The sequence below is a fragment of the Somniosus microcephalus genome, chromosome 3 (genome assembly GCF_052327205.1).
Source record: "Somniosus microcephalus isolate GS21.2 chromosome 3, FLI_Smic_1.0, whole genome shotgun sequence".
Classification (NCBI taxonomy): Eukaryota; Metazoa; Chordata; class Chondrichthyes; order Squaliformes; family Somniosidae; genus Somniosus; species Somniosus microcephalus.
This window is the reverse complement of record NC_140989.1, coordinates 345870915-346355915: the sequence shown is the minus strand read 5'-3', so window position 1 is coordinate 346355915 and position 485001 is coordinate 345870915. Positions and strand designations below refer to the sequence as shown.

At 44.9% G+C, this 485001-nt stretch overlaps 4 protein-coding genes across 7 annotated transcripts; 2 read left to right on the top strand and 2 right to left on the bottom strand.

Annotated features, from left to right (window-relative positions):
- Positions 1 to 17157: 17157 nt before the first annotated feature.
- On the bottom strand, positions 17158 to 204662 carry abca4b (ATP-binding cassette, sub-family A (ABC1), member 4b). 3 transcript variants are annotated; one of them, XM_085983290.1, is made up of 51 exons: positions 198834 to 204661; positions 180006 to 180114; positions 169717 to 169810; positions 169033 to 169174; positions 167432 to 167571; positions 160074 to 160201; positions 153627 to 153824; positions 152753 to 152842; positions 150561 to 150801; positions 149368 to 149507; positions 147779 to 147895; positions 146784 to 146981; positions 143700 to 143905; positions 130666 to 130842; positions 129662 to 129884; positions 126920 to 127141; positions 124458 to 124662; positions 121963 to 122049; positions 120547 to 120975; positions 120236 to 120431; positions 115050 to 115181; positions 113971 to 114110; positions 112577 to 112714; positions 98589 to 98782; positions 97612 to 97699; positions 96069 to 96274; positions 93500 to 93539; positions 91361 to 91441; positions 77047 to 77324; positions 75613 to 75737; positions 74317 to 74415; positions 73941 to 74130; positions 73509 to 73603; positions 71906 to 71938; positions 66838 to 66943; positions 63729 to 63803; positions 60202 to 60371; positions 59792 to 59969; positions 58396 to 58511; positions 58133 to 58280; positions 57095 to 57218; positions 29826 to 29955; positions 27885 to 28002; positions 27738 to 27800; positions 27486 to 27592; positions 27120 to 27261; positions 24032 to 24166; positions 23186 to 23289; positions 23001 to 23093; positions 22107 to 22356; positions 17158 to 19829 (listed from the first exon to the last, which is right to left on the bottom strand). In XM_085983290.1, the coding sequence occupies exons 2-51, from the start codon at positions 180069 to 180071 to the stop codon at positions 19671 to 19673; spliced, it is 7356 nt and encodes a 2451-aa protein (XP_085839416.1). In that variant the 5' UTR covers positions 180072 to 180114; positions 198834 to 204661; the 3' UTR covers positions 17158 to 19670. The 3 variants fall into 3 exon arrangements, with proteins under 3 accessions (XP_085839416.1, XP_085839415.1, XP_085839417.1); XM_085983289.1 differs by having other exon boundaries at positions 77047 to 77327; positions 198834 to 204660; XM_085983291.1 differs by lacking the exons at positions 149368 to 149507; positions 150561 to 150801 and having other exon boundaries at positions 77047 to 77327; positions 198834 to 204662.
- A 1579-nt stretch (positions 204663 to 206241) lies between these two features.
- On the bottom strand, positions 206242 to 327319 carry LOC147122310 (rho GTPase-activating protein 29-like). The gene is made up of 23 exons (XM_085983292.1): positions 327078 to 327319; positions 324918 to 325266; positions 283878 to 284018; positions 258285 to 258378; positions 256487 to 256559; positions 255417 to 255477; positions 252016 to 252153; positions 242404 to 242468; positions 241871 to 241981; positions 240653 to 240733; positions 240302 to 240490; positions 239535 to 239672; positions 239152 to 239342; positions 238659 to 238834; positions 232186 to 232311; positions 230313 to 230411; positions 226145 to 226308; positions 222175 to 222363; positions 220543 to 220680; positions 220224 to 220456; positions 210433 to 210742; positions 209106 to 209214; positions 206242 to 208629 (listed from the first exon to the last, which is right to left on the bottom strand). Exons 2-23 carry the CDS (start codon positions 325177 to 325179, stop codon positions 207722 to 207724), a joined length of 3996 nt encoding a protein of 1331 aa, XP_085839418.1. The 5' UTR covers positions 325180 to 325266; positions 327078 to 327319; the 3' UTR covers positions 206242 to 207721.
- Positions 327320 to 384314: 56995 nt separating this feature from the next.
- abcd3a (ATP-binding cassette, sub-family D (ALD), member 3a) lies at positions 384315 to 462168 on the top strand. 2 transcript variants are annotated; one of them, XM_085983286.1, is made up of 24 exons: positions 384451 to 384466; positions 392451 to 392526; positions 395966 to 395999; positions 396105 to 396203; positions 404453 to 404541; positions 406907 to 406976; positions 407250 to 407347; positions 411933 to 412056; positions 414992 to 415048; positions 418458 to 418600; positions 419677 to 419746; positions 428075 to 428144; positions 436694 to 436791; positions 436951 to 437042; positions 443773 to 443864; positions 444481 to 444544; positions 444849 to 444912; positions 445513 to 445590; positions 445693 to 445758; positions 451182 to 451271; positions 452956 to 453075; positions 457636 to 457740; positions 459633 to 459689; positions 461677 to 462168. In XM_085983286.1, the coding sequence occupies exons 4-24, from the start codon at positions 396177 to 396179 to the stop codon at positions 461752 to 461754; spliced, it is 1752 nt and encodes a 583-aa protein (XP_085839412.1). In that variant the 5' UTR covers positions 384451 to 384466; positions 392451 to 392526; positions 395966 to 395999; positions 396105 to 396176; the 3' UTR covers positions 461755 to 462168. The 2 variants fall into 2 exon arrangements, with proteins under 2 accessions (XP_085839411.1, XP_085839412.1); XM_085983285.1 differs by lacking the exon at positions 392451 to 392526 and having other exon boundaries at positions 384315 to 384466.
- A 103-nt stretch (positions 462169 to 462271) lies between these two features.
- LOC147122308 (tartrate-resistant acid phosphatase type 5-like) lies at positions 462272 to 483860 on the top strand. Its single transcript, XM_085983288.1, has 6 exons — positions 462272 to 463203; positions 469299 to 469492; positions 470707 to 470834; positions 475936 to 476127; positions 478301 to 478448; positions 480655 to 483860. Exons 1-6 carry the CDS (start codon positions 463131 to 463133, stop codon positions 480892 to 480894), a joined length of 975 nt encoding a protein of 324 aa, XP_085839414.1. The 5' UTR covers positions 462272 to 463130; the 3' UTR covers positions 480895 to 483860.
- The last annotated feature ends 1141 nt before the right edge of the window (positions 483861 to 485001 follow it).

Sequence of the window (485001 nt, the reverse complement as noted above, 5' to 3'; positions counted from 1 at the left end):
ACAGGGCTTGACATGGTAGATGCAGGGAGCATGTTTCCCCTGACTGGGGAGTCTAGAACCAGGGGTCACAGTCTCAGAATAAGGGGTCGGCCATTTAGGACTGAGATGAGGAGAAATTTCTTCACTCAGAGGGTGGTGAATCTTTGGAATTCTCTACCCCAGAGGGCTGTGGAGGCTCAGTCATTGAGTATATTCAAGACAGAGATCAATAGATTTTTGAATATTAAGGGAATCAAGGGATATGGGGATAGTGCAGGAAAGTGGAGATGAAGTAGAAGATCAGCCATGATCTTACTGAATGGCGGAGCAGGCTCGAGGGGCCGAATGGCCAACTCCTGCTCCTATTTCTTATGTTCTTATGACAGGGTGCTGGTGGCGAGTGATTTCAAAATTTGCGCCAAACGTTTATTTTCTGGCCAGGCCCACAAGCGCTGCCGGTTTGAAGGACTGAGAATGAAACTTGCTGGGTGATTCGTATTATTAAACACAAGTCCTGTTTTTGCAAGGAGCCACCCGCAGTGGCTAATGTATTTTAGCCCATCGAGTAATCTGTTACTTCACATACAGCATGCATTTCGGAAAGGGGTGCAAAAGGGGGCTCGGCCCCACAGTGTGTGTTTTCGGGAGGGTGTTACTCCATTATGTTGCTGTGTGCGAAGAGACTTACTAAACACCCAACCCTAGAAATTTCTCTCCTGGCCTCCTGAGGGCACATCAGGGGATGATGCCGAACTTTCACCCCAGCTCCCATGGATGGACCTTTGAACCTGTCACAAATCCCGCGGTTGTGGTTGCACAGACCTTGCCGCAGTGCAAGGGGCTGAAGATCTTTTACAGGTAATTGCAACGCAGACACTTCAAATTTGCTGCTTTTCTAATGGTTCTGTAACTAATTGACGTACACAATGCCGTCTATTAAATAATACTCGGCCTCACTGCCACCGGGATCAAGTCCTGACAGGCGGGTACGCCGGCAAGTGTCAGCCGTGGCTCAGTGGGAGCATTCTCGCCACTGAGTCACAAGGTCATGGGTTCAAGCCCCACTCCAGCGACTTGAGCACCTAAACTAGGCTGACGCTTCAGTGTAGCACTGACGGGGTACTGTATTGTTGGAGGTGCCATCTTTCAGATGGGACATTAAACTGAAGCCCTTGGAATGTGTAAGAGTCATGAAAGTTTAAGAAAGAAAATACTTTAAAATATTGGTTAAATAGTATAATACAGTTAATTTACCTGACTGACTTATTGTATTGAGAAACCCCCTATTTTCTTGTTCCAGTAGTATAGTCTGAGACACCCCCTTTATTCTTGCTACAATGGTACAGTCCTTAAGCTTGTCACATGGTATCCAGCCATTTTACAGTTCAAGCTCCACGAGGCTAGAGAGAAGGTAAAGGCTTTGAGGGCGTTTGCGTGGGTTTCCTCCGGGTGCTCCGGTTTCCTCCCACAGTCCAAAGATGTGCGGGTTAGGTTGATTGGCTATGATAAATTGACCCTTAGTGTTAGGGGGATTAAATACGTGGGGATAGGGTGGGATATGTGTTGGTGTAGGGGTTACGGGGATTGGGTGGGATATGTGTCGGTGCAGGCTCGATGGGCCGAAATGGCCTCTATCTGCACTGTGGGGTTATTAAAAAAAAAAAAAAAAATACAGTTTTTGACCGTGTTCGTTTAAACGTGTTTTGCTTTGTCATTCTGTTTGTAAGGTGTTACAGTAAACAGTTTAAAGACAAAGTTACGTTTTGGAACGTTTTATTTCGACACGCGTCTACTCGTTGTTAAAAGCCTCAAAGCTCAGTGGCTGCATGTTTGGAAATTACGAAGCGCCACTACATTAGTCAAAAACTAGCTCCCGAAGAAGGAAAGGATGGAATTGTCGGCGAACGTATACATGAATGGTCACGGAGCCAGACGACAATATAAGAAAGCGAAGGTACAGTGACTGTTACTTGCCTTGTTCATTCTATTGAGAAGCTAAATAAGAGCTGCGGGTAAAATGGCCGAGGCCTTATGGAGCCGTGAGGAGCTTCCCCCAGCCAGAAGGATTGTTGGCCAAAAGAGGGAAGTAAAGCTCACCCCAAAGGCAATGGAAGAGAAGTTAAATAGAAGCATAAGTGCAAGGAGGGCTAAATTAGCTCAGATAACTGGAAAAATGAAGATAATTGATTGTCTCATGGAAGATAATGCTAATATTAAGAAAGTTGAAGACATAATGCATTATGATTTCTCCAAGTTGCATGAAGAATTTAATGTACTCAACGAAGGTGTATTAGCACTTCTGTCTGAAGAAGAGGGAAACGCTGATCGGCACAATTGGTTTGATCTTAAATCATCCAGCATTAAGGACTATGTCAAGGCCACAGAACAGTGGATGTTAAAGATTCGTCAAGATGCTGATACAGCAGAGAAAGATAAAGATGACGATGAAGTCGGACCAGATGATAGCATTTCAGAGACTTCAGCCAGACTGAGCAAAAATCAAAAAGAAGGTAGCTCTGTTTCTGGACACAGGTCAGTCGCTTCTACCACATGCTCGTCGCGACGCATGAGAGAGGAGGTTGAACGGGCAGCGTTGATGGCGCGCGCAGCATCTTTAGTGGAGAAGCAAGCTCTTGAACGGGAAGAGGCCCAACTGCAGGCCCAACAGGCCCAAGTGCAGGCAAAGAAAGAACAGCTGGAGATAAAAGCAGCTATTGCGGTCTCAGATGCCAAGTTGAGTGTGTATGAAGATTATGAAGGCTCACAGGATGGCATGAACGAATACTGCCAGTCAATGTTGTCACACAGAGTTGGATCCAGGGCACCTTCAAGAGTTAAAAGAGAGTCTGAAGGCCATCTCCTGGCATTACAGCGTGGAAGAGAGGCCTCTCCACTAACAGGAGCACGTGATGCTACCCCAGACATCAGACGGTCTAGACCAGACCCTGCTGATGACCACCAGAGGCCTGAAGACACAGGGAGAAGCCTATACCGAGTGATGCAACGTCAGAACGAAATTACAGAGATGCTTGTAAAACAACAGAATCTGTTTCGACTCCCTCAAAGAGACATACCAGTGTTCCAAGGTGACCCACTCAAGTATAAGCCCTTCATCAGATCCTTCGAACAAGCCATTGACTCCAAAACAGAGAGCAGCAGTGATAAGTTGTACTACCTGGGACAGTACACCAGTGGTAAACCACAAGACCTGGTCAGAAGCTGTGAACACATGAGACCGGACCGGGGATACATAGAAGCCAGGAAGTTGCTTCAGGAGCACTATGGTAACGAGCTGAAGATAGCCACTGCATATATTAAAAAGGCTACCAAGTGGCCACAGATCAGATCGGAGGACGGGGAGGCACTGAACACATATGTTCTTTTTCTCATAGGATGTCGCAACACCATGGAGGATGTTGAATTCATGGAAGAGATGGACAATCCTACGACTATGAGAATCATCATCTCTAAGCTTCCTTACAGGATGAGAGAACAATGGAGAAGAACAGCCTTTGAGATAATGGAGAGACGGAAAAGTAGAGCCAGGTTTGCAGACTTAGTGAATTTCATAGACAAACAGGCTAAAATTGCTAGGGACCCATTGTTTGGAAACATCCAGGATGTCAGCCCGACTACTGATGGAAGAGTGAAAGCCAAGCCTGCTGAATCAAAGACTCTCAGGAAAGGTGGTTCCAGGGGAAGCAGCTTTGCAACTATCGTCACTCCAGCTGGGGAAGAAAAGTCTCAGAACTCATCTCCCAAAAAGAGCAGCACAGTTTCGCCTGCTAATGCCTTTCAGAAGCCATGTTTATTCCGCCAGAAGAATCATACATTGGATTTCTGCAGTGACATCAAAGCACAGCCACATAAAGACAGAATCGAATTTCTGAAGTACAGTGGCCTATGTTTTGGATGTCTCTCTCAGGGGCACCTGAGTAGAAACTGTAAGCAAAGAACAACATGCAGAGAGTGCACTCGGAAACATCCCAGTCTGCTGCATATCCACAAAGAAGAACAAGTCTCTAAGAAGAGTGAAGAAAACAATACCGACGAGAAGGTTGTTTCAAGTGCTCTGGTGTTGCTGGAACCAGAGACTTGTGGATTCACTGGGGCCGGTGACAGTGATTGTATTCTTGCCATCGTACCTGTAAAGATCAAGTCTAAGAGGAGTGAGAAGTTTGTGGAGACTTACGCCTTCATGGATCCAGGTAGTTCAGCAACGTTCTGCACAGAATCACTCATGCGACAGCTGAACGTTAGAGGCAGAAGAACAGAAATCCTATTACGCACCATGGGCCATGAGAAGTCAATGCAAAGTTATATCCTGTCTGTAGTGTATGTAACCGTTCTACCTTTAAGAGAACTATTGTATGTAACCGTCCACCTTTAAGAGAACTATTTTAGGTGTCGCACTACTTTATCTTGGCTGCTGTATACTGTAATACCGGGAGTGACCACACCGGTATATAAGTGCTGTGTAAGGATTTATTGGGCAGATTCACCCTGACCTTCGAATAGTAAAGTCCTGTTAAAGTTACTCTTGTAGTCTGTGTATTAATTCACCATATAACCCACAGACTTTACAGTGGCGACGGGTTCGATCTTACCCTGTGGCAGCGACACACCCGAAGCAGTTAACAAGCGTCGAGAAGAGGCACCCGCCCTTGTCGTTCTGCTGAGAGAAGACTCGAGTCTGCAGAGCAAGGAAGAAGGAAGGATTCAGACACGAAGCCTTCCATCAGCAACAGGCTGTTATTGTCCCTTCTGCCATGGCGGTGAGTGAGCCGATCAGCCAAGAGAAGCAAGTCGGCCACGTTGACTGTGAGTAGGGGGAAAATAAAAAGAAACGGAGGATAAGGGCGGTGAAGGAGCCGGACAGAAGTCGGGCCCAGAGGCGCTGAGACTGGGGCAGCGTAGGGCACGGAAGCCGCGGTACAAGCGGGAACGCAGCCGGGGTGAGAGACCGGGCTACAAGCGGGCTGGGAGATGCAACAGCGTCGTGAGACAGCTAGACCGCGACCGGCGAAAAAGGCCGGGCAGCTACCGAGGCCACGAGGCGCTGCGACCGGGATCGTAAGGCGCGGGAAGATATAAAAATAAATAAAACCGCGGAGAACTCAGCCGCAGCCGGGGGAGGAAAGGACCGGACTGCGAGAGGGCTGGGAGGCGCGATTGGAAGCCGCTGAGGGAGAGACAGAGCCCGAGTGAAGGGGGAACGGGACCGAGCGAGGGAGGCCGAGCGAGATTCTGCCCAGCGGCTGGAACTGTTCGCCACCAACGGGTTGTCCCCAGCGCCGGTTGCCGGCCGAGAAAAGGGAACAAGGAACGCACTGAAGCCGGCGCGCAGGCTGCGAACTCCGAAAGCCAGCGGTCGTCGCCCGAAGGAAAGCTTACCCCTCCCGCCAGGGGAAGAAATGCGGGAAGCCGCCAGTAGGCGGGGAAGAAGACAGAAGCGGGAAACCACCATTTTGAAAGTGGGCGGGGAAGAAGACAAGCGTGGGAAACCGCCATTTTTGGAAAAAAAAAGTAACGAACAAATTCGTTGTGGTTTCTCAAAAAGATAGTGAAGATGCCTAAGCATGGTAACATCAACAACTTCGATTCCGAGGTGGAAGATTGGGCCACGTACGTAGAACGCATCGAGATATATTGTGAGGCCAATAAAATAGCAGATGATGATAAAGCTCTCACCTTATTAAACGCAATGGGGGCGAAGACATACGGGCTATTGAAGCATCTTCTATCACCAGCTAAACCGGCGGATCAGACTTTTGCTGATATTGTTGCTGTCCTGAAGGATCATTTGAACCCCACACCGCTGATGTTGGCGGAACGATTCAAATTTTATGCGAGAACGCAACGGAAAGAGGAAAGCAACGCGGAATACTTGGTCGAACTGCGTAGACTAGCGAAATACTGCCAGTTTGGGGAAAATCTGACAGAGGCATTGAGAGACAAGTTCGTGTGCGGGTTGTCGAAGGAAGGAACACAAAAGCGACTGCTCGAAGAGAACGATCTTACACTTGACAAGGCTGTCCTTATTGCAGCATCACACGAAGCAGCCACGAGAGGCACTGCGGAAATGCAGCTGAAGGCAGCGGTACTCAGCGTGGATCAAATGACTTCGGGTACAACAAAATGTTATCGTTGTGGGAAGACAACACACGACCAGAACCAATGCTGGTTTAAAAACCAGGAATGTAGAAAATGTGGCAAGCTTGGTCACATAGCTAAAGTATGCCGGTCAGGAAAGAAGACCAACAACAGAAAAAAGTCACCGCAGGAAAAGTACAGCAAGGTACACAAGGTGGCTGAGAAGAGTTCAGATGAACAGAATTCGGATTCAGACCCGAACGGCCAGGAACTGGGTAGTCTGAGAATTCACAATGGGAGTAAGGAAGCTGACCTACAAACTATCTGGGTCACACTAAAAGTAGCCGGAGTCCAAGTGAAAATGGAATTGGACACAGGATCAGCCCTATCAGTCATAAATCGAAGGGATTACAACCGGCTATTCTCACATATACCCTTGAGAGATACCAAGATCGTATTGCAGACATACACGGGGCATAAAGTATACCCCATGGGAAAGATACAAGTCAAGGTGAGAGACAGGGGCAAAGAACACCAAGGAATGGACTTATATGTACTACCTGAGGGAGGTCCACCACTTCTGGGACGGGAGTGGATCAGGGAAATAAACATGGAATGGCACTACCTAAAAGCAATAACGAGTGAGAACTCGGTGAAGACAATCAGCTCAGACTCTGAAACGGATGACGACAAGACCAGCCCAGGTGCGAAAGACAAGTCTACAATGGACTTGCTGACTAAGGTTGGAAAAACGAAGGAGTGCATAAATACTGATGCTTCAAAGGAGAACAAAGTTTCAGAACAGAATTCCACTGAACAACAACAACATAGTTTGGCAGAGAATTCTGAGTCTGTCCAGTTTACAGACATGCACAAGTCTGAGGAACACCGGGCTCGAACTCAACTCCATTTCAAATTACAACAGCAATTAGAACAATTGAGTTGCCGTCTCAAGCAAGAGATAAAAGCAATGAAAACGTTCTTTGACACAGAGTGGGAGAATCTGGAAAGACAACAGGAACAGCTGAGGGAGAAAAGGGAGCAGGAGCACACAAACCGTCTGCGCAAGGAGGCCAAACGAATCAAAGCTGATTCGGTTTCTGACAGTGCGTGCTCTAATCTGGTGGAGCAAGATGTTCAGCAACTGAAGGCGCTTGTTAGCAGATTGCAGGCAGAAAAGGCTGAGTTGGTCGCCATGAATTCCGAGCTCCTACTGAAGTTGGGTGCAGCATCACCGGACGATTCATTTGTGGAAATTCGAATGGTGGAGGCTGCGGATGATGGTGAAGTAGAAACAGCAAAGGAGCCCCAGGGCAAGGTTATAAGCAGCCCTGCAGCTACTGGGAAACGGATGAGGTCAGAAGAGTCAACGGTCAGTCAACTCCTTCATATGCTGAGGGACAAGACTCTGAAATGGGAACAATTTGGACATGAGTCTAAATCTTCAAAGGAGAGGGGTTTGGAGCTCCCAAAAGTTATGGGAATAGCTGAGGTTGCAACACAGACTGAGAAGATGGCAGCAGAGCAAACCTTGGATGCCAAAAGTACGCTGATTCACGTCAATGTTGAACAACAGAATGCTGAAACAGCTGCTCCAGTAGAGGGATTGAATAATACAATCAATCAATCTCCCAATGAAGTTGAAGTATTGAAATCACGAATGAGGTCATTAGTAAAAGATTTGCAGGAAGCCCAGAAAAAGCTGGATGAAACTGAACGCATGAAGAAGTCTCTTCAGGAAAGATGTCTGGATTTGGAACAAAAGCTGGCTAACGTCCAGCTGGGTATGGAGGAAATAGAAGACCCTCTCGCTGGCCTAGCTCAGGACGACACCGAATATTACCATGACCTGTTGGACAACACCGAATATTACGATGACCTGCTCTGCCCAGCTTGTGATGAAAACTCCCAAAGTGCAGAAACCATGAAGAATCACCTAAAGTCTAAGGAACATCAGGAGATGGTGGCGCTACTACGGAAAAAGGAGGACGAGAAGGAGGAACGGTGCATGCAGCTGGCAGCTGACAGTGGAGCCCAGGGAGTCTCCAAGAAGCAGAAAAGGAAAAGACGAAGCAGAAGATGATGACCATCTGAACCATTATCACCTCTACCAGGTCACGCACGTGGTCTCTCCGTACGGAGCCAAATCAGTTTGGAAGTAGAAAAACTTCCCAAGGTACTCAAGCTTTTAGAAGTCAACAATGCTGGTTCAGAAGTGACGGAAGTTCAAGCTGTTAAGTCCAGTGAAGGACTATTGGATGAGTCACTCCAGCAACGTGAACCGACTACACCGAGACTGAATCTGTGAACTGTTTTCCGCAGAGACTGAATCTGTGAACTGTTTCCCGCAGAGACTGAATCTGTGAACTGTTTCCGCAGAGACTACATCTGTGAACTGTTTTTACATGAAGTTGGATATATGTTATGTTTAATGGGGAATAAGTATGTTGTAAGCTAAAAAGGGAGGATTGTAGTGTATGTAACCGTTCTACCTTTAAGAGAACTATTGTATGTAACCGTCCACCTTTAAGAGAACTATTTTAGGTGTTGCACTACTTTATCTTGGCTGCTGTATATTGTAATACCGGGAGTGACCACACCGGTATATAAGTGCTGTGTAAGGATTTATTGGGCAGATTCACCCTGACCTTCGAATAGTAAAGTCCTGTTAAAGTTACTCTTGTAGTCTGTGTATTAATTCACCATATAACCCACAGACTTTACACTGTCAGACTTAGAAGTGTGTGGACTTGAAGAGAAGGACTTCATAGACCTGCCTAATGTTTTCACACAGAGGGAGATTCCCGTTAGAATAGGGAACTTAGCCCTGCAGAAGGAAGTGGAGAGATGGCCTTACCTGGAAAAGGTGCGTCTCCCATATATTGAAGCAGAAATTGGCCTATTAATTGGAACCAATGCCTACAAAACTATGGAGCCATGGCAGGTGATAAACAGCAAGGATGACGGACCCTACGCAGTCAGGACAGCCCTTGGATGGGTAGTCAATGAACCGGTAAGGAGAGATGATGGCAACAAGTCGAACAAAGAGCAACGACAAAATGTAACAGTTAATCGTATCTCTATCGCAAGCATTGAAGAGCTGTTGATACAGCAGTTCAATGCAGACTTTTCAGAACGCAGCTGTGAGGAAAAGACAGAGATGTCACAAGAAGACCATCAGTTCATGGATTTGATGACAAGGTCTACACAGTTCATTGATGGCCACTATCACATTGGTTTGCCACTGAGAAGACAGACTGCGAAGCTGCCGAACAATCGCTGCATAGCAGAGCAGCGCGCCATCAGTCTAAAGAGAAAGCTGAACAAGAACCCCGACCTTCACGAAGACTACAAAGGCTTCATGAGAAACATCATAGCGAAAGGCTATGCTGTCAAAGTGCCTGAGGAACAGTTGAACAGAGACGATGGAAGGGTCTGGTACATTCCTCATCACGGTGTGTATCAGCCAAAGAAGAAAAAGATCCGTGTAGTGTTTGACTGCGCCACCTCATTCAGAGGAACTTCACTGAATGACCAGCTGCTTCAAGGTCCTGATCTTACTAATACCCTCATTGGCATCTTGATGAGGTTTAGACAAGAGCTCGTTGCCATGATGGCAGACATAGAATCAATGTTCTACCAAGTCAGAATCCCTGATGAAGATGCTGATCTTCTGCGTTTCCTTTGGTGGCCAGACGGCGACATTAGTCAAGCTATGGTGGAATGTAGAATGGCTGTACACTTGTTCGGAGCCACATCATCTCCCAGTTGTGCAAGCTACGCTCTCAGAAAAACTGCAGAGGATGGCAAAGGCAAAGCACCATCAGAGGCTGTGGAGACAATCTTCAGAAACTTTTATGTCGATGACTGTCTGAAGTCCGTGTCAACAGAAGACGATGCCATTGCACTGTCAAGAGACCTTAGAACTCTGTGTTCGAATGGAGGATTCCATCTGACTAAGTGGATAAGCAACAGCAGAGCAGTTCTAGCTTCTATCCCAGAAAAGGAAAGAGCCACTGAAGTCAAAGATCTGGACCTGAGCCACGATGTCCTTCCTATCGAGAGAGCTCTTGGTGTACAATGGTGCATTGAGTCAGACACGTTCAACTTCAGAATAATGGTGAACGAAAGACCATCCACAAGACGAGGGATTCTCTCCGTGGTCAGTTCCATCTACGACCCTCTTGGATTCCTGGCACCACTCATTCTGCCGGTGAAGCTGATCTTACGAGAGGAGAGCTGTGTAGAGACAAGAGAGGATGGGATGAAGATATCCCAGAAGGTCAAGCTCAGAGATGGCTCAGATGGTTGACAGATTTGCAACAACTTTCTAGCTTCAATGTCAGTAGATGCATCAAGCCTGTGAGTTTTGGAGTTACAAAGACGGCTCAACTACATCATTTCTCGGATGCCAGTGAGGACGGCTATGGCACGGCTACTTACCTCTTGCTGACAAATCAACAGGGCCAGAAACATTGTGCCTTCCTCATGGGGAAATCCAGGGTGGCTCCGCTGAAGCAGGTCACCATCCCGAGACTGGAGTTGACGGCAGCGGTTGTTGCAGTTAAAGTTGACCAGGTGATGCGGAAAGAGTTACAGCTCCCATTAGAAGAATCTGTCTTCTGGACGGATAGCACGACGGTGCTGAAGTATATAGAAAATGAGAAGATACGCTTCAAGACCTTCGTAGCGAACAGAATCTCATCCATTAGAGAAGCTACACAACCATCTCAGTGGAGGTATGTAAACACCTCATTAAACCCAACAGATCAAGCCTCACGGGGATTGAAGGCTGAAAACTTCATGAGGAGTGAAACTTGGATACAAGGCCCAAGTTATCTGCTGGAAACAGAGAGATCATGGCCAGAAAGACCAGATATGCCAAGTCAGATTGCTGAAGACGACGTCGAAGTCAAGAGATCAGTCACAGCAAATCTCATAACTACGAAAGAGAACTTTGACACAGTGAACAAGCTTGTTAACCATTTCTCAGGATGGCACCAGTTGAGGAAAGCAGTTTCATGGTTTCCAAGGTTGAAAGAGTTGCTGCTACACCTGAGCGGTAAGAGAAAAGAGTATCGAGCCACTATCCATCAGTCTGAAAGTAACCCTGATAAGCAGAGAATGCTTCTACAGCAATATATGCACCAGCACAAGACCACATTGGGTAAGAATTCATTGACCGTGGAGGATTTGGCCAAGGCTGAGATGGAGATAGTTTGCTTCAGTCAAAGACAAAGATATCCAGAAGAAATCGAAGCTTTACAGCGAAATACTCCAATCAAGAAAGGTAGTCATATCTACAAGCTGGATCCTACACTGCAAGATGGAGTACTGAGGGTGGGAGGGTGACTAAACAAATCTGCTATGCCAGAGGAGGCCAAGCATCCTGCTATCCTTTCTAAGGACCTCCGGGTTGCTACTCTCATTCTTCAGCATATACACCAGAGTATTGGACACAGTGGGAGGAACCACGTGCTTGCGAAGCTAAGACAAAGATACTGGATTCCAGGAGCTAATTCTGTAATAAGAAAAATACTCTCTGAATGCATTGTTTGCAGATGGTTACACGACCCTGGAAAGACCGATCACAAAGCTCTGCCTGCTACAAGAAGCAGCGTGAAAGGTTCCTGAACGAAAAAAGTGGACATTTATATTGTAAATATGTGGAACTCATTAGTTTATGACTCTTAAGAATGTTTGAGTAATTGATATGCTTCATGTGCCTAGTCAATTAGGGGCCGGAATGTAAGAGTCATGAAAGAAAATACTTTAAAATGTTGGTTAAATAGTATAATACAGTTAATTTACCTGACTGACTTATTGTATTGAGAAACCCCCTATTTTCTTGTTCCAGTAGTATAGTCTGAGACACCCCCTTTATTCTTGCTACAATGGTACAGTCCTTAAGCTTGTCACATGGTGTCCAGCCATTTTACAGTTCAAGCTCCACGAGGCTAGAGAGAAGGTAAAGGCTTTGAGGGCTGGAGCAATACAGTTTTTGACCATGTTCGTTTAAACGTGTTTTGCTTTGTAATTCTGTTTGTAAGGCGTTACAGTAAACAGTTTAAAGACAAAGTTACGTTTTGGAACGTTTTATTTCGACACGCGTCTACTCGTTGTTGAAAGCCTCAAAGCTCAGTGGCTGCATGTTTGGAAATTACGAAGCGCCACTACAGAATGTAAAGGATCCCATAGCGCTCTCTGAAAAGGCGCAGTGGAGTTCTCTCAGTGTTTTGGCTAGCATTGATCCCTCAACCAACATCACTGAAAAAAACAGATTATCTGGTTATTTATCTCATTGCAGTTTGTGGGAGCTTGCTGTGCCCAAATTGGCTGCTACGTTTCCCTACATTACAATAGTGACTACATTTTAAAAGTACTTCATTGGCTGTAAGGCAATTTGGGACGTCCTGAGGTCGTGAAAGGCGCTATATAGATGCAAGTTCTTTCTTTATAGTTGTGCACTGCAGCAGGGCAATCAAGGTGGATTTAGTGGGATATTGCGTGGATTAGATCATCCTGCCATTCCTGACTCTCACTTATGCCTGCATGGAAGTGTAAGTTAGAGCATTTAATTCAAAGTCAAATCAGCTATAGAAAGCAAAATAAAGAGAGGGAAAGAAAGATTGGATTAAGAGAGAGAGAGAAAAAGAGACAAAGAAGAAGTATAAAAAAAATAGATTTCAATTAAAAAAAAAAATCTCCAACAACAATTAAAGTCTGAAGGAATGAGCCTCCACACTTTAAAAGTTAATTTTCAGTGCCTGAGAGGTTGATTGGCAGTAATTAAGACTTATCACGTCATTAAAAAGGGTACTTAGGTAAAATGGACAAGCCCTAACTTTGTGTGGTGCGTTTAGTCCGTATCTACAACAGGAACTTCATGTCGTTCAATATATTTGAGTGGGGAGCCAGACGACAAAATACTGTTCTAGCACAGTTTACGGAGGAGCAGCGCATCTCGCACAGCAACTTTCGGATTTCATGTGTAACTGCACATCTGTGATCGCCAGGGGTTGCTGTCCGATTTGCGTGTAGATAACGGTGAGCACTGATAGCTTCATACATACATACATAGACACACATATGTTACATAACCTGCACATAAATATTCAAGAACCCTATATTGTTAGAATTTAGAGAAACCATATATAAATACACTATAGACAGCCTACACCATTCAGAGAAAATGGTTTACATAGGAGTTTTCCAAGGAAAGCACCACCCCCCCCCATGTACCAAATTTAATACAAGACACACCTCAACACCTCAGAGCATGCACAGCTCATGGAGACTGAATGAGTGGACATTGACTGAGTGCACACTGCCCACGTCCTAGTTGTCCAAGAGGAATGGGGGAAGGGTGCCATCATAGTCGATCAGAAAACACTTTGGGGGAAAAAATGGAGTCGCGCCCCCTTTGGGGCGCTAACTTAACTGGGGCGCTACTCCCTGAAAAAATTAGCACCCCCACGGACGAAATTGAATAGTAGCACCCTAAGAGAAGCACCCTGCCTCCCTCTTGGGGTGCTGCGAGGGAATATCGCAGCGCTATGTGCCACGGTACTGCAGGCCTTCCTCCCCTTCTTAAAGGGGAGGGGCCTGGCGCAGCGCATCCCGGCGCCCAGCTGGGCCACCAGGGATCGGGAGTGCCGGCAAACAAGCCCGGCACTCAAGAGGATTGCCAGGCTCACGGAGAGCAGCCGGCACCCCGCGGGGGGTCTTCACAGGGGCTGGGGATGGCAATAGGGGCAGGTGCTGGCAGGCGGCAAGCAACAAAAATGGCCGCCCGTCACCTCCCTTTTAACTCGCGCCGCCCTGGCTGCAGGTAGGCACCCCCTGACCCCGTCGGACATAGCGTCCGGTGGTAAGTCGGGGGGGGGCGCCACCGAAGATCGCGGCCAGGACGCGTGCGGGGCGCTGCACACAGCGATGACATCATCGCCGGCGGCGCAGCGCCGCAGGGTGCTAACAGTTACCGCCGTTACTAACCTCCCGCTGAATTTCACAGGAGGTGCCGGCGGCACCACGCCTGGGCGCTAGTTGCTTTGCGCCCATTAGCGCCCTCTTTGGGCAACCGAGTTTTTCCCCCTTTGTCTGCAGCCAGAGAGCAGCAGCTCAGGAAAGCATGGCCCTTTCTTTCCCCTTTCAGTGTCTTCCCATCTCTCCTAAAGATGCCGACCTATGGTGCTGATCATTGTCGCTCGTTATTTGAAGACGGCAGCACCATAGCCGCGCCCAATACTGTTTGGACACATGCACGTTCCAGCAGAGGTTGCTTGCTGCCGATCAGAAATGGGACCAATTTGGTGGGAGAAGTGTAAAAATAAACAAAGGCCGATCAGTACGATTGAATCAGTTAAGAAAACAGATGGCAAACTAACTTCAGACCTGATTAATAATCTGCAAACTCCCTCCTGATTTCAGAGTTGATGCTACATCACCGAATGCCACGTTACTCAAGAGGAAACCAAGCTCTAACAAGCCAGCCTCCCCCTCTCTGGGCAAGCTGCACAGTTGCTGGACTCCCAGTATATACAAGAGTACGTAATGAATGGTTTCAATAATTTGATGCTGGAAAATCTCTGAAGGCTGTGGCATTTGTAACATGATGCCATCAACATTCAGATTCCATATTGCTATCACTGGCCTTTTGCCTCTAGCATGTATAATAATAAAGTAGAAAGTATCTCAAGACTGCTGGTATATTTATTATACATAAATAATATCTGACCCACGAGTAATTTAGTCCCGGGATGCTGGGGAGCATCAGCGGCTGAGAACATACCAGCCACTGGGGGTGGTAAAGGAGGCTGAGCAGAGCCACAGGAAGAGAAGAGGGTTTAAGAGGGAAGTGCTTCAGCGTCAACTGGGAAAGCCAGTGGGTGGCTAGATACCGATCTCGGTGGTGGAGAGGCATGTGAGCCCAGCTATCACCAGCAAGGGGGCAAACATTTTAAAAAGGGGTTAAATATCTATATATAACAGATCGTTAAAACACAAATAAGAAATTACAACTTTAATAAACTCAGACCTTAGCTAGCTGCGTAACATGGAGATGGGAAAAACAAAATGGCTGACAAAGAGGAGCTTCACAAAATAATAAAAGTGCTGCACACTGCCACCCAGAGGTCAGAGCCTACAACTGCCTGCAGATTCAAAGCAGTTTTTTTTACCATCAGGACATTCACTTAAACAGTAGGTGTGGCATAACAACCTAGGTGTGATACCTCTAACATTGAAAGCCTGATCACAGTGCCACCTGCCGACATCAATGTGAACACTTCAGAATGGGATTGGTCATACATTTTCAACGGAACATGTACCCCATGTACCTAATTTAGTGCCCCAAAAATTGCTGTCAAAATAAGAGTGAGGTTAACAGCGCTTGCTGTTATTTAAGTGCAAATGTCACGGCGACTTCAGGTGAGGCGCAAATGCACGGTTAAATGTGGAAATTGAGAAGTTGCTGTCCGAGATGCTCCACTGTTAGCTTCGTGAAAATGGCATCTCGCTGTCTGGCTTCTGATTCAAATGCATTAAGTGGCGTGAAGTTCCTGTACTTGCACTGTATAAGAAGTAAACTCACCACTGAAATTTAAGTCAAGTCATTTCAAGTCTAAGTACCCTTTTAACGATGTGATGAGTGTTAATTACTGCCAGTCAACTTCTCTAGCACTGAAAATTAACTATTACAAGTGCGGGGTCTCATTCCTTCAAATTTTAATTGCTTAGAGATTTAAAAAAAAATATTATTAATATTTTTGTGTCTCTTTCTTAATCCAATCTTTCTTTCCCTCTCTTTATGTTTTGCTGATGATACAAAGATAGGTGGGTTAGCATTTAAAAAAAAACTCCAATGATATAGGCCCAACCTGCTCAACCTTTTGTCATACATCATCCCCTTCATTTAAAAAAAAATCTCTAACAACAATTAAAATTTGAAGGAATGAGACACCACATTTGTAATAGTTAATTTTCAGTGCTAGAGAAGTTGACTGGCAGTAATTAAGTGGGTTAGCAAGTTGTGAGGAGGACACACAGAGTCTGCAAAGGGATATAGATAGCTTAAGTGAGTGGGCAAAAATTTGGCAGATGGAGTATAATGTGGGAAAATGTGAGGTTATCCACTTTGGAAGGATGAATGAAAAAGCAAATCATTATTTAAATGGAGTGGGACTACAAAATGCTGCGGTACAAAGAGATCTGGGGGTCCTAGTACATGAAACACAAAAACTTAGCATGCAGGTACAGCAAGTAATTAGGAAGGCTAATGGAATGTTGGCCTTTATTGGAAGGGGTATGGAGTATAGAAGTAGGGAAGTTTTGATGCAACTTTACAAGGTGCTGGTGAGACCGCACCTGGAGTACTGCATAAAGTTGTGGTCTCCATATTTAAGGAAGGATATACTTGCATTGGAGGCAGTACAGAGAAGGTTCACTAGGTTGATTCCTGAGATGAAGGGGTTGACGTATGATGAAAGGTTGAGCAGGTTGGGCCTATACTCATTGGAGTTTAGAAGAATAAGAGGTGATCTTATTGAAACATATAAGATTCTGAGGGAGATTGAAAGGGTGGATGCTGAGAGGATGTTTCCCCGAGTGGGGGTATCTAGAACTAGGATGGCATAATTGCAGAATAAGGGGTCTCCCATTTAAGACAAAGATGAGAAGGAATTTCTTCTCTCAGAGGGTCGTGAATCTTTGGAATTCTCTACCTCGAAGAGCTGTGGAGACGGAGTCACTGAATATAGTCAAGGCAGAGATTGACAGACATTTGAACTACAAGGGAGTCAAGGGGCTTGGGGAGAGAGCGGGAAAGTGAGGTTGAGGACAAGATTGGATCAGCCATGATCTTATTGAATTGCGGAGCAGACTCGAGGGGCCAAATGACCTACTCCTGCATCTTATGTTCTTATGTCCTGTAATGTGGCAGTGATTTGGTGCTATTAATGTTAACCCACTCAAGTAAACCTGAGGTAACTTGACCAGCTTGTTTCGTGATTTCAAACACACCCCACACAGCCAACAAATCAATCAAGTGAGACAACTGCTTTGTTTATAAAGCTTTATGTACAGTTTCTCTGAAGAGGAATGAATGGAAGCAAATCTGTACCAATAAAATTCAGAATAAAGATCTCAAAATGAAATGTCAATACATAGCCAGTGTTGTAATACACCACACCCGTGAGCACCCAGCCAATAACACGTGAAATGATAAATCAAATTATAAATTAAAGTAAGTGCATCAACCAAACAGATTATTGCATTTATAATTATACCATGAGAGTGTTCAGACTGTGGGGTGTTTATAGTTTAGACTTGCACCCCATTAATCTGAAGGAATGACCCCCGGGTGTGGGGAGTGACTGGAGACCCCCGGGTGTGTGGTGTGACTGGGGACCCCCGGGTGTGGGATGTGGCTGGAGACCCCCGGGTGTGGGGAGTGACTGGAGACCCCCGGGTGTGGGAGGGACTGAGGACCCCCGGGTTTGGGGAGTGACTGGAGACCCCCGGGTGTGTGGTGTGACTGGGGACCCCCGGGTGTGGGGAGTGACTGGAGACCCCCGGGTGTGTGGTGTGACTGGGGACCCCCGGGTGTGGGGTGCGACTGGGGACCCCCGGGTGTGGGGAGTAACTGGAGACCCCCGGGTGTGGGAGGGACTGAGGACCCCCGGGTTTGGGGAGTGACTGGGGACCCCCGGGTGTGGGGAGTGACTGCGGACCCCCGGGTGTGGGGAGTGACTGGGGACCCCCGGGTGTGGGGAGTGACCGGGGACCCCCGGGGTGTGGGGAGTGACTGCGGACCCCCAGGTGTGGGGAGTGACTGCGGACCCCCGGGTGTGGGGAGTGACTGGAGATCTCCGGGTGTGGGGAGTGACTGGAGACCCCCGGGTGTGGGGAGTGACTGGGGACCCCCGGGTGTGGAGTGACCGGGGGTGTGGGGATACTAGAGAGTGGGGTTTACTATTCGCTTGTCATTAACGGCAACCACTACTATTTCTTTGATCAGAAAGTTCGGAGCCAGTGCCTCACAGCTGCTGCTGCTAACACGACATAAAGAGAAAGGAGAAAGCGAATTTATTATATACAGGTGTAAACTACTTGCAGCAGAGATAATTGCATCATCTCTCACACAGGGGCGAATGAAAGTGTCGGCTCGGCTGGTATTCCCTCCTTTTCACATGGCAGTTCTGGAGAGGCCATTCCTGCCACTGCAAGAAGCAGTTTAGCCATATTATGAATTCATAAAATGCAGGATCTGTCAGTACTTCAGCGTTTCATAAAGATTAATATTGTAAAAGCCCTGACTTTGCATTTTCAGACACTCTCAGGTATGTAATAACTCACAGTTTATTATTATGCGCAGGACATCTGTGCTCGTTTCTTTTTGCCAAAGGCATATTAACAATGATATATTCAATGGTCGAGTATGCAGCAGAATGCCTGCATTTCTCCAGAGTGCTCAACTTTTATTGCTTCATCTAGTCTCACATGAGCCTTTCAAAGTGAAAGATGTTGCATTGAGTTGCCTTTTTTAAATATAAAAATGTGTGTGTGTGTTTCTGTGTGAGAGAGCAGAGGGGGTTGTTGGGGACTGGCTCGGGAATACTTGAAAGATGGGAGCAGAGGTTCTAGGTCCTATTTCTATGCACTAATTGTAGCCGACAGTATCAGATAATCACTTTAAACTGTGGGTGAAATTAGAACTTTATTCATTCTTTAGTTATTTTAAAGCTATAATATTTTGACCCATTCTAATTACCACTAAAAAAAATCTAAAATGCATTTTAAAATCACCTTTTAATAGGTGATGTGACTCTAGGAAAATTCTCCCGCTGGTGCTGCTTTATGGGAGTGGTGTCAGGTCACTGTCAGTCAGGGTCTTATCATAGTTCAGAGTCCAGAGCACAGGCTCGACTATGTACATGCGTCACTGCTGTTGGATCGCACATTACAGGAACAAGCTGTGAACCCCTCTCAAAATAGAACGGCGGGGGTAGATTTCCTCTGTGGTAGCTTTAGCAAAATCGTAAACCTATTCTTTATATAAGGGTTTAAGATGTCGTGCACAGAGGAAATCTCCCCTCTGCCTTCTTTATTTAGGTCTAGAGAAGACTACACTGTATTATGACAGGTCTCCAATTCTATTTCATAGTATTCAATATTAAAAATGCACAGAAACCCACTTTTGAAGATGTTATGTGACAATGAACGGAGGCAACAGCCATTTAATACATAAAGGTTTAATTACTATATATATGCATGCTGCCGGTTAAGGGGAATGCACAGCATTATAATGAATTCCTCTGCAGGCATCTATGTTACGACTGTGAGAAATGATCACAGCCATGCGTAATTTATAGCTATCGCACTCCGTGACAGTAGACTTTCCTTTAGAGTTAGACATGCACGATTCTTGAGATGTCACAAAAATTGGTGTTTCCAGTTTGCTGGTGCTGGTAGTTACAGTCATGTTGATACATGTGCGGTTTGTGTTATTGAAACCACCCCGAGGAGAGATATCAGAGCCAGAATGTTTGTGTTTAATCCGTGTAGTGCACTCTGTTTATTGCTGCTTTGTTGGCACTTGCTCAAGATTTCTTCTCCTTGTTTGACTCAGTAGGGGGAGGGCTGGGAGTGATCGGTGGAGCTGGTGTTACCTTCACCTCCCGCCTGCCCCCAGCGGTACGCGGATGTATAGCAAGGTTTTCATCCTCAGCGGTCTGTTGTTTGGCAAAGTTCACAAATACCTGCGCAACGGTAAAATTGATCATTAACTGTGGTAAAACTCGACGACAATACCAAGCCAACAATGTGTACAAGGATTTGAGTCTGCAGTCAAGTGTACGGAATCTTTAACTGAGGCGGCTAGTCCTTATTTGAAGAAACTACTTGCATTTATACGATAGCAAAATACTGCGGATGCTGGAAATCCGAAATAACAACAGAAAATGCTGGAAAAACTCAGGCCAGGCAACATCCATGGAATGTCCAGTCCTGACGAAGGGTTTCGACCTGAAACGTTGACTCTATTTCTCTCTCCACGGATGTTGCCTGGCCTGCTGAGTTTTTCCAGCATTTTCTGTTACTTGCATTTATATATAGCGCAGCTTTAATGTAGTAAAATGTCCCAAGCTGCTTCACAGGAACATGAGGAAAACGAAGAGTGAAAAATTAGGAGGTGTTCAATAGCTTGGTGAAAGAGGTGGGCTTTAAGGAGGGTCTTAAAGGAAGGCTGGGAAGTGGAAAGGTAGAGAGGTTTATGGTGGGAAGCTAGGGCATTGGTCAACAATGGTAGGACAAAGGGAGAGGAAGATGCAGAGTAACAGAGTCCAGGAGCAGTTGTTAGGCTGGAGGAAGTTACAGCGATAGTTAGGTGCAAGGCAATTGGAGAGCTTTAAATACATGCATGAGAATTTTAAATTTGAGACTTTGGTGGACCGGAAGCCAATTTTGGTCAGCAAGGACAGGGGTGAGGGAAGAAGAGGACTTGGTGCAGGATGGGATATGGACAAGAGAGTTTTAGATGAGCTGGAGTTTATGGAGAGAGGATGATGGGAGGCTGGCCAGAAGAGCATTGGTGAAATCCAGTCTGGAAATGACCAGGGTGTAGATAAAGGTTTCAGTCGCAGATACGCTGAAAGAGGTGTGTGATTCTCGTACTTGTAATTATGCAGGTGTAGGTGTTAGTTGTGATGGAGAGGATATGGGATTGGAAACTCAGCTCCACAGTTGAAAAGGATATCGAGGTTATGAAAAGTCTGGTTCAGCCTGAGACAGTTGCTGTGGAGGGGAATAGAGCAGGTGGTGCGAGGATGGAGTTGATGGTGGGGGCTGAAGATGATGGCTTTGGTCTTCCTAATGTTTAGCTGGAAGAAGTTACGGATCATCCAGGGCTGGATGTCAGGCAAGTAACCTGATCACAGAGGCAGTGGAGAGGTTGAGGAATATGGTGGAGAGCTAGAGATGGGCGTCACTGTAGTACAGATGGAAGCATGGTTGCAAATGATGTCACCAAGGAGCAGCATGTAGATGAGGGAAAGGAGGAGCCAAGGAGGGATCTTTGGGGGACTCCAGAGTTCGGAAAGGAGAATTGTAAAAGATATGGTATGCAGTCAGTGAATATTCTGAATATTTGTCTAATAAGCACATTTAATTGGGCATTGATTCATTCTCCACTTGATCAAATAGAAAGCTGCTGGTTAAAAGACCAATTTACACAAGTTACTGCTTATAGTATGATCACCGAGTCCTGCAATGGATTCATGGAAATAATACATGTACTATATATAGTTATGTGTAGATATAAATATATAGTTATGTAGGATCTTATCACACTGAAGCTAAAGCCCATCACACAGTGAATTATCTTTGAAACGATGGGACTTTTACATAGAACCAAAAGCAGCTGTTAAGGGTTTAAATTCCCTGTAGTTAACCATAAGGAAAGAGAATGAAGAGTCCAACTAAAGGAACTTTTATACTAAAGGAGTCCAGCAAACTGCAGACACACACACGTTCCCCTCCCACTACCTCAACTGCACTCCACAGTGTAAACAACCCCAGGTTCAGGAGCCGACAGGATCACAGACCCAGGACAATGTGGGACAGCAATTCTGCCATCGGGATAAGGGAGCTGGTTTTAGTTGTGTGAACACAGGTCGCTGGTAGCACATGTTTGCTCTCTGTTAGCTCCACACATAAAAGGGAAGCCCAATGCACCGATGGAGAACCCCCTCCTCTCCCAGTCAAAGGGCCAGCAGTGTGCTGACATCGCTCTCCTGAAACAGGATGCAGTGTTTAGTGGAAGGAAGCAGCGCCTTAGGGTCAAGCTGGCATTTCCGAGTTATAACAAGACATTCTTGGATGTTGGCAGTGACTTGGGAGCTGCTGACTGGATCTCCCGGGAAGGAGGGAGGCCTAATCAGAAAATCATTACAGTGAGAAAGCTTGAAAGAACCGAAATACATCGAGCGCCGATAGGAGTTTACAACAAGCGGAACGGCTTTAGGTATTGTTTCCGTTACCTGGTCTAAAGTGGTTTGTGAGACAGAGTATTCCTCTATTCTCAGCTGGTCTTTGTTGGAGATCAGTAACTGGAAGATTTTGGCTAATGATGCCGAAGATAGCTGGTATTGTATGGTGTTGTGATGCTTCTCTATTTGCAAGCTGTCAGGGAAGTTGCTGTTGACGAATGCTTCAGCTGCATTCAGGTCAGGCGAAGCTCCAGGCTGAGTCCCTTTAATCTTCAAAGTCACCACATAGCCGTTGCCAAACCTGAAGAACGAGAGATGTGTCAGTAGTTTATAAAACTCCTTCCCATTGTACAAGCTCCCTCTATTGACACTCACTTGATCAATGAGTGACATGCAACTCATTAAGCAAAGGACATGCCAAATAATTAATAGGCGGACAAGCATAACAGGTAAGCAGCCAGTCTTCCCCGCTCCAAGTTAAGACTGATGAGTTAGGTTGGACCGAATGGCCTTCCTCATCCATATTTACCTGGTGATCTTGTGAAATGGGTCAAATGTGTATCAGGTTATATCAGAATTACTGTAACATCGGTCACCCTCCTCCAGAAATTATTACAAGTACTGGAGCTACATAGACTGCTTTCTTGCAGCTGCCAACAATAAGGAAGAGTTTAACAACATTCATCGCTCATAGTTACAGGGGTGGGTTGTCCTCTCCAGGGCCGAGGTTGTAAGAGCTTGAAGAGTTTGTAAGCACTCATTTCAAACTTGGGCACAAACTGCACATAATTCTCCTCCCATTAAAATGAATGGAAGGAAAATCGGGAGCGGTTTGTGCCCAAGTTTGCACTAAGTACTTACGCCCTGTTGAAACCCATCCTGAAACGTATACATTCTGCCAGGTAACAGCACAACTGGGGACGACGGCAAGGAATTTGGACCTACTTGTATTTCAGATGCTGTATGGTTCCCAGACACTTGAACTGTCCATTCACCATTATGGCCAATCTGGTGCAGAGAGCTTCACATTCTTCCATGCTGTAAGTGAACAGAAAGACCAGTCAGTTCTGGATGTCTAGGGCAAGGAATTTATTTAAGTTTAACAAGAGATTACAAAGCTGCCGGTTCACCTGTGTGAGGTCAACATTACAGCTCTTCCTTCTCGGATAACACCAAGGAGACAATTCCAGAGGAACCGCCGAGACTTTGGATCCATCCCTGTAGTTGGTTCATCCTAACAGAACAGGTTAACATCTTAGAAACATGCACATTAACCATGCAACAGGTAACGGTTCATCATTTAATGATTACCTGATTAACGTGGCATGCAAGAACACCAGGCTGAGTGTTATGTTGTTCAAAAAGTCAAATTACTTACAAACAGGTGGCTGCTACTATAAAATTAATTTGTTTTTGCAATTGAGTTTTTTTTTTAAAGGTTTGTTCTCAAGTTGTGGGAGTTGCTGGCAAGGCCAGATTTGTTGCCCATCCCTATTTGCCCTGGGAAGGTGGTGATGGGCTTTCTCCCACTCCCCTGCTCTTTCCCCATAGACCTGCAAATTTTTCCTTTTCAAGTAAATATCTAATATCCTTTTGAAATTTACTGTTGAATCTGCTTCCACCACCCTTTCAGGCAGTGCATTCCAGATCATCATAACTCGCTGTGTAAAAAAAATCTCATCTCCCCTCTGGTTCTTTTACCAATTACCTTAAATCTGTGTCCTTTGGTTACCGACCCTCTTGCCCGTGGCAACAGTTTCTTCCTACTTACTCTATCAACACCCCTTCAAGTTAGTTACTAAAATCGCACCGCATAATTTCAGTTTTTGACATATATCACTAATCCAAGAGGAACGTCCTGACATCATGTTTAGAGCAATAGCTTGTAATTCTCCCTGAGCTTTCAGGAGCAGTGGCATTCTTCAGCCAGTTCAGATGCTGCAGGGATGGGAGTAAAGAAGCACAGCGCCACTTACCAGCAACACGACCGGAGGGCAGCCGATGAGGGCAATGGCTGTGGAGAGTTTGCGCTTTATCCCTCCGCTGTACGTGCCAGCTGTCTGATCAGCGTACTCCGAAAGATCCAGCTTTTCAATCCCCCAGTCGGCAACCTGCAAGTGGAATTGACAGAAATTTAGCACCTTACACAGTCAGGAGATCATTTTCTGGGGAATGCCCATGAGCTTGAACATTCTACGGTTATAAAGGTCACATTTTGTCCGCATTCTGGGCAGTGACTGTTCACTCTAGTCTGCTGGAGCCCAACAAGTTTCTGCGTGCGGGGAAACTAAATTCAGTAAGTGCCTGGGGACGTTTTACTATGTTAAAGGCACTATGTAAATGCCAGTTTTTGTTGTTGATAAAGATAATGACGGGCTTCAATGTATGTCAGACACGCCGCTAACCAAAAACAAAAAATCCGAGTCAGTGCTTATACTGTTGGGTTAATACAGCTCGCCTCATCAACAGCGTTGGTGCGCTTGGAAACAGAAACCCAAAAAGATCACAACCTACTGCGATCATGCAGTTCTGCATGGAATGTGTTCTCTACAGGGTTATATGGGAACATTGACGTAAGAAAACTACTAGGCACTTGGCCTGAGTATTAAACAAGGCTTTAATCAACTGTTTTTCAACATGGAGATCTAATTGTGTCCTTCACTAGTTCCTGTTAAAGAATGTCCTGCACAAGCTGGGCCCATGCCCGAGTATTTATACTCTCCCTGGACAGTGCCACCAGCAGGCCGCCCAGTATTATTCCATAAGTCACTGCCACATGAATGACAAGATTCATGTCATCAATTTTATAATAAACCTCCACAGGAGAATGCAAGAATGATGTCCAGTGACTCTCCAATGCTGAATATAAAGAATAAAGCTACGGAAATACCTATAGAACCAAAGCCTATTTCTTAGTCTACAATATTCTATCTAATGGAATTCTCAAAAATGTAAACTCACATTATATATTTTACTTGCAGGAGGTGTACAGACTTCTTGGGTGACTGTGTGTACTGGGAGCAACAGGGGCTGGGAACTGAGACAACTTGGTTTCTGGGATTAATTAGGCCTTGAGATTAGGGTAGTTGTGGGGTGAGTGGGTAGGGAAAGGGAGGCCCCAAATGCTAGCCTAGAACATTCTACGATTATAATTTTTAAAAAAAACATTTTTTTTTCTGCAGTCCTTAGATTTAAAGTAATTTTCAAACTAAGGCCATAAAGGCAAACTTTCTACATTGTAAATGTAACGTATTTCTGGTTAAAACTTTTGAAGTTTAACAGTTTAGAACCCTGAATATATCTTCAGAATTATGTTGCTTCCGCTTCTCTCGACAGACAGTGTCACTGATGATGCCATGACTGGAATCCGAGCTGTGGTTCGCTCTTGTTTTGAGCCGTATCTGATCAAATCACACCATGCTCTGGTCGTACGAGTGAATTGAAAAAACAAAGCATTGTTTTGGCAATAAAGTTTAGGGGTTTTGAGCTTTTTTAGCACTGAATTTTAATATGGAACTGCCAGATTTTGTCAAAATCATTTAAAAAGCATAAAACACCACTTTCATTTTCTTTGAACTATCTCATTTAAAGTTTGAGCCCGGACTTTAAATCCCTCCATGGCTTTGCCCCCTCCCTATCTCTGGAACCTTCTCCAGCTCTACAACCCTCTGAGATCTCTGCGCTCCTCCAATTCTGGCCTCTTGCGCATCCCCGATTTTAATCGCTCCACCATTGGTGGCCATGCTTTCAGCTGCCTAGGCCCTAAGCTCTGGAATTCCCTCCCCAAACCTCCCTGCCTCTCGCTCCTCCTTTAAGACGTTCCTTAAAACCTACCTCATTGACCAAGCTTTTAGTCACCTGCCCTAATATCTCCTTATGTGGCTCGGTGTCAAACTTTGTTTGATAACGCTTCCGTGAAGTGCCTTGGGATGTTTTACTATGTTAAAGGCGCTATTTAAATGCAAGTTGTTGTTTCAAAAATTTCCACAGATATGTATTATAAATGAATACTAAAATAACCGGATAAGAGTGCAGCAGGTTATACTTGCTTTGCGGAACACCTCCGGTCAGTCCGTAAGGGTGACCCTGAGCTTCCGGTCGCCTGTCACTTTAATTCTCCGCTCCACGCCCACTCCAGCCTCTCTGTCCTCGGCCTCTTACACTGTTCCAATGAAGCTCAGTGTAAGCTCAAGGAACAGCACCTCATCTTTCGATTAGGCACTTTACAGCCTTCGGGACTCCAACATTGAGTTCAACAATTTCAGACCATAACCCCTACCCCATTTTTCAGGCGGCAGCTGTTGATGATTCTGCCGTCCCCATTTGCAACATTGAATCTCTCCTGTCTCCTACCCTAGCACAGACTGTCCCTTTAGTTCCTTCCTCCCCCCCCACTTTCCCTGTCTCTGCACCTGCTTAAAATCTGTTACATCTCTAACCTTTTCCAGTTCTGACAAAGGGTCACAGACCTGAAACGTTAACTGTGTTTCTCTCTCCACGATGCTGCCTGACCTGCTGAGTGCTTGCAGCATTTTCTGTTGTTATTTCAGATTTCTGGCATCCGCAGTATTTTGCTGTTGTGTTTGTGTCATGTTGTCGAGATTCTTGGCTAGCTCTGTACTCTATATTGCTGCTACTTACTGACATGAATCAGTCATTCATGAAAGAAAGACATATGAAATAATACAGAGCAGCCTGCGGGTGGCGCTGTCCAGGGAGAGTATAAATACTCGGGCACGGGCCCAGCTTGCGCAGGACATTCTTAACAGGAACTAGTGAAGGACACAACTAGACCTCCATGTTGTAAAACAGTTGATTAAAGCTTTGTTTAACGCTTAGACCAAGAGCCTAGTAGTTTTCTTATGTCACTTACTGTGCTGTTACGATGGAAGCTCAGAATGAAACATTTATCTGAGGTCTCTATCCATGTTAGCACTTCGAGATCACAGGCATTGAGATTGATTTAATTCAATGTGGGGAATATCACATTACAGCAAGCCCTCTCTCCTCCTTATACGCTGGTCTCCCTCACACCTGCGTTGTAAGTTGCAAGATAATAATTACCCGGTCAATCTCATCTTCTGGAACACCGCGCAGGCGTGCGTACAGTAAAAGGTGTTCTCGGCCCGTGAGCAGGTCATCGATAGCATCAAACTGAGGGCAGTATCCTATGTTCTGGCGGACATCGTCAATATGGGTGAGAATACTGGGGGAGAGATTCACAAAGCAGAGGTACAGTCCAGTGAAAACAGTGAATTTTAGGACAAAGCATAATTACCAAAGATGATGCATTGTGTTACATTCCTACCAAACAACACAAAAAAATTAGAACTCATTTTCCGATAGATTTAGTCATAAAATATTTAAATTTAATTTCTAACAATGTCTATGAGTGTGCAGGAAGGTAGCTCAACTATCACTGCAGTATACCTGTGGCCTGCTATTGAAGCTTCGCCAGTGGTGAGATCAATGTCACCTGTCAGTATTTTGAAGGTAGTTGTCTTTCCAGCACCATTGACACCCAGAAGCCCAAAGCACTAAAGTACAGAAGAAAAATACATGTTTAAGATAATGAGCAATTTTACTGTCCTGTTTGTTTAATCAAATATGTATACCGAGGATACCCATGCAGATAGCGTTTATATGGGTGCACTACATATATATTTGAAGGATGAAACATACCTCTCCTGGCCGAACACCTACACTGATTCTATCAACAGCTGGCCTGGTTTTCCCCCTGTAACACTGTGGGAACACAATTCAGCATTAGTTCAATATGTTAATATTTCACACACATCCACATTAATAGGCTGGTCAGGTTCCACTCACCTTGGTCAGTTCCTTTATTTTCAGAATGTCATGCTTGCTCGCACCCTGAATTCTTTCACGTTCCTTCGCTACATCGTCATCTTCTTCAATAGGGGGTAAGTTGCTGAGACTTGACGGCCTGTATCAAACAGGAAGACATTCAACATAGGTGCCGATACAGCAGCTAAGGGCTGATTAAAGTTTGAATGGGCTGAGAATCGTGGGGCATGTGCCTGTGATTTCCTGACATATGGGGCTGGTGGGTGAAGCTTCCTGCTAGCAGTGTGCATTTGTAAAATCAACCCTCTAGTCTGATTCCATTAAGTGTTGGATACATTCGCCAGTGAAAGAACATCTGTGATGTTTTGCCAAACTGAGAATAGGTGGAACACTCAAGACATGAATGTTGAATACATCAAGTTTTCAGCCTATTCTTAGTTGTCAAGACAGCGAAGGCGCACAGCTGTTTATAGGTTTACAGTAAAAAGCAAATAAATACAGGATACTAAGGGGACCAGTGGTGCAAACCGGACTCACAGCAAATCGGCGACATGTTTTGCATTGCACCCAATTTTCTTTTCCTCAATTGAAGCCAGTTTCATGCTACTGGCGAAGACCAATTTCACCCCGTTAGTTTCCACATCCGATCCTGCACCACCTCCCGCTCACCCATTACCCCTGTCCTTGCTGACCTATGTTGGCTCCTGTTTCCCCAGCACGTCCAATTTAAAATTCTCATCCTTGTGATTAAAGCCTTCTATGGCCTATCCCCTCCCTATCTCTGTAATCTCCTCCAGCCCTACAACCCCCCTCCCCTCAGGACTCTGCGTTTCTCCAACTCTAGCCTCTTGAGCATTCCCCCCCCCCCCCACCACCCACCACTTCCTTTGCCCCACCATTGGCGGACATGCCTTCACCTTCCTAGGCTCCATGCTCGGGAGTTTCCTCCCTAAACCCTTCCACCACTCCAGTTCCCTCTACTCCTTTAAGATCCTTCTTAAAACGCACCTTCACCGCTCCTAATATTTCCTTTGTTAGCTCAGTGTCCGTTTTCTTTCTGATTACGCCTCTGAAGTGCCTTGGGGGAGGTTGTTCTATGTTAAATGCAAGTTATTATAGTTGTTAAAGTGTTGCACTTTTGGTACTGCTTTGAAGTCCCTTAATCAATCTCCCTCAGTTTTGATAACCCCATTATAGGAAGGATATCAAAGAAATTGTAAAAGGTACAACATAGATTCATTAGAATACTTTATGAATGAGCGGTTACAGTTAGGAAAAGAGACTTGAGAAGTTAGGACTTCTCTCACGAGCGTTGAGGTGGTTGCGGAATGATCTGATCGAGGTCTTCAATGTTATGGAGAGTCCTGATCAAGTCAATAGTTGTTTCGATTGATCAGAGACACGGTACAAAGGAGGCACAAATTTAAGATAATCACAAAAAAAATGAAAGGAAAGGTTACAGATAATTTCTGTATACGGAGGGTGGTTAGAATGAGGAATTGTCAGCTACAAATCGTTGTTGAAACAGAATCCAGAAATTCTTTTAGAAGGGAATTAGTTGCTTGAAAAAGAGGAATATCAAAGGATACGAAGAGTGAGCGTGGGTAAAATACGCTGCTTCTAGCAGTAATACAAGATAGAGGAATGTGAGAAGTCACACAACACCAGGTTATAGTCCAACAGCTTTATTTGAAATCACAAGCTTTCGGAGTGCTGCTCCTTCATCAGGTGAAGTGAAGAGATGCATATAGACACAGCATATATATGCTGTGCCTATAAGCATCTCTTCACTTCACCTGATGAAGGAGCAGCACTCCGAAAGCTTGTGATTTCAAATAAAGCTGTTGGACTATAACCTGGTGTTGTGTGACTTCTTACATTTGTTCACCCCAGTCCAACACCGGCATCTCCACATCAAGATAGAGGAAGGAAGTGTGTAGCTGGAGAAAGGTGTGTACATACGAGTGGTTGAGGAAGAAGCGGTACTGGAGAAGGAGGTTCAAGATGAAGTAGACGACTCCTTCGATTGCCATGGCAGTAAGGTTCTTGCCAATAAACTCCCAATGGAATGGGTTGAAATAAAAATCTTCACCTGCAAAGCAAGATTTAGCACATTAACAAATAAGCTCATGAGTATCTAACCGATGAGAACAATTCTGAACTCAGATCCTTAAATATCGACTGATTTTTAAAGCTGATGTTTTAGTGCACGATGATTAGTGTCCCCACTTCTAATACCCGGTCTGTGCTAAATTAGCTTAAATCAATTAGGATGGTGATCAGGGCATTTTAATTAGCCTCTAGGAAGGGAAAATTCAGCCAGGGTTCCTGTTCTGGAATGCTATCCAGTGTCCCCTATTTGAAAGTACAAGTGTCTGAACAGTGGATGAGGACACGACTGGGCTCAGCAGTGATACCCCGACAACATTCCAGTCCAAAGTGTAGTGTCCGAGTATAAATAATACACGGACTGCAGGAGAACAATAATAACAGGTATTTACTGAACAGAGGGTACTCTTTTATTTGGACCCAAAAAAAACCAATTCGACTGTAAATAAACAAAAGTTCAACTAAAGCTTAACAAATCAAATTAAAATTTGGTTTTCCGTGTTGATGATGCACTCCAGTCCCCGCGGCGCCCACCGGTCGCGGAAATACTCAAGCGCACCGGCGGACACCGCGTGCTCCATCTCCAGGGCCACCCGGGCGCGAACATGGCCGCGGAAGAGATGCAGGCAATCCGGCTGGACGACCCCCTCGACCGCCCGCTGCCTGGACCAATTGATGGCTCTTTTAGCCAGGCCCAGGAGCAGGCCCACAAGGAGGTCCTCCAACCTGTCCGCTCCCCTCCGCACCGGGTGACCGTAGATCAAGAGCGTGGGACTGAAGTGCAACCAAAAATCGAGGAGCAGCCCCTTCAAGTAGTGAAAGAGGGGCTGCAACCTCTCACAATCCATATAAACGTGAAACACGGACTCCTCCAGGCCGCAAAAAATGCAGGCGGCCTGGGAGTCCGTGAACCTACTTAAAACCTTATTGCACGGGACCGCTCCATGCAACACCCTCCAGGCCAAGTCCCCGATGGAACAAGGGAGGACTCCCGCATAGAGAGCCCTCCATTGGGGACCTCCGCTACCGCCGGTCGGCAAAACGCCACGCCAAGGCGTGTCCGGATGGTAGACGAAGATGGCAAAGTGGAGAGTGTGCAGGAGCAGCCCGTACAGGAAACCCCTCCGCGCGGAATGAAAAGGCACGGAGGGTATTTCCTCGAGACGGCTCAAGTTGTGAGGCGCCGGTTCCCGAGGGGAGTTTCGGGGCCGGGCGCCGATGAGGAATTCCGTCCGAACGGGGGTAAGCTCGGACGGGATCGCCCCACGTGCTTGAGCCGCCTCGATACACCTAGTGGAGTCGGGGCCCAGTGCCGCTTTTACCGATTCGATGGTTTCAACCGCGAGCTGGACGTTGGCCCAGGACAGGCGCCGCGCCAGCTCCTCCGGCGCCATCCAGCCCGCTCCTCCGCCATCGAGCAGGTCCCCGACTCTGGTCACCTTGCCAGCCACAGCCCTACCCTCCGCCAGCCGCCCGAACCCGTGTTCGTGGAGGTGCGGATTCCTGAGCAGCGGCTCCCGAAGGAGAGCCGCCGCTCCTGACGGGGGAGAGCTCCGCCTGGAAGCGACGTAGTTCCAAACCCATAGTAGTTCCTGGTAGAAGACAGGCAGCTCCCGCAGGCCGGCACGCCTGCTGCCCACTTTCGCAAACAGGAGCTGCGTGTCGTAATTGAGGCCATGCAGCTGGCGGAAGAAAAACGTCGCCAGCGCACACCATCTCGGAGGATTCTCGACGTACAGGTATCTCTGCAGCGTCTGAAGACGGAAAGTCGCAGCCTGGGTGCGAAGGCACACCAGCGCCTGACCGCCCTCCCTAAGCGGGAGACACAGAACCGCGGCAGAGACCCAGTGCTTCCTTTTGTCCCAGAAGAAGTCGATGAGCTTCTTCTGAATCTTGGCGACAAACGCAGGGGGAGGGATCAAAGTGACCAACCGGTACCACAACATGGCGGCCACCAGCTGGTTTATGACCAGCGCTCGACCCCTGTAGGACAACACTTGGAGCAGTCCTGTCCAGCGTCCTAGGCGAGCGGTGACTTTGGCCTCCAGCTCTTGCCAGTTCGCCGGCCAAGCGTCCTCGGCAGGGCTAAGGTAGACTCCCAAATAGAGGAGGTGCGTGGTGCTCCAGGCGAAAGGCCTGAACTCCTCCGGCAGGGAGTCCACCCGCCACTGACCCACCAGGAGTCCGGAACATTTCTCCCAGTTGATCTTGGCGGAGGATGCGTCCGAGTAAATCTGCTGGCATTCCCGCATCCTCCGCAAGTCAGCGGGATCCGTGACCGTGAAGAGCACGTCATCGGCGTAAGCCTAGAGGACCACCTCCACGCCCAGCCCTTGCAGAGCCAGTCCCGTCAACCTGTTCCGCAAGAGGCGCAGGAAAGGCTCCACGCAAATGGCATATAACTGACCGGACATGGGGCATCCCTGACGCACCCCCCTCCCGAAGCGAAGGGGCGCCGTCAAGGACCCGTTAACTTTAATCAGACACTCTGCGGCGGCGTACAGAAGTCGGATCCGGGCGACGAAATGCGTCCCGAACCCGAATGCGCGCAGAGTCCCGAAGAGATACTCGTGATCCACCCTGTCGAACGCCTTCTCCTGATCCAGGGAAAGGAAGGCGACCGACAGACCAGCCCTCTGGGAGTGGTGGACCAGGTCCCGGACCAGATGGATGTTATCGTGGATGGTCCGGCCCGGGACCGTGTAGGACTGGTCGGGGTGGATCATGTGGGCCAGCACGGTGCCAAGGCGAGCAGACATGGCCCTGGCAAAGATTTTATAGTCCGTGCTGAGGAGGGAGACCGGGCGCCAGTTCTTAAGGAGGCGGAGATCGCCCTTCTTAGGCAGCAGGACAATGACCGCCCTGCGCCAAGAGAGGGGCATCTCCCCGGTCACCAAACTTTCCCCCAGGACCCGCGTGTAGTCGCCCCCCAAGACATCCCAGAACGCCCTGTGGAACTCCACGGTCAGCCCGTCCAGCCCCGGGGACTTTCCCCTAGAGAGCTGGCGGAGGGCGCCGGTCAGCTCCGCCAGACTTAGCGGAGCATCCAATTTTTCGGCGCCCTCCGGGCCAACCTTCGTCAGGTCCTCCCACAAAACTCTGCGCGCATCCTCGCTGGACGGATCCGGAGAGAACAGAGCCCCGTAATAGGCGCGGGTCTCTGCGCTGATTCCCTCCGGATCCGAGACCAGAGATCCGTCGTCGGCCAGCAGCCCCAAGAGCTGCTTACGGACCCCCCGTCTTTTTTCCAGCGAGTAGAAGAAGGGGGAGCCGCGGTCCAGGTCCCGCAGCAGCTGGATCCGCGACCTCACGTACGCGCCTCGGGACCCGACGAGCTGCAGGTCCTTCAGCGCGCCCTTCTTCTCTTCGTACACCTTCCGCAGGGCCGGGTCCTCGACGACCTGACCGAGACGGGACTCCAGGTCGAGCACCTCCTTCTCCAACCGCCCAACCCGGGCCTCCCGCCTCTTGGTCGACCCCTTCGCGTACTCCTGACAGAAGAGACGGATGTGAGCCTTGCCCACATCCCACCATAGCCTCAAGGAGGGGAAGCCACCCTGCTTCCTTCTCCCAGTCAGCCCAGAATCGACGAAACGAATCCCGGAACCGTGCGTCCTCCAGCAGCAGGTTGTTAAAATGCCAGTACACGGACCCCCCCGCGCGCGCAGCGGAGCGAGCTCCGCCCACACCAGGTGGTGGTCCGTGCATGGCACCGGCCGCATGGAAGCTGCCGGAACGCAGGAGACGAACGCCCGGGAAATGTAGAGGCAGTCGATTCTGGACCTTCCTCCCCCAGACCTCACGCTAGTGAAGGCGCTGGAGTCGGGGTGGAGATTTCGCCAGACGTCCACCAAGTCGAAGGACCCAACCAGGTCCCTCAACTTCTCCATCGCCGCCGGGCTTCGCGGGGGACCCGAACGGTCCCTCGCCTCGAGGGTGCAGTTAAAATCCCCCCCGAGGATGACGCACTCGCCCACGTCGATGGAGCCCAAGAGAGCGGACACTTCTTCGAAGAAGCGCACTTGCTGCGCACTGGTCTGAGGGGCGTACACGTTCACTAGATGGAGCGGCACGCCCCCCAGGCGAACAGTGACATGGAGCAAGCGGCCCGGCACGTGCTCCTTGACCCCCAAGATCTCCGGCTGAAAATGCGGGGCCAGCAAGATAGCCACCCCGCTGGAATTGTTGGAGAGGTGACTCATGCTGACCCCTCCTTGCCACTCCAGGAGCCACGTGGCTTCGTCTCCCGGAACGGTGTGGGTTTCTTGCAGGAAGCACACCGCATACTTCCCGTCCCGAAGGACCGAGAAGTTATTGAATCTGCGGCGCGCCTCCCTGCTGCCGTTGATGTTGAGGTTGGCTATGGTTATCTTCATGTCAGAAGCATAGTGCAACCTCTACCTACACCTAACGGGGCGAGGAAGCGCAGCCGCTGGTCCGCCGCCACTTCCTCAGCAGCCCAGTGAGAAACGTTGTGAGCCGACGCAGCTCGAGCGGGTTCACACCCTCGTCCGCGCCCAAGATCTTAACGGCGGCGCGGACGGAATCGATGAGCAGCGCCAGCTCCGACCACCTGTCGAGGGCCAGCCGGACCTTATTGCGCTGACCCAGGCACGTGGCCATAAAATCCCGGAGTTCCCTTACGGAAATGAGGGGAGACTTGGCAAGGGGCACGAGGTCATCCATCGCCACGTCGGCGCTGGAGTCCGAATCGTCCTCCGTGCCCATCACCGAGTCCCCATCCTCCTCCAGGGGGTCGTCACCAGCGGCCGACCCGTCCGCCGCACAGTGCGAAGCGAACGACTCGGCCGCGCCAGCCAGCCCCGCCTCCGCCCGGATCCCACCCCCAGGATCGGCGGCAGAGGATTTCTCCCTGGGCTCCTCTAGGGGTGCCGGGCCAGAAGACGGCGGCGGTTCAGAGCTCCCCTCCGCCTCAGACGCTGGAACGACCGGAGAAACCGGGGAGAGAACAATTTCCGGCACCAGAGACGCAGCCAGGGGGCCATCCTCCTCCCCGCCACCAACCTCCGACCCAGCGGACGGGGGGTTTTGAATTAAAAGCTCTACCAGGACAAGCATCCCCTGGGAGACGTCCGGGTCGCATTGGGCGAGCTCATTATCCTCGAGCTCGCCCGACCCAGCCCCCAGGCTGCCCGACCCGGCGAGGGGTAACGACACCGATAAAAGGTCAACTTCAATTACTGCCGCGGGTTGTTCCGCAACCCCCCCCACGGGCAGGGTCTCATCCCCATCCCCGGGAGGCACGTGCTGGACAGACACATCTGCCTCAGCCTCCCGAGGGACAGGCGACCCCTGCCGATCGCTGGTGATGACGACAGCGCTGGGGGGGCGGGGGGGCGCAGTACCCACGGCGGGCGACGACTCCCCCTGCTCGGAGGGACCTTCCTCCTCCCGGTCCTCCTCCTCATCCAGGGGGTCGCGCCTTCTTTTTAGCACGGAGGGAGCGAGGGAGACCTCCATGTCTGCAAAGGCCTCCTCCTCGACTCCCTCCGGCGGAGCAGGTTTGTCGGGTTCCTCGGGCCCGAGCCCGGCCGCAGGTATTGGCATTACCGCTGCGGCGGTTGCGGCCATAGGCTCGGGCACGGGGCCCCTCCCGCTCACATCTGCCCTGATCAACTCCGCGAGGAGCGCGGGTGTAAGGGGCTCAAGGGGCAAGGGCTCACCATCCACGGGGGGACCTGCCCTGAGGTGCTTCTTTTTTCCCCACGCCTTCTTTCCAGCCGGACACGCTGCCTCCCCCCCGCCGGAGGCCTTGGTGGCATCGGCCCCCGACGTCAACCGCGCATCAGACGTACTTGACGCGCGGGCAGATCCGGGGGGAAGGGCGGCGGCGGCGGCGCCAGCCTCGGCCGCACGAGATGATCCGGCGGCCTTGGAGGCAGGGCAGTTCCTCCTGATGTGCCCCACCTCCCTGCAGGCATGGCACCTCACACCGTCCGACGTCCAAAAGGCGCGGTAGGCGGTCCCCTCGTGGAGGACGACGAACGCCCCTTCAGTGTCCTCCTCCCGCGCCAGCTGGATAAACAGCTGGCGCCGGAAGGAGAAGACGTGGCGAAGGCTGGCCTCCCGGAAGCCGAGCGGGATGGGCGTGATCCCCGACCTCACCTCCCCAAGTTGTCGCAAATGGGGAAGGAGGAGCTCACCAGGAACATAGGGCGGGACGTTGGAAATAATGATCCTCTGCGCGGTGGCCTCGAGAGGATCCACCGGCAGGAAGGTCCCGCCCACGGTGAGCCCCTTGGCGACAGCCAGGGACACCGCCCGCTCCGACCCCAGGAAGAACACAGCCTTCCCATACATTTTCGAGGCCGCGACGATGGCTGAGGGGCCGACAACCCCAGCCATGGCCTTGACGCAGGCCTCGATGGTCATAGTGGGGTGAGTGTAGCTCTTCACCCCAAGCTTTTTTGTTATTAATCGAAAAGGTGACGGGGCAGCAGGAACAGCGGGAGCAGCTGTGGCTGTGGCTACCACTCTCGCATAGGTCCCGGCTGGCCCCGCCACCGGCGAAGATGCAGTCGCCATTCTGGGGTGCTTTTTTTTAAGGGCTACACTCACCCCAAGTCACAGGCCTGAAGGTGTTAATGGCCTCGGTGTATATATATATTTTTTTGTCCTCTATTGAGCAGAGGGAGCTGATTAAAATGAGGACACACCTCTCTCCTTATTGATTTAAATTGGGAGAGGAGCCCTCGCCCCTCTGCTCAATTGGCAATTAATAAAATAGATGAAACTAAGGTGCCTTAGAAAGACAGGCAGAGAGAGACAAAGAGAGAGAGAGAGAGAGGTGGGGGGGTGGGAAGGAGGGAGGCCGCAAAGGGCAGTGTTGCCACTCAGGATGGTGGGTGGGTGTAGGCAGGGTTGCACTCTCCGATGGAAAAAGTCTTTGGTGATGGTGGTCTTCTGGCAGGGGGAGAAGACGTCTTCACCTGGAAAAGCTGGAGAAGCCCAGGCTTAGTCCTGCAACAGGTCTTAACGATGTAATTAAATTAAATTAAGGACTTCACCTTGGGCAGCTCCAAGCTCTCCCAGGGCAGGCAACAGAAGGGATGCTAATTAGTGGTGTGTGTGGCCTAGCTTTTAACAAGAGCACACACACACACACACTACACCCCTCGATGATCCGGCCTTGCTTCTTCTTTTCTCCCCCCACCTAAAATACAAAGTCTTGGGAGAGTGCCCCAAATAACACCCACCTGTAGATGTTCCAGATGAAGTTTTCTTCCCTCCTTTCAAGCAGTTGGTTTCTCTCCCCTCTCTCCCTCTCCTGAAGTGGAGGCCAATTTGGGGAGGCAGTGATAGAAAAGCCTCTCCCCTGGTTGATGTTGATGTAGGCCTCCTTTCTCCTTCTCCTCCTCTGTCCTCTCTCTCCAGGCACCTCAGTTGATGTAATGATGGTGGAGTTGGTGGTGGTGGTCCAACGTTCTCCTCCTCTTCCTGGTCAGGGGACCACCACTTTAATCCACTCTCCAAAGTCTGGCTGCTCCCTCTGCTCGTGCTTGCAGCTGAACAGAGGGTAACTTAAGACTGAAGTACAGAAGCCTGCTATGGCTTTATATACAGGGGTGGTCACTGCCGGTACTGCAGTATAGAATGAGTTCTTCTCTTAAAGGTACATACACAACAATTCCTCCCCTTTTAGATATACAGTACATAACATTCATTTAACAACTAAATAATAACTAATTACAATTACAATTTTCTCTGTATTATATACATCAACTGAAATAATCATTTATAAGTTCAGTCTTTGAGGAGGCTTCCTGATCCTGACTGGATAGCGCCTTTCTCGAGTATCCTGTTCTTGCGGCGGAGTTGATTCTGGCTCATTGTCATTGGTTGGTTCGTCAGCTTCCAACACCACTGCTTCTGAGGTAGACGCAATCTGTACTTCGGGTTGATTACCAGGTGCACCTGCTCGTGGTATGGGTTTGGCTTGTTCTTGTGACTCTAGAATCTGGTCAGCATGGCGTCTCACGATGCTCTCTCCAATGTCCACTGTGTACATTAGTGGTCCCTGCTGTGTGCATATCATTCCTGGCTGCCATTTTTCTGTTCGGTAGTCGCGGGCCAAGACTGGTTGCCCTATCTTGAAGCTCCTGGTTGGCTTCTCATTTATGTGCTGGAATTGCTTATCCTCAACATCTCGTCTTATGTTTGGTTTGAGCAAATCCAGGCGACATCTTAGCCTTCGGTTGAAGAACATTATGGCTGGAGCTTGGTTGGTGACTGCATGTGCCGCATTCCGGTAAGCAAACAAGAAATTATCCACCTTGTGTTGTAGTGGTATGTCGTCATTATACATTGCCTTTATTGCCTTTTTAAAGGTCTGAACAAACCTCTCAGCCAATCCATTTGTGGCTGGATGATATGGGGCAGATGTGTAATGTTTCACCCCATTATTCCTCAGAAACCTCCGGAAATCTCGGACACAAACTGTGGCCCATTGTCGGAGCAAATCTGTTCTGACAAGCCATTCCTGGCGAAGATGGTCCGTAGGACTGCAATAGTTTTCTCCGTGGTGGTGGAGGACATTTTGATGACCTCTGGCCATTTCAAATGGGCGTCCACAGCGATTAGGAACATTGAGTCCATAAATGGACCAGCAAAATCAATGTGTACCCGTTGCCATGGAGATGAGGGCCACTCCCATGGATGTAGCGGGGCCTGTGGTGGAGCGTTTTGGACCTTCTAGCATCCTGTGCATCTCTTGGTCATATCCTCGATTTCTTTATCGATTCCCGGCCACCACACAAACGCCCTGGCTAGGCTCTTCATTTTTACCCCTCCCAGATGACCCTCATGAAGCTCATTGAGCACTCTATCCCTCAACTTGGGTGGAATTACCACTCGGGATCCACACATCAAGGTCCCCCGGCACACTGACAGCTGTTCTCTCCTTGGCGAGAATGCTGGCAACAGTGAGTCGCCATGTGCTGGCCATCCCTTCACTGTCAAATCATAGACCCGAGAGTGTGTCGGGTCATTTCGGGTTTCCTTCTCTATACTTGAGTTTGTAACAGGTAGACATTCGACTATGGTCGCATGGAATATCTCAACAGGGTCCACTGCAGGTGCTTCCTCTACCATAGGCAACGGTAGGCGCGACAGCCCATCAGCGTTTCCATGCTGTTTTGTACCCTTGTACTCTATGTCGTACTGATGTGCCCCTAGAAAAAGTGACCATCTTTGCAGCCGTTGCGCCGTCATCACCGGAACGCCCTTCTTTGGGATAAAAATGGAGACCAGGGGCTGATGATCAGTCAGTAGGGTGAATTTCTGCCCGTGCAGATAGTGATTGAACTTCTTCACCCCCACCCCCCCAACACCAGGCTGAGGGCCTCCCTGTCAATCTGGGCGTAGTTATGCTCGGCTGAGATTAACGAGCGCGACGCAAAGGCTATTGGCCTCTCTGAACCGTCAAGGAATTTGTGTGACAGCACCGCTCCGATGCCGTAGGGAGACGCATCACATGCTAACCGAATCGGTAGTGTTGGATTGTAGTGGGCCAATACTTCTTTTGAAGTGATTAGGCATTTACATTTCTGAAAGGCACGCTTACACTCATCACTCCATTTCCATGTTACTCCAGTTTGCAGTAGGGTGTTCAGTGGGTGCAGAATTGTAGATAAATTCGGCAAGAACTTATGGTAGTAGTTCACCAACCCGAGGAACGACCTCAGTTGCGACACATTTTCCGGTGCTGGAGCCTTGACTACAGCCTCAATCTTGTCCGGCAACTTATGCAACCCTTCCTCATCAATCATGTGGCCACAATACGAGATTTGTCTCCTGAAGAACTCGCATTTGGGGCGGTTGGCTCGTAGCCCATATTCCTGTAATCTCGTGAGCACCTGCTCCAGGTTGGCAAGGTGTTCACTGTCATTTTCGCCCGTAACCAGGATGTCGTCCAAATAACACTGGGTCCCCGGGATCCCTTGCAGGACTTGTTCCATCGCCCTCTGCCAAATAGCCGGGGCTGATGCTACCCCGAATACCAGTCAATTGTACTGGTAAAGGCCTTTGTGAGTGTTTATCGTGAGGTATTTCCTAGATGCTTCTTCCACCTCCATTTGTAGATACGCTTGGGCCAGATCAATCTTTGTAAAGCATTTCCCTCCAGATAGTGAGGCGAAAATATCTTCTATCCGTGGAAGTGGATATTGTACTGTGTGCAGGACCGGGTTCACAGTTACCTTGAAGTCCCCACAGATGCGAACCTTCTTCGGGTCCCCAGGCGTGCTGCTCAATTATTTCTTCATTACAGGAATGATGGGTGTGGCCCACTCGCTCCAGTCCACCTTGGACAGCGCACCCGAATGCTCCAGACTCTCCAGCTCTGCTTCAACGGCTGGGCGGATCGCGTAAGGTACCGGTCTGGCCTTAAAAAATTTTGGGTTTGCGTTATCTTCGATTTTTATCATTGCCGTTACTCCTTTTAGAGTCCCAAGTCCTTGTTGGAACACCTCTTTTGCGTCAGTTAGAATTTTTGACAGTCGTCCAGGTGTGACGTCGTCATCCTTTTTATCAGTCACAGTTAGCGCCTGAATGGAATGCCAATCCAATTGTATTTTTCGGATCCATTCACGTCCCAATAATGGTGGTCCTCCATCTGGTAGTATATATAGAAACAGTTTCTGTGTTTCCTTGCCGTTGTATTCAACTGGCACCCTTATTTTTCCTCTGGGGTAGACTTTTTGCCCCGTGTATGTCTTCAATACAATGGACGTGTCCTTCAAGGGTATGTGTGAGAATAGCCGCTCATAGTCTCGTCGATTCATGACAGTTAGGGCTGATCCTGTGTCCAATTCCATCTTTACTGGGGACTCTGCTATCATGAGGGTGACCCAAATGGTTCGGTGATCCTCCTTTGCGATCACGTTGTGTAACTTTAGACAACTTAGTCTCCTGTTCCCGGAGTCCTTATCACTCTCCTGATCTTTCGAACTACTGTCTGTCAATTTCTTTACTTTCTTGTACTTTTCCTTAGTAGTTCTTGTAGTGTTGGTTTTCTTTCCTGACCTGCAGACTCTTGCTATGTGTCCCATTTTCCCACATTGCCTGCATACTTTGTCCTTAACCCAGCAGTCCTTCTGATCATGGGTTGTTCTGCCGCAGCGATAGCACTTTTCTGCTCCATACGCCATTTCGTTTGCGCTGTATTCTTGTGGTTTCTGTCGTATTTCCGCAGCTTCCCGTGCTGCTGCTTCGTAGGATACTGCCACGCTGAAAGCCTGTTCTAGCGTCAGGTCCTTTTCTGAAAGTAGTCGTTTCTGGGTTCCTTCACTCTGGAGCCCGCAGACAAACTTATCCCGTAAGGTGTCTGCCAGTCCTGCTCCGAACTGGCAGTGCTTCGATAACTTGCGTAGTTCCGTAAGATAGTCAGCATTGCTCTCATCTTTGTGCTGGTTTCTTTTATGGAACTTGAATCTTTCTGCTATCAACAGCGGTGTAGGGTTTAGGTGTTCCTGTAAGATATTAACAATCTCTTCAAAACTTTTCTCCATTGGTTTAGCTGGGGTAATTAAATTCCGCAATAGGCCGTACGTTCTCGCGCCCATCAAATTTAATAATACCGACGCCTTCTTTCCATCGGCCACCTCATTTGCCTTGCAGTACACTTCAATTCTTTCCACATACGTCGTCCAGTCTTCTACCTCGTTGTCGAAAGCAGTGATACTGCCACTTTTCGGCATCTTGGGTGATTTAAAATGGCGCCTCCCGCGCTTTTCCTTCTTCCCCAATGGAATAAAATGGCGCCTCCCACGCTTTTCCTTCTTCCCCTTGCTGCCACGCTGCTCCTAGCGTTCTGCAGGGTAATGGCGGCGACCTGCGGCTTCGGCGCGTCTCACTTTTCCTTCCCCTTGTTTTATTTTAGCTACGCTGCCCGGTTCTTGAGCACCGACCGCGCCCTGTGCGCTCCACCCTCTCTCTCTCTCTTTTCCTCCCGACGACGCTGCACGGCCCCTTTGCAGAGCCGCTCGATCAAGCTCGAGCCCGCCGCAGTACGGAAGGGTCAGCGCACTACCTGCTACCAGCACGATTTGCTGGAACACCTTGACTGGGGAGCCAAGCCCAGCTCTCCACAGCCTCTCCTGCAACTCTCCGAACTCCGATGGATCCTTGGGCGGTTGCCCGCAGTCGACGCCCGTTGTTCTGACTTCGACCTCCAAGAAGCTTCTTCTCAGGGAAAGATCCCCGTGAGGTGATGCAGTACTGCAGGTGAGTTCGAACCTGTTCGTCGCCAATGTAGTGTCCGAGTATAAATAATACACGGACTGCAGGAGAACAATAATAACAGGTGTTTACTGAACAGGGGGTAACTTAAGACTGAAGTACAGAAGCCTGCTATGGCTTTATATACAGGGGTGGTCACTGCCGGTACTGCAGTATAGAATCAGTTCTTCTCTTAAAGGTACATACATAACACAAAGGCCTGAAGACGCTCACTGTCTAGACTCACACAAAGAATGGGTCAGGTACCAGACGGCTGGTTAAGTGAGGGAGCAGATGTAAAGTAAAAGAGAAAAACATTGCAAGAAAAACAAGCAGCTGCTGCCACTGCACTTCAACAGTCACAGAATCATAGAATAGTCTTCTCTTAGGCAGTCCCTCAGAACCGAGGATGACTTGCTTCCACATTAAAAATGAGTTCGCAGGTGACTGATGAGTCCAATGCGGGACCTACAGTCTCTGTCACAGGTGGGGCAGACGGTGGTTGAAGGGGTGGGTGGGTGGGGTGCTTGGGTTGACGTGCACTCCTTGCGCTGCCTGCACTTGGCTTCCGCTTGCTCACGGCGAAGAGACTCGAGGTGTTCGGCGCCTTCCCGGATGCTTCTCCTCCACTTTGTGCGGTCTCGGGCCAGGGATTCCCAGGTGTCGATGGGGATGTTACACTTCTTCAAGGAGGCTTTGAGGGTGTCCTTGAAGCATTTCCTCTGCCCACCTGGGGCTCTCTTGCCGTGCCGGAGCTCCGAGTAGAGCGCTTGTTTTGGGAGTCTCGTATCGGGCATGCGGACAATGTGACCCGTCCATCGGAGCTGATTGAGCGTGGTCAAAGCTTCGATGTTTGGGATGTTGGCCTGAGCAAGAACACTGAATACTGAATAGTACAGCACAGAAGGAGGCCATTCAGCCCATCGAGTCTACGCCAGCTCTTTCGAACAGCAATCCAGTTAGTCCCTCTCTTTCCCCATATCTCAGCAATTTTTTCTCCTTCAAGTATCTATCCAGTTCCCTTTTGAAGGACTATTGAATCTCTATCCACCATGGGCTAATTTTCCTCAGCTTCATGCCCCCAATATGTGCAGTTCCCAGGGCAACAGACAGAGGATAAAGGGGTCGAGAGCCATGAGGCTGGGTCTCCGCCCCTTTGCACTTGACACACATTTCCTGAGGCATCCCTGTCATGGGCAGCCAATGAAAACTGGGTGTTGGATGTTCCTGGCTGCCTTTCAGATTGGAGAATCCTTAAAGTAGCAGTCAACAATCCCCTGGGGCCTCAGGAAAGTATCTTTTAGTTTGTAGAGTGCAGTACGGCTGCACAGTGGGTGTGGACTTTCTGGCTGCTGTTTCTCAGCACTGCCAAAATACTGCTGTGAATGTGTAGAAATACAATGTTGTAGCGGTACCACCGAGTGTCCCTTACTTACCGTACATAATTCCCTTTAACGTAATGATGTATATATGCGGTTTGCCTGTGCGGGGCGTTCCCCCTTTGGGAGCGCGGGCGAACGCGATGACTCGGGTAAACGCGATGACGCGGGCAAACGCGATGACGTCATGCCACACATCACGTGACCGCCCCAAGCGCGGGAAAACGCGATGACGTCATGATGCAATCCCCGGGACTTCAGTCCTCGTGGCGTCTCCGTCTGGTTAAGAACTACTTAATGGCTCTCCTGTACCGATCTCAGCCAGCTGTTGGAATTTGATTATTCTTGCATTAAAGAACTATTTGATTGTTCTCCTGGAGTCGACCTCGATTATTTGATAGGCATTCGTCCAACACCTACAATTGGTGAACCCGAATACCTACAATGTCCCTTCTCCAACCTGGTGCAGCCAATGAGTACCGATGATTGACCAGGATAGTATAATGAGCGGAACTCAAAAAACACAGTGCTTTCAACCAAGGTCAAGTTGTGTGTGTGTGTGTGTGTGTGTGTGTGTGTGTGAAAAGCTGGGGTGAAGGGGAAGACATTTTTAATATATCTTTGTTTTCGCGATGTGGGCAACCCAAAGAGTGCTGAGAATGTGGAACGCGCTACCTCAAGGAGTAGTTGAGGCAAATAGCATCGATGCATTTGAGGCGAATCTAGATAAGCACATGAGGGAGAAAGGAATAGAAGGGTATGCTGATAGGGTTAGATGAAGAGGGGTGGGAGAAGGCTCGTGTGCAGCTTAAACACCGACAGAGACCAGTTGGGTCGAATGGCCTGTTTCTGTGCTGTAGACTTGATGTAACACTGGCAAGACAACATTTATTGTCCATCACTGGTTGGCCTGAGGAGGTGGTGGTGCGCCTTTTCCTTGAACCGCTACAGTCCTTGCGGTGATAGTGCTTCCACAATGGTGTTGGCCCCTCGTATCTATCCAAGTACTCCAGCACAGAATCTGTTGCTGGCAAGGCCAGCATTTATTGCCCAGCCCTAAGTGCCCTTGAGAAGGTGATGGTGAGCCGCTTCCTTGAACCATTGCAGTCCATGTGGTGAAGGTACTCCCACATTGCTGTTAGGGAGGGAGTTCCAGGATTTTGACCCAGCGACGATGAAGGAACGGCGATATATTTCCAAATCAGGATGGTGTGTGACTTGGAGGGGAACTTGGAGGTGATGGTGTTCCCAATGGCCTGTTGCCTTTGTCCTTCTAGGTGGTAGAGGTCGCAGGTTTGGGAGGTGTTGTTGAAGAAGCCTTGGCGACTTGCTGCAGTGCATCTTGTAGATGGTACACACTGCAGCCATGGCACGTCAGTAGTGGAGGGAGTAAATGTTAAAGATGGTGGGATTAGGCTGGATAGCTCTTTTTCAGCTGACACAGACATGATGGGCTGTAAATTTCTATGCTTCTATGATTAACAGTGAAGCATATTGTGCTTATCGTGCCCACGCAACTCTGAGGGCTAGAAATCTGATAGCACAGCGCCTGTTTTTTGGGCAAGAAATGAGAGCTGAAGGGTCCAATATGGCATGCGGTGTGCATGCGCTCAGTCCGTGTCAGAAGTGCGGTGCATGCCATATTGGTTACAGCGTCCAGGGTGCTCACCTGAAACAGGGGTTAGACCCGCTGCCTATTCAAATTGGATAGTGACTGAGCGCAGCTTTCTCGAGCGCACAACTGCCAAACCAGCGGTAATTAAAGGGACCGCTGGAGGCTGGCACCAAAAAGATCGATGCCTTATTCTGAGACTGTGACACCTAGTTCTAGATTCTCCAGCCAGGGGAAACATCCTCCCAGCATCTACCCTATCAAGTCCCTTAAGAATTTTATACTTTTCAATGAGATCATCTCTCATTCTTCTAAACTCTAGGGAATATAGGCCTAGTCTACTCAATCCCTCCTCATAGGACAATCCCCCCATCTCAGGAACCAGTCTAGTGAACCTTTGTTGCACTCCCTCGAAGGCAAGTATATCCTTCCTTAGATAAGGAGGCCAAAACTGTACACAATACTCCAGGTATGATCTCACCAAGGCCCTATATGATTGCAGTAAGACTTCTTCCAATCATTTTGTAATAAAGGCAAACATATCATTTGCTTTCCTAATTGCTTGCTGTACCTGCATGTTAACTTTCAGTGATTCGTGTACAAGGACACCCAAGGTCCCTCTGAATACCAACATTTTCCAATCTCTCACCATTAAAAAATATTCTGCTTTTCTATTATTCCTACCAAAGTGGATAACTTCACAGTTCTCTACACTATATTGCTGCTGTCATGTCCTTGCCCTCTCACTTTGTGAAGGAATAAGCCGTATAACCTGATGTAAGAAAAAGGAGACTTACCATCAAGTAACTTTAAAGTAAGCTTTAAGTAACTTATAAACACACTATATACACAAGAGAGGTCTTTACCATGCCTCTGGTAGAAGCCTCTTACAATACTGAACAGACCAGTATTTATACCAGTCCAACAGGAAGTGACATATGACAGGAAGTGAGGTATGTACACAGTTCATAGTTCATAGTTCACAGGAAGTGATGACATAACTTCCCGGAAGTTATCATTTTTATCACATAACCTATTCAGAAAAATACACTATCTTATGAAAGAATTCCGGCCTTATTAAAACATGACAAACTGGGTTTGGAAATTTAGAAACCTAACGATGAAATAGCGATGAAAGAATTCTGGCTATTGAGATAAGACAGTTGTTGACCCTGAATAAATAACCTTATTGAAACAGAAGGTGCATGGCTCCGACAGGCTGATCTTTAGGAACAAAAACAATAGTTCACCCTGGATAAGGTGTTCTAATTTAATCTTCGTAAAGATGGCACATAAGATAAGGAACATCTGCCCTCGTAAAGATGACATAAAATAAGGAACACCTGCCTTTCACACCGTTCTATATGGTGACCCTAGAACACCTGGAGATGAGACAAGATTATGGCTGATGTAGCAGTAAGAATTGCAGAGGTCGGCAGAAAGATGAATAGGGATAATTAACTTGCATCAGCAGAAAACCTTAAAGGAAATACCACTGAAAGAGGGTATAAATATTGAAGTTTCAAATGGGATATCAGACTTGCTTTAATTGGGCAAAGTGATTCTCGGCTTCAGAGGCGGCTCTGTAGTCTACCACTCTTTGTACCTCAGGGATCAAAGGTATTTGATATTGATGAATATCCTGTATAGAAAATTTAAGAACTGTAATACTGTAGCAAAGTTAAGATTTAAAAGTAAGATTCTCTGTTAATAATAAGATAGTATTTTTTCTCTTTTTAGAATTGTTAACATTGCGATTGACTGATTCACCAACTGTAAATTGCATGTCAGTTCTTTTAATCAATCTCTATATAATTTTAGAATTGTCTCACATAAGTCTTCTGTATCAATAACTCGCAAACTCAATCTCTGTACACTCTTTGGTGAAGAGTTACAGAATTCTGAGGGAGTTTTCTGGACCCTCATAATATCCAGGATGTTACAATCTAGCTAAACTTATTAAAAGCGCTATCTGGAGGATGGTAACATTCTCGGGTTGTTCCTTTCCTTTAGGGAGAGATAGCCTGGACCTTAAGACCCAATTAAGCGTCTTTAGGATTCAGCTACCTCAAACATTAGTTGAAAGTGAACGACTGAGAAATACGCCTGATCCGGTGTAGCCCTAAAGAGGTTAGACTAATAAATATCCCTTCAACTTAACCTGTCTATATCACTTTGCAACCTCTTTGCGTCCTGCTCACAACTTACTGGCCCACCTAGCTTGTATCATCAGCGAACTTGGATACATTACACTCAGTCCCCTCATTTAAGTCATTAATATAGATTGTAAATAGCTGAGGCCCAAGCACCGATCCTTTTGGTACCCCACTAGTTACAGCCTGTCAACCTGAAAATGACCCGTTTATTCCTACTCTTTGTTTTCTGTCTACTAACCAATCCTCAATTCATATGCTAATACATTACCCCCAACCCCATGAGCCCTAATTTTGCATAATAACATCTTGTGTGGCACCTTATCGAAAGCTTTTTGAAAATCCAAATACACTACATACATTATCTATTAATTAACCCTTATCTACCCTGTTAGTTACAATCTCAAAAAGTTAACAGATTTGTCAAACACGATTTTCCAGCGGACCTGTGTGTGGAACAGCGAGCACGGCGACTTTAAAAGTGGTGGCATCAGCGAGGCGAGGCCCGACCAGAGCGGACCTGTGTGTGGAACAGCGAGCGCGGCAACTTTAAAAGCAGCGGCATCAGCGAGGCGAGGCTTACCAATTCGGTATTTTTATATCTATTAGTATTTTTATCATTGTTATGCCATATTTATTCCAATGTTGGGAGGACTCGTAAAAATCAACATTTCATTGTGCAGTACACACGTCTGCTGCATATATGACAACTAAATTGAATTGAATTGAATTGTCAACAGCGGGGGAGAGAGGTAAAAAGTAATCAAAGTGCGACGTCACCAGGAAGCAGGTAAGTGATTGGTTGGTGAGTATTTCTCTCTTTTTTAAACTTTAACTCTGTGGTTTATAGTTACTAAGGTCTCTCTGGTGTAGCGGGGACTGTTGGTAAACCATTTAACTGTAGTGTAATTAGCGGGATTGATATATTTAATTAAAATCATTTAATTAAAGGGTAAGTCATGGTAGGACAGCCTGGCCACGTGATATGCTCCTCCTGCGATATGTGGGAACTCAGGGACACTTCCTGTGTCCTTGAAAACTACATATGCAGGAAGTGCATCCAGCTGCAGCTACTGACAGACCACATTGTGGCACTGGAGCTGCGATTGGATGCATACTGGAGCGTTCGCGATGCCCAGGACATCGTGAATAGCACGTTTACAGAGTTGGACACACCGCAGGTACAGGTTGCACAGGAAGAAAGGGAATGGGTGACCAACAGGTGAAGTACTAGGCGCAGGCAGGTATTGCAGGGGTCCCCTGCGGACATCCCCCTCTCAAACAGATACACCACTTTGAGTGCTGTTGGGGGGGATGGCTTATCAGAGGAAAGCAGCAGCAGCCAACTTCCTGGCACCAGGGGTGGCTCTGCTGCACAGTACGGGAGGAAAAAAAGTGGGAGAGCTATAGTAATAGGGGATACTATTGTAAGGGGAATAGATAGGCGTTTCTGCGGCCGCAAATGAGACTCCAGGATGGTGTGTTGCCTCCCTGGTGCAAGGGTCAAGGATGTCTGAGAGCGGATGCAGAACATCTTGGAAGGGGAGGGTGAACAGCCAGCTGTCGTGGAGCATATAGGCACCAACAATATAGGTAAAAAGCGGGATGAGGTCCTAAAAGTGGAATATAGGGAGTTAGGAGGTAAATTAAAAAATAGGACCTCAAAGGTAGTAATCTCAGGATTGCTACCAGTGCCACGTGCTAGTCAGAGTAGAAATAGAAGGATATTTCAGATGAATACGTGGCTAGAGGAATGGTGCAAGGGGGAGGGATTCAAGTTCCTGGGACATTGGAGCCGGTTCTGGGGGAGGTGGGGCCAGTTCAAACCAAACGGTCTGCACCTGGGCAGGGCTGGAACCAATGTCCTAGGAGGAGTGTTTGCTAGTGCTCTGGGGGAGGGTTTAAACTAAAATGGCAGGGGGTTGGGAACCTGAGCAGGGAGGCAGAGGAAAGGGAAACAAGGATAAAAGCAAAAGATAGGAAGGAGAAAAACAAAAGTGGCAGTCAGAGAAATCAGCGGTTTAAATCAAAAGTGGCCACAGTAAATAATAATTCTAATAGGTCTAAGAGCATTAAAAAAACAAGCCTGAAGGCTTTGTGTCTTAATGCGAGGAGCATTCGTAATAAGGTGGATGAATTGGCTGCACAAATAGAGGTAAACGAATATGATTTGGTTGGGATTACGGAAACGTGGCTTAAGGATGGCCAAGGCTAGGAACTCAACATCCAGGGGTATTCAATATTCAGGAAAGATAGGCAAAAAGGAAAGAGAGGTGGGGTAGCATTACTGGTTAAAGAAGGGATTAACACAATTGTAATGAAGGATATTAGCTCTGATGAGGTGGAATCTGTATGGGTAGAATTGAGAAATACTAAGGGGAAGAAAACGTTAGTGGCAGTGGTATATAGACCTCCAAACGGTAAGGCGGAGGTTGGGGATGGCATTAAAAGGGAAATTAAAGAAGCGTGCAATAAGGGCACAGCAGTCATCATGGGTGACTTTAATCTACATATAGATTGGGCTAACCAAATTAGTAACAATACTGTGGAGGAGGAATTCCTGGAGTGTTTACGGGATGGTTTCCTGGACCAATATGTCGAGGAACCAACCAGAGATCAGGCCATCTTAGACTGGGTATTATGTAACGAGAAAGGATGAATTAGCAATCTTGTTGCATGAGGCCCCTTGGGTCAGAGCGATCATAATATGATCGAATTCTTCATTGAGATGGAGAATGAAGTAGTTGACTCAGAGACTAGGGTCCTCAATTTAAATAAAGGAAACTACGATGGTCTGAGGAGCGAGTTGGGTAGGATTGATTGGGGAATGTCACTCAAAGGGTTGACGGTGGATAGGCAATGGCAAACATTCAAAGACCGAATGGATGAACTACAGAATTTGTTCATCCCAGTTTGGCATAAAAATAAAACAAAAAAGGTGACTCAACCGTGGCTAACAAGGGAAATTAGGGATAGCATAAGATCCAAGGAGAGGACATATAAATTGGCCAGAAAAAGCAATAATCCTGAGGATTGGGAGCAGTTTAGGATTCAACAAAGGAGGACAAAGGGATTAATTAAGAAAGGGAAAATAGATTGAGAGTAAGCTTGCAGGGAACATAAAAACTGACTGTAAAAGCTTTTATTGATATGTGTGAAGAGAAAAAGATTGGTGAAGTCAAGCGTAGGTCCCTTGCAGTCAGAATCAGGGGAATTTATAATGGGGAACAAAGAAATGGCAGACCAACTAAATACATATTTTGGTTCTGCCTTCACAAAGGAGGACACAAATAACCTCCCAGAGATGCTGGGGAACAGGGGTTCTGATGAAAGGGTGGAACTGAAAGAAATCAGTATTTGTAGGGAAATGGTGTTAGTAAAATTGATGGGACTGAAGGCCGATAAATCCCCAGGGCCTGATAATCTACATCCTAGTGTACTTAAGGAAGTGGCCCTTGAAATAGTAGATGCATTGCTGGTCATCTTCCAGAACTCGATAGACTCTGGAACAGTACCCATGGATTGGAGGGTAGCTAATGTTACCCCACTATTCAAAAAAGGTGGTAGAGAAAAAGCGGGGAATTATAGACCGGTAAGCCTGACATCGGTAGTGGGGAAAACGCTAGAGTCCATTATAAAAGATGTAATAGCAGAGCACTTGGAAAGCAGTGACAGGATCGGACAAAGTCAACATGGATTTACAAAAGGTAAATCATGCTCGACTAATCTACTGGAATTTTTTGAGGATGTAACTGGTAAAATAGATAAGGGAGAACCAGTGGATGTGGTGTATTTGGACTTTCAGAAGGCTTTCGATAAGGTCCCGCATAAGAGATTAGCGTGCAAAATTAAGGCACATGGGATTGGGGGCAAGGTATTGACTTGGATAGAGAACTGGTTGGTGGACAGAAAGCAAAGAGTTGGAATAAACGGGTCGTTTTCCGAGTGGCAGGCAGTGACTAGTGGGGTACCACAAGGATCGGTCCTAGGACCCCAGCTGTTCACAATATATATTAATGATCTGGACGAGGGAATTGGATGTAATATCTCCAAATTTGCAGACGACACAAAGCTGGGTGGGAGGGTATGCTGTGAGGAGGATGTCGTGAAACTCCAGTATGATTTGGACAGGTTGGGTGATTGGGCAGAAACATGGCAAATGCACTATAATGTGGATAAATGTGAGGTTATCCACTTTGGTGTCAAAAACAGGAAGGCAGATTATTTTTTGAATGGCAATAGATTGGGAGAAGGGGAAGTGCAAAGAGACCTGGGTGTTCTTGTGCACCAGTCGCTGAAGGTAAGCATGCAGGTGCAGCAGGCGGTTAAGAAGGCAAATGGTATGTTGGCCTTCGTAGCAAGAGGGTTCGAGTACAGGAACAAGGATGTCATGCTGCAGTTGTACAGGGCCTTGGTGAGACCGCACCTTGAGTATTGTGTGCAATTTTGGTCGCCTTATCTGAGGAAGGACGTTCTTGCCATGGAAGGAGTACAGCGTAGATTCACCAGGCTGATACCTGGGATGGCAGGAATGACGTATGAGGAGAGATTGTGTCGATTGGGCTTATATTCACTGAAGTTTAGAAGATTGAGAGGGGATCTCATCGAAACCTATAAAATTCTGTCAGGCCTGGACAGACTAGATGCAGGAAGGATGTTTCTGATGGCCGGGGAGTCCAGAACCAGGGGTCATAGTCTAAGGATAAGGGGTAAGCCATTTAGGACTGAAATGAGGAGGAATTTCTTCACCCAGAGAGAGGTGAACCTGTGGAATTCTCTGCCACAGAGGGCGGTGGAGGCCAGTTCATTAAATATATTCAAGAAGGAGTTGGATATATTTCTTAAGGCTAAAGGGATCAAGGGATATGGGGAGAAGGCAGGGACAGGGTACTGAATTTGGATGATCAGCCATGATCTCATTGGGCTCGAAGGGCCGAATGGCCTACTACTGCTCCTATCTTCTATGTTTCTATGACTTTGCCCAATCATATTATGATTTTCTAAGTGCCATGTTACCACATCCCTAATAATAAATGCTAGCATTTTCCCTGCTATTGATGTCAGCCTAACTGGTCTGTAGTTCCCTGTTTTCTGTCTTCCATCTTTCTTGAATAGTGGGGTTACATTTGCTACCTTCCAATCTGCGGGGACTGATGTAAGAAAAAGGAGACTTACCATCAAGTAACTTTAAAGTAAGCTTTAAGTAACTTATAAACACACTATATACACAAGAGAGGTCTTTACCATGCCTCTGGTAGAAGCCTCTTACAATACTGAACAGACCAGTATTTATACCAGTCCAACAGGAAGTGACATATGACAGGAAGTGAGGTATGTACACAGTTCATAGTTCATAGTTCACAGGAAGTGATGACATAACTTCCCGGAAGTTATCATTTTTATCACAGGGACCGTTCTAGAATCTAGGGAATTCTGGAAGATCAAAACCAATGTATCCACCATCTCAGTGTTCACCTCTTTTAAAGCCCTAGGATGTACCCAATCAGGTCCAAGGGATTTGTCGGTTTTTAGTCCCATTAATTTCTTCAGTACTAATTTCTTTAAGTTCCTCATTCTCACAAGATCCTCATTCTCAGGAGATCCTTGGTTCCCCACTATTACAGGAATTCTTTTGTGTCTTCTTCCATGAAGACAGATACAAAGTATTTGTTTATGTCTCTGCCATTTCCTTATTCTCCATTATAATTTCTCCTGTCTCTGCCTGTAAGGGACCCACATTTACTTTTGCTAATTTCTTCCTTTTTACATACCTATAGAAGCTTTTACAATCTGTTTTTATGTCTCTTGCTAGCTTACTCTCATATTCTCTTTCCTCTCTCTTTATCAACTACTTGGTCATCCTTTGCTGCATTCCAAAATCCTCCCAATCCTCAGGCTCACTGCTCTTTTTGGCAACATTATAACTTTCTTTAATCTAATATTATCTTTAACTTGTCTTGTTAGCCATAGTTGGACCAATTTTCCCATGGGGTTTTTATTCCTTAAGGGAATGTATAGTCGTTGCAAATTATGAATTGTTTGTTGAAATGTTTGCCATTGCTTATCTACCATCATATCTTTTAATCTAGTCTCCCAATCTACCTTAGCCAACTTGTCGCTCATACCTACATAGATTGCTTTGTTCGGATTTAAGACCCTAGTTTCATACTTAACTAAATCACTCTCAAACTCAATAGAAAATTCTATCAGATTATGATCACTCTTCCCCAGAGGCTCCTTTGCTACAAAGTTATTAATTAACCCTGTCTCATTGCACAATACTAGATCTAAAATACCCAACATATTAACCTATCTTTTCTATTTCAGATCCACTTTTTCTTTTTCACAACATAATCTAACAAGGTATGCAGTACAGCAAATTTGAAAAATAAAAACACATGTCTGTATTAGTGGAAAAAAATTAGCATTTATATAGCGGCATCACAACCACCAGACGTCTCAAAGTGCTTTACAGCCAATGAAGTACTTTTTTTGGCGTGTAGTCACTGTTGTATTGTGGGAAACACGGCAGCCAATTTGCGCACAGTAAGCTCCCACAAACAGCAATGTGATAATGACCAGATAATCTGTTTTTGTTATGTTGATTGAGGGATAAATATTGGCCAGGACACCGGGGATATCTCCCCTGCTTTTCTTCGAAATAGCGCCATAGGATCTTTTACGTCTACCTTGAGCAGGCAGACGGGGCCTCAGTTTAACATCTCATCTGAAAGACAGCACCTCCGACAGTGCAGGACTCCCTCAGCACTGCACTGGAGTGTCAGCCTAGCTTTATGTGCAACCTTCTGACTCAGAGGCGAGGGTGCTACCCACCGAGCCACAGCTGACACAGCAGAGAACACAAGTCTTTTTCATTCTGCAGATTGCTGAATGGAGTCAAATTTCAATTTCTAATCTCAATAACGATTAAAGGTTTGGTTCCGTCAGCTTTATGAAACAGTCGGGAGCAGCCTCACCTAAGAGCTGTGTGGAGCACAGCTACTCTCATAAGAACAAAGGGCTGAAGCTAGTGTTGGTTACTGACAAATGGCAAATTAGTGATGGTGGTAGCAGTTGTTCTACTACAGGGTACTGCAGTTAACTAGGTAAAACTTTGCTAGGTCATTGAAACATGGTCGCACTTTCAGCATGCAGTTAACAGAAGAATTGCTGCACTATTGCAAGCTCCAAATGAATCAAGCTAGATGTCATCTAACCACAACTGTCTGATTTATCTCATCTTCAACACATGCTCTTTTCAACCTTTTAAAAAAAAATCTAGGTTTTAGCTATTTCTCATTTATTAATGACGAAGTTGAACTCATCATTAAATTATTTTCTGAAATTGCTATCCCAGACATATATTTGCAGTGCGGGTGACATCATTCAGTGCCACTAGTTTGATGCAGCCTGGCTGTTGCAGGTACAGTATTATCTGATTGCCCACAAACCTCCAGGGTGGTAATACTAAATCTTCAGAAAACACCTGACCTCCAGACTCAAGTGCTGGAATTTTGCCTACCTCAGTGGGTCCGGTGCGGACAGTGTCCGTGGTGGGTCGTGACCCCACTGCTGGCTCGATCCCGCTGCTGAAAATAAACTTGCCTTAATGGGGCCTATTAAGCTCAGCGTGATACCCGGCCCAATTAGATGGAGCGGGTCTGGTGACCTCATCGATGATGCTTTTTCAGCCGGGATCTTTAAAGGGACCATGGCCACATTATTTTTGATGTTTAATCTAACATCGTGCTGTCAGTGCACTGCAGCATTGGAGTGCTGCAAACACTGACAATGACTGCACAGAGGCAGAGGGTTGCACCCAGGTTCTCCGATGACTCCCTCCATATGCTTATCCAGAGCACGCAAGGGCGGAAGAGACCTCCCCAAGAGACCAACACAGCCTGGTTGCAGATTGCAGAGTAGGTCACAAGCAGGGATGTGGTCAGGAGTACTTGGGTGCAGTGCCACAAACGTTTCAATGATCTCATTAGATCAGGAAACGTTAGTACAAAACCACACACAACTGCATCCTGCTGTGCCTCTCATCACATCCCCATCACTCTGCCTTCTTTAACCTACTCCTGCACATCCTTACTCGCACCAACATACCTTGCACCTCCACCCATCCCTCTCTCTCTATCTACATTATCACATCCCCATCTCACTAGCCACTCCTCACACTCACCCTCATCCTAGTGCAATCATACCAACTAACAACACACAAGGGTAGCCACTTGGGTGTTTTATCCAATGTTTATGTAAAGTTTCTGTTAATGTGTCAAACATAAAAATCTTTATTTTCAACACTTCCTGGTCTTGGACAGATTTGTGTGCACCTTTGGAAGTGGCTTAGTGAGTTGCAGTGAATGGTGAGACATAACAGTACCTCCTGCAATGGTGGTGAGTGTGAAAGGAATGGCTTGGTCATTGTAGGGATGCTTTATGGTGTTGTTGTGGGGTGGTGCCTACCTGGCGCATCATGTGGTAGCCATATGGGTGTACAGCGTAAAGTTAACTAAATCTGGCCATGATGAGGCTATCCCTGGCCTCCCAGGCAGCAATGTGCTCGGGTGCTGATGCCGTTTCCTGTGCAGCATCAGGTGATTGCGGAGAAGGTTGGTGTTGTTGTTGGTGCTGCTGGTGTTGTTGGTGCTGCTGGTGTTGGGGCTCATCGTGGTCCGATTCTGAGGACCAAGGTGAGTCAGTATAAATGGCACCCATGTTGATGGAATAGATGGCAGGTGAAGTACAGATGACAGAAGCATTGTCAATGGTGAGAGAGGTTCTTCCAATGAGGTGAGACTGGATGGCGACTTTGCTGGAAAGACTTGCAGCCTGCAGAATCTGTACTGGAAATGGACTGAGCAACAGCTTCTGCCTGAGGAAAGTGATCATCTGTCAGGTGGGAGCTTTTACTGTACATTTGATGCTGTCAAGTAATCAGCTGGAGCAATGGCCAGAGAACTCCCACCTCAGGTTGACAGATGTGGCTCCCGAGCTGCGTGAATCCCGTGGCCATGCAGGGAAATTTAAAACGTAAGTGAAAAAAGGTTCTTTAAGTGCCTGTAAACGACCTGATAATTATCTCAATTGGGTCGCCCACCGCTGCCGGTCGGGACGGCTCCACGATGACAGACCCGCCTGTCAATTTTCTGTCTTATAATACTCCTGTGAAACGCCTTGGGACGTTTTACTAGGTTAAAGGTGCTATATAAATACAAGTTGTTGTTGGTGGTGGTGGAAAGGCGCGTGGGAGCAAGATGACAGCGGGTTCCCAACCCGCTGTCAAAAATAACAACTTTCCCACCCGACCCGCCACCGATCCCGCCCGCTACCACCCCAGAAAATTCAGCCCAAAGAGTTCCCAATCTCAGCTAAACTGGCATGCAGAGGCAAGATGCTTCTCCACTAGTTGGAAGGCAAAATTGAGAGGATGTTAATTATTGCCACGCTTGTACCTTCTGGACAGTGACTCAAAAGTGGGACTGGCAGTTGTCTAGCAGCACGTTTCTTGCCTGCAAATTCTGTGTTGGGAAATGGAACACAGAAGGGTCCTAAAATAGCGGTGGAAATTTACCTTAAAATGGTGATTTCATTTTTGTAATAAGTCCCCTCCCCTCTGGCCAATATCTTGACTATTTCTGATCAATGTATCACTTATGTACACAGAACATTAGAATCTGGGAATTTAAATACATTTACTCTCTGACCTATTGTACAATCTATACACTGAAGACTTACCAAACCTTGCATATACGTCAGTGACTGCTTGATTCATGGCCATATCAATCAGACCTCTTCCCAGGCAGAAATGTGGAAATAATATCAGAATATTTTTCAACATTTTATTGAACATTTGCAAAGTCTGGAACAGAAAAAAAACTCCATCATTATTAGCACTGGACTCTGGCTACAGGCCAAATGAGGCACACGCTACTGAACCAAAGAGGAACATACAAGTCTACTGTGTATCACTATGTCATTTATCACCCTGTATGCTTGCCAGCCATCCATTACCCTGTGTCACTGCCAACCATTTATCATATTGCATTACTGCCAGTCATTTCGCATGCTGTATCACTGCCAGCCATCTATTACCCTGTTCTTTGGCAGCCATCTAATACCATGTACAGGAAACTCGATTTACCGGCACCTAAATAACCGGAAATCTCTGTTAACTGGCAAAATTCAGGAGTAGGTTCAGGTAAGTTTTACTTCATATTAGTGGCCATTCCTGGATCTGTGGCGGTTTTACCGGGGTTCCTGCACTTGTTGCTAAGCAACAGGGACGCTTGGTCTGTGGCCGGGGTTCCTGCACCTGTTGCTAAGCAACAGGGAAGCCTAGATTTGTTGCTGTGTACGGAGCTCTCGTACCTTTTACTATACCTCTCTGTAATCCGGACTTTTTGATAAACCGGCACCACGCCGGTCCCATCGGTGCCGGATAAAAAAGAGTTTCCTGTACCACAGTCAGCCATCTATTGCTCTTTATCACTGCCATCCATCTGTTAGCATGTACCAGCGACCTATTAGCCAATAATACTGCTGGTCATCTATTACCCTGTACCACAGTTGGCCATGTATTACCCTGTATCACTCATTTGAATTTTGACAGAACAACAGAATTGTAATTGGTATTAAAATTGTTGAATACCCGCAGATTTTCACTGATTCATTTGTAGAACCAATAACATTTTTACATTAGATGGAACAGGTTGTACATCTTTAAAAAAAATAATTACCTGATTGGTAGACATACAAAACCCAAAGAGAACCTACCCGGTTATTTTCAAACAACTCAAGTACGAAAGTGGCAACACAGCCATTGATACCAATGAAGAGATTGATGGAGGACAGAGCCACATAGGCAGTGCTCGGAACACTGAACACAAAAGATGCTGGGTACATCATGGGAGTCACAGCCCACCTGGAAAAAGGGAGGTAACGATGAGTCTTGATGCTCGGGTTTAATTTTGGAAAACATGTGATAAAGCAAAGGTATGAGAAAACAAACGAGGCAGACTGCTGAGGATATGTCTTACCCGTAGAGCAGCAACAAAGCTATGAATGCAGGCAGGTTTTGAGGAGAAATGTAAGCTTTCTTATTGAAGCCGAGGAAGATCACGATTACCATTACTGTCGTCACTGAATAGTTACACTGAGAAATGGAAAAACATTCACATTTCATTGTCAAGACAGTGTTACAAATGCTGCCAGATAACACATCTAACGAAAGTGGCGATGCAATCACTCTACTTCTTAGCTCTCTCACTTTGAGATTCATTGTCCTGACCATCTATCTAAATATAATGAGGAAGGTTCAACCTATCCAGAAAGACCCCAAAGAATATGATGCGATATATACCCGCATTACAATCCATTTTATTGCCCTTTCTTCTGTATCAGTCAACCTGTACTGTATCCTGGAAACGTGACAACATGACACTGCTACGACCCACCGATATCTGAGACCGGAGACAAACAGCAATTTCAAACTATGGATCTTAGTGCAGTGGAACTGGCAGCGAATGTTAGAACTCAAAACGCTTCATCAATTAACAGCTTTCAGGAAACGGGCACTTTCACACAGCTAGCGACTATCAACATTTTATTCCTAAATTGACTTATAATGTGGATTTGGGAAGCTATTCCCAGTCCATTTATTGCACTGACTCATTGGCTGCCTATTATTTTGGAGGCACTGGACAAATTTCACAAAAATTGGCTAAATAGGACTTTGACAATTATACGCTCATCTCTCTTCCTTGAGATTAATTCAAATCTCGGTTTTATGTCTTCCGCTCTGGATCCTTTAAACTAATGTAAAAATGATAAACTTTTATTTACATTTTTGGGCATCACAGATTTCCACTTCCATTGTGCTATTGAAATGTGTTACGGTTTCACACTGTAACTGTAATGTAGAACAGCTCAAGATGAATAATATGCTATAGGACATTGTTAACAGCCTATTATAGTTCTGCTTAACTCCCAAAGCAAGCGCTATACTCGGAGCTCCGACACGGCAAGAGAGCCCCAGGTGGGCAGAGGAAACGCTTCAAGGACACCCTCAAAGCCTCCTTGAAAAAGTGCAACATCCCCATCGACACCTGGGAATCCCTGGCCCAAGACCGCACAAAGTGGAGGAGAAGCACCCAGGAAGGTGCCGAACACCTCGAGTCTCTTCGCCGGGAGCAAGCGGAAGCCAAGCGCAAACAGCAGAAGGAGCGCACGTCAACCCAGCACCCCACCCACCCGCCCCTTCAACCACCGTCTGCACCACCTGTGACAGAGACTGTAGTTCCCGCATTGGACTCATCAGTCACCTGAGAACTCATTTTTAACGTGGAAGCAAGTCATCCTCGGTTCCCGAGGGATTGCCTAAGAAGAAGAAGAAGCTTAACTACAATATCAGTTTAATGGCAGATTGCGACATACCATGTCCCAGAAGAAGTTGGACACCCAGTAAATGGTTGGGCTCATTCCACTGACAAACTGCAGGTGCTTGGCGTTCGAAGCCCTCTCTTGAATCAGGTAGAGCACAAAGCTGGCTGGGACAAATGACATGGCGAAGACCACACTGATTGCAATCACTCCATCCACTGAGGTAGTAAGGCTGAAACCACAAAAATCAATCTGGTGCTACTGAGAGCAAGGAACATCAGTAAATCTGGCAGAACTCGAACGAGAGACTCTCACATACTTAATTTGATTGTCACGGCATGTTGATGATGCTTTCAGAGATTACTTTCCAAATATTGGAACTACTAAGTGATTGGAAGCAATAAAACTCGTTGTGATCGTAAATTGCTGGTCATTATATGTGACCTTGGCTCTCAAGAACTTACACAGTAACTTCTGAAAGCTGCTCCTTTGTGAGGTTGAGTGGATGGTTTATAACAGTTATGCCGTAGTCCTCTGCGTAATGCCGGTTGGGTAAGTTTGCTCGGAGAATCGCATTGTTGGCAACATTCATGAACGCAACTATGGCGTGCCAGCCTTTGTTGTTGAACCACACCTAGAACAGATTGTTATATTTAAACGCTAATGTAGGGAGCCAGACCCTGCAACACTAAATCTAGCACCAGTTTTTATAGTTTGAATTGATAACATGGAGTGCCAAAAAATAAAAAGCAGGTATTTTGCTTTTGAGTGCACATTGGGGTTCATCAGCTACCCAACTGACTTCACACCCTGATTCATTAAAGTAGCTTTAAAAAGGTGTGGCATCGTAAGTTGATGTGCCAAGGTGATGAGTCACAGAGCTGTAAGCCAAGAGTTGGTGTTCCCTATTCCCGAACTGCTGAGTTCCCAATCTTGGTTCGTCAATAGCAATGCCAAGCAAAGATGAGGTTCTTCCAAACACTGGCGTTCCCAAAGACCAAAGCAGCACATCTGCTAGCAACAGGCTACAGAGACACACTGGCAAAAGTATACCTCCCTCTGTCATGGTGAAAATCACACGTGATCATGTCTAAGAAATGTTTGACCCACACCATGGAGACGGCGCCTGACACAATCTAATTACTGGAGCTATTTTACTTTCAAAATTTCACTTGGAGTAAATGTTGCCCGCATTATAAAACAGACCAATCAGCACCCTCAATTCAACGTAATGGCACCATTAAACCCATTTATTGACTTATATACCTCATTAATTGTTTTATTTTTTAAAAAAGAATTGCAAGGCCCTGATTTTTTGTGCCCATCAAGGTGAAGGACATTAATGTTGAGGAATGGAACATTATTTCTAATTTTGTCACTTAGTGTTAGTATCAAGCAGTGAAATGATTTTAACGAATGATAATAATGGCAGGTATTACAGTCACCCATGGGCTCTGATTTAAATCCCACTCAGTGCTGGCCATAAATCAACTCAACATCGTCACTCAGGAGTTATTGGGTCAGTCCAGGAGTGGGACATAACTCTCAATCCTTGAGCCTTCAAAATGTACCTATGAAACAGATACCTAACAGGTGGAAAAATTATTTACCATGATAAAAATAGAAGTACAAAAATATATATTAAAATAATGTCTAAGAAATATAACTGTTCCTGAATTAATGATGTCAGACATTTTACTGTGGCATCCATATACTTTACAGCTTCAGGGCTCAGTTAAACCTTTTAAATAATTTGGGGGAGAAATTCGGTATCGCCCCGTTTGGGGCGCAATTATCGGCCGGGCGCAAAGTTTAGCGCCTGGCGCTAATTATCGCCTCCGACTGCAAACTTGGCTTCTATCGCCCCTGGAGGTGATTTGAGTGCTAAATCAGGTGCTACACACTTCTCTTAAGGCGCTAACGCCAAGGAGCGAGGCGCTACCTCAGAGCGCTGGCGAAGCTCATGTGATGTCAGTCAACAATGGAACACAGACACACTGGCATCGTCCAATTCTTAAAGGGGAGGGTTGATCTTGCTCTCCATCCACACCCTGCTCATTGCAGCCTTGAATCTTGGCTTGGAGAGACCTGTACATCAAATCTGCTGGAAAGAACAATGGAGAGACCCAGGGAAAGAGCTCAGACCACAGCCCCCATAGTCTCTTCTAATTCGATGCAAGGAAGGTCAAATCAAAATGAACCTACTCAGTACCCAAAACTCCTTCACACAGCGTTGAATCTCTCCAGAAGTCTCTCTCTCTCTCTCTCAGAATGCGTGGGGCAAAAATGTCGCCGACAAAAAAAGGCAGGAAGCGGTCGCCTATAAATAGCGCACCCCCCAGTCCCTTCCCGACTGCAAAACGCTCCCCTCAACCTGTCGTTGCTAGCGGCAGATGGTAAGGCAGGAGACGCCACTCAATATCCAGTCCGGGGCGTTGCACGCTCGACTGACGTCACGATCTGCGGGCACAGGAGATAGTGGCGGTAGTGTTTAACGCTGCCGCAAAATGTCTGGTCAATTTTGCGAGCGGCACAAACATCGCCGCGCCCGGGCACTAGTTGCTTTGCGCCCTCTTAGCTTGCAAGTGTTTAGAGCCAACTATATAATCAGTGCCACCTCATTGGAACAATCTCTCTCACCATTGACAGATCGCTTCTGTCATCTCACCTGCAGCTGCCCTCTATTGCAGCAACATCGGTGCCCTTGTAAAAAACACACCTTTGTTCTGAGTCCTTCCACAATCAGCCCCAACACCAACATCACCAGGCACACCAACATCACCAGGCACACCAACAACCTTCTCCACCATCACCTGATGCTGCACAGGACACAGGGCATTAGCCCCTGACAACATTGCTGCCCAGGAGGCCAGCGATGGCATCACCATGGCCAGATTTACTTCACTTGATGCTGTAATCCCTGGCTGCCACATGATGTGCCAGGTTGACACCATCCCACACCAGCACCGTAAAACATCCCTTTAATGTCCAAGCCATTCCATTCACACTCATCACTATAGCAGTGGGGGGATTCGGGGTGGGGGGGTGAAGTTATGTCTGAACATTCACTGGAACTCAGTAAGACACTTCTCAAGGTACGCACAGATCTGTCCGATAAGGTGAAGTGTTGAAAATATAGATTTCACTGTATGACAACACATTACCAGAAACTTCACATGGACATTGGCTAAACCTCTCAAGTGCCTACCCTTGTGTGTTGTTAGTTGGTATGCTTGCAGTAGGATGAGGGTGAGTGTGAGGGATGGCTAGTGAGATGGGGAAGTGATAATATTGATAGAGGGGATTGGGTGGAGGTGCAAGGTAAGCTGGTGTGAGTAAGGATGTGCAGGAGTAGGGTATGGAAGGCAGAGTGATGGGGATGCGATGAGTGGCACAGCAGGGCGAGTTTGAGTGTGGCATTGTACTAACGTTTCGTGATCTACTGAGATCATTGAAAGGTTTGCGCCACTGCAGGAAGGCACTCCTGACCACATCCCTGCTTGTGTCCTGCTGTGCAATGTGCAACCAGGCTGCGTTGATCTTCTGGGGAGGTCACTTCCTCCAATGGGAAGAGAAGAGAATCTCCCTGCGTGCTGTGGCTCTCTCCATAAGCATTCAGCTCTCCCGCTGTCATCCTGCCTCCGCAGGGAAAATCCAGCCCAATGGTTGTGTGGCCTACTCCCACACTGTAACTTAAGTCCTTTGTAATCGGCTGCAAGGAGCTTTCTAGGTGTGACAGTCCCCTTTGATTTCTCTCACTGCTGGGAGATAACATCTGCTGAAAATGGTTCCAATCAAGAGCTGAGCTGCATGGGACTCAAATCTACATCTATCCCTCTGAGGCTGAACACATAACAGGTCCAAGGTAGAATCTGTCACACTCATTTTCCTGTTCTAGTTTGCTCAACATTTGGGCGCTAACGGGAGGCGCAAAGCAACCAAATTTTTCCCCCTTATGTTTTATGGAGAACGTCAGAGTTTATAAACACACCTTGATATTTTCTTCAGTCTCTAAATGCTTCAGGAAATCATCCAGGCTGCTGAACACCATCTGTGTATTATTGCCCTATTGCAAAAAATAAATAAATTAAACCATACAGATAGTCACTGGGAATACTCTAATATGAATGTTATAAAAAGAATATAATGGAAGGAGCAGTATATTTTTTGCATCACTAGAGGGAGCAATGAACACATGGCCTGAAATTATTCACTTGTTTCCTATGACGGGAAAAGCTTATAATGGGGTGTCTAGTTTGGCTTTCCATTCGATGGCCTCCTGAGATGCCGAGTGGAGAAATGAGGTGCCTCCCGCAACAGATCTCAGTGGGCAGGTTGATGTGATGTGTTCCGTGGTCTGGGACTCATGGCCACAGTCGCACTTTGGGTCGTCGCTCATCTTCCACTTGTGGAGCAGGTGGCCGCATCGTCCGTGCCCTGTGCAGATTGGGTTGAGTGCTGTCCACTGTCTTCAAGGGAGGTCGGAGCCTGGGACCTCTGCTGTTGGGTCAGTGATGAGGGGTTGGTTTTTTATGTTGCATGTTCCTTTTTCCATCTCACAGAGCGTCGCGGCGAATGGCAGGCAGGACAATGTGGGACAGCACTGGGAGCCATTCAGTTGGAGTGGGCTTGAGCGCCCCCGACACCCTCCTCATGGCAGCGTTTAGCTGCACGTCTGCGATCTTTGTGTGGCGGCTGCAGGACCATGAGGCAGAGCAGTATTCTGCAGCAGAGTAGGCTCGGGCCACTGGTGCAGTGCGAAGTGTTCTGGCTGTGCTCCCCCATGACGTTCCAGCGGGTTTCCGGACCAGGTTCATTGAATGCTGCAAGATGCCCTCACAATTTGCCCATGTGTACATACATATTTAGGAATGAATTGCCAGTTTTTTTGCCTGTTCATTTGGGTATAATCAACATTCAGCTTTATATAGATGTGTTAATGATGAGACCTTAAGTTAAGCAATGTAGTCAGAGACAGACAAATCTTCATATCGCTTGTATGTAAGCGTTATGTTTCCCTGAGAACAGAAATTTGAACGAGCTGTAGACCAAACATAGCTACCAATGTGCAAGCTGGATCTACCCAGGAGGAACAGATGACCCATGAGGAACAGATGACCCAGGAGAGACAGATGACCCAGGAGAGACAGATGACCCAGGAGGAACAGATGACCCAGGAGAGACAGATGACCCAGGAGAGACAGATGACCCAGGAGGAACAGATGACCCAGGAGAGACAGATGACCCAGGAGAGACAGATGACCCAGGAGAGACAGATGACCCAGGAGAGACAGATGACCCAGGAGAGACAGATGACCCAGGAGGGACAGATGACCCAGGAGGGACAGATGACCCAGGAGGGACAGATGACCCAGGAGGAACAGATGACCCAGGAGGAACAGATGACCCAGGAGAGACAGATGACCCAGGAGAGACAGATGACCCAGGAGAGACAGATGACCCAGGAGAGACAGATGACCCAGGAGAGGCAGATGACCCAGGAGGGACAGATGACCCAGGAGAGGAGGGACAGATGGCCCAGGAGGGACAGATGACCCAGGAGGGACAGATGACCCAGGAGAGACAGATGACCCAGGAGGAACAGATGACCCAGGAGGAACAGATGACCCAGGAGAGACAGATGACCCAGGAGAGACAGATGACCCAGGAGAGACAGATGACCCAGGAGAGACAGATGACCCAGGAGAGACAGATGACCCAGGAGGGACAGATGACCCATGAGGAACAGATGACCCAGGAGGGGCGGATGACCCAGGAGGAACAGATGACCCAGGAGAGACAGATGACCCAGGAGAGACAGATGACCCAGGAGAGACAGATGACCCAGGAGGAACAGATGACCCAGGAGGAACAGATGACCCAGGAGGAACAGATGACCCAGGAGGAACAGATGACCCAGGAGGAACAGATGACCCAGGAGAGACAGATGACCCAGGAGGAACAGATGACCCAGGAGGAACAGATGCCACATCTTTGGATGGGGATTCACCGTGCTGACATTTCCGGGAAGCAAACACAAGTGGCCAGAGGAGGTGAGAGAGGCAACTCGGCTCCAGCGACCCAGAAGGACGAGGTTGCACAAGATGTGAGGAAGCGCATTGTTAAACCTGCGAGATTACTAGCAAAATGCTGAACTAGACTCTAACATATCTGGTGGACTTGTTATTCAAACCTGTGAGCTTGTCAGCTATACAAAGAGTCTAACCGTAAACTAACCTTGCTGACTTTATGTCAATCGTACACACCGTGCCATTTTATTTTGTAAAGCCCAGCTAATGCGGAGTTACAGTCGTATACTTCAACTGCTTTTGTAACCTCAAGTTTATTAATTCCGTCAGTTAGTTACATCTGCCCAAGTACCTTGTGTACTTTTAATGTTTAGTATTAAAATGTTGCTAATTGTGTACTATATGTGCTAATAAATAAATAAACATTAGTTCATGATTTTGTTGTCTGATTCCTTATTTGATGATGTGGCAAGAAGTGATTATCTCATTCACTCAGTGGTGTGCCCTATCTCCCAGGTGGGGGTGGGGTGAGGGGGACAAGTTGGTTTCTGTATCAGTTAATATAACTTGGACCGGTTAATGCAAGAGACTTCAACTGAGCTAGGCATCTGATAATGTCCAGACATGGACCAGAGATTTTCTGGCAGCTGCTCGATGAGGTATTAAGGACTTGTTGGCTTCCTTTTAATTAAGTTTCCCTCACTGGTTCACCAACCAGAGCGTTCTTCTTACTAGGTTCGAAGAAATTCCTTTACGCAAAGGGTTGCTGGAGTATGAATGCTTTGCCACAGAGAATGGTCGAGGCCGCGACTACTGCATCGTTTAAAGGGAAAATTGGATAAATACTTGCAGCAGAAGGAGATATAGGGCGATGGAAAGAGAGCGGAGTAGTGGAACTAGCAAAACATGATGGGCCGAAAGGCATCATTCTGTGCCGTTAACTTCTGGTTCAGTTACAACTTTCATTTAGGTAAACTCCACCAAGTAAAGTATAAAACTATAAAACTATCACATCAGTCTGAAAGAAAATCTAGTTAGCAATAACAGCTAACTGATGTGTGTGTGACCTACCCCAGTGACATTGAGCATACGACCCAACTGAGTGAAAACGGTATTGATCTGTTTTTGGTTGAGGTATAAGACCGGAAGTTGTCCTCCGATTGAAATCCCACCGTACCTAGAATGTTGAAACAGCAAAACACCGATCTGACAGTTTGTATCTTTCATCTTGTAACATACAAGCAATTACATTAGATATTTTCAATCACTTTAAAAAGAAAACACTCCAGTGGCTGGAGTTGTACTTAGCGCAAAGGAAGGTGGTTGTGGTTGTTGGAGGCCAATCATCTCAGTGCCAGGACATCGCTGCAGGAGTTCCTCAGGGCAGTGTCCTAGGCCCAACTATCTTCAGCTGCTTCATCAATGACCTTCCCTCCATCATAAGGTCAGAAGTGGGGCTGTTTCCTGATGATTGCACAATGTTCAGTTCCATTCGCAATTCCTCAGATGATGAAGCAGTCCTTGTCCACATTCAACAAGACCTGGACAACATCCAGGCTTGGACTAATAAGTGGCAAGTATCATTCGCACCACACAAGTGCCAGGCAATGACCATCTCCAACAAAAAGGAGTCCAACCACCTGCCCTTGATATTCAATGGCATCACCATCGGCAAATCCCCCACCATCAACATCCTGGGGGTTGCACTGGCCACAAGCTCACTAGACCAGCCATTTAAATTCCATGACTACTAGAGCATGTCAGAAGCTGGGTATTCTGCGACGAGCAACTCACCTTCTGACTCCCCGAAGCCTCTCCATCATCTAAAAGGCACAAGTCAGGAGTGTGATGGAATAATTTCCACTTGCCTGGATGAGTGCAGCTGCAACAACACTCAAGAAGCTCGACACCATCCAGGACAAAGAAGTCCGCTTGAGTGGCACCCCATCCACCACCTTAAACATTCACTCCCTCCACCACCAGCGCACTGTGTCCGCAATGTGTACTATCTATAGGTTGCACTGCAGCGACTCACCGAAGCAACACTTCCTAAACCTCCACTACATAGAAGGACAAGGGCAGCAGGTGCATTAGAACACCATCAACTCCAAATTCCCCTGCAAGTCACACACCATTCTGACTTGGAAGTTTATCGCCATTCTTCATCGTCACTGGGTCAAAATCCTGGAACTCCCTCCCTAACAGCACTGTGGGAGTACCTTCACCACACGGACTGCAGCGGTTCAAGAAGGTGGCTCAGCACCACCTTCTCAAGGGCAGCTAGGGATGGGCAATAAATGCTGGCTTTGCCAGCGACGCCCACATCCCGAGAATGAACATGCCCTTTATTCCTACTCTGTCTCCTATCTGCCCACCTTAATAACCCATGTCACAAGGATCACTTGACCCATAACTGAATACTAATGAATTTATAACAAAAACAGAAAATGCTGGAAGCACTCAGCATCTCAAGCACATCTGTGGAGAGAACAGAGGAGTTGATGATTCGGGAGGAGTTGATGATTCGGGAGGAGTTGATGATTCGGGAGGAGTTGATGATTCGGGAGGAGTTGATGATTCGGGGGGAGTTGATGATTCGGGGGGAGTTGATGATTCGGGGGGAGTTGATGATTCGGGGGGAGTTGATGATTCGGGAGGAGTTGATGATTCGGGGGGAGTTGATGATTCGGGGGGAGTTGATGATTCGGGGGGAGTTGATGATTCGGGGGGAGTTGATGATTCGGGAGGAGTTGATGATTCGGGAGGAGTTGAAGATTCGGGGGAGTTGATGATTCGGGAAGAGTTGATGATTCGGGGGGAGTTGATGATTCGGGGGTGTTGATGATTCGGGGGGAGTTGATGATTCGGGAGGAGTTGATGATTCGGGGGGAGTTGATGATTCGGGAGGAGTTGATGATTCGGGGGGAGTTGATGATTCGGGGGGAGTTGATGATTCGGGAGGAGTTGATGATTCGGGAGGAGTTGAAGATTCGGGAGGAGTTGATGATTCGGGGGGAGTTGATGATTCGGGGGGAGTTGATGATTCGGGAGGAGTTGATGATTCGGGGGAGTTGATGATTCGGGAGGAGTTGATGATTCGGGAGGAGTTGATTCGGGAGGAGTTGATGATTCGGGGGAGTTGATGATTCGGGAGGAGTTGATGATTCGGGAGGAGTTGATGATTCGGGAGGAGTTGATGATTCGGGAGGAGTTGATGATTCGGGGGGAGTTGATGATTCGGGAGGAGTTGATGATTCGGGAGGAGTTGATTCGGGAGGAGTTGATGATTCGGGGGGAGTTGATGATTCGGGAGGAGTTGATGATTCGGGAGGAGTTGATGATTCGGGGGGAGTTGATGATTCAGGCGGAGTTGATGATTCGGGGGGAGTTGATGATTCGGGGGGAGTTGATGATTCGGGGGGAGTTGATGATTCGGGGGGAGTTGATGATTCGGGGGAGTTGATGATTCGGGGGGAGTTGATGATTCGGGGGGAGTTGATGTTTCGGGGGGGAGTTGATTCGGGAGGAGTTGATGATTCGGGAGGAGTTGATGATTCGGGAGGAGTTGATGATTCGGGAGGAGTTGATGATTCGGGAGGAGTTGATGATTCGGGAGGAGTTGATGATTCGGGGGGAGTTGATGATTCGGGAGGAGTTGATGATTCGGGGGGAGTTGATGATTCGGGGGGAGTTGATGATTCGGGGGGAGTTGATGATTCGGGGGGAGTTGATGATTCGGGAGGAGTTGATGATTCGGGAGGAGTTGATGATTCGGGAGGAGTTGATGATTCGGGAGGAGTTGATGATTCGGGAGGAGTTGATGATTCGGGAGGAGTTGATGATTCGGGAGGAGTTGATGATTCGGGAGGAGTTGATGATTCGGGAGGAGTTGATGATTCGGGAGGAGTTGATGATTCGGGAGGAGTTGATGATTCGGGAGGAGTTGATGATTCGGGGGGAGTTGATGATTCGGGAGGAGTTGATGATTCGGGCGGAGTTGATGATTCGGGGGGAGTTGATGATTCGGGAGGAGTTGATGATTCGGGGGGAGTTGATTCGGGAGGAGTTGATGATTCGGGAGGAGTTGATGATTCGGGAGGAGTTGATGATTCGGGAGGAGTTGATGCTTCGGGGGGAGTTGATGATTCGGGGGGAGTTGATGATTCGGGGGGAGTTGATGATTCGGGGGGAGTTGATGATTCGGGAGGAGTTGATGATTCGGGAGGAGTTGATGATTCGGGGGGAGTTGATTCGGGAGGAGTTGATGATTTGGGGGGAGTTGATTCGGGAGGAGTTGATGATTCGGGGGGAGTTGATGATTCGGGAGGAGTTGATGATTCGGGAGGAGTTGATGATTCGGGAGGAGTTGATGATTCGGGGGGAGTTGATGATTCGGGAGGAGTTGATGATTCGGGAGGAGTTGATTCGGGAGGAGTTGATGATTCGGGGGGAGTTGATGATTCGGGAGGAGTTGATGATTCGGGAGGAGTTGATGATTCGGGGGGAGTTGATGATTCGGGAGGAGTTGATGATTCGGGCGGAGTTGATGATTCGGGGGGAGTTGATGATTCGGGGGGAGTTGATGATTCGGGGGGAGTTGATGATTCGGGGGGAGTTGATGATTCGGGAGGAGTTGATGATTCGGGGGGAGTTGATGATTCGGGGGGAGTTGATGATTCGGGGGGAGTTGATGTTTCGGGGGGGAGTTGATTCGGGAGGAGTTGATGATTCGGGAGGAGTTGATGATTCGGGGGGAGTTGATGTTTCGGGGGGGAGTTGATTCGGGAGGAGTTGATGATTCGGGAGGAGTTGATGATTCGGGAGGAGTTGATGATTCAGGAGGAGTTGATGATTCGGGAGGAGTTGATGATTCGGGAGGAGTTGATGATTCGGGAGGAGTTGATGATTCGGGGGGAGTTGATGATTCGGGAGGAGTTGATGATTCGGGCGGAGTTGATGATTCGGGCGGAGTTGATGATTCGGGAGGAGTTGATGATTCGGGAGGAGTTGATGATTCGGGGGGAGTTGATTCGGGAGGAGTTGATGATTCGGGAGGAGTTGATGATTCGGGAGGAGTTGATGATTCGGGAGGAGTTGATGCTTCGGGGGGAGTTGATGATTCGGGGGGAGTTGATGATTCGGGGGGAGTTGATGATTCGGGGGGAGTTGATGATTCGGGAGGAGTTGATGATTCGGGAGGAGTTGATGATTCGGGGGGAGTTGATTCGGGAGGAGTTGATGATTTGGGGGGAGTTGATTCGGGAGGAGTTGATGATTCGGGGGGAGTTGATGATTCGGGGGGAGTTGATGATTCGGGGGGAGTTGATGATTCGGGAGGAGTTGATTCGGGGGGAGTTGATGATTCGGGAGGAGTTGATGATTCGGGAGGAGCTGATGATTCGGGAGGAGCTGATGATTCGGGAGGAGCTGATGATTCGGGAGGAGCTGATGATTCGGGAGGAGTTGATGATTTGGGAGGAGTTGATGATTCGGGGGAGTTGATGATTCGGGGGGAGTTGATGATTCGGGGGGAGTTGATGATTCGGGAGGAGTTGATTCAGGGGGAGTTGATGATTCGGGGGGAGTTGATGATTCGGGAGGAGTTGATGATTCGGGAGGAGTTGATGATTCGGGAGGAGTTGATGATTCGGGAGGAGTTGATGATTCGGGTGTGGACACTTTGTCAACTCCGCTGTCCTCTCCACAGATGCTGCCTGGCCTGCTGAGTTTCTGCAGCATTTTCTGTTTTTGTTTCAGGTTTCCAAATTCGGAACGTTTTTTTTTTGCTTTCTGTGTTTACTATTGAATATATTACGGTTGCAATTTGGAAAATAGGCCTGGAAAGTATGCTGTGCAATGAAAATAAACGGATGAATGGCTGCATTGAAATTGCAGAGAAATTTGATCTGAATATTTTAAGCGTTCATAAGATGATATCACACAGTATAATTTCCAGGCTATAATCATGAGACTTCAATGCACTGCATGTTGTTTTAATCATCAATTAACTTATAATATACACAGAAAAAAACAATGTTACATAGTTGTGTGTGTAACACATTCACATTGAGGTCTACTTCTACTCATTTACACATACTGAGCACACCAGACAGCCGGGATTTACAAAGTAATTCAATACCTTTGCTCATTAACCCAGTATTTGCTCTTCATGCTGAAATTATAAAAGCAAATGGAAAAGGTTAATCCTTACAAACTATTAGAAACCTTTAAAAGCACATTTTCAGGTGACGTATAGATAATTTTATTGCAGCTAATGATATGTTACTTAGATGTAAAAAGGTCTTAAAGTCATAGTCATAGAGTTATACAGCACAGAAAGAGGCCTATCGGTCCATCGTGTCCGTGCCGGCCATCAAGCCCTGTCTATTCTAATCCCATTTTCCAGCACTTGGTCCATAGCCTTGTATGCTATGGCGTTTCAAGTGCTCATCTAAATGCTTCTTGAATGTTGTGAGTGTTCCTGCCTCTACCACCCTTGCAGGCAGTGAGTTTCAGATTCCAACCACCCTCTGGGTGAAAAAGTTTTCCCTCAAATCCCCTCTAAACCTCCTGCCCCTTACCTTGAAACTATGCCCCATGGTTATTGACCCCTCTACTAAGGGGAAAAGTTCCTTTCTATCTCCCCTATCTATGCCCCTCGTAATTTTGTACACCTCAATCAGGTCCCCTCTCAGCCTTCTCTGCTCTAAGGAAAACAACCCCAGCCTGTCCAGTCTCTCTTCATAGCTGAAGCGCTCCAGCCCAGGTAACATCCTGGTGAATCTCCTCTGCACCCTCTCCAATGCAATCACATCCTTCCTATAGTGTGGCGACCAGAACTGCACACGGTATTCTAGCTGTGGCCTAACTTAGCATTTTGTACAGCTCCATCATAACCTCCCTGCTCTTATATTCTATGCCTCGGCTAATGAAGGCGTATCCCATGTGCCTTTTTAACCACCTTATCTACCTGTCCTGCTGCCTTCAGGGATCTATGTACATACACACCAAGGTCCCTCTGATCCTCTGTCCTTCCTAGGGTCCTACCATTCATTGTGTATTCCCTTACCTTGTTATTCCTCCCAAAATGCATCACCTCACACTTTTCAGGGTTAAATTCCATTTGCCACTGTTCTGCCCATCTGACCAACCTGTCTATATCATCCTGTAGCCTGAGGCTTCCCTCCTCGCTATTTACCATTCTACCAATTTTCGTGTCATCTGCGAACTTACTGATCATACCTCCTACATTCATATCTAAATCATTAATGTACACTACAAACAGCAAAGGACCCAGCACCGATCCCTGCGGTACACCACTGGACACAGGCTTCCAGTCACAAAAACAACCTTCGACCATCACCCTCTGCCTCCTGCCACTAAGCCAATTTTGGATCCAATATGCCAAATTGCCCTGGATCCCATGGGCTCTTACCTTCTTGACCAGTCTCTCATGCGGGACTTTGTCAAAAGCCTTACTGAAGTCCATGTAGACTACATCAACTGCACTACCCTCATCCACACACCTAGTCACCCCTCGAAAAATTCAATCAAATTGGTTAGACATGATCTCCCCCTGACAAAGCCATGCTCACTATCCTTGATTAATCCTTGCCTCTCCAAGTGGAGACTAATTCTGTCCCTCAGAATCTTTTCCAATAATTTCCCTACCACTGATGTCTTGTTTGTGAATTCTTGGTACTGAATATGGAAATGTTTGCTGGTGTGTAGAATGGGCCTACCTGCTCTTTATTAGCTTGGGGTATGTTTTGACCAGAAAGTCCGATATGTTTCTTTCGGTAAGATTCTGCAGGATGTCAGTCGTGCGCTGGATTCTCTGTAATGGAGAAAGCAACTCATTTTGAGAGAGTAGCTAGAATTGGCTTCACATTTTAAAAATAAAACCAACTTGTCGCTAAATTATCTTTTTCTATTTTCTTTGGCAGCGGAGTTAATCTTGAAAAGTGTTTCAATAAGATATTCTTACAATGGAAAAAGTTCCTTTTTCAACTATCTCTGCTTCTAACACCACCACATGCACACACACACGCGTGCGCACACTCACGCACATGCACCTACATAAACACATTCACACACGTACGCACATATATGTGCGTGGATACACAGGTCTGTTTTATTCATTTGGAATTAGTAGGAAAGAGTGTGATCAATACCTGTACTGGAGGAAGGCCACCAGCTGCTGGGGGGCAGTCAGGGAGCATAATCAGCTTACTTCTTGTACTGCACTGGCAGGATGGGGAAGGTCTACCATCAGAATAGAATGGGGACTGCAGTAGGTTGTCAACCAAGGGGTCATGTCTCGGGATTTCCCAATCAGTGGGCCGATTACTGCAGGGGTAACCCCTGTTTTAAAATAAATACAAGAGTATTGTAAGATGCACGCTGAATGTCGGAACAGCATTTCTTACATTAAGATACGTATGACTTGTTTTTAAATAGAGTATTTGATCTTGAAACATGATATCAGAAAGGCAAATCTAACCTTAGCAAAAGTGACAACATGAATAAAAGCAAAACCAGCTGTCTTACGCAATGGGATTCTCCCTCATGCACCGAGTCCCGAATCCAGGATTATTCAGCAGCACCTCTGTCAGTTGACTCAGCTTCTTATTGAATGGACGTTCATTGCTATCAAAATGAAGGGAGAGAATATGTTATTTAACAAATACACACAATGCAGATCAAGACAAACAGTTTTTCTTGACCATTTCTCTAAAGCTGAATGATAAAATAATACTTATTTAACATAAATGTACATAATAAACCAGGGGTGTCCACATGTGATCGCTTTGCCCAGTTTGTGCTTATTTCTTATTTGTTGGATTGTCTGGTTTGAATTTTGTGGGGCTGAAGGTTTATAAAGGGCAGCTTCTAGTGCTGTTGCCTTATTGATGAATAAGTCCTAAATCAGAGCACCATGATCTACCCGTGTCCGCAACTTGAGACATGTGCATCAATGGGAACGTGATGTAAACTTTATGCATTGCCTCCATTTGCACCTAAACAACCCACAAAAACAAAAACTTGGATACTGCTGCAATATAACTCCAATATGTCTAAGTTCCAGATTACACTTTAAGGTCATATCTGCACTATTTTGGAAATTAATAAAATTAATATAATTACAACTGTGTACAAATAGAAATCTAAATAGTACATGCTAATCCCCAAACAGGCCTGTATTGTGGAAATCTTGCTTGTATTTTATAACATGTGTTTCAAATTTAAGTGGAACAAAATTACTCCAATTATGATTGTCAGTTTTTAATGACTTTGTAAAATGGTTTTAGAATTTTAAAATCAGAATGAGTTGAAGGACTTTGGGTGCTGCAAGATGTCCTTAGGATGTCCCAAAGAGCTTCACAGCCAATGAATTACTTCTTCAAGCACAGTCGCTGCTGTTATATAAACAATTTGTACACATCAAGGTTCCACAAACAGCAAGGAGATGAATGGTCAGTTAATCTGTTTTGGTAGTGATGGGCGAGGGATGAATTCCTCTGCTCTTCTTTGAAAAAGTGCCATTGGATCTTTTATGCCCACCTGAAAAGACAAATGGGGCCTTGTTTTATTGCCTCATCTGAAAGAGGGCACCTCTGACAACGCAGCACTCCCTCAAGTACTTCACTGAAGTGTCAGCCTAGATTATGCACTCAAATCCTGGAGGGACTTGGATGCACAACCTTCTGACTCAGGCAAGGCAGCTACGATCAAGCAAAGATGCCACATATGAGATCTTCAGCCTTTTTTTTATTGTTTACAAATTAAATTGTACATAATCCTAAACAAATACAAAATTGTCATAAACAGTTTGAACAACCCTACCTGAAGAAGGTGTACTGTTTGCCGTACATCCACGGGTGAATTGTTAAACTTTTATACTCCCCAAACGGTGGGATTATGAGTGTGAAGAACAGAGCCAATAGCACAAAGTTTGCAGGAAGGAGAAACTGTTAAAAAGAAAGAAGTTTAACTTGGTACGGAATCAGTCACAAATCCTTGGAGTCAGCAAAAACACAGTTTTATGTTTTACAACAGAAAACTCGGCTGTCTGCACTTCTGAGAATCTTAGCAGGTTGTCAAGAAATGTATCTGGATTTTAAGAAACTCACTATGTTATGTAATGTGACACAAAAATAGTAGACAGCTTTCAGTGTGAGACAAAGGATGGCTTACAAGAATGAACTATTGAATGCTTCTATTCTACAATGCACTGGTACTTCAGAGGGTCATTATGACTCTTCTATAGGGCAACTCAGCCCAGCACTGAAACAGTACTGATTCACATATCTCTGGAGGATGGTTGCCAATGGCTTGGGATCAGTTCCAAAGTCACTGCCAAATCTGAATGTTCCCTATTTGGATGTCTAAAATCTCTTCAGAATTTACTTACTGGATTCAAACTAAAACAGACAAATTCAAAAGAAAGACTTGCATTTATACAGCGTTTTTCACGACCTCAGAACGTCCCAAAGCGCTTTACAGCCAATGAAGTGTAATCACTGTTGTAATGTGGGAAACGCGGCAGCCAAATTGCACACAGCAAGCTCCCACAAACAGCAATGGGATAATGACCAGACAATCTGTTTTAATGATATTGGTCGAGGGATAAATATTGGCCAGGACACTGGGGATAACTCCCCTGCTCTTCTTTGTGTAGTGCCACAGGATCCTTTATGTCCACCTGAGAGGACAGATAGGGCCTCGGTTTAATGTTGCACCTGAAAGACGGCACCTCCGACAGTGCAGCACTCCCTCGGTACTGCACTGAAGCGTCAGCCTGGATTATGTGCTCAAGTCTCTGGAGTGGGGCTTAAACCCACAACTGTCTGACTCAGAGGCGAGGTTTGGACATCAAGGTGTGGTGAGGGGGTGGCAGGGACAGGATTGGGATTGGCTGTGATGCTGTACAGTACAACAACCTGACAGCATTCATTGTTCTTAGTCACACGTGGAAAAATGGCCTTTTGGCTGAGGTACTTTAATGCTGTGGTATCCACAGGATTGTACCCCAGCTTGAGCGAGTATTTTCGGGAGAGGAGGAAGAAAATTGGGATGGTGTGGTGGGATGGGTGGGGGTGGAATTCAATAGGAACATCAATAAAATTAATCTAAGCAATGTTTTTGTACAACTGGAAGCTACTGCAGCATTAGCTTTGTTCAGTTACAGCACTCTGCAAATGGTGCACTTTCAGCTAGGGGGCAAAACACATTCAGGGAACAGCGTCGATCAGTGTAGCCTGATATTTTTCATTGTACCTGTGCCAAGAAATCCTTCTGACTGCGAATAGCATGGTTGAATCTTTTGATAAACAATGCTTTGAACTGTTGTTTAACAAGGTCTGAACCTTTGATCTGCCTGGAGCCTTTTCCATCATTTCCACCCACTTGCTGGTTGTCAGTAGTGTCGGCAGGAGCCCCAGCAGTGGCTGGATCTGTGTTTTCTGCCGCAGGTTGTCCATTTGGTTGCACCTCAGAAGCAGGTGCTTTCCTTTCAATGTTTTGTCCTTTCTCCACAGCCTGTCCATTCTGGGGAGCTTCTTTGGGTGTTAAATACATCCATATTTAAGACATTATTTAAACATTTGAACAAAATGTTGGAAATATGCTGGCTTTATTTATGAGGCTTAATCTTATTACTGACACATTACAGAACAATATAAACTAGGGATGAAAACAGAATGTAGAATATCTGTATCCTGTCCTTCATCACTAAGTCCCACATTTTCTAAACCATGCCAATTTACATTGGCTCCCTATCCCCCAGTACATCAATTTCAAAATCCTGTTCATAGCCTTTTCCCACCCTAGGTCCATGACCTCCTCCACCCTTACTCCCTGCCCGGAGCAATTCGTTCCTTCAATTCTGTCCTCCTGAGTCTCCACCCTCCTCAATTCTACCATCGGTGGCAGAGTTTTCAGCCTTCTTAGTCCTACTCACTGGAATTCCTTCCCTATTCTCCTTCACCTCACTTCCTCTCTCCCTTCCTTTTAAACACATTTTGAAAACCTATTTGACCACTTCTCCTGGCTCCCCATTAGCTTACCCCATTTCTCTCCTTCGTGAAGCCCTCTTGGATTTTTTCTACTCTAAAGATGCTATAAAAATGCATATTTATTAGTACATTTATAATTCTTAGTAGACTAAGCAGTGAAACTGAGAAATAATTTCTTGAAATGACAAAGTATTTGATAAATCCCAGTCATCCTTTATGGCTGTAGGTGTGGACATTAACAATAACAACAACAATTTGCATTTATATAGCACCTTTAACGCCGTAAAACATCTCGAGGTGCTTCACATAGAAACATAGAAGATAGGAGCAGGAGTAGGCCATTCGGCCCCTCGAGCCTGCTCCGCCATTTAATGAGATCATGGCTGATCATCCAAATTCAGTACCCTGTCCCTGCTTTCTCCCCTTATCCCTTGATCCCTTTAGCCTTAAGAAATATATCTAACTCCTTCTTGAATATATTTAATGAATTGGCCTCAACTGCCTTCTGTGGTAGGGAATTCCACAGGAGAATTCACAGGAGCGTTATCAGACAAATCTTGTCCTAGTATCTCCTTACGTGGCTCGGGGTCAAGTGACCAAAAGCTTGGTCAAAGGTAGGTTTTAAAGAGCTTCTTAAAGAAGGAAAGAGAGGTAGAGAGGCAGAGAAGTTTAGGAAGGGAATTCCAGAGCTCAGCGCCTAGTCAGCTGAAGGCAGACCACCAATAGAGGGACGAAGGAAATTGGGGATGCGCAAGAGGCCAGAATTGTAGGGAACCCTAAATGCAGAGTTCTCGGAGAAGGCAGAAAAGAAGTGAAAGAAGCTTAGTTCTGAAATGCTTTGGCTTTAGGAGATGTTGGGTATAACCAGAATGATGATGGAATGAGGACATCAGATGACAAATCTATCTAGATTCTTGTTAGGAAGTGACGAAGTGATAAATGCGAGGTTATCCACTTCGGTGGCAAAAACAGGAAGACAGATTATTATCTGAACGGCAATAGATTGGGAAAAGGGGAAGTGCAACGAGACCTGGGTCTCCTTGTGCACCAGTCGCTGAAGGTAAGCATGCAGGTGCAGCAGGCGGTTAAGAAGGCAAATGGTATGCTGGCCTTAATAGCGAGAGGATTAGAGTACAGGAGCAAGGATGTCTTGCTGCAGTTGTACAGGGCCTTGGTGAGACCACACCTTGAGTATTGTGTGCAGTTTTGGTCGCCTTATCTGAGGAAGGATGTTCTTGCCATGGAGAGAGTGCAGCGAAGATTCACCAGACTGATACCTGGGATGGCAGGAATGACGTATGAGGAGAAATTGGGTCGATTAGGCTTATATTCGCTAGAGTTTAGAAGAATGAGAGGGGATCTCATTGAAACATAAAATTCTAACAGGACTAGACAGACTAGATGCAGGAAGGATGTTCCCGATGGCGGGGGAGTCCAGAACCAGGGGTCACAGTCTAAGGATAAGGGGTAAGCCATTTAGGACTGAGATGAGGAGGAATTTCTTCACCCAGAGAGTGGTGAACCTGTGGAATTCTCTACCACACAAGGCAGTTGAGGCCAATTCATTAAATATATTCAAGAAGGAGTTAGATATATTTCTTAAGGCTAAAGGGATCAAGGGATAGGGGGAGAAAGCAGGGACAGGGTACTGAATTTGGATGATCAGCCATGATCTCATTAAATGGCGGAACAGGCTCGAGGGGCCGAATGGCCTACTCCTGCTCCTATCTTCTATGTTTCTATGTTTCTATGACAGCTCAATAGACCGCGGACAGCCCGGTGGACCGCGGAGAGCCCGGTGAACCGCGGACAGCCCGGTGGACCGCGGACAGCCCGGTGGACCGCGGACAGCCAGGTGGACCGCGGAGAGCCCGGTGGACCGCGGAGAGCCCGGTGGACCGAGGACAGCCCGGTGGACCGCGGATAGCCCGGTGGACCGCCGACAGCCCAGCAACACATTAAAGCCTCCAACATCCAAAAAGTATTAAAAAGTTCTACACAAAAGACTGTTACTTAACCTTAAAGCAGTGAGGATTGATGATAAAACCTGGGAATGGATGAGAAATTGTCTGACGGTTGAAGCGAATGGTACTTTTTAGGGTGTTACCAATCCAACTGTTTTTAATTTACATTAAAAAACTTGGGATTCAGAAACTCAATGCAAACTGGTGAAATGTACAGATGAAACAATGCAGAGAAGAGCTATGGCACTGTCCATTTGCAACATGAGGAAAAGCTGGAAAAAATGTGGGCCCTTTGGCCTTGAGATGAGGTATACAAGATAGTAAAAAAAACTAGAATCGATAAACCCAGGGCACTACTTCAAACTAAATGGGGACAATGGGACAGTGGTTCAAACCAGTCAAAGGTCAACTTGGGACTGATGTCAGGAAGTTCTTCCAACAAAACATACACAGGGTAGTGAAAGTAACCGCTCTGGTATCATTTAGATACTGTGATGGGGAGACTGTACGTTCTTTCTGAACGGCTGAGCTATTATGACCTAAATGGCCTTCTTTCTCCGTGCCTATCTGGTGAATTAATGGGAGTGTCCTGGGCAAAGGAGGGGAAACTTTTACAGAGATGATGTAATCTGAGCTGGCCCTACTCAAGAATATCCATTGTGGACTAACATTGACGGTTTAATATTAAAGGCAAAGTTATTTTCTTCTATTTAACGGGGACGCACTTTGAACCAAAAGTATTCCTTCCCGACACTTTCCTTCCCCTTTAACAAGCAACTTAGAGTTTTGAAATTCAATGGTTTCAGTGTAATTACATTTGCAGGATACCAAAAAGGTTATTTTGTGATTCTATAAAAGTATGTATCTGGCAGCCTGCTAATTAGATGCAAGCGTAATTACATATCTTCACATCAATGAGACATTACTGTTCCTTAACCCTTGTGTTCTTCTGTTTAACTTGATTATTATTTAAAGGCGTCTTCTGCACCAGACTTTTTTAAATGATTATTTTCTAGATGATGATGAGAGGGTGTCGCCGCCATGGTAAAGCGTTGTGGATAATGATTAAAGAGCAGTCACGCCTTGCCTGATGGTTCGGCAAGTTTATTCAGAGAGACGCTGAGCCACACAGAGTAGGAAAGTCTGATTCCTGCGCTGCGCTGATTTGACTCAACTTAGCCGGTGTGGCAGCACCCTCACTACAATTGACTTTGGCTCTTTTGGATTAAGGGGGGAAAAAAATCAGCCAGGGTTTTCGCTCCTCATTCACTATCCCATTGATCCCTGCTGGAAGTGCACGTGTAGGGACATCAGGCTTGGCCGTGATGCTCCTCCATGATCAAATACTCACTGCCAAGACTCAGTACATGAATAATGACCACTTGGGCAAGACACCAGAGGATGCCTGGCACCTGTGCAATTGTACCCAGCCTGAATCTTTAGCTTCAGTAGAGTAGGAAAGAGCAGACAATTGGCGGAGAGAAAAAAGGGGCAATGTCCTGTGCAACATGTGGTAAACCACTGTTTGTATTCCACTGTGTACATGCCTGGACATGCCTCGGCTGACTCCTCCCACAAGTCCAAGTATAAAGGTGACTGCTCCCCAGCCCTTTGTATTTCTGGACCGGTCGACCACTCGAGGCAGACCTTCATTCTTTTGTTAATAAAAGCCTTTAGTTACTCTCTTAACTCTCAGTCTTTTATGAGTAATTGATAGCGCATCAATTTTATTAACAAAATTTTTATAATGGAGAAGATCCTCACACCAGCATGCCTGGACTTAGATCATCGGGAGGCGGACTCATCCACCAAGTTTACTCACTGGCTTAAGTGTTTCAAAAAATTCCTGACCGCCTCCGCAGCAATCAAATCGGACGAGGACAAACTGGATGTCCTGACCTCCAAAGTGAACCACCGAGTGTACTCGGTCATCCAAGACGCGACCTCGTACGCGGACGCTATCAAGCTCCTCAAGGACCAGTACACATGCCCAGTGAACGAAGTGTACGCCAGGCACCTTCTGGGGAGTCGTAAACAACAACCTGGGGAATCGACCGTGGAATACCTTCAGGCACTGTCTGTGCTTGGCCGGGCCTGTGGTTGTAAGGATGTAAAGGCCGCCGTGTACACAGAGGAACTTATCCGGGACGCTTTTGTAGCGGGCCACAGATCCAATTACACCCGACAGCGACTGTTGGAGCAGAGTGACCTCGACCTCAACAAGGCCTCTGAACTCGCACTATCATTGGATGCAGCCTACCGGGGCATGGATGCCTACTCCTCTGCACCGTGGACGCCGCGGGGAATGACAGCCTGGGACACGGTAGGACCGCCTCATAGCGCCGTGCCACCCCAGCCACACCCCAGCAACGGCCCAACTACCGCAGCAGTGTCCCAAGGCCAGACAGCAGTGCCCCAAGGCCAGAAATGCTACTTCTGTGGCCAGGCAAAACACCCCAGAGCGCGCTGCCCGGCGAAAAACGCGATCTGCTCGGGCTGCGGGAAGAAGGGACACTACGCTAACGTCTGCAGGGCCAAAGCCACCCCGAACCCCAGCAGCGCCGCGTGTGGGCCATGCGGGCCGCCATCTTGGGCCTCCCCGACCATGTGCGAACCACCGGTACAGCAGCCATTTTGGACGCCTCCAGCCACATGAGGATCATGGACGCCGCCATCTTGGACAACAGCCGGAACGCAGCAGACCCCCAACACCGCCTCATCTGATACCCACAGCGACACACCGACCCCTACGCTGGCATCCGTTACACTGGACCAAGCGAGACCGCACCAGCTGGCCAGTTCCACAATGGACATTAAGGTAAATGGCCATGATACAATCTGCCTTTTTGACTCTGGGAGCACGGAGAGCTTCATCCACCCCAACACGGTGCGGCGTTGCTCTCTCCCAGCCCTGCCTGCGCACCAACGGATTTCTATGGCCTCCGAGTCCCAGTCGGCGGACATCGGCGGCTACTGTGTAGTGACACTCGTAGTAGACGGGACCGTGTACGATCATTTTAAACTTCTGGTCCTGCCCGACCTCTGCGCTGCCGTCCTGCTGGGGTTAGATTTTCAGTGCCACCTTAAAAGTGTTACGATGGCGTACGGTGGACCCCTACCCCCACTCACAGTCCGCAGCCAGCAGCTCCCAAATTGCCCGCCGCGCACCAGGTGCAACCTCTCCACACTCAGAGTAACCCCCCCCCCACTGTTTGCTAACCTCACCCCCGACTGTAAGCCCATCGCCACAAAGAGCAGGCGATACAGTGCCGGGGACAGGGTTTTCATTAAAACCGAAGTGGAGCGGCTCCTGAAGGAAGGGATTATTGAGGGCAGCACCAGCCCCTGGCGAGCCCAGGTTGTGGTCGTTAAGACCGGCGAGAAGCAGCGCCTGGTCATCGACTACAGCCAGACAATAAATCGCTACACCCTGCTGGACGCCTACCCACTCCCCCGCATAGCTGATATGGTCAACCAGATCGCGCAGTACCGCGTCTTCTCGACCATTGACCTGAAATCAGCGTACCACCAGCTCCCTATCCGCCCTGAGGACCGCCAGTATACTGCCTTTGAGGCAAACGGCCGCCTCTACCACTTCCTTAGGGTTCCCTTTGGCGTCACCAACGGGGTCTCCGTCCTCCAAAGGGAGATGGACCGGATGGTAGATCAAAATGCGTTGCAGGCCACTTTCCCATATCTGGACAATGTGACCATCTGCGGCCGTGACTTGCAGGACCATGACGCAAACCTCGAAAAATTCCTCCGCACCGCCCAACTCCTGAACCTGACATATAACAAGGAGAAGTGCATATTCCGCACAAACCGCCTCGCCATCCTTGGCTGTGTTGTGGAACACGGAGTCATCGGCCCCGACCCCGACCGGATGCGTCCCCTTATGGAACTCCCACTGCCCCACTGCCTCAAGGCCCTGAAGAGGTGCCTAGGGTTTTTCTCCTATTATGCCCAGTGGGTCCCCTACTATGCGGACAAGGCCCATCCGCTGATCAAGTCCACCTCTTTTCCCTTGACGGCAGAGGCCCGCTTAGCCTTCCACCGTATCAAGGAAGACATTGCCAAAGCCACCATGCACGCAGTGGACGAATCCATCCCCTTCCAGGTGGAAAGCGACGCGTCCGACTTTGCCCTGGCCGCTACCCTCAATCAGGCGGGGAGACCCGTGGCCTTCTTTTCACGAACCCTCCAAGGCCCGGAGACCAGACACTCCGCTGTTGAGAAGGAGGCCCAGGCGATTGTGGAGGCTGTGCGTCATTGGAGGCACTACCTGGCCGGAAAACGATTTACCCTGCTCACTGACCAACGTTCAGTTGCTTTCATGTTTAACAACAAGCAGAGGGGCAAAATCAAAAATGACAAGATCTTGAGGTGGAGGATCGAACTTTCCACCTACAATTACGAGATCTTGTACCGGCCCGGGAAGCTCAATGAACCCCCGGATGCGCTATCGCGTGGCACCTGCGCCAGCGCGCAGATCAATAGACTGCGGGCCCTCCACAATGACCTCTGCCACCCGGGGGTCACCAGGTTCTTCCACTTCATCAAGGCCCGCAACCTGCCTTACTCTATTGAGGAGGTCAGGACCATGACCAGGAACTGCCAAGTCTGCGCTGAGTGCAAACCGCACTTTTATAGACCAGACAGGGCCCACCTGATAAAAGCCACTCGCCCCTTCGAGCGCCTGAGCGTTGATTTTAAAGGGCCTCTCCCCTCCTCCGACCGCAATGTGTACTTCCTCAATATTATTGATGAGTACTCCCGTTTCCCGTTCGCCATCCCCTGCCCGGACATGACCAGTGCCACGGTCATTAAATGTCTGAACGACCTCTTCACCCTGTTCGGTTTCCCCAGCTATATCCATAGCGACCGGGGCTCATCGTTTATGAGCGACGAACTCCGTCAGTACCTGCTAACTAGGGGTATTGCCACAAGCAGGACCACCAGTTACAACCCCCGGGGGAACGGACAGGTGGAAAGAGAAAATGCGACAGTTTGGAAGGCCGCCCTGCTAGCCTTAAAGTCTAGGGGCCTTCCAACCTCCCGCTGGCAGGATGTGCTCCCCGATGTGCTCCACTCTATTCGGTCACTGCTCTGCACTGCCACTAATGCCACCCCTCATGAGAAAATGTTTGTCTTCCCAAGGAAGTCCACATCGGGGACATCGCTACCGCCATGGCTGACGTCCCCAGGGCCGGTCCTACTGAGAAGGCACGTGAGGACCCATAAAACGGACCCCCTGGTCGAGAGGGTCGATCTCCTCCACGCCAACCCCCAGTATGCTTACATTGCATACCCGGACGGGCGGGAGGACACAGTCTCCATAAGAGACCTTGCATCCTCGGGGGCCGCAGTAACCCACTACTCACTACCACCCCCCCCCACGATCCGATATCCAGCCCCAGCAGACGGCAGGCCTGGGCCCCGCGACCCGCTCGACATCTACGAGGACGACACGCCTGTGCCACAGCCCACGCAGGACTCGACGCCGGAAGCTCCACTACCCCTGCCGTCGCCACGCCGATCACAGCGGCAGACAAGACCTCCGGAGAGACTCCAATACACTAACTTTTAATACACTTCACCCCGCCGGACTCAATTTTAAACAAGGGGTGAATGTGGTAAACCACTGTTTGTATTCCACTGTGTACATGCCTGGACATGCCTCGGCTGACTCCTCCCACAAGTCCTAGTATAAAGGTGACTGCTCCCCAGCCCTTTGTATTTCTGGACCGGTCGACCACTCGAGGCAGACCTTCATTCTTTTGTTAATAAAAGCCTTTAGTTACTCTCTTAACTCTCAGTCTTTTATGAGTAATTGATAGCGCATCACAACACTTCCCTATATTTATACACTGGCAGGAGCAATGGCATCGTCGCATCACCTCTGCAGCTACATGCTTCTGATTGAGTTAAGCTCTGTATTGCAGAAGTACCTACATAGGCTGCTGCAACAGACAGGATGGGAGTGCATCACAGCGTCAAGACTAAACGCACCCAAAAACTCATTAATAGGACAACAACCGCTCTTTAATCTAGTGATTTTGCAGCTTTTTTAAACTCGTCTCATTGATTTATTAATTAGTATCCTTCATCTGATGGGTGATATAATTTGTGCCCTTTCTTGGTGATGTGAGCTGTACAATGTGATGTACAGAATAAGTTGCTATTTGGGTCATGGGTACAGGCTCTGCTGTATATTGGCAATAGGCATCCTCTAAGGTGCTTATTCCAACTATTGGTATTTTATCCTTTGAAGTAAACTTTAAGGTTTTTTTTGAAAACTTGGAGACCAAAATTATTAATTCAAAGAAGTAGAGATTAGCATCTGCATTAATAATGTGGAAGTTATTAAATTTAATGCCCCATAATTACTTCTTTATCCCGTCAGCAGAGCAGGTTTAAAGAACTTTTTCTGAAGAGGGGAGGGGGGAGGGGAGAATCACATTCTTAACATGATTCATTATGAAGGGATTTGTTTTTTTTGTAGTCGGTCCAGAGATTGTGGAACTGTAGTGTTTGTATACGTGTTGCAATCTCCCACCCTGGTTTCTGTCAAAGATAGTGCCAGGAATTGAGCTCAAAGGGCAAGATCAGGAATATCAATAATCAAAATGGGCAATTCACCAAAAAATATCAAACTATCTCCATATTGAGTCAGGAATGTGATTTTCTTATTTAAGGTTCAGTTGCGAGAAAGTCATTAATTACGGGGCTACTGTAGCTTTATAAGTTCATGTAATGGGACCGACTTAATTAGCTAGCATGAGGACTGGAACTAATACAGGAAACTCTCGTTTAAACGGCACCTAAATATCCAGAATTCTCTATTAACCGGCAAAATTCTCACTCCGAAAACAACACCTCAATAACCGGCAATGTTGCCGAGTCCCAAGTCCGAGTCTCCCGCAGTGGCCGATTAGTCAGTGGGGGTAGTTCTCCAAACTGCCACTACTCGGCTTCCTGGCGCTGTCGGAAGTCGGAACACCTCAATACCCCTGTAACAGGAGTCTGACTCTCCCGCGCTGCCGCTAGTCTGTTCTGATCCGCCATTTTACAGGGGTACTGTGTGTCTCCCACGCTGCTGGTAGTCATTGCACTGCATTACCCTCAACTGGCAGTACTGTACTTAATCAAGCATCTTCCACCATCCAGTTAACACAACATTCTGTAGGTGAGTACCCAATTACTGTATACTGCACATTTCTTGATTTTTAAATTTTTCTTTGTTAACAATAGCCTCGGTAGATAACCCTCTCCGTCATCCGGAATTTTTGATCAACCGGCAACGCGCCGGTCCCGTCGGTGCCGGATACCAAAGAGTTTCCTGTAATAATTAAAGTCAGTGAAATAAACAAGGCAGCAGATGAGCTGAATGAAACAGCAGATAAACGGAACAAAATGGCAGAAGAATTGAACTGTAATTGAACGGCTATTCCCTAACTATTTTGCTGCAGCATCGCAGAGCAGCACCTTGTGCAGGAAGAGTGTCCAATCTGAAAGGATTCACAAATTTCATGTCTCCCCCGAAGATTTACTTTTGGCTTATTGGAGAAACCCTGGCTGGACCGAGCTTAAAATCCAGGGCGCAACAAGATGGCTGCAGTCAACCTCATGGCCAAGGCCTGTAAGTTTCACGAAACCAGTGGGACAAAGGGAATCACTTATGAGACATTTAAAACCGATTAACCGGCCATCCAGGTTGATGGGCCCAGATCGGTTTCCTTTGTATAAGCTTCAATACGTCCAGGTCAGACAAAGAAGTAAGCTGATCTGGCGAGAGATAAGGGCTACCAAGAAGGGTAGCCAACGCTCTCTCTCTCTCTCTCTCTCTCTCTCTCTCTCTCTCGTCTCGACTCCAGTGCCCTGCCTCACCATCAAGAGGATCATCGACGAAGAGCCCGTCCAGGGAAGCAGGATACCCGCAGTTACATTTAAATCACTGGGGTATCTCTGCTCTGGGCGGTGAAAACCCTAAAGACATTGGCAGGCAATGGGGCAGGCGTTCCAACATCCTAGACTGGTGAGCATCAATTTTCTGGCCCATCACAAGACAACCTAGATAGGTGTAAAGGGTGGGAGTTAAGGGGATTGCTAAAATTGTAATTTTAGTCATTTTCCCTCGATGTGTCCATTTCTCCTCCCCCGCTAAGTGTAATTGTGTTGCATCCATAGTGATTTTCTCTGTATAATAATTATTTCTCTATTTTAATAAACATTGGTTTTCTTTGCACCGATGTATATAGTTTAGGTAGTTTAATTTTTAAGTTTATATAGTGTCAAGTTTAGGGTGTTTAATTTAATTCTAATTAAGGTGATGGTTAGTTTTAAGTAATCTGCTCAGAGTGTGTACATTTGAGTCGAGGTCGCAAGACCCGACCATGCTTCACCCAAGCCAGCGAATCTCTAGGGAACCTGGCTGTGTGCTTCTATATCTGTTACAGGAAAATTTACGGAATGAAGGGGGGCGTAATCCTACTCGCCCTGATAGGACTGAGCTTCGGAAGGAGAGGTGACGTGGAGGATCCCCACCTCTATGGGTGCTCTGGAGACACAGCACCGATAGCGATCTTTGGGAGCGGCGAACGGGATGCAGAGGAGAATTTTACCAATTATGGGGATAGTTGTAAGAATGCCGGTCATGGGCAGGACGGCCCGACCCGCACCGGTATACAGGGTGGAGAACATTGGAATCATTCAAGGGGGTGCACACATTCGTTTTGCAGCGGTCCCGCCCTATGTCATAAAGTGGAAGCATGCTATGACGGGTACTGACCGCTCGGGGTGCCGTAGCCGGGGAGCACACATCATCCTGTGTCCCCAGCACTTGAATGCCTATTCGAAACCACAATGTGGGTTCAGAGCTGCTGACGCGAAACCTATAAATTGTACCATGGAAGCCATGGCACAAGGCCATGTTCCCCCACAGGTAGCATATATAGGAGGTGGGACATATTGCGTCACCACAGGAGCGTCTCACTACCAGCATGGACAGCACAGCTGGTGCGCGGTGAGTGACAGCAGCTTCTGTTTCAAACCTGAGGCAGAAGTTCAAGTGGCACAGATACAAATTGTCCCCATTCCTGAACCATCCACTGTTCACCTCACTGTGGAGGAGAATTTCACCCACCTCCAGAAATATGTCGCCCACTTCGGTTACCCGATTCCCCCTCTCCCAGAGCACCTTACCAAATTATTAAAAGCTGTTCTAGTATCACAAAAGCACTTCTACACTTTGGAACAGAAGACTGTACAGATAGGGGCCGACATTTTAGATATTACGACCCCGCCCTGGTGGGACATTTTTGAGAGTATAGAGGTCCCTTCCTGGATTCGAATGGCATCCCACATCTTAGTAGTCTGTCAGCTAGGGATTGTCCTCTACCTGGTTTGTGTCCAGTGTAAGAGAAAGGGTCCCAGGGTAGAATTTAAAGCAAAAGGGTTGTGGAAGGACCAGTATGCCCGAGTGGAAGATGAAACACCCGTGTGAGCTTTGTGTCATATCACTGCCGAGTGATGGCAGATCCGTTCGTTATTTTTAATAAAGCTCGTTCCTTCCATTTGTTATTTTTAATAAATATGTTTTTTTGGCCTGATGTTTATTTTTATTAAAGGTTGTGTGTTGTAATGAAGTTTTATGATGTCCCAAGTAGTGCAGGGGTGTTGGACCCCCTCCGTGCTTGGACTATTGTAACAGATAGTGATTGTTTCTATCGATAGATGCCTGTCGTGCACTGCAGTTTTCTCTAAGTAAGGGGAATGTATGTGTCAAGGGATCGTGGATAGATAAATATAGGGGAAGGTTGTTTGTGGGGGGTCAGAAGTTTGCTCACCTTGATTGGACACTTCAAGCAAGTTTCAGTATCCTAGGGGGGACTGAAAGGATTCACAAATTTCATGTCTCCCCCGAAGATTTACTTTTGGCTTATTGGAGAAACCCTGGCTGGACTGAGTTTAAAATCCAGGGCTCCAGGGCTCAACAAGATGGCTGCGGTCAACCTCATGGCCAAGGCCTGTAAGTTTCAGTTTGGGCTGACAAAGAAGGAACTTTCCAGAAATTAGAAGGCAGGCAAACCTTCTGCATTTATGCATGAGAAGCAAACCAGTGGCATTCGGGCCTCTGATTAAAATCCATCAAGGCCGTTTGCAGAGTCAATCAATATGTAATAGCTGCGTTCAGACCTTTGTTAGAGGACATCAGCACTGTTTGCAAATGATCAACGGGGCATTCAAGCTGGAATGGCCCCATCACGAAACCAGTGGGACAAAGGGAAACACTTATGAGACATTCAAAAACCGATTAACCGGCCATCCAGGTCGATGGGCCCAGATCGGTTTCCTTTGTATAAGCTTCAACACGTTTAGGTCAGACAAAGGAACAAGCTGATCTGGCGGGAGATAAGGACTCCCAGGAGGGGTATAACTAGTCCGTCGGGAAGTCATTTCTCTCTCTCTCTCGCCTCGACTCCAGTGCCCTGCCTCACCATCAAGGGGATCATCGACGAAGAGCCCGTCCAGGGAAGCAGGATACCCACAGTTATATTTAAATCACTGGGGTATCTCTGCTCTGGGCGGTGAAAACCCTAAAGACATCGGCAGGCAGCGGGGCACGGAGCAGGTGTTTCAACATCCTAGACTGGTGAGCATCAATTTTCTGGCCCATCATAGAAACATAGAAACATAGAAACTAGGAGCAGGAGTAGGCCATTCGGCCCTTCGAGCCTGCTCCGCCATTCAATGAGATCATGGCTGATCATCCAAACCCTAGCACCCGGTCCCTATACCGACAGCCATCCCACCCAAGCCCTATCCCCGTAACCCCGTAACCCCACGTATTTAATCCCCCCTAACACTAAGGGCCAATTTTTATCATGGCCAATCAACCTAACCCGCACATCTTTGGACTGTGGGAGGAAACCGGAGCACCCGGAGGAAACCCACGCAAACACGGGGAGAATGAAAATTGTCATTTTAGTCATTTTCCCTCGATGTGTCCGTTTCTCCTCCCCCGCTAAGTGTAATTGTGTTGCATCCATAGTGATTTTCTCTGTATAATAATTATTTCTCTATTTTAATAAACATTGGTTTTCTTTGCACCAAACCACTGGTCTCGTTTGTCTGTATCGCTACTTGTAAATAAGTCCGGTGCTCAGAACTAAAAAGGGGGAAGCGACTCGAACTGCACGGGGCTAGGGCAGCTCAGGCACACAACTGACTGACCAGACAAAACCCCAAACCAAAACCCCCTACAAATCATACAAAGAAACCAGAAATAATGGAAATTTGCAAATGTAAGGAATCAGACTGCAAAAGGGCCAAAGATATTGATGCATGTAAGCAGGTTATTCACAGCTTTTCACATAGCACATCAGTGTCAGAGATGTGCATGTAAATTAAAAATGAAGTATGCAATAAGATGGGGTATCAAGAGAAGGGACCCGCTACACTGATTATTCAGGATTCATATTTTGGGACAATACTAGTGTCACAGAAGACGCTAGTATCTTCTAGTGCTACATTCTCACCAAAACTGTGATCTGGTATTTTATGTCATGATGTAGAATAAGAGACAGAATTTGGAGAATGTTTCTTCATGCTCACCATTGTTAGCTTCAATGTTGACAACTGTTGCCTTGTGTTCCTCTCCAAGGCCTGCTTCTGACTTTCCTGGTATCAGACAGCCTTGCAAAGATTATGAATAACAAAGAAAAGAACAATGATAAAAAAAAAATTATTAGCAACATAAAGAGAACCTTGACCTTTGGTCAGGATTATGCATTGGGCCAGATCGTCCTGGAGTGGGGCATCTCACGGCATGCCCCGTTAGTCAGACATTTTTCTGCACCCTTCACCCTTCGCATCATAGCTTGCTGGAAGTGTGAGCTGATAACGCGCGGCAATGACATCGAGGCATCTGGGACCTCAGTGAATGGTGGGGCCAACAGTCTATCTCCTTAACCAAAAAGATTTAAGGACTGAGAAAGAAACAGGAACGACTGAGAAAGGAGGGTGAATTAGAGTCAAATTGGATACAGAAAGAAATAAAGAGAGGGAAAGAAAGATTGGATTAAGAGAGGGCGAAAAAAAGAGACAGAAAGGAAAAGTTAAAAAAAAATTTGAAACTTGACATTTTCAAAATCTCTTAAGAACAATTTACCACCTGAGCACAGTTTAATTTGTTCAACTTCTGGGCCAGAGAGGTTGATCAGCATTGCATTAACAATTATCACATTATTAAAAAGGTACTTGCTCTATTAATTGCCAGAATTGACCTTCTGTGCCAAGTTTAATGAACAATTAATGTGCAATTCCAGCAAGTTCTTAAAAATAAAGGGGAGGCGAAGGGCAAAATGCCGTCTGTGCAAAGCAAACAGCGGAGCGGCGTAAATTGACCAGCACGTTTTAGAGATTTGCAACTCACAGCGCATCTCTTAATCCCCGAACTTGCTGGCTGATTTGCGCATTAATAATGATGTTAACAATCCGTTATTTGTCCAGCAAGATCCAGCCCATTATGTATAATCTCAGGGACTTTTGATGGTTAGGGCTGATTCAGTACACTATTCCATTGCAGATGCTTAGTTAAATTTAGAGGAGTTCTGCAATCCGCTAGAAAACAATTAACGTCATAGAACATCATTAAAAGCAAAACCATAGTCTGCTCCTGACTATTACCTTTGCAACACATATATATTCTCCCAATGGCTTTGGGAAGACACAGACCCTTTACTCTGTCAAGCAAAAGGTAGTTTAAGCAATTAACAATGAATAAAATGGGAATTTCTACTTAAACAGTTTTGTTAATTTGCAACATTGCATCAGATATACTAGGCTGTATTAAATCAGTCTTTAAGTTTATACCTCCATGTCAAAAGAGAAGATGTAACTAGAGTATGGTCCATATTATCACAGCAAGGTGTCAGACTTGGCCCAGTGGTAACACTCTCATCTTGGAGTCAGATGGTCGTGGGTTCAAGCCCCACTCCAGAGACTTGAGCACAATCTAGGTTGACACTTCAATGCAGTACTGAGGGAGGGCTGTCAGAGGTGATGTCTTTCGAATGAGACATTAAACCAAGGCCCTGCCTGCCCTCTCACGTGGACATAAAAGATCCCATGGCACTTGTAATGAAATCTGTTTGTCTTGATCCTGTATTCGTTTTGCACTCATGTATATTACCCTCCCCCACTGTGTATAGTTTCACTTCCTCTTTCCCGACTAACCTGGGAGGTTCCAGGTCTTGGCTCTTGGCTCTGCCCCTGACTTCTCTTACATAAAGATCCCAGGATCTGTATGACTCATTCCTGTGAACCAGTCGGCATGTTGAGATGTTAGCTCTGATCTTAGTGATTAAAAGCCAACTTGTTTAAGTCTATAACTTCTAGTTTTGTGGTTATTGAAGGCCCATCAGCACTATTCAAAGAGTAGTGGTGTCCTGGCTAATATTTATCTCTCAATCAACATCAGTAAATCAGATTTTCTGGTCAATTATCTCATTGCTGTTTGTGAGACCTTCTTGTGTTACATTTCCCTACATTACAACAATGACGACCCTTCAAAAGTACTTCATTGGCTGTGAAGCGCTTTGGGATGTTCTGAGGTTGTGAAAGATGCTATATAAATGCTATTTGTTCATTCTCTCTTTATCTGTATATAAACTTCACCAAGAGCACAACTTCTACACCCAACATGTTACACATGAATCACACTTTTCTGAATTCTCAAGTATGCTTGTTTACCTTTTGTGAGCACAGGCTCTTCAGTAGCCTTTAAGAATATCTAGAAATGAGAAAACAATAGATTTGAATTACAGGCTGTGGGTGACATGCGGGCCGTGGGTGACGTGTGGGTGCCTCTCAGCATTTTACAAAACAAATATAATTTGAAAGCATTAAGGTAGAAAGTAGATACTCAACGCTGACCTCACAATAAGGAGTAGGGTCGAACATCAGGCAAGTTCAGACGTTAGATGCCGATTTATTTTGATTTTGTTCTCAACAAAAGAACCAAGTTGGTTCTGATGGAAACTTGAAGTGCTAATTAGCTATACAAAGGGAGTTGTGTACAATCAATTTAGTAATGGGCCGAACGGCCTCCTTCTGTGCTGTAAGAATCGATGATTCTATGAACGGCCTAGCTCTAATTTTAAGGTTATGCCCCCTTGTTCTGTATTCCCCCACCAGAGGAAATAGTTTCTCTCTAGCTACCCCATCAACTCCTTTAATCACCTTAAACACCTCAATTAGATCACCCGCTAATCTTCTATTCTTGATACAAGCCTAATCTATGCAAGCAATACAAGAATACGACCCATATCTTTAAACGGCCGAGGCTTCTGGACTCCAGCTGTTCCAAAACAGGGCCAAAGTCCAATAAAACTGAAATCCAATGTCTGCCTTGATTGTTCCTATCTGAAGTGATATATTCACACAGCTGCTGTATGGCAGAAATAAATGATTGCATTTCACAACAATCAATGTTTTTGGATTAGATATTTTTGGACTGTGATACAGTAATGGATCATTCTCCAGTAATGTAGCAGCCTAGCGCAAAATACTAACGCCATTAATCTCTGTGTTGGCTGCCCCGCTCGTCCGCCATATCTTCAGTGGATGTTCCGCGGAAACCCCAGACAAAGAGGATAATTTCAACTTTCAGCGATGGTGTAGAACCACCCCTTATACATCCAGTCAATAGAAAGGAAAATTTGGTGGGTCGTGTAACAGGCAGCTGATCTGATATCATCCATTTTACAACATCAGTTAAACAAAAGTTAAAATGACCCCCAAAAGCTGTTTACGCCGTTTCTCTGGGGTTTCTGTGGCTCTTTCACCAAGCTCATGGTGGACGAGCGGAATAACCCGCATGGAAATTCAAGCCCCAAGTGAGGACAGCTTGTTCAAACCCATGTCTGCTGGTTGGGAATCCAACCATTACTGAGCTGTGAAAACTCTCGTTCAATTTTCATTAATGAGAACACTTCTGAAGTGTACGTGCATTAGGTCCCAAGTTTTAGGAGACTCCTTGCACTGATGTAAAGAATTCACAAGAAGAAGGAAAACTAATTGTGGTTTTCTGTAGATGTAACATGTACTCCACAGTTAATGGCTTATCAATGAATCAGGCCCTTACTCTGCGTAGAGGACATTGCAGGCAGCTATACAAGAGCACTTGTTGCCACAGTCGACAGCTGTGGCGGTTTATAAAAAGCACTGCTTAACACTTTAATTCTCTTTTAAATGGGTTATCAAAGAGCATCTACCGTTCCACAACAGACCCTCTTTTAAGTAACACGCTTTTGCTATAAAATGGTTGACAACGAGCCAGAAAACGGCTGGTGTCAGCTGGTAACACAACTAACCAACAATACGCTTTCCCATCTCGTACTGGATTTTCTCAAGAAACCAAAAACAATCGGAATTCCATCTCTGTCTACATTTTCAATGGTTGCTTATACATAAATAATTATTACATAAATTCCCTTCAAACATAACTGCCTCCAGGATAAATTTACTGGAGGAGGGGAGGGGAATGTAATCTCTTTTGTAGTTTAGTCAAACAGCTTTATTGCACAAATCATTTAATATCAGCGCTTCAAAAAAAAAAATCCTTTCCTCCTACTTTAAATAATCAAAGTTGAAACAATTTAGTCTTGTTTAACATTTTGCCCATACATTCCAGATCGAGTTATGTTGGCTTTTTGGCACCAGGTACTTTGCTTTGCTTTGGTTCAAGATCTTACATCAAAAGACAAAGCAGCCACTTCAACTGGTGTTAACATTCTCTGAATAATAAATAATGTGCTGTTCTGCTGCTATGTTCGACAATATCATCATATACCAGTCCTTTCCACAAAGTTTTTAAACTGTTGAACGGGATCCATGCATGTGCATTTGTACAATCCTTAATATAGTGTGCCAGTGAGAAGGTCACTAGTTAATACCGTCCCAGACTTTGGCCTTGAAATTACTCTGTCAGAATATGACTGCACGGAGGCCCATCATGTCCATCTGGAATTCCTTTGTCCACTATATTCACTGAGACATTAACCAATTTTTTTTAAGCCTCTGCTAAAACAGTAGGGGAAAGGGATTGCTTGCAGATGTGCTATATATCTATATATACGCTAATATCCGCACAGTGTAATTTCAGAGCCTTTGAGTTTTGTTTGCAAATACTAGGCTTAATGGGTAACCACATTTCTCTATAATCATCTGTTACAACCTCTAGTGAAAAAGTGTTTCAAGTCAGCTGCCAAAGAATTGATAAAAACAACAGTTTCCTGTGAAAAGTAATAATCAGCCTTGCCTCCTCCAGCGATGTGTCAGACACACCAAAGCTGCTGAGGCCTAAATCTTGCAGAGTCTCCTCGATTTCTCGGAACAGGCTAGCGTAGGCCCTATGTTTGAAGTCTTTACTGGGCAGCAGATAGTAAAGCTCTTGACCAACATTTTCTATCAGCTTGGCCTCAGGAACATGATGCTGGATGAGCTTTGTCAATGCATCTGCATCACCTATATGAGAGAAATAGCGATAAAGGTTACAGGAAAAGGTTATAAGCTGCCATTTACTGTTTACTACCATCGCTGTAATCTTGATACTAATAGGACCAGTCAATCATCATTAGTGATCCAGATTTAAAGCAAATTGGCCTCTCACTATATTCAGGTCCTTGGGTATTACGTACATTGCTCATAGCAGGAATCAAAATATATAAGCCTAGAAATGACTGTTTACAATATTATTACAGGAAACTCTCTTTTTACCAGCACCTAAATAACCGGAAATCTCTTTTAACCGGCAAAATTCAGGAGTAGGTTCAGGTAAGTTTTACTTCATATTAGTGGCCGTATAACCGGGGTTCCTGGATCTGTGGCTGTGTAACCGAGGTTCCTGGACCTGTTGCCATGCAACAGGGACGCCTGGATCTGTGGCCGTGTAACCGAGGTTCCTGCACCTGTTGCCATGCAACAGGGACGCCTGGATCTGTGGCCGTGTACGGGGCTCTCGTACCTTGGTAAGTATACTTCTCTGTAATCCGGACTTTTTGATCAGCCGGCACCACGCTGGTCCCGTCGGTGCCGGATAAAAAAGAGTTTCCTGTATGTGTTAGACATGCTCACAGGACATTTTATAAGGCATGCTATTTTAACAAAAGTGTTAACACTTTTATTTTAAATGGGTTAATAGCTGTTAAAATAGCAGACAGAGGAGTGTCATATGAATAAGAATGCATTAAGCCTTTGTATGCTAATATCGCACACAGTTGTTTCTGGGCTATCCTAGTTATAATAGATGGCTGAAAGAGTGATGCAAAATGTCCAGTGAATGACGAAAAATGAGAGGGGCACTTCCATGCTTTATTAAATGCTCTGAGCTCCCATCGTATTGCTGCCTTATATAAAATGATGTGCTGTATTTGTCAACCAAACCATGCTTCCTGTTGCCCGACCCTGTGGATCTAACCTTTAGAATATTGTAAAACAGCTCCTCTTCCTGCCAACACACACAAAACTGAACAGAAAAACTTGTAATGGAGGTGAGGAAATAACAAAGATGCAGGGAGGGATAAATTTGAAGTAGTGACATAAAAATGTCACTAGATTATTGCATGTGTACTCTGTGACATCATCTCCTTCCCAGTGATTTTTTTTGAAAGATAAACAGCGGAGGGAATACAAATGCTTTTATTTTTTAACCCGCAGTAGGGACTTGTCCAGCACAGGTCGAGAGCAGATCCAATGAGATCCGAGCACTTTCAGCTCAAACACAGCAGAGAGAAATGATCACATTGACATGCATGGGGTGGAATGGTTGTGCTAGACTAACACCAGTAAAAGCAAAGCCTTACCATCTAATTCTTCTTCAGGAAGGGTTTCATCAACAGGGAAACAGCTGGAGCAGGAACAGCTGCAGCCCGGTGCACAGGAGCAAATTGGCTATGGTAGTTTTGTGGGTAAAAGAAAAGCAGAGATCAGTTGAACTGCTGAACACCATCAGCAGCAAAGGGCAGCAAACATATCTCACTACATGGGCTGATCTTGCACCTGTGTAGAAGAAACCCTTTGATCCTTTTTTAAATTTCTGCTTCACGCTTCTGACCTATTTCCCCGAAGCTGAAGTTTGTGTTTTTGCGGCAGTGTTTCCTCGGTGTGTTCTTGTGTCATTTCCTGCTTCATGTGGAAGGTGTTTAAAGCAACATTATTCCTGCAGAAAATGAGCAGTGTGTGCCTTGCCAATACTGACTAGGAGAAGAACCAGGGAGACCCATTTCAATTGACTTGTGCCTTAAAGATGAAAGTAGATTCTAAACGGTTTGTTCATGAATGAGGCTCACGATCTGATTGTACAACTGAGGAACCTTTAGGACAGTTTCTACACTGATACAGAGTAGGTGATCGGCCCTGTTTGTGCACAGTGAGATGCAGATGCAGATTACCCTGGGACTAGGGACAGGGTCACTGGCAAGGCTTGGAAGCTAAGCAGAACCAGGCCTGGTTAGTACTTGGAGGGGTGACCATCAGGGAAGACCAGGTGCAGAAGGAGCCCCGAGGAGGGGCGGTTGGTGAGAAGGCCACGAAAGGAGCCCCGGGAGGGGCGGCTGGTGAGCAAGCCCGGGCGTTGGGCTGAAGATTGTCGGACAGGAGGAATGGTGGAAATGGAATGGCGGCGCGCACAGACGCAGCAGCTTTGCTTCTCCCAGGACGGTGCTATTTACGTTTAATGTTAATGTTATTTGTACTGGACTCATGGGAGCTTGCAAGATCACATTTCGTTGTTCATGTACTTGTGCATTGTACAATGACAATAAAGTTGAATTATTATTACCGTGGCATCTTGTTTCCTTCGTTTTGCCTTCTTCATCCTGCGAACCAGGGTAAGATAGAAACCAGAGCCAAAGCAATTCTTCAGAAACAAAGAGGAACCACAACACTGCAGCTTTCCCTGAGAGATGATTGCAATGCGGTCACCAAGTAGATCTGCTTCATCCATATGATGTGTGGAGAGGATGATGGTTCTTCCTAAGTGTAAGAACATGGGAACTTTTCATCTTTCGAGGTTTGTTACTTAAAATCAATGCTGTCCACCAGAGGGAGCCTTCATACCAGCCCAATACTTGCAAAGAGCTGTTGCGCCAGACTCATCTTGAGAAATGTTTTGTTCTTATTTCTCTTTTGGAATGAATCACCCATTTGTTCGATAGTTTCGAAAACCAAAATGAATGCATGCAACCAAATGGTTCAAGGCATTACAGACCTTTCAACCAGAGGAAGATTTTAGAAGGGTGAAATCCTAATCAAATACAGAAGGCACAATCAAATTTGCTGAGGATACAGGGGCTGCTTCGGGCCTACTAAAGCTTTGGGTTGTCATAAACCCTCCAGTTATCCTGTTTGATATAAAATATTTAATTACACTTTGTTTATTGGTATAAGTGTGCATATATATTACAAATGTGGGTGACTGCCAGGAATAAGGGTGGGTTGGAAGGTCTGGTATCAGCATGTTCTGCCCTGGGGTTCTTTGGCCATGACGTGGTTCCAAATGTCCTCACACATTAAAGTTACTAATCACAACTGAACAATTATGTTCCAGCTGAGAGACTGCACTGCCCAGACTCCATATGTATGTTTCAGCCCAAGATTGGCATTCAAAGCAGCACTAGTTCACAGCAAGATACAAGAGAGCCCCCTCTGGACCTCTCTCAATCTGGAGATGTGACATAGTAATATAAGTATCTCCTCTCAGGAAAGGAACATATTGCACAATCTTTTCTAGCAGGGTTCCCAGGAAAAGAAGACTTCCTTTTATCCACCCCCACCACCAGTAGGTTTTCCTTTTCAGAAGCAAAACCACAGCCAAGACTTTGTGCATAAAGGTGCAGGTCAAACCTAACTGGCTTACACAGGTTTGCTTTCAGCTATCAGCAGCATTAAGTTACTGCATCCTTAGCTCTCGACAGTGCGAATATTAATCTGGTCACCTCCTCGTGTAACCTCACAGGACACATAATGAAGGAAGTGTCACTCTGGAAACATATGTTCTGAATCCAGTTTTATTCACTTGCTGAAAGTGTTATTTTTGCATGAACTCAGATCCACAGGAGGATCCGTCTTCTCGTTGTTACTTTAGGCATTGCTGAAACGCAAGTTGTTTTTGGGTTGATGGTCTGCTGGTGACTAACACACAGTGAAATTGAAAAACATTGACTGGAATTTCCCTCCATTTACAGTCAACAGGGGAACATTGAGGTTAGAGAAAAACATCTTCAAAAATTGTTGTTCTAGTCGATGAAGGTTGATGAAGGAACTGAGCTGGAGTTAAACTTCAGAATCAATCTTTTGAAATTTGTCCTTGGGTGATTTAAAAAAATTTTGCAATTAAGTGACACGTCATATCATCAACTGCGCTTGTCACTACAGGAAACTTTTAAAAAATCCGGCACGGACGGGACCGACGTGGTGCCGGTTCATCAAAAATTCTGGATAACCGAACGCTATCGTAAAAGATACAGAGCTCAGAGCTCTGTATAAAGCAACAAACCCTGTTGCTTAGCAACAGGTTCAAAACAATGGCCACAAGTTGCAAGTGTCTCTGTAGCTTAGCAACAGCTGCAGCCACACCCTTGCACAGCAACACATGGAGGAAGGCAAGTAATAAAAGTTACCTGAACCTACTCCTGAATTTTGCCAGTTAACCGAGATTTCCAGTTATTTAGGTGCTGGTAAATCGAAAGTTTCCTGTATAATAATATTCTAACCTAACAGCGTGTAACCACAGTACGAAAGCTCACGTTGCTTTTGTTGTGGTGCACAAAAGTCCCCACAGTCAACATGCAGCAGAGTCTGAGAGGAGGCTTTGCCAGCAACTATTGTGGTTGAAATTCCCCGGTGAGCCAATGGTATCTCTTTAAAGGGATGGGTTCCATTAAGAACTGGCAAAAGCAGCAACAGTTCATTATTTGTTGTAACCTCAATTAAAGACTTTAAAAAAAAATCTCTTTTCCAGTTCAAATTATAGAAAAGATTTTGTACAAATTTGCCTGCGGATATCAGGATTTCAGGCCCCACAGGATTCATTCATTTTAATGGACGGAGAATAATGTCCTTCACTAATGCCCTTTAGGGAAAGAAATCTGCCGTCCTTACCTGGTCTGACCTATATTTGACTCCAGACCCAGAGCAATGTGGTTGACTCTTAACTGCCCTCTGAAATGGCTGAGCAAGCCAGTCAGTTGTAACAAACTGCTACGAAAAACAATAAAAAGAATGAAACCGGACGGACCACCCGGCATCGAGCTCGGCACCGGCTACGGACACAGCAACGGCACACCCAGCCCAGTCGACCCTGTAAAGTCCTCCTCACCAACATCTGGGGACCTGTACCAAAATTGGGAGAGCTGTCCCACAGACTAGTCAAGCAACAGTCTTACATAGTCATACTCTCAGAATCATACCTTCCAGCCAATGTCCCAAACTCCACTTGGAAGAAGCACTGAGAGTAGCAAGGGCACAGAATGTACTCTGGGTGGGGGACTTCAATGTCCCTCACCAAGAGTGGCTCGGTAGCTCCACTACTGACTGAGCTGGCCAAGTCCTGAAGGACATAACTCCTAGTCTAGGCCTGCGACAGGTGGTGAGTGAACCAACACGAGGGGAAAAACCTACTTGACCTCGTCCTCACCAATCTACCTGTCGCAGATGCATCTGTCCATAACAGTATTGATAGCATTGACCACCACACAGTCATTGTGGAGACGAAGTCCCGTCTTCACACTGAGGACACCCTCCATCATGTTGTGTGGCACTACCCCCGTGCTAAATGGGATAGATTCAGAACAGATCTAGCAGCTCAAAACTGGGCATTCCATGAGGTGCTGTGGGCCATCAGCAGCAGCAGAATTGTATTCCACCACAATCTGTAGCCTCATGGCCTGGCATATCCCTCACTCTACCATTACCATCAAGCCAAGGGACCAATACTGGCTCAATAAGGAGTGTAGAAGAGCATGCCAGGAGCAGCACCAGGCGAACCTAAAAATGAGGTGCCAACCTAGTGAAGCTGCAACACAAGACTACATGCATGCTAAAAAGCAGAAGCAGTATGCTATAGACAAGGCTAAGCGATCCCACAATCAATGCATCAGATCAAAGCTCTGTAGTCCTGCCACATCCAGTTGTGAATGGTGGTGGACCATTAAACAACTAACGGGAGGAGGAGGCTCCATGAATATCCCCATCCTCAATGATGGTGGAGCCCAGCACGTGAGTGCAAAAGACAAGGCTGAAGCGTTTGCAACCATCTTCAGCCAGAAGTGCCGAGTGGACGATTCATATCGGCCTACTCCTGAGGTCCCCGCCATCAGAGAAGCCAGTCTTCAGCCAATTCGACTCACTCCACGTGATATCAAGAAATGGCTGAGCGCACTGGATACAGCAAAAGCTCTGGGCCCCGACAATATCCCGGCTATCGTGCTGAAGACTTGTGCTCCAGAACTAGCCACGCCTCTAGCCAAGCTGTTCCAGTACAGCTACAACACTGGCATCTATCCAACCATGTGGAAAACTGCCCAGCTATGTCCTATCCACAAAAAGCAGGACAAATCCAACCTGGCCAATTACCACCCCATCAGTCTACTCTCAATCATCAGCAAAGTGATGGAAGGTGTCATCGACAGTGCTATCAAGCGGCACTTACTTACCAATAACCTGCTCACCAATGCTCAGTTTGGGTTCCGCCAAGACCACTTGGCTTCTGACCTCATTACAGCCTTGGTCCAAACATGGACAAAGGAGCTGAATTCCAGAGGTGAGGTGAGAGTGACTGCTCTTGACATCAAGGCAGCATTTGACCGAGTGTGGCATCAAGGAGCCCTAGTAAAACTGAAGTCAATGGGAATCGGGGGGAAAACTCTCCACTGGCTGGAGTCATACCTAGCACAAAGGAAGATGGTGGTGGTGGTTGAATGTCAATCATCACAGCCCCAGGACATCCTAGGCTCAACCATCTTCAGCTGCTTCATCAATGACCTTCCCTCCAACATAAGGTCAGAAATGGGGATGTTTGCTGATGACTGCACAGTGTTCAGTGCCATTCACAACTCCTCAGATAATGAAGCAGTCCATGGTCGCCTGCAACAAGACCTGGACGACGTTCAGGCTTGGGCTGATAAGTGGCAGGTAACATTCGCGCCACAGACATGCCAGGCAATGACTATCTCCAACAAGCGAGAGTCTAACCACCACCCCTTGACATTCAATGGTATTACCATCGCCGAATCCCCCATCATCAACATCCCGGGGGTCACCATTGACCAGAAACTTAACTGGACCAGCCAGATAAATACTGTGGCAACAAGAGCAGGTCAGAGGCTAGGTATTCTGCGGTGAGTGTCTCACCTCCTGACTCCCCAAAGCCTTTCACCATCTACAAGGAACAAGTAAGGAGTGTGATGGAATATTCTCCACTTGCCTGGATGAGTGCAGCTCCAACAACACTCAAGAAGCTCGACACCATCCAGGACAAAGCAGCCCGTTTGATTGGCACCCCCATCCACCACCTTAAACATTCACCCCCTCCACCACTGGCGTACCGTGGCTGCAGTGTGTACCATCTACAAGATGCACTGCAGCAACTCGCCAAGGTTTCTTCGGCAGCACCTCCCAAACTCGCAACCTCTTTCACCTAGAAGGACAAGGGCAGCAGGCACATGGGAACACCACCACCTCCAAGTTCCCCTCTAACTCACACACCATCCTGACTTAGAAGTATATCGCCGATCTTTCATCGTTGCTGGTTCAAAATCCTGGAATACCCTACCTAACAACACTGTGGGAGTACCTTCACCAGACGGACTGCAGCGGTTCAAGAAGGCGGCTCACCACCACCTTCTCAAGGGCAACTAGGGATGGGCAATAAATGCTGGCTTTGCCAGTGACGCCCACATCTCATAAGCGAATAAAAAAATTTTTTTTAATGCAGGTAGCGCTGACCACAATGCTCAAATTCCCCATAGGCGCTCTGGGTGCTTGAGGTCCCACATCAACAGTGCAAATTAGTAGAGTCTAACATTATATATTGTTGCACATCCCCAATTTTAATTGCTCCACCATTGGCGGCCATGCCTTCAGCTGCCTGGGCCCTAAGCTCTGCAATTCCCTCCCTAAACCTCCCCTCCTCTCTATCTATCTCTCTCTCCTCCTTTAAGACTCTCCTTAAAACCTACCTCTTCGACCAAGATTTTTGTCGCCTGTCTTAACATTTCCTTATGTGGCTCGGGTAACGTTCCTGTGAAGCGCCTTGGGACGTGTTAGTATGAGTAAAAAAACATAGAATAATAATCATGGCAGATTTCAACTACCCAGATATTAATTGGACAGAAGAGGTAGGTAAAGGGGAATAAGGAAATGGAGCTCCTACAATGTCTACAGGACTCCTTTCTAACCCAATAAGTAAAGAGCCCAACAAGGGAGGATCCGCTATTGGATCTAGTAATGGGGAATGAACCAGAAGTAAAGTACAGAAGAGAAGTAAAAGTAGGGGAACATCTAGGCAATAGTGACCATAATAAGATTTAAGATAATAATTCAGAAGGACATAAGTATGTCAAAGACCAGGGTAATCGATTGGAGAAAAGCTGATTTTGAGGGACTGAGAATAGAACTTGGGAAAATAAAATGGACAACAGTATTGGCAAACAATAATGTAGAACAACAATGGGAAACATTTAAAACGATGTTCAACAGGAAAAATATATTCTGCTAATAAGCCAGAACAAGCTAAAAACTAATGAGACACCATGGATGAATAAAGCCATAAGGGAAAAATTGAGGGTAAAGAAAGAGGCATACACTAAGTACATGGACAGCAGGGAGAGCATGATAAGGGAGACTATGAAGGGATTAGGCAAGAAATCAAAAAAAACAATTAGGAAGGCAAAGAGGAACTATGAAGTTAAATTATTAAGGAACATAAAACATAATAGTAAAATATTTTACAAGCACATAAATAAAAAAAGGAAGGCCGGGATGGGAATAGGGCCACTGAGGGATGGAGAGGATAATACCACAGGCAGCAATAGAGAGATGGCAGAGATATTAAATAATTACTTTGCTTCAGTATTTACCAGGGAGTTAGAACAGGCAGAGATGACATTGGATTAGTAATGAGTTAACAGCATTTAAAATAAAACGAGGAGATATACTAAATAAATGAATGGAACTCAAAGAGGATAAAATCCTAAATCCGTGCATTTTAAAGGAATCTAGGGAAGAAATAGCAGAGGCATTACTACACATATTTAGCAATTCATTAGAAAAAGATGTAGTGCCAGAGGACTGGTGGATAGCTAATGTAATAATACCTATATTTAAGAAGGGAGATAGAACATGTCCAGGGAACTATAGGCCAGTCAGCTTAACATCAGTGGTAGGAAAAGTAATGGAATCGCTACTATAGGAGAAAATAGAAGAACATCTAGAAACAAAAAATATAATAAGGAATAGTCAGCATGGATTTCAAAAGGCTTGACCAATCTCATTGAATTTTTTGAAGAGGTAACAGAGACAGTAGGTAAGGGTAATGCAGTAGATGTAATTTATCTAGATTTTCCAAAGGCCTTCGATAAGGTACCACATAATAGACTGATGAATAAGGTCAGGGAATGCAGAGTCAGGGGACAAGTAGCAGAATGGCTAGCTGGCTTCAAGACAGAAAGCAGAGAGTAGGGGTAAAGGGTAGCTATTCAGAGTGGCAGAAGGTGAGAAGCGGTGTTCCACAAGGATCAGTGCTGGGATCACTGCTGTTCACAATTTATATTAACAATTTAGACCTTGGAGTCAAAAACATAATTTCTAAATTTGCCGTCGACACCAAATTGGGGGCATAGCCAATACTGAGGAGGACTGCAACAAATTACAAGAAGACATTAATACACTTGCAGAATGGGTAATTAATTGGCAAATGAAATTCAACACAAATAAATGTGAGGTATTACAGTTTGCTAAGAAAAATAGGGAGGTCACATATTACTTGGAAAATAAGAATCTAAATGGGGTAGAGGAACAAGTGGATCTAGAAGTACAAATACACAAATCACTAAAAGTATCGACACTGGTTAACAAAACCATAGAAAAAAGCAAACCAAGCACTAGGGTTTATTTCTAGAGGGATAGAATTGAAAAGTAGTGAAGTTATGCTAAACTTGTATCGAACCCTGGTTAGGCCACGCTTGAAGTATTGTGTACAATTCTGGTCACCATATTATAGAAAGGATGTGGAGGCACTGGAGAGGGTGCAGAGAAGATTTACAAGGATGATACCAGAAATACGAGGGTATACCTATCAGGAAAGGATGAACAGGCTGGGTCTCTTTTCTCTTGAAAAGAGAAGGCTGAGGGATGACCTAATAGAGATCTTTAAAATTATGAAAGGTTTTGATAGAGTAGATACAGAGAGAGTGTTTCCACTTGTGGGGAAGAGCATAACTAGAGGCCATCAATATAAGATAGTCACCAAGAAATCCAATAGGGAATTCAGAAGAAACTTCTTTACCCAGAGAGTGGTGAGAATGTGGAACTCGCTACCACAGGGAGTGGTTGAGGCGAATAGAATAGATGCATTTAAGGGGTGATTAGCTAAGTATATGAGGGAGAAGGGAATAGAGGGTTAGATGAGGAAAGATGTGAGGAGGCTCGAGTGGCACATAAACATTGGCATGGACTGGTTGGGCCGAATGGCCTGTTTCTGTGCCGTATATCCTATGTAATCCTATAAATGCAAGTTGTTGTTGTTGTTGTAGAGTCTAACATTATATATATTGTAGAGTTTAACATTATATATATTGTAGAGTTTAACATTAGATATATTGTAGAGTCTAACATTATATATATTGTAGCGTTTAACATTAAATGTATTGTGGAGTCTAACATTATATATATTGTAGAGTTTAACATTAGATATATTGTAGAGTCTAACATTATATATATTGTAGAGTTTAACATTAGATGTATTGTAGAGTCTAACATTATATATTGTAGAGTTTAACATTAGATGTATTGTAGAGTCTAACATTATATATGTTGTAGAGTTTAACATTAGATGTATTGTGGAGTCTAACATCTATCTATCTATTTTATAAAGCAATTGGTTTGTCTGCTGTCTATCTGTGTGTCCGCTATACACTCAAAAGTTATAGAGCGTACCTACACATATGTTATATCAAAAGAAAGCTTATGATCAGGGGAGTGTCATAGGCATATTTACTTTTTGGTCAGACAAAAATTGTTCGGACAGTATACAAAAAACGTTCAAAAATCCGCTCATTAGCGGTTGACCAATCCTACCACTCATTAGCGTTGAGTGACGTGATGGTTGACCAATCCTACAGTTCAGTGACCTGGTGGTTGACCAATCGGTGCATCATGGGCGGGTCCTAATCCTGCAGCCTCCCGAAACTTCGCCGCCATTTTTCCCCTGCTTTTCCTCAACAGCGAGTGGGGCAGCTGCATTGGCCCGCCGGAGCGGGAGGTGAGTTGGGGTCACTCGGGCCAGGCCTCACAACCGCTCGGCTCAAGACACAGAGCGGGGGAGCGGCAGCAGGCGGCCGTCAACCGCGCGGCCCGAGACACAGAGCGGGGGAGCGGCAGCGGCCGGCCGTCAACCACGTGGCCCTCTAAACTGCCCTGGCAATGCCGGGCCCCCCCAGCTAGTTATATATATTTTGTAGAATTTAACATTAGATGTATTGTGGAGTCTAACATTATATATATTGTAGAGTTTAACATTAGATGTATTGTAGAGTCTAACATTATATATATTGTAGAGTTTAACATTAGATGTATTGTGGAGTCTAACATTATATAATATATATTGTGGAGTCCAACATATATATTGTAGTGTCTGATGCTATATATATTTTCAAAGGCTTACTTTACTATTTTAATACTACTTTACTCATGGTCTGCTTATCAAGTAGGTCGCCAGCTCTGGTGTGAAATGCTGCTCAATAAGCAGGCAGAGGTCAGGTAAGGTGACTAATACAGAATGGCAGCTCCTGAAACGTTGGCCGTACCTGTGCCGGAATGACCTGACCTCGTAGCGTAATGTGGGGTCAGCTCATTAACATAATTAAATGGTGTTCCCAGCACACCGCCCAAGATGCACAGGAAGGCGGGTACTTGATCAAAATTGTCCTTTTATGGTCATCGTGCGGGCAAGCTGCGTGGAAGGACACTGTCACCCAGGTAAAAATATATATACAATAGCTAAATACTGCGGGTGCTGGAAATCTGAAATAACAACAGAAAATGCTGGAAATACTCAGCAGGTCAGGCAACATCCGTGGAGAGAGAAACAGAGTTAACGTTTCAGGTCTGGGACCCTTCATCACAACTGGAAAAAGCTGGCGATGTAACAGATATTAAGCAGGTGCAGAGACAGGGTGGGGGAGGGTGGGAGGGGAGGAAGGAATTGAAGGAACATACTGTGCTTATGTAAAAGGCAAGAAAGATAAAATGTTGCAAATGGGAATGGCAAAATCATACAGCATGAAAAATGGGAACAGGGGTTATAGTTTGAAATTGTTGAACTGAATGTTGAGTCCAGAAGGCTGTAAAGTGCCTAATCGAAAGATGAGGTGCTGTCCCTTGAGCTTATGTTGAGCTTCATTGGAACAGTGTAAGAGGCCGAGGACAGAGAGGTCAGAGTGGGAGTGGAGCGGTGAATTAAAGTGACAGGCGACCAGAAGCTCAGGGTCACAGTATGTTCCTTCAATTCCTTCCTCCTCTCCCCCCCACCCCCACCCCCCCCCCCACCACCCTGGCTCTGCACCTGCTTAATATCTGTTACATCTCCAGCTTTTTCCAGTTCTGATGAAGGGTCCCAGACCTGAAACGTTAACTCTGTTTCTCTCTCCACGGATGCTGCCTGGCCTGCTGAGTATTTCCTGCGTTTTCTGTTGTTATTAAAAATATATATAGTTTTTTTTTACTGCACCTCCGGTTTGGTACAGGTGCTGAGTGACTGACGTGCTGCTCAGGTGCTCCAGTCACATTATAAGGCTTGGGCCTCAGTTAAATGATTGCGGGGCCCCTGTGCACAACTTGTGTGCAGGCTCTAGCCCTGAGCTCCAGCAGCACTGGCCAGCTGTAGTGTGCCAAGAGCACTCGATAACATGGAAAGTTAGCACCGGATACACCTCAGTGCAACAGACACTGGACATCACCTTATCGGCCTCTCTATTATATGTCAGGTTCACTGAAACCTGCAACTCTTCTTTCAGAATCCAGAAAATAGCGACAAACTTTGGAGCCTACTAAAACAAAATCAAATTACTGCAGATGCCGGAAATCTGAAATAAAGAGTCATCGACCTGAAACGTTAACTCTGTTTCTCTCTCCACAGATGCTGCCTGACCCGCTGAGTATTTCCAACATTTGTTGTTTTTATTTCTGGATTCTACTATATAATGTTCCCGATGTGTAAAAGCAGATTGACGCATGATCCAGCACAAGTGTTGCTGAGTGAAGCGACATCGTGGACGTGATTACAGCCCCTTCTGTATAGGCGGCAAGATTGGACACATTGGTCTGGTATTAGAAATGTTAACTTGGTGCAGCTGCTCCAGCTGTCTCCAGATTTAATTCATCAACTCCCAATCTCCAGATACATAACATGTATGAGTCAGTTTTTCACTTGCCCAAGGATAAATCCCTTGACTCTGTGTGACCTTCCTTGTAGCTGCTCAGCTACGAGCTGATAACATCCACCCAAGTGGGGACGGGCATTGGAGAGACAGTCAGTGCAATGTCACACTCTTGATGCTTTGCTTGGGAGTAAAGTAATCAAGCACTGGTGCTATGAGGTCCACCATTGTTTCACTATCAGGTCAAAGATCCGTTTAACTGTCTAATTCATTGATATGTATTGCTGATACAAGTTAATGTTTTGGTTCATTCCAGTTATTAACAATCTTTACTTTCAAGCACCTTTGCCTATTGTTTTTCTGAAGATGCTGTGTCAGCATGGATTTGTGAAAGGTAGGTCATGCCTGACAAAGATGATTGAAATTTTTGAAGAGTCGACTATAGTAGTGGACAGGGGAATGTCTATGGGTGTTATTTATATGGACTTCCAGAAGGCACTTGATAAAGTCCCACATAAGAGACTGTTAACTAAGGTTGAAGCCCATGGAATTAAAGGCAAATTATTGACCTGGTGATGGGCCTTCAATAACCACAAAACTAGAAGTTATAGACTTAAACAAGTTGGCTTTTAATCACTACGATCAGAGCTAACATCTCAACACGCCAACTGGTTCACAGGAATGAGTCATACAGATCCTGGGATCTTTATGTAAGAGAAGTCAGGGGCGGAGCCAAGAGCCAAGACCTGGAACCTCCCAGGTTAGTTGGGAAAGAGGAAGTGAAACTATACAGAGTGGGGGAGGGTAATATACATGAGTGCAAAACGAATACAGGATCAAGACAAACAGATTTCATTACACCTGGTTAGGAAATTGGCTGAGCGGCAGGAGACAGGCAGTAGGGATAATGGGTAGGTACTCTAATTGGCAGGAGATGACTAGTGGTGTCCCGCAGGGATCTGTGTTGGGGCCTCAACTATTCACTGTATTTATTAATAATTTAGATGATGGCACAAAAAGCCAAATATTCAAATTTGCCAATGACACAAAGATAGGTGGAATTGTAGACAGTGTAGATGAAAGCATAAAATTACAAAGGGATATTGATGGATTAAGTGAATGGGCACAACTGTGGCAAATGGATTTCAATGTAGGCAAATGTGAGGTCATCCACTTTGGACCTAAAAAGGATAGAACCGGGTTCTTTCTAAATGGTGAAAGGCTAAAAACAGTGGAGGTCCAAAGAGACTTGGGGGTCCAGGTACATAGATCATTAAAATGTCATGAACAGGTACAGAAAATAATCAAAAAGGCTAATGGAATGCTGGCCTTTATATCTAGAGGACTAGAATACAAGGGGGTAGAAGTCATGCTGCAGCTACACAAAACCCTGGTTAGACCACACCTGGAGCACTGTGTGCAGTTCTGGGCACCTCACCTTAGGAAGGATATATTGGCCTTGGAGGGAGTGCAGCATAGGTTTACCAGAACGATACCTGGACTTCAAGGATTAAGTTACGAGGAGAGATTACACAAATTAGGGTTGTATTCCGTAGAATTTAGAAGGTTAAGGGGTGATTTGATCAAAGTTTTCAAGATATTAAAGGGAACAGAGGGTAGATAGAGAGAAACTATTTCTGCTGGTTGGGGATTCTAGGACTAGGGGGCATAGTCTAAAAATTAGAGCCAGAACTTTCAGGAGTGAAATTAGGAAACACGTCTACAAGCAAAGGGTGGTAGAAGTTTGGAACTCTCTTCCACAAACAGCAATTGATGCGAGATCAACTGTTAATTTTAAATCCGAGATTGGTAGATTTTTGTTAACCAATGGTATTAAGGGATATGGGCCAAAGGCAGGTTTATGGAGTTAGGTCGCAGATCAGCCATGATCTCATTGAATGGCAGAACAGGCTCAAGGGGCTAAATGGCCTGCTCCTGTTCCTATGTTCCTATGGTTGCATGGGCACTGACAGCCTCCAGCGCTTTGCCCAAATCTTCCAGTGTGAGCCTGGACAGTGAATGTTCACAGGATATTTGGCCATGGGGAACATCATGTCCCAGTCTGATTCTGTCCATGCCTGATGCCAACACTCAAACACATATTTTCCTGCAGGAGTCACTGACTATTGATCAGGAGCAGGAACCCCGGCTAGGCTTTTACTTTCCTAGTCCAGAGAACCTGGGGCTGAATTAACCTGAAATCAGCTATCTCTGCACAGATCAGAGCTGAAATATGAGATTTTCTGGCTCAGTCCTACAATGGGGCAATGCATTTGCCCACTCAGCTATTGGAGACCATTTTTCCTACATATAGTGGTATAGTCAGTCTTGTTATATGAAATGTTTAATATCAAATTATTTGTCTTACATAGATGATTGGAATTTGATAGAAAACATAGCAGGAGCTGAGACTAAATGTACTTAATGTGATCAGTGTATCTTATCCCAATACACTTGTGGACTGGATAATTTCTGGAAAAATAATTCTCTTATTTCATAAGCGGGATACAACATGGACAGAAAGTACCACCAACGCTGCCTCCGCAAGATCCTGCAAATCCATTGGCAGGATAGGCGCACCAATGTCAGTGTTCTTGCTCAGGCCAACATCCCCAGCATCGATGCTTTGACCACGCTCAATCAGCTCTGATGGACGGGTCACATTGTCCGCATGCCCGATACGAGACTCCCAAAACAAGCGCTCTACTCAGAGCTCCGACACAGCAAGAGAGCCCCAGGTGGGCAGAGGAAACGCTTCAAGGACACCCTCAAAGCCTCCTTGAAAAAGTGTAACATCCCCATCGACACCTGGGAATCCCTGGCCGAAGACCGCACAAAGTGGAGGAGAAGCATCCGGGAAGGCGCCGAACACCTCGAGTCTCTTCGCCGGGAGCAAGCGGAAGCCAAGCGCAGGCAGCGCAAGGAGCGCATGTCAACCCAAGCACCCCACCCACCCACCCCTTCAACCACCATCTGCCCCACCTGTGACAGGGACTGTAGGTCCCGCATTGGACTCATCAGTCACCTGAGAACTCATTTTTAATGTGGAAGCAAGTCATCCTCGGCTCCGAGGGACGGCCTAAGAAGACAACATGGACAGAAGTTACATGGTAACTTAATCACGTGCATTAGACTTTATTTTCTAGCCTGAGTCTTGGGAAGGGCACTGTACCTGAGCGGTATTTGAGTAAGAGGTCCCAGATGGATCGTCTGGAATATGGATCTACTCCGGATGTTGGCTCATCCAAAACAATCACTTTAGCTGCTCCAATGAATGCTAAGGCTACCGATAGTTTTCTCTGCATTCCACCTTTGGAGGAAAAGACAGAAACCATTCATCACGTTGACAACAACAAATGTCTTTATAATATTAATGCCTTGAGTTATAAAGGCAAAGAGTGCACAACACATTGAATGTGCAATGGATTGGTGATTCTGTTATTAATGATAGTCTTTGAGAATGTAATGTAAAATACTGCCATGATCCTCAAAGAGATAAGATGCACGTGATGTCAACCTGCATCACGACAGATCAGAACTTACTCAGATTTATTCAATGTGACCTAAAGACATTTGAAGAGGCCATTTTGAAGTGAAATCAGGAATCACTTTTTCACACAAAAGGTATTAGAAATCTAAAATTTGCTTCCACAAAAAGCTGTGAATGCTGGGTCAATTAAAATTTTCACGACTGAGAGCAGTAGGTTTTTTATTAGGCAAGGGTATCGAGGGGTATGGAGCAAAGATGGGTAAATGAAGTCGGTACAGATCACAAGTTTTGCATTTATAAAACGTCTTTCATGAACTCAGGATGTCCCAAAGCACTTTACAGCCAATGAAGTACTTTTTGAAGTGCAGTCACTGTTGTAGGATACGTGGCAGCCATTTTTGCGCACAGCAAGCTCCCACAAACAGCAATCTGATAATGACTAGATAATCTGTTTTAATGGTGGAATTGAATGGCAGAACAGGGCTTAATGGCCTACTCCTGTTCCTATCTTCCTATGTGGCAAATATCTACCTGAACACTTCGGCTGAGATCTTTTATATCATTTTTATTATCATTATCACAGTGTCAGCTGTGGCTCAGTTGGTAGCACACTCGCCTCTGAGTCAGGGACTTGTGCACATAAAGCTAGGCTGACACTCCAGTGCAGTGCTGAGGGAGTGCTGCACTGTTGGAGGTGCCGTCTTTCGGATGAGACGTTAAACTGAAAACGCCATGAAAGACGTTCTATAAATTCAAGACTTGTGATCTGTACCGACTTCATTTACCCATCTCTGCTTTCTCATGTGGACGTAAAAGATCCCATGGCACTATTTCGAAGAAGAGTAGGGGAGTTATCCCCAGTGTCCTGGCCAATATTTCTCCCTCAACCAACATAACAAAAACAGATTATCTGGTCATTTTCACATTGCTGTTTGTGGGAGCTTGCTGTGTGCAAATTGGCTGTCACAGTGACTCCACTTCAAAAGTGCTTCATTGGCTGTAAAGTGTTTCGAGACGTCCGGTGGCCGTGAAAGGCGCTATATAAATGCAGGTCTTTCGTATTTTTTGACCGTTACCTGATAGATTTTGAGCCAGCTCATCTCTCTTGTGAGGAAGCCCAATTTCATCCAGCATTACTTCTGTCTGCTTCTCTGCCTCTTCTACTGTCTGGCCTCTTAGTTGAGTATAAAATAGGATATGTTCTGCCACTGTTAGGCTATAAGAAAGATAAAGATAAAATCAGATTACTCTGCTTGCAGTTTCCTTCAAACTCTATACTCAAGACCAATGTTCCCATCTTAACACGAGGGAGACACAAACTTCCCCGGGTCAACATTCCGAGCATTCCCCAGCATTTTCTGATCAGTTCGCAGGCTCACTCTGATAGTGCACCAGATTCCCAGACTGATACAATAGGCTTATCTTGATGGATGCTGTAGCCCTGGCCAGTGCAGAACCCTTACCCAGAATCATTCTGCAGGCCATGGGCAGTGCAGTAAATGCTGTAGGCAGCAACCAACATAAACCGCTTCCCTGGACAGATTCCAGGCCTAAAGAAAGCCCTTGCATTCCACAATGTGCCACTTTTTTTTTGGCAGGAGAATTTAAGTGACGTCTTACGGAGAAGAACCTATCTTTCAATGATAAAGGTCTGTTGTAGCATGATCCAAGCATACGGGCCAAATTGAGTTTGGCTGTTTTGTGTGGGCCTTCGCCCGCTGTCAGCTGTAACATGTAGCTGTATTACCTTACAAAGCAACTAGCTCTTTCACAGTAAACAAAGCGTTTAACAAAAGTGCAACATGCTGTTTATCAACACCCTCTAGGTGAAGCGTTTCACTTACTGTGGCTTATTGTTCAGCTGCATTTGTAACCCAATCTATTTTATGTGCCTTGTATTTATAGTTTGCATCAACCACACAAAGCAGAAAACATTCGAACAAACTTTAACGCAGGTCATTCAGGATGAGGCCAAATTAGGAACAGGAATTTTTTTTCCGAGCAGGGCCATGCCATATGGCTCCGAAAACCTAGCGCTTTTTGTTTGAGCTCAACCTCACTTTTTCACCGTCTCCTTCAATTCCCTCTTGACCCAGAAACCCAAGTAATTTCCTCTTATGGCCAGATTCGTTAGAATGTACGACGTCTTGCTTACTTGTTGAACAAAATATTGTGCTGGGGGCATATGCCGATGTCCTTGCGAATTGCATCAATGTCTGTGCGGATATCTTTGCCGTTAATGATGGCAGTACCAGATGTAGGTGGAAACAAACCAATCAGCATTGACCTGTGGAATACATAGGAAAAGCGCATTAAAACCACTGAAGCTTACACATGATCCACAGCCTCAGCTTTAGTTTTGAATGTTGAAAGCTAAGGAGTTGCCTTGAAAAAGGTGTCACACATCTTTAAGAGTAGCTAATTACACAATTTTGTTCAAATTCAATTGACATTAAAGGGAACTTGAACTCTTCCAAAAAAAATATTGCCCCTGATAGCTTACCTATTAACACAATGAGCTATCTTGCACACAGCACTTACTGCTTCTTTCTAGAGGAGTTAAGTTTGCATTGTTCCAATTCTTTTTCTTTTCACTGATTTTCTCCCCTCCTGAATATGCTGACTCCTTCCACCAGCACCAAGTCAGCCCCCAGTCTGTTGCCCAAGAGGTCATTATTTACGTGAACAATGAATAGCAAGTGCGGCCACACTATTTGCCCACGAGTGGCATTACAGCCAAGCCAGATCCCGCCTTCACCCAACACCCACAAACGCACACTTCCAGCACGGGCCAGCAGATAGAGATCAGGAGTGGGAAGCATAAGAACATAAGAAATAGGAGCAGGAGTAGGCCAATCGGCCCCTCGAGCCTGCTCCACCATTCAATAAGATCATGGCTGACCTGATCCTAACCTCAAATCTTCTATCACTCTGCATCCACCCGAACCCATGTGATCTCCCGGGAGAGGCGAAAAACCAGATAAAGACCCAATGGCCAATTTGGGAGAAAAAAATCTGGGAAATTCCTCTCCGACCCATCTAGGCGATCGAAATTCTTCCAGGAGATCACTCTGTCCCTATATTTTCTACAGTACTTACCTTCTGTAAAAGCGATCTCCACCCCAGCCAGGAACAGGAATAAAACCATCTCCTGAAATCTAACAGAATTAGAACACAGTAGGAGCAGAACCAGGCTACACGGCCCCTGGGCCCATTCCACTACCCACAGGGCCATGACCATTCCGAACCTAGACTCATGTCCAATTTCCTGCCCGCTCCCCGTAACCCTTAATTCCCTTTACTTCTAGGAAACTATCTATTTCTGTTTTAAATTTATTTAATGATGTAGCTTCCACAGCTTTCTGGGGCAGCAAATTCCACAAACCTACCACCCTCTGAGTGAAGAAGTTTCTCCTCATCTCAGTTTTGAAAGAGCAGCCCCTTATTTTAAGATTATGCCCCCTAGTTCTAGTTTCACCCATCATTGGGAACATCCTCACCGCATCCACCCGATCAAGCCCCTTCACAATCTTATATGTTTCAATAAGATCGCCTCTCATTCTTCTGAACTCCAATGAGTAGAGTCCCAATCTACTCAACCTCTCCTCATATGACCACCCCCTCATCCCCGGGATTAACCGAGTGAACCTTCTTTGTACTGACTCGAGAGCAAGTATGTCTTTTCTTAAGTATGGACACCAAAACTGTAGGCAGTATTCCAGGTGCGGACTCACCAATACCTTGTACAACTGCAGCAATACCTCCCTGTTTTTATATTCCATCCCCCTAGCAATAAAAGCCAACATTCCATTGGCCTTCTTGATCACTTGCTGTACCTGCATACTAACTTTTTGAGTTTCGTGCACCAGGACCCCCAGATCCCTTTGTACTACAGCCTGCCTGATTTTCACCCTCCCTAACCCAGTGGGGCCAATTGATTGAGGTGCAGCGCCCATACCACTGTCATTACTGAAATCAACTAACTCAGCACAGAGTGGGGGCGGGTGGGGGGGGTGGCGCGGGTGTTGAACCTTGGTACGTTTCCATTCTGCATGGCTATTCACAAATGACATCCTTTGTGACTGTAAGAAAGGTAAACTATCCCTCCTCATCCTTCTCAACCCATCTGCAGCCTTTGACACGGTTGACCACTCCATCCTCCTCCAACGCCTCTCCACCGTCGTCCAGCTGGGTGGGACTGCACTCGCCCGGTTCCATTCTTATCTATATAATCGTAGCCAGTGAATCACCTGCAATGGCTTCTCTTCCCGCTCCCGCATCGTTACCTCTGGTGTCCCCAAAGGATCTATCCTTGGCCTCCTCCTATTTCTCATCTACATGCTGCCCCTTGGCGACATCATCCGAAAACACAGCGTCAGTTTCCACATGTACTCTGACGACACCCAGCTCTACCTCACCACCACTTCTCTTGACCCCTCCACGGTCTCTAAATTCTGACATCCAGTATTGGATGAGCAGAAATTTTCTCCAACTAAATATTGGGAAGACAGAAGCCATTGTCTTCGGGCCCCACCACAAACTCCGTTCCCTAGCCACCGACTCCATCCCTCTCCCTAACATCTGTCTGAGGCTGAACCACACTGTTCGCAACCTTGGTTTCATATTTGACCCTGAAATGAGCTTCTGGCCACATATACGCAGCATAACTAAGACCGCCTATTTCCACCTCCACAACATCGCCCATTTCTGCCGCTGCCTCAGCTCATCTGCTGCTGAAACCCTCATCCATGCCTTTGTTACCTCTAGATTTGACTATTCCAATGCATTCCTGGCTGGCCTCCCACATTCTACCCTACGTAAACTTGAGGTCATCCAAAACTCGGCTGCCCATGTCCTAACTCACACCAAGTCCCGTTCACCCATCACTCCTGTGCTCGCTGACCTACATTGGCTCCTGGTTAAGTAACGCCTCAATTTCAAAATTCTCATCCTTGTTTTCAAATCCCTCCATGGCCTCGCCCCTTCCTATCTCTGTAATCTCCTCCAGCCCCACAACCCCCTGAGATATCTGCGCTCCTCTAATTCTGCCCTCTTGAGCATCCCTGAATATAATCGCTCAATCATTGATGGCCGTGCCTTCAGCTGCCTGGGCCCTAAGCTCTGGAATTCCCTCCCTAAACCTCACCGCCTCTCTACCTCTCTTTCCTCCTTTAAGAGGCTCCTTAAAACCTACCTCTTTGATCAAGCTTTTGGTCACCTGCCCTAATTTCTCCTTGTGTGGCTCAGTGTCAAATTTCTGTCTTATAATACTCCTGTGAAGTGCCTTGGGATGTGTTATTACATTAAAGGCACTATATAAATACAAGTTGTTGTTGTTGTATTCTTGCTGAACCCATGTCACTTTGTAACATGAACTGAGATGACATTTCATGTCCATCCTGTAGTTGTGTGTGCAGGTTTCTAAGTGAAAACAGCCTAACTGGGATACAGTACTAGGAGCACCTTCCTTCAAGATGCTGCCTTGTACTTTATTAGTTGAAGCAGGAGTTGTGACCTGATGCTCTGAATAACGTGTCAGTCCTGGATCCTTTTCTGTAAATTGGGTGGTTATTAAACTATGGGCACTACACAAAGTGGGAAAAAAAATGTCACTTGCTATGTGGAGGATGAATAGCAAGTTTAAAACTGAATCCCTGCAAACCGAAGCATAGGTTTATTCAACCATGTCCCATCAAAGTTTATCGGTTTTGACATTTTTTTTTAACGTCTGCTTTTTGGTTAAATTCAATATAAATGCAGAGTATAATTTTTAGGCTACAGCAGTCAAGTGTTGCCAGGAGGTTTACAGAAGCGTGTAATAAGTCTAAAAGACATTAGTGCACAGTTTAATCGTTATTTTGAATCTCTTCAAATATTGCCTGACTGAGGTAAGGTAGTTCTTGTGAAGCTGTTTCATTTCCATTAGTTGATCGTACGCCAACATTTTTAAAGAAAATTGTGCCTCTAACATTTCCTGTAACTGTTTTGCTGTTTGAATCCCACTCTCTGATTCTTTCTGCCTCCCTTTCTCTCTGTCTTTCTATGTATGCTTTGGACATCCTTGCAATTCGTGATTTGGTGCTGACCATTTCCTACATTACAACACTGACTACACGTCAAAAAAGTGCTTCATTGGCTGTAAAGCGCTTTGGGATGTCCTGAGGTTGTGAAAGGCGCTATATAAATGCAAGTTCTTAATTTCTGATTTATTTATTTATAGCATTTAGGTTTCTGTGTATTTGCTGGGGTCTGGAATCAGTTTATTCCAGTAAGGGTTACAACACTCAAGGTTACTTCCGTCATCTCGGGTTCAAAAATTTACCAAGTGCCGTGCTAAATTCTGGTTAATTTTTATCTTATTATAGTCGTTGGACTAAATTTCTCGGAAAATTGAAAATGTTTCACCCATTTTGGACAGACTGCAGCTTGTGCTTCGTATCGCAACACCCTCAAGTTTGCTTCCTTCATTATCTTTTGATGCGCAGCCCAATTAGGTACATGTGCAAGCAAGTAAGGAAATAAGGAATTTTCCTGCTGCTGGTTTCGAAGGCAAAAAACATTTGGTTCAGGACAAAACAGTTTCACAATGCTGTGATTGTGAGGAGTTAGTGCGGGTTTTTGATGCAAGTTGGATTTTTTCCTGAGAGAGTAGAGCAGCAGCAACACCACTGAGATGGGATGTGTTTTCAAGGCCCTGCACTAGGGTTTGGTTAACAGCAGCTATTATTCTAGCTCAGTGAATTGCCACGTGTGTTACTTTGAGGTTGAATGCTGAACTTTCCACAGTTCACATTACGGTTGGGTGATTTTAGTGACTTAACAAATCATATGCAGTGAAGTCTTAAGGCAGTGGCTGCTGTCGACAGAAGCACTTCGTTTAAATGAATAAAATTGAATTCCTTCCAGTAACCCGTAACAAAAAAAACGTATTTCACCTGTAACAGCATACATCTGACTTTCTCTCATTTTGCTTTCTGTATCCCATCTTACTTGCTTCGCTTTCTTCTCAGTTTTCCCCTTTCTAGCTTATTTGTTCCTTCTCCCCTGGTTTTGATCTCAGGAATTGATTTGCAGTAACTTTCCACATGGTCAGTAGCAAACCGTGTTCTCAGTAATGAAGCTGCTCCTTAACATTTGATTTAAATTATAGCTGTTCATAAAAAGTTACAAAAATACCCCAATATAGAGCAATTATTTTCACTCTACAGACAGCCAACAGCCATGTTGTTCTTACTGCCCCCAACTTGTGCAGGGATGTAAGAAGAACTGCGTGAACATGGCCTGTTTCTTTTTTTAGCTGGGCAATGATTATTGTTGTAGCAAAGGAATGTGAACTCTTACATTGTTGTGGTTTTTCCAGCTCCATTGTGACCCAAAAAGGAAGTGATCTGCCCTTCAAAGAAGTTAATGCTCAGTCCATCCACAGCTGGCTTGCGCCCCTCTTCAAAAACCTTCACTAGGTTCTGAATTGACACTCCCAATGTCAGACTTGATGGCTCCGACTCGTAGAAAGGGTTTCCTGCCATTGCTGCTGTCACTGCCAACAGATAACAGCAAACGGACATAGTCACTACTTCAACTTCTGGGAAAGAGAACTGGGAATGGGGAGCAGAGTTCAATTTAAAATGTTGCGGTCATGAATTAGACATTACCTGGGTTGATCTTTTTGCTCTCTTTTTCTTTCTCTTGTTTTTCTTTCTCAAGCCTCTCTTTCTCGAGCCTTTCTTTCTCGAGCCTCTCCTTCTCGAGCCTCTCCTTCTCGAGTCTCTCCTTCTCGAGCCTCTCCTTCTCGAGCCTCTCCTTCTCGAGCCTCTCCTTCTCGAGCCTCTCCTCTTGTTTTTCTTTCTCGAGCCTCTCCTTCTCCTGCTTTTCCTTGTCCACCTTCCGTTTACATACTTTCTTGTTGTCCTGTTTTGGTTTGTCATCATCTGTGGGCTGTTTTACTGATTTCTCGGCAGGTTGTTCTCTAGGTTGCTCTACTGCTTTATCTTTTGGTTGGTCTTCCATTTTCTCACTAGATTTGACTGCTTTCTCTTCCTTTCCTGTCTCAGCTTTTGCAACCTCTTTGGTTTCCTTTTTGTCTTACCAAAGTAAAAAAAAAGTAAAGCATGATTAATGTCTACTTTGGATGTTGAGTACGAGAAGATGGTTTACATTCAAAGAGTCTAGTATAAACCCCTATTTAATCAGTCCAAAATTACTGCATTTAAAAAAATCCTTCACTCAAAAATATATCGAAGGGCAATTATTTCAAACTGAATAGACTGAGAACGCTGATCATGTGGTTGATTTTGTTTGTATTTTCCCCCAATTTTTTCCCCATCTCTTCTGAAGGCAGTTACTCACGCTAGGGTACTGTGCGTGTCGGCAGATCATTTGACCAACGAGGCATCATAATCCTCACCATTACATTAGGGATCACTGGATAGCAATAAGGAGTAGGATCCTGTTGAATTTTTTTTGTACTTTGTATCCTTGGCTAGATCATTCAAACATCATTACAATCAAGATAAATTGTAATTCTATTGTACACATGTTCACTCATGTCCCAGTTAAACTGTATGCTTGATAATAGTGTGGTACAAGGGTTTGCAATACACCATCCAAACTGAACCATTATACTGCCACCCAGCAGAATTTGCCAGTTTGCCATTGAAATGAAATCACCTGAAAAAAATGATCTTGCACCATTAAAACTGTGCATTGGCTGCAGTATAAATGCAGTTGGCATTGAGCCAACTTTTAAGACTTCAAACTTCAAGTTTAACAAGAATTTAGACAGCTTGCCGTGCCTTCTTTAAGCCTCCAATAATAATAGGAAAGAGCTGACTACCTCATCACTGTTGGTGAGAGACGAAAGGGCAGTGTAGAGCTCTGCTTTCACCAACCCAGAGGTGATGTGAGCAGGTGGTACAATCACAGGTTGCCCACTGCGACTGTCTCAGAAACACGCCTGTGAACTGCGCCAGTATAATTAGTGAGCAACAGAATCGGTAAAGCAGGGAAATTTGACAATATAAAAAATGTTATTCTGTTATCTTAGGTCCCTGATTTATATATTAACTTACCGTCTGTGGTAGCTTGTGGCTTTTCAGCACCAACCCAGTAAGAGGACTGCAGTGGAAAATACCACGGAGATGGCACTCCATATTGACCTATACAAATGGGACAGAACCACGCAATGAAGCATGATTAATGGAGTGATGTAATGTTCCAGAGAATGTCACTTCTACAGAATGAAAAGATTTGTTTGCCCAGCCCCCGATCATGCTCCCTCCTTTCCTGAAGGTGTGGACACTTGCTGACCACTACCCAGTGACCTCTGTGGTGAATGTGTACATGTGCATGTTGGCTGAGGACACGACCAACCCCGATAATCAAACAGCATGACTTCTACTATCTAGGCTCACATCTGCATTAGCCGCCTGGCTGAAGTACCGGAAAGGAGGTGGTGATTGTCGAACCTATACCCCAGCGCTGCTCTTTCCATCCTACCTGTTGTTTCTCACCAGTTTTGTATATTATCTCCTTTGCTCATGGGATGGGGTGGGGAGGGGGGCGTGGCAAGATTGCCTGTGGTCGTCATGTGTCAGTGACATTGTAAACATAGTGGGAAGATTTCCTCTGATGGCTATTGCTAGCAAAATTGTAAACAAATATCACAAAGGTTAAGCACAGATGAGGGAGGCCATTCAGTCCAATCAGGTCATTCTTCCACAGAAACCCTTTTTTAGAACGCTCTTACATAGAAACATAGAAATATAGAAGATAGGAGCAGGAGTAGGCCATTCGGCCCCTCGAACCTGCTCCGCCATTCAATGAGATCATGGCTGATCATCCAAATTCAGTACCCTGTCCCTGCTTTCTCCCCATACCCCTTGATCCCTTTAGCCTTAAGAAATATATCCAACTCCTTCTTGAATATATTTAATGAATTGGCCTCCACTGCCTTCTGTGGTAGACAATTCCACAGGTTCACCACTCTCTGGGTGATGAAATTCCTCCTCATTTCAGTCCTAAATGGCTTACTCCTTATCCTTAGACTGTGACCCCTGGTTCTGGACTCCCCGACTATCGGGAACATCCTTCCTGCATCTAGTCTGTCTAGTCCTGTTAGAATTTTATACAATTTTGCTAGAAATGGCAAACATATGGCTCTTTCGGATGTGATTCCAATGTCACTAACATAGTGACCAGAGGAAGTCTTCATCTTCAGCTGCTTCTCCTCAGGATATGAAGACTAGAGTGAGATCAAGCTAATCTTTCACAGACCATGCACAATCTGCTCCACCAAGGACTTCACTCAACCCATTTAGTCTCCTGAGAAGATCTTCTTTCCCTGCCTGCCAGAGGCAAGTTAAATGGCAAATATCTATCCAGTGTTCAATCCTTTATTATTCCTTCTTGCTGTGACATTCCCAAGGTCCCTGTAGCTCAGGAACCATCATGTTCCACACAGCATTGGATCAACTCCATCTGTAATTATCCTTATAACCATCAATCCCATTTCTAACCAGATATTCATCTGGCATATTTTTAAAAGTGTTAATTAACACAGCATTACCTTCTTTATAGGGGGAATCTATACCACAAATCCATTAGTTTGTGAAGGGGAGCGGCGACTTTCTAACCTCAGCTTGCTTGCAGCTTTGTCATTTTAAGGTGCTTTTACACTACAGGAGTATAGACACCCAGTTTTCCTTTTGAGAGTTGAATGCCATTGAGTAAATGAGCCAAAGCTCGCGAGTCAATAAGATCATAGACCCATGATAACATAGGTCTACAAATGTCCCGTTGGATCAAGGGTACCAATTTCTGTAAAGCAAATACAGGGAACCAGTCCCCAGGCTTTACCCAGCAGCAGGAAAGAGCCCATCTCCCAATTCACAGTGTGAAAGGGGAAAGAGGCCGTTGGAGGTCACTTGCTGAAACAAGATCCCGAAAAGTTAGTGTGTGTTTGCACTCATGTCCTTTAGTTCTGAACTCACAGTCTAAGCCAAATAATCTGCTTACATCTACATTATCTGTTTGTCTCAACATTTTAAAAACCTGGATCGTGCCCCCTGTCAATCTTCTTTCCCCTCATGTTGACTTCATGTCTCCGCACTATGAGGCAGGTTCTATTATGGACATAATAAGGAACACTGTAGATCCAAATCTGGTCCAAGCACTGGCTGATCATATCAAGTCTGTTCCAATTTGTTTTACTACATTAGAAAGCAAATGACAATACACAAGAGAAAAGCAATTACAATGCACACTGCTAACTACTGGGGGCACATCCCCCAAAGGAGTGAATACGATGACATTGGGCAAATAAATATCGTCCATCGTACCACTGCACTCCAACTGCTGGACCTGGCAGGGACTGTGGTTCCTTCTATGATTTAAATGTAATTTATGTTTAGCTGAACAAGTTGTCACAGTGAGAGGTGCATTGAATAATATTTGAATAATATTTGAATAATACAGATCATCATCACTATAACAAAAACTTGAGGCTTTTGAAAAAAAAATTCTCCTTTAAAAGATACATCCTCCACTTAATTTATTGTCGGCATACCTGGAAACACAGCATCAAGATACCAGGCAAGAACTCCATACAAAAAGGCATCAAGCAGCATCATCTTCATGGAGAGCAGCATACTATACTCGTCTCCCTCGACAGGGCTGGCACAGATATTATCCCATTGTAGACCACGACCCTGCTCCTCATAACGCGATAGGTACTCAGTGCCAAAGCCAAATGCTACTGGAGACAGCAAACTCTGAAATTTCAAGGAGGAAACAGAAGATTCAGTGATGGTCACGTCACAGTACTCTTTAACTGCCAACAAAAGGTGTTATAGACAGGACTACAGTGGAGGCTTTTATTGTTCTGTTCCTGGCCTTTTCACAGAAATCACAGAAACCCCACAGTGCAGATAGAGGCCATTTCGGCCCATCGAGCCTGCACCAACACATATCCCACCCGATCCCCGTAACCCCTACACCAACACATATCCCACCCTATCCCTGTAACCCCTACACCAACACATATCCCACCCTATCCCTGTAACCCCACATATTTAATCCCCCTAACACTAAGGGTCAATTTATCATAGCCAATCAACCTAACCCGCACATCTTTGGACTGTGGGAGGAAACCGGAGCACCCGGAGGAAACCCACGCAAACACGGGGAGAATGTGCAAACTCCACACAGACAGTCGCCCGAGGCCGGATTTGAACCCGGGTCCCTGGTGCTGTGAGGCAACAGTGCTAACCACTATGCCACCGTAAAATGATTTCACAGTACATTATGGCTTTAATGAGGAGCATGTTTTCATGTGCCATTGCGCTGATTCTCTCTGCTCACCCAGCAGTGGAGAAAGTTACCAGCTGGTCTTACAACTGACACATTTCATCTCCTCTCACCAACATTGTTTAAAATAACAACAACAACTTGTATTTATATAACGCCTTTAACGTAGTAAAATGTCCCAAGGCGCTGCACAGGAGTATTTTAAGATAAAAAAATTCAACACCGAGCCACATAAGGATAAATTAGGGCAGGTGACCAAAAGCTTGGTCAAAGCGTTAGGTTTTAAAGAGTGTCTTAAAGGAAGAAAGAGAGGTAGAGAGGCAGAGAGGTTTAGGCAGGGAATTCCAGAGCTTAGGGCCGAGGCAACAGAAGGCACGGCCACCAATGGTTGAGCGATTATAATCAGGGATGCTCAAGAGGGCAGAATTAGAGGAGCACAGATATCTCAGGGAGTTGTGGGGCTGCAGGAGATTACAGAGATAAGAAGGTGCGAGGCCATGGAGGGAATTAGAAAACAAGGATGAGAATTTTGAAATCGAGGCGCTGCTTAACCGGGAGCCAATGTAGGTCAGCGAGCACAGGGGTGATGGGCGAACAGGACTTGGTGCGAATTAGGACACGGGCAGCATCCCGAGTTTTGGATGACCTCAGGTTTACGTAGGGTGGAATGTGGGAGGCCGGCCAGGAGTATGTTGGAATAGTCAAGTCTAGAGGTAACAAAGGCATGGATGAGGGTTTCAGCAGCAGATGAGCTGAGGCGGGGCGGAGACGGGCGATGTTACAGAGGTGGAAATAGGCGGTCTTAGTTATGGCGCGGATATGTGGTCGGAAGCTCATTTCAGGGTCAAATATGACACCAAGGTTGTTGTTTGTGAGATCTTGCTATGCGCAAATTAGATGCATTACAACAGTAAGTACACTTCAACAGTACTTCATTGGCTGTAAAGTGCTTTGGGACGTCCTGAGGTCGTAAAAGGCTCAATATAAATCCAAGTTCTTTCGTTCTTTCTGAGGGTAACGGCAGCTCTTGGCTCACTTGGCATTCAAGCTTTCATTTTGTGACTGTGACCGTGGTAAACTATCCCTCCTCGTCCTTCTTGACCTGTCTGCAGCCTTTGACACGGTTGACCACTCCATCCTTCTCTAACGCCTCTCCACCGTCGTCCAGCTGGGTGGGACTGCACTCGCCTGGTTCCATTCTAATCTATCGAATCGTCACCAGAGAATCACCTGCAACGGCTTCTCTTCCCACTCCCGCATCGTCACCTCTGGTCATCAGCGTACATGTGGAACCTGACGTTGTGTTTACGGATGCTGTTGCCGAGGGGCAGTATGTGGATGAGAAATAACAGGGGGCCAAGGATAGATCCTTGGGTGACCCCAGAGGTAATGGTGTGGGTGCGGGAAGAGAAGCCATTGCAGGTGATTCTCTGGCTATAACTGGATAGATAAGAATACTTGTAAGTAGAAAAGTAACATAGTCATGACATATTTTATACATTAATGGTACTACTGGAGTGAGTTACAGGTCACAACACCAACTCTGTGTTATTCTTCAGGTTTATGACATGACTTCACCTCCTTGACTGCATTAAAATCTTGCAAACACACTCTCTAATATGTCTCTTATGGTCTGTATCTTGAATGCCTTTGCACTTGGGTCAATGTGAATCAGTGTTGGAACTATTCAAAGGGTTAAATGTTTGAATCCATTAAACTTACCGCGAACAATTTCATATTTGTGGTCATACGGTCCTGCCAAGCAAAGCAGAGAATGTGAGGCAGATAGAGGGTGAAGTAAATGATCCCGCTGCAAGCAGCTGCCAGGTTGGCCTTGGAGAAGAATACGCTCAGCAGGAAACACTGCATAATGGTGGCCACGGTAAACACCAGGAGGAACGCAAAGAGAAGGAAAGAGTTGCTGTAGTTGAGCACATGTCCTCCCTGTAAGGGGGAAAACATAGATGCAAATGATTGAAGTTTTCGAGGATAGTGCCGTGAGCAAAACAAACTCCTGGAGGTTGTGAGAAAGATCAGATTACATCAGCAAACACTCAGAGGTTGGCTAAAGTCAATACCCTGATAATAATACATATTACACAGTCTGTTTTGTAGACATTTTAAATGAATACTAAAAGGATAGATGATAAAATAAAGTCTAGATTGATGACATTAATTGGTGCTGATTAAAATCAGGAGCCAACTATGTATTTTTACTTGTAGGGAAATGGCTGGATGAAACTTGACCCATGCAATTCGTAACAGTATGGTATGAAATACTTTTGAGAGCTGAGGGGTGGATCAATCTACAATCTTCTATGTTGTGAATTTAGGGGTTGATAACAGAAGCGAGACAGATATGACTATCATTTAGTTCAACTGTCACCTTTTGCATCCACAACAAAGAGGGCTTATTTTCAAGGTCCAATGAACCCAGGTCACCAGAGGCAATGGACAATGGTTGAAACCTCTGTTCAAACTAACTGTGCCGTATAATTCCATGAAATACTCCGACTAAGTGTCACCATGGCGGAGTGGCAACCCGCTCATCTCCGAGTCGGAGGATAGTGGGTTCAAGCCAAACTCAGAAGTTGAGCACATAATTCAGTACTCAGTGCAGTACTGTTGGAATGCGGCATTGTTAGAGGTGCCATTTTTCGGTTGTGACATTAAACCAAGGCCCTAGCTGCCTGTTCTGGTGGATGTAAAAGATTCCATGGTGCTTTCCAAAGAGCCAACATGTATCAACCAACACCACAAAAAAAATGATTAACTGGTTATTGTTTAATTTGCTGTTTGAGGGGCCTTGCTGCGTTTGCCTACAAAACATTTCAAAAGTAATTCATTGGCTCTGAAGTGCTTTAGGGCATCCGGAAGACTTTAGAGCTTCTATATAAAGGCAATATAATTGGTTAAAATATTAATGGGCCAGAAATTCGGGTCCCCACGGGTGAGTACGTGCTGGGTACTCACGCGTCGGCCCAACAAAAGTGCCGGTTTCGTGCATGCACTGCACATGCGCGGGAAACCGGAACTTCCGTTCCCTTAAAGGAAGGGGTTCACAGGTGGAACGCGTGCGCCAGAGAGGCAGCGCGTACACCTGGAACTTCCGTTTTTTTTTTGCAGGTTTCTCCGGGAGGGTAAGTCTCCAGCAGCTACGCTTTTAAAAAGCAGTTGCAAGGCCTGCTTTTAACAAGGTAAGTGGTGAATTAAGTAAAATTAAAACATTTTTTCCACAGTTTTATTATTTTTAAATACTTTAAAGAAAGGTAAATTTATTTTTAGCCCCGTTAAAAACTGTAATTAATTTTTTCAAAAATTTAAACTATTGTTTAAAATAGTTATTTTATGTCATTTATAGTTATTTTAAAAATGTGATGCTTTTTTTCAAATTTATTTGAAGTTTTAGTTATGTTTTGGGGCCGATCTCTATTTCATAGATTTGACAGATCTTCCTGTCAAATCTATAAATAGAGATTCCCTGCTACGATTGGCTCTCCATGGCCCATGTGATCCCAGGGGACGCTTCGAACTAACTGCGCCCCTGGGATACGCAAGCACTGCGCGCCGGCAGTTGGAGGAGGCCCAGGAATGGAATCCTATGTGGGCCCACAGCTCAACGGCCGGCACGCTAGGTAAGTGCCGGTCGGAGGCTTGCACCCGCGGGAAGCCCCCGACCCGAATATCTGGGCCATTACTTTCTCTTAAGTACGTACTGAGCTTAACAGTGCCCTGGGCTTTCCTGCAGACCCAACACACTTAAAAATAATTACCAGAAATAAACACCTGCCCACATAAAATGATTGTACAAACCCGTCTCCCACAGTGTAACAGATAACCCAGTAAACCAAATGTTCCTATGCCTTGTTTTGACCGTATCCCAGTTCTGATTTTTTGGTGCACTTTTTCCAATTTCTCATTTTAAATGAACATTTTCCCAATGAAAAGTAATTTGGAACATGCAGTCACTTGTGATTAGGATGATGTGCAGCCTCTGTGATATTTGCCTGAACTCCCCCCCTCCCAATGTATCACTTGAAATTGATTTCCAACACAGTGCATCAGAGAACACGTCTTAACTAGCATCCACTCCAAACCTTAAAATCACATTCCACAAGTTGAAATGGTCCAGTCATACATTTCTTCCAATTGGATTGCAGCATCAAAAGCAAAAATTGATATTCAGATGTAGAAAGGCCCAAATAACATGAGCATGGTTGAGGTATTTCGCATACAGCTATTATTTGGTGAGAATGTTGGTGACATAGCAGGAAAAGAGTTAAGCAAAATCAAGCTTCCGGGTAAAAGAACCTTTGTACAAACATTAAACACCTGATGCAGGAGTGCAGCCAGTTACCCTGGACTCAGTCACCACCTGTATTCGTGTATTTGACTTGGACATGCCTGGTGTTGTCTGAGGGAAAATGCTAAATGTTTAGATTGTGTATATATCTGAATTCTTACCATAATCACTATGGTCACCAGCACTGTACTGGCTGCCATCATGATGAAGCTGTCGATGAACCACGTGACCCAATGCACCCAGTTACTGACTCCCCTGATTTTCAGGGTCTCTTTCAGCCTCATCTCCTTCTCAAGCACAATACTCTTCACAATCATGGAGACAGAGTAGATCCAGGCGAGCACCATGAACATTGGGAAGCAGCGGGTTAGCGCAAGCATGAAGCTGGGGTGGGAATCAGCGGCACACAGGGTGGGAGGGGGAATGGGCAGGAGCAGCAGACAAATAGCAGTAGAAAAGTATTTAATGAAAATGATCACAGACATAAACAGAGAAATAACATTTAATTTTTAACATCAACATCGAAGTTGTAAATATTGCCCATTTACGTCCCATCTTCACCCTTCGCTGTTTAACCCTTCTTTATCACTTCAAGAATCGGTTTCTCAAATGCTCTCCTTGTCAGCCCGCCAGCCTTCGCAGAATTCAACTAATTCAGACTTATCTCTCACAGAAGGACCATGAAAGCCAACCTCTACCACTGGTCCATTCTATGTTCATTTTACTGGACAAAAATCTGCACTTTTATAATGAATTCAAATCAAATTACTTGTGAACCGATTTTTAAGACAACGCTACATTTTCTAAAATAACAACAGAAAGGGGCAGTTACAACGTGTTTCAAAGCATTGATTACCTTACATAGCGGTCATGCCAGAACATGTGGTACAGAATCCAAAGCCTCTCACTTTTCTTACAACAGACCACATTTATTTATGGCAGTACGCAAGGGCTACTTTTCTGCTTTCACTCTCCGAGTGGGGAGCCACATGTTGGAAATTCAGGTCTGGAAATCTTTGGCAGTGTGCACCTGAAATCCCAGTATGTGCTCTCAATGGGTGAAGCACCCCCACTACCAGTCAATTCCCAAGTTTTGAAGTCATGGCAATCTTAAAAAATAACGAGGAAAGTTTTTTAAAAAAAAAACAAATATTAATTTACTCACATGTCATCAACAAAGCAGGGATAGGGCATCTGCTGGACATAAATCCCGGAGGGCACCTCAACGTTGGTATGAGTCCTGATAATTCCATGCTCAATCATGTCTTGTAAATAAACAAACCCTCCCCAGATGTAGCGCAAGTCATCTATTGGGTCAGCTCTCGGCCCTGGGTCCCAATACCTGTGTTAGAAGCAGCAATTGAATTCACACAACATATAGAATAATTAGGACCAAGTAATAAAGTGGATAGCGGGCCATGGGGGCACAGGTTCAAACTGGTGAAAGACAAATTTAAGACTGATGTCAGGAAGCTCCTCTTTACACAGTGACTGATCAATCCATAGAATGTACTTCAAAAGAGGGTAGGGAAAGAAAACCCTGGAATCATTTAAAAATAGTCGGATGTGGTGATGGGGATGGAGTCGCAATGTAGGTTTCTTCTGGATTAATGAGCTAAAAGGGATCAAATGCCTTCTTAATGTATCTTGTGATCTTGTATAAGATTATCAATTAATTGAGAGCTTTGGGTGACGCAAACCACAAGAATGGTTCAATAGTTCATGAACATCATCTCCAAGATAGAGGTATAGGCGTTCGACTCATTTAAAGGAGACATTACCTGAGGTATAGGCGTTCGATCCATTTAAAGGAAACATTACCTGAAGTATAGGCACTCGACTCATTTAAAGGAAATATTACCTGAGGTATAGGCATTCGACCCATTTAAAGGAAACATTACCTGAGGTATAGGCGTTCAACTCATTTAAAGGAGACATTACCTGAGGTATAGGCGCTCGACACATTTAAAGGAAACATTACCTGAGGTGTAGGCGTTCGACCCATTTAAAGGAAACATTACCTAAGGTATAGGCATTCGACTCATTTAAAGGAAACATTACCTGAGGTATAGGCATTCGACCCATTTAAAGGAAACATTACCCGAGGTATAGGCATTCGACCCATTTAAAGGAGACATTACCTGAGGTATAGGCGTTCGACCCATTTAAAGGCGACATTACCCGAGGTATAGGCGTTCGACCTATTTAAAGGGGACATTACCCGAGGTATAGGCGTTCGACCCATTTAAAGGAGACATTACCTGAGGTATAGGCGCTCGACTCATTTAAAGGAAATATTACCTGAGGTATAGGCGTTCGACTCATTTAAAGGAAACATTACCTGAGGTGTAGGCGTTCGACTCATTTAAAGGAAACATTACCTGAGGTATAGGCGTTCGACTCATTTAAAGGAGACATTACCTGAGGTATAGGCGTTCAACCCATTTAAAGGAGACATTACCTGAGGTATAGGCGTTTGACTCATTTAAAGGAAACATTACCTGAGGTATAGGCATTCGACCCATTTAAAGGAAACATTATCCGAGGTATAGGCGTTCGACTCATCTAAAGGAAACATTACCTGAGGTATAGGCGTTCGACTCATTTAAAGGAGACATTACCTGAGGTATAGGCGTTCAACCCATTTAAAGGAGACATTACCTGAGGTATAGGCATTTGACTCATTTAAAGGAAACATTACCTGAGGTATAGGCATTCGACTCATTTAAAGGAGACATTCCCCGAGGTATAGGCATTCGACCCATTTAAAGGAAACATTACCCGAGGTATAGGCGCTCGACCCATTTAAAGGAGACATTACCTGAGGTATAGGCGTTCAACTCATTTAAAGGAGACATTACCCAAGGTATAGGCGTTCGACCCATTTAAAGGAGACATTATCCGAGGTATAGGCGTTCGACCCATTTAAAGGAAACATTACCCGAGGTATAGGCATTCGACTCATTTAAAGGAAACATTAGGACCAGTCGGGACCAGCGGGAGCAGTGAGTCAGAGCCCGGTATAAAAACCAGAGAGCAGCGAGGCACGAGACCAGTCGGGACCAGCGGGGGCAGTGAGTCGGAGCCCGGTATAAAAACCGGAGAGCAGCGACGCCCGAGACCAGTCGGGACCTGCGGGAGCAGTGAGTCGGAGCCCGGTATAAAAACCGGAGAGCAGCGAGGCCCGAGACCAGTCAGGACCAGCGGGAGCAGTGAGTCGGAGCCCGGTATAAAAACCGGAGAGCAGCGAGGCCCGAGACCAGTCGGGACCAGCGGGAGCAGTGAGTCGGAGCCCGGTATAAAAACCGGAGAGCAGCGAGGCCCGAGACCAGTCGGGACCAGCGGGAGCAGTGAGTCGGAGCCCGGTATAAAAACCGGAGAGCAGCGAGGCCCGAGACCAGTCGGGACCAGCGGGAGCAGTGAGTCGGAGCCCGGTATAAAAACCGGAGAGCAGCGAGGCCCGAGACCAGTCGGGACCAGCGGGAGCAGTGAGTCGGAGCCTGGTATAAAAACTGGAGAGCAGCGAGGCCCGAGACCAGTCGGGACCAGCGGGAGCAGTGAGTCGGAGCCCGGTATAAAAACCGGAGAGAGGCGAGGCCCGAGACCAGTTGGGACCAGCGGGAGCAGTGAGTCGGAGCCCGGTATAAAAACCGGAGAGAGGCGAGGCCCGAGACCAGTCGGGACCAGCGGGAGCAGCGAGGCACACCAACTCAGCAGCGGGGAGAGAGGTAAAAAGTAATCAGAGTGTGACGTCACCAGGGAGCAGGTAAGTGATTGGTTGGTGAGTATTTCTCTTTTTTAAACTTTAACTCTGTAGTTTATAGTTACCAGGGTCTTTCTGGTGTAGCAGGGACTGTTGGTAGACTATACAAGCGCCTTAGAGATATTTTTAATTGGTGATAGTAAATTAATTTAAATTAAGTAAAGGGAAGGTCATGCCAGGTGAGCCCAGCCCCGTGATATGCTCCTCTTGCTCTATGTGGGAATTCAGGGACCCCGGTGCCCCTGATGACCACGTGTGCCAGAGATGCATCCATCTGCAGCTACTAGCAGACCGCATTGAGGCGCTGGAGCTGCGGGTGGATGGGTTGTTGAGCATTCACAATGCTGAGAGGTTCGTGGATAGCACGTTTAGTGAGTTGGTCACACCGCAGGGAAGGGCTGCACAGGAAGGCAGGAAATGGGTGACCACCAGGCGGAGCAATAGAAGCAGGCAGGTAGTGCAGGAGACCCCTGTGACCATTCCCCTCTCAAACAAGTATACCGCTTTGGATACTGTTGAGGGGGATGACTCACCAGGGGAAGGCAGCAGCAGCCAACTTCCTGGCACTGGGGGTGCTCCTGCTGCCCAGGAAGGGGGGAAAAAGAGTGGGAGAGCAATAGTGGTAGGGGATTCTATAGTAAGGGGAACAGATAGGCGTTTCTGTGGCCGTAGACGTGAATCCAGGATGGTTTGTTGCCTCCCTGGTGCCAGGGTCAAGGATATCACTGAGCGGCTGCAGGGCATTCTGGAGGGGGAGGGTGAACAGCCAGAGGTCGTGGTCCACATTGGTACCAACGACATAGGTAAAAAGAGGGATGAGGTCCTGCAGCAAGAATTTAGGGAGCTAGGTGAAGGATTAAAGAGCAGGACCTCAAAGGTTGTAATCTCTGGATTACTCCCGGTGCCACGTGCTAGTGGGTATAGGAATAGGAAGATAGAACAGGTGAATGCGTGGCTAAAGGGATGGTGCAGGGGGGAGGGCTTTAGTTTCCTGGATCACTGGGTCTGCTTCTGGGAAAGGTGGGACTTGTACAAGTCGGACGGTTTACACCTGAACCAGAGGGGAACCAATACCTTTGCGGGGAGGTTTGCTAGCACTGCTGGGGGGGGTTTAAACTAACTTGGCAGGGGGATGGGGTACAGAGTGGAGCTATAGTAGGGGGTGATTTACAGCCAAATACAGAGGAAAAAACAAGTCAGCTGGGAAGGCAGAGCAAATATGTGAAGGCAAAAGGGAATATGGCAGGGCTGGAAGGCATTTATTTTAATGCAAGGAGTCTTGCAAATAAGGTGGATGAACTGAAGTTGTTGTTGAGCACATGGGAGTACGATATTGTTGCTATCACGGAGACATGGTTGAGGGAGGGTCAGGACTGGCAGCTCAATATTCCGGGGTATAGAATCTTCAGGCGAGACAGAGGGGGGTGTAAAAGGGGAGGGGGTGTTGCAATATTAATTAAGGAGTCAATTACTGCTGTAAGGAGGGATGATATATTAGCGGGTTCCTCTAATGAGGCCTTATGGGTAGAACTTAAAAACAAAAAGGGGGCAAGCACTTTGCTGGGAGTGTACTATAGGCCCCCAAACAGTCAGGGGGAGATAGAGGAACAGATATGTAGGCAAATCTCAGAGAAGTGTGAAAATAATAGGGTAATAATAGTGGGGGATTTCAACTTCCCCAATATAAATTGGGATAGTCAGAGTGTGAAAGGCTTAGAGGGTGCAGAATTCTTAAAGTGCATCCAGGAGAGCTTTTTGAGCCAACATGTAGAAAGTCCTACAAGAGAGGGGGCGGTACTGGACCTAATTCTGGGGAATGTAGCCGGGCAAGTGGTGGAAGTATCAGTAGGAGAGCATTTTGGCGACAGTGACCATAATTCGGTGAGATTTAAGGTGGTCATGGAAAAAGACAAAGACGGCCCGGAAATAAGGGTTCTAAATTGGGGGAAGGCCGATTTTAATATGATAAGGCAGGATCTGGCCAAAGTGGACTGGGAGCAGCTACTTATAGGAAAATCCACATCAAAACAGTGGGAGACTTTCAGAAGGGAAATAGAGAGAGTACAACGCCAACATGTTCCTGTAAAGGTCAAGGGTGGGACCAACAAGCAAAGGGAACCTTGGATGACAAGGGATATACAAAAATGCATTAGAAATAAAAGGGGGGCTTTTGGCAGTTACAAAAGACTAAAGACGGAAGAAGCCCTAGAGGAGTATAAAAAGTGCAGGGGCATACTTAAAAAAGAAATTAGGAGGGCGAGGAGGGGCCATGAAATAACACTGGCGAGCAAAATAAAGGAAAATCCTAAGATGTTTTATAAGTATATTAAGGGCAAGAGGATAATCAGGGAAAGGGTAGGGCCCATTAGGGACCAAAGTGGCAATCTGTGTGTAGAGCCAGATGATGTAGGCGGGGTTTTAAATGAATTTTTTGCATCTGTGTTCATTATGGAGAAAGACGATGCGGACATAGAAATCGGGCAAGGGGACTGTGACATACTTGAACATATTAGCATCGAGAGGGAGGAGGTGCTAGCGGTTTTAGCAGGCCAAAAAGTGGATAAATCCCCAGGCCCGGACGAGATGTATCCCAGGCTGCTGTGGGAGGCAAAGGAGGAGATTGCAGGGGCTCTGACACAAATTTTCAGAACCTCTCTGGCCACAGGGGATGTACCAGAGGACTGGAGAACAGCTAATGTAGTACCATTATACAAGAAGGGTAGCAGGGATAAACCAGGGAATTACAGGCCAGTGAGCCTAACATCTGTGGTAGGGAAATTATTGGAAAAAATTCTGAGGGACAAAATTAGTCTCCACTTGGAGAGGCAAGGATTAATCGGGGATAGTCAGCATGGCTTTGTCAAGGGTAAATCATGTCTGACAAATCTGATTGAATTTTTCGAGGGGGTGACTACGGGGGTGGATGAGGGAAATGCTGTGGATGTGGTTTACATGGACTTCAGTAAAGCTTTTGACAAAGTCCCGCATAGGAGACTGGTCAAGAAGGTAAGAGCCCATGGGATCCAGGGTGCCTTGGCGCGTTGGATCCTAAACTGGCTGAGTGGCAGGAGGCAGAGGGTGATGGTCGAAGGTTGCTTTTGTGACTGGAAGCCTGTGTCCAGTGGGATACCTTAGGGATCGGTGCTGGGTCCCTTGCTGTTTGTGATCTACATAAATGATTTGGATGAGAATGTAAAAGGTATGATCAGTAAGTTCGCAGATGACACAAAAATTGGTGGGGTGGTAAATTGCGAGGAGGAAAGCCTCAGGCTACAGGACGATATAAACGGGTTGGTCAGATGGGCGGAAAAGTGGCAAATGGAATTTAACCCTGAAAGGTGCGAGGTGATGCATTTTGGACGGACAAATAAGGCAAGGGAATACACAATGAGTGGTAGGACCCGAGGAAGTACAGAGGGTCAGAGGGACCTTGGTGTACATGTACATAGATCCCTGAAGGCAGCGGAACAGGTAGATAAGGTGGTTAAAAAGGCATATGGGATACTTGCCTTCATTAGCCGAGGCATAGAATATAAGAGCAGGGAGGTTATGATGGAGCTGTACAAAACGCTGGTGAGGCCACAGCTGGAGTACTGTGTGCAGTTCTGGTCACCTCACTATAGGAAGGATGTGATTGCTTTGGAGAGGGTGCAGAGAAGATTCACCAGGATGTTACCTGGGATGGAGCGCCTCAGCTATGAAGAAAGACTAAACAGGCTGGGGTTGTTTTCCTTGGAGCAAAGAAGGCTGAGGGGGGACCTGATTGAGGTGTACAAAATGATGAGGGGCATAGATAGGGTAGACAAAGAGGAACTTTTCCCCTTAGTAGGGGGGTCAATAACAAGGGGGCATAGATTCAGGGTAAGGGGCAGGAGATTTAGAGGGGATTTGAGGAGGAACTTTTTCACCCAGAGGGTGGTTGGAATGTGGAACTCAATGCCTAAAAGGGTGGTAGAGGCAGGAACCCTCACAACATTCAAGAAGCATTTGGATGAGCACTTGAAATGCCATTGCATACAAGGCTATGGACCAAATGCTGGAAAATGGGATTAGACTGGACAGGGATGGATGGGCGGCGCAGACACGATGGGCCGAAGGGCCTCTTTCTGTGCTGTAAAACTCTATGACTCTATGACTCTATTACCCGAGGTATAGGCGTTCGACCCATTTAAAGGAGACATTACCTGAGGTATAGGCGTTCGACCCATTTAAAGGAGACATTACCCAAGGTATAGGCGTTCGACCCATTTAAAGGAGACATTACCCGAGGTATAGGCGTTCGACCCATTTAAAGGAGACATTACCTGAGGTATAGGCACTTGACTCATTTAAAGGAAACATTCCCCGAGGTATAGGCGTTTGACCCATTTAAAGGAAACATTACCCGAGGTATAGGCGTTCGACCCATTTAAAGGAGACATTACCTGAGGTATAGGCATTCGACCCATTTAAAGGAGACATTACCTGAGGTATAGGCGTTTGACTCATTTAAAGGAGACATTACCTGAGGTATAGGCGTTCAACCCATTTAAAGGAGACATTACCTGAGGTATAGGCGTTCGACCCATTTAAAGGAAACATTACCTGAGGTATAGGCATTTGACTCATTTAAAGGAGACATTACCTGAGGTATAGGCGTTCGACTCGTTTAAAGGAAACATTACCGGAGGCACTTCCCTTCCTTATAACATCATATTGGAAAACTGGGCTTACTGCTTTAGAGTCAGGCGCTACTACCACCTACACCTTTAATGGATTAACGGAGGGTAGTACCTTAAACAAATGAAGTATAGTTACCATGATTAGTTAAGTGGATTTTTCATTATCGCAAGCTGTTGTTAAACAACAGACCCATTTTTATATCTTCTTATTACCCAGTACAAATCTACTGTTAGAGAAGAGTTAGGGCCACACAATGTGCTGGGCTTCCATTATGTATCTCCATCAGCTGAATCATCAATCACCACTACTGCTACCCCATCCTCACCAACAATCACTTGCATTTACAGAGGGCCTTTAAGGGAGAAGAAGGGACAGATGCTGAGCCTTTGTGAGGGAGTAAGACAGATGACCAAAGGATTTGCTAAATAGGTGGGTCATAAAAATGCTTTTAAAGGTGGGGTGAGAAGTAAAAGGACGGATGGGTTTACTGGAGGAATGTCAGGGAGTGGGGCTGAGATGCCTAAAGGCTCTGCCACCAATGGTGGAGTCAGGATGGGCATAGAAAGCTAGAGTCACAGGACCAGTGAGCATGGGAGCATATAGGACTGGAGGAGGTTGCAGAAGTAGGACGAGTGAAGCTATGAAGTGATTTGTAGATGGACGGAAGAGGGCGAGTGTAGGTTTAGCAAGGCCAGCAGGCATGTGGGACTTAGTGTGTGAGGAGCAGTATGTGAAGGAGGAAGAAGAGGGGCCAAGTTACACTGGTGTTGGCAATCCTCTGGTACCTCCCACAAGTGACCATTCTTCACACCTGAACCTAGATACTTGTGGGAGTATTGTCAGAACAGGCAACCACAGGGCAGCCAGGCCTGTTCTTGTCTACACCCAATGTCCACACAAATGCACTTTACAACAGAGGTCACTGGACTGTAATAGGAGTGGGTGTCCTGGCTATTTTTCCCCCTTTTTAGCCCTGAAAATGTAGGGCAATTGCACTGTTCAACCATTTTTAGGTAGGCTAGTGCAGGGCAGGCATCAAGCTTGAAGACCTTCCTAGTCTGCAAGGCCCAGCTTCACACTATGTGGTGTATTTACCCATTGAGCCATCACAACAACTGCAGCAGAAGTTTTTTGTGCATAAACTCCCAAACTATTGAGATCTAACTCAATGTCTCCTCCAGACATGAATACACTAACACTCTCCTTGCTAGAGTCCCATCTTCCATAAACTCCAATCTGTCCAAAACTTTGCTGCATGTACCTTGTCCCGCATTAAGTCCTGCTTGCTTAACACCCCCTCCTCACTGACCAACACTGGCTTCGTGTCCTCCAGTGCATTAAATTTACATTTAAAATCCTCATCTTTATCTGTTAATCCTGCCATAGCCTTGACCCATTTTGTCCCTGCAATCTCCTCTAGCACCATATTCCCTCTCTTCCACTGACTTAGGCCTTCTGCACATCACCCTCTCTTGCTCCCATCATTGGTGGTGGAGTCTTCAGCCGTGTTGGCGCTACTCTTTGAAATTCCTTCCCTAAACCTCTCCATGCTCTCACCACCCTTAAAAACCTCTTGCCTTCCTCATTGACCAAGTTTTCAGTCCCCCCTCTTAATCTCTCCCTTCCTGGCATAGCATCCTTATGCTTGAATTTGAAGAGCCTTGGTTAAATTAAATTACATTAAACGTGCAAGTTATTTAACTAGAGTGGCTCTACAATAATAGTATAAATCCTACTCTTGGCGGTAATGCATTTTGGTGCCAGTGAAAAGATCAGATTATGCAGTTCAACAGGACTTGTATTACTGTTTATTCCAGAGAGCAAGCCATCCTGGGGTTACTTCTACATAGAGTTGGCAATTCAACTGGGCTAGAGGCTGTTGGAATGGAGGTTCTGTTGGGGGGTGCGGCTGAGGTGTGAGTGAGTGGCATATTCCATTACAAGAGAAAATAGAACACTTGGGGGTAGGTTTTCATCTTCAATGAAATGGAATGAAAATTGCACTAGTTCTTTAAAGAGCAGGCAATCCACTCTACCAGATTACAGGAAACTTTCGATTTACCGGCACCTAAATAACCGGAAATCTCGGTTAACCGGCAAAATTCAGGAGTAGGTTCAGGTAAGTTTGACTTCATATTACTTGCCTTCCTCGATCTGTTGCTGTGCAACTGGGTGTGGCTGCAGCTGTTGCTAAGCTACAGAGATGCTTGGAACTTGTGGCCATTGATCTGCACCTGTTGCTAAGCAACAGGGTTTGTTGCTTTATACAGCGCTCTTAGCTCTCCGTATCTTTTACTATAGCTCTCGGTTATCCGGAATTTTTGATGAACCGGCACCACGTCAGTCCCGTCGGTGCCGGATAAAAAAAAGTTTCCTGTACTGCCCAGTCGATGAAGATGAGAATCTCTCACAGTTAGTCCTGGAACGGGATGGGGTGGGGATAAGGTTAAACAAATTGCCACCAAACAAAGAGGAATGATGAGGAAATAGCTACACCAAAGCTCTATGGAATCAGGAGCAGTGGGGAACATTCAAATTGTTCTATGGACACTGTTTTATTGTGTGAAACAATCATCCATTGTATAAGTGTTACAATTCTAGAAGAGAATGTGCATACTTGATGAATTTAGTTTCAATGCCTCGGGTTCTTACGATTACACTTCATAGACCTGCCGATTGACACAATTGGATAGGTGCCCATTATGAAACACAAGCTTGGCATCATCTCTAATCCTTTTTCAAAAAACGGTTTGATGCTTAAGCAAATGAGAGGAGCAATTTATGTGCACTGTGCAAGGGGTAGGGTCCATGGGACCTTCTCGATTTTCACCACAACCAAAGAAAATAACCTGTTCAGGAGTCTTTTTTTTTCTTTGTAATCTGTTTAAGGGTGGTTGTGTGTATTTACTTTTTACTCTCCTAAATATTTTCTATCAGCAGAACCGAAAATGTCACAGGGAGCATAGCAAAATCTTTGTTTTCAAATCCATCCATGGCCTTGCTCCACCCTACCATTGCAGTCTTCTACCAAGCCCTAGATCCTATCACCCAATCACAGTTCTTCAAACTCTGGTCTACCACACATCCCCCATCTCTCCACTCCACCGTTGGTGGCAGAGACTTGAGTTACCTTATCCCTGCACTCTGGAACTCCCTTTCCACTTGGCTTTGCTACTTCTTGTCCCACGTTCAAAATCCTCCTCAAATTATACCCACAGGAAACTCTTTATTATCCGGCACCAACGGGGTCGGCGTGGTGCCGGTTTATCAAAAAGTCCGGATTACAGAGAGGTGTAGTTAAAAGGTACGAGAGCGCCATACACAGCAACAAATCCAGGCTTCCCTGTTGCTTAGCAACATGTGCAGGAACTCCGGCCACAGACCAAGCGTCCCTGTTGCTTAGCAACAAGTGCACGAACCCCAGTTACACAGCCACAGATCCAGGAACTGCCACTAATATGAAGTAAAACTTACCTGAACCTACTCCTGAATTTTGCCGGTTAACAGAGATTTCCTGCATTTGGCTGTGCTTTTGGTCAGCTGCCATAACGTGTTCTCTACTTTCCGTTTGGTGCTCACTGCTTCCCTTGTAAAGCCCCTTGAGACTTTTTGTCAGATGAAAGGCACCCCTGTAATTGTAGGGTGTTGTAGCAGAAGTCTGCTGTTTCTGAATGACCATCACATTTACACTCATTAGTAATACTGGGGTAGCATGTTTTATCACGTCAGTGAAACACAATGGCAAGTTTAGTTCTAGTTTAGTTCTAGCAGGCTGTTGAGATAAAAAAAAAGACTTATTGTCTTCATGGGCAACAAACCAGAAAATGCTGGAAATAATCAGCCGGTCAGGCAGCACATGTGGAGAAAAAAACAGAGTTAGCGTTTCAGGTTGATAAAAGGTCATCGGCCTGAAATGTTAAATTTGTTTCTCTCTACACATTGATCTGCTGAGCAATATTCCCCCTAATTTTAAAGTTGGGTGCGCGGTCCCTTTAACGGGCAGCGTGCACTATTTTACAGTGGAAAGGCCGGTCCCAGGAGGCGCAGGACCGGCAGATAGCTGGACGGCCGTGCAGCTTACAGGGAACGTTGCTGCTGAGTATTTCCAGCATTTTCTGTTTGTATTTCCGATTTCCAGCATCCACAGTATTTTGCTTTTGTATACATAGAAACATAGAAGATAGGAGCAGGAGTAGGCCATTCGGCCCCTCGAGCCTGCTCCGCCATTCAATGCGATCATGGCTGATCATCCAAACTCAGTACCCTGTCCCTGCCTTCTCCCCATATCCCTTGATCCCTTTAGCCTTAAGAAATATATCTAACTCCTTCGTGAATACATTTAATGAATTGGCTTCAACTGCCTTGTGTGGTAGAGAATTCCAGAGGTTCACCACTCTCTGGGTGAAGAAATTCCTCCTCATCTCGGTCCTAAATGGCTTACCCCTTATCCTTAGACTGTGACCCCTGGTTCTGGACTCCCCCACCATCAGGAACATCCTTCCTGCATCTAGTCTGTCTAGTCCTGTTAGAATTTTATAAGTTTCAATGAGATCCCCTCTCATTCTTCTAAACTCCAGCGAGTATAAGCCCAATTGACCCAAACTCTCCTCATACGTCATTCCTGCCATCCCAGGTATCAGTCTGGTGAATCTTCGCTGCACTCCCTCCATGGCAAGAACATCCTTCCTCAGATAAGGCGACCAAAACTGTACACAATACTCAAGGTGTGGTCTCACCAAGGCCCTGTACAACTGCAGCAAGACATCTTTGTTCCTGTACCCGAACCCTCTCGCTACGAAGGCCAACATACCATTTGCCTTCTTAACTGCCTGCTGCACCTGCATGCTTACCTTCAGCGACTGGTGCACAAGGACACCTAGGTCTCATTGCACTTCCCCTTCTCCCAATCTATTGCCATTCAGATAATAATCTGCCTTCCTGTTTTTGCCACCAAAGTGGATAACCTCGCATTTATCCACATTATACTGCATCTGCCATGCATCTGCTCAATCGCCCAACCTGTCCAAATCATACTGGAGTTTCTTGGCATCCTCCTCACAGCACACACGCCCACCCAGCTTTGTGTCGTCTGCAAACTTGGAGATATTACATCTAGTTCCCTCGTCTAGATCATTAATATATATTGTGAATAGCTGGGGTCCTAGGACCGATCCCTGCGGTACCCCACTAGTCACTGCCTGCCACTCGGAAAAAGAGCAGTTTATTCCAACTCTTTGCTTCCTGTCTGCGAACCAGTTCTCTATCCAAGCCAGTACCTTGCCCCCAATCCCATGTGCCTTAACTTTACACGCTAATCTCTTATGCGGGACCTTATCGAAAGCCTTCTGAAAGTCCAATATTAAGCATTGATTTCAAGGGGGGGGGGGGTTTGTGGGGGGCAGTGGGGAATCCCTCAGCCTGCCACCACCCCACTCTACATAAAGCTGTTACAGACATAAATTTAAAATGGATCCTATGTAATTGAAAATACATACATACTCTGCCTCTTCCTCCATCCTTGGTCACATACTAACTAAAAGTGCTGCTCCATTTCAGGGGAAGACCGCAGGAGGGCGAGTTATTGCAGTTTTGGGGGTGAGATGGACACGACTCGCAGGCTGTGTATGGCCTGCAGGTCATAGTTTGGACATTTCTGGCACTGGGAAGAAATTCTGCCTATGATGTCTTTTTTAACTTGCTGAGAGTTTGCAGTTGTTAATGAGTTTTACTGACTGGAACTCACAATCCTGTTTATGCAGAACAATGAAACTGACCTGTCTTTTATTTTATTTGTCCGCTCCACTGCATCAATGTCCATTCGGATTTTATACTTCACGTGAGTTGGAAGCTTGTTTGACCAGGGATACATGTCCAGAAACACAATCCCAGCCCAAAGCTTGTTTTCCTCCAGCAGATAAAGAGCCCGGTGGGTGAGCTGCCCCTCGTCTGAAAGGCCTTCAAATTTATCCAGGTTTAAACACTGCAAACAATCAAAGAGGTTATGACCTCAAAGGTACGGCTTAGTAAATAGCAGAGTGAGAAGATAACAGCTAGTGGTGCCTGTAATTATTTGCAAACCAGTAATGTATACTTTAGAGGACTCTCCAGTGCATGTAATTGGCAACTACAGATTTAAAGATAAAATTGTCATTAGCTGGATTATTGTGCAATAAATAAAATACTTAAAAAATGAAAATAGGAAACCCAGCAAACAGCATTGGATCCACCACCACCCCCCACCCCCACACACACACACCACCCCACCCACCATATATTAGTCTTCCATTGATAAAATAGCAAACATAATCTGGAAAACTGTTTAAAATTAAACGTTGGCAGTAGGACAAAAGTTTCAAACTGGCAAAAGACAAATGTAGGGTTGGCATCAGAAACTACTTCTCGCAAAAAGTGATCAACACATGGAGTTTCACTTTCGGGTACAAGAGTGGAGGCCGTAATCCCCGGAATCTTTTAAGAAACAGTTGGATTCCATGATGGCAACAACTGTAGATTCTTTCAGATGGATGAACTAATATGATCTGATTGGCCTTTCTCACCCGTATCTATCTTGTGATCTTTGAAAAGACTAATTAATGGGGAGCTTCTCCAGGTACATTTTCCCAAAGTTAAAGCACTAGAGAGAAAATGAATAGTTATCCTGACACGAAGTGTAGGGAGGTGCCAGAATGATACCGATGAATTTCACTCAATTGTCAAATGTTGCAAATTGGGAGTTAGGTAACAACTTTGATCTTGTTTTCCTGGTGAGCTATTAAGAGACACTAACCCTCAATTACTTTGCTTCAAAGTCTTGGTAATGCTTTTAATCCCTCATGTCAAACTGCTGTAACAATGTCAAGACAGCTTATCTACTGATTGGATGGTCACTGAAACAAATGTAGTTGCCAGGGAATTAAGTTAATTCATGGCTGTTTAAAAAGACTTGGCGTAATTCTCAATTTTCATTCTGAAAAATTTCTGTAACGATTTAGACATGCTGATATTAGTAAAATATGTCGGCATAATTAGTTTGTTTTAATTAACTTTAAAGAGAATACTACAGGAAGCTGAGAGCAGCAGCAGTAACAGCAAAGATGGAGCCCAATGCAATAGAAACTCAGAATTCCACTGAACCTCCAGCTTCTCAACTAAAAAATGTTGATCATCAACTGAAATGAAGCAGGAGATGAGGACCTTGGCAACAGGAAAGAAACAAATGGGCACAACAACAACTTGCATTTCTAACGTAGTAAAACATCCCGAGGCACTTCACGGGAGTGAAATCAGACAAAAACTGACACCAAGTCAAAGAAGGAGACATTAGACGGGTGACCAAATGCTTGGACGAAGAGGTAGGTTTTAAGCAGCATCTTAAAGCAGTAGAGAGAGGTAGTGAGGCGAAAGGGTTTGGCGAGGGTATTTCAAAGCTTGGGGCCTGTACGGCTAAAGGAACGGCTGCCAATGGCAGGGTGAAGGAAGTGGGGTATTCACAAGAGGCCAGAATTGGAGGAACGCAGAGTTCTCGGAGGGTTGGAGGAGGTTACAGAGATAGGGAGGGGTGAGGCCTTGGAGGGATTTGAACATGAGATTGAGAATTTTTAAATTGAAACATTGGTGGACTGGGAACCAATGTAGGTCTGCGAGCACAGGGGTGATGGGTGAATGGGACTTGGTGCGAGTTAGGATACAGTACAGGCAGCAGAGTTTAGGATGAGCTTGTTTATGGAGGGTGGAAGATGGGAGGCCTGCCAGGAGACAAGGGCAGCAGGCACTACCTCCAAGTCACACACCATCCTGACTTGGAGTATATCGCTGTTCCTTCATCATCGTTGGGTCAAAATCCTGGAACTCCCTACCTAACAGCATTGTGGGAGAATCCTTCACCACACGGACTGCAGCGGTTTAATAAAGTGGCTCACCACCACCTTCTCAAGGGCAATTAGGGATGGGCAATAAATGCTGGCCTTGCCAATAACGTCCACATCCCGTGAATAAATAAAAGGTTCATGATGTGCAATGCTGAGATACTTTGTTTGTCAAAATGTAGTCCTGTATTGGCTGTGTCCAGCAATAATAGCAAACAGATGCAGCAAAAACAACATAAAACAGTTAGGCCTAGAAATTCGGTGGGCTGCGCCACCAGTTAGTGCCCAAAGAGGGCACTTAGTGGGTTTAGCGCCACTGGCCATGCCTCCCACGAAATTTAGCGGGGTGCTAATGGCGGTGTTAGCCTGTAGCGCTGCGCTGCCACCGATGACATCATCGGTGTGCGCAGTGCCCCGCTACCACCCCAATCGTGAAATTTGGTAGCACCCCCCGCTGTAACGCCGGTCGCAATTTGCGCCCGGTTCAGGGGGGCCTACCTGCGGCGGTAGAGGCGCTAATTAAAGGAGAGGTGCAGGGTGGCCATTTTTTTGCTGGCCGCCTGCCAGCACCTCGTCGCGCCCCCCCGCGTTGTGCCGGCTGTGTCCCAAGAGCCCGGCACTTCTCCTCGGTGCCGGGCTCTTTTGCCGGCACTCGCCATCTCCGATCGCGCTGCAGCAGGCCCCTCCCTTTTAGGAAGGGGAGGAAGGCCTGCAGTACTGCAGCACGCTGTGCTGCAGCATGTGGCGCTGCGGCACGCTGTGCTGCGATTTTCAGTTGCAGCGCCCCAAGAGGGATGCGGGGCGCCTCGAGCAGCGCCCCGCTTCCGTTTGGGGCGCTGAAACTGAATTTCCGGCTGGCGCTCGCGGCTCCTTCCGGGGCGGTACTTCCGGCGCCCTGGCGAGACTGGCACCCCAAACGGGGCACCACCGAATTTCTAGGCCTGAACCTTTGCAACACAATCCTGTTCCAATTCAATTCTGCTCTTTTCTTACCTCCATGTAATTATTGAACATGCTTAGGAGCTGGTCCGTTATATTAAAAACATTTTGCCAGTCAAAGTTTGGCATCCCTTCTGCACGCTCGCTGGATTGTCTGTTGTGCAGGAAGTTTATGATGTCTTTAGCTGTCAAGCCCATGACCTCCAGTTGCCTGTTTATGAAATATGACACTGTGGGGTTTTTTACTGAATCCTGTGTGAAATAAAGGGCATTAAATGTGTAGATAAAAAATAACATTTCTTTTTAAAAATTTGTGTTGTGAATGTTGTGCCCATGAAGGTTCACATTGATGCTGGGGAACAGAACACTTTCTATTTTGGGTTAGCTTCAAGCGATCCCAGGCCAGGTTATATGGAGTGCAAAGCTCTCGCTACTCTATCCCAACAATGTGCCATAGCCGCAAGATCAGAAAAGCACCCCCTACTGCACTGGTTCAACACTTTCCCACTTCTCACACCAACTATCCCTCAGATTGAGAGGGTCAATTGATGCCAAGTTAGGGGCAGTTATGTGCTGTAGACACATGCCCTCTAGGAAGTGGATTAAGATTGCCTAAATTCATTTCATGTAGCACCCTAATAACTGTGAAATTAAACCTCTTTAACATCAATCCGCATTAGTGCAGGATGTCCATTAAGGAAGTACAATAGAACTGTTTAGCACTTTAAAAATTTTGCATTCTACATAGACAATTTATTCTTAAAATAGCCATCTAGTGAGTCCCACCTGACAATATTTATGATTACAATTGACACAACAAGGACATGCAAAGTACAAACACAGAGAGGGAAAAAAAAGCCATCAAGACCAGATAGAGAAAACAATGAAAGTAGGAAAATGTTAAACATCTTCTGTAATCTGCTGTTATCTCTATCACAGATAACTAACCATTGAAGATAAACATGGTGACAGAAGGTAAAGAGCTGAGAGATGGGTGTTTGGCAGCTGAGAAAACACTTTGCTCTCCTGTCCTGGTGACCAACACTTACTCGTATTATATTCATTTGTACGCTGTTTTGGAAGAAGTCCCATATCTGAGACTTCACCTCCTCCCAGACCTTTCCCATCTGCTTAAGTCGGTGTAGCTCCTCGAAAGTGACATTAGCCTGTGAAGAAAATTCCGTCAACTCATATCACTGTGTGCTGCATTTAACTATTTCACGTCCCTACGTCTGTAACATAGGCCTGAACAAATCCTCCTTCTAAACAACACAGGCCGATCATTCGTTTGAGCTGCTAATCCTTACCTCAGGTGATCAGTGCAAAAGGTTGTATATGCGCTTGTGGGAAACAATGGAGTCAATAAAACAAATCGACGTATTCAAAAATGGTCAGATGAAGAAGGGACCTTTTCAATGAGCAGTAAAACTGATGCATGAATCTGTATCTTCTAATGCTTTAAAAGCATTCTGACTGGCTGAGCACTGTCCTTTGAAACTCAATGCAGGGCAGGCTGGCCTGTTTAAAGAGATCCACCACACACCAGGTTGTAAATCAGAGCGTGGAGTGTGCTCCGCTGTTTGCTAGCTTCTCCCTGTCTGAGCAAGGGCAGCATCTTTTGAACGTTCGAACAAAACAGAGCAACGCGTAGAATAAATTTTTAATCACTATTCAAAAGAGAAAACAGCATTTTGCACAGAAAACTGGCAATTAAAAGTTCACCTGACAAACATTCATCATTCAGCAGCACATCTAGAAATATCGTTCAGCCCTTTTTTGGACTGGCATACCATTTTAACTCTTTCACATCTGGTGTGTGAAGCAATGATCGAGTCATGCCTAACAATGAGAGGCTGACTGCAGCCATCAGGCTGCTGGGGATAAGTTAAGTCTTATAAACTTATGAAACTTATAAAATTCTAACAGGACTAGACAGACTAGATGCAGGAAGGATGTTCCCGATGGCCGGGGAGTCCAGAACCAGGGGTCACAGTCTAAAGATAAGGGGTAAGCCATTTAGGACTGAGATGAGGAGGAATTTCTTCACCCAGAGAGTGGTGAACCTGTGGAATTCTCTACCACAGAAGGCAGTGGAGGCCAATTTATTAAATATATTCAAGAAGGAGTTAGATATATTTCTTAAGGCTAAAGGGATCAAGGGATATGGGGAGAAGGCAGGGACAGGATACTGAATTTGGATGATCAACCATGATCTCATTGAATGGCGGAGCAGACTTGAGGGGCTGAATGGCCTACTCCTGCTCCTATCTTCTATGTTTCTATGTTTTTATGCAAGTCTCTGCTTTCAATGGACTTTCCTATCATCAACTCACTGGAACAGTACAGGTTAATCCATTATCACCAATTTACATTCCACAGTTTGCATCCACATGAGCAGAAAAATGTAAAACGCTCGCTTCCGATGATTGTATTAGTACACAGTATTAAAAGCCACACAATTCATTATGCCCACAATTGACTTTTACGTATTGGACAACCTTTCCTAACATGCTGCTTTGAAGAGATTAGGATTTCACAACAAGTGCATACATCAGAACATTATTTAGATACAGGGTGTGCGATCACTTAAACTGCTCAAGTTATTAATTTAAATAAAGTATAAAGCGTGAGCTCTTACATTTTTGATCAGCTGCCGTGTTGCGGGGGAATCTGGAGAAAACAGGATCTTTCCCATCAGTAGTGGTTTCAGCACACTCCAAACTATCTTGGTTGCAGGGTTGGACTCCATGTTTTGATTAATTGCATTGCAGAAGGGAGCTACAGTGAGTGTTTACCAAATATTAGTATTTGTACCATCGCAGATTGTTACTTAGTTCCAATAAAGTTGACCATAATCACACAAAATGCTGTCCATATATATTCACTATATTTGTTTGAGCCACCCATCCCCCACCACCCCACCCTCCACCATCAATACTCTCCCCACCTTCTGTCCGAAGGTGATGACAGACACTAGGCTAACAGTTCCATAGCCAATGGCCACTCTCCGGTAACTCAGCAAAGTAGCTATTCTTCATACGTGATACAAGACCGGAAGCATTGGCCGCCTATACAACTGGACAGGAGGAGAGGCACAGGAAGCACAGCCAAGCTCAGTCTTGTCTTCACCCGATGTCTACACTTCCATTAGGAGGAGGTAACCCCAGCTGATCCCCCCCCCCTTCTCTTGCCCAGGAGCATTTCGGCCAGCTGCTGTGCCCTGACTGAACCCCATTTAAGGTCAGTCAACTCAGTACAGACTTGGGAATCAAACTTATCGCTTTTTCTGGCCTGTTTGGTTCAGTTATACACTGTGGGGTGCATTCACCAACTAAGTTATTCCCCACATTACAATACAGCAGATCTTTTTCCCACCAGACCAAATGTTTTACATGGCAGGCATCAGACGCTGGGAGTCTCTTCTAATAGTAGCAGTTGTTAATATTTATATTTGTCAGCATCCACTCAGTGATAGCTCAGTAGTTTATGTCCATTTTGCTGGAAGTAGTGAGATGTGAAGGCTGTACATCCAGACCGTAATGATTTGGTGGGTATGTGGGTATCCATTCTCTTTGGTAATTTCAGTTGTGTGGGGTGGCGAAAAGGGAGTATTCAATTCCCCGGTTGTCCAGTGGCCATACACATTCAAGACCAGGGCAGCCCAATGCAGTACATGCCTGAATCAATGCGCCAGTGGACACTCCAGCCCAATAAAATTTGAACTTCAAATTCAAAAGGTCCGCATTTCGGTTCTTCAGAATCCAATGTCCAAATGCTTATCGCAATCTAAAATTTCTGAAGAAAATATAAAGCTTTAAAGAAAATACTTACTAGTTGTGTAATCATAAGCATACTTTGAATCTTTCTTTGTGTTGTTAATTCCTAGGAAAGCCTTGTAATTGTTATCTTCATACCAGTTGAAAGAAAAGACACTGGAGCCCCCTTTTTCAGGATAACCACAGATTAGATTTGATAACAAGTTCGTCAGCTGGCTGAATGAAGCTGGGCTATCTTCAGTAAAGGGTAGGTAAAGGACCTGGAGCAGATCTTGAACACTGTCCCTTGCGGCAAACTGTATGGAGAGCAATTTAAACAAAAGTTGCTATATCATTTACCTGTTACATCTGTAACATTTTCCAGTTCTGATGAAGGGTCATCGACCTGAAACGTTAACTCTGTTTCTCTCTCCATAGCTGCTGCCTGACCTGCTGAGTGTTTCCAGCATTTTCTGTTTTTATATCTTTTACGGACAAAAAGCGGGAATAGAAACATAGAAGATAGGAGCAGGAGTAGGCCATTCGGCCCCTCAAGCCTGCCCCGCCATTTAATGAGATCATGGCTGATCATCCAAATTCAGTACCCTGACCCTGCTTTCTCCCCATATCCCTTGATCCCTTTAACCTCAAGAAATATATCCAACTCCTTCTTGAATATATTTAATAATTTGGCCTCAACTGCCTTGTGTGGCAGAGAATTCCACAGGTTCACCACTCTCTGGGTGAAGAAATTCCTCCTCATCTCTGTCCTAAATGGCTTACCCCTTATCCTTAGACTGCGACCCCTGGTTCTGGACCCCCCGGCCATCGGGAACATCCTTCCTGCATCTAGTCTGTCTAGTCCTGTTAGAATTGTATAAGTTTCAATGAGATCCCCTCTCATTCTTCTAAACTCTGGTGAATATAAACCTAATTGACCCAACCTCTCCTCATACATCATTACTGCCATCCCAGGTATCAGTCTGGTGAATCTTCGCTGCACTCTCTCCATGGCAAGAACATCCTTCCTCAGATAAGGCGACCAAAACTGCACACAGTACTCAAGGTGTGGTCTCACCAAGGCCCTGTACAACTGCAGCAAGGCATCCATGCTCCTGTACTTGAATCCTCTCGCTATGAAGGCCAACATACCATTTGCCTTCTTAACCGCCTGCTGCACCTGCATGCTTACCTTCAGCGACTGGTGCACAAGGACACCCAGGTCTCGTTGCACTTCCCCTTTTCCCAATCTATTGCCATTCAGATAATAATCTGCCTTCCTGTTTTTGCCACCAAAGTGGATAACCTCGCATTTATCCACATTATACTGCATCTGCCCAATCACCCAACCTGTCCAAATCATACTGGAGTTTCTCGGCATCCTCCTCACAGCACACACGCCCGCCCAGCTTTGTGTGGGACCAAGCACGACTGCTCTTTCAAAGAGCCAGCACAGGGGGCAATGTGCCGAATGGCCTCCTTCTGCTGTAAGTTTCTATGATGCTCTGATTCAATCTATCACCTTCACACACGCTTTGATTGCCCTGGAGTCTCCAGGAATTAAAGATTAATTCCCAGGACACTGCTGCGAGTAACCCTGGAGACAAATCATAGGCATCAAGAAAAATATGTTTATTTTATTCATCTTTTTTGAACGCTTTTGATTATTAACTATAAAAGATATTGGAGGTGGGTAGGAAGACTGTTTGACTGACAGTCACGAATCATCCAATCAGGTAATGAAGAGTTTGCTTGCTTTCCAATTGGTGTTGGAAGATGGTGAGCCGTGAGGACAGATGGGTTAGACGCCCAATAGCGGAAGCCTGGGGGCAGCTGGAGGATGGAGATCATGTGATAAAACCCGCTGGAATACGCCCAACCGGAGTTGGCAGCCCTAATGTGATCTCCGAGATTAGGTATGAGCAACGTGTTGGAGCAGATTGTTACCTCCAGCACAGGAAATGCCGTGTGGTCAACAGCAACTGCACTGCTGTAAGGAAAATTGACCCCTAATATAAAGCCTATTATCTTCCTCTGTGAAGTTAATTTTGCCAGTTTTAACTCAGTTCCAAGTGGGTGTGGGCCCATCACATATAATTCAGGACAAATTGGAACTGACTTGACAATCTAACTCAGAAAGGCCATGGGGTTGGGTGAGGGGAATTTGGAGTTGAGAGCACCATCATATGGGCAGTGATAGGATGGAGGAGAGCGCTGTATACAGATGTCCTTAAACGCATGTTATGGAGTGCATTTTAATTTCCTTACCTCTTCTAATATTGGTGATGCATCATTCATAGATCTCACCCAAAAATACAGATCTATTCCATCAGAATGACTGCTTAGCACTTTCGGAAGCTGAAAGGAAGACGGAGCATGTTTATATACATTTATTTGTATGCCAGAAGCTCAGCTCAGGGTCAAATAGGACACGGAGGTTTCGAACAGCCTGATTCAGCCTCACCCTATTTCTATAAGCTCCTCCAGCCCTACAACTGCCCCACCCTCCACCTCCAGAACACGCCATTCCTCCAAATCTGGCCTCTTGTGCATTCGGCCCTCCCTTCACCCCACCAATGACAGTCAGGCCTTCAGTCACCTAGGCCACATGCTCTGGAACTTCCCTCCCTAAACTCCTTCACCTCTCCAGTGCCCTTGCCTCCATCAAGACCTTCCTTAAGTCCCACCTCTTTGGCAACCCCTCCTAATCTCCATTTTTGTCTAATTACGTGAAATACATACTATGCTGCCTGGAAACTATTGTGGATATTGGGATGGAGAAAGATTATCAAACCCTATAATACCCATGGCACTTTCACACTGCATTTGTCTTCCTGTTACTAACTGGGGTATATCCAATTCTAAGCTGTTCAGAAAATTTATAAAGGAATAAACAACATAAACATTATTGAAAATAATCAACACGAGGGAGCGAATTAACAGCAATAATTCCACCTTGAGGTTCAGGTAAACATGAAAGCAGGTAGTACTCAGTCAGGCAGCTCCACACAGAACGACTTAACGCATGGTCATCAATATAGATAACTTATACAAGTCAAAAGTGATGAAGATATTTAGTAGCGGGTAAAAAGAACACTACATACTTTCCAGCAATAATAAATGGGCGAGATAATGGACCTACTGCTTGGAAGAGCTTAAAGAAGTCCACGTTTGCATAAAGTGCGTCCTCTACTCTCTGGAGCCGTTGCTGGGAGAGAACACACATTCCGTTCAGAACGGTACGCAGTCCTCGGCGACTCGGGAAGATGATGAAACGGTCCAGGAGGACCTGGCTACATGCTATGTCCTTGAGGGATATGTCTGGAACTCCATAAGCAAACTGGAAATAAAGCAAACCAAGAACATTTACAAGTAGTGTTACATTTAGCTGACAATTCCCAAGTACTTCATACAATCTATTCTTCATTAGCAAACACCGGCACACGTGTATCCATGTTCAGGGCCGAGATAAATAAAAAGCAGTAAAAAGTATTTTTGCACATACTACATAAAAGAAGATGCTATATGTTTTGGGAGTGGAAGATGGCTAAGTGTTCTGAAAGTTCAAATGTTGTAGTTTTGGGGGTATCAGGGCCTAAATACTTTCTGTATAAATAGTGTTCAGATTTTATGAGTTGAGTTTTACAAGTTCTTAGATACAAATGGAAACTATTCCATGCTCTGTTGGCCGGCCACCCACCTTCCAGTCTCCGTAAACCTGAGCTCATCCACAACTCTGCGGCCTGTACCAAATCCTGTTCATCCATCAACCTGTGCTCGCTGACCTACATTGGCTCCTGGTCTGGCAATGCCACAATTTCAAAATTCTCATCCTTGTGTCCTAATCTCTCTATGGCCTCACCCCCTCCCTATCTCTGTAACCTCCTTCAGCCTTACAACTCCCCCAAGATCTCTGTGCTCCTCCAATTCTGGCCTTTTGCGCATCCCCCAATTTTCGTCACTCCACCATTGGCAGCTGTGCCTTCAGCAGCATAGGCCTTAAGCTCTGGCATTCCCTCCCTAAACATCTCCGCCTCTCTCTCCTCCTTTAAGTCGCATCTTAAAACCTACCTCTTTGACCAAGTGTTTAGTCATCTGTCTTAATATCTCTATGTAGCTCGGTGTCATATTTTATCTGATAACGCTCCTGTGAAGCACCTTGGGATGTTGTACTACGTCAAAGGCGCTATATAAATGCAAGTTATTGTTGACTTGTGCTTTGATGCAACCATCTTCTTTAAACAAGTTCAATCAAGTATCTTCATAATATTACATCCCGGAATGATCTGGAGAGCAATGCGGAGATGTGATAAAGTAGCCCTTGTACAAGGATGCACCATCTCTCCATGTATGATGTTCTGTGGGGTATAGCTAGCATGAACTAAGCTGGAGTGGCTGGGGAAGGGAAGAGGTACTATAAACGTGCAGTCAACAGAAATTCGTTACCTAGTCACATCAATGTTTTTTTGTAATCCATATAAAAGTGATGCTACTCAATTCCCCTTCTGATACATCTCTCAACGCCCCTTAAGAACATTCAAATTGGGATTAGAAATTGGAACAACAAATCTGAGCCTAGCTACTTCAGTGCTGTACCCCACTGTGACACATTGCCACGATATTAATCAATGAAATTGCGTGTCTCTCACAGAGTTGCTTGCTTTGGACAAAAGCAACTCATGAAATTTACCAAGCTCTCAATTCCTACCCAGCTGAAGTTGATGAATACTTGGTAACCAAGCAACTGACATCAGAAGCTAGTTTATGCGATTGGTTTAGTCAGAGAGTCAAGGTTAACTTTGCAAATATTATCAATGTGTCATCCTTCAACCTCACTGAAGACACAGAATGTTGTGATCCTATTAATCTAATGAAAGCACATAATTGTGTTGCTGTGCATTTGCTGATATCTAAACTTCAACAAATACTTTAGAACTAATTATTGTTCATTGTCTGGATAATGGGATTACTGATGTGTCAAAAGATTAATTGTGAATGTCTTCAACAGACTGATCAAATATTTCAAGATGTTAAAAGGACAAGATGTTAAGAGCTATGATTTTATTAGTTGAAATTTATCTGACTTATTTTGTTTTGAATCCTTCTTGCTTTTATTATTGCCTTGCCTCATTCCCTCCTCCCTCCCAACTGAAAGCGGATGATCAGAACCACAGCTCCTGTGGGAGGGTTCGGCTGAGTGAAACAGCTGCTATGGACACACACCTGCCTAAAGGGAGATGTGGATTATGTGGTTACCTCCCTGTTTTTTCCAAAGTACCCAGCCAACAGCATAGTAATGTTACACTAAACTCCCCAGGCAGGCTGCAGTGTTGGCCTCCCAAGCACTCCAACATGCCCTGCTATAGCCTTTACTCCACTGATACCAAGCATTGGATTTTAATTTTCACTTAGATGAAATGTTAAAAAAACCTACCTTTTTATACCTTACAGATTGCCATTTAAAAAAAAATGAACGCAGTACCATCCTACTTTGAAATATTTGGAGGTCTACTTAATTGAAGAATCTAATTTAAAAATCTTGACTCTTCTGGTAATTATTCGGCTATATCGTTATAGATAGCCTGATTTTTGATTATTTAATAGAATCAGAAATGTTAATAGCTAACTGTCTATAAAGTGTTTTGAATGAATTATTCAGATCTGGGTATCGGTCACATTTGCTACAAGTGGGAATGAGGGCCAGACTAAACTAGTATGGTCTGAATCTCTACAGTTGTTTTATATTAGAGGAAGAGGGCAAGGTAATAATGGGTAATACCTATCACAACAGAGTCTGATGCTGGGAATACTGAAAGATTTGAAGAAACTTGGAAATGTAGTAAGCAATGAGGAGGATAGTAGCAGACTTCAGGAGGACATAGACAGACGGGTGAAATAGGCAGACACATGGCAGATGAAATATAACAAGAGAAGTGTGGGTGTACCTACACCATATGGACTGCAGCGGTTCAAGAAGGCGGCTCACCACCATCTTCTCAAGGGCAATTAGGGATGGGCACTAAATGCAGGCCTAGCCAGCCAGCGACGCCCACATCCCATCAATGAATGAAAAAAAAAGTGATATATTTTGGTTGGAAGAATGAGGAGAGGCAATATAAACTAAATGATACAATTTTAAAGGGGGTGTAGGAACAGAGGGCCCTGAGGGTGTACGTACACAAATCTTTGGTGGTGGCAGGACAAGTTGAGATGGCTGTTAAAAAAGCATCTGGGATCCTTGGCTTTATTAATAGAGGCATAGAGTACAAAAGCAAGGAAGTTATGCTAAACCTTTATAAAACACTGGTTTGGCCTCACCTGGAGTATTATGTTCAAGTCTGGGCACCACACTTTAGGAAGGATGTCAAGGCATAAGAGAGGGTGCAGAGGAGATTTACTAGAATGGTACCAAGGATGAGGGACTTCTGTTCCAGGGAGAGACTGGAGAACCTGGGATTGTTCTCCTTAGCGCAGAGAAGGTTAAGGCGAGATTTGGTAGAGGTGTTCAAAATCATGAATGGTTTTGATAAATAAGCAGAAACTATTTTCAGTGGCAGAACGGTTGGTAACCAGAGGACACAGATTTAATGTGATTGGCAAAAGAACCAGAGGTGGCATGAGGAAACATTTTTTTATGCAGCGGGTTGTTATGATCTGGAATGCACTGCCTGAGAGGGTGGCGGAAGCAGATTCAATAATATCTTTCAAAAAGGAATTGGATAAATACTAGAAGTAGGAAAAAATTTACAGGGCTATGGGGAAAGAGCAGGGGAGTGGGACTAATTGGACAGCTCTACCAAAGAGCCAACACAGGCACGATGGGCTGAATGGCCTCCTTCTGTGCTGTATCATTCTATGTTAGAACATAAGAAATAGGAGCAGGAGTAGGCTATGCGGCCCTTCGAGCCTGCTCCGCCATTCAATAAGATCACGGATGATCTTCTACCTCAACTTTCCTTCCCGCACTATCCCCATATCCCTTAGTATCCAAATATTGTTGTACTGTGCAGCAATCAGGAACACAGATATGTTCTCGAAATCCAAATTTCAGCGATAAGCAGCATACATAGTATGGGACTAGAGACACAGCACCAAAGGTAGGTGTTTTATTTCAAATTTTAATGGAAGTTTAGTTTGTGAAATATTTCATCCCTGGTGTTCGAGTGGGAGGAGGATGTATATGTGATCAAACTGTACAGGAGACAGTCCCAACCCACTACCCGAGCAGCACGTGCTCTGGCACAGTCATGGTCAGTAACTCGCTTTATGTCTCAAAAAAATAATCTAAAAATGGATTCCAACAGAAAAGCCACAAGTCAATATTTTCCGAGCTTCTGTAAATCCTTCAACATTCCAGCAGTTATGTGCGAGACATGAAGATATTGTACTGTTTGTTTGCTAGATTACTATTCAGGACTTATCCATGTATGCATTTAGGTTCCCTGGCAGGTGGGGATGGTGGGTTATTTATAATTTTCCATACTCTGATAAAGTTGAGGGAGGAAAGAAAAGAAAGATAGGAAGGAAAGAAGGAAAGAAAGAATAGAAATTTAGAGAGCACCTTTCATAACCTCAGGATAAAGTGCTTTACAGCCAATGAATTATGTTTGAAGTGCAGTCACTGTTGTAATGTAGGGAAACGTGACAGCTATATTTTCACATAGCAAGGTCCCACAAACAGCACCGAGATAAATGATTAGATAATGTGTTTTTTTTTAGTGTTGTTGTTTGAGGGATAAACGCTGGCCACAACATGGGGAGAATTCCCCTGCTCTTCTTCAAATACTTCCATGGGATCTTTAACGTCTACCTGAGAGGGCACTGCTCTTGGTGTGAAGTGAGACCACTTCTTGCAGATGATCTCACTTATGGCAATATAATAGCCCACAACAGCAGCTTTACACTGCTGTTTAGGCACTGGCACCGCAGGTCTAGAATAATGGCTGCAGGACTGCTTCAGTCGCAGAATAGGTTACCTTATGACCTTTGACTTCAGTTGCATCATGGGGCACATTAACTCCTCAGTCTATTTGTATGCTCGAAATCAGCCATAAACTCTTCCAGGTGACATCAATCTTTGCAAAGTTTCTTTTAATTTAATCACATAGTACCTGTAAATAACTCACTTTATGCCTCAGGAAAAAAAAATCTAAAAATGGATTCCAACAGAAAAGCCACAAGTCAATCCTTTGCGAGCTTCTGTAAATCCTTCAACATTCCAGCAGTTATGTGTGAGACATGAAGATATTGTACTATTTGTTTGCTAGATTACTATTCAGGGCTTATCCATGTGTCAAAACCACAAACACACAGAAATACACACTGGTCAAAGAGCTCTGTCACAAAAATGCTGACAGCTCTTTAGGAACTCTCCGGCTTGAAGCTTCTAATAAAGGTTAAGGTGGTTAAGTCTTGGTAATTTTGAATCGCAGCATACGTGGATGTTTTCTCATTATTTTATTATTTGCATATGAAAAGGTCCTTTAGCACTGTGTTCCAATTTTGTTCTTATCCCGGCACTGTCAGTCAGTGCTGCTTCCCACACTGGTGCATTCCATCCGTTAAAGAATTTGGGGCCACACACCATTACCAAAGGGAACATTCTGATGCAGATTGCAATTACTTCAGCACTCAGACATTCAGTGGGTGAAGGGCTGCACTGTGTCTAAAATCTTTGGTTAAGGGCGTGCACTGCTCTTGCAAATAAATCTGTTCTAGCAGATTCTCATCAATTTTTTTTTAAAACTGTGTTTTTTTATTGGGAAGGATTTGATTACGATTTTCAATTATATAGAAAAGTTCTGGATGAAATTTCATGCAGAGAATTCGATTTTGTTTTAGTATGGGTTTGTTTGATAATCGCTCCCGTGAAGCGCCTTGGGACGTTTTATTATGTTAAAGGCGCAATATAAACGCAAGTTGTTGTTATTGTTGTATGAATCCCTCTATCTTCTCCCCAGTTCTCAGTCTCCCCAGTCCATATACAGCATTTGCAAATAAAGCAGATGGGCTCAGTGACCTGCTGCCACGCCGCTCCTAAGCCAGCCTCTAGGAGGTGCATGGCCCAGGGGTGAGCCTACCTCTGATTTTCCCCTGTACTGGGGAGTGGGGCGGGGGGTAATGCACCAACTCAACTTAGTGCACCTGAGCGCGGAAGTTCTTGGGGCACGGGTGAATCAAACTCCACGCCAATAAACTGTCTCCCCTCACACACTAAATTTCTATTTAAATAATGAATATACCCAAATGTTCTGGATCTAGGACATCAGATGATGCTATGAGCCAGATTAAGACAGGTACAATCGGCATTTCGTTTCTGCACAAGAAAGAGTACTCTGGATCAATTGATATCTTTAAAAGGCAACTGGGTCAGTATCTGTTGAAAAGGGGGGTCGAAATTCGAGAGACGTGAATAATTTGATTCACATGGGCATTATGGAGCTCTTGGCTGGGCGGGTTGAAGGAGTTCATGATTGAGGTCGTTGTATGTAGAAGGTGGAAAGGGTGGGCTTGATGGGCAGAATGGCCTTTTCTCATTCCTGGCTTTCTTACGTTATTATGCAAGGGACATAGCCACAGAAACACTCACCTCTTCAGGCCGCAGTTGAGCGTTGACCAGCTGATAAAGAACAGAGCTTGAGAGTTCAATGTCTCTGAGTAAAAATGAGGTCAGGGTTTCATCATCCTTCAGAATATCTTTGATTCGAATACCTCGCCCTTAAAATAAAAGAGGAATATCATGAAAATAGAAACAGAGAAAGAAAGGTCTTCTTGACCCATCAACTTATTTTTTACTTTGTTAGGTTAGTCAGAAGGTAAGATTACAGATCATAGAATCTTATAGCACAGAAGGAAGCCATTTGACCCATCGTGCCTGTACCGACTCATTGAAAGAGCTTTCCAATAAGTTCCACTTCCCTGTTGTTCCCCATAACCCTGACATTTTCTCCCCTTCAAGTACTTATCCAATTCCCTTCTGAAAGTTACTTTTAAATCTGCTTCCACCGCCCTCTCAGGCAATACGTTCCAAATCAGAATAATTTACCATGTAAAAGAAAAATGTTTTCTCATCTCACCTCTGGCTCTTTTGCCAATTACCTTAAATCTGTATCCTCTGGTTACCAACCCTTCTGCCCCTGGAGACAGTTTCTCCTTGTTTACTTTATCAAAACCCTCCATGATTTTGAACACCTCTATTAAGTCTCCCCTTAAACGTCTCTGCTCTAAGGAGAACAATCCCAGCTTCTCTAGTCTATCCACGTAAAGTCCCTCATCCCTGATACCATTCTAGTAAATCTCCCCTGCACCCTCTCCAAGGCCTTGACATCCTTCCTAAAGTATGGTGCCCAGAATTGGACACAATACTCCAGCTGAATGATTTATAAAAGTCTAGCATAACTTCCTTGCTTTTCTATACTATGCCTCTATTTGTACTCTAAGTCCTACAAAATCCAACTTAAAACCTGAGCGGCAAATGGATTTTATTCATATTATCTACCAAAGTCCATTATATTCAGAGGACATTGCCAAAGCTACGGTAAACAAGGAGGTTGTCAGGATACTGGATGAGATAAAAATAGGTAAAGAGGAGGCACTAGAAAGGCTGGCAGTACTTAAAGTGGTTAAGTCACCCGGTCCAGATGGAATATTTTTTTTAGTTCATGGGATGTGGGCTTCACTGGCAAAGCCACCATTTATTGTCCATCCCTAATTGCCCTTGAGAAGGTGGTGGTGAGCCGCCTTCTTGAACCGCTGCAGTCCATGTGGTGAAGGTACTCCCACAGTGCTGTTAGGGAGGGAGTTCCAGGATTTTGACCCAGCGACGATGAAGGAACGGTGATATATTTCAAAGTCAGGATGGTGTGTGACTTAGAGGGTAACTTGCAAGTGATGGTGTTCGAATGTGCCTGCTGCCCTTGTCCTTCTAGGTGGTAGAGGTCGTGGGTTTGGGAGATGCTGCTGAAGAAGCCTTTCTGAGTTGCAGCAGTGCATCTTGTAGATGGTACACACTGCAGCCACGGTACGCCAGTAGTGGAGAAAGTGAATGTTTAAGGTGGTGGATGGGATGCCAATCAAGTGGGCTGCTTTGTCTTGGATGGTGTCGAGCTTCTTGAGTGTTGTTGGAGCTGCACTCATCCAGGCAAGTGGAGATTATTCCATCACACTCCTGACTTGTGTCTTGTAGATGGTGGAAAGGCTTTGGGGAGTCAGGAGGTGAGACACTCGCCGCAGAATACCTAGCCTCTGACCTGCTCTTGTTGCCACAGTATTTATGTGGCTGGTCCAGTTAAGTTTCTGGTCAAAGGTGACACCCAGGATATTGATGGTGGGGGATTTGGCCAATCTAATGCCATTGAATGTCAAGGGGCGGTCATTAGACACTCGCATTTTTAAAATTTGTTTATGGGATGTGGGCGTCGCTAGCAAGGCCAGTATTTATTTCCCATCCCTAGGTTGCTGAGGGAAGTAAGGGTAGAAATTGCAGAGCTACTGGCCACAATCTTTCCATCCTCCTTAGATACATGGGCGGTGCCAAAGGACTGGAGGATTGCAAATGTTACACCCTTGTTCAAAACAGAGGAGAAGGATAAACCTGGCAAATACAGGCCAGTCAGTTTAACGTCGGTGGTGGGGAAGCTTTTAGAAACAATCATGTGGGACTAAATTGACAGCCACTTGGACAAGCATGGACTAATAAAGGAGAGCCAGCATGGAATTGTTAAGGGAAAATTGTGTTTGACTAACTTGATTGAGTTTTTTGATGAGGTAACCGAGAGTGTGGATGAGGGCAGTATGGTTGATGTTTTGTATATGGACTTTAAAAAGGCTTTTAATAAAGTACCACATAATAGGTTTGTTAACAAAATTGAAGCCCGAGGGATAAAAGGGGCAGTAGCAACATGGATACAAAATTGGCAAAGGGATAGTAAACAGAGAGTTGTGGTAAATGACTGTTTTTCGAACTGGAGGGAGGTATACAGTGGTGTTCCGCATGGTTCAGTACTTGGACTTGGGGGTAGAGGACACAAATTTGAAATTTGCAAATGACACGAAACTTGAAGTGTAGTAAACAGTGAGGAAGATAGTAATAGACTTCAAGAGGACATTGACAGGCTGGTGGAATGGGCAGCTGCATGGCAGATGAAATTCAATGCAGAAAATTGTGAGGTGATACATTTTGGTAGGAAGAATGAGGAGAGACAATACAAGCCAAATGGTACAATATTAAAGGGGGTGCAAGAGCAGAGAGACCTGGGGGTGTTGGTGCACAAATCTTTGAAGATGGCAGGACAGGTTAACACAGCAGTTAATAAAACATATGGGGGGAAAAATTAGGTTGCTTTGCACCTCCCGTTAGCGCCCTAAGAGGGCGCTAATGGGGCGCAATGCAATTAGCGCCCAGGCGCGGCGATGTTTGCGCCGCTCGCGAAATTGACCAGACATTTTGCGGTGGCGCTAAACACTACCGCCACAATCTCCTGCGCCCGCAGATTGTGACATCAGTCGAGCGTGCAACGCCCCAGTAGCGCCCCGGACCGGATACTGAGTGGCGCCCCCTGCCTTTCCGCCTGCCGCTAGCAACGACAGGTTGAGGGGAACGTTTTGCAGTCGGGAAGAGACTGGGGGAGCGCTATTTAAAGGCGGCCGCTCCTGCCTTTTTTTGTCGGCGACATTTTTGCACCACACACTCAGAGAGACTTCTGGAGAGATTCAACGCTGTGTGAAGGAGTTTTGGGTACTGAACAGCACTTTGCAGGTTCATTTTGATTTGATCTTCCTTGCATCGATTTAGAAGAGACTTTGGGGGCTGCACTCTGCGCTCTTTCCCTGGGTCTCTCCATTGTTCTTTCCAGCAGATTTGATGTACAGGTCTCTCCAGGCCGAGATTCAAGGCTGCAATGAGCACGGTGTGGATGGAGAGCAAGATCGACCCTCCCCTTTAAGAACTGGCCAGCGCCAGTGTGTCTGTGTTCCATTGCTGACTGACATCACATGAGCTTCGTCAGCGCTCTGAGTTAGTGCCTCGCTCCTCGGCGTTAGCGCCTTAAGAGAGGTGTGTAGTGCCTGATTTAGCACTCAAATCACCTCCAGGGGTGATAAAAGCCAAGTTTGCAGTCGGAGGTGATAATTAGCGCCAGGCGCTAAACTTTGCGCCCGGACGATAATTGCGCCCCAAACGGGGCGATACCGAATTTCTCCCCCATGGGATCCTGGGCTTTGTAAATAGAGGCATAGAATACAAAAGCAAGGAAGTTATGCTAAACCCATATAAGGCACTAGTTCAGCCCCAGTTGGAGTATTGTGTCCAATTCTGGGCACCACACATTAGGAAGGATGTGAAGACTTTGGAGAGGGTATAGAAGAGATTTACAAGAATGGTTCCAGGGATGAGGGATTACAGTTACGTGGATAGACTGGAGAAGCTGGGGTTGTTCTCCTTAGAACAGAGAAGGCTAAGAGGAGATTTGATAGGGGTGTTTAAAATCATGAAGGGTTTAGATAGAGTAAATAAAGAGAAACTGTTTCCAATGGCTGAAGGGTCAATAACCAGAGGGCACAGACTTAAGGTGATTGGCAAAAGAACCAAAGGTGACATGAGGAAAAACTTTTTACGTAACAAGTGGTTAGGATTTGGAATGCACTGCCCGATAGGGTGGTGGATACAGATTCAGTAGTAGCTTTCAAAAGGGAATTGGATAAATACTTAAAGTAGAAAAAATTGCAGGGATATAGGGAAAGAGCGGGGGAGTGGGACTGACTGGATTGTTCTTCGAAAGAGCCAGCACAGATTCGATGGGCCGAATGGCCTCCTTCTTTGCTGTATTATTCTATGATTCAGATACCACCACCCTGTTTAGAATAATAATATTTTTATTACATAAAATTAATTAATTTATAAACAGCCTTTGACTGTTCTGGACAATGGACTGTGGAGTTAATTGTTGTTATGCGAGATAGCTTTGGCAATTGTCAATGCTGTCTCCTGTAATTTCGGTGAATCTTCTCTCCACCTCTCTTCCGTCCTGATACAGTTGCTAACTCTAATGGAAAAAATGAGCCACTTTTCTCCAGTAAATTTGTTCTTAACGATCTTGATAAACAACCTCCCTCCATTGCTTCATTTTATTCTACCCTTATATTAGACATCACTTTTTTTCCTGTCAGATCTCTCCCACTCTGGACTACATCATCATCTCTGGTCCTGATGGTATCCTTTTCATTATCCTCAAGAACTTATCCCTGTCCTCTTTCTTCCATCTCTCTTTGTCCCAGTCCAACCTTCCCTCTCCTTGGAAATTTGCTTGTATAAAGCCTAAGAGAGGTAGCTGCTCTTGCCCCATATTGATATTCAAACTGCCATTAGCTCTCATATTACACCTTGAAAGTTTTGACCTCCTCCATGATTGGTGGTATGGTTTTCAGCATAGTTTTATTTCCTATGTTATACACCTCTGGAATTCTACCCTTGAACATTTTGTCGAATTGTACAACAATTCCTCGGACAAATTGTTCATCTCTAAATAAATTCCCATCGTATAGCTCCCACCTACGCTAGGTACGTGGCTATACATCTGTTCTCTTAGATGGCACCTCTGACAGTGCAGTGCTCCCTTAGTCCTGCACTGCAGTGTTAGACCAGATTTTGTGCTCAAGTCTCTAGAGTGGGACTTGAACCCACAGCCTCCAAACTAATAAGCAAGAGTGCTATCCACTGAGCCATGCTAACACTAATATTATTATTGTGGATGGAGGGGCTTGTCTTGTCATTAGTGATAGACCGGTGCTTATACTGGACCAGTGCAATTGCTGTACTGAGTGAAGAGCTGTCACAACTCCCGCTGCAGCATAAAAGCTCTCCATTCCTGTTCTACAGATTTGTGTATGTAACCACCCCCCCCTCCCCCCACCCCCAGGTCTATCTGTTCTATCAGTGCTTTGGATAAGAGACTAAACCAAATCCCTGCCAGCCTATTCAGGTGGACATAAAAGATACAAAGGCACAATTTGAAGATAAGTAGGAAATTTTCCTTGTGCCCTGGACAATATTTCTCCCACAACCAATGCTACAAAAGTTAGATTAACTGGTCATTTATCTGATTTTCTGTGTGCAGGACCTTGCCGTGTGCAAATGGGCTGCTTCTTTTGCCTTTATGACAACAGTAGCTAAACTAAAGAAAAGTATTTAATTGGATGTGAAGTGCCCTGGGTCATCCTGGCAATGTGATAGGGTGCAATATAAAGGCAAGTTACTTCTTGCTTTTACTGTAGTCGATGGCACTTCCTCTGACTCTTTTCCCATTAACTCAGGGGTTCAATGATGCATTGTTCTCTCTCCCACTCTTCATGGCAATGACCTCATCCACTTATCATCTAATCCTATCCACTTTACATTTAGAACACATCTTGTCTGCAATGGTGATCTCTGCCATGCCCGTCAATGGAAAATTACATTGTTTCTTTCAGTTCTTCAAAGAACACAGTATCCTCGTGTCCCTCGAACCCCTGACCAACAGCCAGTACGTCTTATTTTGCATGATATCACCCTTAGTGGCTTCACCAATTCCTCTGGTCTAAGTGGAACTTCCACATCTCCTCCATTGATAAATCTGCTTCTAAGGAGTTCAGTTTCCGTCTCGCGCTGAAAATGATTTTTTTCCCTCAACAACCTGTTTCACTCAACAAAGCCAAGTCCATCCAAAACTTGAAAATTGCTCCCAATTCTGGGGAAGCCCTTTTAACACCTCCTTTGCACCCTTTGATATAAGAAAATGCTTTCACTTTTAGCTTTCAGCCCTTCTTTCCCCATTACAACCTTTCTTGTCTCTTCTAGTTTATCAATGTTACTACGGTCAGCAAAACCTCTGAACTTTCCTCTCTTGCTTCTTTTAACTCCAACTATGCTGTTCTAAACACTCCTGCTCCTTGTGCCAGAACTCATCACACAACCTCACTTTCTTTCCCAGAACCTTCAAATCTGTGGAGCTCCTTGTCACCCCTCAGTTTTTACATCATATTGCATTCTTCAGGCTTTTATAACCTAAACTTGCTGTCACTCTGTCACTATTCCATGATTTACTTTGCCTCTTCTCTACTTTGAGTCTTGGTGCTGCCAAATGGGGGCCTTGGCCCTTCATTTTTTTCCTTAATTTTTTTTAAAATTCCATATCATACATGCAAGGATAAACCAGCCCTAAAATCTTCTAGTTCTGCCAGATCTAGTGCATATTTTATTCATTACAGGTACCATGAAAGTCTATTGTAAAACCTAAAAGTAATGGAGCAATTGGTATCTGTAGAACAGGAATGGAGAGCTTTTATGCTGCAGCGGGAGCTGTGACAGCTCTTCACTCGGTGCAGCAGTTGCACCGGTCCAGTATAAGCACCGGTCTATCACTAATGACAAGATAAGCCCCTCCACCCACAAAGATGACTTTCAATGCACAATGGTATTAGTGTTAGCGTGACTCAGTGGTAGCACTCTCGCTTATGAATCAGGAGGCTGTGGGTTCATAGTCCCACTCTAGAGACTTGAGCACAAAATCTAGGCTGACACTGCAGTGCAGCACTGAGGGAGTGCTGCACTGTCAGAGGTGCTGTCTTTCAGGTGAGATGTTAAACCGAGGCCCCGTCTGCTCTCTCGGGTGGACGTAAAAGATCCCATGGCACTATTTTGAAGAAGAGCAGCAGCATTCTCCCCGGTGTCCTGGTCAATATTTATCCCTCAACCAACATCACTAAAACATATTATTATCTGGTCATTTATTCAATTGCTGTTGGTGGGACCTTGCTGTGCTGCCACATGTTCTACATTACAAGAGTGACTACACTTCAAAAGTACTTCAATGGCTGCAAAGTGCTTTGAGACGTGCTGAGGTCATGAAAGGCGCTATATAAATGCAAGTCTTTCTTTCTTATAATAAAGGTGACTGTATAGTTTCTTCTTGCCTGCAACTTTTCTGGGAGAGGTTCGGAGTAAATCCATGAAGTCAGACAGAAAACACACATCATCCCAGATCTTTCGCAGCTTATGGATTTCAGGTTTATCAAGCAGCAGTTCCTGAGCATCTGCATATACTCGAGCGAGTCTAGAAAGAAGTCCAGGAGAACCAAAAATGTTAGCTTTCACAGCACATGATCCAAACTCACCCAAAACTTCAGCTGCTACCTGTTAACAGGATACATGGAAAAATACCAATGTTCAAGCAGCGCTATAGGTTTCACATTTCAGTCTACACAGAGTCAGCTGATCTCAGCCAGGGCAGCGGTTGAGGTGCTACAATTTACCTCACTGGGCCAGGGAGAAAAATCAGTCAAATTTCCCTGCTCCTGATCACTATCCACTGCTGGAAAACATGCATGTTTGGCTATCAGGCGAGTACAGGATTGGCCTCAGCTACAATGCTCTCCATTGTCCAGTAGCCCACTGACACTCACTGACTCGGTTCACACATGAAGAATGGCCACTTCATTTCCTACATTACAACAGTGGTTGCCCTTCAAAAAGTACTTCATTGGCTGTAAAGCGCTTTGGGGTGTCCGGTGGTCGTGAAAGACGCTATAGAAATGAAAGTTGTTCTTTCTTCAGCGAGGGAGTAGAGGGATGTTGGTCTCTTGGAATTGTACTCCAGCAAGAGTCAACACCTTTAGAAGAGGAAGACGAGTATACATTGGTAAACCCCCCACTACCCCCCTCCTGTAACTATATACATTGATGCGAATGATATTGTACAACAGACTGTAGGCAGGCATCAACACAACTATTCTTAGTAAGCATTTTGACACAAGAGCATTTAACATACCTTAATATATAATTGAACAATTAATGTGTTGAACCTGTCTACAAAGCGCAACACATTTGAATGGATCAGTACACGCGCAATCATGACAAAATATTTCAGCTTTCATGATACAATCTGACAATCAGATTTGCACAGGGAGCTAGGTAGCATTAATGCACTGTGCCATGAGCCAGGGGTCAAAGATTTGTTCTCAGCCACTGTTTGACATGACAATTGAGCTTCGTCAGGTCATCAGTTACAATAACAAACCGTGCTGGGTCAGTCAGAGGAGGAAAACTAATCAGACTGAAGGGATCGATATACAACATCTCTTCACCCCACTAATAGCCCCCCCGCCCTCCCCCCGTCCTTCACTCACAAGCCTCTAATGAAGAATGGTCACTATGGCATGGAATCACACACCAGCACTAGTCACAACCTTCAGAGAAGGCCAAGAGTTAAAAGTAAGGGTTGTAGATATGTCAAAAAAGGATGGAAACAGATTAAGGGATAACTGAATTATCAGTACCATTCACAGCTAATTCATTTAGGGTTATGTTAAAGTTTTAAAACTATTTTTACGCTTACTTATGAATGAATAAGTGAGCTACCTTTAATTAATCATCTATTGATATATAGACTTACAACTTGTTAATGTTATTGTCACAAATGTCACTGCATTCATTTTCTAACTGTAATGTTTTAGGTTGTTTCAAATGAATTATAACAACTGGTTATTGCTGCCATGAATCCTTAAATGATACTTACATGGAGTTGTTGTAGTTTGAAACCACTCCAGGAGATTCTCCATGGGTAGGGTAGTGGAAGCAGGGGTTGTTCCGATTACAGAAAATTCCCTGTAACCATGGCAACATTCCTGCAGAGGGCATCGCTTTATTAGGAAAATGGCCTGAATAGGGGGGGGAAAATGCAAAGAACTTTCAAAAATAATGTTGTCTGTAAGTTTATTTAACGACTTCTTCTTAGAAACTTATTTAAATTCTCTTTTAAGAACAAAGCTGGTGACTCCAAAGAAAGGAGTTCTGTTTCCCGCTCTGCTTCTTCTGATTGTACCAATACTTCAGTTAAACTAAGTGTTCTTGGAACTGCATCAACTATTCAGTTTTCAGCCCAAGCACCAGAAAGCCTCACCATGCCGCGCTGCTGTTGTTGCCATCCCCTGTCCATGAAATATGCACCTCTTGGGTAAAGAGATTGATGAATTAGGGCAGCTTGTGCCGTGCAGTTATTATTCAGACCAAAAACAGACGGAGACTCCTGCCAACATTATCCACTTGTAAAATCTTACAACTCAGCAGCTCCTCCTGACAAATCGTTTATCGGTCCGAGCATTCAAAAGCCATGACTTATCTTTTCAGCATCGAGTTACATGTCAGTGATTTAGAAACAACAACAAATGTTACGACGCACAAAATCTTTGCCATTACTCACATTCATGTTGTTGGTAGAGTGGATTTGATTTCCGCAGCCAAACCAAAACAAGGAAAAGAGAGAGAGGCCAGACAAGTTCCACCAGAAAGCGGAGCTGGTAAAAATTATAAAATGGGTGTCATTTTAAGAGCAGTGTTAAAAAAAAACAATAAATTTATGTTTTATAAATAGCTTTAATAAATAGCTTATTAAGTTGTTTTCATGTATTTTCCTCCATTTTACTCTTCATCAAATTTAATTTGGCCACATTGGTTCTCCATAACTTCTCCCACAGCCTGGTAAGTAGGTGATCGCATCAACAATTCGTCCACCATTGTTGGATACTTTTGTCAGCCACTTTGCAGGATGGCTATGCTAGGAACAGATTTTACACTTTACTGGTGTTTACAACTTGCAAGTCGGGCATGACACCTGTTAGGGAAAATTCAGACTGTCTCCCTCCACATACTGTGACTAAATCGCACCACGTTAGCACAAATTATGTTGTATTTCAGGACTGATTTGTGTACTGGGTTCATAGTTACTGGGAGCTGGATCAAGACTCCCAATTAAGTACAATTAGAAGCACGACTACATTGACCACCCCCCCCCCCCCCCAATCAGCTCTGATCAGTTTAACATTCTGAAAAAAAAATCAACCAAGACAGCGTAGTCTTTGACTGATAAATGACATACCCTAGAGAAACGATCTGGAACAAATCACACTCCTGGTCTTAATAGACGTAAGGAAATCTTTTGCTGCATTGATCACAGCACCATTCTTGCCAAGCTCAGGCGATTATGGAAGTAATAATCCGACTAAAGGATATGTCATCAAACCAGCCATTAACCTGTCGAGATCAATAGCTGGTGTATTCCTCACAGAATTTTCCTGTTCCTATGCCTTAATTATTGGCGACAACATGTTAAAGATACATCATGATTCAGGAATTTCCCTATTTTTGTAGGCGACACCCAGTTAAGGATGATGTGTTCTCTCTGAGCTCCCCGAGTGTTAAAAGGCAGCTGGTGGGTGGACAAAACTCAGACCATCAGGAACAAGATCATGCTCACAATTGTTGATGCACATAAAGCTGAACCCTTGACTCAACATGCAGCTATCTCCTTCAGTAAAAGGCAGCTTAAATGTTGGAACGAGAAGTTGCACATATATCTGTCATGTCCATAACCTGGTGAAAACTCATTAATCTGTATCACGTGAGAAAATACTTCGCTCAGCACTTCATGAAACTACGAGTGGAACGCCTGTCTGAAGTATATTAGATTGCACAGCAGGCAATTGACCCATTATTTGTAATAACCCTGTAAGAGAATCTCCAAATCAACTGAATTTTGCAACAAAGTTTAAGGTCAAAGACCACAAGCCCCGGCATTAAATTACTGTAACAGCTCAACATAGGTAAGCCCTAAAAATACCTAGCTCACTGCAAGTTTCCATGAGCTCCATGGAAACCTATTAGGAAAATCTCTAATGCATCCTATTTTGCCATTTTGGAGCCTCCAGTTATGAAATTCCAGATCTGAACTCCAACTCAGTTCAGAACCTTCCCTTTCTACTACATAAACAGTTTTTTTCCTCTTAATAAATTACTTTATTTTCTTTTGAGGGGTCTCCATGTTCCAAACATTTCCCTCCCATCAAGGAGACAATCTACAATCCTGCTATCAGACCATTGCCAGTGTTGCTCAACACCCAGCCAGTAAGAAATGCATAAAAGCATCTCAGGCTGACCTTCTGATTATAGCATGATACCTTGTACCTGCAAAGGCCTGCGGTACCTTCTATGTATTATTGCTTACCAGGAGAGTAGGTACAATCAGTCCAAAGCAACTATTTATTCCAACTAACGAGGCATTCTACTTTGTCATGTCTAGTGCCAGTCCAGTATATCACCTGTTTGAATGCATCAAAATTTCATCTTAATTGTTCTTATATTAAAAAGCTAGCGTCTATTCTTCCATAGTATTGGAATATTCAAAAAAGGTGGTAGAGAGAAAATGGGGAATTATAGACCGGTAAGCCTGACATCAGTATTGGGGAAAATGCTTGAGTCCATTATAAAAGATGTAATAGCAGAGCACTTGGAAAACAGTGACAGGATCGGACAAAGTTGGCATGGATTTACAAAGGGTAAATCGTGCTTGACTAATCTACTGGAATTTTTTGAGGATGTAACTGGTAAAGTGGATGGGGGAGAACCAGTGGATGTGGTGTATCTGGACTTTCGGAGGGCTTTCGATAAGGTCCCGCATAAGAGATTAGCGTGTAAAGTTAAGGCACATGGGATTGGGGACAGGGTACTGACTTGGATAGAGAAATGGTTGGCAGACAGGAAGCAAAGAGTTGGAATAAACGGCTCTTTTTCCAAGTGGCGGGCAGTGACTGGTGGGGTACCGCAGGGATCGGTCCTAGGACCCCAGCTATTCACAATATATATTAATGATCTGGACGAGGGAACTAGATGTAATGTCTCCTGGTTTGCAGACGACACAAAGCTGGGTGGGCGTGTGTGCTGTGAGGAGGATGCCGAGAAACTCCAGTGTGATTTGGACAGGTTGGGTGGTTGGGCAGATGCAGTATAATGTGGATAAATGCGAGGTTGTCCACTTTGGTGGCAGAAACAGGAAGGAAGATTATTGCCTGAGCGGCAATAGATTGGGAAAAGGGGAAGTGCAATGAGACCTGGGTGTCCTTGTGCACCAGTCGCTGAGGGTAGGCATGCAGGTGCAGCAGGAGGTTAAGAAGGCAAATGGTATGTTGGCCTTCGTGGCGAGAGTGTTCGAGTACAGGAACAGGGATGTCTTTCTGCAGTTGTGCAGGGCCTTGGTGAGACCACATCTTGAGTATTGTATGCAGTTTTGGTCGCCTTATCTGAGGAAGGATATTCTTGCCATGGAGGGAGTGCAGCGAAGATTCACCAGGCTGATGTCTGGGATGGCAGGAGTAATAATAATAATAATAATAATCAACTTTATTGTCATTGTTAGTGCGCAAGTGCAGTACAACGAAATGTAGGCTTGCGGCTCCCGAGAGTGTACATTTAGTTTAAGACATTTAAACATTCAACATTCATTTGTCTTGTAATACATTAACATAAACATAACCATAATAAAGTGCATTGGCAGATGTGTAGGCTTTAGAGTTTATTTGTGGAGTTCAGTAGGATGACAGCCCTGGGAAAGAAGCTGTTCCTAAATCTGGTTGTTCGGGTGCGAATGCATCTGTAGCGTCTCCCAGATGGCAGGAGGGCGAACAGACTGTGGCTGGGGTGGGTAGGGTCTTTGATGATGGTCTGTGACCTCCGTAAACAGCGTTTCTGGTATATGTGCTCTATGGTCGGTAGCCGGGTGCCGGTAATGTGTTGGGCAGTTTTGACTACCCACTGCAGGGCTTTCCGGTGACGTGTGGGGAGAGATTGGGTCGATTGGGTTTATACTCGCTGAAGTTTGGAAGAATGAGAGGGGATCTCATTGAAACTTATAAAATTCTGGCAGGACTGGACAGACTAGATGCAGGAAGGATGTTCCCAATGGCTGGAGAGTCCAGAACCGGGGTCACGGTCTGGGGATAGGGGGTAGGCCATTTGGGACAGAGATGAGGAGGAATTTCTTCACCCAGAGAGTGGTGAACCTGTGGAATTCTCTACCACAGAAGGCAGTTGAGGCCAATTCATTAAATATATTCAAGAAGGAGTTAGATATATTTCTTAGGGCTAAAGGGATCAAGGGATATGGGGAGAAGGCAGGGACAGGGTACTGAACTTGGATGATCAGCCATGATCTCATTGAATGGCGGAGCAGGCTCGAGGGGCCGAATGGCCTACTCCTGCTCCTATCTTATGTTTCTATATACTATGGGGGAGAAATTTGTGTGGTTTGCGCCACACGTTAGTGCTACGAGATGGTGCTAAAACGCTGTTGAGAGCTTTAACACCACCTAATGCCAGTTCCAGCGCCATATGCCATATCGGTGTTGCTGGTAGCGCTGCCACTGAACGTGATTGCCGGGGACCTCGCCATCACAGAGATCATGACGTCAGTGAGTGTGTAATGCTCACTTGACGCCCAATCTCCCAACTTATCGGCTGGAGAAAACAACAACAGCAGGAATTCGGCTCCAGTTACACTATTTGAAGGGATCATGAACAATCACTCAGATCTGACAGGCTTTTGAAGCTTGAGTGGCTGTGTGCTACTTCCTGCTGCTGGAAGAGTGATCTTTATTCATTTCAAGGTTCTTTGGTATCAGGGAGTGTTGCAGCAAGTGCAAAACTCCATAACTATTTCTGAAAAGCTCCAACCTACAACACTTGCTAATAGTCATCGGGGCTGTACTGGCAGTGGACCTCGCCCTCCAGGATCTACAGCGGAGGGAGCGGAGGCAGCGAGGTAATTTTCCTTCCAGACGGGCTGTTCTTGACCGGCTCATCAGACTCTGATTGGCATAAATGAAACCCCAGATCCCCGTAGCTTACCACATCCCCATCATACAATCCCTGTCTCACGCTATATCACAGCATCCTTCTGGGTGCAAAGGTGAAATGAGAGAGACCACAAAATATTCCAAACACAATTAATAAATTTATCTATAAAACATATCACATATATCACATGAATTCATATAACCCTTGTGCCTGCCATAGTTGAATAGCTGTGATTGTGTGCAAGGTGTGACGTGTGGGTGTGAGTGTTGCTAGGTAGAGATTGTTGGTGGGTGAGTGCTGGGTGTTTTGGTGCATTGAGCAGTGTGTGAAGCTTGTGGTATAGATGGTGGTATGTAGCATTTGTGGAAGCCTTCACTCATCCTGACCACCTGTGTGAGCTCGTTAAAATTCTTCCTGCGCTGTGTGTGGGTCCTGGGGACCACAGTGCTGCCCGTGATGTGGTGTGCCACCTCCCTCCACATAGTCTGGTAGACTTGTGGCGAGGGCCTCCTACTAATTGGCGGGTACAAGACCCCTTGCCTTCTCTCCACTGCTAAAACCAACGCCCCCAAAGCTTCATCGGAAATCCTCCTGACTCTCTTCTTAGGGTGGCAAACTGCCATCAGGATTTGCAGGTAAGTGCTCCTTCTCCTTGTCCTTCTTCTTCTGGTTGTTGAGGCAGCTGTACATCCAACAATGCTGAGAATGAGGTGCTGCAGCATCAGTGAACCTCCCCATTAAGCAGTGAAAAAAGCTTGTGGCAATCATTACTTGTGTTTAGATTGCCCCCGATATTGGTCCATTTTTTCAGTGTAACGCCAATGAGCTTGAGCTTTCAGATGAGAATAATGACTGCAATCATTTTAATGAGGAGTGAGGATGAACTTTGAGTGCAGCCTAGATTTTTTTTGTTTTTGTTTTTATGCGATGTGGGCGTCGCTGGCAAGGCCAGCATTTATTGCCCATCTCTAATTGCCCTCGAGAAGGAGGCGGTGAGCCGCCTTCTGGAACTGCTGCAGTCCGTGTGGTGAAGGTATTCCCACAGTGCTGTTAGAGAGGGATTTCCAGGATTTTGAACCAGCGACGATGAAGGATCAGCGATATACTTCTAAGTCAGGATGGTGTGTGACTTGGAGGGGAACTTGGAGGTGGTGGTGTTCCCATGCGCCTGCTGCCCTTGTCCTTCCAGGTGGAAGAGGTTGCGAGTTTGGGAGATGCTGCCAAAGAAGCTTTGGCGAGTTGTTGCAATGCATCTTGTATATGGTACACACTGCAGCCACGGTACGCCAATGGTGGAGGGGGTGAATGTTTAAGGTGGTGGATGGGGTGCCAATCAAGCGGGCTGCTTTGTTCTGGATGGCATTGAGCTTCTTGAGTGTTGCTGGAGCTGCACTCATCCAGGCAAGTGGAGAGTATTCCATCACACGCCTTACTTGTGCCTTGTAGAGGGTGGAAAGGTTTTGGGGAGTCAGGAGGTGAGACACTCGCCTCAGAATACCTAGTTTCTGACCTGCTCTTGTTGCCACAGTATTTATGTGGCTGGTCCAATTAAGTTTCTGGTCAATGCCATTGAATGTCAAGGGGCGGTGGTTAGACTTTCGCTTGTTAGAGATAGCCATTGCCTGGCACCTCTGTGGCGCAAATGTTACCTGCATTTTAACAGCCCAAGCCTTAACATCGTCCAAGTCTTGTTGCATGTGGGCATGGACTGCTTCATTATCTGAGGAGTTGTGAATGGCGCTGAACACTGTGCAGTCATCAGCGAACATCCTCATTTCTGACCTTATGTTAGAGGGAAGGTCATTGATGAAGCAGCTGAAGATGGTTGGGCCTAGGACACTGCCCTGAGGAATTTTATTTTATTTGTTTATGGGATGTGGGTGTCGCTGGCAAGGCCAGCATTTATTGCTCATCCCTAATTGCCCTTGAGAAGGTGATGGTGAGCCGCCTTCTTGAACCACTGCAGTCCATGTGGTGAACGTACTCCCACAGTGCTGTTAGGGAGGGAGTTCCAGGATTTTGACCCAGCGACGATGAAGGATCAGCGATATACTTCTAAGTCAGGATGGTGTGTGACTTGGAGAGGAACTTGGAGGTGTTGGTGTTCCCATGCGCCTGCTGCCCTTGTCCTTCTAGGTGGAAGAGGTCGCGGATTTGGGAGGTGCTGCCGAAGAAGCCTTGGCGAGTTGCTGCAGTGCTTCATTATCTGAAGAGTTGTGAATGGCACTGAACACTGTGCAGTCATCAGCGAACATCCCCATTTCTGACCTTATATTAGAGGGAAGGTCATTGATGAAGCTGCTGAAGATGGTTGGGCCTAGGACACTGCCCTGAGGAACTCCTGCAGCAATGTCCTGCGGCTGTGATGATTGACCTTCAACCACCACAACCATCTTCCTTTGCGCTAGGTATGACTCCAGCCAGTGGAGCATTTTCCCCGGATTCCCATTGACTTCAGTTTTACTAGGGCTCCTTGATGCCACACTCAGTCAAATGCTGCCTTGATGTCAAGGGCAGTCACTCTCACCTCACCTCTGCAATTCAGCTCCTTTGTCCATGTATGGACCAAGGCTGTAATGAGGTTGGGAGCCGAGTGGTCTTGGGGGAACCCAAACTGGGCATCAGTGAGCAGGTTATTGGTGAGTAAGTGCCGCTAGATAGCACTGTCGATGACACCTTCCATCAATTTGCTGATGATTGAGAGTAGACTGATGGGGCGGTAATTGGCCGGGTTGGATTTGTCCTGCTTTTTGTGGACAGGATATACCTGGGAAGTTTTCCACATTGTCGGATAGATGCCAGTGTTGTAGTTGTACTGGAACTGCTTGGCTGGAGGCACGGCTAGTTCTGGAACACAAGTCTTCAGCACGACTACCGGGATGTTGTCAGGGCCCATAGCCTTTGCTGTATTCAGTGCGCTCAGCCGTTTCTTGATATCACGTGGAGTGAATTGAATTGGCTGAAGACTGGTTTCTGTGGTGGTGGGGACCTCAGGATTAGGATATGGATCGTCCACTCGGCACTTCTGGCTGAAAATGGTTGCAAACGCTTCAGCCTTGTCTTTTGCACTCAGGTGCTGGGCTCCACCATCATTGAGGATAGGGATATTCATGGATCCTCCTCCTCCCATTAGTTGTTTAATGGTCCACCACCATTCACAAGTGGATATGGCAGGACCGCAGAGCTTTGATCTGATCCGTTGATTGTGGGATCGCTTAGCCCCGTCTATAGCATGCTGCTTCCGCTTTTTAGCATGCATGTAGTCCTGTGTTGCAGCTTCCCCAGGTTGGAACCACATTTTTAGGTACACCTGGTGCTGCTCCTGGCATGCTCTTCTACACTCCTTATTGAACCGGGGTGGTCCCCTGGCTTGATGGTAATGGTAGAGTGAGGGATATGCCGGGCCATGAGGTTTCAGATTGTGGTGGAATACAATTCTGATGGCCCACAGCACACAGATGCTCAGTTTTGAGCTGCCAGATCTGTTCTGAATCAATCCCATTTAGCACGGGGGTACTGCCACACAACACGATGGAGGGTGTCCTCAGTGTGAAGATGGACTTCGTCACCACAATGATTGTGTGGTGGACAGCTAGATTGGTGAGGACGAGGTCAAGTAGGTTTTTCCCTTGTGTTGGTTCACTCACCTGTCGCAGGCCCAGACCGACATTTATGTCCTTCAGGACTCAGCCAGCTCGATCAGTAGTGGTGCTACCGAGCCACTCTTGGTGCTGGACATTGAAGTCCCCCACCCAGAGTACATTCTGTGCCCTTGCTACTCTCAAGTGCTTCAACATGGAGGAGTACTGATTCATCAGCTGAGGGAGGGCAATAGGTGGTAACCAGCAGGAGGTTTTCTTGCCTTGAAGCCATGAGACTTCATGGGGTCCGGAGTCAATGTTGAGGACTCACAGGGCCACTCCTTCCCACTGTGCCGCCACCCCTGGTGGTGATGGTGATGGAGGAGTTTGAGACATTGGCGGAAAGGTATGATTCTGTGAGTATGACTATGTCAGGCTGTTGCTTGACTAGTCTGTGGGACAGCTCTCTCAATTTTTGCACAAGTCCCCAGATGTTGGTGAGGAGGACTTTGCAGGTTGGACTGGGTTGCCATGTCCGTAGCCGGTGCTGAGGTCGATGCCGGGTGGTCTGTCCGATTTCATTCTTATTATTGTGTTTCGTAACGGTTTGTTACAGCTGAGTGGCTTGCTAGGCCATTTCAGAGGGCAGTTAAGAGTCAACTACATTGCTGTGGGTTTAGAGTCACATATAGGCCAGACCAGGTAAGGATGGCAGATTTTCTTCCCTAAAGGGCATTAGTGAACCAGATGGGTTTTTATGACAATCCGATAGTTTCATGATTTATTTAATTTAAATTTCCCAGCTGCCGTGGTGGGATTTGAACTCTCACCTCTGGATCATTAGTCCAGGCCTCTGCACCTGGTTAAAATCTGTTACATCTCTAACTTTTTCTAGTTCTGCCGAAGGGTCACAGACCTGAAACGTTAACTCTGTTTCTCTCTCCACAGATGTTGCCTGGCCTGCCGAGTGTTTCCAGCATTTTCTGTTTTTGTTTCATCTAAATCCTAGTTGTATTTAGTTTGATTTGTAGAGATAATATAAACCTAAGTGTTATAAATCTCATCATCATGAAGAAACGACTCATGAAATAACACTGGACGGCCAGCTGGTGGCGCCGTCCAAGGAGTATAAATACTCGGGTGTGGGCCCAGCTTGCCCAGGGACATTTTGTAAGACAGGAACTAGTGAAGTACAACTAGACCTCCATGTTCTGAAACAAGTTGATTAAAGCCTTGCTTTATACTCGAACCAAGTGCGTAGTGAGTTTTATTACGTCACCTAGAATGCTCTGAACATTTTCACTGCATTTACAAGTATTGCTGGACATCCAATTTGGTTTCCAGAGCAAATGTGACTACTAAACAAGCTGAGAGATGTCAAATGTCAGGGAGGGGCTTTTTCATTCTTACTGTGGATGATTTGGCAGCCCCATCTCTTAATTATAGAGCAGCGTTGAATTCCCATATTGGTAACTGATGTCTGCTGCCAAAGAATGGAGCAGAGGCCAAGCAGAGCAGAGATCTTCGATTTGCTTGCAACTTCAGAATATTTTTTTGGATTCAACTTTTTGCTCGGCAAATTGGAGTTGCTATACAAGCTGGCAAGATCATAAAAAAACAAAATGAAATCTGAATCAACTGACTGAACACTGTTCTGCTGCCCCTGTCCTAACTCGCACCAAGTCCCGTTCACCCATCACCCCTGTGCCCGTTGACCTACATTGGCTCCCGGTTAAGCAACGCCTCGATTTAAAAATTCTCATCCTTGCTTTCAAATCCCTTCGAGGCCTTGCCCCTCCCTATCTCTGTAATCTCCTCCAACCCCACAACCTCCCCGGATATATCTGCACTCCTCCAATTCTGGGCTCTTGCAGATCCCCGATTTTAATCGCTCCACCATTGGCGGCCACGCCTTAACCTGCCAAGGCCCCAAGCTTCTGGAATACCTTCCCTAAACCTCTCCGCCTCTCTTTCCTCCTTTAAGACGCTCCTTAAAACCTACCTCTTGCCTAATATTCCCTTATGTGACCCAGTGTCAAATTTGTTTCTGTGCCACACCGTGGGACGTTTTACTACATTAGAGGCGCTATATAAATGCAAGTTGTTGTTGTTGTTGTTAAAGTAAAAAAAGCTAACGGAACTCGGTGACAATCTGCTAGTCCAGTGTCTGAACTTGTTTTCACAACATTTGATCCTATATTAATAGTCTCCTTATTCCATTTCCTTTCTACTGCTAAGTGATGTGGGAATGAATGCAAGCTGTTGCCTTTGTTCATGCACTGACCTTTTGTCTCTTCCTGAGCGTCCAGTTCTTCCACAGCAGCAGAGAGATCTGATTGGAGGTGCTCATTCTTTTGCCTCTCTCCCACTACAGTAATTTAGTATGTGCAATCCTAAAAAATAAACAGCAATGTCTTAAGATATTAGTTTACAATTGAATTATTTTTAAGTACAGGAAGGAGCGGCGCTTCAGGAGATGGTAGTGCTTGACTCAGAGTTCCTTAGCTTCCACAAATAGCTCAATAGAAAGAAAATGAAAATGCTGGAAATCTGAAATAAAAACAGAAAATGCTGGAAATACACAGTAGGTCAGTCAGTATATGTAAAGAGAAAAGACCAGTTAGCGTTTCAGATGTGTACCCTTCACCAGAACGGAACACAGAAATGTTACTCTGTCTTCAGTTCTGATGAAGGGTACATACCCGAAATGTCAAAACCTGTCCTTTCCCCTTTACAGATGCTGATTGACCCGCTCTGCATTTCCAGCATTTTCTGCTTTTATTGGTGGAGATGCAACAATTACCCCATTGAGTGTGAAAGGGGAAAGTCGGCTCCCGATCACTATCCAGTGACCATTGCACGTATATGGATTTCAGGTGAGGACAGGTTCAGGATTGGCTGTGATGTGCTCCGGCGGTAGGATAGCTTTCTGACACTCATTGTCTAGATGACAAATAGCCACTTGGATAAGGCACTGGAGGGTGATGGATGCCTGCAGAACCATATAACAGTAAGGCCCTAACACCTTTAGGAGAGAAGGCGGCAGAAAACAGATGGGAAAATAAGCCAGAAAATATCAGACCTCCATCTTTATGCCAAGAATACAAGACTCCGCATCTGCACCTTAACACTCGATATCAAACCCAAACTTCTACCTGGAATACCGGTGACAATGTTCTCTCTCAGACGGTGCAGTCTTTAGAGTTTTGCCCTTTGGAAAGAATCATGGAAATTCTAAAACAGCAGTCCATTGTGCTGGTGTAGGTACAAGATCATGTTGGAGCATTCTAGTTTTCCTGCTTTTAGCCTTTATCATAGATTCATAGAATGATACAGCACAGAAGGAGGCCATTCACCCCATCATGCCTGTGCCGGCTCTTTGGTAGAGCTATCCCATTAGTCCCACTCCCCTGCTCTTTCGCCATAGCCCTGTACATTTTTTCTATTCAAGTATTCATCCAATTCTCTTTTGAATGTTACTATTGAATCTGCTTCCACCACCCTTGCAGGCAGTGCATTCCAGATCATAACAACTCGCTGCATAAAAAAATGTTTCCTTTGGTTCTTCTGCCAATCACCTTAAATCTGTGTCCTCTGGTTACTGATCCTTCCGCCAATGGGAACAGTTTCTCCTTATTTATTCTATCAAAACCGTTCATGATTTTAAACACCTCCATCAAATCTCTCCTTAACCTCCTCTGCTCTAAGGAGAACAACCCCAGCTTCTCCAGATAACTGAAGTCCCTCATCCCTAGAATCATTTTAGTAAATCTCTTCTGCACCCTCTACAAGGCCTTGACATCCTTCCTAAATTGAACACAATACTCCAGCTGAGGTCTAACCAGTGTTTTATAAAGGTTTAGCATAACTTCCTTGCTTTTTACTCTATTCCTCTATTAATAAAGCTAAGGATTCCATATGCATTTTTTTTTTTTTTTTTTTATAAACAGCCTTCTCAACTTGTCCTGCCACCTTCAAAGATTTGTGTACGTACACCCCCAGGTCTCTATGTTCCTGCAGCCCCTTTAAAATTGCACAATTTAGTTCATATTGCCTCTTCTTATTCTTCCTACCAAAATGCATCGCTTCCTCGCTTCTCTGCGTTAAATTTCATCTGCCATGTGTCTTCCCATTTTACCAGTCTGTCTATGTCCTCCTGAAGTCTGTTACTATCCTCCTAATTGTGTACTATATTTCCAAGTGTCATATCATCTGCAAGCATTGAAATTATGCCCTGTATAGCCAAGTCCAGGTCATTAATATATATCAAAAAGAGCAGTGGTCCTAATACCGACCCCTGGAGAACACCACTGTATACCTCCATCCAGTCTGAAAAACAACTGTTCATCACTACACTCTGCTTTCTGTCCCTTAGCCAATTTTGTTTCTATGCTGCCACTGTCCCTTTAATCCCATGGGCTTTAATTTTGCTAACAAGTCTATTACGTGGTACTTGGTCAAACGCCTTTTGAAAGTCCATATACACAACATCAACCCTGCGTTACTTCATCAAAGAATTCAATCAAGTTAGTCAAACGTGATTTGCCTTTAATTTGACTTTCATTTATTAGCCCATACTTTTTCAAATATCACTAAATGTTGTCCCGGATTATTGTTTCTAAAAGTTAAGCTGACTGGGCTGCAGTTGCTGGGTTTCTCCCTCACCCCTTTTTTAAACAGGGGTGTAACATTTGGTATCCTCCAGTCATCTGGCACCACCCCCATATCTAAGGAGGATTGGAAATTTGTGGCCAGAGCCTCCACAATTTCAACCCTTAATTCCCTCAGTAACCTAAGATGCATCTCATTTGGAAAGGGTGACTTTTCCACTTTGAGGACTGCCAACCTTTTAAGTACATCCTCTTTGTCTATTTGTATCCTACCCATTATCGCTACTACCTCCTCCTTTACTGTGACATTGGCAGCATCCTCTTCTTTAGTGAAGGCAGATACAAAGTTCTCAGCCATGCCCTCTGCCTCCACAAGAATATTTCCTTTTTTATCACTAACCGCCCCATCCTTCCTTTGACTATTTGGCCTAAAAATTCGGTTGCTTTACGCCTCCCGTTAGCGCCCTCTTAGGGCACTAACGGGGCGCAAAGCAAATAGCGCCCGGGTGCGGCGCCGCCAACGCCTCCCGCGAAATTCAGCGGGAGGTTAGCGCCCCATGTCGCTACGCCGTGGGCAATGACATCATCGCTGTGCGCAGCGCCCCGCTCATGCCTCGGTCGCGCCCCCCTGACTTACCACCAGACGCTATGTCCGACGGGGTCAAAGGGGCCTACCTGCGGCTGGGGCGGCACTAATTAAAGGGAAGGTGCCGGGCGGCCATTTTTCTTGCTGGCCGCCTGCCAGCACCTGCCCCTTCTGCCGTCCCCGGCCTCCTCTGAAGCCCCCCCCACCCCGCGGAGTGTTGGCTGCGCTCCGTGAGCCCGGCACTTCTCTTGAGTGCCGGGCTCTTTTGCTGGCATTCCGATCCCTGGTGGCCCAGCTGGGCCCCGGATCGCACTGCGCAAGGCCTCTCCTCTTTAAGAAGGGGAGGAAGGCCTGCAGTACCGTGGCACGTAGTGCCGCGATATTCACTCGCAGCACCCCACTTCTCTCTTGGGGCGCTACCGATGAATTTCGGCCACAGGGGTACTAATTTTTTCGGGTAGCGCCCTGGCGAAGTTAGCTCCCCAAAGGGGGCAAGACTCAATTTTTCCCCCTTTATGTTTTCATAAATACTTTTTAAGTTCCCTTTTTTTTTTAATGAGAACCACTAATCTATTCTCATACTCTCTCTTTGCCCCTCTTATTCCCTTTCTTAGATCTGCTTTGTACTTTCTATATTCAGCTAGCTTCTCTACTGTATTATGAACCTAACATTTGTCATAAGTCTCCTTTTACTGTTTCATTTCAATCGCTATATCTTTAGTCATCCAGGGAGCTCTAGTTTTGGATGCCCTTCCTTTCCCCCTCTTGGAATGAGTCTACTCTGTACCCGAACTATCTCCTCTTATTGAAGACCTCCCATTGTTCAATTATTATTTTGCCTACCAATTTTTTATTCCAGTCCATCTGGGCCAGATCCTTTTTCAACTCACTGAAATTAGCCCTCCTCCAGTTAAGTATTTTTACACTTGATTGTTCCTTGTCCTTTTCCATAACTATTCTAAACCTGATGATATTATGATCACTGTTCCCTAAATGCTCTCCTATTGAAACATACTCTACTTGCCCTACTTCATTCCCCAGAACTAGATCCAGCACTGCTTCCTTCCTCGTTGGGCTGGAAAGATACTGATCAATAAAGTTCTGTTGTACACATTTCAGTAATTCCTCCCTCTCTTTGTCCTTTACACTGTTACTATCCCAGTCTGTATTAGGATAATTGAAGTCCCCCATTGGAAGGAATTTTAACCCCTAAAACTGGTGGGTTGGGGTTGGGTGGGAGGTTAAAGAGTTAAAAAAACTGAATCCTGACCCCCAACCCACCTACTTCTGGTTTTAATGGAGGCAGGACGGTGGCGGGCAGCTAACCCGCTCCCAGGAGGTTGGTTGCCCATTTAAATATTACGATGAGGTTGGTGTGCCTCATGGTGATCCACCATTTCAAATTTAACTGTGGGCGGGCGGGTTTCCCCAACCTCAGGGAACCCGCCAGCTAAAGGGAGGTGAGAACTGCTGGATCCAGGAGATAAGTGCCTTTCCACTTACTTGCTGGATCCAGCGTCTCTATCTCACCCACCCTCCACGATTGGACAACCCCGACCCTTCCGATCTACCCCTCACGTGGCCTCCGATCCCGCCTCTGGCCTCCACCGCCCCCCCCCCCTCCCGAGGCCTCCAACCTCCCCCCTCCGGCCCCCGATCACCTTTGCGGCCTCACCCCTCTGGCCCCTGATCACCTTCCCGGCGGCATTCCCCCTCCAGCCCCCATCGTCCTCTGGCCTCCGACCACCACCCTGATTCTCCTCTGGCCCCCGACCACAACCCTTATCCCCCTCTGGCCCCGATCCCCCACTGGTCCCCGACCACTCCCACAATCCTCCTCCGGACCCTGACCACCCCCACAATCCTCCTCTAGCCCCGATCCTCCTCCAGCCCCTGACTACCCCACCCCGATTCCTCCCTCCCTTCTCTCCATCTGGCTGGGTGCGGGTGGGAAACAGATATTTAAAATGTTAATCAGGTCCTGCCGTTAAATTGGGCAGGGACTGCGGGAAACCCATTCTCCCAGTTTCCCGACCTCTTTCTAGACTCCCCCGCCTCCAGATTAAAATTCCAGTCATTATCACTACCCTGTAGTTCTTGCATCTTTCTGTAATTTGCCTGCAAATTTGCTCCTCTATCTCCTTCCCACTATTTGGTGGCCTATAGTATACATTCAGTAGCATAATAGCTCCTCCATTGTTCTTTAATTCTAACCAAATAGATTCTGTCTTTGACCCCTCAACTACAGCATCCCTCTCCAGTGCTATAATAGTTTCTTTGATAAATACTGCCACCCCCTCCTTTTTTTCCTTCGCTATCTTTCCTGAATACCTTGTAGCCAGGAATATTAAGTTCCCAATCCTCCCCTTCTTTTATCTTTTAATATTCTCCTTCAAGTGTTAATTTAATTCCCGCTGAAATGTTGTGGCAGAGTCAGCTTCAATAGCTATTTATGAAAATGTATTATATATTGTAATAATACTACATTAAGGAATTTATTTTAACCACTCCCTTTATATTTCCAGTACTAATCCTAAATTCATACCCCCTTGTTGCCAATTCACAAACCAATAGAAATAATCTTTCACTTTTTATCATCTCTAACCTGTTCAAAACTTTGGATACTACAATGAAATCCATCCTTAACCTTTGCTGCTCCAGTGTTTTAACAAAGCTATATTCTCTCATTCCTTGTAAATGTGAATTGCCCCCCATTGCTCCAGAGTCTCGTAGATTCATCACCACCCACTTGCTTTTATATCAACGTCCCTATCGACAATCTCCACAATCCCATGTGTCCATTTTACAGCTTTAGTCCTACTTTTAAAGATCACACCCCTAGTGGTCCTCCACTCAATTGCAACAGGATATATTTCCATTCTCTTTTCATTTTCCAAGATGTATGAATTCCCATTTATCTATCCTGTATGAGCCACCTTACCGTTAGCAACTTGGGCCTCAATCTTTACAACAAATCTCTTGTGCGGCATTTTATCAAAAAAAATTTTGAAAGTCCAAATATATCACATCTGCTGTATTCCCTTTGTCTACACACAGTAATTTGAATTAAGCTACTGAAGTACAACCTGCCTTTTAACAAACTTGTTAGTCTTGATCAGCCCCTATCTTCTAAGTATAAACGAATGTTATCCCTTAATTTGCTCTGTCGTAGTTTTTCTACGAACTATACAGAAGTGCAAATATAGTGTTTGCTAAAATGTGTTGAACCAGGGATCATGGAGCATGCGAGAAGGGTTTGAGCCTAACACTTGGCAGCTCAGCATGAATTCTCCAGACTCTTTTGTGCTGTCTGCACTCACAATTTTGAGAGAGTCACTTATAACTGCACGTTCAGACTGCTAGCTGCCTAGACATTGGCCCTTCATTCGCCACAGGACCGCTGCAGCTGTTGACTTGCTCAACCACTCCCGCACCTCCACCTTTGATTCTATCCCCAGGAAAACCTTCACCATCTCCCATCTGGGTTGTTCTCTGGTTACTGTCCCATCTTTGCTCACTCAAATCCAAAGGGCGCAAACTTTAGTGTACCTCAGGCAAAACTGGTTCAGCCATCCATCGCCCTATCTGCCAGGCCTTAGTCTCTACTCTAGAATCATCTTGGCGGGCAAAGATGAGCCCTCTTTCTCTACTACCAACCAATTCCTTAAGCTCCTCTCCCCTGCCACCTACACCCTCACCTCTAACAAGCGGGAGGAGCTTATATATTTCTTCATCACCAAAATAGTCCATTTATTCAGCAACCTGTGATGCTTTTCTGCCTTCTCCTTGCCCACCAAGCCAAACCTCCCCCCTCCCACCCTAGCCCTGAATTCCTGTTTCTTTCTCTGTCTGGTTTATCTCCCATCTCCCTTCATGCTCTCTCCAAGTTCATCTCATCCACGAAACCCACCACCTGTTCCCTCGATCCCATTCCCTCTAAACTTCTGACCACCCAACTTCCCTTCTTGGCCTTCGTGAGAGCTGATGTTGCTAATGGCTCGCTCTCCTCAGGCGCTGTCCCCCTAATTTTCAAAACCACCGCCATCACCTTGCCTCTTCAAAAAAATCCACACTTGACCTTTCACCAACCTCCCTTTATTTCCAAGGCCCTTGACTTTGCCGTTCTGTGCCCACCTCTCACACAAGTTCCTGCTTGAATCCCTCTAATCAAGCTTCTACCCTTTCCACAGCAACTAAACAGCCTTAGTCAAAGTCATGAACAGCATTCTCTGTGACTCTGCCAACAGTGCATTATCTCTTGATGTCTGTTTACCTACACCTCTGTGAAGCTCCTTAGGAAATTTTTCTACATTAAAGGAATCATATAAATGCAAGTGTTATTGAGACATCTGTCCTTATTAGTCGTCTCCAGATGCTCATTTTACATCACCTAATGGGTCAGAAATTTGGGTCCCCACGGGTGAGTACGCGCTGTGTACTCACGCGTAGGGCCAATGAAAGTGCTAGTTTCGTGCATGCACTGCGCATGCGCTGGAAACCAGAACTTCCATTTCCTTGAAGGAAGGGGTTCACAGGTCAAATGCGTGCGCCGGAGAGGCAGCGCGTACGCCTGAAACTTCTGATTTTTTTTTTGTAGGTTTCTCCGGGCGGGTAAGTCCCTAGCAGCTGCGCGTGAAAAAAGCAGGCGCAAGGCCTGCTTTTAACAAGGTAAGTGGTGAATTAAGTAAAATTAAAACATTTTTTCCACAGGTTTATTATTTTTAAATACTTTAAAGAAAGGTAAGTTTATCTTTAGCCCCTTTAAAAACTGTAATTAATTTTTTCAAAAATTTAAATTATTGTTTAAAATAGTTATTTTATGTAATTTATAGTTATTTTAAAAATGTGATTAAAAATTTTTTTATTTGAAGTTATAGTTAGGTTTTGGGGCCGATCTCTATTGATAGATTTGACAGGTCTTCCTGTCAAATCTATGAATAGAGATTCCCTGCTCCGATTGGCTCCCCATGGCCCACGTGATCCCAGGGGACGCTGCAAACTAACTGCGCCCCTGGGATACGCAAGCACTGCGCGCCGGCAGCTGGAGGAGGCCCAGGATCGGAATCTCACGCGGCCCCACAGCACAACGGCAGGCGCACTATGCAAGTGCAGGTCGGAGGCTTGCGCCCGCGGGAAGCCTCTGACCCGAATTTCTGGCCCATAGTGCATTAAAAAAAAGGAAAATATGTTCAGTGTTTATCAGGATATTTAGACACATAGGCCTTGATATGAATCCCACACGGCACATGGGAGAGGGTGGGTGGGGTGGGGGGTTGGAGATTAAAAAGTGAAACATGCGCAACATGACCCCAACCCTCCACACACGCATCCGCCGCCTTTTTTACGCCAGCTGTTATTGGGGTGTCTGAGTGTCCCGTCGTGGAGACAGAACATTTAATTAACATATTTAAACTGGGCTCCCACAGTGCAATTGGGAGCTTGATTTAAAATTTACTGCTGCTGCACAGGTTTACCGGGGCTGGGAAACTTGATAGTGGAAAGGAGGCAGGAGCTGCCGGCTCCTCAAAAGTAAGTGGCTCTTTCAACACCCTTTGTGGGCCAGGAGGAGCCCTGCCTCCCCCTCAAGAAAATCTTCAGCTTCAAAAAGTGTGATGCTCAAAATATGACACAGGAAGTGTGAGGTGACAGACAGGAAATTGTACCACTTTTAATTTACTGGTCAATCTCCCATAAAGTTACATTCAGGGAGCTAAAACAAATGCAGTCTGCAGGTAGAATGTGGTTAGTGGGTGGGGAATAATTGAATTGGGGGGGTGCAGACTTACTTTAGTTCCTATATTAAAGTCATATCTTCTATCCTTATTTTTAATTTCTATTATAAATTCCTACATATGCATTTATAATAGGAACTGCTTACTCTTGGCCGGCCTCCCATCTTCCACCCTCCATAAAGTTGAGCTCATCCAAAACTCTGCTGCCCATATCCTAACTCGCAACAAGTCCCGTTCACCCATCACCCCTGTGCTCGCTGACATCCATCCGGCAACCCCAAAAATTTTAAATTCTCATCCTTGTTTTCAAGTCCCTCCATGGCCTCACCCTTCCCTATCTCTGTAGAGTCATAGAGTCATAGAGTAATACAGCACGGATAGAGGCCCTTCGGCCCATCGTGTCCGCGCCGGCCATCAAGCCCTGTCTAATCTAATCCCATATTCCAGCATTTGGCCCGTAGCCTTGTATGCTATGGCATTTCAAGTGCACATCCAAATGCTTCTTAAATGTTGTGAGGGTTTCTGCCTCCACAACCCTTTCAGGCAGTGAGTTCCAGACTCCAACCACCCTCTGGGTGAAAAAGTTCTTTTTCAAATCCCCTCTAAACCTCCCGCCCTTTACCTTGAATCTATGCCCCCTAGTTATTGACCCCTCTACTAAGGGAAAAAGCTGCTCAGCATCCATCCTATCTATGCCCCTCATAATTTTGTACACCTCAATCATGTCCCCCCTCAGCCTCCTCTGCTCCAAGGAAAACAAACCCAATCTGCCCAGTCTCTCTTCATAGCTGAAGCGCTCCAGCCCTGGTAACATCCTGGTGAACCTCCTCTGCACCCTCTCTAACGCGATCACATCCTTCCTGTAGTGTGGCGACCAGAACTGCACACAGTATTCCAGCTGTGGCCTAACCAGTGTTTTATACAGCTCCATCATAACCTCCTTGCTCTTATATTCAATGCCTCGGCTAATGAAGGCAAGTATCCCATATGCCTTTTTTACCACCTTATCCACCTGTTCCGCCGCCTTCAGGGATCTGTGTACTTGCACACCCAGATCCCTCTGACCCTCCGTCTTGCCTAGGGTCTTTCCATTCATTGTGTATTCCTTTGCCTTGTTGGTCCCCCCAAAGTGCATCACCTCGCACTTTTCCGGGTTAAATTCCATTTGCCACTGTTCCGCCCATCTGACCAACCCATCTATATCGTCCTGCAGACTGAGGCTACCCTCCTCGCTATTTACCACCCTACCAATTTTTGTATCATCCGCGAACTTACTGATCATACCCTTTACATTCATATCCAAGTCATTAATGTAGACCACAAACAGCAAGGGACCCAGCACCGATCCCTGTGGTACCCCACTGGCCACAGGCTTCCAGTCACAAAAACAACCTTCGACCATCACCCTCTGCCTTTCTGCCACTAAGCCAGTTTTGTATCCAATGTGCCAAGGCACCTTGGATTCCATGGGCTCTTACCTTCTTGACCAGTCTCCTGTGCGGGACTTTATCGAAGGCCTTACTGAAATCCATGTATACCACATCCACTGCGTTACCCTCATCCACACACCTAGTCACCCCCTCAAAAAATTCAATCAAATTAGTCAGACATGATCTTCCCTTGACAAAGCCATGTTGACTATCCCTGATTAATCCTTGCCTCTCCAAGTGGAGACAAATTTTGTCCCTCAGGACTTTTTCCAATAATTTTCCTACCACTGATGTTAGGCTCACTGGCCTGTAGTTCCCCGGTTTTTCCCTACTACCCTTCTTGAATAATGGTACTACATTAGCGGTTCTCCAGTCCTCTGGCACATCCCCTGTGGCCAGGGAGGTCCTGAATATATGTGTTAGAGCCCCCGCAATCTCCTCCTTTGCCTCACACAGCAGCCTGGGATACATTTCATCCGGGCCTGGGGATTTATCCATTTTTAGGCCTGCTAAAACCGCCAATACCTCCTCCCTCTCGATGTTAATATGTTCGAGCATATCACAGTCCCCCCGCCCTATTTCTATGTCTACATCGACCTTCTCCATAGTGAAAACAGATGCAAAAAATTCATTTAGAACCCCTCCTACATCTTCCGGCTCCACACACAGATTGCCACTTTTGTCCCTAATGGGCCCTATTTTTTCCCTAGTTATCCTCTTACCCTTAATATACTTATAAAACATCTTCGGATTTTCCTTTATTTTGCTCGCCAGTGTTATTTCATGGCCCCTCCTTGATCTCCTAATTTCTTTTTTAAGTATCCCCCTGCACTTTTTGTACTCCTCTAGGGCTTCCTCCGTCTTTAGCCTTTTGTATCTACCAAAAGCCCTCCTTTTTTTCCTAATCCATTCTCGCATATCCCCTGACATCCAAGGTTCCCTGTGGTTTTTGGAACCACTCTTGACCTTTACGGGAACATGTTGCCATTGTATGATCTCAATCTCCCTTCTGAAAGCCTCCCATTGCTCCGATGCGGATTTTCCTACAAGTAGCTGATCCCAGTCCATTTTGGCCAGATCCTGCCTTATCCTATTAAAATCGGCCTTCCCCCAATTTAGAACCTTTATTTCCGGCCCATCCCTGTCCTTTTCCATGACCACCTTAAATCTTACCATATTATGGTCACTATCACCAAAGTGCTCACCTACTAGCACTTTTTCCACTTGGCCGGCCACATTCCCTAGAATTAGGTCCAGTACCGCCCCCTCTCTTGTAGGACTTTCTACATGCTGGCTCAAAAAGCTCTCCTGGATGCACTTTAAGAATTCTACACCCTCTGAGCCTTTCACACTCTGACTATCCCAGTTAATATTGGGGAAGTTGAAATCCCCCATTATTATTACCCTATTATTTGCACATTTCTCTGAGATTTGCCTACATATCTGTTCCTCTATCTCCCCCTGACTGTTTGGAGGCCTATAGTACACTCCCAGCAAAGTGCTTGCCCCCTTTTTGTTTTTAAGCTCCACCCATATGGCCTCATTAGAGGACCCTGCTAATATATCATCCCTCCTTACTGCAGTAATTGACTCCTTAATTAATATTGCGACACCCCCTCCTCTTATACCTCCCCCTCTGTCTCGCCTGAAGATTCTGTACCCCGGAATATTGAGCTGCCAGTCTTGCCCTTCCCTCAACCATGTCTCCGTGATAGCAACAATATCATACTCCCATGTGTTTATCAACACCTTCAGTTCATCCACCTTATTTGCAAGACTCCTTGCATTAAAATAGATGCCATCCAGCCTTGCCCTTATATATTTGCCCTGTCTACCAAGCTGACTTGTTTTTTTCTCTATAATTGGCAGCACATCCCCCCCTATTTCAGCTCCCCTCTGTATCCCATCCCCCTGCCAAGTTAGTTTAAACCCCCCCCAACAGTGCTAGCAAACCTCCCCGCAAGGATATTTGTCCCGCTCTGGTTCAGGTGCAACCCGTCCGACTTGTACAAGTCCCACCTTTCCCAGAAGCAGGCCCAGTGATCCAGGAAAGTAAAACCCTCCCCCCTACACCAACTCTTTAGCCACGCATTCATCTGCTCTATCCTCCCATTCCTATACTTACTAGCACGTGGCACTGGGAGTAATCCAGAGATTACAACCTTTGAGGTCCTGCTCTTTAATCTGTTACCTAGCTCCCTAAATTCTTGATGCAGGACCTCATCCCTCTTTTTACCTATGTCGTTGGTACCAATGTGGACCACGACCACTGGCTGTTCACCCTCCCCCTCCAGAATGCCCTGCAGCCGCTCAGTGACATCCTTGACCCTGGCACCAGGGAGGCAACAAACCATCCTGGATTCACGTCTACGGCCACAGAAACGCCTATCTGTTCCCCTTACTATAGAATCCCCTACCACTATTGCTCTCCCACTCTTTTTCCCCCCTTCCTGGGCAGCAGGAGCACCCCCAGTGCCAGGAAGTTGGCTGCTGCTGCCTTCCCCCGGTGAGTCATCCCCCTCAACAGTATCCAAAGCGGTATACTTGTTTGAAAGGGGGATGTCCGCAGGGGTTCCCTGCACTACCTGCCTGCCTTTGTTGCTCCGCCTGATGGTCACCCCCTGTGCTGCCCTACCCTGAGGCGTGAACAACTCGCTAAACGTGCTATCCACGAGCCTCTCAGCATCGCGCATGCTCCAAAATTCATCCACCCGCAGCTCGAGCGCCGCAATGCGGTCTGCAAGTAGCTGCAGCTGGATGCATTTCCTGCACACATGGTCGTCAGGGACACTGGCAGCGTCCCTGATTTCCCACATGGAGCAAGAGGAGCAGAACACGGGTCTGAGCTCTCCTGCCATGACTTACTCCTTTAATTAATTAAAACATTTATTCAATACCCCAGTTACAGGTATACTCTAGGGTGCTTTATTTACCAACTGTCCCACTACACCAGAGACCCTAGAAATTTAACACCACAGAAGTCAAGCTTGTATTGAAAAGAGAGAAATACTCACCAACCAATCTCTTACCTGCTCCCTGGTGACGTCACACACTGATTACTTTTTACCTCTCTCCTCTGCTGTTGATTTGGTGGGCCTCTGCCTTCGCGCTGGTTTTTAAGCCGGGCTCCTCCTCCGCTGCTGCTCTCCCCCGAACTGGTCGGGCCTCTGCCTTCGCGCCGGTTTTTAAGCCGGGCTCCTCCTCCGCTGCTGCTCTCCCCCGAACTGGTCGGGCCTCTGCCTTCGCGCCGGTTTTTAAGCCGGGCTCCTCCTCCGCTGCTGCTCTCCCCCGAACTGGTCGGGCCTCTGCCTTCGCGCCGGTTTTTATGCCGGGCTCCTCCTCCGCTGCTGCTCTCCCCCGAACTGGTCGGGCCTCTGCCTTCGCGCCGGTTTTTAAGCCGGGCTCCTCCTCCGCTGCTGCTCTCCCCCGAACTGGTCGGGCCTCTGCCTTCGCGCCGGTTTTTAAGCCGGGCTCCTCCTCCGCTGCTGCTCTCCCCCGAACTGGTCGGGCCTCTGCCTTCGCGCCGGTTTTTAAGCCGGGCTCCTCCTCCGCTGCTGCTCTCCCCCGAACTGGTCGGGCCTCTGCCTTCGCGCCGGTTTTTAAGCCGGGCTCCTCCTCCGCTGCTGCTCTCCCCCGAACTGGTCGGGCCTCGCAACTGCCGCCGGTTTTTAAGCCGGGCTCCTCCTCCGCTGCTGCTCTCCCCCGAACTCCTCCAGCCCTATAACCCTCCTAGAACTCTGCATTCCTCCAATTCTGGCCTCTTGTGCATCCTCAATTTTCTTCGTCCCACTACTAGTGGCCATGCCTTCAACTGACTAGGCCCCAAGCACTGGAATTCCCTCCCTAAACCTCACCGCCATTCTCTCCTCCTTTAAGACATTTCTTAAAAGCTACCTCTGACCACCTGTCCTAATACCGCCTTATGTGACTCAGTACGAAGTTTTGTCTGATAACACTCCTGTGAAGCACCTTCGGACATGTTACGAAGTTAAAGGCACGATCATCAATGTAGCTCTTGTATGCTATTGATCTTGATATATTCCTCTTGATCAAGAGAATCGACAGTCCAGCCCAGCACACACAGATACCTTTTGGTAGTTTCTCCACTGGCTCAACAGGTTTATCCAGTGAGCAGCTGAACCACCAGACTATTAATTTTCTAGGTTCAATCCACAGTCTTTGCTGAGTTACCTCATCTCAACCAGGATGGAAGTAAAAGCACTTCAACTGGCCGAGAACCCCTCGGCTAGGAAAGCCAAATTGGACAGGGCTCCTGTTCCTGATCAATGATTGTTCCTGGAAATGCACGTGTGTGGACGCTGGGTGAGGACAGGATTAGGATTGGATGTGGTGCCTCTTGCTTGAATATAAGAACATAAGAAATAGGAGCAGGAGTAGGCCAATCGGCCCCTCGAGCCTGCTCCGCCATTCAATAAGATCATGGCTGATCTGATCCTAACTGCCAATCCACTATCACAGAACCATCTCCTGAATCTAACAGAATTAGACACACGAAATAGGAGCAGGATCAGGCTACATGGCCCCTGGGCCCGCTCCGCTACCCACAGGGACATGACCGATCCGAACCTAGACTCATGTCCAAATTCCTGCCCGGTCCCCGTAACCCTTAATTCCCTTTACTTCTAGGAAACTGTCTATTTCTGTTTTAAATTTATGTAATGATGTAGCTTCTACAGCTTTTTGGGGCACCATATTCCATGGACCTACCACCCTCTGAGTGAAGTAGTTCCTCCTCATCTCAGTTTTGAAAGAGCAGCCCCTTATTCTAAGACTATACCCCCTAGTTCTCGTTTCACCCATCATCGGGAACATCCTCCCCGCATCCACCCGATCCAACCCCTTCACAATCTTATATGTTTCAATAAGATCGCCTTTCATTCTTCTGAACTCCAATGAGTAGAGTCCCAATCTACTCAACCTCTCCTCATATGTCCATCCCCTCATCCCCGGGATTAACCGAGTGAACCTTCTTTGTACTGACTCGAGAGCAAGTATGTCCTTTCTTAAGTATGGACACCAAAACTGTACGCAGTATTCCAGGTGCGGTCTCACCAATACCTTGTACAACTGAAGCAATACCTCCCTATTTTTATATTCTATCCCCCTAGCAATGAAAGCCAACATTCCAATAGCCTCCTTAATCACTTGCTGCACCTGCATACTAACCTTTTGAGTTTCGTGCACCAGGACCCCCAGATCCCTTTGTTCTTCAGTACTTTCCAGTTTCTTGCCATTAAGATAATAACTTGCTCTACGATTTTTCCTGCCAAAGTGCATAACCTCACACTTTCCAGTATTGTATTCCATCTGCCAAATCTCTGCCCACTCACTTAGCCTGTCTATGTCCCCTTGCAGGTTTTTTATGTCCTCCTCACTCACTACTTTCCCTCCCATCTTAGTATCATCTGCAAACTTTGATGTTACACTCGGTCCCCTCCTCCAAATCGTTGATATAGATTGTAAAGAGTTGGGGACCCAGCACTGACCCCTGCGGAACACCACTAGTTACTGATTGCCAGTCTGAGAATGAACCATTTATCCCAACTGTCTGCCTTCTGTTAGATAGCCAATCCTCTATCCATGCCAGAATATTACCCCCAATCCCGTGATTTTTTATCTTAAGCAATAATCTTTTGTGTGGCACCTTATCAAATGCCTTTTGGAAGTCTAAATACACTACGTCTACTGGTTCCCCTTTATCCACCCTATATGTTACTTCCTCAAAGAACTCCAGCAAATTTGTCAAACATGACTTCCCCTTCATAAAACCATGCTGACTTTGTCCTATTAAATTATGATTATCCAAATGTCCTGTTACTGTCTCCTTAATAATGGACTCCAAAATGTTACCTACCACAGATGTTAGGCTAACCGGTCTATAGTTTCCAGCCTTCTGTCTACTGCCCTTTTTAAATAAGGGTGTTACATTAGCAGTTTTCCAGTCTGCCGGGACCTTTGCCGAGTCCAGGGAGTTTTGGAAAATTATTACCAATGCATCCACAATCCCTACCGCCACTTCCCTCAAGACCCTAGGATGTAATCCAGTCCACACTCATTGTTAATGGCCACTTGGATGAATAGCTAGAGAGTGACCGTTGACTATGGAACTATGGGGGTGATTTTGACATTGTGCCATAGTGTAAAACATTTGATAGTGAATCGGCAGCTTGTTTTACATCTCCCTGATTTTTATTTCCATTGAAGTCAGAAGGGCATAGAGAAACTTGGTGAAAAATGTTTTTGGAGCATTGCTGATGCTGACTCTTGGTAATGGGGTGCAGTCCCTTTCCTGACTAGTTTCCCTCCCACCTGTCCCTCTCCCATCCCAGATAACCCAATCAAGATGATCTAAAGGAACAGTTTGAGGTACTGATCCAGATTAGCACCCAAGATTACAGTAGTGTGAACCATATAGATATCTGCTGATATTAGAAAGTTTCAAGATATTCATCAGAGAAGAATCCATATGACACACATATAAGTATGTGAATGTGATTGAAATTTTACTCACAATTGACTATTAAGAGGTTTGCCTTATTGCAGTTTGGTTAGTACCTTTAGACTGCTATTCCCAATGTGCGACTTAAGCATTTTCACACACATTTGACGGTTGAGGATTGTAGTGGAATTTTAGTCTTCAGTTTATATCTACACACATTTGTTCCACACATTTCATTAATTCTACTTCACATAATTTATGGCAGCGATGTTATAGAAAATCAGTTTAGTAAAGATTTATTTTAAAATGGGATATATTTGTAAAAGCTAAAAATGCTTTTTTGCATTCAGAAGGCTACAGTACCGGTTTTATTTCATAATACCAACATTAGTTAATTGAATTAAAGTCCATTTCATTATTTTATTACCCAAGTTGCACACTTTATTACTTTGGTATGAAATCATTTATAATTGCATTACCACTTGCAATGTTCATTCCACATTTGCAACAAACAATATAAAGTTCACAAAAATAGTTACTAATATCTAACAAACTCTTTTTTCATATCTTATATATGCTATAATCTGAATCTCATTAACTGGTTCAGAATTGAGAAGGATTATTGACGGATCCAGTACACATGCGCTCTTCATGCTCGCACATATGGGGCCCTCATATTCATAAAGCTGGTGCGTTAGTATTTTGTTGCTGCTCCGTGATAATACTTAATCCAATTAATACAAATTCTTGTGATGGAAAAGGATTTTATTTTGCTGACATGCCCAGAAATGTGGACCAACAAACATTAGATCCTTATACAAAACTCTCAAGCCAGTCATGAAGGCAAAAATCAATCAATATTTAACAGATTCAAATCTAGTTCATAAAATGATTTCTTAGAATGTTGCTTTATAAACTTAAAAAAATTATACACATATGAACATATGAAACAATGCAAAGACAACGGCTTTACTGCGACACAAACTGTACTTCAGTTAACAAAACTCCAACCAAAAACCTAGATAGGTATTCTTCGATGTCTGCAACTAAATCTGGTCAGATTATTAGTTTATACTTAATTATCAAAACACATTTTAACGTGTACAGACTGAAACGGTCAATTTGGGGTGTTCATAGCCTCACCCCAAGTATTTCTCATAATCATGTCTTGTTCTTTTCACACTTAATAAATCATATGCAATATTCTCATCCTTTTATAGAAAGTTTTAGTTTACATTGCACTGAGGCATCTTTAAAGTAAGAAACAACGGCCTAGAAATTGGATTGTGCTGTGCCCATTTTATTATAGGCATAAAACAGGATCCAAAGGGTCCAATCGGGTGGGTGATGTGTGCGCACTGTATTGGTTAGGCCTGCTCAGTAGGTATCCAGGGCACGCACCTGAAACTGGCATGAGGCCCCCGAGTTTCATACGCATTGGACCCAATGCTTGTTTCAGGCCCCTTTGCCAAACTGGACTGCGAATAACTACAACAGAGGCTCAGCAGCCCTTAAAGGGACCGCTGGAGGCTGTCACCCGAAAAGGTAAGTTTTAAGTTTCTTACTTACCTTACTGTGGAGCCAGGAGGAGCAAGAATGCTCCTCCCAGCGCCACATTAAAACTGTGGGCCGCTGTCGGCCACCGCTCACCCAGTCTCCCCCCCATCCACCCCCGAGGACCTCAGCCGGCATCTGAACCAGCCGATTTTGCTGCCCCCTGCGACAGCCAGCGAGTTGCCTCTGGGGGCTGCGAATGCTGCCTGCAGCTCGTTGCTACTATCCTAATGAGGCTGGCAGGCTGATTTGCTGTGATCCTGCTGCCGGACTTATTCGGCGCCTGCAGCGTTCACTGCACCGGGATTGCACCCCAATTCAGGCACAATCCAATTTCTAGGCTAACATTCTGTAATTTGAAGGCTTTCTATATTGCTTTGTACATAGTCTAGAATTTAGAAAATTACCTTTACTCATATGTAGATTTAACCTGAAGCATTACTACTTCTCACTCTCAGCATTTCAAGAATGTGCATCCATTTCAGACTACATTTTCCCACAAAACTAAGGTTTCAATGTGCTCCTTGTACGATTCCAGAAACCAAAAAGGACTTTATTCGCATGTGCATCTACACAATTCTTGCATTCCAACAGTTATTAAGCATGGTTTGAGCAATAATGATCTAGACGAAGCAGTAAGGCCTGTATCAGATTAACAAGAACCTATGGAGTAGGTAGAACATGCAAAACAAGAACTACTTGTTGAATGTAAAAAAAGAGAATACTATACTTTAGCTTACCTCAGATTGAGAACTGACATTTGAAAGTAATATCCAAGGAAGCAAACTCTTCTTATGAGAATACATTTCTAAGCGAGTTCCTAATGATCCACATCTCACAGGAGCTGCTTCAAATTACACAGCTCAAATGTAATCTGATTGTTTTAATCCCTTACTCAAAATGGAACATCACTAGCCGAGCAGTAAGTGCAAGAAAAACTGGTAAATGTAGATTTGTTTTTTCCATCGACTTGGTTGAAGTGAAAACCATTTGAACAAGTTACATATTTCACTGACTTTTGATTAAAACATTTGAAACAAAAACATGAAAGTAAATTCACAGAAGGAGGCTTTGTTAATACGTGACCTACATTTCACGACACTTTATGATGCCATCCTTATTAAATTGTAGCAAATCATATGCAAGGCTGTCATTATTAATTATTCCAAGATGCAGTACAGTAAAACCCTCTGCAGACTCAGTAATAGCACAAATTGGACAGACATAATATTCTTAGGCTAACTACTAAAATAATATCTGCTTAATTGTGCCAATTATTTTTGTTTGTTAAGGATTTCCATATTTCAATGCTGCAAAAAATCCAAATATTTAATATAAAACAATAACAGTGATAATTTGAATTTAATGAGGATATTCTCCTTATTGATTTTGCTATTCCTTTTAATTAAATCAGAAACAAAACTACAGGTTGTTGTTAAAAGTGCTTAGTTAGATCTTTTGTAATTTTCTGCATGCATAAATAAATACTATAGAGTACTGTTATACATAGCAATACACAATAACAAAGACAGACTTTGCTACATTCTCCTCCTATAAGTGGCTTTCCTTGACTGTCAGGTGTCCTTACATTGCTTGTTAGGTCCCTGTAAAGCTCCTTAACCTGGTTCAGTCCTATGGAGTAGCTGGAAGGATCAGAAAATAAATTGAAAGGGTAGATAGTCCTAAGATGCAAATAAAGACCATTATTGTTTATAATAAGTACTTGTATTTTAGTATTAGTTTTAAAAGTCCGATGCCCTACTGCTGAAGCAAATAAACCAATCAGTATGATTAAGCTTTACTGTATGGGCTCTGGGTTAAATTAAGCTTGAATGCACAACAAACAGAAAACAAATAATTTCACAATACATATATTAGAAAGGTTTATAGGTTACATGCAAGCGTTTATAGATTTCATACAAAAGGTTGCCAATATTTGTATAGAGCGAGTCAAGCCCACCCCTGCTTTGAAATTTAGACCGTTGAATACGAATACTTGTCATGAAAAAAAAGCACTTCAGTCAATGAATTACTTTTGATGTGTAATCACTGTCGTCGTGTAGGCAAAGGGCTAATGCTTCAATTAAAAGTGGATAAAGGAATTTTAGTGCCACTAAAAGAACCGCCAAATTTCAAGGCACTCATGTTCATCACCCACAAGAAGACTCGGTGGTGGGGGGGGGGGGGGGGGAATTGGTTCACGCCCCTTTGGGTGTGATAACTTCAAAAAGGTTAGCGCTCCTGTGCCCGAAATTCAATGGTAGCGCCCCAAGCAGGAGGCGGGGCGCTACTGGAAGTGCTCCCCCTCCCTCTTGGGCCGTTCCCATTGAATATCGTGGCACTACGTGCAGCAGCGCCACGCGGTACTGCAGGCCTCCCTCCCGATTAAAGGGGAGGAGCCTAGCACAGCACGCACCGAGGCCCTGCTGGACCACCAGGGAGCGGGGTGCTGGCAAAAGACCCCGGCACTCAAGAAGTGTGCCGGGCTGCCTGATTGCTGCTGGCACCCCGCAGCAGGAGGCGAGAGGGGGCAGGTGGCCCCAAAAAAATGGCAGCCCGGCACTTGCCCTTTAATTATCGCCGCCCCTGTCGGACATAGCATCCGGCGGTAGGTCAGGGGGCGCGAACCAAGTTTGCGGCCGGGGCACTGCACACGGCGATGACGTCATCGGCGGAGGCGCAGCGCCATGGGTCGCTACCGGCTACTGCCACCGCTAACCTCACGCTAAATTTCATGGGAGGTGTTTACAGCGTTGCGCCCAGGCGCTAGTTGCTTTGTGCTCCGTTAGCGCCCCACAAAGCAACCGAACTTTTCCCCCTCAAAGTCCACATAGGATGTAGGGGTTACAAACTTCTGCTCTAGATATCACTGGTCAATTCTTCAGCCTCCCATAATTTCAGCAATTTACCGTTACTGCTCAATATCAAGTATTGAGATACATGACCCAGGGCTGTAACAATAAAAGCCTTGTATTATATGAATTGGGTACGGTAATCTCACATGTACGACCTTGTGCATTTCTCCAATCTCGTGAGAGATGGAAGTGAAGAAGAACTCTGGTGAGATGAGACCAATGAAAAATTAAAGCTGGTTTATTTTGCAGATTATAGGTGACCGAAGAAAGTACCAATTGTAGACTTTTAACAGCGTCTACAATGCTTTCCGCAACATATAAAACAGTAAGTCACAGTCACACAGTCCCTGGGATGAGAGGGTTGTCCTATGAGGAGAGATTGAGTAGATTGGGCCTATACTCTCTGGAGTTTAGAAGAGTGAGAGGTGATCTCAATGAAACATATAAGATTCTGAGGGGGACTGACAGGTAGATGCTGAGAGGCTGTTTTTTCCCTGGCTGGAGAGTCTAGAAGTAGGGGGCATGGTCTCAGGATATGGGTCGGCCATTTAAGACTGAGATGAGGAAGAATTTCTTCACTCAGAGGGTTGTGAATCTTTGGAATTCTCTACCCCAAAGGGCTGTGGATGTTGAGTTGTTGAGTATATTCAAGGCCAAGATAACATAGATTTTTGGACTCTAGGGGAATCAAGGGAGATGGGGATCGGGCGGGAAAGTGAAGTTGCGGTCAAAGATCCTCCATGATCTTATTGAATGGCGGAGCAGGCTCGAAGGGCCGTATGGCCTAATCCTGCTTCTAATTTTTATGTTCTTATATGGTTTGCAGGAAGGTCTAAATGGGCACTATTGTATCAGCTGAAGGCAGGCAACATTTCAGACTGGTCCTGTGAAGTGTCTTGGGACATTTTACTTATTTAAAGGCACTACATAAATGCAAGTTGTTGTTGGTCCATTTGGATTGATTTGAATACACATCTTCTCACTCCCTCCTCTCCAAGTTTTTGGCAGCAGCAGGGATTTTAACTCTTTGTAAGCTAAATATAAACTTAAAAGCAACACTTCAACATAAATACAGGGTACAGTAGTGTAGTCGTTATGTTACCGGATTAATAATCTAGAGAATGCGAGTTCAAATTTCATCATGGGAGTTTGGGAATTTGAATACAGTAAAAGTGACCATGAAGCTGTTGGATTGTTGTAAAAATCCAACTGGTTCACTTTAGAACAGTAATCTTTAGAAATACTGATGAACTTAATTCACATTGCTGAACACAGCATATATAAACTTCTGATTTTGAAATACAGTAGCAAAGTGGTGGTAGTTACAATTGTACAGCGTCCGAGTACCAGACTTACAGGAAGCAACAGTGTTTGAATGATCTTTACACTCAGTCCTTGTGAATTTAATCTGGTCCATGTGATTGGGCAGATCACTTCTGGAGAATTAGGCGACTGCAGTCAAACTGGGCTGTTATCATGATCACCTTCTCCGTCCAGGTGTGATTAGGAGCATATAAATTAGGCACAAAAGGAGATATTCATAAATGAATTTACATAGTGAAATATGGGATCTTGGGCTGGGAACAAAAGATTAGCATTTGTGCATTCTATCCAAAGGCAAGTAACATACCTTCCATCAAGATTCACTGGATAGTGATCAGGAGCAAAAACTCTGCTTGACTTTCCTTTCACTATTAGAGTTGCTGAGGCCATCTAACTCAGCACAGATTGAATACTGAACCAAGAATCCTCTGGTCTGTATAATTTAGGTACTTGCTGCCTTTTATCAACTAAGGCAGCAGGGGAGCTCAGCAAATTCTTAGTGTTTTTTTACAAAAATTTAAAAATCTTGATAAACCTATTCCAATTTCCCCTCGAATTTTCTTCCCTTACCCCCTCCTATCTCAAAGAAGCTGCTCATGCTAGAGTGTCGTTCCATGGGCCTTTAGCAACTCATCAAATTCCACCAACATCGCAATACGAGCATACCAAAAAGGCAGACAGAAAAAGATCAGCTGCTTCATTGAGTTTGTCCCATTCAGTCGTGTTCTAACTAGACAACGTGGTCTCAATGCTCCTCACCCACCAGCAGCCATGAAAGGCAAATAAAACAGGTTAAAAAGCCCTAGGTCAATTCAGGAAAAAAGGATTCCGGGAAATTCCTCTCCGACACCCCCCCTCCCCCAGGCAATCAAAAACTAGTTCCAAGAGATAACAGTGACCATGAGGTACATCATCCAACTTCTCGTCTACCCTTCTGTACGCAGCAATACTTTCCTCCTCCAGGCATATGTCCAGCTCCCTTTTGAACACTTGCAGTGAATCTACTCTCACTGCACGAGCCAGAAACTTATTCCAGAGATCAATGACCCCGTGTGAAAAGAAAATCCTCCCGACATCTAACCTAATTGTATGCATATAGTTCAGATGCATGCCCTTGTTTTCCCCAATTTATCCATTTCAAATAATCCGACCACATGGACAGTCTCGTCCTTTCATCATTTTAAAGTCACCCCAAAGTCTACGCTTTTCTAGAGTAAAAAGACCCAGCTCTCCAAAGCTATTGTGATAACCAAGGGTTTTTAAACTAGGTGTTAATCTAGCGGTCTTCATCTGAATATCTGAGGGCCTCTAGAACTTCCACCATGTGAGAGGATTAGAGTTCGGCATAGTATTGTAGATGGGGTCTAACTAAGGTCTTGTACAAGGACACTATGGTGCTTTATGTTTTATATTGGATTGTCCTAGTTATAGATCCTAATACTCTATTTGCTTTTGCTATAGCATCTTGGTACAGGTTGTGAATGTTTATAGAGATTCATGCATTACAACATCTAGGTCTCTTTCCCACTCAACATACTTTAATTTAGAATCCAGCACGGTGTACACATACTTGGCATCAACCCTACCCACGTGCTTAACACTACATTGATCTACATTAAATGGATTGACCCATTACTCCATCGCATCTAGATTAGATTGTAATCTTTTTTTCTAAAGGGTTCTGACACCAGCACAGATCTTTGTGTCACCCGCAAACTTGCGGATAGTAGCCCCAGTACCCTCCACCCAGTTCATTGATAGAGATTATGAAAAGTAATGGTCCTAGCACCGATCCTTGCGGAACACTACTCGTAACCGGTCTCCATGCAGAGCCACTACCTTTAATGGCAACTCTGTCTACAAGAATGCAACCGATTCCCTAACCAACCCAGGATCCTCCCTCCAATCGCACAGGGCTCTCTCTTGTATATAACCTATTGTTTGGCACTTTATCAAAAGCTTTTTGAAAATCAAGATATACAATGTCTACAAGGCTACCTTTATTTATCAATCTGGTAACCTCCTCAAAGAATTCAACCAAACCTTGTTCAGTCTACCTTACACCAACTGCATAATGGCAATGGTAGAATACCCTAGCAGAAAATGCAGGCAGCCTGAACAATTAGCAGATTGGCGTTACAAACTTGCTGAATACATTCAACTGCAATCAAGCATCTTCCTCCACACAAATGTCTCCATTTGGAGCTCCTCCGAGCCTTCCAAAGGACAGTCTGGCACGATTGTTGCGGACTGTACAAGTGCCACTTCAATAAGATGGATCTTCTGAAGGAATTTTAAAGTGATTCTACCTCCCAAATATCTATTCCTGGTAGCCTTAAGTTAGAAATATAAACATTAAATTTAATACTTTATGCAGCTACCTTTCATTCTTTGATTACTTGTTAAAAAGTACTTAAGGTAGGTATGTTTACTTCATTCTCTGATGACCACCATCTGAACAAAACTAACCATATGAGAAGTTTTCAATGGTTGAAAGATTCTTATAGCAAGCCCCTCAACCAACTTTCTGCTCTTTTCAGTTATTATTGATGATCAGTGTTGGGAGTTGGCTTGATTCTATCGTAGAGCCAGAGTTAACTACTTTGGATGACTGACTTCAGTACTGATGGAGACAATACAATCACCGGAGTAATTGTTGGGGAGCTGGATGTTCCGGTTATACAACTAGAGTCTGAACTGGGCAGTACTCAACTCCTAAATGAACCTGAGGTTTGGGGCTGATTTGTGACCAAATGTTGGAGGAGGTTGTTTGGAACTGGAACACCTTCACCCCAGCTATAATAGATAAAGAATAAGAGGGGAATTTTAACCCCTAAAAACAGGTGGGTTTGGGTTGGGGGAGACTTCTGGTTTTAACGGAGGCAGGACGGGGTGGGCGGCAACCAACCCGCTCTCAGTAGGCGGGTTGGCATTTTAAGTATTACAATGAGGTTGTGTTCCTCATATTTAACCACCATTTTAAATTTAACCCTGGCTGGCCAAGTTTTGCGAGCACGAGGAGTGCTGGATTCAGGAGGCAAGTGCCTTTCCACTTATCTGCAGGATCCAGTTTACCTGCTTCATTCGCCCCCGCGATCAGACACCCACCGACCCTTCCGATCATCCCCCGTCTCTTCTGATCTCTTCCACGAGGCCTCCGATCTCCCCAGACCTTGGATCTACCCTCTGGCCTCCGATCTCCCCAGACCTTGGATCTACCCTCTGGCCTCCGATCTCCCCAGACCTTGGATCTACCCTCTGGCCTCCGATCTCCCCCGACCCTGGCCTCCGATCTCTGGATCCTGATCTTGCCTCCGATCTCGCCCCTGCTCCAGACCCTGATTTTGCCTCTGGCTTCTGATCTCCCCACTGCTCCGGCCTCCGATCTCCCCCGCCCCGCCGGACTCTGATCTTCTCTCTGACCTCCGATCTTTTTCCCTCACCGGCCTTTCCAATTCCTCTCTGCTCCCCGGCTGCGGCCTGGTGCTGAAGGCCTACCTGCCCGACAGCCAGGCTCTCAATCTGGCTGGCTGTAGCCGGGAAACATAGACAAAAATGCTAATCAGGTCCGGCCTTCAAATTCAGCAGGACCCGAGGGAATCCCATTCTTCGACCTCGAGCAGCCCTCCCCACCACCGAGTTAATATCCAGCCCTAATGTTCAAGAAGAGTATCTCACTTTGGCAAGGAGGAGGGATCACTTAGAGATACGGAGAGATTTTCTCCATACATCCAAGCTGTGAGACCAGTGGAGTGTGAAAAACTAATCTCGGCATAAGTGGCTAGGATATAAGTAATGAAAGCTTAGTTTAACTTCGAAAAAAAAAATGCCGGCATCCAAGTAATTTTATCCTTTTTATAAAAAAAAATGGCTTTTCTTGTTGGAAGGAGGTGTGGTAGAGGTGGTGTGAAAGTGGTCAAAGTATATGGCAACTCTATTATTGAGTTTTTTTCACCAATAAGCATTCTAGTAAATAAAAAGAACATTTATTACAATCTAATGCCATACAAGGAGGCTATGGTTCAGAATTTCCAATACTGCAATATAGTAGAATGATTAGGATAGAAAAACAATCGGACTTCATTCTGCAAACATTACCAGCATTTTCGCTCTCCGAAGATAGCATGTGTCAACTGTAAACATAAGACACCACATTTTAACACACACACCAAGATGCTCACAGAATGTCTAAGTGACCATGTCTCACCCTTCCTTCTTCCATTGGAGACCTTCATAACATTGCAGGTCTCCCACCTGAAGGAATACCGAGAACAGTGCATCACTGGTAAAACTTCCTATAAAATGTTGCAACACACAAATGCAAAGCAGAAAAGTGAGACATTCTTGGAATAGCTGTTGCAAACATTGATGTGAAACACTGCCCATTTACACCTCAGTCAAATTTCCTACGGCTCAAATAATCCACCTAAAAGCATTACCAGTACAAAAAACAGAAAAAGTTCATAATTGATCTTATATAGATGGTGTCCAATTAGTTTACACAAATTTAACATTTATAAAATACACATATAGAAAACCTAAATTTTAATAAATTACATAAGGCAACTTTCCAAAGGTTAAGACATTTCTTTCAACTCATTACACTTCATATACAGGAATTAATATATTTGCTTTAAGGAACATAGCTTAGTGTGTCTTGTGTACAAAGTAATGTAAACAAAAAAAATACTTGCAACAAAATGAGCATATATAAATAATAAACTGATGCACAAATTAAAGGTAATGCTTTTCCAATTCACATTTTAAGACAGAATCCCTAATGAGTACATCATTTTGGTCACCGACCGTACTACATACACCGATATAAAATGAAGACTACAAGTTATGTACTTTAAAATCTCTTGGCTTATAATATGTGGACAAACCATTAATATGGAAACATTTCAGGGTTTTGCACATTAAGGGACATGCCTTGTGGCCTGTGCAGTTTTTAAGATTGCTATAGTAAGCTTTGATTGCACAATTAAGAATGGCAGCAGAGGATACAAAGCTCATAAGACTTTGGATGATTACAAAAAATTCTATAAGTATTAACATATTACTATTGCCACAAAATATGGCTATAAGTTTATACTGTGCCACGTATTTAGCAATTATCCCACTTTTACTGGGTAAACATACACTTTGACTTGTATATTACTTTAGGATTTAAAATCAACTCATTTAAAACTCAATATTAATATCTCAAAGACTAACTGCTCCAGCTTTTGTTTGGAAGCTAGGGTAGCTTCAGAAATATGAAAATTGCAACATACTTTTTGTTGATAATAGCTACCTAGAGGAATTTGAACTTCACTTCAAGATGCATCTTTACTGTCAAAGTTTTGTATTCCAGATTGTGTTATGGCACTGTTTCCTCACATAGAAAAATAAAACATTTCAAAATTAACTTGGTAGATTAACACTTCAAGAGTTCAGGTAATTGGCCTTTAAACAAAATGGGCTTCTCTGTATTCATAGTCTGGCGGAATTCGTTTTGATCGCAGTCTTTGAAATGTCAGTTTATGTTCTCCTTGAGCTTCTTTGGCTGTACTTGGTGGTTTCTCCATTTCCTTAGCTAGACCATTTTCATTATCCTCTACAGGATTAAATGTTCCATTGCCACCTTGTACTGAATCAGAGCTATTAGCTAATGCTGCGATAGGTTTGGGCAAAGAGTCTCCAATATGCTTGATTGTATTAGAGGGAGGTTTGTAAAAAGTGCCAGGTGGAGGTTGCAAGGTTCTTGGAGGACGAAATGCATAAAGGGAGGCAGACTCTAATGAGTTCCCATCAGTCTTAGTGGTCCTTGCTGGCTTAACAGTAACTGTACATGGCTTATTGGGAAGCAAACTACTTGCAAAGCTATTGCCAGAGCTATAGGCTAGGGGTGGAGAGAAAGAATTGTCATTGGTTTTGTTTTCTGGAGCAACATTTGCCATAATCATAGCTGTCTTTTGAGTTATATCATAACATTTATACTGTCTGTCCCAAGTTCTACGTAGTGACTGGGTATCATAGTATGAATGTCTGCAGCATGTAGGTGTACGAGTTGGAATTTTCATCTCTGGGACTTCTTCAATAATAGGACTCCTTTCACTGTTGTTTGTATTGCTGCACCCTTTTGAATTTTTGTCATTCAAGGAGTAAGAAATCATGGTTTCAGGAACAGGTAAGCTAGCAGGTCTTGGAATAACTGCTTTCAACCTGGGAGGTCGCATATTAACTGTAACAAGCTGTTGACTAGTTTTGTCAATTAATGACGACTTGTTGGCCTTGTGTACTTCTGACGCTTGTGGATATTGTAAGTCCTTCAGCAATTCAACAGGCTTTTCTGCATTGTGTGTGACGTCTGGATCTGAAATGTTATATAATTTATACCGTAATAAGTACTCAAAGTAGATTATTTAATAAAGCTTAAGCTAAAGAAACATTTGCATCATTTTAATGATTAACAATGATAAATCGGTCTACATTTTTTGATGACAAGCAAAGCATTGCTCCCTCTGCATTGGGAGTGTCAGTCTAGATTATGTGCTCAAATCTCTGGGGTGGGGACCTTCTGATTAAGAGGTGAGAATACTACCAGAGTCAAGGTTGACACTTATTCAGCGTGTGGCTTAATTTCTTGGAGTATTGCATCATAATTGTGAAACAATAATCTTATTACAAATGTGGTAATAATATTACTGCAGCTTAATGCCACTGTTTTATACTTGAAAATCTTTTATATTACCAATTTGAAAAAAAGTGATTTACGATGTTTGCTTTTACTCAATTTTTGAAATCTCAAAAACAATCACTATTTTTATAAACATATACCAAGCTACAAACCTGATTCATTGCCTTTTCTGTTCCATTTTAGATCCTTCCCCTCATTTAGGGTCTCACTAGAAGATGCTATTTCTGAAGATTCCCTCTCATTTGCAGACAACCCAAAGCCCTGCCAATGTAAAATATGTTACTATTATATTTGTAAGTTAGGGCAGCATTAATACATCATGCAAAAGCATTGCATCTCCATTTCACTTCAATTATTGTACAAAAAAGTCTAGTTGCTACAGAAAACTTTTAAAACATTGAGGTATCACAGTGCATGCTACAGTATTTTGTACAACACGCAGGGATTTATGTAAATACTTTCTAAATCTTATTTAAGCTTTAAGGTGGCTGTACATTAAAGGGATGCAGTTGACTGCAGATGTGGAATACTCCCATAGCTAATGACATGCATGATTTCTGGAGTCCCATATTTTCATGGGTTGTGCAAGCTGCCGTCAGGGCTCTAGTTAAACTAAAAACAGAGCCCCTATTTCTTCCCATTTAGCAATGGGAATTGCGTATCTCCAGACTTGATCAGAAGCAGTGGCAGGAAGAACAGTAATTTAAGGAAACTGTTGACCTCACTTTTCTCCATAGCCTCATTTCATCCTGCTTGACTGATTTTCTCCAGCCATATGTCCATCACGTACACCCAACATTACGTCAATGGCAGATTATTCCATGTTTTCTGCTTCAGTCGTGGCAGTTATGTCCCTACCCTCAAACTCTCTCCGCTTTGCCACCCCATCCCAGTTTTTAAAAGCTTCACTCCCTCCTGGCTCTTTCTTCAATCTTCCCTTTGTCCTTTCCCTCAAATTATTTTTTCCTCCTGTTCAGTGTTAACCTTCATCGCCCCCCACACCCATCCCCATCTTTTAAAGCGCTCTAATTTTTTTTCTTGAGAAATGCAAGTTGTAATAAATTCTAATAGTTACTTTGTCAAGTGATGATGTATACGGATTCTATATAGGCCAATTCTAGATAAAATTTGTGAAATCAGGTGATGTCAAAAGATTAACATCTGTGGAAGGCAGTCATCATTTTTATGATGGGACCGGTAATTATGGGGATGAGGGTGGTGGGGGGAGGGGGTGGGGGGGAGAAGAGGAGAAATATAAATTGGCAGGAATTTTTAAAATAACTTACAAAATTGAGATTTTTGTTGGACCACATAAATCTCTGCTAAAAGTACCTTTCAGCTAGATTTCTGCTACATTGCCAGAAATGTATTTGTATTTTTAAATGTATTCAATGTATTGCAGGCAGAGAGGAAAGCAGCAAATTCTCAGAAGCACTTGTTTTTCACGTAATAATTTTTCTAATACTAACTAGCACTTACCTCTTTGTTAGTTATTGGAGGACCTTTGTTTTGTGTGAAACCTTCCTCCTGTGATAAAGACATGATCTTGTCTTTCTCATCAATTAATACATTTCCAGTTTGTGAATTCAATGATGGAGTCAGTGACGAAACAAATATATTTTCATAGTGGGTTATGAGTAACTCTACCATTTGAGCCTGATATGGATAATCAACAAGAGACGATAATGATACAGTAGCATCTGTTTGTCTTGGTCGTATGAGAGTGGGCCCAAAAATTATTCCAAGGTTGCTGGCTGACATTTTATTTTCTTCTTCTTTCTCTGCCACCCTGTTGAGGAAAAATGCAACTGTGATAAGTTTAAACCATGCACTTGGCTGTTGGGCCATTCTATGGTTAACAAAAAACAAATACTCACTTTTGTTATCTTTGTTTACAAACTATCCTTGATACACCATAGGATTGTCTTAGTTGCCCAACTTCTTTTTTTGTACGGGGTGGGAAATCCGGGATGATAGAAAATCAGACCATCATTTTAATATTAGTACGCTAGTAATCTAATTCCAGTATCTTTGAGGTAAATCCACAGCTTTCAAAATATTGTTTTCAAAATGTTAAGAGGAGATTTGATAGAGGTGTTCAAAATCATGAATGGTTTTGATCGAGTAAATAGGGAGAAACTGTTTCCACTGGCAGAAGGGTCAATAATCAAAGGACACAGATTTAAGGTAATTGACAAAAGAACCAGAGGTGTCATGAGGAAACAAAAAGTACGCCGCGATTTGTCATGATCTGGAATGCACTACCTGAAAGGATAAACGGAAAGGAAAAAATGTGCAGGGCTACGGGGAAAGAGCAGGGAGTGGGACTAATTGGATAGCTTTCGAAGAGCCGCCACAGGCACGATGGGCCAAATTGACCTCTTCCTATGCTATAGCATTCTATGATTCTATTACCAAAAAATGTCGTGATCAGAACTCAGTAGATGGAGGGTAATTTACAATCCAAATAAATTCAAGTCCCTCATCAATTAGATACATTCCATATGTTTAAAAAAATTAACCAAGCAGAGAACATTCCAACAATGACGAGATAATAGCTGGCAAGAGTGGCTGGTGTGGGGGACAACAAACTCCAGACCAACAGCAATGTGGTTGACTCTTCACTGCCCTCTGAAATGGCCTAGAAAGTCACTCAGTTGTAACAAACCGCTACGAAAAACAATAATAAGAATGAAACTGGACGGACCACCCGCCATCGACCTCGGCACCAGCTACGGACATGGCAACGGCAACTCCCTACCTAACAGTAGGAGTACCATTACCACACGGACTGCAGCGGTTCAAGAAGGCAGCTTACCACCACCTTCTCAAGGGCAACTAGAGATGGGCAATAAATGCTGGCCTTGCCAGCGACGCCCAGATCCCATAAGCGAATTAAAAAAAAAAGACATTGACAAATGGAAGACCCTAATGGCAACATAATTCATCTTTATGCTCTCATTCACTGTATACTATACCAACTGAGGGAGAATGAAGAGGCCCTCTTGGATGAGATAAAACCTCTACCATGGTCAGCTTCAACTGATATCATAGAATAGAATCATAGAATGGTTACAGCACGGAAGGCGGCCATTCGGTCCGTCGAGCCCGTGTCGGCTCTCTGCAAGAGCACCTCAGCTAGTCCCACTTGCCTGCCCTTTCCCCATAGCTAGCAATTTTTTTCTTTCAGGTACTTATCCAATTCCCTTTTGAAAGCCACCACCCTTTCAGGCAGTGCATTCCAGATCCTAACCACTCGCTGCGTAAAAAGGTTTTTTTTACGTCGCCTTTGGTTCTTTTGCCAATCACCTTAAATCTGTGTCCTCTGGTTCTCAATCCTTCTGCCAATGGGAACAGTTTCTTTCTATCTACTCTGTCCAGACCCCTCATGATTTTGAACACCTCTATCAAATCTCCTCTCAATCTTCTTTGCTCTAAGGAGAACAACCCCAGCTTCTCCAGTCTATCCGCATAACTGAAGTCCCTCATTCCTGTAACCATTCTCGTAAATCTTTTCTGCACCCTCTCTAAAGCCTTCACATCCTTCCTAAAGTGCGGTGCCCAGAATTGGACATAATACTCCAGTTGAGGCCGAATCAGTGTTTTATACAGGTTCATCATAATTTCCACGCTTTTGTACTCTATGGGCTGGATTTTACCAGCCCTGAGGAGGCGGATTTGGAGGCGGGACTGCTGGGAAAGTCAAAACGAATGGGAGCGGGTCCCAACCCGCCTCCAAGCAATCTTCCCGGGAGTCGGGTCCCTGATTTGCGCAGGGTCCCGACTCCTAGCGGTGGGAAGAAGATTATTAAGGAGACAGTAACGGGACATTTGGATAAACATAATTTAATAGGGCAAACTCAGCATGGTTTCATGAAGGGGAAGTCATGTTTAACAAATTTGCTTGAGTTTTTTGAGGAAGTAACATACAGGGTGGATAAAGGGGAACCAGTGGACGTAGTGTATTTAGACTTCCAAAAGGCATTTGACAAGGTGCCACACAAAAGATTATTGCTCAAGATAAAAAATCACGGGATTGGGGGTAATATTCTGGCGTGGGTGGAGGATTGGCTCTCTAACAGAAAGCAGAGAGTTGGGATAAATGGTTCATTCTCAGATTGGCAACCAGTAACTAGTGGTGTTCCGCAGGGGTCAGTGCTGGGTCCCCAACTCTTTACAATCTATATTAACGATTTGGAGGAGGGGACCAAGTGTAACATATCAAAGTTTGCAGATGATACAAAGATGGGAGGGAAAGTAGTGAGTGAGGAGGACATAAAAAACCTGCAAAGGGACATAGACAGGCTAAGTAAGTGGGCAGAGATTTGGCAGATGGAATACAATACTGGAAAGTGTGAGGTTATGCACTTTGGCAGGAAAAATCATAGAGCAAGTTATTATCTTAATGGAAAGAAACTGGAAAGTACTGTAGTACAAAGGGATCTGGGGGTCCTGGTGCACGAAACTCAAAAAGTTAGTATGCAGGTGCAGCAAGTGATTAAGAAGGCCAATGGAATGTTGGCTTTTATTGCTAGGGGGTTGGAATATAAAAACAGGGAGGTATTGCTGCAGTTGTACAAGGTATTGGTGAGGCCGCACCTGGAATACTGCATACAGTTTTGGTGTCCATACTTAAGAAAAGACATACTTGCTCTCGAGTCAGTACAAAGAAGGTTCACTCGGTTAATCCTGGGGATGAGGGGGTGGTCATATGAGGAGAGGTTGAGTAGATTGGGACTCTACTCATTGGAGTTCAGAAGAATGAGAGGCGATCTTATTGAAACATATAAGATTGTGAAGGGGCTTGATCGGGTGGATGCGGTGAGGATGTTCCCAATGATGGGTGAAACTAGAACTAGGGGGCATAATCTTAAAATAAGGGGCTGCTCATTCAAAACTGAGATGAGGAGAAACTTCTTCACTCAGAGGGTGGTAGGTTTGTGGAATTTGCTGCCCCAGAAAGCTGTGGAAGCTACATCATTAAATAAATTTAAAACAGAAATAGATAGTTTCCTAGAAGTAAAGGGAATAAAGGGTTACGGGGAGCGGGCAGGAAATTGGACATGAGTCTGGGTTCGGAATGGTCATGGCCCTGTTGGTAGTGGAGCGGGCCCAGGGGCCGTGTAGCCTTGTTCTGCTCCTACTGTGTTCTAATTCTGTTAGATTTCAGGAGATGGTTTTATTCCTGTTCCTGGCTGGGGTGGAGATCGCCTTTACAGAAGGTAAGTACTGTAGAAAATATAGGGACAGAGTGATCTCCTGGAAGAATTTCGATCGCCTAGATGGGTCGGAGAGGAATTTCCCAGATTTTTTTCTCCCAAATTGGCCATTGGGTCTTTATCTGGTTTTTCGCCTCTCCCGGGAGATCACATGGGTTCGGGTGGATGCAGAGTGATAGAAGATTTGAGGTTAGGATCAGATCAGCCATGATCTTATTGAATGGTGGAGCAGGCTCGAGGGACCGATTGGCCTACTCCTGCTCCTATTTCTTATGTTCTTATGTTCTTATGTATAGTCACTTAACTGCCTGTTAAGAAGCTTTTTCCCATTTTGCGACTTCTGCTGCGGGCTTCCCGACGTCGGGAAACCCCGCCAGGGTAAGTGAGGCATGCTGTGGGTCTGTTGTACTGTTGGTGTACAGATGACAGCTGCAGAAGTGGTGTGAAGGATGCAATGGGACGCTGGTGAGTATCAGAGGTAAGGGAATGTTGGGAAAGTCATTTTTAATGTGTTTAGATTTTTCTGTAGGTGACAAGCTTTGAAGTGTTTGTGTGGCCTCAACTCAATGGGAGAAGTGACAGATCGCTTCTGTACCCTCACCTGCAGCTGCCATCTGTTTTATCCTAAGGAGTTATTGGAGGGCCTGGGTGCAAGGGCTCACCTTTGTACAGCGATTGTCGTGTTTGACAGCACCTCAATGCTGTCAAATATTGTCAAATCATCTGTCAAAAATTTATGATCCATGTGTCTTTAAGAAAACCGGCAGATGAAGCATCATCAACTGGCGTCATCTGACACCGGCTTTCCCTTAATTGGCCAGCAAGCCCACAGAGTGGGCCAATCAGGGGAAAATAGCATCTGTCTGTCGGATGTTGCTGGGGGGGGGTGGGGTGGGACTAGAATCCGGAAGGCAGCAGTCCCACCCCCAACTCGTCTCGGTGAGTAAAATCCAGCCCCATACCTCTATTCATGAAGCCCAGGGTCCCGTAAGCTTTTTTAACTGCTTTCTCAACCTGCCCTGCCACCTTCAATGATTTGTGCACATATACCCTTGCGTCTCTCTGTTCATGCACCGCCTTTAGTTTATATTTCCTCTCCTCATTCTTTTTACCAAAATGTATCACTTCGCACTTTTCTGCGTTAAATTTCATCTGTCACGTGTCCGCCCATTCCACCAGCCTGTCTATGTCCTCTTGAAGTCTATCACTATCCTCACTGTTCACTATACTTCCAAGTTTTGTGTCTGAAGAATGTTTTTTGGAGATGTACAGATTAATCCATGTTGCCACTTTGTGGATACTTTTAACTGAGAAGCTATGTTCAGCCTTGTGAACGTACCTTAAATCGGCCTGAAAACTGTAGAAACTGAGGATGCAAACCAACAACCATTTTGACAGCCTTTGTTTGGAACTGGCGTTAGCCATGGTTGAAGACCATAAAACACTACGTTGACAATATCTGAAGATATCATTATCTGATCTATGTAAAAGGCCAAAGCTCAGTTTGTATTGACATAGTAGAAATGACTACAGTTCCAACAAATGAGGCAGAAAATATAAATGAAGGCATAACATTATTATAAAAAAAGTGAATTCCAAAAGCATTTTGAGAAGAAACTTAGGAGTTCAGAGAATATTAAATTCTGCAAACCAAGTAAGAATAGGTTGATTAGGGTCTTAAAAGAAGTGGCTAATAGTTGATGCGTTAGTTTTAATTTTCCAAAATTCCCTAGATTCGGGGAAGGTTCCATTCGATTGGAAAATAGCGAATGTAACTCCTTTATTCAAAAAGGGAGAGAGACAGAAAGCAGGAAACTACAGGCCAGTTAGCTTAACATCTGTCATAGGGAAGATGTTAGAAGCTATTATTAAAGACATTATAGCAGGGCACTTAGAAAAGTTCACGGTAATCAGGCAGTCAACATGGTTTTGTGAAAGGGAAATCATGTTTAACCAATTTATTGGAGTTCTTTGAGGAAGTAACATGTGCCGTGCATAAAGGGGAACCGGTGGATGTACTGTACTTAGATTTCCAGAAGGCATTTGATAAGGTGCGGAAAATAAAAGCTGATGGTGTAGGGGGTAACATATTGGCATGGATAGAAAATTGGCTAGCTAACAGGAAACAGAGAGTAGGCATAAATGGGTCATTTGCTGGTTTGCAAAATGTAACGAGTGATGTGCCACAGGGATCAGTGCTGGGGCCTCAACTTTTTACAATTTATATAAATGACTTGGATGAAGGGACCGAAGGTATGGTTGCTAAATTTGCTGATGACACAAAGATAGGTAAGAAAGTAAATTGTGAAGAGGACATAAGGAGGCTACAAAGGGATAAAGATAGGTTAAGTGAGTGAGCAAAGATCTGGCAAATGGAGTATAATGTGGGAAAATGTGAAATTGTCCATTTTGGCAGGAAGAATAAAAAAGCATATTATCTAAATGGTGAGAGATTGCAGAGCTCTGAGATGCAGAGGGATCTGGGTGTCCTAGTGCATGAATCGCAAAAGGTTAGTATGCAGGTACAGCAAGTACAGGAAACTTTGGTTTATCCGGAGGTTAACTGTCCGGAATGCTCAAGCCACCGGCTAAATTCAGGAGTCGGTTCAGTAAGTTTTTTTTCTTTTCATTGCTTTTTTTTTCACTAGTCAGGCTCTGCAAGGTCTAGCTAAAGCTGTTGCTTAGCTAGAGACGCTTGCAAGCTACGGCCGACTGTTTAGAAGCAAGCGACAGGGTTTGTTGCTAGATACGGAGCTCAAAAGCTTCCGTATGTTTTAACATTAGCACTGGTTCGTCCGGCAGTTTTGATGGGACGGCAACAGCTCGGTCCCATCGGTGCCGGATATCACAAAGTTTCCTGTATTTAGGAAAGCTAATAGAATGTTATCGTTTATTGCGAGGGAAATTGAATACAAAATTAGGGAGGTTATGCTTCAGTTATACAGGGCATTGGTGAGACCACATCTGGAGTACTGTGTACAGTATTGGTCTCCTTATTTAAGGAAGGATGTAAATGTGTTGGAAGCAGTTCAGAGAAGGTTTACTGGACTAATACCTGGAATGGGTAGGTTGTCTTATGAGGAAAGATTGGACAGGCTAGGCTTGTATCCGCTGGAGTTTAGAAGAGTAAGAGGTGACTTGATTGAAACATGTAAGATCCTGAGGAGTCTTGACAGGGTGGATGTGGAGAGGATGTTTCCTCTTGTGGGAGAATCTAGAACAAGTGGTCACTGTTTAAAAATAAGGGGTCGCCCATTTAAGACACAGATGAGGAGAATTTTTTCTCAGAGGGTCGTGAGTCTTTGGAACTCTCTTCTTCAGAGGGCGGTAGAAGTAGAGTCTTTGAATATTTTTAAGGCAGAGGTAGATAGATTCTTGATAAGCAAGGGGGTGAAAGGTTATCGGGGGTAGGCGGGAATGTGGAGTAATCAGATCAGCCATGATCTTATTGAATGGCGGAGCAGGCTTGAGGGGCTAAGTGGCCTACTCATGTTCCTAATTCGTATGTTCACATGACTGAACACCACAGCTTGTAATTTATAGATCCTCTTGGCTGAGAGCAAAATGATCAAGAAGGGTCTCCAGAGCTAAGCCATTTAAACTTTACATCACTGTGGTTGAACACATTACAAGTCCAAGAGGTAGAATCTGTTAAGGATTCAAGGTAGCATTGAGGGTCAGTTCTGTTCAGATTCCAATTGCCACCTCTGGTTGCATTTGCAGCAAAAATCTTTGAAGGAGACTCCTCCATTGAGAAAAATGGCCATGAAATTACCCCTCAGAACTGTAGTAATGAGGTAATCATTAATATCGATTCATTCGGGACACTGTGTAGGCTTTCAGCAGTTGGTGCTAGCACAGAAACTGACAAATATCCCATAAAATTAGAAAGGCATAAGCAGATATCAGTAATTTCAGTGTTCAAGTGACCTTTGGAAACCAAGGTGGAACCTGGGTTGCATAGCACAGTAACACACAAACTAGAACAGGAAAATGAGTGTGACAGATACTACCGTGGACCTGTTATGTGTTCAGCCTCAGGGGGATAGATGTAGATTTGAGTCCCATGCAGCTCAACTCTTGATTGGAACCATTTTCATCAGATGTTATCTCCCAGCAGTGAGAGAAATCAAAGGGGACTGTCACACCTAGAAAGCTCCTTGCAGCTGATTACAAAGGACTTAAGTTACAGTGTGGGAGTAGGCCACACACCAGTTGGGCTGGATTTTCCCTGCGGAGGCAGGAGAGCTGGATGTCGGGTTCCGGTCCCGCTCCCGTCTGCATCCGCTCTCAAAAAGATTTTCCATAGATTGGCCTTGTTAAGCCCGCCCTGCGGGGTTCCTGGCCAATTAACAGGAAGCGGGTCTGATGACATCATTTGATGACGCGTCATCAGCCGATTTCCTTAAAGGGACCACGGCCACATTGATTTTGACAGTTGTGCTGTAGCATTGAGGTGCTGCAAACACTGACAAGCACTGAACAAAGGTGCACGTCTGCACCGAGGCTCACACGACTCCCTCCATATGCTTATGGAGGGAGTCACAGCACGCAGGGAGATTCTCTTCTCTTCCCATGGGCAGAAGAGACCTCCTCAGAAGATCAACGCAGTCTGGTTGCACATTGCACAGCAGGAATATCCTCAGGAGTGCCTGGCTGCAGTGGCGCCAACCTTTCAATGATCTCAGATGATCACGAAACGTTAGTACAATGCCAAACTCAAACTCACCCTGCTGTGCCACTCATCGCATCACCATCACTCTGCCTTCCATACCCTACTCCTGCACATCCTTACTCACACCAGCTTACCTTGCACCTCCACCCATCCCTCTCTATCTACATTATCACTTGCCCATCTCACTAGCCACCCCTCACACTCACCCTCATCCTACTGCAAGCATACCAACTAACAACACACAAGGGTAGGCACTTGAGAGGTTTAGCCAATGTTCATGTGAAGCTTCTGGTTATGTGTTGTCATACAGTGAAATCTATATTTTCAACACTTCACCTTATTGGACAGATCTGTGCGCACCTTGAGAAGTGTCTTACTGAGTTCCAGTGAAAGTTCAGACATAACTCCACCCCCCCCGCCCCCCCTACTATAGTGAATGGAATGGCTTGGACATTAAAGGGATGCTTTACAGTGCTGGTGTGGGATGGTGTCAACCTGGCACATCTTGTGGCAGCCAGGGATTACAGCGTCAAGTGAAGTAAATCTGGCTATGGTGATGCCATCGCTGGCCTCCTGGGCAGCAATGTTGTCAGGCAATGGCGGAGAAGGTTGGTGATGTTGTTGGTGTGCCTGGTGATGTTGGTGTTGGGGCTGATCGTGGAAGGATTCAGAAGACCAAGGTGTAATTTTTGCAAGGGCACCGATGTTGCTACAATAGATGGCAACTGCAGGTGAGATGACAGAAGCGATGTCAATGGTGAGAGAGGTTGTTCCAATGAGGTGGCACTGATTATACAGTTGGCTCTAAACACTTGCAAGCTAAAGAAATCTCTATATGTCTTACAAATGCAGTAACTAACAGTTTCTGAGCTCTGAAACTGAACATCTGCAACATGGCATCCTTAATACCACTTCTGCAGCTGTCAGCTTATCAGATACATCAAAGCAGGCTCAACTCACGACAGGGTGAGCTGGCGTGTTCCCCGAGCAGCGGGTAACCCATGGGGGAGCATGTAAAATTGCAAGGTAGCCTGAAAATAGCATTAAATTGGCTGTTAACAAGCCATTTAATGATCTAAATTGTTTCCCCCGCCGCTTGGTGTCGGGTCAGTTCTGCGCAGACAGACCCGACACCTGGGAAACTCACATGGAGCGGATTGACAGCGGGTTTCCTACCCGGTCAATCTTTGCTATTTTGACAGCAAACCCGCCCTCTGAGCACTGCCAAAATCCAGCCCATTGTCTCAGTGCAAGTTTTAAGCCAGGTGCATAAATGAAAAAAGAAATGGGGTGGGGGGAGGGTGGAGACAGCAGTACTCAAAGGTCTCAGCCATATTGCAATTGTAAAATGCCCAAATACTTTTACTCTTACATACCTGCGAAGATGGCTTATGAGGTACTGCAAAGTGTTGTAATTGGTTTGTGGCAGCTGCCGGAGTAAATCTTTGACCTTAAAAAGGATTCTCTTTCTTCCTATGTTGGTTGACCATTTTTTGTGTGCTGCCAGGCTGTTTAGTTTTCCATCATCTTCATCACCAACATTGTGGCTTTCCTTGGCCAAGCCAATAAATTCATTGTAAAGGCGGAATGATATCAATGGCTCAGGGAGCTATTGGACAACAAATACAGGTGATTACATTTTAATAATAAGGATTAGATTTTAAATGAATGCTTTGCAGAGTCTTATGGGTTTACCTGACGGAGGAACAGTTTTAGCACATTGCTGATATCATGAGCATACAAATCTGAGAGTTCCACTAAATCCTTCCCATTTTCGAAAGCTTGGCACAGCTTTTCAACTCTGGATTTTGCTCCATTCACCCGATAAATGCCCTTGAACAGATAACAATCACTTATTAAGTGAATTAACATTTATAATGAGTTTCATTTACGTAGGATGTATAACTGAAATATGGGTATTGTAAAAGAATATATTGCGAATGTTAGAAGATTGTCACGTACAGAGGATTTGGAGAATATCAAACAATGATTGTGATAGTAAAGCTTTAGACAAGTTTTACACTTAACTGCAAGAGTACAACTCTTTTAAAAAAAAAAAAAAGTACATTTTCTGATTCAACCATTTCTGAGCTTTTCATTATAATTTGCTCATCAGATTGTATTGTCCATTAATACAACCACCTGCATTATGACAATCCTGTTGTCATGCACCACTTCTAGCAAGCCAGAGGTTTAGAGCTCAAACTCAACCATAGAAAGTTGTAAATTGAATTCAATAAATCTGGTGATTTGTGGAAAGGCACTAGAAAAAAGTGACTATGAAAGCTGACAGATTGCTGTAAAAACCCACAGGTTTACTAACGTCCTTCAGAGAAAGGAACCCACCACCTCCACCCGGTCTGGCTTACACATGACTCTCGTTCGATATTACATATCTGACAGCTAATACCTTCTGAATTGGTTTAGCGTGACACTTAGTTGCAAAAACAATTGCTACGATAATTCACCACCTAACAGGACAAGAGATGGGCAAAAATGTGGCCTTACCAGTGTCGCCCACATCCAGAGAACAAATAAAACAAAATGTTGCGGGACTGGATTTCTTAAAGGATTCTGGCAGTAGACCAGAGATACAGCATCACCAGGCGATGGGAAAGCAGTTTTAATTGACTGTATATTAATACTCTATGGACAATTGGTACACCATCATTTGCGGCAAACGGATACTTATGTTGGCAACGGTTACTATCTGTGTAGCAGTTATCACTGAAATTACTAATATTCTTAAACTACTTTAAAACCAAATGTTATTTTGAACACTTCTTGATTATTGGTGATATGCAGCCACTAGGTGGTTGTTTCACACAGGACTTATTTCCTTCATAGTGGTGAGCTCAGGGTTTTATCATAAAGGAAATAAGAGAAAATATCAAAAATTGCAGGGTAAATTCCATAGAATAGTAATTTCATCAGTTACCCGCATGAAGAAATAACATAATTTATAAATAATAATACAAAATTTCTATCTACTATACCACTAATATACTGTTTATTTTCCTTTTAGGTCTCGAGTTATCCATAGTTTTCATGTATGGAGTACTGTACATGCTTTCATATCCCACATCACTAGAAGGTATCGTTGAATATACCATACTCTTAATTGAAAGGGTGGGAAAGGGTGTGTCTGCATATTTTTTTAAGAAAGCAACTGTACAAAGAAAATTGACTGAATTTAAAAAGACTTGCATGTAAACAAAAATGTAAATATTTTCAAATGCAATTTAGCAGTACAACTCTTATGATATGTAACCAAATAAAAATAACTGTGTGTTTGCAGGACATATGCTTGGTGAGTTATAATCTTACCTTTATATTTAAAGCTCGGCTTTCAATCTCAGAAGTGCACTTTTTAATAATGAAGGGAATTCCATCAGAACAATTTTTTGCCGTTTGAGTGAAATCCACCCCAAACAGGTGCAGTCGACCATGAAGTTTCTTATGGCCACACTGTATAGCCAGAGTCTCAAGGCACTTTTTGTGGCATGCCAAAGTACACTGTAGAGTGAAATTAATTGCAAATATTAGCTCACAACACTAATCTCAGTTCAAGGCTAATTCCAAGACTTGAGCACATATAGGCCGAGTTTTCATTTGTTTACACTAGTAATATCAGCGCAATCCGGGTGGAATTGACTGAACCAGTGAAAAAGATCAGGGAGTTTTAAACATGAGAGTTATGCCCCAAAGCCACTTACGCTCGTGTTTTCTGCTGGTTCAAGATTCAATTCCCCCAGATCAGACCCCAGCCACAAAATCGGCCATACCCCAGGTCAAAATTGCGAGATTTCCCCGGTTCAGGAAGGCTCTTCAAATTGCACTCATTCTTTTAGGCGCACAGGCACATTTTAAAAGTTTTTTCATATCAAAAAATATTTAATTTACTAAGAAACTGACTAGTGTACACCAATGAAAATATCAAGTAGCTCAGTATAGTTTTTGTTTGAAGTAATTTTCAGTGATTTTAAATCAGGTTACTCACTGGTGGAGGAGTGGGCACTCTTTTTAAAAATGCTTATTTTTGGTGATAAACCCATTTTCAGCTGTATTAATAAAACTGCAGTTAGCAGATTTCTCGTGGTTAAAGTTGCAACAAAGGGTAGTTAGTCCTGCAACAATAACTTCCATGTGACTCTGCCCCGAGTGATTTTAAACAAGCTTTAATACATATTGACTTAGAACAGTATTGTTTTTTACAACTGTTCCACAGTATTACATTAAATGACAAGCAATTAATACAACCTCTTTTCCCCACGAAGTTCAAGATGATCACACTTGACCTTCTTGGGCTATCTTTAAGGCAAATGGACTTCCAACTGCCCAGAGAGCTCTAACAACCACTGACCACTAGCCCTATAATTATACCCAATAAGCCGGGATCTAATTACATACATACTGGCCTTGTCCCTGACCATATCATGTTGTTAACCATCTGTATCTCTAAGTGTCTAGTTCTTTGCAGCTTGCTCCCAAACTAAACCATTTATCTGTAAGCTCAGCTAGTACATCACAAGGACATTTTAACTTGCTGTACACAGGCAGAGTCTGATGGGAACATGGTCAACTAGTAATGGTCAATATTCTAACATGCACCAGGTTACCACTTTTAAATACATCAAGGAATACTTTTCAAAGGAAAGAAAAGAAATGATTACATTCTATTACACTGTCTGATTGCGCTAGTTCATGGAAGACTTTGGCCTAGAAATTCAGTGCCCTTAGCACCGATTTTGCGGCGCTAGAGGGCCTAGCGCTGCAATTGGCGCCGGTTCCTAAATTGCCTGGGGCCCTACCGCGGCGGTAGACCGGTAGCGCTGCGCCGGCACCGATGACGTCATCGGTGTGCGCAGCGTCCCGGTTGCCGTGGTAACCCGGCCCCAAGCCGAAATTCAGTTGCGGCCGCCTCGCCAGTGGCAGCCGCAACTAAGACTCCGGCAAACGAGTGCTGCCGGAGTCTGCGCCGGCGCTTTAAGGAGGTGCGGCGGCCGGCCGCTTTCCCGCCGGCCGCCTGCCCACAGCTCCCTCCCCGGACTTCTCCACCCCCACCCCCCCCCCCGGAACAGATGCAAGCCCGGCACTTGTCCGAGGTGCCGGGCTCATTTTTGAGGAGATTTGCGCGGGCCGCGGCCGGGTGCAGGCAGCTCCTCCTTAACGGAAGGAGGAGGCCTGCACTTCCCGAGCCTGCCGCACCGCAGCGGGCGCCGCAATGCGGCGCGTTGTGCCAGTTTTCAGGCGCTAAAACCCTTCAGTAGCGCCGGCAGCCGTTTGGGCGCGGCGCTACTGAATTTTTGGCGCGCGCAAAGGGACTTAGCGCCGGCGCTAACTTCCGGCGCTAAAGCCCTGGCGCAGCGCAAACTCAATTTCTAGGCCTTTATGTTTGTGATTATGCACTAATGAATTTTAGTGGAAACTTGGACTATAACCTACAGGGGTGAATAAAAGGAAGCCAATTCGATAGCACCTGTTTTACACAGTAGCCGATGTTGAAAGTTCCGACGACAATTTTCTCATGCAAACAGCCTGATAATAGTTTCCATAAGTAGACTGTCACAGTTAGTGTAGCTCTGTGTAACAATTAATCAGATTACTGTAAATTGCTTATTGGAGAACATGTAGGATGCCCACTTTGTCTCTTGTCAATTCAAATGGCAGAAAAATACTAAATCTAGATCATTTTACAAGCTACTAGTAAAACAGATTTACAATTAAAATGTGTTGGCAGAAGCAAAGGAAAATACAGACAAAGATACTACACTGTATAATACTTGTATAAGAACTGAAAACAGTGCACTGGAAACGGTGCACAAGGGATTAATCTACCCTTCTCAGAATGCTGCTTTCAACCTTTCTTAGTTTCTTGGAGTGGAACGATTTCGTCAAATGAATTGGATGAGCCTTCTCTTGTTCGATGGTAAGGAATATGCTGTCTTAGAAACATAGAAGATAGGAGCAGGAGTAGGCCATTCGGCCCCTCGAGCCCGCCCCGTCATTCAATGAGATCATGGCTGATCATCCAAATTCAGTACCCTGTCCCTGCCTTCTCCCCATATCCCTTGATCCCCTTAGCCTTAAGAAATATATCCAACTCCTACTTGAATATATTTAATAAACTGGCCTCCACCGCCCTCTGTGGCAGAGAATTCCACAGGTTCACCACTCTCTGGGTGAAGAAATTCCTCCTCATCTCAGTCCTAAATGGCTTACCCCTTATCCTTAGACTATGACCCCTGGTTCTGGACTCCCCGGCCATCGGAAACATCCTTCCTGCATCTAGTCTGTCCAGGCCTGACAGAATTTTATAGGTTTCGATGAGGTCCCCTCTCAATCTTCTAAACTCCAGTGAGTATAAGCCCAATCGACACAATCTCTCCTCATACGTCATTCCTGCCATCCCAGGTATCAGCCTGGTGAATCTTCGCTGCACTCCTTCCATGGCAAGAACATCCTTCCTCAGATAAGACAACCAAAACTGCACACAATACTCAAGGTGCGGTCTCACCAAGGCCCTGTACAACTGCAGCAAGACATCCTTGTTCCTGTACTAGAACCCTCTTGCTATGAAGGCCAACATACCATTTGCCTTCTTAACCGCCTGCTGCACCTGCATGCTTACCTTGTCAATTCAAAAGGCAGAAAAATACTATCTTCATGTGTATCTTCCTGAATGAGATGTTATAGGTGGAAAATAAGAGTTTCAAATGCCCATGAGAACTGAAAAAAAACTAGGAGCCAGATCTGGGACATTGATTTCTCTGGATTCTTTTGAAAAAAAGCACCATCTTTGAAGAAATCAAAACAAAATTCCTCCCACCTTAATGAATAATGGCCTACAACAGTTGTACTTACTTTCCTGCATTTCAACCAGACTGGGTCAGCAATGGACAAATGGAAGTTACTTATTAATTTGACAAATGCTGCATAAATTAACATTTTAATCATCTTCAATCAAAAGAAACCTCGATGGAGAGTCTCTGGTTCCCCATTTTGCAATTAGTAAAGCAGCAGCTTCTATTTTAAACCATAGTTATTTAAAATGATATAAAACCAAGGATAAAAATTCCTATTTTGTCACAACACCCATGTAATTCTAGATATCAATTATTCTATATAAACTATGAAGTGTTAAACAGGTAAAACAAGCTAAAGGCAATGGAAAAAACGTTTATGCTTGTCTTTACAAATAGGTCCTTCCCTTCATCCATCAGAAATGGCAACCTCCTTTGTCCATTTGAAATCTCAACATGGAAAATAACTACCCCTTCAATTGAAGATAATTTACCTCTTCACACTCGGCTCCATGAAACACAACAAGGCTGTCACATTCTCTACACTTCGATGGGGCTCGCAACTTTCGCAGCTTGTGTGTTTGTGCTGCCTTTGACATAAGAGTATTGCGGAAGGGCCCTGGAGAACTTGTCATCTCTGCCACAATCTCATTTAAGCCTATGTTACAAAGAAAGGAGCACAGCACGAATTAGCTTATCGTGGTGTTTCAATATTCTTAGCTTGTGACACACTGTACATCAAGTAAATATAAAGGCCAAGAAATTTGGGTGTGTCCATTTTTGGACGATCTCTGCACATGAATGGTGAGGTCCGAGGAGACCTCGATGTTGGGCCTCAGGCATCATTAACATCAAGTCGGTGTGGTGGGAGGAGCCAGATGAGAAATGTGAGCCAAGATCAGGCCGTTGCTAGTGTCGCAGTGGCCTTCAAGAAAGTGAAGGCCGGAGGGGAGGAGATTGCACGACTCGGGGGCTTCGGGGAAGGAAGGGACCGAGCCTCGGGGAAGGAAGATAGTGGGCCTTGGGTGAGAGAGTGGCAGAAGCTCGCATTCTTTTAATATGGGGTCAGGGGAGCACTACTGCTCATCCTAGCTCCACATTCAGGTAAGTATGGGGGGGGGGGGGGCTTCCTGCTGGTTACCGCCACGTTGTGCTGTGTGAGGTCAGCATGTGGTGAGTGAAGCACTGGGGCATTTGAAAATCGTAAATGGGTCCTGCATGACATGCAGAACCCTAATTTAAATAAACTGTTCAGTACTTAAAATGTTTCCGGCATGCTCTCCTGCTGTGAGCGCAGCTACCATATCCAATATTTCTAGCCAGAAATGTGCGCACGTTTCCTGCCCGCAATATTGGGGGCTTAAGAGACCAATTAGCGTCTGACAAACAGGAACTGCACGGCTGAATTTCTAGGCCAACAAATCAAGCAAAGTAGCTATTAGTTACTTTTTGAAGGGGGCGGGGGACAGAGTGAGAATAATATAGAACAGAGAGCCAGCTAACAATTATATACAAACTGCCAAGACAAATGTGAATAGTACTGTTTATGCTAATGCGAATTACACAGCAGAATGTATTTTTAATGTTTTTTTTAATGCTTTGAACATGCCTAATGAAAGTCTATATATAAAAGTATTGTACTACCTTTATCAGCCCTCTGTTATTTCATCAAGAACTTTAAATCAGTTTAGTCAGACACGATTTGTCTTCAACAAATTTGTGCTAGCTTTCCCTCATTAACCCATGCTTCTCCAAATGAGAATTAATTTTGTCCTTGGCAATGGTCTCTAGTAATTTTCCCACCACTGATTGGCCTGTAGTTACCAGGTTTATATCTCTCCCTTTTTTTGTACAGTGGTGTAACATTTGCAATTCTCCAGTCCTCTGGCACCACTCCCATATCCAAGGAGGATTGAAAGATTGTGATCAGAGCTGCTTCTATCTCCATCCTAGTTACCCTCACCAACCTAGGATGCACCCCATCTGGACTGGGTGACATGCTAACTTTGAGTGATGCCAACCTATTTAGTGCCTCCTTTCTATTTTTACCCTATCCAATATCTCTACTCCCCCCTCCTCTACTGCAATGTTAACTTAATCCTCTTTTGTGAAAACAGATGCAAAGTATTCATTCAGTACCTCAGTCATGCCCTTTGCCTCTACAAGATAATTTCCTTTTTTGTCGCAAATTAGCCCCTCTATTCTTTTAACTATCCTTTAATTTTTATATGCTGATAAATATTTTTGGGTTCCCTTTAATGTTAAGCACTAATCTTCCCTCATACTCTCTTTGCCCATCTTATATCCATTTTCAATTCCCCCCCGCACTCCGCTTGGTTTTCTACTGTATTCTGTACCTGACATTTGTCAATACCACCTTTTTTCCGTTTTATTTTAATCTTTATCATCCAGGGAGCTCCAGCTTTCCTCCTTATGGGAACATACTTGGTTTGTACCCGAAGTATCTCCGCCATGAAGGCCTGCCATTGCTGATTAACTGTTTTCCTGGCCAACCTTTCTTTCCAGTCTACCCGTGTTGGATCCCTTCTCAAAATCATTCGAATTGGCTCTCTTCCAGTTGGGTATTTTCACTTTTGATTTTTTTTGTCACTTTCCATAACTGCTTTAAACCTAATTATATTTTGATCACTATTACCCAGATGTTCTCCCACAGCAAGACATTCCACTTGCCCTACTTAATTCCCCAGAACTAGATCTATCACTACTTCATTCCTCGATAGGCTAGAAACATAGGGGGGAATTTTAACCCCCAAAAACATTTAGGTTTGGGTCGGATGGGTTGTTAAAAATCTGATTCTTGACCTCAACCCGCCCACTTCCAGTTTTAACGGAGGTGGGATGGGCAACCAAACCGCTCCCAGGAGGCGGATTGTGCACCTCATATTTAACCACCATTTTAAATTTAACCCTGGCTGGCCGAGTTTTCCGGGCCTCAGGAAACCCGGCGGCTAAAGGGAGACAAGGACTGCTGGATCCAGGAGGCAAGTGTCTTTCAACTTACTTGCTGGATCCAGCTTCCCTGCTTCACCCCACCCCCGACCCTTCCGATCTCCCCCCACTGACCCTTCCGAACTCCTCCTCGACTTTTGCAATCTCTCCACGAGGCCTCCGTCTCCACCCCCCCACGATCTCTTTCTCTATCTCCACCGCCCCGTCCCACCCCCGAAGCCTCCGATCCCCCCTCTCCCCAACTGCGGCCTGGCACCTCTCCATCTGGCTGGCTGTGGCCGGGAGGAAAACCGGTTCTTCCGGGTTTCCCGACCTCAAAGCAGCACTCCCTACCACTCCCTCCTCGGCTCCAAGTTAATATCCAGCCCATACTGATTAAGGAAGTTCTCCTGTACACATTTTAGAAATTCTTCACCCTCCTTACCCTTTACCGTTTCCCCCCCAGTCTGTATTAGGGTAATTGAAGTTCCCAACTATTACTGCCCTATTATTTTTACATTTCTCTGAAATTTGCCTACAGATTTGTTCCTCCATCTCACTATTTGGAGGTCTATAGTACACACCCAGAAATGTAACAGCTCCTTTTCTATTTCTTAATTCAACAACAACAACTTGTATTTATATAGCACCTTTAACGTAGTAAAATGCCCCAAGAGGCTTCACAGGAGTATCAAACAAAATTTGACACTCAAATTGCAGATTTTCTTCTACTGGAACACTAGTGAACCAGATGGGTTTTTTCAACGATCCGGTAGTTTCATGGTCACCATTACTGATGCTAGCTTTTTATTCTAGATTTATTTAATTAACTGAGCTGCCATGGTGGGATTTGAACTCACGTTAGTCCAGGCCTCTGGATTACTAGTCTAGTAACATAACCACTATGCCACTGTACCCAACATTTGTAACACTCTTCATGTTAACACACATGCAACCAGACCATGCTAATAGGCTTTGCTTTTTTCCTCCATCTAATTCCTGCTCTTTCTACACTATTCTTTGTTCTGTTGCTGTTTTGACCTTCCTAGTTTTCTATGCACCTCGTCTCTCCTCTCTGCTACTACATCCTGATGCCCCTCCCCCTGCCAAATTAGTTTAAACCCTCTCCCACAGCACGAGTTAACCTCCCCGTGTAGACATTGGTCCCAGCCCTGTTCAGGTGCAACCCGTCCGGCTTGTATAGGTCCCTCCTGCTCCAGAACTGGTCCCAATTTGACATTTTCACACTATACAGATGTAATCTCAAAAATATTCAAAACATCATGAACACTATGTAGGGAGTAAATTAAGATTAAGGATGTCCGTTTTAAATCTCTTTTTGGTTTTGGTCACTGAATTGGCTTCTTGTAAATAGGTGAACCAAATCTGTGGATGGCTCTCAATGTGCCCATTTTCAAAAAGCAGGTAGTTACTGATGAGAGAAAGAGATGCAAAGTTTTGTGAACTTGAAAACAGTTCAGCAGATTTTGAAGAAGAATATGGTGATGAGTGTTTTTTCAACAGCATGATCTTATTCTCCCCATCATTAAACCTCCCCCCATGAAACAATGCAACTAACAAAAAGAAAAATTAATTTACATAGCACAAGATGACAAGATTTGGGATAGTAAACTAGGAAAATACTACTCTTGATAGTGGACCTCAAACATACCAGAACATAAAAATGTAAATATGGAGGAACTGAATACACACCATTGTCTGACGGTGATGGTGGTTCTCTTTCATCCAAGTCATCTGCTGAAGACATGGTGCCTGTTGATGGTGTTCGGGGCAGCCTTCGTTTAAAATTACCTAGGTCAGCCAATAAAATAATATTTATTACTACTATGTGTTGCTAACGTAGCTCAGTATCAAACCTGATCGGATTAAGATGTGACACATTTGAAGCTTGAACGGATGTTGCAACAGAGTAGGTTGTGCCACTAACTTCAGACTCAACAGGCTAAGCAGTCTGCACCAGGCTCAATTAGGGGTAACTCATCCTAGATTGCAGCACTGCATGGATGCATATACAAAATATGATCAGAATTTAATTTTTTTCTTCAGTAACGTCAATATATTAGCCTAGATATTCCAGTTGTGTCACCATACCCCTGAAGTGCAGTGGGACAGAATCTCTGTCCACCCATCTGGTCCTGCCATAGCCCTATCGCAGACCTAGGAATAGGTACATTTAATTAGTAGGGGTGGACATCCCAACTAGTTTTGGCACTAATGGGGCACATACCCCATTTTCGAGTGCTGCTTTGTGTCAGAGGGGTGAAAGTAAGATACAGGGTGATCTGGGTAAATATTTCAAAGCCTTTATTTCTGCTCCCTTGCTGATGGGGCCCAAACAGCAATTTCTTAGATTGATTTTTACTTGAATACAGCACTGTGGGGGTCCACATACACGCCTCTAATTTCCTGCCTCTCCACTCTCAGTGTGCTAGATTTCCACATCATAATAGCGCAGAATTTCTAAGCTATTTTCTCTAGATGGCTTTGTGTTAGATTATGCAGCATAACGTGTTGCAAAGTATTGGCGAAGAACAGATGCAAGTATGTAGCAGAAATCCTTCCCTTAAAAAGGGCTAATTAATAAATGTATAAGACAAAGGGTTCTATAAGTTTCCCATCTCTCCTCATAAGGCACTGGTGGAAAAATAATGTTAATGCATTGGCTAATGCAGCAACAGTGGACACAAGACAATTTCCACAGTTGACAAACTATATGAAGTATTCAAAATGAGCTAAGTGTTCCTGATGTCTGCAAGTGGCCTGCAGGGCAGAGTAGAGCACTACAACTGGCTTAAATGTCCTTGGGTTAGAGAAGTGTAAAGAAAAGTCAGGCACATTACCTGACCATGGGGGGAGGGGGCTGTGAAGAGAGAGAGAGAGAGAATGAATGGAGAGTGATGGTGGGGGAGGGAAAGAGGACAGAAAATCACAGCTTTGCCTGATCCGGATTCTCACCACATGTTCTCGACTGCACATTCTAGCAAGAATTCTGGGATAGTGATCATGAACAGAATACCAACTGATATTTTTTACATTCTCTATCCAAAGGGCACTGATACCAAGTGTACTATCCTACTAGTGCCCTAGTTGAGATCAATTAACGGAGTACAGATGGAAATTAAAGCCAAGACTCTCCTGGTCTGTACTGCTGTTTCATACTGGGCAGTGTACTTAGCAACTGAATCATTGGGAAGCACTTTCCTCCAAATAATTTGAGTCTAATAACTATGGAAATGATCCATGTCCACAGTTGCTATATTAGCACTGTTTCCCCTACTAGCAACCTGAGATACAACCACTCTACCTATTCAGGAGCTTTACATTATATTACCATATTTGTGGCATGCTGTAGCAAATTCAGTTTTGTAACATCCAATGTCCAAGTTTTCCTAGCATTTGAAATAAATTGATAACATTTGAGTTAAAACATTTTTCAGGTATAGCAGATTGTTGTTACTAGTGACTGAGTACTTGTAAAATAGCGTACCCGAAGAATGAGCTAAAACCAAGCATCTCCAGATCACCCAGAATATAGTAATTGCAATAAAAGCTTTTGGTTACACACCTGGACTAGCAGAGGGAGAATCCATGGATCGCGACTCACTGCTTCCTCCTCCACTTTCTGAATCACTACACATACCACTCCCCTGGGTACCCAAGGGCCAAGCTCTAAATGGCCCATGACTCCGGACTGTTGAAACAAAAACAGGCAAGCATTGGTAATGATACACATCTGATAATATTGCCTGATATTAAAAGATCCCATGATACTATTTCGAAGAAGAGCAGGGGAGTTATCCCCGGTGTCCTGGCCAATATTTATCCCTCAACCAATTATCACTAAAACAGATTATCTGGTCATCATCACATTGCTGTTTTTGGGAGCTTGCTGTGTGCAAATTGGCTGCCACGTTTCCTACATTACAACAGTGGCTACACTTCAAAAAGTACTTCATTGGCTGTAAAGCGCTTTGAGACGTCCGGTAGTTGTGAAAGGCGCTATATAAATGCAAGTCTTTCTTTTCTTTTGATGAAGCCATATCCTTGGCACAACAGACCATCTCATATAACCAGGCAGTAAAAATATAAACAAAAGAAAAACTATTTCCCATGAAATGGTAAAACTGAACAGGATATGCAGTAGCATTGAACAATGGGACTACAAATACTCAGTTCCACAGCATGGGGTGATGCAGGATTGATCCTCCACTCTGCTAAACCTGGTTGGAGTGCTGTCTGTTGATCAGACCTCGAGTGGAAGTTGTGTTTTTACATGAGCAAGGGAAAAATCTGACATTGAATTCCATCTTGGGCACTTCCTCATGTCTCTTATCGACTAACCAAAGGGGCACTGACAGTTGCGTGAGAGCAAGTCACCTCTTCAGTACCTTAGCAGAAGGGTTTTGAGTTCAGATGGACCAAAGAAACGAGAGAGACAATTTAGCCAGGAAAATGACAAAACAGGATTAATTATATAGCTTTAGATGTAACATTTCTCATTCTTCAAATAAAAATATAGGGGGAAAAATTCGGTATCGCCCACTTTGGGGCATTAATATCAGCTGGGCACAAATTATCGCTGCCATATTCGTTTCCAGTGCCCCTGGAGGTGATTGGAGCGCTAAATCAAGCACCACACACCTCTCTTAGGGCGCTAACGTCGGGGAACGAGGCGCTACCTCAGAGTGCTACTCAAGCTCAGGCGATGTCCATCACCTCGTACTCAGACAGACTGGCGCCTTCCAGTTCTTAAAGGGGAGGGTCCATCTTGCTGCACAGCCACACCCTGCTCATTGCAGCATTTGACCTCAGCCTACAAGCAGGTAAAAATCTTCAGCAAAGATTCATGATGGCGAATCAGAGTCCCAGGGAGAGAGCTCGCCGGTTTAGTGACCAGGCATTGGTGGTTCTGGTTGGTACTGTGGAACGCCGATGGGCAGTGCTGTTTCCAGAGACTGGCAGGAGGCCATTGCCCTGGGAGTTTACAAGGGTGTGGAGGGAGGTGGCCCAGCACGTTTCATCCAGGAGCCTGGTCCAAAGGACGCATACGCAGTGCCGCAAGAAGTTCAACGACCTCACTCGGGTGGTCAGGGTGAGTACATGCTTGAAAAGCTTCTACATCCGACCATCTCAACCTCACTCCGTGCACAGACGGTCTAAATTCCCAAATCCCCAACAAATAAAAGTCACATGCACATCCCACACTTTGCAGACATTAACGGCTATTCAACTATGGTAGGCACATCTGCCAAACACATGGCTGCACACTCACTCAGATGCTGTCCTTTTTCTTGCAGGTCAAGCTTTCACAAACGGAGGGAGCAACAACGCACAGGAGGATAGGCGGAGCTGCAGCCCCTCACACAACTGGAGGAGCGAGTCCACAGTCTCATCGCCAGTCATGTCGTTGGCGCTGTGGCCGTTAGAGAGATCAACCCCCTTGGGGACAGCAACGGTATGTTCATCAGCTTTCTCTCCTCTCTCATACTGCTTCCCCCTCACAACACCATCCTTTTACACTTTCCATCTAACTATACTGTCTCCATTCCTTACTCCCTTCCTGCCCTCACGTTAAAGCCACTCTTTCAGATAGTGACCCTCCAGCCTGTCCCTCAGCCTCCCAGTTGCAGCGACATAGAGAGAGGAGGAGGAACACGAAGCCCGCGCCTCACCACCTGCGTCTCCCGAGGGCGAGACATCCAACACTGGGGCCACGCATTGGAGCAGGGGATTTGGATCTGATCTGGGTGAAGCTCCGGTACCAAGCGGGCTGCAGCAACGCCATGGGGGGAGAGAAGCTCGGGGGCCATCTCCCCGGAGGGTGAGTGCGCGCACGAGTCCTGCTGTACAGGGCTCAGATGAGGACCTCGATATAGCGGCGATGAACACTCAGGCAATGAGCATGCGTACGGAGCTCATGGGGCAATGGCAAGAGTGCCCAACAGCATGGATGCACTGGCTAGGAGCGTGGAGGATTCTGCCGCCAGCACAGCTGTCATCTGTGTGTAAACCCTTGAACCCATCCTTGCCTTGTTGCAGAGGATGCTGGAATTGCAGAGACCGTGGGGACCCAGACCCCATGCCGCGTGTAATGGGTGAGGCGGCAGCATCTATTGCAGCACAGGCCGAGGCAACGCAACGGCATAGTGCTGGAATCAAGTCATTGGTTGGTGCCATCCAATGTCAGACTGCTCTCACGCAAGCGCTGACTGCTGCCATCGTCGCTGGGTCACCCACAGTCCATCGGGGATCTCACAGTGCCGCAGCAGGCCAGCAATCTGTGCTCGAGCAGATAGTTCCAGATGCTGAGGTACTGCCCTGGGGGAGTGGCAGTGTGTCGGTTGAGCAGGCAGGTGCTGTCCTCTCTCAGGATGACATCATTCTTGCTGTCACCAGTGACACTCCGCCATTGCACTTGCCACAGCCTGCAACACAGCCAGCCCAGACTGCTGCCACCCATGCAGAGTTGGTGCAGTCTGCAGCCGTTCTGGTCGATGGCGTCCTTCAAGGCCATCTGCAGTCTCTGGATCTAACATTCAGCAGCCTTCCGCCAGCCTTGCTGCAGTCACTGGGGCCACATTACAGAGGAGCTGTAGGGTGGGAAGTGCGAAGGGGAGGGAGATCATCTTCGAAGGGCGAATAACTAAAAATTCTCAAACAAATTGAAGGAATGTTTGTCCCAAAGCTGGATATTTATGTTAATATATTGTTCAATTTGTTGACGCTCATCTCGATGTGGTAAGAACCAGTTTTGTTAGTTAATGAATTGTTGTGTTTGTTACTGGTTGTGCTTAATAAGACAGTTTGTCAGAAAAATAAAATTTTTATTGAAACTTGACAACTTTGCTCATTTTACTCATTGGAGCTAATAGGGGCTGCGGAATGGTTGTAACGATGTGCTTGTTCATCCCAAAAGCTATCTTCTCTGTCATTCATCTGAAGCGGTGTCTTATCAGGCGTTCACGAGCGGCCCTTGCAGAAGCAACATTGAGTGCCTCCCTCCCACGTTGCTGCTGCTCATCCTCCTCTTCATCCTCCTCCTCTGCTCCCTCTTCCTCCTCCCAAGGTGGTGCACCAATCCCTGGTGGCAATGACCAAGTCCTCATAATTGCGAGGTTGTGAAGCATGCAGCACACAACTATGAAAAGTGATACTCGATCGGGGGAGTACTGCAGGGCTCCTCCATAGTGGTCAAGACACCGGAACCGTTGTTTCAAGATGCTGATCGTCTGTTCAATGAGGTTCCTGGTGGCACTGTGGCTCTCATTGTATGTGAGCTCAGCAGGAGTGTTGGGGTTACGGAGCGGTGTCATCAGCCAGGTGCAGAGTGGATAACCCTTATCCCCGAGGAGCCAGCCACGAGGGTGATGTGGTAGTTGGAACAGGTCTGGGACACCAGTCTGGCGCAGGATGAATGCATCATGGCTGCTGCCAGGATAACGGGCATTGATGGTAAGGATGCGCTGTCTGTGGTCGCAAACCAACTGGACGTTGAGAGTGGAAGCCTTTGTGGTTGCGGAAAACCTCTGCATTTTCATGAGGTGCCCACAATGCCACCTGCGTGCAGTCAATGGCGCCCTGAACCATGGGGAAGCCCGCTATCCTAGCGAAGCCACATGTGTGTTCACGTTGTTTGTCTCGGGTCATGGGGAAAGAGATGTACTCCCTTCTCCTTTGGTATAGAACATTTGTGACCTCCCAGATGCAACAATGGATGGCAAACTGGGAGATATTCGCAATATCCCCAGTTGAAGCCTGGAAGGGGCCTCTGGCATAGAAATTGAGAGCCACTTTCACCTTCACTGCCACTGACAGGGATGTCCTAATCCTGAGCTGAGGCTGGAGCTTTGGTTGCAGGAGGTGGCAGAGCTCTGTGACCACCTCCTTGCTGAAGCGCAGCCTTCTAAACACTGTTCCTCTGACAAATGAATGTAGGAGAATTGCTCCCAGAATACCCTGGGAGGGTAAGGTCTCCTGTGCAGAGCCCTGTTGGCCCTCCTCCCTCTGCCACGTTTGCCACTTCCTCTCTGTGCCTCTGCTGCCTCCAAAGGTGACACTGGAGGACGTGCCCCGTGTTAGTACAGCCCCCATTTAATCTTCTAAATATGGTAGTAATAAAGCTGACAGGAATGGGAACCTGAAAAGTGTTGGTGAGGAACAAAACTCCTTGTAGGGCAGCGTTAAATGTCTCCAGATGCCTCTCTCCCTCTCTCAACCTGCGTATACAGAATATTTTGCCGACAGGAAAAAGCAGGAATTGTACGCCTTTAAATAGCACTCCCCCAGCTCCCAGCCGACAGCCGTTCCTAGCGGCAGGCGCTAAGGCAGGGGGCGAGAATCAATTTCTGGTCCGGGGTGCTACGCGCATTGATGACATCACGATCTCCGGGCACAGGAGATCGTGGCGGTAGTGTTCAGCGCCACCGCAAAGTGCCAGGTCAATTTTGCGGGTGGTGCTAAAATCGCTGTGCTCGGGCGGTAAGTCATTAGAGCTAACGGAGGGCGCTAACCAACCAAATTTTTCCCCTATAGTCTATATAGATTAAATCTGGCAATCTAGTGGAATTTTATTTGGTATATTTATCCCTTATAAGGAGATTCTGCACCAAGCAAGTTTACATCAATGGGGTAGATTTTAACTATCTGGCAACTAACCGTTGGGAGCACGCCCCATTGACAAAATATGTGGCGAGCTGCATGCACGGGCGTCCAAATGCAGCTCGTTGCTCTTACCCAGAGGCCAACCTGGCCATGAAACATGTAGAAAACGTAGGTCTGGGTAGGGGAGAGGAGCCCGAGGCCGGAGCAGCCCACATATTCTTCTGGAGCTTGGAGAAGCACTCGTGCTCCTCTTCGACCCACAAAAATAACTTCAACATTTATTTTTTCAGGCCTCTTCTGCTGTATTGCTAGTTATTAACCAGGCAGAGCATCCATGGCAAACCCTTCACTCATTTGGCATCGGGGTCCTATGTACATCACAGGAGGCTGATTTAAATAGATTAACGAGGATCCTGCCTAATTCAGGTGGGCAGCCAGTGGCAGAGCAGGAACTGGTGGTTAAGTATATCACCTCCATTTTAACTCGTCTCAGTTGAAATCCCTCCAAATGACCTGGTCTCAGAAATTCAATACAAACTAGTCAAATTTGCAGATGATACCAAACTACAAAGAGCAGTAGAATTGGTGGAGGCAGCTCAGAAATTACAGAACGAGTTGGACAAAAGATACAAGTGGGAGGAACAATTGACAACGATTCACAATACAAATTTCAGAGAACTAGAGACTACCAAAAAGGAAGAAAAGGAACAGCACAAGAAACCAGCCCTCTGAAGCATTCTGGATCTTTCAAGTCATCCTTGTGAATGGAATATCCAAACCAAAATTAAAGCAAAGATGTGCTACTGACAATAAATGACCTTTCCCTGTGACAGAAACACAAATGTAAAAGACAAGAAAAAAATAGACTACACAGGGATAGATCTGTATTAGTGAAAGGTACAAGGTAGATGACAAAAGTTTCTTAGAAACAGATATCCTATTATTTTTCCAATAAATTTTCAAAGTTACTCTAGTTTTCAGAGGGCAAGGGTAGAAGACATTCAAATGACTGGTAATGACACTCAATAGCAACACATGGCTGAAAGCATCTCCCAGCTTCTGGGTATCACTAACCTTTCCCCTAAATTTAGTTCTGCTTTTCTGTCTCCTACCACCATGTTACTTCCTTAAGCAACAATAGCCCAGGTTTGTAGGCTGTATATTTAAATTGATCTGATAAAAACATATAGCTGAAGAAAGGATATATTTTAATTATTTTATTTTCTGCAAATCTCCAAAGCACCTTATCAAGCAATGAAATGTGCTGAAAATCTAGTAGCATGTCATTGGACAGGATGAAATCAATTACTGCTTCAAAACAATCTAGTCACCAGGGACATAATTGAACCTGTAAAATCTAATATAAAGCAATTAAGTATCATTATAATCTTGAACATATTGTATGTGAGAAAAAATCATTGTATTCCTCTTAATTACCTTGCAGATCAGTGCTACTATTTGACTGCTTCTCTCCAATATTATTGGACCTAATGTGAAGAGGACTTTCAACATCAGGTGACTGAAGAGGAAGATCACCTGAGGTACCTGAAGTCTGTGACAAATTTCCTTGTGATGAATGGGGGCTATTTGTTGCTCTTTTAATAAATGGAAGCCTACAGAGGAAAGAAAGTAACTGTAAAAGGAAAACATGTTCAACAATTTATTACAATCAATTTATTCTTAAGAGTTTGGAGGTGGGGAAGAAGGGAGATAATCGCTGTTTCTGCCTCAGTACAGCCCCTGTAAGCGAGGCTGAGATTAAGAATTCAGTGAGGGGGGAAAAAAAACACAAGCACAAACCTACATTATGTATCTCTGTGTCCTAGATGATCTATTTGTTACAACATGCCAATTTATCGTGCCACTGTCCCACTCTTACAGATGAGCCCTTCCCCCAAAATAATTAATGACAAACACCCAATGCACTTACCCTCCATTTGAGGAAACCGAAAATTGAAATAAGTATGGCTCCATAGGAACTTCCTCCTTTGGTAAACTTTTGACAAATTCTGAATACTGTTGCCCTGGTTCATATAACTTGGTATTTTCACAAAGAGATTGATAGTTAACAGGAAGGGAGACCGCTTGGGCATGCTGCATCTGAAACAAGTTGACTGTCACCTGAAAGAGTCATAATTATTCTTATTGAAGTATACTCTGCAAAAGATAGTAGTTTTGCAACTTAAATTTCCATGCTTTTAAATGTAATAAAAGGATTTATATATGTACACTTATCAATTCTAGTCTCTTCAGCCAAAACTATTTCATATAAGTTATAACTACGCAAGCATGATTGGCAGAACACGGTCTTACTGATTTTAAGGTGAGATCGCACTGGTAGACGAGTTCACGTAGTTGTGTCAGTATATCACTCTTGACGTTTTCCATATTGCTTCGTTTTTCATTGGCATCTGATATAGAAGCTTTGAAATGATCTCCAGCCTCTTCAGCCTGCAAAACAGATATTTCAAAATTATAAACAATTCTGCATGGATCCAGTCATTATTGTCCTAATTTTAAAAGTAATTGAACATTTAAGGCAAAAATCACTATACAGACAACTTTAACACTAGGATACTACATCCATTTAAAATGGGGACGTTTGGATGAAATCTTCACTCTACACCTCAGAAATATGATAGACATGCAGTATTCATCAACTTCGATTGAATGAAAAAAATAATGACACTTACTATCTGTTAATGTTTTATCAAATAGTACTTTTTACTTCCAAGAAAATGCTCCATGTATTAAACAGTATATTGTATCCAAGGATTAGCAATGACAACAATCAATTAAAGTACCCTAAATTAATTATCATGATCAGGATAATAAGTGTAGAGAAAAATCAGTTAACATTTTTAACTGTCAAACTGATGTTAACAATTATTGTGCCAAACATATAGTGCCGTTTATGCAGCTGGGTGAGTCAAATTTTGAAGCACATAATTCAAATCTTCAGTCTACACCCTCAAATTGAGTTAAATAATGCAGCATTCTTAATGGAGCTGCAAAAAGAGTGGTCACTTTTACCCTGGGAGAAAACATCCTGTAGGTTTTAAAATGGTTTAAAAAATTACTTTTTGTAAAGCATCTTCTTCCAGTTTTCTTTTTTTTTCAAGATGTCTGTTGTAATTTCCAGTTAGCCCACTACTTAAAGTCAAATGTTCCTCTTCTGCTCGAATTGTAGAAGACTTTGCCTTCTCATATTCTTCTTGGCGCTGAATGTACAATAGATTTGCTTTCCTATGGGATGTTTCTGCCTCATGCTGTCAAGTACATAAAAGGATCTTAATATTTATAAGATGTGCACTTCTTTTTCAAAATAAAACAATAAATGGGGAGCAAGTCAAAAAGGAGCAGATTAAGTTTTTAAAATCTGTAGTTAGACAGGTTAAAGCTTATTTTAAAGAGTAGGTAGAACATAGTACCATTTTCCTTTGTTCTCTCTGCCACTGTTCTTTAATTTCTTTACGCTGCTTATCCAGTTCATTTCTTCGCAACAGAAGTGGCTGCAAAAACATTTAAAACAAAGTACCACTTTATGCCATAGTTGACAACCCTTCTGGTTTCTAAAAATATTAATACAATATTAGTATGGATTCAAAGGATTATATTGCAAGAGTCAAACTGCAATTTCAAATGTTGACATATGCATCTGAAATGATCCCACGTTCAAGGTTATACAAGTTATGAAGATAATTTTGCACATCCAATTCCCCTATATAATACATGTTTAATCTTAAACAAACTACATGGAAGAGGTGCTGCTCCTCGTCGTGAATTTCTGTTTCAGACTAGGAGGAGGGGAGCCGGGCATGGCGGTTGGAGGCCGGACGTGAGCATGAGAGGCAGGCCCCGGGCCGTTGCAAATTTGAACCGGCGACAGTGCGGGAAGCTCGCAGTTCGAGGGGAAGGAGGGCGAGCCGGGCATGGAGACCTGAGGCCAGACGGTGAGCGTGAGAAGAAGGACACCATATTGTGGAGCCGGCAACAGGGAGGAGGAGTCCGCGGAGACGGAGCGGCTGATGGACATCGCGTTCCCACTGCCATTGGACGCAATTGAATTGACTTTTACTGAACATGGCGCTGTAGAATAGCGACGTGTCTCTGTGAGCTCCCACAGCCTATTGTGGAAGTGATCGGGGAGTAAAAACATTCCATTGTAGTAATACATATGGCAAATAAAATTGATTTGAATTTGAACAGAAGGGGGGAGGAGAAAAATAAACTGCTCACTTCCCATACTATTACTGTACATCTCCTAGCAGATCACTTGCCTGCCCACTCAAGGAATAGCATGTGGATACCAAAAAGTAGAGAAAAAAATAGGTGAGACAGAATTGAAAATTATACATTCCCAGAAATACAAAGAATAGGCAATGTTTTGATAAGCCCCAGAGAACCAACAAGTTATATTTAGGTGGGAAATAAACTCAAAACAAAAGTTATGATTCAGTAATTACTGAGTGCAAACCCCTCATGACTTAGCGTTTCAATGGGCAACTGGTGTCATTAAATAAAAGTAAGTATTTATAGGGGTAAGTTTATGAATTTGCAATAGTGAAATAATAAACATTCTTTGCAATGCGTTTAGGCAAAAGGGATTTTGCTGGGCAAAAGAAATACAAAACATGCAAATAACTCACCTGAATAAATTTATTTGATTGGAGGCCTGTTCCAGCTTGAAGAAGAGCCTGACTATACTCAACATCATTTTCAAAAGCAGACATATACACTGACTGAAAAGGCATGTGTACCTGTTTAAAAAAAAAATTAAAATATTAACATACTGTATTTTGGTCAGATGATCGTTAGCCCATCTAGCCTATGCCCCCAATTATCCTTTTTCCTATGAGGTAGCTTTATCATTTATAAAATGTAATAACTATGTATTTGAATGGATGCAGGAACTGGTTTATTTCCTTTCTGATGTATCTTAAAAAGCTCCTGTTTGACTGCTTACCCTAATAATTTCTTGCATATCGCTCAAGAAATCTGATCTGAATTGCTTATTTATTTACCTCATCTTGAATCTATGCCCTCCTCCCCATTCTTGTCTGTATATGGCAGAAAAACTCTTTAGAAAAAATGGAAGTTGATAACTTGATAAACAGCTTATTTGGCAAAAGTACTTGAAGGAATAATGCATCCCCTTAACATTAGACATGATGATATTTACCTGTTGGCCAATAAATGTCTTAGCTGACTCTGCCAATTTTGAAAAACTTCTTGCATATTCCATATCTGCACAAGTTAAAAAAAATTGTTAGAAATATATTCCCTATATAAATAGCAAAAGGGTATCAAAGGAAGGGTGGGGCTGATTAGGGGCCAAAAAGGCGATCTTCTTGTGGAGTCAGGGAGCATGCCTTCATTAAAGAGAGGATGCTGCCAACGTCACAGTAAATGAGGATGTAGTAGAGAAATTAGATAGGATTTAAATTTTTTTTATTTTATTCGTTTATGGGATCAGGGCGTCGCTGGCAAGGCCAGCATTTATTGCCCATCCCTAGTTGCCCTTGAGAAGGTGGTGGTGAGCCGCCTTCTTGAACCGCTGCGGTCCGTGTGGTGAAGGTACTCCCACAGCGCTGTTAGGGAGGGAGTTCCAGGATTTTGACCCAGCGACGATGAAGGATCGGCGATATACTTCTAAGTCAGGATGGTGTGTGACTTGGAGGGGAACTTGGAGGTGGTGGTGTTCCCATGTGTCTGCTGCCCTTGTCCTAGGTGGAAGAGGTCGCGGGTTTGGGAGGTGCTGCCGAAGAAGCCTTGGCGAGTTGCTGCAGTGCATCTTGTAGATGGTACACACTGCAGCCACGGTACGCCGGTGGTGGAGGGAGTGAACGTTTAAGGTGGTGGATGGGGTGCCAATCAAGCAGGCTGCTTTGTCCTGGATGGTGTCGAGCTTCTCGTTGTTGGAGCTGCACTCATCCAGGCAAGTGGAGAGTATTCCATCACACTCCTTACTTGTGCCTTGTAGACGGTGGAAAGGCTTTGAGGAGTCAGGAGGTGAGACACTTGCCATAGAATACCTAGCCTCTGACCTGCTTTTGTTGCCACAGTATTTATGTGGCTGGTCCAGTAAAGTTTCTGGTTAATAGTGACCCCCAGGATGTTGATAGTGGGGGATTCGGCGATGGTAATGCCGTTGAACGTCAAGGGGAGGTGGTTAGAGTCTCGCTTATTGGAGATAGTCATTGCCTGGCACTTCTGTGGCGTGAATGTTACCTGCTACTTATCAGCCCAAGCCTGAACGTCGTCCAGGTATTGTTGCATGCGGGCATGGACTGCTGTATTATCTGTGGAGTTGCGAATGGCGCTGAACACTGTGTAGTCATCCCCATTTCTGACCTTATGTTGGACGGAAGGTCATTGATGAAGCAGCTGAAGATGGTTGGACATAGGACACTGCCCCGAGGAACTCCTGCAGCGATGTCCTGGGGCTGTGATGATTGACCTTCAACCACCACAACCATCTTCCTTTGTGCTAGGTATGACTCCAGCCAGTGGAGCGTTTTCCCCCCCGATTCCCATTGACTTCAGTTTTACTAGGGCTCCTTGATGCCAGACTGGGTCAAATGCTGCCTTGATGTCAAGGGCAGTCACTCTCACCTCACCTCTGGAATTCAGCTCCTTTGTCCATGTTTGGACCAAGGCTGTAATGAGGTCGGGAGCCGAGTGGTCTTGGCAGAACCCAAACTGGGCATCAGTGAGCAGGTTATTGGTGAGTAAGTGCCGCTTGATAGAACTGTCGATGACACCTTCCATCACTTTGCTGATGATTGAGAGTAGACTGATGGGGCGGTAATTGGCCGGGTTGGATTTGTCCTGCTTTTTGTGGACAGGACATACGTGGACAGTTTTCCACATGGTTGGATAGATGCCAGTGTTGTAGTTGTACTGGAACAGCTTGGCTAGAGGCGTGGCTAGTTCTGGAGCACAAGTCTTCAGCACGATAGCCGGGATGTTGTCGGGGCCCATAGCCTTTGCTATATCCAGTGCGCTCAGCTGTTTCTTGATATCACGTGGAGTGAATCGAATTGGCTGAAGAATGGCTTCTGTGATGGTGGGGACCTCGGGAGTAGGCCGATATGGATCATCCACTCGACACTTCTGGCTGAAGTTGGTTGCAAACGCTTCAGCCTTGTCTTTTGCACTCACATGCTGGGCTCCACCATCATTGAGGATGGGGATATTATTGGAGCCTCCTCCTCCCGTTAGTTGTTTAATGGTCCACCACCATTCACGACTGGATGTGGCAGGACTGCAGAGCTTTGATCTGATCCATTGATTGTGGGATCGCTTAGCCCAGTCTATAGCATGATGATTCCGCTATTTAGCATGCTGTGTTGCAGCTTCCCCAGGTTGGCACCTCATTTTTAGGTACGCCTGGTGCTGCTCCTGGCATGCTCTTCTACACTCGTCGTTGAACCAGGGTTGGTCCCCTGGCTTGGTGGTAATGGTAGAGTGAGGGATATGCCGGGCCATGAGGTTACAGATTGTGGTGGAATACAATTCTGCTGCGGCTGATGGCCCACATGGATGCCCAGTTTTGAGCTGGTAGATCGGTTCTGAATCTATCCCATTTAGCATGGTGGTAGTGCCACACAACACGATGGAGGGTGTTCTCAGTGTGAAGACGGGAACAGCAGCGTAGTGGTAATGTCACTGGGCTAGTAGTCCAGAGGCCTGGACTAATGATCCAGAAACGTGAGTTCAAATCCCACCACAGGAACTGGGGAATTTAAATTCAATTAATTAAATAAATCTGGAATAAAAAGCTAGTATCAGTAATGGTAACCATGAAACTAGCGGATTGTCGTAAAAACCCATCTGGTTCACTAATGTCCTTTAGGGAAGGAAATCTGCCGTCCTTACCTGGTCTGGCCCATGTGCGACTCCAGACCCACAGCAATGTGGTTAACTCTTAACAGCCCTCTGACATGGCCTAGCAAGTCACTCAGTTGTAACTAACCACTACAAAACACATAAGAATGAAACTGGACGGACCACCCGGCATCGACCTCGGCACCGGCACACCCAGCCCAGTCAACCCTGCAAAGTCCTCCTCACCAACATCTGGGGACATGTGCTAAAATTGGGAGAGCTGTCCCACAGACGAGTCAAGCAACAGCCTGACATAGTCACACTCACACAATCATACCTTCCAGCCAATGTCCTGAACTCCTCCATCACCATCCCTGGGTATGTCCTGTCCCACCGGCAGGACAGACCCACCAGGGGTGGCGGTACAGTGGTATACAGTCGGGAAGGAGTGGCCCTGGGAGTCCTCAACATTGACTCTGGACCCCATGAAGTCTCATGGCTTCAGGTCAAGCATGGGCAAGGAAACCTCCTGCTGATTGCCACATACCACCCTCCCTCAGCTGATGAATCAGTACTCCTCCATGTTGAACACCACTTGGAAGAAGCACTGAGAGTAGCAAGGGCATAGTACCAACAGGCAGAGTACTAGGCGCAGGCAGGTAGTGCAGGGGTCCCCTGTGGACATCCCCCTCTCAAACAGATACATCACTTTGAGTACTGTTGGGGGGGATGGCCTATCAGAGGAAGGCAGCAGCAGCCAACTTCCTGGCACCTCTGCTGCACAGGATGGGAGGAAAAAGAGGGGTAGAGCTATAGTAATAGGGGATTCTATTATAAGGGGAATAGATAGGCGTTTCTGCGGCTGCAAACGAGACTCCAGGATGGTGTGTTGCCTCCCTGGTGCAAGGGTCAAGGATGTCTCAGAGCGGCTGCAGAACATTTTGGAAGGGGAGGGTGAACAGCCAGTTGTCGTGGTGCATATAGGTACCAACGATATAGGTAAAAACCAGGATGAGGTCCTAAAAGCTGAATATAGGGAGTTAGGAGGTAAATTAAAAAATAGGACATCAAAAAGGTAGTAATCTCAGGATTGCTACCAGTGCCACGTGCTAGTCAGAGTAGAAATAGAAGGATATTTCAGATGAATAGGTGGCTAGAGGAATGGTGCAACGGGGAGGGATTCAAGTTCTTGGGACATTGGAACCGGTTCTGGGGGAGGTGGGACCAGTTCAAAGCGGATGGTTTGCACCTGGGCAAGGCTGGAACCGATGTCCTAGGGGGAGTGTTTGCTAGTGCTCTGGGGGAGGGTTTAAATTAAGATGGCAGGGGGTTGGGAACCTGAGCAGGGGGGCAGAGGAAAGGGAAACAAGGATAAAAGCAAAAGAAAGGAAGGAGAAAAACAAACAAAAGAAAGGAAGGAGAAAAACAAAAGTGGCAGTCAGAGAAATCAAGGGTTTAAATCAAACATGGCCATAGTAAATAATAATTCTAATAGGTCTAAGAGCGTTAAAAAAATAAGCCTGAAGGCTTTGTGTCTTAATGCGAGGAGCATTCGTAATAAGGTGGATGAATTGGCTGCGCAAATAGAGGTAAATGAATATGATTTGGTTGGGATTACGGAAACGTGGCTCAAGGATGGCCAAGGCTGGGAACTCAACATCCAGGGGTATTCGATATTCAGGAAAGATAGGCAAAAAGGAAAGGGAAGTGGGGTAGCATTACTGGTTAAAGAAGGGATTAACACAATTGTAAGGAAGGATATTAGCTCTGATGATGTGGAATCTGTATGGGTAGAATTGAGAAATACCAAGGGGCAGAAAACGTTAGTGGGAGTGGTATATAGACCTCCAAACAGTAATGCAGAGGTTGGGGATGGCATTAAAGGGGAAATTAAAGAAGCGTGCAATAAGGGCACAGCAGTCATCATGGGTGACTTTAATCTACATATGGATTGGGCTAACCAAATTAGTAACAATACTGTGAAGGAGGAATTCCTGGAGTGTTTACGGGATGGTTTCCTGGACCAATATGTCGAGGAACCAACCAGAGATCAGGCCATCTTAGACTGGGTATTATGTAACGAGAAAGGATTAATTAGCAATATTGTTGTACGAGGCCCCTTGGGTCGGAGCGATCATAATATGATCGAATTCTTCATTAAGATGGAGAAAGAAGTAGTTGACTCAGAGACTAGGGTCCTAATTTAAATAAAGGAAACTACGATGGTCTGAGGCGCGAGTTGGGTAGGATTGATTGGGGAATGTCACTCAAAGGATTGACGGTGGATAGGCAATGGCAAACATTCAAAGATCGCATGGATGAACTACAGAAGTTGTTCATCCCAGTTTGGCATAAAAATAAAACAAAAAAGGTGACTCAACCGTGGCTAACAAGGGAAATTAGGGATAGCATAAGATCTAAGGAGAGGACATATAAATTGGCCAGAAAAAGCAATAATCCTGAGGATTGGGAGCAGTTTAGGATTCAACAAAGGAGGACAAAGGGATTAATTAAGAAGGGGAAAATAGGATATGAGAGTAAGCTTGCAGGGGACATAAAAACTGACTGTAAAAGCTTTTATAGATATGTGAAGAGAAAAAGATTGGTGAAGTCAAGCGTAGGTCCCTTGCAGTCAGAATCAGGGGAATTTATAATGGGGAACAAAGAAATGGCTGACCAACTAAATACATATTTTGGTTCTGTCTTCACAAAGGAGGACACAAATAACCTCCCAGAGATGTCAGGGAACATAGGGTCTGATGAAAGGGAGGAATTGAAAGAAATCAGTATTTGTAGGGAAATGGTGTTAGGGAAATTGGTGGGATTGAAGGCCGATAAATCCCCAAGGCCTGTTAATCTACATCCTAGGGTACTTAAGTGGCCCTAGAAATAGTAGATGCATTGCTGATCATCTTCCAACATTCGATGGAATCTGGAACAGTACCCATGGATTGGAGGGTAGCTAATGTTACCCAACTATTCAAAAAAGGTGGTAGAGAGAAAACGGGGAATTACAGACCGGTAAGCCTGACATCGGTAGTGGGGAAAATGCTAGAGTCCATTATAAAAGATGTAATAACAGAGCACTTGGAAAACAGTGACAGGATCGGACAAAGTCAACATGGATTCACAAAAGGTAAATCGTGCTTGATTAATCTACTGGAATTTTTTGAGGATGTAACTGGTAAAATAGATAAGGGAGAACCAGTGGATGTGGTGTATCTGGACTGTCAGAAGGCCTTCGATAAGGTCCCGCATAAGAGATTAGCGTGTAAAGTTAAGGCACATGGGATTGGGGGCAAGGTATTGACTTGGATAGAGAACTGGTTGGCAGACAGAAAGCAAAGAGTTGGAATAAACGGGTCTTTTTCCGAGTGGCAGGCAGTGACTAGTGGGGTACCGCAGGGATCGGTCCTTGGACCCCAGCTATTCACAATATATATTAATGATCTAGACAAGGGAACTAGATGTAGTATCTCCAAATTTGCAGACGACACAAAGCTGGGTGGGTGTGTGTGCTGTGAGGAGGATGTCGAGAAACTCCAGGATGATTTGGACATGTTGGGTGATTGGGCAGAAACATGACAGATGCAATATAATGTGGATAAATGTGAGGTTATCCACTTTGGTGGCAAAAACAGGAAGGCAGATTATTATAGAAACATAGAAGATAGGAGCAGGAGTAGGCCATTCGGCCCTTCAAGCCTGCTCCGCTATTCAATGAGATCATGGCTGATCATCCAAATTCAGTACCCTGTCCCTGCCTTCTCCCCATATCCCTTGATCCCTTTAGCTTTAAGAAATATATCCAACTCTTTCTTGAATATATTTAATGAACTGGCCTCCACCGCCCTCTGTGGTAGAGAATTCCACAAGTTCACCACTCTCTGGGTGAAGAAATTCCTCCTCATCTCAGTCCTAAATGGCTTACCCCTTATCCTTAGACTATGACCCCTGGTTCTGGACTCCCCGGCCATCAGAAACATTCTTCCTGCATCTAGTCTGTCCAGGCCTGACAGAATTTTATAGGTTTCTATGAGATCCCCTCTCAATCTTCTAAACTCCAGTGAGTATAAGCCCAATCGACACAATCTCTCCTCATATGTCATTCCTGCCATCCCAGGTATCAGCCTGGTGAATCTTCGCTGCACTCCTTCCATAGCAAGAACGTCCTTCCTCAGGTAAGGCAACCAAAACTGCACACAATACTCAAGGTGCGGTCTCACCAAGGCCCTGTACAACTGTAGCAAGACATCCTTGTTCCTGTACTCGAACCCTCTTGTAACGAAGGCCAACGTAACACTTGCCTTCTTAACCGCCTGCTGCACCTGCATGCTTACCTTCAGCGACTGGTGCACAAGGACACCCAGGTCTCTTTGCACTTCCCCTTCTCCCAATCTATTGCCATTCAAATAATAATCTGCCTTCCTGTTTTTGCCACCAAAGTGGATAACCTCACATTTATCCACATTATAGTGCATTTGCCATGTTTCTGCCCAATCACCCAACCTGTCCAAATCGTACTGGAGTTTCACAACATCCTCCTCACAGCATACCCTCCCACCCAGCTTTGTGTCGTCTGCAAATTTGGAGATATTACATCCAATACCCTCGTCCAGATCATTGATATATATTGTGACCAGCTGGGGTCCTCGGACCGATCCTTGCGGTACCCCACTAGTCACTGCCTGCCACTCGGAAAACGACCCGTTTATTCCAACTCTTTGCTTTCTGTCCACCAACCAGTTCTCTATCTAAGTCAATACCTTGCCCCCAATCCCATGTGCCTTATCTAAATGGCAATAGATTGGGAGAAGGGGAAGTGCAACGAGACCTGGGTGTCCTTGTGCACCAGTCGCTGAAGGTAAGCATGCAGGTGCAGCAGGCGGTTAAGAAGGCAAATGGTATGTTGGCCTTCGTAGCGAGAGGGTTTGAGTACAGGAACAAGGATGTCTTGCTGCAGTTGTACAGGGCCTTGGTGAGACCACACCTTGAGTATTGTGTGCAGTTTTGGTCACCTTATCTGAGGAAGGATGTTCTTGCCATGGAAGGAGTGCAGCGAAGATTCACCAGGCTGATACCTGGGATGACAGGAATGACGTATGAGGAGAGATTGGGTCGATTGGGCTTGTACTCGCTGGAGTTTAGAAGAATGAGAGGTGATCTCATTGAAACTTATAAAATTCTGACAGGCCTGGACAGACTAGATGCAGGAAGGATGTTCCCGATGGTCGGGGAGTCCAGAACCAGGGGACGCAGTCTAAGGATAAAGGGTAGGCCATTTAGGACGGAAATGAGGAGGAATTTCTTCACCCAGAGAGTGGTGAACCTGTGGAATTCTCTACCACAGAAGGCGGTGGAGGCCAGTTCATTAAATATATTCAAGAAGGAGTTGGATATATTTCTTAAGGTTAAAGGGATCAAGGGGTATGGGGAGAAAGCAGAGACCGGGTATTGAATTTGGATGATCAGCCATGATCGCATTGAATGGCGGAGCAGGCTCGAGGGGCCGAATGGCCTACTCCTGCTCCTATCTTCTATGTTTCTATGGAATGTACTCTGGGTGGGGGACTTCAATGTCCATCACCAAGAGTGGATGGGTAGCACCACTACTGACCGAGCCCTGAAGGACATAGCTTCCAGTCTGTGTGAGGGTGCTGGTTAGTTCCCTTAGTAACCCCTAGATGGCACCTTCACTTGTTTGTTTCCCTTTGCTAAATTGTTACTAGTTTACTTAACTGCCTTTTATCAGGCTTATGCTTGTATTTAAGTTCTGTGGTTTCTTCCCTCTGTGCTCAGTCTTGACAAGCCATTGCCTAGTGGTAGCTTGTCTTGAGCGCCTATGTTTGTAACTGTTTACCTGTGTGATTCTAGTAAAGTACTTTTATTTAAGACTGCATACCTGCTTCTCGCCTCGTCTGTCTGCACTTGGGTCCAGAACCAGCCTCGCCCTGACAGTCTGGACCTGCGACAGGGACAAGAGGGATAAACCTACTTGACCTCGTCCTCACCAATCTACCTGTCGCAGATGCATCTGTCCATGACAGCATTGGTAGCAGTGACCACCGCACAGTCATTGTGGAGACGATAAAAAAGGCTGGCAGCGCTCAAAGTAGATGGTCCGGATGGGAAGCATACTAGGTTGCTGAGGGAAACAAGGGTGGAAATTGCAGAGGCTCCGGCCAAAATCTTCCAATCCTCCTTAGATATGCCAGAGGACTGCAGGATTGCAAATGTTACACCCTGCTCAAAAAAGGAGAGAGGGATAAATCTGACAACTACAGGTCAGTCAGCCTAACGTCAGTGGCGGGTAAACTTTTGGAGAGAATAATCTGGGACAAAATTAATTGGTACTTGGAAAAGTATGGGCTAATAAATGAAAGCTAGCACAGATTTGTTAAAGGCAAATCGTGTTTGACTAACTTGATTCAGTTAGAAACATAGAAAAATAGGAGCAGGAGTAGGCGGATGATGCTGTGTATATGGACTTTCAAAAGGTGTTTGAGAAAGTATCATATAAGAGACTGATTAGCAAAATTGAAGCCCATGGAATTAAAGGGACAGTGGCTGCGTGAATACAAAATTGGCTAAGGGACAGGCTGGAGGGAAATGTGCCGTGGTGTCCCCTAGGGGTCAGTGTTGGGACCACTGCTCTTTTTGATATACATTAGTGACCTGGACTTGGGTATACAGGACATAATTTCAAAGTTGGCAGATAACACAAAAGTCAGAAATGTAGTAAACAGTGAGGAGATAGTAACAGACTTCAGGAGGACATAGACAGACTGGTTAAGTGGACAGACACATGGCAGATGAAATTTAATGCAGAGAAGTGTGAAATGATACGCTTTGGTAGGAAGAATAAAGAGAGGCAATATAGAACATAGATACTGTAGCATAATCCAGGCAACAGATTTAAAATTATTTTGACAAATAAGGTAAGACAGCGCCGTGAAGAACTCACCCATATTGAGCCGTTTTTCCAACCAGGCCAGAATATCTTTGGTATATTTTGACCAAGTTTTTGCGTACATTAGAGCTGACTCTATCCCACTGTCATTTTTAAGTAACATATTGTCAACTTCTTCGGCTCGGAGAGCCCCTGAAAACAGGAAGTGAAACATAAGCGAATGAGGATGAGACATGAATCAAGTTCCAGCAACAAGCTGACATCCACAATGTCTGGACTGAAAAGCTACTGTGAGCTTGAAATATACCTTAATGTAAGTTGACGCTAAATAATGTGGTGGTACTGTAGGGATAGGGAAGGGAAGAGGATGGAGCTGGAAGGAAAACATTTGCAAATTAATGTCTTCTGAATCACTGGCAGTGTAAAATGTTTCTTTACAGTCTTTGGCTGCTCAGGATGCAAACATAATACAACTGTACAGTAAAGTTGCTAGATGAGTCATCTCCTTATAATGTATAACTTAATTAAATGCAGAATTTATTGCTTAGTATTGGACATAAACATTTTTTTGAAGTTTCTAGTACTAGATGTTTTATACTTCATTGTTCTATCCACCAAAAATGCCGTATTTGTAATAGCATTGTGGTGATCTGTACTAACTGATTCAGTATTCCAAAGCTACTCGTTACTTTAGCCAAACTTATCTAACCAACTCAATAGGTTTGTTTTCAGCCAAGCCATCACTTAGAAAATTATTGAACAACTGCATACTGGCTGACACCTGGTGGTGGTAGGAGGAAGAAAACGTTATCCAGTGTATCTTGCTATGATTGCTTCACCGATGCAGTAATACACATCAGTCATTGTATGTCTTAAAGAAAGAACTTGAATTTATATAGTGCCTTTCATGATCTCAAGATGTGGCTGTCAATTTGCAGACAGCAAGGTCACACAAACAGATAAGTGCCCAATTAATCTGCTTTAATGGTGTTGGTTAAGCATAAATGTTGGCTAGGGTACCAAGAGAACGCCTCTGCTATGGGATCTTTTATGTCTACCTGAGGGGGCAGACGGGGCCTCGGTTTAATGTTTCATCCAAAATACAGCACCTCTGACAGGACAGCACTCCTTCAGTACTGCTCAAGCATCAGCCAAGGTTATGTGCTCAAGTCTCTGGAGTGGTGCTTGAACCCACAACCTTCTGACTCTGAGTGCTACCACTGAGCCAAGGTGACACCTAAATCTTAAAACACTTATCTGTGTTGATCCCCTAACCTGCAATGTATAGTTTCCATTTTTAAAGAAAGACTTGCATTTATATAGCGCCTTTCATGATTACCGGACGTCGCAAAGCGCTTTACAGCCAATGGAGTGTAGTCACTGTTGTAATGTGGGAAACGCGGCAGCCAATTTGCGCACAGCAAGCTCTCACAAAAGCAATGTGCTAATGCCCAGATAATCTGTTTTTGTTCTGTGGATTGAGGGATAAATATTGGCCAGGACACCGGGGACAACTCCCCTGCTCCTCTTCGAAATAGTGCCTTCGGATCTTTTACATCTCATCCGAAAAATGGCACCTCCGACAGTGCAGCACTCGCTCAGCACTGCACTGGAGTGTCAGCCTAGCTTTATGTGGGACTTGAACCCACAACCTTCTGACTCAGAGGCAAGTGTGCTACCAACTGAGCCACAGCTGACACAGGTGGTGGTGGTGAGCTGCTTTCTTGAACCGCTGCAGTCCTTGTGGTGAAGGTACTCCCACAATGCTGTTTGGGAGGGAGGGCCAAGATACGTAACTTTCTGGTGCACAAATATCATTTTTTCCCCAGGCTCCAGCACAAGATATATTCCTGAATTGGGTTTATTTTAAACTGTGTTTCATTCAGGCTCAGCAATGCTTAAATAAATGTTAGTCTCAGACCATGCCCTGCCCAGTCTTCCCTTACTGTTCATCCTGTCCATTCACTCTCTGTGGAATGATCAAATGTGACTCTTCACTTGCATTTGAAGGGCACAGTGGCATGAAGTCACTGGGAGGCTGAGGGAGCAGCAGACTTCCTCATTCTGGGTTCTTGCTCCCCTAATCCTTGAAGGGGACGTTTTGTACCTTGACCAAACTGTTTGAAGAGAAAATAAAACTATCCGTCTATGGGCCCTTGAAATCCAAGGCTGGGCACTGGGTCTGCTTATGGCAAGTCTCAATACAGCGAATGCCTTAATGGTGATATATGAGCAAATTAAACTTGCTTCAATATTTTCTTGCCTGCAAATAGCGACCTCACCATTCTTCATTGCCAGTCTGAGGAAACTCAAGAGATCCTAAACCACATGAAGCAACACTTGGATATTAACATTTGTCTTCAGAACACCATGGAAGACTGATGCAAAATGTTTTCCAACCTGCCAATAGTATATACATTGGTGGTGATGTGTGCAAATTCATTTGGGTGGACTGTAAACAAATTAATGCCTGAACCTGATAGGAAACTATCCACATCTAGAATGGGCTTGTGTATACAACTCCTTGATCCAAGCTTCGCTCAGCTTTGACATCTTGGTGTATTTGGTATACTTGCACCTAAACCACCATCAGGTTGTGGTTAAATGGGGCCCATCAAAATCCTACAGTATCCAGTATGGTTCACATGTCCTGGATGAGATTGTTGTGGGTTGCAGTACAGTAATTTGTTCCATATGATTTTGTCTGTCAACTGCATGGTGGGCAAAGATCAGGTGACAAAAAGAGAGAATGACAGAACAAAATCCTAGCAGGTGGAAAGATCCATTTGATCCAGGATGCTACTCACGCTTGAGCTCTGGGTTACAGCCACTGGACTCAAGATGAAATATGATGCAGGTGCTGTTGTTGTGCTCAGGATAATCTCAGTAACAGACACTGGTCACCTGGTTCTGATCCAGGCACTGGAGTCTTGGGTCACAACTAGGTAACCAGAACTGGAGACGGTTGCAGAAGGCTCCAAGGCAACAACTCCAGCAGCTTTCTGCAGCCATACAAGCTCGTAATGAATTTGTATTTGACTGTACACCACTCTTTTTCTCACCTGATGGTTGAAGCTGGTCTTATTGAACTGAACCCTGAAGAGGTGGGAGGAAAAGAGTAGGAGAAAAGAAATAAACTGGAATCGAGCTCATGCACGAAGAACTTGATAGCAATTTTCCCGCTATGCGGCATGGCTGTGCGGTCATTTGCAAGGTCCCGCACAGGCCACTCACTGGCTTTTCTATTGTAGATACCGTGCATGCGCAAAAATTTGAATGGGCTGCGCATTGGGGGAGGCAGGCCACGCAGGAGGCAGTGCAGCTTACGGTGGACATTGGTAGACCCCAAATAAAAAAAGGCAATGATAAGTTTATCCTAGGATCATAAAAGCAAACTGAAAATTTCTAATATAATAAAACTTCTTAGAATATAATTAGATTTAACTTATTTGTACCTTGTAAGTCATCCTTTTCCTGAACTGATCCTCCTGATCCCACAGACAGGTTTTCATAAGACTTTTAAATTAAAAAAGAAACAAATTAATCATCACTAATTTTACAGGGCTGGAACAGGTATTACTAGGGAAGGAGCGCTTCATATTTGAAATGTGAAGTTCCAAATCATTGGAACCATCTGTCAGCAGGGAATTTTTAAATAAAATTTGTTTTCTTTTAACAGCTGTAGCTTATTTAATAATAGTTCTCCTCAAGCCTGCCTGTAACAGGCATATGACATATAAATAGTATGTAAATGAGTATGTAAAAACGATACCAAACCAGAAAAAACTGAATCTAATTTTAGTTTATATATCAGTGTGATGTAAACAATGGACATGGCTCATCCTAATAAATGCTCAGGCAGCATTATGTATTCAGCATACCCAATATGCATATACGCATCTTTTGGATTGCAGGTGCAAAAAGCATTCATAGAAAGTGCATGTTTATGGAAGTAGAGTGCAACAAACACACAAACATTTGAAAGTGTTTCCTAATCATCAGACCAATCACGCTCCAATCATCTCTGGACGTTGCCTAGCGAAGCTGGGATTGTTCTCCTTAGAGCAGAGAAGGTTATGGGGCGATTTAACCTAGACGTTCAAAATCATGAAGGGCTGTTGTTGTTGATGAAATAAATAAGGAGAAACTGTTTTCAGGTAACCAGAGGACACAGATTTAAGGTAATTTAAGGTGAGGTGTGGAGAATTTTTTTTTTTTTACACAGCAAGTTATTATGATCTGGAATGCACTACCTGAAAGTGTCGTGGAAGCAGATTCAATAGTAACTTTCAAAAGAGAATTGGATAAATACTTGAAGAGGAGAAAACTGCAGGGCTATGGGGAAAGAGCAGGGGAGTCAGACTAATTGAATAGCTCTTTCAAAGAACTGGTACAGGCAAGATGGCCAAGTGCCCTCCTTCTATGATTCTGTAAACACGCTAATATTGGTTTAGCAAACTAATGTCAGCATCACATCCTGTAACAATTGTGAATTCTAGTTAGTGTAATTTTTTTGTGAACTTACGCGGCTTCTCCCATTCAGTGGGAGTCCCATAGATGAACTGTAGTCCACGTCTCCCATGAGGAAGTCTGAAATGCTGCAAGTCAGAATTGGTTGATTTCAAAGATTAACAGTTATATTTTCAGTATTTCTTTAAGCTTTCAATTTCCTTTATTCCCTTTCTGCTGAAAAAGTCAGTAATTTATACAACTACATAATGCATCTTGCTAAGCAATACACAAGAGAAAAATACTTGTGACTCAATTTTATCCATGCTCCTTTTTAAATATTGCGTTTTATGCATCACCCTTAAAATATACCCTTTTATATTTTCAGCTGAACTGTTCAGCATCAGTGTTACTTTTCAAATATTTCAGACACCCCCATATTCCCAAACTTAACTTCTCTAAGCCAGAAAGCATTGTTAAAATAAAACACAATGGAGATGTGGGGGGTGCAAAATTCAGTATATGGTTTTGGTCATTCCAAACTTGGGTTGTCAAACTTACATTGTCAGGAGAACAATTTGAGCAATACAATACTAGAGTAAAATACTCATACCAGGTAGAGACAGTTTTGGAAGCAATTTCAGGTTACGAATTAAGAGTGGCACATACTCAGTGAACAATAGCGCTAACACTTTACATAAACCAAGTGACAATAATGGCAATCTAGATACTACTTTTGAAACTAAATACATTTACAAAACCAGAGTGTTTTTTTTTTAGTAATTGGAAATTTTAAAAGTACACTGCTCATATTCTGTCCGGTTTAACCACAGCTCTAAGCTACCAGGCGACTTGTTACATGACAGTCATTTTAAATTTGTGGTTATAAACAGGATATGGTAAAGCAACAATCTTACTTGACAGTTATAAAAAGCATATATGAAATCAAAATGAAAGTGAGGATATCCTTCCAAAAAAAATTATTTGACCCTTGAAGAGCTGCTTATAACATTTGCTTTACTCTTCACGACAAATGCAAATTGTGATATTCTTAAGAAAATATGCCAAGCTCAATCTTTTTCATTAATCTCATATAGTAGCTCATAAAAAATGTACTTCAAAAAAAGTGCTAGTAGCTCTAGAAAATAAAAAGTACACAAAAATGTCACCTTTAACATTGAACCCTCTTAAAAATGCATTTTTAAAACAATAAATTAAACACATAAATGCAGTTGCCCTGACAGTGTAGTGGATAAAAGTCCCAAACTCTGCACTAAACCTCACTGATCAGAAGGTCCCAGGTTAATTTTTGCAGTCTGTGTTGAATTAGTTTTAGATTTCAACCTCGATAGCAATTAGAGTACTACAATTGGTGAGACACAAGGACGGGTTAAAAAAAGATCAGTTGGGGCTCTCATTCCTGATCGCTAACCAGTGACCAGCTGTAAAAGTGCTCATATGCAGATGTAGGCTGAGAACAGGATTGGGCTTGGCTGCAATAGCTGAATAGCCTGCTAACATTCACTGTGTAAGCTCACGCTATACTTGGGCAAACTATTGGAGGGATATTAATGCCAGTAGAACTACATCCCAGCAAGAATTAGAAATTACAGGAGAAAAAAAAATTGAAGGGAGTGGGGATGAGAAGAGGAGGAAGAAACACACTGAACTGTTCAATGAGAAGACTGATCCAATACGATTTTTCACTCTAATTTAATTTTTTTTTAAAACATACTTTGAGCTACTGCTGCAGAGACATAATTGTGCATTAGTTCAGCTTTATCATCATCAATATTGTTTTAGCCTAAAATACCCATAATAGGCACACAGGTTAGAGAAGGAAGGTCAAACCTACACAAAGTTGTGTTACTTACACATTACCAAATGTAAACGCCAAAGTGTCAATAGAAGCAAATATTTCACTGAAATGCTCTCTTTTGTCTTCATTTACTTCATTGTAGTTTGCACCTGAGGGGGAAATTATAGTTCAGTACAACAGTACAAGGTAGATATTAGCATTCACTCCATGAATATACAGTAAAGATTAACTAATCAGCATTACCTCAATGAATGTATACCAACGAAATGAGCACTGAAGCATTTTCAACTTTAAATATGCACCTACAAAACTGGTTTACTGTAATTTTATAAATAGATTCTGTGAATGACACAACCCAACAAAAAAAGAGAATATATAACTGCCAAGTGGATCATACCAACACAGCTATAACAAAATCCGTGGACAAAATGCACCAAATCATTCTTCATCCAAGCATAAACAAAATGCTCAGATCCACTTGGAACTTCTGTCATACTGAATTTGGGACTGCAATCTTGTCAAGGCACCAGTTTCCTGTGCCACTGAACACACTAATGGGTGAACAGTAATGTAAATAAGCCATAACCAAGTACTCTTTAATTAACTTCCTTTGAAGGAGCTATAATGCAATCATCTTAGTACAATCGTTACAGAAAAAATGGCAATGCTGTAGGAGAAAAAAATTCTTCAGGTTCTATAAACCTGTATAAAATAAAATCACTGTAAAGACCTCACTTCCCCAGGAGCCGGCAACTACAATCCAACGCTTCAGTTCCTTCCCCTTCCCACCTCCCCCACAGAAAGAGCAAACTTTGAACTTTGGAATAAAACTCGAAGTATACCACAAATTCCTAAATACTTGCCTTCATAACCAACTTACCCCTCGTAAACTACATAAGAGAAGTTTATATGCCCAAATGAATTTCATTACTTTGCAGTGAACCATTATTAAAGAGCTCTGGTGGATCACAAAAGCCGTTGCCAAAATCCTAATTTAGCACCTCGCTTACAAATGTTAACACCAGTCAAAACTGCACAGAATAAGTAAACTGAGAGATTTTTTTTCCTGTTGCAGGAAGGCTTCTGTTGAAAGTTTTTGCTTTTAGTCCTTTGATCTCATCAAGTTTTGTTTTAAGGAAACAAACTTCCTGCAGTTTTTGTTCAGATGTGTGCAATCTAAGTCACAAGCATGAGTAGTATGTTTGAAAAACAACTTCAGTTTGAATTTTAGGGAAAACTGTAATTTGTGGTTAGATATTTTGTCACATCTTTACGACCGCCAAACTTATTTAGCAAACACCCAAAGCTTCCAGCAACTCCCTGCAAATCTTTCCATAACTTCCTGAGTAGCAGAGTATCTTTAGCCAACTTTATAAACATAACCACACCCATAGTTTTCCTTTTTAAATATATTTACAGTACACACAAGTTTACCAGCAGTGGTTTATGGATCTCATACCACTACTGGAACATCTTTCTCCAAGTCTGCCCCCTTTTTACTCAGTCTATTCCCATTTTGCTTTGCTCCATTTTCTGGTGTAAACAGCAGACCATATGAACTACAATGGACTACAGACATACTACATTAAAACAAACAGTACTCCTTGAAACAAAGGGAGGCTTTTAGAAATCACATCTTCTAAAAATGCACAAATTCAAAAAGTCTTGCATCAAGTGCTTTGTTCACTGCATCACACTTTTCTAATGCATCACATCTGAAAGTGTGATCTCAGAGGCTTCACACCTCAAAAGTGGAACATCTCAGGCATCATACCTAAAAAGCATTGCCTATATCCGCAGAGTAGAAAACATGATTGGCTCAAATAACTGATTATCTGCTGTTACTCATATCTGATTGGCTAAGTGTGAGCAAATTGAAAAGGAGCAAAAATACTATTGAGAAATGAACAAGCAGCAGAAAACTGACCAAATGCTCCGGGCGGGTCCGTGGCAGGCGACGTCGGTGGCGGGTCCCCACCCCGCTGATGTCTCCATCCCGGCCTCCGAAATGAATTACCCCTGATTGGGCTTGTTAAGCCCGCCTAGCGGGTCTCGTGATGTCACGTTATCAGCCTTAAAGGGACCATGGTCAACTTTATTTTGACATTTCTGCTGTCAGTGTTCTACAGCACTGAGGTGCTGCAAACACTGACAATGACTGCACAGAGGTGCACGGCTGCACCCAGGCTCTCCCATGACTCCCTCCATATGCTTATGGAGGGAGTCACAGCACGCATGGAGGTTCTCTTCCCTTCCCATGGGCAGAAGAGACCTCCCTAGGAGATCAACAAAGCCTGGTTGCAGATTGCAGAGGAGGGCACAAGCAGGGATGTGATCAGGAGGACCTGGGTGTAGTGCCGCAAACGTTTCAATGATGTCAGTAGATTACGAAACGTTAGTACAAAGCCAGACTCAACCTCATCCTGCTGTGCCACTCATCACATCCCCATCACTCTGCCTTCCCTACCCTACTCCTGCACATCCTTCGCACAGCAACTTACCTTGCACCTCCACCCAGCCCTCTCTATCTACATTATCACATCCCCATCTCGCTAGCCACCCCTCACACTCACCCTCATCCTAGTGCAATCATACCAACTAACAACACACAAGGGTAAGCACTTGGGTGTTTTATGCAATGTTCATGTAAAGTTTCTGTTAATGTGGTGTCAAACATTGAAACCTTTATTTTCAACACTTTGCATTCTTGGACAGATTTGTGTGCACCTTTGGATGTGGCTTAGTGAGTTGCAGTGAATGGTGAGACATAACGGTACCCCCCACAATGGTGAGGAGTGTGAAAAGAATGGCTTGGGCATTGTAGGGATGCTTTATGGTGTTGGTGTGGGGTGGTGCCAACCTGGTGCATCATGTGGCAGCCAGGGTGTACAGCGTCAAGTGAAGTAAATCTGGCCATGGTGAGGCCATCCCTGGCAGCAACGTGCTCGGGTGCTGATGCCCTGTGCAGCATCAGTTAATTGCGGAGAAGGTTGGTGTTGTTGTTGGTGTGGGGGCTGATTGTGGTGGGATTCTGAGGACCAAGGTGAGAGAGTTTCAAGGACACCCATACTGATGGAATAGATAGCAGGGGAAGTAGAGATGACAGAAGCGATCTGTCAATGGTGGGAGAGGTAATGAGGTCAGACTGGATGGAAACTTGTGTAAAAGACTTGCAGCATTCTGAATCTATAGTGGAAATGTAGTTTAGAGAAGCTAGTGGTAAAGGGAACATTTCTCAATCAGCTGGGAGCTTTGACTTGACATTTGCAGCTGTCAACTCATCAGCTGATTCAATGGCCACTGACCTCCCGCCTCAGCTTAAAAGACGAGGTCTAGGCACAGCGGGAAACCGGTGGGCAACCTGTCAAATTCAAAAAGCTGGGGAAAAAACCATTGTTAAGTGCCTCCCCCGCTGCTGCGTGTCGAGACTGCTGACAGACATGACATTTGGTAAAGGCACATGGTGTCGGGTCACAGCTGGGTCTCGACCCGCTGGGGAAAAAAACTTTCCCAGCCGACCCGCCACCGATCGCACTCGCTGACCCTCCGCAAAATCCAGCCCCTCATTTCTTTCCCTTAAACCTAAAATCGCTCATTTACCAGTAAGGAAGACAATATCAGCATTTTGCCGAAATGAGGGCATAGGGCTACAAACATTTAAAATGTAACAAAAAAAATTACACAATGCTAAAAATATTTACTAAACTTTAGGTAATTTAGTGTTAGAAATGTATGAAGTTTCACCCACATAGATTTGTCTGAAGCCAGAGGCTTGAGTTAGAAACCTTGTGTATGTGTGTGTGTGTATAAACTATCCCTCCTCGTCCTTCTTGACCTGTCTGCAGCCTTTGACACGGTTGACCATTCCATCCTTCTCCAACGCCTCTCCACCGTCGTCCAGCTAGGTGGGACTGCACTCGCCTGGTTCCATTCTAATCTATCTAATCGTAGCCAGAGAATCACCTGCAACAGCTTCTCTTCCCGCTCTCGCATTGTTACCTCTGGTGTCCCCCAAGGATCTATCCTTGGCCCCCTTCTATTTCTCATCTACATGCTACCCCTTGGCGACATCAGCTGAAAACACAGCGTCAGTTTCCACATGTATGCTGACGACACCCAGCTCTACCTCACCACTTCTCTCGACCCCTCCACGGTCTCTAAATTGTCAGACTGCTTGTCCGACATCCTGTTCTGGATGAGCAGAAATTTTCTCCAATTAAATATTGGGAAGAGCGAAGCCATTGTTTTCGGTCCCCGCCACAAACTCTGTTCCCTAGCCACTGAATCCATTCCTCTCCCTAACATCTGTCTGAGGCTGAACCAGTGTTCACAACCTTGCTGTCATATTTGACCCTGAAATGAGCTTCCGACCAAATATCCACGGCATAACAATGACCGCCTATTTCCACCTCCGTAACATCACCCGTCTCCGCCCTTGCCTCAGCGCATCCGCTGCTGAAACCCTCATCCATGCCTTTGTTACCTCTAGACTTGACTATTCCAACGCACTCTTGGCTGGCCTCCAACATTCTATCCTACGTAAACTTGAGGTCGTCCAAAACTCGGCTGCACGTGTCCTAACTCGCACCAAGTCCCGTTCGCCCATCACCCCTGTGCTCGCTGACCTACAATGGCTCCCGGTTAAGCAATGCCTCATTTTCAAAATTCTCATCCTTGTTTTCAAATCCCTCCATGGCCTCGCCCCTCCCTATCTCTGTAATCTCCTCCAGCTCCACAACCTCCCCCCACCCAGAGATATCTGCATTCCTCTAATTCTGCCCACTTGAGCATCCCTGATTATAATCGCTCAATCACTGGTGGCAGTGCCTTCTGTTGCCTAGGCTCCAAGCTCTGGAATTCCCTGCCTAAACCTCTGCCTCTCTACCTCTCCCTCCTCCTTTAAGACGCTCCTTAAAACCTACCTCTTTGACCAAGTTTTTGGTCACCTACCCTAATTTCTCCTTATGTGGCTCAGTGTCAAATTTTTTGTCTTATAATACTCCTGTGAAGCGCCTTGGGACATCTTACTATGTTAAAGGCGCTATATAAATACAAGTTTGTGTTTGTGTGTTGCATGCGTTGTAATCGTCACTCTTCTTTGGAACTACATTACCCAAAGTGTACTATGGCAAAATCTACACACTAGGCCCCAGACTGTAATGATAAATGCTACAGACAATATTAGATAGCTATCTATAAAATATTAAAAGTATTGCATCTAGAACGCACTTCTTATTAGTCACATTAACTTCCCATGTCGTGATTTGTTGCCATGCAACAGCAGCAGCAAGAGCAACTGCAGCAACACAGACAACAGCGAAGGAGGCAAGGGCCAAGGAGGCATTACAGCATGTGCGCCTTTCAGGAACATGATGTCTTACCTCAACGTGACAGAGGAGCAATCTGAGGAGGCTGCGCTACAGCAGGTGTACGTAAGTCACTGACCTGTTACTTGTTACAGCAGGAATTAAGAAACACCAGACTACACACCTGTGGCTCTGAAGGCAACAGTGGTCTCAAGTATGCCACAGGCTGCAGCAGGTGACATCAGCAACATCAGTCAGTTTGCTGTCCATAAGGCCAGCAAGCAGGTGACGGATGCCCTCTTTACAAAAAGGCAGCAATACATCGCCTCCCCAATGCAGGCTGCTGATTAAAAGGAGATCTCTTTTGGATTTGCCCACATCGCTGGATTTCGCCAAGTGCAATATGCCATTGACGTTTTACCCAGACCAGCGGGTATCAGGCTGGCTACTTAGAGGCAGGGGGTATCCCCCTACACCTGGTTCATGACTTCTGTCAGAAACTTGGGCATAGACATGGAGCACCGATACAAAGAAAGCCACACTCACAACAGAGCTCTCATTGATCAAACCATAGGCGTCCTCAAAGGTTCCTGTGCCTGGACCAATCCGGCGGAGTCATGCAGTAAAGCCCCGAGCAAGTCTCCAGATTTGTAGTGGTTTGCAACATGCTACACAACTATGCCATTCAGAGGGGCCAAGCCTTACAACCACCACAGGAAGAGGTAGTGGAGGAGCAAGACGAAGGGGATGAGGACGATAAGGAAGACCAAGGCTGAGCAGTGCTGCCAGCTGCCAGAGCTGCAAGGCAACAAGTTATTGAGAGAGATAGTCCTAAGCAAACCCTCCCCACAGCACAGCAACCATTTGACCCACTCCTTCCACCACCTTCTGAATGTCCTCCAACACCCCTACCTCATTGGTCTTCCTCTTACAAAACTATGAATATGAAGACAAACATCAATGCAAAACAAATATAAACTCAAAAGAACTTTTTTTCTTCCTTTCAGGTGTCAAGGATCTCAAAGCTTCAACAACTCTTGGATACCAAAGCCTCTCCAGAACCTTCTTCCCATTCACTGTCCTCTGACCCCAGCCAATGTTCCCTGTAATTTTGTTTTGGGCTGCGTGGGACTTTCAGAGCGCTGCGTGGCCGCGCAGCTTAAAGGAAACATTAACCTCATCCCAGAACACGGACCTGAGCAGGAGTGGCGGCAGCGGCAGCAGCATAAAGGGAGAGGTGGAGAAGGCCCAGGACAGAGCGCGGACCTGAGCGGGAGCGGCGACAGCATAAAGGGGGAGGTGGAGAAGGCCCAGGACAGAGCGCGGACCTGAGCGGGAGCGGCGACAGCATAAAGGGGGAGGTGGAGAAGGCCCAGGACAGAGCGCGGACCTGAGCGGGAGCGGCGACAGCATAAAGGGGGAGGTGGAGAAGGCCCAGGACAGAGCGCGGACTTGAGCGGCAGCAGCGACAGCATAAAGGGGGGTGGAGAAGGCCCAGGACAGAGCGTGGACTTGAGCGGCAGTGGCGACAGCATAAAGGGGGGTGGAGAAGGCCCAGGACAGAGCGCGGACTTGAGTGGCAGCAGAGGCAGCATAAAAGGGGGTGGAGAAGGCCCAGGAGAGAGCGCGGACTTGAGCGGCAGCGGAGGCAGCAGCAGCATAAAGGGAGCTGAGGGGCGATTCCAAAAAAACCCCACAAGGAGTGACGTCACAGGATAGTTGGTAACTGATTGGTTGGTAAAGGTCACGCCGTTATTTTTTCCTCTACAAGTTAGGGGCCAGGGTTAAATAGCTGGTTCGGGATAAAGCAGGAGCTTGGAGATTAGTAACTGTTAATACTATATTAAATTAGTAGCTGTTAATACTGTATTATATTAATAACTTGAATTAGATACATCTCAGTCTTAAGTTTCTGTAAAGTTAGTTAACAGTCGAATAAATAAAGGCATGGCAGGGCAGCTTGGTCCAGCGGAATGCACATCCTGTGCCATGTAGGAACTCCAGGACGCTTCCCGTGTCCTGGACAACCATGTGTGCAGGAAGTGTTGTCAGCCGGAGGAGCTCAAGCTCCGGGTTTCGGAGCTTGAACAGCAGCTGGCGTCACTGTGGTGCATCCGCGAGGCTGAGAGCTACATGGATAACATGTTTCAGGAGGTGGTCACCCCGCAGCTAAGGAGTGCGCAGGCAAAGAGGGAATGGGTGACCGCCAGACAGAAGAAGAGGATCAGGCAGGTAGTGCAGGAGTCCCCCGAGTGCATCTCACTCTCCAACCAGTATTGTGTTCCGAGTACTGGTAAGGGCTATGGTTCCTCTGGGGAGTACAGCCAGAGCCAAGTCCACGGCACAACGGGTGGCTCAGCTGTGCTGAGGGGGTAGGAGGAAGATAGGGAAAGCAATAGTGGTAGGAGATTCGATAGTTAGGGGAGCAGACAGGCGTTTCTGCGGCTGCAGACGCGACTCCAGGATGGTATGTTGCCTCCCTGGTGCCAAGGTTAAGGATGTCACTGAGTGCCTGCAGAACATTCTGAGGGGGGAGGGTGAACAGCCAGAGGTCGTGGTCCATATTGGTACCAACGACATAGGTCAAAAGAGGGATGAGGTCCTGCAGGCAGATTTTAGGGAGCTAGGAAAGAGATTAAAAAGCAGGACCTCAAAGGTTGTAATCTCTGGATTACTCCCGGTGCCACGCGCGAATGAGTATAGAAATAGGAGGATAGAGCAGATGAATGCATGGCTGGAGAGATGGTGCAGGAGGGAGGCTTCAGATTCCTGGGGCATTGGGGCCAGTTCTGGGGGAGGTGGGACCTATACAGGCTGGACGGGCTGCACATCAACAGAGCTGGTACCAATATCCTCACAGGGAGGTTTGCAAGTGCTGTTGTGGAGGGTTTAAACTAAGTTGGCAGGGGGGTGGGCACCAGGATGTAGCATTAGAAAGAAGAAACAATGGGCACAGAGGATTGGGAGAGATGGATAGCACTAAAATAAGAAATAGTAAGGTATTAGGTGGGGTCAGACTAAGAGAACACAGGATGATCTAAGACAAGTTTACAGTGTATGTATGTGAACGCACGAAGCATAGTAAACAAGGTTGGTGAGCTGCAGGTGCAAATAGCCACATGGGAATATGATATCATGGCAATGATGGAGGCCTGGCTCAAAAAAGGGCAGGATTGGGCATGAAATATTCCTGGATATAGGTTGTTCAGGAAAGATAGGAGGTGGTGTGGCAGCATTGGTTAAGGAGAATGTTACAGTGCTGGAGAGAGAGGATGTCCTGGAGGGGTCAAGGACAGAATCTATATGGCTAGAGTTAAGAAATAATAGAGGTGCCATTAAACTACTAGGTGTATTCTATAGGCCGCCAACTAGTGGGAAAAATAAGAAGGAGCAAATTTGCAGAGAAATTACAGAGAGATGCAAGAACTATAGAGTAGTGATAATGGGGGACTTAAACTATCCTAATATAGACTGGGATAGTATTACAGGAAACTCTTTTTTATCCGGCACCAACGGGACCGGCGTGGTGCCGGTTGATCAAAAAGTCCGGATTACAGAGAGGTATACTTACTAAGGTACGAGAGCCCTGTACACGGCCACAGATCCAGGCGTCCCTGTTGCATGGCAACAGGTGCAGGAACCCCAGTTACACGGCCACAGATCCAGGAACCCCGGTTACACGGCCACAGATCCAGGAGTCCCTGTTGCATGGCAACGGGTGCAGGAACCCCGGTTACATGGCCACAGATCCAGGAACCCCGGTTACACGGCCACTAATATGAAGTAAAACTTACCTGAACCTATTCCTGAATTTTGCCGGTTAAGAGAGATTTCCGGTTATTTAGGTGCTGGTAAAAAGAGAGTTTCCTGTAGTGTAAAGGACAGCATTTCTGAAGTGTGTTCAGGAGAACTTTCTTGATCAGTACGTTTCTGGCCCAATGAGGAAGGAGGCATTGCTGGATCTGGTTCTGGGGAATGAGGCATGTCAAGTGGAGCAAGTGTCAGTAGGTGAACATTTAGGGAACAGTGATCATAGTATCATAAGATTTAGATTAGCTATGGAAAAAGACAGGAAGCAATCTAGAGGAAAAATACTTAATTGGAGGAAGGCCAATTTCAGTGGGATGAGAACGGATCTGGCCCGGGTAAATTGGAATCAAAGATTGGCAGACAAAACTGTAGTGGAACAATGGGCTGCCTTTAAAGAGGAAATAGTTCGTGTATAGTTGAGGTACATTCTCACTAGGGGGAAAGGTAGGGCAACTAAAGTCAGAGCTCCCTGGGTGACAAAAGAGATAGCGAGTAAGATGAAGCAGAAAAAGAGCACGTATGACAGATGTCAAGTCGAGAATACATCTGAGAATCAGGCTAAATATAGAAAATTCAGAGAAGTGGTGAAAAGAAAGTAAGAGGGGCAGAGAGAGGGTATGAGAATAGAATGGCAGCTAACATAAAAGGTAATCCAAAAGTCTTCTATAGGCAAATAAATAGTAAACAGGTAGTAAGAGGAGGGGTAGGGCCGATTACGGTCCAAAAAGGAGACCTACGCATGGAGGCAGATGGTATGGCTGAGGTACTAAATGAGTACTTTGCATTTGTCTTCACCAAGGAAGAAGATGCTGCCACAGACAGGAGATGCTGGATGGGATAAAAATTGATAAAGACGAGGTACTAGAAATGCTGGCTGTACTTAAAGTAGCTAAGTCACCAGGACCAGATGGGATGCATCCTAGGGCACTGAGGGAAGTGAAGGAAGAAATCGCGGAGGTACTGGACGTAATCTTCCAATTCTCCTTAGAAATGGGGGTGGCACCCGAGGACTGGAGAATTGCAAATGTTACACCCTTTTTCAAAAAAGGGTGTAAAGATAAACCCAGCAACTATAGGCCAGTCAGTTTAACCTCGGTAGGGACAAAATTAACATTCACTTGGACAAGTGTGGATTAATTAAGGAAAGCCAGTACGGATTTGTTAAAGTCAAATCGTGTTTAACCAACTTGATCAAGTTTTTTGATGAGGTAACAGAGGGTTGATGAGGGCAACGTGATTGACGTGGTGTACATGGATTTCCAAAAGGTGTTCGACAAAGTGCCACATAATAGGCTTGCCAGCAAATTTGAAGCCAATGGAATAAAAGGGACAGTGGCCGCATGGATACGAAATCGGCTAAGTGACAGGAAACAGAGTCGTGGTGAACGGTTGTTTTTCGGCTGGAGGAAGGTATACAGTGGTGTTCCCCAGGGGTCGGTTCTAGGACCACTGCTTTTCTTGTTATATATCAATGACTTGGATGTGGGTGTACAAGGCACAATTTCAAAATTTGCAGATGACACAAAACTTGGGAAGTATAGTGAACAGTGAGGAAGATAGTCTTCGAGAGGACATAGACAGGCTGGCGGAATGGGTGGACACGTGGCAGATGAAATTTAACGCAGAAAAATGGAAGTGATACATTTTGGTAGAAAGAATGAGAATAAGCTAAAGGGTACAATCTTAAAGGGGGCACATGAACAGAGAGACCTGGGGGTATATGTGCACAAATCGTTGAAGGTGGCAGGACAGGTTGAGAAAGCAGTTAAAAAAGTTTAGGGGATCCTGGGCTTCATGGATAGAGGTATAGAGTATAAAAGCGTGGAAATTATGATGAACCTGTATAAAACACTGATTCGGCCTCAACTGGAGTATTGTGTCCAATTCTGGGCACCGCACTTTAGGAAGGATGTGAAGGCCTTAGAGAGGGTGCAGAAAAGATTTACAAGAATGATTCCAGGTATGAGGGACTTCAGTTACGTGGATAGACTGGAGAAGCTGGGGTTGTTCTTCTTAGAGCAGAGATTGAGAGGAGATTTGATAGAGGTGTTCAAAATCATGAGGGGTCTGGACAGAGTAGATAGAGAGAAACTGTTCCCATTGGCAGAGGGGTCGAGAACCAGAGGACACAGATTTAAGGTGATTGGCAAAAGAACCAAAGGCGACATAAGAAAAAACTTTTTTACGCAGCGAGTGGTTAGGATCTGGAATGCACTGCCTGAAAGGGTGGTGGGGCAGACTCGATCACAGTTTTCAAAAGGAAGTTGGATAAGTACCTGAAAGAAAAAAATTTGCAGGGCTACGAGGAAAGGGCGGGGGAGTGGGGCTAGCTGAGGTGCTTTTGCAGAGAGCCGGCATGGGCTCGACGGGCCGAATGGCCTCCTTCTGTGCTGTAACTATTGTATGATTCTTCCAATCTCACCCCTTGCCATGCTTTCACTATCCCCTCTGACCTTCCCCTCGCTGACCCTGAATGATCAGTGCTCAGCAAAGGCCTCAGCTTCATCCCCTTATGCCCCCACCTCAATGAATTTCGAGCTCGAAACGACAATGAGCTCTTCTTTAGTAATCTTCGCCTCCAAGTCCACTTCTTTGGCTAAGAGTCTTCCCCTCGCACAGCGGACCCTTTCTCCCAGCTTTAGAATTCTCATTCCACCACCTTCCCAAGGTCCACAAACAGGACTGCCCTGGTAGGCCCATTGTTTCAGTCTGTTTTTGCCCCACAGAACTGATTTCTTCCTATCTCAACTATTGTTTCTCCTTGTCCAGTCTATTCCTATTTATATCCGCGACTCTTCAGATGCCCTCCACCACTTTAACAGTTTCCAGTTTCCTGGCCCTAACCGTCTCCTTTTCACCATGGACATCTAATCCCTCTACACCTCCATCCCCCACCAGGGTGGCCTGAGGGCTCTCCATTTCTTCCTTGAACAGAGGCCCAACCAGTCCACCACCCCCCTCCTCCGCCTCGCTGAACTTGAACAACTTCTCCTTTAACTCCACTCACTTCCTCCAAATAAAAGATGTTGCGATGGGAACCCGTTTGGGTCCTAGCTATGCCTGTCTTTTTGTGGGATATGGGGAACATTTTTTCTTCTAGACCTACTTGGGTCCCCTCCCTCACCTCTTTTTCCGGTATACTGATGACTGTATCGGTGCCATTTCTTGCTCTTGCCCGAACTGGAAAATTTCAGCAACTTTGCTTCCAATTTCCACCCTTTCCTTGCCATCACACAGTCCATCTCCGACTCTTCCCTTCCTCGACTTTTTTGTCTCCATTTCTGGGGATAGGCTATCGAGCAATATCCACTATAAGCCCACTGACTGTCAGTTAGCTTGACTGCACTTGCTCCCACCCCACTTCCTGTAAAGACTCTATTCCATTCTCCCAGTTTTCCGTCTCTGTCACATCTGTTCGGACGATGCCACCTTCCATACCAGTGGTTCTGACATGTCTTCCTTTTTACTCAACAGAGGATTCTCCTCCACCGTGGTTGACAGGGAACCATTCCCTACGCGGCACCCTGGTTCACCCCTAACACCCCCTCCCCTTCCCAAGGCACCTTCCTGTGCAAGCGCAGGCGATGCAACACCTGCCCTTTTACCTCCTCCCTTCCCACCATCCAGGTTCCCAAACACCCTTTCCAGGTGAATCAGCGATTTACTTGTACTTCTTTCAATTTAGTTACTCTATTTGCTGCTCACGATGCGGTCTCCTCTACACTGAGGAGACCAAATGCAGATTGGGTGACCGCTTTGCGGAACACCTCCGTTCAGTCCGCAAGCGTTACCACAAGCTTCCGGTCACCTGCCATTTTAATTCTCCGTCCTACTCCCACTCTATCCTTTGCCTCCTACACTGTTCAAATGAAGCTCAATGTAAGCTCAAGGAAGAGCACATCATCTTTCTATTCGGCACTTTACAGCTTTTCCTACATTACAACAGTGACTACACTTCGAAAGTACTTCATTGGTTGTAAAGCACTTTGGGACGTCTGGTGGTCATGAAAGGCACTATATAAATGCAAGTCTTTTTTTTCTGGACTCAACATTGAGTTCAACAATTTCAGATCATAAACTCTGCCACCATTTTTTCCAGACAGTAGCTGTTCCCATTTACATAGAGTCATAATGGCACAGAAGGAAGCCATTCGGCCCATCGAGTTCGTGTCAGCTCTCTGTAGAGCAATCCAGTCAGTCCCATTCCCCCGCTCTATCCCCGTAGCCCTGCTATTTTATTTCCCTCAAGTGCCTATCCAGTCTCCCCTTGAAAACATCGAGTGTCTCCGCTTCCACCGCTTCCGTCGGCAGCGAGTTCCAGGTCCTCACCACTCGCTGCGTAAAAAAGTTTTTCCTCACGTCCCCCCTGTATCTCTTGCCCAAAACCTTAAATCTGTGTCCCCTAGTCCTTGTACCATCAACTAGTGGGAACAGCCTTTCCCCATCTAGCCTATCCAAACCTGTTATAACCTTGTACACCTCTATCAAATCAACCCTCAACCTCCTTTGATCTAATGAAAACAAATCCAGCTTCTCCAACCTGTCCTTGTATCCAAGATCCCCCATCCCCGGAACTATTATGGTAAATCTCCTCTGCACCCTCTCAAGGGCCTTCAAATCCTTCCTAAAGTGTGGTGACCAGAACTGGACGCAATACTCCAGTTGTGGCCTAACCAGCACTTTATAAAGGTTCAGCATAACTTCTCTACTTTTATACTCAATATCTCTATTTATGAAGCCCAAGATCCCATATGCTTTGCTAACCACTCTCTCAATATGTCCTGCCACCTTCAGGGACCTATGCACATTAACTCCCAGGTCCCTCTGTCCCGGCACACTCTTTAAAACTGTGCCATTAAGTGCATATTGCCTCTCCCTGTTTCTTCTGCCAAAATACATCACCTCACATTTGTCTGTATTAAATTCCATCTGCCACTTGTCTGCCCATTCTGCTAGCCTTTCTATGTCCTGTTGCAGCCGATTGGTATCATCATCACTGTTTGCCACACCCCCAAGTTTGGTGTCATCGGCAAATTTAGAAATTCTACTCTGTATTCCAATATCCAGGTCATTTATATATATCAAAAAAAGCAGTGGCCCCAGCACTGACCCTTGGAGAACACCATTGTCTACCATCCTCCAGTCTGAAAAACAGCCATTTACCACAACTCTGTTGTTATTACCACAACTCGCTGTTTTCTGTCCTTAAGCCAATTCCTTATCCAAGCTGCCACTGACCCACCTATTCCATGAGCCTCAATTTTGTTAACTAGCCTTCTATGTGGTACTTTGTCAAATGCCTTCCGAAAATCCATGTAGACAGCATCCATTGCATTCCCTTCATCAATCCTCTCTGTTACTTCATCAAAAAATTCAATCAGATTAGTCAAACACGATCTGCCTTTTACAAATCCGTGTTGGATCTCCTCTACAACAATCTTTTGTTTCTTTACTTGTCCCGTTACCATCTCCTTTCGCCTTGAACCATCATTCCTTTTGTCATTTAATCTCTCCTGCCTTCCACCCTATCACAAACTTTTCCTTTTGTTCTTTCCTCCCTTCCCCACTTTACCTGCCTCTGCACTTGCTTAAAACCTGTTACATCTCTAACTTTTTCCAGTTCTGATGAAAGGTCACTGACCTGAAACGTTAACTCTGTTTCTCTCTCCACAGATGCTGCCTGACCTGCTGAGTATTTCCAGCGTTTTCTGTTTTTATTTCAGATTTCCAACATCCGCAGTATTTTGCTTTTGTATAATTTATTTCACATCGTGCACATTGTGGATTTAACAACTTTTTCCTTTTCTTAATATTGAAGTGAAATCACCCTAGTGCAATCCCATAGTGCCTGGCCTTCGTGCTTGTTTACCTATTCTAGTGCTCCTCAGAGACGGTTCCGTTGCCGCAGGAGCCTGGGAGCTGAAAGGCTGATGAGCATTCACTGAGGCCACTTAAGTTAGCCATGCAGCTTTGAGTCTTGAGAACCAAGGTGCAGACTGCTGTCGGCGCGGCCAGAGCAGTCTGGGCCAGCTGGCTGTGAGGAACCACCAAAGGCACTGGGTCAGAGGCCAGCAGGGGAATAGGCGTGCTATCATCCTGAGAAAGGACATTATGAGCATCTCCCATGGAGCAAATGCCACTGTCATGAGGCTGCATCTCTGCACTCCCAATGTTCAGCGTGAGAACAGAGTGAAGGACTGTGGTGATGCTCTGGAAGCCCCCTATCCATGCTCTCCTTCATGGATTGAAAGGCTGAGGAAATGCTAAACCCCAGAGCCATCATGGTAACAGTCTGAGCTTCCAGCAAAGCTGCCACCAGAGACTCCATCATTCAGCCCCACTGCTGTGTTCATTGAGCTGACCACTTGCTCTATGGTTGACTGCATGGTCTGACTGCCTTGCTGGACGAGCCTACACAAGCTAGAGCTGGACTCCTCTATGCACAATCTCTCTGGTAGGCTCCCCGGTGCACTTAAAAAGGTCCTGGTGTATAGAGAGCATGTAGACGGTGCCCTCGAGATCTTCATCTGTGCCCTTGCAGCAGTCATAAGATGCAAGCTCTCTCTCTGACTTGCTGCCTCCTGGACCATCCCACCCCCTCTGTCCATGCTCCTGCGTACTAGTGCTGTGAGTCTCCCAGTGCAGAACCCTCTAGCCTATCCTCTAACATACACATAGTGCCAGTCTCTGAGCTGGTGCTTGCTAAAGTAAGGTCGAGTGATGCTGTATCAGCTGGCTGATGCTTTCTGGCACCTCCACAGCCTCTGGCTGCTCTATATTTTGTTGTCCTGAAAGTGAAGAGAGGAACAATGATTATCTTTTTGTGCGAAGGATAAGCAGAGACAAATGAGTGGCTGCTAGAAGCAGCTGCACTTTGTCATGCAATGTGTGAGGGTGATATTTCAGTGAGAAAGTGTAAGATAGCCAAGAATCCTGCAGGACGCGTCCTTCAGCCTCACCACTTGCGATGCCCCCGACGGGACCCGCCCCCTCAATCTGCATAACATCCTCCTCGATTGGGGAAGAGGACTTGAATAGATCCTCTCCCTCCTCCTGTCCTCACCTGCTCTCTACTATTGTTCGCCAGCTTTACTTGCAAGAAAGAAAGGAGAGTTAGTGGCATCCTAGTGAGATACTTCAAGGATATTCATGTCAAGGTCGAATAGTGATGCTGGTGTATGAAGGGAGATAGAGATGTGAGGAGTTGAAGGCATAATAGTGAAGAGAGTAGAACAGCAGTAGGCAAAATACGGCCTTCAGGCGGTATCCGGCCCGCCAATGGTTTCAATCCTGCCCGCCAAGGCATGGCTTCAAGGCTGAACGTCCGCCACACCTGACCCCACCCCACGCAACGTCAGGAGGTGGGTCATTGTCTCCGAGGCAGCAGGGGAGTCATAACCAAAAACAGAGGCGGGCAAATCGAATCTGCTGTTCGCTGCATCAATGTGTCGTCATCACATCTGAAACCTCAGTTTCTGCTCTGTCACTGCAACGTAAAAGATGAGTTACTCACTGTTTGTGGGTTCAGTTTCCATAAATCTGTGCAAACATTCCAGATAAATGCACGATAACATAAATGCTCCAAATACATAAAAACGGCACTGGCAGCATGACTCGGAATTGACATAATTGAATTGACTGGAAGATTGTTTACGTAGAACTTTTTTTTTTAAAGCTTGCAGCAAGTTTTTAGTCCCAACTCGGCTTGGAAGAAATTTTAGTCACTAATTCAAAATTAGTTCTGGGCTTGATTTCATTCCAGCGAGTTATAAAATGCTATTTTTGTTTATTTGTGCAATTGGGTGAAAGCTGTTGTCTGAATTCCGCGGGGTACCGCCAGTCTCCCGGTGTAACTCGAGTGCAGACCCAGTTACGTCGGGTCCCTGCCGTTTCCTCAGTAAAGAGCGGGGGAGCTTCTAGCCCAGTGGTGGGCAGAATATCGGCCCGCCAGTTTATTCTATCTGGTTCACTGGACAGGACAGAAATAAAACACAAGCCGGAGCTCAAGCTGCACATTAAGCTGAGTCGAGTCATGGCTGCTCATCTCGGTGACTCTTTTACTGAAGAAAGAGACCGGCGCTGCATCTTTCCTCTCCCGGTACCCAGAGTACGATAGCAGTGGGGTCCTCATCGCCGTCTTAGACACGGGAGTGTAGCCCGGAGCAAAAGGATTCCAGGTAATGGTACGTGATTGTAGTTCAGGCCCTGCGACGTCTCGGGTTCCTGTACTCAGCACACTAAAAAGAGAGCACCCCTCACATCGGAGGCCCCGCAGACTCGAGCCGCTCCATCAAACAGCCACGTAGACTTTCAGTACAACATATAATCGATCGATCAATCATTTCATTCATTTAGTAACGGAAGATTTTACTATTTTACACTACATTTTGTGTATTTAAGATAGTATCTGACTACTATCTGAATTTATGTTTATAAATTATTGGGAGGGTAGAAGTGGGAGTAATGAGCAACACTATGAGTTGGCCTGTTTCAAATTTACCAATTTAACACTTTGCTCTCACCAACGTCTGTGGTCCTTTTAAATTTGCTGCGCGGTATCTCTTCCAGCAGCAAGAGCTGGTAAGCGGCCTACGCGAGACCTCGCGATTGGTGCGCGACGGTGCAGCCACGCACCTTAGGGGGAACATTAGTGTGCGGCCCTCAAAAGCTCACCAAAACTTGTTAAGTGGCCATCCAGCCCAAATAATTGCCCACCCCTGGAGTAGGAGGTGCAGAAGGAGGTGGAGTGAAGTGTGCTGCAGTGAATGGAGAAGACTGCTAGTAATCAGGTAAGAGAAGGGTTGCAAGTGCTGGGACTTCAGGTAGTGCAGGGTGATGAGAGACAGGAGTTAGGAGTCTTACCTTAGCATTCCCGGTCAGGTCATTAAAATTCCTTTGGCATTGCAGTCAGATCCGTGGCGCAATATTCCTGACACTGACATCCTCTGCCAGCTGTGCTCACTGCTGCCAAGCAGCTTAGCATCTTGTCGTGATATCTTTCTGCCGCTTGGTGAGAAGAGCACATTCCTCCTCCTGCTGATATCCTCTACCAGGACCTCCACTGCAGTATCCATAACACGTGGGGTCCTTGAAGCATCTGCTTGTCCTGCTACCTCTAGAGTTGCCTTCCAGTTACCTGCAGCCAAAGTGCACCTCCCCTTTAAGAGGTGCAGGCTGCCTTTAATTATCATTAACTGAATATTGGGAAGACCGAAGCCATTGTCTTCGGTCCCGACCACAAACCCACAAACTCTGTTCCCTAGCCACCGACTCTATCTTTCTCCCTGGCAACTGTCTGAGGCTGGATCAGACTGTTCGCAACCTTGGTGTCATATCTGACCTCGAGATGACCTTCCGGCCACATATCCGCGCCATCATTAAGACTGCCTATTTCCACTTCCGGAACATCGCCAGTCTTTACTCCTGCCTCAGCTCACCCACTGCTGAAACCCAAGTCCTATTCACCAATCACCCCTGAATTTTAAAATAGAGGTGTTGCTTAACTGGGAGCCAATGTAGGTCAGCGAGCACAGGGGTGATGGGTGAACGGGACTTGGAGCGAGTTAGGACACGGGCAGCTGAGTTTTGGATGACCTCAAGTTTACATAGGGTTGGAATAGTCAATTTTAAAATTCTCATCCTTGTTTTCAAAACGCTCCATGGCGTTTCCCCTCCCTATCTCTGTAACCTCCTTCAGCCCTACAACCCTCCAAGATATCTGCGCTCCTCCAATTCTAGCCTTGTGTGCATCCCTGATTATAATCGCTCCACCATTGGCGGCCGTGCCTTCAGCTGCCAAGGCTCTAAGCTCTGGAATTCCCTCCCTAATCCTCTCCGCCTCTCTTTCCTTCTTTAAGACACTTCGACCAAGCTTTTGGTCATCTGTCCTAATATCTCCTGATGTGTCAAATTTTGTATGATAACTCACCTGTGAAGCGCCTTGGGACATTTTATTACTTTAAAGGCACTATATAAGTAAAAGTTGTTGTTGTCGTCAGGAATGCCGGATATTCTATCCCCCAATTAGACAAACTGCCAGTCGACAGTGGGATGAGCGCTGGCAGCCCACCTATTTCATGATAATGAGGGCCCCTGATACAATTTTACTTCCTAGTTCCGCCCATGTGATTAGATGCACACTACCAGTGCAGCGGCCCGGAAACGGGGCCACACAAATTTCTTCCTCAAAGTGTTCTGCCGAACAGTTCTGTGTAAATACACTAAAGTTTAATATATTTCTTGGCAAGATAAAGCAACAACATAAAAAGATGGGCAGCTAGATGAAAATGCTGCTCTTGCATAATGCATGTGTAAAGATTTATTTATTTATGCAAGTGTGGTATGTGCAGGGAATAAGTTTAGATCTAGCTGCAGTTAGCATGGATGATAAATATGTAAATATATTTGTTTTCAGAAACTAATGAAAAATACACTTATTGCATGGTCTCTGGGAGAGACCATACAAGCTTCTTTCCCAAATCCTTTCACCAGAGAGGTGGAGGTGGGGGCAGGGCTGCACAAGTCAAGTGGGAATGACTACCAGCAGGTATTTTTATATTTTGTAATACATTTTAATAGTTACAGCAGCTGCAGGCTCCCCCCAACCCCACCACTCTCCCAATCACTTTCCTCATCCTCCGATCTGGAATACTCTTCTAGTTTGTATTTTTACTCCCAGTGTGCAGGCCTAAGTTTTGGCATCCTGGGCCCGGTTCTTCCTTGCTTTCTCTCTAAACATGATTCGCAATTGAACACATCATCACTTTGACTCCATCACCTACACTGCTAAACAAAAAAAATGCAGTCACATAGATGTGAGCTGTCCTAGCTCCCCTTGCACAAATTTATTTATTGTAATAGTATTACATGAGGGAAGCACATTTATTTCTTAATTCATATATCTGTAATTGGTAACAAAAACAATGCATTTATTTACCATGAATCAAAAGCTTCATTGTCTCTCAAAATCCCTTTAAGTAGCCTAGTCATCCATTTCCCACCCCATCCCAGCATCATTATAACCTCCAATCGGCAAGAGACTTGAACACACAATCCAAGCTGAAACTTCAGTGCACTACTAAGGAAGGGTTTGAGCGAATAGCCATTACAGAGACAGGGTTGCAAGGTGACCAATGTCGGGAACTAAATGTTCCAGGGTACTAGACGTTTCGAAAAGACATGCAGGCTAGACCAGGAGGTGGGATAGCCCTGATAATAAAGGAAGGCATAAGGACAGTAGAGAGGAAAGATCTCGGCTCGGAAGATCAGGAAGTAGAATCAGTATGGGTTGAGATAAGGAATAACAAGGGGCAGAAAACACTAGTGGGAGAATTATATAGGACCCCTAACAGTAGCTGTACCATTGGACAGAATATTAATCAAGAAATAGTAGGAGCTTGTAACAAAGGTAATGCAAAAATCGTGAGGGACTTTAATCTTCATATAGACTGGACAAATCAAATTGGCAAAGGTAGTCTGGAGGACGAGTTCATGGAATGCATTTGGGACAGTTTCCAAGAACAATACGTCATGGAACCAACCGGGGAACAGGCTATTATAGATCTTGTATTGTGTAATGAGACAGGGTTAATTAGCAATCTCATAGTAAAGGATCCTCTGGGGCAGAGTGATCATAATGATAGAATTTCACATTCAGTTTGAGAGTGACTTGCCTAAGTATGAAACTAGAGTCTTAAACTTAAATAAAGCCAATTACGTAGGTATGAGGGTGAGTTGGCTAAGGTAGATTGGAAAAATAGATTAAAAAGGTATGGCGGTAGATAAGCAGTGGCTAGCATTTAAAGAAATATTTCATAATTCTCAACAAAAATACATTCCATTGAGAAACAAAAACTCCACGGGAAAAGTGATCCATCCATGGCTAACCAAAGAAGTTAAGGATAGCATTAGACTGAAAGAAGAAGCTTATAATGTTGAAGAATAGTAGTAAGCCTGAGGATTGGGAGAGTTTCAGAAACCAGCAAAGGGTGACCAAAACATCAATAAAAAGGGAAAAAATAGAATGAGAGAAAACTAGCAAGAAATATAAAAACAGATTTTAAGAGCTTCTACAAGTATGTAAAAAGGAAGCGAGTAGCAAAAGTAAACATTGGTCCCTTAGAGGCGGAGACAGGAGAAATTATTATAGGGAATAAGGAAATGGCAGAAACATTAAACAAATATTTTGTATCTGTCTTCACAGTAGAAGACACAAAAAGCATACCAAAATTGGTGGGGAACCAAGCGTCTAATGAGGGTGAGGAACTTAACGTAATTAATATAAGTAGAGAAAAAGTAAGAGAGAAACTAAAGAGACTAAAAGCTGGCAAATCCCCTGGACCTGACAGCCTACATCCTAGGGTTCTAAAAGAGGTGGCTGCAGATATAGTGGATGCATTGGTTTTGATCTTCCAAAATTCCCTAGATTCTAGAATGGTCCCAGCAGTTGGGAGGTAGCAAATTGCTATTCAAGAAAGGAGGGGGAAAGAAAACAGGGAACTACAGGCCAGTTAGCCTGACATCAGTTGTCAGGAAAATGCTGGAATCCATTGTTAAGGACGTGGTATCAGGGCACGTAGAAAATCATAACATGATTAGGCAGAGTCAACATGGTTTTATGAAAGGAAAATTGTGTTTGACAAATTTATTAGAGTTTTTTGAGGATGTAACTAGCAGGGTAGATAAAGGGGAACCAGTGGATGTAGTATATTTGGATTTCCAAAAGGCATTCGATAAGGAACCACATAAAAGGTCATTATACAAGATAAGGGCTTATGGGAAATAACAACAGAAAATGCTGGAAAAACTCAGCAGGTCAGGCAACGTCCGTGGAGAGAGATTTGAGTTGACGTTTTGGGTCGAACCCTTCTTCAAAACTGGAAAGAAAAGAAAATAGATCGAAGGCAGGGCTGCGATCGGACAAAAGAAGTGAAAGAATATAGTAACATGGATAAAGGATTGGTTAACGGATAGAAAACAGAGAGTATGGGTAAGTGGGTCTCTTTCAGTTTGGCAGGCTGTAACTAGTGGGGTGCCGCAAGGATCAGTGCTTGGGCCTCAGCTATTTACAATCTATATTAATGACCTAGATGAAGGGATTGAGTGTGATGTATCCAAGTTTGCTGACAATACAAAGCTAGGTGGGATAGTAAGCTGTGAGGAGAACACAGAGTCTGCAAAGGGATATAGATAGACTAGGTGCGTGGGCAGTAAGGTGGTAGATGGAGTTTAATGTAGGGAACTGTGAGGTTTTTCACTTTGGTAGGATGAATAGAAAAACAGAATATTTTTTAAATGGTGAGAAACTTTCAAATGTTGGTGTTCAGAGAGATTTGGGTGTCCTCATGCAAGAAACACAGAAAGCTAGCATGCAGGGACAGCAAGCAATAAGGAAGGCAAATGGCATGTTGGCCTTTATTACAAGGGGGTTGGAGTATAAGAGTAAGGAAGTCTTGTTACAATTGTACAGGGCCTTGGTGAGACCACACCTGGAGTACTGTGCACAGTTTTGGTCTCCTTATCTAAGGAAGGATATACTTGCCTTGGAGGCACTGCAACGAAGGTTCACTAGATTGATTCCTGGGATGAGAGGGCTGTCCTATGATGAGATATTGTGTAGAATGGGCCTATACTCTCTGGAGTTTAGAAGAGAGATGTTCTCATTGAAACATTCAAGATTCTGAAGGGAATTGACAGGGAAGACGCTGAGAGGTTGTTTCCCCTGGCTGGAGTATCTCGAACTAGGGGGCATAGTCTCAGGATAAGGGGTAGGCCATTTAAAACCAGGAAGAGGAGGAATTTCTTCACTCAGAGGGTTGTGAATCTTTGGAATTCTCTGTCCCAGAGGTCTATGGATGCTGAGTCTTTGAGTATATTCAAGGCTGAGACAGATAGATTTTTGGACTCTAGGGGAATCAAGGGATTTGGAGATCGGGCGGGAAAGTGGAGTTGAGGTCAATGATCAGCCATGATCTCATTGAATGGCAGAGCAGGTTTGAGGGGCCATATGGCCTACTCCTGCGCCTATTTCTTACACTGATAAGGGCTCACTGTTGGAAACGTCGTCTTTTGGATGAAGTGCTAAACCATGGCCCTGTCTGATCACTGAGGTGGACATAAAAGATCCCATGGCAGCATTTGACTTTTACCTCTCAACCAACACTAGCAAAATATATTATCTGGTCATTTCCCTCATTGCTGTTTGTGGGACCTTACTGTGCACAAATTAGCTGCCATGTTTCAGTATCGTACAATACGGACTACACAAAGTATTTCATTGACTACGAAGCGTTTTAGCATGTCCCGAAGATGGGAAAGGTACTATATAAATGTCAGACCTTTCCTTTCCCTCAGTTCTGCTCTGAAGCATCAGACTAGATTATGTATTTAAGTCCTGGAGTGGGGCCTGATCACACAACCTTCTGGCTTAAAGGCAAGAATGCTACCACACAGACATACACAATAGTTGCTGATTAAAGGGTAAATATAGCAGCTGAAGAACTGATGCAATCAAATCACTGAAAATATTTTTGCAAGTTTTTCCTGACTGCCTCAAATTAAAAAATTGGAGCAGAGCAATTAAAAAGCACAATATATGAGCACACTTTCTGTTCGAAAAATACCGCTTTTAAGTCAGTATTTTGTCAACATTTATAATGCAAATTCCTCATTTCCTTATGTTAATAATGGCTGTCATGATTTGGCCCCAAAGCCACTAGGTGGTGCTATTTTAACTCAATTATGCTTCTCTCAGCTACCTTTCACCACACTCAAACTACCTTTCTCTGCTGCTGTAACGTTTCCTAAACACAGACACGTTCAACTGTTTCACAACATGAACACAGAGAACGTATCACCATCTATTTATTGAAGTATGAAAAATCTTACATCTACTTCCACATTGTCAACTTTTTCAGTGATAAATACCTACATTTATGATAGAATATTCCTATATAAATTGTCAGGCTACAATTGCAGCCACCCACAAAAGTAGGGGCTGTATTTACCATTATAAATTCTTGTGTCTACATCTATAATGAAAATATAAAAAGAACAGAATATATGATTTAAAAATGGAAACCAACATATTTTTGAGCGCATTGGGGGGCACGAGCAAGGGAGAGAGTGAGCAAGGTGTCGAGAGAGCGAGAACGAGCCAGGCGGAGCGAGAGAGGGGGCGGGGCAGCCAGGCGGAGCGCGAGAGGGGGCGGGGCAGCCAGGCGGAGCGCGAGAGGGGGTGGGGCAGCCAGGCGGAGCGTGAGAGGGGGCGGGGCAGCCAGGCGGAGCGCGAGAGGGGGCGGGGGGCCAGGCGGAGCGCGAGGGGGGCCAGGCAGAGCACGAGAGGGGGCGGGGGTGCCAGGCGGAGCGCGAGAGGGGGCCGGGGAGCCAGGCGGAGCGCGAGAGGGGGCGGGGGAGCCAGGCGGAGCGCGAGAGGGGGTGGGGCAGCCAGGCGGAGCGTGAGAGGGGGCGGGGCAGCCAGGCGGAGCGCGAGAGGGGGCGGGGGGCCAGGCGGAGCGCGAGGGGGGCCAGGCAGAGCACGAGAGGGGGCGGGGGTGCCAGGCGGAGCGCGAGAGGGGGCCGGGGAGCCAGGCGGAGCGCGAGAGGGGGCGGGGGAGCCAGGCGGAGCGCGAGAGGGGGCGGGGGAGCCAGGCGGAGCGCGAGGGGGGGGCGGGGGAGCCAGGCGGAGCGCGAGAGGGGGCGGGGGGGGGGCCAGGCGGTGCGCGAGAGGGGGGGGCCAGGCGGAGCGCGAGAGGGGGCGGGGGGGGGCCAGCCGGCGGAGCGCGAGAGGGGGCGGGGGGGCCAGCCGGCAGAGCGCGAGAGGGGGCGGGGGGGCCAGGCAGAGCGCGAGAGGGGGTGGGGGGCCAGGCAGTGTGCGAGAGAGGGTGGGGGAGCCAGGCGGCTCGCTAGAGAGAGGGGGCGGGGGAGCCACGCGGCTCGCGAGAGAGAGGGCGGGGGAGCCAGGCGGTGCTTGAGGGGGGGTGGAGAGCCAGGCGGCACGCGAGAGTGGGCGAGCCAGGCGGCGCCGAGAGTGCGGGCAAGCCAGGGGTGGGCGAGTGAGGCGGCGGCGCGCAAGAGAGAGCAGGCAAGGCGGCATGTGAGATAGTGGACGGGCGAGGAGGTGCTTGAGAGAGAGTGCACGGGTAAGCAAGCGGAGAGCAGGCGAGCGAGCAGAGAGCAGGCGAGCGAGGCGCTGCGCAAGAGGAAGCGGGCAAGCGAGCGAGGCGGCGCACGCGAAAGAGTGGGTGAGCGAGCGAGGCGGCGCACGAAAGCGAGGGGACGCAAGAGCGAGTGAGGAGGCGCGAGAGCATGAGGGAGGGGGCTAGGTGGAATGAATGGAAAGAAGCTCAACTAGAATTTTGCAGGAATATACAATTGCACTTTTAAATAATCAGTACTCTCGTCTCGTATGTACAAGGTATATTTTAAGCATTTAACTCACTTTTAAAGTAGTTTCAACAAACAGTTTTCAAGTTAAATCATTTGCTAAACCATTTTACATATTACTATGCAGTTGAAGAACTGTTCAGTCTTACCTTTTACTTTAGAAATGACCGTCCCTGTTGCACTTAGAATGTCCACTGAATTTAACGACTGATGCTTGCTAATCACCACCTTTAATACTCTTAACAGCTCTCCGAGACGTTCGTGAGCCATATGATGTAAACTTTTATTTTCTGAAAGAAAAACAATACTTCATGTTAACAGTTAAGCTTGCTTCCTTAAAAAGAGTTATGTCCAATAAAGTTTAATCATTTACATGCTGTACTCAAATTCCTTCACTAACAATTCTAAAAACCAAATAAACTCTCCAACTCCACAAAATGGAACCCACAATTTAATGAAAACCTAGAAACACCACTCATTCTGATACATGTACATATTTATATAATACACACACACACACATACATTATATAAAAATTCTATTATATATACATATACCAACATGGAGTGGGACTTGAACCCACAACCTTCTGACTCAAAGAGGCAAGGCTGAGCCACTGGCTGACACTGATGCAGGAATAAGGGAAGACAGCAGAGCAGTGGGATTAATTTTGGAATGCAAAATGATCCAAATTACCACCTTCTGTTCTATAACATTTTATGGATCTATGCATCAAAGATGTTAAGGCACTGTGAATAGGAGGCCATATTCTGGCTCAATGACTAGCACTAAAGCACCCGCCCAAAGTTAAAAATTAGTGATTGCTTAAACAGTGATTAAATCAGCCATGAATAAGTTGCATCTGATTTAACTTATAAACATATAGGATACCACATGTTGGGAAAAATTACCAAATTGTTGTACTTGTGAAAATTGTTTCTTTTAAATTAGACTCATGGAGGGTGACTTTCTGCGGGAGTTCTACCACTCGTCCGTCATAACTACTGTGGAGAGGTCCCTGGCTTCGATCTCCCTCGAAGGCAGTGGACAGCACTCAACCGAATCTGCACAGGGCATGGACGATGCGGCCACCTGCTCCACAAGTGGAAGATGAGCGACGACCCGAAGTGCGACTGTGGCCATGAGTCCCAGACCACGGAACACATCACATCAACCTGCCCACTGAGATCTGTTGCGGGAGGCACCTCATTTCTCCACTCGGCATCTCAGGAGGCCATCGAATGGAAAGCCAAACTAGACACCCCATTATAAGCTTTTCCCGTCATACGAAACAACAACTATTGTGGAAGAGCCACAGAAACCCTGGAAAAATGGTGCCCAACAGAGGGCCATTAAAACGTATACTGAGCATTTCCTACCTCTGATGATCGCTATTGCAATTGAGAAAACAAGTCATGCTGTGTGCGTTGTCAGAGGTGTGGAGCTCAACCTCTTTATATTAGTGAGTGTGCCACTGACAGTGACAGCACACTGGACAAAACTGCCCATTAATCTACCAGTTCTATATTGAATACAGAAATAGATCACTGAAACACCGATTCTAGGCCAAGTTGTTTGTTTTATAAAAGTACTTGTAATGCTTACACGGACAATGGAAATACCAAAAACATGCATTTCCTTTACTGTAGCATATCTAGGTCAAAGACCTAGGAAGGAACAAGAACTTCCTGAAAAGGATCTTGTATTTTATTCTTTAGCACAATGTTACCAATAGTTTACAAAAAATAACGAGATTTAAAAAAATTCATTCTTGCGACAGGGGCATAAGAATTAGGAGCAGGAGTAGGCCATACAAACTTTCATTGCACTGCCTCTAAGACAGGTATATTCTTTCTCAGATAAGGAGACCAAAACTGTGCACAGTACTCCAGATGTGGTCTCACCAAAGCCCTGTACAATTGTAGTAAGACTTCCTTACTCTTGTACTCCAACCCCCTTGCAAAAAAGGCCAACATGCCATTTGCCTTCCTAATTGCTTGCTGTACCTGCTTGCTATCTCTTGGTAACAGAAAACACTGGAAAAACTCAGCAGGCCAGGCAGCATCCGTGGAGAGAGAAACAGAGTTAACGTTTCAGGTCGAAGACCTTTCGTCAGAACTGGAAAAAAGCAGGAAATGGAAAGCAAGTTTAGGGGCTGGGAAAAGGGGGAGGGGATGAAAGAACAAAAGGGAAGGTCTGTGATAGGATAGGAAGCAGGAGAGATTGAGAGACAAGGCAAGAGGAGGTGGTAATGGGACAGGTTAAGGAACAAAGGATGGCTCTAGATGAAGTGTGAATTGCACTGGCAGAATGAAGGACAGTTGCCATGTGGGAGGGAAGAAAAAAGGCCAAACAAAAGTGTGGATAAAAAAAGAGAATATATATAGGGGCCGAGGTTATGGTCTGAAATTATTGAACTCTATGTTTAGTCCAGGGGGCTGTGAAGTGCCTAATCGAAAGATGAGGTGCTGTTCCTCGAGCTTACGCTGAGCTTCCGTGGAACAGTGCAAGAGGCCGAGGACGGTGAGGTCTGAGTGGGAATGGAGCGGTGAATTAAAGTGACAGGCCACCGGGAGTGCGGGGTCCCCCTTACGGACTGAATGGAGGTGTTCCACAAAGCGGTCACCCAATCTGCATTTGGTCTCCCCAATGTTTTTTATCCACACTTTTTGTTTGGCCTTTTTTTCTTCCCTCCCACATGGCAGCTGTCCTTCATTCTGCCAGCGCAATTCACACTTCATCTAGAGCCATCCTTTGTTCCTTAACCTGTCCCATGACCACCTCCTCTTGCCTTGAATATCTCTCAATGTCTCTCAATCTCTCCTGCTTTCTATCCCATCACTGACCTTCCCTTTTGTTCTTTATCCCCTCCCCCTTTTCCCAGCCCCTAAACTTGTTTTCCATTTCCTGCTTTTTTCCAGTTCTGACGAAAGGTCATCGACCTGAAACGTTAACTCTGTTTCACTCTCCACGGATGTTGCCTGGCCTGCTGAGTTTTTCCAGCGTTTTCTGTTGTTATTTCCGATTTCCAGCATCTGCAGTATTTTGCTATTGCTATCTCTTGGTGTTTCCTGTATGAGGACACTTAATGATCACCAATATTTAATAGTTTCTCACCATTTAAAAATGTTGTTTTTCTATTCTTCCTACCAAAGTGAATAATCTCACATTTCCTCACATTATACTCCATCTGCCACCTGATTGCCCACTCACTTAACCTGTTTATATCCCTTTGCAAGCTCTTTGTGTTCTCCTCACAGCTTACTTTCCCACCTAGCTTTGTATTGTCAGCAAATTTGGATACAATTCACAATTCAAATCGCTTTGTTGGCATAAGTTACATCTTATGTTGCCAAAGCATCAAAATACATCTATGGTTTACCACATAAACGCAGTTCCATTCATACAGTGTATAAACAGGTATATCCCTGAGTGTATAAATATACATTCGCATCGTTTATATATACATTGCACTCTGTCCCTTCATCGAAGTCATTGATATAAATTGTAAATAGCTGAGGCCCAAGCACTGATCCTTGCGGCACCCCACTAGTTACAGCCCGTCAACCCGAAAATGACCCTTTATTTCTACACTCTGTTTTCTGTCCGTTAACCAATCCTCTACCCATGCTAATATATTACTCCCAACCCCATGAGCCCTTATCTTGCGTAACAATCTTTTATGTGGCACGTTATCAAATGTCTTTTGAAAATCCAAATATACTGCTGGTTCCCCTTTATTTACCCTGCTACAGGAAACTTTTGTTTAACCGGAGGTTAAATGTCCGGACAGCTCTATCTACCGGCAAAATTCAGGAGCCGTTTCCTGTAAGTTTTTCTACTTCTCGTTGCTTTTTTTTTTCCAGTCAGGCTCTGCAAGCGTCTGGCTGAAGCTGTTGCTTAGCTACAGAGACGCTTTTAAGCTGCGCGGACTGTTTTGAAGCTGTTGCTAAGCAACAGGGTTTGTTGATTTATACGGAGCTGAAAAGCTCCGTATGTTTCAACATTAGCGCTGGTTTGTACGGCAGTTTTGATGGTACGGCACCAGCTCGGTCCCGTCAGTGCCGGATATCAGAAAGTTTCCTGTAGTTACATCCTCAAAAGACTCTAACAAATTTGTCAAATGTGATTTCCCTTTCATAAAACCATGTTGACTCAGAAAATCATAATATGATGCTATGTGGGATAGATTAAGAACAGATCAAGCAGCCCAACTAGGCATCCATGAGGAGCTTCCGGCCATCAGCAGCAGCAGAATTGTATTCCACCACAATCTGTAACCTCATGGCCTGGCATATCCCTCACTCCTCCATCACTATCAAACCTGATAATAAACCCTGGTTCAATGAGGAGTGTAGAAGACCATGCCAGGAGCAGCACCAGGTATACCTGAAAATAAGGTGCCAACCTGGTGAGGCTACAACACAGGACTACATGGATGCTAAACAGACAGAGCTAAGCAATCCCACAACCAACAGATCAGCTCTGCAGTCCTGCCACATCCAGTAGTGAATGGTGATGGACAATTAAGCAAATAACAGGAGGAGGAGAAGGCTCCACGAACTGCCCCATCCTCAGATGGTGGAGCCCAGCATGTGAGTGCAAAAGATGAGGCTGAAGTGTTCGCAACCACCTTGAGCCAGAAGTGTCAAGTGTACGATCCTTCTCAACCTCCTGCAGTCCCCACCATGACAGATGTCAGTCTTCAGCCAATACGATTTACTCCACATGATATCAAGAAACAGCTGAGCATACTGGACATGGCTACAGGTCTGGACAACATCCCAGCTGCAGTGCTGAATACCTGTACTCCAGAACTAGCCGTTCCTCTAGCCAAGCTATTCCAATACAGCTACAAGGTGGAAAATTGCCCAGATATGTCCTGTCCAAAAAAAACTGAACAAATGTAACCTGGCCAATTACCGTCCTATCAGCCTACTGTCAATCATCAGCAGTGTTGGAAGGAGTCGTCAATAGTGCTGTCGAGCAACACTTTTTTAAAAATTCGTTCATGGGATGTGGGCGTCACTGGCAAGACCAGCATTTATTGCCCATCCCTAGTTGCCCTCGAGAAGGTGGTGGTGAGCCACCTTCTTGAACTGCTGCAGTCCGCGGGGTGAAGGTACTCCCACAGTGCTGTTAGGGAGGAAGTTCCAGAATTTTGACCCAATGACGATGAAGGAATGGCGATATATTTCCAAGTCAGGATGGTGTGCAACTTGGAGGGGAACTTGGAGGAGCTGGTGTTCCCACGCATCACCCTTGTCCTTCTAGGTAGTAGAGGTCGCAGGTTTGGGAGGTCCTGTTGAAGAAGCCTTGGCAAGTTGCTGCAGTGCATCTTGTAGATGGCACACACTACAGCCTCTGACCTGCTCTTGAGGCCAATACATTAAATATATTCAAGAAGGAGTTGGATATATTTCTTAAGGCTAAAGGGATCAAGGGGTATGGGGAGAAAGCAGGGACAGGGTACTGAATTTGGATGATCAGCCATGAATGGCGGAGCAGGTTCGAGGGGCCGAATGGCCTACTCCTGCTCCTATCTTCTATGTTTCTTGTAGCCACAGTATTTATGTGGCTGGTCCAGTTAAGTTTCTGGTTAACGGTGACCACCATGATGTTGATGTTGAGGGATTCGGCGACAGTAATACTGTTGAATGTCAAGGGGCGGTGGTTAGACGCTTTCTTGCTGGAGATAGTCATTGCCTGGCACTTGTGTGGTACGAATGTTATTTGCCACTTATCAGCCCAAGCCTGAATGTCATCCAGGTCTTGCTGCATGCAGGCATGGAATGATTCATTATCAGAGGAGTTGCAAATGGAACTGAACACTGTGCAGTCATCAGCAAACATCCCCACTTCTGATCTTAAGGAAGGAAGGAAGGATAGTCGTTGATGAAGCAGCTGAAGATGGTTGGGCCTAGGACACTGCCCTGAGGAACTCCTACAGCGATGTCCAGGGCTGAGATGATTAGCCTCCAACAACCACAACCATCTTCCTTTGTGCTAGGTAGGACTCCAGCCAGTGGAGATTTCCACCCGATTCCCATTGACTTCAATTTTACTAGTGCTCCTTGACACCACATTCGGTCAAATACTGCCTTGATGTCAAAGGCAGTCACTCTCACCTCTGGAATTCAGCTCTTTTGTCCATGTTTGGACCAAGGCTCTAATGAGGTCAGGAGCCAAGTGGTCCTGGTGGAAACCAAACTGAGCATCAGTGAGCAGGTTATTGGTGAGTAAGTGTCGCTTGATAGCACTGTCAACGACACCTTCCATCACTTTGCTGATGATTGAGAGTAGACTGATGTGACAGTAATTGGCCCGATTGGATTTGTCCTGCTTTTTGTGGACATAACATAACTGGGCAGTTTTCCACAACGTTGGGTAGATGCCAGTGTTGTAGCTGTACTAGAACAGCTTGGCTAGAGGCAGAGCTCGTTCTGGAGCACAAGGTTTCCTTGCCCATTTTTGACCTGATGCCATGAGACTTCATGGGGTCCAGAGTCAATGTTGAGGACTCCCAGGGCCACTCCCTCCCGACTATACCACTGTGCCACCATCTCTGATGGGTCTGTCCTGCCCGTGGGACAGGACATACCCAGGGATGGTGATGGAGGAGTCTGGGACATTGACTGAAAGATATGATTCTGTGAGCAGGACTATGTCAGGTTGTTGCTTGATTAGTCTGTGGGACAGCTCTCCCAATTTTGGCACAAGTCCCCAGATGTTAGTGAGGAGGACTTTGTAGGGTTGACTGGGCTGGGCGTGCCTTTGTCGTGTCCGAAGCCGGTGCTTAGGTCGATGCTGGGTGGTCCGTCCGGTTTTATTCTTATTGTTTTTTTTGTAGCAGTTTGTTACAACGGAGTGGCTTGCTGGGCCATTTAAGAGGGCAGTTAAGAGTCAATCTCATTGTTGTGGGTCTGGAATCACATATAGGCCAGATCAGGTAAGGACGGCAGATATCCTTCCCTAAAGGACATTAGTGAACCAAATGGGTTTTTACGACAATCCAGTAGTAATGGTCACCATTACTAGCTTTTTATTTTTTAGTGATTTATTTAATTAATAACTGAATTTAAATTCCTTAGCTGCTGTGATGGGATTTGGACTCACATCTCTGGATCACTAGTCCAGGCCTCTGGATCACTAGTCCAGTAACATAACCACTATGCTACCGTACCCTATTTCCCCAACAGCTAATCGTTGGCAAGACTGGAGCCATCAATTGCCCCCGCCACTAATTCCGTGCCCATGTCAATGAATCCACATCCCACTTCCTGACAACCTTTCAGATTCAACCAAATGGTTCACAACCTTGGTGTCCTAATCGATCCCGAGCTGAGCTTCCAACCCTGCATCTTCTCCACCTTAAAGACCTACTACTTCCACTTCCATATCATCCACCTGTGCTCCTAATTCAGCACATCTGCTGCTGAAACCCTCATCCATGCCTTTGCCACCACCTCCAGACTCAACTATTCCAATGCTCTCCTGGCAACCCTCCCATCCTCCGCAAACTTAATCTCATCCAAAACTGTACTGCCCATATCCTAACTTACAACAAGTCCGCTCACCCATCACCTTAGTCCTTGATTACCCGTGTAGGTTCTCAGTCCCCCATCGCCTCAAATTTAAAAATGTCATTCTCGTGGTTAAATCCCTTCATGTCCCTGCCCATCCCCATCTCTGTAACCTCCTCCAGCCCTACATTGTTCTCATTCAGGCCTCTTGTGCATCAGCTTTTCCCACCCCCTCAACACCATTTGCCTCACCATTGGAAGCTATGCCTTCAGCCATCTAGGCCCTACACTCTTCATTAAGCCTCTCCACCCCCTGCCCCCCCTCACCTCCTTGAAGACCGTTAGTAAAACCCACCTCTGACCAAGCTCTTGATCACCCAATCTAATATCTCTTTTGACACAGAGTCCATTTTTTGGGGGATTATGTCTCTATGAAGCCTATCGGGACATTTTGCTACATTAAACTGCTATATAAAAGGGCAATTGGGAAAAATAAGTAGAGTGGGATTGGGGGCAAGGTACTGACTTGGATAAAGAACTGGTTGGCAGACAAAAAGCAAAGAGTTGGAATAAACGGGTCTTTTTCCGAGTGGCAGGCAGTGACTAGTGGGGTACCGCAGGGATCGGTCCTAGGACCCCAGCTATTCACAATATATATAAATGATCTAGACGAGGGAACTAGATGTAATATCTCCAAATTTGCAGACGACACAAAGCTGGGTGGGAGTGTGTGCTGTGAGGAGGATGCCGAGAAACTCCAGTATGACTTGGACAGGTTGGGTGATTGGGCAGAAGCATGGCAGATGCAGTGTAATGTGGATAAATGCGAGGTTATCCACTTTGGTGGCAAAAACAGGAAGACAGATTATTATCTGAATGGCAATAGATTGGGAGAAGGGGAAGTGCAACGAGACCTGGGTGTTCTTGTGCACCAGTCGCTGAAGGTAAGCATGCAGCAGCAGCAGGCGGTTAAGAAGGCAAATGGTATGTTGGCCTTCGTAGCGGGAGGGTTTGAGTACAAGAACAAGGATGTCTTGCTGCAGTTGTACAGGGCCTTGGTGAGACCACACCTTGAGTACTGTGTGCAGTTTTGGTCGCCTTATCTGAGGAAGGATGTTCTTGCCATGGAGGGAGTGCAGCGAAGATTCACCAGACTGATACCTGGGATGGCAGGAATGACGTATGGAGAGAGATTGGGTCGATTAGGCTTATATTCGCTAGAGTTTAGAAGAATGAGAGGGGATCTCATTGAAACTTATAAAATTCTAACAGGACTGGACAGACTGGATGCAGGAAGGATGTTCCCGATGGCCGGGGAGTCCAGAACCAGGGGTCACAGTCTAAGGATAAGGGGTAAGCCATTTAGGACAGAGATGAGGAGGAATTTCTTCACCCAGAGAGTGGCGAACCTGTGGAATTCTCTACCACAGAAGGCAGTGGAGGCCAATTCATTAAATATATTCAAGAAGGAGTTGGATATATTTCTTAAGGCTAAGGGGATCAAGGGATATGGGGAGAAGGCAGGGACCGGGTACTGAATTTGGATGATCAGCCATGATCTCATTGAATGGCGGAGCAGGCTCGAGGGGCCGAATGGCCTACTCCTGCTCCTATCTTCTATGTTTCTATGAGTGATGTTGTACAGATACACCAGTGGACCTGGATTAAATTTGAACTTGCTACAGGAAACAGAAAGTTCACTGAATGGACAAGTGTGTGGTTTAAGCTGCAGGCAATTTTAACACAACACAATAAGCTTGCTGCCTCACAAATGATTTTTGATATGTGCAGAGACACTAATCTAACCTTCCTCTCACAAGCCTCAAAGCATTATTATCTCTGTTGCCGGTATGTGCAGCAATCCAATAAGCCTAGGTCCTTTGAAAGAGCAACTAAATATGGTTATGCTTTACAAAGCAAGATCAACTCTTCTAACAGGAAGCATTTAATAACCAAGGACAATGGCAACCAGTTTAGGAAAAAAATAGTAGTATGCACATTGGTTTTAAAGCTCTAGAAAATGGACTTTGATGCTTGCTGGACTACAGGATGCTTGCTGGACTACATACAATGCAGATTTATCAGGATGGTACCAGGGATGTTACAAAGGAAAGGCTAGAGCAACTAGGGCTGTATTCTTCCAAAATGATTGAGGGGAATGGGGGATTTGATAGATGTGTTCAAATTGATAAAAGGAATAGACAAGGTAAACCAAGATCATTTCCACTGGTAGATAAATGGTAGCTCAGAGGCCAAGGTCTCAAGAGAAGCACCAGGTACAGAGAGGGAGAGAAGAAAACATGTTTTCACACGCAATTATCAGAATGTGCAATGTTTTGCCACAAGTGATCGCTGCTAAAATCAATTATAGCTTTCAAGAAGGTACTGAAAATTACTTGAATGTATAAAAGGGCAAGGGGGAAAAAAAGCAGGAAAATTAGACTGTGTAAAATCAGTGTGAAAGGGGCCTAAGGTAGGCAACAACGAATAAACGGCCACCTCTTATGTTAAAACTTTCAATGCTTCTATCGGAGGGAATTTCCAGGATCTAGAAGACAGTCTGGCCGAAAAGGAAAGAAAAATAATAAACCCTAAAGTTCATTGTAAGTGCTTAGATAAGACTTACTATAGTTGCTGTACAGAATACTGCAACTCATTTTTCTCTATTATAGCAGTGACTACATTTCAAAAATACTTCATTGGTTGTGAAGCGCTTTCAGACGTCTTGTGAAATGCACTATATGAATGCAAGTTCTTTCTTTTCATTCATTTAATCCAGATCAATAGATACCTTGTTCTTACAAATTCTAAAACTCTGGTACAGGCCAGCTATTCACTTCTACCTTCTTCAAACCCATACTGTGCAGTTACCAAATCATATTGACTCAATACATTATTGTGTTTTGTAGAAACCTCTACAGCAGTGGCACACCAGGACCTCTGGAGTCATATGCCATGCTATGGCAACATCCTCAATCAGTCTCCATCAGTTGTCAGCAAACATGGCTGATAAATAAGTTACCTGTTGTTTTCCAATTAAAAAGTAGCTTTGTTTCAATAAGGAACACGCATGAAAGAACTGGCAGCAAGATCTGCTTGTATAATTAACAGATTGTCTGTATTTGACACTTCAGAAATGTGCATGACTTCAGCTAAAATGTTAACAGTGCTTGTAAGGCAATATATAAGTAGTTGTAATGAAACAAAATTGGTCCCATGGGGGTATTACTCAGTTCAGATTTTATAGGTTTCCCTCTGATTGGATGCAGCCTATTTAGCAAATTTTAACTTAAAAACTTCAAGGTCGACGATTGCAGAACTATATTGCTTTAAGAAAATATATACTAGCAGATCTTCTGTGGTATTGTTTGTCTGGAGTTGGAGGATATGCTGTTTTGTAATGACGGTACTCACCATGTTAGAGGCAAAAACTGTTTAATAAGGAGGAATATTATACCATGTAATGCACCATGTACTATACACTAAATGCATTGAACTGCTACATGCAGAAGACAATTATACAAAAAGATGATCCTGTATCACATTGCTCATGGCCAAAAAGAATCTCTTGGTGTAGTGAGGTGGGATGGGGTGGAAGTGAAGAAAGGAAAGGCTGGGGTTTGAGTTTGACAAAGAGGTGAGGGCAGAAAAGGAGCACTTTGCTGTTGATGGATTCGTTTTGGTATGTTATGCAGTTCATGCTATACATGGTCGAGCTACCCATGTCCATAACAAACATCTTAGATGCAGCTTGCGTCTTATCCACCAATCACTGTGGTCGTTTCAAGACTGTGAACATTTATAAACCACCAATTGAAACCTGGAAAAACAACCTACATCCATCTCTTTCACGTCCATCTCTTTCTCACCCATCCATCTACATTGGTCACTTTAATAGCCATCATACAAACTGGGGTTACTCAATCTAATAAAGAGGGTGATTGGTTACAAAGTTGTGTGCCTAGTAATGACCTTGCCCTGATCCATGACCCTAAACAGCATGACCTTCTGCTCAGCAAGATGGTGTGAAGACTACTCGTCTCATCTACTGGGTCACATCAATCACCCACAACTAGCATCATGCAGAGTGACAGAGACAGAGGGGGAGAGGGAAAAAGAGAGGGAAAGAGGGCTAGAGAAAGGAGAGAAAGAGAGAGAAAATGTGTTAATAATTTACTAATTCATACCACAGCTGGATTAGAAATCTTTCTAACATTACAAAATCTGGCCATTTATCAACTTCAGACAAATAACATGGCAGGAACTTTTGTGTAGTCAGCTTTTGGGCTAGTTACAAAACTTCGGAAAGTACAGCTGTTCTAATTGTATTTGCCACTCAATGTACATACTGTGCATAATGGACTGTTAATGCAGGAATCTTGAGACCATATTTACTGAATGCAACGTTAGTTGGGGTTTTGACTGCAGGAGTATGCCTCTACAATTTGGGAACAAAATTCTGAACAAACCAATTAATTACACTATTCTAGAGCCTTTCACGTTTGCCTTTTGGAATGATTAATTTTTTTTAAATGTGCAGCTTAAACATAACCACTTTTCTTATAAATGATTCGAAATTGTCAGAGATGGGGTAATTTCTGGAATTTCCTCCCTAAACCTCTCCGTCTCTCTATCCTCCTTAAAACCTACCTCTTTGACCAAGGTTTTTGTCACCTGTCCCAATAGCTCTTTGTGGCTCGGTGTCAAATTTTGTTTGATAATGCTCCTGTGAAGTCCCTTGCACTTTTTACTACATTAAAGGTGCTATATAAATGCAAGTTGTTGTAAGGGGAGAAATTAGGTACTCGGCGATGGCATGAGGCTTCCTTAGCCTACTGGCATCAACACACATGGGAGTGGGAAGAGTTAGAAATCACACAAGCCAATAAGCTTGTACACCACTCTTAATCCATCACTTTATATTGCTCCCAGCAGCAGCAACAGTCTTGTATCAAACAAGCAGCTCATCCACAGATCCTAGAAAAGTTGGAAGGACAAAATCTATAATAATTGTACTGCTGGACCCTTTTCAGTTCATGGGGGCATAGTATTGAAAATGTTACAACCTACCTTTGCAGTACTGAAAGCACACTGTAGTAAATATAGAATGCTGAAAGAAAATATATTAGGACCCAATTACTTACTCTCAGTTGAAAGCTCTCACAAACTTAACATTTTCGCCTAGTTTTAAATGTTATTTACATGATGATTACGAATTGTGATCCATTTGCAGTTCACTTTCACTTTCCCTTTCCGCCAATTATTTTTACTTATGATCGTGGCAGCAGTTTGTGATTGCATGGAAGCTGTCATACTCAACCATCTCTTCTCACCGTCTCCTGAGTAGATGTCTAAAGGCTTCCTGCCCCGGGGGAAAAAGAATGTCCCTCCTTCTCTACACTTGCACCAAGGCCTCCAGTGCAGCATTGGCGAGCCTTGGTGCCTGTTCGCTCCCTCCTTCAGCCATTTGCTCAGCAACTTGTTCTTGCGTCTCTGCAGCCAGAATGTACCTCTCCCTTAAGAGGTGTTGGCTGCCTTTAAGTAGCATCCGAGACTGCCGATATCAACCACCCAACCTGCTTCCCGATAGGTGTGCAGCCAATGAGTAGCGTGGGTGGTGCTGGCTGCATGCACAAATGATGCAGGCAGCACTGAAATTGCGTTCTGCCTGCATTGATAGTAACTGTGGCGGACAGTTTGTGTTAGGCCCCCTGCGCTTGTTTTCAGGCGTGATCTGACTTCTATCATTGGTATTTATGTTGGGTGCACAGTGCAGTTCGCCCTCAGTTACAGAAGTTGATTATTTTCACTGAGGAGGTCCTTTCTAAGGCCAATGACTTCAAAAACAAAATAATAGTGGAAAAATCTTTTTTGAACTGCATTGGAACATGGTGAATAGGAGAATATCGTTCCCTAGGAGAATATCATTCCCATTTATCTGCAGATAAATGAATTGCTACTCCAACATGCACTCTCATACTGCGCAATAACACATGGATGCTATGAGGTATGATATTATTTGCATCATCATATGCTGATGTCAAAAGCATCATGGTGGTAAGCAACGTCATTTGGTTTCCCCAGAATGTGAATTCAGGCCTGCCTTACTTCAGTGGTGTGTGGAGGATGCAGTCTGAAGAAAAAAAAATGCAAATCATGTCCCGCCATTACAGGTCTATTTCAATAGATCTATTTCAAAGTGACTGATTGGAAGCCAGTATTACAAAAGTTTTAATTTTAAACATGCTATAATTTGCTCAAGAAGATAATCAGATTTATCATCGACCATTAATTGCTATATGCATCAGCATCAGTTCAAAAACTAGGTGTATATCAGAGTCAGAGAATAAGCTATTTTATAACGACAGGAGTATTACACTGTATGAGATGCAGTATAACCGCATAATTTACACAAAAGAGCACTGCTCATGGTGGGTGGGGGGTGGAAATTTCTCTCTCCTTTCAGGTGTCTGTCTACTGACTTCTTTCCCCACTCAATACTTTCTGTGTTGTTCCCCGTCTTGATTGTCCATTCTCTCTCTCTCTGTTACACACTTCTCATTGAGATGGAAATGATGAAAGTTGGATACAGTCATCTCTCCTCTTGGTCTCCTTTTTCTCCTGGCATTTCCAATGTCTCAAGGAATAGGTTTTGTAGGCAGATGCAAAACAACATACACCAGGTTGGAAGCTGGGGCATGGACAGGCCATGAGGTGCTGCAACAAGGCTGGTTGAGAAAGAAGACGAGGGGCTTGGGTTGTGGCAGTATTAGGTCTACTTGAGAGGCGACTGGAAACACTGAGCGGGGTCAGAAATGAGGCTAGGACCATAGAAGGGGGACGGTAAGGGCTAAGCATAATCGAAGACTCAGGCCGAGGTTCGGGGTAGTCAAATCCAGATACAGAACATACAGGGGAGGAAAAAGCACTTTACTGGAGCTTGATCTCAACAGTTCAAGCTTCAGGCAAGCACTCCAAACTAATTCTAAGATTTCCAAATCTAGGGTAGCTATTACAAAGAAATATTTTCAAGGGATTTACTGTACAGGCAACAGTTAAAATATGAATTTTATTCTGAATTATTTATTTTTTATGGGTTACTTAAGCCATAAATGTTACTTACATGGGTATATTTTCAGCTAACTGAAAATCATGAGAATTCAAACTAAGTTCACGAAACTACCCGAGTGATTTGTTGGTTTGCTACTTGCCAGTTCTAGACTGGTAGTTTTAAATTCAGTAATTTGATTTCTGTTGCCTATTTATCTCATTTCTCATTAGTACGTCCTCACTGAGCCAAACTGCTTTTATTAATTTATGCTTAGTCAATCAAATATTTGATTAGTAACTTGAAAGGTAAAGTGCATATTTCAGCCAATCACTAATTTTTAACCTTATGAATATTTGGCACCCTCAGGTATAGACACGTCTTGAGGTGTGATGGCTTTGTAAAATGTGACATAAGATACGTGCAAGACTTAATTCTATGAATTCTGCCACATGAAAAATAAAATGCAGCTTAAACAACAGACACACAACCCATGTTGAGATAAACTACACAAATACATATGGCTAGACACATATTATACATAGGCAGGTAGGTCACCCAAGGCAGCTCACATACACTTCATAGCAGATCATTACAAAGGGAGTCCAAGTGATCACAACTCACACTTCATTCACAGAACAGTGTGCATTATGGCAGGGCCAGGAGAGTGCTTTTTTTAAAAAAAAGAACAAAAGAGCCTGCCACACCCTCCATTTTGACCACGTATCTAGATTGTGCAATCTAGATACGTGTGCAATCTGTGTAAACTAAGATGCTATATGTCTAAACTTTCAATCATTACTCTGATTTCTTAATAGTTTCACAATACTGATACCACATGCATTCAGTTTCGTATTGCGAAGGCTGTGCAGACTGCTACCTCTAGAATTTTCCTCACCTCACTCAGGGTTTAATAGCTTGCCTATCCCAGATATAGCTGAGAACTCATCATATGGGGCAAGAAAAACAACTGCCTTACAGCAAGCTGTTGGTGAATTCTGCATAAATATTGAGGAAGGAATTTCAACATTTACGTTTTGCGGCCTTATGAGCGACCCGCTAGTTACACCACAAAAGGAAGCTGCCCACAGAGAGGGAACGAGGACGGATGTTGCGCAATTCACCACGGGACATTAAGATAATCAAATGGCAAAAATAAAAATCATTACTACTGGAATATACCAATTATTTTCCAAATTCATTTTAATTAGATTAATGGATTAAATTAAAAAGTTATAGCAGTTTTGCAATCTAGCATAAGTGGGTAAGATCCAGAGACCACAATACTGTAAATAATAAAATTAATACTCACTAAGAAAGACAAGGAGATCCAGCATGGATTTGCAAAAGGCAAGTCATGCGTGACAAATTTAGTTGGGTATTCTTTGAGAAAATAACGCACTGGTAAAGGAATTGCAGTGGATGCTGTGTACATGGATTTTTCAAAAAATATGGTAGTGGACTAGCAACCCAGAGGTTGCGAGTTCAAATCCCACCATGGCAAACTGGGAAATTAAATTCAATGAATCTGGTAAATTGTGAGCTGGCACCAAAGAAAGATGATTAAAGTGGCAAATTGTTGTAAAAACCCAAAGGGTTCATTAATGTCCTTCAGAGCAAAGATCCTGCCTTCCTTTCTTTTGAAGATTTTCCCTGTGGAATCAAAGAAGAACAGGATGCCAATACACTTGGTGCATGGATTAAAGCACCATTCTAGAGATTATAATTCCTCAAGCAGCTGTTATATTTGCCCGTTATTTAAAAGGTTAGAAAATATGCATGAAGCAAAAGATTGGATCAAGTAGAAGAACTCAGACACGATTTATACATCTAAAAAAAAGGAATGAGTTTGCATTTATATAGCGCCTATCACAACCTCAGCACGCCCCAAAGCACTACACAGCCAATGAAGTACTTTTGAAGCATAGCCACCCTGTAATATAGGCAAAAGTAGCAGCCGATTTGTGCACAGCAAGGTTGCACAAACAGAAATGAGATAAAATGATTAGATAATCTGTTTTAGTGATGATGGCTGAGGGATAACTGTTGGCCAAGAGACTGGGAGAAATCCCCTGCTCTTCCTAAATAGTGCCATGGGATATTTTATGTCCACCTGAGAGGGCAGACAGGCCGCAGTTTAACGTCTCATCCCAAAGACAGCACCTCCAACAGTGCAGCAATCCCTCAGTAGTGCACTGGAGTGTCAGCCAACATTATGCGCTCAAGTGTCTGGAGTGGGGCTTGAACGTGACTCAGAAATGAGAGTTCTACCACAGCGCCAACGCTGACATATTTTAAAACCATGTCTCAGCCTAAAATCAAACACACACACATTCTAACTTGTTGAAGCAATATAAAAGCAAACTATACAGTACTACCAGAAAAATGTTAAGAACAGCTGATGACACAACAGGGGAGCACCATAGTAAGCAGGAATGAGAGGCTGAGTGCCAAAGCGAGCTTCTTAAAAACTTCCCCCTGGGCTTCTGATCAGGTGACATGGAGAACAAATGAATGAAGTACAAGCAGCAGCAGCAGCCACGACGACCCGCTGCAGCACGTCGGCCGGCAGCTCCATGGCGGGAAGCTCGCAGTCCGACTGGGAGGAGGGGAGCCGGGCATGGCGGCCAGAGGTCGGATCGTGAGCGGGAGAAGCAGGCCACCACACGTGGAGCCGGCAACAGTGAGGAGGAGGCCGCGGTGACGAGGAGGACAGAGCGGCTGAGGGACATTGTGCTCCCACTGCCACTGGAAGCCATTGAACTGACTTTCTGAACACGGCGCTGTAAGAATAGCTGACGTGTCCCTACGGGGAGTAAGCATTCCATTGTACTTGTACTAGTACTGGTTACATATGGCAAATAAAATTGAATTGAATTGAATTGAAAATTTGGGAAGTATGCTCACGGGGCATTGCAACTTTAGCAATACAGGTATAGAGATACTAAAATGACTACCTAAACAATTCTGAAGCATCATAACTGATGATTTAACAGCCTAATCTCACTGATTTTTGCATTAGAAGTAGTTGTATTCCCAACAGTTTCTGACCTGAGAAGATCAAAAGATTAGTGGGCTAGGCACTTCTCCACAGGGAAGAGGAAGGAAAAAAATAAACACTCTTACACTCCTTTCATCTGCAAGTTGCAACAGCAGTACTTTCTCATGTAGGGCAAACAGATCAAGAGAAGCAACAAACTGCTTTAAAATATTTCCCTCTGGCAAGTGGGTCAATAACTAGAGGTCCTAGATTCAAAATCATTGGCAGAAGATCTAGGGGGGAGATGAGGAGAATTGTTTTCACTCATGAAGTTGTTGGGATCTGGAACGCTCTACCGGAAAAGGTGGTGGAAGCCGATTCCATAAATCATTTTAAAAGGGATTTGGACAGGTACTTAAGGATCAGGAATTTACAGGTTTATGGACAAAAAGCGGGGATGTGGGATGAAGCACAACTGCTTTTGCAAAGAGCCAGCACAGGCACGATGGGCTGAATGGCCTCCGTCTGTGCTGTAATTTTCTATGATTCTATAAAGCTACAACTTAATCCTGCAGCTAACAGAATATCTATAATGCACTCCTGCTTCATACTTGTTACTTAAGTAATTTATCTCCCTTGTAACAGGCTCATTACTCTTCAGTATAGAATTAATGATTTTATCGTAAGTGGAGAATATGTAATGTATTAAGAGCTAGTAAAAAGTTTGGTCAGTCAAAAATTACATCACATCTAAAACAGAAGTGATTATATTTGAAACTTAATGCACCATGTATTTCAGCTATTCCAATAGTGGGCAAGATTTCCTTTCCCTGAAATGCTATTTTAAGTCATTTTGGTGATTGTTAATTTCATGGTTATCAACAATAATTTCTAAATATGGGAACATAAAATTTGTTTTACAATATATGTATTCTCATTAACTTTATATTAATTTGTATGAAATATAAATTTGAAAATAAAATCTACTAGGCAATGGAAATTCCAAATACAAATTTGTTCAGATTAGTTTGAAAAGCATTTAATACACCTAAATTTTCATAGCCATCAGCACTGTTAAACAACTGCTTATTGACATTTTTGAGTAATTGTCAGTCCTTGAAGTTAACAGAAATTCCAGTAAGTAGTTTTCATTTTGATACTGAAACCAAAAGTTCCATACAGCTAAGTTACAACCCATAGTAACTCACAATGAAAGCATCAAAAACTACACACAGGATTATATATTGTTTCCCCTGTTGAAGAACTATGCAATCCACTGTCTCTCAAGGTTCATACCGGATGTCAGAAACCCTTAAACACTTGTTACTTTTTTAATGAATTACATAGAAATTATAACACAGAAACAGACCACTCGGGCCAACTGGTCTATGCCGGTATTTATGTTCCACACAAGCCTCCTCCCACCTTACTTCATCTAACCCTAGCAGCACATCCTTCTATTCCTTTCTCCCTTGTGTACTTATCTAGCTTCCCCTTAAATGCATCTTTGCTATTCGCCTCAACAACTCAATGTGTAGCAAGTTCCAGGTTCTAACCACTCTCTGGGTAAAGAAGTTTCTCCTGAATTCCTTATTGGATTTATTGCAGACAATCTTATATTTTGTCCCCTAGTTATGGACTCTCCCACAAGTGAAAACAACATCTCTACGTCTACTCTATCAAACCCCTTCATAATTTTAAAGACCTTAATATAGATTGTGAATAGCTGAAGCCCAAGCACCGACCCTTGCGGCACCCCACTAGTTACAGTCTGCCAACTGGAAAGTGACCCGTTTATCCCTACTCTATGTTTTCTGTCCATTGACCAATCCTCTATCCATGCTAATATATTACCCCAACCCCATGAGCCCTTATCTTGCTTCATGAAGGGTTTAGATAAATAAGGAGAAACTGTTTCCAATGGCTGAAGGATCGATAACCAGAGGGCACAGATTTAAGGTGATCGGCAAAAGAACCAGAAGTGACAGGAGGAGAAACTTTATTACGTAACGAGTGGTTAGGATTTGGAATGCACTGCCTGATAGAGTGGTGGATACAGATTCAATAGTAGCCTTCAAAAGGGGTTTTTATAAGTACAGGTAGACTATCCTTTATCCGAAAACCTCGGGACCAGCCGAGTTTCGGATAAAGGAGAATTTCGGATTTCGGAAGGTGGGTCGGCGGGGGGTCGTGCGCACGACTTACGCTGACGCTCAGCGTAAGTCAGTCGGGGTCGGCGCCGGCGGGGTACGCGGGGGGGGGGGGGGGGGGGGGTCGGCAGTTGTCGGGGCTGGCGGGGTCCGCGGGGGGGTTGGCGGTTGTCGGGGCTGGCGGGGTCGGCGGTTGTCGGGGCTGGCGGGGTCGGCGGTTGTCGGGGCTGGCGGTTGTCGGGGCTGGCGGGGTCGGCGGTTGTCGGGGCCGGCGGGTCCGCGGGGGGGGTCAGCGGGTCCGCGGGGGGGGTCGGCGGCTGGCGGGGTCGGCGGTTGTCGGGGCTGGCGGGGTCGGCGGCTGGCAGGGTCGGCGGTTGTCGGGGCTGGCGGCGGGGGGTCGTGCGCACGACTTACCCTTTATCTGAACTTCCGCAACCGGAACCCTCTAAAAACCGAAGGTTTTTTCGTTCAGCGTAAGTCGTACGCACGACTTACGCTGAACGAAAAAACCTTCGGTTTTTAGAGGGTTTCGGTTTTCGGAAGTCCGGATAAAGGGTAGTCTACCTGTATCTGGAGAAAAGTTTGCAGAGATATGGGGAAAGAGTGGGGGAGTGGGACTAACTGGATTGCTCTTCGAAAAAGCCGGCGCAGACTCGATGGGCTGAATGGCCTCCTTCTATGCTGTACTAGTCTATGATTCTATTTGGTTACCCCTCTGGCTTCTCGTTTCTAAAGAAAATTAAAACATCAATTTTAATAGACACACAGGATGTTTGTATTTGAGCTGATTAGCTTGACTCCCTTCTCGAGAACACAGTAACCTGTTTCAAACACTCGAGGGCACCACCAGAGACATCTGTACAGAATCTCTGCCACAAATCACTTATGCAACACCATAATTGAGTCAGAAGTTACTTCAGAATGTTGCTTTAGAATCGTAATTCAGAATCCCCTGCACTAACATTATGTTGCTGCGGAGCTGAAGTTATCTTAGTACTGTATAAGGGTGTAGTTATACTGTCATTTTTGTATTACCACAAAGTGAAAATCCACTTAACGGAAATGGAAAAGTGACAGTTTAGTTTCGGAGTCAGGCTCTGATCTGGGAACATAGGGGAGTGAGACCCCCCCCTTTGGGGAGTCATCTCTCACAAGTAGGAGTAAAAGTATACAGTCTGGTACATCATCAAATTGAGTTTAGAAACCTCTCAAAACAATGTATTGGGCTTCCTGGGTATTTGTAATTTTAAAAATGTTAACATTTTTAATGTCTTAAGAAAGCAAATGCTCTCACCCACACTAACTTTTTTGCAAGGGACCACTACCTTCCATAACAACAGGGGAAGATGAGACAGAACAGTGGAACAAAAACTGGCTCGTCTACAGTGGGCAAGTGAAACCATTCAACTGCTCATCGCTACCTGACAGCAAGCATTTGTATTACCATCAAAGGTTCAGGCCCATACCACCACTGACATTGTTGGCCGGCAGCAACAGTTTGTTGGAATTAGGACCACGGCTTTTTTTGATATATATTAATAACCTAGACTTGGGTATAGTGGGCATAATTTCAAAGTATGCCGATGACACAAAACTTGGAAATGGAGTAAACAGTGAGGAGGACATTGACTGGTGAAATTGACAGGCACATGGCAGATTAAATTTAATGCAGAGCAGTATGAAGTGATGCATTTTGGAAGGAAACAGGAGGCGAAGCAATAAAAACGGTACAATTTTGAAGGGGGTGCAGAAAGAAAGAAACCAGGGGGTCCACATACACAGATCTTTGAAGGTGACTAGTTGATAAAGTTGTTAATAAAAAGCATATGCGATCCTTGGCTTTATTAATAGAGACGTAGAGTACAAAAGCAAGGAAGTTATGCTAAACCTTCATAAATCACTAGTTAGGCCTCAGCTGGAATATTGTCCGGAATTTTGCCGGTCCTCAGAGTGTGGGATTGGAGGCGGGACCACTGTCAAAATCACAAAGATTGACAGCTGGTAGGAAACCCGCTGTCAACCCGCCTCCAATCAATCTTCCCAAGTGTCGGGTCCCCGATTTGCGCATAGACCCGACACCTAGCGCCTGGAAGAGGATTATAGCCACTTACCTGGCTGTTAACAGGTACTTGATACTTGTTAACAGGCTCTTTTTCAATTTTGCCGCTTCTGCCTCGGGTTTCCCGAAGTCCGGACACCACGCCAGGTACGTGTGGCGTGTTGTGAGTCTGCTGTAATGTTTCTGCATTGATGACAGCTGCAAAGTGGTGTGAAGGATCCAATGGTGCACTGGTGAGTTTCAGAGGTAAAAAAATGTTGGGGAAATCATTTTTAATGCATTTACACTTTTCCGTAAGTAACAAGTTTAGAATTGGCTGTCTAGTCCCACCTCATTGGGAGAACCTCTCTCACCAGTGACAAAATTGCTTCTGTAACCTCACCTGTAGCTGCCATCTGTTCTAGCCTATGGAGGGGGTCATTGGAAAGCCTGGGTGCAAGAGCTCACCTATGAACAGTCATTGTCAGTGTTTGCAGCACCTCAATGCTGTCAAACACTGAGAAATGAGCTGTCAAAGAAAAATTGTGCGTGGTCCCTTTAAGAAAACCAGCAGATGACGCATCATCAAATGACATCATCTGACCGGCTTCCTCTTAATTGGCTGGCAAGCCCGCAGGGCAGGCTTAACAAGGCCAATCGATGTAAAATCACATCCGTGGGCCAGATGCAGTTGGGAGTAGGACTGGAACCTGGAAACTAGCTGACCCGCCCCCAAGCCGCATCCATTTGCAAAATTGCGGCCATTGTGTCCAATTTTGGGCACCAGTTTAGGAAAGGCGTCAAGGCCTTGGAGAAGGTACAGGGGAAATTTCTTAGAATGGTACCAGGGATGAGGGATTTCAGTTATGTGGAGAGACTAGAGAAGCTAGGATTGTTCTCCTTAGAGCAGAGTAGATTAAGGGGAGATTTAATAGAGGCATTCAAAATTATGAAAGGTTTTGAGTAAATAAGGAGGAACTGTTACCACTAGCTGGAGGTCAGTAGCCAGAGGACATAAATTTCAAATAATTGGCTAAAGAACCGGGTGGAGATGAGAATGTTCTTTATGGAGCGAGTTATGATGATCTGGAATGTATTGCCTGAAAGGGTGTGGAAGCTGATCCAATAGTATCTTTCAAAAGAGAATTGGATATATACTTAGAAAGTAAACATTTGCAGGGCTCTGGGGAAAGAGCAGGTAAGTGGGACTAATTGGATACCTCTTTCAAAGAACCTGTACAGACATAATGGGCTTCTGTGCTGTATGATTTTATATATAGAATCATCATAGAGTGGTTACAGCACAGGAAGCCATTCAGCCCGTCAAGCCCACGCCAGCACTCTGCAAGAGCACTTCAGCCAGTCCCATTCCCCCATGGACAGGATTGCACAGGATTATAAAAAAGGTTTTTAAGTTTTGTTTCACGAATCGCACGGAACTGAAAATTACTGGCATTTGCCTTCAATTATAGGATTACGGTTAAAATTACCTTTCCTACTCAGTTTACAAAGCTACGGGTATCATATTTCCCTCTTTTCTGGTAACTAAAGCCCTTTCACAGACTGGATTGGATTGGATTGAATTGATCTGGTTAGAAACAGAGAGGGTAATTTTTTGGGTGCCAGCGGGCGCGTTTGGTGGCGGGTCGGCTGGGGAAAAAAATTGCAACCCGCCTCCACGCTAGTCTCCCAGATGTCGGGTCTGTCATTGCAGAACAGACTCGACACCAAGCGGCGGGGGAGGCAATTTAGATCATTAGATAGATTGTTAAGAGGCAATTAACTAGTATTTTATGCATACCTTTAGATTTTGAGAGTTAGCCAACGGCTTCCCCGCTGCTCGGGGATCACGTCAGGTAAGGAGGTCGGGTGTTGTGTCAGCATGAGATGATTTCTTTACTTGACAGCTGCAAATGGTCTATAAAAGCTCCCTTTTCATAGGTGTTCACTTTGCAAGGTTAGAAGCTGTTACTTGCTGCATTTGGAAGACAGATTGGGGGAAAAACTTGGTTGCTTTGCACCTCCAGTTAGCACCTCGGGCGCAAAGCAAATAGCGCCCTGGCGTGGCATTGCGAACACCTCCTGCGGAATTCAGCAGGAGGTTAGCGGTTGCGGTAGCACCCCGCGGCGCTGTGCCTCCGGCGATGACATAATCGCCGTACACAGCACCCCAGCCGCAAACTTGGCTCACGCCCTCTGACCTACCACCGGACACTATGTCCGACAGGGTCAGGTGGGAGTTTCTACGGCCGGGGTGGCAATAATTAAAGGGCAGGTGCCAGGCGGCCTTTTTTTTGGCTGCCTGCCAGCACCTGCCCTCTCTGGCCTCCTGCTGCGGGGTGCCGGCTGCGATCCGTTAGCCCGGCACTCCTCTTCCAGTAGCACCCCTCCTCCTGCTTGGGGCGCTACCACTGAATTTAAGTGGCGGGGGTGCTAACCTTTTCGGGGCACTAAAAGTAGTGTCCCAGTGAAGTTATTGCCCCAAAGGGGGCGCAAGCCAATTTTCCCCTCATTGAGCTTTATGCAGGTTTCTATGTTTCTATGCAAGTGTTTGGAGCAAACTCTCAATCCACTGTCACCACCTCTCTCACCATTGACAGATTGCTTCTGTCATCTCAACTTCACCTGCCATCTATACCATCAATGCCCTTGAAAAAAATTTCACCTTAATCCTCAGAATACCAACACGATCAGCCCCAACACCAGCAGCATCAGACACACCAGCAGCACCAACACCACCACCAACAACCTTCTCCGCAATCAGCTGGTGCTGGACAGGACACAAGGCATCAGCACCCGACCACATTGCTGCCCGGGACGTCGGGGATGGCCTCACTATGGCCACATTTACTTCATTTGATGCTGTACACCCTCACATGATGAGCCAGGTTGGCACCACCCCATACCAACACCATAAAGCATTCCTACAATGTCCAAGCCATTCCTTTCACACTCATCACTATTGCAGGGGGTACCGTTATGTCTCACCATTCACTGCAACTCACTAAGCCACTTCCAAAGGTGCAATGTTTGACAGCACATTAACAGAAACTTCACATGAACATTGGCTAAAACATCCAAGTGCCTACCCTTGTGTGTTGTTAGTTGGTATGATTGGACAAGGGTGAGGGTGCATGTGGGGGGTGGCTAGTGAGATGGGGAAGTGATAATGTAGATAGAGAGGGATGAGTGGAGGTGCAAGTTAAGTTGGTGTAAGGATGTGCAGGAATAAGGTAGGGAAGGCAGAGTGATGGGGATGTGATGGGTGGCACAGCAGGATGAGGTGGAGTGTGGCTTTACAGTAACATTTCATGATCTACGGAGATCATTGAAAGGTTTGCACCACTGCAGCCTGGTCCTCCTGATAACATCCCTCCTTGTGTCCTCCTGCGCAATGTGCAACCAGGCTGCGTTGATCTCCTGGAGAGGTCTCTTCCGCCCATGGGAAGGGAAGAGAACCTCCCTACATGCTGTGACTCCCTCCATCAGACCCGCTTCCTTCAATTGGCCGGCAAACACGCTGGACGGACTTAACAAGCCCAATCATCGTGAGATTACGCTACCAAGCGGACTGGAGCCAGCAGCAGGATCACACTCCGCCACATCGGACCCACCTCGGTAGGCGAAATCACAGCCAGAGCATGTGTTTCCTGGCAAAAACTTATGAGGCAGCATTTTCAGACATCAGGGAACAGGTCACCAACCAATACTCTCAGATAGGGACTAGTGCAAGATTAGCTTGTACATCTGCACCAGTGGCATAGTGTAGGGGGTGGCGTGTGACCAGTCAGTTGTGCCCCTGACTGCCTGTGAGCGGTTCGAATCGCTCCCACACCCCTGGGTTCTAGACACCAGACTTAGGTGCAGGTGGCGATACAGAAAAATGGGTAGACAATTGGTTTGGTACAAGAAAACCGTCAACTTTATTAAACGATGATAAAAATTACAAACACTGAGAAAATCACTATGTAGTTACAGGCTCATCAAAAAGAAAATACACTCAAATGGGAGTGGGGAACACACGGCACATCGAGGGAAAACAAACTACATTAACAATCCCCTTATCCTTATCCCACCCCTATACCTAACTAGATTAAGCTAAGAGGGGCCAGGAATTCATGCTCACAGAGTCAAAATCTGCTGAGTTCAAACAGTTTTGGGGTTTGGGGTTTGCTCTTTGTGCTCTCTGGGGCCTGCCGTCGTCACGTGGTCTTAGGGCGCTGCAAGGCCGTCGTCCAGGTAAAGTACCCAGAGGTTAAAGTCTTTGCTTGGGTACTTTACCTCGCAGGGATGATGGTTCTTCTTCCTCGGGCGGCAGCAGCTGAAGTTTGCATGAAGATAGTCGTGGGTCGGCTGGATTGAAGGCCCGATTATTCGAAGCGTTCTTCAATCTTCTTCCAATTCGTCTCGTCTCGTCTGGCCTGGTTTGCCTGTGTTCGCCTGGTGCGATGCAGGGCGTCCCTGATGGATTCGGGAAGACACGGGCAGTGGCCAGGAGGCAAGCGCGGGAGGGAAAGAGAGAGCAAGAGCCAAGAGGGCAAGAGCCAAGCGTAAGAGTCAAGGGGCGATTGCTACTGAGGGCCTACAGTTATACTCCTTTCGATGGCCCTTTTCTGCGCGCCAAATCAGGTCAGTTCATTGTTTCACTTTTGGCGGGCTATTTTAAATGATTATACCAATCTAAACTAACTGGTTTTTAGATGGCCGTTTATCGCACCTAATGGCCCGATGTCGGGGCTGTATTGTCATTAATTAATGCATTTTAATCGGCCTGTGCAGCCTTGATGGCTTCCATAAGCTGTTTCCGATTATTTATGCGGACAAACGAATGGCCTTGCGCTTAGGCCTAACTGGGGTGATCTGTTCCAATCTGACGAAATGCATATTCAGTGTTTGCTTAACTGTCTAGGTTTTCAAACACAAAAGTCCTTTTTCACAGAAATGCATTTTAAGTTTCGATTTCCCAAAGCAGCTTGTTCTGTGCTGCAGAGTCCAAGCTTTTAAAATCTTACAGGCTTTTGGTCACGAGGTGCGGACGCCATCTTTTGGGTACCCTTTTAAAGTTGTCCATAGGGTCCCCTTTATTAATAACATTGGGGAAATGTGGGAATTTTGCAAATCCTACAATAGCTAGAAGTGGCAACATGGCATTTCCAAATTGGATCACATAAAATCCACCAAATCAAAGGGAATTGCCTTCTGCAGCAGATGGGATTGGTAAGCTGCTTCAGGCAAAGCCAAGATCAGTTCATCGCCGCCACCAGTGCTGTTGCTCCGAGGCCAACATCCGACACTGGGTGTGGCCCAAGGAAAACTGGCTTCAGGGGATCAGGACCCAGCCCCTCAATTCCACCTGTACCAGTATCTCAGGCCCCGCTTCCCCCAGCCCTCCTGGTACCTTAGGCCCTACTTCTGGTTCCTGTCAATGTGACATGAAATCCATTTTTGGGTGGGACTTTGTGCTAATTGGGTGGGCCACAGCTCCACACTTTTGGTTGCAGTAATTCTTTTGTAAACATACTGCTCAAGATTTGTTGCTGGTTAGCTGAAAATACATAAAATCTCAGGCAACATTGTTCTAAAACAGATCATAGCCCCCACAAACTAGTGAGCTGCAGTCTTCAGGAATGTCACATCTTCTCAAAAATCTAAACAAACTCTTGAAGTAGCAAAAACTTCTCTTTTTGCAAAGTTTTTTTTTTTGGGGGGGGGGGGGGGAAGTGTGTTGAATTCTCAGCTTATTTCAGGAAAATGATGACATTTATTTAAAATTTATTAACATTTGCTGCAATTCTGTTATGAATATTTCACAATGAGAGAGAACCTGCAATCAGGTTTCTTTGATAGGAAACAAGATCATTTATTTTTAAGAAAAAATGTCTTTATTCATTAGCCTCTATTTCTGTTGAAAATTCAATTAAAAATATTGAACCATTTTTGAGGCTTACGGAAATTTTTAAGTTAAAAACTGAGAAACTAAGAAAATTATAAACTTGAACATTTTATGGCATCATTTTGTTGGTTTCTTTGGAAAACTACATCAGCAAACTCACTAATTGTGCACTAAATGGTGAATTTTCTATTCCTACACTCCTGTTGAAATATAGGGAAATTGAGCACCCACAGCTGCGATTCTACATCCGTTAATGTTCTGCTTCTCGGCTCTGAGCAAATGCCAGGAGTGCAGAAGCGAAAACTTTATACTTAATTGCATTGAAGCAGGAACCACTGTTGAGGAAAGCATTGCGGGGATGCCTAGAAATGCTAAAGGAGCTCGGGACAGTCGGGGGAAGGAGGCTGATGGATAGGAAACATGGAAGTGATGCCAAAGACAGCTAGGCTCCCAATCTCCTGTTTCTTCTACTCTTCAATACTGACAAATCCCAGCTCCCCAATACAGGTAGACTCTCCCAATGTTCAACAACCCTCTCCCAGTCCTGTTTGGACAGCAGGACCCTATCCTCAGGGACCTGCTTCCTAAATCCCAGGAACCCCCGAGTGTTTTCAAAAGATTGCCTAAAAGGGACTTCCCAAGAAAGTCCCATGTCAGATTGGATTGGTAGACAGATGTGAAAATGACAATACAATGTGGGAAGTTGTTTCTCTGAGAGCTAAACAATGAACAATTTGTTAGCCATATCTGGTCATTCAGAAAGACACTTCGCACTATGGTGTTGGAAACCTATTTTGATATATATGTAGGCTGAGAAAGGCCTTTCAAAATCAGAAAACAGACACCAAACAAGCAGCAGAAAGCTGTGAACGGGATGAACCACTGTCCAAGGCAATAGGACAAGGTAGAGAGAGATAGTGCTCTTGAGTTGAGTTAGATGACTGACCAAAGCAGGCTAGTCCTTGTGTGTTCTTTATTTTTGTAACAGTATACAACAGATGCAACTATTGTATCAAGTAATTCCCATCAGTCTCACTGTTCTGTTTTACCCACTGTGGAATAAAGCAGCTTATGATGCAAACCAAGCGCCCCAAAATTGCCCTCGCAACGCGGGGTTCCCCAGCTAGTGCATAATAAAAGCGGACCTGATCCAGATCACAAGGTAGTTTCATTCTCCTACATACCACTACCGCACAAGTAGATATAGGGTAGTGGGAGTTAACCTCCATAAAAGGTGCTCAGATGGCTTAAAATGAGCAATATTAAATGCAAGATTTTTATTTTAACTGACAAGATAAAAATGATAGCATTTATGTGAAGCTTTCTACAAATAACACTGAGCTCAGCAGCAGGTTCTGCATTCCGAAGAATACCCCTACTTGAGTTTTGTAACCGTCAGATAAACCCAGTTTGGGACATTGGATGTTAATTAATACACAGAATAGAGGGAGAGCATGAAGGATATAAAACTCACAGCAACTGAAATTAGTATAGTACGGATCATAGTATGGTACGCATCATTCTGCATTTCAGGAAATGATATAATGTAAGATTGTGCAATTACTCAATGTGTTGGAGGACAGAAGCGAAGAAAACACAAACTTTTCATGTGCATCCTGTTCATCACCAGTTTGTGCATTCCTAACTCTGACATTTCACTGTTAACTGCATAAGCAATGAATTAAGACACCTTAAGTTGCAATTGCTGTATAAGCAAAAAAAAAAAAATATCAAGAACTGATCCTGCTAGGTTGCTCAACACACACTGTAATTGTAGACTATTTTCTTTTTGAATACTTATGCTCAACATGTGGTGATAACAGTACCAAGGAATTAATTCTCTTTCTCCCTTGTGTCATACCCAACACATACATTTTACATCTGGTGAGAATCCGCATCGGAGCAATGGGAGGCTTTCAGAAGGGAGATTGAGATCATACAATGGCAACATGTTCCCGTAAAGGTCAAGAGTGGTTCCAAAAACCACAGGGAACCTTGGATGTCAGGGGATATACGAGAATGGATTAGGAAAAAAAGGAGGGCTTTTGGTAGATACAAAAGGCTAAAGACGGAGGAAGCCCTAGAGGAGTACAAAAAGTGCAGGAGGAGCCCGGCTTAAAAACCGGCGGCAGTTGCGAGGCCCGACCAGTTCGGGGGAGAGCAGCAGCGGAGGAGGAGCCCGGCTTAAAAACCGGCGCGAAGGCAGAGGCCCGACCAGTTCGGGGGAGAGCAGCAGCGGAGGAGGAGCCCGGCTTAAAAACCGGCGCGAAGGCAGAGGCCCGACCAGTTCGGGGGAGAGCAGCAGCGGAGGAGGAGCCCGGCTTAAAAACCGGCGCGAAGGCAGAGGCCCGACCAGTTCGGGGGAGAGCAGCAGCGGAGGAGGAGCCCGGCTTAAAAACCGGCGCGAAGGCAGAGGCCCGACCAGTTCGGGGGAGAGCAGCAGCGGAGGAGGAGCCCGGCTTAAAAACCGGCGTGAAGGCAGAGGCCCGACCAGTTCGGGGGAGAGCAGCAGCGGAGGAGGAGCCCGGCTTAAAAACCAGCGCGAAGGCAGAGGCCCACCAAATCAACAGCAGAGGAGAGAGGTAAAAAGTAATCAGTGTGTGACGTCACCAGGGAGCAGGTAAGAGATTGGTTGGTGAGTATTTCTCTCTTTTCAATACAAGCTTGACTTCTGTGGTGTTAAATTTCTAGGGTCTCTGGTGTAGTGGGGACAGTTGGTAAATAAAGCGCCCTAGAGTATACCTGTAACTGGGGTATTGAATAAATTTTTAATTAATTAAAGGAGTAAGTCATGGCAGGAGAGCTCAGACCCGTGTTCTGCTCCTCTTGCTCCATGTGGGAAATCAGGGATGCTGCCAGTGTCCCTGACGACCATGTGTGCAGGAAATGCATCCAGCTGCAGCTACTTGCAGACCGCATTGCGGCGCTCGAGCTGCGGGTGGATGAATTTTGGAGCATGCGCGATGCTGAGAGGCTCGTGGATAGCACGTTTAGCGAGTTGTTCACGCCTCAGGGTAGGGCAGCACAGGGGGTGACCATCAGGCGGAGCAACAAAGGCAGGCAGGTAGTGCAGGGAACCCCTGCGGACATCCCCCTTTCAAACAAGTATACCGCTTTGGATACTGTTGAGGGGGATGACTCACCAGGGGAAGGCAGCAGCAGCCAACTTCCTGGCACTGGGGGTGCTCCTGCTGCCCAGGAAGGGGGGAAAAAGAGTGGGAGAGCAATAGTGGTAGGGGATTCTATAGTAAGGGGAACAGATAGGCGTTTCTGTGGCCGTAGACGTGAATCCAGGATGGTTTGTTGCCTCCCTGGTGCCAGGGTCAAGAATGTCACTGAGCGGCTGCAGGGCATTCTGGAGGGGGAGGGTGAACAGCCAGTGGTCGTGGTCCACATTGGTACCAACGACATAGGTAAAAAGAGGGATGAGGTCCTGCATCAAGAATTTAGGGAGCTAGGTAACAGATTAAAGAGCAGGACCTCAAAGGTTGTAATCTCTGGATTACTCCCAGTGCCACGTGCTAGTAAGTATAGGAATGGGAGGATAGAGCAGATGAATGCGTGGCTAAAGAGTTGGTGTAGGGGGGAGGGTTTTACTTTCCTGGATCACTGGGCCTGCTTCTGGGAAAGGTGGGACTTGTACAAGTCGGACGGGTTGCACCTGAACCAGAGCGGGACAAATATCCTTGCGGGGAGGTTTGCTAGCACTGTTGGGGGGGTGTTTAAACTAACTTGGCAGGGGGATGGGATACAGAGGGGAGCTGAAATAGGGGGGGATGTGCTGCCAATTATAGAGAAAAAAACAAGTCAGCTTGGTAGACAGGGCAAATATATAAGGGCAAGGCTGGATGGCATCTATTTTAATGCAAGGAGTCTTGCAAATAAGGTGGATGAACTGAAGGTGTTGATAAACACATGGGAGTATGATATTGTTGCTATCACGGAGACATGGTTGAGGGAAGGGCAAGACTGGCAGCTCAATATTCCGGGGTACAGAATCTTCAGGCGAGACAGAGGGGGAGGTATAAGAGGAGGGGGTGTCACAATATTAATTAAGGAGTCAATTACTGCAGTAAGGAGGGATGATATATTAGCAGGGTCCTCTAATGAGGCCATATGGGTGGAGCTTAAAAACAAAAAGGGGGCAAGCACTTTGCTGGGAGTGTACTATAGGCCTCCAAACAGTCAGGGGGAGATAGAGGAACAGATATGTAGGCAAATCTCAGAGAAATGTGCAAATAATAGGGTAATAATAATGGGGGATTTCAACTTCCCCAATATTAACTGGGATAGTCAGAGTGTGAAAGGCTCAGAGGGTGTAGAATTCTTAAAGTGCATCCAGGAGAGCTTTTTGAGCCAGCATGTAGAAAGTCCTACAAGAGAGGGGGCGGTACTGGACCTAATTCTAGGGAATGTGGCCGGCCAAGTGGAAAAAGTGCTAGTAGGTGAGCACTTTGGTGATAGTGACCATAATATGGTAAGATTTAAGGTGGTCATGGAAAAGGACAGGGATGGGCCGGAAATAAAGGTTCTAAATTGGGGGAAGGCCGATTTTAATAGGATAAGGCAGGATCTGGCCAAAATGGACTGGGATCAGCTACTTGTAGGAAAATCCGCATCGGAGCAATGGGAGGCTTTCAGAAGGGAGATTGAGATCATACAATGGCAACATGTTCCCGTAAAGGTCAAGAGTGGTTCCAAAAACCACAGGGAACCTTGGATGTCAGGGGATATACGAGAATGGATTAGGAAAAAAAGGAGGGCTTTTGGTAGATACAAAAGGCTAAAGACGGAGGAAGCCCTAGAGGAGTACAAAAAGTGCAGGGGGATACTTAAAAAAGAAATTAGGAGATCAAGGAGGGGCCATGAAATAACACTGGCAAGCAAAATAAAGGAAAATCCAAAGATGTTTTATAAGTATATTAAGGGTAAGAGGATAACTAGGGAAAAAATAGGGCCCATTAGGGACAAAAGTGGCAATCTGTGTGTGGAGCCGGAAGATGTAGGAGGGGTTCTAAATGAATTTTTTGCATCTGTTTTCACTATGGAGAAGGTCGATGTAGACATAGAAATAGGGCGGGGGGACTGTGATATGCTCGAACATATTAACATCGAGAGGGAGGAGGTATTGGCGGTTTTAGCTGGCCTAAAAATGGATAAATCCCCAGGCCCGGATGAAATGTATCCCAGGCTGCTGTGTGAGGCAAAGGAGGAGATTGCGGGGGCTCTAACACATATATTCAGGACCTCCCTGGCCACAGGGGATGTGCCAGAGGACTGGAGAACCGCTAATGTAGTACCATTATTCAAGAAGGGTAGTAGGGAAAAACCGGGGAACTGCAGGCCAGTGAGCCTAACATCAGTGGTAGGAAAATTGGAAAAAATCCTGAGGGACAAAATTTGTCTCCACTTGGAGAGGCAAGGATTAATCAGGGATAGTCAACATGGCTTTGTCAAGGGAAGATCATGTCTGACTAATTTGATTGAATTTTTTGAGGGGGTGACTAGATGTGTGGATGAGGGTAACGCAGTGGATGTGGTATACATGGATTTCAGTAAGGCCTTCGATAAAGTCCCGCACAGGAGACTGGTCAAGAAGGTAAGAGCCCATGGAATCCAGGGTGCCTTGGCACGTTGGATACAAAACTGGCTTAGTGGCAGAAGGCAGAGGGTGATGGTCGAAGGTTGTTTTTGTGACTGGAAGCCTGTGGCCAGTGGGGTACCACAGGGATCGGTGCTGGGTCCCTTGCTGTTTGTGGTCTACATTAATGACTTGGATATGAATGTAAAGGGTATGATCAGTAAGTTCGCGGATGATACAAAAATTGGTAGGGTGGTAAATAGCGAGGAGGGTAGCCTCAGTCTGCAGGACGATATAGATGGGTTGGTCAGATGGGCGGAACAGTGGCAAATGGAATTTAACCCGGAAAAGTGCGAGGTGATGCACTTTGGGGGGACTAACAAGGCAAAGGAATACACAATGAATGGAAAGACCCTAGGCAAGACGGAGGGTCAGAGGGATCTGGGTGTGCAAGTACACAGATCCCTGAAGGCGGCGGAACAGGTGGATAAGGTGGTAAAAAAGGCATATGGGATACTTGCCTTCATTAGCCGAGGCATTGAATATAAGAGCAAGGAGGTTATGATGGAGCTGTATAAAACACTGGTTAGGCCACAGCTGGAATACTGTGTGCAGTTCTGGTCGCCACACTACAGGAAGGATGTGATCGCGTTAGAGAGGGTGCAGAGGAGGTTCACCAGGATGTTACCAGGGCTGGAGCGCTTCAGCTATGAAGAGAGACTGGGCAGATTGGGTTTGTTTTCCTTGGAGCAGAGGAGGCTGAGGGGGGACATGATTGAGGTGTACAAAATTATGAGGGGCATAGATAGGATGGATGCTGAGGAGCTTTTTCCCTTAGTAGAGGGGTCAATAACTAGGGGGCATAGATTCAAGGTAAAGGGCGGGAGGTTTAGAGGGGATTTGAGAAAGAACTTTTTCACCCAGAGGGTGGTTGGAGTCTGGAACTCACTGCCTGAAAGGGTTGTGGAGGCAGAAACCCTCACATTTAAGAAGCATTTGGATGTGCACTTGAAATGCCATAGCATACAAGGCTACGGGCCAAATGCTGGAATATGGGATTAGATTAGACAGGGCTTGATGGCCGGCGCGGACACGATGGGCCGAAGGGCCTCTATCCGTGCTGTATTACTCTATGACTCTATAATGTGATATTTTCATCATTTTATTGCACTCATTCTTTTGGCCTTTGTAAGCAAGACCAATTTTAATTTAGAAATATATTGAATTTATGTCTCAATTAATGTGTGGCTATGTTACAAGAAGGGCCATGTGCTTCTCAAATTGAATATTTATTGATAGCCAATTCAGATTGGAAAAAGGCAGAACTGTACTGATAGCGGAGTGCTTATGGTACTAGGCTTGTAACCCAGAGGTCAGGGGTTCAAATTCCACCATGGCAAGTTGTGAAATTTAATTCTCTGGTCATTTGCAGGCCAGCAGCAGAAAAACAACCATGAACCATGGCTGTCCTAAAATCCCAACTACATCCTACAAAAAACTCAGTAATTCCCCACCTAACACTATTGTGGGAGCATCACATCAAAGACTATAGCACTTCAAGAAGGCCCACCACCTTCTTGGGGAAACTAGGGATGGGCAATAAATGCAGCCTTGCAGATCACATCTCAAAACCAATTAAAAAATATATATATGTTATGGCTTTGGATCTTTTGCCCACTTTCCCATAGAAAGGATTTGGAAAAAAAGTTACCTTTGAATTTTGTGTTTTGAAGCACAGTGTATTCATGAAAATTAAAAGTGCTCAGTTAGTACTTAGTAAGATGCTTTCATGTGGTTTCCCCATAGCTTATAAATAATAACAATACAATAGGACAAGCTAACAAATTGCTTAAGTCTCTATCGTGGGGGCTCAGGAGTGAGGCACAACTTTTCCTTTTCTGCTGTGAACAGAATATAAAAGAGACAAAGACAGGTGCACAGGCAGTCAGGATCAGCAAAGGTGCTGACGAAAGGTTAGAAATGCTGGAGGACAGTTTGAAGTCCTCTTGTTTAAGTCAAATAAGATACTGTGGCGGTACCACCGGTTGTCCCTTACATTGAGATACATAATTCCCTTTAACTTACCTTACTGTATATATCTGTTACTATACTCAGGCTTCTCTCCTGTACTCTGCGTGATGACGTCATGACGTCAGAGCTTGGAACCTGCTGGCAGTTGAGCTCAGAACCTGCTAGCAGTTGAGCTCGGAAACTTCTAGTTAGTCCTCGTGGAGTCCCCACTGGGGAAAGACCTACACCACGGTGCTCCTAGTCAGCCATCTTACCTGCTACCTTACCTGTTGTATTTAACCGTTCCTGTAAATAAACAACTTATTTATAGTTCGTCGAAGTCGAACTCGATTATTTAGTGGCGATGCACACGAATCGCTACATTGGTGACCCAACGACGTGAGTACGGGAGCTCATCAATTCCAACACTACAATTGGTGAACCCGTATCCGTGAACGATTTTCATGGTAGCAACGCGCGCCTGAACCTCGTCTTCCCACAAGACAACCGACGCACAACCACGGAACAGCAACCGCCTAACACCGATTCCTCCAAAGGCGACCCCGTCTTTGCGAACGTATTCGCAAGGTAAGCGCAGCCTGGAGCAGATCCCGTTTGACACGGACAAAACTCAACCGGACCCCGTTTTTTTTTGTGAACAATTTTCACAAAAGCACGCCATGGAAGCACCAGCCGTTTTGCTGACGCTACCGCAATCCAGGGAGCCACAGTCTCCCTCGTGCTTTATAAAGGCAGAAGCCCCGTTCGACGAGAACATCGATGCGGCGCCGACCACGCACTTGCTTATGGTCCCCGTACTCGTCTTTCCTACCGCCACACGGATCATCCGCCCCTCTACGTCCAAAGCAACAGCAAGTATACATCTCTCCAAGCGCGGGATACAGCATGTTCGGGCCCACAAAATCGGAGCGCGCCCTGCGGGGATACCACGAGGACCCATCCCTCGCGAACCACGAGGACCTATCCCTCGTGAAAAATGACGACTCCTTCTCCGCCGACGACGCACCAGCCCTTCAGCCTGCTGGTTGTGTTACCTACCACACTTTTCGGCGAGAAAGAGAAGCGTGCTGCCTTCGTGGCAGTTTTCCCTTCAACAAACGCAAACATCTACTGACGCTGCAAGCATCGAGGACGGGTCTAACGGGCATCCCGCGGCCGCGATCATCCACGTGAAAGTTGCTGTCCGCACCGATCACTGATCAACGCAGCAACTTTTCACCCTCCGTTGTGTTATCGTCGTAGCACTATGGCACGCACCGTTCCAGCCTCCTGAAGGTTTCGCTCACCTGTCAGCGAGTTCACCGACCTCGCCTGTCAAGTCCTTCTGGATCGCTCGTTTGGTGTTCCTGCAGAGTTAGTCAGAACAAGGACTTCTTTCAACATCAACGGAGCCATCGCCCGCCCGACCTGCCCGTCACTCTGACAAGGCCTGCTGTTTTGCACGTCTCCACGGTCCTTCGCCTGACGGATACATTTTATTTGCCACGATGCGCGTAAGGATCCGCTCACGAGCAGCATCTTCAGACCTCGCCTACCAAGTCGAGACAGCACGACCGCCGTGACCACCAGCTCGTCAGACCATCTCATCCTTGGACTTTCGTTAAAGCGAATTCTGGGGGGGCCTATGTGGCGGTACCACCGGTTGTCCCTTACATTGAGATACATAATTCCCTTTAACTTACCTTACTGTATGTATCTGTTACTATACTCAGGCTTCTCTCCTGTACTCGGCGTGATGACGTCACGCCGTCCATCACGTGACTCCTCAACGGCAGGAAGAACGTGATGACGTCAGAGCTTGGAACCTGCTGGCAGTTGAGCTCGGAACCTGCTGGCAGTTGAGCTCGGAACCTGCTAGTCAGTCCTCGTGGCGTCCCCGCTGGGGAAAGACCTACACCACGGTGCTCCTACAGTCAGCCATTTTACCTGCTACCTTACCCGTTGTATTTAACCGTTCCTGTAAATAAACTTATTTATAGTTCGTCGAAGTCGAACTCGATTATTTAGTGGCAATGCACACGAATCGCTACGATACCACACTTTCCCACATAACTGGGTTATATTATGTATTTTGAATTAAGATAAGGTGTATTGATTCAATTAAGTGACTGTAATTATAGATGCTGTCCTGTTTGTTTGCCTTGCTATGAAATAAAGTAGCTCATCAATTTGTAGCAGGGCCCATCTCACAAAATGTTTGTGCTTGGTCCACCATCAGAGAGATATGAATATTTGATTCAGGTCGCAAAGGAGCATATTAGCCTTTATTGCAAGGGGTTGCAGTAAAAGAGTAAGGAAGTATTGCTGCAATTATATAGGGCTTTGGTGAGACAACACCTGGAGTAGTGTATACAGTTTTGGTTTCCTTACCTATACTTGCCATAGAGTGGGTGCAACAAAGGTTCAATAGATTGATTGCTAGGATGAGAGGGCTGTCCTATGAAGGGAGATTGAGTAGAATGTGGCCATATTCTCTGGAGCTTAGAAGAATGGGAAGTGATCTCATTAACATGTGTAACATTCTTGAGCTTGATAGGGTAGATGCCAAGAGGCCGTTTCTTCTGGCTGGTAGTATCTAGAACTAGGGGGTCACAGTTTCACAATAAGAGGTCAGCCATTTAGGACTGAGATGAGGAGAAAATTCTTCACTCAGAGTTGTGAATCTCTGGAATTCTTTACCCCAGAGGGCTTTGGATGCTCAGTCGTTGAACATATTCGAGACCGAGATGGATAGATTTTTGGGCGCTAAGGGAATCAAGAGATATGGGGATAGGGCAGGAAAGTGGAGTTGATGTAAAAGTTCAGCCATGATCTTTTTGAATGGCAGAGCAGGCTCAAGGAGTCGTATGGCTACTCCTGCTCCTACTTATTATGTTACACGCCTGGGTTACACTACCTGTACAAGTATGTACAGGGTAAATCACAGAACTCACAGAAACCCCACAGTGCAGATAGAGGCCATTTCGGCCCATCGAGCCTGCACCGACACATATCCCACCCGATCCCCGTAACCCCTACACCAACACATATCCCACCCTATCCCCGTAACCCCACGTATTTAATCCCCCTAACACTAAGGGTCAATTTATCATAGCCAATCAACCTAACCCGCACATCTTTGGACTGTGGGAGGAAACCGGAGCACCCGGAGGAAACCCACGCAAACACGGGGAGAATGTGCAAACTCCACACAGTCACCCGAGGCTGGATTCGAACCCGGGTCCCTGGCGCTGTGAGGCAACAGTGCTAACCACTATGCCACCGTACGGATCAGCTCTCCAAAAGGAAGACCTCAGGCCACTTATGGGAGAAAATTATGCCACTGAACTCAGATATTTACACCAGAACCAAATTTGTACTACCCCTTTAGTTTACAATGCTGTCCCAATCAGCTTTAAAGCCACCGCTACTGCCAGTAGGAGGAATTGTTGTCTGGTCACAGACAAAACACTTAGCCAATTTGTGATAATTGTTTAATTGAAATGTGCATGCTTCAACCATCAGAGTAGGTTCAGTGACCAAAATTATCGAAAACCATGACTTACGCAGTTGCTTGTTTTCTGCTCCTATGCTATGGAATTTCCCCCTCACCCACAATGTAAAAAGTGTGTCTTGGTAATATGTCACCTAAGCAATTCTGTAATATAAAGAGGGTAGGAGTGCAAAGATCTGAAGGCGTAGTATCAGTTTTGTCTTTTGACTTCTGTCGACTCCACTATGCTGAAACACACCAACATACTGTATATATTTTGTAATTATGTAGACTTGCAGTCAACTTCATTCTGTCACTCAATCTATTATAAACCACTGCAGCTTTGTTCTTGTGGTTTAAGACTTCAGAAAAATGCTGAACTCTGCCAATTATTTGCTCGGCCAAAGGAAAAATAATAGGAAGATGTGTCCCGCCCAGCCAAGAGCACGAACACTCAATTTTAACACTGCTGACCAACTCTGTCTACACAAGGAACCGTAGACTTCCAATTTCAGTTTCTAGGTGAGCTGCAGGTATTTTTAAGCGATTATGTTTTTATTAAACAAAGTTGAACAAATTGTAATTTGATCACATGGTAAATTGCTTTACAAAGCAGACTATAAAATGGCAATGGACATCATCCAGCCACCCACTTGGACATGGAATTCTGCATGGAAGAATAAGTTGCTTCATTTTCTTGGATGAATGTGTAGTTTTCACTGAGCACTCAGCAACATTCAGGTTCAACAAAGTTCACTTACCAAAGGAAATAGACTTTGAGTTTGAGGTCCACAAGTAATGGGTATTTGATACTACATCAAAGCGTCAGTTCTTATGGGGGTGGAGAAGGAAGGGAGAGAAGGCAGAACCAAGATGGTATGGTATACAATGGCAATTCTGCAATGCATCTACCCAACACATTAATCCATGGATACAATTTTTACAAATACATAATTTTGAGAAAGGGAAACAGAGAACTACATTGTATACATGTGAAAATGACATATTACAGACAGCTAGCATTAAAAATTGAACACAACACATTACTCAATTTTGAACTAGCATTATCAGACTCAAAATAATTTATGTGCATAGCAGATTACCTGCCACAATTTCTAGTATTCTTACATAAGAAGTTTACTAAATTTAAATCTGAACATGGCTTTTTTCCCAATCTGGGAAAACACAATACATTTCAAATGGCCTTTCCATTTTATTCCGACTAATGGTCCAAAACACAACTTAAAAAAAAACACATTTTTATTTTCAAATTAATTTACCATCTCAAAAAAAACTTTACTGAAACTTCATGTCCAATTTTCCATTAATGAAAATAATATCAACAAGTAAATGATCAATGCTCATGTCCTAATTAAAGAGATCTCCGGCAATGACCCTTACTACAAATCCAAAATATAATTTTTCAGTAGTGGCATAAAACATCCAAAATGCATTTTTGCTCAACAATGTGCTGAAATGCCACCTTGCCCACAGCCTACCCAACACCCACAACACATTTGAAGTTTTTTGTGTTTATACTGAATGAGTCAGCTAGGAAAATCCATATTGTTGAAATATTGCTATCAGGAGCCCAAATTTGGGGGTGCGCAGGAGTTTTAGCTTTGAGAAACAAGACACTAATCTCAAACCCCTACATGAAATTTCAGCTCACATACACACACAAAAAACCCAAACACTATACAACTGTCATCCCATCACTGAACTGATCGTGATCTCAAGAACTCACACAGGAAACAAGTATATAACATAGAAACTTTTTGAAATCACCAAACAATCCTACTCAAGAGTCCACATGACATTTTGCTTTTGTAGTCTAGCATCTGAACTGCTCAATTAAGTTACACTGCAGAAACTCACTACGGCTTCATCAGCACCCATCAAACCCACAACCTCCACCACCTAGCACGACAAGGGCAGAAGGTGCATGGAAGCACCATCACCTCTAAGCCACATACCATCCTGACTTGGACATATAAATCACCATTCCTTCATTGCTGCTGGATCAAAATCCTGGAACTTCTTATGCAACAGCATTGTGGGAGCACCTTCACCACATAGACCGCAGCAGCTGTTCAAGAAGGCGCGCCACCACCTACTCAGGCCAACTAGGAATGGGCAATAAATGCTGGTCTTGCCAGCAACACCCAAATCCTGAGAATGAAAAAAAATCTTCACTTTCAAGTATTGTTTATATTTCTAATCAACATTAGATTAGTTATTTTTATTATTGGGCACCCTAGGTGAAAGACCAAGGCCCATACTTGATGCTTTAGAAGAGAAAGGTCCTTCTGTACAATAAAATATAAATTCAGTAACACTAATCCTTTATTCAGGCTTTAGGCAGAGTCAAAACCTGCAAGAATTTGTCACTGCCACTATTCTGCTCATTTCAAGTTATCAAATCAAACTAATCCTTGGAAATTGAGGGATAAGCATTAAGTAAATGACACACCTTCTGAAAGAAAGGCTTCTTTCAAATGCTCCAGTACATCTGCAAACTTCCTGACATCATTCACCAACTGCATAATGTATTCTGGGTCCACAACTGGGCTGTCATAACAATCTGAGTTAGAGCTGATGCTGCTGATAGAACCGCTTTTGGCACTTCGGCCCATACTCGTGTTTCCTGAGCTGGGTAATGCAAAGAAATTTGAACTGGAGAAATGGGCAAACCCCAAACCACGTTTATTGCTTCCGACAGTCTGTCGCAACATCCCAGCTGTTGCGCTGCTTGCGAACTTCTCGGGGCAATCTGTAGATAACGCTAAAAGACCATCTGCAAAATTTTAGGATGACAGATCCTAGAACAAGAACAGAAAACAAAGCTTTAGTCAATATGTTCACAATAACTTCAATACATTTTTTTTGCTTCCATGTTAAAATCTCTTCCAACAATAACTTGCACTTATATAGCACCTTTATATTTGTAGAAAAATGTCCCCAAGGCAATTCCCAGAGGCGTAATAAAAACATTTTAGTGGGCACTGAAGAATCACCACTTTCCCCTCACCCCACAACTGCAATTTTGCTTCATACGGAAAGATTAATACTATTTCAATCATCTCCTTTGGGTACAATGGCCCACTAAGTTACTGCATAAGGCTCAACTCACTTGTCTACTGCATTATCAGCAGTTCACTGGAGTGGTTAGCACTGAGGCACTTGCCACTTCTCAAACATTTAGATGTAGTTTTGTAGCAGGGAGTAATGCTTCAAATTCCATGCGACTAAAACACTGCATTGTAGTTTTATTCTCTATTGCAAAACACTTCAAAAGTCAGCAGAACTAGGATTCATTATTATAATATTAGCACAAACAATTTACATATCAACAAAGGTTATAAAAGAACATTTACGATGAGACAACTAGTGCACAGCCCAGAAAGAGTGGCTGGGAATCCCAGCAGAGCTGTCAAGAGGACAAATTACAAACTAATTAAAATTGTAGCACTAAGTGATGCAAAGAAATAGGGTTATAGCATAAAAACACTCCTGTAGTAATAAATTTTATCGACTATTTTTATTTTTCTAACTTGATAACCTACATCCACACCGCAACTTCTGTCGCAGAGACTTTCCTGTTTACTTCTGAGAAGCAAGCTTGCTTTTTTCAAGAGCATATTTTAACCAGTATTTCACCACACGTTTCTTCAGCAGCGAACAGTACAGATGGATAATAAAAACGCAGGACTGCACATCTGAATATAATGATCAGCTGGGTTCGATAGTCACACTTCGGAGAAAAAAAAGCACTTTCAAACACATTTCACAGCCATATGAAGTGTATTTTTACATGCACTGGGCCAAAACCGGTGATCGGCTGAAACAAGTGCAGACGTGGTGGTTTTCAAAGCATCCACGATTAATAACCCGACTTGTGACGTGCGGCGCTCTCTTATCTTGTAATGGATTTCTTGCATTCCTGCAGTTTAAATAGCTCCACACCCATCCACCACCACCACCACACCACCAACCCCCCACGCCCCAACCCTTCCCCATAGTGTTTTGTTTTAAGCCACTGCGGAACAGGGTGAGCCTCTCGCGCGCTCTCAGGATCCGGGGGTAGAAATCGGGAGGATATAAATCCCGCCACGAACCTACCCCGGGCAACGAGGGCGCGCACCTGCCCCCCACCCCCGGTCAACGAGGACGCGCGCCTGCCCCCCTGGGCAACGAGGACGCGCACCTGCCCCCCTGGGCAACGAGGACGCGCACCTGCCCCCCCTGGGCAATGAGGGCGCGCGTCTGCCCCCCCCCACCCCGGCAACGAGGGCGCGCGTCTGCCCCCCCCCACCCCGGCAACGAGGGCGCGCGTCTGCCCCCCCCCACCCCGGCAACGAGGGCGCGCGCCGCACCATTCCACTCGGCACAGCGCGAGCACCCGAGCCTCGAGTAACGGTCACTTTTTACAGGGGACCAGGGGGAGAAAGCAAGCGTCCGTCGGAATAAACGCCCTCAAGTTTCAGCAAACCTCAAAAATATTTTTTTTTTTAATCCAACTAAACTTCAAGTAACGCCGATTTTGTTTCCTTCACATTTAAAAAAAAAAGAAAAAAACATCTTTATTTGGGGGAAAAAACACAGACGGAGGGAGCAATCAAACTGAACTCACCCGCTTCACAAAGGTATGGCGATCCGATTTCGTTAATCTTTTTACTGCCATTGCTTTTACTGGTTTGCTGCCCCACACACACCAAAAAAAAACCCCGATCAGCCGACAGGTTTAAAAGCCAAAGTTTGACGCCTTTTCTCTCCGCGGCTGCTCGGTGTGAGAATGCCCGCCTGGCGCCGTTTACCTTCACACTTGTCCTGGGGCCCCGCCCCGCCCCGCCCCACGTGACCGCAAATCGGACAGCCTATTGGCCGAGTGCCGCGAAGAGCCCCCGCCCCGCCCACTACCCCCTCCCCCCAACACAGAAATCTGGCTCCAGCAGCAGCAACAGGTGAAGCTCCAGGGAAAGGGATCGGGTTGCAAGGGGATGGTGGACGTATTTTTTTGAGTTTAAGTGGAAGTTGTGAGTGCCTCCACGTCTAAGAGGAGAAATCCAATCAAAATGCAACCATTTAGGGAAAACTGCACCGCCCAAGCAATGCACAGTCTCTCATTCAGTGCAAATGAAGGTTTTTTTTCCTTCACCCCAAGTAACTTTTACTGCATTCACAGATTTAACACTTCAAAATCTAACACCAGGAGAGGTGCTGCCGCGATCAAAGACTTGACTGTTAGTTTACACCAGTAATAAATAATATTGTGATAGTACCTGCCACATTTCCTCCCAAAATGTGCTATTCATAATGGTCTAGACTTTTTTTGAAACAAAAGACTAGGATTTGTAATTTACATGTCTATAAAGAATGGCACAATGGTATTACCATAGACTGACGCGGGGATTTGTGCCTGAGAACCCTCATGCTGTTAAGGGTGGGGAAAGAGGGTAACACGAGACAGAATTCACTGGGCAATTCTTGCAAACGTTCTGGCAGCTACTCAAGAGTGGCATTGGTGAAGGTCGACTAACAAGTGCTAATGCCATCCTCTTGTCCTTAACTGAAGCGTAGCCGGAGGTAGACCAGAAAAAGTTAGAAAAAATGATAATCTGTGGAACATTTTAGTATAAAATAAACAGATCTTTTGAAGAACGAGTGAGCCGTTTTCCTCTGATACTTAGTGATAAGGTGTTGTGCATTTTTTCACTGTAACATAGAGATCACGGTGGCATAGTGGTTAGCACTGTTGCCTCACAGCGCCAGGGACCCGGGTTCGAATCCGGCCTCGGGTGACTGTGTGGAGTTTGCACATTCTCCCCGTGTTTGCGTGGGTTTCCTCCGGGTGCTCCGGTTTCCTCCCACAGTCCAAAGATGTGCGGGTTAGGTTGATTGGCTATGATAAATTGACCCTTAGTGTTAGGGGGATTAAATACATGGGGTTACGGGGATAGGGTGGGATATGTGTTGGTGTAGGGGTTACGGGGATCGGGTGGGATATGTGTCGGTGCAGGCTCGATGGGCCGAAATGGCCTCTATCTGCACTGTGGGGTTTCTGTGATTCTGTGATCACTAACACAGTAGCTTCCCCACAACGTTTCTCTTTACCTGTGTCAGCCGATTAGATTTCTGAAATGAAAGATTAACTTTAGCTCATTTGTTGGGCCAATAGAGCATTCCATCTGTCCTGAAACGCAAGATGAAATCTATGTGCAATCCACATACCTGAGGTTAGCAACGCACAGTCTATGAAACACTAATTTACTGTTCTGCAGGATGACAGGAATGTAAAGGCCCTTTGATACGTTTTTGGTTCCAAGAGGAAGAAAAAGTCGATGTTCTTAAGATATTCTCACTTGTTTAAACATATTTATCAATAGCTTATTCACAATTTACGTTTTAAGATATTCACAGAAGTAATGTCACTGAAAAATATTTTCCTCTGACTCGCTCTGCAGACAGCAGTCTCGTAAATAGCAACAGATTTTACATGAATTTGCTATTTGGAAAAAGCACTTAAAATATTACCATGTTAAAAATCTAGCAACAGGTTTATTATAAATATACAATAATTGAGAGTGTGTAACACACCCAAAGAGGAGGTTATAAACTGCAAGAACAAATTGCAAAAGTGATCCAAATTAAGAGTGTGTTCCAGGATTAACTACACCTCCAAACAGTGTTTTGCTTTTAAATATAATAATGTATATAAACTAATATAGTTGCATTTACTTTTTCAGTGTTTTCTTTGAGTAGTTTACTGTTGCATTTTTAAAAACTTTTTTGGCATTGTCATAGTTGTTTTTTTTCACTTGTGTGACTCTTCTCTGGAAACGTGAATTTTATTCAGTATGATGCTACACCAGGCTTATGCGTAGGTCAGCAGAAAGAGGAGAGAATTTTATCGCTGGTTAAAGGCCAGTGGTCAAGATGTCAGAACTGAGTTCAAATCCAGCCCAGACTGATGGGATGAATGGGACCTATCCAAAATGAATTTGGGTCATCTCAATGCAGTTCCTGTTAGGCCTCAGTAGAGAATGACCCTTTATTGCTATTAAATTGGCAGTCTCACTTACAGACTGTAGGTGTAGAAAATTGAAAAAACGTCACACTGGTTCATTTTGTGGTGTTCTGAGGTTGAGACATATTGTTGAGGCAGAGTAGAGGAAGCACTACTCCCCATCTAACCCTACTACACCTGACCGGAGAGTGAATTATACTGCACTCGTCTGAAATGAGAAATGTTCCATTGCCTGCACTAACACCCCTCATCTTGATGAGCACAGAAACAAAACTCAATAAAAATGAACATACTCTATTTTCCATTGCTATATGATTATATATTGTATACAGATTATCGACTTGAATTAGTGGCATTATTTAGTCTTTCTGAGAGAATTGCATTGTTCAATGATGTGAAAACTCATCATTTGACCAAATACCTTCACTCATCTTATGATGCCACAGGATACAAGAGATGAATAGTCATGTTATTTAAACTTATTAAAAACATTTGAACAAAAATTGTATGAGTTCTATATATTTATATCGTTTAGAATATATTGAAAATCTTATGTCTGCATGCACATCCTGTCTACAAAACCTTACTTCTTCTTGTCCCATTTTTGTATCAGCTTTTTCCCTTAAATTCCTATGTCCACATTTGGAATGGAAGCTGCCTATGTAAACTTATTCTCTCCAATTTTCCTCAATTAAATATTGGGAAGACCAAAGCCATTGTCTTCGGTCCCCACCACAAACTCTGTTCCCTAGCCACCGACTCCATCCCTTTCCCTAGCATCTGTCTGAGACTGAGCCAGACTGTTCACAACCTTGGTGTCATATTTGACCCTGAAATGAGGTTCCGATCACATATCCGCAGCATAACTAAGACCACCTATTTCCACCTCCGTAACATCGCCCATCTCTGTCCCAGCCTCAGCTCATCTGCTGCTGAAACCCTCGTCCATGCCTTTGTTACCTCTAGACTTGGCTATTCCAATGCACTGACCTCCCACAATCGAAATAAACTTGAGGTGATCCAAAACTCGGCTGCCCGTGCCTTAACACGCACCAAGTCCTGTTCACCCATCACCCCTGTGCTCGCTGACTTCCATTCGCTCCCGGTTAAGCAACACCTCGATTTCAAAATTCTCATCCTTGTTTTCAAATCCCTCCATGGCCTCGCCCCTCCCTATCTCTGTAATCTCCTTCAGCCCTACAACCCCCCCCACCCCCACGAGATATCTACGCTCCTCAAATTCTGCCCTCTTGAGCATTCCTGACTATAATCGCTCCACCATTGGTGGCAGTGCCTTCAGCTGTCTAGGCCCTAAGCTCTGGAACTCCCTCCCTAAACCTCTCTGCCTCTCTCTCCTCCTTTAAGACGCTCCTTAAAACCTACCTCTTTGACCAACTTTTGATCATCTGCCCAAATTTCTTCTTTTGTGACTCGGTGTCAAATTTTTGTCTTATAACACTCATGTGAAGCGCCTTGGGATGCTTTACTACATTGAAGGCGCTCTATAAATACAAGTGGTTGTAAACTTATTGCACCTTCCCGTCAGTGGTGGCTCTGTAGCACCTCGGTTTTGCATCTCCCAATTCCTCAGCCTGTACTGCAGAGAAACTGTTTACAAAAAAAAGATACTGGGGAGGAGGTAAATTTTGAATTGGTTAAAAGTGAGATGAGAGATTAATAAATTGAAGGAAAGTATTAGAGAAGTTAATTAAGCTATAAGACAAAACATTGCCAGGACCTGACGACATACACCCGAAGATCCTGAGCGAAACGGGGGAAGACCTCAGAAATTATATTTCAGAGTTTTATTGAGAGTGGATGTGTGCCAGCGGACTGGAAAGTGGTCAATGTAGTACCCATTTTCAAAAGGGACAGAGTTAACCTGAGTAATGCCAGTTCATTTAACATTAGTGGTAGGGGAATTTTTTGAATCTCTCACTAAAGATGAAATGGCTAAATATATATGAATTATATATATGATAAATATCTGACAAAGATGAAGAGAAAATAATTAGATGCATCCAACACAGATTTCAGAAAGGAAGGTAATGCTTGACAAATCAAATAGTGTTCTTTGAGAGGTGGCAGATGTGGTGGATGGGAGAAATGTAGTGAATGTGGTGTAAATGGACTTTCAAAAAGGCTTTGACAAGATGCCACACAGGAGATTTGGAAAAGATTATAGGGTATGAAATTAGGAAGGAAACAGATTAGTCATTAAGGGCAGTTTCTTAGCGTGGTTCGAAGTGGGTAGTGGTGTTCCACAGTGTTCTGTTCTGGGATGACTTCTGTTCACTGTGTACATCAATAATTTGGATATAGGGCTAGAGAGAATGCTGTCCAAATTTGCAGATGATACTAAAATAGGAGCCATAGTAAATAATTCCAAGGATCAAAGGAATATGCAAGGTGATATTGATAAGATGGTGGAATGGGCAAAACAATGTCAGGTGGAAATCAGTGTCAGTAAATAGAGGTGGTGCATTTTGTTTTTTTTAGTACAAGTAATAATTATAACTTGAATGGGAAAAAGTTGGGTGATATATGAAGGAAAGAAAAAATTAGGGGTTCAGAGTCACAAGACATTAAAAGCAGCACCTCAAGTGGATAAGTCCATAACTAAAGCTAATGGAATATTGGGTTTTATGGCAAAAGATATAAAATATAAAAATTGATATGTAATGGTGAATCTATATAAAACTATAGCCAGACCACAGTTGCAGCATGTGTGCAGTTTTGGGCTCCACATCATATGAAGGATGTAAAGGCAATACAGAGAGTACAGCACAGAATTACTAGGATGCTGCCTGGTATAAGGAAGTACAACTATGAAGAAAAGCTTGAAAAATTGGGGCTATTTATATCAGAACATATGTGCAAAATTAATTGTAAGATATTTAGGACAGAGAGCAGGAGAAACATTTATATGCAGAGGATTGTGAGGCTATGGAATGCACAGTTAGTGATTGAAGCAGAGACCATCTCTAAATTTAAGAATGGTCGGATAGGTGATTGGAGGAACAGAGAATAAAGGGATATGAGAACAGGAAATACATGATAATGGATTAGAACTACTGCTGGTGGAGAAGATGAACACCAACATTGACTGCTTGGGCCAGATGGCCTGTTTCCATGTTGTAATTTCTATGCATATTTTTCTTTATATGTATATGGATGTAAAACTCCTATGCTCCAACCAACTATTCTTCCCAACTTGCCATAAGGTTTTCTATGTAACTATGAATTTATAATATATTAAAAATTGTGCATGTCAACTTTTTCCACTGTAAATTCCTATGCTGTATTTATAATGGAAACTGTGGGCTGGATTTTTCCAACCTCGGTGGGTCCATGGCGGGCGATGTCCGTGGCATGTGGGGACCTCGCATCTGTCTCGATCCCAGCCTCCAACAAGATTTTATATTAATAGGGCTTCTTAAGCCCGCCCTGCGAAGTTCCTGGCCAATTAATAGGAAGCAGGTCTGATGATGTCATTTGATGATGCGTCGTCAGCCGGTTTCCTTAAAGGGGCCATGCCCAAATTGATTTTGACAGTTCTGCAGCATTGAGGTGCTGCAAACATTGACGAGCACTGCACAGAGGTGCACAGCTGCACCCAGGCTCTCCCATGACTCCCTCCATATGCTTATGGAGGGAGTTGCAGCACGCAGGGAGGTTCTCTTCCCTTCCAATGGGCAGAAGACACCTCCCCAGGAGACCGATGCAGCCTGGTTGCACATTGCACAGGAGGATACAAGCAGGGATGTCGTCAGGAGGACCAGGCTGCAGTGGCGCAAACCTTTCAATGATCTCAGTAGATCACAAAACATTACTGCCAAACGACACACAACCTCATCATGCTGTGCCACTCATCACATCCCCATCACTCTGCCTTCCCTACCCTACTCCTGCACATCCTTACTCACACCAACTTACCTTGCACCTCCATCCATCCCTCTCTATCTACATTATCACTTCCCCTTCTCACTAGCCACCCCTCACACTCACCCTCATCCTACTGCAAGCATACCAACTAACAACACACAAGGGTAGGCACTTGGGTGGTTTAGCCAATGTTCATGTGACGTTTCTGGTAATGTGCTGTCAAACATTGAAATCTTTATTTTGAATACTTTGCGTTCTTGGACAGATTTGTGTGCACCTTTGGAAGTGGCTTAGTGAGTTGCAGTGAATGGTGAGACATAACATCCCCCCCTCAATGGTGATGAGTGTGAAAGAAATGGCTTGGGCATTGTAGTGTTTATGGTGTTGGTGCATCATGTGGCAGCCAGGGTGTACAGTGTTAAGTGAAGCAAATCTGGCCATGGTGAGGCCATCGCTGGTGTCCCGGGCAGCAATGTACATGGGTGATGATGCCCTGTGTCCAGTGCAGCATCAGTTGATTGCGGAGAAGGTTGGTGTGAATGTTGGTGCTGCTGGTGTGCCCAGTGATGCTGGTGCTGGGGCTGATCATGTTGGGATTCTGAGGACCAAGGTGAGATTTTTTCAAGGGCACTGATGCTGATGGAATAGATGGCAGGTGAGGTTGAGATGACAGAAGCGATCGTCAATGTTGAGATAGGCTGTTCCAATGAGGTGACAGTGGATAGAGAGATTACTCCAAACACTTCAAAAGTGCATAAAGCTCAAAAGTGGGTTCCAAATCATTAATGCTCCAGCTTCTAAGATTGGGAAGTGAACAGCTGTGAAATGGTAGGTTTTATCCCACTTTTGCAGTTTTCACCTGTTCACAGCAATCTACAGTCATTGAGAACCCGAAAGACTTACCTGACATGATAGCCGCTCTCCGGGAACCTCGTTGAAAACCTGGTAAAATGGTAAGTACATGGGAAAATGGTTCTTAACTACCTTTTAATAAGCTTTTCACTATCTAAATTGGCTGACCTGCTGCTTGGTGTCAGGTCTGTTCAGGGATGACAGATCCGACACTTGGGAAACTGACAAGGAGGCGGGTTTACAGCGGGATACCGACCCGCTGTCAATCCTTGTGATTTTGACAGCGGACCCGCCTCCAAACCCGCACTCTGAGCGCCGGCAAAATTCAGCCCTGTCTGTGTAAACTTGTCCCGCTTTAGTTACAACTTCTCCCATGGCATTGACGTGCTGCAGCGCCATCACTCATAAGAGGGTGTAATTACAGCAAGACACAGGCAGCTTCCATTATGCATGTGAACATAGGAATTCATAATGGAAATATAATAAAAACAGAATATGAATTTAAAATAGGGGCTGAATCATATCGGCATGCTCTGGTCCAATTATCCCTTATCCTGTAACCCCACTTCACCTGAAGACTATACTTGGCCTTGACTCCCTGTGTCCAGTGCCATGGGAAATTGACTAGTTCTATAAAATAAAAAAGCAAATTCTGGGCAGTTATACAAATCTTGGGGGTCAGATGATGTTTGCCATTGACTATAATGTCTTGTTAATCTCTAAATTAGTATGTCAAATTTCAAGACTGTGGTTAATATGAGACAAAGCATCGTATAATAATTATACCCAACCCAAGTGTGTCAAAGTTTGGTGCAAGTGCACTATAATGCCAAGCCCACAAACTATATAAATACTGTATTGTAGGAATGGTCAAATTCCTATCTAGAGATTGAGTTCCACGCAGGCAATCAATCAAAAAGGTTTTTAATGTCAAACTAACGAGTTTAAACAGATTGATGCAAGAGAACTATGAATACAGGTCTTAACAGGTCGGAGGCTCCACGAGGACTGCCAGGGCGGTCCCGTGGATGGCGTCATGACGTCATCACGTTTTTCCCGCGTTTGGGTGATCACGTGATTAGTGGCATGATGTCATCGCGTTTGCCCGCACTCTTAAAGGGACCGCGCACTGTACATGCAAACAGTATATACAATGGTACAGATTTAGTCTGTAGCTAACACATCGTTAAAGGGAATTATGTACAGTTGTTCAGAGCCCCTCAGTGGCTCTGCCACAGTATCATATTTAGTAGGACCATCTGGCTTTTCTATTAATTAGTCCTATTGCATTTTTTGATATAAGTTTTGTTATATTTGTGTTCTTATTGTATAAGTTAGGCAGGGACTTATCAGGCAGATACAGATTTTGTTGGATCATATTTATTGGACAAAATATGCTAGCCTGACTCTGGAGGTCAGGTTGTTCTGATGTAGCAAATAGTGTTTCTAGATGAAGCAGTGCCAGCAACAGTTTTTGTAGCTGGTTTTTTTCACTCTCTGGTTTATTGGTCTTTTTTGAGAGAATAATACATAGAAAAGGCCATTTGATGCATAAAGCCAATTCTTTCCACAGTCTATGCATAATCTGCGCTGTCAGAGATTCTGTCCAGCCCTTTAAATGTTCTGAAGAAAGATTCTTCCTAAGATCCTAATAATGGACTAGGATATATATGGCAAGTTTGGCCACGGGAGAATTACTTTCTAATTTTCCCTGCCTCCCAGTGGGATATCAAGTCTCCACTTGGCATTTTCAGATAGCCAACCAAGCTAGAGGATTGGTACTGTTGATGAGTTATGTTACAATCCTTTATGTAGCACTTATTTTTCCAATCTAATACCTGAAGCATATGATATCACCCAACATGTGCTGTGTTATGCAGAGAGGCAGAAATTAAGTGCGATGTTGAATTAGGAAATTTACATGAAACTAATTTTAATTTATTTGCTTCATACTGTTTTAAAATCTACACCAAGACGTAGGTATTCCAATCTAAATAACACAATGGTAAGCAAATTTACAGTGTTCCGAACAAAATGGAATTAACAGCTGTCCTGTAAGTGGTTCTACTGAAACACAATGTCACATTAATTGGCCTTTCCCAAAGCAACCTTTTATTGAAGGTTAGTGGTGAGTCATAAATTAAACTAAGTGAACAGTCTTTGTTAAATTCTAGTAGGCTAACCGTAATAATCTGCTTTTCAGATTTTGCTATAGATACGAATACTCAATCCTAGTGACACCCAGTCACAATCATAGCCAATATCGCTGTTCATGAGTGGTTTAATGATATTCAGAAAGAGGAATGTTTAATGAGATTAACATTCTGAAACATTATTTTGTCCTTGTACTTTCAAAAGTATTGCTTAAATTCTGCCATAATTACCAAATTGTTTCACATCCTTATCTGTTCTCCTCATAAAAATGTGAGCTATTTGTTGGAAGTTATCATAGCGCGTGTGTGTGTGGGGTTGTTTTATGAGCTGTTATGAATTTGTTTGTGTTTCTAAAGAAGTTTTATGTAAAGAGACAGGAGTACTGGTTTGTGGTATGTGAATAATTTAGGTGGTACATACTGGGATTTAAAAATGTGAACTGATAATGTGTTTTGGATGAGGCAATTTGTATGCAGGCAACTTAGTGTTTTAGATACTATGTTTCGTGTCGAAAGAAAGACTTGCATTTATATAGCACCTTTCATGACCACCAGACATCCCAAACGCTTTACAGCCAATGAAGTACTTTTTGAAATGTAGTCACTGTTGTAATGTAGGAAACGCAGCAGCCAATTTGCGCACAGCAAGCTCCCACAAACAGCAATGTGATAATGACCAGATAATCTGTTTTTTTTTAGTGATGTTGATTTAGGGATAAAAATTGGCTCGGACACTGGGGATAACGCCCCTGCTCTTCTTCAAAATAGTGCCATGGGATCTTTTATGTCCACTTAAGAGAACAGACGTGGCCTCGGTTTAATGTCTCATCTGAAAGACGGTACCTCTGACAGCGTTGTTGTTACCAGAACCTTTTGCATTCTGTGGGTTTGAGGAATAAAGAAAAATTGGTATTTTATTTTTTAAATCCCTCAATTTGATTTTTTTGATTAAACAACAGAATTATCATTTGGAGCAGGTCCTCCTACTGTTGTGCACATCATTGGAATTTTTTTCAACATATTTCACCAGCTTGCTTGGTCACATGATAGGCATTGATATTTCTATCCTTTCTTCCGTCAAGCTTGTTGAGAGTGTAGGGCTCTGAGTGAGCATCTAATTTGAAAATACTATATTTAATTAGTAATTAAAATAATCTAATTATTAAGCTTATTGAATTGTACTTTATTTTGATGACATCAAGCTTGAATCTAATATCTTTTTATATTGAAACTATTTTTACAAAATAAATCTTGACACTTTAGAATTAAAAAAAACCTTATCTTTCTCTTCTTGATTTAATTTCCTCTTCTCCTCTCCTCTCCTGAAAGTACTAACTCATGCTGGGGTACCGTTCCATCAGTACCAGCCTGGTGTGTAGCCATAATTCATTTGCGAGTCCAGAGAATAATGATTTGATTCAGGGCCACCATGATCATGTTGTCGCCTGCTATCTAATCTCACTTTCCAGCAGGGGTTATTGGATAGTGATCAGAGGTCACAAAACTGGTTCATGTTTTTTTTCTTACCTCTCAAGCTCAGGTGCACCAGGGCCAATTGTAAGATTCATTTTGCTGACTTGGTTGAGATCAGATAATTCAGCACAAACCAGGGATGGATTACTACAGTGGTAGTCAACCAGCCATGTATAAAGAACCCAATTCGTAAGCTGCGAATTCAAGAAAAGACCAGCAACAATCGGTGGGCTGTAGTTTTTTAGAATGGGTTGATATCTACCACGTGACTGAGCTTAAGAGTCATTCCAGAATATTTTAAAATGATCCGAGTAAGGACCTTCGTTCAGGCCTGAGGCCCAATATAATGTTCCTTTATGATACTGCAATATTAGCGTGCTGCACACAGAATATCATTTAATCATAAAGGTTTATAAATTAATCATTGAGATTAAATATATTATAAATCAACTGAAAAGCGCTACCTTCACCATAGATTATAAACAACCTTTAGGAAGATTGATTCTGTTTATTTTTTCACTTCCTTTGATTGAAGGTTTTATTTTTGAAAACTCACTTAATATTCCCCAAATGAGTGAGAGACTATATTCAACTTACTGAGTGTAAAGCTACAGGAGATCGACTAGTTAATATATTGCAAATCTTGCACCTGTGTGCCCTTCTGGTCAACTTTTTCCATTATAAATTCCTATGTCCACCTTTATAATAGAAATGCTGTGAATACACTTGGAGTCACTGCAGCGTCACCACTGGTGGGAGGGTGTAGTTTTTGTGTAACATGTTTACATAGGCAGTTTCTATTATAAATGTGGACATCGAATCATAGAATCTTGCAGCACAGAAGGAGGCCATTCAGCACATTGTGCCTGTGCCGGCTCTTTGAAAGAACCATCCTGTTAGTCCCACTCCCCTGCTCTTTCCACATAGCCCTGCATTTTTTTTTCCTTTTCAAATATATATGCAATTCCTTTTGAAAGGTTACTACTGAATCTGCTTTGACCACCCTTTCAGGCAGTGCATTTCAGATCATAACAACTTGCTGCGTGAAAAAAATTCTCCTCATCGCCTCTCTGGTCCTTTTGCCAATTATCTTAAAGTGTAGAACAGAGATATAAAAACAAAGAGAGAATGTATTGTATTTTTTAAAAATGAGACTGATTCTGTCTATGTGCTTTGGTCCAATTACCCCCACCCTCTAAACCCACTTCACTTAAGGATTGCACTTGGACTTGACTGAACGTATGCAATGTCATGGAAGATCAACTAGTATGGGCAAATAAAGGTTGCAACATTTACGTCATTCCCATTCATTTTCTATTAATGCTAGTGAATCTTTAACATGGATTTCTGTTAAATATTCACAAAAAATAAGTCTTAAGTATATAGAACGTGTAAAAGTGGCCTGTGCTCCAAACATTTTCACTAGTTTATAAAGCTCTATAGAAAACACAGGCAGGAAGAGGGTCAGGAACAATCTTCTTGGTGCTAAAACAAGCCCAAAGCATGTCAGTTATACAGAAGTACAGACGTCAGTGAATATGTCAGTATATTAAGGAGATTAGAGACAGTGTCTTGAAAAATTACATTTATCTTATTGTATGACATTCAGAAATCAACAGAATTTGTCAGGCTGCAAGATAAGTAAATTGATGTGCTTTATAGAATCTAAACACGGAGTATTCTTTTATTTTTGCTTATTTAAGTCATTTAGCCTTAATTTAACCACTTCCACTGACCTCTAGATTGTCCAAGGCCAAGTATTTTGACAAACGGTAGTCTATTGTCTATGTCTCTATGGCACGTACCAGTCACGGAAATATGGGGTCAGGCTGCAGGGGGAGTGGGAATGCACAGCTGCAGCTCGCTAAGCTGGCGTCATTCCAAGGCGGTGGTCTTAGTGGATGAGCTGGAACAGTTCCTTCTCTTTTCATTGTTTTAGCCCATACTCTGTGGAATAAACAGGAACTTCACACAGTTCACACAACATTCCAGTGACATCTTTTAAAGGAATACCTTCTAAAAATGAATACCACAAACAATATAAATATCTTTGTTTTAGAATCACTTCATCAACTGCAGTACTGTCAAATCTGATATTAACCAGACAGATCTCTTAAAGATGTCTGTTTTAACAGATACTGGACAGTTAATCAGATCTGCTTGTGCCCTCTAGTGACACATATTCAAAATTGCGCTGTTAATGACAAGTCTGCCTTTGAACTAATTTGCAAGTGTTAGGGGAATCATATCAACATAAAATAACGACTTAATCTGTTTTTATTGATGAACTGGATTGATTACTTACTTTAGTATTCATGACTTCAGGTTTTTAGTAAATAAACAAAGCAACATATCTTATGTTACTATTTCCAACGTAGAGAATTTCTTTACAGTTGCTATCTTAATATTTCACACATTTAAAAAAAATCACAATTGTAACATAATTGTCTACAATATTTCAGGACAGGCCACCATTATTGTTTTATTTAAAGTTTTCTTATGAAAGATATAGCCCCCATGATTTAAAAGAAACGTTATAGAATTTGATTTTTTAAATTAAATCCTTTACCCAAGGCTAGCTGTAAAATTAGAGCTGCCATTTTCTCATTTTCACAGAGCTTAGATCTAACATGACAGCATTTAGTTTGGTGCTTAGCACACCAACTGTTATTCAAATATTTCTATAGAATATTTTAAAGAATATTAATCCAGACACAATTTTAAAAGTGACAAGAGTGCTGTGAGGAAAAAGATTGAATTGTGCAGGCTGAGAAGATCTCACTGGGTGTTGCTACATCAGATTAAGGGAATTAGGAATTGGGTATGGGTAAGAAATTTTAAATTGTCTCCAAACCCAGAGTTTTTTCTAAATTATCAGGGTATGCTTTTCATAAGCAATTCAACATTAAAGCCATTATGGAGCTTTCTCCTGGAATATGCATTTAAGAAATTGTAGAAATGGAAGTGGGGAAGATGGCAGTTTGGATCAAGGGACCAGTCACGATTTACAAATACTGACTTTGGCTTCATCTTGTTTTTGAGTTTTGTTATTTGCTACTTTTCTCCTGTATTTGTTCCCTTTTTTACTCCAGTACGTGTACCTCCATTAGTCAAGAGAATGGGCAGCTGACCTATTTATGGGCCTCTGCCATAGTCTCTCAAGCTAGTATGTAAATGATGCCGATTTCATAACTAACTATTTGAAAGAATCAGACGGTTCAATGGAAGCGAGGACTCATGTACAGGCCCTGCAATAAGAGTGGTTGACTAGTAGTGTTGTCTGAAATTCTCCACACTCTGTTCCTCACCTTATCCTAATCATCAAGGAGACACAGAGGGAAGAAGCAAAATGACAGATGGGGGGATAGAATGCATCACTACCTCTCTTTTGCTTCTGGACTGGTGAGTCCAATGCTCTAACAAGTGGCTGCCCTCACCCTTCCCTTGAAAACACCCACCCTTTGATTTTCAAACTCCAACTGAATACCAGAAAGCACAGGACCAATAAAATTCATATATCACTATATTTCCCTCAAAGTGTTGGTAATCCAACCTCTTAGTTAGTGGTTAAAGTGGAATTTGTTGTGAGGAGGTACTTGTTAAGTCTGTGTGTTACAGTGATAATTACTACACAGACTAAGAGAGTAAATTCAACAGGTCTTTACTGGTTGGAGGTCGGGACTATATTGAATACAATATTACTACACAGTGCTTATATACCGGTGTGGTCACCACCGGTATTACGTATACAGCAGTCAGAGAAAGTAGTACATCTCTTAAGGTGGAACAGGCTTAAGTTCTCTTAAGGTGGAACAGGTTACATACACCACAATCCTCCCTTTTTAGCTTAACAGTCATATCCCCATTTAACATAACATAATAACATATATACATATATAACTTCAGGTATAACAGTTCAAAGGTTCAGTCTCTCAGGAGGCTTTCTGATGCGGCTTGGATAACGCCTCTCAGTAGTCTCTGATTCTTGTTGTTGAGGTGCCTCCTCTATTTGGTTTCCAATGTATTGGGTGTCATCATCATCAAGTACATTCCCTGCCGAAGTAGATGCTTCAGGTTCATTAACGTCTTCCACAGTTGTCTCTGTCACAACCATGGGTTCGACCCTTGCTCTCGACTCTACCAGTTGATCCGCATGACGCCTTATCACATTATGACCAATATCTACTGTGTACATCAGAGGTTCTTGTCTGGCCCGAATTGTTCCGGACTGCCATTTTTCGTTTCCATAGCCCCTTGCCAACACTGGTTGTCCTACGTCGAAAGTTCGAGTGGTCTTGTTGTTAATATGCTGAAACTGTTTGTTTTCCACTTCCCTCCGCACATTTGGTTTTAACAAGTCCAACTTGGACCGCAACCTCCTGTTATAAAACATCATGGCAGGACTTTGGTTAGTCACTGCATGATCGGCGTTTCGATATGACATCAGGAACTTGTCGACCTTGTGTTGCAGCGGAATCTGATCATCGTTCATGGCCTTAATTGCCTTTTTGAATGTCTGGACAAATCTTTCAGCCAACCCGTTTGTCGCCGGATGATATGGGGCAGAGGTATAATGTTTTACTCCATTCTTCTTTAAGAATTGTCAGAATTCTTCCGATACAAACTGTGGTCCGTTGTCCGAACAGATCTGTTCTGGCAATCCGTTCCTTGCGAATATTGTTCTTAACACCGCAATTGTCTTTTCTGAAGTAGTGGTATTCATCTTGATGACTTCTGGCCATTTGGAATGTGCGTCCACCGCGATTAGGAACATGGAGTCCATGAATGGACCAGCAAAGTCAATGTGTACGCGTTGCCATGGGGCTGAAGGCCATTCCCATGGGTGTAGCGGTGCTATCGGAGGTGCATTTTGCACTTTTTGGCACCCAGCGCAGCTTTTCGTTAACTCCTCAATCTGTTGGTCAATACCTGGCCACCATACATAAGCCCTAGCAAGACTTTTCATTTTAACTCCCCCCAGATGACCTTCATGCAGTTCGTTTAAAACTCTTTCCCTTAACTTGGGAGGAATAATCACTCTTGTCCCGTACATCAAGGTACCATGGCAGACGGACAGCTGGTCTCGCCTTGCCGAAAATGCCGGTAACAGAGGATCACCCCGTGTTGGCCATCCTTTCATTGTCACCTCGTAGACTCTGGACAGTGTCGGGTCGTTCCTGGTTTCTCTTTCAATACTTGCATTGGTGACTGGTAAACACTCGATGATGGTCGAATGAAATAACTCAACAGGGTCAACTTTCGTCGTGTCTTCTTCTTCAGGTAGTGGCAGGCGCGACAGCCCATCAGCATTGCCATGCTGTTTCGTACCTTTGAATTCTATTTGATATTGATGTGCCCCTAGGAAAAGAGACCATCTCTGGAGACGCTGCGCTGTCATCACCGAAACACCCTTCTTAGGGTTAAAAATGGATACCAACGGTTGATGGTCTGTCAGAAGTGTGAATTTTTGGCCCTGCAGGTAATGATTAAACTTCTTCACTCCCCATACAAGGCTAAGAGCCTCCCTATCGATCTGCGCATAGTTGCGCTCAGCGGAGGTCAATGATCTGGATGCAAACGTGACTGGCCTTTCCGTGCCATTTGGCAACTTGTGTGAGAGTACTGCCCCAATACCATATGGGGAAGCATCACAAGCCAACCGAACAGGCAGTGTCGGGTTGAAGTGAGCCAACACTTCCTCTGAGGTGATCAATTCTTTGCTTTTGCGAAATGCCTTCTTACAGTTTTCGCCCCATTCCAATGGTACCCCTTTCTGTAAAAGAGCGTTTAACGGGTGCAGTACCGTGGATAGATTTGGCAGAAATTTATGGTAATAGTTAATTAATCCTAGAAACGACCTCAACTGAGAGACATTCTCCGGAGCGGGAGCCTTTACAACTGCCTCAATCTTGTCAGGAGACTTATGAAGCCCCTCCCGGTCAATGACATGGCCACAGTACGAGATCCGCTTCTGGAAGAACTCACATTTCTGCCGATTTACTCTAAGTCCATACTCTTTCAGTCTGTTGAGCACCAGTTCCAAGTTAGCGAGATGCTGTTCATCACCATCACCTGTGATCAGAATATCGTCCAAGTAACATTGTGTGCCTGGAATTCCCTGTAATACCTGCTCCATGGCCCTCTGCCAAATTGCTGGAGCCGATGCCACTCCAAAAACCAGCCTATTGTACCGGTACAACCCTCGATGCGTGTTGATCGTGAGGTATTGGCGTGACTCTTCCTCAACCTCCATCTGCAAGTACGCCTGCGCCAGGTCTATCTTGGTGAAGTGTTTCCCGCCAGACAATGAAGCGAAAATATCCTCAATCCGTGGAAGCGGATACTGCACCGTGTGAAGCACTGGATTAACGGTGATTTTGAAATCTCCACAGATGCGAACCTTCCCTGGATCTCCTGGCTTGTTGCTCGCAGGACGTTTCATAACGGGAACAATGGGCGTAGCCCACTCACTCCAATCTACCTTAGACAGTACACCTGAACGTTCTAGTGCTTCCAGTTCCGCTTCAACAGTAGGTCGTATTGCATAGGGTATCGGTCTGGCTTTAAAAAATTTTGGTTGTGCATGTTCATCAATCTTGATGTTTGCCGTAATTCCTCTCAGTGTTCCCAGTCCCTGCTGGAACACCTCTTTAGCATCATCCAATATTCTGGACAATCGTTTAGGTTTGACATCTGTTTCCCCGGAATCTACCGTTAGTGCCTTCAAGGAGTGCCAGTCCATATTCATTTTCCTAATCCACTCCCGTCCTAGTAGTGGTGGACCTCCTTCAGGTAGCACATATAAGTCCATTACTTGGCTTTCTTCGCCCTTGTGGACCACTTCTACCTCTATTTTTCCGATGGGGTACACTCTTTGCCCCGTGTATGTTTTGAATATAATCTCCGTATCCTGTAGGGGAATATGTTGGAATAACCTTCTGTAATCTTTCTTATTCATGACCGTCAATGCCGATCCAGTGTCCAATTCCATTTTTACTTGGACTCCTGCTATCTGAAGAGTGACCCAAATTGTCTGGAGATCTGCATCCTTACCAACGTTGTGTACTCTTAAGCTATCCAGTTCATTACTGCTAGCGTCTGAATCTGACTTCTGTTCGGTCAAACTGTTCTTTGTCACCTTGTGTACCTTTGCGTATTTTCCTTGCGGTTACTTTTTTTTTGCTGGTCTTCTTTCCTGACCGGCATACTTTAGCTATGTGGCCAAGCCTGCCACACGTTCTGCATTCTTGGTTTTTAAACCAACACTGGTTCTGATCGTGCGTTGTCTTTCCACAACGATAACATTTGACAGAACTCAAACCCAATTTGTTTGTACCGAGTTCCGGTGACCGTAGCTGCATTACTGCCGTGCCTCTCGCTGCGGCTTCATGTGCTGCTGCCATAGTGACCGCCTTCTCAAGCGTCAGCTCACTCTCCTCGAGCAGTCGCTTTTGTGTATCCTGTTTAAATAAACCACACACAAATTTATCTCGTAGTGCCTCTGTCAGTCCCGTTCCAAACTGACAATATTTTGCTAGCTTATGTAATTCCATCAAATATTCAGCATTGCTTTCATTCTGCAGCTGCCTTCTGTCGTAAAATTTAAATCGTTCCGCTAGCATCAGCGGCGTGGGGTTTAGATGATTTTTCAGGACAGTAACAATCTCATCGAACGTCTTATCCACCGGTTCATCTGGTGATAACAGGTGTTTCAATTGCCCGTATGTCTTCGCACCCATTAAATTTAATAATGTTAGTGCTTTATCTGCATCAGGAATTTTATTTGCCTTACAATAATTTTGTATGCGTTCTACATACATGGCCCAATCTTCGATGTCACTATCAAAGGTATTAATGTTCCCATGTTTAGGCATCGTTGCAATTTATTGTATTTTTATGTTATCCAAGATGGCGGCTTCCCGCTCTTTGTCGTCGTCCTCCGCCCACAAAATGACGGTTTTCCCGCGCTTGGCGGTCTTCAACCGTCCCCCGACGCTGTCTCCGCTTCACCGCGGCTCTCGCGCCTTCAGTTTCCCCAGACGCTGCGCCTTTTAGCCCGAATGCGGCCCTTATCTCCAGTCGCGATCGATGTCCCCGCGCTGCGCCTCTCGCTCGAAAGCGGCCCGGCCCTTATCTCCGGTCGCGATCGATCTCACCGCCCTTATTCCTCCGTCTTCCCAGCCCCGTCTGTACAGCCAACGCGGTTGACTTTCTGTCGCGTCGCTGCCCGGCTTACCCACCACCGAGGTAGAAGAAGAAAGCTGACAGTCGCTGATGGAGGCTTCGAGGTCAGGATGTCTTCTGCACTCCGGTTTCTCGATGCCTGCCGCTCGACGTGTCTTCCAGTAGGGTGATGAGGGTGGAAACCTCTCTTCGACGTCCTGTCTGTGGACGAAGCCGCCGTGGAAATAACTGCCGCAGGGTAAGAATCGGACTTGTCGCCACTGTTAAGTCTGTGTGTTATAGTGATAATTACTACACAGACTAAGAGAGTAAATTCAACAGGTCTTTACTGGTTGGAGGTCGGGACTATATTGAATACAATATTACTACACAGTGCTTATATACCGGTGTGGTCACCACCGGTATTACGTATACAGCAGCCAGAGAAAGTAGTACATCTCTTAAGGTGGAACAGGCTTAAGTTCTCTTAAGGTGGAACAGGTTACATACACCACAGTACTCTTATCTGTCACAAAAAAAAAATGAAGATCCACGTATAAAGATTCAGGGGTGTAACTCTGGAAAATATTTTGTAACTTTTTGAGTAATGTCTCTTTCACTGCTTCTCTGCTCCGTACATAAGAAACATAAGTATTAGGAGCAGCAGTAGGCCACACGGCCCGTCGAGCCTGCTCCGCCATTCAATTAGATTATGGCTGATCTTCAACCTCAACTCCATTTTTCTGCCCGATCCCCGTATCCCTTGATTCCGCTAGAGTCCAAAAATTTATCTATCTCAGCCTTGAATATGCTTAACGATTCAGCATCCACAGCCCTCTGGGGTAGAGAATTCAAAGATTCGCAACCCTCTGAGAAGAAATTCCTCCTCAGCTCAGTCTTAAATGGCTGACCCCTTACCCTAGGACTATGCCCCCTAGTTCTAGACTCTCCAGCCAGGGGAAACAACCTCTCAGCATTGACCCTGTCAATCCCCCTCAGAATCTTGTATGTTTCAATGAGATCACCTCTCATTCTTCTAAACTCCAGAGAGTATCGGCCCAATCTACTCAATCTCTCCTCAGAGGACAACCCTCTCATCCCAGGGATCGATCTAGTGAACCTTTGTTGCACCGCCTCTAAGGCATGTATGTCCTTCCTCAGATAAGGAGACCAAAACTGTGCACAGTACTCCAGGTGTGGTCTCACCAAGGCCCTGTACAATTGTAGTAAGACTTCCTTACTCTTATACTCCAACCCCCTTGTAATAAAGGCCAACATGCCATTTGCCTTCCTAATTACTTGCTGTACTTGCATACTAACTTTGTGTTTCCTGTACGAGGACACCTAAATCTTTCTGATCACCAACATTTAATAGTTTCTCACCATTTAAAAAATATTCTGTTTTTCTATTCTTCCTACCAAAGTGAATAACCTCACATTTCCCCACATTATATTCCATCTGCCAACTTATTGCCCACTCACTTAACCTGTCTAGATCCCTTCGAGGCTCTTTGTGTCCTCCTCACAGCTTGCTTTCCCACCTAGCTTTGTATCGTCAGCAAACTTGAATACATTACACTTGGTCCCTTCATCGAAGTCATTAATATAGATGGTAAATAGCCGAGGCCCAAGCACTGATCCTTATGGCACCCCACTAGTTACAGCCTGCCAAATGGAAAATGACTCATTTATCCTTACGCTCTGTTTTTTGTCTGTTAACCAATCCTCTATCTATGTTAATATATTACTCCCAACCCCATGAGCCCTTATCTTGCGTAGCAACCTTTTATGTGGCGCCTTATCGAATGCCTTTAGGAAATCCAAATATATATCTACTGGTTCCCCTTTATCTACCCTCCCAGTTACATCATCAAAAAACTCTAATAAATTTGTTAAACAGGATTTCCCTTTCATAAAACCATGCCTAATCATACTTTGATTTTTAAATGCCATACTACCACTTCCTTAATAATGGATTCCAGCATTTTCTCAATGACTGATGCCAGGCTAACTAGCCTGCAGTTCCCTATTTTCTCTCCCCCTCCTTTCTTGAATAGCGGGGTTACATTTGCTACCTTCCAATCCGCCGGGACCGTTCTAGAATCTAGGGAATTTTGGAAGATCACAACCAATGCATCCACTATCTCTGCAGCCACCTCTTTTAGAACCCTAGGATGTAGGCCATCAGGTTCAGGGGATTTGGCGGCTTTTAGTACCATTAGTTTCTCAAATACTTTTTCTCTCCTGATATTAATTACTTTAAGTTTCTCACCTTGCTTCCCCACTATTTTTGGTATGCTTTTTGTGTCTTCTACTGTGAAGGCAGATACAAAAATATGTGCTTAAAGTCTCTGCCATTTCCTTACTCCCCATTATAATTACATCTGTCTCAGCCTCTAAGGGACCAACGTTTATTTTTGCCAATCTCTTCCTTTTTACATACTTGTAGAAGCTCTTAGAATGTGTTTTTATATTTCTTGCTAGCTTACAGCGGCGGCGGACCTGGGTGAGGCGGCGGCGGCGGAGATAAAAGCGGCAGCAGACCAAGTAGGCCCCACAGCGGCGGCGGACCTGGGTGAGGCGGCGGCGGCAGTGATAAAAGTGGCAGCAGACCAAGTAGGCCCCACAGCGGCGGCGGACCTGGGTGAGGCGGCGGCGGCGGAGATAAAAGCGGCAGCAGACCAAGTAGGCTTACCAATCTCCCAGCTCAGAGTGGGAGAGGGAGAAGTAGAAAGTAATCGAAGTGTGATGTCACCAGAAAGCAGGTAAGTGATTGGTTGGTGAGTATTTCTCCCTTTTTTCCAAACTTAAACTCTGTGGTTTATAGTTTCTAAGCTCTCTGTGGTGTAGCGGGGGCTGCTGTTAAACAAGGGCCCTTAAGTATATAATTTAACTGAAGTGTAATTGTTGGTATTGATTGGATTTAATTTAATTTGAATTAATTAAAGGGTAAGTCATGGCAGGACAGCTCGGCCCCGTGGTATGTTCCTCCTGCGATATGTGGGAAATGAGGGACACTTCCTGTGTCCCTGATGACCATGTGTGCAGGAAGTGTATCCAGCTGCAGCTACTGGCAGACCGCATTGCGGCGCTGGAGCTGCGATTGGATACGTACTGGAGCATTCGCGATGCTGAGGACGTCGTGGAAAGCACGTTTAGGGAGTTGGTCACAACACAGGTAAAGGTTGCACAGGCAGAAAGGGAATGGGTGACCACCAGGCAGAGTAGTAGGTGCAGGCAGGTAGTGCAGGAGTCCCCTGTGGTCATCCCCCTCTCAAACACTTTGGATACTGTTGGGGGGGATTGCTTATCAGGGGAAAGCAGCAGCAGCCAACTTCCTGGCACCAGGGGTGGTTCTGCTGCACAGGACGGGAGGAAAAAGAGGGGTAGAGCTACAGTAATAGGGGATTCTATTGTAAGGGGAATAGACAGGCGTTTCTGCGGCCACAAACGAGACTCCAGGATGGTGTGTTGCCTCCCTGGTGCAAGGGTCAAGGAAGTCTCAGAGCGGCTGCAGAACATTTTGGAAAGGGAGGGTGAACAGCCAGTTGTCATGGTGCATATAGGTACCAACGATATAGGTAAAAACCGGGATGAGGTCCTAAAAGCTGAATATAGGGAGTTAGGAGGTAAATTAAAAAATAGGACCTCAAAGGTAGTAATCTCAGGATTGCTACCAGTGCCACGTGCTAGTCAGAGTAGAAATAGAAGGATATTTCAGATGAATACGTGGCTAGAGGAATGGTGCAAGGGGGAGGGATTCAAATTCCTGGGACTTTGGAACCGGTTCTGGGGGAGGTGGGACCAGTACAAACCGGACGGTTTGCACTTGGGCAGGGCCGGGACCGATGTCCTAGGGGGAGTGTTTGCTAGTGCTCTGGAGGAGGGTTTAAACTAAAATGGCAGGGAGTTGGGAACCTGAGCAGGGAGACAAGGATAAAAGCAAAAGACAGGAAGGAGAAAAACAAAAGTGGCAGTCAGAGAAATCAAGGGTTTAAATCAAACATGGCCACAGTAAATAATAATTCTAAAAGGTCTAAGAGCGTTAAAAAAACAAGCCTGAAGGCTTTGTGTCTTAATGCGAGGAGCATTCATAATAAGGTGGATGAATTAGCTGCGCAAATAGAGGTAAACGAATATCATATGATTGGGATTATGGAAACATGGCTCCAGGGTGGTTAAGGCTGGGAACTCAACATCCAGGGGTATTCAATATTCAGGAAAGATAGGCAAAAAGGAAAAGGAGGTGGGGTAGCATTGCTGGTTAAAGAGGGGATTAACACAATTGTAAGGAAGGATATTAGCTCTGATGATGTGGAATCTGTATGGGTAGAACTGAGAAATACCAAGGGGCAGAAAATGTTAGTGGGAGTGGTATATAGACCTCCAAACAGTAATGCGGAGGTTGGGGATGGCATTAAAAGGGAAATTAGAGAAGCGTGCAATAAGGGCACAGCAGTTATCATGGGTGACTTTAATCTACATATAGATTGGGCTAACCAAATTAGTAACAATACTGTGGAGGAGGAATTCCTGGAGTGTATACAGGATGGTTTCCTGGACCAATATGTCGAGGAACCAACTAGAGATCAGGCCATCTTAGACTGGGTATTATGTAATGAGAAAGGATTAATTAGCAATCTTGTTGTGCGCGGCCCCTTGGGTCGGAGCGATCATAATATGATAGAATTCTTCATTAAGATGGAGAGTGAAGTAGTTGACTCAGAGACTAGGGTCCTGAATTTAAATAAAGGAAACTACGATGGTATAAGGCGCGAGTTGGGTAGGATTGATTGGGGAATGTCACTCAAAGGGTTGACGGTGGATAGGCAATGGCAAACATTCAAAGATCGCATGAATTAATACAGAATTTGTTCATCCCTGTTTGGCATAAAAATAAAACAAAAAAGGTGACTCAACCGTGGCTAACAAGGGAAATTAGGGACAGCATAAGATCCAAGGAGAGGACATATAAATTGGCCAGAAAAAGCAGTAAACCTGAGGATTGGGAGCAGTTTAGGATTGAACAAAGGAGGACAAAGGGATTAATTAAGAGGGGGAAAATAGAGTATGAGAGTAAGCTTGCAGGGAACATAAAAACTGACTGTAAAAGCTTTTATAGATATGTAAAGAGAAAAAGATTGGTGAAGTCAAGCGTAGGTCCCTTGCAGTCAGAATCAGGGGAATTTATAATGGGGAACAAAGAAATGGCAGACCAATTAAATACATACTTTGTGTCCTCCTTTGTGAAGACAGAACCAAATAACCTCCTAGAGATGTCGGGGAACATAGGGTCTAATGAAAGGGAGGAACTGAAAGAAATCAGTATTTGTAGGGAAATGGTGTTAGGGAAATTGACGGGATTGAAGGCCAATAAATCTCCAGGGCCTGACAATCTACATCCTAGGGTACTTAAGGAAGTGGCCCTAGAAATAGTAGATGCATTGCTGGTCATCTTCCAAAATTCGATAGACTCTGGAACAGTACCCATAGATTGGAGGGTAGCTAATGTTACCCCACTATTCAAAAAAGGTGGTAGAGAGAAAACAGGGAATTACAGACCGGCAAGCCTTACATCGGTAGTGGGGAAAATGCTAGAGTCCATTATAAAAGATGTAATAGCAGACCACTTGGAAAACAGTGACCGGATTGGACAAAGTCAACATGGATTTACAAAAGGTAAATCGTGCTTGACTAATCTACTGGAATTTTTTGAGGATGTAACTGGTAAAATAGATAAGGGAGAACCAGTGGATGTGGTGTATTTGGACTTTTAAAAGGCTTTCGATAAGGTCCCGCATAAGAGATTAGCGTGTAAAGTTAAGGCACATGGGATTGGGGGCAAGGTATTGACTTGGATAGAGAACTGGTTGGCAGACAGGAAGCAAAGAGTTGGAATAAACGGGTCTTTTTCCGAGTGGCAGGTAGTGACTAGTGGGGTACCGCAGGGATCGGTCTTTGGACCCCAGCTATTCACAATATATATTAATGATCTAGACGAGGGAACTAGATGTAATATCTCCAAATTTGCAGACGACACAAAGCTGGGTGGGTGTGTGTGCTGTGAGGAGGATGCCGAGAAACTCCAGTATGATTTGGACAGGTTGGGCGATTGGGCAGAAGCATGGCAGATGCAGTATAATGTGGATAAATGCGAAGTTATCCACTTTGGTGTCAAAAACAGGAAGGCAGATTATTATCTGAATGGCAATAGATTGGGAGAAGAGGAAGTGCAACAAGACCTGGGCATCCTTGTGCACCAGTCACTGAAGGTAAGCATGCAGGTGCAGCAGGTGGTTAAGAAGGCAAATGGTATGTTGGCCTTCATAGCGAGAGGGTTTGAGTACAGGAACAAGGATGTCTTGCTGCAGTTGTACAGGGCCTTGGTGAGACCACACCTTGAGTATTGTGTGCAGTTTTGGTCGCCTTATCTGAGGAAGGATGTTCTTGCCATGGAAGAAGTGCAGCGTAGATTCACCAGGCTGATACCTGGGATGGCAGGAATGACGTATGAGGAGAGATTAGGTCGATTGGGCTTATACTTGCTGGAGTTTAGAAGAATGAGGGGATCTCATTGAAATGTATAAAATTCTAACAGGACTGGACAGACTAGATGCAGGAAGGATGTTCCGGATGGTCGGGGAGTCCAGAACCAGGGGTCACAGTCTAAGGATAAGGGGTAAGCCATTTAGGACAGAGATGAGGAGGAATTTCTTCACCCAGAGAGTGGTGAACCTGTGGAATTCTCTACCACACAGTGCAGTTGAGGCCAATTCATTAAATATATTCAAGAAGGAGTTAGATATATTTCTTAAGGCTAAAGGGATCAAGGGATATGGGGAGAAAGCAGGGACAGGGTACTGAATTTGGATGATCAGCCATGATCTCATTGAATGGCGGAGCAGGCTCGAGGGGCCGAATGTCCTACTGCTGGTCCTATTTTCTATGTTTCTACTCTTCTTTCTCCCTTTTTATCAATTTTTTGGTCATCCTTTGCTGGTTTCTAAAGCCCTCCCATCCCCAGACTTACTACTATTCTTCGGAACATTATAAGCCTCTTCTTTTAATCTAATACTATCCTTAACTTCTTTAGTTAGCCACGGATGGATCACTTTTCCCGTGGAGTTTTTATTTCTCAATGGAACGTATATTCGTTGAGAATTTTGGAATATTTGTTTAAATGTTTGCCACTGCTTATCTACCGTCATACCTTTTAATCTACTTTCCGAATCTACCTTAGTCAACTCGCCCCTCATACCTATGTAATTGGCTTTATTTAAGTTTAAGACTCTCATTTTGGATTTAAGTATTTCACTCTCAAACTCAATGTGAAATTCTGTCATATTACAATCACTCTTCCCCAGAGGATCCTTTACTATGAGATTACTAATTAACCCTGTCTCATTACACAATACAATATCTAAAATAACTTGTTCCATGGTGCATTGATCTAGGAAACTGTCTCGATTGCATTCCATGAACTCGTCCTCCAGACTACCTGTGCCAATTTGATTTGCCCAGTCTACATGAAGAATAAGGTCCCCCATGATTATTGTTTTACCTTTGTTACAAGCTCCTATTATTTGTTGATTAATACTCTGCCCAATGGTATAGCTACTCCCACCAGTGTTTTCTGCCCCTTGTTATTTCTTATCTCCACCCATACTGATTCTACTTCTTGATCTTCAGAGCCTAGATCCTTTCTCCTGTCATCCTTTATTATCAGTGTTACCCCACTCCTTTTCCATTCTGCCTGTCTTTTCAAAACATCAAGTACGCTGGAATATTTAGTTCCTAACATCAGTCAGCTTGCAACCACGTCTCTGTAATGGCCATTAGATCAAAGCTATTTATCTCTATTTGTGCCACTAGTTCATCTATCTTGTTACGAATGCTTTGCACATTCAGATAAACAGCCTTTAATTTTAACTTTTTAACCATTATTCCCTGCTTTCATCTTATTCGCTGATGCACAATTACCGTTAAACTCTCTGTCCCTTTCCGTCACACTCTGCTTATCTTTACCCAAATCGCTACACTGCTTCATTGCCTTGACTTTTCTCTTTCGATTTCTACATTTCCTCTCACCTGACACCCCCCCCCCCCCAATCTTTTTAGTTTAAAGCCCTATCTATTCTAGTTATTCGATTCACCAGGACACTGGTCCCAGCCCAGTTTAAATGGAGCCGGTCTCAACGGAACAGCTCCCTCTTTCACCAGTACTGGTGCCAGTGCCATATGAATTAAAACCCCTTCTTCCCACACAACTCTTTGAGCCACACATTTACCTCTCTGATCTGCTTGTCCCTATGCCAATTTGTGCGAGGCTCAGGTAACAATCCAGAGATTATTACCTTTGCGGTTCTGCGCATTAATTTGGACCCTAGCTCTTTAAACTCTCTCAGCAGAACCTCATTCCTAGTTCTACCTATGTTGTTGGTTCTTACATGGACCATGACAACTAGATCCTCCCCCACCCACTCCAAATTCCTCTCCGGCTGTGAGCAGCTATCCTTAACCCTGGCAACACAGCCTTCAGAACTCCCGGTTGCGGTTGCAGAAAACAGTATCTATCCCTGACTATACTGTCCCCTACCACTACAACATTCCTTTTCACTCCCCCCATTTGAATGGCCTCATGTACCACGGTGCCGTGGTCAGTTTGCTCATCCACCCTGCAGACTTTGCCCTCATCCTCACAGGCAGCAAGAACCTTATACCTGTTGGATAAGGGCAAAGGCCAAGGTTCCTCTATTACTGCACCTGGGGTCCCCTTACCTGCCTGAGTTATAGTCACACCCTCCTGTCCCTGACCACTACCAAACCTAAGGGGTGTGACTGCCTCTTGGATCAAAGTATCCAGATAACCCTCCCCCTCCCTGATACCCCGCAATGTCTACACCTCGGACTCCAGCTCAGCAACTCTGAGCTAAAGCTCCTCAAGATGTAGACACTTACTGCAGACGTAGTCATCCGGGTTCGCAATGCTTTCCACAAACTCCAACATGCTGCAGTTGTGGCACACCACCTGCACTGCCATTCCTGTATAACCTTGTTTTAGTTCATTAAAGATTACGGGGGAAAAATTCGGTTGCTTTGTGCCTCCCGTTAGCGCCCAGGCGCTATACCGCCAACGCCTCCCACGAAATTCAGCGGGAGGTTAGCGGCGGAGGTAACCATTAACGGCCCATGGTGCTGCGCCGCCGGCAATGATGTCATCGCCGTGTGCAGCACCCCGGCCGCAATCTTTGGTAGCGCCCCCTGACTTACCGCTGGGCGCTATGTCGGACAGGGTCAGGTGGGCCTACCTGCGGCCAGGGCGGCGCTAATTAAAGACAATAAGCCAGACGGCCATTTTTGTTGCTGGCCGCCTGCCAGCGCCTGCCCCCGTTGCCGTCCCCGGCCTCCTGACCAGCACCCCCGCTCCGTGAGCCCGGCATTTCGCTTGAGTGCCGGGCTCTTTTGCTGTCACTCCGATCCCTGGTGGCCCAGCTGGGTCCCGGGTCGCGCTGCGCAAGGCCCCTCCCCTTTAAGAAGGGGAGGAAGGTCTGCAGTACCGCGGTACGACGTACCGCAGCACCAGCACTGCGATATTCCCTTGCAGCGCCCCAAGAGGGAGGCGGGGCGCTTCCAGTAGTGCCCCGCTTCCCTCTTGGGGCGCTACTGATGAATTTCGGCCACTGAGGGGGCGCTAATTTTTTCGGGGCTCTACGTATTTAATTAACTTAGCTTATAGTTTAGTTTTTAACTAATTATTAGCTCTAATTTAAGTTATAGGTCAATTAAATTAAAGATTTACCTGTAACACAAAGCACTACAAGTATTGGAAGCAAAAAGCAGCTTCTCCCTCTGCTCCAGAGTCCCAAGTTTCAACACTCTGCTTAAGTGCACTCCATTTAAGACACTCTGTGACATCAGCAGATAGTGTTTACTTTTATACCCTTGCAGCCACACCAAAGTTACAAGTGCTGACTCTTAATTGCAGTGGTTGATGGCAATTGCCACCACCAATTAAGAGGTAGCATGTGCTCCGTTTTTATCCTCCACTCCCTCAGCAGCCCAGTGAGGAACATCTTGAGCCGGTGCAGCTCCCAGTGGCACACATCCTTGCTCACACTCAGGGTCATAACAGCGGTTCAGGCGGACCTGATGAGCAGCGCCAGCTCCGACCATCTGTCGAGGGCCAGCTGGATTTTATCGCGACAACCTAGACAACCTACCAGAAATTCCCAGAGTTCCTCAATGGGGATGAGAAGAGACTTGGTAGGGGGCATGAGGGTGTTCCACCGCCTAACTGGAGATGGACTCCAAATCGTTCCCAGTGCCCTCCACCAAGCCGCTGTCCTCCGCCAGGTTGTCATTGCCAGCAGCCGATCCGCCCACCGCACAGTACAGCGAACGGCTCGGCCGCACCAGCCAGTCCCACCTCTGTCACGATCCCAACCCCAGGATTGACGGCAGAGGAGTCCTCCCTGGGCTCTTCCAGGGGGGGGTGGCTGGGTCAAGAGGCGGCAGCGGTTCAGGGTCCCCCTCCACCTCAGGCTGCATGGTAAATTCGGGATAAATTCCATCCCAACTCCACCAGTACACCCAACACCAGAGTCAGAGACGGAGAAAGGGAGCCCTTCCCTTCCTCGCCACCACCCACCAACCCAGCAGACTGGGTGTTTATATTAAAACGTCTACCAGGTCGAGTAGTTCCTGGGAGATGTCAGGGTGTGGCAGGACGAGCTCAGCATTATCGGCCTTGCCCACCTCAACCCCCAGGACGCCCGACCCGGCGACGAGGGTTGGTTGTGGTGTAGCAGTAGGTGGATCCGCGCCCCCGCCCCCCCCATGGGCAAGGCTTCTTTCCCACCTCTGGGAGGCACAGGCCAGACAGAAGTATCTGTCTCACCCTCCCCAGGGATGGGCGACTCCCGCTGACGGTGCGTGTTGGTGGTGGGGGGGCCGAGCGACACAGCCTTCCCGTACATACTTGAGGTGGTAACGATGGTTCAAGGGCCGACAACCCCAGCCATGGCTTTTACGCAAGCCTCAATCGTCATGTTGGGGTGAGTGTAGCTCTTCACCCCATGTTTTTTTGTTATTAATGTGAAAGGTGACGGGGCAGCAGGAGCAGCTGCAGCTGCCACGCCCGCGAACGTCCTCACTGGCCCCACCACCAGCAAAGATGGAGTCGCCACTGAAGGGTTGTTCTTTTTTAAGGGCTACACTCACCCCAAGTCTTCGGCTTGATGTTAAAAATTAGGGCCTTGGTTTTTTGTTTTTGAGGAAAACCCACCTCTCCCTTTGTTCTAAAGATGGGAGAGGGAATTTCTCCCCTCTGATGAATGTTAAATTAATTAAAATAAATAACAAAAAAAGAGAGGTGCCCCTCAGAGAGAGAGAAAAAAAGGGGGTAAGGAGGGAGGCCGTAGCGGTGAGGTCGCCACTCTCGATGAAGCTCGGTGGTTGGGTGCTTGCACGGGTGCACTCGCCGGTGGAATATAAAGTCTATTATGTTGATCTTCTGGTGGGGGGGAGAAGATGTCTTCACCTGGGACAGCTGGAACTGCACAGGCACGGTCCTTCACCAGGTCTTCTCGATGGGATTGCAAGGAAACTTCACCCAGGCAGCTCCAGCTGTCCCGCGCCAGGCAATGTGAAAGTGTGCCAAGACACCCATCCCCTGATCCTGTAGAATGCTGGTCTGACTCTCCCTCCTTCCAAGCAAATGGTGTTATTTCTGGTAGTTCTGTTGTTGTAGTCTCTGTTATGTTCATTAATAAATAGACATTCTTATTATGAACACAGCTAGCTTTTGCTAGTTACTTTATTGAGCACATGTGGACTAGGTACAGTATCTGTAGAGGCTTCCATCTTGACTGCTGCCTTGTGGGTAGCCTAGTGCCTCATGGGTAATGTAGTCTTAATATACATACAGCTATATACAGCTCTACACAGCTCTACGGCTCCACCTAGTGTCCACTATAGAATGACATGTTATTGATCATTACATCCCCCGTTCTTTGAGGTTTAACAAAATCAATATCAATCAACTTTCAAGAAAACAATAAAGATAATATCAGTAACACTTTTGTTAGTGCTCTATAAACATAAACATTTTCAAAACAGTCAACACATTTTCAAAGCTTTACATTGTACTCAAAGATTAAGTCTATCAGGCTCTTTTACTTCACGTGTGGATCTTCTCAACACGGGTAAGTCTGATGTGTCTTCATGAGATTGTTCTGGCGGTGAATGACAAGATGCAGTTGCGGCATTGTCATCAATCTGCTCTTGTATAGATCGAGGTCTCCTTGCGATCTTTGCTTGGAGAAGGTTTCAGTGTTTCCTTCACTCTTCATGCCATAACTCTCAATGTAGTCAATGCACTCTCGAAAAACTGCTGGCAGCTGGATCCCATCATACAGCATAGTCCTCTCAGCAGCCTCGACTAATGGAACACCAAAGATTGGCCTGAGGGAAGAAGGAGTATCCACCGGAACTGCTTCCTGCTCTGGTGCAGGCTTCTTCTTTTTCTTTTTCTCTTTCCACTGCTTAACAACATCTGCTGCGGTTATATCTTTGGACTTTTTCTCCTTGTGTTTTTCCTCTTTGTGCTTTTCTTCCTTTGGCTTCTCTTTGACCTTAAAGTCTTTTTCTTTCTTCTTGGAGAAACTAGGCTTTTTGAAGACATGGATACCCTTTGGCCTTTTCATCCTTGATGGGCTCTCTGCTTCATCACCTGAGTCATCTGGTCTGCTTATGGCACAGTTTATACAGTAGACTCTCTTGACCAGTTCTAAGTCTTCACAAGCTTTGTCACCTAGTATCGAATCAAGTCTTTCAGCCACAACAGAAAACATGAGATGATGCACTTTGTCTTTGACTGTCACTTTAAGTCTGCATACACCTAAGCTATCTATTTTCTGTCCATTATAGCTCTTCAGTAGTACTGACTTTTTCTGTATTTTGGGCTTTTCTTTCATATTTTTTATGTCACTCATACTGATTAAGTTTGCTTTTGCCCCAGTGTCCAGTTTCAATGTAACTAATGCTCCATTTAGCTGCAGTGGGATCATCCATTTGTCCACTTTTACTGCATTGACTTTATGTTCAGCATTGTCCATTTCTGAGGGCTGCACATTTTCTGTATCTTTTTTGATATCGTCACATGACACCATTCCTACAAAAAATGTCTCACTTAAATCAGTGTCCTCAATTACATTAACTCGTTGCCCTTTCTTAGTTTTTACTTTTGAAAAGCATTGTTTGGCAAAGTGATTCTTTCCATTACACTTTGTGCACATTTTTCCAAACGCTGGGCATTGTCTTAACTGGTGTTTGTAACCACAGCGTTTACAATTAAAAATTTCATCCTCCGATTGCTTTTCATTTCTGTTCTGCCCACGTTTCTTCCCCTTGTAGGACACAGCACCGACAGCAGCATTATCACTCATTACAATCGCATCATTATTGATTTCACTGAAAGTCTTCGCGTGCTTTCGAGCTAGCTCGCTGGCTTGGCATATTTTCACCGCATTTTCCAAATTTAGTTCGGTTTCTCTCAACAGACGTTCCCTGACTTTTTTATCATGAATACCAAACACAATCTGGTCACGAATCATGGATGCTTTGAGCTCAGAGAAATTACATGTCTGTGCTTTCAGTTTCAGATCAGTTATAAAGCTATCAAAAGTCTCATTTTGCTGCTGTGTCCGAGAACAGAAGATGTATCTTTCATAGGTCTCATTCTTTTTGGGAGAGCAATGTGCATCAAATTTTTTTAGCACATCTTCTAATTTTTCTCTGTTCTCCTCTAGATTAAATACAAATGTATTAAATACCTCTATCGCCTGTGGGCCTGCAACCGTAAGCAGCAACGCTATCTTCCTTGCGTCTAGCTTCGTACCGAATCCGATGGCTGCAGTGTAGAGTTCGAATTGCTGTTTAAAAGTCTGCCAATTGTAGTCGATTTTTCCTGTGAGTTTCAAACGCTCTGGTGGCTTCAAATTCTCCATGTCGCTTTTCACAATTTTCAGCAGATCTTCACCATCCTTGTACCATGTTACGTTCATTAATAAATAGACATTCTTATTATGAACACAGCTAGCTTTTGCTAGTTACTTTATTGAGCACATGTGGACTAGGTACAGTATCTGTAGAGGTTTCCATCTTGACTGCTGCCTTGTGGGTAGCCTAGTGCCTCATGGGTAATGTAGTCTTAATATACATACAGCTGGGTAGTGTAGTCTTGTACATACAGCTATATACAGCTCTACACAGCTCTACGGCTCCACCTTGTGTCCACTATAGAATGACATGTTATTGATCATTACAGTCTCCTCCTCTCTCCCCCTCTCCTAACATGGAGAGCCAACAAGAATGCAATTAGGGAAAGCAAAGCACAATTGCACAATTGCTCCCTTCTTTTCCTTTCCTCTCCTCTCCCCGGTCTCCGCAGCAGCAGCCCTCTTCCTCTCACACCAAACTCACAGCTACTGAGAGCCATCTCTCAGCACCTACAGCTCAGTGCACGAAGCTCACCAAGTTACAATTGCTGAATCTTATCAGGCAGTTGCCTATTGGAAGTTAAGCATAAAGGATCACAACCAATAAAAACTGTAACTTAACAAAAAAATTAAAAGGAAACTCAACAAATTAAATTAAAATACTATTCCGTGGGGTGATGATGCACTCCAGTCCCTCCAGTGCCCACTGGTCGCGGAAGGCCTCAAGTGTGCCGGCGGACACCGCGTGCGCCATCTCCAGGGCAGAGAGGCAGGTAGTGGGGCCGAACAACCTCCTCGACCGCCCACTGCCTGGACCTGTTGATGGCCACCTTGGCCACACCCATGAGCAGTCCCATGAGGAGGTCCTCTGACCTGCCCGCTCCCTCCCGCACCGGGTGACCAAAGATCAGGAGCATGGGACTGAAGTGCAGCCAAAAATCGAGGAGCGGCTCCTTCAAGTAATGCAAGAGGGGTTGCAACCTCTCACACTCAGCGTAAACATGGAACACTGACTCCTCCAGGCCGCAGAAAATGCAGACGGCCTGGGAGTCCATGAACCGACTTAAAACCTTATTGCACGGGACTGCCTGCTTGGTGCACTGAGCTGTAGGTGACAAGTCCCCAATAGATAAAGGGTGGACTCCCGTGTAGAGAGCTCGCAGCCAGGACAGGCGCTGTTCCAGCTCCTCTGGCGCCATCCAACCCACACCTCCGCCATCCAGTAGGTCCCTGACTGGTCACCTTGCCAGACAGAGCCCTGCCCTCCGCCAGCCACATGAACCCGCGGTCGTGGAGATGCGGATTCCTGAGCAGCGGCTCCCGAAGGATAGCCGCCACTCCTGACGGGGGAGAACTCTGTCTGCAGGCGACCTTGTTCTAGACCCTGATCAGTTCCTGGTAGAAGACGGGCAGCTCCCACAAGGAGGCACGAGTACCCGCCAGGTTTACAAACAGGAGCTGCGTGTCGTAATTGAGGCCATGCAGCTGGTGGAAGAAATACATCGCCAGCGTCCACCACCTAGGAGGATCCTCGACCTACAGGTAGCTCTGCAGGGTCTGAAGACGGAAAGTCGCAGGCTGGTTACGAAGGCACACCAGCGCGTGATCGCCTTCCCTAGGCAGGAGACTCAGAACCGTGGCAGAGACCCAATGCTTCCTTTTGTCCTAGAAGAAGCCGATGCACTTCTTCTGTATCTTGGTGACAAATGCAGGGGGGAGGGATCAAAGTGACCAACCAGTACCACAGCATAGCGGCCACCAGTTGATTTATGACCGGCGCTCGAACCCTGTAGGACAGCACTTGGAGAAGTCCTATCCAGCGCCCTAGATGAGCGGTGACTTTGGCCTCCAGTTCTTGCCAGTTCGCCAGCCAGGCTTCCTCAGCAGGGCTAAGGTAGACACCCAGGTAGAGGAGATGGGTTGTAGTCCAAGCAAAAGGCCTGAGCACCTCCGGCAGGGAGTCCACCCGCCACTGACCCACCAGGAGTCCAGAAAATTTCTCCCAGTTGATCCTGGCGGATGACGTGGCTGAGTAGACCTGCCAACACTTGCGCATCCTCTGCAAGTCAACGGGATCCGTGACCGTGAATAGCAGGTCATCAGCGTAAGCTGAGAGGACGACCTCCACGCCCGGCCCTTGCACAGTCAGTCCCGTCAACCTCTTCCACAAGAGGCGCAGGAAAGGTTCCACGCAGATGGCATAGAATTGGCCGGACATGGGGCATCCCTGATATAACTCTCTCCCGAAGCAAAGGGGCCCTGTCAAAGGCCAGTTAACTTTAATCAGCATTTGACTGAGTGTGGCATCAAGGAGCCCTAGTAAAATTGAAGTCAATGGGAATCAGGGGAAAAACGCTCCACTGGCTGGAGTCATACCTAGCACAAAGGAAGATGGTTGTGGTGGTTGAAGGTTAATCATCACAGCCCCAGGACATCACTGCAGGAGTTCCTCAGGGCAGTGTCCTAGGCTCAACCATCTTCAGCTGCTTTATCAATGACATTCCCTCCAACATAAGGTCTGAAATGGGGATGTTCGCTGATGACTGCACAGTGTTCAGTGCCATTCACAACTCCTCAGATAATGAAGCAGTTCATGCCCGCATGCAACAATCCCTGGATGACGTTCAGGCTTGGGCTGATAAGTGTCAGGTAACATTCGCGCCACAGAAGTGCCAGGTAATGACTATCTCCAACAAGCGAGAGTCCAACTACCTCCCCTTGACATTCAACGGTATTACCATCGCCGAATCCCCCACCATCAACATCCTGGGGGTCACCATTGACCAAAAACTTTACTGGACCAGCCACATAAATGCTTTGGCAACAAGAGCAGGTCAGAGGCTAGGTATTCTGTGGCGAGTGTCTCACCTCCTGACTCCCCAAAGCCTTTCCACCATCTACAAGGCACAAGTAAAGAGTGTGATGGAATACTCTCCACTTGCCTGGATGAGTGCAGCTCCAGGAACACTCAAGAAGCTCAACACCATCCAGGACAAAGCAGCCCATTTGATTGGCAACCCATCCACCACCTCAAACATTCACTCCCTCCACCACCGGCGCACCGTGGCTGCAGTGTGTACCATCTACAAGATGCACTGCAGCAACTTGCCAAGGCTTCTTCGGCAGCACCTCCCAAACCCGCGACCTCTTCCACCTAGAAGGACAAGGGCAGCAGGCGCATGGGAACACCACCACCTCCAAGTTCCCTTCCAAGTCACACACCATCCTGACTTAGAAGTATATCGCTGATCCTTCATCGTCGCTGGGTCAAAATCCTGGAACCCCCTCCATAACAGCACTGTGGGAGTACCTTCACCATGCGGACTACAGCGGTTCAAGGCGGCGGCTCACCACCACCTTCTCAAGGGCAACTAGGGATGGGCAATAAATGCTGGCATTGCCAGCGACACCCAGATCCCATAAGCGAATAAAAACAAACTTTGCGGTGGCATATAGAAGTCGGATTCGGGCAACGAAATGTGGCCTGAACCCAAGTCCCGAAGAGGTATTCATGATCCACCCTGTCGAACGCCGTCTCCTGATCTAGGGAAAGGAAGGCGACCAACAGATCAGCCCTCTGGGAATAAGAACATAACATAAGAACATAAGAAATAGGAGCAGGAGTAGGCCATTTGGCCCTTCGAGCCTGCTCTGCCATTCAATGAGATCATGGCTGATCTTCTACCTCATCTCCACTTTCCTGCACTATCCCCATATCCCTTGATTCCCTTAATATTCAAAAATCTATCGATCTCTGTCTTGAATATACTCAATGACTGAGCCTCCACAGCTCTCAGAGGTAGAGAATTCCAATGATTCACCACCCTCTGAGTGAAGAAATTTCTCCTCATCTCAGTCCTAAATGGCCGACCCCTTATTCTGAGACTGTGACCCCCTGGTTCTAGACTCCCCAGCCAGGGGAAACATCCTCCCTACATCTACCCTGTCAAGTCCTGTAAGAATTTTGTATGTTTCAATGAGATCACCTCTCATTCTTCTAAATTCTAGAGAATATAAGCCTAGTCTACTCAATCTGTCTTCATAGGACAATCTCCCATCCCAGGAACCAGTCTGGTGAACCTTTGTTGCACTCCCTTTATGGCAATTATATCCTTCCTTAGGTAAGGAGACCAAAACTGTCCACAATACTCCAGGTGTGGTCTCACCAGGGCCCTATATAATTGCAGTAAGATGTCTTTACCCTTATACTCAAATCCTCTTGTAACAAAGGCCCACATACTATTTGCTTTCCTAATTGCTTGCTGTACCTGCATGTTAACTTTCAGTGATTCATGTACAAGGACACCCAGGTCCCTCTGAGCACCAACATTTCCCAATCTCTCACCATTTAAAAAATACTCTGCTTTTCTATTTTTCCTACCAAAGTGGATAACTTCCCATTTCTCCACATTATATTCCATTTGCCATGTTCTTGCCCACTCATTTAGCCTGTCTATATCCCCTTGAAGCCTCCTTGCATCCTCCTCACAACTTACATTCCCACCCAGCTTTGTATCATCAGCAAACTTGGATATATTACATTTGGTCCCCTCATTCAAATCATTGATATAGATTGTGAATAGCTGAGGCCCAAGCACTGATCCTTGCCTTACCCCACTAGTTACAGCCTGCCAACCCAAAAATGACCCGTTTAGTCCTACTCTCTGTTTTCTGTCCGTTAACCAATCCTCAATCCATGCTAGTACAGGTAGACTATCCTTTATCCGAAAACCTCGGGACCAGCCGAGTTTCGGATAAAGGAGAATTTCGGATTTCGGAAGGTGGGTCGGCGGGGGTCCGCGGGGGGTCGGCGGGGGTCCGCGGGGGGTCGACGGGGGGTCGTGCGCACGACTTACGCTGACGCTCAGCGTAAGTCAGTCGGGGTCGGCGGGGGTCGGGGCCGGCGGGGTCCGCGGGGGGGTCGGCGGTTGGCGGGGCCGGCGGGGTCCGCGGGGGGGGGTCGGCGGTTGTCGGGGCTGGCGGGGTCGGCGGTTGTCGGGGCCGGCGGGGTCCGCGGGGGGTCGTGCGCACGACTTACCCTTTAACCGAACTTCCGAAACCGGAACCCTCTAAAAACCGAAGGTTTTTTCGTTCGTACGCACGACTTACGCTGAACGAAAAAACCTTCGGTTTTTAGAGGGTTTCGGTTTTCGGAAGTCCGGATAAAGGGTAGTCTACCTGTATATTAACCCCAATCCTATGAGCCCTAATTTTGTTTAATAACCTCTTGTGTGGCACCTTTTTGAATGCCTTCTAAAAATCCAAATACACCACATCTACTGGTTCGCCCTTATCTATTCTGCTAGTTGCAACCTCAAAAAACTCTAACAGATTTGTCAAACTCAATTTCCCTTTCATAAATCCATGTTGACTCTGCCCAATTCTATTATTATTTTCTAAGTGCCCTGTTACCACGTCCTTAATAAAAGATTCTAGTATTTTCCCTACTACTGATGGCAGGCTAACTGGTCTGTAGTTCCCTGTTTTCTCTCTCCCTCCTTTCTTAAATAGTGGGGTTACGTTTGCCACCTTCCATTCTAGAATCTATGGAATTTTGGAAAATGACAACCAATGCATCCACTATCTCTATAGCCACCTCGGATGTAGGCCATCATGTAGGCTCTCCACTATTTCCGGGAAGCTTTTGCGTCTTCTTCTGTGAAGCCAGACACAAAGGGCTGGATTTTACCATTGGGGGCGGGTCAGGTGGTCGGCGGTTCCCGCTCCCGCCTCCGATGTCAGGCGGGATAATTTAGCAATTTTGCCCTAATTGGGCAATTGATTCCCAGCGTGTGCGAACCCCTGGCCCAATAAATCTTTTGGTCCTGAAACTCACCTCTGATGATGTCATCTATGCAGCTGCATTTAAGGGCTGCAAGCAGCCTTGGTTCATTTTCTGCCTTAGAACTTTTATTTAGGATACTTCCAAGGGATTTGTGTTGCTGATATGTCAACTTCAAGGTCCAAGGCCGCACCCCGGTTTGATGAGGACTCCCTCCATGTTCTGGTGGAGGGAGCCAGAGCTCAGAAAGAAGTGTTGTTTCCTTTCTCTGGGAGGAAAAAACCACCCCAGCAGACCAAAACTGTGTGGCTGCAAGCGGCACAGAAGGTCAGTGCAAGATCAATGTGCAGCAGAACCTGGCTGCAGTGCAGAAAGAGGTTTAATGACCTTCTCTGCACAGGAAAAGTGAGTATGACATCACCATGACCCTCAATCTGCTCCCCATCGCCTTTCATGACCAGCACTCTGCATTGTCAACCTACTCCTCCACATCCCACTTGACCCTTACATCCCTTGCACCTTTAACCATTCCCTCTCTCTCTATGTACACATTCACTTAACTATTCGACTATGCTGCCCTCACACTCCCTATCACTGTTATGCTGTGACATCAACTTACAACACACAGGGAGGGCCCTTGGTCTTGGGACCTCACTCCATCTTTGTGTCCTTCTAAGCATCTATGCTATGGATTCTCTACACTCACTCCATCATTATCACTCAAACTCCACTTGTGTCACTCGCTGCAGGAAAAGACAGCCCACAATAAGAGGGAAAGAGTGAAGACAGGAGGAGGGCCACCCTCAATAGTCCAGCTCACCAGCGCTGAGGAGGCGGCCCTCGAGATCGTGGGAGCCAAGGAGGATGTGCAAGTGGGGGACGGACAGACGGGCGCATCAGATCAAGCCGGTGACAGAATAGTTTTGCATCTCTCTCATTTACATTGCTTGAGTGACTGATATTGAGTTTGATGCTCTAACAGATTGACTTATGATCATCTGCACAATTACAAGTGCATGCAGTGTTTATCTCACATGTCTAACTCTTTCCTTTACTCCCCCACAGGACCATCGACAGCCCCTCTCCCCACTGTCCAGGAGGAAAAGCCTGAGCCAGAAGACTCCTCAGAGGAAGCTGCAACCTCTAAGGGTGCAGCGTCAGCAGAATTAAGCGCACCCAGCACCAGCGCAGTTACGCACACCTTGGTGGGACCTTCGGGAGATAGAGTAGTGTTGTCACCTGGTGTATCACAGCTCACAAGTGAGCATCAGCAGATGGTGGAGACAGGGACAGCAGTGGAGAGTCCTCGTCGGAGGCCGCCGGGCATTCCCAGCTTGGCTCAGCTGCATCTCGAACCTGTGCCTCCGGGTCCATCCAGGAGAGCGGTGATGGAACTCCAGGAACAGGTGCAGGAGTCTCTGGCAGGTTTTGTCTCCAGGGTCACTGCAAGTGTGGAGAGGATGGAGGAGTCCAACTCTAACATGAGCAGTGCCTTTGTGGAGGCATTGGCGCATGAACGCATCACCACGGAAAGGATGGCAACCTCCGTGGAAAGGATGGTTACCTCCGTGGTAAGGCTGGCTACTGTAGAGGAGAGGATGGTCACGGTAGAGGAGAGGATGGCTATGGCCATGGAGGAGCTTAGTCGCTAGGGTCTTGAAAACATAGTCATTGTTCAGAATAGACCGACATCTCTGGAGGAGCGATGGGCAGCTATTGAGCAGAGAAACCAGAGCTTCATGGAAGTCCTCTGGAGTAGGACTTCCAGTGCAGAAACGGGTCCTCATGGCCCCCCTGAAGTGCAGTAAGGTGCTGTCAAGCCACTTGCTAGCTCTGAAGTGGGGCTGACCCATGAGAGGGATGTTAGTGGCAGACAAAAAGGAAGTGGGGGCTCCTCTCCAAGCGCTCACACTCCCATGCCACTGCGGAGCCCTCGGTCAGAGCCCCACCAGAGTTCTCACTCAACTGAGATCGGCGTCTCATCCCCTGCACAGCCGCAGGAGGAGCAGACTGTGGGTGAGCCCTCACATGCTCGCAACCCCAGAGGACGCCCGCCAAAGGTGTCGAGGCAGGAGCAGCATGAAAGTGAGCAAGAGGCCTCCACATCTGCTGAAGCCACAGTCAAGCACCACGTAGGAGCACGCGTAAGAGGAAGATAAAGCACAAGTAGTCACAAGGGTAGTCACTTGGGTGTTCTGTTGTGTTTAATTGTGAAACGCTATCCTTTACTGAATGTTATAAAATGAAGTGATGGCAAACTGTTGAAGTTCTGGGCTGTGTCATTTCACAAATGGAAGTTCCACATTGAGGGCTCAGGGCGACTTGGATTTGTCAGTATGGTGGTCAGAGTGATAGGAAGCCACAGGTTCTTGTCCATTATCGATGGTGTGGTGAGAAGGTGCGAGCCAAATGTGTTTGATTTGGCAGCCTAAGCAAATCTGGCCAAGATGAGTGCATCCCTTGCATCCCGGGCGGCAATGTTCTCGTGTGCTGCTGCCGCTGGTTGATGCGCCACCGCAAGGTCTTCGTTCTCGCTCTCCTCCTCATCCGAGGAGGCTATGCGCTGAGCCACTTGTCCCTCAGGCAGCTGCAAGCCACGATGCTGTGCCATGTTGTGAAGTGCACAGTAGACCACGACGATTCTGGAGACCCCGGCTGCCGAGTATTGCAGGGCTCCACCTGATCTATCAAGGCATCTGAATCGCATCTTCAGCAAGCTGATGGATTGCTTGATAATGGATCTGGTCGAAATGTGGCTGGAGTTGTAGCGCTCCTCAGCTTCGTTGGATGGCCTCCTGAACGGCATCATTAGCCACGTCTTCAAGGGATAGCCCTTGTCTCCAAGTAGCCATCCGCAAAGTTGGTTTGGCGGACTGAAGAGCGGAGGCACACTAGACTGCCGCATGATGAACGAGTCATGGCAACTGCCAGGGTACTTGGCGCAAACATGCAACATTTTCTTCTTGTGGCTACACACCAGCTGCACGTTGAGGGAGTGAAAGCCCTTGCGGTTGACAAAAAGAGCTGGATTGTGATGGGGTGCCTTAAGGGCCACATGTGTGCAGTCTACGATGCCCTGCACCCTTGCCATATTAGCAAATCCAACCGCACGTTCGGTTATACTTGCTTGATCCTTGGAGAAGTTGATGTAATTGTGCGACTTTGCAAAGAGGGCATCGGTTACCTGCGTGATGCAAGTGTGTGCGGCCGACTGGGAGATGCCGCTGATGTCTGCTGTTGATCCCTGGAATGAGCCTGAAGCAAAAAAGTTGAGTGCGGTGGTGACTTTTACGGCCACTGGTAAAGGGTGTCCACCCGTTCCTCTGGGCTCCAGGTCTTGCTGCAGCATTGCGCAGATGTCACCCACTACCTCTCGCTAAAGTCTCAGCCTCCTTTGGCACTGCTGCTCAGTCATGTTGAGGTAGCTCATCCTCTGTCTGTAAACCCTGTTTTGGGGGCATCTCCTGTGGCGACGTGCTTCCCAGCGCTGGCGCCTTCTGGCCTGTGCAGCCTCAGGTGGGTGAGCAACAGCTTGGCGTTCCTATTGTTGCTCCTGCTGTTGGTGCTGCTGTTGTTCAGGGTTCTGCTGCTGCCGTGGCTGGTCTTCATCCGAATCTGATGTCCAGGAGGAAAGGAAATAAATGGTTCCCATGCTTCAGGTATATACCTCAGTTGAGGAAGCGCTCAGTCAAAGTGGGGAGAGGGTTTTCCCAGGAGGTCACAGTGGAGATGGAGTTCAGCTTCAACACTTCCAAAATCAGTAGACCTGCAAAATGTTCTCCAAGACCTGAGAAAAGAAAGTTCTGCCACCTGCAAATGATCATTGTTGAAAACTCCTTTTTTATGGTGGAGCTGCAGCTGTTAGGAAGCCAATCACTTGTGAACCCAACAGGATTAGCTGGTGTGTTCCAGGAGAGATGTGCAGCATGCTGGAAATGTGGTAAACTTTGAAAGGCCTCTCAAAATGGGATTATAGAGGTACTTAAATGGTAGTTAAGTGCCTTAAGGGCCTATCACGCCGCTTGGAGGCGGGACCGAAAAAGCCCGCATTTGGGAAAGTTGCGCAGAGACGGGTTGAAGGCAGGATCAGAACCCGCCGCCATTTTTTGCAACTTTCCCACCTGACCCGCCTTCAAACCCGCCTCCTCGGGGCTGGCAAAATCCTCTGTTTAATTTCTCTGCCATTTCCTTATTTCCCATTATAATTTCTCCTGTCTCAGCCTGTAAGGGACCCACATTTACTTTTGCTAATCTTTTCCTTTTTACATACCTATAGAAGCTTTTACAGTCTGTTTTTGTCTCTCGCTAGTTTACTCTCATATTCTATTTTCCCTCTCATCAATTTCTTGGTCCTTCTTTGCTGAATTCTAAAATCCTCCCAATCCTCAGGCTTACTACTCTTTTTGGCAACATTATAAGCCCCTTCCTTTGATCTAATACTATCTTTAACTTCTCTTGTTTGCCTATTATTTTTTTTCTAAGTGCTCTGTTACCACGTCCTTAATAATAGATTCTAGCATTTTCCCTACTACTGGTCTGTAGTTCCCCGTTTTCTCTCTCCCACCTTTCTTGTTAGAATGGTGGACCAGGTCCCGGACCAGATGGGCGTTGTTGTGGATGGTCTGGCCCGGGACTGTGTAGGACATTGGCAGAAGGGTCGAGAACTAGAGGACACAGATTTAAGGTGATTGGCAGAAGAACCAAAGGCGACATGAGGAAAAACCTTTTTACGCAGCGAGTGGTTAGGATCTGGAATGCACTGCCTGAAAGGGTGGTAGAGGCAGATTCAATTATGGCTTTCAAAATGGAATTGGATAAGTATCTGAAGGAAAAAAATTTGCAGGACTACGGGGAAAAACCGGGTCATTGGGACTAGCTGAATTATTCTTGCAGAGCGGGCATGGGCTTGACGAGCCAAATGGCCTCCTTCTGTGCTGTAACCAACCATTCTATGACTGGCCAGGGTGGACGATGTGGGTCAGCACAGTGCCAAGGCAAGCAGACATGGCCCTAGCAAAGATCTTGTAGTCCGTGCTGAGGAGGGAGACCGGGCGCCAGTTCTTAAGTAGGCGAAGATCGCCCCTCTTGGGCAGCAGGACGATGACTGCCTTGCTTCAAGAGAGGGGCATCTCCCCGGTCGCCAGACTTTCCCCCAGGACCCGCGCGTAGTCGCCCCCCAAGACGTCCCAGAACACCCTGTGGAACTCCACGGTCAGCCCGTCCAGCCCCAGGGACTTGCCCCTCGAGAGCTGTCCGAGAGCACCGGTCAGCTCCACCAGGCTCAGTGGTGCGTCCAACTCTTCAGCGCCCTCCGGGCCGACTTTCGGCAGGTCCTCCCACAAAACTCTACACGCATCCTCGCTGGACGGATCAGGAGAGAACAGAGCCTCATAATAGGCCCGGGCCTCGGCACTGATGCCCTCCGGATCTGAGACCAGACATCCGTCGTCAGCCAGCAACCCCAAGAGCTGCTTACAGACCCCTTGTCTTTTTTCCAGCGAGTAGAAGAATGGGGAGCCGCAGTCCAGGTCCTGGAGGAACCGGATCCATGACCTCACATATGCGCATCAGGACCCGATGAGCTGCAGGTCCTTCAACATGCCCATCTTCTCTTCGTACACCTTCTGCAGGGCCGGGTCCTCAACGACTTGACTGAGTTGGGACTCCAGGTCAAGCACCTCCTTCTCCAACCGCCCGACCCGGACGTCCCGCCCCTTGGTTGACCCCCTCGCATACTCCTGACAGAAGAGACGGACGTGAGCCTTGCCCACGTCCCACCATTGCCTCCAGGAGGGGAAGCCCCCCAGCTTCCTTCTCCAGTCGGCCCGGAACCAACAGAACGAATCCCGGAACTGCTCGTTATCCAGCAGCAGGTTGTTAAAATGGCAGTTCGCAGACCCCCCCACCCCTCGCGCAGAGTGAGCATCGCCCACACCAGGTGATGGTCCGAGCACGGCACTGGCCGCATGGAAGCCGCCGGAACGCAGGAGACGTACGCCTGGGAAACGTAAAGGCGGTCGATTCTGGACCTTCCTTCTCCTATCTTCACGTAAGTGAAGGCGCTAGAGTTGGGATGGACATTTCGCCAGACGTCCACCAAGTCGAAGGACCCACACAGGTCCCTCAACTTCCCCATCGCACCATGCTGTGTGGGGCAAGGGAACGGCTCCTCCCCGAGGGTGCAGTTGAAATCTCCCCTGAGGATAATGCACTTGCCGACGTCGATGGAGCCTAAAAGAGCAGACACTTCGGTAGGGGCCACGAGGGTGCTTCACCGCCTCACTGCCGATGGACTCCAAATCATCGCCAGTGCCCTCCACCGAGCTGCTGTCCTCCTCCAAGTCATCGTCGCGATCGGCCGATCCGCCCACCACACAGGGTACAGTGGATGGTTCGGCCGCACCAGCTGGTCCCACCTCTGTCAGAATCCCACCCCCAGGATCGACGGTGGAGAAGACCTCCCTGGGCTCTTCCAGGGGTGCTGGGCCAGGAGGCGGCAGCAGTTCGGGTCCCCCTCCGTCTCAGGAAAACCATCCCCAGTTCCTCCAACACACCCAGCACCAGAGTCAGAGACGGAGAAAGGGAGCCCTCCCCTTCCTCGCCACCACCCACCAACCCAGTGGGCGGGGTGTTTTTATTAAAACCTTCTACCAGGTCGAGCAGTTCCGGAGAGATGTCAGGGTGTGGTTGGGCAAGCTCAGCATTATCGGCCTCGCCTGCCTCAGCCCGTCAGACACCCGACCCGGCGACGAGGGATGGCTGTGGTGTAGCAGTAGGTGGATCCGTGGCCCCCCCGTCCCATGGGCAAGGCTTCCTTCCCACCCGTGGCAGGCACAAGCCGGACAGAAGTATCTGTCTCACCCTCCCCAGGGATGGGCGACTCCTGCTGACGGTGCGTGTTGGTGGTGGGGGGCCGCACGACCAGCGATGGGCGCCGACTTCTTCTGGGTCCTCCTCCGCTTCCAAGGAGCGGCGCCTCCCTTTTTATTCTGGAGGGACGTGGAGGTAGGGAGACCTCCATTCTGTCGCGGCCTCCACCTCCGCACCCGCCTTCTGCTTCTTTTTCCCAGGCCCAAGCCCGACCGTGGGGTGCAAGACGGGGCATGGTCGGGGGCTTGTGCTCGTGATCCCTCGCATTCAAGGTCACCAGTGCGGGGTCAGGGACGAGCGTGGGTATGGGGCCGCTTGGGTTATCCAAGGGACTCTCCACGCGATTTTTTTTCTTTCGCCCCCGCCATCCTTCCACACGGATGCTCTCCCTCCCCCCCCCCACCTGAGGCCGCGGTGACATTGGCCTCAGACATCGCCCGCGCATCTGCTGGTTCCGACGCACGGATGGGAGTTGGGGGGGGGGGGCACTGGTGGCACCAGCCTCGGCTCCACCTCCTTACAGGCATGGCACCGCACAACGCCCGACGTCCAGAAGACGCGGTAGGCTGTCCTTTCATGGTGCACAAAGACTGCACCCTCTGTGTCCTCCTCCCGCACCGGCTGAATAAAAAGCTGGCACCGGAAGGAGAAGACGTGACGGAGGCTGGTCTCCCTGAAGGATCGGCGTCATCCCGACCTCACCTCCCCCAGTTGACGAAGGTGGGGGAGGAGGAGCTCACTGGGGACAAAGGGCAGGACGCTGGATGATACAATTCACTGCACGGTGGCCTCAAGGGGATCCACCGGCAGGAAGGTCCCGCCCATCGTGAGCCCCTTATTAAGGGCCAGGAACACCGCCCGCTCAAACCGCAGAAAGAGCACAGCCTTCCCGTACATACTTGAGGCGGCAATGATGGTTGAAGAGCCGACAACCCCAGCCATGACTTTTACGCAAGCCTCAACCGTCATGTTGGGGTGAGTACAGCTCCTCACCCTATTTTTTTGTTATTATTTTGAAAGGTGACGGGGCAGCAGGAGTAGCTGTAGCTGCCACGCCCGTGTACGTCCTCGCTGGCCCTGCCACCAGCGAAGATGGAGTCGCCACTGAAGGGTTGTTCTTTTTTAAGGGCTACACTCACCCCAAGTCTTAGGCCTGATGTTAGAAATTAGGGTCTTGGTTTTATGTTTTTGAGGAGAGGGGGTTTCAAAGGAAAACCCACCTCTCCCTTTGTTCTAAAGATGAGAGAGGGAATTTCTCCCCTCTGATGAATGTTAAATTAAGTAAAATAAATAACAATAAAAAAGGTGTCCCTCAGAGAGAAAGAGAAATGGGTGGTAGGACGGAGGCCGCAGGAGCGTGGTCGCCACACACAATGGAGCTCGGTGGTTGGGTGTTTGCAGGCGTGCACTCTCCAATGGAATATATATAATGTCTATTACGTTGATCTTCTGGTGGGGCGTGGGGGTGGCGAAAATGTCTTCACCCAGACAGCTGGATCTGCCCAGGCACAGTCCTCCACCAGGTCTTCTGGATGGGGTTGCAAAGAAACTTCACCCAAGCAGCTCCAGTTGTCCCAGGCCAAGCAGGGGGAGGGGTGTTTATTAGTAGTGTGTGTGGCCTAGTTATTATCAAGAGACACATAAACTACTATTAAATCAAGAGGTAACAGGGTGGGAAGAAAAGCCAGTCCTAGAGATTCTGTGGCTATACTCAGCGGTAAGAACGGAACCAAGCTGCAGCCATCCCACTGAGTTGGACAATGGATGATAGACTTTGGCAGAGGATGGTGAGGTCAACTGAGTCAAAGGCTGCAGAGGTTGAGGATGGACAATGTACCATGGTCACAGAGTATGTTGAAAGGACTTATGAAAGGAAAGTTGTGTTTGACAAATCTGTTAGAGTTTTTTGAGGTTGTAACTAGCAGGGTAGATAAGGGGAAACCAGTGGATGTAGTGTATTTAGATTTTCAAAAAACATTTGGTAAAGTGCCACATAAGAGATTATTACACAAAATTAGGGCTCATGGGATTGGGGGTAATATATTAGCAGGGATTGAGGATTGGTTAATGGATGGAAAACAGAGAGTAGGAATAAACGGGCCATTTTCAGATTGGCAGGCTATAACTAGTGGGGTACCGCAAGGATCAGTGCTTGGTCTCAGCTAGTTACAATCTATATCAATGACTTAGATAAGGAGACCGAGTGTAATGTATCCAAGTTTGCTGATGATACAAAGTTAGGTGGAAAAGTAAGCTGTGAGGAGGACACAAAGAAGCTGCAAAGGGATATAGACAGGTTAAGTGAGTTAAATTTTGATGCTTTGGCAACATAAGATGTAACTTATCATGCCAATAAAGCGATTTGAATTGTGAATTGTGAATTGAGTGGGCAAGAACATGGTAGATGGAATATAATGTGGAGAAGTGTGAAGTTATCCGCTTTGGTAGGAAAAATAGAAAAGAATATTTTTTAAATAGTGAGAGAGTGGGAAAGTTTGGTATTCAGAGAGACCTTGATGTCCTTGTGCACAGAAAGTTAACGTGGAGGTACAGCATGCAATTAGGAAAGCAAATGGTATGTTAGACTTTATTACAAAGGGATTGGAGTACAGGTACACTATTCCTTATCCGAAAGCCTTGGGACCAGCTGAGTTTCGGTTTTCGGAATTTTTCGGATTTCAGAAGGTATTATTATAAGACTGGGAAATTTGTATTTAATATAAATTTTAAAAGTTCAGGCTACCTCTTGCGACTGTTCCGTGTCTCATTCCCCTTCCTGCTTCTCTGGAAAGCCGGATATCGGCTGACTCCTACTAAGCTGGCCTGCAAATCAGGTCGGGGGTCGGGTGGGGGGGAGAAAAGAATATCGGACGGGCCGCGGTTCAGGTCGGGGGGGGGGGTCGTCGGGGGGGGAGAAAAGAATATCGGACGGGCCGCGGTTCGGGTCGGGGGGGGGTTGTCGGGTCGGGTGGGGGGGGGGAGAAAAGAATATCGGACGAGCGCGGTTCGGGTCGGGGGTCGGGTCAGGTGGGGGGGTGGGGGAGAAAAGAATATCGGACGGGCCGCGGTTCGGTTCGGGTCGGGGGGAGAAAAGAATATCGGACGGGCTGCTGCAGCTATCGGACGGGCCGCTGTATTGTTGGGTTCACTCTCCCGGTACCTCCTTCACACTGCCCGGCTCGGCCTGCAATCTCCTACCCAGGAGGGAACTGTGTGACCCTCTGCCCTGCTCAGCGTAAGTCGTGCGTCACTCTGGTCATGTCGTGCGCACGACTTACGCTGAACGAAAAAACTTTCGGTTTTTAGAGGTTTTCGGAAGTTCGGATAAAGGATAGTCTACCTGTATAGGCGTATAAGAGTAAAGAAGTCTTGCTACAATTATATAGGGCATTGGTGAGACCACACCTGGATTACTGAGTGCAGTTTTGGTCTCCTTGCCTAAGGAAAGATATACTTGCCTTAGAGGGAGATCAACGAAGATTCACTACACTGAATACTGGGATGGGGGATTGTCCTACGAGGACAGATCGAGTAGACTAGGCTTATATTCCCTAGAGTTTAGAAGAATGAGGGGTGATCTTATTGAAACATACAAGATTCTGAGGGGGCTTGACAGGGTAGATGCTGAGAGGTTGTTTCCCCTGGCTGGAGTGTCTAGAACAAGGGGTCACAGTCTCAGAAAAAGGGGTCGGCCATTTAGGACTGAGATGAGGAAAAATTTCTTCACTCAAAGTGTGGTGAATCTTTGGAATACTCTACCTCAGAGAGCTGTGGAAGCTCAGTCATTGAGTATATTCAAGACAGAGAACCATAGATTTTTGGATACTAAAGGAATCAAGAGATAGGTGGATAGTATGAGAAGGTGGAGTTGAGGTAGAAGATCAGCCATGATCTTATTGCATGGTGAAGCAGGCGTGAATTGCTGAATGGCCTATACCTGCTCCTATTTCTTATGTTCTTATACTTGTGACTTTGATTAGGGCTGTTTTGGTGCTGTGGCAGGGCCGTAACCTGATCAGAGATTTTCAAGCACACAGTTGCAAAATTGGTGGGCACAGACTTGGGAGACAACAACATGTTCTAGGACTTTGGACAGAAAAACGTGGTTAGAGATGGGACCATAGTTTGCAAGGATGGAGGGGGCAAGAGAGCGTTATTTGAGTTGGGGGTGACAACAGCAGTTTTTAAATAAAACGCAGCAGTGCCTGAGGAGTGGGAAGCATTTGCAGTGTTTAGATTTTATTGCTCCTGCATTTTAGATCAGTTTCATAGCTGAGTCCTAACTCTCTATGCCTTTATAGAGTATCTATAAGCTTTTGGTAATGTTCACAGGACAATAAATAGAACAACCTTTCTATCAAATTATTTTAGCGACTAAAAATCTATAATTCTCCTATCTTCAGTAAATGATAGAATAACATTACATTATATCTAGTCCTAGTATTAAACTATTAAGCAAATTTATAGTAAAATGATCCATATATATGTGTGTGCAGTAGAAAGTCTTTCATCTAGTTCCCTGAAAGAAAAGCAATAAAAAGTTACAACCTAAAACTAAGCTATTCTTTCGTAAATGATCTTTGTGTACATATTTCTTTTCATTTTGTGTTTCTTATCACTGCAAGAATTGTGTGCTAGGCTGAACTATTATCTCCTGGATACTCCAAACTGATTCTCTGATTTGAAAAGCTTTAGCTCCTTAAAATATCCTGGAAACCTGTTACTGGGGCAATTTAGATTTGCATAACTGTTGGCCACATTAGAAAGTAACTTGCTGCCACATAACTGAACCCATCACAGTCTGTGTTTGTTCAAAAGTAGTTTGGCACTTCCAGAGAGCCAACAAAAATTGCAACATTTGTATTGAGTTAAGCGTGGGACAAAATTCTGACTGTAGTGAGATTTTTAAAACTCTTTATGACTAATGACTAAATTTAGCTAAGCTAAAACAAGACTTTGATCTTATTGGCAGTCAGCACATGGCTTTATATTTGCTCCGTTTATATTTTTCTTTCTTTGTTTTCTTTTCGTGTCTTTCCTGCTACCTCTGAAAGTTGAGAATCAGTTTCATAGTAATGAAAGCTTGCTCATATTGCTCAGTGTGTGTGAAAGTGCTGTATAATTTAGTGATAATATGTATTTATTTTTTGCCAAGAAGAATGGGTAAACTTTACTTCCATTACAAAGATAAGTACAAATGAGAGGTCATTCAGCCCATTTAGGTAGTCCTTTCATAGAAACTCACCATCATTACAGCATCCAACTGCATCTTAAATGATTCGAGATTTTGCCTGCACTACCTTAACTGGAAGATCATTCCAGATATTAATTACTTTTTGTGTGAAGTACTTCATTCATTATACTGATATTAGTATGAACATGACTCTCCCAATCTGTCGCATCAGCTTAGGAGAAATAATTACTAGAATACTATACCAATGTTAAAGTATTGTTGTCAGCTACAGCAAGATTATTCAACAGAAATTGCTGACTAGCCACAGGTGTGGCTATGGCAACTTTGTTTTAGTCACAAGCATTAACTTTAGTAGAAAACGCCTTACATACACTCATAATACAGGTAAATGTACTTCACGTGTATATTTACTAAACAAACATCGCCCACCATTCAGTAACCAACGATCAAAAAGCACTTGCACACTCTGCTTTTCATCTTACCATTTTACCAACAAGTTAATGTACTTTGCATATGCCATGCAAATATGAGTATTGAGATGATTTGTCAACGATAGTGTCTATTACTCATTTTTTATTTACTCTCATAAATGCAATTAGCTGCATCTGGATTTTCAATTAGACACATGTTAGGCCTTATATTCTTATAGAGACAATGAAACTGGCAACAGAAGAGACCAATTGGAGTCAGAGGTAATTTGAGAGCAAGACCTCCATAACCAAAAAACTCTGATTATAGAGTGTAGAGCTTTCCAAAAGCTGCAGTATCTGCCACAACCACCGAAAGCTGAATCACTGCTTAATTTAATTCCGCACAAGTTGATGCAGTATCCTTTAGAACTTAAGGCATCTATGTATTACTAGCTTTGGTTTTGGCCAAGAAAATGAGTAATTTAAAATCTTTTGTAGTTTAAACCAATCATCTCATCTGATATGAGGACATGAAATCTTCATCCATGTTCCAAATGATTATCGTTGTTCGGAATGTCACATGACCCAGGAGGTCTCTTGGGTATAAGGAATTGGATTGATTTCCTGATGTATTCAGCTTCTTCCACATAGAGTTGAGAGTTACCCTGATGTCCATATTGTTGCACAGTGTGTGTTACACAGTAGGAGTATGTTTGTGTGTGTGTGCGAGGCCCATGTAGCAGAGCCTGGTCTCCAATTGTCTTGGATCCCCTTGCCATTGGACCAAGACCTTGCTCTGTCAAGCCCGTGTGGTAGCTGGTGTGCAACGGCCACCCCACGTTAAAAGAATTCACGCACAGGCATCTTCCACCCTTTAAAATGAAGTTCAGGACCTGGAACGTCAGAACCCTCATGGACAACCCCAACAGCGACAGACTGGAACACCATATTGCTACCACCGTCTGCCCCACCTGTGACAGAGACTAGGTCCCGCATTGGACTCATCAGTTACCTGAGAACTCATTTTTAGTGTGGAAGCAAGTCATCCTCGGTTCCAAGGGACTGCCTAAGAAGAAGACATTGTGTGTTAGCTGTTAGAATTTCAATGGCCATATTATGAGACAACAGACATGGAGTGGTTTTCCCAGAGATGGTAAGCTGTATCCGACTGACAACTATCAAACTGGAAATATACATTAAAACAAGAGCTAATAGATGTCAAACCAGCACACATATATTCACAACCAAGACATGGGCCTAAACAAAATCTGACAATCGATTTAATGTACACTGACACTCAAAACAAACATTATGGGCCATTATTTGCTGTAGCAGGACATCAAATACCGTCTGCCATCAATTAGACTTGCCCTTCCGCCTTTAGGTTTTTTAAATTTTTGCGAGGTGGTATCATCGCAGCAAGGGAAATCAAGCATCTGGGATCTGAGTGAACAGTGCAAACAACTGTGTATTTCCTTACCCAAGCAGATTGACGGATTGTGAAATTAACAGCGCAAGGACGGAGATGGAAATTAAATTAGAGTGGGTGAATTCAGTGTCAAATCAGGGAAAGAAAGATTGGATTAAGAGAGAGAGAGAGAAAGAGACTGAAAGGAAATATAATGACGGAAACAGACAGAAAACGATCTGTTTTTAATTTAAAAACATTTTTTTTTAAATAGCCAACAACCATTAAAACCTAAAGGAATGAAACTCCACACTTGTAATAGTTAATTTTCAGTGCCAAGAGAGGTTCATTGGCAGTAATGGACACTTAGCACATTGTTAAAGAATCTCTGACAGCTAATCCAGGCTTAATTAAATATGCACGGACCTTAAATGGTTCCCAAACAAGCTCCTTGCATTACTTCAGACCAGCTCTAACTTTCTGTGGCGAGTTTAGTTTGTATCTACCACACGAGCACAGCAACTTTGCATTTCAATGATGAGCCAGACAGTGAGAAGCCGTTTTCACGAAGCTAACGGAGGAGCAGCGCATCTCGACAGCAACTTTTGGATTTTTGTGTTTAACTGCACATCTGCCCTCTCCTGACGGGGAGCGCTATTAGCCTCGCTGGTATTTTGTCAGGAATTTATGGGCCTATATATTACAAAAATTAGTCTGAGGATGCACACTCAATGCCAGATCTCACCATCACACTGCTGAAGGCAGAGGCAATCTGAAAAAAATCTTAAGCACCGATAGAAGGCTGGTTGGCAGTGTTGCAGATGTCTTGTCTAGGTTGAGTCAGCATAATGCAGTCCAGCTGTATGCATATGCAGTCTAGCTGTACTCCGCGAACTTGTAAGGTTAATCTCTTCTTAATGCTGGCAATTGCTGATTTAGAGTTTAAGAAAGGGGCACAACAAACAAAGACTGTAAATTAGCAAAAAAGTTTAAAAGGAACTTAACAAATTAAATTAAAATTCTATACCTGGGGGTGATGATGCACTCCAGTCCAGTCGCGGAAGGCCTCGTGCGTGCCGGCGGATACCGCGTGCTCCATCTCCAGGGACACCCGGGCGCGAACGTAGGCGCGGAAGAGAGGCAGGCGGTCGGGTTGAATGGCCCCCTCGACCACCCGCTGCCTGGACCTGTTAATGGCCACCTTGGCCAGTCCCACAAGGAGTTCCCCAACCTGCCCACTCCCCTCTCCCTGGGTGACCAGAGATCAGGAGCGTGGGACTGAAGTGCCACGAAGAATCGAGGAGCAGCCCCTTCAAATAGTGGAAGAGGGGGGCTGCAACCTCTCACACTCTACATAAACGTGGAACGCGGATTCCTCCAGGCCGCAGAAAATGCAGGGGGGTGGTGGTGGTGCCGGACCGTGAACCGACTTTAAAACCTCAGTGTACAGGACACCTGTAAGGGCTGAGGCCACTGGGCGAGCGCAACAGTGAAATATCTCTGCGCACAGCAACACGGGGTTTTGAATGCATAAAACAAGAACATAAGAACATAAGAAATAGGAGCAGGAGTAGGCCAATCGGCCCCTCGAGCCTGCTCCGCCATTCAATAAGATCATGGCTGATCTGATCCTAACCGCCAATCCACTATCACAGAACCATCTCCTGAATCTAACAGAATTAGACACACGAAATAGGAGCAGGATCAGGCTACACGGCCCCTGGGCCCGCTCCGCTACCCACAGGGCCATGACCGATCCGAACCTAGACTCATGTCCAAATTCCTGCCCGGTCCCCGTAACCCTTAATTCCCTTTACTTCTAGGAAACTGTCTATTTCTATTTTAAATTTATGTAATGATGTAGCTTCTACAGCTTTTTGGGGCAGCATATTCCATGGACCTACCACCCTCTGAGTGAAGTAGTTCCTCCTCATCTCAGTTTTGAAAGAGCAGCCCCTTATTCTAAGACTATGCCCCCTAGTTCTAGTTTCACCCATCATCGGGAACATCTTCCCCGCTTCCACCCGATCCAACCCCTTCACAATCTTATATGTTTCAATAAGATCGCCTCTCATTCTTCTGAACTCCAATGAGTAGAGTCCCAATCTACTCAACCTCTCCTCATATGTCCATCCCCTCATCCCCGGGATTAACCGAGTGAACCTTCTTTGTACTGACTCGAGAGCAAGTATGTCCTTTCTTAAGTATGGACACCAAAACTGTACGCAGTATTCCAGGTGCGGTCTCACCAATACCTTGTACAACTGAAGCAATACCTCCCTATTTTTATATTCTATCCCCCTAGCAATGAAAGCCAACATTCCATTGGCCTTCTTAATCACTTGCTGCACCTGCATACTAACCTTTTGAGTTTCGTGCACCAGGACCCCCAGATCCCTTTGTACTTCAGTACTTTCCAGTTTCTTGCCATTAAGATAATAACTTGCTCTACGATTTTTCCTGCCAAAGTGCATAACCTCACTTTCCAGTATTGTATTCCATCTGCCAAATCTCTGCCCACTTACTTAGCCTGTCTATGTCCCCTTGCAGGTTTTTTATGTCCTCCTCACTCACTACTTTCCCTCCCATCTTAGTATCATCTGCAAACTTTGATATGTTACACTCGGTCCCCTCCTCCAAATCGTTAATATAGATTGTAAAGAGTTGGGGACCCAGCACTGACCCCTGCGGAACACCACTAGTTACTGATTGCCAGTCTGAGAATGAACCATTTATCCCAACTCTCTGCCTTCTGTTAGATAGCCAATCCTCTATCCATGCCAGAATATTACCCCCAATCCCGTGATATTTTATCTTAAGCAATAATCTTTTGTGTGGCACCTTGTCAAATGCCTTTTGGAAGTCTAAATACACTATGTCCACTGGTTCCCCTTTATCCACCCTATATGTTACTTCCTCAAAGAACTCCAGCAAATTTGTCAAACATGACTTCCCCTTCATAAAACCATGCTGACTTTGTCCTATTAAATTATGATTATCCAAATGTCCTGTTACTGTCTCCTTAATAATGGACTCCAAAATTTTACCTACCACAGATGTTAGGCTAACCGGCCTATAGTTTCCAGCCTTCTGTCTACTGCCCTTTTTAAATAAGGGTGTTACATTTGCAGTTTTCCAGTCTGCCGGGACCTTTGCCGAGTCCAGGGAGTTTTGGAAAATTATTACCAATGCATCCACAATCCCTACCGCCACTTCCCTCAAGACCCTAGGATGTAAGCCATCAGGTCCAGGTGATTTATCCACCTTGAGTCCCATTATTTTACCGAGTACCACTTCCTTAGTGATTTTGATCGTGTTTAGCTCCTCCCCCCCTTTAGCCCCCTGTTTGTCCAGTGTTGGGATATTCTTAGTGTCTTCTACTGTAAAGACTGATGTAAAATATTCATTCAGTGTTTTTGCCATCTCCATATTTCCCACCATTAATTTCCCGGTCTCATCCTCTAAGGGACCAACATTTACTTTAGTCACCCTTTTTCTTTTTATACAACTATAAAAACTCTTACTATCTGTTTTTATATTTTTTGCTAATTTACTTTCATAATCTATCTTCCCTTTCTTAATCAATCTTTTTGTTATTTTTTGCTGTCTTTTAAAGTTTTCCCAATCCTCTATCCTCCCACTAGATTTGGCTCCCTTATATGCCCTTGTTTTTAGTCGAATACTATCCTTAATTTCTTTACTTAGCCACGGATGGCTGTCTTTTCTTTTACACCCTTTTCTTCTCAGTGGAATATATATTTTTTGGAAGTTGTAAAATAACTCCTTAAATGTACACCACTGATCATGTATCGTCTTACCCTTTAATCTATTTTCCCAATCCACTCTACTCAATTCCGCTCTCATACCTTCATAGTCTCCTTTATTCAAGCTTAGCACGCTTGTTTGAGATCCAACCTTCTCACCCTCTAATTGAATATGGAATTCAACCATGTTATGGTCACTCATTCCAAGGGGATCCTTTACTAGGACATTTTTAATTAATCCCGTCTCGTTACAGAGGACCAGATCTAAGGTTGCTTGCCCCCTGGTCGGTTCAGTTACATACTGCTCAAGAAACCCATCCCTAATACACTCAATGAACTCATCCTCAAGGCAGCCCTGCCCAATTTGATTTGTCCAATTAATATGATAGTTAAAATCCCCCAGAATTATAGATGTTCCCTTATTACAAGCCTCAACTATTTCCTGATTGATACTCCATCCAACAGAGTTGCCACTGTTCGGAGGCCTATAGACTACGCCCACTAGTGTTTTTTTCCCCTTATTATTCCTTACCTCCACCCAAACTGTTTCATTATCCAGATCTTTTGACCCAATATCATTTCTCTATATTACAGTGATTCCTTCCTTTACTAACATAGCCACCCCACCTCCCCTTCCTTCCTGCCTGTCCTTCCTGATCGTTAAATAACCTGGTATGTTTAATTCCCAGGCATTGTCACCCTGCAGCCGAGTTGGAAATGCACCCCTGGACTTAGCAATGCAAAGTTTAAGTCATAAAGGAATAAGTCGGGGAGGCTACACTTCAATTTGCGCATGTGTGGCCTCCTCTCTCTCCCCCCCCCCCCAAAGTTATTTACATTCAGGTCAATGTTGCTGGAGCGCTGAGATAATATTGATTGACAGCTGGAGTGACGTCTGTCCCGGCAGCGCTCGCGCCGCTCTCCCCTCAGCACCATGGCGGCTCTCAGTAAACTGGTGACGGTGAGGAATTCGGTGCTCGGAGCTGCCGGCGTGTTGCTGCTGTTGGCGTTCGCCAGGCGACGCGGGAGAAAGGCCTCGCACAGGTACAGGATCGGGAGGTTTTTTTTGTGCTCATGACAGGTCGCGGGTCTTTCTCCGCGCTACCCGAGGCCGGGGATTTAAACCCGGCCTAGTCACTTTGGTTGGAGGGGGGGAAGAATAATGACAAGAGAGATTGACAAGCCCGTGATTTGGAGGAAAGCGCCGTCCCGCGATCCACTATATATATATCAAGGTCTTCTTCGTGAGATGTGTTTTATTTATGGGGTTTAGTGGTTTTAGTGAATTGCTGCTTCTCGGCTGAAGCTGCAGTCGAAAACAAATCTTAAAAAGCATTGTTTTAATTCATCTTCCCCTGGGAGTACGGTCGTCTCTGAATTGAGGACACTGCCATTTGTGATGTTTTGTCCCTGCTTCGCGCAAATTTACTGATTTTTAATACAATTGGAAATTTCCTCGATAATTTAGAGATCTAATTACGCAATTTTATATGTACATTTTAAAACCGGTCAGAGAACAACGTTACTTTCTGGTCTTCCCCATTTGGTTACCGCTTGCTAACTTTGCAGTGGTACTGCCCCTTCATTGTAGACCTCTTCATGATCAGTCTATCTGCAGCATCCTGGCTGTCCGCATCTGCTACGGCATTTGCTGCTGACATAAAAAGAACAAAAGACAGAATAAGCATTCTCATGAACTCCACACCATGTATATTGTGGAAAAAAACATAGTGGAACACAGAAGGGTCAATTGTGCTATAATCTCATTTTGGGACTCTGAATACGGTTGAAACTTTGCTATTATAGTTTATGATGATGTCATCCAAGCCCTTCAATGAGATTGCTGCTTATGTAAACATGTCAGTATATATTCTCTTATCAGATTATTACGGTCAGATGGTTTGGAGGAGGGTGGAAGTGCCTTAATCTTGCTGTGTAACTTGATGGATTATGAGTACACCAGGAAGCACTGAAAGAAGTGTTTGAGGTGATGCTTTGCAGTCATTTCCCACTTTTTTTTGTTTTTATTCCACCCATCACCAAGTACACACTCATCCACTTTTTTGCAATATCACCTCCTAACTCACCCTCATTGCTGACAAAACCCTTATTCACACTTTTAGCCTCTCTGGACTTGATTTCTCCAATCGCCTACATGCCACACTCCTGACCTCCACCTCCATAATCACCAATTCATTCAACATTCTGCCACCCACATCTAGTCCCACATTTACCGTCGGCCCCCAGCCTCGTTGACGTACACTGGTTTTATGTCCCCCATTGCTGCCTCACTTGTATTGCAGCACTGCTGCTGGAGCCGGGGTTGCCTCTGGCAGTAGAAATAGAAAATAATGAGTTGACTGAATGTTTGATGTTTTCTGTGAACTCAGTTCGAGATCTACAAACAAAGACCACATTGAAATGTGACCCTTTTGGGATTTCATAGAATCATACAGCACAGAATGAGGACATTCGGCCCATCGTGCCTGTACCAGATTTTTGAAAGAGTTATCCTATTTGTCCTACTCCACTGCCTTTTCCCCAAAGCCCTGCATTTTTAAAATCCTTTTTCAAATGTATACTGCACACCTTGAGTATTGTGTGCAGTTTTGGTCGCTTTACCTGAGGAAGGATGTTCTTGCCATGGAGGGAGTGCAGCGAAGATTCACCAGACTGATACCTGGGATGGCAGGAATGACGTATGAGGAGAGATTGGGTTGATTAGGCTTATATTTGCTAGAGTTTAGAAGAATGAGAGAGGATCTCATTGAAACTTATAAAATTCTGACAGGACTAGACAGACTAGATGCAGGAAAGATGTTCCTGATGGCGGGGGAGTCCAGAACCAGGGGTCACAGTCTAAGGCTAAGGGGTAAGCCATTTAGGACAGAGATGAGGTAGAATTTCTTCACCCAGAGAGTGGTGAACCTGTGGAATCCTCTACCACAGAAGGCAGTTGAGGTCAACTTATTAAATATATTCAAGAAGGAGTTAAATATATTTCTTAAGGCTAAAGGGATCAAGGGATATGGGGAGAAGGCAGGGACAGGGTACTGAATTTGGAAGATCAGCCATGATCTCATTAAATGGCGGAACAGGCTCGAGGGGCCGAATGACCTACTCCCGCTCCTATCTTCTATGTTTCTATATACAATTCCCTTTTGAAAGTTACTATTGAATCTGCTTCCGTCACCCTTTCAGGCAGTGCATTCCAGATCATCATAACTTGCTGCGTGAAAAAGATGCGCCTCAACTCCCCACTGTTTTTTGCCAGTTATCTTAAATCTGTGTCCTCCAGTTACCGACCTGCATGCCAGCGGACATAGTTTTGCTGTATTTACTCTATCAAAACTCCCCTTGATTTTGAACACCTCTATCAAATCTCCCCTTTAAACTTCTCTGCTCCAAGGAGACCAATCCCAGCTTCCCTAGTCTCTCCACATAACTGAATTACCTCATCCCTGGTATCATTCCGGTTAATCTTCTCTGCACCCTCTCCAAGACCTTGACATTCTCACTGAAATGTGGTGCCCAGAAATGGACACAATAAATACTCCAGCTGAGGCATAAACAGTGATTTTCAAAGGTTTAGAATAAACTTCCTTGTTTTTGTATTCTGTGCCACTATTTATAAAGCCAAGGATCCTGTATACTTTTTAAAACAGCTTTATCACCTTGTACTGCAACCTTCAAAGATTTATGTATGTGAAACCCCGGATCTTTGTTTCTGTAACCCCTTGAAAATTGTGCCATTACCCCCCCCCCCCCCCCACAAATGCATCATTTCATACTTCTCTGCATTAAATTTCATCTCATTTCACTAGTCTGTCTACGTCCTCCTGAAGTCTGCTACTATCCGCCTCACTGATTGCTACATTTCCAAGTTTTGTGCCACCCGCAAACTTTGAAATTATCCCCCTATACCCAAGTCCAGGTCATTAATAAACATCAAAAAGACCAGGGGTCCTAATAACACCACTACACTTCCCTCCAGTCTGAAAAACAACCGTTCACCACTTACTCTCTGCTTTCTGTCTGATGCATCCCATCTGGACCATGTGACTTTAATACTTTGAGCACTGCTAACCTGTTAAGTACTGCCACTTTATCTGTTTTTATCCTATCCAATTTCTCCAGCCCCTCGTCGTTTACTGTGATATTGACAGCATCCTCTTTTGGACAGATGCAAATGACCCATTCCGTACTTCAGCCATGCCCTCAACCTTCACAAGAAGATTTTCTTTTTGGTCTCTAATTGGCCCTGCATTTCCTTTGATTACCCTTTTAATCTTTATAAAAGCCTTTAGAGTTCCCTTTATCTGGAAAAAGTCTCCTAATTGCGCCACCAGACGTGTAACATCCACCAATTATTGGTCAATAGCTAAATGCCACATTGTCTTAGGCCTGCCAAAATGCCGTGGTTACATAATTGACCGTATACCAGACAGTGGCTGCAGTTATTTTGATCTGCCTGTGACGGTTGGTATGTCTTTACAAAATCCCCACTAGAATTCATGAAAGGGCAGCCAAAAGTATCTGGAGCAGTGAAATGCTGTTACTGGTTACTTTTACACTATGGGGTTGAACAAGTAAGTCATGTTTTAAGCACATTTTGTTTCACTGATTAGCAAACAGATTTTAGTGTGGAGAAAAATTCACCTGTAGCTTTCACCAAACTATTGTGTAACATAATGTTAAATGGCAATGAGTAAAATACCATCCTTTAGTGCACTGTGCCAGAGTGATCGGAAAAAGGCTCCAACACCTGTCCCAAATGATGCATTTCTGACTTTGGCTGTACTTTTGGATGAAGTGCTGAAGGCACATTCTTTCTGGCTATTGGGATCAATGTAACCGAGAGAGCAAAAGAGTAGGAGAGAAAATAAAATACATTAAAAGTCAGAGATCAGTAAACATTTTGTGTGTGTTTTGGCTATAGTGTTTAGTTTAATGGAACACTTGTTACTTGGATTTCAGTGACACTGTTCAGAATGTTACAGAATTTTGTAAGCTGCCTGTAGATTTAGTCATATGTTGGCACATTTTCTATATGTTGCAATCAACTTTTGCACAAGTGTTTTTAAAGGAAATCAGAACTAACATTTTACATTTTTGTTTTGAGTATAAACAGTACATTACGTACCAAACCAGAGTGGGTAAATGAATGTGCCTGCCAAAAAAAGTCAGCCTCTGCAGAAAGAATGCTGTAAAATAATATCTGAATATTTTAACACATGATAATTTAAAAAAAAAAAGAATTCTCTGGCCTCTTTACGCAACTGTGATATTGGTTTGTTAATGGTTAGACATTACATCTTCACCGCAAATAAATAATAGGATATGTTGACTGCTATTTAGTTCATAATATTTTAGGTGCAAGTAGGTGGCTTTTGTGTGTTAAAGCTTTTCAAATTTTCATTTTTTGCCTACTTTCCTCAAATTTAAAACTGCCTATTTTGAAATTTGATAGAATGTTAATTTGTCATCTCACACCGATGTAGGAATACTAGTGGAAACAAAAACTACATTTCTATTTTTATGAATTTGCAGAAAAGCCACTCATTACTTAATATCCTCGCCACTACTCCAGACAAAAAAGATGCTACAAGTTTCAACATTGCGAATCACTGTAAAACTCACAAGCCACAATAATGCATTTGCGACTTCACTGAGATGATAACATTGTCTTTGGGCCTGCTAGTAACTAAGATCATTTCTTCCTTTTCCCATAGACACATGCAAATACTCTGCTCCAGGAGACCCAAACATACATACCTCTCCCTTGCTCCGATGCGCACGCACGCCACGCACACCTCCCTCACTCCCAGACATGCGTAATGGAGCTGGTGAAATGACTTGTGGTTGCAAATGCTGGTGTAATTGATCCAATAGAAACTGCACTTTATTAGGAATTATGTATTAAATGCATAACTTCTGCTATGATTAAGGAAGGTCATGTGAAAAATTTGCATTTATATTGCACCTAAGAAAGGCATGCATTTATAATAGTGCCTTATCACATTTCTCAGTAGCGTCCCAAAACACTTCACATACAATGACTTACTTTATGAAGAGCAGTGACTATAGACAAAAGTAGTAGCCATTTTGCAGACAGCAGGATAAATGACCAGTCATCTGTTTGTGAAGTCATTGATTGAGAGAGAAATGTTGGCCAGGGCTCTGGGAAACTTGCCTTGAATAGGATTATGGAGGTTTAAATGTCCACCTGAATCATTGGGACAGAGGCCTCAGCTTTTGTGTCCCATTCAAAGGACGATACCTCCAACAATGCAGTATTCTCTCAGTATTATACTGAAACATTAGCCTAGATTATGTGCTCAAGTCTTGGAGTAGGGCTTGAAGCCACAACCTTTGACTCAGAGATGAGAGTACTATCAACCAAGCCAAACCAACAAACCGACTGAATAGTACTAATACAAACATTTCTATAATTGACAGAAGCATGCACGTATTGTATTTTCTGCTGGGAGCTTGTGTGTTAAGAATTTTGCTTGTGTCACATTTTTTGCTTTTTACTCACTTTGGTTTTTTAACCTTTGGTTGATTTTTAGTTGCACTATGATAGTTAAAGTACACTATCGGAGATTATTGCCAGAGTGTGATTTATTACTTGTACTTTGAATCTTATAACTAGTTTTGAGCTTATTGCTTTTGTGGAAGAAAGCAATCTAGATTAGAAATTTTATATGAATAGATTTGTTATTTGAGGTGTAAAGTTGCACGAAGTTTGGAGGCACAGTAAGTTGTATAGATGGGAGCAGGAAGTGGCAAAGGGACAAAGACAGACTAGGTGAGTGGGCAAAACGATGGCAGACGGAATTCAATGTAAGGAAGTGTGAGGTCATCTACTTTGGATTTGAGAAAGACAAATTGGAATATTTTCTTAATGGTGAGAGGCTAGGAGCTGAGGCACAGCAAAGGGATTTAGATTTCCATGTACACAAATCACTAAAAACTAGTGCACAGTACAGACTGTAATCAGAGGCCAATGGAATGTTGGCCTTTATCTCCAGGGGGTTGGAGAACAAAAATGAGGAAACCATGCTACAGTTGTACAGAGCCTTGGACAGTTCCCATCTAGGGCACTGTGTTCAGTTTTGGGCACTGAACCTCGGGGGGGGGGGGGAATCCAGAACGAGGGGGCCTCATTTTAAAATTAAAGCTAGGCCATTTAAGAGTGAAATTAGGAAACAATTTTTCAGTGTAGTGGAAATCTGGAATTCTTCCCCCGCCCCCAAAAGGCTGTGGATGATGATGTCATCTGAAACTTCCAAAACTAAAACTAAGATTGTTGGATTTTTCATAGAATTGCATCATAGGGGGTGATTTTGCCAATGGGGAGCTTTTAGAGGCGGGACTCCTACTTGTCGGGTTTCAGTCCCGCCTCCAACAACTTCTGGCCAACCCATGCTATTTTCCCTTGATTGACCTTGTTAAGCCCGCCCAGCAGGCTTAGCAGGCTAATTAAGGGAAAGCTGGTTGCAGAGAACGTCAACGCATGACGTTTCATCTGTCAAATTTTTGACAGATGAATTGTCATCGTTTGACAGCTCTGTGAAGCTGTCAAACAGTGACATTCTCTGTAGTTTGATGAGGTCCTGAATTCAAGACCTCATCAAACTTTCTTTTGCAGAAATGAGATGGTTGTTGCATCTGAGAATGCAACGGCCATCTGTCATCTCCAACGCGGAGGTCCGAGACACTCCGCATACCCACCGACTGAAGCTTGCAGGAAGAAACAAAGGTAAGTACACTTTTACTAACACTTTGCACTTACCTCAGATACTCACCTCTCCACACTTGCACCCATCACTTACTTCCACAGCACACTTTTGCACCCCTCCGACCCCCGCAGACCCATTACTCGCCTCGCTGACCTGGCGGGTTTCGGAGCCTTCGGGAAGCCTGCATTTGTGAGGGCAAAAAGGGGATAATCCTATTTTCTGCCTGTTAACTACCTGTTAACAGGCAGTTAATAGACTTTAATCCCCTCCCGCCTCCAAGGAGACGGGACCCGGCGCGGGATGGCTACCCGCCTCTTGGGAAGATGGCATGGAGGCGGGTTGGGTACCCGCCCTCAAATTCTGCCATTTTCCCGGCAGTCGCACCTCCATACCCACCTCCCCAGGGGGCTGGCAAGATTGCGCCCATAGGAGTTTACGGCACAGAAGGAGGTCATTCAGCCCATCGCGTCTATGCCGGCCACAAAAGAGCTATCCAACCATATCCCACTTTCCAGCTGCTGGTCTGTAGCCTTGTAGGTTACGACACTCCAAGTACCTTTCAAATGCGATGAGGGTTTCTGCCTCTACCACCCTTTCAGGCAGTGAGTTCTAGATCCCCACCACCCTCTGGGTGAAAACATTTCTCCTCAACTCTCCTCGAATCCTTCTACTAATCACTTTAAATCTGTGCCCCCTGGTTATTGACCTCTGCTAAGGGAAATAGGTCCTTCCTATTCCTATCCACTCTATCTAGGCCCCTCATAATTTTATACACCTCAATTAAGTCTCCCATCAGCCTCCTCTGTCCCAAAGAAAACAACCCCAGCCTATCCAGTCTTTCCTCATAGCTAAAATTTCCCAGTCCTGGTAACATCCTCGTAAACCTCCTCTGTACCCTCTCTAGTGCAATCACATCCTTCCTGTAATGTGGTGACCAGAACAACACGCAGTACTCTAGCGGTGGCCTAACTAGTATTTTATACAGTTCAAGCATAACTTAAGTTGTTTTCAATCTACTTTGGCATTGTTGATCAGAAGAATATAATTGTGTTTAAAGAATGAATATTCAGATGGGTTGGAATGAACTACATTTACTTGATTGTATTTTATATATATTGACTGCCTTGTGCCTCTGGCATGCCTCCTGTTTGTTATACTTATACCTGTACCTGTACCACAATTTTGTCACACTTGGTAGTTACGACTGTATATAACGCTATGAATTCTTCTTAATACTGTCACGTTTCTGTAGCTTTCTATACTTATCATTACTTATATTTCAGGCCTCCCAATGCTAGGTAGCGCTGCTGTTCCTCCAAAACCCGTTTTCTAAGTCCATTCATCTAGGCAGCGCTATAGGTAAGTATCATTTCCAATTTAAAAGTTAAATTTTTATTTTAAGTGAATTAGCTTTTTATTGGGCCCCTTCTACTGCCTGCGCCGCCACCCCCCCCCCCCCCCCCCCCCCGATGTCTCCTCTGTGCGACTTATTCCTACCATGTCCCTTCGGGTTGGGGAACAGGGATGAGGATTGAGGTTGAAGGGTGAGTGAGCGAAGAGAGATGGAGGAAAGTGAGCAGTTGATGGGGCATTCAGCTTGGAGTGGATGAAGGCGGTGGAATTGAGAGGGAAGATGGGGTTCACGGGTATGATTTTTAAGGCAAAAGTGACCATGAGGGGAACAGGGAGAAGGTGAAGAAGGATTGCAGACAGAAACAACAATAGAGAATGCAGATGACAGCAAAAGGTATTGGGACGTAGAGAGCAATGATAGAACATCAGGAATAAAAACAGAAAATGCTGGAGATACTCGGCAGGTCAGGCAGCATCTGTGAAGAGAGAAACAGAGTTAATGTTTCAGGTCGAGACCTTTCGTCAGAACTGGAAAAAAGCTTGAGATGGAACAGACTTTTAAGCAAGTGTAGGGGCTGGGAAAGGGGGGAGGGGAGGAAAGAACAAAAGGGAAGGTCTGTGATAGGATAGCAGGCAGGAGAGATTAAGAGATATTGTACGTCCTTTTCACTATGGACGTACAATCCCTCTACACCTCCATCCCCCACCAGGGTGGCCTGAGGGCGCTCCGCTTCTTGAACAGAGGCCCAACCAGTCCCCATCCACCAACACCCTCCTCCACCTGGCTGAACTTGTTCTCACATTGAACAACTTCTCCTTTGACTCCACTCACTTCCTCCAAATTAAAGGTGTTGCTATGGGAACCTGCATGGGTCCGAGCTATGCCTGCCTTTTCATGGGATATGTGGAACACTCTTAAGTTCCAGTCCCACTCGGGTCCCCTCCCTCACCTCTTTTTCCGATACATTGATGACTGTATCGGTGCCGTTTCCTGCTCTCGCCCTGAACTAGACAATTTCATTCACTTTGCTTCCAATTTCCACCCTTCCCTCACCTTCACATGGTCCATCTCCGTCTCTTCCCTTCCTTGACTTCTCCGTCTCCATCTCTGGGGCTAGGTTATTGACCAACATTCACTACAAACCCACTGACTCCCACAGCTACCTGGACTGCAGTTCCTCCCACCCTGCCTCCTGTAAGGACTCTATTCCATTCTCCAGTCAGGTGGTGGATGGGGACTGGTTGGGCCTCTGTACAAGGAAGAAGCGGCGCGCCCTCAGGCCATCCTGGTGGAGGATGGAGGTGTAGAGGGATTGTACGTCCATAGTGAAAAGGACGTACAATGTCTCAACCTCTCCTGCCTTCTATCCTATCACAGACCTTTCATTTTGTTCTTTCATCCCCTCCCCCATTTCCCAGCCCCTACACTTGCTTAAAAATCTGTTCCATTTCCTGCTTTTTTTCCAGTTCTGACGAAAGGCCTCGACCTGAAACGTTAACTCTGTTTCTCTCTTCACAGATGCTGCCTGACCTGCTGAGTATCTCCAGCATTTTCTGTTTTTATTTCAGATTTCCAGCATCTGCAGTATTTTCTTTTTGTGATCGAAAATCAGGATTGTGAAGACCACTGGCACAAAGGGCAGGTAGTAGTGGGAGAGCATAAATATCAAGGTTAAGGGAACAGTGGGTAGTGGGATGCAAGTTAAGGCAGGACAGAAGAAGAGAAGTGAACGATTGGAATGTGGAACACAACAGAAATGACCTGAAGATGACAAGAGAGGGAGAGAAGCATAAAAAAGAAAGGCTGATCGAGAACTAGCAACATAAAAATGATGGACAGGCAGGGAGAACCCATATGCAGCAACTCACCATTAACAATGCCATGGAAGATCCACCAGTAATTATATTAAGTTTTGCATTCAACACGCACTTTCTATTTGTCAACTTGCTCGCTGTGTTACAATTCATTTGCATTTTTCCACCACACCTGGATGTCACACATGGTATGTATACTTGTCATACTCACCTTTCAGTTCTCCAAAACTAGGTGCTGCTGCTGCTCTTCCAAGTGCCGTCTCCCATGTTGATTTCTTAAAGTGGCACTGCAACCAAGTTTACTCGTTTAAATTCATGTTTATTTAAGACCTCAGTGGGCCTCAGTTTATTTAATATTAAGATTATTTCAGGACTTGGCCCTCTGCTCCTCACAGGTCCGCCCATCCTCATGGAGACTCCGGATGGATGTTGCCTCTGTCATTGGACTTGTAGGAACTAGTCTGTTCTACCAGTTAATGATCCTTGCCCATCCCATTCCCTATGCTGCACCTGTAACTAACCAGCCGATGATGTCTTGCTCAGGTCTCTGCCCGGCAACCATCGCTTCTGCGTTCAGGCCTCTCTCTCGCATGTTCTCCCACTTTTGCTCATTTCCCAGCACTAAATTGGGAAGACAAACATTGCTTTTTAAAGCACGTATGACTATAGGCTATTTATAGCTTATAGCACTTTTATAAAAAATAAAAAAAAATATTGCTGTTTTCTCAGCTTATTGCTGGGAAACCAGCTTTGTAGTTAATAAGTGGAATGGCAGAGGGTGCAAGTGGGGATGATATGAGAGGGAATGAGGGTATGGGGTAGAAAACAGAAAGAGACAAAGTGATGAGCAGGAAATAGGAGATTAAAGAACGGAGGATGAGAGGAAAGGGGATGGAGGAGTTGGGGGTGGAGGAAAGAGGATTGTGGAAGTGATCAAGGGAGAGGGGATGGTAAATGAGTGGAGAGGGAATGAGAGGGAAATGAGGGTGAGGTTATGGAGGTGTGAGGGGGAGAGGAGCATATGGGGCTGATGTGGTAGAAATAGAGAGTAAAGTGGTGAGGGTAGAGACAATCGGAGTGAGGGAGCGAAGGATAGAGGAAGTGAAGGGTAGGGAAGGCAATGAAAACTAGGGGTAGTGGCAAGGGCTACGGGAGGTGATTGGAGTGAGGCCGTAGGGAGAAGCAGGAGAGACGGGCAGGGCAAGGAGTGGGGGATGGATGAGGTTAAAGGGAAGTGAGGGGCAAGGGATGATAGAGTGCGATAGGAGCAAGGTGGAAAAAGAGAGAGAATAGGTAGGGGATGAGATGCAGTGTGGGGTTGGGAACGCAGAGGCTAGGCAAGTGGGCTGGCCCGCCACTCCCTTGGCATTGCTTTCCACTAGAACCGTGGAAATGTGTTTAATGGGATGGATGATAAAAGAAAAGAAATAATAAAACAAGAAATGAAGGCACCATATTGCAGCTCTTTGGGCTGAACAGCTGTGTGAATCCATTCACTTTGAACACATGGAAATAATGTCAAGGGCAGAAGGGGATAAATCAATTCCTTTTTTTGGCTAACATGATTTATTCCTCAATCTAAGCAAACTTTTCTGTTTAACACCTTCAATTGATAATCTTTTCATTACAGTAAGAATGAAGGGAAAGTTTCTTTTCAGAATGATGTGAGTATATCATGAAAATATATTGTGATTTTATTATTCATTTAAATAACTCTTTGCTCAATACAGTTGCTTGGAAAAAATGTGCCCTTCCCCTGCTTTTTTCAGAAAGAAGGAAAAAAAGAGAAAGCGGTTGTGGACGGTGTTTTCTTTGCAAGGATCTGGCGAATTTTGAAAATAATGGTGCCTGGAACGTTTTCACAAGAGGTAGGTGTTATACTGCATATTTGTTCAACTGAAGACAGTGATAAGTAGCAATTTGTAAATTGGGCATATTAAACAGAAAGGAATCACAATGCGACACCAAGCAGAGGTGAGTGATCTGCTTCCTTAGAAAGAGGGGAAACTCTGAGGTCAGTCGACCTGTGGTGTTTATGTACCCCTTGCAGCTGATTAGGGAGCAATATCGGCTTTAGTGGAGGTGTGTTAACATTGAATGATCTCAATCAGTCAGTAATAGGCACTAATATAAGCTTTGGTATGCCTAGGCTATAGAGGGTGGAAGAAATCTGTCAAGATCCCTGCTTCTGATTGCTGTCCTACTGTAGAATATGCTCGTGTGAGATGATGATCAGGCTTGGCTGAGATGCTTCCCTCTTCTTCCTTTCCACTGTCCAATAAAGGACTTATATCTTCAAAGGAGGGTATATAGAAACGTAGAAGATAGGAGCAGTAGGCCATTCGGCCCCTCGAGCCTGCTCCTCCATTTAATGAGATCATGGCTGATCATCCAAATTCAGTACCCTGTCCCTGCTTTCTCCCCATATCCCTTGATCCCTTTAGCCTTAAGAAATATATCTAACTCCTTCTTGAATATATTTAATGAATTGGCCTCAACTGCCTTCTGTGGTAGAGAATTCCTCTGGGTGAAGAAATTCCTCCTCATCTCAGTCCTAAATGGCTTACCCCTTATCCTTAGACTGTGACCCCTGGTTCTGGACTCCCCGACCATCAGGAACATCCTTCCTGCATCCAGTCTGTCTAGTCCTGTTAGAATTTTACAAGTTTCAATGAGATCCCCTCTCATTCTTCTAAACTCCAGCGAATACAAACCCAATCAACCCAATCTCTCTTCATAAGTCATTCCTGCCATCCCAGGTATCAGTCTGGTGAATCTTCGCTGCACTCCCTGCATGGCAAGAATATCCTTCCTCAGATAAGGTGACCAAAACTGCACATAATACTCAAGGTGTGGTCTCACCAAAGATACGATCTTTTGATAAAAAAATATTTCTGCCTGCACCAAAGTGTTACATCTTTGAATAGAATCCAGATATTTTCTCGCAACGAATTACAAAGGGATCGTAATCTCTCAGCTATTCCTGCTATATCCAAATAGTTCTGCTCAGAGTTGTATTGCTGGAGACTTTGGAGTAATATTTACCTGTTCCTCTTTGGGGTATGCAAAAGAAAGAAAAAGAAAGACTTGCATTTATACAGCTTCTTTCATGACCTCAGAACGTCCCAAAGTGCTTTACAGCCAATCGAGTACTTGTGAAATGTAATCACTGTTGGAATATAGTAAATGTGGCAGACAATTTGCACACAGCAAGGTCCCACAAATATTAATGAGTTAATGACCAGTTAATCTGTTTTAGTGATGTTGGTTGAGGGATAAATATTGGCCAGGACACTGAGGAGAACTTCTCTGCTTTTCATTGAAACAGTGCCATGGGATCTTTTACATCCACCTGAGAGAGCAGACGGGGCCTCGGTTTAAATGCCTCAACCGAAAGCCGGCACCTCCGACAGTGCAGCACTCCTGTAGTACTCCATTGGAGTGTCAGTCTAGATTATGTGCTGAAGTCTCTGGAATGGGACTTGAACTAACAACCTTCTGACTCGGAAGCGATAGTGCTATACACTGAGCCACAGCTGACACGCCAGGGTGTTTATACTTGAATTAAAAAAAATCTACTTTCACTCATGACCCCTCCTTTCACTTAAAAGAAAATCTAGATTGCGATATTGTACATATCAGCAATTGTATAGTTTGTGGGAGGAGAGTTTAAAAAAAATCAACTCCATGCCAATAACAACAAACATTCTTCCTTCAAACTTTCAGTTCTCATTTCGTTGTAATAGTGGGAAATAATATTCCAACATTGAATCGTTCTTTTCATCCCCTTTTCCTTAAAGGATTCCTTAATACCTATGGTTTACAGTAATCAAAGCAGCAAGAAATCCAGGTGCTGCCACTTAGTGCAATCTGAGCTTCATTCTGAGGAATGCATCATAAAAATTCCGAATTGCTTGTTGTTGTAATAATACAAGCTGTCTTTTGTACAAGATCACAAAATAATTGAATGAGAGGGGTCTTTTGGCCCATCTTGGTTCATCCATCCAGAATGACCCTAAAGTGTCTCCATTGCAGCATCCAATTGGTTCTTGCCTTGACTACTCTATCCAGGAGACCATTCTGAATGCTTTGTGAAGAATATTTTCATGATATCAGTCCTAAATTTGTCTTTTATTAGCTTGAATCTGTGGCCCCTTGTTTTACTCTTGCAATTTAAAATAATTATCCAGATTTGGTAGAGGGGGGAAATGTAGTGAACGTAGACTTTAGGAAAGCTTTTGACAAGGTACTACATGGGAGATGAGAAAATTATTGGGTATGGAATTAGGAAGAGGATAGCAAACTGAATGAAAAATGGGTTAGAAGGGAGAAAACAGAGAATAGGACATAATGGCAGATTTTCAGAGTGGTTAGAAGGGCAATGGTGTTCCTTGGTGCAGTTCTGGGGCCACTCTTGTCTACTGTACAGGAAACTTACGATTAACCGGCACCTAAATAACCGGAAATGTCGGTTAACCAGCAAAATTCAGGAGTAGGTTCAGGTAGCTTTTATTACTTGCCTTCCTCCATGTGTTGCTGTGCAAGGGTGTGGCTGCAGCTGTTGCTAAGCTACAGAGACGCTTGCAACTTGTGGCCATTGTTCTGAACCTGTTGCTAAGCAACAGGGTTTGTTGCTTTATACAGAGCTCTCAGCTCCGTATCTTTTACTATAGCGTTCGGTTATCCGGAATTTTTGATGAAATGGCATCACGTCGGTCCCGTCCGTGCTGGATAAAAAAAGTTTCCTGTATATATCAGTGATATGTATATAGGCCTAGAGGGAATTCGAGTACCATGTGGAGTATTGGGCTCCACACTATGGGAAAGATTTTGAGATTTTAGAGAAGGTACAATCCAGATTCACTAGGATGCTACCTGGTATGAGGAAATACAAATACGAAGAAAGACTTGAAAAGTTTTTTTTTGTCAGAACAACACAGATATAATGGTGTGATATAATAGATGTGTTTAAAATTATGCAAAGAATGGACAGGATAAATAGAAGCAGACTGTTTCAATAGTTGAGGGGTCAAAAATGAGGGATCATAGATACAAGATTAAATATAAGAGATTTAGAATAGAGGACAAGACTTTACATAGAGAGATGTGAGGCTGGGGAAATCACTTCCAGAGTTGGTGGTTGAGGCAGAAACAGTGTCAACATTCAAGGTTAGATTGGTTAGGTGGTTGAAGAGATGGGAACAGGATGGGTAAGTACGATTACCCTTGATGCAAGCAAATTATTTTAAACACTAGCATGGACTGGTTGGGCCAAATGGCTTTTTTTCCTGTGTTGTAACCTCTATGTATTTATTTCTATATAAATATACTTGCGAGATAAAATTCTCAGACAGACTGCACAACATTAAATTTACTTTGGAAAATTGGGGTGGTGGGGAGTAGTCTGTAAATATATTAACCTTTTTTATTAAATTAGTCAGATTTAACTGTTGAACTGTACAAAATAAACGATGTCCTTGACTTGCCACACAAAAACCGTAGCAGATCACTGACTAAAAATTGAATGAAAGAGACAATGAAAGAAATGTGTTGGTGCATTTATATTGGAACAGCTTCTTCAGGAAGCATTTAAGAATGTTTAAACTGTGCCACCCCCAAAAATATTTATTTCATTTACTTTTTACAGCTCTTTCCAATATTGAGCCACTTATTAAAATGATGTTGCAAGGTTATAATCAGTGCTGTTCCCAAATTGTTCTTCATGTTACTCATATTTTGTTCAACAACCTCAATTGGAGTAGTTTGTACAGGCAATAATAATTTTGGCAGTTGTATCTAAGGCATACATTCGTGATTTAAAATGTAAAGAAAATGCATTAGAATGGATTCCTTTGCTGCTAGAATTTGATAAGTGTTTGTGAGAACCGATGGAACTCATTTCACTTGTAGTCTTTATTTTGAATTGAATTGGAAAATCCCTGCTTTATATAAGACAGAATATTTGTATGGTGATATTACCATGTTTCAAAACCATGATCATTTTACAAGGAACATAGGAATATACAGGACTAGGAAAGACTACTGGCATGCATCTGACTGGTCCTAAAGTTCGAAGAATACCATACTCTTGTCTCTTCTACCTCTTGGTTGCTTCTTTTGCCAAAAAACTACCCATTATCTTAACAATTCAGTTATTATAACAATTTTACAGGTAAACATATGAGCAAAAAGGAAAATATTGACCTCCTTCGTTGTAAAATACCACTATTTTAGAAACAGAGACTTTTTTTTCAACCTTTCTTTGCATCAAATGTTCTTCCTCAAGCTAGATACGTTTTCCCTCACACTGCACTGCGAATCGCCCCATTGGTATTAGCAATAGGTTTCCATTCTTCTTGAAGGCTTTGTGTAGCCTTTTTGAGTGAGAGTAACTAATAGCGATGAATTGTGGTTTACATCCACTGGGAATTGGATTGAGGTGTACTGTAACATTACACTCACATTGGGATCTATTGTGTGAATTCACTATTCTCTATCTGTAAAATGTGCATACATGTTTTGACTCCGCAATTCCTTCATTTTTCCTGTGGTGTCTACCAAGTGTCAGCTTGGCTCAGTAGTACCATTCTCCTCTCTGAATCATAAGGTTGTGGGTTCAAGACCCCACTCCAGGACTTGAGCACATATTCTAGGTTGACATTTCAGTACAACATTGAGATAGTGCTGTATTGTTGGAGGTGCTGTCTTTCAGATGAGATGTTAAACTGAGGTCCCATCGGTCTGTTCAGGTGGATGTAAAAGATCCAAAGGCACTATTCAAAGAAGAGCAGAGGAATTCTGTTGGTGTCTTGGCCAACATTTGTCCCTCAACCAACACCACTAATACAGATTAATTGGTCATTTATCTGTTTGTGTGACCCTGCTGTGCGCAAATTAGCTACTGCTTGAGACTACACTTCATGATGAATTCATTGGTTGTAAATACTTGAAGGAGAAAAAATTGCAGGGATATGGGAAAAGATCGGGGGAGTGGGACTAACTGGTTTGCTCTTCGAAAGAGCCGGCGCAGACTTGATGAGCCAACTGGCTTCCTTTTTGTACTGTACTATTCCATGAAGCGCTTTGAGATATCCTAAGGATGGGAAAGGTGCTTGTTACAAATTCGGGTCTCCTGAGGCTACCTTTACAGGTTCAGTGGCATGAATTGTGGTCTGAGCATCTTACTTTTATGGAGTTGATTCGCACAGTCCAATATCTACTTGTACGATAGCATGCAACTGTGTCTTTTGCACGTGTATTTCTTCAATTTCTCTGAAGGTGGACCGAGCGAACGTGATGAGACGAGCCTTGATTTGAATCCGTAAGCTCCTTTATTTCCCATCAGGTGAGTATACAGAATGTGCTACACTATCCCACTTCAGTGGGCCACCTTGCGAGACATAGTTAATTTCCTAACTTCTCTCTCTATTCCATTCTTCTTACAACCCTTTGCTGCCTGACTGTCTCCAGATTTTGTAACACTCTGTTTTTAAAAGCTTGACTACAGCGTCAGCCTCAAGTCGAGCTAACTACCCCACTAGCAGTTTCAGTTTCTTCTTCTTCTTAGGCAGTCCCTCGGAACCGAGGATGACTTGTTTCCACATTAAAAATGAGTTCGCAGGTGACTGATGAGTCCAATGTGGGACCTACAGTCTCTGTCACAGGTGGGGCAAACGGTGGTTGAAGGGGCGGGTGGGTGGGGTGCTTGGGTTGACATGCGCTCGGCTTCCGCTTGCTCCCGGCAAAGAGACTCGAGGTGTTCGGCGCCTTCCCGGATGCTTCTCCTCCACTTTGTGCGGTCTTGGGCCAGGGATTCCCAGGTGTTGGTAGGGATGTTACACTTTTTCAAGGAGGCTTTGAGGGTGTCCTTGAAGCGTTTCCTCTGACCACCTGGGGCTCTCTTGCCATGTCAGAACTCCGAGTAGAGCGCTTGTTTCGGGAGTCTCGTATCGGGCATGCAGACAGTGTGACCCGCCCATCGGAGCTGATCGAGCGTGGTCAAAGCTTCGATGTTGGCCTGAGCGAGAATACTGACGGTGCGCCTATCCTGCCAATGGATTTGCAGGACCTTGCGGAGGCACGTTGGTGGTACCTCTCCAGTGCTTTGAGGTGCCTGTTGTACATGGTCCATGTCTCTGAGGCATACAGCAGGGCAGGTATCACTGCTGCTCTGCATGCAGACAATGTGATCCATCCATCGGAGCTGATCGAGCGTGGTCAAAGCTTCGATGCTGTGGATGTTGGCCTGAGCGAGAATACTGACGTTGGTGCGCCTATCCTGCCAAAGGATTTGCAGGATCTTGCAGAGGCAAGTTTAACTTGATAATGACCCCTGCTGACTTCTAATGAATAGAGTTGTCACAGCAACAATAAGCAAGAACAATCAATGGAATGTCAAACTATCTTTCATTGTCTCTAGCATGCTGGTTCAGACAACCCCCCTGAAATGTGATCTACACCTGCAAGCCCTGCTTTGCTGTGAATTTAATCTGTTGAGAACTAAATTTAGTTCAGCAGTAGCACTAACATGTAATACACCAAGGTTTCCCATGGCAGCATAATCTGAAATTACAAAACATGACCGTGCTGTACAAATATCAGCTTTTTTTTCCCTTTGCAGTTGGTACTACAGTGTCAGACGTGGCTCAGCGGGCAGCACCCTCGCCGAGTCAGAAGGTTGTGGGTTCAAGTCCCACTCCAGAGACTGAGCACAGAAATCTAGGCTGACACTCCAGTGCAGCGCTGAGGGAGTGCTGCACTGTCGGAGGTGCAGTCTTTCGGATGAGGCGTTAAACCGAGGCCCTGCCTGTCCTCCAAGTGTTCTTGTGTAAATGAATTCTTACTGCTATTGTGAACCCTGCTCACCAGCAGTCAGTTGGAGAAGCAGTACAAAGTCCTATAATTGAGTCACTGTTTCCTTAACTAAGAACTGGTGTATTATGCAAAGGGAAATATTGAAGGCAATAAATAAAACTTCAAAATCTTCACTAAGTCTGTGGTTTTTTCTCCAATTATCTTTTCTTTTCTCCTCTCCTGACTGGCAGTGACTAATGTTTGCGATACTGTTCAATGGATGCAGGCACAGAACCATACCTGAAGTATTAGTCACTGCATTCAGTTGCTCTGGTCCATTATTCTGGCTGAAGTGGCCATTATTCAGGTAGCGCTGGTGGGCTGTTCCAAAAATTCGCAACCGAGCCTGATTTTGTTCTCTACGTCTGCATGCAGTTTCCAGCAGAATCACTGAAAGCTGACTAAGGAGCAGCAACTGTGGGTAGTTCACCCCCCCTCCCCCACTGCACCCTTTACCCTAGGCTCACTGTATTGCCACCCCAAAACTGCAATCAGCTCAGACTGGCACATGGGATCTTCCTGGTCTGTTTAGTTTAATTTAGCATTGTAGTGCATTTACCTACCAAACCTTCAAGGGAATATTCATTGAGTCCTATAGAAATTCCATTGATTATACACACAAACACGTGCATATGTGTAGAATAGTGTTCAAAATATTAATACATCTATGTGTGCTTCTATTCCAAAATGTGGTCACTGTGTGAATGAATTTTCCCTGCTCTTTGATTTCCTTCCACACCGTGTGTATTGCCCTAGCCAAGAGGGGTGAATGGAGAATGTTCTCTGAGCCATTTGCCAATGCAGCCTAGTTGCTAGGCTGTGGGCTGTAGTTATTTTTCTTTCCTTCTCTCCTCCCTCCCAAGTGGCCTTTACTTGGTGTCTCACTGTTGCAGGGTGGAGAATCAGAGGAAACACTGTGTCCTCTGTGGTACCAATGTGCTACAATGGCATGCATTTGTAAATTAGAAATAGTCAATCGATGATATGAAATAACAACAGAAAATGCTGGAAAAACTCAGCAGGCCAGGCAGCATCCGTGGAGAGAAAAAGGGTTAGATCCGAAACGTCGACTCTATTTTCTCTCCACGGATGTTGCCTGGCCTGCTGAGTTTTTCCAGCATTTTCTGTTATTTTGGATTTCCAGCATCTGCAGTATTTTGCTATCGTACTAATGATGATATGAACCTTTGTAACTATTAGAGGGGAGGATGCCTTGTTTGAATTGGGCAAAGCATATTTAAATACTTGACTTTTCTCATTCTAGTCTGCCTACCTGATACTCATTGCAGTAATGCTTGTTGCTCGAACCTACTGTGATGTCTGGATGATTCAAAATGGGACCTTGATTGAAAGGTATGTTTGCAGATCTCGCTGTTCATTTATATCTCAATATCTACATATAGGTGTAGGAACAACTGGAATGAGAATCTTTTTCCACAATAAGACATTTCAGTATTGAACCTAAATCCATGCTATTCTCAGTTGGGAGTGTAGAACTGTATAAAGAAGATGAGGGTGAATTTCCACACGGTGAGTTGCGCTGCTTTTCCACCAATGGAAAATGATTTTCACCCGCCTGTGGTCTGGAGAGGTACTTGGATGAGAGTTTTCTGGGTCAGCTCATTTGAATATCCATTGGCATAGTAATTGGTGAAAATTCCATGTAAAATGGGTGTTATCTGCTGGAATGCATGGAAATTGGATGCACTTATAAAGACTGGATAGTCAAGTCACTCTTCGTGGGATCATTTATCTGTGGTAGCCCAGTAGCCATTTGTTGATGCGATTCCCCGAAGATCTCTAGGAAGGCCGTATTTTGAAAAAAAAATTGATAAAGAGGAGGTATTAGAAAGGCTGGCTGTACTTAAAGTAGATAAGTAACCAGGACCGGATGGGATGCATCCTAGGATGCTGAGGGAAGTAAAGGTAGGAATTGCAGAGGTACTGGCCATAATCTTTCAATCCTCCTTGGATACGGGGGTGGTGTCAGAGGACTGGAGAATTGCAACTGTTACACCCTTGTTCAAAAAAAGGTTTAAGGATAAACCCAGCAACTACAGGCCAGCCAGCTTAACCTCAGTGGTGGGGAAGCTTTTAGAAACGATAATCCGGGAAAAAATTAACAGTCACTTGGATAAGTGTGGATTAATTAAGGGAAGCCAACACGGATTTGTTGAAGGCAAATCGTGTTTAACTAACTTGATTGAGTTTTTTGATGAGATAACGGAGAGGGTTGATGAGGGCAATGCTGTTGATGTGGTGTACATGGACTTCCAAAAAGCGTTTGATAAAGTGCCACATAATAGACTTGCCAGCACAGTTGAAGCCCATGGAACAAAAGGGACAGTGGCAGCATGGATATGAAATTAGCTAAGTGACAGGAAACAGAGAGTAGTGGTGAACGGTTGTTTTTCGGACTGGAGGAAGGTATACAGTGGTGTTCCCCAGGGGTCGGTTCTAGGACCACTGCTTTTCTTGATATATATAATTGATTTGGACTTTGGTGTACAGGGCAGTATTTCAAAATTTGCGGATGAGACAAAACTCTGAGTATAGTGAACAGTGAGGAGGCGAGGACATAGACAGGCTGGTGGAATGGACGGACACGAGGCAGATGAAGTTTAACGCAGAAAAGTGCGCAGTGATACATTTTGGTAGGAAGAATGAGAGGCAACATAAACTAAAGGGTACAATTCTAAAGGGGGTGCAGGAACAGTGAGACCTAGGGGTATATGTGCACAAATCGTTGAAGGTGGCAGGACAGGTTGAGAAAGTGGTTAAAAAAGCATATGGGATCCTGGGCTTTATAAATAGAGGTATAGAGTACAAAAGCAAGGAAGTTATGATGAACCTTTATAAAACACTGGTTCGGCCACAACTGGAGTATTGTGTCCAATTCTGGGCACCGCACTTTAGGAAGGATGTGAAGGCTTTAGAGAGGGTGCAGAAAAGATTACAAGAATGTTTCCAGGGATGAGGGACTTCAGCTATGTGGATAGACTGTAGAGGCTGGGGTTGTTCTCCTTCGAGCAGAGAAGATTGAGAGGAGATTTGATACAGATGTTTAAAATCATGAGGGGTCTAGACAGAGTAGATGGAGAGAAACTGTTCCCGTTGGCGGAAGGGTTGAGAATCAGAGGACACAGATTTAAGGTGATTGGCAGAAGATCCAAAGGCGACATGAGGAAAAACTTTTTTACGCAGCGAGTGGTCATGATCTGGAATGCACTGCCTGAAAGGGTGGTGGGGGCAGATTCAATCGTGGCTTTCAAAAGGGAATTTGATAAGTACCTGAAGGAAAAAAAATTGCAGGGCTACAGAGAAAGGGTGGGGGAGTGGGACTAGCTGAAGTGCTCTTGCAGACAGGCTCGATGAACCAAATGGCCTCCTACTGTGCTGCAACGAATCTATGAAAGGAGAATGCATCGTGACAACTTGCAGTATATCTGGCGTTAACATGTGTAGGATCCTCATGTTGCACACAATCTGTACGTTGAGTGAGTGGATGTTCTTCCTATTGAGATAGTTGAAGGGTTGTTCTGTGGGAAGCTCACAAAGCAACATGCGTGCCATTGATGAAAGAGCAGTGCAGACAGATGAGCGTGGCCGAGGGTCCTCATGCATTTTATTTAAAGGCTTTTTCTGAGAGTACTTGGTCAAGTTTGCATTGCATAATTTCATCTCTAATCTCAGTCTCTGTGCATGTCATGGTTTGCAGTGCAATTATTGGTCGGAGCACCAAAGATTTCAAGAGATACTTATTCAACTTTGTCGCCGCAATGCCAGCTGTAAGTTTGTTTTCTGTTATTTGTTGTATCAACAGTGGTAAATAGCTAATACTGGACTGATAGTCACATGTGGGTACATGCATTGCAGTATCTCCATTACCTAATATCGTACTGTTTACTTTGTAAATTGATAAATTGTAAAGGTTACAAATGAAAGAAATTAAGATTGGATAAGTATTTCTATTAGGATATTCTTATTAGTCAAAAACAAAAGTTGTGTTTCTTAAATTCTGCTTTTGTAGTGATACTAATTTGTAATTTATTTTACTTCAGATATCTGTGGTAAATAATTTCCTGAAGTTGGGCTTGAATCAACTGAAACTTCGATTCAGAGTAAGACTCACCACTTACCTGTATGAGGAGTATTTAAAGTAAGTTTCTGGCTATTGGAACAATATAGTATGGTATAGTAAATTTGTATAGATACTCAGTGATCATAAATAAGACCGTCTCGTCTGTATATTCTAACTGTTTTAGAAGTAAAGATGGAATATGTATGGGCCCCAAGTTTGAATGAATAATGTGGTACCATCCTGTTTGCTTATTGTCAAACAAATTAATATAAAACAAAAAGACTTGCTTATGCTGCTTGTATTTTGAGATGCCACCAAGGGATCGATTTTTCTGAGCAAGTTGAGGGAGGGAGGGAGGGAGGGAGGAGAGCGAGTGCAAAACACACTCACTGGCCTGTTTGTTGCCCAGAGTATTTGAATTCCCAGGCCTCACCTGCATGGCGCCAGTCAGCTGGCTGCCCGAAGCGGGCGGCAAGTAAGTTCAGGCAGCCGGAAGCCATGGCCAGCACCAAAGGATGGCGCGTTGGCAAGAAGATACGTCGCAAAGGAGGGGGTTTCGGGGGGATCTTGTGGGAGTCCGGGACAGGGGAAGCTGCAGCTTTCCTTTCATTTTAACTGCTCACAGCAGTTAGGTGTCTGAGGCGTCCGCTGGAAGCAGGCTGGAGCAATGTTCTCTAAGTTGCGCAGCCACGCAGTGCTCCAGGACACCCGCGCAGCAGGCTTTTCAATACATGCGCCCTATTTGAAATGGCCCGTGCAGCCCGTGCGACGCCAAACAAAATTAGAGGGAACATTGGGCAGGAGCTTCGTGAATTCATGCAAATCGGGGTCCTAGTGTGTCAATGCAACCCCGATTGCATTTTAAACCAGGCCTGAGCGGGGAAACCGCTACAAAGGAAAGTTTTTCACTTACAAGAAACTTTCGTTTAAACGGAGGTTAAATATCCGGAATGCTCTATCCACCGGCAAAATTCAAGAGTCGATTCAGATAACTTTTTTTACTTTTCGTTGCTTTTTTTCTCCATTTGTGCCTCTGCAAGCGTCTAGCTGAAGTTGTTGCTTAGCTACAGAGACGCTTGCAAGCTGCGCCGACTGTTTTGGAGTAAGCAACAGGGTTTGTTGCTTCAGACGGAGCTCTGAGCTCCGTATGTTTTAATATTAGCGCTCGTTTCTCCGGCAGTGTTGATCGACCGGCACCAGCTCGGTCCCGTCAGTGCCGGATACCAGAAAGTTTCCTGTACTTGGAGGGCCTCTTCGTCCTTCCGGTCAGCTGCTCGACCTGCTTTCACCGCGAGGGAAACCCACGCCAGCTTCTCCGCTCAGGCCAGGGTTAAAATGCAATCGTGGTCCCATTGACATACTAGGACCCCGATTTGCATTATTTCATGAGGCTCCTGCCTGCTTCCAGCGGGCGCCTCAGACACCTAACTGCTGTGAGCAGTTGAAATGTTTCCCAGTGCGATTCAAATGATAACAGGGCGTTAAGGCATAACTCACCATTTAAAAGGCATCTTGCCCTGTTCCCACTGGGCGGGGTTCAGTAAAAGCACCCCCAAGTTTTTTAGTATTTGGTGGGAGCTAGGGGGAGAGAATTAAAGATATAAGCTCTGATTTTGAAAGACAGTCAAAATGTAGTTATGCAGGTTCAATGAGCAGATACATGTGCCCATAGCTCCATGGGCAGGGTATACTGAATTTTGCAATAATACCTCTGCCCATCCCCCATTTTAAATAGGCTTTTCCTGTACCTGTAGCCTAACGAGATTGACCTATAGCACACTTTGCGGAAAACCAAGTATGGGAGCAGTTCTTAAAGGGTTGCAACTTGCCATAAAAGTTATAATGGTAACAGAAACGCTGTTCAGAATGGCACAGCAGAGATGTGTAGGCAACCCTGAACCCTTTTGATGTTCTAGAATTAGAGGTCCTAATGCAGAAGTTCCACCAAAGCAAGCTGGCCCTATTTTGGAGCATTAAAAGCACAGGTACCGGCTGAGCAACAACGACAACTTCTATTTATATAGCGCCTTTAACATAATAAAACATCTCAAGGAAGAGAAGTCACCGACCAAGTAACTGCCGTCACCCAGCTTCCCAGTACCTGGCTGCAAATGAGGAAGAAGTGTGCTGGTAGCAGGAGCTAGGAGAAGGCTAATTTGTAATGGGGTGCCAAAAACTGCACAGGGTGCTCTTAATATTACCTTGTATAAATTTATGATTAACTCATTGCTGTTGTACATTATGCCCTATTTATAAAACTTAAAGCGTCATTGGCCTTTTATGGCTCAGTCTGTTTACGCCTGCACTTTCAAGGAATTAAATCATTTGCAGACTTGGGTCCATTCTCTTTAGTGTCTTTCCATTGAATTTAAACTTCCATTCCTTACTTTTTCTTCCAAGATCCATTGAAGTTCAATTACATTAAATTTAATCTCCAGCTTGTCTGTGTCCTTCTGAAATCTATTACCGACCTCCCTTGGTGTTCGCCAAAACCCCTACTTTTGTGTTGTCCGCAAACTTTGATGATATGCAATCAGTGAAGGAGGTATTTGGATAAGTTCAAAGTACTGAAGATTAATAGCATATATCCTAGTGTACTGCTGGAGACTAGGGAGGACATTTATCTGGCACTGGCTACAGCAATGGCTCGATTAATTGGGTACTGGAATAGCTCCACAGATTGGAAGCTAGCAAATATTCCTGGATTTAAAAACTGGAACAAATCCGCTCCAGTTAACTGCAGACCAGTTAGCCTTGCATTAAGTGCAGAGTAAAATAATGGAAATTATACAAAGGGGTAAGTTGGAGCAGTACCTATTCTCAGCCATCCTTTGAGCTATATTTTAATTTTGATGCGCCAATTGATGTCGACAGTTATGTGTCCTGTACACGAATGACACTTACTTCCACTTCTCTCCCAGTCCCTGTTTTGATTGGCAGGAACTTGAGTCCAAGCACTAAAATTACATTTCACATAATAAGATGTATTGTGTCAGTCAGTGGCTCAGTTGGTAGCACCCTCGCCTCTGATTCAGAAGGTTGTGGGTTCAAGTCCCACTCCAGAGACTTCAGCACAAAAATCTGGACTGACACTCCCGTGCAGGACTGAGGAAGTGCTACACTGTCAAAGGTGCCGTCTTTTGGATGAGATGTTAAACCGAGGCCCTGCCTGCCATCTCGGGTGGTGAAAGATCCCATGGCACTATTTCGAAGACGAGCTGGGGAGTTATCCCCGGTGTCCTGGCCAATATTTATCCCTCAATCAACATAACAAAAACAGATTATCTGGTTATTATCACATTGCTGTTTGTGGGAGCTTGCTGAGTGCAAATTGATTGCCGCTTTTGCTACATTACAACAGTGAGTACACTTCAAAGCGCTTGGGACATCCGGTGGTCGTGAAAGGTGCTATATAAATGCATCTTTCTGTCTACATTTAAAATAACATTGAACACTTTGGAAAAACACACAGGCCCTGAATTTGCGGTCAGCAGCAAAACAAAGGCGTTTGCTGCAGGCCCTAAAGTACGCTTCGCACAAGGATCTCACGATCCCTGAATCGAGAACTTCGACCTTCAGTTCAGATCAATGGAAGTTAGTGGGGATTCCCTAGTGCGAACTGCTGTGGCGTCAACAGGCTGTCTAAGCAGTCGATCAAAACGCCGAATTCTCAAGACCGCAAACAGGGACGTGAGTAAGCTCTTAAAATTCTAACTTTTAAAAAATGTTAGAGAGCGCAAAACAAAGGGGAAAAGGCAGACCTGAAACAAAGATGGACAAACTTAAACTTTTAAAAAAATGTTTAATTTTTTAAAATTAAATTGAATTTTTTATTAAAATAGACATATTTCACACTGCACAAAATTTAAATTATTTTTCCAGGCCCTTAAAATTTGTTTAGCAGTAATAACGCTGTCAAAAACCCCAGTTACATCTAATCCCTTTGGGTCTAACTTTTAATGGGGAATATAACCGCGTACTTACTGCGGAAAAGCCGAGGTTTTCATCACTTTTAAGAATTTAGCTGATTACGCAGATTGCTGGCTCTGTGGGGGTGGGGGGCGGCGCCACAATGCAGCCTGTTTCGGAGCCATCATTGACTACCTGCAACTTCGGGATTTCCCCTGAAGTTGCGGTCAGTTTCAAAGGCGAACGTTGCCAGTTTGCCATCATCCCGACTGCAAATTCCAGGCCAATATATGGTAAGTGATGTATTTTGATATTAAACCATAACCTAAGTTTGAGTTGCGTTGAATTGAGTTTTAAAACCATTAGGGCGGATTGAGCACCACATTCACGCTGCGTTCTTGTCCCCACCATTTGCGCTTGCCTCATTTCAGGCACGGGAATGGTGCCCACCCCCCAGAGGAGTGGGGGCCTAATTTATATGGTAATGTTACATCCCAGTGATGTCATTGGGACACGCACACCATTTTTACCTAAAGCCCAAACGGTCTCCAACTTACCAGCAAAAGCTGGCAGCAGTAAGAATCCTGGCCACCAGAAGCCCAGGTAAGTGAATTTATTTTTAAAAGTTTAATTGTGGGCCAGGAGAACCAACTACTGGAAACTACAGTATTAACAGTCAATTTTATTAATATTTATATGAAATGTTTTCACTTTAGCAGGTTATTAAACAGATATGATGTTTTTGTCCTGACAGAGGTTATACGTATTATAAAATGGGTAATCTTGACAACAGAATAGCAAATGCAGACCAGCTATTAACGCAAGATGTGGAGAAGTTCTGCAACAGCATAGTGGACTTATATTCAAATCTCAGCAAGGTGAGTTATATACATCACTTCCCTTATCCTCCTCTCTCAATTACCACAAATTATAAACTTAAAATGAGATGATTCTAAACCAGTTGTGTGTTGTTGATAACTCAGTCTCCTAAGAAGTTCCACTCAGTAATTAATTATCTGATATATTGACTTTTTAAATATTTCATCAAGTATCTAACTTTTGAAATATTTAAACTTCATTAGCATGAAAACAAGTGCAGCTGGAGATGTGCTACTGGATTTTAACCTGATACAGCAACTGAGGGTTCAGTAAGACTAGGAGAAATTGTACTGGAGTAGAAGCTGCAATGTTGCAGATACCCCATAGCTTTTTGTTTGTTTCTATTACATGGACAATGGAGAAGGCAGGGACAGGGTATTGAATTTGGATGATCAGCCATGATCGCATTGAATGGCGGAGCAGGCTCGAGGGGCCAAATGGCCTACTCCTGCTCCTATCTTCTATGTTTCTAATTCCAATGCTCTTGTGATTGGCCTCCCACCTAGCACCCTCCGTAAACCTGAGCTCATCCAAAACTCTGCTGCCCATATCCTAACTCGCACCAAGTCCTGTTCACCCGTGATCACCCCTGTGCTCGCTGACCTTCAGAAATATCAGCTCCGAAAATAATTTTCTTCTATAAAAAAGGGGGAGTACTTCAAACAGAAAATACTCCCCTTCCCCCCACCCCCCCCCCCGCCGCACCCAGCCATTCTTTCCCATTAAAACAAAAGTATTGACTGCTAGTGTATACTTTAATCTAGAAAACTCGTATACAAGATGCCATAGCACCGAAATGGTCCGAACCAGTCACATTTGTCATCCTCTGTGGTGCATTATCCCTCCTTGTCCTCTCCACAGACTTGGACATACGACCTTCCTTCAACACCTCTCTTCCATTGTGTAGCTCAGTGGGACTGCCCTTGCTTAGTTTCATTTTTACCTATCCAATCATAGCAAGAGCATCTCCAGCAATGGCTTGTCTTCCTGACCCCACACCATTACCTCTGGTATCCCTCAATGATCTATACTCCCTCATCTACATGCTGCCCCTTGGCGACATCATACACAGACACAGGATCAGCTTCCATAAGTATGCTGATTCCCTCCAGGTCTATCTCTTTACCACCCCTTGACTTCTGCACTGCCTTTGTATTGTCAGTCTGCTTGTGCGATATCCAGTCTTGGATGAGCTGAAATTTCCTCCAGTTAAACCTTGCAAGGACCGAAACTAGGGGTCATCATTTTTAGCCCCTGCCACTAACTCCATACCTTTGCCACCGATTCCATCCCCCTCTCAGCAACTGGCTCAGGCTGAATGTGACTGTTGGCAATCTCAACTATTCAGCCGGAAGCTGAGGTTCTGAACCCATAGAAATAAAGAAGATAGGAGCAGGAGTAGGCCATTCGGCCCCTCAAGCCCGCTCCGCCATTCAATGCGATCATGGCTGATCATCCAAACTCCGTACCCTGTCCCTGCTTTCTCCCCATACCTCTTGATCCCTTTAGCCTTGAGAAATATATCCAACTCCTTCTTGAATATATTTAATGAATTAGCCTCTACTGCCTTCTGTGGTAGAGAATTACACAGGTTCACCACTCTCTGGGTGAAGAAATTCCTCCTCATTTCTGCCCTAAATGGCCTACCCCTTATCCTTAGACTGTGACCCCTGGTTCTGGACTCCCTGACCATCGGGAACATCCTTCCAGCATCTAGTCTGTCTAGTCCTGTTAGAATTTTATAAGTTTCGATGAGGTCCCCTCTCATTCTTCTAAACTCCAGCGAATATAAGCCCAATCGACCCAATCTCTCCTCATACGTCATTTCTGCCATCCCAGGTATCAGCCTGGTGAATCTTCGCTGAACTCCTTCCATGGCAAGAACATCCTTGCTCAGATAAGGCGACCAAAACTGCACACAACACTCAAGATGGGGTCTCACCAAGGCCTTGTACAACTGCAGCAAGACATCCTTGTTCCTGTGCTCAAACCCTCTCGCTACGAAGGCCAACATACCATTTGCCGCCTTAACCGCCTGCTGCACCTGCATGCTTATCTTCAGCGACTGGTGAACAAGGACACCCTGGTCTCGTTGCACTTCCCCTTCTCCCAATCTATTGCCATTCAGATAATAATCTGCCTTCCTGTTTTTGCTACCAAAGTGGATAACCTCACATTTATCCACGTTATATTGCATCTGCCATGCTTCTGCCCAATCACCCAACCTGTCCAAATCATCCTGGAGTTTCTCGGCATCCTCCTCACAGCACACATACCCACCCACCTTTGTGTCGTCTGCAAATTTGGAGATATTACATCCAGTTCCCTCGTCTAGATCATTAATATATATTGTGAATAGCTGGGGTCCAAGGACCGATCCCTGTGGTACCCCACTAGTCACTGCCTGCCACTCGGAAATTCTCTTCGTCACAAAAACCGCCTCTATAAATGTCCACTACTACTACCTTTGTAACATCGCCCATCTCCACCGCTACCTCAGCACATCTGCTGCCAAAACCTTCATCTATGACTTTGACATCTCCAGATTTGACTCTTCCAATGCTCTGCTTGTCGTCCTCCATCTTCCACCTTCTGTAAACTTCAGCTCATTCAAATTTCTGCTGCCCATATGTTATAATTTCTATTTTACAGGATTCTGATTTTATTTCAGAAACCCCAGATTATTTGAGAAAAAACCTGATCCACAAGTAATGCTCTGTTCTGAAGAAGGGTCCACATCCAAAATGCAAACTTGTCTGTGTTCTCCACAGGCGCTGACTGATCTATTTGTTTCCGGCATCTTCTGGCTTTGGTTTAGATTTCCAGCATCTGCAATATTTTTTAAATAAGTAATACTGTTTTTAATGTTGATTCACTGTATGCTTTTCACACCACTTCATAAGCTAATTTCTAACCTGTGCTTTTCCTTTTCAGCCCCTTTTGGACATCTTTCTGTATATATTTAAATTAACAAGTGCAATAGGTGCTCAGGTGAGTTGAGAATAAATGAGTGAGCTAATTTTGATTTATGAGCACTGGAAGAACTTTTTTTAACTTTGAAAATACATGAGAGAAATTTTCTACTACTAATGTAGAGCCAGCATGTAGAAAGTCCTACAAGAGAGGGGGCAATTCTAGGGAATGTAGCCGGGCAAGTGGTAGAAGTGTCAGTAGGAGAGCATTTTGATGACAGTGACCATAATTCGGTGAGATTTAAGGTAGTCATGGAAAAGGACAAAGATGGACCGGAAATAAAGGTTCTAAATTGGGGGAAGGCCGATTTTAATATAATAAGGCAGGATCTGGCCAAAGTGGACTGGGATCAGCTACTTGTAGGAAAATCCACATCAGAGCATTGGGAATCTTTCAGAAAGGAAATAGAGAGTACACAACGCCAACATGTTCCCGTAAAGGTCAAGGGTGGGACCAACAAGCCCAGGGAACCCTGGGCGTCAAGGGATATACAAGAATGGATTAGGAATAAAAGGGAGGCTTTTGGCAGATACAAAGGACTAAAAATAGTGGAAGCCCTAGAGGAGTATAGAAAGTGCAGGGGCGTACTTGAAAAAGAAATTAGGAGAGCAAAGAGAGGGCATGAAAAAACACTGGCGGGCAAAATAAGGAAATTCCTAAGGTGTTTTATAAGTATATTAAGGGCAAGAGGATAACCAGGGAAAGAGTAGGGACCATTAGGGACCAACGTGGCAATCTGTGTGTAGAGCCGGATGATGTAGGTGAGGTTTTAAATGAATATTTTGCATCTGTGTTCACTATGGAGAAGGACAATGTAGGCATAGAAATCAGGCAGGGGGATTGTGATATACTTGAACAAATTAGTATTGAGAGGGAGGAGGTACTAGCAGTTTTAGCAGGCTTAAAAGTGGATAAATCCCTAGGCCCAGATGAGATGTATCCCAGGCTGCTGCATGAGGCAAGGGAGGAGATTGCAGGGGCTCTGACAGAAATTTTCAGAACCTCTCTGGCCACAGGGGAGGTGCCAGAGGACTGGAGGACAGCCAACGTAGTACCATTATTCAAGAATGGTAGTAAACCAGGGAATTACAGGCCAGTGAGCCTAACATCAGTGGTAGGGAAATTATTGGGAAAAATTCTGAGGGACAGAATTAGTCTCCACTTGGAGAGGCAGGGATTAATCGAGGATAGTCAGCATGGCTTTGTAAGGGGGAGATCATGTCTAACCAATTTGATTGAATTTTTCGAGGGGGTGACTAGGTGTGTGGATGAGGGTAGTGCAGTTGATGTAGTCTACATGGACTTCAGTAAGGCTTTTGACAAAAGTCCCACATGGGAGACTGATCAAGAAGGTAAGAACCCATGGGATCCAGGGCAATTTGGCACATTGGATCCAAAATTGGCTTAGTGGCAGGAGGCAGAGGGTGATGGTCGAATGTTGTTTTTGTGACTGGAAGCCTGTGTCCAGTGGTGTACCGCAGGGATCGGTGCTGGGTCCTTTGCTGTTTGTAGTGTACATTAATGATTTAGATATGAATGTAGGAGGTATGATCAGTAAGTTTACAGATGACACGAAAATTGGTGGAGTGGTAAATAGTGAGGCGGGAAGCCTCAGGCTACAGGACGATATAGACGGGATGGTTAGATGAGCAGAACAGTGGCAAATGGAATTTAACCCTGAAAAGTGTGAGGTGATGAATTTTGGGAGGACTAACAAGGCAAGGGAATACACAATGAATGGTAGGACCCTAGGAAGGAAAGACGATCAGAGGGACCTTGGTGTGCATGTACATAGATCCCTGAAGGCAGCAGGACAGGTAGATAAGGTGGTTAAAGCGGCATATGGGATACTTGCCTTCATTAGCCGAGGCATAGAATATAAGAGCAGGGAGGTTATGATGAAACTGTACAAAATGTTAGTTCGGCCACAGCTGGAATACTGTGTGCAGTTCTAGTCACCACACTATAGGAGGGATGTGATTGCATTGGAGAGGGTGCAGAGGAGATTTGCCAGGATGTTACCTGGGCTGGAGCGCTTCAGCTATGAAGGAAGACTGAACAGGCTGGAGTTGTTTTCTTTAGAGCAGAGAAGGCTGAGGGGGGACCTGATTGAGGTGTACAAAATTATGAGGGGGATAGATAGAAAGGAACTTTTCCCCTTAGTAGGGGGGGTCAATAACCAGGGAGTATAGTTTCAAGGTAAGGGGCAGGAGGTTTAGAGGGGATTTGAGGAAAAACATTTTCACCCAGAGGGTGGTTGGAATCTGGAACTCACTGCCTGAAAGGGTGGTAGAGGCAGGAACCCTCAACATTCAAGAAGCATTTAGATGAGCACTTGAAACGCCATAGCATACAAGGCTACGGACCAAGTGCTGGAAAATGGGATTAGAATAGACAGGCCTTGATGGCCAGCGTGGACACGATGGGCCGAAGGGCCTCTTTCTGTGCTGTATAACTCTGACTCTAAGGCCTAGAAATTGGGTTGGGGCGCCAAAGTGGCGCAAAAGTCGCCTGAGCGCAGGATTTAGCACAGCGATCGGAGTGATACCGATCGCCAGAAATTCAGTTTCAGCGCCCCCCTCGAGGGAGACTGGGCGAGGCTCGAGGCGCTCCGCGTCCCTCTTAGGGCGCTGAAACTGATTATCGCAGCGCAACGTGCCGCAGCGCCACATGCTGCGGCACGGCACGCTGCGGTACTGCAGGCCTTCCTCCCACTGTTAAGGGGGAGGTGCCTGCAACAGCGCGATCCCCGATTGCGAGTGCTGGCAAATGAGCCCGGCACCAAGGAGAAGTGCCGGGCTCTCGGGAAACAGCCAGCAATGCCGCGGGGGGGGAGGGGAGGGGGGGTTAGGAGGCCGGGGACGGAGGTGCTGGCAGGCGGCCGCCCCGCACCTCCACCTTAACTTGCGCCGCTGCCGGCACAGTAAGGCCCCGTGAACCGGGCGCGGGTAGCGAGCGGCGCAACTGCGGCGTTTGCTACCAAATATCGCGAATGGGGCGCTGCGCACACCGATGATGTCATCGGTGGCGGCGCAGCGCAAATGCCTAACGCCACCATTAGTGCCCCTACTGAATATCGCCGGAGACGCAGCCAGTGGCGCTACAGCCACTGACTGCCTCTTTAGGCGCTAACAGGTGGCGCTACTCACCCAATTTCTCCCCCTAATTCTTTCTAGTGGCATAATTGGGAAGAAGCCCAACCAAAAAATTTCCTTGGTACATGATACTCTTTGAATTAACTATAAATGATAAAGTACTTCGGATTTTAGTGGAAAAATGCTAATGCAGCTGGTTGGATTATTTGTTTTGGTTCTAAGTCTTTGCTCCTTTGGTATATCTGTATTTTGAGAATATGTTGTCTTGATGTTATTACTGCAAAAAAGGGAAAAGTATATTGTTTTAATATCAATGACTCTATTCTCCTTAGGGACCTGCAAGCATGATGGCTTACCTGATTATTTCAGGCCTGTTCCTGACTCGGCTTAGAAGACCTATTGGTAAAATGACAATATCGGAACAAAGATACGAAGGCGAATACAGATATGTCAACTCACGGCTTATTACAAATAGGTGAGGAGACATTTTGTAAAATCAGTGCTGTTTAATACATCACTTTTTTAAAATCATGTAATTGTAATCAGTGGAACTGTTGTGTTGGAACTTTACAATGGAAGGATGTGACATTTGTCTACGCCCCCCCACCCCCAACCCACCATCCTTCCCCCTCCCCTGTTTTCATTTTTGCTCTTGATCCAGCTGCAAAAGTTTTTGTGTGAGTGGCCTGTGCTGGTTTGCTGTTTTTATCATTTATAGTCTTAGCTATGCCTTTCTAATGGCATGGCTGAAATCAGGGAAGTCTGGGGCCACATCTACACTCTTCTGCTTTCTGTAGGACAGCCTGTTAGTGCACGAATATAATGCTTCACTGAAGTGTGAAGATGTTTAAAGCTAAATACAAAGGGCCCGATAGTTGCGGGGGAGGCCAAAAACAGCCAAAGAACTCTGAGGCCGGGGACGCAAAGGTCCTACTGAACTTAACGGCAGGACCTCATTATCATTTTTTCTTTCTTCCGTTTCCTGCCTGGCAGCCGGTCAAATTGACAGCCTGGCTGGTGGCTCAGCAGAGGGAGAGAGGTCAGTGGAGGGGGTGGGGAGGGGAGAGGTTGGTGATCGTGGCAGAGGAGAAGAGAGGTCACGATAGGCTGAGGGGAGGCCGAAGGCTTCCTTGAGGGGTCTGGGGGGAGCATGCCTGCTCCTCCTGGCCCACAAGGAGTGATGGAAAAGGCACTTACCCTGTGGAGCTGACCGCTCCCACCTTCCTTTAACTGCCGGGTTTCTCCACCCTTGGGGAAACCTGCACAACAACTGTTAAATTTAAATCGAGCTCCCAATTGCACTGTGGGAGGCTGATTTAAATATGTAAATGAAGTGCCCCAGCTCTCCACGGCGCGACACTCGGAAGTCACGAAACCTGCCACTGTAAAAACTTATGTGGCGGGTTGTGGTTGCGTTTCCTGTTTTTTCCCCACATTTTTAAGCCTCTCCTGCCCGTCGTTGCGGGGGCGGGGGGGGGTTAATATCGAGGACAAAATGTAAGTTTACAAATAAAGAACCAGTATAAACTATTAGTACTTATGTTCTTACAGTGAAGAAATTGCCTTTTACAATGGGAACAGTAGAGAGAAACAGACTATACATACGACGTTTAAAAGGCTGGTAAGCAATCCCCTTCATTCTGTGCAAATGTTGGTAAAATTGTAATTCGATAGGTCATGTAGTTTTAGACATTCATATGGTGGTCAGTTGTGAGATAGGAGAGAATTCTAAATATCATATGACGTACTGCTTGATAAAATTCAACGGAAAATCAGTCTTTTTAGAGACTGTTTATAATATGCTGAAATAGTAGTATATTCTCAAAATATTGGGCAATAATTTGATATTTTTCTGCTTCTAATTAAAATAAATACCAACTGCAAATATATTATATGCTAGAAATTGGGTACCTTAGCGTCTCCGGTGGGCGCTAACGACTTACCGCCCAGGCGTGGCAAAATTCACCTGGTGGTTTGCGGCGGCGCTAACCGCTATCGCCACGCCCGCCTGCAGCCGGAGATCGTGGAGTCATCCAGCCGCACATCGCCCCGGTAGCATCCCGGACCGGAAATTCAGTCTCTCCTGCCTCAGTGCCTGCCGTTAGCAACGACAGGTAGAGGAGGCGGTTTGCAGTCGGATGAGAGCTGGAGGAGCGCAATTTAAAGGCGTGAAGTTCCGATTTTTTTTTAGTCGCCATACAATGCTGCCTTGTCAGTTTGACAGAAGCAGACGGGCGTTTTTACCAATATGAGCTTTTTCTACTTGAAGGAGTTTTGCGCCTGAGAAAAATTTACCACTTTCATTTGGGTTATATTTGATAGTGCAACATTTCCAACACTTAATGGGGGCTGTACTGGCACTGGACCTCGCCCTCCAGCTTCACCATTGGAGGCAGAGAGAAAGATTGGAAAACGTGGCCAGAGGGAGGAGACCTTGCCCTCCCAGGGTATTCCGGGAGCAGTTCTCCTACATTTATCTCTCGGAGGAGCAGTGCCATAGAAGGCTCTGTTTCAGCAAGGAGGTGGTAAGAGCTTTGCCACCTCCTGCAGCCAGACCTCCAGCCTCAGATCAGGACCAGGACGTCTCTCTCAGTGGCAGTGAAGGTCACAGTCGCTCTCAATTTCTACACCAGTGGCTCCTTCCAAGCTTCAACAGGGGATATTGTAAACATTTCGCAGTTCGTCGTCCACTGCTGCATCCGGGAGGTGACAGACGCTCTGTATAGAAGGAGAAGGGAGTACATCTCATTTTCCCCATGACCAGAGAGAAACAGAATGAATGCTCATGTGACTTTGCAAGGATAGCGGGCTTCCCCATGGCTGAGTGCCATTGACTGTACCCACGTGGCATTGTGAGCACCTCCTCACAATGCAGAGGTCTTCCGTAACTGCAACATAGAAGATAGGAGCAGTAGGCCATTCGGCCCCTTGAGCCTGCTCCACCATTCAATGAGATCATGGCTGATCATCCAAATTCAGTACCCTGTCCCTGCTTTCTCCCCATACCCCTTGATCCCTTTAGCCTTAAGAAATATATCTAACTCCTTCTTGAATATATTTAATGAATTGGCCTCGACTGCCTTCTGTGGTAGAGAATTCCACAGGTTCACCACTCTGGGTGAAGAAATTCATCCTCATCTCTGTCCTAAATGGCTTACCCCTTATCTTTGGACTGTGATCCCTGGTTCTGGACTCACTGCCATCGGGAACATCCTTCCTGCATCTAGTCTGTCTAGACCTGTTAGAATTTTATAAGTTTCAATGAGATCCCCTCTCATTCTTCTAAACTCCAACGAATATAAGCCCAATCGACCCAATCTCTCCTCATAAGTCATTCCTGCCATCCCAGGTATCAGCCTGGTGAATCTTCGCTGCACTCCCTCCATGGCAAGAACATCCTTCCTCAGTTAAGGCGACCAAAACTGCACACAATACTCAAGGTGTGGTCTCACCAAGGCCCTGTACAACTGCAGCAAGACATCCTTGCTCCTATACTTGAATCCTCTTGCTGTGAAGGCCAACATACCATTTGCCTTCTTAACCGGCTGCTGCACCTGCATGCTTACCTTCAGCGACTGGTGCACAAGAACACCCAGGTCTCGTTGCACTTCCCCTTCTCCCAATCTATTGCCGTTTAGATAATAATCTGCCTTCCTGTTTTTGCCACCAAAGTGGTTAACCTCGCATTTATCTACATTGGGCAGATGCAGTATAATCACCCAACCTGTCCAAATCATACTGGAGTTTCTCGGCATCCTCCTCACAGCACACACACCCACCCAGCTTTGTGTCGTCTGCAAACTTGGAGATATTACATCTAGTTCCCTCGTCTAGATCATTAATATATATATTGTGAATAGCTGGGGTCCAAGGGCCGATCCCTGCGGTACCCCACTAGTCACTGCCTGCCACTCGGAAAAAGAGCCGTTTATTCCAACTCTTTGCTTTCTGTGTGCCAACCAGTTCTCTATCCAAGTCAATACCTTGCCCCCAATCCCATGTGGTTTAACTTTACACGCTAATCTCTTATGCGGGACCTTATCGAAAGCCTTCTGAAAGTCGAAATACACCACATCCACTGGTTCTCCCTTATCTATTCTACCAGTTACATCCTCAAAAAATTCCAGTAGATTAGTCCAGCATGATTTACCTTTTGTAAATCCATGTTGACTTTGTCCGATCCTGTCACTGCTTTCCAAGTGCTCAGCTATTACATCTTTTATAATGGACTCTAGCATTTTCCCCACTACCGAAGTCAGGCTTACCAGTCTATAATTCCCCGTTTTCTCTTTACCACCTTTTTTGAACAGTGGGGTTACATTAGCTACCCTCCAATCCATGGGTACTGTTCCAGAGTCTATAGAATTTTGGCAGATGACCAACGGCTGCCACTCTCTGAACGTTCAGTTGGTGTGCAATCACACACAGCTCATCCTCGCCGTCAATGCCCGCGATCTTGGCAGCAGCCACGATGCATTCATCCTGCGACAGACCGGAGTCCCATCACTTTTCCACCCACCACATGAAGCTCATGGCTGGCTGCTCGGAGACTGGGGTTATCCACTCGCCACCTGGCTGATGACACCCCTCCGCAACCCCAACATTCCTGCTCAGCATACATACAATGAGAGCCATAATGCCACCAGGAACCTAATCGAACGGAATATCGTCGTGCTAAAGCAACGGTTCCGCTGCCTTGACCGCTCTGGAGGAGCCCTGCAGTACTCCCATGATTGAGGCTCCCTTTTCATCATTGTGTGCTGCATGCTGCACAACCTGGCCATTCTGAGGGCACAGCCACTACCACCAGGGATTGCAGGTCCACCTCAGGAGGAGGAGAAAGATGAGGAGGAGGAGCAGCAGCAACGTCTGAGGGAGCCACTCAATCTTGCTTCATGCAAGGGCCGTTCGTGATCGTCTCATTTAGACAGCGCTTCCAATAAATGAATATACATGGCCTTTGCGCAGCACAACAACATTACATCCAGCTCGTAGCCTCCATCACTGGGTAAAGGTCAAATGAGAAACATCACAAAGTGCCATGTAGAATTAACTATTTATTATTGAACACAACTCTCTCTTATGAAACACAACCAGTAATAAGCAAACACAACTCTTTCTTAGCAAGCTGAACTATTTGTAACCAAACTCAACAATATATTTACAAACACATCAAATTATTCACACACACTTTCCCCCCATTTGCTAATAATGTATTATTTACTTGCCCTTCCTCAATGATTTTCCTCCCCTTCATACTTCCCTCCCCTCCCAAACCTACTGCTCCTCCGTAATGTGGCCCCTGTGGCTGCAGCAAGGTTGGTGGAAGGCTGCTGAGTCTGGGAGCGAGACTGCAGATGGCCTTGCAGGACGCCCTCGACCAGCTCTGGGCCAGGAAGGCCTGGCTGCAGACTGCAACACCTCCGCATGGGCGGCAGCAGTCTGGGATGGCTGGGTTGCAGGCTGCGGCAAGTGCAATGGCGGAGTGGCAGTAGTGGGAGCAGGAATGCTGTCATCCTGAGAGGACAGCACCTTCCTGCTCGACCGACACACTGCCACTCCCCTGGGGCAGACACTCAGCATCCGGAGAAATCTGCTTGAGCAAAGATTGCTGGCCTGCTGTGGCACTGAGATCCCCGGTGGACTGTGGGCGACCCAGTGACAATGGCAGTAGTCAGCACTTGTGTGGCATCAATCTGAGTCTGCATCAGGGCAGTCTGAGATTGGATGCCACCAACCACTGATTCTATTACAGCACTAAGCCGTTGCGTTGCTTCAGCCTGTGCTGCAATAGCTGCTGCCACCTCACCCATGACACGCGGCATGAGGTCTGGGTCCCTACAGTCTCTCTGCGAAGCAACCATACTTTGCAAACTGCCATGAATGGGCTCGAAGGTTTGCGCAGAGATGAATGCAATGCTGGAGGCAGACTCCTCAACACTCCTAGCCAGTGCATCCATGCTCTTGGGCACCCTTGTCATTGCACCCATGAGCTCAGTGTGCATGCTCATCGCCTGTGTGGTCAACGCCTCCACATTGAGGTCCTCATCTGAGTCCTGTGCAGTAGAACTCGCGCGCGCACTCGCCCTCCGGGGAGATTGTCCCTGAGCTTCCCTTACCCCGTGGCGATGCTGCAGCCCGCTGGGTCCCGGAGCTTCACCAACATCAGACCCTTGCACTAGGCTCCCCTCCTTCTTAGGCAGTCCCTCGGAACTGAGGATGACTTGCTTCCACATTAAAAATGAGTTCTCAGGTGACTGATTAGTCCAATGTGGGACCTACAGTCTCTGTCACAGGTGGGGCAGATGGTGGTTGAAGGGGCGGGTGGGTGGGGTGCTTGGGTTGACATGCGCTGCTTGCGCTTGGCTTCTGCTTGCTCCCGGCGAAGAAACTCTAGGTGTTCAGCGCCTTCCCGGATGCTTCTCCTCCACTTTGTGCGGTCTTGGGCCAGGGATTCCCAGGTGTCGGTGGGGATATTACACTTTTTCAAGGAGGCTTTGAGGGTGTCCTTGAAGCGTTTCCTCTGCCCACCTGGAGCTCTCTCGCCATGCCAGAGCTCCGAGTAGAGCGCTTGTTTTGGGAATCTCGTATCGGGCATGCGGACAGTGTGACCCGTCCATCGGAGCTGATTGAGCGTGGTCAAAGCTTCGATGCTGGGGATGTTGGCCTGAGCAAGAACACTGACGTTGGTGCGCCTATCCTGCCAATGGATTTGCAGGATCTTGCGGAGGCAGCGTTGGTGGTACACCTCCAGTGCTTTAAGGTGCCTGCTGTACATGGTCCATGTCTCTGAGGCATACAGCGGGACGGGTATCACTGCTGCTCTGTAGACCATGAGCTTGGTGCTGGGTTTGAGGTCCTGGTCTTCAAACACACTCTTCCTCAGGCGACCGAAGGCTGCACTGGCACAGTGAAGGCAGTGTTGGACTTTGTCGTCGACGTCTGCCCTTGTTGACCGTAGGCTCCCGAGGTATGGAAAGTGGCCCATGTTGTCCAAGGCCTTGTCGTGGATTTTGATAATCAGGGGGCAGTACTGTGTGGCGGGGGCAGGTTGGTAGAGGACCTTTGTCTTACGGATGTTTAGTGTAAGGCCCGTGCTCTTGTACGCTTCGGTGAAGGTGTTGACGATGGTTTGTAGTTCGACCTCCGAGTGAGCGCAGACGCAAGCGTCGTCTGCATACTGTTATTCGACGACAGAGGATGGGATGACCTTGGATCTGGACTGGAGGCGACAGAAGTTGAACAGTTTCCCATTTGTTCTGTAAATTTAGCTCCACTCCAGTGGGGAGCCTCCAGCGACTGAGTCACCCCATTGTTGGACTTCTCGCCCTCTGGAGACAGGTAGTGAGGCTCTGGCTTGTTCTTCCTCTTCTTCTTCTTCCGTGTCGCTGCTACTGGGAGACTGAGGGCTGATTATCTGAAAGCATAAAGGCACAAGAGTAGATTTAACGTCGGGAGAGGGGCAGGAAGGGAGCAAGGAATGGAGACCGTATACTTAGATGGGAAGTGGGAAGGGCTTGTGTTGTGAGGGGGAAGTGGTATGAGAGAAGAGGGAGTGGTGATGAACATACTGTTGTCCACGAGGGTCGACGTCTCCGATTGCCACAGCGCCCACGACATGGGTCGCAATGATGCTGCGCACTCGCCCCTCCAGGTCTGTAAGGGGGTGCAGCTCCGCCTGACCATCTCCTGTGCGTTGCTGCTCCCTCCTGTTATGAGCAAGCTTGGCCTGCCAGAAAAACGACAGCGTGTGAGTGAGTGTACAGCCATGTATTTGGCAGATGTGCCTACCATAGTTGAATAGCTGTTAATGTATGCAAGGCGTGCGATGTGGATGTCACTTTTAGTAGGTGGGCATAGTTGGTGAGTGACTGTTGGGGATGTGGTGGTTTATACCGTCTGTGCACAGAGTGAGGTTGAGATGGCAGGTACAGGTTTTTGAAGCATGTACTCACCCTGACCACCCGAGTGAGGTCATTGAACTTCTTGCGGCACTGGGTGGGAGTCCTGTGGACCACACTTCCGGCCGAGACGTACTGGGTGACCTCCCTCTACATCCTCCTGAAGTCCTGCGGCATTGGCCTCCTGCCAGTGTCTGGGAAGAGCACTGCCCGTCGGCGTTCCACGGCCGCAACCAGAGCCTCCAAAGCCTGGTCGCTGAACCGGCGAGCTCTCTCTCCCTGGGCCTCTGATCAGCCATGAGATTTGTCAATGATGGTTTGCAGCTCCTTGCAGGCTCGGGTCACAAGCAGCAATGATCAGAGTGAGGCTGCGCAGCATGATTGAACCTCCCCTTTAAGAACTGGAAGGCGCCAGTCTGTCTGAGTACTTGTAATTGATGGCGCCGGAACTTGAGTAGCGCTCTGCGGTTGCGCCCTAAGACAAGTGTGTAGCGCTTGATTTAGTGCTCCACTTCTCTCTTGGGGCGCTAAAACTGAATTTCGCGGTGGCCGGCTAATTAGCGCCGGGCTCTAAAGTTAGCGCCCAGGTGATGTTAGCGCCCCCAAAATGGTCGATACCACATTTTTCCCCCATATATATACCAGTGTAGTCTGATGTCACTTTGTATGTTTCATATTGTCATTTTATATGTCACGGTTGTGGAGATTAAAAATTTATAGTGAACCATTTTATGTTCAGTTAAATGTTGTCCTTCTCTAAGTAATTTTGTCCATTACAGTCTCCTCATTGAACCATGGAAACTTGCAGCACTGGAGACGACTCTTTGGCCCATCATGTTTGTGCTGGCTCTGTTATTGCAGTCCAAAACTAATCCCACTATTCTACCCACTCCCAATAACCCAATGCCATCTTCTGCTTCAAATATGAATCTACTTTTCCCTTAAGAGATGCAACGGTCTCTGCCTCAACTACTGCCTATGGCAAAGCAGTTAGCTTTAACAACTCGGTAAATAAATTTCACCTGACACACCTCCTTGCTTTCAGTGACCATTTGAAATTAATGACTCCCTCATTGTTGACTCTCCAACCAGAGGAAATAATCTTTCCATATTCACACTCTCATGATTTTAAACATCTCCATCAAACCATCCCTTAGCTTTCTCTCCTCCAGTGGGAATAGTCGCAGTATCTCGTGTCTCTCCTTTTACACTAGTTTCTGATCCCTTGTTATCATCCTGAATCTATTTTTGATAGTTAAAATGATGATAAAACCATGTACACTTGGGGCAACTACTTCAAAGTTTTGTTCTTTGACAGTTACTTTTGAAATTACCTGAAATACAAACTGAATTATATATCTGAACTGTTAAATTCATACATCTGTGTGCCCTGTGTGTTAATTGTGGCAATGCTTCCTTTCGAGTGAGACCAAGTACACAATATACAAGTACTTGGGTACTTGCATTGTATGTATAATACATAAAGCTATTAACCTGTTCAAAATAACAACGACGTTATATTTTTGATACAGATGCCGCCTTTGTAACAAGGTACTACCATAGTGCTAAACTCGAGAGTTAGGCAATATGTATGAGAGTTATTCTGGTAGTGTAGCACATGATAAGTGTGGTCTTTGTGATTTGTGCTTACCCAATACAACATAATTTTGTAATTTCGTAGAATGGCTAGTGACCCATTTATTCTATATAAACTCATTATATCCAAGGTGTATACATTATATTCTCACTGTAACACTGACTGTTCTATATGTTCCTCCTTGTGCTTCTATACCACAGTAGTTATATTTCAATTTGCATGACCAATCCAAAATATATCTGTTTGGAGTGCAGTCATCTATACACTAGTCCATTTGTATCGGAGTTTCTAGCAGGTTTTGCACTATTCTAATTCCTTTTAATCCATCCCATTTTATTTGCAAGTTTGATTATATGTATTTTTTCATCTGTCCTGACTTATCTCTGGGACCTAGTTGCATCTTTTTACTTTATTAATACAACAGATTTTACATATTGTTTTTTCTCATTAGGTGGATCACATGCACAATTTCATTGTTTTCCGTTTCACCATGGGATTTGTGGACAGTATAATTGCCAAATGTAAGTGTATACACAATCAAAAATTATGTTTCCTTTTTTAATATAATAACCATTCTAATGTATGCAGGAGAATGTGCAGAAATGTACTCTGCCATCTCAAAATTTTAAAGCATCTTGTACTTTATTAACTTTCAGTTATTGTGCCAATGTGCTTTGAGAGCTGTGTAGGAATTTGTTCAAAGACATTTAAGAACATACGGGGAGAAATTCAATACAGCTCCATTTGGGGTGCTAAATTTTAAAAGTTTGGAAAGTTAGCGCCAGGCGCTAATGCTTTCAAACTTTAAAAAAATTTGGTTTCGCGCTCTAAGAAGGAAGTGGAGCGCTAAATCAAGCACTCCACTTCCTCCTTGCAGCGCAATCAGCAGCAGGCAGGGCGGAGACTTCAGCAGCGCTGCACACTGGGCCGTGCCTGGACCACCAAGGCAGCCGCAATCCAGCGCGATCAGCGGGCTGATCGATCACTGGCAGGAACCCGCGAAAAAAAGCGGAACAAAAATGGTAAGTTTTTTTTAAACTTCCCTCGGCCACCTCGCCTTTCATCGCTCCCGAAGCGGCCGGCCGGCCGACCGATGCACGCCTCCTGCAGCTGTCGGTGTTTTTGCCCAGCGCTGCTGCAGGGGGTGGAAGCCCATTTCAGGTCCGGGGCGATGCGCACGGCAATGACATCACGATCTCCGGGCAAAGGACATTGGGGCGCAACACTGTAGCTCCACCGCAAAACTCCCGCCGAATATGGCAGGAGTCGATGTCAGCGCTGCGCCCGATCGCAGACATTAGCGCCCCCCCGGGAGGCGCAAAGGCACCCAATTTCGCCCCATAAAGTGAAGGTCGACCCTCTAGTATTCAGTTCACCCACCCAGTATCAAACTCCCCTAGTGATTTTGTTCCCCTACCTTACCTGGGAGAACGTTTCAAATATTTATTGCCCTTTTGAGTAAGGATTTTTTTTGTCTAAGATTTGTTTTAAATTTACTCTTCATTCATTTAAAATTATGTCCTCTTGTTCAGCTGGTCCTCTTTTCATTGGGCCTGCCTGCTGGAACACATCCAGAAAGTCTTGCCAAGTGATTAACCTGATACTGCCGTAATACCAGGAAATAGTATTAATCAGTGATTTATACTGTACAGGTAGACTTATTGGATCCCAATCTAAAATCTGTTTAGTGAACTAATTAGTTTGAATGCAGTGGGCACCCTTGTTTATTTTAATTATGTTGTTTACACCTTATGTTTGTGGTTCTACTTCTGTAGCCAATGAAGGTAATCTAGAATAGCAACAGAAAATGCTGGAAAAACTCAGCAGGCCAGGCAACATCCGTGGAAAGAGTCAACGTTTCGGGTGAACCTTTTGTCAAGACAAAGGGTTCACCTGAAACGTTGACTCTATTTTCTCTCCACGGATGTTGCCTGGCCTGCTGAGTTTTTCCAGCATTTTCTGTTGTTATTTCGGATTTCCAGCATCTGCAGTATTTTGCTAAGGTAATCTAGAGTTAGGAAATCACTGAATGACAAACCAATATACAGGAAACTTTTTTTATCTGGGACCGGCGTGGTGCCGGTTGATCAAAAAGTCCGGATTACAGAGAGGTATACTTACCAAGCTACGAGAGCCCCGTACACAGCCACAGGTGCAGGAGCCCCGGTTACACGGCACTTGTGCAGGAGTCCCGGTTACACGGCCACAGTTCCAGGAGTCCCTGTTGCACGGCCATAGGTGCAGGAACCTTGGTTACACGGCCACAGATCCAGGAACCCCGATTACACGGCCACTAATATATAGTAAAACTTAACTGAACCTACTCCTGAATTTCGCCGGTTAAGAGAAATTTCCGGATATTTAGGTGCCGGTTAAAAGAGAGTTTCCTGTACATGAACTGCCATGTTAAATGAATACTGTACGTTGCCTCCGTGGGCGCAACCCAGAACTTGCACCCGAAATTGTGTCCGAAGTTGCGCTCACTTTGCCGATGTCAAATTACAACTAAGTATCCTCCTAATCTCATTGGAATCTGGTTGCAATGTTGAGAGCTCCCCCTACGAACAGCGCAGTTGGAGGATACTCGTATTTGTGAGTCGGGGGCGTGTCCAGTTTTGTGGACGGAGATTTGTTTGGATAGAGAGTTTAATAGACAGACCTAAAAGATCAAAGAGCCTTGGGTGTATTATAATTACACGCGTAGCTCACTTACGCCCAAACTTCCGCAATCTTTTAAGACTGGTCATTTGTTTGTGCCCAGATTACGGGTGTATCTGGGTACGAATCCAGAGGAAACTCCAGGCCAAGATATCTAAACTTTAAAAGCAGTAGCTTTTTAATGGAACCATTATTCCATTCAACTAATTGAACATACCTAGTATTTGAAGAATTTGCAATATGAATAGTCATTTCGCAGTAGGTGTTTACATCAAATGTTAGGATAGATATTTGTTGAAGTAACCGTTTGGTAGGAGGAAGTTAAATATAATAATATAGTTGAGTAGATGGACTACAGTCCGAGTATATGGACGTCTCGACCTAAAGGTCTTGCGTGCAGGTCTTTGATTTCTTTCTACTGATTTATTACTTATGTCTTTAGAAATTCTTATTTGTTAGTTCTCATGTACAATTAGGATTTCCAGTTTTTATTGATTGAATTACATTTGAGAACACTGTTCTATTTAAAACAAATTACACTATCATTTTGGTCAATGATTTCTCTGCCTTTTTCTCACCCAACCCCACATTGCCTGGTGTACAAGTCTAATATAAATCAAAGTCTAAATTATTTTTCTCCCATCTTTGGCAGCAGAATTGACTGTTATCTATACACAAAGCTTTACTGTTTTGCTACATTGAATAGTGTACTGTTGTATACAGTTCTGATAATCTTGGAAAAGTTCACCCCACCGCTCCACTTTTCCTCCTCCTCTTGCTGGGTGTGGTTCCATGGTGATGGGAGCTCTTTGGCACCCTGTCAAAGTATTTGTGAGGCTAACTGGTGAGTATGCCCATGAAGGTCCTTGCTGCTGAGAGTCTTTTTGCAAGTTTGAGTAGTTTTCTGAAGTTTTTAATAAACTCTCAGTTTCAGAAGTTACCACGCCATTGTCTTGGCCAAAAAATGCTTTATTCGCTTGTACCTCATTGGTTCACAGGGGCCCACCTTGGACTGATTTTGTTCTGGTCAACTCATCTTTAGTCTCCAGTCACTGTCATCTCCTGCTTTCAAGAGCTTCAGAATATGTGAATGATCCTTTTTAGCAAATGATGCTGATAGCTCTTTGCTTGTGTTGGTTTCCAGTATTGCAGTTTTTTTGAAAGTGTTAAGTCTGTTGCAAAGTCAGCAGAAACTCGAGGAACAGCACCTTCAATTCAATTTTATTTGTCATATATGCAACAGACGTGTGTACTGCACAATGAAATGTTGATTTTTACGAGTCCTCATCTTTCGATTAGGCACTTTACAGCCCTCTGGACTCAACATAGAGTTCAACAATTTCAGATCATAACCTCGGCCTATATATATATATATAATTTTTTTTTTAATCCACACTTTGTTTGGCCTTTTTTCTTCCCTCCCACATGGCAGCTGTCCTTCATTCTGCCAGCACAATTCACACCCCATCTAGAGCCATCCTTTGTTCTTTTACCTGTCCCATCACCACCACCTCTTGCCTTCAATATCTCTTAACCTCTCCTGCTTTCTATCCTATCACTGACCTTCCCTTTTGTTCTTTATCTCCTCCCCCTTTTCCCAGCCCCAACTTGCGTTAAAATCTGTTCCATTTCCTGCTTTTTTCCAGTTCTGACGAAGGGTCATCGACCTGAAACGTTAACTCTGTTTCTCTCTCCACGGATGCTGCCCTGGCCTGCTGAGTGTTTCCAGCGTGTTCCGTTATTACAGCAGAAACTCTTATTGCAATTACCTGATTTGCTAGAAGGCTATCATATTGACAACAGCATCCAAGTTCAGCTCTTCTAAATGCAGCGAAACTGTGAAATCTCTATTCTTGAAAGAAGTAAACCTTCTTTAGAGAATGAATTTGGTTTAAATAAAGAGGGCTCCTAGGGGCATTCCAGGAAAAAAGATAATGGCTGTACAGTGTTCCACAATAATTCATGAGTGGCAAGAAAGTTCTTAAGTTCTGTTCATCCTCAATTGCTTCGGTGCCATCCAGCACTGGAACTAATGAGAGTGAAGTGTCAAAGTGGACAGACTGCATTATTGCTACTGTCAATGTCTTTAATACATAATTTGGCACTGCTTGATGCAGTCATCTCCTGCAGGACAGCAGTCCAGAGCATCCTGCTGCACCGTATGTGTTAGCTAAAATATTAGACTTCTCTGTGGACCTCCAAATTAATCATCTGGAATCACCTTTCCCAAAGAATAAAGTTTCTGTGGTGAACAAGGTGAAACTGCCCTAAAGAGCTTCAAAATACAGCATACCTTGAAAACTATGCTTGGTACGGTATCTAAAATCGTACACTACAAAGCTTAGTTTATAGTCTATGTTACTACCTTTAAGGGGAATTTGTCCTCCTTATGGAACAGAGGAAATATTGCATCTTGGAAACTACCTGGCAGCCATAGGTGTGAAGGACTAATGCTTTCAAATAGGGTTTCAAGGGTCTCCCAGAAAGCGCTCTCAACTCAAACTGCTCATGTTGAAACACTTATGGCATCTAGAAAGACTTCGGCATTGAAGCTATACAATGTGGTTTGTCTGCTGGTGCTGAGACCACAATGTAATTTACTGGAGTGTAGCATTCTAGCTATCTTGTATCTTTAAACATTGCTAATTTGACTCTTTTTAGGTTAGCTTCCAAGAGCCTGTCAAAGTTATAATCACTTGTGACGTCATGTGGTTGGAAAATAAGAGTTGATGAACAGCCTGTGATATCCAGATTTCTGAAAATATCCTAAAAGTCAAGAAGTGTATTCTTGGCCTAGCCTTTAAATTTGATTCTGGGCAAACAGGCATGCATCTGATTCGTGGCAACCTTTTATGTCTTTTTTTCCATTTTAAGTCAATCTTCACCACCATCTACAAGGCACAAGTAAGGAGTGTGATTGAACACTCTCCACTTGCCTGGATGAGTGCAGCTCCAACAACACTCAAACTCAACACCATCCAGAACAAAGCAACCCGCTTGATTGGCACCCCAACCACCACCTTAAACATTCACTCCCTCCCCCACCAGCGCATTGTGGCTGCAGTGTGTACCATCTACAAGATGCACTGCAGCAACGCGCCAAGGCTTCTTCAGCAGCATAGAAGATAGAAGCAGGAGTAGGCCATTCGGCCCCTCGAGCCTGCTCTGCCATTCAAGGCGATCATGGCCGATCATCCAAATTCAGTACCCTGTCCCTGTTTTCTCCCCATATCCCTTGATCCCTTTAGCCTTAAGAAATATATCCAACTCCTTGAATATATTTAATGAATTGGCCTCTACTGCCTTCTGTGGTAGAGAATTCCACAGGTTCACCACTCTCTGGGTGAAGAAATTCCTCTTCATCTCTGTCCTAAATGGCTTACCCCTTATCCTTAGACTGTGACCCCTGGTTCTGGACTCCCTGGCCATCGGGAACATCCTTCCTGCATCTAGTCTGTCTAGTCCTGTTAGAATTTTATGTTTCAATGAGATCCCCTCTCATTCTTCTGAACTCCAGCGAGTACAAGCCCAATCGACCCAATCTCTCCTCATACGTCATTCCTGCCATCCCAGGTATCAGCCTGGTGAATCTTCGCTGCACTCCTTCCATGGCAAGAACATCCTTCCTCAGATAAGGCGACCAAAACTGCACACAATACTCAAGATGTGGTCTCGCCAAGGTCCTGTACAACTGCAGCAAGACATCCTTGTTCCTGTACTCAAACCCTCTCGCTATGAAGGCCAACATACCATTTGCCTTCTTAACCGCCTGCTGCACCTGCATGCTTACCTTCAGCGACTGGTGCACAAGGACGCCCAGGTCTCGTTGCACTTCCCCTTCTCCCAATCTATTGCCATTCAGATAATAATCTGCCGCCTTGTTTTTGACACCAAAGTGGATAACCTCGCATTTATCCACGTTATATTGCATCTGCCATGCTTCTGCCCAGTCACCCAACCTGTCCAAATCATACTGGAGTTTCTCGGCATCCTCCTCACAGCACACACGCCCACCCAGCTTTGTGTCGTCTGCAAACTTGGAGATATTACATCTAGTTCCCATGTCTAGATCATTAATATATATTGTGAATAGCTGGGGTCCAAGGACCGATCCCTGCGGTACCCCACTAGTCACTGCCTGCCACTCGGAAAAAGAGCTGTTTATTCCAACTCTTTGCTTTCTGTCTGCCAACCAGTTCTCTATCCAAGTCAATACCTTGCCCCCAATCCCATTAACTTTACACGCTAATCTCTTATGCGGGACCTTATCGAAAGCCTTTTGAAAGTCCAAATACACCACATCCACTGGTTCTCCCTTATCTATTTTAGCAGTTACATCCTCAAAAAATTGCAGTAGATTAGTCGAGCACTACTTACCTTTTGTAAATCCATGTTGACTTTGTCCAATCCGGTCACTGCTTTCCAAGTGCTCTGCTATTACATCTTTTATAATGGACTCTAGCATTTTCCCCACTACCGATGTCAGGCTTACCGGTCTGTAATTCCCCGTTTTCTCTCTTCCCACCTTTTTTGAACAGTGGGGTAACATTAGCTACCCTCCAATCCATGGGTACTGTTCCAGATTCCATCGAATATTGGAAGATGATCAGCAATGCATCTACTATTTCTAGGGCCACTTCCTTAAGTACCCTAGGATGTAGATTATCAGGCCCTGGGGATTTATCGGCCTTCAATCCTGTCAATTTCTCTAACACCATTTCCCTACAAATATTGATTTCTATCAGTTCCTCCCTCTCATTAGTCCCTATGTTCCCCGACATCTCTGGGAGGCTATTTGTGTCCTCCTTTGTGAAGACAGAACCAAAGTATGTATTTAATTGGTCTGCCATTTCTTTGTTCCCCATTATAAATTCCCCTGATTCTGACCGACTCCCAAACCCGTGACCTCTACCACCTAGAAGGTGATGGTGTTCCCAGGCGCATGGGAACGCCATCACCTTCAAGTTCCCCTCCAAGTCACACACCATCCTGACTTGGAAATATATTGTCGTTCCTTCATTGTCGCTGGGTCAAAATCCTGAAATTCTCCCCCCCCCCCCCCCCCCCCCCCCAACAGCACTGTGGGAGTACCTTCACCACACTGACTGACTGCAGCGGTTCAAGAAGGCGGCTCACCACCACCTTCTCGAGGGCAATTAGGCGTGGGCAATAAATGCTGGCTTTGCCAGCAACTCCCATATCCCAGGAACGAATTTTTAAAACACTGATTGAACCTGTGGGTTTGTTTGTTTTTGCATTGAAGACTTTTGCTCCTTTGCCAGTGCAGATTGAACAAATGTGGAGGAATGCTTGATATCTATAACAGTCTTGTTCTCTTTGGCTGGAATTTCATTTATGAAAGTGGAACTTCCTTCAAACATTCTTCTCGGTTCTCAACCTGAATGTTGCTGCTTGGAACTGTTTGGGTTTCATTGTTTTGCATGTTACACTGGTCACATTATCATTTCAAAGTTCTTGCTGATTTCTTCAGTCAAAGAACTAATGGTGTGGCTCAGAATAGAGCCCTTTGGAGAGGAGTGGGGAAAGAGCTTGTGACCAAAATAGCTGTGCAATCTATGAATTTCTTAACCAGTATTCCCAGTAAATTTACCCCCATGGACGCCAGCATATTCTAATTGTGTGTGGAGATTGCTCTTGCTTTAATGCAACAGATAGCCTAACACCCTGAGTTGCTTCCCAATGTTCCAAGGTGCATTAAATCATTGATTTTTATGGAGAAATGTTGCTGAGTCCATATTGCAAGCCTTTTGTGATGTGATCAGACTCATAATGCAGCTTTTCTTTTCTTGCAAGGTATTAATTGTTGAATAATGGATTCATAGGAACAGCTTGAAAAATGTTAGAAATTTAAAATATAACCTAATTGGTGGTGTAAATAGCCAGGACCAGATCTCATTTCCTGCTGCTTTTTAAAAAAAAAATGTCTTATTGCAGTGACGTGTACTGAGAGGATATTAACTTAATTTCTGAAGTTTTTACTGCAGGGTTTCCAGAGAATAACACTATATACAGTACATATTATACAGAAAATGGTTAGACAAAAAGGGAATTGTAACATTGTATAGTTCAGGTCAGGAGTACAGATGATATCCTAATCTAATACTGAGCTTGGACAAAAAATATTGCTTGATCTGTGGCACTGTTTTAAAGTCTAACCTCTTTCCTTCAATTTTGTATTTGTCCTCCTTTGATTTTCTTTAGGGCACTAATTGTAACCAGGAGAAAAAGTATGTAAAGATACAAATTTTGCCCTTTCGAAATATTGTTGGATTTTCTTCTGTCGAAATATTTGGTTGACAAAATATGTTGGTATTTGTTTACAAAGTATGTTCTATTGACACATTGACTGGATCACCTGAAATGAAATGGTTTGTTTTTCAATTTATTACAGATCTTGCTACTGTTATTGGTTATCTGGTAGTAAGCCGACCTTTCATGAACCTCTCCCACCCTCGCCATCTGACAAGTAGCCACTCTGAACTGCTGGAGGCAAGTGTTGATTAGGATTTCCCTCCTGCATATAATTGCCAAAAGGGACAGTTTATTGCTCGCAAATACCAAAAATAGTCCGTTTTTGTTCATTTCAATGTGATCAAGAGTAAAACTCCATTTATTCTTTTAAAATTGATTAGACTTTTTCTTTCTTAGGACTACTATCAAAGTGGTCGTATGTTACTGAGAATGTCTCAGGCACTTGGGAGAATAGTGCTGGCTGGTCGTGAGATGACAAGATTGTCTGGGTAAGATCAGCTAGATTTACAGTTCTTATTCTAGGTCATTTCCCTTAGTTTCCTGTCAATTCAAAATTGAAGTTGGTGCGAGATTGCTTTATGGTTTCAGAGAAACTGTATACTATAACCTGAGAACACATTCTGTCCAGTGATGTCTTAACACACAAACGTAAAGGAAAATGTATTCTGTGTTTCATGAACATAGGAACAGGAGTAGGCCAATCACTCCCTTGAGACTGTTCCGCCATTTATTCAGATCATGGCTGATCTGTACCTCTACTCCATTTACCTGCCTTGATGCCCTTACCGAACAAAAATCTATCAATCTCAGTCTTGAAAATTTCAATTGACTCCGTATCCACAGCCTTTTGGGGGAAGAGAATTCTAGATTTTCACTATCTTTTGCGTGGAAACAGTGCTTCCTGATTTCAGTCCTAAATCGCCTAGCTCTAATTTTAAGATTATGTTCCCTTGTTCTGGATTTCCCATCGGAGCAAATAATTTCCCTGGCATCTACCCTATCAAATCACTTTATCATTTTTAACACCTTATTTCGATCACCCCTCAAACTTCTACATTCAAGGATTCCCAAGTTTATGCAACCTGTCCTCATAATTTAATCCTTTAAACTTGGTATCAATCTGTCCCCTCCCAAATCCAATATTTACTTCCTGAGGTTCGGTGGCATAAATCTAAACACAGTATTCCAGATGGGGTCTGATCAAGGTTCGGTACAACTGTAACATCATTTCCTCCCCTTTAAGAACATAACACATAAGAAATAGGAGCAGGAGTAGGCTATTTGGCCCTTTGAGCCTGCTCCGCCATTGAATGAGATCATGGCTGATCTTCTGCCTCAATTCCATTCACCAGCCCTATCACCATATCCCTTGATGCCCGTACTAGTCAGAAATCTATCAACTTCTGTTTTGAATATACCCAGTGGCTGAGCCTCCACAGCCCTCTGGGGTAGAGAATTCCAAAGATTCACCACCCTCTGAGTGAAGAAATTTCTTCTCATCTCAGTCCTGAATGGCCTACCCTTTATCCTGAGGCTGTGGCCCCTGGTTCTAGACTCACCAGCCAAGGGATACATTCTCCCAACATCCACCCTATCAAGCCCTGTAATAATTATATATACTTCAATGAGATCCCCTCTCATTCTTCTGAATTCAAGAGAGTACAGGCCTACTTTACTTAATCTCTTCTCATACAACAGTCCCGCCGTCCCAGGAATCAATCTTGTGAACTTTCGTTGCACTCCCTCTATGGCAAGTACAGGAAACTTTGTTATATCCGGCACCGACGGGACCGAGCTGTTGCCGATCTATCAAAACTGCCGCACATACCAGCGTTAATGTTGAAGCATACGGAGGTTTTCATCTCCGTATCTGATAACAAACACTGTTGCTTAGCAACAGCTTCTAAACAGTCAGCCCGTACCTTGGAAGCGTCTCTGTAGCTTAGCAACAGCTTCAGAGAGACTTTCCAGAGCCTGACTGTTGGGGAAAAAAAAAGCCACGAGAAGAAAAAAAACCTCACGAGAAGGAAAAAAAAAGCCACGAGAAGAAAAAAAACCTAACAAAATGGCTCCTGATTTCTGCCAGTAGATCGAGGTTTCTGGACATACAACCTCCAGATAAACCAAAGTTTCCTGTATATCCTTCCTTAGGTAAGGAGACCAAAATTGTACACAGTACTCCAGGTGTGGTCTCACCAAGGCCCTATTTAATTGGAGTAAGACTTCTTTACTCCTGTACTCCAATCCTTTTGTAATGAAGGCCAGCATACCATTTGCCTTCCTAATGGCTTGTTGCATCTGCACATTCACTTTCAGTGACTCATGTACAAGGACACCCAGGTCCCTTTGAGCATCTGCCTTCCCCAATCTTTCACTATTTAGGAAATACTCTGCCTTTCTGTTTTTTTCTACTAAAGTGGATAACTTCACATTTATCCACATTATATTCCATCTGGCATGTTCTCGCCCACTCACCTGAGCCTGTCGAGATCCCCTTGAAACCTCTTCACATCCTCTTTGCAACTGACACTGCCACCTTTGTATCATCAGCAAATTTGGAGTTGTTACATTTAGTCCCCTCATCCAAATCATTGATATAGATTATGAATAGCTGGGACCCAAGCACCGATCCTTGCGGTACCCCACTAGTCACAGCCTGCCATCCTGAAAAAGACCCGTTTATCCCATCTTTGTTTTCTGTCTGTTAAGCAATTCTCAATCCATGCTAGTATATTACCCCCAATTCCATGTCCCCTAATTTTGTTCACCATCCTCTTGTGTGGGACCTTATCGAAGGCCTTCTGAAAATCCAAATACACCACATCTACTGGTTCCCCTTTGTCTACTCCACTAGTTACATCCTCAAAGAACTCCAATAGGTTTGTTAAACAGGATTTCCCTTTCATAAATCCAGGAGCAGGAGTAGGCCATTCGGCCCCTCGAGCCTGCTCCGCCATTCAATGAGATCATGGCTGATCATCCAAATTCAGTACCCTGTCCCTGCTTTCTCCCCATATCCCTTGATCCCTTTAGCTTTAAGAAATATATCCAACTCCTTCTTGAATATATTTAATGAATTGGCCTCTACTGCCTTCTGTGGTAGAGAATTCCACAGGTTCACCACTCTCTGGGTGAAGAAATTCCTCCTCATCTGTCCTAAATGGCTTACCCCTTCTCCTTAGACTGTGACCCCTGGTTCTGGACTCCCCGGCCATCGGGAACATCCTTCCAGCATCTAGTCTGTCCAGTCCTGTCAGAATTTTATGTTTCAATGAGATCCCCTCTCATTCTTCTAAACTCCAGCGAGTATAAGCCCAATCGACCCAATCTCTCCTCATAAGCCATTCCTGCCATCCCAGGTATCAGCCTGGTGAATCTTCGCTGCACTCCCTCCATGGCAAGAACATCTTTCCTCAGATAAGGCGACCAAAACTGCACACAATACTCAAGATGTGGTCTCACCAAGGCCCTGTACAACTGCAGCAAGACATCCTTGTTCCTGTACTCAAACCCTCTCGCTATGAAGGCCAACATACCATTTGCCTTCTTAACCACCTGCATGCTTTTACCTTCAGCGACTGGTGCACAAGGACACCCAGGTCTCGTTGCACTTCCCCTTCTCCCAATCTATTGCCATTCAGATAATAATCTGCCTTCCTGTTTTTGACACCAAAGTGGATAACCTCACATTTATCCACGTTATATTGCATCTGCCATGCTTACTATTAGTTTCTAAGTGCCCAGTTATTGCATCCTTTATAATAGATTCCAGCATTTTCCCAACTACTGATGTGAGGCTAACAGGTCTGTAGTTCCCCATTTTCTCTGCCTCCTTTCTTAAATAGCGGGGTTACATTTGCTATCCTCCAATCTGCAGGAACCGTTCCAGAATCTATAGAATTTTGGAAGATGACAACCAATGCGTCCACTATCCCAATGGCCACCTCTTTCAAAACCCTAGGAAGTAGGTCATCCGGTCCTTGGGATTTATCGACTTTTAGTCCCATGAATTTTGCTAGTACTGTTTTTTTACTACTAATAATTTCTTTAAGTTCCTCATTCTCGCCACACCCTTGGTTTTCTCGTATTCCTGGGAGGTTATAAGAACATAAGCAATAGGAGCAGGAGTAGGCCAATCGGCCCCTCGAGCCTGCTCCACCATTCAATAAGATCATGGCTGATCTGATCCTAACCTCAAATCTTCTATCACTCTGCATCCACCCGAACCCATGTGATCTCCCGGGAGAGGCGAAAAACCAGATAAAGACCCAATGGCCAATTTGGGAGAAAAAAATCTGGGAAATTCCTCTCCGACCCATCTAGGCGATCGAAATTCTTCCAGGAGATCACTCTGTCCCTATATTTTCTACAGTACTTACCTTCTGTAAAGGCGATCTCCACCCCAGCCAGGAACAGGAATAAAACCATCTCCTGAAATCTAACACAGAATTAGAATACAGTAGGAGCAGAACCAGGCTACACGGCCCCTGGGCCCACTCCACTACCCACAGGGCCATGACCATTCCGAACCTAGACTCATGTCCAATTTCCTGCCCGCTCCCCGTAACCCTTAATTCCCTTTACTTCTAGGAAACTATCTATTTCTGTTTTAAATTTATTTAATGATGTAGCTTCCACAGCTTTCTGGGGCAGCAAATTCCACAAACCTACCACCCTCTGAGTGAAGAAGTTTCTCCTCATCTCAGTTTTGAATGAGCAGCCCCTTATTTTAAGATTATGCCCCCTAGTTCTAGTTTCACCCATCATTGGGAACATCCTCACCGCATCCACCCGATCAAGCCCCTTCACAATCTTATATGTTTCAATAAGATCGCCTCTCATTCTTCTGAACTCCAATGAGTAGAGTCCCAATCTACTCAACCTCTCCTCATATGACCACCCCCTCATCCCCGGGATTAACCGAGTGAACCTTCTTTGTACTGACTCGAGAGCAAGTATGTCTTCTTAAGTATGGACACCAAGTATGGTTTTTTGTATCTTCCCCTGTGAAGACAGAAACAAAGTATTTATTTAATTTCTCAGCCATTTCCTCATTCCCCATTATAAATTCTCCCGTCTCTGACTGTACAGGACCTACATTTACCTTTGCCAGTCTTTTCCTTTTCACATACCTATAGAAGCTTTTACAATCCATTTTTATATTTTTCGCTAGTTTGTGCTCATATTCCATTTTCCCTTTCTTCATCAGTTTCTTGGTCCCCCTTTGCTGATTTCTAAAAAGATCCCAATCCTCAGGCTGACTGCTTTTTCTGGCAACTTTATAAGCTTCCTCCTTTGACTTAATACTAGCTTTAATTTCTTTTGTTAGCCCTGGTTGGATCACACTTCCTTTTGGGTTTTTATGCCCTAGAGGAATATATGTTTGTTGCAAATTATGCATTATTTCCTTGAATGTTAGCCATTGTATGTCCACCTTCATGCCTTTTTAGTGTAGTCTCCCAATTGACCATGGCCAACTTGTCCCTCATACCCTTGTAGTTTCCTCTGTTTAGATTGAAGACCTTAGTTTCAGATTGGACTATATCACTCTCAAACTTAATGTAAAATTCAATCATATTATGGTCACTTGTCCCTAAAGGCCCCTTTACCACAAGATTATTGATTAGCCCTTTCTGATTACACAGTACCAGAACCAGAATAGCCTGTTCCCTGGTTGGTTCCTCCACATACTGATCCAGGAAACCATCTTGCATGCATTCCAAGAATTCGTCCTCCACACCCATTAGTGGTAATTTGATTTGCCCAGTCAATATGTAGATTAAAGTCCCCCATGATTACCGTATTGCCCTTGTTGCATGCACTTCTAATTTCTTGATTGATACTGTGCCCTACATTACCACTACTGTTTGGTGGCCTATACACAACTCCCACCAATGTTTTCCGCCCTTTGCTGTTTCTTAGCTCCACCCAAACTGATTCCAGCTCTACATCACGATCTGCCGAGCCAAGATCTTTTATCTCTACTGTACCGATTTCATCCCTTATTAACAGCGCTACGCCACCTCCTTTTCATTTTTGTCTGTCCTTCCTAAATGTTGAGTACCCTGGAACATTCAGTTCCCAGCTTTGGTTACCCTGCAACCATGTCTCTGTAATGGCAATTACATCACACCCATTTACTTCTATTTGTGCCATTAATTCATCCACCTTGTTGTGAATGCTACGTGCATTTAGATAAAGTGCCTTCAGCTTTGCCTGTTTAATATTTTTCTGCACTTTGACCCTCTTTACTGTTGGCCTTTTTTTCTGCTCCCTACTAGTTTTGCTGACTACTTTTCTAACTTGCACATCCAGCTTTGTTTCTCTCCGTTCTGGGCCCACACTTAGGTTCTTTGTATTCCAGTCCTCTTGAAATAAAGTCCAACATTCTGTTAGCCTTTTTCATTACATTTTGTACCTGTGCACCAAATTTTAGTGATTTGTGTACATAGACGCCCAAATCCCTTAGGTCCTCCACATTTCCTAGTCTCTCGCAGTTAAGAAATGATTTCTATTTGTCTTTCCTGGATCCAAAATGGATGACCTCACACTTCCCCACATTGAACTCCATCTGCCACAGTATTGCCCACTCACTCAATCAGTCTATCCCTTTGTAACCTACTCTCAGTTACGCAACTTACTGTCTCTCCTAATTCATGAGTTGGAGTTTATTCATATCCTACTCCCAAATCCACAATTTTATTGAGACTATAAGGGTAATTTTACGAGAATGGCCTGCCAGACATTATGGTTGAACAATTGTCGGCTGTGCACACTAGAATTTTTGTTGTGTGCTGTCAGCAGCTGAGACTCTCCACTAACAGTGTAGGCTTCTAAAATAAGCCCTTGCGTGTTAATGTGTCTTAGCAATCACAAATGTGAAACGGAAACTTCAAATGCTAGTGATCCTAGTGTTTGTAATCTTATGACATCAGCATTTACTTCAGTGTGACGTTTTCTTTCATTCATAGCAAAAAAGTCCACATGAGTATAAAGTGGGTTTTGGCTAATTAACTCTGGTCAAGTACTAAAGTGTGGTTTAAATAACGTGCACTGAATGCAATGCTTTTCTGTTGCTTTAAAGGAGTTTATGACCTTTGCAGTTTATATTTACAATTACTGGTTCTGCTTTAATATTTTTATTGCATCAGTCCTATTAAAAATTACAGCTTTTAGATCACACTGCAGAAACCTTTCATATATGTTCTTTCTATTTAGTTTCACAGCTCGAATCACTGAATTAATGCAAGTTTTGAAAGAACTAAATAGTGGAAAGTATGAACGCACAATGCTTTCTCAACCGGATAGAGGTGAGTAATCTGACAAATATGGCATGCTTGGAGGTTTTTTATTATCTATATAGAAGAGAACCGGTTTACACCAGCATAAACTTGGACATAAACTGTGTCCTATAAATTGGTTTTTAATCTGATGTTTTATGAGTTGTGTAGAAGTTAGCTAACTCTGGTTCTGGATCCTTGATCTATGCTTAATTAGTTGATCTTAGCCAGGATGACAGTGGGATATTACAGCTGGCTTTGGTGACTTCTCAGGCTAGGGAAAGAAAGAAACAATCAGCCAGGGTGCACATTCCTGATTGCTATCCAGTGATCGCTGCAAAAATGTGCATACTTGTGAACACCAGGCAAGGAAAGGATCAACTTCCACGGCGGGATAACCTCCCCAAAGCCATTTTCTGGGTATAGGAATGACCTCTTGGGCAAAGTACAAATCACTGTTGGTCCCTGCAGAACCATATTGCAACATGAGTTTCTACCTTCAGGACAAAATATTGGGGAGCAGAAGAACAGCTACATCCAAAGTACCCTAATTCTTCCATGTATTTTTCCCTTTAACATGCACATGCAAGATATATTGTACTTAGTCGCATAAAGTTTATACTTGGTCTCTAATTTTCCTATTAAGGTTTAAAAAGTCAGCCTTTGATACCTGGGAGTGGGGAAATCATTATTATGGATCATGTTATCAAGTAAGTGTAATGCTCTATACTTAACTCGTAGACTGCAATACAAATTTAAACTCTTCACCAAGTCTGACCAACTATTTGCTTTTTCCAGTTGGTTATTAACAGTTGTTTCATAACATTGTGTGTGAAAATCTTTTTATCTACACCTCATTTGCAAATCATTTTACAGACCTAATTATTTATCAATCCGGAAAAAAACTAACTGAAATCTAGATTCATTGATTTTGTTAAAGCTTACGCAAAAGTGTGTGGCAGAGAAGGATTAATAGAATATTGAATAGTAATATGAGACCGTTTTTCTCTTCAGATTTGAACATGTGCCGTTGGTGACACCAAATGGAGATGTTTTGATTCCAGACCTCTCTTTTGAGGTAAAGAGTTTATCTATTACACTTGCATTTCCTTGTACTGCGATACCTCTTTGGTCCCAGTTCAGTTGATAAGAACTACTGAACCCCCACAGTAACAATCTAAACCTGTAATTTTTGGTTTGGACTGTGATGTACATGCAAGCACACTTTAGTCTCATTTGTGGGCTAGGTGATAAGTGGCAACTATTGTTAAAGAACGATTAAGGGGAATGGATGGACAGGCTACACGTGCCACTGTACAGCACATCCTAATGAACAGTAGCATAACAGTAGAGGCAAGAGTCTTGAGTGCTGATTGTTGGCCAGAGAATGGTAAGTAATGCAGAGGAGACAACATTTTTCAAAGTCGCAGCAACCTGTAGTTTTAAACTGTTGCCCTCAACAGGTTGGCTGTTGAGTTTTGTTCTCTGGGAGGAAAATTGTCTGAAATGTAAAGCAAACATTGAAAGTTTTAATTCTGAAAAAGGCAAAACATTTGATAGTGAATATTCTGATGTAAAAATAATTTGACTTTTACTCGAGAGGTGCACAATGCGAGAGTGTTTTTGCAAAATGCTTTAGTTCAAGAATATTTGTTTTAACTTTGTTCTCATTGTTCAGGTGAAGTCTGGGGCAAATGTCCTCGTCTGTGGTCCAAATGGGTGTGGAAAGAGCTCACTTTTCCGTTGTTTAGGAGAGGTAAGGGCAGATAGATTAAAAATGATATTGAATGTTAAAATAATGTTTGTTCCCAAGTAGCATTAAGTTGGTAGGTTAAACTATCATTTTTCATATTGATAGTTATGGCCCCTATTTGGAGGACGACTGACAAAACCGGACAGAGGGAAGCTGTTTTATGTACCTCAGGTAGGACTGACTTATCCTTTTTAATCTTGATTTATTTGACTCTATAGTTCATTTACTTTCACACACTAATTTCCATCTAGCGCAACAGATTGTCTATCTGCAGTCACTTGCAATATATGTGTAATAGTATCGCCCCCTCAGATTTTGTGTGTAATCAATATTGCATTGCTCTTGCAAAACCTTCAGCTTTTCAGTTTGATCGGGTCCTATGATGAAATTCCCTTCATGTCAAATTTAATTTGAGCAAGAAATTACAAATTACCAATCTGTAAAAACCCATGTAAAGGCTCGTGTCTCTTAACATATGTAAAATAGAAGTGAAATGTTTGCATATGCACTTTAATATTTGTGCATTGTGGTAGGATTATTCCAAATTTACAAGATTAAGGCAGAACTTTCAGAAGATTCCTTGGTGTTCTGACACCTGTAATAATGATTTGGTTGACTTCAAATAATTGGCCCATTAATTCCTGGATAGATAATGGCAAGTTCACAGTGCCCGCCATTATTAGTGCGTAAAAATCCCCCCAGCAATTTATGGCGAAGAAGACTTAGACATGTGTTCTGACTCGCCACAAATTGCTGGACGATTAGCCTCACCGAAACCGAAAAAATTACCATCTCGCCGTGTGTCATGAAATTGCTGAATTTACGCTGTTAATACGAATGAATTTTGCTGCAGCCATTTAGGGCTTGTAATTCATGTTAGGACCCTGTTAATGCTGTGATTTATGGTCCTGACATGCCACTCAACCTTGGAGGCCCAGAAAGGGAACACTGAAACTGTGGAGTCTCACTCCTGCAGGTAGTGAATTGTTCCTGAAAGATTATTAAATTTAAAGTTTTTACAATTTTTTTTTCTTTCTATCTCTTCTTTCTTAATCCACTCTTTGTTTCTCTTTCTGTATCTTTTTTGACTTTAATTCACCCTATTTCCTTCTCCGTCGTTCGCTCTGTTTCTTTCTCTATCCTTAAATTTCATTTGGTTAAGGAGTTAGGCCATTGGGACCAACGTTCACGAGCTCCCAGGTGCCCTGTTGACGTCGCCGTGCCATTATCAATGTGCATTTCCAGCAATTTAAGGCACAAAAAAAATATGATCTGAAGGGTGAAGACAAAAATCCAATTTGCGGCACTTGCCGTGAGATGCCCCGCTCCATCAATTTCTGGGTCAATGAATAATTGCAGTTTGTGAGTTATGTGATAAATGTGAAGGAATAGGTTGTTGCCAGTTCAGCTCCATTCATCCTTGGTGGTAATGACAACTTCTGCTTCTGTAATGATGCAGTAAGAATTGCAGGTTTTGTATGCCAGCCAAGGTAACATGGCACAAACTAAGAAAAAGCATCTTGGGGTCGCCCTCTGCTTTATTACTCGGATACTATGACCAGGGGCTGAGTAAGGTAGACAGTTAACTCTAGCAAATAATTCTTGCACAACTGAATGGGAGGCAAGGTAAACTCAGTAGTTTGTTCCTGAATGAACAATTCAATAGTTTTGAAATAGAAGTGAGAAGCAGGAGCTGAGGTCCCTTATGTGACAAGCATTCCGTTCTGATTTTCCCACGTATATCTGCTGAACTGATGCAGCATTAGTTTTATTTAAAAACATACTTGGTGTCAAACATCTTTTGCACATGTAGGGAATCCTACCAGGCCTAACTAATCGGACTAAAGGTGGACAAGTCCCCATGACCCGATGGCGTGCATCCTAGAGTCTTAAAAGAGGTGGCCGCAGAGATAGTGGATGCATTGGTTGTAATCTACCAAAATTCCCTGGATTCTGGAGAGGTCCCAGCGGACTGGAAAACCGCAAATGTAACGCCCCTATTTAAGAAAGGAGGGAGACAGAAAGCGGGCAACTATCGACCAGTTAGCCTAACACCTGTCATTGGGAAAATGCTGGAGTCCATCATTAAGGAAGTGATAGCAGGACATTTAGAAAATCATAATATAGTCAAGCAGAGTCAACATGGTTTTATGAAAGGGAAATCATGTTTGACAAATTTGCAGGAGTTCTTTGAGGATATAATGAGCAGGGTAGATAAAGGGGAACCAGTAGATGTCATGTATTTGGATTTCCAGAAGGCATTCGATAAGGTGCCACATAAAAGGTTACTACACACAAGATAAGAGCTCACAGGGTTGGGGGTAATGTATTAGCATGGATAGAGGGTTGCCTAACTAACAGAAAGCAGAGAGTCGGGATAAATGGGTCATTTTCAGGTTGGCCGACTGTAAATAGTGGGGTGCCGCAGGGATCAGTGTTGCGACCTCAACTATTTACAATCTATATTAATGACTTGGACGAAGGGACTGAGTATAATGTAGCCAAATTTGCTGACGATACAAAGATAGGTGGGAAAGCAAATTGTGTGGAGGACGCAAAGAATCTCCAAAGGGATAGAGATAGGCTAAGTGAGTGGGCAAAAATCTGGCAGATGAAGTTTAATGTTGGAAAATGTGAGGTTATCCACTTTGGTAGGAAAAATAAAAAAGCGAATTATTATTTAAATGGGGAGAGATTACAAAATGCTGAGGTACAGAGGGATCTGGGGGTCCTTGTACATGAATCACAAAGTTAGCATGCAGGTACAACAAGTAATTAGGAAGGCAAGTGGAGTTTTCGCCTTTATTGCAAAGGGAATGGAGTATAAAAGTAGGGAAGTCCTGCTATAACTGCACAGGGCGTTGGTGAGACCACACTTGGAGTACTGCGTACAGTTTTGGTCTCCTTATTTAAGGAGGGATATACTTGCATTGGAGGCAGTTCAGAGAAGGTTCACGAGGTTGATTCCGGAGATGAAGGGGTTGTCTTATGAAGAAAGGTTGAGCAGGTTGGGCCTATACTCATTGGAGTTTAGAAGAATGAGAGGGGATCTTATTGACAGGGTAGATGCAGAGAGGATGTTTCCCCTCGTGGGGGAATCTAGAACTAGGGGGCATAATTTCAGAATAAGGGGGCACCCTTTTAAATCGGAAATGAGGAGGAATTTCTTCTCTGAGGGTCGTGAATCTTTGGAATTTTCTTCCCCAAAGAGCTGTGGAAGCTGGGTCATTGAATATATTTAAGGTGGATATAGACAGATTTTTGAATCATAAGGGAGTCGAGGGTTATGGGGAGTGGGCAGGGAAGTGGAGTTGAGGGCAAGATCAGATCAGCCATGATCTATTGAATGACGGAGCAGGCTCGAGGCGCCAAATGACCTACTCCTGCTCCTACGTCTTATGTTCTTATGTATGTTCTACGTATGCCTCCGATACCTCCATGGGTCAGCTTTAATGGTGGGGGTCAGAATCTTCAACGACATGAATGAGACTCTTTAAATGTGCTGTGCAGATTGCTGAGGCGGGTCTAATCTGCGTGATTGTCCCTAAAGAGTGAATGTCCATGAGTCAGCTGGGTGAGTCCAAAAGCCAAAATGTTCTTTTTAGTTTATTTGAGCATTTCGGCAGATTGCAAAGTAAGCTTGGAAGTAGTAAAACTTAAATAGTCAAGTAGAGGGTCAGCGTTAATGAAAGTGTCAGAATCTCTATAATACGGATAGGGGAAAGCGATGAGCTTCAGTTTTTTTTATCTGCCTCAGAGATTTGGTACTGACTTTTCAGATTCCTAGCAAAATAATATTGGAGTATTTCTTGAGCATAATTTTAACAAAATAGGTTGCATCTGCTGAGGCAAGTTTGGGGAAAGGATTTAGAGGTCACCTTTATTGGAGGAAGGTACACACCTCAGTAAGGAAGGCTTGGGCCAAGTGAGTTTGATATTGAAACACTGCGCTGTATACACTGAGCACCAGTGCTAATGGTATCCTAGGATTGATGGAGCGTTTGGAGAGAAAGACATATTATTCCACGAGTTATTTTGCTACAAACTTGGTGTTTTTTTTTGTTGAGTAGTCTGCTTTAAGATCATAATTCATAGTTAGCCATAAGATTCCCCATGACCAGGGCTCCTAGATATCTACAGCACCTCGAGACCAATTCCTGCAGCAACCTCAACAAAATTATGGGCATTGGGAATTTAGACGTGGTTAGGGTGGCCCCACCCCACCCTGGGATTAACCTGGAGTCTCTGACAATTGAAGATTAATCACCCAGACACTTTTTTGAGCAATCCAGGAGAAAAATCATGGCATTAAAAAAAATCGGAGATGGGGTAGTGAGGCTGTTTGACTAACAGTTAAGGATTATCCAATCAGATAACAGAGTCTGTTCACTTTTCAATTGGCACAGGAAGGCGGTGCGCGTGTCGAGCGACCAATGGTGGGAGTATAGGTGGGGCAATTGGAGGTGGGAGGTCATGTGATAAAACATCGTCCAACCAGACTTGGCAACCCTAGATTCTGTAGCATGTCTGTGAGGTATGAGAACACCTCACTCACAGTATAATAAATATATATTTAAAATATTGTACAAAAACAGTGCTAAGCAAGTGGCAGGTCAGGCAGCATCTGCGGAGAGAGAAACCGAGTTAACGTTTCAGGTTAATGACCTTTCTTCAGACCAGTTCTGACATAAGGTCATTGACCTGAAACGTTAACTCTGTTTCTCTCTCCACAGATGATGCCTGACCTGCTGAGTATTTCCAGCATTTTCTGTGTTTATTTCAGATTTCCAGCATCCGCAGTATTTTGCTTTTGTGCTAAGCAAGTGGCTTTTGTTTAGAAAAAGTATAGATTTTAAACTGTTTAAAAGAGGTTTACTGTGCATATCCTGAGTCCTCAGCAGCAGCAGCCACTCAACACCTGTCTTACTTGACTTTCACCTAGAATTGGACATTTAGGTGTTAAATAACAGCTCAATGTTAAGTAGCACATAATAAACACCTGATGTACCAATAACTTGCAGTCTGAATCGGAATGGTGCCAGTTGACACACATCTTCTAATCCCCATTGATTTGCATCTCGCTAATCTCCTTTCATTTCACATTAAACTCAGAGCTTCTACAAAACCAGTTGGTAAAGGAACCAAGATCAAAGGCTGTATATAATTACCATGCATTTCACATCTTGCTTACCTCAACTGCAGGTTTGCCTACACAATTACTGTGTTTTACCCATCAAAAAAAATCTATCAAGTCGAGACGATGTGATGAGGCACTACATAAATGCAAGGTTGTTCTGAATCGTAAAAAATGCTAATTCCAGTGGAAAATCTGGTACTGAACTTCTAACAGTAATAACAGTGGAAAGTTTTTAACCTGCTGTTTGTAACTGCTGGTCATCAATATCTGAGATTTTTTATAAGTGTGTATGTAGCTACAAAATATATAACTTGAAAATCAGAGTTGTCTTATTTTAAATTAACTTTTGAATCCTGAGTTATTGTACTTAATTTAAAAAAAAAAAGGGTTTCCAAAGATTTCAGTGAATCAGTTTTAGATTCTCAAATTAAAATGGCGTATATTTATTGTCTTGCAGCGACCATACATGACCCTAGGAACGCTGAGAGATCAGGTGATCTACCCAGACACAGTGGAAGATCAGAGGCGGAAGGAAATATCTGATCAGGTACAACAAATGTTATTGTCCGATGAAATTAGCTGCCCACTTTATGATTCGAGCCCCTCTTGGCTTGTTTGTCATACCTGGGTGTGGCAGGTACTAACGCTGGAGTGGACTGGATGTAAGGCAGGAGTGATGGAAAATGTAGCATGAACTATGAAACTGGAAAAAAAGGCTGCCTGCCCTTTTCTCTCTGCTGATAATTCTAAACCGTTTGTGATTAATTTGGAGACCTCCTGCAAGGGTTCAGTTCAAGTTCCCATTTTTATGCCATAGCAGTCATCCATGCCATCCTTTCCTCAATTTTCCCTACTTTTGTGCTTGCACTTCCTCTCCCCTCCTCCACAATCTATTGGATTCCAGGCTCAGCACCTGCTTGTTGCATTCCACTAAAGGAATTGATCGAACATGAATCAATCTCCCATGGGGTTGCTCATGGTAAGCCAGAGAATGTGGTCACTGTCTTGTGTCTCTAATGTCTTTGTGTTGCTGTTTTTCTCTCTCTCCACTCGAGCTCTGTCCCTGTCTCTTCTCTCCTTAACTAATTTCCCTTCTCTGCCTTTTTCTTTTCTTTCCTTATGGTTGGGAGGTGATGAATGGTGTGGTATGCAAATACAATCTGCATTTTGTGGGGAAGATGTGACCCTCAGCAGTTCGCTTCCCATCCCTTCCCCAGTCACTTAGGCTTTCTCTCCCCCATTGTGTCCCCTGCCCCTTCATGTTCTCACTACCCTTTCCTACTATCCCCTCACAACCTTACCTCTTCCCCCTTGAATTACCGAAATCTCTTCATCCTCCTTACTCCACTGCCACTCACCTCACCCTTAACCCTACTTAACCCAAGCGCAAGGAGCGCACGTCAACCCAAGCACCCCACCCACCCACCCCTTCAACCACCACCTGCCCCACCTGTGACAGAGACTGCAGGTCCCGCATTGGACTCATCAGTCACCTGCGAGCTCATTTTTAATGTGGAAGCAAGTCATCCTCCGTTCCGAGGGACTGCCTAAGAAGAAGAAGAACCCTACATCCACTCCGCCCATTCCTATTCGCTACCCTCAAGGATGAGTGCTGAATGCAGCATTCCGTCACTACCGCAATGAAGTGTCAGCCTAGGTTATGTACTCATCCCCCTCCTGGCCATTGTCTCAGGTTAAGCCAGACTGTTTGCAACCTCAGTGACTTATTTGGCCTATGAGTTGAGCTTCCAACTCCAATATTCTGTCCATCACAAAGACTGTAAGTTAAACTGTGCTGAAGTCACCCTTGTGTAATTGGCTGTGATGTCTTAAATATGCATATTTATACATAGTGAAAATGCAGGGAAGTGGAATTAGAGTTGATAGTTCTGATGCAGAACTATCGCCAGCACCAGCATGATCAATCAAATGACATCCCCCTGTGCTGAAATTTCTATTATTCTATGAATTCCTTAATCACACCTCACCCTATGTGAAACATCAATGTGATATTGAAATGGGTCTTTTTTTGTCCGTGCAGTGTCTAGCAAGTTGCCGTATTCGTATATAAAAAGTGCTTTTGGATTCTTGAAATATACAAAAAAAACATTGAAGTCTTAAACTCCGTGCAGTAAATGTTTTTTTTCATGTCCACCATGCCATATTTCCCATGAAACCTTTAATAAACGGTACATTCCACTTGCTGATGGTAGAATTGCATTTGTCAACAGGTGCTAAAGGAGTATCTAGACAACGTCCAGCTTGGCCACATTCTGGAGCGTGAGGGAAGCTGGGATTGCATTCAGGACTGGATGGATGTACTCAGCGGAGGAGAGAAGCAACGAATGGCTGTATGTCTTACAATTCATTTATCATTTTTAAAAGCTTTGGGAGGAAAAATATGTATGTTATTATGTAATCTGTTATTACATAGTTGAGGTTTGTCACTAGAATGGAATGCACAACTGTTCCACAATATTCATGGGAGTTTCATGCCCTTTTACACTTTTAAAAACATAACATAAGAAATAGGAGCAGGAGTCGGCCATTCGGCCCTTCGAGCTTGCTCAGCCATTCAATGAGATCATGGCTGATCTTCTGCCTCAACTCCATTCACCGGCCCTATCGCCATATCCCTTGATGCCCTTACTAGTCAGAAATGTATTGACTTCTGTTTTGAATATACCCAATTGCTGAGCCTCCACAGCCCTCTGGGGTAGAGAATTCCAAAGATTCACCACCGTCTGTGAAGAAATTTCTTCTCATCTCGGTCCTGAATGGCCTACCCTTTATCCTGAGGCTGTGGCCCCTGGTTCTAGACTCACCAGCCAAGGGAAACATTTTCCCAGCATCCACCCTATCAAGCCCTGTAATAATTTTATATGCTTCAATGAGATCCCCTCTCATTCTTCTGAATGCAAGAGAATACAGGCCTAGTTTACTCAATCTCTTCTCATACGACAGTCTCGCTATCCCAGGAATCAATCTCGTGAACCTTCGTTGCACTCCCTCTATGGCAAGTATATCCTTCCTTAGGTAAGGAGACCAAAATTGTACACGATACTCCAGGTGTGGTCTCACCAAGACCCTATTGAGACTTCTTTACTCCTGTACTCAAATCCTTTTGTAATGAAGGTCAGCATACTATTTGCCTTTCTAATGGCTTGCTGCACCTGCACATTCACTTTCAGTAACTCATGTACAAGGACACCCAGGTCTCTGAGCATCTGCACTCCCCAATCTTTCACCATTTAGGAAATACTCTGCCTTTCTGTTTTTTCTACCAAAGTGGATAACTTCACATTTATCCACATTATATTCCATCTGCCATGTTCTCGCCCACTCACTGAGCCTGTCGAGATCCCCTTGAAGCCTCTTCGCAACTGACACTGCCACCTTTATATCATCAACAAATTTGGAAATGTTACATTTAGTTCCCTCATCCAAATCATTGATGTAGATTGTGAATAGCTGGGGCCCAAGAACCGATCCTTGCAGTACCCCACTAGTCACAGCCTGCCATCCTGAAAAATACCTGTTTATCCCTACTCTTTGTTTTCTGTCTGTTAAGCAATTCTCAATCCATGCTAGTATATTGCCCCCAATTCCATGTGGCCTAATTTTGTTAACCAACTCTTGTGTGGGACCTTATCAAAGGCCTTCTGAAAATCCAAATACACCACATCTACTGGTTCCCTTACTCCACTAATTACATCCTCAAAGAACTCCAATAGGTTTGTTAAACAGGATTTCCTTTTCATAAATCCATGTTGACTCTGCCCAATCTTACTATTAGTTTCTAAGTGCCCAGTTATTGCATCCTTTATAATAGATTCCAGCATTTCCCCAACTACTGATGTGAGGCTAACAGATCTGTAGTTCCCCGTTTTCTTTCTTCCCTCCTTTCTTAAATAGTGGGATTACATTTGCTATCCTCCAATCTACAGGAACTGTTCCAGAATCTATAGAATTTTGGAAGATGACAACCAATGCGTCCACTATCCCAATGGCCACCTCTTTCAAAACCCTAGGATGTAGGTCATCCAGTCCTTGGGATTTATCGACTTTTAGTCCCATTAATTTTGCTAGTACTATTTTTTTTTTTACTAATAATTTCTTTAAGTTCCTCATTCTCGCCACACCCTTGGTTTTCTCGTATTCCTGGTTTTTTTTTTGTGTCTTCCTCCGTGAAGACAGAAACAAAGTATTTATTTAATTTCTCAGCCATTTCCTCATTCCCCATTATAAATTCTCCCATCTCTGACTGTACAGGACCTACATTTACCTTTGCCAGTCTTTTCCTTTTCACATACCTATAGAAGCTTTTACAATCCGTTTTTATATTTTTCGTTAGTTTGTGCTCATATTCCATTTTCCCTTTCTTTATCAATTTCTTGGTCCCCCTTTGCTGATTTCTAAAAAGATCCCATTCCTCAGGCTGACCGCTTTTTCTGGCAACTTTATAAGCTTTGTCCTTTGACTTAATACTAGCTTTAATTTCTTTTGTTAGCCATGGTTGGATCACTTTTCCTTTTGGGTTTTTATGCCCTAGAGGAATATATGTTTGTTGCAAATTATGCATTATTTCCTTGAATGTTAGCCATTGTATGTCCACCTTCATGCCTTTTTAGTGTACTCCCAATCTACCATGGCCAACTTGTCCCTCATACCCTTGTAGTTTCCTCTGTTTAGATTGAAGACCTTGGTTTCAGATTGGACTACATCACTCTCAAACTTAATGTAAAATTCAATCATATTATGGTCACTTGTCCCTAAAGGCTCCTTTACCACAAGATTATTGATTAGCCCTTTCTCATTACACAGTAATGATTTGATATTGCTAAATATTGCATACTGCATAGTTTTTAATTTAAAAGAACTATTTTTGGCTGTGAAAGTTTTTTTTACAGATAGGATGGGAGAACAACATGAAACAATGCAAATATGTTTTTTTAAAAATCCAAGTAAATACCCCATGAAATGTCGAGTCATTTTAACAGTGATGCTGAGAATCCTGCAAGCATTGCACTTGCAGGGACAAAAGTCACCCACCAAGTCAGCACAGTGGGAGGAGGAGTGTGAGGAAGCAGGCTAGAGTTTGGAGGGAAAAGAGCAATCCCCAAAAGGCCAGAATACTGGGAAAGAGGTTCCTGCATAGTTTTGTAATGTAATTTGTTGCTGTCATGGTGTCAGATGATTTTAGCAAGTCTTTCAATGTTTCTGCAAAATATGTTTTGTGTATTGACAGATTGGGCTCTATCAATTGTTTCCTCTCTAGCTCATTCTGTTGTTAAAATACATTGCCTGATCTAACTGATGTATAACAGTATTTTATTCTCCTTCTGCCTATTGTCCCTGTATTTGAATAATTGTTTGTGCCTCTTAATGTCAACAAACAAAACTTCTAAAAATGGTAACTGACGAGTCCCACAGATTGTGCAAGAAAAGACTCTGGTGAAGAAAATCTTTGTTGCCTTTTGGATAATTCCCAATAATAATTAAATTTAACAACTTGGGCATATATGCATTTTTCTTTTTGACAATTTTCTCCCCCCCCCCCCCCCCCCCCCCCGCCCCCGCCCCCAACCTCCTGAAAGCAGATCATGCCTGCTTGCAGCATTGATAGAGGCTTCTAAATAGATCAGTTGTCTACCCTCTTTGTTGGCAGATAATGTATACCTAAAGGAATTTTAAAAGGGGAAAATCTTGTTACTTAATTTATTCTTTCCTTCCCTTAAATGCTTTCTTTCCCCACTCCTATTTCAAAGATAATTTTGCTGCTGTTAGTATCTTCCTTCCTGTATCCTGGTCTCAAAACTCAGACACATAAGAACATAAGAAATAGGAGCTGGAGTAGGTCATTTGGCCCTTCGAGCCTGCTCCGCCATTCAACAAGGTCATGGCTGATCTTCTACCTCAACTCCACCTTTTCGCACTATCCCTTAATTCCCCAAAATTTATCGACCCCGTCTTGAATATACTCAACAACTAAGCATCCACTGCTCTCGGGTAGAGAATTCCAAAGATTCACAACCCTTTGAGTGAAGAAATGTCTCCTTATCTCAGTCCTAAATGGCTGACCCCTTATTCTGAGACTGTGACCTGTGTTCTAGATTCCCCAGCCAGGGGAAACATTTTCTCAGCATTAACCCTGTCAAGCCCCTTAAGAGTTTTAGATGTTTCAATTAGATCACCTCTCATTCTTCTAAACTCTAGGGAATATAGGCCTAGTCTACTCAATCTCTCATAGGGCAATCCCCTCATCCCAGGAACCAGTCCAGTGAACCTTTGTTGCACTCCCTCTAAGGCAAGTATAAATGCTTGTTATGGATTTTCTGCTTTGTATGGAATGCTAGGAGATGGCCTACTTATTGCACCCCTCCGACCCCCACCCCACCACTTCCTCCTTGTAGAAGTGCTTGGCCCCTGCTCAGTGCACCCTTCTCTGTTGACCTAGATAAGATCAAGAACTGCATGGTGAATTGCAGACACAGAATGTGTCCTAGCAGCTTGTGGAAGAGTACCGTAGCCCATCATCCCACCATGCCGTTAAGATTTTCCTCCTTCATAAAGGAGTTTTCTCCAGCAAAATCTACAGTCCAAGTTATCTGTTTTAGTATCTCTGTTTAGAATCTCTCTTTTCTAGTACAGTTTCACTGTTCAACGTATACTTGTTTACTAGTCCGTAAGATTTATGTGTTTTATCACTGGCTGATTTGCATTTGCATATTTTTCTTCAATTATAATGCTGTTTCCCCCCCCCCCCCCCAAAGACATTTGTACCATTTGTAGCTTAACAAAGCCAGAACAGGCCAACAGCTAATTTAATTGAAAGGAATATCCGCTTAAAGAGGAAATACTGGCTTCTCTGGGCCACTGACGAAGTGTTGTTTCATTTTTCTTTAATGCAGATGGCTCGATTATTCTACCACAAACCACAGTTTGCTATTTTAGATGAATGTACCAGTGCGGTTAGTGTAGATGTTGAAGGCTTTATCTACAGCCACTGCAGAAAGGTAAGCTATGAATACTGGAGGAAACCTGAAATAAAATGCAATTCCGAGACACAAAGTAAATACTAGAGTCTTACTAATTTCATTTTTATACCTTAATGAATTCTGTTTAATTATAAATAAAATGTCTTGTATTTAAGACTGGATTCAGCTATACTGGCCATTGGTCAGTAGCAATTGATGTGTTGCTTATAGAACACATCATTCTGTATTGAAAAAATAGACCAAAACCCAGGTACATGTTGTAGGGTAGATTTTGTGAATGAGCAGAGTTTCACGTGCCAGGAGTACTTTGGGGGATTTCAAGCACAGAGATCAATAAGGATCTGTTCATTTTAGGAGCATATATTGGGAATTGGGTGCAGAACTCAGCAGGGCTCACGATTTTCCTCCGCACCCAAATTTCTTGGTCCATGTGATCTGCTGGACTCGTTTCAATCGCGTGAGGGTGTCGGAGAGGAATTTTCCAGAGTATTTTTTTCCCTTTATTAGCCCTGGGCTTTCTCCTTGGTTTTTTGCCTCTCCCAGGAGATTATGTGGCTGCGGAGGAGAGGTTTGGGGTAGGAAGTGTCTGGTCATAATGCTCCAGCCATCATGGTGTGGGGCAGGCTGGATGGACCAGCAGGTCTTTTCCTACCTGTCAATTTTGTATGTTCGTATTCCACATGTGCAATTCTTGTGTCCGAAGTTCTGCCCTGGGAGAGCGAATTTGTAAAATCTACCCTAGTGTGAATTCACATCATAGATAACCTCTTTCTGGAAGTGGATTTCAGTGATTTTTCTATATTACACATACTAATGAATCTCAAACACAACAACACATTATATGTAAGTGAATGTTGTACAGAAAACAAATTTAGATAAGGGGAAGTGCAAGTTATACGTGAAAAATAATGGTGGTAGTGCAGTACCTTTGATAAAACCATCAGGGACTTTAAAATGCATGGGGCACATAAGTAATCATAAAAGATTCTCTTTCCTTTAGCTTTCAAGCAGAAAAAGGATGCCGGGGACTAATTTGGTCTTTGGCGAAAGTGCAAAATGAGTGATAGCGAATTGGCAGCCTGTTTTACACCATGCCTAATTTTCTTTGCTGTTGCGGTCAGTGCCAACTGCCTAGTCACTATCACCCGTTATGCACTATCGCCAAAGACCAATTTCAACCCTGTCGTTTTTCTAAATCTGAAATGATAAAGAATCCAAAATGTCACCAGTTTACAATATTGCAAAAATAGTTTTGGATTATTGTATTTTTTTAATAAATTGTTTTCTCATTTCTCATGACTGTTTTCCATTCCCAATGGCATTGACTCATTGCTAGGGTATGTTCCATAGGCTGCAGTCAGCCTCTTGAGTTTTTCTCTTTTTAGTGGTTATTTAAACACCATGTTTTTTTTTTTTACTTCTAAGTTATGGTCTCCTGCTCCATTAACCAAGAGGGGTAGGTGAGTGCCTTTCTCTCATGCCTCTTTGTATCAGTCTGTAACTGATACTAAGAGGTGGCTGAAAGTGGTCCAAGATACACCCTCTCTCTTTCCCCATGCCTCTTCTTCCTATGGAAAACAGCTCGACATACCACTTGGGCACCTCTGACTGGCACAGCTGAGATCATGCACTTACTGTGTGGGCACTGCAGATGTGAAGCTGTGTGGTACCACTCCGGCCCAGCATGCTTGATCTCCATTGCTCTGAATTCCTCTAATGAGTTTTCATGCATAAACTCTTGGCTATGAAATTTTTTATACCTTTAGAAAATGCTTTCTAAATTAATTAGACTTTTATAAACATTATGAATAATCCCATTATTACAACTTGTGCACAGTCCTCTCTGGGATTGACAACCCTGAATATTGTGCCCTTGTGTTGACTGTAACCTGTACCATTTGTGTTAAAAGGTTGGCATCACTTTGTTCACTGTGTCACACAGAAAATCTCTCTGGACTCACCATGAGGTTAGTACTGTAATGCTGGGTGACTGGGTTTGTATTTAGAAATGCAATAAGATAAAATCCATAAAATAAATTGGTCAATGCTTCCCCAATAATAACAAAGAAAGGATCTTCACGTACATATTATCCCACAGTGTAATTTTAAACAATTCCATTTTGAGGGACACTATCTGGGAGAGAGCCCTGCAGACAGGATGAATGATGTGTAACCCAGTTCATCTCTGGATGTAACCATAGAGTAGAACTGAGTTAGATCATATTAAAATGATAAAGACAGACGTGTAGGCACAAAGACAAGCAGTTGCTTTGCTCATGAATCAAATTGTTTCTAAATACACTAGCACTCTTAAGCTGAATATTGCCATACTGCATGTTAACCTTACACAGCCAAACTGATATTATCCTCAGATGGTGAAGAGTAGCTCCAAAGCAGAGCAACTATCAAAACCTAGTTGGATGGCACTTTTTTCTGCATGGTTGGCTTTGACCTGGGAGTCCTCTAGTCCTACCCCTCACTGCCTTTGCACACGGGAAATGCCTGCTGGTCAGAAAACGAGTGCTGTGTCGGGTTTATCAAAGTTGAAGTCCATTATTATGATCAAGCCCATGTTGGTCTAAAGTGTCTAACTTTAAAGGGCCATTGTGTTCATTTTATACAGAAGTTGGGATATTCTCATTATCCCAAGGATTGGCCAAAGTGAATAAGACTGGATGTAGTATTTTACCATTTCTCTCTAGTTTTCTGAAGTTCTTTCTTTGTGACAACAACAATATAGATTTATATAGTGCGTTCAACGTGGGAAAATATCCCTGGCAATTTACTGTATTTTGACTTTTTCAGCCTTTTAAAATTGCATTTGAAAGGAAGAAATACGTGGGGTTACAGGGATAGGGTGGGATATGTGTTGGTGTAGGGGTTACGGGGATTTGGTGGGATATGTGTCGGTGCCGGCTCGATGGGCCGAAATGGCCTCTATCTGCACTGTGGGGTTTCTGTGATTAGCAAGGAGCTGGAATAGTGGTGATGTGCAGGATGAGTTTCTGATCTAAGCCAGGGCCATCCAAGGAGGCACAGGACAGAAATGAGACCGCTTCCCCTAAGTAAAGGAGATGAAGCCGACTTATACTGTTCTGGTGGACAGTATCAAAATGTTGCAGGAACAGGCAGGATATCTTTCTGCCTTTCTCAGTCAGGGCAGTGTTAGAGCACATCAGAAAAGAGGAAGAAAACTGAGGGGAAGAGATAACTTTAACGAGTATAAGTGTTATGTACCATTTGATTTTTTTGAAACAATGAAAATCCAGGAATATAACAGGATCAAAATAATATGGTGAAAAGAAAATCAGAATCAAAAAATACATGGGACATTTTCTATTCTAAAACGATATGGCTTTTTGCTCCTTTTTCAAAATGTCCCCAATCACAAATATGAACTTAACTCCTCAATATTAAAATAATGGTCTCATTTAAACATATGACACATGAAGATCGTATTGTTACAATAGTTAGAATCCCCTCATTTTGGTTTCTACACTTCGAATTGCAGACCTAAAAACAGGCACGTTGTACCTTCTAGTCTCATAAAAGTTGAAACGTTGTTCAAATTATAGGCAATTCAGTCAGCAAAGCAAACCTTCGAAACTTTTAAATTTCAGAATACAACTATTAGATTCTTGTGATCCACTTTTTAAGCGACTTAAATCTTTACTGCTCTTACTGCAAGCATGCGTTTGTATGTACCTTTACAGATTGAATGAAGTTGTTATTTTGGAAATTGAGTAAATAGTGATGCTGAGATGGGCTGCATTATGAAATGCAGCATGATACAGTATGTGTGTGTGATTAGCAAGTATTGCAGGTCACCAATGCTGCACACTCAATTCATTATTGTTGATATCAGTATTTAAAGCCAATTTATTTCAAGCTGTGAATTTTGTATAATCTACACTTTCAGGTGATTTATTACATAATATTTCTTTCTGTTCCCAGCACTACCTGCACATGGATGGCAGAGGCAGTTATGAATTTAAGCCAATTACTGCAGATACAGTAGAATTTGGTTCTTAAGCTCCATCTGTCAATCTGTTTATGGCAGAAGAAGTAGACTGAATTGCAGAATAAATCTGTAAAATATGCATTCTGCTGTATACTAACTTAATATTTCAACTTGTAATTAATTGTTGGTTTTAATGGTACTGTAATAAAACTGAATAATTACACTGATTCATTTGTAGTCTTGTTGAGAGCTGTATATTTGGAAATATTAATATGGAGACTCGTACATCTAGTAAAATCTATCTAGGAAATGTTTGGTTGAATTAATATCTTAATTAAGATAACTTATAATGTTTTATGTACAATACAGATGAAGTAACCTAGGAATGCACTACATGATGGCATGTTCTTGATATGCACTAATTTGATATCTGCAAGTCATTTCCTAATGTTTTACAGAAAAAATAAAGATGTGAAATGTTAACATTTATGTGTTCATGCTGTATGACTAATTAATTGCATTTGCAGTCAACAAAGTGTCCTATTTAGAGTCTTGCATCTAGTTTGGATCACTATGAAAACGGTTCACTCATTTGGTATAGCATCTGTGCAGCAGCTGGGCACAAGGCACATGATCTCTTCAAAAAAAAACTATAGAGCTGAAAGAAATCTGATTTGTTCTCCATCACTTTGATCAGATACAAAGATCAAACGTTCCAGCAGTCAAACTTACCACAAACCACAAGGATATTAATCCTCAGTTCTTCACACCAGGTGTCACACATGCAAATTTCTGTCACTTAAAAAAAAATGCGTATGAAAATGAGAGAGACAGTAATTTCCCAGCAACAGAAAATACCCTCCACAATAAAACCAAATGTGAATTGGGTTCAGAATCAATAGCTCTACTGAATTTATAATTCGACGGTAAAATGGCTTCTGACTGAAAGATAAAGAAATGTGAAGGGCGCTGAGAATAGAGTGGAACACCTGACAATTGGTGACGCCGTGAATCAACATTCTTTTGCCTTTGATCATTGCAGCACGCTGCTTCATAATTGGGTGTTGTAATGAGCCGCAGGGATGACATTTTAGAAAGTAATGAGAAATTCCTTAGTTACATTTTTAATTTTACCATCTTGGTGATTGTACTTCCTCTTTTTGGTTGACTAATTTTTGAAAGCATAAATAATTCAACAATGTCTTTCCGGAAGTCTTATCACGGGGCACTTGCAAGCAGGCCGATTGCTAAACTCAGTCCATTGGCTAATACTGATCATTGGCGACATGGTTAAAGTTTATAGAGCGGCTGCTGTTTTCTATTAAATATCGCGGTACAATCTTATGCTTTTGGGGGGAATCAAGTACAGATAAAATAAAACTACGCTGCAAGTGGAAGTTGGGCTGTCGCACGCGTTTTGATCAGTCCGTTTTCCTGCCGCCTGATCATGGGCCTGTTTGAAGGAGTGCTTCACTTGGCAATAGTTTATTTGCAATTAGTGGTGTCCTCTCCACAAGAAGGTAAGTTGATCGTTTTATTGCAATCATATAATTTTATTTATTTGGTATCCTGTATGTGTTTCGTGTACTGTAATAAAGCAGAAACGTTATGCATTTCAAATTATAATTGCCACCACCGGAAGTGCTTCATCAAAAGAAAACTGCACAAGGTAAAATAACTAACATTAAAGACCTTCACGAAAAATAGATAGGTGTAAATAAAAGTCCAAATTCATTTTTAATGTGTCATTAATCATGTGTCCAATGTAAAACGAGTAACAAGGTTATTTTTTGGCTGGGTTTTACTTGAATTGCGATGCATGCAGACATTTTCTACAGATGTTGATGTGCGACAGAGGAAGTGTGCTTGCAGTGTATCGACTGCGGAAGTCTGTCCATGCTCAGCGCGTTCAAGTTGTTTAAATACTGCAGTTAGGTATGTCTGTACAGGTGACAGCTGAAGGTAGTTATATACAGCAAAGGTGCAGGAGCAAGAGGGTAATTCTCCATAACACTCACTTAACGGACTGCACGTTCTCAAATATGAAAACGCTTGCCCTTTCCCCATCTATCACCGTCACCTGTAAAGTGCGTTTTTTAAACCTGGTAACAGTTTTTAAAATCAAATCATTGCAAGTCACCTCACTTCTCAAGAAAAAGCAAGCTCTAATGTTCTTGTTCATTAATACTGCTAATGTATTTCATGGTGCTGTAATAATCGGTAATTAAAGTGGACAATGGATTGCGGAGGCAGCATTGGTGGTACCTCTCCAGGCTTTGAGGTGCCTGCTGTACATGGTCCATGTCTCTGAAGCATACAGGAGGGCGAGTATCACTACTGCTCTGTAGACCATGAGCTTGGTGCTGGGTTTGAGGTCCTGGTCTTCAAACACACTCTTCCTCAGGCGACACTGGCACACCGAAGACGGTGTTGGACTTCGTCATCGACGTCTGCCCTTGTTGACAGTAGGCTCCCGAGGTATGGAAAGTGGTCCACGTTGTCCAAGGCCTCGTCATGGATTTTGATAATTGGGCAGTACTGTGTGGCGGGGGCAGGTTGGTAGAGGACTTTTGTCTTACGGATGTTTAGTGTAAGGCCCATGCTCTTGTACACTTTGGTGAAGGTGTTGACGATGGTTTGGAGTTTGGCCTCAGTGTGCGCAGACGCAAGCGTCGTCTGCATACTGTGATGGGATGACCTTGGATCTGGACTGGAGGCAACGGAGGTTGAACAGTTTCCCGTTTGTTCTATAGATTAGCTCCACTCCAGCAAGGAGCTTACTGAAAGTGAAATGGAGCATTGCAGCCAGGATCAAGAAGAGCGTTGGCGTGATGACACAGCCTTGCTTGACCCCGGTCCGTACGTGAATTGGGTCTGTGGTGGAACCGTTGGTCAGGATCATGGCTTGCATGTCATCATGAAGCAGGCAGAGGATGGTGACAAACTTTTGAGGGCAGCCGAATTTGAGGAGGACACTCCATAATCCCTCACGGTTGACGGTGTCGAAGGCCTTTGTGAGGTCAAAGAAGGCCATGTACAATGGTTGGTGCTGTTCCCTGGATTTCTCTTGTAGTTGACGCGCGGTGAAGATGGTGTCCATTGTGCCCCTTAGTGGGCGGAATCCGCATTGTGACTCTGGGAGGAGCTTTTCAGCCACTGGGAGAAGGTGATTGAGGAGGCATTGGCAGGATAGGTGCACCAACGTCGGTGTTCTCGCTCAGGCCAGCATCGAAGCTTTGACCACGCTCGATCTGCTCTGATGGACGGGTCACATTATCCGCATGCTCGATACAAGACTCCCAAAACAAGCACTCTGAGCTCCGACATGGCAAGAGAGCTCCTGGTGGGCAGAGGAAACGCTTCAAGGACACCCTCAAACCTTCCTTGGAAAAAGTGCAACATCCCCACCGACCCCTGAATCCCTGGCCCAAGACCGCACAAAGTGGAGGAGAAGCATCCGGAAAGGCGCCAAACACCTTGAGTCTCTTCGCTGGGAGCAAGCGGAAGCCAAGCGCAAACAGCAGAAGGAGCGCACGTCAACCCAAGCACCCCACCCACCCACCGTTTGCCCCACCTGTGACAGAGACTGTAGGTCCTGCATTGAACTCATCAGTCACCTGAGAACTCATTTTTAATGTGGAAGCAAGTCATCCTCGGTTCTGAGGGACTGCCTAAGCAGTCGAAGAAAGTGGACATACTACAGCCAAGTCAAAATAGTGACAAGCTATGAATTCCCATGAAGAACTTTTAAAATGCTGATCATGATCTCTGATGGAATTCCACACAGGAAGTGAAGACTTGAATGTAGTCTTCAGGTGAAAGGAGGTTGGAGGGCAAGGGGTAATTGCACCAGGGTCCACAGATTAAATTCAGTCCCCTGTTTTAAAGTCATATATTCTGTTCTTATTTTTGTGTAATATGTTGACAAAAGTTGCAGAGAGTTGGGAATAACAAAGCAGTTTCTCTGCTCTATAGGCGGAGCTGCAAATAGCAGGTGCTACAGAGTCACCACTGGTAGTAGCAGGGTGAATTACAGCATAAGTTAACATGGGCAGTTTCCATTATAAAGGTGGACATCCGAATGGGGAAAAGTTGACATCAATTGTATGTAGTCATTAGATTTTAAATTATTACTGTATAGATGATCTTTTATGACTTCAAACAAGATTGATCTTTGATCCTTCACAGGGGAAACTATAGAAAGGTCATTTAACCTTGGGTGGGAAAGTTGAGTTGAGGTCAAAGACCAGCCATGATCTTACTGAATGGTGGAACAGGCTCGAGGGGCCGTATGGCGGCCTCCTGCTCCTAATTATGTTCTTAAAACTGCATTCATGCAAAGGCACAAGGAGGGAAGCGATATCTGTTATGCATTATTGTTCCTCTGATACTCCAACAATAATTTACAATTCTGTAGCAACTTTAGTGGCGTGAACAACATGTGTTGTTTCTGCCACTCTGTTTACATTAGAAGCTGTTTAAAACATTTGCTTTTCATAAAATCATAGAAATTACAGCACGGCTATTGGGCGCACTATGTCTGTGCCAGTGCTGGCTCTTTAACTGGAGCTAATCCTGTTTCCCTGTATCCTTTTCACACACTGATCCAATTGCCTTTCAAATTATTCTGCAGTCTCTACCTTAATCACTTATGGTGAAGCGGACTCCTCTTTGAAGCAATTCTTTGAATTTCCCCATCCTTCTATTCATTTTTTAAAATAATTATCAGTTGGAATAAAAGATGGACTGATTATGTTACTCCTAATTTTATTTCAACATGAGTTTTTTTTTTATTTTCTGAAATTTGCAATTTATATATTCCGCCTCTTGCACTAGCTTTTGTAGACTGTTTGTTTGGCACTCCTGCTCTCAGCTTGTGCTGCTGCAGTTTGTATTGGTCACTCAATCTCTTGCTATGAGTGCTGGATTTTACATCATGTGACAGGAAAACTTTTTTCGCAAGAAAATGAAATGTCAAAACTGCTATCTAACGAGTGACAGCAATGTGATAAACAGGATGTTCAGTAAAACACAGACACTCACCAACCTGTACATTGAGAAAGAGATAAAACATACTGTATCATGTTGCATTTTTTCATCTTATGCCAATTGTTTCCCTTTTCAATTCCCTCTCACCCCCACCCCCCCGCCCTGCATGAAAGCATTGACTTCTTGATGGGTTATATCTGTTACAAGTTTCAAGTCTGCATTAGGTATTCAGCATCACTGATCTCTCCTGTAAACTGAGTCCCTCACAGATTTTACTGCCCAATACCTAGTCATAGGCTAGCGTGATCCGGGGTCATAACAGTGAAAATCCCTCCTTATTAAACTAGATACTGTAATCTCGCAAGTGCCCCATATGCATTTCTTCTATCTTCCGAAAGGCATACTGATGAACACTCTTGTGAGGCAAGGCTAATTATCAATTAGCAAGCTAATTATTTTATATATCAACGTTACTCTGTTCATTCACATGCTAAGTTTAAACCTATTTCGTAAGACTCCTCATAACAGAAGGTGAGATGCACTTTTCTTACTAGGGTTATTAGCAGGTGAAATACACTCTTCTTACTAGGGTTCTCCATGAATTTAGTTAATATTATGCTTGAGGAGTGAGCTTTTACCAGATCTTGGCAGATGCTGTAGACTCAGACTCACTCTCTCTCTCTCTCTCTCTCTCTCTCTCTCTCTCTTCCCTTTTTCCACCCTCTCCTCCCCCCCCCCCCCCCCCCCCCCCCCCAAGGGTATTTTGCCTCCCCCAGGAGATTACATGGCTGCACCGCGGTGGGGTGGGTTGGTGTAGGAAGTGCGTGCTCCAGCCATCATGTGGGGGAGGCGTGATGGACCAGCTAGTCTTTACCTGCTGTTAATTTTGTATGTTCGTATGACCTCTGATCCTCTCTGACTGTGGATTGGCCAGTTGTGTTGCCAATCAAACCATCTACTGGCCTGGGTGTGAGCTTTCCAGGTAGCACCACCTGTTGGGCTTACATGAATGAAGCTACAACACCAATATATTACACCCAATTTCCTCTCCTAGGTGTGTTAACAAATTTCATTGTCTCAAACTGAATCCTGGATAGATACTTCGACTGGGTCTAATTCTTTATGTATTGAATTCTAATCTGCAATCCCAAATTTGTTCTGGATTTAACCTCAGTTGAGCTGAATTTAACTTAAGGAATGAATTTACCTCAAAATAAATTGCCCCAAAATTCCTCTTGGGTTAAAATTCCTGAAATGTGACACCATTTCATGGCAGCCTACCTCGCTCCAATGGCTATTCTTTATGTGGCAAATTAGACAGTAGATGTCAGCAGGTTATTCACCTGTGAGGGCATCACGACTGAAGCTGATCCTGCCCTCAACTGATGTTGACACATACTCCCAGCAAGGGTCACTGGAGAGTGACCAAGAGTAGGAATGCAGGCAGATTTTTTCCCACCACCTTTCCTAACCCAGGGAGTTGAGGCCATTTGTGCACCTTTTACTGAGACCCCCTAACTTGGCACAGATTGTGAATGTAACCTAGGTCCTTCCTGGTCTGTATAGCTCAGCTACTCGCTGTCTGAACCAGCTGAGTCATTGAGGTGTTGTATTTAAGAGCAACTTTAAAATCTATACAGAACTGGGTAATAGTGACCTTATTATAGAAGTATTATGAAACAACCACATGGAAGTCAGTTCTTGTGTTTCTTTTAGATTTTCCACGCATAACGTTATTAGTATTTAATCGACTATATCTATAGTTCTTCTTAGGTAGTCCCTCGGGAACCGAGGATGACTTGCTTCCACATTAAAAATGAGTTCTCAGGTGACTGATGAGTCCAATGCGGGACCTACAGTCTCTGTCACAGGTGGGGCAGACGGTGGTTGAAGAGGCGGGTGGGTGGGGTGCTTGGGTTGACGTGCGCTCCTTGTGCTGCTTGTGTTTGGCTTCCGCTTGCTCCCGGCGTAGAGACTCGAGGTGTTCGGCGCCTTCCCGGATGCTTCTCCTCCACTTTGTGCGGTCTTGGGCCAGGGATTCCCAGGTGTCGGTGGGGATGTTGCACTTTTTCAAGGAGGCTTTGAGGGTGTCCTTGAAGCGTTTCCTCTGCCCACCTGGGGTTCTCTTGCCGTGTCGGAGCTCCGAGTAGAGCGCTTGTTTTGGGAGTCTCGTATCGGGCATGTTATAGTTATCCCTATAACATCAAACCCTTTCACGGCAGGATATTGGTCCATATCCCATTTAAGGGAGTCCAGTCAATATAACATTAGTTTGATTTGTTGGGGAGTCTACTCTACATTATTTCTACCCATGTCTTGTTAATTTTGCATTCATCCTCTAGTAGTCTAATCACAGTTCAAAAACAGTGAACTGGATTAATCCGTCACATCCTTGTATTTTTTTTGATTGCTGTATTCACACAGATGATGGCTTCATGTATTGCAAGGAATCTGATCTAGTGGTTAAATAGCAGTAATTGTAGGTAAAATTCTTCATCAATCTCCAAGTAGTTTTAATTTTTAGGAATTGTCGACTACTGTGAATTCTCAATCTTAATTGGTGATTCTATATTTCACAGTTCAGACATAATTGAACTCACGTTTTGTTTTTCTGTTTGGTTATAAGACGGTGCCATCCAATTTATTGCATTCGGAGATGGGGGAGGCCTGCCTGATCCACCTTACGTAACAGTCGTTCAGAAAGCCACAGCAGATGAGATGGGGAGAATTGCACAGAACTCAGGAACAGATTTTGTACTTAATATTGGAGATAATTTTTACTACCATGGCGTGAATGATGTAAATGATTTCAGATTTAAGGTAACTGATTGTTGTTCGTTCATTCATATCAGTCGTAGTTAAAAGGGGGGAAATCTCTGCTTTTACAAAGGCTGCACTCAAGAATATGTTTCACTTGGGGGAATGTACAATAATGGTACAGATTCCTAAAATACCTCAACTAGGTTCTGCCATCTTCATTGCTGCTCATATTCAGTTTGGAGGGTTGCAAAGGCTGTAGAATAAATGGAAAACCCTCCTGGAATTAACTAGGGAAGACGCTGATCTGGTTATACACTTCATTTTAATTAAATGCTTCTTAAATCGCTTTTAAACTTAAACCCCAAATAATTCTGTCTGCAGATAGTTAATTCCAGCAAAGTAGAAAGTATTTAGAGGTTAACTTCTATGCTGTGTATACATTTTTAAACCTCAATTTAGGCTTACTCTTTCTAGTAATGATTTCTACCCTTGGATTCCTGATTGAATTTCGCCAATAGTTTATGGAAATTTATGGAAATGAATATAGGAAAGTCGAGAAGAGACTGCAAGATACAGAATTGATCAAATATTGAGTCCCAATAAATATGGGGATGGTGAAATTAATGAATTAGTCCATAATATGTAATGCTTAAGAGCTGGTTATAACAAGTAAATTAGTTTATAGAATTTGCCTGTCAAATATAAATAAGTTATGTTTTTGTGCTCCCTATGTGCTGTAGAATGAAATGGAGAATTTATAGTGGAGCTTAATTGTTGGCTGAACAATAAACCACGAGCCTTTTAGCTAAACCACATTACTAATTTTTAAAACACATATCTATTGTAAAGCAACCAAAGCCACTGCAGGTTAAAGTAAATACAATGAGCAGAAACAAAAACAAGTGTAACTTGATCACTTATGTTATAAAATCATATCTATTATAATTGGATTGATCAGTAGGTTAAATTTTAGAATATTGACACAGAAATTCTGAAATAACATGAGATACAGAAAGTAAGTGAAGTTAATAGTATCAAAGAATGTGTAGAGAAAATTGAAGGGGAAAGTCTTCTGCTTGAAAATACATTCCATTTTATAAATCATTGTTCAATTATAATATTTGGTAGAAAACTTTGTTTTCTCTTCTGTTTCTTATTAACTGATTTTTTTTTTTAGTTATGCCATATTTGTGATTCGGTGTAAATGAGCCCCCTTCAGTACATCTAGCAGTGATATACTAAGTAGCTGACTAAGGTTTTATTTATTTGAATAGGAAACATTTGAGAATGTGTTTAGAGCTCCATCCCTTGCCAATATCCCTTGGTATATTCTGGCAGGAAATCATGATCATTTGGGCAACGTGTCAGCACAGATTGCTTATTCTGGGATCTCTAAGAGATGGTGAGTGATTCTGAATATGTTAGTGTTGTATAATAATGTTTATATTTTAGTGAGGGGGCATCAGTTGCTGTGCACTGATTCCTGGGGGCCATCTTCCCCCGCAATCTAGAAATGGATATTTCATACGCGTTCAATTATTATTAATCTACTCCAGGGAAACACTGTGCACTGGACTGAAGCATCCGAGGAATCTGAATCAACTGGAAAAGTCTGGTTTATGAAATAAACAGATGTAGAAACCCACGATAATTTCAGTCTCCATTCCTTTCTGTTGTTGAAGCTGTAGCGTTTTTTTTTGAAAAAATCTTAGTCACAAATGTTAAGGTTTATTATCAATTAAGCATTGTACCCCTTAAAAGGGATATCATCCAATCATGAAGTAATATTGTATCACCCCACCTTTTTAAACAAAACTTTTTAAAAGTGCCTTAAAAGTTTTTGTATCTGTTATTTCCTGTATATGCAATCCAACAAGCTTCATTTTCTCACTTGATACATTTTCCCGCAATCATGAGGAATTGATTGGCATTTCTGTGCTACCTGCTCTATTTAAATTTTCTCCTTGTGTACGCTGTAATTTTTTGAGTTGCTTGCTTTTTATACGACACAAAGCTGGGTGGGCGTGTGTGCTGTGAGTAGGATTCCGAGAAAGTCCAGTATGATTTGGACAGGTTGGGTGATTGGGCAGATGCATGGCAGATGCAGTATATTGTGGATAAATGCGAGGTTATCCACTTTGGTGGCAAAAACAGGAAGGCAGATTATTATCTGAAAGGCAATAGATTGGGAGAAGGGGAAGTGCAACGAGACCTGGGTGTCCTTGTGCACCAGTCGCTGAAGGTAAGCATGCGGGTGCAGCAGGCGGTTAAGAAGGCAAATGGTATGTTGGCCTTCGCAGCGAGAGGATTCGAGTACAGGAACAAGGATGTCTTGCTGCAGTTGTACAGGGCCTTGGTGAGACCACACCTTGAGTATTGTGTGCAGTTTTGGTCACCTTATCTGAGGAAGGATGTTCTTGCCATGGAGGGAGTGCAGCGAAGATTCACCAGACTGATACCTGGGATGGCAGGAATGACGTATGAAGAGAGATTGGGTCGATTGGGCTTATACTCGCTGGAGTTTAGAAGAATGAGGGGATCTCATTGAAACTTATAAAATTCTAACAGGACTAGATGCAGGAAGGATGTTCCCGATGTCGGGGGAGTCCAGAACCAGGGGGTCACAGTCTAAAGATAAGGGGTAAGCCATTTTAGGACAGAGATGAGGAGGAATTTCTTCACCCAGAGAGTGGTGAACCTGTGGAATTCTCTACCACACAAGGCAGTTGAGGCCAGTTCATTAAATATATTCAAGAAGGAGTTAGATATATTTCTTAAGGCTAAAGGGATCAAGGGATATGGGGAGAAGGCAGGGACAGGGTACTGAGTTTGGATGATCAGCCATGATCTCATTGAACGGCGGAGCAGGCTCGAGGGGCCGAATGGCCTACTCCTGCTCCTATCTTCTATGTTTCTATATTCTTTGCCCTGAAACACAACGAACCTGTTCTGTAAGAACCGGGCAAGGCAGTGGAAATGTGAAGCATCATAACAAATGGAGGATATTTGCTGGGATACAGCTCCTTGTACAAGGACCGCATTATAAAGTATCTGTCCTGTATAAGGACTTTGTTGATTACCTAACATGTCTGGGGATACGCGCGGCCATGGCGAATGTCCATCTGTGCTTGGCGCAAATGGGGCAGGCTTGGCTGGATGTTCCAGGTTAGACTCTGCCCCTTATTAGAATGGGTTCCCTGCACAAGGAGAACAGAGTGAGCTATCATTGTTGGTTGGCTGCCAGTAAGAAAATTGGGCCACCCAACAGCTCTTAAAGGGCTGCAGCTGGCCCTTAAAGGAGAGAGACTTTTATTCTAACTTTGGATCTGCAACACACTGGTTGGAATTGTTGCGAAGGTATGCCATGGGGAAGACACTAGCATTCAATCCCAATGCTTTGGAGGGGCTGATCGGAAAGGTGCACCAAAGGAGTGTCTTCTATCTTTGAGGCAGAAGGACATGTGTCCTGAGAAATCACAGGCTCAAACACCTTGGGAGGAGCTAACCCTGTGAGTCAATGCTGTGTCCCTGCTCAGGTTGGCGTGGGAACATAAAAGGAAAAAGTTTTGTGGCACTGGAAGTGCCAAGGTAAGTTTTTTTTAAATTCAATTTTGGGATGTCAATGTCGCTGGCAAGGCCAGCATTTATTGCCCATCCCTAATTGCCCTTGAGAAGGTGGTGGTGAGCTGCCTTCTTGAACCGCTGCAGTCCGTCTGGTGAAGGTATTCCCACAGTGCTGATAGGTAGGGAGTTCCAGGATTTTGAGCCAGTGACGATGAAGGAATGGCGATATATTTCCAAGTCAGGCTAGTGTGTGACTTGGAGGGGAACTTGCAGGTGATGGTGTTTCCATGCACCTGCTGCCCTTGTCCTTCCAGGTAGAAGAGGTCGCGGGTTTGGGAGGTGCTGTTGAAGAAGCCTTGGTGAGTTGCCGCAATGCATCTTGTGGATGGTACACACTGCAGCTATGGTGCATCGGTGGTGGCGGGAGTGAATGTTTAAGGTGGTGGATGGGGTGCCAATCAAGTCGGCTTCTTTGTCCTGGATGGTGTCGAGCTTCTTGAGTGTTGTTGGAGCTGCACTCATCCAGGCAAGTGAAGAGTATTCCATCACACTCCTGACTTGTGCCTTGTAGATGGTGGAAAGGATTTGGGGATTCAGGAGGTGAGTTACTCGTTGCAGAATAACCAGCCTCTGACCTGCTCTTGTAGCCACAGTATTTATGTGGCTACAAGACTATTTAAGTGAGGTACAAGGTGTGCCCCCAATATGATGTCTATTTGCTGGACCCTCTGGGAGAACAACTGCAAAGATTCCATACAGTATTGTCCCTTTGATGCTACATGCCTTCATTGTGTAGAAATTGTATGGCACATTGACATAGGGCACAAGATATTTACAAAAGAGAACTGGCAGGAAAAGCAACATGAAAACTGGGCAAGGCGGCTGGCTTGCTAGGCTCTTCCTATCCTTTTTTTCTCATCTGTATTAGGGAAGTCTGGGCCGTGGAGGGAAGTCGGTGATACACAGCAGTGCTGTTTCTATTGCTTATTCATAAACTAACATGTTCATCAATGTAATGTGTTGACAGGCCAAAGCTACCTACAACCATAAAGAGCAAATGAGGGCAGGAGGTGGACCAGCTGTCCTGACCAGCTGACCACTTATGAGTTGGAGCTCACTCCCCAGGAAGCTGTATTGTCGTGGCAAGTTTGGAGTGGAGGTGTATCCCAGCAAAATTCTTCATATTTGCCACGGCCTTGCCCAGTTCTCGCATGTGTTAGTCATTTGCACAAAATACTAACTTCATATCACCTTACCTGGCTTGGAAGCCATTGTTGGGAGGTTGCATTTAAAATCTTGCTCCTTTTCCTGTATGTCCTTCCCAAGATGACGAGCCCAGAAGGAATGGTACCACCATCATCTCTCGGAACATGCCCCTCTCACCCCAGAAAGTGTAGTGAGTGCGTTGGAGGAAGAGGTACTGGATGAAGCACGATGCACAAATGAAGAAGAGCGAGTAGGGGTGACGGGAGAGGAAGATGAACCAGCTGGCCCGGCAGCAACCTCACGGCGACTGTCTGTAGCACAAGCAACTGATTAATATTCAACTGGTCCTGCCTTCAGAAGGGAGTAAATGCAGAAGCAGACGCCTTTCGGAACAGTCTGACGGCTGCCACAGGCTGCTGACGTCCGTGTGCAGCAGTGCACCCCCGACGGTTCTGTGGGAGGGATTTATTCAAGCACGGACTAGCATGGAGCATGTAGCCCTCTGCAATAAGCCCCAGCGCAGTGAGAGACCGAGCATAGCGGGGGTTTTTTTTATCATGAATGGGGCGACTGGTGTTATCGATACCTTGGGCACCCGGTATAGAAGCCCGTCACGGCCAGGTTTGACCAACGGGGTGATTGTCTCGATTGAGCAGTGACGGCGGCCTCCGCCCACAGTTGGAGGCACCCTGCGCACCGTTGCCACGCAGGTTACGGGCATCTAGTTGGGGAGGCTCTGTTCTGAGGGGATGGCTGGTGAAGGGGGTTCCATGAGGCCGCCTATTTTTAAGTAGACCCATGCAAGTTCACCCCCAAATGGAGGTGGTCAGAAATTCTCAGCCAGAAAAAGCATTCTGAAAATAGTAGAAAACAACCTGCAGCAAGCCAGCTTTAAGAAAAGCTTGTAAGCAGGCCAGGCCGCTTCGAAAAGACGGGCTCACTGGGGGCGGTGCCTCCTCCGAAATTCAAACATCTGGTGCAGGACCTGATTTGCATATTTTCCAATACACACGAGGTCCACAGGGAGGCGCATTTTTTGCCAGAAAAAGCGGCCATTAGGACATTGGGTGTGGGGGGAGCACAGCATACCGAACCACGGAAAATTTACCCTATGGTGTGTTCAATTAACATCTCTCCCTATCTCTGTAATCTCCTTCAGCCCCACAACGCCTGCCCCCCGAGATATCTGCGCTCCTCTAATTCTGCCCTCTTGAGCATCCCTGATTATAATCGCTCAACCTTTGGTGGTCGTGCCTTCTGTTGCCAAGGCCCTAAGCTCTGGAATTCCCTCCCTGAACCTCTCCGCCTCGCTACCTCTCTTTCTCCTTTTAAGATGCTCCTTAAAACCTACCTCTTTAACCAAGCTTTTGGTCACCTGCCCTAATTTATCCTTATGTGGCTCGGTGTCGAATTTTTGGTCTCAATACTCCTGTGAAGGGCCTTGGGACATTTTACCACATTAAAAGCACTATAAAAATGCAAGATGTTGTTGTTGTAAGTCCATTCTAATGTGTTTTGCAGCTAAAGAAACTGCCAGTTCCTGTTCTTTTTCAAAATAAATGCCATTTATTCAGGTGTTAAAGACATGAGAGGTTGGAAATCAGAATCCAGTTTAGGTGAATTTACCATCTTCGCGTTAATACTCAGGGTTCAGAACTAAAGCTAGCAGGAGTCTAGTAAAGTGCATAACACTTCTCTAATTTTGGAATAAACGGTTCTACCTTTTGTTGTAGGAACTTTCCAAATCTCTTCTACGAATTGAATTTTAAGATTCCTAATACCAATGTTTCTGTCACCATCCTGATGATCGATACTGTTGTGATCTGTGGGAATACCTACCAAGCCAACCAGCCAAACGGACCTGAAAACCCCCGGTTAGCCCAGGAGCAACTTCAGTGGATCCAGCAAAAACTGGCACATTCCAGGTAACCTTTCAATATCCAACTTGCAACAAAAAAAAAATCACATCCAGAGTTGTATTTTATAGAATGGAGCAAACTTTTACCAAAACAGATCAGATGAAAGACCAGATAGTGTGTGGGGTTACATGCTCTCTCCACAATACTGGAGTAGGTGGTTTGAGCACTCTTAGAGGCAAACACCTCATCACAGGGAGCCGAGGAGTGTAAAAGCTATACCAGTTATTAAGTCAAATGGGAAGCAGACAGTGGTTCATTGCTGTTTTTGTGCAGCGACTTGCACTGGAATGGTATCAGGTCATGAAAAATTATAGAAAGTACAGCAGTGAAAGCGTCCCTTCAGTCCAACTGGTGTTCACTCGTCAACAGGAGCGATCTACTCTGATCCCATTTCACAGAATCACAGAAACCCCACAGTGCAGATAGAGGCCATTTCGGCCCATCGAGCCTGCACCGACACATATCCCACCCGATCCCCGTAACCCCTATACCAACACATATCCCACCCTATCCCCGTAACCCCACGTATTTAATCCCCCTAACACTAAGGGTCAATTTATCATAGCCAATCAACCTAACCCGCACATCTTTGGATTGTGGGAGGAAACCGGAGCACCCGGAGAAAACCCACGCAAACACGGGGAGAATGTGCAAACTCCACACAGACAGTCGCCCGAGGCCGGATTCGAACCCGGGTCCCTGGCGCTGTGAGGCAACAGTGCTAACCACTATGCCACCGTGCTGCCTTTCTCTGCACTAATCCCGCATTCCCTGGGAAAATGCAAACTAAAGTGGTACGGAGACAAGGGTCACTTTCCGAAAGGATTCTATCTAATGGAGGTAGGATATTGTGTGGAATGACAATAGGCCAATTGGCCAGTCAAGCTCAATTCATCAACAGACCCTATACAGGGCACTTTATTGAGGATCCTACCCAGCATTTTTGATCTCTTCGAAAAGCTTCTGAAAATTTTCTACCTGCCAAACCACACTTAAAAAAAAAAAAAAAAGGTAAATCAAGATAAACTCCACAATAACCTTTCATCCTGCATGATACATTCTTCACTGCCGACCTGGTCCAGCAGTTCGGGAACTACCCTGTTTCAAACAGCGTTTATTCCTCTTTATCCATACTTCCCCATACAAACTAAGTTATATTGTTTTACAACATTTAAAAATCAGCTTAAACAGCAATTATCTCCATTTTATAACTGATAAGAGTACACATTCCTCCCTCAACCTACACCACCACAAAAGTGGATTAACAAGTCATTTGCTGTTTGTGGGATCTTGCTCTGCGTGACTAGCTGCCATACTTGCCTACATTACAGTGACTGCAGTTCAAAAGTAATCTATTGTTCATGAAGTGTTTTGAGACAACCTGAAGATACGATAAGGTGCTATATAAATGCAAGTTATTTCATTCTGTTGTACAGTTCAGTTTTAGAAATCACTGGTTCCTTTAAAATGGTTCTTTTCAAAATTTGAGTTTTATTCCTGGCCGGTCTCTCAAATTCCACCCTCCATAAACTTGAGCTCATCCAAAACTCTGCTGCCCGTGTCCTAACTCGCACCAATTCCCGTTCACCCATCACCCCTCTGCCCGTGTCCTAACTCGCACCAATTCCCGTTCACCCATCACCCCTCTGCTCGCTGGCACCAACACCTCGATTAAAAAATTTTCATCCCCATGTTCAAATCCCTCCATGGCTTCGCCCCTCCCTATCTCTGTAACCCCCTCCAGCCCCACCGCCCTCCGAGATCTCTGCGCTGCTCCAATTCTGGCCTCTTGCGCATCCCCTACTTCCTTCACCCCACCATTGGCGGCCATGCCTTCAGCTGCCTAGGCCCCAAGCCCTGGAATTCCCTCCCTAAACCTCTCCTTAAAACCTACCTCTTTGATCAAGCTTTTAGTCACTTTTCCTAATTCTTTGGCTCAGTGTCAATTGTGTTTGATTACGCTCCTGTGAAGCGCCCTGGACGTTGAAGGCGCTATATAAATACAATTTGTTGTTATGAATCTCAGTGTTTGTGATGTTATTAAACATAGCTGACTGCAGACTACCTAAAATCCTTTTTTTTCCAAAGAAGTTTAGGAATTTATATCTCAAATCTTTTTAATAAGCGATGGAATGTATGGACAGATAAATTCTCTACGATCTGTTTGCTTCTGCTTCAGGTCTGACTACTTGATTGTTGCTGGTCACTACCCAGTGTGGTCCATAGGCGAGCACGGTCCGACTCCATGTCTAGTGGATCAATTGAGGCCACTTCTAAAGAAATACAATGTGACAGCCTACATCAGCGGCCATGATCACAGCCTCCAGGTAGGAAATATTGAACCAACTCTCATTGTTGTAAAAATGATCCCAGCTTTGCAGTTGTTTAATTTTAATTTGTGAATTTCGGAAAGTATTCAGAATGCTTCTAACACATCGTTGCTTATTTTTTATAAGTTAAACGGAGTCTCCGCGTTGCCCAGTCAAGCGCTATTACGTCCATTCCCTCAGAACCACACATAATGAATGCACATATTAACCCACTTCTGTGGTCTTTACTCCATGGAGTGCAAACATATCTAGCTGTAGCAAATGTTTATTTACAACCAAGAGCTTTCAGTCCCTCCATAACCAGCCATAAACCTTCGAGAATTTAGGGACCTGGCAGCTCAAATACTTTCACTCAAAGGAGAAGGAACAGCACTTTCAGTGCAAGGTTTTTTCAGATTTTCATTACCTAAAAGTTGTGAGCAAGACTCTCTACCTTCAGATCCCTTGTTTAATTTTGTCCTGATAATCGCTCCTGTGAAGCACCTTGGGAAGTTTTACTATGTTAAAGGCACCATATAAATGCAAGTTGTTGTTGTTGTTTAGCCAGTGGCTCAGTGGGTAGCACCCTCGCCTCTGAGCCAGAAGGTTGTGGGTTCAAGTCCCACTCCAGGGACTTGAGCACAAAATCCAGGCTGACTCTCCAGTGCAGTACTGAGGGAGTGCTGCACTGTCGGAGAGGCCGTCTTTCGGATGACACATTAAACCGACGTCTGCTCTCTCAGATGGATGTAAAAGATCCCATGGCACTATTTTGAAGAAGAGCAACGGAGATATCCCCAGTGTCCTGGCCAATCAGTCCCTCAATCAACAGAACAAAAGCAAATTATCTGGTCATTATCACATTGCTGTTTGTGGGAGCTTGCTGTGTGCAAATTGGCTGCTGCGTTTCCTACATTACAACAGTGACTACACTCCAAAAGTACTTAATTGGGTGTAAAACGCTTTGAGACGTCCGGTGGTCGTGAAAGGCGCTATATAAATGCAAGTCTTTCTTTGTTGCTTTCTTTAACAATATCATTAGACTTACCAGGTGGAGATAAAGTGTATTATATTGAGGTGGTGTTGAATCAAATTGGATAGTAAGAGCTTCATGGAAGAAACATAGAAACATAGAAGATAGGAGCAGGAGTAGGCCATTCGGCCCCTCGAGCCTGCTCCGCCATTCAATGTGATCATGGCTGATCATCCAAATTCAGTACCCGGTCCCTGCTTTCTCCCCATACCCCTTGATCCCTTTAGCCTTAAGAAATATATCCAACTCCTTCTTGAATATATTTAATGAATTGGCCTCTACTGCCTTCTGTGGTAGAGAATTCCACAGGTTCACCACTCTCTGGGTGAAGAAATTCCTCCTCATCTCTGTCCTAAATGGCATACCCTTTATCCTTAGACTGTGACCCCTGGTTCTGGATTCCCCGACCATCGGGAACATCCTTCCTGCATCTAGTCTGTCCAGTCCTGTTAGAATTTTATAAGTTTCAATGAGATCCCCTCTCATTCTTCTAAACTCCAGCGAGTACAAGCCCAATCGACCCAATCTCTCCTCGTACGTCATTCCTGCCATCCCAGGTATCAGCCTGGTGAATCTTCGCTGAACTCCTTCCATGGCAAGAACAAGGTCAACTTTGGTAAGATACTTACAACTTTAATATTGTTTCCTTATTAGCAGGGAAAGTATGAATTACAATTTACATTGTAGTTGGACTTTTAACTTCCAGGAATGAGTAGGTTCTGCCACTCTTGCATTAATCCAATCTCCATCAGGTAATTGGAAACTGTAGCTGCACGGATCCAAATGAGAGACACCTGGTCACCTCAGTTAGGTTTGGAGCCACACTGAATTGAATCTGTACATAATTATCGATGTTTCTTAATGAGTGGTACACTCTGAGAAGGAGGTACACCACTGCGCAAACGTTCCTTGGGCCATTTATATCCGAGCTAGTGTTGCGGGCTCACCTTTCAATCATCTTCCCTGAAGCTTCTGATTCATCTTGATGGAAGGTGATTAATGACGTGAAGAACCAGTTACTACAGTAGCTCTGAAATAAATGATCCAAGGGAACCGCATCTGTGTTAGCCTAGTGGTGACAATCAAACCATACACGTCCGTTTGTGAGATGATCACCAGTCAGCCCTTGACGGTTGGTGGGAAATGCTCCCAAACGAAGTGGACTTTAATGAGTTGTGTTCTGCTCGACAGTTTATTCGGGAAGGCGAAGGGATTGCGTATCTCGTCAGTGGAAGTGGGAGTTTCATCGACACGTCCACAGAACACAAAAGGAAGGTCCCAAGAGATTGGCTGCACTTCTACAATTCCGAGATGCGTGCTCTGGGTGGATTCATACTGATTCAAATCACAGCGGAACAAATGTTTGTGTCATACAGGCAGCCACACGGGATGGTGGTTTTCCAAACTGCATTACCAAAACGCAAATTTTAAATCAAAAAAAAAATTGGACTTAAAAAAGGAACAAATTTCTTGCAAAATTATTTATAATATGTGCCGTACAGTTCAACTGGTTCCTAAACCCCTCATCCCTTTGACTAAAGAAGTTTGATATGAAATGTTGTTTTTCGCTATTAACTGGAGCGGGCGATAGAATGGACATTGTCACCCGCTGACAGTGGGCTGTCATCTTCTCGAGAAGGGTTGTCTGTCATTTTTAAAATAACTTGCATCATTTTAAATCCAGTGGTATAATAAAAGGATAATGATAGAATTTGAGACAGAAGGGGTTATTTTTCAACTTTGCCCTGCGGCTGGAGAGCGTTGAGAGCACGTATTGGAAATTCAGTCCAGGAATATCGGTCAGGGTGCATCTGAATTTCCAATATGTGGTGTCCGTGGGCGAGGCTCCCTTACCGTTAGCACAAAGTCAGAAAATTACCTCTATTATAAAAATCTTGCCCCTCATGTTACAGTGTTCAGTAATAGGACTGTGCCTACAAAGAGCGTTACATCATGGCCTTAGTCACTGCTGCAACCTGCAGGTCAATATTGTATCACTGTGGCATGTCCAATTGCTCAAATGCAGTGCATGTTTGAAATGAGGCACCAAATCAGCAAGGTGGTTATTTTTAGCTTCCATATGCCTTGTTTATAAAGTGCTTAAAAACAAGAGTAAGCTGTATGGAATAGCTTTGTGGCCACATCCTAGTTTTCCCAAAAAAAATCTTGTAGAAGAAAATAGGTTCCTCCATTAAAGTGGAAGCTACAGAATGGAGTGAGGCTGGATTCTACCTTGGGGGTTTGGATAAATGGCTTTGTTCTTGCAGCTTGTAATATTGCCTAGACAACGCTCTCCATTAGATTACTCAGTGGTAACCTTTGTTCTAGATCTAGTTACTGCAGCCCTGAAATTGGAACAGGTGTGCCAAATACAACATTTCCAAACATTAACGAGCAAGCAACAAACCAGTTTGAACAAAACATTTTGACACAATCCAACAATAAGCACGTGATCTTGAAACACTTTGGAGCCAAAATTTCTAATATTTTAGACATTTTTGTGTCCAGAGCCTCTTTTGTGCTTGTAGAAATCTGTATATATTTGAGCTGATCCGTGCTGAAAGAAAATGGGAAAGGGGGGGGGGAAATCCAAAGCCTAATTTTTAAAAACCAAACACACTTGAAGCTACATGGCAACAGTAGCTTTTGAATGCCAGTAGACGCTGCTTGTTACGGCATTTACAGGAAACTTTGGTTTATCCGGAGGTTAACTGTCCGGAATGCTCGATCCACCGGCAAAATTCAGGAGTCGGTTCAGTAAGTTTTTTTTCATTTCGTTGCTTTTTTTTCACTAGTCAGGCTCTGCAAGGTCCTAGCTAAAGCTGTTGCTTAGCTACAGAGACGCTTGCAAGCTACGGCCGACTGTTTAGAAGCACAGGGTTTGTTGCTAGATACGGAGCTCAAAAGCTTCCGTATGTTTTAACATTAGCGCTGGTTTGTCCGGCAGTTTTGATGGGACGGCAACAGCTCGGTCCCGTCGGTGCCGGATATCACAAAGTTTCCTGTACTGAGGGACCATTGCTGCACCCGTGGCTACAAGCGCCCTTTGTCTGGTGTTTTTGTTTTAAATCAAGAATGCTCCATAATCTCACCGATAGAATGGGAGCCTACAATGCAACACAAACTGCTACTCCGATCTAAGCTTTACCTGGATTATCCTTGTGCCAAGTGCTCTAATGGGATAGACTCAGGTGGTAGGAATGCTGCATCCCACAGCATCAATCGAGCTACGTTTGCAGAGGGTCACATCAATTATTGTTGCCTTCCCGAAGTTTTAAGTAAGGACTGATTGCTGATGAACGAAGGTGGGTCCATGAGGCGAGTGGGGTGCGGCACAATCAGTCTGCTAATTGTGGGGAGATGGAAAGTAACTGAAGTAACCCACTGAGTGGTGAATCATGGATAAAAGGCCACATCTTACCATGGTATCTTGGAGCACTGCACGCTGCTCCTGTCTTTTGAGCTTGCTCTCTTTCTCTATGCATATCCGCTTTTCGTCCATCCGTCCGTCTAGGTGAGAGCTTCTACCACAGAGAGATTGTTCCAGACAATATTAGGAGGAGGAGGCCTGGTAGCAGGAGGTGCCATTGGTGTATGTGTTAGAGTGGGGGGGGGGGGGGTGCTAATTGAGATTAAGTTTGTAAATCAGCAGTATAGAGAACTAGATGATCATTTTAAAGCAGGGATTGGGGAAAATCCTGAAATCATTTGTGAAACAATTGGATGCTGCAAAGATGGAACTTTATGGTCTTTCTAAATGGATGAAATAAGATGGGCCGAATGGCTTCCTCATCCATAATTATCTTGTAACCAGCAAAAAAAGAACAGGGAAGGCTTGGGCAATATGGAGAGAACTGCAGATTGAGACTGGCATGTAAATGAGCAGCATGAGGTCTGAGGAAAGAACAAGTTAGAGAGCAGGTAGTGATGTATGATTCCAGGTAGTGAGGGGAAGACAGAGATGGTCAGACTTGAAAGTGTTGAACTGGTGGGGTTTTCATTTTTATTTGGCTTGAACTGGTCCATGCAGGTGATCATAAAACGATTAAATAAGTGCAGTAACCTATTGCTTGTGTGTCCGCAACAGTGGAGTCATTCTGTGTACATTTGCCCTGTAGCTAGTGCCAGACTGCATGTATTGACTCATTCTCCAAATGAAAAACGTCATCTGTTCAAAATTATTAATATTTTGGCTTCTCATTTAATTTACATTTCGGTGACATGTTTAATAATTAGTCCCATGAATATTGAGACCATGCACCGTGTGCTGTGTTTGTACATCTCCCGCCTTTACACTAGCTGTGTGAGTTCCAGTTTAACTGCCTGGCACTATAAGGGTTAACTAGCTGGAATATCAGTGTTCCTCCAAGGCCAACAATAAAATCGGAGAAGATAAATTCTGTGTGCAGTGATTATTCTGTTAACACTCCATGAGACCGCAAGTGTTCTGCATCGTATTCTCCCTCGCATCTGTTGTTTCAACAGCAGAAGAGTCCAAGGGCACTGATCCACTTCAGCCCCCCTTGGCCAGAAGAACCATGTATGTCAGAGATGGGTGTCAGCTGCCGATGTAAGTGCTGTACCAGCCAGAATCAAGGATGGTTTATGTGGAGCGTGTCGGCACTTGTAAAACAGCAGGTCCATTTACATACTTTTCTATACTGAGTCCCTGCATATTGCATTTCCCACATTTTGTTGAGGCTGCTGATTATTCTCCCCGGTTGCTGATAACCCATATCCATTGTTTGTAGAACCACTGTCAGCCCACTTATCATCCACATTTACTATGGGCGTGCTTTGCATTCTTTTACTCCCATTCCTTTCACGAACTGTCGTTTGCAGTCTGCTTTTTACTACCCTGTCTAATCAGCCAGCAATGCCGGCTCTTGCGGCCTAGTTTGGCAGCCACTTTTGCTCACTTAGCACATGAACACTTGCCAGAAGAATTTGCATGAATAAAGAACACAGGCTGTGACTCACTAACACGAAACTGGCTGCCAGCGGTGTGATGTTGCTGGATGACTGGTGTGGAGGAGAGAGTGCTTGGGTGTGGGAAGGTGTCACTCAGAATTCAGAAGGTGGGTGGACTAGATGTCAAAGAGTTGGGTCATTTCTTGCATGCTACAGTACTTCTAAGTGGGCAATTCTACCTAATATGGCCAAATAGTAAGTGTAGAGTCCTACACTGACATCCACTGATGGTGGTGCCATCATCAGTATGACAAATGAGTCTCACAGTGCCAGCCATGGCTCAGTGGGTAGCACTCTCGCCTCTGAGTCAGAAGGTTGTGGGTTCAAGTCCCACTCCGGGGACTTGAGCACAAAAATCTAGGCTGACACTCCAGTGCAGTGCTGAGGGAGTCTGAAGGTGCCGTCTTTCGGATGAGCAGGGTAGTAAACGGAGGACAGTAAGCCACCTGCTCCCTCAGGTGGATGTGAAAGATCCCATGACACTATTTCAAAGAAGAGCAGGGGAGTTATCCCCGGTGTCCTGGCCAATATTTATCCCTCAATCAACATAACAAAAACAGATTATCT

What these genes read in the sequence shown, in the direction of transcription:
- LOC147122308 (XM_085983288.1), top strand. Translation starts at nt 463,131, where the DNA reads ATGGGCCTGTTTGAAGGAGTGCTTCACTTGGCAATAGTTTATTTGCAA. An exon ending in TAAATGATTTCAGATTTAAG is followed by an intron (nt 469,493 to 470,706) that starts GTAACTGATTGT and finishes TTATTTGAATAG; the next exon opens with GAAACATTTGAGAATGTGTT. An exon ending in GCCATGATCACAGCCTCCAG is followed by an intron (nt 478,449 to 480,654) that starts GTAGGAAATATT and finishes TCTGCTCGACAG; the next exon opens with TTTATTCGGGAAGGCGAAGG.
- LOC147122310 (XM_085983292.1), bottom strand. Translation starts at nt 325,179, where the DNA reads ATGTTGCGACAGACTGTCGGAAGCAATAAACGTGGTTTGGGGTTTGCC. An exon ending in GCGATCTCACCTTAAAATCA is followed by an intron (nt 239,343 to 239,534) that starts GTAAGACCGTGT and finishes TGACTCTTTCAG; the next exon opens with GTGACAGTCAACTTGTTTCA. An exon ending in CTCATAAGCCATCTTCGCAG is followed by an intron (nt 210,743 to 220,223) that starts GTATGTAAGAGT and finishes TTTCCTCAACAG; the next exon opens with GGTGGCAGAGAAAGAAGAAG.
- abca4b (XM_085983289.1), bottom strand. Translation starts at nt 180,071, where the DNA reads ATGAGCACCTCCAATCAGATCTCTCTGCTGCTGTGGAAGAACTGGACG. An exon ending in CATCACCAATATTAGAAGAG is followed by an intron (nt 150,802 to 152,752) that starts GTAAGGAAATTA and finishes CTCTCCATACAG; the next exon opens with TTTGCCGCAAGGGACAGTGT. An exon ending in AAACAGTACACCTTCTTCAG is followed by an intron (nt 74,416 to 75,612) that starts GTAGGGTTGTTC and finishes TCATTTTGATAG; the next exon opens with CAATGAACGTCCATTCAATA.
- abcd3a (XM_085983285.1), top strand. Translation starts at nt 384,357, where the DNA reads ATGGCGGCTCTCAGTAAACTGGTGACGGTGAGGAATTCGGTGCTCGGA. An exon ending in GGACAGTATAATTGCCAAAT is followed by an intron (nt 428,145 to 436,693) that starts GTAAGTGTATAC and finishes AATTTATTACAG; the next exon opens with ATCTTGCTACTGTTATTGGT. An exon ending in CTCTCTGGACTCACCATGAG is followed by an intron (nt 459,690 to 461,676) that starts GTTAGTACTGTA and finishes TTCTGTTCCCAG; the next exon opens with CACTACCTGCACATGGATGG.